The 576,716-nt window shown below is 40.8% G+C and overlaps 1 protein-coding gene, 2 long non-coding RNA genes and 1 other non-coding gene across 6 annotated transcripts; 3 read left to right on the forward strand and 1 right to left on the reverse strand.

The window, feature by feature from the left end:
- The first annotated feature begins 88,243 nt into the window (after window positions 1–88,243).
- On the forward strand, window positions 88,244–141,257 carry LOC116274679. Its single transcript, XR_004183459.1, has 2 exons — window positions 88,244–97,373; window positions 129,695–141,257. It is a non-coding gene; the product is annotated as an uncharacterized LOC116274679 (long non-coding RNA).
- A 22,755-nt stretch (window positions 141,258–164,012) lies between these two features.
- On the forward strand, window positions 164,013–407,843 carry BMPER (BMP binding endothelial regulator). 3 transcript variants are annotated; one of them, XM_009203122.2, is made up of 15 exons: window positions 164,013–164,279; window positions 165,345–165,430; window positions 196,549–196,648; window positions 225,857–225,939; window positions 229,394–229,484; window positions 233,757–233,839; window positions 300,945–301,044; window positions 306,782–306,891; window positions 310,082–310,222; window positions 312,960–313,064; window positions 316,949–316,994; window positions 333,844–334,173; window positions 340,808–341,144; window positions 396,543–396,673; window positions 406,434–407,843. In XM_009203122.2, the coding sequence occupies exons 1-15, from the start codon at window positions 164,147–164,149 to the stop codon at window positions 406,613–406,615; spliced, it is 2,058 nt and encodes a 685-aa protein (XP_009201386.1). In that variant the 5' UTR covers window positions 164,013–164,146; the 3' UTR covers window positions 406,616–407,843. The 3 variants fall into 3 exon arrangements, with proteins under 3 accessions (XP_009201386.1, XP_009201388.1, XP_009201387.1); XM_009203124.2 differs by lacking the exon at window positions 333,844–334,173; XM_009203123.3 differs by lacking the exons at window positions 396,543–396,673; window positions 406,434–407,843 and adding an exon at window positions 395,211–396,535.
- On the forward strand, window positions 262,409–277,288 carry LOC103882909. The gene is made up of 2 exons (XR_001900789.3): window positions 262,409–268,422; window positions 271,371–277,288. It is a non-coding gene; the product is annotated as an uncharacterized LOC103882909 (long non-coding RNA).
- A 130,965-nt stretch (window positions 407,844–538,808) lies between the features above and the next one.
- Window positions 538,809–538,911, reverse strand: LOC116274707. The gene has a single exon (XR_004183490.1). It is a non-coding gene; the product is annotated as a U6 spliceosomal RNA (small nuclear RNA).
- Between the last annotated feature and the right edge of the window lie 37,805 nt (window positions 538,912–576,716).

Below are 576,716 nucleotides of genomic sequence, written 5' to 3' on the forward strand. Positions count from 1 at the left end.
TAGCAAAGAAGCCCATTGCCTTTCATTCTGTATTTCCCAATATTATTAAGCCGTGGAACCTCCTTTTCTAAATTTTGCTGTGTACTCCTGGGGGAACTAGTGTTCCACAAAGTACCTTGTGGGAAACACTGTTCTAAGAATTTAATAATTCCAAAACCTCCCTTGTGCTTTTTTTTTTTTTTTTTAATAAAACCCTACATCTGGGATATACACCCTGGTGATTGGTAATCATATTCTTAAAATGAAAAAGTTAGAATGGCCTGCTTTTCCTTTCTTTAGAAACAGAAGAAAATTGAGTACATAACTAGCATATGCTAACTGCTATAACAGACAACTCCCTGAATTTTGATGATCTTAAACTACATAGATTTATCTCTCTACCATGTCACAGCTCAGGGCAGTTAGTGGGGAGCCCTCCCCTGTACAGTCATTCAGGGTTTCGTTCTTCTCCCATTGTGCGGCTTTGCCATGTCCAGAATGGGACTTCGAGGTCACCTTGCTGTGGTCTAGCTGGCAGATGGGGGAAGAGAGAGAGTAAAGAAGATACACACGCTGAACTCCCTGGGCCCAGCAGTGACATAGCCAGCCCTACCCACATGCTATGGTGAGACCCTCTGTGGTGCCCCACCTAGATGCAGGCATGCCAGGAAAGGCAGCTTAGCCTTGTGTCCAGAAAGCTGAAACATGCATGGCAGACATCTGAGTCCTCTCCGCCACCATGAGATAAGACATTGAGTTGAGGTGTCTGAATCCTAGTCTGGGCGGGAAAACAGAGGGAAGGGACCCGAGAGGTGGTGAAGACGGAGAGAAAGGCAGGACTGGGAACCTGGAGCAAAAGAAAAGGGACACCCAGGAGCCAGCCTAGGAGAGGCAGAGCCAAAGACTCCAGGGTATCCATGAATAGAAGGTGCCATCTTGAGGCTCTGAGAAGGGGTTGAATGCTTTTGAAGAAGTATGGGGTTGGGCGTGGTGGCTCACACCTGTAATCCCAGCACTTTGGGAGGCCGAAGCAGGCAGATCATGAGGTCAGGAGTTTGAGACCAGCTGACGAACATAGTGAAACCCTGTCTCTACCAAAAATACCGAAAAAAAATTAAAAATTAGCTGGGCGTGGTGGCGGTCTTCTGTAATCCCAGCTACTCAGGAGGCTAAGGCAGGAGAATTGCTTGAACCTGGGAGGTGGAGGTTGCAGTGAGCTGAGATCATGACACTGAGCTCCAGCCCGGGCGACAAAGCAAGACACTGTCTCAAAAAAAAAAAAAAAAAAGCATGGAAAAAAAGAAGGAAAAGGACATGGGTGAACACAAATTCCAGAAGCATGTGAGGGTAGCAGCTGTCTGTAGGTAACTTCCATACTAGGGAATCATTCTCGTTTTCTTTATAGTATATCAAAATAATATACATTTGCCTGAGGGGAAAAAAGCATTTGTTTTGAAGTAGTCATGAGTCAGGAAAGAATTTACTTTTATTAGCTTTACTTTAGTAAAGTATTTTTCTTCCACTGGTCCAGGGCTTCTCAACTTGTATGCCACCAATGGTCTTCCGACACCTTAGGGAATGGAATGGGGTGGGAATAGAACCTCTCAACCATCTCCTCTGGCTTTGGAATCGCCTCCATTTTCCTGAATGAGTCACACCAACGTGATCATTTTCTGTGTGTGCCATAATGCACAAAACTCCGGGAAGCTCCACATTAGCTCAGTATCAGTGTCTGCCAACGTGTGGGGTGGTACCCACCGTCATAATCTGCAATCAACCCATCAATTACCATAGTTTTTCTCTTTATACCCTGTGTTGCATAAATGCTCAAGAAGCAAGATGCAATCAAGTTAGAAATAGTTGCAGAAAATATGACAAAGGAAAAATAATGATTGGAAAGACCATCCGGTTGGTGCCCAAGAAGGCGTATGGAATAGACTTGAGTGAATTGCACATTCCACAGCATCAATGAGATAAAAATAAACTGGATATTCAGAAGCAGTCTATTCCTGTCACTAAAAGAGGTCCTAGAAAAAGACATCTTTCATGACGATCCAAACCCTCCTTATAGTGAATACAGACACACACTTTGTGGGACTCTTTTTCAGAGTGTTCTTCAGTGTACGCTCAGGGCAAAACTCCAAAGTTCAGGCTGGGAAAAGTAGTTTGGGAAGGGGTGAAGGTGGGGCCAGGAATGCATCTGTGTGAGATGATGTTCAACATCCCAGGGAATCCATAAAATGTAAATAAAAATGCAATGCTACTTTCCAGCTATCAGATTGGCAAAGATTACAGAGACTAATTCCAAAGAGGAGTAATGCCTCATACCTGTAAGGGTGTGTAGAAACTGGCACTTCTGATATTACTAAATTGATACAACCTTCTTGCATAGCAGTTTGGCTGTGTAAAAACACACCAAGACAAGTATGGCCTTGAGGAAGACTCTTTCTAGAAAATTCACTGAAGAAAATAATCATGGATATGTCCAAAGATGTACTAACAAAGATATTCATCATTGCATTGTTTCTAATGTCTAAAAATGAGAAAATAGGGGATTGAAGAAATTGTAGTTTACCTGTGAAGTAGGATAGACACTAAAAATCATGTTGAAGAAAACAATGTAAAAATAAACCATGTTGGATGAATTTTTACTGACATGGAAATGCATTTATAACTAAATAGATAAACAAGCATATTACTATGCAATATAATTTTATTTTTTAAAGAAAATGGACACAAGTGTACACACACACATCCTAGAATTATATACATTAAAATGTACATAGTGGTTTTCTTCATAAGGTGATATTTTGAGTAATATATGATACATAGTTTTTCATTTTCTCTGTTTCTTTTTCCTTGCGTTTATTTTCTAAATTTTTGGCACTAAGAAATTTTTTCTTTATTTTTTTCTTTATTATTATTTATCTTTAATTGACAAAAATTGTACACAGACAGTCCTCAGTTTACAATGGTTCAACTTAGAATTTTTGACTTTATGATGGTGGGAACACAAGGTGAGGTCAGTAAAAACAGTGTTTTGAGTACCGTTCTGTTTTTCACCTTCAGTACAGTATTTAATAAATTACTTGAGATGTTCAACACTTTCTTATAAAAAGGTCTTTGTGTGAGATGATTTTGCCCAACTGTAGGCTAATGTAAGTGCTCTGAGCATGTTTAAGGCAGGCTGGGCTAAGCTATAGTAAAACTCCATTTTTAAAGTGAGAGTTAGGGGCTAATCATTTTTATACCATTCAGAGTCTCTTCAAAATGATGACAGAGAGCAGAGGAGCAAATTCTCTATACTATGCCATCCTCCCTGGGTAAGGGACACGAACCACGCTCTCCCCAGAAACATGTCTCACATTGATGCAATGCCATTGCCTCTCTAATAGTTTGGGGTGGAATTTTCCATTTCGGTTATTATACCTAATAGAAATCACAATGGTAAGAAAATGATTCGCCTCCCATAGAAATCACTTTCAAGCAACTAACCCATCCACCATCCTTTCTGTTCTGGGACTGTGTCATCTTTTCCTCTTCCATCCAACTTTAGCAGCTTCCTCCCATGGTCACATCCTGATCCTTGTCAGTTCCAGGAACTTCTCCACAGAAAACAAACATCCCGCTCTTGAACCTGGCCTCTTGTCCTCTCCAGCCATGTATTCAACACCCTTTCCATCTTCAATTGCTCTGAAAATTAACTGGGACCTTTGACCACCTCCCCATATATACATTTTCTCATTATCCATCACCTGCTCCTGTCTTTATTTTCCTTATTGTTCAGTTCAGATTTCATAAAACTAATTTTTTACATATTCAATTCTTATGCATTTCTGTCTTTCCAAAATGGAATTAACAAGAGTCCAACCCTGGATCAATCCATCCTCTACCTTCTCCTGGCGTCTGAAAATCGCCAGAGGAAATCTACACAACTGTGTCAACTTTTAACATCATAAATTCTGGAATAACAATGCTAACTGGGATCCCGATGGAGTACAGCAAACTTATTTCATTTTTCCAGAGAGCTCACTCTTCCCTCCCTCACCAGGGTGCCTCCATTCCCCCTGTATTCTCTCTAAAAGTTGGTTCCACTGGAACCCTCCCTCAGTTTTAGCCTCATAGTGGAGCTGCCAGATGGAGCTTGCTGCCAAACCCAGGCTCCCACTTGCCCCTACACTCATCCTTCACTTCTTTTTCCTAATCACACTGGAGGAACTGTGCTCAGATCCCTCTCTGTTGCCTTTTTGGGACCTCCTTCAGGTTGGAAGGCCCTCTCCTTCTTCATCTTAGCTTCTCCCCTTTGTGACATCCTTTTCAGGATTCAAACACACCCTCAAGTCTTAAAAGATACAAGAACAACAGATCAGCAAACAAACCCAGCATCAAAGTCTATTCGAGAGCCCAGTGTCTCAGGTCCTTATTCTGGAACTGGCTGAGCTCCAAGACAGGAATCCAACTGATGAAAGCCTCACTCTGATCCAGAGCAGCTGAAGGAACGCGTCCCATGGCTTCACTGCACCAGGCAGCCACTGCAGCTGCGTTGCCTGGTGGAACAGCTCACCCCAGCTTTGACAAACTAGACTCATCCTACCAAAGGTGGAACAGGACTGTTCGCTTGCGAGGGTGGGGCTTATTCGTGAGTCGAGCACCTAAGGAACGTTTCCAGGATAATTCTGGAGAGGAGTATTGGAAATGGTGAGGGCAGTCTGAAGGTTTCTTAGAAAAGGACCAGAAGCATCTACCTGGGTAGGAGACACACTCGGGTTTTACAGTAGTGGGACAACAGCCATCTTTGGGAAGGGGACACCCCCTCAGCAGGATGCTGCAAAGGGAGAGTTCCGAAGGCAGAATCTATTAAAAGATTCTGCTCATATAAGCTTAGTGAGTGCTTCTCAAAGCGTAGCCCACAGGCCACCTACATCAGAATCTCCTGGGGACATTTGGCAAAAAAAATTTTTGGATTCCTGGACCTCATTCTATTGAATCACAATCTCCGGGGAGTGTCTGCAAAATCTGCATTAAAAATTCCAACTTTTGTTTTTGACTCCAGGGATGCATGTGCAGGTCTGTTACATGGGTAACAAACAAATTGCATGATGCTGAGGTTTGGGGTACGAATGATTCCATCGCTCAAGGAGTGAGTATTGTACCTAATAGAAAGTTTTCCAGCCCACGCTCCTCTTTCTCCCTCCCCCTTCTACTAGTCTCCACTTTCTATTGTTCCCATCTTTATGTTCATGTGTCCTCAATGCTTAGCTCCCACTTATAAATGAAAACATGCAATATTTGGTTTTCTGTTCCTATATTAATTTGCTTAGGATAATAACCTCCAGCTGCATTCACATTGCTGCAAAGGACATGATTTCATTCTTTTTTATGGCTGTGTAGTATTCCATGGTGTACATGTACTATATTTCCTTTATCTAATCCATCTTTGATGGGCACCTAGATGGATTCCATGACTTTGCTATTGTGAATAGTGCTATGATGAACATATGAGTGTGTGTGTCTTTTTGGTAGAAAAATTTATTTTCTTTTGGGTATACACCTAGTAATGGGATTGATGGGTCAAATGTTAGTTCTGTTTTAAACTCTTTGAGAAAACTACAAACTACTTTCCACAGTAGCTGGCCTAATTTACATTCCCGCCAGCAGTGTTTAAGTATTCCCTTTTCTTTGCAACCTCCCCAGCCTCTGTTATTTTTTGACTTTCTGATAATAGCCATGCTGACTGGGGTGAGACAGAATCTCATTGTGGTTTTGATTTGCATTTCTGTTGTGACTAGTGATGATGAATATTTTAAAAAATATATTAGTTGGCCACTTGTATGTCTTCTTTTGAGAAGTAACTGTTCATGTCCTTTGCCCATCTTTTTTTTTTTTCTTTTTTTTTTCTGAGATGGAGTCTTGCTCTGTAGCCCAGGCTGGAGTGCAGAGGGGTGATCTCAGCTCACTGCAACCTCTGCCTCCCGGGTTCAAGCGATTCTATTGCTCTGCCTCTCATGTAGCTGGGATTACAGCTGTGCACAACCATGCCTGGCTAATTTTTGTATTTTTAGTAGAGATGGTGTTTCACCACGTTGACCAGGCTGGTCTCGAACTCCTGACTTCAAGTGATCTGCCTGCCTTGGCCTCCCAAAATGCTGGGATTACAGGTATGAGCTACTGCGCCCAGCCTTGCCCATCTTTTAATGAGGTCATTTGTTTTTTGCTTGCTGATTGAAGTTCCTTACACATTCTGGATAGTAGTCCTTTATTGGATGCATAGTCTGCAAATATTTTCTCTCATTGTGCTGGTTGTCTGTTTACTTTGTTGCTCTTTTCTTTTGTTGTGCAGAGCTCGTTAGTATAACTATGTCCCACTGTTTTTTTTTTTTTTTTCTTACAATTGCTTTTGGGGACTTAGCCATAAGTTATTTGCCAAGGCTGATGTTGAGTAGGTGAAATCTGCATTATTAACAGTTCCCTAAATTACTCTTATGTGTACAAAGCAGCCTAGACCTTGAGAGATGATTAAATGATCTATGGAAATTCTATTCTCCTCAGAATAATATTGTATTCTCTTTTGGAAGACAATAAAAAAGTGAAGAAGCTCAGCCTTACCTACTTCTCTCCCTGAGAACTACTAGGGGAGACCTGGGCATGTATCCTGGAAATGCTCGGGCCTCCGTTGCTCTTTGATATCTGATGTTCTGGAAGAACACGTATAGGTTCTGACAATGTTTAAAACCTCCTAGTACGGGCACAACAGTCCCTGGTAACACACACACACACACACACACACACACACACACTTACACACACACATGGATTCTAAACATGCAAAAAATTCCTGTAAGGCCTGATAGATAAGATGTCAGAAAGAAAAGCCATTGCAATACCTTTTGTGTACTATGTCACAGAACTACAGCCGGGGAAGGGGTTAACATGTTATTATCTGCAGGTAAGTTTCCCCTCTCTGTCTCTCATTCTGTTCTTTAAAGGGCTGGGCAAGTCATTGGTGGAGCTGATAAGGGTAGGATAGCAGGCAGTGGGAGGGTGTTCAGGTTGCATTTTAGGGGAAGCTGCAAGGACAATCAGGGGCAGAGCCGGGCTGGGACAGGGAGTTCTGCAGAGTTACCCAAGGGGAAGAAGTCCTTTGATCCAGCTGCCTCTGCCTGTGGGGTAGCTTCTCACCATGTTCCCTTCTCTATCAGCATTTGTCTTCTCCGGACATTAAAAAAACAAGCCCAAATATGGTCAAATAGAAGAAAAGGAAGGCAAAGAAAAGGAAGAGGAGGAAAAGGAAAATGAAAGAGAAAAGAAAGAAGAAATTCTTTTAAAAGAAAAAGAAGCTAGGAAGTTACAAGGTGAATAAAATTAAAACACTGCCAGAAAGGCCAGAAAAAAAAATGTAAGAAAAACAAAGTATTCGTTGAAAATCAAATTTAAAATGTTTGTAAGTTAAGGTACATGAGATAAAATGAGTGATATTTAAAATAAAAGATAAGAGGCTTGAAGTTAATAAGATAAAAGGTTAAAAGCATAAGCATAGAGGAGGTAAAATATTAAGATAAAAGGCTCATAGATGAAAAGCTGAAAATGTAAAACTACAGCTACGCATCATGTAACGATGTTTCATTAAACCACAGGACCACATAGATGATGGTGGTCCCATAAGATTATAATACAGTATTTTTACTGTATCTTTTCTGTGTTTAGATATCTTATACACAAATACTTACTGTTGTATTACAGTTGCCTACAGTATTCAGTACAGGACCGTGCTGTGCAGGTCTGTAGTCTAGGAGCACTAGGCCATACCACATAGCCTCGGTGTATAGGAGACCCTACCATCTAGCTTTGTGGAATGCACTCTGTGATGGTCACAACAACGAAATCACCTAAGGACACATTTCTCCGAATATATCCCCATCATTAAGCGATGTGTGACTGTAGATGGGATTAGCAATTAAGTTCAGGAATTCAGAACTAAAAAGACTAGGATAAAGATATTAAAACTCTAAGATTTCAAGTGTCCTTTAGAGTTGGGTGCTTCAGGACAATAACAGGTTTCCTGGCGACTTCTGCAGATTTTCTAGTGGCTTCTGTGAAGGCTGAATCCTTCCTCCCTCCCTCTTCCCTTCCCCTTTCCCTTCCCCTTTCCCTTCCCCTTTCCCTTCCCCTTTCCCTTCCCTTTCCTTTCCTTTCTTGATAAAATCTTGCTCTGTTGCCCAGGCTAGAGTGTAGTGGCTCAACCTCGGCTCACTGCCACCTCCACCTCCCTGGTTCAAGCAATTCTCCCACCTCAGCCTCCCTAGTAGCTGGGATTACAGGCATGTGCCACCACTCTCGGCTAATTTTTTTTTTTTTTTTTTAGTAGGGATGGGGTTTCACCATGTTGGCCAGGCTGGTCTCGAACTCCTGACCTTAAGTGATCTGCCTGCCTTGGCCTTCCAAAGTGCTGGGATTACAGTGTGAGCCATGACGCCTGACCAAGTTTCGTTTTTACCTGTGCCTTCACCACTGGTGTTTGGTTTGGATTAAGAACGTAAGGTTGAGACCCAGGAAAATGGCTGAATACAGCCTGCCTCTTTAGCCTATTCTCTGCCCCTGTGTGCCTGGGAGTTGAGCCACAGCAAGCCGTCTGTCAGGACACAGACCTCCCTCCTGCCTCTGCCTCCTGGGTTCCAATCCCTTTCCTTGGAATGCCATTCCTCCCTTCTTTTGCCTGGTTGGGTTTTACCTACCTGATAAACCTTAACTCGAGAATTATTTCCCTGGGAAGCCTTTTCTGAGTCTCACCACCATGCTCTCCCACCCCTAGTTTAGTTTATTTTTCAGAGACATTGCAAAATAATTGTTGATTTGCTTGTCTGCCTTCTCCAGGACACCAAAGGTCGGGGGCCACTGAATACTAATGGAAAAACAGCAACAGCAATAAAGCACGATCTATCCATTTTCTCATCACATCTTCAACAACCCCATGAGGCAGGCTCTGAGAGCCACATTTTATAGATGAAGAAACAAAAACTTAGTCATTTATTTCCTTAACAAATCTCCACTGACTTTCCACTATGTGCCTGGCATACAGGGGTTAACTAATCTGCCCAAGGCTGCCCATTTAGAAAGTTGCAAAGCCATTCATTGAGCTCAGGCTTCTAAGCCTGTGCTCTTGCCAGGATGCTTTTTCTCCTCAGCACATAGTAGGCACTCAGTAAATATTTGTCAAAGAAGCAGATGGCTACATAGGAGAGTAAAGGCCATGGAAACCCAGCCTTCTTTTTCTGAGACCCTCCTCTAACAATGGCCTCTGATAGTGCTACTGGGAGGCACTGCAGTTGCGTCTTTTGATCTTCCATGCATCCTTCTAAAGGAGGTACTGTGTTTTAGGAAGATCCCAAAGGTAAACACACAGGTTGCAATAAAACTTTCCTGGGAATCTTCCCTTGAAAAAGCAAACAGGACACAGACTCCAGAGTTTTCAAATCATTGTGATTTCTAGGATTCGTTTTTATGGTTTGGGAGTGGAATGTATGGCTTAAACAAACACAATTAAATCCAAATTACCCGTGGCCACGCAGCCACTGGCTGTCTTTCTGTGTGGGAAAACGCAGGGCTTTGGAGGGCTAGAAAATGTCTGAAAAAAATATGAAGTGACTCTGTCTTTTTTTCTTTCCCTTTTTGTAAATGTTCTTTTAAAACACACCAAATTCCTGAGGAAGTTGCTGTTTTATCTGTTTATTTTTTTATTTGTTAGTGTCATAGAGCATGAAATCTTATTTAAAAGTCACTGTTCTTTCTTGAGATGGATGCCCGTGATTTTCATTCTTACTTTCTAAGTCCAAAAATGAAATGCAGTTCTGCCTTATTGGGAGCATTTCTGTATTCTTAAAATGTGCTGGTGTTTTTCCTGCTGCAGATGCTTCAGAAGCAGTGTGTTGGCAATTTGTTGTGATTCATAGTGAATTTATTTATATGGAGAATGTTGAAAACAACCTCCAAATTTTAAACACAGTGTACCCTTTGGTACTTCGTGTATGTGCCAAAGTGCCATCTCCATATGACTGGTGCAGGCCATTTGAATAAAGTTCCAGATGGAAATCATTGTTCAAATTATTCATTTCCCATCATCTAAATACAAATAGCAAAATGGAAAGCCATTTTCCATTGCTTCCCAAACAATAATAATAATAATGATAATGGTATGAAAAATCCTGACAGATACCTTCAGATAGTATGGTATTATAATGACCGTAACTGCTATAATGGGATTCTTTTACAGATGGCAGCCGAGCCTGATCAAACCCTTCATTAGTCCTTCTAAAAACTGTCATATACTTTCTCTTTTTTATGGTTCAAAACACAAAAGGCCCTTTGTGCCTTTAGAGACGTAGCTGCAATTTCAAATAAAAAGAGCAGCACATTAGCTGCCATTATGCATGAGCCATATCATCAGCATAAAAATGAATTTGTAATATTTTGCCACATGTGATGTATTATTGCCAGGCTATGTAAACAATACCGGGTCTGAAATTGAGCCTTGGGGACTCCCTTTACAACTGACAAATTGAGAAACAAGGCCATCAACTCTCACACATTGCATCCGGTGAGTTAAATAACTCAGCCAAGATCCATTTCCAGCCCAGTCTGAGATAATCTCTGTCCTGTAATAATAAATCATAGTCAAGGGCGTCGGATGCCCCAGGCAGATCTATAAACCCGTAAACAAGGCTATGCTCCGCAATTTTGATCACTCTTAAAAGCTCAAGCCAAATCATTCATGGGTTTAATCTCAGCATTGGTCACAATTACATTCACAGCTCCTGTCTGCCCATGAAAAACAGCAGGGTTGCTGTTTAGAAATAGATCAAGGTAGCAGCTTTCTCTCTTTGTTGATACTTTGGCTTTCCCCTCTGTACTCACAAATTCAGTGAACGCTGGCGTCTGCACTGGGGATCAGCCACAGAGAGCAGGGACAAGTTCTATTTATTCCAGAGGAAGGAAGCAGAGGAAGATTGCATGGTAAAGCCGGGTTACTGAGCAAATTATTCCATTTTCGTGGAACCTGGAACCAGAGTTTTGGGCAGAAATGTCCTGGGGAATGCTGAACTTGCTCAGTTGTGCCTCCTAACTGCATTTTTTTCACTTTGCGTTGGTGGCTTATGTTCATGGTTTCATAGGTTTGTCTGATTGGGGGCCACTTTGGGCACAATGGGATTGTTAACGCTTGTTGGTTGTATAGGGTCAAAGCTTATACACGGATGAGAATTGACTGCTCAGACCAAGTGTTTGGCAATTCTCAGTCTATAGTTTGTTCTTTAACTTGCTGTAAAATTCACAATAGAGTTAATCGATTCCTCTTTTCGAGCTTTACTTATTTTTGGAATTAATTATAGTTGACTCTCATTATCCACAGTTTAGCTTTCCCAAGTTTCTGTTACCTCAACTGTGGTCCAAAAATAGGTGAGTACAGTACATTAAGATATTTTGAGAAAGAGAGAGCGAGAGAGGCCATATTAATATGCATTTTATTACAGTATATTATTATAGTGTCCAATTTCATTATTGTTAGTTTTTTCCTGTGCCTAATTTACAAATTTATCATAGGCATATATGTATAGGCAAAAACAGTATCTACAGGGTTCAGTACTATCCAAGGTTTCAGGCATCTGCTGGGGGTCTTGGAATGTACTCTCCATGGATAAAGGGAGGCTGCTGTTCACACAAGAGCTGAACAGCCAAAACTGGGGAGATCGGTAGGGGGTACCAAAGAGAGAATTTGGAGTTCAAAGTAAGATGCATAGCTCCTTTTATGATTAATATTGGCAGGAGAGGGAATTAGCATTTGTTAAACACATACTCAGTTCAAGGCACTATGCTGCCTGACTTGGAAATGTTATCTCACTTAATCCTCACAATAATCCTGTTGGGTGATATAGTCATTATTTAAGAAAGAGGAGGCTGGGCATGGTGGCTCATGCCTGTAATTTGTTTTACACTTTGGGAGGCCAAGGTGGGCAGATCACAAGGTCAGGAGTTCGAGACCAGCCTGACCAATATGGTGAAGCCCTGTCTCTACTAAAAATATAAAAATTAGCCGAACATGGTGGCACGTGCCTGTAGTCCCAGCTACTTGGGAGGCTGAGGCAGAAGAATCACTTGAACCTGGGAGGCGGAGGTTGCTGTGAGCTGAGATCATGTCACTGCACTCCAGCCTGGGTGACAGAGTGAGACTCCATCTCAAAAAAAAAATTAAAGAAAAAAAGAAAGGAAAACCAAGACTCAGAGAGGCGAGGTAACTTGCTCAAGCACACATAGCTAGGTGAGTGGCAGAGCTGAGAGTTGAAACTAGGTTAGGGTGACTATCAACCTACAGTCTTTCTCCTGTGCCTCACTGCCTCCCAAGAGTGAGATCTCAAATTTATGTGACATTTCTGACTTAAGGCTGGGTAGGCAAATAGGATTTTATGTCAAATTTGCTGGATTAGTAGTATGCCTGGAATGCTATGTGGAGAAAGATTGTCGCTGGGCGAGATTCTCCAGTTGATGAATGGTGTTGGCCACGCGGGTGGCTGGGGAGGCCAGCAGGCAGGAGGCCGGCTGAGTGTATGCTGGCTTCGCCTCAGGTTACTAGGAGGTATAGTCCATCTTCAAGCAGAATTGTGCCTGTGTGTTGGGTAACAATGTATACCCACAATGGTTATGTGTTGGTAGCAATATGTTATTCATAACCTGTTAGGAAGAAAATGCTATTAAAAAAAGCCTCCTGATTGCCACTCTGGAAACTAATAAGCTGTGGTCCATCAGCATTTCAGGGGCTTATATTCTTGTAAGTAAAACACACTTGAAGGCACCCTGGCAATACTTAGGGTATCCTGCCCTTAAAGCATCCTATTTAGAGAGTAATTATTTTCTATCTTTGTTGCGGTAACAATAGGGGAATGAAACCTAAATGAATGAGCAAAACAAAAACTCCTCCAACCACGAGGTGGCGCTATAATCTATTACTCAATGTATAAATGCTTCGTGGATTGCTTGCTGACTACTCTATTTTCTTTTTGTTCCTGTTTTACTTGCTTACGTTTTAAAAATTTATTTTTTAATTGAAAAGTAAATATTTTATCTATTTATTGTGTACAACATGTTACTTTGAAATATGTATACGCTGTGGAATGCCTAAATTGAGCTAATTAACATATGCATTACCTCACACACTTTTTATCTTTTGTGTGGCGAGAACATTTAAAATCTACTCTCTAGGCAAATTTGCAAGAATACAATACAATACATTGTTATTAACTATAGTCATAATATTGTACAATGGATCTGTAGAACTAATTCCTCCCATCTAACTGAAATTTTGTACTCTATTTTTCTTTTCACGTTCATTTTAGTTCTTTCCTTCATTTCTCCAACCCTTCTCAAAACAAACTAACCAGCCAATGGTCCAACAAGCAGATATCTCCTCTAAGTACCTTTTTAAATTATTATTCTTTCCTCATAGACCCCATATTTTAAATGCCTTAATCTAGCAAACAAACTTCAATTAGTAATAAAAATTCATTTGGGGGTTTTCATTAATCAAAGATTATCAGAGCTTCTGCTCAGAATATGTGTTATCAGGTAAGTTATGTTTCTCCAGCTAAAAATTAAAGACATTTAGTATTTTAGATAGCATGCCTATGTAAACTTACCAAGGATACACCTATAGATCCTATTGGTTTTTTTCAAGTAATGGAAATTGTTCACCAATACGCATTACTGCCTTTAAAGACTTCTGGGAGGGGTGTCTTTAAACTCATTTTAAGAACCAAATCATTCATTCCTGGGTCCCTGGGTAGAAATTTTGTAAATATCAGGATGGTGAAGCTGCCTCTCCAAAAGCAATACCTACTAGTTCTCTTTCTTGGTGAAGTTTGCTCACAAATTCAAACTCCTTGCCCAGGATTTAATTCTTCCATTTCAGAGAATTTAATCCTGATTAACACTTACACCTGAATAACATCTTTAATTCTTGATTCTTATCATTCACCAAGAAAACTAGGCCATTTTGGTTTAAATTAAATCACCAAAGGTCTTGTGTGATTAGTTGGTAATAGTAAAAGGGACTAGAGTGATGACATTAGGGATCACTCACAGTTGTAACAATTAGACCACACTTCCTCCCAGACACAATTGTTAAGACCATCAATTAAATATAAACAGGTTTTCTGGCCGTAAGATTTTAGCTTTTGTTTCATTTCCAGTTAGCCTGGAACCCAGCAGTTCAGATGTGCCTGAGAGAGGAAGAGATGGTGAGACCAAATGTTGCTCAAAACCTTGGAGACAAGTGTGGTTCTAGCATGAGCTGAAGTTTTACTAGATCAGGAATTAATATAGGCTACGTCCTTCAATTTGTCTACATAATTTCCCACTGCCTAGTGAGCACTATAGCTCAAGGACCAATGGCACCCAACACCTTAGAAATAAAAACTCTTGAGTCCAAAGACAAAGCATGCTATTGTTCGGCTCCCTCTACTGCCACGGGGAGACTTTTGTTATTGGACTAAACTTAAAAGAAGTGAGAGTTTTATGATAAAAGCAATTCTAAGCCAGTCTTTGCATAATGAGCCAATCCCAACAGTGACCTAATAACATTTTCCTCCCTGAACTCTACCTTTGAATAAACATCTTCCTAATCATGTGCCCCAAACTGTTTCTAGAGAATTCAGGAAGAGAGCAAAGTGCAACTATATCTGATGTATCACCCAAGTGGTCCAGAGGTTGATGGCTTGATTGATACAAACCCAACATAAATGCACAGATTTCAAACGTGTCATATTTATGATCAACTGTGACCCACAAAGTGAAAGTGTGTGAATCAGTGAAGTTTGGTGTCTTCAAAAAGGAAGGGAGGCCCTCAGCTCCCCCAGAATGGTGCTGAATGTGGCTGGAATGTAGCTTGGTGTCTGCCAGCTGCCATCCAGGCATAAGGCAGGTGGGAGCCCCATCTTGGTACAGAACATAGGAACACATCTACAGTTCTGTGGCTTTCCTTCCCCAGAGCTGTGTCTGGTCTGAATGTAAAGATGTTTGGAGAAGATGACAAATCCAGCCCATGACACTGGCTTTAGTCCAGTTCCTCTGATCCCCCTAAATCAGGTCTCAAAGCAACTTGGAGCTTAATGCAGAGGAAGATAATTCTTCTGACTGTGGAAAATATTAGCTAAATAGATGACAAAGATCGGTTGTAAAATCTCTCTAAGAAATGAATTAGATCAGTTCTGTCTGCCTAAGGTGGTATGGATGGAATTAGCCCTACAAGCCTTTCTTTACATGTAAAATAGGGATCATAGTGGTACCTATATCATCTTCACAATGGTGGTTGTGCAGATGAGTGAGTAGTGCAGGTTATGCGCTGTGCTACTTTGTGCGTGGTCAGTAACCAATAATATGAAGGGGGACTCGCTTTCTATCCTAGAGGTGAGACATTCTTGCTGACTGTTATTGAGTTCAAGAAGAGTCTCTTTCTCTTGTTCTCTCTCTGTACACACACACACATACACACACACACACACACACCCTGGGGGGTACTAAACAAAGTGTTCCTTTAAAGCTGTGTTGTGGTTAATCTCTTAGGGCTTGGTGAAAGAGCCTCTCTGTTTGGACAAGCCCTCTAAGTTCATAATGGCCGTAAAGGACTGAAGGATGGAGAGTGAAATGTGGAACCCAGTTTCTCATTGTACCTAAATGTATCATTTTTGTGATTCTTGTTAAGAGACAATGTCTTCAGTTTCATCATGCACATTTGTTTTGAGCCCCAGCCAAATATGGACACATACAAAGACTGTAGTACAGCCAGGTGATAATTTTCTAGCTCTAGGCTAAGTGTTACACACATGTGATATCATGTAACTTTTCACTGAGACCCTAAGAAGTAGCTACTATTTGTCTACCCATCTTACCAATAAGAAAATTGAGACTCAGAAAGCTTAAATTATATGGCCAAGCTCACAAAAGCAACATGTGCAGAGCTAGGATCTGAACTCAGATCTGTGAGAAACCCAAGCTCTTACCACTCCTTTTTCTTCCCTGCCTCCCATCTGCCTTGCTCATGTGAATGGCATAAACATACTCCAATATTGACTTGGCTTTGAGCTTCAGAATGCGGGCCTGCGGAAATGTCTGGAGACATTTTTATTTGTCACAGGTTGAGAACCCTGCCCTGATGGTATACAGGGGAAGCTCTGTGATGTAGTGAACAACAGGCTTATAAATGTTAGATCATCAATAGAGTGTGTATCTCATCCCTCAACTCTGCAGGGGAAGTCTGATTACCGCCTTTAACACATAGGAAACTGAAGCTCAGAAAAGATAAGTCACTTCCTCAAGATCACATGGTTAGCAATCATTGGAACTGGAAATGATACTAAGGCCTCCTGATCCCAAACTAGAGATTTTCTCCTTTATCATAACGATCCCTGGATCCTTGTTTTTCTCATCAAATTCAGACTTTTAGTTTACCTAAACATTATTTAGCTTGCTCAGTGGTTCTCAAGTGATAACATGCATCAGATTTGCAGGAAGGGCTTGTGGAAGCAGATTGCTAGGCTTCACCATAAAATTTCTGATGGGGCCCTGGTGGGGCCCGTGAATTTGCTTTTCTGTCAAGCTGCTGGGGGATGCTGATGTTGCTGGACCAGGGCCACACTGAGAACCACTGAGTTGGGTCCCAAATGTGTTTTCTTTCTTCTTCCCTTCTGAGTCTTCTCCGGCCTCCTTTTTGCCTCTTTTCCCCCAACTGTCTGGGGACACGAATAGTGCTGAATTTGCAGCCTGGCTCCTATGGCCAGGCTAAGGCTGACAGGCTGGTGAAATATTAGTGCAACATGTGAAACCTACAGCCTTCCGAAGGCTCACTGCAGAGCGCAACCGATTACATGCGTCACTGGTCCAAGTGTTCCTTACAGTCTCCTGGGAGTGAATTAAAATCCTTTACTGGTGACATGGGGCGTGGACTGGTTCTGGGTCTGCTCTAATCTGGGTCAGAGAGCATGGGCTGATCTGTGATCTGAAACACTGAAACCTCTCCCAGGCGTCTCCTGGGGGACGATGGCTGCCCTCTGTGCTGGAGGCAAACGGGAGGAGGTACAGATGGAGGCCTGTCCCTTGTCCCTTTGTCTGGCAGCTGCTCTCCTCACAGGGTGGTTGCTGCAGGCAGCAGTAGGTGGTCTGCATAAGGCGCTGGGAAACCAGGCTTCCCACAGCCCGGGGGGTTCCCTCCAATTTATTACCTCTGAATGCTTGGAACATCTGATGTGCCAGAGGTCCAGGAATTTGTGATGAGTGTACAATGAAGACATATGCTGTGCTCAAACTAACAAAAGAGGCCAAGGAGGGGAATCTGGAAACTAGTATTTATCGAGACTGATCATGTGCCAGGCATTGGGTTCGATGCTTTACAAACATCTCATTTAATCCTCGTAACAGTCTTGCAAGTTAGATGTTCTTACTCACGTGAAGAAAATGGGGTTTCAAGAAGCTAAATAACTTTCCTAAGCCCATCAACCTTGAAAATGGAGAAGCCAGGATTTCAGCCCAAGGTAATCTGACCCTAGCAGCTGTTATCTTTCCATTTAATGAGAGAGAGAACGCGCAAGCGAGCGAGGAGTTGAAGGCTTGAGGTTCAGAAGAGGTGAGGATGCCTTATGACTTGTGATTTACTGGGCAGTTACTAGGCCAGTTTTGACTTTAGCCAACCTTCGTCAAGTAATTTTGAAAGAGCATGTCTTCCTTCTTTTGCCTGGTGCAGAGAAATGTAGAACAAGGGGAAACAATGCATTAGTACATGCTGTAAGAAGTTTGCTTCCATCGTTAGGCAAGTGGCTTGTGGAGTGAATATTCGCCTTAGAGCTGTAGGGGGCACAGTAAATCCCAAAACAATTGAAGGAATTTTGGAAGCAGGATAGTACAGGACATTAGGACGTCGAGGCCTGATCAGGGGAGCGAAGCAATTTGTTCTTCTCTCAACCAAAGTTTGCCATCTCTTCTTATCTTAGTAGATGAAAATGGAACGCCACTGCTTTTTTTCTTTTTGTGAGTAGGAAAAACAAATCAACATGCTCCCTCTAGTTTCCCTGACTTGGGAAAATAAAATCCGAACAGCTATTTGTGATTTCATCCAACCCAGAAGACCATGAAAGAAACATGAGCCCAAGGAATTTGTCAACCCACTCTCTCTGTGGTCTGCAATGCCTGGGTTTTAATTGCAAGTAGGAAGGATGCTTGGACTGGCAAAACTTTTTTAGTATTCATTCATCTTGAGCAAATTGTGACATCCATGGGGTGGAGAGAACCAAGTGTTTAAACTACTTTTGGGCATAATTGGCCTCGACCTTCATAATTTCATAACGTGCTTAGTGGTATATGCAGTAGGGCCTGACTTCCAGAGCTTGTCATTTGAAATCAGACCCAATCCACAGCATCAGTAATGATACCTTTCTTTGTGGCATTATCTCATAGAATCCTTAGAACACCTCTATGAAGGAGGTATTTTCATCTCCAATTTACAGACTAAGGACACCAAACCTTGAAAAGATCACACAGTTTGTCAGGAGCAAAGTCTCAACTCAGACCCAAGCTGCTAAGTCCTGTTTGAGTGCTTGTTTACTATGTTCTTATTTACCTTTTTGTTCTGTAAATTTGACTTTGGTCTTTCAACTCTGTGATTAGATTTTGTTTAAAATAGCTTTTCCCTGATGTAAAATGAACACGTATTCTTAATAAAAATACAGAACAATCAGTAAGAGAAATAGAAAGAACTCTGTACCTTTAAGGCAATCGCTGTCAGCATCGTGCTGCTCTTTTCCCTAAGCCTGTTGAATCAGCAACTTTTCATTTTGATCGAGTGTAAGTTGTGTGTGTATCTTTCAGTTTTGTTTCCCCAGGAGCACCCAGCACAGTATGTGGAGTCTTAAAGTTGCTCTGAAGAGGTCTGCAGAATGGATGGAGGGAGAGAAGGATGAACGCATGCGTCCATAGGCTTGTATGGGGGCACCAAAGAGTTAGAAGAAATTGTCCCTGCCCTTGAAATGCTTGCTATCTAAATGAGAAGACCAGGCACTTATTCCTGTGGCAAGTTTTTGGAATAACTAACAAAAACATAAGGAAATACTCACACCCGAAGTTAATAATGTGGTGTGTGTCGTATATCAGTGCTGGGATTGAGCAGCATGAATTAAGACTAGTCAGGGGAGAGCTCCTGGAAGATACAGTATTCAGTTAAATGTTGAGAGAAATGATGCTTGTGGTTGACAGACAAGTGTATGGCTGTCTCTGGTCTTTTCCAAAATGATAGACTACAGAAAAGTATCTGTGTCACTATTACTTGAAAACTGGAAATTACTTATATTCCAGCAATTTTCCTTTGGTGTTTGTGTTTCTGGAGTGAGAGCACAGTTCATCCAGTGGGTCAAGGAAATCTATTCTTTTAGTCAATTTATCGAAAATATAAAAGTGGGGCCAGGCACAGTGGCTCACGCCTGTAATCCCAGCACTTTTGGAGGCCGAGGCAGGCGGATCACCTGAGGTCAGGAGTTCGAGACCAGCCTTGCCAACATGGTGAAACCCCATCTCTACTAAAAATACAAAATTAGCTTGGCATGGTGGCAGGGGCCTGTAATCCCAACTACTCAGGAGGCTCAGGCAGGAGAATCACTTGAATCTGGGAGGAGGAGGTGGCAGTGAGCCGAGATTATGCCATTGCACTCCAGCCTCAGTGACAAGAGCAAGACTCCATCTAAAAATATATATATATATAAAAATATATAAATATATATATACACACATATATATATATATGTGGCTCATGTTTCTGAAGAGTGCTGCTTTCTCATCACTTGAAGAAATACAAGAGGAAATGAAAGTGGCTGCTTTACTATTGGCTATGGGAAAAAGAAATACTGCAAGCTAAATAATTTACAGATTAAATATCTGAGTGTTAAGGAAGAGGTCAGCTCTGTTGCTTTTAGAAGAATGATTTATGGTTCTACTTAGCTTTTAAAGTCCTGCTGTGACATTTGGGAACATGCTTTTCCATTGATAAGTAATATCATAGTGTGATAGATGAGGGAACAATAGCATGAATTTGGCCAAATCGCTATTCGTAATGTTTGTTTAACAGATAAAGAAGTCAGGTGACATTTTCCATCAGTGTGTTGTGCAATGCTGCAAAACTAACAGCTCCAAGATTTAGCATAGAAAATGAGAAATTCCCAGGGAAATTCTGGGTTGGCAGTTTGGAAAGACCATCCACCATCGGTTGGATTTCTTCAATTCTTCTTCCTCTGGTTTTCATGATTCAGTGGAGAGAGCATGGACTTTGAAGCCAGATCTGTGTTTAAATCTTAGCTCTGTCATTTTCTAGAAGTAGGGCTTTGGAGATGTTACTTAACCTCCACAAGCCTGTTTTCTTATCTTCTAAGTGAAGTTACTAATAGCCATGTCAGAGGATTATTGAGAGAATGAAAACAGTTACTTGTGTAGAGTGACTAACACAAAACTCGGTGCCTAGTAGTCACTAATATACCCATTCATTCAACAACCATTTGGCATTGTGCTAGAGACTGGAGAATACGAGAACGACTAAAGCAGTCTGTGTCCTTGTAGATTTAACAATTTAGTAAGGAAGGGAGATGAAAAGTAAAAGTAAACAAATATATATAATCATGATAAATGTAGCCAAATGTCATAAAGGGAGTAAAGGTTGAGATGGAGAATATTTGGGGTAAACGTGAAATGACTTCGCATAGGGTAGGACAGGGAATGTCTTTCTGGGCCGAGGACTTTAACTAGAGACCTAAAGCATGAGAAAGAGCCAGCTGTGAAAAAAGTTGGGGGTAAAGCATTCTAAGCAAAAGGGATTGCATGTGTAGCAGCCCTGAGGCAGGAAATGGCTTGGAGTGTTCCAGGAACTGAGCAGATGAATGGTTACAAAAGGTGAACCGCTGGGGATGAACCTGGAGAGCAAAGAGGCAAAGCTCTAGAGATGAGGTGGGAGAGATCAGCAGGCTGGATCTTGCGTGACCTTGGTAGAGAGTTTGAATTTCATTCTAAGTACCGTTTCATCATTGGTTTTCTTCCCTCTCCATCATAATTTCAACAAGTGTCTAGCACCAAGCACCTGCTGGCTGTCATCCAGTTTCGCAGAAATTCTAGGGAATACACTCCAAGGATTAGGAAATAAATACCAAGGTGGCAGAAAAGCACATCCCGCTGTGAGGGTAAGGCCCTGGAGCCTGCAGTGGGGGGCTACTGCTTCTGCATTTGTGGCACTAACTCATAACGGGTCAGAGCTGCAGAGGCCTGGAACTCCCCTAGCCTTACCCCCCGATTTGATAGACAGGGCAAGGGATCTGTATAAAGCATGGTCTTAAGGGAACTAGGAGAAAGATTTAAGTGCTTACTTATTGATAATCTTCTGTTTTCTAGAAAGGTTGCTGGATACTTTCCTGGTAAAATTCTTTGATCTTCATAACTATCTGTAAGTTAGTCATTGTAGCCAGGCTTTGTGTATGAGAAAACTGAATAAATTGGCTAAGAAAGTGACCAATTAGTGCAACTACTTTGAAAAATTATGGTTTTATTCTGTTACATTGAATTTTCACATGCCCTTACAACCCCAGATTTCCAATTCTTGGTATATTTCCAAAGGAAATTTTTATAAAGGAGTACTAGGAAATACACATATAAGGATGTTCAAGATAGTATTGTTCTTAATAAAGAACTGGAAATGGCTGGGCGCGGTGACTCACGCCTGTAATCCCTGCACTTTGGGAGGCCAAGGGGGGTGAATTACAAGGTCAGGAGATTGAGACCATCCTGGCTAACACGGTGAAACCCCGTCTCTACTAAAAATACAAAAAATTAGCCGGGCATGGTGGCGGGTGCCTATAGTCCCAGCTGCTTGGGAGGCTGAGGCAGGGGAATTGCATTAACCTGGGAGGCAGAGCTTACAGTAAGCTGAGATCGCACCACCACACTCCAGCCTGGGTGACAGAGAGAGACTCCGTCTCAAAAAAAAAAAAAAAAAAAAAAAAAAAAAAAAAAAAAAAAAAAAGAAAAAGAAAAAAAAAAAAGAAAAGAACTGGAAATCATCCAAATACCTATCCTCAGGAAAATAGATGGAGAGCTTACGGTAAAATCACATGATAGAATATTACACAGCTGTGAAGTGCAATGACCTACAGCTACCCACAACAATATGAATGTCATTCAATATGATATTAAGTGAAAACAAGTCCCACAAGACTTAGAACATTTCACTCTTGTTCTGCAGTTCACAAAACCCCCACAAAACTATGTAATTTAGGCATACACATACATGTAATCAAACTGTTTAAAGCAAAGGAGTGATAACCATAAACTTCTGGATACTGATTGCTGCTGTGTGGGGAGGCAGGAAGTAGGATAATAGAGGAACATATAGGTAAATACAGTTCAAGTTCCTGAGTAGAGCAGTGAGTGTATGCATTGATGGCGCTGTAACTGAATGAATAAATGAATGAGTAATGAATGGATGAAATAAAAATTCAACCTACCTGGACCAATGATGACAATGTATTATGAACTGGAAATAACGAATGATTCAACCCTGCAATTGAAGCCTATTAAAAGAAAAAAAGAAAAACATGACTTTTATAGTCTTTGCATTATGCTCTGATGCTTAAGCAGTAAAAATAACTATCTGATAATTTATTAGCACAGCTCTGAGCTGTTCACTTGGTAGCTTCATTATGTGACTATAGCCACCACTACTCATATACCCATAACCCTACCACAATATTTTGGATTTATATCGTCTATTGTATAAATTTGTGCTCTTCAAATTTTTTCTAATCATACACCTAATCAGAGAAAAAACTTAGGGCATCCACTCCTAGTATCTGTGAATTTGTGTACATCTACCCTTATCAATATGTCTATATATTTTTCTTTGTTTTAAGGTAAAATGAAATATAAATAGAAGTTTGAATAATTTCTTCTTATACTTCAGTGGATTATCTTGTGCATTCCACTTTGGGGATGTCTACAGATAACTAAATCATATTATGCAAATAACTTACTTTCCTATTTCAAAGTCTCTCCACCACCCCTTGCATTTATTTTCTGGAGTGAAGTGATGTGATCTTGGCTCACTGCAACCTCTGCCCCCATGGGGTTCAAGCAATTCTCCTGCCTCAGCCTCCCAAGTAGCTGGGATTACAGGTGTTTGCCACCACGCCCAGCTGATGTTTGTATTTTCAGTAGAGACAGGGATTTCACCATGTTGGCCAGGCCGGTCTCGAACTCCTGGATCTGCCCACCTCAGCCTCCCAAAGTGCTAGGATTACAGGCATGAGCCACCACGCCCGGCCTTTTTTCTTACTTGATGTTCATGATATTCCTGAGAGGCAAGAAGGCAGGCAGTGTTATTCTCATAACCAATGGGAAAAGAGAAGCCCAGATAATTCTTGGCTCTTCCACAACATTAGCAAGAGAGTGGCAAAGCTAGTAATAGGAACAGAACTCTCTGCCCCTCCCTAGGGCTCTTCCCACTGTATTTGGCAGCTTCTAGTCTAACATCATAACAGAGTTATGTGATTCTTAAGGTCAGACCAACCTGACTTCAAATTCCAGCTCTGTTATGTGCCTTCAGATGAGTTATTAAATCTCTCTGAATCTTCGTTTTCCCACCTGTAAAATGGATATAACAATATTGGCCTCACATGGTGGTTGTAAGAACTTAAAATAAGATCAAATAGATTACAATCTAATAGAGAGGACAAGATCGTCAATAAGTGTGTTTTCCTTTCCTTCTTATTTTTGCTTCCCTCTTCCATTATATTGGCATTACTGACTTAGCAACTTTTTAAAGGTAGAGAGAGGAAGTAGTCATTGTAAACAGCCATGAAATATATTTTGATTTAATTTTCAATGCAGAAAGTCCTAGTAACAGTATTAATCTTGTCTCTAAATCTCTCTCATATTTAGATGCTAAATTGGCTCTACATGGGCTGTTTTGCCAAGCAAAAGAGGTCAAGGATGCTTTAAAGCAGTGTGGCCCACACAGACCTTGTGTCTCTTTGGCTTTTTGATATTAAATATGATGCCACATTTCATGAGTGCATCCATTCTTCAACTAAGTTCTAACTCTTTACATTGTAATATGGTGTTTTCCCTCCTTATCTCTATCTGAAGGAGTGGAAAATAATTTTTGCATCTGAACAACTGTATGTACCAGGATCTGGGGGACCAGCTAACCTGGGCATCAGAGAATCATGAAATTCATATGTTGGCCTTGTCTGTGAATACAGTTCCTATACACAAGATATAATAACACATCTTTACAGAGCTGACCTACTGAATGCCTGCACGTGTTTCTAATTTACGTGGGATTGTTCTCTCAGTAGATTCCATTCTCCCTTAAAAAACACACACGTACAAACACAAAACTTGATTTAAATGAAACAGACACCTTAAGAATCTTAACAAGTAGAGTTGACCTTTGAACATAATTCTACAAAACTGCAATGTGCTCCCCAAGTGTTGCCAGGAGGCCTCGGACAGATCGATGGATGACAACCCCCCTTCCTACACTTCTGTAGAAACAGATATTAGATCCAGAGGGGAGCAAATTCCATGAGACCCAGGGCAAGGGTGATGTGGCCAAAATCAAGTGGCGCTGCCTTTCCCGCTGTGCCAGGCTGTCATCAAGAGCCCTTCTCTCTCCCTGGAAACTTGCACCATGCACTCCCTCTCATTTGACAGTAGCAAGGCTTTTCAGAGAAGAGACCATGGAGTGGGGCCTTTTTGTGAAAACAGAACATCTATGTACAGTAACATGTGCATACATACACAGGTGCATACTTAGCCACATGTAGCCATCCATGCATGCATGTTCTTATTGATTAAGAGTCCAGGTTTATTGCAATGCCACAGATAGATTTTAGAGAATAAGATAATAGAACAAAACAAAACACACTAACTCTACCGTGAGGGCAATTTAACATTTTGCTGAAGAGACATTGATACCTTAAAACAGCTTGGGTCATCTTTTGATCATCCTTCCTCATGGTATTGGCCAAGGGCAAAAGTACTCCTTAAGGGAAACCACTTGTCCAGGACTGGCAGATTCATAGACAGAAGTGGATTAGCGGCTTCTGGGACCTGGGGGCAGCAGAGAATGTGGAGGGACTATTTAATGGGTGTAAGATTGCTTTTTAGAGTGATGAAAATGTTCTGCAATTAGATTGTGGTGATGGTTGCACAACACTGTGAATGTACGAAAAGCCTCTGAATGGTACGCTTCAAAATGGTTAAAATGGCAAGTTTCATGTTTTGTAACTTTTACCTCAATCCAAGAAAAAAGAGGTAAGATGAACTGAGAGCATTGAACCATGGACAAATGTCAGCTCTCCCAAGTGCTAGGGAATGGTGGGGATGGGGTTGGGGGGCTGCCGACTGCATCTTGGAGATTGTTAAGAGGGGCTCCTGAGGCCTGGGGCCGGGGCAGGGCCAGAGAGGAGTATGGTTTGATTCCAGCATTGGAAGGAGGGAGGTGAATAATATCAGGGTCAGGTCTGGTGGGAATGCGCTCATGCAGTATACACACAGGTGTGTTCTGGAAAGCACCCATTTACCTTTCGTTGACCACTGCCTCCTGCTCAACTGCCCCAGTTTGGCTGGCTTTTCTGACTCTTAGTGAGGTTCTGGAGGCTAATAGGAGTGACTGCTCCCTCAAATGCTTAGGTCAGATGTCTCAAAGCACATCCTCTGTTTTTCTTTGTCTGGGATGAGAATACAGTGTAGAGGGGTCCTAGCTCTGACCCAAGTGATGTTGTTTATGTGTTTATGAAAAAAGCCATGGGATCAACCTGATAGCCTGTGCCTTGTGAAGCTCGAGGTAGCAACTTTCCCGATTTCTTGTGGCCAGAGCCTTACCCCACACAAGCTGATTCAGTATGCACTTCACCTTGACAAGTGAGCTCAATGTGACTTCTGAGTTCAGTTCAAGAGGAAACTGGTTTATTCTTAAAGTTAATCAAGTTGCTTTTTTTACTTGTGGAGCTAGAAAGTTGGGGATGATTAACTCACGTAGATTTTTAAAAATCAAGCTCTCTTACAAAACGTTAATGTTAGACCTGAATTCGGAAGTGCCATGTAAAAGGTTTTTTATTTTGCTCCTATAACGGGACTGAAATGGTCTCTTGTGGCATAAACTCTTTTGTCTTAGAAAACACTCAGTCATGAATGCTATGAATTTCTGTATCGGAAAATCTGAATCATCCTGAGACCCACACGAGTTCCTTGATGAAAATGTGAAATTAATTTTGTACTAAATAAAACTTGAAAATGGTTTCAATTACAAGAAGAAAAAAAAAACACGGTGAAACAAAGACAGTAATTCCACTGTATCAGATTCTTGTTTCATTAATTCTGAATTTTGAAAAATACATCACCATTTTCTAGATATTGCTTTAAAGATGTTGAGACTGTGAACATCAGGGGTCACGGTGATACTTAATACAAGCCTCCTGCCACCTTGTAAAGAGTCTGTGAATGCTTTGGACTTTGGACATCCATCGCATGTCATGATGTGGGCTAGGAAGTTTCACATCTGTTGTTCTCTCATTTAATTCTCATGACTGTCTGAGATAAGTATTGTTATCTCCTTTTGTTTTAAGTGCAAAATGGAGGCTCAAAGAGACCATAGAGGGTGTCAAAAGTGACACAATTTGTAAGTGGCAGAGTGGGGATCCAAGCCCAGGTCTTCAATGCTCTAAAGCCCATTTTTCTTTGAAACCATGCAACCAATCACTGAGGAAACTCAGGAGATGCACTCCCCACCCTGCAATGAAGGCCTTTCTCTGGAACCCCCCTCTCTTCTGCCTGGGATCACTCACCTTAAATTTGGCCTGAGTTTCTAATCTTATGTATCATAGTTGTGTCTATACTTAGCTGGACCTTCTGGAAAGAATCACCATGATGCGTGAGGAAGTGTGACCCTGGTACAAAAGTAAGCAAAACACAGTTCCACTTGCCAAGAGTTAAGCAAAAACTTTGCAATACTTGGCCTCATTGTCTTCACCTTAAAATGGCAATAATGATACTTGAGCTTAAGGGCTATTGCATGGGTTCAAGTTGGGTGAAGTGTCTAGCACTGAGCCTAGCTTAAACGAGAAAATAAAATATATTCATTCTCTCCCCACTGCTACCTCCAGTTTTTGGCAGGAGGCAGACGGCGAATCTTCCTAGAGACATTGAAAGGTGAGATGGAATTAGAGGACAGACAGCAATTGGAGTTTTCTTCTACCAGATGCTACCAAAATCTTCGTGTACTCACATAAGTGTGTGTGTGCATACATGCATACATTTGAATTTTAAAATCGAAAACGGAATGCATTATAGCTTCTAACTATTGGATTAATTTGAAAACAGCTTTGTGGTGGAATTTTACAGGGGGCAGCATGAGGCCTGAGTGGAAATGGCTTCTTTTGTCCCACATTAAATGTGATGCCACTTGAGGTCCTGGTCAAAAATGGATCCAAATCAGAGGAGGAAACGGGAAATATTGTCCTTGCTCTAACATTCAACTCCACTGTCAGTCAAAGGAAACCCTTTCTGAGGAGCCAGCTTTTCCAGAATAAAATGGAAGTCTGTATTGTTAGAGTCAGAACAAAGACACATCATTGCAGATGTGGAGGGTCCCTCACTCAGGACTGACAATTGAGAAAGAGCTAGTGAATGCTGGTGTGTGTGCAGACGAGGAGACACAAATAGGCTGAGCTCAGAGGGCTCCAGTGTAGAGCTTTACCCATGGTCTTGAACCTGAGAGTGCTAAGCACTTGTCTGCTTTTAGTTTTCTAAATCATTCAGAGCATTTTTACGCGTGGCCTCTGATATGATTTGGATCTGTGTCCTCACCCAAATCTCGTGTCAAATTGTAATCCCCAATGTTGGAGGTGGGGGCTGGTGGGAGGTGATTGGATCATGGGGGTATTTTCTCATGAATGATTTAGCACCATCCCCCTTGGTCAAGACAGTGAGTGAGTGAGTTATCATGAAATCTGTCTGTTTAAAACTGTGTAGTGCCTCCCTCCACCCTGTCTCCTGCTCTGGCCATGTAAGATGTGTTGGCTTCCCCTTCGTTTTCCACCATGACTGTAAGTTTCTTGAAGTCTCCCCAGAAGCTGAGCAGGTGCCAGTATCACGCTTCCTGTACAGCCTGCAGAACTGTGTGCCAATTAAACCTCTTTTCTTTATAAATTGCTCTGTCTCTGATATTTATTTATAGCAGTGCAAGAATGGACTCACACAGCCTCTCATGTTTCCCTGAAAGGCATGTGGAAGGACAGAGGAGAAAATAACATCTTAAATCGAAGTTGCAGGATGTACTGGGCACTATGCTTTCACTTGACCTTACTTCTCTTGATTCTTGGGACTACTCCAGAAAATACATTGTATTGTTCTTCCCATTTTGCTGGTAAGGAAACTGAGTTTCTGTTGGCTGTATGCTTTTTCTCTAATTAGGTGTGTCTGTTTGTGAATGAGTATGGTATGTTGAGGGCAGTTAGAATAAAAGAGATCTGAGAAAATGATTCATTTGGAGCCATACATAGATACAGGAGAAAAGCAAAACAAAACATTAAACACACAAAGGAAACATAATTTGTCACTGGGAGTGAGGGAGTATCTATTGTTTATGACTAAGCATGACACCACAGAGGTTGTGTCCCCTAATCCAGTCCCTAATTCTGAATCACTATGTGATTTGGTCATTTGCCTACATAGCAAGTTCATTATTTTGCAACTTAGAAAATGTTAGGGTGCCATGGTAATGATCCGAATCCATTAGGTCTGGCAAATCTGTAAACTTTCAAGCCCATTGAAAACAAACCCAAAAAACAAAAGATAACAAGTATTGACAAGGATATGGAGAAAAGGGAACCTTGTACACGGTTGGTAGGAATGTAAATTGATATAGCCATTATGGAATACAGTAGGTTCCCCAAAATATTAAAACTAGAACTACCATATGATCTGGAATATATATTTGGGTATATATTCAAATAAAATGAAATCAGTTTCTCAAAAAGATATCTGCATTCCTATGTTGATTGCAGCACTATTCACGATAGCCAAGATATGGAATCAACCTAAGTGTCCATCAACAGATGATTGGATAAAGAAAATGTGGTGTGTATATACAATGGAGTACTATTCAGCTTTTAAAAAGAAGGAAAAAAGAAGGAAATCCTGTCACGTGCAACAACACAGATGAATCTGGAGGACATTATGCTGAGTGAAATAAACCACACATGGTAAGACAAATATTACATGATCTCACTTCTCTGTGGCACCTAAAACAGTCAGAAGCAGACAGTAGAATAGTAGTTTCTGGGAAATGTTGATCAAAGAGCAGAAAGTTTCTGTGAAGGTCTGGAGAACTAACATACAGAATGGTGGCTATAGTAAATGGTATTGTATTATATACTTGAAATTTGCTAAGAGAGGAGATGTTCTCACTATACACATGCACACACAAAGCTAACTATATGAGGTGGTAGATATACTAATTAGCTTGATTGTGATACTCATTTCACAACATCTGCATATATCAAAGCATCATGTTGAACACTGTAAGTACAGAAAATTGTTTGTATACCTCCATACAGCCTGAGGGAATAAAGACAGAAAACAAAATGCAAGAGGCTTGAAAATGGTCAATCTAATTTGGAAATAAGGGAAGGTTTTGAAATAAACTCTTTTCATCAAGAGTCCCCAGTGTCCTAGTGATATGGTTTGGCTGTGTGACCATCTTGGACTCTAGTTCTCATAATCCCCACATGTCATGAGAGGGACCCAGTGGGAGGTAATTGAATCATGGGGATGGTTATCTCCATGCTGTTCTTGTCACAGTGAGTGAATTCTCACAAGATCAGATGGTTTATAAGGGGTTTTTCCCCTTTTGCTCAGCACTTCTTGCTCTTCTCTTTCTTGCCTCCACGTGAAGAAGGATGTGTTGCTTCCCCTTCCGCCATGATTGTAAGTTTCCTGAGGCCTACCCAGCCATGCGGAAGTTTGAGTCGATTAACCCCCTTTCCTTTATAAATTACTCAGTCTTGGGTATTTCTTCATAGCAGTGTGAGAATGGACTAATACACCTAGATTCAATGTGGTTTTAGCTTGCTTATCTTAAAGATGATGATGAAACATCTTCTTGCCACTCTAGGCCTACTGGCAAAGTGGTTTTCAGGCTGTATTCCCGGGAATCCTTTGGTTCCTTGGAGGATTCTCCATGGAGATCCTTTTGAAGGAAGGGTGTGGTTAACCTGGAGGGGTCTCAACGGTCTTTCTCTTATACTCTTCACCCTTGCAGGCCTCCACTTTAATCAGAACACCTCCACTTTTGTTGCTTTTATGTGTTGACTTTCCCTATTTGCTTTAGTTTGAAGCAGTTACATTGCAACTAACACCAATTTTTAAATCTAGGCTATGGGAATGGTAGCTCTCGGAATATAATACAAAAAGCCCTCCCACAACGAGAATTGCCTTAAGGTTAATGACTTGGAGAGTTTCACCTGAGGGGGTATGAGCAAAGATTTAGGGAAGCATGTTTCACTTTCCAAAATCATGTCAGCTTTCATGACTAAAAAAGAACAAAACCATTGTGAACACAGAGCACATTAGAAAAAGAACAAAGTGTGGCAACACCACCAGTGAGATCAGACTGCGTTTAGCCACAGACTCACTGATTGGAGTTTTCTGACGAGGCAGACAGAGTTGTGGAAGGCTGCCAGGAAATTCTGGACATCAAATTGCTTTTGCTAAGCCAGCCCAGCGGTGTAGTAAAGAGCTGAGGAGTCCCAGGAGAGGGTTGGGAAAGGATCGGTCTCTGTTTCTTTACCCCTGATGTGGGCCTTTTTCGATTAGGAAGTAGAGTGTAAAGGAAGTTATCGGGGGTGAAATCAACTCAGCAAGAAACCTTTATAGACCAAAGCCCAAGGAAAACTAATAAAACCAGTTGGGCTGCTTCATGCTTATCATACGTTGTGCATATATGTAGATCAACTGGCTTTACAGCGAACACAGACACCCCAAAACAAAATCTCAGTTGTGCAAAAGGATTTCTAAGTCCCCGAAGAATGATAACTGGGTTCTTTCAAGGAACAATGGCTACATGAAACTCTAGTACATCAAGTATCTGACACACTATTTCTAAATTAATGATTGAAATAAAAAGTTGCTTAAGATATGAATTGGGGATTATATTCGGCTGGGAGAAACCGAGGCCCCCAAAGCAGAGCCCCACACAAATGACTGGTTCTGTTTTTCTTAGGTAAGAAGCAGTCTGTAGCATGCAGCTGTGATCATGGAGTTGTCCTCGGGACACTGAGATCCAGGTTCTTGGAATTCTCTTGACTTTGTTTATCACTGATCAAGATTATTCCCATTTCTCCTCTGGCATCTTCCCCATGTTCTAGGCAGGCAAAGGGGGCAGATGAAGCATGAAACAGCTGGAGACAGCTGAGTCTGTGCTCCGCCTTCTTCTTCTACTCCTGTCCCCGCATATTAAGATTTTCTGAAAACTTCATCCAATGACTTCAGCTTATATAACTTCACTAGAACTATATCACACGCTATTCCATCTGCACAGGAGGCATGGAAGTATTGCCTTCTAGCTGGGCAAGGTGTTGTCCCCCAAAAAAGTGGGACTCATTTCTAAGGAAGAAGGGGAGAGAGCATAACAGTTTGACAACCAGCAGTGCCTGCCAGACCTATCAGAAGATTCCCTCCTTCTGGCTCCTGGGGATCCATTCATACTACCTCCTGGCCTGCTCTATTCCACTCTTTAAATTACTGTACTCAGCTCTTGCTGTGGTTTTCTTTTGCTTTTCTTGGTAACAGATTCTGCTCTTTTTTTTTTTTTTTTAATTGAGATGGAGTCTTGCTCTGTCACCTAGGCTGGAGTGCAGTGGCGTGATCTCAGCTCACTGCAACCTCCACCTCCTGGGTTCAAGCAATTCTCCTGCCTCAGCCTCCTGAGTAGCTGGCATTACAGGCACACGCCACCACGCTTGGCTGATTTTTTTGTAGATTTAGTAGAGACGGGGTTTCACCACGTTGGTCAGGCTGGTCTCGAGCTCCTGACTTCATGATCCGCCTGCCTCGGCCTCCCAAAGTGCTGGGATTACAGGTGTGAGCCAGTGTGCCCAGCCAACAGGTTCTGTTTTCTTTCATAACCTCAGGTTCCTCACTGGAATACCACCCCATGCAAGTTGAGGTAACAGGCGCATCTCTTCTCTGGCTAACAGTGCTTACAAGTGCAGCTCAGGGTGAGTCACATTGTTGAATTCAGGCCTTTGCAGATGAAGCAGATGGTGCCATGCTTGGGAGAACTGATTGGTGACTGCTGGGCTTCCTTGAAGGTTTTGCTGTCATAAGGTCAAAGGTGCACCAGTGCTGAGGTCACAGTTTGTTCATGGGTAGCCATTATTCTACTGACACAGCGAGGATGTGACGCAGTTCTCACCTTGGTTGTGCTAAAAACTGCTCTTATTAATTTCTTATGAGTTCTCTGGCTAAATCCCTACAGCAGATGTTTAAAACTTACTCTACCTTCCAGAACTCTGACTGTATTCTTGCCCATTCTCAGTCGTAGGTGACCTCAAATCCTACTTTACAAAAAAATTAAAAAAGATGAGGTCATTTGACTTGAGCTATGTCCTTTGTACCCCCAGAAATCACTGTATTTTCACCCTTTCTCTTGTTTCATTTTGATTTTGAGAAACCTAGTCCCTTCTTTGTTCCATTGCTGGACTTGTCACACAGCTCTTGACACCATCCCTGATGCCATCCCTCTTATTTCCTTAGTGCCTTGTGTCACCATCTAGCCCTTTCTTTCTTGCATTTTCAGTCCCTTCATTTCAATGGGCGCCTTCTTATTCGCCTACAGACCATGGCTACTCTGGTCTAGATGAAGCTTCTGTCTGTCCTGCTGTCCTGTAAGCTCCTGCTTATTCTCTGCCTCCCTCTTTTTTCCAGCAGGTGGCTGCATCCCTGCACTCAAGGGCCATCTCCTGATCTCCTGTTGGATGGCCCTCTCCATACAGCGTGCATGAGCGCTCTCTCTCTCTCTCTCTCTCTCCCTCTAGGTTCTAGTACCCACTTCCTCCCTCTCACACTTACGAGTGGTAAGTGCCCAGGAAACAAACAAACAAATGCACACACACACACACACACATACACACACACACACAAAGGAAATCTAAAAGTTAGCAGCTGCTTGCTCTGACTTTGGAAATTATGAATGATTTCTTGTATATACTTTTTAACTTTTGTACACCAACCATGGGTAGTTTTATAATCAGAAAAAGAATATAAACTTGGATAAATGTCCATCTACTTGGAAAAGCCAAAGAGAGAGAACAGAAGCCAGGAGAAGAGGGCTTGAACTTTAATCTTTTCTAACTCACTAAATAACATTAGACCGGGCTACTTCATTCATAAGATCTATAAAATGGGAAACAGACCACTTACTTTCCATACCTCCTAGGGCTTTTGTGAAGATTTAATAAATTAATCTATGTTAGAGCGATTCTTAAATTATCTGTGGGAAGGACTAGTTTGTTTCTTTTCTTTTTTAAAAAAATAAATTAAAGTCTGTAGTTATTTCTGTTTCCTTAGGTTTTTACCACATGTCCTTTGTGTGTTCCAGGACTCCTTCCAGGACACCACGTTGCATTTTCTCATCATGTATCTATAGCTCCTCTTGGCTGTGACTGTTTCTCAGACTTGCCTCTTTTTTGATGACCTTGACAGTTTTGGAGAGTACTGGTCAAGTATTTTGTAGAATGCTCTCTTGTTGGAGTTTGTGTGATTTTTTTTCATAAGAATGGAATTGGCTGGGTGCAGGCATAATGGCTCGCACCTGTAAATCCAGTGCTCTGGGAGGCTGAGATGGAAGGGTTGTTTGAGGCCAAGAGTTCAAGAAAAGCCTGGACAACATAGCAAGGGCCTGTCTCAACAAAAATAAATTTTAAAAATTAGCCAGGCTTGGTGGTGTGCACCTGTATTCCTAGCTACTTAGAAGACTGAGGCGGGAGGATTGCTCGAGCCCAGGAACTTGTGGTTGCAGTGAGCTATGTTGTGCCACTGTACTCCAGCGTGGGCAACAGAGCAAGACCCTGTCTCTAACATTTAAAAAAACTGGAATTAAGGGTTATCAGCAGGAACGCTACAGAGGTAAAGTGACATTTTTATTACATCATATTTAAGGGCACAAACTATCAGCATGACTGTTGATGTTGACCTTGATCACCTGGCTGGAGTATTTGTTTCTTTTTTATTTCCATTTTACATAAGGTCCAATTGTGTACAACATAGTTGATGCCACAAACAACTCACCATGCAAGCTCAGACAAACGAGGGCCCTAGTCACTTGCTTGGAGGTTTTGGCCATGTCAAATTGTCATAGAATTTATAAATGCTTACTTTCAACTTTCCTAGTTATCTTAACACAGACCGGGAAAAATGGGCAGACAAGCCTGGGGCTGTGGCCACACTCTCAGTGGCATTGCCCTAATGCACACATCACAGGAGGTTTCCGTAAATAATTTTAAATCAAATTGGAGATAATTCAGAAACAAAAGGTAAATTTGGTTGGAACCTTGAAATTATAGCAATCAGGGTGGGAAGAGATATTGGTGAGAATCCTTAGAATCGCTCGTCCTGCAGATGCGGAAGTTGAGCCTTGGGGCATGTGAGACTTTGGTGCCACATGGGAACTCAGCAGCGAGCTGACACTAAGCCCAGGTCTCCTGTCCCCACCAGGGGTCTTCCCACCATATGCTGCTAATCAGAATCATTTCAGGTCCCCCCACGAGGAAGAGCAGGGAAGAACTCGGCGTAGTGGGGAGGGAGAGGGGGCTTAGATCTACAGCAAAGCTCAGTTTCTCCCCGACTTTCTAACCTCTCACTATCCCATTAAAACTTAAATGAACAGCTGAGAAAACCAAAATGTTTGAGGAGAGGCAGAGGGGCTTACTTGGATATAACTGGGATTCTGATAATTGGGGGTAATTTACGCTTTCGGGATAAATAAGTTAGTCTCCCTTTGGCACAATTCCATCTGTTCTGTCCCACTCAGAGAGAATGAAATCCAGGGCTGAGGATGGAAAACGAATTAGTAAGTGACAGGATCCTCCTTTTCTCATCCCCATCCACTTCTACTTCCTCAGGAGAAAAAAAAAAAGAGAGAGAGAGAGAGACAGAACGGAGATGCGGGTGAAGGCCTAGAGAAACAAGAAATCAGGAATGTAGAAGAGGTTTACTCATTTGATTCCTTTTTCTATGGAAATGTATTTAGGATTAAATTAGACATGACATTTAGTAGACTCCCAGTGGAAAAATATGTTCTTATGATAGCTGAAGGGGCTCTGGGAAAATGGATGATGAGAGTCCTTGATGAAACAGCCTGGCAACAGGGCATGGCCTGGCCAGGCTATGGTGGGAAGATCACGTCACACAGAGCAGTGGCCAAGGGGATTCTGGGCTGCCTGCGTCTTGGCCACCCTGTGCTTACTTTTCTGTAATTGTGAAGGTTTCAGGTTGAGAAGGGAAAGATGGCATGAAAAGGTGATGTTATCTGATTGAGGATCACCCCTAGTTCACAACCCTGTGTGGTTGCTTGCTCACTGATCCTGGGGCACACAGGGTGCCCCCAACCTGGGCCCAGCTGCCCCAATACCTCACCACCCTGCCCTCGCCCCGCTTCACACCTCCTTCCACCTCCTCTCTTTTGCACATGCTCTTTCTCTATCCTGGAGAGCCTCCCTCATCATTGGCTGCTGAAATCCCATTCATTTTTTTTTTTTTAAGGCAGGTTCTTGCTCTGTCACCCAGGCTGGAGTGCAGTAGTGCCATCACAGCTCATTGAAGCCTCAACCTCTTGAGCTCAAGTGATCTTCCTGCCTTGGCCTCCCAAAGTGCTGGGATTATAGGCATGAGCCACTGTGCCCAGCCCCCATTCATTCTTGAAGTTCCAACTCAAACATTACTTCCTATGAGAAGCCTAAGCCAACTCCCCAGGCTAAATTAATAGCCCCATTCCACCCCTGGTGCCTACTGAACTAGTGTCTCTAGTCCAGCACTTCTAATATTGCTTTTAACATTCATTACATACATACAAGTATCTATGGAGCGCTACTGTGTGTGCAGGCACAGTGGTAAGGGCTTTACATAACTTTTTAGGATAATCCTCACCAGGATCTGTCAACAGCCGCCATCACCCCCCTTCTACAGGCAGGAAGTAGGGTCTCTGAGAGGCCCAGTAATTTGCTTAGAGTGATAGGATCTGTAGAGGAGGGATTTCAACCCAGGGTGTTTTAGTGTTGAGCCTTCTCCCTTCTCCTGGCTAAACTGCATTAACCACCTCCAGCTCTGTGGATTATCTGTCTGTCTAACTCCATCCGCAGCCCCCACCCCCAGCTGCAGCCTGTTGGGAGTAGAATCCCCCAAGATTGTTCTCTGGATCCCCCTTGGCCTCACCCCATAGAGGGAGCTGGTGATGATCTGTTAACTAACCTCAACTTGATGCTTGAGCTTTCTCATGAAATTGTATGGAGATAAAACCTTTGGCTCCAAAGACTGTAGCCAATACTACATGCATAAAAATAGCCTAGCAGTCAGGAAAATCCACAGTTGAGTGTTAGTGGCTAGCACATGATTTCCTTGACACTCAGGGCTTTTGTGGTTGAAAACAGGGGCTTTTGAATGCCAGAGGAGCGTTTTTCTTAAAGACTAAACCTAAATAACATCAGTGCTATTCATCTCAAGGCTTGAAACTTCTGACATCACTTGTTCATCCCTAGTCTGGGCCGCTCTGTGTTGGGTCAAAATCACAACCAAACAGCTGACACAGCTTCTGCACAACCAGGCGTGCATTTGGGAGCCACTGGTTGCCTCTTTGTGTTCCCTCTTGCCCAGGGACAAGCCACAACTCCCAGACTTCTGAAGTAGCTCAAAGAATGGAAAGGTGTGCCTAAAATAAGAAATTCAAACAAACGTTTAAAAAAAAAAAATTTTATTTGTGTGTGTGTGTGACTATGTGCTTATCTCATCAACTTTTATTGAGTCTCTTTATGCAGGCTTCCTTGGCAAAGAAGTGAAGGTCTTTGAGGCAAGGATTCATGGGGTCCTGGGGCCAGAAGGACCTTCGCCATCAGAAACAGATTTGAAGATTCAAAAGACCTTACCTCTGAAAGGTATTTCTTGGCTATTCTCACACATTTCACTTTCCTCATGATGTTACCAAGCTTTCTCCACCCCAAAATCCCACTGGGATTTTAAGTGGAGTTACGTTACATTCATAATTTAATTTTGGAGAACTGGCCTCTTGTCAACACTGTGTCTTCCCACATAAGAACATTGCGTGCCTTTCCATTTATTCATGTTCCTCAGTCAGATTTTATGTTTGTCTTCATGTGGGACTTTATTTCTTTAACTGTCTTTCTCAAGGTTTTGTATTATTGTGGCTGTAGTTGGGATTAATTTATGCGTGTACACCCCAACTGCTTTTAAAAAGTGGATTCCTGAAATTAGGAGGATAGACTAAATTCTTGCTTCAGAGTTTCAGTCTGCATCACTTCATGGCTATGTGCTTATGGGCTATAGGGGCCTGGTACCTTGCAGGTATTGGGGATCATGAGAGGGATCAGTGATTAGAGGGTCCTTAATCATCAAAGTCAAGGTAAGTCTGTATCAGGTACTTCCCAAAACTCTGTGCCTTCAACAACCATTTATTGTTGAGCATACATCTGCAGCTTGGCCCCAGTTCAGCTCATCTAGTCTGGGCTTGGCTGGTGTCTTCTGCTTTAAGCTGTGGCCACTGGGGTTGCAATGGGCTTGCTGTGCTTCTCACTTCAGTTCTATGCAAGATGGTACAAGTGGTCGGGTGGAACTTAAAGTCCCTTAAGTTCTGGACATAGATTTGGTACATGGTCACCTCTGTAAGTCACATGGCTGGACTCAAAGCCATGGGGAAGTGTGGTGGCTTTAGCTAAGCTGAAACTGTGCTTCCAAGAATGCCCCTCTCTTTATGGGTGTGAAGTAGGGTTGGCTGAAAGAGAAATTTGCAGAAGGTCTGGAAGGCGGAAGTGAAACCATGGTCATGTCTATGCAGTTGTGATCACCTGCGAGTACCTGCTGGCTTGCCTTGTTGGCGGGGAGGCAGTAGCCAGCTCACAACCTCCGTTAGCTCCCATCTGGTCTCCTTCAGCTTCCTCAAATCATGGATGGTGTTCAAGGGCTACTCCATGGAGAAATTCCCCAGCTTTTCTGTCGTTCTGTGTGAATGTTGGAGGCTTGGAGGCAGTGAGACAGCCATGTGGCATCTAGCTCATCCTGTGGCCTCTGGTTTACCGCTGCTCTTCCCTGCTTCACATCCAGCTTTCCTTCCCGTCTGCCAGTCCTCGGGTCTAGCACCAGACGCAAGGACAACATCCTGAAATGGGTGGCTTACCCCACTCCCAAGATTACATAATGTCTGATCTCTGTAAGAAATCCAGTATGCCCCTCACCACGATTCTGCTTCTCTGATTGAACCCTACCAATGCAGGTAGGGAGATGCACCCAGCCACAATGAGGCCGGAGCAAGGGAGCAGTGAAGGATGGGGACCAGTATTTCTCTCCACTGTGACTATGACATTGTCCTTACAATGACAGGCACGCACATACAAACCCTTGCTGAATATTTTTTGTAAGGTTTAAGGCAAATGGGTTTCCAATTCACTTTCAGAACACAGCAGGTCTGATAATCAATAACTCCCACATTGGTTAACTACAGATTTACCTCTGCTGCACTACCTATTTTAAGTGATCTGAGTGACCCCCCAAGAGAAGTTGCCAATACTGTATTTCATTATAAAGGGATTTTTAAAAAGTAGGCTCTCTTTTCCATCAAAGTATTCTAACAAATGCTCTTCCAACAAAATTATGTATAGTAATTAAATTTCTAAGGTCTAAATCCTGACCCAGTTACTTCAAGGAATATTTGATAGAGTAATAGGGTAGAATAATTAAACAACCCTGGTCTCTTTAGAGTTCTTTTTAACAGGATTTGATCTTTAGTATAAATAATTTCTTCTTTCATTTGCCTACCACCATTCTGGAATTCCCATTTCTGACAGGTCCAAGCTGTGAGCTTAAGTAACACTTTAAATTTGAATTTCCTAAGAAGCCTTTTGTGCCTTTATTTTTTCTTAAAACAATTTTGGCTTGCTTGGCCTGGGACCCTGGCTTTGGGGCTTTGGGGGAGATAAGACACTTCAGCGTTTTCCTGACAGCTGAACTAAAGAAAACCTCTTACACACACGTCATCTGATTTGCTTCATGTCATTTTGATCACCCCTTCTGACAGTTCCTATCTAATTTTTCTTTCAAAAAAGGGTATCAATTTCAAGGTTTCGAGTTCTTAGGATTTAGAATCGTGATTTAAAAAGTGAAATTTAATCTTGAATCAAGGGTAGGGAATATGAGCAAGGTTCGCAGGTTTCTTCTTGATAGAAGACTCTTGTGACCACTATTTATTATGGTAATGCTTTGTTATTATAAACCTCCCATGAATAATATTTTGGGGAACTACCACACAACAAGGCGCACATTATAACCCTGGGTTTGGGGGTCAGGTGATATCAACGAACTGAGAAGCACAATTATCTCATGGTTATGCATGTCTATGAAGTGTGTTAATACTTTTGTTTTTTACAACTTGTAGAATATTTTCATTGTAGGTGAAGCATCAGACACGTTTTTATTCAAAGGAAGAGAAATAAAATGAAAGTTGTGTCTGCTGTGTGTTCTGAATGATACCCTGGTGGCCCCAGTCCTCTACGCTGGGGGCTAATTTCCCACTGCGCGTCTCATGGGCGCCAGGACAGGATACTTTCACGTTTGTGTCATGGCACACGACATCCATGATATCCATGGCACAAAAGGAGTCCTTATTTGGAAATAGTGATCAGCCAGTTTGAAAAGGAGGGTTTGATGGTGTGCCTATAGTAGGTATTGTTTCAGGTCAATTTTAGTGAAACATTTCAGTAAAGTGTAATGCTTGTTTGGTGCCCTAGAAAGCGAGTTGTCGTGCCGCTGGCATTTGCTTCTTTGCCAGAGGTGTTAAGGCCATGTAGGCATGGCTCTAACATAGACATCTAGGGTGACACTGGGGAAAGCAAGCAAAACTGGCAATGATTAAGTACTTAATAAGTGCCACGTGGTTTACTTAAGGTATCTCTTTTAATTTTCATGATGACCTATCAGGCTGATATTACTGTCCATGTTTTGCAGAGGTGAGGGAACTTCAGTTCAGATAATTTAAATGAATTGTCTTCATTGTTAGAGATGGTGAAGCAGATACTCAAAGCAGGATCTGCTTGATTCTGTGGCTTACACACATTTCCATTAAACAGCATTTACCCACATGTGCTTAGAATCCTCTGAATGATGTGTAGAAAAGGAAAGGGGAAGGAGGGACTATGATCAAATGCATGTCAAAAATGTTAGATTAAAGATGTACTCAGGAGGTTGAGGTGGAAGGATCACTTGAGGACAGGAGTTCGAGACCAGCCTATCTGTAAAATATATACATATATACATTTAATTTACTGCAGGACCTCACAGAGCTTTCAGTATAACACTGTGCAGTATTTCCTAAATCTACTTGACCTGCAAATCCCTTTATTTCGAAAAGGAGATAATAAGAGTAGGCTCCTCACAAAGCCATTTGCCCCTCAAATGCCAGCCTGATGTTCTTCCACATCTGCCTGAAACATCCTCAGTAGATGTGTCTGAACTGAACCCGGAAGGAAGCTTTCTTTCTTTTTCTTTCTGCCACTTCGGTATGGTTGTGTGGCCATTTTGCTCTGGGAAGAGAGAGAGTGAGCAAACCTGAATCTGTATCCAAAGCAGGTGAGCATGCAAATCCACTGTTTGGCTTGTGTTTTCACTGTGAGTGTGAGTACTCGTCTGGCCATTTGTGCATGGACAGCATGACTACTCTCAGTCTTCTGTCCCAAGTTGGTGTGGAAGGCAGGTGCCCACATGGATAATAATGCTACAATATGATGTCAGTGGTGGCAGAGAGATGCATGCCAGGATGCAGTGGGACCAGAGAGGAATGAGCGACTGTATTGGAGAGGGGAAGGAGGAGCAGGAGGAGAGCGAAGGAGGGGGTGTCTGGGCCTTAGAAACGGGGTAGGATTAAGTCACATGCAGGAGAGAAAGCAGGCACTTTGTGTGAAGGGAATGGCATGAGACAAGGTCTGGAAAGTGAGGCAGCATGATCTATCTAAGGAAGCAGACGCGGTTCCAGCAGTGGCTGGAACATGAAGTAAGGGGCGGAGAGTGGTGAGAGCTCAGGCTGCTGAGATGGATGGAGGTCAGGCCAGCCTTGGAAAACCTTGTATGCTATTGAAGAAATGAGATTTATCCTATAGTATAATGGATGACATGGTGGGGTTGGAAAGAAACACATGTTGGGGCCAAATCTGGGTTTTGACGAGTTCGCTCTGATAAAGAAACAGCCCATCTCTAGGCACAACCCCAGACACAAGGAGGCCGGTTCTGAAGCAGACACGGTAAGAGAAGCTGTCACCTGCTCTAAGGCAGTGCCAATAGTGATGGAGGGAAGAAACAAATTTCCTTCATATCTCTAAAAACAAATCATGATGGGTGATTGAGTGGATTTGAGGAATGGAGAAGAGAGAGAACAATTCCTTCAGCTAGAACTAGACTGGAAATTAGGGGCATGCCTGTCCATGTTGATCTTTTGTATCAAAAAGGTCTGAGATAATTCCAAATATGAAGTGCTTTTGCTAATATTTTTAGAGTCTTGATCATTTGCTTCCTGCTGAGGCCTGGAGAAAATTGCTTGGGCAGCCTGGGAGGAGGTCTGAAGTTGGACCTGCATGCTAAATAGTCAACAACTCAACTTGGGATGCAGAAAAGCCACTGAGTATGATTTAAGACCTGGTCCCAATTTCCACTTGAACCATGTCCTGGCTTTGCTACCTTGAACTAGCTTTGCAAGTTTTAGTGTCCTCAGCTGCAGAATTGGAGCTAGCCTCTCCTCTGAGGCACACGTGTGAGGGTCATCTGCATTCAGAATTTCTCTCTCTGTGTTGACCAGGATTGATGCAACTGATCTGGCTCCCACCACGTGACTCTCCTCTGTGGACCAGAGCTCCCAGCTCCTGCTTGTCTGAGAGGGAGATGGGATAGGAGCCAAACTCAGGGCAGCACCCAGAAGAGTCACATTTGGGTTTCCTAAGCTTGGCAGACTATTGATTCACAATCAATCCAGACTTTCTTGAAAACAAAGGTCCCTTTGCCCCCAGCCAGAAGTAAATAAGGTTGTGGCAGAAATTCTCTCTCCTTGCCTGATGGTTCTATCATCCCAAATTTGTATCCATTATCTCCTAGGAGAGCTTGCTGGCTGAGCCATATTGGGGCCTATGATGTCCTCGGTAAGATTTCTAAATGAATCTTTAATGTCCGGAGAACCTGGAGTGACCTGTTGTTTTTACAACATGTAAGCAATCCTCTCTAATGAAGTTGAACATTTCCCTTTTGGGCTTGCTGAATTGTGGAAAATAAATACGAAAGAGCTTTTAAGATGCCTCCTAATCCTAGGGTGTGCACAACCACCCTTTTGTTTACCTTAATGTAATAGGATCATTATCTAGGTGCCCCATTTGGACCAAGCCTTGAAAACATATTAACCTGTTGACTTTGTTAATAGTAATTTAGGAAAACCTCTCAGGCTCCAAACCCAGCTTTTTAAAGCCAACTGTAAAGCGGTCTTTCCTTGTTTTCTGTGTTGACTTTCACTGCAGATTTGCGTAAACACAGCTGAATGGTGACTATGTTGCTTTCTGGGGCCAGCAGTGTTTGTTGGTGGAGGTTGTTTTTTATCTGCAGGGTCTGTAAAAGGTGGAGTTTTGGGTGTCTGTTGACCTTGATTTGCAAACGGGAAGGACTTACCTCTATATTTTATGGTCCAATAACAGACTGCAGTGCTCAGTTAAATGGGGGGATTAATAGCGAGTTAATTGATATCCCTCTCCAAGTGTGTGTTGCCGGTGAAATAGAATAATCAGTGGCTCTCCACCCCAACTCTGACAGTCTCATTCCCCAGAGCCCCCACAACTGCCAAAAGGGAGTTCTGTGCCTCTCTTCTCACTGACCCGCGGCCTGCCCATATCTGCCCAATTAGAGCCATGGAGGCTGTGACCCACCCACCACTTTCCTGGTTCCATTCGGCAGACCCACCCTCTTTGCCTTTGGAAGGCATGATGGATTGGTTTGAAACAAAACCATCTCGTTCCCAAACTGAAAGGTTCCTTTTTACATTTGGGAACAACTTGAAACCGCTGGAGAAAATCATGTGCCAATTATGTCTAAACTCCTTTACCACAAGGTATAAAGGAAGCCATAATTCGGGGGCTTATGTTTGATTGAATTCATCTGTTTCCATTTTGTAACTGGAGAGGAGGGAGAATCCACAGCGGTGGACAGTTGATAGAAGGCAGCTTCTATTCCCGGCAAAAGAAGGGGTGGCCCTGTCGCTTCACTCCCCCAGAGCAGGCTTCATGGGTGCAAAGAATCCCAAGAAACTCCTGGGCTGGGAGGGAGGTCAGCCTTGTGCACGGCAGTGCCAGACTCTTCCAGAACCATAGACGTAGAAGAGTAGGAACCATGTCAATGTTTCGTCAATTATTCAGCCAAGAACAACACCCTTCAACTGAGAAATACCCCACTCCCCCACACAGGAGGGGATTTACACTGATGGGTCTGTGTTCGCCAGCAGCTGACAAGTCAGACTTCACCCTTCACATCCCTAAGCGTGTTGGTGCTCATTAGGTGAAAAACGAGATGCATTGTTAACACTGGCTTTCCTTTCCTGCTTGGCAGTGTGACATTAGGGGACACTGAAACCTCAAATTGCCTCCAAGAAATGTGCTCGAGGATAACTGCGCATTATGTGGGAGGGAAGATTCAGTCAGGGAAAGAATAAAGGTCCCTTCACTGTCACTCCCATCTGTCATTAATGAAAGGCAGGCTTGTTGAGGAGCATAGTAGATTAACTGGTATTCCCCATCAAATGTGTGCTGCTGGTGACCACGGATGCTTTGGCTGGAAGTGAGAGAAACTTGGGTTGTAGTCTCAGCTTTTCCACTCAGCTGGTAGCACGACTTTTGGTGCCTCCTGGAAACTCGCTCTCCTCATCTGTAAAATGGTGAAGCCTATGTTGCTGGTCTGCTATAATATGAACGATATTTGAGTATCTTGCAGCATAGTAACATAATAAATGGGAATCACGGGCCATCCCTTTCTCTTCTGGGACTCTTGTTTCCTGAGAAGGCCTCCATGTATCCTCAATTTTAAACTCTCTATAATGGACCAAGAGGATTCCTTGGCATGTAGTAGGGAACAGCCACACTCAGAGGCTGCCGTCAAACCTTTTCTAGATCTTTATGTATTCTCCTGAGGCCACTTTGGGTCATGAGCTTCTATTTTGGCAACTGTGATAACTGGCCCTCTTCATCCCTCCCTCATTCATTATATTCTCTTAACTTTTAAAATACGAAAATATGTTTCCCCAGCAGAAAATGCTTTGCTTAAGTCCTCTCTCGATTACCCATGGACTAGGGTTAAAGGTTTATGTTTTATGTGTGACACAGACCCTTGTGCCTTCCTTGCCTTCTATTCATCTCTAGTCTGTTCATAATTCAATTCTGCAAATATTTAATGATAGCTAAGCAGTTTATATGGATGAGCTAATTTAATTTTCTTGACTACTTTATTGTTATTCCCTTGTTACTGAGAAGGAAAGAGGACACAGAGTTATTAAGGAACTTTTCTGAGCTAATCCAGCTCATAAATGGTGGAGGTAGGATTTGAACCCAAGCAGTTGGATTCCAGAGCATTAAGAACTGAGCCTTCATGTACCAGGTGTTCCTTCACCCTGTTAGGAGAGATTGCACAAATAAGGGCCAAAATCGTGAGGCCCACATCAGACAAACCACATGACTTAGTCATAAATGGTGAGAGCAGAACAGGAAATGCAACGTGCTGTTCAGACGCAACTGGGGGACTTGCTGCTGCGTTTAATCCAGGCCTGTTCCCTGCTTCGTTCTTATGGTCATTGAGACTGGAGTGCACTCTACTCTCAGAAGGAATCAACTCCCAATTTCTCCAATATAAATTTTACTTTATTTCAAATAAACAACAACAAAAAATTTAGACCCACCATAGCTCCTCAGGACAAGTCACTCTTGGCATTCTAAAATAAACTCGGTTACAAACGGCCTGCCTCTCTGTGATGAAAATTGTATTCAATAGTTATCAAGATTTGTACTCAAGCAATCGCTCCTCCTGCTTCTGTGGAGTCTTATAATTGTGTTTTTGTTCGTGATTTATGCCATGACCACACATCTGACATAGTTTTCCTGTTATTTGTTTCAGGCACCAGAATCTCTCAGGCTTTCCCTCAGCTTGAGACATAATGGCTCTATTTTGCTTTTAGGATTTTCACCTCTTGGGGCATTCAGACTTTCCTCGGCTTGCTTGATGATTTCAATGCCATTTTTCTCTTGAGGCAAACTCGGACTTTCCGCATAGCCCTTCACCTCCACCTGTGTTGTAAGCAGAAGTAGCCCTTACTCCATGGAGCAGATCGAGCCTCTTTAGAGGCTCACTCCTTGCAGCATTTCCAGGGTAATTTGTCTTTATGGGATGTGCAATGAAGGGGTCTTGGAGACTGAACAGCACAGTAATTTGGTCCTTTCCAGACAAGGATGATCTTATCAGGGGTTGACTATCCATGCTGCTGAGACTGAGACCGTGTGGCTCTGGCAATATTTGCTTTTGAAAGACTTGGAAGTCAGGGGACCCCAGCACTCTGGCTCCCTTCAATGCAACTGACCTAATCTTACCCTCATGTGAGCCATTTTAATTCATCGAGATTCTGCCTAATGATCCTGGTCATTTACATTGTTGTCATTCTTGAGCGTTATTATGCTTTCAGAGAAAGGGATCAGGCTTATGGAGACATTTTCCTCTAAATGCTTCCTTTAAGGACACTGCTCACCCTAGAAGGGAGAGAGATGAAACAAAAGAGGGTCCTCTGTAAGACAGCCAAGGTATCTCCTAGGAACTCCAGGAAGAATGGTGTCTATTGTACTCACGTGGCGTTTTGATATCTGTCTTTCCATGTCTCTGGTACTGAACCGTAAGAGCAATAACTGGGTCTGTGGGAATTTTTAGGTTACCCTCATGATCGAACTTGGCTTGAACTGGTATGATTGTCCAAAGCAGGATCCCCTTAATTGATTTCCAATCACCCCAGAGATGGGGCAGACACTCTGCAAAGCACTTAGATTCAGAGAGGGTACTATGAAGGGAAACTCGACAGGCCTGGTGGTTATTTGAAGACTCAGGGGAAAATGAGTACAAGAAATGGGAAGATAGAGATTCTGACAGCTGCCGAAGGAGGGAGAAGGTTTGCTCTGGCCAGGTGATTAAAAAATATCACGACTGGCTGGTATGATTTAACACTGATTGTACATCTGCTATATAGCAGGCTCTGCTAGGGGCTTGAATCAACAAGCCCCCATCAACTTTCACTTGAATTTTGCAATAATCCCCTAACTGGTCTCCTTGCTTCCATTCTCCCCCTCCCAATCCCAATCTGTCATCAACAGAACAGCTACTGTGATCCCATGAAAATGCACATTCGGATCATATCACACCATTGCCCCACACCCTCCAAGGGCTCTCCACATCTCTTGCAGTAAAAGTCTCTACACGTGGTCTGTAAGGCTGCACAAGATCGCTCCCCTGATACTCCTCATCCCAGCCCAACACTCCAAATTCTCATTTGCCTACTGAGACCCAGATTCTATACATCTTCCCATGGAAGAGGACTCTGGATCTCTGTGTACCCCTTAACTCTTTGTGTCTCAGTTTTAGCACTTAATATACTATAATTTGATTTTTGTCCTTCTGTGTACCCCACTGGTTATTGAATTTCTTGCTAAAGGAACCATGTTTTACTTAGCGCAAAATCATCCCTGAGACCAAGTGCTCAGTAAGTCACTGTTGAATGAATGAACAAATAAATAAGCATGTGAGTGACTGAGTGCCTCTTCTACATGGGCATGCCTGTGGCCTTGGTTGTGTTATGTAGAAACCAGCAGATAGAAGCCACTGTTAATGGTTCACGCTGCATTTGGCATGCCATGGATGCCCAATAGCTGCATCCAGTAGCTATTCATTTTCCTGCATCAAGAGTGACCTAGGTTCTGATGGTAGTTCCATTCCTGGCCCCTGGAGAAGTGACATGGGGCCAGATGATCCTTCCTGGCTTCCTCAGTCCCCAGGGCAGGCCCCAGAGAGGATAGGAGGGCCGAAGAAAGCACCTCTGGAGTCGGTGCTGGGCCCAGATCCTCCCTCCTGCTCTGGTGGAGCCCAGTTTCCGCTTTGTAGCCTGGTCCTCAGTCCTGCTGCAACATCGGTGTAAATATTGTTCTTTCAAGCACTCCACTGTGGTGGGACAGGGAAGGAAAAACCATCACCAGGGGATATGCATGTCTGCTTTGCCTTTTGCAGTAGGTAAAATTTAGTCTGGGCAGAGCCAGCTTTGTAGTCTGCTGTATCCTGCTCCAGGGCAGAGTGCTGTGCTGGAGGCTCTGGGGGTGGCCCCTACACCTCCTCACCCCTCTCCCCATATGCACTGGTGGCACCTATTGTGGGTCACGTCTTTCTTGGGGGCAGGTACACGGTGGGTTCCTGGCACTGAAGAGTTTCAAGAAATTATAGGGGGAAAAGCCATTTGCTCATGGCACACTGCCCGGGTGGGTTAATCCGATCCCTCAGAAAGCACTCTTCCTGTACAAGTTGTAATTAATACAGAGTGTTCACAGCCCCGGGAGGCTATGAGGCCAAACTACTCAGTAGGTTTCAAAAAGCAAGCTGTTGTCCATGTCTAAGAGTAGCATCTTTCTTTAGACAAGTTGGGAGTAAGGCTGCAGGGGCTGTCGGTCTATTTGGGGCAGTGAGGACATGCAAGGGCCTGGAGTAAAATAAAGGCAGTGACAATGCTAAGTGAGCCATTGTTATGTGCCTGGCCTCCCATGCAAAGCATTTTATTTGCATCTACTTGTACAGTTCTCATAAGCAGTAGATCCTGTTGTCATTCCCATTTAACAGAGGACTAGAAAGGAGCCCAGAGACATTAAATAACTTGCCCATGGTCACAGAGCTAGGATGTGCTGAGCTAAGGTCTACACCAAGGCACAGGGTCTCCAGATCAACTCTTAATCACGAGATCTCAGTTCTGGTGCTACCATGGGTTAAATAGTTTTGGCCAGTGGGCACGAAGCTTCTCCTTATGACTACACCATGTGTTAGAGAGTCCTGGGTTTGGAAACTACATTTAGTCATTAGCAGTATGACCTTATAGCAAGTCATTTACTCTTTGAGTTAGTGTCCTCATCTGATAATCTCTCTTGACGATTTTGGGTGGTTAAATTTAAGAGTGTATTAAAATGAACTATACACGTGAAAGTGGTCTTCAACTGACAGGCTTTGTTATGAAATCATAATCATCAATAAAATGAGAGCAGAAGAACTACACTGTTCAGCATGGCAGCCACTGGCCACATGTGGCTATTAAAGCCCTTGAAATACAATTAGTGAGGTTGAGGAACTATGTTCTTAATTTTATTTCATTAATTTAGATTTAAACAGCCATGTGTGGTTATTTGTTACAATAGTGGACAGTACAGGAGATGGTTTCAGCTGGTGGGGATCTTGGAGACCACTTAGTCCAGTGCTTTGATTTCACAGATAAGACTGAACTTGTCAGTGGGGCCGCAACTTGCCTAAAGTCATATGGTAAGTTAGCAGAGAGCAGGTTCAGAACTAGGTCTTCTAACACTCTGATAGTCTCCACTTCAAAAAAAATCTGAATATCCCTAATTTCACCCAGGAGATTAGGAAAGAAGATTGATCATCATCAACCTGCAGCTCACTGAAATAAACAGCGAGGATGGGTGCGGTGGCACAGGCCTGTAGTCCCAGCTACTTGGGAGCCCTGGGGCAGGATAATGGCTTGAGCCTAGGAATACGAGTCTAACCTGGACAACATAACAAATCCCTCTCTCTAAAATGTCAGAAAAAGAAAGAAGCAGCTAGTGAAATCCCAAGATGGCCCTGATTTTGAGAGCTTCCTGAAGGCTAGAGAAGGTGCTAAGATGATCAGGCCCACACCTATTCATGGGAAATGGTGTGTGACTGTCTCTACTGCAAGCCATGCTCAGTTCTTCCTTGATCAAGTCAGGGTCTTCTTAGGGTCAACATGAAGGACAACCTTTGTCCACTTGCAGCGCATCCTGACAGTGACAGAGACGTCTCTGGATAGGTCCCTGTCCCCGAGGAAGGCCTTGTGGGTGGTGGAGGGCTCAGGACTTCAGTGTGCTGTAACGGTATATCTGTGGAAAGAAAGAAAAGGCCTGTGGTGAGGCTGCAACCTCGGTGCCAAATCACAATGTATAATTGGCCCTGATTTTTTCCATATGTATCAACAAAAACAGCCTTGCTTTCATGGGAGATGAAAGCAACCCCTTTCTTTGGTCCTGTTTCCTTTTTAGGTGTAGTTCCCAGGTCTCCAGTGCGTTCATCATTCTCTCTTTAAAACACACCAAAAAAAAAAAAAAAAAATCATAAATTAGGGATACTGAAGGACTTACAGAGAAAATCTCTTTATGTTTTCCATGGCAAAGAGATATACTGTTTTGATGTTTTCTTCCTTTTCTTAACAAAAATTAAATTAAACTGATTTGTCAGAGTTTTCATAAAATCGTACTCCGGGGATAGTGAAAAATAAGTGCTTAATAGCAGCAGATTAACGTATATGCGTGAACTCTCTTTCTTAAAGGACTTTCATTCATTCAGCACTCTTGTTGGATTAGTCTGCCTGGATTGCCATGAAAAAATATTACAGACTGGGTGGCTCAAACAACAGGAATTTATTTTCTCACAGTTGTGGAAGCTGAAAGTTCAAGATCAAGGTGCCAGCAGATTGGGTTTCTTCTGAGGCCTCTCTCTTTGGCTTGAGGACAATCACCTTCTTGTCCTGTCCTCCCATGGACTCCCCTCTGTGTGCGCACATCCCTGGTGTCTCTTCTTCCTATAAGGACATCAGTCACATGGGATTAGGCCCCACTATTGTGACTTCATTTAACTTAATTACCTCTTTAAAGGCCCTGTCTCCAAATATGGTCACACTGAGGGTGAGGGCTTCCACACATGAATTTTGTGGTAGGGGACACATTCCTTCCTTAACACCTTTACTGAGTACTTTTCATGTGATGGTCACTGTAGATACAGAAGAAAATGACAGCAACCTGGGAAGTTGGGAGTCTTACAGACATGAAAAAAATGCCATACGATATGCAATTTAGACACGTGAGGGCATTGAGGGAGAGAATTGACTTGGTTTTGGGGAATGAGGGAGAATAATTAAAAGAAAGCTTCAAAGACACGGAGGTGGGTGAGCTAAGTTTTTGAAAGAAAGCCTGGCATAAGTGTGATAGCAGGAAAAAGAATAAAGGGGGCATTCTCATCATACAGATGAAATAAGCTGAGTCTCTTTCCTGAGTTTTGAAAGATTCTATCTAAAAATACTGACCCTAACTTCAAAAGCCTACAACTAGAGATAATGGTTTTTTTTTACAATTAGAGATGAGTTTTTACCATTAAGCTATTGGTTCCCTAAAAAATAATAAAGATTTAAAATATTGTATTAATTGAATTGGTCTTAGTTACAAACATCAGAAACCGTGACACAAGCTGGTTTGAACAATGGGAACTTGAGTTATTTTTGTCCGAAGAGATCGGGGTGGGGTGGGTTCCAGGCAGTTTCACTGCAACTGAGTGATGGCTCCAGGATTCAGGCTCTTTCTGTCTCTTCATTTGCCTTCCTTTCCGATGGCCTTAGCCAAAGGCAGGATCCTCTCCTGGTTATAACAGTTGCCAGTGGAAATCGGGCTTTATTCGCACCCTGCAGGAGAGAAAGAGAAAACTCTCTGTCTTAATCATTGGTGTACTAGAATTGGCTTGCACGGACTGATGAGATCTGACTGTTAAACTTTCAGGAGTTTTGCAAGCTGATTGTTAAACACAGCTGTTATTAAACATTAAATTATATATCTTAATGAAATGAGTTACATTAAATAAAGATAATAAATACTCAATATGCATCACTTGCTAATTATTTTCCTATTATTATGGCTTTAACGTGACATGAATATAAAGTCTATTATATTTTTAGGATAGTGACAGTATACAATGGTATGCTACTGTATGTCTCTCCCAACTCCACACTCAGTGATATCACATTGGTGACTTGAAATCAGCCATGACGGTAGTAGTGTTTCTAGCATGGAAATAGGCAACCGCTATAAATCAGATTTTGATTTTATTTTATCATCTGAACTTAAGAAAGTGATGGAGAAATGCAAATAATGCAGGTTAAACTTTCAAAAGTTTGGTTCTAAACTGTCACATTGTGAATGGCACAAAAATTAGAGGAAATATTCTCCTAGTATTATTTGATTCAGCAAAGTCACTCACATCATTGACAAATGAGTGGAGTTCTGACACATAAACAAAAGCAGCCCACATTTGTGTCAGTATTATACTCATTTGTCAGTTGCAGCAATAGGTTGGCTGTAGATGCATGAATGGCAAAAGTCAATGAAAGTATTCTGTGAAAAATCAATTGGCAGTGTGGTACAATAAAGGGCATTGTATGTTTTATTTTATTTGTATATTGGGTTCTACACATCCACTATGTCAGTGAAAATTTATAATAAATATCTGTATGTGTGTATGATATGGATATAATTTCTTCCTGGACAACTTTTTGTTAAACCTTTATTATCACCACTCCTTCAATCTTTTTGTTTCACTGGGCCAACCTAGTTTATATGTCTGGAATTTATTCCTTCTGGTGGGTTCTTGGTCTCACTGACTTTAAGAATGAAGCCACGGACCCTCATGGTGAGTGTTACAGCTCTTAAAGATCGTGTGTCCAGAGTTTGTTCCTTCAGATGTTCAGCTGTGTCCAGAGTTTATTCCTTCTGGTGGGTTCGTGGTGTTGCTGACTTCAGGAGTGAAGCCTCAGACCTCCGCAGTGAGTGATACAGCTCTTAAAGGGGGTGCATCTGGAGTTGTTTCTTTCTCCCGGTGGGTTCCTGGTCTCACTGACTTCAGGAATGAAGCTGCAGATCCTGGCAGTGAGTGTTACAGCTCTTAAAGGTAGTGTGGACTGAAAGAGTGAACAGTAGCAAGATTTATTGTGAAGAGTGAAAGAACAAAGCTTCCACAGTGTGGAAGCCCACCGGAGGGGATTGCCACGATGCTGCGGGTGGCCAGCTTTTATTCCCTTATTTGGCCCTGCTCACATCCTGCTGATTGGTCCATTTTACAGAGTGCCGATTGGTCCATTTTACAGAGTGCTGATTGGTCCAGTTTACAGAGTGCTGATTGGTGCATTTGCAATCCTTTAGAGAGACACAGAGTGCTGATTGGTGCATTTTTACAGAGTGCTGATTGGCACGTTTACAATGCTTTAGCTAGACACAGAGCACTGATTGGTGTGTTTTTATAGAGTGCTGATTGGTGAATTTACAATCCTTTAGCTAGAATGGTGAATTTACAATCCTTTAGCTAGACATGAAGCACTGATTGGTGAGTTTTTACAGACTGCTGATTGGTGCGTTTACAATCCTTTAGCTAGCCACAGAGTGCTGATTGGTGTGTTTATAATCCTCTAGCTAGACAGAAAAGTTCTCCATGTCCCCACCCAACCTTAGAAGCCCAGCTGGCTTCACCTCTCACCCCTAAACACATAGTGCCATTCACTAGTTACCCTTTGTGGCTGTCAATGGGTGATTTCCTGAACTGAAAAGAGGGTTTGTTAGGAAAGAGGAAATAAGAAATTCATTTCAGGTAGGAGAACAAAAGCGCCTGCAACTGTAAATATTACCCTCCCCCCACCCTGCAGCCCAAAAAACACATTTATACAATACCAATCTTCAATATTTTAGTGGAAATTAATGTATGACACCTTTTCCAATAGGATAGGTGGCTCAGAGCAGATTGGATGGAACTACTGACATTTTAGGCTGGATAATTCTTTGTTGTGGGATGGTTGTGCTGTGTATTGTAAGATGTTTCGTAGCACCTCTACACACATTTGTTGGCAACCAAAAATGTCTCCAGACAGTGCCAAATGTCCCCCGGAATCAAAATAGATCCCAACCATTGGTTTAAACCACTGGTTTACATCTAGGACTTGGCTCCAAACCTGAAAGTTTTAAATTTCTATTCCTCTGACTCTAAAGTAACGCCATCTGCAATTGAATGTTAAATTGAGGAGTCAAAAGCAGCACGGAGGAAGAAGCACATTCTTGAGGGTTGGAACCCTGGACACCAAAAAGTTGAGTCTGGAGGGAAACCTCCTGGGCGTAGGAGGAGGGGATTTGCTGCTTGGGGAGGCCACAGACTCCAGATACTAATCTCTCCTCTAACGCTCAGATTTTATCTGCACTTTTCCCACCTTTGGAATTCAAAGGATATGAAGCCCTTTTACAAACTTTTATCTTGAAAAGGAATTGGTCCCTTTTAGAAAACTTAAGAAGTTTTTTACACTGAGTTAGAAGGAGAATTTCAGTTGGTTTGTCCCTGGGCTCTGGAAGCATCAACCTTTCAGATGATCATGCTGATGTATGCGTTAAAAGAGCAAACAAAGTCATCTGAGCAATTTGTAAACCAGGCAAAGTCTGTGAAATGTCCTCATGCCAGAGTCCATTGACAGATGTGTGAAATCAGCTTCGGCAAAGCTCCCTTGTTTTCAAGAAAGCCCCCTTAGACCTGCTTCCCCTTCTAGCTCCCGGCTGGCCTTATCTTTCTTCGATAGCAAAAGACCTCAAAGGATTCATCTTTATTTGCTGTCACGACTTGCTCTCCTTCTGTTCATTCCTTGGATTCTGTCCCTACATGCCAGCAATGATGCTCTGATGTGTTGAGTCAACTCCTCTCAGTCTTCCTCATTCTTTTTTTTTCTTTTTCTTTTTTTTGAGATGGAGTCTCGCTCTGTTGCCCAGACTGGAGTGCAGTGGCACAATCTCGGTTCACTGCAAGCCCCGCCTCCCAGGTTCATGCCATTCTCCTGCCTCAGCCTCCCGAGTAGCTGAGACTACAGGTGCCTGCCACCACACCTGGTTTTTTTTTGTATTTTCAGTAGAGACGGGGTTTCCCCGTATTAGCCAGGAAGGTCTCGATCTCCTGACCTCGTGATCCGCCAGCCTCGGCCTCCCAAAGTGCTGGGATTACAGGCATGAGCCACTGCACCCGGCAGTCTTCCTCGTTCTTAGGACAGCTTTCCACGCTGGTGGCCATGCTCTGTCCCTTATGTTTGCTGCTTCCTCTTACTTCCATGATGCCATAGTCTTCCTCCTGCCTGTCTGTTGAATTCTTCACTGGTTTCCTTTTCTCTGTCAGCTGCTTATGGAGATGTTTCTTCCATGTTTCTGGCCTGTTCCTGTTTTCTCCTCTCCTCTCTTATCATCTCTCAACTCTAGGCATACAGCCATGAGCCTGCATCTTCAGTTGTGCCCTCTCTTGTTTGCTGTAGTGTTGGACACATTTATCTTCATGTTAGTGTACCACAGGGGCCTAACACAACATGTCTAACATGTAACCTTTTACCTGTTTTCCTAGCCTGTCTTCTCCTTGTCCCCATTTCGGTTAACGGAATTGTTTTCCAGGCTAGAGACCCTAGAGATATCTTGACATCAACCTTCCTTATAAAGCAATCCTATGATGTTATCTGCCTCTGAATCATGTGGCTTTCACTGCCACTGTTTCCCTGATATGTATTCCACCCTTTCTACTCCCATTGCTCCAGTTGAGACCAGAGGTCAGCAAACATTCTTTTTCTTTTTAAAAAATTTTAATTAAAAAAATTTATTTTTAGAGACAGGGTCTTGCTGTGTTGCCCAGTCTGATCTCAAACTCCTAGCCTCAAGCAATCCTCCTGCCTTGGGCTTCCAAAGAATTGGGACTACTGGTGTGAGCCCACTCTGCCCAGCCAACAAACTTTTTCTTGAAAGGGCTAGATAGTAAATATTTTAGGCTTTGTGAGTCACACTCCCTTTGTTGCATCTATTCAACTCCATCTGTATAGCATGAAAGCAGCCATAGGCAATAGTTAAGTGCATAGGCATGTCGGTGTTCCAATAAACCTTTATTTATAAAAACACTCTTCCAGTCTGATTCAGGGCCACAGTTTGCCACCTCCTCTTTTAGATCATTGTTATCTCTCAACTGGATTTTATCAATCCAGAAGCTGATCTCTCTGCTCTAAACTATTTTATTGATCTTACCATCCAAAGTAAATATTTGTTGAGGAATACATCTTCTTAAAATGCAGGTCCAATTAGACACAAGGGACATTGAGACCCTAGAAACTTAGCTTTATTTGAACATGCCACACATTCATGTTCTATAAATCTCCCTTAAGTATAGTTTCCAGCCTGTAATGCTCTTCCTAACCCTTAAATAATTATACGTGCTAATCTATAAGACCTAGCCTCTTCTACAAAGCCCTGTATACTCACATCATTCACAACTCAGAGCTCTTCTTCTCTGAAACTGTTTTGAATAAGAGTGTACCTCTCTGACAGTTTTATCTCATAGCGAGTCTGCCTCACAGTGAAGTTACTTCTACCTGAGTTTGTCTATCCCTGTCAATCTAAAGCTCTCTAGAGGGTGAAGGTATCTTTCTTAACAATTTTTCTTATTCCTCAACTTATTAATTCCTTAGCTTATTACTCTGTTCGAGTAGAGAAGTTCCTCTATTATATACTCTCTAATTTCAGATATAAAATATACACATTTCCAGTTTGTAAGATGCAAACAAGCTACAGTCCGGAGCTAAAGTTTTAATAAATCCACTTCACTCACCACCGACAAATGGCGTTTGGGATTGATTACTTCAGTCTCAACCATCTCTTTTTTACAAGTAGTCTATAGCATGCTTACTGAATCTGTGATTCATTTTTAGCCTTTTTTAAATTAAGAAAAAAGCATCAAATCATCAAAAAAAAAAGTGGACATTGAGAGGATATTGAAAGGCCTGGGAAGATGAAGTCATGATGAAAATAAAACAAAGAAAAACTCCTTTGAAAAATGAAAAGAGCAGGAAAATGGAGAGTGTTGTGTACATAGATTGAATCTTTGCTGCTAGACATGGTTTTAAAGGATGAACCACACCAAGTGTGAGGAGTGCCATGTCAATGTAATGCCAGTACAATTAATCACAAGTAATAAGAGGGGAGGTGTATACTGAGGAAAGGAGACAATATTTTAAGGATTTGTTTAGAAGCTCACTGTTCAATATAAGAACTACTAACAACATGTAGTTATTTAAGTTTAAGTAATGAAAATTAAATACAATTTAAAATTCACTTCCTTGGTCCCACTAGTCACATTTCAAGTGCTCATTAGCTACTTGTAATGTGGCTAGTGGCCACCATATTGGACAGTGTAGATATCAAACATTTCCATTATGAAAAATTATATTTATTGCAACACTATTCATAATAGCAAAGACATGGAATCAGCTTAAATGCCCTTCAATGGTAGAACGGATAAAGAAAATGTGGTACATATACACCATGGAATACTATGTAGCCATAAAGAAGAATGAGAGCATATCCTTTGCAGCAACATGAATGGAGTTGGAGGCCATTATCCTAAGTAAGCTAACATAGGAACAGAAAATCAAATACCACATGCTCTCATGTAAAAGCAGGAGCTAAACTTTGAGTACATATGGACACAAAGAAGGGAACAATAGATGTGAGGGTCTACTTGAGGTTGGAGGGAGGGAGAAGGGTGAGGATCGAAAAAGTATCAGGTATTATGCTTATTAAGAGTTCTATTATTGGCTGGGCACAGTGGCTCACGCCTGTAATCCCAGCACTTTGGGAGGCAGAGGTGGGTGGATCATGAGGTCAGGAGATTGAGACCATCCTGGCTAACATGGTGAAACCCCATCTCTACTAAAAATACAAAATATTAGCTCAGTGTGGTGGCATGTGCCTGTAATCCCAGCTACTCGGGAGACTGAAGCAAGAGAATTGCTTGAACCTGGGAGGCTGAGGTTTCAGTGAGCCAAAATCGCACCATTGCACTCCAACTTGGGCAACAGAGCAAGACTCTGTCTCCAAAAAAAAAAAAAAAAAAAAAAAAAATCTATTATTAAGAGTTCTATTGGATAGTGTGCTGGTCTAGAATTAGCAAAGCCAAATGCCTTGTAACCTCAAGTCACCAGAGGGGGTTTGTTAGAGAATGTAAAGGCCAAATATGGCAAACATGCTGGTGATAAAAGTTTGGTCAAAAGCAACAGATGGCTCCACGGAGTTGAGGCATATCGGAATCTACTCAACATCAGTGGGAGGGAGGAAACGATCAGTTCTGAACTAATGACCCAGAGTCAATAGTATAGAGCACATCAAGAGCATCAAGCATTACCACCGTTATTTGCTTTTTTCAAGGTAGGTTTTTTGTTTGTTTGTTTGTTTGTTTTGTTTGTTTGTTTGTTTGAGAGGGAGTCTTGCTCTGTAGCCCAGGCTGGACAGCAGTGGCACAATCTCAGTTCACTGCAATCTCCACCTTCCAGGTTCGAGTGGTCCTCCTGCCTCAGCCCACTAGTAGCTGGGATTACAGGCACGAGCCACCATGCCTGGCTAATTTTTGTATTTTTAATTGAGATGGGGTTTGGCCATGTTGGGCAGGCTGGTCTTGAACTCCCGACCTCAGGTGATCCACCCACCTTGGCATCCCAAAGTGCTGGGATTACTGGCATGAGCCACCACGCCTGGCCCAATCTAGGTTTAAATGTATGTTTTGGGAAGAGATATTAGATCACAGTATTTATCAAACTGTGGGGCAAAATCAATTAGGGAGTCATGAATCATTTATGACCCAGCAGACATTTTAAAATGAAATAGAACAGACTAGAACATATCAGGCCACGTTTCATGCTGCAAAATCAAATATTGTTGCAGAAACTTCTGCGTCAATGAAATATGTATGTATTTCTTAACGTGGGTCAGTTGCCAAAAGTTTGAAAGCCACTTCTTTTCAGAACATAGATTAACAAAGAAGAGAAAAATATGTCTAGTTTTTGAAATGCAAAAAGACAGACTCAACTTGCTTCTGGAGAATACAAGCTCGAACCCTTCTCAGTGCCTCAGGCTTAGGAAAAAAAAACCCATCAAACTTTGAAACAGCCTCTAGAATCTAACCTGTTTATTCTTTGCGCTATTACTTCCTAGAAAGGTTGGTGGATTATACCGATTCCTGGATTGTCTGCATCCCAGAAGAAATTGTTTTTTTGTTTTGTTTTGTTTTGTTTTGTTTTTCCTGCCTTGGGGGATATCTTGCAACCAGAAACTGTCTGTGTTTGCCTGGCAGAAGTGGACTGACCCGGGGAGTCAGGGTTAGCAACTTAGAAAGTGGGTGCATGTGAGAGGCAAGACCAGAAAGCCTGTGACGTATTCCCCAGCTGCACAGCCCAAGAGTCACCTTCCTACTTGGCAAAAACAAAAGCTCTATTAAATTTTGAGAGAGAGAATAATGCTTGTCTTATTCACATATTAATATGATTTATTTAAAAACCCTGATCCCATTGCTTCAGAACGACTTATAATGCTCTGTTTATCTCTTGGATCGCTGACAATGAGAGTTCAGATTTCTCCCTCCAGCCTTCTGAATGATCTTTTTTGGAGCTGGTGGGAGCCTCTTGTACTTGCTACCCTATACATTACATAGTAACATGGAAACCTTGATTGCTGACTTAGGCCAATTTAATTAAAAATTTAAAGAACAAACTCTAGCTTAATGAAAATTCCTATGGATGGCCACCCAAATTTGCTGAAATCCTGAAAACTTGATTAGTCCCTTAAAAACAGCATTGATTACTTATAATTGTCATTAGAAGTTCAGTTTCAAAATTCTTTCCTCAGGTTAAACAAGAAATCAGTTCTGACTGAAATTTATACATCTGCTTCTTCTAATTATCAACTTTCCCCAATGTTGCCTGTGGAAACGCTGATAATTTAGGAGAAGCAGATGTATAAATTTTTGCTCTGATGGGGGTAGATGTTAATGGAAATTTTAGAAGTTATTTTCTCTGGGCATTTGAACGGATGAGATAGTCCCAAATTATTTGCCCTGAGCTTCTTATATTTAGTTTTATAAAGGTGGTGACTAACCAAGTTACACTTCAGAATGTTTCTATGTGTTTTCATCTGTCCCTTCAGTTTTCTCCAAGAGGTACTGTCATTAGGACTAGGGCTCAACTGCCAACTATATACGTTAATCCCAAATTACATCAATCCCCGAATTATATTGCCTTAGGAACTTAGACTCCTGGGTCCTGCATTCCCAGGGACAGCTCCACCTGAATCTCCAGGGGCACCGCAAATTCAACCTGTACAAACCTAAGTTCATGATCCTCCTGCCTCAAACCTCTGCATCCTCCAGCGGAATCCTTGCCTGGGGGAATGGTGATGGTGTTCAGCATTTACCTCATTTCTAAAGCTAGCAGCCTTGCAGTGGTCTTGAAGGTTTCCCTTGTCACCAGATTCCACATTGGAGTTTTATCAGTTCTTCCTCAGATATGCCGCTCACATCTCAGATCCCCTGGCAGCATCTGGCTCTGGCCTCACTATCTTTACCTCCATGACAGCCATGGCTTCTTACTGGCCTTCCTCTCTCTTCTAGTTCCTCGTCCATGTGTCTTCTGTGTTATCTTCCTGAAAAACAAATAAACATATTCCTGGTGCCCCTCTGTGTGACTGTCCCCTGTAGGATAATTTATGTTATCTCTGTGTTGTCTATAGGATGAACTGGAACTCTTTGAGAAGACAAATGCCTTTCACAACGGGCCCCTCTTTTCTCTGCTCCTCTCACATTCGGTGCTTTGGCCACCCTGGGTTTCTTTCCACTGCCTTCAGATGAAAGGTGTTTTCATGTTCCCTGCCTTTGCAACACTCTTTCTCTTAGAATGCCCATATGCATTTTCAGAAAAACACCTTTTTGTCCACCAGGAGTAAACTCAATACCACCGCCTCTGGGTGCCTTTTGTAATACGTCCATGAGGTTTGTTAGTTTATTGCTCCCTCTTTTTCCCATCTTTCTATGACAGCACTTTTCACATTGTATCATGATTACCAACTAATGTGTGTGTGGTATTCACTAGGGCTGTTCTTCAAATGTCGATGCATCTTCCCGATCTAATTGTAAGGTAGAATTGCTCTTTCTGAGCTTCTTGCGGTTGGATGGGGCCAAAAACCAGTACTGGGCAACAAATTGAGAGCAAAAGAGATGAGTGTCATTTCCAGGATGGCACATTTAATTGCCTATACAAGACTCGTGAGAGATTTTTTTTCTTCTAGCATGGTGACTAGCAATGTTAAAGATGGCCCCTGCTCCATCAGCCTAGGCCCCTCCCAATCCACAGTGCATGGGTAGCATGAGCAAGAACCTTCGCTAATTTTTGCCAAGGAGATGGTGGTATTGTTTGTTACTGTAGCACACTCTAGCCAGTCTTTCCTGATACACTGTGTGTCACTCTCAGTGGACTCCTCAATGGGTTCAGTGTCCATATTGTCTTGCAAGTGCATGGTAAGGGTTCAATGATGTACTTATTGAATGAACGCATACAGAAATAAGGTATTTATTATTACAGAGATAAGGAGAAAGCCATTAACAAAAATGTTGTGTTTCTATGGGCTGTTAAAAATAACGGTCACTTGAGAAACATACTTAAATAATTCAAAACTGCTGTCTTCAATAACAGTTTTCATTCAGTTTTCCGTGCAGTTTTGTATTCTGGTTCTGGACCTTGCATTGCAAGGTGGAGAATATTTGCTAAAGAAATGCCATAAGATTAACATGTTTCATTGGCCAAATCTCGGTATGGTTGGCTGACTTTTCCTAATGGACCCTCAGTTCTTTTTAGGAAACAGCTGCGTGCATTGCCTTGATAGGGCAAGCTCCTGGATGGGCCAGAAGTCTGTGGAGATCCAGTAGACTGGCTTCAGATGTCTGCCCAGTTATCACCACAGAAGTTAAGGAACTGGCTGTTTTGAAGCAACTTTAACGGAGACTTTTTTTTTCCAGTGTGATGGAAAATGACATGGAACTGTCCTTGAGCCAATTGTGCGTAGCCTTTGTAAGTGACCAACACTTTGCCAAAGTCCCACACACAAACTAATCATTTGCGTTTGGAGCTGCCTCCTCTGTCTTCCTGGCAGAAGCTCAACATTAGGAAATTGTGACTAATGGCAAGGAGAGAGAACCCTTGAGGCTTATCTAGCGGGGAGAGCTTCAAGGAGCCAGGAAAAAGTAAAATCTGGCTCAATTAACCAAGATAAGATAGGAACAAGCAAACTGGACAATGCTTCCAAAAGGGACAAACACAGACACAGGGATTTCTGAAAGGAATCATGGTAATTATTAGTGTCTGGTTATTATTTTATTACATGGAAGCACATGCAAGTTGTGCTTCTCCAAATCTGTGATGCAGGCAAGAGATTCTAAAGCCTTTGCAAGCTGTAAATACGACATTTTTTTTTGGTAAGAAAAGGCAAGAGAAGGAGTGCACTTAACAGAAGAGGACCAGCCTGGTAGCATTTTCCCAGAGCTACTACCTGTCTGCTGTGTGACCTTAGGCAAAGCACCTCACCTCGCTGCATCTTGGCTTCCTCATCTGCAAATGCTGTGTTATTACAGCAGCGTGTTGTGAAGATTCAATGAGGTAATGCATGTGAAGCTCTTACTGTTCTTATTAAGCACACACTGAACTCTCCAGTAAGCATTAGCAGTTACCCAATTCTGAGATATGCATTAGGAAGTCCATTATGTAAAAACCCTGCTCTGCTCTTTAAAATGAACAAAAGTTTATGGTTTGGGGTGAAGGGCAGAGACGTGGGGCATAGGAGATGACTGACCATTTCTTGTGGCAACTTGTGCTTCTGGTTCCTTACAAGTAAGCTGTCTTATAAGATACACTTTTTGGTCCTGTCTTCTCTGCAGAAGGCAGCAGCAACTCAGAATTGCAAGCTTTCTGCTGATGGTAACAACCTGGTAATCGAATAAAGCACACAGTCTTTGCTTTGAAAAACCAGAGGCCCAGGAGTCGCTGTTTTCTTTCAAACCGCATTTGAGCTTTGTCAGCTGGCTGGGCTGAAGTTTATCTTGTGTCCACTTCCCTTATCAGCCACCCATGGCAGGCACACGCTTCTTTGCTCAGTGAATGGCAGGATTTCAGGACTCCCCATTGACAGAGCTAATCCATCTTTCTGCTCCTTCCATCTTGAAATAACTTTTGGAGCAGCTTGTCGGGAACATGGAAGCAACCATGACAGCTGGGAAGTTTCCTCAGCCAGGAAGCAGCCTTTTTCTGTATGGAAACTCCAATGAAGCTATGTCAAAGAGATGGCCCAAACATCTGGGCTCATTTATGGGGGGAATGGGAGGCATTCTCACAGGACAGCCCGATGTACTCCATTGATAAACCCTCTAACACATTATCAGGAAAGGAGGCTTCATGGATAGGAGAGCCCCTGACAAAGTCAAGATATCCCTCATCCTTCTCAGCCTGTTGGAGCCAGCTATTGTTCACATCACCCACTGTCACTAGAGCGGGGATGCAACTACTTCCTGTTCCTGGAATGGGCTTCTGGCACTGCCTACACTTCAGGGTCCCCATGGCTCCAACATCTGCAGATGCACTGGCATAGGGTCATCCCCATGTGATTGGTCTTAGGTTTTGGGGACCTGTTTGACAACAAAAAGCAAGAGGGTGGAGACCTGCTTCTCACCATTCGTTCTCCTCTCTCTGGAGCTGAATTTTCCTCCACATTAAAGATCCCAGGTTCATGAGAAACCAAGTCGTCTTAAAAGCTGATTATTGTAAAACCAACCTTCCTGCTTTTCTCTTCTTCCCTACGAAGTCAGAAGTCAGGTTAAAAATTCCCTTGCAGAAAAGAGTCCATGTAGTTTGACCAGATGGAATGCTGTGATATGGAAGCTTAGTCTGGTCAAAGCGGGTGTGTAGGAAGTTGTTAAGCTGGGCCTAAAGTCCAACTTGGATAAGACTACCTGAATACACAACTCTGGGGTGGGGGCTCCTGTCCCCCATCATAGGCTGTGTGAGTGGCGCCCTCTGGAGTCATGCGGTGCACAACCTGCCCGGCAGGAGGCGGCAGCCTGAACTTCAGGCTCAGTTCCCACAAGACCAGTGATTCTCAGCCTCCTGTGATGCTCCACACACTGGCGTGTCAAGACAATAGGAGGTGGTTGCAGGTCACTGGCTACTAGTAATACAGTACGAACATTTTCAAACACATTTCTTCTTTATTACAAATTAAGGGAAACTAAGATCATTGCTAGGTCACTCTTACTGTGAGTGAGATATGCTGGCTTTGTTTTTCGTATTTAAATATTAGACAAATGAGAAAGAAAGCAAGAAAACAAAGACAAGAGAGAGCTAGAGTCAGCGAGAGAGAAGGTGGTGGAGATACAGCTCCAGAATGCGAATTAGGTGTAACTGAGCACTTGATGCTACCGTGCCAGGGATATGAAAGTCATTAGTCAAGTGTGTTGCCATGGAAACAGAGTCAAAGATCACCAGACAAAACCACGAGCTCTTAGGCAAGAATTATATCTTAGCCATCCTCCTAAAGTTTTTCATGCTGCCTGGCACAGATAAAATGGTCGATCTACATTGAATTTCAGTTGTCATTATGAACACTCCTGGCACCACTCTGCCTATGGGGATCCAGTGAGACCTTAGCTTCCATACTTCAAAGGTGGGAAGTCACAGCTTGTGAGGCTGTGAGACATGGGGCTGCCCTTGAGCCGACAGTGTATGGCTTTTGGAGAACCCATTTCTCATCCCTTGACTCAGATGACATTTCTCTGCTTAGTACATAGGGACCAGCCTTTTAAAAATAATCCTTTAAAAGAAAAGTGAAACCCCAACTGGGCGCAGTGGCTCAAGCCAGTGGGTGGATCACCTGAGGTCAGGAGTTCATGACCAGCCTAGCCAACATGGTGAAACCCCATCTCTACCAAAGAGACAAAAATTTGCTGGGTGTGGTGGTGCACACCTGTAATCCCAGCTACTCAGGAGGCTGAGGGAGGAGGATTGCTTGAACCCAGGAGGCGGAGGTTGCAGTGAGCCAAGATTGTGCCATTGCACTCCAGCCTGGGAGACAAGAGTGAAACTCCATCTCAAGAAAAAAAAAAAAAAAAGTGAAACCCTTATTAAATTTGGCAACATTGTTTACCCCCTGCTTTTTCTCATGGCATTATTATTTATCTTTATTTTAAAATGTGTTATAAATATGTATCTGTCAGCAACATGATACGTATTTGGAGAGAAATAAGTGGTGTGCTTGGTTCAGATCCATTTTTTGAAATGGGAAAATCAAGGCAGTAAATTCAGTGTTATATGGAAGGAGGAGCTATAAAGGCAGGTTTCTCCTCCTATGCTGTGTTGTGAAACCGTCCCCATCTTGGCTTAAAAATCACAATAAGATTTGGCAGTGCTAGAGTTCACGGGGTCCTCAGAGATCACCTAAAGCAGCCTTCTCTTCACAGAGGAGGTCACTGGAGGGTAAGTGAACTTTATCCTTGAGGAAAAGCATAATCTGCCTTCTGCAGTGTGGGGCAGTAGAAACGTGGCTGGATGTGGGGGTTGAGCAGCTTGGCACTCATGCTCACATCTTGGCTCTTCTACTTGCTGTAAGATCTCTGGCAAGTTCCTTAACCTAGTCTCTTCATATCTAAAGTAAGGGTACAGTCTTACTCTGCCTGTGGGGTTGTAATGTGAATTAGCAGAGAGAGCATCTTTTACTGCACTGGCCATGTAGTAGAGTCACAATTATCATCATTAAAAAGTGCTTTCCACTAAGTATCTTCAAGGCTATTCCCTGTCCCTGATTAAATAAATAATCAAATTCTCTGTAAAGACCATCTTTTCTTTTCTTTTTTCTTTTCTTTTTGAGATGGAGTTTCGCTCTTGTTGCCCAGGCTGTATTGCAGTGGCACAATCTCGGCTCATCACAACCTCCTCCTCCCAGGTTCAAGCGATTCTACTGCCTCAGCCTCTCGAGTAGCTGGGATTACAGGCATGTGCCACTACACCCAGCTAATTTTGTATTTTTAATAGAGACTGGGTTTCTCCATATTGGTCAGGTTGGTCTCGAACTCTCGACCTCAGGTGATCCACTTGCCTCGGCCTCCCAAAGTGCTGGGATTGCAGAAGTGAGCCACTGCGTCCAGCCAAGACCATCTTTTCTATGCAGGCAGCCAATAATTGGCAAAGACTCTTTCCCTACCACTGCTACCTCTGTACTTGGAGACAACATTTCTGGGCTTAAGGACTGGGTGCATGGCCTTTGTCTAAGTGGTTCTTCAGAACATATCTTGGGGAGTTTTCAGGTCATTTGTAAATGAGGGCAAGGCTCTCTCTCAAATGGGACTTCAATTTTTGCATAACTCTCTACAGAGCTGTTTGAAGTTGTTAATGTTTTGCAAAATGGTGCAGTATATTCTTATTCTTTTTAATACACATGAACCAAGGCAGATAACTGTAGATTCACATTCTAGTGACGTTCCACTTCTTACCCTAGATCACTCACTGAGTTTGCTGCAAAGCCAGAAACCTATGATGCAAAACACAAGACCACATTCCCTCCCTTCCTACCACATAAACTAAGAAAAGCTCATGAGGCAGATGGCTAAAGACAAATAAATGATTCTCATGCAATTTGAGGCCATGCCAAGCAAACAAGATGCTCAAGTATGGAAGGCTGTCCTCTCTGGAGCTCTTACTGTATTCTCTCCTCTACAATATCTTAGGCCTGGACTCGAAGTCGAGATTTCAATTTTAAGGTTTATAGTGAAGCCTTGATTTGTGTGGTTGCTTAATTGGCCAATGAGTATACAGAAAACTAAGGATTTAGAACAGCCTTCAAGTTCTTCTCTCTAGCCACCTCTCTTGTTCTGCCTTGTATTATGGCTTATTAAGAGCATGACTGCTGCATTAAAGCTGACCAGGAATAATGCCTTATTCTTCTTTGCAAACTTTTCTCTCTGACTTAGTGCTGAAATCTGAGCATAAACAGTACTCTACTGTTAACTAATGGAATAGCTTTGGAACTCTGATTTTATCCCTCAAAGCACATCTCTTGCAGTCTTTCTTGTCTCAAGAAATGGCATCACTATCTACCCAGTTGCTAAAGCCAAAGCCTATGTTATACATTATTCCTCTCTTTTTTGCCCACCACCCCGCCACGTCTAATTCATCAGCAAATTGTGTCAGGGCCCCTCAGAGCTGGCATTGGCTGATGCGGTCACACAGATTGTCAACATGTAAAAATTCTCCCAGACTAGTTTATAAGTCATCTCTTCCATGGACCTCCTGAGGGTCTTCATCCCCCAATCTCAGCACCCCAGTCCCTTCCACCAAGCCCCCATGTTCTATCCTCCCTCATGGTCTAACAACCAAATGGTCAATTCCTAACCCAGGAAGAATCTAACCTTTCTGAGCTCCATCGTTCTCATTCATTTTAGATAGGGACAATAATGTCACAGTTAGCTTTACTACGAGGGTTAAATAAGAGAACGTATTCCAGGTTGTAAACTCACAAAGCCTGGCCTGCCCCACGTGGCCACTCATAAGTAAGCTCACTTCCCTTCTGCTTTGATTAATATGGTGGGAGAAGCATGGCCTTTGGAGAAAGATAGACCTGAGTACAAATCCGGGCCTCACCTCCTGACCTGTGGGACCTGGAAAATGAACCAACATATTTGAAGCTCTGTTTTCTTGTCTGTAAAATAGGAATAAGGAATATCTAGTGCTGTTCCTGGGCTTGGGGGTATCTATCTCATTAAATATCAACTTCCTTTGGCTAACTCAGTTTGCATTAGTGGATGGCTTTGTAATTAAGAAATGTAATGAATGCTTAAAAAGTCTCCAGACAACAATGAGATACCACTGTACACTTATAAGGATGGCAAAAATACCAAATGCTTGAAACACCAAATGCTGGCAAGGATGTGGAGCAACAGGAGGTCTCATTTATTGCTGGTGGGAATGCAAAATGGTACAGCCACTATGGTAAAAATTTGGCAGTTTCTTGCTAAACAGAACATGCTCTTACCATATGATCCTTGCTGTTAACCCAAATGAATTAAAAACTTACGTTGACACAATAACTTGCACATGGTTGTCTATAGCAGCTTTATTCATAATTGCTAAAACTTGGAAATAACAAAGATATCCTTTAGTAGGTGATATGGTTAGGCTTTCTGTCCCCACCCAAATCTCATGTTGAATTGTAGTCCCCATAATCCCCACATGTCTAGGGGGATACCTGGTGGGAGGTGATTGGATCATGGAGGTGGTTTCCCCCATGCTGTTCTCATGAGAGGGAGTTTTCACTAGATATGATGGTTTTATAAGGGGATTTTCCCCCTTCGCTACTCTTCTTTCTCCTGCTGCCATGTGAAGAAGGACGTGTTTGCTTCCCCTTCCGCCGTGATTGTAATTTCCTGAGGCCTCCCTAGCCATGTGGAACTGTGAGTCAATTAAACCTCTTTCCATTATAAATTACCCAGTCTTGGGTATTTCTTTACAGCAGTGTGAAAACGGACTAATACAGTAGATGAATGGATAACCAAACTGTGATACATCTAGACACTGGAATGTTATTCAGCTCTGAAATGAACTATCAAGCCAGGGAAATATATGGGGAAACTTAAATGCATATTACTAAGTGAGAGAAGCTATTCTGAAAAGGCCATATGGTTCCAACTATATGATATTTTGAAAAAGGCAAAACTGTGGAGATAATGAAAAGATCAATAGTTGCCAGGGGTCAGGGGAAGAAAGGAATGAATAGTCAGTGCACAGAAGATTTTTTAGAGCAGTGAAACTTTCTGTATGATACTACAATGATAGATATATGTCATTACACACTTGTCAAAACCCATAACACATACAGCACTAGGAGTAAACCATAATGTAAACTATGGACTTTGGGTGATGGTGTGTCAATGTAGGTTCATCATTTTGAACAGATGTACAATTTTGTGGCGGCTGTGCATCTGTAGGGGAAAGGGATATATAGAAACTTTCTCTACATTCTGCTCAATTTTGTTATAAATCTAAAACTGCTCTAAAAATAGCCTATTTTTAAAGAGTCTAAAATTCAGACTTTTTCTAAGAATTGCCCTGTATCCTAAGAATTATTTTAGGGACTTGTAGCTTTCTTGGTAGTAAATTGATAGACATTATATGTCCCTTGATAGTAATTCCCTCTTCCCATGCCCAGTGTACCATAGCTCATTTTCCTTTGGTGAAACTTGAATGTACTTGGCCTTGCAGATATTTTGCTCCCTGTGGTTAAGTCAGACATCACAGTGAATCAAAAGGAGCACTGGTCTGTGGTAGATACAGTTTGTTCTAGGACAGGAATACCAAAACAGAATACTTTTATTCCACCAGAGCATTTTCCATCCGGGGACCTGTAACTAGTGGAGCTTGTTGGCATGTTGGTGTTGATTGATTTCCTGATTTTGTCCTTTGTTTTTTGCAACCTCTACTTTGAGTCAAGATAATAACCCTCTGGAAGAGTTTCATTGAGCCTTTGAGATTGAGCAGTCGTTCCACCTCAGATCCTTTGTAGAATGAGGTGGACTATAAATATATCCTATGTGAACAAGTAGGTAAACAACACACATTTCTGTTGGTTTTCTTGTATCACTCATTTTATTACATGAATCTCATCACTAGATAGAAGAGTTGAGGTGCCATGAGTTTACTAAAGGCTGGAGTACCAGGAATTTTCGTGTGAACCTACAAGACTAACTCCTGTGTTCCTTACACCTGCCTCTTTCCTGAGCACCAGAAAAGTTGAGGAAAGGGAGGGCTAATTAGGAGAGAATGCGCCTCTGTCCCCTTCCATCCTGTATGTCCAGGCCACTCAGTTCCTGGGGTGTTCCTTATCAAGGGATGAAACCATGAGCAATTAGGAAGGAAAGACAGTGCCAATACCACCATGGGTTCCACTTAATTCTTATGGGTGCTCCCAGTGTTCTCATGGAGGATAGGTCACTGGCTCATTGAGTAAATCCAGGAAGAACATTCTTACATCTGTGTGATTAATCAGTTGGCATTATGTTCTCAGGGCCTACAGGCCAGGATTTGGGTTCTCAGTCAGAGAAGCATCAGTAAGTAAAGTGTAAGGATCCCTTTTTCTACTTTCTTTGCGTTCCCTGAGTACCCCAATAAATGTGGGAACATCAATCAAAACTTCCCTACACGGAGTTTTAGAAGGGTATCATACATATCCTGTCCCCCAAATACCCAAGGCCCAGTTCGCTCTGTGTCACTGGACTCTAAGGGAATGAGTTTTTCCAGAGAGATTTATTCAGGCTTCATTTTGAATGCACTAAGAAAATGAGACCTGTATGAAAGTGAAAGTAGCCTCGTTTTCCACAGGAAATCAGATCTAAAATGTGAGCGTTTTCGTTTGTGTTGGCTTTGAGTTTGGGGTGAAGGTTCGTTTAGGTTCTTGTTTTCCTTAAAATGTTCCTATCCATAGATATCCTGGCTAATGAGGCCGAGTCATGTGATCTAAATTGGCAGATGTTTCACTGAAGTCACTAAGAGTTTGGCATAAATAAGGATTAAACAAGAATTTAGGATTAATTTCCTTGGTCCCAAAAGGTGGACTAAGTTTTTGAGACCCTTGTTTAAAGGACTTGCATCCAAATTGCCATCCACCATCTGGGTATTTGACAAAAAGAATTTGGGTTTTTAAAAAAAAGCCTCCCCTTAGTCCACTTCTAAACCCACATAAAAGCAGTTTGGGACTGGTCAGAGCCCCACAGAAAGAAACAGGAGACTGAGATTTTTGGATAAAAGTTTTTCTTTCTTACGGAGATAATTGGCAATAATACTGACTTTCAGCCTAGGCTCCATATCCTTTATCTTGATCAGAAAACATTTTGGATAGAAAGGTGGGGTGGGGGTGAACTCATTGCCTGCAGTGACTCCCGCACAGGGACCCTGAATAAGACATTCATTGGCAGAAAAGCAGTGGTTACTGAAAATGGCTGGGGGAAGGGTGGAGAGGAGGGGGAGTGGAGTGGGGCTTGGGTTCCTTCCTCCTCAGGGGAGCTATTTTTTGCTTTACATGCAAAGAATTGCTTTGTACAGCCAAGTTGGTCTTGATCTTGTTTACATAAAAAAATCGAACATTTATTTTGCGCTGGGTTATTTTTTTCTTCCTTTGCCATTCAGAGGGTCCTAGGCAAATCAATAAACAAAGACCCTGCTCTGTTTTCACTTTGTGGTGGGGGATTGGACTGGATAACCCTTCAGTGACTGGATTAGCTTTTTCTGTGGGGACTGACATTTGCTGCTTTGCTCAGATGAGTTGTCAGTGACATGCTGGTCGTGCTGGAGACCTAGAGCCTCATGGGACAGTGGAAGGACATGCAGGACCTCCGTCCAGAAGGTTATGTGGCAGATGGTGAAAGCAGGAGAGAAAGAAAGCTCTCCTCTCTGGCCTCCGTGGAAGTTAGCTGAAGCCCTGAGGCATGGGATTTGGTTACTCTAATCTTAGCCCAGTCAACAGCTAGCATTATTGCTGATCATTAAATTAACCAAAATGCCTTTAAAAACTGCAGCCCTGATATTTGACTCTGCAGTGTTTTGTGATATGAAATTCTATAGTTGGGCTCCATGCTAGGGGCAAAACAATTTTCTTTTTTTTTCTTTTTCTAAATTTACCTGCCATGAACTTGGACTGACCCTTTGTTCTTTTGTTTTGGAACAACATGAAAAATAAGAGAAAAACATAATCATGGTAAAAGCCTTATCTTAACCAATGTTGAGCTAGTGACTCTCCACCTGTTAAAGTTCGCAACAGTGGCTTTCACAGTGGTTCATCATGTATACATCCAACCATTTTAATTCTTCTTTAATTCCCATTGACTTTGATTGGAGCCACACGGTTGAGATTAGGGAGAATAAGGGCTTTGGTATTAGGCAGACCTGGGTTTGGGTACTTATTCCATTCCTTAGACAAGTTATGTAACCTCTCTAAGCCCTGTTTGCTCATCTATATAATAGAAATGCTGAGATTTATTTTAGTGATAATATCTACAAAGATCTTATCATACTATAGCATACCACCCACAGGCTCCCAATACATGGACCTTGTTACTGATTTCATTTTTCAAACTCAGAAGTGTGTGGTGACAGGGTTCCTCAAAGCAAGAGGGCCTGTGTCACCACTAGTCTGGTTGCAGTGACTTTTCACTCTTTCAAAGGATTCTAGAACAATCGTTAGTGGTATGATCAATGGTATGTGTCATACATAATATATTTATTTGTGTGCATGTAAGTATATCAAACATGCTCTACCAAACACTCCCCAAAAATGAAAGTAAATTAATTTGAATTAAGCACTTTTTTTTTTGTCAAACTATATTGTTGCCCAAATTGGACATAGCTCATTACTTTGAGTATACACATGATTGAACAAGTATAAAGTAGTAGAAAAAATATTGAACTCATCAAGATATTTATGAGTCTAGGTTCAGCCACTTACTAGCTGTATATATTTGGATAAATTATTTAACTACTTTGTTAGCTGGAAAAGTATATCGATACTAATTAATATCGGTGGATACAAAAGTAATTGTAGTTTTTTTTTTGCCATTACTTTAAATGGCAAAACCTGCAACTATTTTTGCGCCAACCTAATAGCTAATATTTAATGAGAATTTACAAGTGACCAGGCACAGTTCTAAACTCTTCACATATATCAGACTCATTTAACAATTACTTGAGTACGATCCCATGGGATAGGAACTATGCTTAGCCCCATTTTGCAGATGGGACTGCTGAAGTTCATGAGATTAAGTATCTTGCCCAAGTCACACAGATGGAAGGTGGTAGAGATAAAATCTGAACACAGAGAGTTTGACTCGAGTCCATTCTTTTAGCCACTTTACTAGTCTCCGTTTAGTAGTCATACAAAGGACTGGGGGCCACAGATCTGAGTGTGAGCCCAGTAGCATCCTTTGTAGCTATGCCATCCATATGAGATTTCTACCTAGACATTTTCACCTAGATTTCTTCCTAGAGAATTTATTGGCTTTGGCTCAGATAAGGGGCTTGCAGCAATTTGAGTGTAATAACATGACATGATAAAAACCATGTGAAAAGACCAAGTTAGTGTGAAGTCATACCTCCTGAAAGGATTAGAGTCTAGAAGTCCCTGCTGGGGGGTGAAAATGATGTAGAACCAAAATTACCCTTGAAAATCCCTTAAATTGTTCACCACATTCTGCGTACCTAATTCCATGCACACAGCCTGTTACAACACTGATAAACCACAAGGCCATGGGCTCGCTACAAACTCGGGTGGGCACTCTACATGTTCCAATGACCAGCCTTTCCCTCCCTGTGACAACACTATTTAAATTCATGTTCTTTCTTGCCGACTGTATAAAAATTCAAGTCATGACTTTATTTTTTATTTGTTTCTTTCTCTGACTCTAGTTTTCTTTCTGTCCTGTAAATGTAGTATTCAACAAGGTTTAAAGCATACTTCTTGAGTCTTTGTTCTTCTGCAACATGGTTTTCAGCTCTGACACCCACTGAACCTACCACTTAGTCCAACGCCCCAGTTACTGAGGGTCCCCTGTGTGCCAAGTTCTGTGTTTGCTGTACTCCTGCCCCTCAGAAAGCCCCAAACCTACAACCTCCTTCTGAACATTTCCACTTAGAAGTCATGCCATGTCTTCATCTTAGCCTGTTTAAACCTGAGCTGGTTGTCTCTCTTGCCTTTTGGGAGTTACTTCCTGACTTCCTTCTCTCTGTTTCTGGCAGCAGCTTCTCCCTGTCTGTTGATCCTGACACCACAGTACCATCATAAGAATCTCCTCTCTCTTGTCCCCCATGCCTGAAAAGGCACCAGGTCCTGACTTCTGTAATATTTTATTTCTTTTGCCTCCAAACTATTCCAGGAGCCCCCATCAGTATCTGGCCTCCTGTACTTCTCCAGTTTCATTAGGACATGCGTGTTTGTGAGATTAATTTTCCTTAAAAATTCTTTGTACTGCTTCCAAGATAATCTAAATGCAATTTGACTACAACCTAGTGATCCAGGGTAATCTGTGTCTCTGCTTCTACAAATTCTACAGGAATATTTTTCTTTAGTCACATAGTTGTGTTTCTTACTGTTTCTCTGCCTGAATACCTTATACTTATTGTAAAGATAGCAATTCTCAAAATTAATCTACACATTTAATGGAGTTGCAAATTGAGGTGCAAATGGGTTTATTTTTGTAACTTGTAAAATTTATCTGTAGGAATAGATGCACATGAATAGCAAAAAATATTAAAAAGGAAGGAATTGAAGGGAAATGTACACTAACTAGATATTAAATTGTGAAGTTACATTCAAATAAATATGCAGAAATTTTATCAGAATAGATAGAACAATGAAATAAGACAACCCTAAATATGAGGATATATTTCTTTTTAGTAGTGAAAAAGGATTTTTTTAATGTGAAATGATTAGTTTCATTTATCCACTAAATGAAGCTAATGTAATTTTGATTTAAATAATCAAGTCAATCTTTTACCTCTCACCAATAAAACAAATCCTGAGAAGATAAAAAATTGAAAAGATAAAATATGCCACAAAAGCACTGGAAGAAATCTTAGTTAACTATTTATATAATCTGGATATGTGGGAGGTCTTTTTAGCCATAAACTGAAGGCAAAAACCATAAAAAACACATTTGGATATGTAACTACATAAATATGAAATTATACATCAAAGGTATCATAAACAGAATTGAAAAGCAAATGGCAAAACTGAGAAAAGTATTTGTAACATATGAAACAAACAAAAGATTAATATATTCAATATGTAAAGAATCACTATGAGCCTATAAGAAAAAAATTAACACTACAATTGAAACAAAGGGGCAAAGGCTAAAAACTGGCAATTCATAGAGAAGAAATATAAATGGTCAATAAAATATAAAAACGTGTTTAACCTTGCTTCTAATCAAATAAATGCAAATTTAAACAAATTACTGCTAAGTAAGACTTTCTTTTTATTTATTAACTTCTGTACTTCTTGACAACTTTTAAAAGGAACATGCAAATAAAATAAAAAGAATAAACTGTGCTACTGTGAAACTTGTGTAAACCTGTAAAGCACTCACTGTCTTCTAGATCTTAAGAATATTCTTATAGGAGTATGCTTATTAGAAAGCTATCTGTTAACAAATACATTGTTAAGAGAAAAAAGTAGCCTATAAATCAGAATGCATAATAAGATCCCACATTGGTGAAAATACATGTAGAAATATTAAAAGATGGAAGAAAATCTAGGTGCATATATAATAAAATGTTAATGGATTATTTCTGAATATTGCAAATATGGATAATTTTTTAATTTTCTTGTTGTTGTATATACATTTTCTAGTTTTTCAACCATAAGCTTTATTGCTTGAAGAAAACTTTTAAGTATAACACACATGTAGAAAATTATGTAACTTGTAAGTGCCAGCCTGATGTATAACCACAAAGTGAGCAAAACCAGTGTATTAGTTTCATAATTTTAGCATCTTTTGCAACCTGGATAGGCCAATAATTCTAAAATTATCAAGTGCTAGTTATTTGTTGATTAGCAGTTCTTTCCTCAGTTTATCTCTTTCCTCTAGTGTTGTACTACAAGCAGCAGCAAGGAAAAGCCAGGCCGCACCTTCCACACTTTACTTGGAAATCTCCTCAGGTAAATATTTAACTTCATGGCTTATACATTCTTCCTTACACTCAATGTTAGAACTAAATTCAGCCAAGGTTTTCTCACTTTATAACAGGCATAACTTTCCCCGTTTTCAAAAACATATTCCACATTTCCTTCTGAGACCTCACCAGAAGTGCCTTTACCACTTGTATTTCTTTTAAGATTCTATTTTTGATGATATATATGTTCTCTAAGATGGTAGAACTATTCTCTTGCCTGCCCTTCTCTTCTTTCTAACTCCTCAACAGAATGCCCTTTAAAGTCCATATCTCTGTCAACCATCTCTGCAGGTTAACCTATATCTTTTCTATCAGGTGCCTCAAAATTCTTCTAGCTTCTGCCTTTTAGCCAATTCCAAGGCCACTTCCACATTTTTTTAGGTTTTTGTTACATCAATACCCCATTTTCCAGGACCAAAACCTGTACTGGTTTCCTAGAGCTGTTGTAACAAATTACTTCAAACAAGGAATGACTTAAAACAACAGAAATTTATTATCTCACATTCTGGAGACCAAAAGTCCAAAGTCTCTAGATCTTGGCTGAGCTAGCCTACTTCTGAAGGCCTAAGAGAAAAATCCTTTCTTGCCTCTTCCAGCTTCTGGTGGCTCCTGGTGTTCCTTGGCTTGTGGAAGCACAACTTTAGTCTCTACTTCTGTTTTCACTTGAGTTTTCACATGAACTTCTCCTTTCTGTATCTCCCTGTATCTTTTTCTTTTCTGTCTCTTATTAGGACATTCATCATTGGATTTAGGGCTTGTCCTAATCCAGGATGACCTCATCTTGATTACATTTGCAAAGACTTTTTTCCAAATAAGCCCACATTCCAAGATTCTGGGTAGACACTATTCAGTGCACTATAGTTACACAGCTAACATCTAGGTCAAGAAATAGAATGTCCTTATGCCTTCTGACAGTCCCTATCCCTCTCTCATCTCCATAGGTTATTACTATCCCTCCTAACAAAAGAAATTGTCTTACCTGTTTTTAAGCTTTATATAAATAGAAACATATGCAATGCAGCCTTTTACATCTAATTTATTTGGCTCAATATTGTATTTTTGAAATTTCCCTTTGTTTTTGCATATAGCAGTGTTTTCTTAATTTTATTTCTACATAGTATAATACATGGTATATCACATACTTTACCATTCTACATTTGTTTTGTGTGTGTTTTTTGTTTGTTTTACTTTTTCAACTTTTACTTTAGATTCAGAGGGTACATGTGCAGGTTTGTTACCTGGGTATATCATATGATACTGTGATTGGGGTATGAATGATTCCCATCACCAGGTACTGAGCATAGTATCAACACTACTCTACTTTGATAGATATTTAGGCTTTTCCTAAATGGGAAAAAACTAAGTTTGGGGTTATTATGAATAATGCTCTTTTGAAAATTCTTGCACATGTTATTTGGTACACAGATGTAAGCGCTTTAGTGAGGTGTACACTTAAAAGTAGAATTGTTAAATTATAGGGTATTTGGATGTTCAGATTTAAGAGTTACTTTAAATAGTTTTCTAAAGTGGCTATGTAAATTTGCACCCCCACAGGGACGTGTTTGAAAATTCCAGTTGCTTCACATCCTCGTCTTTATTTGGTATTGTCAACCTTTTCTTATTTTAGCCAGTCTGGTGGGTGTGTAGCAGTATCTCATTGGGGTCTTAATTTACATTTTCTGGATAACTAATGACAGAGCGTACTTTTTCATATGTTTATGCATTGCTTTTTATATATAAATACAAGAGTGTAAGGTTGTGTTGAAAAAGTGCTCTCCTGTCACAAACATTTCTATGGAGCCATCCAGGAGAGCTTACATTAAGAGAATCCCTCAAAAATAAGCTGGTGAGAGAAAGCTCACTTTAGTCTAGAGATAAATCCCCTTTTCTTCCCTGCCTGTTTTCTAGTCTTCTCCTTTGTTCCAGTCGGTAAAAGATTATCTAGGTGATGTTTTGCGAGCTTTTTAAAAAAGATCTGTTAATGGCAAAATTCTCTTGAATTACTCTTCAACTTTCAAAAGTTCACTCCTTTCCCTATACACACATCTCACTCCTATAAGAAATGGTCTCCAATACCACGGAAGCCTAAGCGAGGCATAGTTACCTAATTTAGGCTTTGCCTGTTTGGTGTTATGTAGTTGTTTTTCATCACTCACCACTTGTTTCCCTAAACTCCTGGCAGAATTAGAGATCTAGCCCCTTTTCTGCATTAGGCTGTGATGAATCATGTCAATTGCAAATAATTTGTCTTGTTAAAGAGGACAGATATGGCTATGAATAACTCAAATATGTGAAAGATCAAGAGTATGTTGGATGACAGGTTTGGGACTAACAGTGGCAACTGCTGACATTTGCTGCATGGTTGCTTTGAGCCAGGCCCTGTGCTAAGCCCTTCGTTGACATGACTGAAGTATTCTTCACAATAGCCCCATGAAAGGCAGTGAAGGGAAATTAGAAAGCAATGAACTGTCAGCCGACTTTGCAGGAGCAGCTTATGTGAGTTCTGGGTATTTGACCTCGCTTCTTTCACTACTATGATCTCTATAAGAAGAGCAAGCCCCAGGTAGTTGTAGCCCTTTGCCCTTGGTATCAGCATGGATTTTCAGGTAGAGCAGACCTGAATGCACCTGGAAGCCTGAGTTCAGCCTAGAATACCAGAATCCCACCCCAATCTGCAGACCCATAGGTGTAAAATAAATATGTACCTTAAAGCTATATGCAACAATCCCTTGTGTTAGCTTTAAACTATTGAAATTTTGAGAGAAGTTTCGTTATTATTTGATAGGAACTGAATAATAGAGCAGTACTCTTTTTATATCACTTTCCTCAATGAGTAAATTTAGGCTTGGGGAAATTAAACAATATCCATAGATAACAACCTAATAAGAGAGGGAGCCAGGATTCAAGCCAGGACTGCCTTATTTCTGAAGAGTCCATGCTCTTAACCGCTACGCTGTATCTCCTTTCAAATTTGCAACAGGCTGGGGCGATGGGTCAAAAACAATAGGATGGAGTTTAATTGGAAGGAATGCATGGCTCAACGTGTCAGTTAAAACAACAGCAACAAAAATAATAGTAACTAGGATACAAGCAGAGCATGAGCAAAGTGCTCCCTGAGCACAGACCTAGTGGTGAGAATCAAAGACTCAAAGCTCAGCTGAGATGGAAAAGTGGCTTGGTACCAGGTCATGTTAGTGGAAGTGTACTGTCTGGAAAAAAGAAAATGGCAATTGTTTCTTCTCTAGCTGATCAAAGGACACCTGAAATATTACATTTCGTTCCAGGCAACACATTTTAAGAGGAATATTGACAAGCTAAACTACGTCCAGATGAGAGCAAACAAGATGCTGAGAAAACTCATAGCAGTTGTAAAGTAAAAGAGCGTAAGTATTTAACCCAAAGAAGAGAAGCCTCCAGAAGGAGTGATGGCTGTCTTAGGACACCTAACATGCTAAAAGGGGCAACAGGGAGGCCAAGTTGTAATCCCCTCTCTCCTGGACGACCACCACTGCCCACAGCAGCCATTGCATTCACCATGTGCACGGTGACCTTTACCAAACACAAATGTGACTTTATTATCATGGTTCCCCACACTTCTTCCCTTAGCAAACACTCTCAGTGCAAACACGTCCATATATACAGCCACAGATATACATACACACACACCCCCCCCTACATATATGGTCTTCTACGTACAGTTACACATACATACACACACCCTACATATATCGTCTTCTACGTATGGTTTATTCAGAACATAAGGGCAAAGCTCAAATGATAATGCTTTGTTAGAGGTCTGGGGACAAAGAGCCAGGTGGAAGAGAATTAAGTTATGGAACAGAGGGAAAAAATATGAAGTGATGGTGTGATTATGATGCCAGATACAGCTCCACAAAGAGACGCACACGGTTGGTGGCTTGGTCAATAGGATATTACCAGACAGGCCATAAGGAACCACTAAGCCTCTGATATTCCACTAAAGGGAGGAAGAACAGGGTGGAAAAACCTATTTGTTGAGTCTTTCCCATTTCCTATGGATGCATTCCCTATGGAAGTCAGATCCCAGTCCCTCCGACAGCTGATAGGATGAAACTCCAGTGGCAGGAAGAGGCACAGCCTCCATGGGATGGCAAGGTTGGGTCTGGGCACCCAGGGCCATGCTGGAGCCCACATTGGTGGCCTATCTGCATGCAGATGGGGCTAGTGTGAGGTGGCAGCTCCTGAGGCTGCATCATCCAGGGTGCTCCAGGAGTAGGCAGTCAAGGGTTTGGGAGAGGGTTGAGGAGAATAGAATCTGAAGGTACATATATAGGGTCCAAAACACACACACACACGCACAATTCTTCAGTTGTTCCCACTACTTTTAGAATAAGGATAAAATCCTTTGCATGGCTTTTGCCCATTCACCTTAGGTTGGAGTCACTGTGGGTTTCTTTTGGTTCCTTGCATGCATTGTGATCCCTCTTGCCTTGAGCTTGTTCTCTCTGGAACATCATTGGCCCCTAATGCCATCCAAGAGTTAATTCCTATTCATCCTTCAGCTCTCAGCTTGTTATGACTTCTTCAGAGGAGGATTTCCAACAAACCACTTCCCTGCCACTTACCCTGCAGCCTAGGTGACTAGGATAGTTCTACGTCAGAGAACTATCCTTTCTCTTTCCTTCACAGTACTTAGCCCATACCCATCAGTCATGTTTGATTAATGTCTGTCTCCCAAACTACACAATAAGCTCCATGAGTGCAAGAAATGTCTCTTGTTCCCCAGTTTTCCAATGCACCCCCAGTTTCTGCAATGCCTGACACCAGAGCAAGTGCTCATTAAACACATAAACAGCTTCAAAATAAGAGAGGAATTATATAGACATTGCATGACAAATGAAGACCAGTTTGTACATTATAGTTATCCCCAAAAGAGTATGGGCTGCCTCGGGTGGATTTCATTTCTCTGTCAGTGAATTCCAAATTGATTCATACACCAGATAAGGGTTGGCTGAGATAACTTGAGAAAGTTAGTTCTGAGAATTTGTGCTCTGAATGCTCCATGCATTCAAATCATGCCTTGGCATTAAATTATGCTCAGGCTCTCTTCATTCTTTCCACTGGCACTGTCCCTTTCCTTTTTGATTTCCCAGCCCATGGAGCATTTCGGAAGCATTTCGGAAGCATTTGACACTTCCAGCTTGAGACTTAGGAGTCTTGACCCTGTGGGTCATTCTTGTTGTCCTTTCTGCTTCTGGTGGTTTGAGTCTGTGATCCAAAGAATGGGGCTAAATTTGTTTATTCTGCCCATTCCAACACCCAAATTTGGAGAGGATGTGTTGGTGGGGAAGCTCACAGACTGTCGGATTCAGTCGGGGTAGGATGCTGAGTAGAGATCGGGAGGAGGTGAGCAGGAGCGGAGAGAGACAGCACAAGGCAGCCTGTCACTAGCTAACATGATCTGAGCACGTCTCAGCAACTTCTCAAAGGCTGGATCTTAGAGTATCCCAAGGATGAACACATAGTGTTGCTTAGCACACTTCTGCTATAACATGTTGTTGGCTCTGGACAGCTTAGCATGTGCAAAAAGCAAGGATCCCCAAAGGCCGGCCTGTGTAGCAGTTTATTTCTTTAAGAGTTTGTTTTTTTTTTTGCAACGTTCTAATGTTCATGGCCTATGGTTTGCCCTGGTGAATGCTTGTTAATGCAATTTCATTGTTGCCTAGGGAAAAAGAACCCCAGTGACCCACTATAATAACCACTTTAATGTGGGGCCTCTGCTTTGGGCCTGTGTAGGATCCTTTTAACAAATGAGCTAAAGTGGCCAAAGTTATATGAGGCAGCATTGCCAGAGGTTTGTGATAAAATCTCTAGTTACTGCCCGGGACAGTGTGAACCCTGTCAGTCTGAGGATTAACGTTTCTGTAGTAACAGCTAAGACTTTTTCTTTTTAAGGTTTCACTGCATGCCAGGCACTGTGCTGGGTGGTAGGGCTGAGGATAGGGAGATGCTTTTGTTTGCATGATTTCAATTAGTCATCATCATAACTCTCTAAGGTAGATGTTATTATTCCTGCTTTACCAGTGAGAAAATGAAGACTTAAATGGTTCGGGCAACACATCCAGGGCCACAAGGTCACACAGGAAACAAATATTGGGACTTGGATTCTGCTCCAGGCCCATTACCTGTCCCACACCAGGCTGCCTCGGAAATAACTTGAGCCATTTGGAGTAAGGCTGGGTATTTGGCCCCCATTAGTAACAGGAGTGAGGCTATTTCTCCACTTCACCTGAGACCTTTCAAAGAGTGAATTGGGGATTGCATCTATGAGCCTTTCAGCTGGGCATTCTCCATCTTTCCTAGGAAACATACAGAAGGTGTTGACAAATATCAGAATAAATCAGAAAACTTTTGACCAATCATTGCTGTTTGTTCAGCTACTCGTCTTAAATTTCCGTTCCAATGATGAACTAAACGTTTTCCTTTGTCTGTCAGATTTCAACAGGTACTTTAAATTCCCCAAATAACACCCACTTCACTGAGTTGTTGTAAGGAGAAATGGTAACTTATAATGAAATGCACATATGATCACATTCTCACTATCACCTCATTACATTACATAAATATTAAGATCTGTAACATGCAGAAAGTTGAAATATACATATACCGACAAAAGAATCTGACACAATGTTTAATACTGAGCAACAAATTTGGCTCTGAGCTTCCATCTGGTTTAAGTAAAAATGGAAACAAGATCGGGTATATAGAACCAATTTTCATACAGAAAAAAGCTATAGAAAATGTAGTTTCTCAAGGGACATGGAAATATCCCTGGCACTTAGATCTGAAATAAATTTCTTTAGAAGATTGAAAAGGACAATAAAGTATGTAGTGACTATTGTCCTCATCATCCCTCCTCCCCCATTTAATTCAATAGTACTCTTACGGTGTCTTCATATTATAAAAAGTCAAAATACCAAAATGCAGTCGTTTTAAAGGAATACTGAAAAAGGACTAAAAGATTACGGTTCACTCTGCAGATAACTGACTGGGTATATATAGGAATGAATCTGGCTCTAGTGTTAAATCATTTGAGGTCCTTTTACAGGCAGGCACTAGTAATTAAAACTGAAAACTAAGTAAGTTTATTTTTGAGAAATGTTGTTAAAAATGTCTTTAGGAAATCACTAAATAGTACTTAATTGGAAGAAAAAATCATGATGCTTATACAATAAATATAAATAAATGCTATATAAGGAAACTCACCTATTTGAAATTATGGCTATATTATTTTTATTTTCTAGATTCCAAAAATACAAACACTAGTTTTTCCAACATAGTACTTTGATAGTCTGTACATTGATGGGTATGGACTAAATCCAGGGTGAAATCAAGGTTACAAAATTTAAGGGTATGTTAACTAAAGGATAGCATTTCTAAGATATTTTGAATATTAGGTCATTTGGCATTTTTCAATAAGTAGAATACTTCTCATTTTTTGAAACTATATGAATATGGAAAAAAAAATGGCTTAATACCAGCGTCTGTGTGTGACATTGTATGGTTGACCCTCTGGGATAACTGTTTTCATCTAGAGAATTGAATTTTTGCTTTTACGAGGTCTTATAGTGGAACTAGGAATCACTGTTTTGAGAGAACCTGCATATATACCAGTCATTATCTGTTTGGTCCTTGTACAGTTTTAACTTAGATTTATTCTAGTTAAGCCATAAGTTCAACGTGTAAACTTGTTTTGATTAAAGAATTTTTCTATCAAAAAAAAAGACTATGGTTCATTGGCACATATTTCTGGAGCTTCAATGAATCCAGGATTAAAATCTAAAATCAAAAATAGATGAAATGCATATATTTGTATTTATCTTCTATAAATGACATTTTAATCAATAGAACTTGAAACGAGAGTTGAACAAAAGTGAGTTTGAGGTTGTATAAGGACAAATGTGGCCTCGGAATTTCTTCATGAGGGTGGGCTTAAGAGAGGAAGCTTTATGGCAAGTACAGGTACTGGGTGGGTGACCAATGTTTTCCAGTTCACCAGAACTTTCCCAGTTTTGAGGCTAAAAATTTTGCATCCTCACACCCTGCTACCCTGCCCGTCTTAGTCCCAGGGAAACTGGGACAGTTAGTGATATGATTTGGATTTATATTCCCACCCAAATGTCATGTCAAATTGTAATCCCCAATGTTGGAAGAGGGGCTTGGTGGGAGGTGATTGGATCATAGAGGGAAGACTTCCCCCTTGCTGTTCTTGTGATAGCGAGTGAGTTCTCACGAGATCTGGTTGTTTAAAAGTGTGTAGCACTTCTCCCTTCACTCTCTTCCTCCTTCTCCAGCTATGTAAGACATGCCTGCTTCCTCTTCACCTTCTTCCATGATTGTAAGTTTCCTGAGGCCTCTCCAGCCCTGCTTCCTGTACAGCCTGCAGAACCATCAGCCAATTAAACCTCTTTTCTTTATAAATTGCCCAGTCTCAGGTAATTCTTTATAGCAGTGCAAAAAAGGACTAACATAGTTGGTCACTCTAGTGCTAGGATAGATGTTTCAAAGCCACATTTGCATAGCAAGCACACTGTTTTGACTTGGATTGCATGTTTACCTAGGGGTGGCTTTGGGAGAAACTGATGGCTTTTCCCCTCAGACCCAATGCAGGTGCTCTGTTGTCAAATCTGAATGCTTTAGCAGTGTGATGAGTGGTGGAGTCCTATCTTAATGTAAACCTGAGGAACCTAAACAAGACACCCTGCTGACTATACATCCATCCCACCTCGCCCCTCAGTGGGTAGAAAAATCCTAGGTCAAAACAAGCATGGGGGAGTTTTCTTCACTGAATTTCTTTTGAAAATTAAAGAGAACAGCCTAATGTCATAAAAAAACCCTGAGCTTCAGAGTTGGCTTACCAAAGTGAGCCTTCTGGCTTTGCCACTGATTAGCTGTGGGATTTGGAGCCATTCACTTAACCCTATTGAGGCTTAGTTTTCTCATCTGTAAAGTGGCCACAGGGATGTTATGAAAATTAACTGAGATACTTGAAAGCCCTTGGCATAGTGCCCAGTTCAACAAATACCCGTTTCCTTCTCCTTTTCCCTTCTCCATCTAGGATGAGTGAGGTTCTGCCTGCAGGTGGGAGATTTGAACTAAAACAATAATTGTTCTTTAGATAAACCTCAGCAGTTGGAATATTCCCACTGCACCACAATGATGAATGGAGAACTGAACGTCTCAGGGCCGTTCCTAAGTTTGGTTTGTCTGCTTGCAAAAGATGCGATTTTGCAAAGTGCTTTATAGATACTAAATATTAGTTTGGCTGTATCTAAAACATGTTTGGACTATAGAATCTCTTCTTTAGCCAGTGAAAGTGTGTGTATTCTCTTTCTCTTTCCTTTTGTGGCTAGAATCATTTTTTCTCTACTGTTACCTTCTATGTTGTTAGATTTACTAGTTGTGGGCTCTTGGGCAAGTTATTTCCCTTTAGTAGACTTAATCTCCTTAAAACAAAAGGGTGAAACTAGACAGTTTATAAGGCCCCTTAAGCTCCAGCATAATGTTATATGGGGAATAATGTTACTTTATTAATTTAGCAGATATTTATTGAACACTACTTAGTCTTAATAGTACTTGGTACTACTTAGTACTTGGTACTACTTAGTCTTAGTAGTACTTGATACTACTTAAGTACCAAGCACAAATGCACTAACCGAGGATACAGCAGAAACAAAACAAGCAAAATTTCTGCTCTCATGGAACTTACATACTAGTGAAGGAGGCAGAAAACAAAGTATAAATGAGTATACACATTTCAGGGGTGGCAAGTGCTGCAAATGAGAGCGAAGCAGGGAGAAGGGAGAAGGAGTGATAGTAATGGTGAGGTGGGGAGGCTGAATCTGATGGTGCTTTTGAGATGTGGTGGGTAGGAAACTTCTCTCCAGTAGCTGCACAAATGTGCAGAGACCTTAATGAAGTGCAGAACAAGCCATGCAGATACAAGGGAAGGGGTGTTCTGAGCAGAGGATACAGTACGTGCAAAGGCCCTGAGGTTGGAGCATGTGTGCAGTTACAGGGGATATCAGGGAGGCCAGTGTGACTCTGAGTTGTGTGAGCCCGGGGAGAGTAGTTAGGGATGAAGCCAGGGAGGGGGGAGGGGGTTGGGTGTCTGATGACATAGGGTGACAAGAATAGCTCACCATCGGCTCAGAATCTATACCCAGCACATGTTCTCCTGCTGATCCTAGTGTAGGATCAAAGCCCATCTGCTTCTCCTCTCTAATTTCTAGGTGCTGGCTTCCCACCATCACACTTTCCATGACACTGTGTTTTTTAACCTCATCGGATGCATGAGGAAGCGTCTTCACAGATCATCAGTCCCACTAGGGCACTAGAGGGCTCAGAAGTCCAACTATCTGGCCTGCTATTCCCCATTTTTATAGGGATGAGGGCTGACCCAGGTGCCTTCTTTCCTCACCTCCCTACCTGGACTGGTCCTCAGAGGTGTGGAGGACATGCAGTGTGTTTAGTAAGAAAATTAACACGTGCTATTTCCCATCATGTTAAATATGGAACAGTGTGATGGAAAGCAAACTTTGGGGAAAGGTAAACCCCTGTTTCGTTAATGCGTCAGCAAGATTTCCCCCAATGGCTCTGTGCTTACTCTAAGCCGGATTTACACCAAGCTTACCCCTCTCAGCACCTGTTTTTCTCTTATGTAAGGGGAAAAATTGTCTTGAAAATCTGCACTGGGCATTTGCCATGCTAGACGGAGAAACACCAAAGTTTAACCTTTGTTTTTTCAATTATCTGGCTAGTCACTAAGTACTGACCTCCTACGTCCAGCTGAAGCTATGCTATGTCTTTAAGGGGGATGTGGAAAATCTCCCTCTTTATCAGAGTACTCAGTGAAGATATTGATAGAATATTTATTTCCATGGGATTGACTGCCTCCTTATACTCCAAGGAACTGGCAGAGTCCAGGACAAGCCACTCAAGACTTAATGCATTTGAAACCATCCCTAACCATTTCATGTTCTGGGAATTCTCTGTGTTCAATAAAGGGACGTTAATAACATATTTTTGAGTGGCTGCAAAGTTCTAGGAACAATGCCAGATCCTTTTTACATAAATCATCTCCTTTAGTCTTGGCACAAGACTGGGATGGTGGATTTGATGATCCCCACTTTTCAAGGGAGGCTCAGGTGAAGCACCTAAAGTCTCATCGCTGGGGGGTAGGAGAGCCAGGATTTTTTTTCTTTCTCTGCCTCCCTTTGAAGGGTCAATCTCCTGTTATTCTTTCTAGACATTATTCTCCTTCACACTAATGAAGACTGGCTACTTGACCCAATCCATTCTCTCTTCGAATGCCAGCTGGATTGGAATTGAGGTTTTCGGGAAGACGTGGCATAGCAGAACTTGTGTTTCAGACAATGGTCTTTAAATAAAGATGAGCTGGGCTTGGCGCCACACCTACGCCTGGCCTTCCCCAGCCAAAGCAGAAAGAGGGTTGCGCAACTCTTCAAGCAGTGCAGGGCTTCAGTACAGCTGGTTCTGCTTCCTCACCTTGCAAACAATCACCAAGAGTTACAGGACTCTCATCAGGGGCGTTCGCTTCTTTTGCCTCCTCAGCCTCACTACATCCCTGAGTAGTTGGTTGTGCTTCCAATTGCCCTTCTTCATGCAGAGCTGCGGGAAGCCTGGACAAGTGACGTGATTGTCGTGGCTCCAACAGTCCTGGAGGTGGTCTTTGAGTTTTGGTTTCCAAGCACCCAGGTGTTTTAACATCTGACGCTTTCTCCTGTGGGATTTCAGCCGGGTTGGATCTTCTCTGGCTAAGTATGAGTTAAGTGAACCCAGCTGTTTTGGAGATTGGGTCGCTGAATTGTTCTTTCTGGCCCCTTCTGCCTATTACTTTGCTTTGGAACAGAAATTCCACTGCATCTGCCTGCGGAGAACTCAGCTGCATCTTCTTGGATCCATCAGCACTCGCTGACAAACAAGGAAACTGGATCCATGTTGGACACACACTCTTCTCAGTTATGTACTTTGTCTCTCTGTAATCCCTCTGGTATTGACAAATAGAGCTCCGGGACACGGCGGCTGTGACAGCTCCCGCAGACAGCATGTATTAGCATTCGCATTATCGTCCTGGCCCTGAAGGCCTGGGCACTGGAGAGAGGATTAAGTGATTAGTAGTGTGTATGTTACAACCATCTTTTTATTCCTTGGGACTTTTCAGTTTTGCTCACTTCATAAAGACGTAAAAGAGGGCTCTGAGTAAAAACAGATGCATTTATATGTTTCTTTGGGTCTGATGGGCAGCATATGTCGCAGACATTTGGATGATGTTGAGACATTATCAAATTTCTTCATGAACACAGCAAATCATCTTGCCTTTGTGAAAACTATTGGTTTAAGGGCTGGCTTCAAGGTATACTAATTAAAAAAAAAGATCTGTTTGCATCTCCAATGTATTTTATTTGATGAACTGGCTGGCCTGTGAAGGTCTGTAGGTTGGATAATCATTTAGTAAACTTTGTTCCCTGGAAATTTACTAAACAGGAGATTGATGTCAGGGTGCTTTGACCCTGAGATGGGTTTAACGTGATTGTTAAATCTAATCATTTTAAATGGCATTTTTTTCCCTGATTTGATCAAATTCTCTAAAATATTCATCCACAAGAAGAGGTCCAAAGAAATGTTAGTCATCTCTCACACTGTCATTTTTATGAGTAATATTATCTTATACATTTCTAGGGTGGAAAAGTCTATCACAGTCATTACAAATTAGAACCTTTAGTCTTTATCATAGAGTTTGATTTTTACATTGTAAAATGTTGACCTCGTATTTTACATGTTAATATTCCTCTTCACTCATTCAACAAGCTTTTTTTTTTTTTTTTTTTTTTTTTTTTTTTTTTTTTTTTTTTTTTTTTTTTTTTTTTTTTTTTTTTTTTTTTTTGAGACGGAGTCTCTCTCTGTCACCCAGGCTGGAGTGCAGTCTCGGCGCCATCTCGGCTCACTGCAAGCTCCCCATCCCAGGTTCACGCCATTCTCCTGCCTCAGCCTCCTGAGTAGCTGGGACTACAGGCACCTGCCACCATGCCTGGCTAATTTTTTGTATTTTTAGTAGAGATGGGGTTTCAGCGTGTTAGCCAGGATGGTCTCCATCTCCTGACCTCATGATCCACCCACCTCGGCCTCCCAAAGTGCTGGGATTACAGGCATGAGCCACTGTGCCCAGCCTCAACAAGCTTTTTATTGAGCATCTACTATGTGGAAGTGGCAGAAATCCAGAAAAATTTTAAAAGTATTCTTTGCTCCCCAAAAGTCCACTTTCTAGTTGGGAGAAGATATTACTATTATATTGGTTGTAGAGATGTTACAAGAGAGTTCATAACTGAGTACCAAGTGGGATACAGCAACAGTCTGTCGAGTGGATTCAGTGCAGGGATGAACCTGTCATGGTGCAGAAGGTAGACAGGGCTTTATAGAAGAGGGGAGATTAAGATGGCCCTTGAAGGAGAGTCATGCTGGAGGGGTAGGGGAAGCAATTAGTAGTTCATATATGGAGTTCAACGTTACATTGGAAAGTGAGATCAGGGTGGGCAGACTTTGAATCATCCCATTTTGGGAGTTTTTACTCAGAGCCCTCTTTTATACCTTTATGAAGTGAGCAAAACTGAAAAGTTTCAAGGAATAAAAAGATGGTTGTAACATACGCACTACTAATCACTTAATTTTATCCTGTAGTAACAGGGAACCTCTAAAGCTTTTGGAGAAGAGATGTGAATGAGAGTGCCAGTTTAGAAAGGACGCTAGTTTGATCAGAGTTCACAGGATACACTGGTGGGTAGAATGAAGCAGGTGGCATGGAGACCAGGCAGGCGACCTCTGCAGTGATACAGGCGTAAGATTAGGAGGGCCTGAACTCCAGTTACCATGGGAGAGAAGAGTGAGGTTTTACAGAGGAGGAAGTTAACTAAGCTGAGTTGTTAAAAGTAGGAGTAACTGACATTTTTGGTCCCCTTCCTCTCTGCCTGAAAAACTGTTAAGCACTTTACATGTTTTTAACTTTTATAGAAACTCTGTGAATTGAGAGCTCTCATTAGTCCCATTTTCAGATGAGGAAACCGAGGCTTGCAGGAGTCAAGTAACTTGACCAATGTCACATTGTAGGAAGTGGGAGAGCTGGGATTTGAACTTATACTTCAAACTCTTAACCCCCAAGTGTGCCTTACTGTCTGATTACTGAGGGGATGGGGTGTTGGGGAGTGGCGAGGAGAAGTAACTTTTTAAAAATACTGGAAATGTAACTTTTCAAAATAAATTTTTTATTATTATTTTCTTGGACTGAGTTAAATAACTAGTTTGAAATAGAGATGAATAAATTATATTTTCAAAAAGAAAAAAGAATAACTCTGTGGGTTAAAAGTGAAGTTCATCCAAAATGTCCTATCTTAAAATAGATGCGAATTTCAGAAATGCAACACATGATGTTGACCTTAATCCTCTTATTTACATGTTCTCATACACAGAGTACTGTAGAACGTGAGTCTGCCTCTGTGTACCTGTGTGTAGCTGTCACCCAGGGACTCGAACAAACGTAACCTTGATTCAAACTTGAGGGAAAAAATGGCTGTCATTTTGACTTTTTAAAAATTATCTGTTTATTTCCCTTTCTCTGTCGATAACTCCTAGTTGTAATGCTGAAATCTTATAAATACGGCACAGTTAACTTGCAAAAGGAGCTTAGTGTTCTCGGGGCAGTCCAAGTTGAACAACACATAATTTGGCACAATTTGGCGGGTCTGAGTTTAAGACAAATACAAGACTGAGAAAGTATAGAGGCTTTATTATTTCTAAGTGAGTTCATGTAGTGTACACGGGTTGAGCTGATCAGAGCTCTCTCCCGACCCTCCCTCTGCCCCATCCAAGGCGTTTATTCCTTATGCTTTCATAAGTGTCACATTCACAGCACAACGTTTCTCCTTCCCAAATAGGCATGTTGTTGTTTCGAATTAACATCTGTGCTTACTGCAGAATAGTGAATGCCATCTTCTTTTGCCCCGCTGGCCCTGATGGTGTCACTGAGGCTTTCAAAGCAGAGTGACCAGGCACAGCTATAGTTTTCTGCAGTTTCAGGAAAGGGGTGGAGGAGGGGAGGGCTTCACTGTCTAGTCCTACTGCTCAAAATGACACGGACACACAGAAGAAAAGGATATAAATGTAGAATTGCTTGAATTCTGGAGAAAAAGACGAAAGAAAACTGAGATGTGTCAAGTATCTATGTACCAATCACTATATTGTATAACTTGGTGGCCCTATACTCATTTCCAGATTTTGCCTAGCATAATTATAATATAATTCCCTTTCATTTTCAGAAATATCCTGGTTTGGATAATAAATTATCTTGTCACCCTACGTACACTCTGAATGATGACTCTTTAGGCAAAATCTTATTATTTCCATTGTTCACCTCTGGAAGCTGGGTCTCTGAGAGGTTAACTACCTCAAAGCCACACAAGAATCTGGCAACATAGATTTTTCTTTTGCTTCATCATGGTACTTCCCAAAGACTATTTAATCTGTACCAAAAGAATAGTACTCATCTAATAGGACAAAGTAATTTATTTTCAAAGCTGTTTGCATGGAAAGCATGTTCCTTCAGTGTTTCCCAGTGGTGGGGAGCTGGATTTGTCCTGTGTTTCCAGACGTTGTCTCTCACTTTGTCCCCTTGTAAGACTAGGGGTGAAATATGGAGAAATAGATGAAGAACTGGTGATCACAATGGAGGTTGTGATATGAGCTCACGGATTTCAGGAAAGGTAACAGAGCTATAATAGAATCAGACATAGAACTGCTCCTGGATATTATAAAGTTGGTGACTATGCCAACCCACATGCCAGAGCCAAGGATGCTAGTATCATTTATAGTGTCATGCTTTTGCACTATGTTCTGTCAGAAAGTAATAAGGTGCTTCATCCAGTGTGTGTTTGATATTAGCCAATCACAGACGACTGAGGTTCTTTCAGGCATTTTGAGTAAACTTACACTACAAGAAATACGATGGATAATAAATAGCCTGATACAGCAGGTCTGAAAACCTTGATTCCACCTCTGCATCTCACATTTACTAGACAGGTAACGTTGCTCAAAGAATAGACCTTTCTCGGATTCTGTTTCCTCATCTTTAAAAGAGAAAAAAAATCTGACATTAGAGTATAAAGGGTCCCTACTAGTTTTTGTATACAGAGTTTTACTAGAACACAGCCATCCCATTTGTTTACATATTGTCTGTGTCAGTTTTTGAGCTACAACATGAGCTGAGTAGTTGGAACAGAGACTTTATAACCCACCAAGCGTGAAAAATTTACGTAAGGCCTTTTACAGAACAAGTCGGCTGACCACTGGATTAAGTGATCACTGAGGACACTGTCACACTTTGTATGTGTCTAACTCCAGGAAAGGAGAGTGAGAAAGGGAAGAAGGTGTCGTCAGAGTTACAAATCTAAGTAAAAGACCCAGAGCCCACCTTGCAAGCAATCCACAAGTCAATTGTCCTAACAGTGAAAGGTGCAGCACCCCCTACTGGCCAGGAGGACTTTTTGCATGTAATATGGGCAGGACGATACAGAGAAAGATAAAAGCTTTGTGCGGGTGTCATACCGTAAGACTCGTATTCAATATGATGGTCACTGCAAACCAGCAGGGAAGTTTCTGTTTGCCCCTGATGCCTTTGAATTCATAAAGCACATGCTTTAAGTAGAGAAACGTGGGGAACTTGGGTCCTCCAGCTAGAGTGTAAAACTTCTTGGGAGAGAAGTAAGACTGAGAGGACAGGGAAAGCATGCTGAAAAGAACTTAATCATGGCGAGCGAGCCAAAGCTAATAAACAGTGCTGGATGGGTTCTCATGGTCTCAGACAGTGGGTGAGGATGGTTATTGTTGCAATTGCAGTAAATCATACTAATCCCAATGCCAAAAGCCACTTTGAATGATGAAGTGAAGCAGCCTGCGATGGCGACCAGGAGGCTCTGAGTTGCTGCCCCAGCCGGGTGGGGCTGCTGTCAGCCCTCGCAGGCAAGCTCTGGATCCTGTCTTAGGGGCCCAACTCTGCCTTCAGAGGAGACTTGCGGAACTGGCAGATTTCAGTTTGGTTTGGAGTTTTGTTGTGTGTGTCTTGGCAGGAGGTGACCCTCCTCCATCCACGGAGCGCCCCGGATTAATGGCTAAAGTAACACCTACTGGCGGGACCGACCTAGGCTCAGAGCAGACTTTCTGCTGTTGATTCATGACTCCTCTTGACTCACAGCCTCATTCCGTTTTGTTGGCTGTTTGAGGCTCCTGCCCTAACGTCCAAACTTCGTGATATGAAAAACACCCTGAAGAGTAGGTGTGCTCTCCTTCCCAGCATGGAGCACGTGCTCTGTAGTGGGGAAACCTTGTGGGGAGACAAGAGGACAAGTTGTTTTGCACGGTAGTGAATCCCAGGGCAAAAAATAAAATTAGCTTTAACTCACAAAGTCTTGACCTGGGCGCTTTCTTTCTTAAGTTGCCTTGAACTTCTGCTCAGAATATTGGGGAATGGTTGAAATGAGGTCCTAGGAACCTAAACCCAAATGGAAACTTGGGTTTGTCCCTTTTAGCGTCGATGAATTGAAGTGAGAGTTGTCACAACCTCGATGTGTTTGCTTCTCCTCCATGATAAATATTTTTGGGAATAAGGTTGGATAAGGAAATATATGACTATATGTTTGTTTACTTATATATATTTTGCCCTTTCTCTGAACCCTAATTGTGCCAAAATGTTCTATATTCTTCTACTTGGTAGAAGGATAGAGATATTTATTTCACCCCAATCTCTCTTGGGAATCTAAAGAAAATAAAAATGTTTCCTGAACATTTTTAAAATGGGTTAATTTACCTTGGAACGTGGCAATTACACTCTGCTACATATAAAGCATTTATTTATACCACTGGTGGACACTGAGTACTGTGAATTTTCTTCATTTTTGAAGGCTATAATCCCCAAACCAAAGGAATGGTGTGCAGCATCTGTTGAATCTTAGTCCTTCCATTACAACGACGCTAAAAAACAGAAGAAATAGGAATGAAAAATGAACTGAATTTCAGGTAAAGTAAACAATAAGTTCCCACTATGCAAAAGGGCTTGCAAAATGGAACTGCCAGGCACATGACTCTGCCTGTGTGTGTTTGTGTGTGTATGTGTGTGGGGGGGTGAGAAGTATGGGGAACCTGAGTGAGGAACCAGGCCTGGAGTGTAGATGCAGGAGAGAGGGTTCTGGAGTTCACGACTTTTGGAATGGGAATGATTCCATGTCTGCTAGAGCTCTTTTGTGGCTTATGCTTGCTGGGCTGTGTAAGGGCAATAGCCATCACCTGTGAGTTTTTAGGCAGAAAATCTGACCTGGTCCTCCTTTGTCCCTGTTGCAGCTATAGAAAAAACTGAATGTTGGCACATATGAATGGGGAAAAAATGGACTTCTGTGCTGGGTCTCTGAGAAGACAAAGGCAATGAGATCCACTCAGGCCAACCCTTCCCCACCACCTCTTACCTGTCTTGGCCAAGGATACTAGGCACTGAAAGGTACTCCAGGTTCCCAAATGAATACTTGCCCAATAAGTTGCTTGATTATCCTGTAGTCTGGGCAACATTTCTTATTTCTGCAGCAACTTAATTCAACTGAAATTTCCCCTTCGTGGGTCACCTTAAAGCAAAGATCTCAAAGATGTTAAAATCACCCACTAAAGTTAATTATTTTCCATGTGACCTAGACCTCAAAGAAACAGACTTGTTTTCATCTCACCTTCTCACCCTCCATGAGTAGTAGCTGTATATGGACTATGGGAATTCCCATGGAATCACCGTTCTGAAAGGAGAATCTAGCTGGAGCTGTGACCTTGGCATTGGAATTCATTTCAAAATTGACACTCCAGGGGAACTTTCCATATGCCCCACCTCCAAGGCACAGTGCACACTTCTAAAAGTCTCAAAGACATTATTTATAACAGTGTCTGACAAATGGTGGCACTGCACCAAAACGTATAGTGTGGATTTTCCTCTTGTTGGCTATATTTGCAATTTTGAGCCTCCCAGGCACACAGCAAAGTCTTACTTTCTAAGTGAGCCAAGAAATTTCATCAAGCTGATACTGCCTGAAGGGATAGAGAATTGAGGACCTTGTTTGCAGGAGTAGGTGGTCGATACATATTTATTCAATAAAATATTTTTGCTTTTAAATAGAAGTTGAGTTTATAGGGAGGTGTTGTTTTAAGAGAAGCAAAGTGACTTGCAGAGAGGTCCACTGTCTTTAGTTAGCTCTTTAAACTTAAGCAGTACATTATCAAGTTGACATTTTTAAAAAAGATAGTACCTGATATTGGCGAGGGGTTGGGAATGGACATACTGCTTCTACTTTGCCAGTATGAGTGCAAATTGTTAAGGGCTTTTGAGTAAAAGTATTTGTGTACTATAATAAAGCAATACCTCTTTTAATAATTTATCCTAAGGATGTAATCAGTGATACAAGTAGAATTATATACACAAGGATTTTCATAACATCATTCTAAAAATGAAAAAATGGAAATAATAAAATGTCCAATAGAAGGGGGTAGTTAAGTAAATTATCATAGATATTCTACAAACATAAAAATAGTTTTTGACAACTACTTGATGTCAAAAACGATTGTTATCTGAATATAATGTTAAGTGAAATAAAAAGCAGGGAATGAAACTAGAACTAATGAAATAATTTTAGTAAATAATATCTGTAGGAAAAGGATTAAAAGAACATAATTACCAATATATGTTCGTTTATATCTGGCTAGTAAGATCATAGAAATTTTTCTTTACTTTTCTCTACTCATCATGTTTTCAACAACAAACAAAGCATTTTAAATTTACACTTATAATTAACTCATAATTTAAAAAATTCCTAAATGGAATTTTTGTTTGAAGAACTAAGAAATGTATTAAAGGATATAAACAAAAGTAACATTATTTATTTGACTAGGCCCTGTTTTATCCATGAAAGTTGAGGCCTCTTATAAGAAATACATATGATAAAATGACAAAACATAATTAAAAAATCAGGATTGAAGAAAAAATAAATTTGAATGCAATACCAAGACTAAAAGGTAAAAATAGAACCCAGACCTATAGGCCAAAAAGGCATACCTAATTGCATTAATTGATCCATAAATTGGATGATGTTTCCTAGTGGCTGAAGCAAAGAAGGAAAGCGCCTGAGCAGTGGGTATGATTTTTGCTGTGCCTTAGCAGTAAAAATTTCCTTAGGGGAAGCAAAGTTTATCAGCTCCCAGCTTGAGAGGCATTAATGTGGGACTTTGTCTGTGAGATGAGGTGAACAGATTTCTTGGCAATTTCCCTACTGCAGAAGTTCCAATAAGACTATATTTGTAGCACCCATCAATGAAAGTCAATGGTGGGTCTTAAAACAGGATTTAGTGAGTAATTGTATGGGGCCTGTCCTACTTTGGGTTCTTCCTAAAACAGAGCCCAAGACAAGGACTAGTGTAATCACTTCCCCTTGAGAGTAAGGTGGCTTAGTGACTTGCTTTTAACAAACAGAATATGGCACAGATTATGGGATAGCAATTCCATGATTATAGTCCAAGAAATTGTTAACTTTTGTCTTGTTGGCAAACTCTGTCCCTTGGTGGTTTTGATGAAGTAAGTTGCCATGTTGGGAATGCCCACATGGCAAGGAACTGAGGGCACACTCCAATCCAAAACCAGCTAGAAGCTGAGGCCCTTAGTCCAGCAGCTCAGAGGAACTGAATCTTGCTAACAACTGTGTAAGTAAGCTTGGAAGCAGATCCTTCCCCAGATGAGCACTCAGATAAGACCCAACCCTACGTAATAAGTTGAGTGTACCTGATAAGTTGATTGTAGCTTCACGAGAAACCATAAACCAGAGGACCTGGCTAAGCCAGGACTGAAATTCTGATCCACAGAAACTATGATATTATAAACATGTGTTGTTTTAAGTCACCAATTTTGTGGTAATTTGTTATGCAGAAATAGATAATTAAATACAGTCATATTCCTAAGATCCTGGGACTTGCTGACTAAATCTACAACCCACACTATCAGTCACTTCCCTGCTAGCTCTGAATTTACCTCCTTTAGGAAGTTTTTCTTAACTACCCTAGACATAACGAACTCAGTTTGTGACCTTTATCACTGTTAATGTTTTATTTAAGCACTTTCCATATTGAATTGTAATTTTCTGTTTACTTATCTATCTCCTATTAGACAGTGAACACTTCAGGGACAGGGACTGATTCATCTCTGTAACGCTGGCACCTAGCCCAGACCTGACACCCAGGTTCTTTGGAAATATTTATTGAGTTAATGAATAATCAATTGCTTTGTGAGACAATGTAAACATACCAACAATTCAATTCTAAAGATGTTTATTGATGTCTGCAGTGTGGCAGCTGTTGGGCCGGGGGCCAGGGACTCGAACTTAAGCAAATCACTGTTTCCTATCTTAAAGTTGCCAGAGCCTAGAAGAGGAGACAGGCAAGCAAAAAACTGTCAACACAGAACAGTAAGCAACATCAGAGAGGTGTGAAGTTGAACCATATAAAACAGCTATTCAGGTAGGTCAGAAACAATTGAATAAGGGCAATGTCTTATGATTCAACCTATTAAAGATTCTGCTGCCAGGACACAAGGTAGAATAATTAGTGAATCTGATACGGTCTTGATCTGTAAGGGTTTTAATTCTAAGGCTTGGAAAAATGACAAAGACATTGAAGTCCTCAGCAGACGGTAGAGGATACCTTGGACAGATAAGCCAGAGCAGATAATCCAGGCACAGATTGGCTGGGTCATTTCCCACAGGCTGCAAGCACAGTGCCAGCTGGGGCCGCAGTCCTCCTGAGGTAAGACTGGGGCAGGATGCACTTCCAAGCTCACTCACATGGCTGTTGGCAGGATTCAGTTTCTCACAGACTGTTGGACTTAGGGCCTTGGTTCCTTGATGGCTTTTGGATGAAGGCCACCCCTATCTTTGCCATGTGGGTCTCTCCATAGGGCAGCCTGCATCATGGCAGCTGAATTCCATCAGAGCAACACGTGAGAAAGCAGGAGGGAAGTCACAGCCCTTTATGACCTAATTTTGGCCATAACATCTTGTCACCTTTGCAATGTTCTATTTGTTAAGTTTTGAAGCCAATCAAGTCACATTGAATGTAGGTCCAGCCACAATCAAGGGGAGGGCATTACTGGAAGCCATCTCAGAAGTTCCCTGCCACAGCAAGCAATTTCCAGACTCTACTAGGGACTTTTGTCTTCATGGTGAGAATCTCCTGCTAGACCATAAGGAAATGTGCTGGTAAGCAGGGAAGGGGACAAAAGGATTACAGTCAGAAGAATAATCACTGATTAATACCCAGTCGTGTGCTCAGAGTTATATCATGCAGGAGGGAAATAACTCCAAGGAGCATGAAGTCAGTACCCCTTCTACCTTCCCAGCCCATTTACAGATGAGTGAAGGAAAAGCCCTGGCTGCTCTAATGAAGTCAGCACTTTCATAATCATAAGACAGCAGTGAATTAGGATGCAGTTCAGGTTGTGTAAACTGAGTCGTGGTGCCCACCATTGAGTTATACTACTCAAGGGGCTCAGGTCTGACTACTCCTGGGAGCACATGCTCAGCTCTGGGCCACGAGTTTTAAAAGGCAGTCTGGGGATTACATGAAGAGGACCAGCCAGGATTTAGAGAAGCCTGGACTCTACATGAGAAGAGGAGCAGTAGGAAGGATTGAGGCCTCTTGCATATGGAAGAGGAAACTATAAGGGAACATGAAAACCGTTTTAATCAGTCCAGACACAAGTGGACTTTCTCTGTCTAGCTTTGGGGGACAAGAACTAGAGAGAGAGAAGAAGCTGTCGGGGCAGTGAGGGCTGATTTCAAGGCCTCTCTCTCACTAGAGGTGTGTGAGCTGAGTGAGGCTGGGTTATGTGAAATGATGTTGGTGCTTTCTTGATTAAGTAAGAGAACCCTAACTCTAGCAAGCTTGAGCAGAAGTGGCTCCCACAACTGAACATGGGGAGAACAGAGACACTGGGAATGGCCTCAGTGTTCTCCACTCATCTGTCTTCTCTGACCCGGTATGCAAACCAACTTTGCCATGAGGTGGGATTCAGGAATGCCGACAAATACGGGCTCACATCTTAATAGCCTTATGGTCAGGTAGGAAGGCTGTTTCCAAGTTCCTGTCCAAAAATCCAAAAATTAACTAAATGTCTGCCATACACTGGACACAAGCCAAGACACTGAGGATGCATCAGTGAGCAAAACAAACTTCCATGTCCACGTGGAAGTGACATTCTTGAGGAATTGGCCTAGAGAGATTTAGATACCCATCCCACCTTCAAGTGCCTCTCCAGTCCATCCTTTGCACCCTGGGAACCTCTGACCACGTGCCTGCCTGTCCTCCCTCAAAAACTTGCATGGCTGTACTTTCTTAGAGCATCTCATTCAAAATCCCCAATATGGTAGTCAGGGCCCTCTACAATTGGGCTCCAATTTCTCTACTTTCTCCATCATGCACTCGACTAAAAATAGAAAGCAAAAGAGGCCTTTATGGTTCCCCAGGCATGTTCTGCTCTTTTGTACCTCTATCCTTTGTCAGATTGTTCTTTTAGCCTAGACTCTCCCACTACCATCTCTCCTGGAAAGTTTAACTTTCTCTTAATCTCTATCTCAAAACTTATCTCCTCTATGAAGCCTTTCCCAATTTCTCTGCATCTTCTGTCATCCATTTCCTCTCGTTCCCTGTCTGTACATAGTTTATTTCCCCTGCCAAGCTCTAACTCATTTTCTGTGCTCTGTAATACATAGTAGGGCTAGGCTCATCGTGACCCTACCATTGCTCATGCTGTTCCCTTAGAAGCATCAACCCTTCCCTTCCATTCCTACTTGCAGAAAGACAACTCCTCCTTCACCTTCCATTTACTCCCTGCTCCTCCTCACCATGCAGCATTCAATCCTCTACAGAGGGAATTATATATCTTAGTACATCTCCCTTTGTTGTTGAATGTTCTGAATACGACTAATCTTCCTATTTGATTATAAGCTATTTGAGGGCAGGAGCTTCCTCTTTTCACTAGGAAAAAAAAAAAAAAAAAAGTCTTCAAAGTGTGAAGCCCAGTCCTTTGTACATGGCACTCAGTTAACAAAATGCATGTTGGCTTGATTGCAATTAGGTTGAATGTAAAACCCTTGAGACCTGTGCTTTCTGTGGGTCATGGCTCCAATGTGAATACTTAGAAAATGTTGAATCTCACTAACATAATACAGATAATTTTGTTTGTTGTGAAAATGTATTTTCTTTCTTTCTTCTTTTTTTTTTCTTTCTTTTTTTTTTTTTGAGACAGAGTCTCACTCTGTTGACCAGGCTAGAGTGCATTGGCAAGATCTTGGCTCACTGCAACCTCCGCCTCCCAGGTTCAAGTGATTCTTGTGCCTCAGCCTCCCAAGTAGCTGGGACTACAGCTGTGTGTCATCAGGCCTGGATAAGTTTTGTATTTTTAGTAAAGACAAGGTTTTGCCGTGCTGGCCATGCTGGTCTCAAACTCCTGGCCTCAAGTGATCTGCCTGCCTCAGCTTCCCAAAGTGCTGGGATTACAGGTGTGAGCCACTGTGCCCAGCCTGGAAATGTATTTTCATGTGTAAAGAGTTCATATGCAACAAGGATCATTTGTCTTGTGCTGTCATTGCTGGAAGTCTAGCTTGCTCATGGAACAGGAAGGTGAGGGCATAGCACCAGTGTTGGCTCTTTGAGAGATAACTGAGGGGCTGAGGCAAGTATGAAACTGAGGCTATGCCGAGATGTCCTTGATCCTGTGATGGAGTTCTGTCCCTTTTCTCCAACTCTTTTGGTCAAGCAATATGGTCTATAAAAGGCTTTTAGATTGGTCAAGCTTTCTGGGTGGCCCTGAGCTAAAGCAGGGAGTGAGCCTCTCATTCATTCACCCCTCAAACAGTTATTGAACCTCTACTCAGCATCAACCAGTGTGTTAGATCCTGGAGGGATAGTGGTGTTACGGGTTGAATTGCATCTCCCTTAAAAATATATGTTGGAGTTTTAGGCCCCAGTCCCTCAGAATGTGACTGCATTTGGAGATGGGGGTCCCTACAGAGGTAATTTAAACAACCAAAAAAGTCTATTCCAGGGAGTCTGACACTGGCAGACAAATGTGTAGTAGATTTAATCTGGGTCTTTTTTATTTCTTTCTCTTACAGTTCCCTACCTAGTTCTTAAGTAATTACCTGACAAGCAAAGGGGCTGTTATGCTTCTTTTATGTAGGCCTGAACTTTCTTTAAAAAACTGATTATGGAAGGCTGATAAATTAAGATCTTTAACATAAAGTGAGGTGACATTTAAAGCAAAATAAAAGTTATTTAGGATTTTCACATTCGGAAGGAGGAATAATTGCATCAAGAAACTGAACCTGGAGGTGAATTCAGCAATTGGCAACCTGAGAGACTATTCTCTTCCCCCGTGACAGTACTTGGCAGCCCAAATGTTGCAGAGCAGAAGCCATTCTTTTAGAAGGTTTCAGAAGCCATCTTGGTTATCTAGTTGAAAAATCACAGTGTTGATAGTTGATTCAGATGGCATATGAGTCATCTTATATTAGGCCTTTTAAAACTCAACACCCGAAATCTTGGATGCTCAAATTTCGACTGGATTGACCTTCAAAATCTGGGAAATGTGTCAAATGGTGTTAGCAAGCCAAAAGGCTTGCTTTTGTTTTGGTTTCCTACATGCTCCTCTGAATGGACACAGCTTAGAGGCACAGAGGGCCTCTGCCGTGTGGGCCTGGGTCATTGAGATCTGATCTGTCAGTTACATTGGGTTGTCTAGACGTAGGTGTCGTTCTGGATTGCCTCCAAGGTCATGTAGAGCAAGGGCGGCCAAGTAGGAACAAACCAAACACGCCCTCATTCTGAAGCTGGGAGAGCTCAGCCTGACCTGTGAAGCAGGCAGGTCAGGAGCCCCAGCTCCAAGTCTGTTGTTTTTCTACACCTAGCACCTTCTGCTCTGCCAAATTTGTCTGAGTTTGGTGTCTTATTTCTGTCCACTGCAGTGGCAGCCATCTTTTCCCCTCATAACCTTCTGTTTGTGGGCTCTCTTCAACCGTGAAAGCCTGGAACCTTATTTATATTTGAACTCATTTTTACACATTCTCGTTCAGATTATCTGAGTGATTCCCTGATGACTGCTCCTGCAAAACTTTCATCTCATGCCCAGAAAAAAAGCATATCACATTGGGAAACATTTCTATTTTGAGGGGGCCAAATGAGGTACCTAGTCGTTGACTCTCGCCAACCCTGTCCGGTGTCCCCAGTGTCTGTGATCTCTGATGACTAAGGGTTGTAAAAGAGTCTCCAGTCTGGGAAGGGAAGCTCAGGTCCTCCCTGGTATCCAGGCAGCACAGGTTTGAGAATAGCTTGGTGGGTGGATGAAGGAAGGCCATGGACTCATACACTGTTGGTGTGCTTAAATATGATGGTGTCAGACTTCTGGTGTTTAAAATAAGGTCTTGAACCTTATAGACACGTCTTGAACAGCAACAAAGGACAGCATGAAACCTGAAGTTAAAAGTGTTGGCTAGGCTGAGTGCGGTGTCTCACACCTGTAATCCTAGCACTTTGGGAGGCTGAGGTGGGTGGATCATCTGAGGTCAGGAGTTTGAGACCAGCCTGGACAACATGGTGAAACCCTGTGTCTATCGAAAATCCAAAACTTAGCTGGGTATGGTGGTGCACACCTGTAATCCCAGCTACTCAGGAGGCTGAGGAAGGAGAATCACTTGAACCCGGGAGGTGGAAATTGAAGTGAGCTGAGATTGCAGCACTGCACTCCAGCCTGCACAAAGGGAGTGAGACTTCATCTTTAAAAAAAAAAAAATGTTGGTCATTCATGGTGGCTCACACCTGTATTCCCAGCACTTTGGGAGGCCGAGGCGGGTGGCTCACCTGAGGTCAGCCTGGCCAACATGGTGAAACCCTGTCTCTACTAAAAATACAAAAAGTTAACTGGGCATCGTGGTGGGCGCCTGTGATCCCAGCTCTTTGGGAGGCTGAGGCAGGAGAATAGCTTGAACCTGGGAGGTGGAGGTTGCAGTGAGCCGAGATCGTGCCATTGCACTTCAGCCTGGGCAAGAAGAGGGAAACTCCATCTCAAAAGAAAAAAAAGTATTGCTTGGCAAGGAATGATGTCACATGCTGAGGGTCTGTTTTGTAGTCTCTTTACTATAAAGCTCTACTTGAATTCTTGAATTGATGTACTTGTTCTCATCTTTCTGTCTTCCTGTCTTCTGTCTTACACACACACACTCACACTTAAACACACACACACACGGCCAGGATTAAGGTAAGTTGAGTAAAACACTTGCCCTGGGCACGAAACTTAAGGAGATGCCAAAAAAACCCCACAGTAATCAAGATAAATAATATTTTAATGCAATCTTTTTAAAAAATCAGAATTAATGTTAAAAACCCACGATGCACAGAATGTCAAAACTTTAAACAGAAGTAGGATCAGTATTATTGATTTTTCCTGTGCCTCAGGCTCCAATACAGTTTGTCATGGCATGGTACTGTAACTGATCCTGCCTTTATTTAAAATGTTGATGTTTTGTCTATTATGGATTTTCATGTTGATTATGATTTTGAAGATATCACATTAAAATGATGAAGACAAAAATGATTTTTCTTGATTACTGTGGTTTCTGGAGCGCCCTTCAATTCTGAGTGCTTCACTGGCCACCCCCAGTCCTGGCCCTGCAGACACAGGAGTCAGACAGACACATATAGACAGACAGGCATAGGTAGACACATACAAACGCCCTCTCTACAGTTCACAGGAATGTCGTTTTCTTAGTGTAAGCTATTATGCTGTCCATTATTTTATCTTTTTCTCATGCTTTGATGAGTGCAGCTTTATATAGTAGTTCCCTTATGAGAGTCACCTTGATGGGAATATACGTTATATTATTTTCTTTATCTTGATAATATTTTATCAGCTCATATATAAATTGTGCTTTGGCCCTCAGGAGGGATCTCTGTTGATGTAAACATTTTTCAAGCCTTTCAATACCGAACTCACCTTGTAGATGTTTCCACAGTAGAGGTCCCCTGGGGCCTCAGACCTCACAGGTCCCCAAACAAATTCAACATGCCCGCTGTCCCAAGCTTCCAGCATATTTCCATCTTTCACCATTCACACAGTTAACCAAATCAGAAACCTGGGACCCTGATCAGCCCTTCCTACTGCCCTTCTTTCATTAAGCCCTTTCCAATCTGCTTTTGCAGGAGCTTTTGATTTCTCCATCCACTGTCACTGCTAGTTCAGGCATTTTCTCTCTGCTCTCCTCCAAATGGACTAGAGCCTCTTTACCCCACCCCTCCAGACCTCCCATTGCATTGCAGCTGAGGGACATCTTGAAAAGTCAGGCTGGAAGTGCCTGCTGGTTGGGTTGACTTCCTTTGCATGGTTGTTGAAGGGGTGCTGGGGCGTGTGCTTGGATTGAATGTCTTCATGTATCTGGCACTGGTTTACAGCAGGGAACACACAGATGGCTCAGCTGACCTCATGCCCCACCGCCCTCCTCTATGCCACCTGCTGCAGCTGCATGACACTCACCAGACACAGCATCATCCTTTCTAGTCAGTGGTGGAGATGACAAATCACTCTGTGGTTCTCTTGGCTTTAGTTAGTCACTCTTCATGTGGTACTCCATGGTTGGAAGTGTATTTAGCTTCATTTTTTCTAAAACTGGTCCGTTTCCACCCGAACCTGTTTAGTTTGGTGCAATTACAGGTTAACTTATGTTTGGGGGAACAGGAAGAAGACCTAGTAGGAAGAGAGGAGAAAAGGAGGGTATTAGAAATGTTCCGTCCAGAGGAATTTATCAAGGCTAGGAGTAGATCTGGAGTCTTCTCAGAGGCCATAGGAGACACCCATTCCAGAAATCCCTAGAACTGAGAACAGAGTTGATATGGGTGGAAGTTGAAGTCTAAATCGTCACATCAGGAAGCTGGAGAGTTGCTAACCAAATGGGTAGGGATAAAAGCCAGAGTATGGGATCAGAAATCCAGAAACTAACGGATAAAAGCAACTAGTAGGAGACCAAGAGTGGCCTGAAAAGGGCATTGAGTGATTGCCCAGGTGGGATGTGGGGAGGTGGTGTCAGTCACTGGCTTGTTCCTGTCTGGGACAGGGTGCAGTTCAGCTGTGACCAAGGTCTGGGGATAGGATGTCTCAGATATGTTAGGTCTGACCCCAAAGTCATAAGAGTCCACGGGGTGAGGGCTGGAAGGAGAGATATTCAGTAGGGTGAGACTGTTAATCTACTACCTATATCCTTAGAACATCAGTTTTCTGAGACTCTTCCCTGAACCCTTCTTAAATCCACTATTAATAAAATATGATTGCCTGCTACAAGGGCTCAGTAGCTTCTCTTGGGAAAAAAGAGAGAATCTGAATGACTTTGATATTTAGCTCGTTGTGTAAATTCCCTAGAGTTGAATGAAAGAGAAACCTGGAACTGCAGTAATGCTGCTTTTCAGCACATTTTGTTATTCTATAGACCAAGAACTAGATCTTATCTCCCCAAACATAACCATCTATCATATGCATTTCTACATTTTGGATTAGCCATGATAGATGGAGAAGGAGGCAGTGTTGATTCTAAGCACCACGTTTAAACACCGGAGTTGTTTCCCTTCCTTCCATCATTTTCACAACTCTGCTAATTGCATGGTAAATGACTCACTGACATCAGTCAGAATGAGTAAGGGTTTCATAACTGGACAAGATAGACCAGGCACAGTGTGGCTGTGGACCTGAACTTCACCCCCCTTGGAGGTGGGGGATGGAGCCTGGGGAGCCCTCATCCCATTGCACTGAGAAGCCTTAACCATTCATATGGAGATGTCCAGTCATTTTGCCCCGGAGGAAATCAGGCCTCCATTTTTCTTGCATGTTGGGAAGCTTCCTCAGGGGCTTTCAGGGAGTTATTTGGCAGGGGATGGGGACCTAGTGAGCCATAAGGGAAATGGCATGACCTGCAGCCATACATTTATGCTCTGGAAGAGGAGAGACTGTCCGTCTGGCTCAAAGTTGCATCCTAGGGCCTAGCACAGCGCTTGGCACGTAGTAGGAACTCAGCAAATACTTGTTGAATAAATGAGCGGGAACGCTTTATCAGCTTTGTGAACCCAGGCATATTTAATCATGTAAGACTCAATCGGCCGGGCGCGGTGGCTCAAGCCTGTAATCCCAGCACTTTGGGAGGCTGAGACGGGCGGATCACAAGGTCAGGAGATCGAGACCATCCTGGCTAACCCGGTGAAACCCCGTCTCTACTAAAAAATACAAAAAATTAGCCGGGCGAGGTGGCGGGCGCCTATAGTCCCAGCTACTCGGGAGGCTGAGGCAGGAGAATGGCGTGAACCCGGGAGGCGGAGCTTGTAGTGAGCCGAGATGGTGCCACTGCACTCCAGTTTGGGCGACAGAGCGAGAGACAAAAAAAAAAAAAAAGACTCAATCTAATCACAAAGTAGGGACATGAACACCTGCCCTAACTTTATTACAGATTGTTGTCAGAAATTGCTCTTTAACCATGTACAAATGTAAGTCTTTATAATTAGACTTCCTCTGTAAAAGAAGCACACTGCTTTATGAATACCATAAAACTGCAGCAGATGTCAGAAGGGAAAAATTGTCCAACACAGGATGATAAATCCTTGATGAGCCAGAGTGCTCAGAGAACGAGGTGTTCTAGCTAACTGAATTTCTGTTTAAGTAGGAAGTAAACAGAAAGTCCTTTGTTTCAATCCACAGTGATACTCCAATTCCTCGTGCTAGGAAGAACAAACTGATCATAGTACCCCATTAACAGTGAAGGCTACTGCTGCATCTTTTGGCCATTGTTCTTAACACCATTTCTTCTATGCTATAAAAATCACTGACTGAGGACAAAGTGGAGACATGTTTCCGCCATCCTGTGGGCAGGCTTAGGTATGATGCTTTATGAGTATTAAAAACACAAAGTGTTGAGGAGGGTGGGACCAGGCAGGGCAGAATCATCTGATTGTGAAGTAGCTCTTATATGATATTAGGGCAGTCCGATACTCAAAGTCCAAAGAGGATCATTGCAGTTTTGTTTTGTTTTTCTGTCAGCAAACATTTATTATGTACCTACTATATGTGAGGCATTGGGCTAGGTTCTGGGTTTACAATTATGAAATTGGCCCGGGCACAGTGGCTCACACCTGTCATCCCAGCACTCTGGGAGGCCGAGGCAGGTGGATCAACTGAGGTCAGGAGTTCGAGACCAGCCTGGCCAAGATGATAAAACCCAGTCTCTACTAAAAATACAAAAATTAGCTGGGCGTCGTGGCAAGTGCCTGTAATTCCAGTGACTCGGGAGGCTGAGGGCAGAGAATTGCTTGAACCCAGGAGGCAAAGGTTGCAGTGAGCTGAGTTCATGCCACTGCACTCCAGCCTGGGTGACAGAGCAAGACTCCGTCTCAAAACAACAATAACAACAAAACAAAAAACGAACTATGAAAATGACATGGTCCCTGCACTCTACAAATCAAAACAATGCAAGGGAGATTTTTGTTGTCTTATTGCTCTAAGATCTAAGAGAGATTTTTTTGTCATCTTGTTGCACTGTGGTTAGTGAGATGGTGAGACTGATCACAGGATGCCAGATAAGCACGGAAGTATATTCAGCTGGCCTCCTGGCAGGGAAGAGGGGACACACCTGTCAGGTGTGGCCCACCTCTCAGGAAATGATGATACTTAGGTGGGCCAGGGTATGGGGCTGGGTGACTGGCTGGATTTAGAGCCAGTTGCTCTGGGTTTTGGAGAAGGACTCTAAGCCCAAGAGGTAGTAGAGTCACGGGCAGGGAAGACAAGGCACACACAGCAATCTCTAGATTAGGCTGGAGGCATGGAGATCAGATCTGACCAGACACATGATGCCTGGGCCATCAGATACCAGGACCCCTCAACTCCACTTAACATCATGTTTATTCATTCAAGCATTCCTTCAGTAACTTAAAGCTTTGAATGTCTGTTCCCTCATCTGTGATTTGGGGAAAATAATGTAATAAACATATACTGTCCCTGGCACACAGTTGGTACCCAATAAGTGGTAGCGGGATACCTAACCTTTTTTAATTTTAAACTGTTTTCCTTTTTCTCTTCTTGCAGCTTTCATTCTTCACCTTCTCATGCTCCAAGGGAGATGTTTTGTTGTCTTGTAGCCATGATCTTTTTCCTTTTGCAGCGTCACTATGTGGTACATTTTCTCTTTCTCATGTATAAGAAACCAGAGGGGAAGGAGGAGGCTGTGAGAGAACAATTGTGAGATTTGCCTGGTGACATGCTTTTGATAAGAATATGGAAGATTAACTTAATTTCCATCTTAGAAAGGATGTAAATGCCTGAATGTAATATATTCTTAATGAATTTCTTTCATTAGGAAAAGTATTTCAAAAGGGATTCCCCAAATTGAAAAGAAGAAAAGTTTAGAAATATATTTTCAAAAATTATATTGGTACCACGCCAGCTTCTGAGTGAAGAGGGACACTTCCATTCTCACGGAAGAGTCTAGTGGACATTTTTTGTCTCTTGGCTTTAATATCCAAACCCCCAACCTTCCTGCTGACACTCCAATCTTCCTTTGTGGAAATGCCCTTTTGTGTGTGGGTTGACATGAGAGCAATTCCCAGACTATGCCTCACATTGTGGGACCTGGGTGTCCAGATTCTTCCTCCCGACTGCTCGTTGTCATGTTCAATGGCCAAACGTGTGACCTAAAGGCCAAGCGTGTGATCTTAGAGCCAGGCTCATGACTAAGCCCCACCAATCAAAAACCATTTCTGGGACTTTAACTCTTCAACAAGTAAGATAATGGAGAGGAAGCATTTCAGAGCCGGGTTCATTGCTGGCTGCATGGAGTCCCAGGTCCATGGGGGTCCCAGCCACAGGACTATCACTTCTGGCCCTCAGTGCTCCTTTGGTCCCTGCCATTGCCCAAACATAGTCCTTCAGCATCACTTTGATCCTATGAGTTGACCTGATTTCTTTCTAATTTTTTTCTTTTCTGTTCAAGTTAGTAAGAATTGAACTACTGTAGCATCACTGTTTAAGTGCTACATTGGTGATAAGGAAAAATCAGGTGGAGAGATTAATCCTTTATTTTTCTTTCAAATATCTCTTAATACAACTGTTCTTAAGACCTCCTGGATTGCATCAATTCAGTGATTTGACTGGAGAAGGTGAGGAGGTTGATCCTGTTCTAGGGTGTTAGTCAGTGAGTGTTGGTTAGGGAGATCCCAGAGCCTTTTATATCTTATCTCGTTCCTGAAATTCTCCACTTCTAAAAAGATAAAGGTTTCAAGCCATTAGTGTGGATCTTCACATTGCCTTATTGACCTTTTAATTATTTATTCTATCTTTGGCTGAATAAGCTCTAAATAGAGCTTATTTAAGTAAATACTTTAAGTGTAAAGTGCCAAGACACTGAGGTTTACAAAATGACCATCACTCTTGTGATCCAAGCTGGTCTACAGATGGAGGTTATTATGAACATGCATTTGTGTTGAATGAATCAGCCCAGTGCAGAAGAGAGAGTAGGAGGAGGTCTCGGCAGAGGCGGAAATATTGGTCAGCATTTGCTCTTTTAATGGTACTTGGCTGCCTCCTACTCCAAACCTTGTCACCCTTGGATGATGTTTCTGAGAATAAAATATAGCAATGTGTAAGTGAGATGGTGATGGGTTGGGACTCAAATACAATTTTTCTGAGGTCTCTTTAGGTGAACTGAAGTTCAGGAATCAGAAGGAAAAATTAATAATCAAGGTAAAGGTCTTCAGCATAAATATATTCAACAGAAAATTATTGATGCCCTATTTTGGACTAGACACTCTGCCAAGCCCAGGGGATATGGAAATAAAGACTGACCAGTTATTGTCCTCAAGGAGCTTAGAATCTGCTGTAACTTACAAGTGTGGGTGAAGTTGATTTGTGCTACATAATCACTTCAGACCAGAGGAGATGCAGGGCTGGAGGTGACTCACACAGAAGTACTCATAGTTATGCTACCCCACACCTGGCATGCCTTCAATTCTGACCACAATTGATTGTCCACCACCCATGGATCCTGTAGGGTCAGTCAACAGATTTGTGAGTAAAAGAGACAAGAAGACAGGAAGAAGATAAAGTGAGAAAATAACTTCAGAGTAGAAAACAGCCAGCTCTGAAATGGGGAAGAAAGAAAAGCAGAATCAAAGGTCAAAGATTCCAAAATGTCTAATCTCTGGACTGGTGCCATCTTGGTGACTTTTAAAAAAATCATCTATCACAAAATGAGAAGAATAAAGACAGTGTAGTATTTTACATCATAAAACACCTTTGGTAACCTTAGACATGTATATAAGTCTAAGGTCACCAAAGGTCTCCTGTGGGAAAGACTGTCATTTAGTTTAAGAATATCTTCTTCCTAATTTGAAACACCTGCTATTTCAAGCTAGCAAGCCATGCAACTGCTGAAATTACAGAGTTGACAGCTCCCTGAGAATCCCCACAATGCATTATCCAAGTCTGCAACATCTACAAGTCAGGAACCACTGATTGAATGAGAAGCTAGGGCACAGTTCCTACTACCTGAGGTACTTCTGCTCTTCTGAAGACTGAGGCATTTCTCAGAGTGGAAGAAACAACCCTGGATTCTTCAAGTAGAAAATGAAGAGGAACTGGCAGATGAGATTCTGAAACCAACTTCCTTCACAGCCTGCAAGTGTGATATGTTCAGCCCATTAGAGATTCTAATTTCCGGGGAAGCCAGCCTGTGGTCAAAGGGTCAGACCAGTGTTTATGCCTCAGAGTGGAAGAGCGGAGGAAAGGAATGGGTGAGTCAAGATGCCTCATTCCCTCCCACTGGAGTTAGAAGGAATTCCTATCTTCCTCAGCAACCTCACCCACCAACCAGCTACAGGAAAGACTAGAAAACCACTCCAATAACTGGCGGGGAAAGTTGCCTTAACTTTCTAAGATGGAGTTAATGTTAATTCTTCATCTCAGGTAAGGAACTCTAAATCCCTGAGCTTTCACCTCAAGACTTCTTCCTGGAGGCTACAGAAGCGAACAGCGCTTTCCTTGGGTCATCGACAGGGGCCCTGAAGAAATGCTGTTGGCTTGAGGGAGCAGATTCATGAGGCTTCTCTCATGGCACTGGAGAAGACTCATGCTGCCCTCTTCTTTTTTCACGATACGTCCAACTCAACCATAGGTTAGAAGCATCATACTGCCTTTCTCTGCAGGAGAAGACTATTGTATTAGGGTTGCCTTATTAATATTAATCAGTGCTATGGACTGAATCATGTCTCTCTGCCTTCCTTTCCAATTCATACATTGAGGTCCTTACCTCTGGTGTGACTTTATTTGGAGATAGGGTCTTTAAGGAGGTAATTAAATGATGTCAAAAGGGTAGAGGCATAGATGGCCGTACTAATCCTATGGAAATCTCTGCTTCCCTGTCTCTGCCATGTGAGGATACTGTAAGAAGGCTGCCATCTACAAGCCAGGGAGAGAGCCCTCCCCAGAAATGGAATCAGCTGGCACCTTGATCTTGGTCTTCCCAGCCTCCAGATATGTGAGAAACCGATTTTTGTTGTTTCAGCCACCCAGACTGTGGTATTTTGTGATAGCAGCCCAAGCAGACCAATGCAATAGATAATTATCACACAAATTGACATTTATTCTTTGGGAATAAAAATTCACCCCGAGGAAGTAGTTGAAGTCTCTGTGGGCACCACATTTCCATTCAGAAGGAGAAGGGTACTAATACTACTCATATTTTTACCTATCTGCTAGGTATGATGCTAATCATTTTATATGCACTAGAGATAGGAAGCTGTGGGTCAGAGGGGTTGTGGAACTTGCCCAAGCTCACAGAGCCAATAAGTGGAAGGTTCTGACCTGCTAAGTTTGCTGGGCTCAGAAGCCAGGCTGTCCCTGTTTGCCTTGCCTCTCGTACCATCTGAGCCTGCATCCAACTGACCTCTTCTCACCTTCCTTGTCTAAGCTCCTGCTTTTACTGTAGCGACTAATATCACCTAATAAACTCGTGAAGGTTTTTTTGAAGGTTCACTAAGATCCATTGTTTATGTGATCCTGATTTTGCAAGAGTAAAGAAAAACCAAATGAAAATAGGTATTAAGTGAAGCTTATGTTGCATTAAAAAATATTGTCATCAAATGGTAATAGTGGTTGTTTCTGAACAGTAGGATAATAACTGATTTTACTTTTTTTTTAACCTTTTTTGACACTTTTATTTTACACTCTTAACTTTTGTAATTATAAAAAGATTCTTCATAATGAAAAGCAAGATGCACTGTCCACATCCCATGGCATTTGTGTGCCATGCCACAGCACAGGAAGGTTGATGGCTCCTCGTCTGAAAGCCTGAGCACCAAGGTCAGGGTGCCAGAGACCCACAGAAGAAAATGGCAGGAGCTGGCCCCAGAAAGTCCCATGATGGAGGAGTTGGGGCGGGGAGGAGATGATGACAGTTCCAAACCTGACTGAGAAAACAAGAAAATTATGACCATCTGGAGCCTCAGTGACTGGAGGTCAGGTGCGAGGTGATCTTTCTTTTTTTTTTTTTTTGAGACGGAGTCTCGCTGTGTGGCCCAGGCTGGAGTGCAGTAGCGCGATCTCGGCTCACTGCAAGCTCCACCTCCCGGGTTCACGCCATTCTCCCGCCTCAGCCTCCGAGTAGCTCGGACTACAGGTGCCCGCCACCACGTCCGGCTAGTTTTTTGTATTTTTAGTAGAGACGGGGTTTCACCATGTTAGCCAGGATGGTCTCTATCTCCTGACCTCGTGATCCACCCGCCTCAGCCTCCCAAAGTGCTGGGATTACAGGCTTGAGCCACCGTGCCCGGCCGCAAGGTGATCTTTGACCAGGGCCTCTATGGCTGTGACTCCAACTCAGACACCACCTCCTTGGGTGCCCCCGTCTTTTCTCTGTGCTGAGACATGGGAGAAAGAACCACACCTCCTTATGACCTTCAGATGACCCAGTGACTTAAGTGGAATGGCCACTGTCAAAGTGACAATTCCAAATAACAGTGTTCCATAGAAGCCAGCCCGTATCTGTGCATTTTCAAATGCACAGATCAAATTTATCTGTCTTTATCAAATAGTAAAGGCGTGAAAGGCAAATTCCCTGTTTGTGCTGCAGAGAGTGTGTGGCCAAGATGGGTGAAATTCTCCATGATTTTCTTGGCAACGATCAGCTGTTTTTCCCCTCTTAGATCTTCTGAAGTGCCATTTTTGGCAAAGGTGCATGAGAGAAATATTATATGTTGAGGAAAAGGAAACAGGAGGGTTCCTACTGCCCCCAGTTTCATAATGAAAAGCTGTGAACAGTCGGGGGCTAGGGTTTCTTTAGAGAAACCTTGGTGAATGAAAGCTTCTTTGAAGTGCTAGAATATTCTGGACAGGATCTTGCTAATTAGGAAGTAAAAGGCCTATTGTGTTTTTTCCAGGGAAATTTTGGAGGCAAGCTGTGACCTGAAAAGAGTAGTGCTTCTAGAAGTAGTCACAGCTTTACCAAGTTAAGGCGCTCTCCTGAGTTATTTGTTGATGCTGGAGGAGCATTGTGAGGGAATTACATATTTTGTGAATAGTAGTATATTCTCCACAAATTTATCTACTTTTTTTTTTTTTTTTTGAAATGGAGTTCTCACTTCGTCACCCAGGCTAAAGTGCAGTGGCACGATCTTGGCTCACTGTAACCTCCACCTCCCGGGTTCAAGCGATTCTCCTGCCTCAGCCTCCTGAGTAGTTGGGACTACAGGTGTGTGCCACCATGCACAGCTAATTTTGTATTTTTAGTAGAGATGGTGTTTCACCATGTTGGCCAGGCTGGTCTTAAACTCCTGGTCTTGTGATCTGCCCACCTCAGGCCTCTCAAAGTGCTGGGAATACCGGCGTGAGCCACTGTGCTCAGCTATATTTGTCTATTTTTGACATTAGTTTTTTGTGATTCTTAGAAGGCAGGGACCCTGTTCTGTCTATTTGTTCCTTCAAGAAATAATTACTGCACATTCATGATGTGAACCACTCTGTGCTACACACTGAGAATACACACACACATATGTGCACAAACACACTGCCTCAGATATATGTATGGCTATATTAAACATATATTCAGTATGTATATTATAGATATGTATATAGCAGTGAGCTGAGTGGTAGCCACCCAAAAGATATATCCATGTTCTAGTCCCCAGAACCTCTGAATGTGACCTTAATTGGAAAAAGATTCTTTGCTTCTGTAATTAAATTAGGGATCTTGAGGTGAAATCATCCTTGATTAAATTCAGTGCAATGGTCCTTATAGGAGGCACGCAGACAAAACAGACATAGAATAGAAGACAGTGTGACCACAGAGGCAGAGATTGGGGTGATGCAGCCACAAGGCAAGGGATACTTGACTTGTGAGCTACCAGAAGCTGGAAGGGCCAAGGAATGGGTTCTCCCCTAGAGCCTCCAGAGGGGATGTGGCCCTGCAAACACTGATTTTGGACTTCTAGTCTCCAGAAGAGTGAGGAAATAATTTTTTGTTGTTTTAAACCAGTCAGTTTGCAGGACACTAATTGGTTGCAGCAGCCACAGGAGACGAATGCACACAAATACACAGACACATACACTCATGCATACCTATGTTATATATATGAGGGCACAAAGCAGACAAAAAGGTGCCTGCTCTCATTGGACAATGAAACATCACAGTTCACAGGCATCAAACACGTAATTGAAATAAAGAGCAGTGAGGGTTATGACAGAGGAAGAACAGGGAACTTGTGGGAACATATGAGAGAGCCTTGCTCTTAGGTCAGGCAAGGTTTCCCCAAGGAGAGGTCATTTAAACTGAAACTAGAAGGTCAGTAAGAGAAGCTGCCACTTATTGAGCACGTGCTTCACACCACATGATGTGTTCAGTGCTTTGCATAAGTTATCTCATTTAAATCTTTTAAGGTAGACACAACTATTTTATCCATGTTACAGAGAGGGAAATGAAGACTTGGAGACTTGGAGAATGAATTATTCAAAATTGCACACCTAGCAAGGGTTAGGGCTGGGATCCAATCCCAGGTGCTCTGACTCTGGAGCCTTGACTTTTCATCATTTTTCCCCACTTCCCTTTAGTCTATGAGAAGATGAAGAATATGATTGAGCCTGGCTTTCTAAGCAAAAGTAGTGAGCAGGGGCCTTGGCACATGTGATATGTACAATAACTACTTTTTACATGAATGACTCCATCAAAGTTCACCTCTTATTTTGGAAAAGGAGAGCTTTTAGCAAAACAACTGATCTCTTTCACAAATGATGTCTTCATCTGTCCCTCCAGAAGCCAATACTAAGATAAGGACATTAATGGAGGTGATCCCAGGAAACACTGGTAGGAGAGTGGGAAAGTGAGGCAGGGAGGAAAGGCAGCCAAGATAAGGGTTCATCATCAAGCAAATTACTACTGGGAATCTAAAGCTTAGTCATGCTGTGGATCTCTGGGAGCCAGAGTAGAGCACACCTGGGGTAGAAAGTACCAATACCCATTCATTTTTTGTTGAGGGCTATTCATGGGGAGCATAATTCCCTTGTACTTTTGGCCTGTGAAGTAGCAGCAAAGACCTTCTGTCAGAGAAGCACAGGTGCACTCCTCTGGAAGGTTGTAATTTAGGTCAGGGACCCTGAGATAAGGAGGAAATGGGGCCATGGGAGAGTACTAAGAACATCAGCTAAGGTGGTTGGAAGGATTCACTCTCTAGCTTCCTGGTTCTAAGGTTGTACATGGAGAAAGAGGTTGGGGATTATTTCCCAGAGATGCCAAACATCTAACCTAGGCATATTGTCTCTGGGGAGCCTGAGTCTCCCAGATCAAACCCAAATTTAGTCAAAAGCCCTGCAACAATGAGCAGCTAGATCAATTCTATGTTTTCTTCTCTCCTATATTATTGAGTTACGTTTATTGTGGCTTGAACATTGCCTCCATTTTGGGTGAAATATTACAGAGAAATAGGCAACCATGTTAGGGGTTCATATGGTTTGGCTGTGTCCCCACCCAGATCTCATCTTGAATTCCCACGTGTTGTGGGAGGGACCCGGTAGGAGGTAACTGAATCATGGGGGCAGGTCTTTCCTGTGTTGTTCTAGTGATAGTGAATAAGTCTCATGAGATATGATGGTTATTATCAGGGGAAGTTTTCCTGTACAAGCTCTCTTTGCCTGCTGCCATCCATGTAAGATGTGACTTGTTCCTCCTTGCATTCCACCATGATTGTAAGGCTTCCCCACTCATGTGGAACTGTAAGTCCAATTAAACCTCTTTCTTTTCTAAATTGCCCAGTCTTGAGTATGCCTTTATCAGCAGCACAAAAACAAGGGTGGGGGTGGATGGGCCATAAGGTACAGAAACATAGATAAGGGGAGGAACCCTACACATGGAAGTCACCTTAGACTCCCAAATCGTGTGATACAAGTTTAGCATTGGAAAAAAAAACATCTTTCTTTGTTTCTTTTCTTTGGAGGGTGGGGGCTGAAGGGGAGCTGAAGCCAAGCATCTTCTTGCATATCTCAAGTTCAGTGACAAAAGAGCTTTTGGACCCTGCATGCCTTTTAAAAGCAGTTACCTTGGGCTTTATAAAATTGAATGTGAATGTGGGTCCTCTTTGTATAGAGAATTGTTACCAAATCATCCCAGAGGAGAACAAGCACATGATGAGATTTTAAATAGAGGAAAATGAATCTCTCCACTCTCTCACACTGGTGGCAGAGGTCTCTTTCTCAAAGGAAATAAGGCCCCAGAGAAATTAACTGTTTGGGGAAGGAAGGAGAGAAATATTTTCTTTACCAATCCAAGAACCCTCAATATCCATAGAATGGGGGTCATTTTCAGAGGCTTCTAAGGAATTTCCAGATAGGGAGGTATAACAACATCTCTGTAATCACCCCAAGGATAAAATGAAATAAACCCAAATCTTTGGCAGAAGTAATTGCAGTGAGCAGCTTCAGAGTTGGTTCTCAAACTGGGGACCAGGGATACCTGGGAGGTGTTGAGGTTGAAGCTGTCAGAATGTCAATGTATTGCCTAATGGGAGTAGCAGCTCTGACACAAACCATCCTGGCCAGGAGTGGGGGCATAGGGAAAAAAGGCTATGGGGAAACAGGATGACAGGTGCTCACTGGAAGAACTGGGGAATAAAAAAAACTAGAGATGTACTGCTCTCACCTGGTGAGCAAACAAGGTGTCTAGCACTATAAAGTCTATGCTTTATAACTATGTTTTAAAATAGTTATAAATTTCTATGACGTTAATAGAAAATTTGAGGTATGGTAACACCAGCACAACAGGAGATGACTACTATTAAAAAGAGAGTGTGTTACTCAGAGATCCCAAGAGAAGGGGTATGCCATGTCATGGGGGGTGCACAGGTCAGTGATGGGGTCAGTCAGGAGGCAGAGGTGGGAGAGCACTGGGGGCAGAGGCCTTCACTGTGTTTTTGTGAAAAGGAACAGGCAAGGCAGGGTAAACAGGCTGAGGACTGGCTGATTGAAACAATTTCAGCAGACTCTGGGGCATAGGGACTGTCCCTAGTTGTCTGGTACCTGGCCCTGGGGTGATTAGGGGAGGTGGATGATAGCCTGGACTACGAGATGCTTATAAAGAACATGGCTAGCCCTCTGGAGTGGTTGGTTTGTATTTAAAAGTGCTCTGTGCTGAGTCATTTACTATCTCTAGGAATTGGCTAACCCTGGGAGGGGTGGTCTCTTTAGGGTGAGCAAAGCCCCAGATGTCAAAGCATCAGAATGCAGAAAACAAAAGACATTGTTAATACAGCAAAACAGCTGAAAGTGGTCAGCACTATTTCTTTTTCCTTTTTCTTTTTGATCCTTTGGTAAAAGGTTAAAATACTTTCTATTTTCAGTCATGGCTTCTGTTGGCCACATAGACCAGCCCTAGTGTATCTGCTCATGATGGGAAGTGGTGATATTTGCCCCGAGCTTCACTGGGAACAGAATTTGAAACCTTTCTCAGCAGAAGGCCTCATATGCATAAGTACAAAATCTTATTCATCAGTAATAAGCTGCAATGGAGACTTTTAATCATGTTTGTAAGGGCTGCCATTTCAAAGCAACCCAGTAGAACCAAAGCCTTCATTATTTGAGAGATGTTTCTATGGGAAGTCTGTTGATATCACACTTTGAAAGTGAATTAATGATGAGCTTGAGTAAATTGAATATTCAAAAAGAAGTCAAGGAAGTCCCCCATTGGAAATATGGCATACAGTGTGGTATTAAATGGGGTTGCTGTCTCATCCCCACATGCTGCAGCTCTGAACTGTGGTTCCCCTCTCTCTCTCAAGTTGCTCTGCCAAGAAGAGAGCAGTTAAAGAATTACCCATAACACTGTATTTCACTATATGGCATTGTTATTTCTTCGATTTGCATATTAATGTTCTAGAATTAGATGGCAGTGCAACTCCATACATGACACCAGGGAGTATAGGAAGAAGGAGTGGGTGGTTTACTACAGGATACAGATTCCTGTGTTTGATCTAAAAAATAAAAATGCAGTAAATACAAAATGTTTTTAAACACGAGGAGCTTTAAACTTCAATGGGCTTTGGTTCTTGGGCTTGTTAGAACAGTTTGGTCTTTGAATCACTGAGTGAGCGCTCAGGGAGAGCTGAACGCTTGGAAGCAGAAGCACATGCATTTCAAAGCCAGTGCTGGCTCTGAGCACTGAGGGTATCCTGGTGCAGTGCAACCTCCAGAAAATGGAGCCAGCAGTTCACTTGCATCCAAAAGTCTGATGCTCACACTGGAAAAGTTCTCTCGGGCCGTCTCCTGCTAAGCAGCCCTCTTCAACTCTGGGTCCTTGGACTCTGCTAATCCTACCCATTTTAGCCTCTGTCTGAGGGCTGCTGATAGGGAGACTCTACCTTCTCCCTCTTAAACACTGCTGCCTGAGCAGATTTCATGGGGACAGCTGGAGCTGACTCCTTCCAGATGGCTTTTTGCCACCACTGCTACCCTTGTCATGGGCTCCCACTCCTTCTTGTCAACACTACTCCTCTAAGTGCAGAGTGAACCCTGGTGTGATATGGTAAGAGGGAGAACTTTCATAATTTGCAGGAGAAAACATTCTCATTCTTGTTCAAAAGCAGACATTGTGGGGTGAGGAGAGGGAGAACAGTAAGAAGGGCTGGTCCACTCTGCTCAGGAGTTTTCAGCAGCACAAAGCCACCCAACTACCCACGGCCCATCTACATAAACCCTCATCACTTGCAGGTCTTCACAGTGTCATTCTTTAACAACACAGAAAATGGGCAGAAGAGAACATGGAATTGCTAAAGTTTTCATTTTGTCATATGAAAATTAAAAAAAAATTGTCTACTCTTTGCATCATTTCACATAAAAATGGGCATTGTAATACCAAAAACATTAATTAATTGTCTTACATTTTCTCATTTACTCACTGTCTGGTGAAAATGTTGGCACAACAAATGTTGACAATGTTGCTAGGCTAGACAGAAATAACGATGACGTCTCTTTATTGAGTGCTTACTGGGTACTAGGCGCTGTCTAAGCACTTACACATGTTATCTCATTTTTCCCTTTTAAAGGTCTTTAATGGCTCCCTTTGGTCTCTTTCAGTGATGGCAAATTCTCATTTCCGTCAACTTGGATCCTTTGATAGTGCCCTGCCTGTGGCACTGTGTTAGTAAGGATCATGAGGATAAACAGAGGCTTGGCTGGAAAGAGCTGGAAAGATTGATTAACAATGCCTGACAGGAGGTTGGGGAGAGAGGGGACAAGGTGCAGGGAGGGAAGGGGACGCAGGGGAGAGTAGGAAGTGTGGATATTTGCCACCCCACAGTCCTCTAAAAAAAAGTTTAAGATTGCTGAGGCTTGGTGGCTCATGCCTGTAATTCCAGCACTTTGGGAAGCTGAGTCGGGCTGATCACGAGGTCAGGAGATCGAGACCATCCTGGCCAACATGGTGGAACTCCGTCTCTACTAAAAATACAAAAAATTAGCCGGGTGTGGTGGCACGTGCCTATAGTCCTAGCTACTCAGGAGGCTGAGGCAGGAGAATTGCTTGAATTCGGGAGGCGGAATTTGTGGTGAGTAGTGATTGTGCCACTGCACTCCAGCCTGGGCGACAGAGCGAGACTCCATCACAAAAAAAAAAAAAAAAAAGTGTTCAAGATCCTTAGTAGGTAAATCAGGCCCTTTATTATCTGGCTTTTCTTGCCCTTCCAGATTTGCCTCCAGCCCCTGTCTTTAAATATGGTGCCAGCACTTCTCTAACTGTAAGGTGCCTAGAAATCTTCAGGGGATCTTCTTAACATGCACATTCTTATTCATAGGTCTGAGATGGGGTCCGAGATTCTGTATTTCTATCAAGCTCCCAGATGCTGTTGGTCCAAGGACCACACTTTCAGTAGCCAGGCTCTATGCCACGTCAAAGCCCTTACCATTCATTCCCTGAACCTGCTGTGTGCTTTCACCCATCTGTTAACAAGGGTTAGTTACCATTGATAATTTACTAGGTGCCAGGTCCTGTGCTAAACGTTTTACATAACTCATCTTATTTGCTCCTGACAACACATCTCTTAGATAGGTAATTTTATTACCATTTCATTTCACAAATGAAAAAAAAAAAAAAACCAGATTCAGAGGTTAAGTAACTTTTTCAAGATTAGACAGCCAACAGGGGACTAGAACCCAGGCCTGCTGAACCACAAAGCACACACTCTAGCTTCTTGCTATTCAGCCTGTGGATTGGCAGCATTGATATCACCTGGGAAGTTGTTGGAAATGCCGAGTGTCAGGCCCTACCCAGACTCACTGAATGAGGATTTGCATTTTATCATGAGCCCACATTATTCATGTGCACATCAAAATCTAAGAAGTGCCATTGTAAACATCCATGACTCATGTTTTCTCATTCCATTCTTTCAAAATAAGAAGTCTAGAATCACAATTCACAAAATCAGACTATTTTGATAAGGATTTAAAAATATGTATACTCTGAAGTTTTGACACTGCATATTTAACCAAAGGGCTCTTTTACTGAGTAGTTTGAGAAAATTTTGGCTTTTCAGAAATTATCAACACAAAATAAAACTGACAATGGCCACAATCTACAAGTGGTAAAACTTGTTATAAACGAAAATCATCTAAAAGACCATATCAAGTTGGTCATATTGGATACTGCAAAAATTGGCTCAGGAAAAAAATAGACTTGAAATAACCAACATTAAATAAAACTGTCCACAACTAAAATTTTACATGGCAAGATACAGATGAATAAACAAAAAAACTGATAGAAGAATCAAGTCTTCTTAACCAAAACTAAATAAGTAAAATTGGAGCAAAAACATTGAACTTGTTAGAAATAGTGGCCTCAAGAGGAAAACTCACATAGGAAGAGATTATTATGCTAAAATTATTTCTAGACAATAACAAAGCCCTGATTCATGATTCAATATTAAATTCCATGAGTGCCGGAATCTGTATCTGTCTTATTTATTCCTATATCCCAGTATCTAGAACAGTGCCCAGCACAAAAAAGTAGCTCAGTTGAAAATGTATGGTTTGGCTCTGTGTCCCCACCCAAATCTCACCTTGAATTATAATCTCCATAATCCCTAAGTGTCCAAGGATGGGACGAGGTGGTGGTAATTGAGTCATGGGGGCGGTTTCCCTCATACTATTCTCATGATAATGAGTGAGTCTCATGAGATCTGATGGTTTTATAAGTATCTGGCATTTCCTCTGCTGGCTCTCATTCTCTCTCCTGATGCCCTGTGAAGAGGTGCCTTCCGCCATGATTGTAAGTTTCCTGAGGCCTCCCCAGTCATGCAGAACTGTGAGTCAATTAAACCCTTTTTCTTTAAAAATAATAAAAAAAGTGTTGCACAAAATCTTAAATCGTACAAGGAAAATAATCTGATAAAACTTCAGAACAAAAATGAAAATGGAAAAACTATTTTAAAAAGTTTAAATGTGTGGTATATGATTTCAAAAAAGTAAAATGATTTAATAGCATTTGATTCAGAAAATACATTTCATCCAAGAAAGATTTTATGAGAAAATGATTTGTCAGTGTTGGCAAAATTTGGATGAAAAATACATAAACATGAGTCAAAATGGGCTAGAAGGGTGGGATCAGACTACCACCTGGTCAAACGGTGGAGTCAAAGTTACGGAGCAAAGTAGCTGCATGAAAACCATCTGTATTCCTTCCTTCTGGCAGCAAATCTTAATTATTCTTCCATGCCTAACTGAAATTTAACATCTTGCATTGAGCCTTTTCTAATCCAAAGCAGAACATTTTGACCCCAATGTTTGCACTCGTTATATTTTTACCCAAGGATGTGTTGACTTTACCATAGCAACTTTCAGAATTCACAAAAGTCGAGAGAAGATTTTGAGGGTGATAGGGTACTTTCATAAAAGAACAACCTTCCAGGATCTGAGAGGAATCACGATTTTGTGATAGTTTAATAAAATAAAAACTGTTATTCAATTCATACTATATATTACTAAAGATTCAGTGTTGTATGATTAACTGCCTAAAAAGTCACTTCTTGTTTGTAAGATTAAAAACTACAAAAATTCACCAAAAATGAATAACTTAGGTAAGAAATACTCAAAATAAAATAAAATAGTTCATAGTTAAACTATACATGGTAACACTGGTTTTGACTAAAATTGATGGAAGAATAAAAACAAACATCTTTTAAAATGTAAATCTGAATAATTGACCTCAGGAAATTGAACTTGATGGAAATAAATAATCACAGAATAAAATCTGTAGTAGACAATGGCTTTAATTTGCAATGCTTAATACAGAGAAAAACATCTTTATTGATTAATCAAAAATTGATCATGCAATTTAAGCTCAAAGAATTGACTTTGATGAAGACAATATTGGTAACATAAATAATAAGAAAAAGTTTGGAATTTAAAAAATTGCCTTGTATAGAAATTGATCCGAAAACTCAATAAAAATTCATCAGTGTTGTTTCATTTATTCAACAAATAGCTATTGAGCATCAGTTATGCACAAGGCTGTAGCGATTAAACAGTGAATAAGATAAGGGCTTTATATTCTCAAAGGAGAATGTAAATTCCTACCTAAAATGTTGGTATTCTTTTACATGAAATTAAAATATCCGTTGCATGAAAATGATGTGTTGTCCTTCACTGTTAATTCTTTTAGGAAGAAATTTAGAACTATGTATTAAAAGACTGAAAAGGTCCATAAATTTTGATTCAGTACTTATGTTTTTAAATATGTTCCACAAATACATTAACTAAATGTAAAAGAGTTATATCCTAAAATGTTGATTGGGCATGGTGGCAGGTGCCTGTAATCCCAGCCACTTGGGAGGCTGAGGCAGGAGAATTACTTGAACCCAGGAAGCGGAGATTGCAGTGAGTCGATATCACGCCACTGCACTCGCCTGGGCGACACAGTGAGCCTCCATCAAAAAAAAAAAAAAAAAATAGTTGCTTATAAGAGAGAGAAATTAGCACATACCCTAAATATGGAGTATTTGGAGGAATATTAAGGAAACTATGCCACATTGCCTTGATGGTTGATGGTTATTTTCCAGAGCAGCAGCTCCACATTTATATCTGATCATTTATGTTTGTGTGGAAATGAAAATAATATCCTCAGGCTCCTTAACAATTTTGCAAGCTGGCCTGTTGTGGGTGACTGTGTGATGTCGCGGAGTGACAAAGCCTTGGAAACGCAAAGTCTGCTGCTGTTTCACCTCCAGGATACCAAACACCCAGGGCTTGAGAGGGCTGAAGTGGAGGCCGTGTCACAGGATCAGAATGTGATCTCCGTGACTGCTTAGCCCGCTGAGACCCAGAGGCTCAGAGGCTGGAGGATGGAGGGATGTGACAAAGAAATGTGGAACATGCTCCATAACCTCAATTAAAAACCCAGCATTCCTTCTTTCTTGTATTCATTTATTCATTCACTCAACAAAGATTTATGGAGTGGCTGATGTGCCCCAGACATTGCTTTCGATGCTGGAGATTCGGTTGTAAGCAAGAGAGATGAAAATTCCTGCCCTTGTGGAGCCTGCATTCTGGTAGAGGCAGACAGTAATGAAACTAAATAAATAACTAAATTATACAGAATGTTAGATGTTGAGAAGGAGGATGGAAAAAAAATGCAGCAGAGAGAGGGAGCACGGGGGAATGGGTCTGTAATTCTAGACTGGGCAGTCAGAGAAGGACCCGGTGAAGAGATGATGTTGATCCTTGAGGAGATGTGAGGGAGGAAAGAGAGCCAGCCATGCAGGCTCCTGGGAGAGGGTGCACCTGGCATGGGGAAGAACTCCCTCTGATGTTTTCTAGCCTTGGACTTCATCTCTGCCTTGGTCTGTCTATGGTGGTAATAACCTAACCTGAAAAGCTGACTCTAGGTTAATGGATTATTGGAAATTTGCAGAAGGGACCCCAAGGGAACAGAAGTATCTTAATACTTGTTAGAAATTATTTTTAAGTCTGTGGCTTTCCAACCTGTCCAGGAGCTTCTGAGGCCTCACAGACCCTCTCTCTGCCATTAGAGTTTATACTAATGTTTCCAAACTGTAGTCTTCAGGGGCTTATCCTGGGAGACAGTTGCTCAGCAAAAAAGGTCTTGTTCGTAAATAAACTGGGGAAATACAGTGTGCTGTCTTCCCAATGTGAAGATTACCTTTGAGAATCCCTGCAATAAAGAAGCCTGTTGAATTTTCTTTAACCCTGAGTGTCCCTAACTTATTCTCATGCCATGGCTATTACGATCCTATGTAACAGATGTTCATCAGGAGACACTGACTCATACAGTAGTGTTCCATGCTGGTTATAGACTGTCCGGTTCATTGTCTCTTCACTTGTCCTTGATGTCAGTTTTGTTGTATTGTCAGGCAGGGCTCGGGGATAAAATTCTCTGGTATAACCACTGGGTCCTGGACACAGAGGACAAATACACAAAATCTTTATGGACCAAATGTAGATGGTTGCAAATGTGGTCCTACAGAAAAGGTCACTCAGGGCTTCTTGAAAGTGAGTAGAAAAATATCTGCGTAAGAGAAGGCCTTCTCTCCAGTGTAGACAAATGCAGAGACACAATTTCATTGCACAAGTAAACATGAATTTGGGGCCAGGAGGTGGGGTGGGACTGTGAGGAATTTAGGGGGTAGACCAATTCTGCACGAAAAATATCTCAAAGTATTCTCTTTGCTGTCCATCTGCTGTGCTCACATCCACCTCTCCTTACTGTCTCTGCCCCTTTCTTATTCTGTCTGTGGCTGCCCAGTGAGGGCTGGGCTCTGGTTATTCTTTTCTTCCTCAACTTTTCTGCCATCCTTTAGTCTTGTTGCCTCCTGTTTTCTTCTTTCCTTCTGGCTGGACTTGTGCTTCCCATTCCTTATTTTCTGTTTCCTTTCAAACCTCCTTCTATTCCCTTCCCCCACAAATGGTTTCATGCCCCATGTATGACCCACCCACTCTGCTGCCCACTTCACAGGGTCTGTCTTTTGTTCCTCCTTCCATTTGGCCTTTTTATTCTGGGCCCTTGCCCCAGAGGCTGAGAGACCTTTATTTCTTTGGTGTGTGTTTTTGCATCACCCCTGTGACATCTATGTTTGTAAGGCAACTTCAGCTTGGCTTACATTTTCAATCATGCATAGGATTTACATGATAACAAAATCTCCTGTCTGGGAATGTGAGACAGATTCCTGTAGTCATTGCATTCATCACTCCCAGGGATTTATTCAATCATGCCCTCACTGAGTAATGTTTATGTGTGAGGTACTAAGGACAAGGAGATAGAAGACATAATTCTGCTTGGAAGGAGCTCATGGTCTAGTGAGAGACACAGTGACCAAAGTAGATAATCTCAATAGAATGTGGCAAGTGTTGCGCCAGAGGCCAGGAAGGGATGCTGTTCCAGGAGGGTCTCTGAGCCAGCCTGGGAGGGTCGGGGATGGCTTCTCAGTCTCAATGGTAATTAGGACAGTGCAAATTTGAGCTTTCAACTGAAAACTGAATTTGGAAAACTTTTACTTTTACTCTGAGCTTGAAAGTTTCTCAATACTTAAAGAGTTTTCTGATAGGATCAGTGGCATTATTTATAAATGGTATTTTAAAATACTGTAAATGAAAAGTGTTAACATTGGGAAGATTTGCATAACTCGGTGTAATATTTTCCAATGTATTATGTTATAAAATCATGCATGGATAAAATAATACACCCAAAATGCAAGATAGGCAACGGATTTAATGTAATGGAGTATAAAATGTTCAATTACCTGGTTTCAAATTCTATTCTGCAACTCACCTTTATGAAAACTAATGTGTAGAGTTTTGGAGTTACAGTGAAATACAAATATCCAAAATTATTTGAAAAACTTGGAACATATTCCTCCTTTTCCAACTATGTAACTATGTGAAGCTGGATTTTCTTTCCATACCTCAACCAAAACAACATATTGCAAAGGAAGGAATACAGAAGCAGACAGGAGAATCCTGCTGTCTTTATTGAGTCGGATATTAAAGAAATTTCAAAAAATAAAACAATGCCTCTATTTTCTCATTTTTTTCTGTTTTGGAAAATATAGCTATTTTTCATAAAATGTATTATTTACTTTAACATGTAATTATTACTTTACAGTTAAGTAATTAATATTGAAAATTTTTCTCAGTTTCAGTTTCTAATGTGGAAAATATTGATAGCTATACTCCATATAAACTAAGCTCTTTGGAGTCCTTAGTAAATTTTTGTTTGTTTGTTTTTGAGACAGAGTCTCACTCTCACCCAGGCTGGAGTGCAATGGCATGGTCTCGGCTCACTGCAACCTCTGCCTCCCGGGTTCAAGCGATTCTCCTGCCTCAGCCTCCTGAGTAACTGGGACTACAGAGGCCTGCCACCACACTCAGCTAATTTTTGTATTTTTAGTAGAGGTGGGGTTTCACTATGATGGCCAGGCTGGTCTCGAACTCCTGATTTCGTGATCTGCCCGCCTCGGCCTCCCAAAGTGCTGGGATTACAGGCGTGAGCCACTGCTCCCGGCCTAGTATTTTTTAATAATGTAAAGAGGCCCTGGAATCAAAAAATGTGAGAATGACTGGACTAGACAGTCCTCTCTTAGATTCTACGACTTGGTCAAACTGCTGCTCTGATCTTTGTGGGTGCAATGCATGAAGCCAGTGCAGAAGACTCTATTCTGGTTCCTTCTCTAAACTTGGAGAAAATAGATTTTGATTTTTGCAAATAAAAGTCTTTTTTAGTAAGTATCGATGATCACTTTCATGTACTTACCCTTCCCCACATGAGAACTCTGCTTCTGCCAATTGTCAAATACAGAATTTCTGAACTGCCTTGAGGTTACTCTCCCATCATAATTGACTTTACTTCTCTATCTTTGAGAAAGTCTCGTGTATCCCCATGTTGTTTTCTTACCAACCAAAAGCTGTTCAGGTATTTATTGAGTGCGTCCTCTGTATCTGGCATTTTTCTAGGGAGTGGGGATACAGTGATAATGAGGAAGATGCTCTCCTCACTCTTGTGGAGTTTGTAGTCTAGCAGGAGAATATCATGGATGATGTTTAATCGAACCCTTACTCTATGTCAGGTTCTGAGCATTTTACATGTGGCATCTCCATGTCATTATTACAGTTGTCCTAAGTTAATACAAATATTCCCATTTTCCTTTTTTTTTTTTTTTTTTTTTGAGATGGAGTCTAGCTCTGTCGCCCAGGCTGGATCGCAGTGGTGCGATCTCAGCTCACTGCAACCTCTGCCTCCTGGGTTCAAGCAATTCTGCCTCAGCCTCCTGAGTAGCTAGGATTACAGGCACGTGCCACCATGCCTGACTCTGGATAATTTTTGTATTTTTAGCAGAGATGGGGTTTCTCCAAGTTGGTCAGGCTGGTCTCGAACTCCTGACCTCAGGCAATCCACCCGCCTTGGCCTCCCAAAGTGCTGGGATTATAGGCGTGGGCCACCAGGCCCAACCCTATCCCCATTTTCTATAGAAGGAAACTGAGACCCAGAGAAATTAGGAAGTGTGTCCATACTCACTACAGTGAATACCCTTGGCACCCCTGTCAAGTGCCCATGTGGTCATGATCACCAGTGCTCTGCACCCATTCCCCAGTTCCACGTGCCTTGCTGCCAAGGGTTTATGGTTGGAAAATTCTTCAAAGGCTTGCCTGTGGGCTGCCATGGTCGCCTCACCTGTACCCAAGCATCCAGGAGTTGATTACTGAACTTCCATCCAGTAGCTGATGACCAAATGGTGAACAGAAGATCAGCTTCTTTGCCTCTGGATGAATTCTGGGGTGCAATTTACACTTCTGAGCTCCCTGAGAATCAGGTTGGGACTGGCCTTCAACCGAAATCACATGTCTTTACTTCTCCTTCTGTAGTGGGCTTCTTAAACATTTACCACTTTCCCTGGGGAGTTCTTTGTTGATGAATCACTTGAATCTTTGCCTTGGGGTCTGCTTCTTAGAGACTCTGAAGACTGTCATCCACCTAAGTGACAGAAGTCAGGATTTGAACCCAAGGTGGCCTGACTTGAGCACAGGTGCTTTTAGCTAGCACACTGGACTGTGTGCTCTCAGATTACTGTTAACAGGTTAGTCCATCCAGTTGCAGAGTCTACAAAACTATGCTTCTTATTTTACCACACATTAAAGCATCTCTTTCTACCATGTGTATGGCAGATGCACCTGACAACAACAACTTAAGCAAACCCAGAGAATGACCGTATGATCTAGGAAGATTTTTTTTTCAGTTTCAAGCTAAGGAATACGGGAGTGGCCAACCTGGAGATTCTCTCCTTCTTTATGAGGAATATCTGAAATCCTGGCCCATTCCTTGAAATACAGGTCATGTAGGGAGAGGAAGGCCCTTAGTTTTGGGTTAAATGGAGGTTGCTAGGTGGAGGTTGCTAAGCCAAAATGCTGTATACACTGCATACTTTTTACAAATGATAGTAGGTCTTCTTGCCTAGTCCGCTGTCCCTGGACCACCCGATAGGTAAGTCTTCAATAAAGCCTGTATTCTGTTCGTTGGCTCTAGGTCTTTTCTACAGAAGCCAATAGGGGTCCAGCAGACACCTTGAGAATGTATGTTCTTCACCCCTTTGGAAAAAATCCTTTGCAGAGGGGAAAGTAACACTCCGCTAGGTCTTTATGCTTATTTAAATCCTGTCAAATTAATATAACTGTGTGTTATAGGCACATGCCAGCTTCCCTCCACCTCTCACACCAAATAAAAACAAATGCAATATTGATTAACTTTTCTTTCCCATGGCCCATGGTGGGTATAGATGGAGAAATAGTAGGTTGACAATAACATTCCATGGATTCCTTCCGCTGATTCAGCAGTAGCGGCTAGAATTTCATAAGCTGTCACCACTTCAAGAGAGGAGAAGCAGTAGCCTGGTGTGCGTGTGTTCGTCACACCCACACTGTGCCGAGCTCTGACTTCTGGGCAGTGTTGAATGCATAGGCTGTTATTCCCCAAACCCCTCACCACTCCTGGATTTAACCTGAGTCAGGGTGAGTCTAACCACCCGTCAATTGCCTTTATAGAAAACACTTTGGGTCCTGACTATTGGTTGCCCCTTTGTTTTTTTGAGGTCCTTGAGTCTGTCTTGTGCTGAACTTCATGGAAGGCACAGGAAATGTATCCCTAAAGCAGCCAAGCATCAAAGACGTTTCTGTGAAAACGCCCCTCTCCACTACCACAGAACTGTTTATTTTTTCAATTAACAAAGGATAAGGTGGTCCACTGGGGAATGTTGGCTTGGAGCCCCAGAATTTAAATATGTATGCAAAGTAGGGGGTTAAAAAGACCTTAGATTAATCCAGTTTTTACAACACCTGAGGCTGTGGTGGGGATGGGGGCAGTTAATTTAAGCACTAACTTTTGAAGGAGCAATTCTCTCCCACTTTGGCTGCCTGGTCTCAGGCCACAGGGTCAGGCTTTAAGTATTTCACCTAACTACACTCAGGGGACAAGCACAGGACCCTCGTTGGCATGCCTTGGTATCTATTCACATTCTTCTGTTTTGCTTTGTCTCTCTCCCTGGACAAATGGCACCTTATTATCTAACTTGAGACTTCGCATTCAGCCTTCAAGACCCAGTCCATGTTTTGAATTAAGGAAGAATGAACCTCAGCATGAGCCCTGGGGAATCTGGGTTAGGTGATCCAAGCCCCTCTTGGGTTAGACGGAATGCAGCACTTTTCTTCTTTTCCCTGCTAGTGGGTCTATTGAGTTTCAAAAGAGATCAAGCACATATTTAGAAATTCTCTAAATTCTGTAGCTCTGCTATGCAAAATTTTCTGTGGAAGAAATTCTCAAAAAGAAAGGGAAGCGGGGGTCTCATCAGGATCTACTAAGGTTGCTCAAGAGGGTACAGTAAGAGGCCACACACTGAAAACATTGCTTTTTGTTTCCTTCCTTACCTTATTTCCTCCAGTCTGAAAGTACAGATGTTTGAAACTCTTCCAGGAGTGGAGATGACCAATGACCAGTCTGATCCTGGGAGAGGCTGGACTTCTACTACCTTTGGCAGAGAGCCCCAAAATGATTTTTAAAATTTACTCTCAAATCAATGGAACTGGGAAATATTTACAACACTTGGCCGTTTGTTGACTTGAATATGTGAAGTCTTGCAGAGGAGCTATTTCTTTTCATTGTGGCATCAATATAATTTATAGTGGATGGCATTCTGTCCCTGATTTTGTCTCCTTCTCTCCCTTCCTCCACCCCATTTACATTCACTTGAAAGAAAAGTCTTTTGAAAAGCAGGTGAGTCATGATCTGAGCATCTATGAACAAACAGTGACTCTTCTTAGGACACAGGACACCTCTTTCCTGGGCATTGTGCTTTCATATTTATGTAATAAAACTTAAAAATATGCAGGATGCAAAAGCCTTCTGGCTGAAAGTTGTTTAGAGTTTACACAACCCATATAATATCAACCACCTCTAGAAGAGGATTTCTATCTCAGCTCGTAGAATCCACTAACACGTGGGCCAACCTTGGGCAAAATTGAGAAGCTGGAAAACGGTTTGCTTCCCTCAGCCCCTCCACTTCTCAGCGAGTGTCTTGCTGTCTTCTCCTCTCCCTGCATCTCTTGCTGTGCCCTCAAACCTACCCATCCTGATGTTAGATAAGGCTGGGTTTAGTTTAACATGTTAACGCCCCTCTGCATTTAAATCCTATATTTAATTATAAAAGGAAAGGGTCTGTTCTTTTAAAGGCATTGTGGGGGACCTAAGCGGGGATGTAGGCCACAGAAAAGAAACTTCTCGAGGAACTTTGACCAAGAGAAACACCATCTGAAAGTGCCTAAGCTAACAAAACTGAGTTTAGGACATCTGCGTTTGGCCCATTCTCATTAACCACCACGTCCCTGGAGACTGGTTTTCCTCCTAATATGGTGAAATATGCCAAAAGCAAGTAAATTCTCCTGTGGGATTTAAAGGATTTAACTGAATCACATGGAAAGTTACCAGATTCTCTGAGTGATTTATGTGGTAGAAGCATGGTTCTATTTGGATGAACTTTTTGCTGTCTCACAGAAAAAAGAAAGTAAAATATTCAATATATACTCACCAAGTGGTTCCAAGAGCCTTGCCTTGAAAAAAAGAAAAAAGACATAGCCTTTTTCAAAAGTTAGTTTAGAAGTATTAAAAAATCATATTTTTATAGTAACAGTTATCACATTGCCAATATTTTTCCATCAGCACTGTAAATAAAGTAACATTTTTCTTGTGAGTACACCATTTAATTGCTCATAAGTAAGAAAAGGGTGTGTAAGTGTGGTCTTAATGTAAGTGTTAACACACTGGTTAGAAATGTGAAGTCCCTTAAAGTTATACAAAAAACCTTAAACACATGAGATAAATTTTAGAAGCTGTTAACCACATGGAGATGCTGGGTTCCAGACACATGCTCTCGCTCCCTCAAAAACCTATAGCATCTCTTCAAAGTTGAAGTTCAGTTCCACTTAGAAAGGCATTATTTCCATTCTCAGCCCTATTTTAAAAGGAAACAGCAGAAGTGTATATTCTAGCGGGTTCTGTTCACATCGCAGTGACCCTAAAAAAGTCCACAGAAAGTACACTTCTCAATCAAATGTTTAGTTACCATTGACTGCGAAGACCCCAGCGAGAGCATGACATTTTTCAATGATTGCAGCAAAATATATTGCTAGGGAATCCAGAAAAAATATACAACTAAAGTCTTGCTTTTCAAAAGCATCTTCAACCAGAGAGGCAAGAATTATTAAAGAATGTTTCATTATAATAAAGAAAAGAATGACCTGTTTTTAAAAAGAATGGAATTATGGGGATCCAAATGGAATTCAAGTAATCCTGGTTGCATCCTGCACTCCAGTATTTTGGATGCATTTGGGAATGCTGTGGGATCACTCTGAATTTGCCTTTTCTCTATATTCTACCCGACAAGTTTATATTCAGCAGTATCCCTCACTGTGAAAATTACCAGTGGTTCAAGGAGGAAATTTGGGGGTTTATATAAAGTAAGTGATGAATCTTCTTGGCTTAGAAATGTGGTTCTTAAAATATTAGGCTTATAGATCATTTTGAGAAACTTATTAAAGTCAAGTAAAAGAAAACATACATAGCACATACACATTGCATTTTGCATTCAGTTCCAGGTCTAGAATAATAATAAGCTTCAGGTCTAGAATGTCATTATAGGAAGATTTCCATTTAGGTCTGCTTTAAAAATATCCATAATAGGTCAGAGGAAAGAAATAGGATTCTGACCTTGGGCAACAATATAATTCCTTTTACTAGTGACCAATTAATCCAACTCTTCAGAGTAACATTTAATCTTTCTTTTAAGTGGTTTCTAAAAAGGAACAACAGAAATGGCACTACTAAGAACTTTACAGAACTGGAAGTAGTATCAAAGTGGCTCAAAACCAAATAAATATAATGTAATATACACCAAATTCAAGTTTTAAAGCTATTCAAGCCAGGGAAGCAAAGGAGGAAATGCTGATTATTTGGGGGAGAAACGGTAGAAGGGAGGGGGTAGAAAGGGAAGACCAGATGTTCAGTTTTCAACATCAATGTTTCTGAAGCCAAGAATATATTGCTGACCCAGGCATGATAAAATGTGCAGGGATTTCCAGCAATCCACAGTCAGCTGACCTGCTAAGGAGAAAAACAACAGTTTTAAAATAATAAAGTTAGGCTGTAAATATAATTTTCTTATCTGGGGTTCTGGTTATTTATACCTCAAAGTGAATAGCTGCATAAAGATCTTATTGTTTCTCACTGGAACAAGCTTGAAGCCCAGGGAATGCCTTGACTTCATGAGATTATGAAAAAAAAAATGTTGTATTTTTATGGGACAGGTTGACATGGATTTTATTCAATAGACAACCTGACATTTATCAAGATGCTTTCAATTACACCAAGAGAAATAGAAGTCTTCATCTTATTGCTGTTTATGTGGCAGCATTGTTCTTCTACATTGAGTTGATGGAAATGAATTGTTTTGCTTTTCATTTTAGCCATTTTACAAGTTTGCTATCGTTGTTGCTGTTTTTAGAATAAAATGATTTTGCCAGTAACATTGAGTGGCTATACCTCTTCTTAATAATGGGAAATTTTATAAATTTGGCTGCTTAATAACATGATTTAGAAGTTTGCACTCTGCTCACTTTTAATTTGACCTTACAATTACCAAGATGAATAAAAATGACTTTTATAAGGACATGAATCCAACTGAAACTTCACAAGATTGGAATCATTTAATTTTTGAAAGTTGTGTTCCATCCAAAAGCCTTCTGTGGTTTGTGTACCCCAAGAATAATTTTCTATCCAAGTCATATTTGAATAAAGTAAAGGATAACAATATGTCCTATGTTTCCAAGAAACCTAATCTTGTTCAGGGGTGAGAGTCCATCATTTTGTCTTCTGCCACCCTTTACACAATGCAGGCTCATAGGAGATTTGTTTGAGAGCTCATCTACACAAAGATGATTTTATTGCATTAGCCAAGTCACCCAGCAAAAATTGTCAATTTTATGTCAGGTTTTAAAGATTACATCCTGAATAAGTATATTTTCTTTCCTGTCAAAATATGCAGTTTATGGTTTCTAATATCAAAGAGAGAGTAGGTTATTTTCAGTATAAGTAATCCTGTTGTTCTTTTTTCCTTCTCTACTCAAGATAAACAAAAATTTGAGGGCTATTTTCTTAGAAAAAAATGACCTCAATGTCAACTGTCTTCTCCAGCTATAATTTTGGCAACCTCAGTAACTACCTGGTGACTTGGTGTTGTCCCTTATTGTGGATTTAAACATTTTGTAATCAAAAAATACTCAACTTTTCAAGTCTTGGGACTATATTTTTTTTTTTTTAGTTTAACCTGTTCTGCCTCTCTATAAGCCATACATGGAAATAAGACGTGTAAAACTGGTAAGATAAATGTAAAGATCAGGGATCATAGGAAACTCTACTGAGAAATAAAATTATTTTTAATAAAAATTTTTAAAAATATAGTTTGGTGTCTTGGGCAAATAGAGTAGCATTACTTGTTATTTTGTCTGTAATTTACTTTAAAATATTTCAACATAAACTTCAAGGTGATAAATACTTGCATTAATTTGCTTCTGTACCTAAAATAGAGGGTGGTTGGTTAACATTTGAAAGACTCTAATCAAGAGTCCATGGGAAGTTATTATAAGGTGTGGTAGGCAGTCTCCCAGTGTTTCCACCCTTGTGCAGTATTCCTCTCCCCTTGAGTATGGGCTGGACCAAGCAATTTGATTGAACAAATAGAATATAGCAAAAGTGTGGAGATGTTCTGAGAGATCAGGTTATAAAAGACTGTGACTTCCATCTTACTAGCACTCTCCCACCTTCCTTGGAAGCTGATCCTTCTGCGTTGAGCCGTGAGATGACTATGAACCCAGCTGACGCCTTGATTGCAGCTTGTGAAATACCCCAAAGCAGAGGACCCTGATAAATTGTGTTTGGATTTCTGGCCCACAGAAACTGAGATTACAAAAGTTGTTTTAAGCCATTAGGGTTAGGGGTAATTTTTTATGTGACAACAATAGATAACTAACACACAAGAGCTACAGGGATCATGTTTTCATCTATACTAGTTGATCTAACAGTAGGTGAATTATATGGTATGTGAATTATACCTCAATAAAACTGTTTAAAGATTTATATCAGGACATTTGTTAAATAGCATAAATAATATTAGAAATGCATACATTTGTGAAACGAGTGGTGTATAAAATATGTGAGTTAACTAGAAATAATGGACAGCAGAGTACCTCTGGTTTTGCATGAGAGGTATAAGAATGTGGAAAGCCCAGAGACTTGTACTCTCCCAAGTGGTACCCTAGGCCCAAGACTCTCATTCAGTCTTAGATTTGACCATAACATCGAGGGATTATGTGACTTGATTGGACTCAGGTTAGCTAAGATCTACTGTTAGAGCACAGTGGCCTTTGCCCCAATCTTGTATTCAAGAGCCTTTGGTTGGCCTTTGCCCCAACCAAAAAGAAGTGGACAATTGTGAATGACCAAGTTGACTCAAGTCATTCTGCAACAGAACTGATGAGACAAGAAGTCGACGCATAAGACAACTGACTGCATCCCTTGCAAGGTAAGTGTGCCCCTTAGCGTTTGTCTTTGTTGTGGCAAAATAATTAAACTGGCCCCTCAGCCCAGCCACCAGTTAATTTAAGCAATGTTAGAGGCACAACAATACCAGTCGTTCTCTCACTCAAAGACCTTTCATGGTATCTTATTTTCCAAGAACTAAGTCCAAGTCCTTTGCTTGAATACAAGGCTCTTACAACTTTTGTTTTCTACTCTCCATCATACACTAAATTGAACAACTTTGGGAAATTGAACAGTTGTTGTATTTTCTTGCTTCCTTATTTTTGCTCATTTAATTCCATCCATCTGAATGATCATCCCATCCATTAGCTTTGGACAAATAGTGTTTAATGTATTTCAGGCCCTTGAGTACAAAGATAAACAAGGCACAGTCTTGTCCCATAAGAATCTTATTTAGTGTGTGAGTGTGTGAGTTGGCCATATCAACAAGCAATTCCAATAAAATTTGGTGAGTGATTTGATAAATTTCTATGGGTAGATTAACTATGGTCACCAATTCTTTGTGGCTTCTCTTACATAAAAAAGGATTCTCTCTCACCTCCTTGGGCCTGGGCTTGTGTCTTGCTTTGACCTACAGAATTCAGTAGAAGTGACACTGTTGTCATTTCTGAGCCTTGGCCTCTAGAGGTCTTGCCAGCTTCTGCCCTCCCTCTTGGATCCCAGCTGCCGTATCAGGACACCCAGTGAAGTGGACTGGATAATGAGAGGCCACTCGGAAGAGAATGGAAGTGGCTCAGCTGATGACAGCACAGTATTAATCATGTTTTGTATTTTCTGTATTGTTATGATGTTTGGACATCTTGCAGGTCTTTCAGACCTGGGGAGACACTGCCCCTTGCAGAGCTAGCTAACTTCTGGGGGTGTTGGCCTTTCACACAGAGGCTGCTCGGCCCAGTGCTGTCCCCCAACACCCTTCACCTAACTCCCACACACCAAGCCAATATCTCCCCCATCCTAAATCAACCCAGGGCCAGGTATCAGACAAACAGGGACAGTCTTCATGTTTCAAAGCCCCCCAGAATTATTCAAATGAGATGATTCCAAGCTTTGACTCTGTCTTTCCTTGTCTTTTTGCAAAAATCTCAATAAAATCTCAGGTCTAGGCTTCCCCCTTACTCTTATTTCTGCCTCTAAATCAAAACCTAGTTCTTCGCCACGTGGCCCTGCGTGATTTGATGTGCCCCCTTCTCTGGGGAAATGTAAGTAACAAAAATCTTCTCTCAAGGTCCTTAACCTCTCCATGTTGTCACTCAGTCTCTTCTGTAAATTAAAACCCTGTGGGTACAAATTTTAGAACCAGCACCAATTGGTTGGGGGCGCTATCCAGCCTCAGTCAAACCTTCAGATAATCATAGCCACAGGAATGATCTCAGGTGAAACTAGCAGAACTTCCCAGCTGAATCCAGCCCAAATTGTAAAGTCATGAGAAAGTGAATGTTTGTGGTATAGGCAAGAAATTCAATGGAAAACTAAGCATTGTCTACAGCACACCCTTCCAAGTTACCAGATTCTAATTTTATAGGAGCTATTTCACAACTCTGTGAAATTGTAAACAACTGATCTCAATCGCAAATAATTCTTGTCTATACACATTTAAATGAATTCTGCCCAGTGGAGGAACAGCACTCTCTTTTCCTGCAAAAGTCAGTTTTGTCCCATTTTTGCTTTCATTTCAGCATTCCTTTGCTCCATATAAATGTATGCTTCTTTGACTTCTTTGAATTAGTTACACCATCTCTCTGCTTCCTTCATTTTATTTAACATGTGCTCATCCTATACCTACATGAGATTATGGTTTTGCCTTATTTTGAAAATTATCCTTTAACATAGCTATCTTAAACCATTAAGTTTTGTAGTGTAGCAACAGAAGCACGAAGGCAATAATGGAGAGCAGAATCAATTGCTTACCTCCCATTGGCTTATACCTCTTTGCTATTTATATTACTAATGGAAAAATGTCACTTCTTTGTGGCATAGACAATCAACATGTATAAAGAAAAATATTGGAAGCACAGCCTGGAACGCTGACTAAAAGGAAGCTGTGGAGTGATGAGGTTAAAGGTATGAGTTTTCCTCAATCAATATGCTTGGGTTCAAACCCAGACTCCACCATATACCAGCTGTGTAAACTTGGGCACATTTGTTGATATCTGTAAGTCTCAATTTCTTCATGAACCAAAATCATACACACTGCATAGTAAGCACTAAATAAGACCGTGTAGCAGACACCTTTGATTGCCCACCTGACATCCACTTCCTGATTTCTGAACAGAGCCCCAGGTTCATCTAGGTGTCCACATTGTCTCCAGCTCCACAGAGGTGTTCTGAGCAATGTAAACCAAGAAGCCTGTGGTCCTTCCCTGGCATCTGCAGTTGTTTAGGAGAGGGCACATGATTGAATTGACTCAACCATTCAAACAGGAATCGTTTGCATCCCATGTTGGGAGAAAGTGTTCTTTTCTTGTTTTTGTCCTGTTGGGTGGAATCAGGACACATATGAATGTTGATTGCTGCAGGCAGCCATCTTATAACCTAGAGGCAAAACAGCCTTGAGACAGAGGCTCTGTTGAGAGTCAGAAGAGCAGAAGGACCAAAGCTGTGAGCCCAGAGCCTGGCCTATGGTCAGTGTTCGGTCCACGTAATCTAAGCAGCAGCCTGGGTTCTGTTGATTTGGAGAGGAACCTTCCTTTGGATTTGTACCAAAAGGATTCTGGCATGTTGGCCAGTAAGAATTGGAAGGGCTACTCTATTTCCCGTAGATTGTGTAAGAAAAGAGGAGTTTTATCATGTGACCAGCCCTAAATGATTGTTCCCCTTAAAACCAAAACTCAAATACAATTGAGACATTGGCCTTTGTATTCAATGCCTGTAGCCATAATTCATTTTCTGTCAAAATACAGGGGTTTTTTTCCTGCCAAACCATTGAAATCATAATTTTCAAAAGTTTGGCAAGGAGCATTTTCCCATCAGAGATAGCATATTTTTATGGTGATTTTTGCACATTACATTATAAAACAATAATAGCCAAAGTCTTGCTTCTGGTAATTGAGTACTCTGAGTATCTGCTAGCACCACCACAAAGTGACACTTCTATTTCAAGCCCTCTTTTGAGGATGTGATAACAAAGTGGAAAAATTTTGCTACTGTCTGTAATTTGGCAGATTAGATTTGAGCTTCCAAGGATTCTTCTCAATACAGTTTTGCCAAAATTCAGACATACACACACACACAGCTTGTTTTTTTTTTTTTTTTAAGAAAATAAACAAAAAACTGCATGAAGAAGAAAGAAGCACACCCTTCTACAAAGTGCTGAAATCTCGCTTTCTTCTAGTCTCTCATAAGCAATAACCTGGTTTTAAGATATGAGACAACTCAGGGAGTTCATCCAAAGTGATGCCCTCCCCCCACCTTTTTTGATGGAGTTTTGAACTATGGAGACTAATTAGTAAATATTTAAAGTTGAGGAAAATGGCAAAATTTGTATGCTTTTGAAAGAGTCATAGAATTCATCATTGTGTGATCTTTATGATGATTTGTTTTATCTCCTAATGAGAAGAGAACCCATGCTTATTTGGCTTGCCCATTCAGGCAGGTCTTTGCATGTCCCAGTAGTATCCAGGTGAATCTCCATGGTCCAATGTCAGCTTGGCTTCTGCACTAGCATCTAGTCCCTCAATGATCATCAGTGTCTGAGAAGTCTGAGTCCCAGTTAAGGTTAACTGTAAAATCCTGTCTGTTGGTACAATTCATTAAAAGACAATTTACCTATAATAGCTACTTAATGTGTCTGTAGTATATTTTCACCATAGACAAAATCAATAGAGACGATCAATAAAAAGAATTATCACAAATTTCCTGACAACTCCATGGTGGCAGCAGCTGGGAAGCCACGGCAAAGGGGCGGGTCTGTTGGTCGGGCTGCACTGGGTGAGAGTTTGTCTCTCAGCCCTCGGAAGACAGTCTAGACTGGTTATCTCGTAGTGCCAGCCTTGTGGCTCCCCAAGAGAGCTGCCCACAGTTCCTTTTCTGGTTTATCCACAAGACCCATTACCTTGATCTCCTCCTACTTCCTCCCCTGGCTCTCAGCCCTTCCCTGAGTAGAGACGGGATGCGGTGAGGCTTTGAGTCTGGTCTGTTTTGATTTTCATTCTTGTTAACCCCAACCAGGAAACTCTCCACAACAAGGGCAGCCAGCTGCCCATTCACGCACAGTGAGGTTGCCCTGTGGAGTTATAGTAGAACAAACAGATGCTTTCATTCCTGAGTTCCCCATATTGTTTATTTACTTGTGTTTACCTACATTATCCATGCACAAAATATTTGAGCCATCTTCCTATAATGACAACACATACTACATAGTACAAATGGAATAAGAAGTCAAGGTCCTGGACCAGGACACACGGGACTGTTTAGTGGCTACAACAGAGTTGCACAAAAGGAGATAATGATTGCAGACACAGACTCCCGAAGCCTTTGCATGCTGAATCTACCTACCATGAGACTACTCTCTCAGGACTTATGGATATGTGAGTGAATGAATGCTTATATTATGTTTAAATATTGGAAATTATGTTTATTGCAGCCAACCATGTCTTACTGGTACAGATACTCCCACTGGTACAGATTATCTCTGTTGCATGGGTGAAGGCAATTGAGGTTTGACAAGTTGACTCAGCTAATGAGTGGCAGTATTTGGGCTTTTTCCTCCTGTCTGACCCAGAGTAATTTTTTAACTTTCCCTGGGGTCCTGATAAAAAATGCAGATTCCTATACTTTACTCCCAAAGATTCCATTTAGGAACTGAGGTGGAGTCCCAGGAATCTCCATTCTAAGGAAGCAACACAGATCGTTCTGATGCAAGGGCTTCTTGAACCCCATTTGAAGACTTACTGCTCCATGTCATCCACCCCCTCAATCAAGCTCATTTCTTTCCAAAGCCTATTCTTTCTCCCACCATTTTGGGCTGACATCGCCATAGCATCCACACATCCACTCCTATCCCTCATCCCAGTGCCGGAGTAAATGCAGACACAGGTCTGCCTCACTATAAAAACTGAAGGTCCTGGTTCTCTGGGATCTGAGGTTAAAAAATATGAACAATCCGGAAGGGTCGGAGGGTGGGGGCACTGTCTCCTCTTCCCTCCTCTTGGGAAGTATTTGTCAAAATGGACATCCTGGGTGGTCACAGATTGACCCAATCAGCTTTACTTATTCAACCAACCAGCCCGCTCATTACTTGGGTGTCAACTTCCTGGAAAACAGTGAAGTGAAATGTTCATGAATCTTTGTTTGTGGGAAGGAGGAGGGGAGGAATGGGGAAAATCGTGCACACATTCATTTTTATTTCAAAAGAAACCCACATGGTTTGTTGTCATTCAGCTCTTTGGCTTTGCCTGAGAGACACAGAATCCAAATGTAATATGGTAGGAAGCTGTGAAACCAAAGTTTTGAATTTTTCTCAAGAATTTTACTTTTAATAATAAAAAATCACCAAGCCCATGTGTCCCATAAAAATAAATGAACGTTTTCACTCATGAACCAATAAAGCAGATGAAAGTTGGAAGCCACATAATACTTTCTCTGCAGCTCATCCAGGCCATGCAAGGCCTTGGAGAAGAATTCATTTTATGTTTTGCAGATGGGGGAAACTGAGGAAGCACCAGGTCCATGTGCCTGGGAAAGTATCCTGCCAGCTGCTTTAATTTGGAAGAGCAGCTCTTTGGAGCGTTGGAGAAAAGCCCAGACCCTGTAGTATGGCATGCATCCAGCTGCATTTCCGGCTGGGACCTTCTTGCCCCTGAGAACCTGTGGTTCTTCAGAGGGTCATGTTGCTTCCAGCCTTGTCCCTGCTGCCCTTTCTTATGGAAATATTCTCCTGCTGTTTTCCAGATAGCACATATCCACTTGTCCCTCACTCATCACCAGAAGCTGTGGGTCCTCCCACGTGGCTGCATTCTCTGGCCCTGCCACAGCACTTTAACACCCACTGACATTTACGGCCACCCCGCCATCCCCCCACCAAACACACATGGAGTCTGTTGAAGGATCCTGCTTAATTTATCTTCAGGTTCCCAGGACCGGTCACATGGTCAGGCACATAATACATGCTCATTAAGTGCTTGTTGAAGGGATAGGTGAATAAACCCATGCAGGCATGGGGTAATGTGAGGAAAAAGATGACACCTTCAACCTCTTGTTCTCTAAAAGAAGTTGGAGGAAGAAACAGGAGGGAGGAAGCCCATTCAAGTTTCTGGCCAGCCTTTTCCCAGGGGCTGCGTCTCCTCACTTGGTTTCAGGAATGTAAACACTGGAAGTATAGTTCAGATTCCTTTCACTGGTAAATAACTTCTTCCACTAAAAAAAAAGGAAAATGGAAAACTGACAGTCATTGGAGGGGAGTGATTCTTGCTGTGCTGCCAGGGAACATGTTTGTGACTGTGATGAGTATTTGGGCAAAGACCCTACACAGCGGGCTGGGATCACTTAAGGCCTACCCTATTTAGGGGGAGAATTTTTGAAAGCTTTTTTTTTTTTCCTTGCGGGAAAGACTTACACCCCGGCAGCTGCTGTCATGCTACTGCCAGTTTAGTCCTGAATAAGAAACCCCCAGGCTCTGACACAATTAGCTCTCTTGCTCCTTCTCCACAAAGGCTGGAAATTGAGTCCCAGTCCCACAGTAAGGGGGATGTTCCTTCTAGCACGCAAGTGTCAGCTTCCCCACCAGGGGGCTGGAGCCAGCCCAGGGCTGACATATTTACCCAGGCCTTGAGGCAAGGCAGCCCACTGTGACAGGGAGCTGCCCCCTGCCTACCCTAAGCTGTCCTGCTGACTTTCTTCTCAAGGATCAGGTAAGCCACACTATCATCAAGCATCCTCCCCTCAAAAAAGACTGAGATAGTTGAATTTCCATTGTGGGAGACTGGAAAATTGGGGATGGTTATTGATGGGAGAGGTTTATGAGATGGAGCTGGGGAGAATGTTCTGAATCTTTAGTAGAATGAGCTTTGCTCATTTCAGGGAAGCCCATGATGTATGAAGGGGAAGGAGGGGGTGAAACAGAACAAGGAAGGGAATTAGCCTTCACAAGAGTCTGCTGTGGTAGTGCTGCTTTATATGTATAATCTCACTTAATCTACCCCAATTCCCAAAAGACTGGCATTACTATCTGCGGTACACATATGACAAAACTGAGGCTAAGAGGGGCCAAGAAACAGCTTCAGGCGCCACAGTTATTAGGTTGGTGCAAAAGTAATTGCTGTTTTTGCCCTTAAAAGTAATGACAAAATCGCAATTACTTTTGCATCAGCCTAGTAGGCGTGGGGGCCAGGGTGTCAATGTGATCTTGGTCAATGTGACCAAGACTGTGAACAAAGTATAAGGAGTAGGAAGATAGTTTAAAAATCAAATAAAATAGAATGGTGCTAGAATAGTTTCAAATCAGGTCAGCTTATGTTTCCTAAGTGGCTTTTCTCTGCCGGGCATCATCCCATTTAATCCTAATAACACTACCATAGGAAATTTTGATGGAAAACTGAGATTCAAAGAGGTCACTTTATGTGTCCACAGTCAGAGGGCTCAGCATTCGTGGAGTCAAGACTTCAACTTGGCGGCAGGAATTCTAACCACTGTAGTAAGGCAGGGAGGAACACATGTCTGCTGTGACATACAGGAACAAGAGAAAAGGAGACTGGGACTGCAGACTCTGATGAACCCCTAGGAAATTAATGCCCTCTTAAAGACGCCAAGTGAGGTGGGGCAGAATCCACAGGGTTTCAGAAAATAAGTGAGGGGAAGAAAGGAGGAGAGGAAAAGGAGCCTGGATGCCTGCCACAGTTCCTAACACCTTCCCACTCTCCTCCCAGATCCCAGGGTAAGTGCAAGCTTCCCAAATCCCAGGATATTTTAAGCTCTGCTGTGGCGGTTTTAAACATGAACATACATTATTTGACACTTGTCTCAGTGAGAGGGAATTTTATGTCCCTGCCCCTTGAGTCGAAGTAGGCTTGCGACTTGCTTATTTATAACTAAGAAAATGCAGCAGAAGTGACAGCAAGGTTCCTCAGGCTCGGTCAGAAAAGTCAATGCAGCTGCCACCTGCAGAGGCCTGAGCTTCTGTGTGAGAAATCTGACTACCACAGGGCTGCCATGCCTTGAGGAAGCCCAAGTCACATGGAGAGGTCATGCATTGGCTAACAGCCCCAAGTGAGTGTCAGGCCTCTGAGCCCAAGCCAAGCCATCGCATCCCCTGTGACTTGCACGTATAAGCCCAGATGGCCTAAAGTAACTGAAGAATCACAAAAGAAGAGAAAATGCCCTGCCCCTGCCTTAACTGATGACATTCCACCACAAAAGAAGTGAAAATGGCCAGTCCTTGCCTTAACTGATGACATTCCACCACAAAAGAAGTGAAAATGGCCGGTCCTTGCCTTAAGTGATGACATTACCTTGTGAAATTCCCTTTCCTGGCTCATCCTGGCTCAAAAAGCTCCCCCACTGAGCACCTTGTGACCCCCACTCCTGCCCACCAGAGAACAACCCCCCTTCGACTGTAATTTTCCTTTACCTACCCAAATCCTATAAAACGGCCCCACCCTTGTCTCCCTTCGCTGACTGTCTTTCGGACTCAGCCCGCCTGCACCCAGGTGATTAAAAAGCTTTATTGCTCACACAAAGCCTGTTTGGTGGTCTCTTCACACGGAGGCGCATGACAGTGAGGTCCCAACAAACAGCAACCATAAACCACTAGACATGAGTGAAGGATTTTCCAGATGATTCCAGTCCCCAGCTGTCAGGCCACATCACCACCCTCAGCCCTGTCTTTGTATCTTCTCAATCCAGGCCCCAGACATCATGGAGCAGAGACAAGCTATACTACTGTGTCCTATCAGGATTCCCAACATACAGAACCCACGAACATAACAAATTGGTAGCTCGAGGCCACTAAGTTTTGGGGTGGCAGCAATCGTCACCAGAACATCATCTCACTCCATTTATTTTTTGAGGGGAGCTATATTCCCTCCCTTGTCCCCCAAGGTGGGAAAGACAAGCTTTTATTTTTCAATAAACTGTGGTGGATACACATGGTGACACTCCTCCACAGTCTACGTGGGCTGATTGCAGTGGCATTCTTTCATGAGGACGCTTTCAGCCTGGCTAAAATGAGCCAGCTGCTTTACAACTGTCCCTCCTATCTGGGTTCCCAGGTCCCACTCTCAGCCCCCTGCCCATCCTTCACTTCCATCTGACAGCTCCTCACCCCTCCCCTGCCTTTCCCATTGGGATGGCAGATGCCTTTCTTAAGTATTCAGCCTCCAGGGCGAAAGCTTCCAGTCAACTCTAGAGCCATTTAAGTAGTTCATGGTAGTTCATGCCTCCATTCAACACAACCCCTGGAAGCAGCTACTGGCTCCTGCAGTCTGGCCTTTTGTGAAAGTGGCTGAGTATGAAACCACTGCAGTGAGTATCTATCTGGCTCAGGTTCTATCCTACTGGCGCAATTCCATGGTTGTTAAAATTCTTCAAAGAGCTAGGTGAGCTCATTTCTCCTAAATTAGTGCCTGGTAGGAAATCTTTCATTTTCCCAGCACAAAGTTCATTATGGTGCCCCAGTGCTCACTCATTATTAGCATCCCTTTTAGCCACTAAACAGAGAAGAAAGTTTAGAGTCCAAATCAGGCTTTTCTTGCTCTCTTTTATCTTCTTTTTTCTGAGTTGACCCTGAAACCTAGCATCTTCCCTGCATGATGTGCCAGTAAGATTCTGGATCTACACAGATTAACATCTCTTTACTAAGAGTGCCCTCACCACGTTACATAAACTGCCTGAGCCCCAGTTTCCTTATCTGAAATATGCAGATGATAATTCTTTTTTTTTTTTTTTTGAGACAGAGTCTCGCTCTGTTGGCCAGGCTGGAGTGCAGTGGCGCGATCTTGGCTCACTGCAACCTCCGCCTCCCAGGTTCAAGCGATTCTCCTGCCTCAGCCGCCTGAGTAGCTGGGATTACAAGCGTGTGCCACCATGCCCGGCTAATTTTTGTATTTTTAGTAGAGATGGGGTTTCACCATATTGGTCAGGTTGGTCTCGAACTCCTGACCTCAGGTAATCTGCCCACCTTGGCCCCCCAAAGTTCTGGGATTACAGGTGTGAGCCACAGCGCCCAGCTTGCAGATGATAAATCTTACCCAGGGTTACTGTGAAGATGGACTGAGATAACACTGATAGCCAAGCCTGCCAGAGGTTAGGCTAGTTGAAGGACATGGTCAAAGACCTTATTATTTTTGTTGTGGTTGCTATTGTTTGTGGTTATCTTTCAGCAAATTTGATTGCTTTACCTTCCAAATAAACCCCAAATCTAGCCATTTCTTACCACCTCCCCTGCCAATCACCTGCTACTCTCCTGTCTCGTCTCCTAATTTCATCCTAGCTGCCTTGTACCTTTGCACACAGGAGCCAGAATCATCTTGTTAAATCCTGCCATGTCATCAATCCCAGACTCCAAACCCTTCAATCACTTCCTTCTAACAGTTTTTATAAACTCTCGTTACAAAACTTGGCCTACAAGTTTTTAACTGTGGCCTACGAGTCTGTGCAAGATGGGACTCTTAGTACATTCACACCTTCATCTTTTTCTCCTCTTTCTTCTTCTCTCTCCCTTTTTGCTATTCCTCAAATAGCACACACCTGCCTCAGAACCTTTACACTTTCTATTTCTCAGCCAGAGAATGTACAACTTGTGCCTTTACTTCCCTCCGGGCTTGGCTCAAATGCCATCCCCTCACTGAGTTCTTCCCTGACTATCCTATTTAAAATAGTTTCCACTGCCTCTATTCTGCTTTATTTTTCTGCAGTTGGTCATTTTTTTAATTTATAAGGCTTAATTTATTGTGTATTTCTCCCAACTAGAATATAAGCCCCATTAGAGTGAGGATTGTTATCTCTTTTGTTCGTTGTTGTGTTTCCAGTACCTAAAACAGTACCTGGCACATGATAGAGCCTCAAGTACAAGGTGGAATTGACCACAGAACATAGAAATAACTCAGTTAGCTGTTTGCTAATATTTTATCTTTTTTTTTTCTTTCTCTTTTTCTCTTTTGGGATACAGTGTCTCACTTCTGTTGCCCAGACTGGAGTGCAGTGGCATGATCACAGCTCATTGCAACCTTGACTTCCCAGGCTAGGTGATTCTCCTGCCTCAGCCTCCTGAGTAGCTGGGACTACAGGTGTGTACAACTACACCTGGCTAATTTTTTGTATTTCTAATAGAGACAGGGTTTAGTCATGTAGCCCAGGCTGATCTCAAACTCCTAATCTCAAGCAATCTGCCCGCCTTGGCCTCCTGAAGTGCTGGGATTACAGGCATGAGCCAGGGCATCTGGCCCTGCTAATATTTTATCTTAATGCAAATAACTCCTGTACAATCACTGCATCAGCAACAGTTTTGTTTGATAACATTGCCACTGCGCTGCCCTTTTCTAGTTTGAGAACATGCTAGTAATAAATGCTGTGAGTAAAAATCCAGCTGAAGTCAAAGGATGCAGGAATAACAAGGCCTGGGTCTTCTACTTGTTGGTTTAGAAGGCCCCCAAGAACCAAGGAGAGACTCTCATTTTCAGGACTGGCTATATAATTTGCAGGGCATGGTGCAAAAATAAAACGTGGGAATGGCCCCTTGTTCAAAGTTATTAAGAATATCAACACAGCTGTGGCAAAGCAGTAGACCAAGATGAGGGCCCTGTGACTGCACAGATCACACCACCAAAACACTGGTCCTGCTCATTTTCTACAATTGTGTACGCGCACGCGCGCGCGCACACACACACACACACACACACACACTTGCATTCAATAAAAACAAATCTTAGCAGATTTGCTTATTTAATGAACTTTATCCACATTATCTCTTCAAATTGCCAGGAGGCTGGAAAAATTAAGGGTATTCACTGTGCCCAAAGTCCACGGGTATTCAGGCTTCAAAATTTTTTTTCTTTTTTTTTCATTTTTGTCTTTAACGGGATTGTGAGACAACTGCAGTTTTAGTGCAGGAAGATTAAAAGTTATCTGAATTATTGTCCCTACCCCTTGGGACAATACATTACAATCTTACTGTGCAGACAGTGCTAAGTGCTGAGGCCAGAAGTGTTCAAGGAGAGGAGCAGAGGGAAGCAGGAGTTCCTGCTTCATTTCTGGTCCACTGACTGTTAACCCGTGTCTCACCATCAGCATCAGTGGCAATCTTTGGCTTACTGGTTTGCAAATACAGAGGAGCCAAAGAGAGACAGCAGGAGCCTGAGGCATGGCCCAGGGTGGAGGCAGAGCCTGGGGACCAGAAGCCATCAGGTAATTTAGTTAATGATGGTGATACCTGCTAGACCACGCTAAGGAATTACTGGGGAAGTCAGCTCCCTTCCTTGGAATTTATTTTCTTCATTTTTCAAAGAAAGACCATACTGTTCAGAGGTTATTTTTGAATATTAACCAGACTTCAAACATTCTCTTGCATTTTGATTTTTTTGGAGTTAGGCATTATAAAAAACATAAGCCACTGGTCCCCTTTATTTACATTTTCCAGAAAAACAAAGAGAAGCCTTTTGCATATTTTCATAACAGGTCTGTCTCAACATCTTAAATTAAAAAATGACCTGTTCTTTGGCTCTGAATATGGTTTGGATGATTAAGTCTGCTTCTAGGCTCTCCCATGAATATTTTTAAAAATGTAATTGCAAAAATCACAGTTGAGTGTAAGAAATATGTAACAGAAACACGTTATTTAAACCCTAAGGTTTCCAGATTTTCAGAAAATTCCAAAGATGAGATGATTTGGCTACCAAGGTTTTAAAAGTATTAAACGAAAATGTTGAAACATTAGTTCAACACTTCAATGCCAATTTATCACGAAGTAAACGGATTTGAGCCTTTGGAGATCTTTCTTACAAGACTTCAAAGTCTTTTTGTAAAGATAACTAAAATAAATCTCATACACTATTTAAAAAATTCTATCTACACTTAAATCTTAAAGTGAGTTGCCTTTGTAGGTCATAAGTAACTTATTTGTATGAGAAGACATATGACCATTTATATTTACAAGAGTAAACTTCTCTTTGCTTTCATTTTTGTCTTTGATATGGGCTGTTAACAACATTTCAAGGCAGCTTGGCTTGTAGTGATTGCTTAAATGTGTTCATTAAACTGTGGGTGTCAGTTTAATAAGAAGAAAAATGTCACAGGGTACTAGAGCCTCGTATTGACATAAGAATTCTGCACTCAGCTAAACACGTTTGGTTTCTCTGGTTCTACACTGGATTCTCACAAAAGTAGAACCAACTTTCATTTTGATCATTCTGATTGTACCATTGACTGAGGAAGAAGAAAACTTGCTCCAGGAGTGGGAAACTGGGGCAGGAATTGCCTTGTTCTGTATAATCTTAACAAAATTGCTGCATTTTTTAGGGAAGGCTAGCTGAGCACAGGAATTCCGTTCCCTGAAGAAAAGTCCACAAGAGAAGCTGAGTTATCTGTGATTAAGGGATCAGGCTAAGTTGGGTTAGCTTAATGGCCCCCTAGCCTGGTTCATCTATCTCTGCCAGGCGAGCTCTCCCTGCAGCCCAGAGCACAGGACCAGCTTCTGTCCTGGCTCAGGCTGCGATTCTCCTTTTTTAAGATTCTAGGATCTATCAAGACCCTCTTCTTCTTCTGATCTTCATATTCTTTCTTTAAATGTGTTAACGTTCCCTCCTCACGTCTCTATCTCTCAGTCTCCTTGAGGGGATTTTATAACTCTGCCTAGATTTTGTATGGCTCCTGTAGAGTTGAAGGCTCAGAGGGTCACCTGGTCGCCCTGTTTCCAAGTTCAGATGAGGGTTGCAGGCAGAGGGTCCCACTTCTGTACCTGAGACATGCCTGACAGGGGTTTTAAAGACTTCATTCTTGAATTGTGTTAAATTCAGGTCTAGACCCCAAAATAATCATTGTTTTCATAATAAAACCTATTGGGGCAAATCATTGAAAACTGCCAATATTCAACTTTCTTTTCTTTCTTTTTTTTTTTTTTTTTTAACAAATATAGTAGATTCATATGGCTCTACCCAATATGGCAAAATGTTTAGAGACATCAATGTAGAAATGTTGAAAGACTTTTGTTTAATCTTTTTATTGCATGTCTCATGTCCCCTAACGCTTTTCCCTGTACCCCGCATACCTGTACTAAGACTTAGCATGCTCACACATAAACAGGCACACACATGACTTATTCTTCTGGGACCTTATAGAGGTGAGAAGTCAGATGATAAAGAGGTGACACATTTGCATGAATGAAAGGTTCAGGAAGTTCTACTTACAACACTCTTGTCCTTTGTTCAGGATATCCACCCCCGACTCAGCTCCACACCCCCACTTCCAAGCTCTGCCAGAAATCATGTTATTAGCTTCAAAGCAATGAAGACAACGTCATCCAACAGGCTTGGTGACAGGCTGCCTGCGTATGGAACAAGCCCCAACTTTGAGTCACAGAGATCTGGCTTCTGCATTTGATTTGATTATTTCTTGGTGGGTGATCTTGGGCAAGTTACTTTGCCGCAGTGTATTTCAGTTTTCTTATATGTGAGATAGGGATAATAACATCTACTTTATAGAGTTGAGGGGGCCAAATGAGATAATGTATGTAAAGTGCCTGAAATGTTGCCTTAGACGTACATAATAGGTGTTCCAAACTAATGTGAGAGCAAGAAAATGGAATTTCCTACTTTCTGGACGTTCTAGCCTCCATACCTACCCATATCACACGTGGCTCAGAAATCAAAGAGCTGCTTAACTTGGAGAGACACGTGGCCTAGGACAGTGGGTGCCTTAGTGGTAAGCAGTTAGGTGAGTGAGTCATGACTGGCAGCTGCTTTGGGAAAGGAAACTTGCAGCCTAAGAGGCACAGAAATAGTGTTGTGGCATTAGTGACATTTGGACTGTCCCTCAAGATAGTTAGGATTTAGACATCCCCTAGAGGCCAGCATAGTCCCACTAAATTTTCTGCCATGATGGAAATGTGCAAAAATCTGTACTATCCAAAACGTGGCTACTGAGCACTTAAAATGTGGCTAGTATGGTGGAGGAGAGAATTTAAAATTTAATTTTAATGCATACAGTCACGTGTGGCTGTTGATTACAGTACTGACCATCTCAAAACTAGGCAGAGGAAACTGCAAAAGTGAATCATAAGAGCAGAAAGTCCTGGGGCAGACATGGGGCAGCTGCAGGTGATATAGCTTGGCTGAAGCATAGGCTGTGGGAAGGCAATGGGAGAGAGATGTGAGGCCAATTCTATCACCTTAAAGAGTTTAAATGTTCTTTTCTAGGCAGTGGGAGCTACAGAGGGTTTGTGAGCAAGGGAGTTACACCATATGGCCCTACTTCAGTGTGGTTAATCTAACAGGAGGTAGGGGAGTGGAGTCTCTCTGATGAGACCAGATAGAGGCTGGAAAGGGAAACCCTTAAGAGTTTTACTACAAAAACCAAGGTGGAGCTCTCACAGCGTGCTGGGCATCCTACAAACAGCTCTAGCTGGTTTATTGTTGGTTAAGTTGCATGCCCTCAAGTAAGCATAAAATTAAAAATCGGAATCAAGATTTTTGTTTCTCAATGGGCAAAGCCCATTAAAAATGCATTTGCCTTCACTATACCACTGTTTTAGGTCTCCTGGGAGGAAGAAAGGAAAGCCGGCTTCCTCTGGCAGTGTAATGAGATAGATGACAGGGCTGACACCTAGATTAGGCCTTGATGTTAATCTGGCTGGATGTGGCTTTTCTCATGACTTGATAGGACTCTTTTTTCTTTCCATATGCATTTCTGAATGAGACCCCCTACTTTGTTTCCAGACCCAAAGCCTTCTACCTTCCTACTGCCTTGAGGAAAGGCCAAATGATGCCATTGCAGAGCCCAGTAACTTGATGATTTGTGGACCAGTAGAGTTATTGTCTGCATTTGAGGAACTCTCCAGAAAGGTAGAGATATATTTTCTCCTTGAGGTCTCTTCAGTTTGCAGGCAATTACATGATGGCTTCCTCCCCCCACCCCCTTTTATAATCTTCTCTTGAGGGGCACTTCAAGAATCAGGCTGCCTGGGTTGGAACCCTGGCTTACTGTTTGAGTTTGTGCAAGTTACTGACATTACTACCTGCCTCACGGTCTGGTTTTAAAGACAGTGAGTTAAGGTACCCAAAGTGGTTAGAACTGTGCAAGACATTTACTGCATACAGGTTTATAATTATTATTACTAGGCAGGAATTATTTGTATACATGCCCTGACCTACCAGTTTGCAGTGGGGTACAGGCAGGGGTAGTCTAAGAGGGGAAGAAGCAGCAACTATCAAAAGATCATTTACAATATTTGGATGTGAATCTAAAGGAATTGATAGCCCAGTACTACAGCTGAAGCCTGTAATGCCAGTGCTTTGGGAGGTCGAGGTGGGAGGATTACTTGAGCCCAGGAGTTCCAGGCTGCAGTGAGCTATGATTGTACCACTGCACTCCAGTTTGGGTGGCAGCTGGGAGAGAAGCCACAGAAATGCTAAAAAATGCAGAGGAATTAAGCTGGAAGGGAAGGGTAGAGGATATCTTTCCAGGAACTGGAAAGCACAGTTTTTATACGCGTGGGAGCAAAACTTGCATGTTCAGGCAGATGACCCCGGCTTAACCACCGTCAGGGCGCTTCTTGAGTTGCTGCAACCAGGGCTGTGCGTCTCCGGCGGTCCCAGTGCTGCCACCTACAGGGTCTGCGAGGCAGAGCGCGCCGCCCTAGTGTCTCCCGGGAGTCTGGGTGCTGGGCAGGAAGAGCAGGACCAATAGGCTCCTCACCAGCCATGCCTTTAGCTCCTTTCTCTCACAGGCTTTGAATGCATCTGCCCCTAGACACAACAGTTCTGGGACACATTTCTAAACATTATTTCTTTTTCTTTTTTGGGGGGGAGGTTTTTAATTATTATACTTTAACTTCTAGGGTACACTTGCACAACGTGCAGGTTACACATGTATACATGTGCCATGTTGGTGTGCTGCTTCCGTTAACTCGTCATTTACATTCAGTATATCTCCTAATGCTATCCCTCCCCCATCTCCCCACCCCATGACAGGCCCTGGTGTGTGACGTTCCCCTTCTTGTGTCCAAGTGTTCTCATTGTTCAGTTCCCACCTATGAGTGAGAACATGCGGTGTTTGGTTTTCTGTCCCTGCGATAGTTTGCTCACAATGATGGTTTCTAGCTTCATCCATGTCCCTACAAAGGACATGAACTCATCCTTTTGTATGGTTGCATAGTATTCCATGATGTATATGTGCCACATTTTCTTAATCCAGTCTATCATTGATGGACATTTGGGTTGGTTCCAAGTCTTTGCTATTGTGAATAGTGCTGCAATAAACATACGTGTGCATGTGTCCTTATAGCAGCAAGATTTATAATCCTTTGGATATATGCCCGGTAATGGGATGGCTGGGTCAAATGGTATTTCTAGTTCTAGATTCTTGAGGAATCGCCACACTGTCTTCCACAACGGTTGAACTAGTCTAAACTTTATTTCTAAAACCGGGGAATAAAGAAAGAAGACAAAGTTCTACACCCAGAAGAGAAAGTGCACATTGACATGTCACCACGTGCTGGGTGATGAGTTAGTGGTTTGGCATACACGTTATTGCATTTAGTCCACAAAATAGATATCATTGATATTGTCATCCACGCTACAAGGGAGGTTAAAGAATCCAATACACAATTGTTTAGGGCCTGGGTCACTCAAATTCTGAGGTCTGTATATGTCAGAACACACTACCTGACTTAAATTATTGTTCTATCCTTCTTAAGTATAAAAGCACACATAATTGAGTTGACCAAACACGATCTTTGCACATGGTAAATGCCTCTTACCTTGACCTCTTGCTTTAAAAGCTGAGATATTTCTGATGAAGATGTTTTAGCAGAAATAGTCACTTACATAAGTGAGTCAGCTTCTTCTATGCCAGGGCCTAAATCTTTGTCCATTAGCACATTATTTTTTATTTATTCAAGCCAACTTGAATGAATTAGTGTTGGAGATAAAAATACCAAACAAAGTGCCCTTTCTGGCCTTTACTAACTCAAACTGTCTATTAATTAATTGACATCTGGGCACACTTGTACTACAAATTGACCATCCTGTGGGAGTAGCAGTGCTTCTCAAGCTTTAAAGTACACACCAATAACCCAAGAATCTTGTTAAAATGCAGATTTGGATTCAACCAGTCTGGAATGGGGTCTGAGATTCTTTAATCTCCCCAGTGATGTAGACGTTCCTGGTTCAGGAAACATATTTTGAGTTTCAAGGAGCTAGAAGATCTTGAAGTTCTTTTGAATCATCAAAATAAATTTTAATTGATTTGCATGTTAATTATGAAAGCAATTACATTATAATTTATTATATTTTATTGTTTTCTAATGCTTTGAAAGTCAGTAAACTATATATTCCACCTGCATATGTTCATTGCAACACTATTCATGATAGCAAAGACATGGAATCAACCTAAATGCCCATTAATGATAGACTAGATGAAGAAAATGTAGTACATATACACCATGGAATACTATGCAGCCATAAACAAGAATGAGATCATGTCCTTTGCAGGGACCTGGATGGAGCTGGAGGCCATTATCCTTAGCAAAGTAACAGAGGAACAAAAAAGTAAATACCACATGTTCTCCCTTGTAAGTGGGAGCTAAATGATGAGAATACATGGACGCATAGATGGGAACAACACACAATGAGGCCTATTGGAGGTTGGAGGGTGGGAGGAGGGAGAGGAAAAGGAAAAATAACTAATGAGTAGTAGGCTTAATACCTGGGTGATGACATAATCTGTACAACAAACCCCCATGACATAAGTTTACCTATGTAACAAACTTGCACAGATACCCCTGAACTTAAAATAAAAGTTAAAATAAAACAACCTTTTTTTAACCCATTAGGACATTGAAGTTACCAGGACATTCTATTCTTTCACCTAGGCTGAATTACCAAGTGTTGTCTTTAAAAACTCTGTGGCCTGAAGGAATTTCGCCTTCAATCAAAGAGTAATCTAGGTACCATGAGAATTACTTTCCAAACTATAAGGGAAAGTAATGACTATACTAACAAGTTGTCAAAATTAAACTTCCAATTTTTCAGGTTTTTCAAGCCCATTCTTTTGCCCCTGAGGGAATTAACTGCACAGAAGAATAGAGGAGGAGACCCTGTGGCCCACTTTAAAACCAAGACGGCAATCCGATATCACCTAGATCTTGGGGGTTCATTAATGCTTACACGTATCAGTCTCCAGATGTTCACAGGCAAAAAGTAACATATTCACAAATGATACAGAGCAAACACTTATTATGATGCCCAAAGAACAAAAGCTATTGGTAGCAGTGAAGAATAAAGTGACCCACAAATAGGCTGCTATTTACTTGTTTGTTTTGTCTGCAGCGCATTTAATTGCATCTGTTCTCACTACAATAGCTAATGCCCAGCCATTATTTCCATCATAAACCTCACTGGGGATGAGAAATGCAATAGACTGAGATCCTTCTCATGAAATTGATTTTTTTTTCCTCCATCAGTTAAAATATTCAGCAAAGGTGTTGGGTTCTCCCCGACTGCTTTCCATTTACACAAATAAAAAAAATATATATACATTTAAATGGTTAAAGGCCATTTTATAAACATAAATGGCTGCCTTATATGTTTTAGAGAATATAATGTCTCAAATTAGAGAAGTGGAAGCTGTGGGACTTTAATGTGAACAAAATGAATGTATGGCAAATTTAATGGGAATAAAGTACCTGCATGCATGCAGTGGTTTTCAATAAATGTGTATGTATTGAATTGAATGGACTTAGGATTGATTGCTAGGTTTGCCTAGCAAAGACTGACATGGACTGTGAAGATAAGGGCAGGCTCCAGCATGGAGAAAGAGGTTGCTGACGTCCATGCCCTGTGATCTCAGGGATCTAGCAAGGCCAGCCTTTCCTGCTGTCTTTCTTCCTCTGCAGTTCTCGTTCTAGTGCCCATATGTCTACATATAGCTTTAGTCCTTTAGTGGAGGCATTGCTTGTAACAGGTGCTATAGTACCTAGATGTTGGCTGTATTGATTTTTGCAATATTATTATTGTCAATAATATTTATGCTGACCAACATTTACTCAGGGTCACCCATGTGGCAGACTTCAGGCAGGCAGGAAAAGGTACTTTCTCCTCAACTCAAGTTCTAAAAATCCAGGGGAAGAGCTGAGGTCACATTCCAAATCCTGGAACAATAAATGTGGTTAGAGAGATGAGAGGCTGGGATTGGCCCAGCATGAAACTTATGACTTCTGTGTTTGCTGGAAGTGGGGAGTATAATGGAGAGTACAATGATTTTGGGAATGGGGAGTATAATGATTGGCAGAGATCTCACTAAAACCACATATTTTGAGGAATATTTCCTAAAGAAGGTGTATGCTTTTCTGGAAAAAAATTCATATACACCACAGCTTTGGGCAAATTCTTAATTTATTTGAACTTCAGTAGGATCGTTTGTAAATGGAGAAGTTGGATTAGATGCTTTTTGAGGGTTCTTTAATATCTAAAAGTCTCTAGTTTTGTTACCTTCTAAAATATAACGTTATATAAAATAGTTTCATATTCATCCCTGACAAGCAAGCAGAGGTGATACTATTTCATCCTATTGAGTGGGAAAATTGAGGCTCATAAAGTTAATTAACTGGCCTCAAATCATTAGAATGCCAAGTGGCAAAATTAGGACTAGATATTAAGTCACCGGATTAGTTCCAAAGAATTATCTTTGAATGCTTCCCACATTAGTGAAATTAGTTTCATTCATTCCATAATGACCACTAACTAATCCAACTAGTGGTTAGCTGCTATAAAGTAAGCTAAGGTTGATGAGATAGTTTTGATAAATTAAATCTTGGGCATTTGAATGTATTATTTGGCTGCCTCCTGAGATATTCTGAAGTTGTTCATTAATGTGATGTCTTTCTAACGGGAGATAATATAAAGCATGGCTCAGGGAAGGAAAAGCTACTCAGAATTCAAGCTGAAGGCAACCGCTTTTAGGAAAACATTGAGGTAAAACATGGGAGGAACTGATTATGATCTTCCAGCTCCCAGACACTTGATATTATACCACAAAGCTGACAGCGGTCAAATAAGTCACTGTTGTTTGTTTTAGGATTTCTCTAAATAAATATTTAAAATACACAATCAATGAAATCTAGAAAGTCAATGGAACATGTTTTATTTTTAATAAGACCTACTTTAATTGTACATTCTCTCACCTACAAATATCTATTAAGGAAACTAAGAAATAGCTTAGAGGTCCTAATGGCTCTCTTTTTTATGCTACATTATGTAAGTTTAGCATCAAAAATATTAAGTCCAAAAGAGACAACAATCTGTAATTAAGAATTACAAAAATGTAATTCAAAAGTCTTAATACACGTGCCTTTGGTCTGCTAATTAGTGAATTTATTCTTAATGAAATAAATATGAGTCTTAGAAAGATGTTCACTGAAGCATCTTTCATAGTAGTAAAAAGTTGGAAATGACCTAGGTAGGAGATTACTTAAGACGATTATAGTACCTTCATCACATAGAATATGATACAGTTGTTAAAAATGATACTGTCAAAGACAAAAACATTCACAATAGCTTAACCAATAAAAGCAGGAGCTCAGGAATCCACCTGGATTCTGATTCCAGCTCAACCAATTCCCCATTGTGTGAACTTGGACAATTTCTTAAGTTTTGTGTTTAATTTTGCTTGTATGTTCAATGGGACTGACAATAGTACCTACCTCATAGAATTGCTGGGTGAGATGAGGTGATGTATGTTAACTGTTTAGCCAAAAGCCAGATAATAAGGTTATAAAACAGGAGAATGTTTTGTTTTTGCTAATCTGTATTTCCAACTTTTTGGCCAAATGATTGAATGTTAATTTGGTAGCAAATAAGAAAATATAAAAGTTTTTTATTTAAACACGTTTTAAAAAATTTAATTATGGTAAGATATATGTAACATAACATTTAGCATCTTAACTGTTTTTTGTTGTTGTTGTTGTTTTGTTTTGTTTTGTTTTTTGAGATGGAGTTTCGCTCTTGTTCCCAGGCTAGAGTGCAATGGCGTGATCTCAGCTCACTGCAACCTCCGCCTCCCGGGTTCAAGCGATTCTCCTGCCTCAGCCTCCTGAGTAGCTGGGATTACAGGCATGCGCCGCCATGCCCGGCTGATTTTTGTATTTTTTTAGTAGAGACGGGGTTTCTCCATGTTGGTCAGGCTGGTCTCGAACTCCTGACCTCAGGTGATCCGCCCACCTCAGCCTCCCAAAGTGCTGGGATTACAGGTGTGAGCCACTGCACCCGGCCCATCTTAACTGTTTTTAAGCGTGCAATTAGTACTGTTAAATACTTTCACACGATTGTGAAACCAATCTCCAGAACTCTTTTCATCTGGCAAAACGAAAACTCTGCCCATGAAACAACTCCCCATTCCTCCCTCCCTGCAGTTCCTGGCAACGACCTTTCTTCTTTTTGTCTCTGAATTTGCTACTGTAGGTGCCTCATATAAGTGGAATCACGCAGTATTTGTCTTTTTGTGATTGGCTTATTTCACTTAGCATAATGTCCTTAAGTTTCATCCATATTGTAGTATGTGTCGGGATTTCCTTCCTTTTTAAGGCTGAATAATATTTCATAGCATATCCTCACCACTTGTTGTTACTTATTCATCCCTTGAGGGGGACACTTGGGTTGCTGCCACATTTTGGCTACCACGAATAATGCTGCTGTGAACACGGTTGTACAGATATCTAAAAGTTGTTTTTTTAAAAAATAAAGAACATTGGAAGTTCCCTTAAATTTCATAAGATAGATGTAAATTACATAAAATACTTATATCTTGTAAGATCTTTTTCTTGACTCTGAAAGTGCCTGAAACATTAATAAATACAAAAATATATTAATTAATTAACACACATAGGTATTTACTGAGGACTTATTTCTTGTCTTTGGTATGTGCTAAATGCTTCAGATAATTTCAGGTTTAGCTGCCAAGTAAACCTGAACATACACACACACACACACACACACACACACCCACGCGCACACACACACACACACAAGCAAGCATTAAAATAATGTAGGTGTTACTTTTCCACTCGCATTCAGGAAAGCCAGATGTATCAGCCCAGGCTCCCATTGCACTCCATGGTTTCAGAGTCTGATCTCATTTCTTGCTTTGCCATTTCCCAGAGACATTTTCCCCAAGGTATACACAGGGGAAAGAGTTTGCTGGAGCCTTACTTACATTATCATGTCTGTATTCCAGCCATCAGATTAGAGGAAGAGAAGAAAGAGCATGTCCTTCCTTTAGTGACACTTCTCCATTTCTATCCTATTGGCCAGAAGTTAGTCATGGGATCACTACTACTTGTATGAAAGACTAAGAAAAATGATCTTTATTGCTGAGAGCCATATGCACTGCACAAACTGGGGGGCTCTATCTTGAGAAAAAAGGAAAGACTAGATGTTGGGAGACAGCCGGGAGTCTCTCTGCCAGAACGGCCATACATGTTAAATATCGACCTGGTAGTATATATCCCTACATAAGTAAAGTTGAACTGTTTCTGAGTCTATAGATAATCTTGAATAGTAATTCTGCAGTAACGTTGATTGTTCTCTCCTCTGTTGATGTTTACTCCAATGAGATCAACTTAAAGTCTTGAAGCAACAGAGCTTAAAGTAGAAGAGCTAGTGAAACCTAGAACAATAGGAGGGAGGCATTAGCTTAATATTCTGGTACCCTGGGTTGGTCTTGAGATCTCCTTCGCCATCCTTCACTTCGGATAGATGGGGCTGCCGCTTTGGTGCCAATGAAGCTGGTGATTAGGTAAGCTTGTTTTGGGGAGTGACTTCTGGATGGAATGTGGAGAAGAGAACTCTTTTTCAAAGATCATTATCTATGAATTGGCAACATTGCTGCCTCTCTGACCATGAAACCAAATTTGTATCTGATTTTTATAGCTTCCAGTATCAAAATGACTTATGTATTCAGCAAGCCCCTGAAGATGAATCAGTACATAGAAATATTTTGGATGTTTTGATGGAAATTGTTAAAATCTTTGTTTTAACTATGTAACTTCATTTTATTTTAGTTGTATAACTAAAGAATTTGTGACACTCCAAACCAGTTAGTTTGGCTCATGGACATTTAAACGAACGAGTACTGTGTGAAACAGCAAACATTACCCCATTACTCACTGCATACCATTGTCCTTGAGGCAGGGATTGGGATGGGGTCAGGGCCAGGGAAAGAGTGAAGGGGGCTTTTGAAGGGGACTTTATTTATTACAATACTAATTTTTAAAAAACATAGTAATTTTGTTATATCCATGCAACTGTGTTTAAAAATGTCAGTTTCCTATCATTCTCATCAAAATGCCCTGCTTTAGAAATAGATAAACTCTGTAATGAGTACAATTATATGAAAAGAATCTTAAGGCTACAAAGAATGAAGAAAAATGATTAAGAAAAGATCAGGCCAATGATTTAATAATTTAATTTTAATAATTATCATTTATATAAATTATACAATATCATGAGAATGATACTTTTATCATTGTCCCTACTCCCTCCTATCTCCTCCAAAAAATGTCATTTCTGAGACTCTTATTTTTTGGAATGGCATTAAAGCCCCAGGCAGAATCTAGAGGACTCACCAGCCTCAGTGGTGCCCACCCCTCTCTGAAACTAAGCGAACCTGTAGCAAAGCCTAGAAGAGAAATGCAGTTCTTCAACATTTTAGCCAAGTGACTTCAGAATAAACTCAGTTTAACCAGTGAGCTAAGTTGTGGTCAGCTTTTTATGGTGTTACGACTTGTATTCTTGGTACCAGTTTAGTTCAATAAATATTTGAGTACTTATTTCACCAACTCTGTAATTTTAATTTGCATCATATCTAAAATATTCAGTGGCCCTTTCCTATAATTCTTATGACTCATAATCCAAGAAGGCAAAACATTTATAATGGTAAACATCATGATCAAGGAGCCAGAGGAACCCTGTTTAAATGGATTATGCCATTAACTAGTTGTATGACCCTGGGCAAGTCATTTACCCCTTAGCTTTTAGATTTCTCACTTTTAAAGTGAAAGGGCAGGGAATTGGTTTATATGAGGTCTAAGATCTCCAGTGCTTTAAATAGTTAAAAGTGGCATTTCTACTTTCAACCCAAGAAGAATCATATAGCCATAGCTAAAGAGGTTGAGAAATAATGATTCATATGTAGAATCCACTCCATCACCTTCAAACACGCGAAGGTGGAAATGGTGCTCTCTAGTATTATGCTGACCACGTGTTCAGATTGCTGAATACACCTGCAGAAAAAAATTTCCATTCTAAAGAAACGCAGTCTGGTTGTTGCAAAGAAAAATTAGGTACTTACTGTATGGTAGATTTCCTGTTGGTCACCAGGGAGTGAATCCTTCAAGAATCACCTGTACATTTCTCCTTGTCTCCAAGCCTCCCAACAGCTCCAGCTCAGTGGGCAGATGGGGCCAACAGAATACCTGTTCCCTGTTCTCTTTGTAAACCCTGAGTCTCTCTGTTGTTACTCCTTGCTGTGCCCAGGCTACCCTTCCTTCACTAGAGCCTGCCCCTTCATTCAAAGCTCAGTTTCATATGCCACTTCCTCCAGGAAGCTTAAGGTCCTCTTTGAAATTTTCATGGCATATTATCTTCTCTTCTTACCTTCACTTCTACCTTTTACTGTATTCATTATAAACATAGTTTATCCCCTTACTAGCCTGTAAGATCCTTGGTAGCATAATCCTTTATCTTTATCAAGTCTAAATGCCTTTTTTAAGGTGTAACTTTCTCAACTTTATGAAATACCTTGCACCCTGCCCTAGTGGTAGGTATCACAATCTCTTTACCCTGTTTCCTTTTGGAAGGGTCTATTTGTTTCTATTTTTAGGAAGCTGGGTTGATACAATTTCTCTAGAAGCATCTTTCAGACTTGAATCCACGTGACTAAGTTGTATGTTCAGTTGAATTTTTCAGTGAGAATTTAGCATCATAGTTTTGAGAGGAGATGAAGACAGTTGCTCTTACCACAGGCCTGGCCCCTTTTAATCTGATTGGGTTTCACAGTTTATTTTCCAGACAAAGAGATAAGACAGAGTTTTGTCTAATTGAGACTGGGACAGGCCCAGAGTTAAATATTGGTCTTTGGGCCCCATCACTTCTTTCCCCTTGAAAGATGTCATAAGCAGACCCAAACACACATTTTTTTCCCCCTCATTTTGATTTCAGCCAAGGCCATTTTTGGGATTTGGATGGTACCGCATTTATTTAGTTAAACTGTGAAGGCAGATCTATGTGCTTTTCAGTGCAGGCGTTCTTTTTTCTTTTTGACCCTGGAATATCTCCGTTTTGTGTAGACAGAGACCAGTTGTCAGCTGATAGACTACCACTTGAAGGGGTGGTGGCAGCAATAGATGCACTGGAAAACATCTTGATAAGGCCTTGGAGAGAAGGCTGCTCTTTCGGAAACAGGGCCCATTTGCCAAGAAGGCAGCAAGGGAAATCGCTGGTGGCAGAGGCTTATAACAAACAGGAAGAAGAGACAGGTTTGCCAAAGGCTTCTGTGCATTTTTCCCCTTTGCAAACTTTCAGGCAGATGAAAATGTTTTTAAGGTGGTTTTTGGGTTTGCACCTACAGGGAGAGTTCCAGTGCATTCCAAAGCACCATGATGCACATTATGGAAATGCCACACACAGCTAGATTCTGTCATAAAGAAATTTGTCATGCAAATTCTGAGGATGTTTGGCTGGTACCAGGGAGGGAAGGCATATCAAAGTAACTCAGGCACACTCTTCAAATGTCTTGCAATTTCATAGCATGCATTTATCCAAATTTACGGCTAAGGCAACAATAGGTCTCCCAGCTTCCTTATTCTTCAGCTTTCCATAATTAAATTATGACAAACAACTTTATCTAAAAGCCTCATCCAGGGACAATCTTTTTAGATAGAGGAGATAGTGGTTTCAGCTGATTGTACTTATCTGCAGCAATAAAGGTTTTTATTTATTTGATTTTTAATTTTAATTTTATTTATTTTTTAATGAGTCCCTGGGAAGTAAGGCTGCATTTAGAGGTTTTTCTCTTTTTGCATATTATCTTTATGATTAGTAAATACATAAACACACTGGTTTCCGAGAAGCTGCCTGGCCATGGCTTTATTTGGGTGGGGGGAGGGAGGGAAGGAATCACACATCACCCTTCTTCTCTTTTAATTTAAATTTTACACTAAGAATCTATTTTGAGAGGGAAATGGAGCATGTTAAGCTAACGACAGCTTTCCCTTCTCTTATTTTTCCCACGTCAGAGCAACGTGCTCGGATCAGCTCCTCGGTGTGTCGCGATGTTGGCAATGCTGTACCAATTATGTCAAGTCTCCAAATCACTCGAAAAAACGAATAAAACAAACAGTCAACGAGGCAGGGAAGGGTTAAGGTGAAGCGAGATTAAACCTGTCAGCAAACAGACTCATTTATTTTCAAAGCTATAGTTTCCACAATGGAAACAATCCACTTTGCCTGGAGACCCTTAGGTCCGTTCCGCGGGGACCCGGTTTCAACTCTTGGACAGAGGAAGTAGGTGGTCCACCGTGAGCTCAAGGACAGCTAACTGATCGTCAGATCCCAACACTTGCCAAGCGTCCCTCACTCCCACCTCGCGCTTTCGTACTTTGGTTACAAAAATTATCTCTGCGATTGCATCCCTTTTGAGTAGAGGGTGCCACTGCGTGGGCAGGAGGCGGCGATTCAGCACGGGGATCACAGGAGCTGACTCCCCGGCACCCAGTGCTGCAGAGGCGAGAGGGCGCAGCCGGGCTGAGGGAGCGACCGAGCGCCGAACTGCAGGGGCCGCCGCGCGGAGGCCCCAGCCAGAGATTAGCGGCGGGGCGGGGGTCCCTCCCTCTTTTCGGGTGAATGAATGATTAGTCAAACACCACCTCCCCTCCCGGTCCGCCCGAGATTGGAAGGGAGGAGTCTCGGAGCGATTGCTCTTTTTTATAAGGACGAAAGGCGTTTGCCTCAGTACGTTTTTAAATCGACCTTGTGTGTCGTTTCAACTTCGGTCATCCTTAGTGTCAGGACGCGCAGACAGATAAGCACAGAACACAGATCTCTAAGGCCACTTGCCCCTCTGTCCGCTCAGCCCCCTGAGTTCGCTGTCGCGTCCCCGCCAGAAGGAAGCAAAGCAGGGCGTGAAAAGTTGCGGTGGCCCTATTGCCCCGGGTGTGTCGCTCCCATCCGGGAGCCAGCAGGGTGGTGGGGCGCTCCTGCGTCCCGTTTGCTGCTCCCTCTAAGGATTGGGGCACCCGGGCCTGAGCTCTAGTGTTGCGGCATCTCCCGGGTTCCCCCAGGAAAAGGAGGAGGCGCCGCGCTCGCCGTGCGGTGGAGACGCGCCTTCCCGGCTCTGGTCCGCGCCCCGCGGCCGTGGCTTCCCTGGAGGGGCTGGGGAACTGGACGCTGGGCCGAGAGGGTTCGCGCTGCCGCTATAGCGCAGTCCCTCCTGCGCCCGGGCGCCCCCAGCGGGTTCCAGGAGGCGCCCGGTGAGCCCCTGTCTCTCGCGGCGGAGCGAGCGCGCTCCGGGCGGGCCGAGAGCCGGCGGGGCTGGCAGGAGGTGGGGAGTGCGGGAGTGGAGGACGCTGCGGCAGCGACAGCGACAGCCCCCGGAGCAGTAGCTGCAGCCCGGGCGGCGGCTGAGCGGCAGTGCGCAGTCTGCAGCACCGCGGCTCCTCTCGGTCTATCTCCGGCTGCCGCAACACCCCCTCCTCCCAGCCCCCTCTCCGGCGCGGAGGGGCTGACTGCTAAGCCACTGCAAGCAACTCCCTCAAAAAAAAAAAAAAAAAAGAAAGAAAGAAAAAAAGAAAAAAGAAGAAGAAAAAAAAACCCGCATCGGAGGAGCCTGGCCGCAGGACCCCTCCTCCCCCGGCGCCCCCCACCCCTCGCCTCTACCCCCGCCCTCCCTCACACCCCCCCGCCCCCCAGCTCCCGGGCGCCCGCCTCCCTCCTTCGCGGACTGTCTCCCGACACGCCGGCTGAGAGTCCTTTTTGACTGCGAGCTGCGGCAGCTGAGCAGAGGCGGCGGCGCGGGACCTGCAGTCGCCCGGGATTCCCTCCAGGTGACGATGCTCTGGTTCTCCGGCGTCGGGGCTCTGGCTGAGCGTTACGGCCGGCGCTCGCCTGGGATTACCTGCTGCGTCTTGCTGCTGCTCAATTGCTCGGGGGTCCCCATGTCTCTGGCTTCCTCCTTCTTGACAGGTAGGGGAGGGGGCGGGAGGGACCGACCCTCCGGGACGCCGGTTTGGTACCTGGGAGAGGTGGCGCTGGCTTGCCCCGGGGATGGGAGGGTGGAGAGCGCGCACCTTGGCGCTTGCCCTGCGCTGGTCGATGGGGATGAAGCAAAACCCCGGGAGGGCTGGGAAGGCTGGGAGTAGGTGAAGAGGTTGCGGGCTGAGAGGCTGTTGCCTTCAATGTAGTAATAATAGACATTCTTCTATTTGAATTTGAGAAATTATTTTATTTTTAATATTTTCCTCAACTTTTATTTTAATCTTTATCTCTCTCTGTAGAACTCAGGAAAAAAATTTGTGCAGTTTTCTGCACATCTTCCTTTCTCATCTTTGGGGTTCCAATACATCCACTGTGCTAGGAGTGCTTTTTAAAGCACTGGCTCTCAAGACCTTGAATTTAAAGAAACTATCATTTAAAAAGGGCACTAATAGCCGGATATAATAATTATAAATGTTTTCAGGCAGGTGAAGACCTCAGCTGCTATTCTGAAGGACATACTTTACTGACACCTGGTGCAGAAAAGAAAATATCGAGTCAATTTCTAAGAGAAGGGAAAAGAGGATTGCGTTTCAAACAGTGATTTAAACCTAAGACAATGCGAGAAAGATCCATAGAAAGGCCTGTTCCTTGACACAGTTCTGAGTTTTGGTCAATTTAAAATCTGCCCCAATTTGAGTTTTTTTTTCTTTTTTTCTTTTTTTGCATATGGGGCTGTGTGCTTAGTTGAAATGTCTTCATAAAGGAGGAGTGTTATTAAAAATCCAGTGAAATACTTGGAATTGTGCTTAAACCATCTGGGAACAGATAATTTCTCTTTACATCATAGTCTTTTTAAAACCTGTTTAAATAAAATTATTGAAAATAGAGTTTGGGGGGAGGAGTTTTGCTTTGGTGAATTTAATAATTTTAACTACATTAGGAATTCTGAAGTTTGGGTAGAGGTTTCAAAAAAGATTGGTGTAAAAATTTTAAATGTTGAAATCATGCTACTAAGCTGACTTTAAATGAAACTTTTTTCCCCCTGAATTTCAGGTTCTGTTGCAAAATGTGAAAATGAAGGTGAAATCCTCCAGATTCCATTTATCACCGACAACCCTTGCATAATGTGTGTCTGCTTGGTAAGTGTGGAGATCAGGTAATATGAACTCAGTTGCTCTCTCTGATAAGGTGAATCCATTAAATGTGATAATATAACCAGATCTTACAAATTGTCTTTAGTCATTACAAAATTGCACATAACTGTACCTACTTTGTGAGTTGAATCCAGTTAATTTCTGAGTTTTATGGACTTTGGCAATTTCCATTTCATCTAGCTGGAAATTCTTATCTTTGACATTATCCTTATAGAAGTAAATTTCAGATAGGCTTTGTATGACGTCTCAGTGAAAATTGCAGTTTGTAATGTCTGTTTCCAGTAATGATTACTACAACCAAATCCTTGGTACAACAAAACTTTCTGCATTGGTTCTGTCATCTAAGCTCAGCGGGAAAATGATGAGATAAGATTTAAGTATGAAGGTCCGGAATAAGGTATGCAACAAAGGGAAAGAGAGGTGACAGTCACAAAAAATGAACATGAGGAAAAGATGTAATTCTGGATTTCTTTCTTGGGTTTCTTTGCCTGTTATACCCTAAACTCTCAAATACTGTCTTTATTTCTTATTTGGAAGGGTGAGTCAGAAAGGACAATTCTGTCCTTAATAGAGAATGACACTTGGCTGTCAGCTGCTTAGTTAACACTATCAGTGGTTAGTAGACTCAAAAAATAATTTGTTTCCATTTATTTTAGTTTAGTAGTCAATGATAAGTCTAATAAGTAACCACTTGGGGGAGATTAAGCAATGTGAATAAGAATTTCTGAGATGAAATACAGACCTACAACATAAACATTTTTGCTTAAGAGTGTTTTACATGCCAATCACTTTTGGCAAAATTTGGTTAGAAACTACACATTATAAAACCCTGTTGGAGATACATTAAGGCAATCAAATGCGAAGCCCAAAAATGATAGAGGACTACTTGTTACTAGATCAGCGTGCTGTGTGGAACTGGAGAAGGAATTCATTTTGGTTTAGGCAAAAGCCAAGCCATCTGAGTTTATACTACCTAAACTTTTTCATGACAAGGGTTGAGGTCAACGTTTTGAAATCATAAATGGGTGACAGTAAATGGCTGTATCAAATGATTATCAGGTTTGGAAGACTAAGGAAATCAGCAGAAACAAGTAAAAATGCACTGTGTTTGCTGACACAATAAATATTGCTGTCTAATAAAACAGAGCTGAGAGAGGGTGTATTATGATTGCGTATTTATGGGTTGCCGTGTTCATTGATGATCTTTTACTAAATAATTTGTTGAAAAGAAGCTTTGAGTTTAAATTTTGACTCAGTTGTAGATTTACAAATGCAGTGTGTATGTATGTGTGTTTAATCTTCCTTTTTTTATTTTTCTTATCTGTATAATGTGAGCGAATTATTTTATCTTAATCTATTAAGATTTCAGAGGAAATTACCCTGACCAAGTAATATTTAAATGTGCTGAGAGCTTCGCATATAAAATACTGTTTTTCTCTTCAGCGATATTACTACTTATAAAGTTTACGTATGTAGTTTGAGTTTTGTAAACTGTTCCCAAATAACATTTTGAGAAATTCTCACCACAGCATTCCCCCCTTTTCAGTACTCCTACCCCTGCTAAAAATAGTGCCTTTCTCTGAAAGTGGGGACTTAGTGATAAGAAGATAGATGTTAGAGTCCTGCAGTTTTGAAGGTAAAGAGTAAATCTGAAAAGATGCATCGGTTGGAATTCAAGTGGGAATGATATTTATTCTAGAAAAGTATCAATTAAATTCAGAAGGGCAGTAGCTTCATTTATGTCTTTAACGTTTAAGTAACAGTTGTAGGTATCTGCCTTGGGTGAGCGCTGTCAGAAATCCTTTCTAAATATGTAATATTAGGACTTTGGCTATCAGCTTCACCCGTTACAGAGCTCTTTCATTGGCTGAAAGGCTCAGTGATATGTTATCACGACCTTTGCAGGGGTTTAGAATTATGGGGTCCAAGTTGTCGTAGTCATTGCTGCATCCTAAACATTTGTAATGACTTGGTAAAATTGAGTAATAATAGATGGATGACCACTTCTCTCTTCGTATAACACTCTTGTACATTTCCACGAACCTACTGCAGTTCATGGATTTCAAAGCACTCCAGACAGCCAGGAAGCTACTTGGCATTTTTGTACCTAGGCAGGAAGGTAGACCTATTTAGCAAATTGATAATGTTAGCAATGGTAAACATTTATGTTTACTATTTTTATTTTATTTTATTTTTACTTGTAGGGCCTCATCTAAGCCTGCATTATTTCATTTTATCTTCACAAAAATCCACTGAGGGCTTTTACCTTTATTTTACAGATGAGAAAACTGAGGTGTAGCGGGCTAAGTAACTTGTGAAAGTTGCATTTGAGTAAATAGTGGAGCTGAAACTATCTCAGTTTTGTCTGCCTCTGGAGCACATGCCTATAACCATAAGAAACAGCCTATTTGTTGAGTTAAAGACGTGGGAAAGTAAGGAGAAAATAGAAAGAACATCCAAATTATTTTACCTTTTGGCGTTCCTTGGGTTATTTTGTTTTTTCTTTTGAGTCTTTCAAGAGTTCGGTTAGTTGACATTTGTTAATCGCATTATATGAAAGGAAAATCTCGTTATGATTTCAGTTGACCTGCAGGGAGCGTTAGTGGTGAGCTGGTTTTATGTATGTACATTAAGAGGGTATGTAATAGTCTCAACTGTACTTTGGATAAAGAAAATAGTCATATTTAGTTTGTGTTGGTCCAGCCTTTTGGCAGAAAGGTACCTAAGGCTGAGTGTAAGCTCATATCTTATTTCATAACATGTACTAAAAAAAAAAAAAAAGAAAGAAAGAAAGAAAAAGCTAACGTCAACGTATGCTTAAAAAAGATGTAAAATGTTACAGTTGGGAGGAAATAGGTGGCACAAAGTCCCGTATATAATTACAGAGTAAAAGCTTAAAAAACTCCACAAAAATCAACTTGGCCTGATTTAAACTTTTAAGCTGTGAAATGTTTCAGAGGTTGGAGTGAGCTCATTTCTGTGGAGTTTTTGAGGATGACAGTGGGCACAGTGGCCACCGTAAGCAGAGCTGAATAATTTTATTCTCATTTATCATCCTCTGCGTAGAGCCGAGCATCTTGCCAGAACCAGTCCCAGTCCAAGAATAACTGGTTTGTTAGCTGGTGATGGAATCTCGTTTTAAAGTGTGTGGCCCAAAAAGCTTCAGTTCATCTATTTAAGGGGGTAGGTGAGAAGTTGGATCATGGTCCTAAAATCTAGGGAACTGGGTAAGCAGTTTAGATTAAACTGCATGTGCTTTATTGTTTAGTCAGAAAGCAAAGCATAACTTTACAAAATGGTCTTTTATGGGGCCGAGGAAGGGAGGCCAACACTTATTACTGTTTTTGTGTGATATTTTCCCCGCTTTCTTGCTAGAATTATTTTTCCCATAATGTCTAGGAAAACACGTTGGTGCCTGCCCTGGAGTACAGCTGAGAGGGGAGCCAGCCACACCCAGATAAATGAAGCTGAAGCCATTCTCTGATCTTTGGGACGTCCCCAGGTCCACCAAGCACACATGAGAAGTGGTGCTTGATCTTCTCAGCCTTTTCCACCTAACTGTAGAATAGGAGGACATGGCGGGAGCCAGTGAGTTGGGCCCAGTACTAGAAACCTGAGAAAACTTTGGAGGCTGGGACTCAGAAAACCCGAAGTCAGAGCTTAGTTTGGCATACATTTTGTTCAGCAAAAAACATTATTCTGAGGTTGAAATTTCCTCTTTTAAATCCAGAGGTGCAATGTAGAAACGGACCCTTTGCTCATAAAAAGCAACGTGAAATTCAATGTTACAAGAATCAGGGCCCCACCTGTCTTGGAGCCAACCAAATAGTGAAGACAGAGAGACCTTGTCTGCTGTCTTCTACTTTTTTAATCACAAAAATCTAATATCGCTCAACAAGGAGCTCCCAGCATGTTAGATTCTCTCGGGTGCCTTATCTCCATAAAATCCTCATGTTCTTCATTGTTCAGATTAGCTGGCTGGAGAATAGATATCTATTATCTAAACAAGTGTTAAGCACATGTTTGAGGATGAGGGAGATAACATTGCATGAGAATTCAATTCATGTGTGTGTGCATGTATGAAACAGAGAGAGAGAAGCCATAAAGTAGACCAGATGTGTTCAGAGAGGTACCGCACTCAGTATATGCACAAATACATAGATTGCCATACTTTTTCCAAGTTGTTTCAGGTCATTTCAAGACTTTGGATGCTCAGTAAGGAAGCAATCAGATTTATTTATTTTTACTCTGTTTAGAAGGTGATGTGACCAATTACCTTTCAACAGAACAGTTTTGGGGAAAGGTAACAGTTAATGTATAGGATTGTGTTGGCAAATTCACAAAGACTAGTTCTGAGAGTCATTCTTGTTCATGCTTTATTCAGGCTCAAAGAAGTAGAGCAAATCTCGTGAGATCACACAGTTACTAAGAGACAGAACTGGGATGTGAAGTCAGTTTCTTACTTGCTAAACTAGAGTTTCCTTCTGCTGGAAAAGTTGACTACTTAAAAACTTCTACAGATACCTTCAAGAGCTTCAGAGAGTCTTTTCAACCAGCACAGAGCTAATGTAGGCTCTCTATGGAGGCAGTTATAGTGGTTTCGATCTTGCAACCCAAACCGTCTAGAATTTGGAGAGCCCTTCCAAGGAAGACATAGGTTTTGGCTGGCATCATAACATTTTGGCAAAGAACTTTGGCCCAGACATCAGAGAGTCTTGGGTTCAAATCAAACCGGTGGTGAAGTTGAGACAACTACCTCACCTTTCCAAACCTCAGTTTCTTCATCTGGAGAGTGGGATGGATGTCAACATCTAGTTCACAGAGTTGCTGTGTGAATTAAGTGAGATGTAGCACGTAAAGTTTGGCCTGGGGCTTGGCATTGAGTAAACCCTCTGGAATGATTTTTTATTGCTGTTATTGATGATGGCATTATTTTTAAAAATTCTTATTTCCTCACATGGAATAGGATGCAAAGTTTCAAAAGAAAATGATAGAAGGGACGACGGACGAGACATAGGGATAATGATGGCAAACCCACCCATTGTTGTGCATGAACAAGGTTTGTCAGAAATGTTTAGTGAGTTTTTCTGTCCCTCCAGGCTTGGACTGGGCTGATCTAGGCTGCTTCCTTATTGGTCCAGTGATCTTTGGCCCCTGGTGTAAGTTTTCCCCTCGCTTTCCATTAAACACACACACCCACACAAAAAAAAAGAAAAAAGAAAAAAAGAAAAGAAAAGCTTTCCGTGGAAGAGGGGCCTGCTTTCTTGCAGAGTATTTACATCTCTATGCCTGTGGGGTCACCTTCACTTGTACTTTTATTGGCAGAGGGATTGGGTTGGGACTCGGGAGCGCTGTAATTCTGGAAAAACTGCCTCGTGGCCTGGCATCATGGGGATTTTCCTGGCCCGCCTTGTGGAAGTCTCTCGACCCCTTTCCAGCCCTGAGTGTGTCTTTGTTGCCTACTTACTCACTGCTCCCCTTCCCCATCCCATTCCAAACACTGTTTATTTTGTTTTGAGGCACTGGACTTGACTGTGGGTATCAACAGTAAATTGTGTTTTAAGTGTAGGAAATAATGTTGAGGAAAGAGAGCCCTTCCCCAGACTAGAATGCAAATAGGGGGAGGGCAGTAGAATAGGAGATGATGGGAAAAGTCAGGCAAGGCAAAATGATGGAAAAATAAAACCAGTTAATACGAATTTGTTGAGTAAATAAAGGATATCAGTTTTTCACACCCTCTTCTATGGCCCTTCTGTATAAATGATGATATATTGAGTCCTTTGTGCTATAAAAGAATATGAGTAACAAACACCACCTTTCATGGCACTGGGAGGTCAAGTGTGCTTGTTGAACTTAGTTAAGATCAGCAAATGAGCTGGGTGTATATTTTAAGACCTGTTGATTCCCAGTTCTAATTTTATAAAACACCACTCAAGGCACTAGGGATCGCAGGTTATAAATTCAATAATATTATTCTTTCTTCCTTCTTTCCACACTTCATCCCCTCTTCCATTTTATTTTATTATTTTTAGTCCTTTCTGTGTTTGAAGCATTGTGCTGGCTGGGGACCTTTGAGGAGACAAAGACCAACAGGACAGATTCTTGCCCACAGTCTAATGGGGGAGATGAACACATGCATAAATAAGAAACTTTATAGGAGTGACAGAAAAGCCCTGTAATAGACTCAAACCCATGTACTAAGGAGGCTGCCAATGAATTCTGACTAGGATATCTGTGACCATGATGTGGGGGGAGAGATGATCCAGGCAAAGCCTTGTTGGAGGAAAGACACAAAGAGAGTGTGCTTGGGACTGTGGAAATGGCAGAGTCTACTGTGCCCAAAGCTGTGATGGAGCTGGAGTTAGAAAGCTCCATGAGAACCAGCATGGGGAGCACCTTGAATGTAATAATAAGGATATCAGTGTGAAGGGTCTGGAGTCTGAACAACAGACTGCAGGGATATTGTGTGGTCAGGTGAGCACAAGCAGCCTGGGCAGTGGGAATGGAAAGAAGGTGTTGGGATAAACCAGTGTTGCTTAGTCTTTTGAATCTTTGACTACATTCCAGTTCTAGAGTATTTACGTGAATACCAAAGGTATTGAAAAAAAAATATGTCGATAGAAAAACTCCAAACCATGCCCAGCAAGACACAGTTGGTAAAATTCAGCAGCAATTACAGTGGAGTGATTGGTAGCACAGCCACTTTGCTCGTCACTTGGTGCCTCTAGAGTAGTGTGCTGCTACTTGAATAGAGTAGTTCTCTTCCCAGAACTCACTCTCGAAATTCTACTTGGGGCACCAGCTCTCTCCTCTTACAGTGACACCCTGCCTTACACTGTTGCATGGTTCATTTGGTAAATTATTCAGTCTGGTAGGTGTGTTTATGATAGTATGTATGCTCACTTTTAGCACAATTTTTTGTTGTTATTCTTTTTCTGAGACAGAGTCTCGCTCAGTCGCCTAGGCTGGAGTGCAGTGGCGTGATCTCGGCTCACTGCAAGCTCCTCCTCCTGAGTTCACGCCATTCTCCTGCCTCAGCCTCCCAGTAGCTGGGACTACAGGCGCCCCCCCACCACCCGGCTAATTTTTTTGTATTTTTCGTAGAGACGGGATTTCACCGAGTTAGCCAGGATGGTCTCGATCTCCTGACCCTGTGATCCACCTGCCTCGATCTCCCAAAGTGCTGGGATTACAGGCGTGAGCCACCGCGCCCGGCCTTTAGCACAATTTTTATACATTAATCAGGATTGGGTGGCTCACCTTTAAAAAGTGCACCAACGTGCCATGACATTGAGAACCACTAGTCTTGCAGAGGTGTTTTGGAGCCCACATTTATAGTACTTGGCAAGAAAATAGATGGCAGAGGTGAAAGATGGGAAAAATTGAAGGGAATTTTGAGAAATCTAGCCAATGTCATAGACACTGTAGGAAGAGAAGGGGTCCTGTGGGTGGGTGAGTAGTAATCAGTTTAGATGTAATGTGTTGGGCTTGATAGACCTTCAAGGTAGAAAAGCCATGTAGGCTCTTAAAAGATCGTGAGTTCAGTATAGAGAAATCAGGACTAGAAGTTAACAATTTGTTACCTGTCTGCATAGAAATAAACTTCAAAACTTTGGGAATAAATTATTTGCCTTGAGGAGGGGTCTAAATTGAGATTTAAAAAAATGGGCCTACAATATTAACTATAAGAAGGGTTTTGTCTAACAGAAGGATAGAAAAGGAGAAAGCTATGAAAGAGATGGAAAACTTATAGTTATAGAGGCAAGAGGAGAACCAGGAAGGCACAGGCCAAGGCAGAAGACGTTTGAAGAAGACAAAGACTATTGGCATTAAACATTGCAAAGAACTGGAAGATTCTAGGAGAATATCAAAGAAGGAACATTCTCATCTTCTTGGACTCTTTGAAACAATGAACAATGGTCCCTTCCCCCCAGACCCTGCATATTTGCACATGGGATTGAATTGATCATAGATGAGATTCAGTGCAACCCCAGTTGGCAGGAATCCAAAACTAAGATTGCTGTAGGGGTTTTGAAAATTTAATGCAAAAATCACAAATTTGCCAAACTTTGACTTTAAAAGATCTTAACAAAAGTGAATAAATACCACATGAAATTTTAAAAGGTACCCAAACAAAACTAATTTCACGGATAACAGTAATACACTTTTTGCAAACGTCATTGGAATGTTTCTATAGTTAAATGTAAAATGGTCCAGGCCACATTGAGGGATTTTTTTATTAGGAATAAAAGCAACAATATAAAAGAGTCTGACTAATATAAAAACTTACTATTATAAACTTTTAAGTTTGCTCTATTAAACTGTTAATGATGCTTTAAAAATATTATGATATAATTTAATGTCTTAAATTCTAGGTCTTCAGGTAAGATATTTTCTTTTCTCATGAAATGTTTAAAGCCCATTTTGTCAGTGAAGTACAGCTGTGGTGTGGGGGCCGTTGTGTCTCAATGTATGGGTTTGAGTCTCACCTGGGTTGCCTGGCAGCTGTGCACCACTGAGCAGACACCTTACCTTCTCTGAGCCTTCATTGTGAAGTCCCAGTGGTATGTACCCTTCAGCAGACTTAAGTGGTTGGCTGTGGGCATTAACTGGGGTGACTGGAATGGGTTAAAGGCCAAGATGCGTGTGAAAGCTGTTTGTAAACAGTGTAAATGAAACTGTTATTAAGGGCCAGAACTTGAATAGAAGAAAGTGAAGTGTATACCATAAACCACTTTTCAGCACCTAATTCAGTGAATATACTCTTTGGGAATGATAGCTTAGTGGTTCTCATTTCTACCCTTTAATAGTTGTATGGCTTTATGTAAATTGCCTAACATTTCTATATCTCAACCTCTCTATCTTCATCATGAGGCTCTTGTCAGAATTGTAAGTTACAACACGAAAAATTCTTAAAACATGGTCTGGGCCGTGGTCATCACTTTAGAAATGATAGCTGCTTCCAGCATTGAAGTGTCATGGAATGACTGCCTTTGCCATACTTTAAATTAAATGGACTGTATTTATGGCAATTTATTGTCAACACTTATGAAATGTGTTTATTCTGAATTTTTCTCAGGGTACACAATGGAAGGTCAGAAGAGGCTACTGCTGCTTTTCTGTTAAAGATGGAAAACCCTGTTAGTGTTTGGGGCTTAGGAAGATGGGTCGCTTCTCTATTTTTTCTTTTCAAAGCTTCACCTGCTTAACTCGCGCCAATTTACAAACAACGAATCACAGTGTTGTTTTCTCAGTGAGGCCCAGTTGTCCTCTGCAGTCCTTGCCATTAAATCAGGAAGTGGCAGGTAGGAGGCAAAAATGTTAAAGTAGCGACCAGTGGGCCTGCTGAGCCTGAAGCTTCTCAGTCCTCTCCGTTTTAAAGAGTGTGATGTGGCCAGCTTCCTGCTTTCCAGCCAACCACAGGCACTAGTGCATACCTGTGGGATTGGGCCTCCTTCTAGAAAGGGCAAGCCCAGATGAACTGGTGTGACTGGATTTGGACATGTGGGCCCTGCACATTCATACAGCCTTCTGTGCTTGGGACTAGAAGTCCTGCCAACTCCTCTAAGAGCCTGCTGCTTCTTCTCGGTAATAGCATGTTCTGCCTTGTAGTGTAGTGAGTTGGGCGAATTCACTTCTTAAGGGATGGTGTCTTAAAGTGTAAGAACCTCGTCACGGTAGTCTCCGTCAGCTCCATAGCTTCAGCAAGAGGTCCACAACCTTGGGACTTGAGTGGGAGTTCGACTGGAGTTTCCTGTTTATAGTTGGGGTTGTTAACACTTGGGATAGCTGCCCCCAGAATGGAACTCCAAGTTCCAAAACATGATTCTCCTAGAAAGTTTATCACAGAAGGTCAACCTCCTCTATAAAAGACATCCTAAATAATCATTACATAAACACTGTCTTTTTTTTTTGAAGGGAATGTAATCGTATTTGAAAATATAAGATCATATTGATATTTACATCTGCTTTTATTTGTGATAAAAGGAACATTCCCTTTTATAGAAATAGATCGTTGTCAAAAGCAGAAATGTCCCTGACAAGGCAGGAGGTATAGACAAGGGAGGTTCTGGGACGATCTGGCTTCCACTTTCAAAAAGTCACAATGAAAAATGTCTCCCGATCCCTGGGGCTGGCGTTCTCCAGTCATTTCCAGCCCCTTTCAGTGAGGCTAACTCTGAAATCTTGACACAAGCCTTCATGTTTATATTAGGTTTTGGATGTTAGCTCCCTTGGCTTCTGGGAGCTGACTCTGTTGAAAATTATGTTTTTCTTTTAAGGACAAAGGCCTTATTGTATGTACATGTCGTGTAGTGTGTAATGAGCTTTCTTTCTTTCTTTTTTTTTTAATGTTAGGTAATGGGTGGTACTAACCTACGTCTGCCAAATGAGCAGTTCAAAGATCTGTAAACTGACGGGCAATTTTAAGGTTTCACGCAGGTAACTCAGCAAGAGAAAATGAGAGGGCGGGATGGGTGGCATCCTCACTGACCACAGCATGTCCCCCACATGCCCTGCTTCAAGGGAATAGACGTAACAGGACTCTGAGCGAGGATCTGCAGATAAGTGATGGTACCCAGAGTCACTTCAAAGAGAAGGATGGAATACAAATAATGAAGATAATGATCATCCTGTTTTAACTTACAAAAACACGCCTTTCCAAAACAACTCTTGTATTCTTAGTCACATATATAGTATTTGACCAGACAGTTTTTCATAGTTGCTAATGCTGTCGGCATAGGCCAAGCACTTTAGTTTTAGACGCTGTGTGATCAGCTGGCCACTCTGGTGGCACTGCTGGCCTCTTTGACTGTGGGTGACCTCAGGAAGGTTATTTCTAGTAGGGACAGCTTGTCCCATGGAAAGGAGGTATGAAAACTCGAAGCTGCTCTTCCATTTCTTTGGGCCTCTGTAAGAGACATTTTTAGCATCTTTTATTTTATTTATTTATTTATTTATTTTTGTAGAGACAGGGTCTCACTATCACCAGGGCTGGTCTCAAACTCCCAGCCTCAAGCGATCCTCCTGCCTTGGCCTCCCAAAGTGCTGGGATTACATGAGTGAGCCACCACACCTGGCCAGCATCTTGATCTTAATTGCTTCCCCCTTTCTCCTTTTAAAAACCTATTTTCTGAGGTTCCTCTTTGAGGCATGTCTATGGACTGCAGCAGTAACGTTAATGAATGACATTTTCATTCTTCGCCATGTTGATTGCTCCAGGTCTTATTAAAAGATGCTGGGGGATTCAGTTTCCATTATTTTCTAATTGAACAGAGCCATTTGTGCCAAGATACTAAAATTGCTCCCACTTTTCTCAGAGGGCAGAGGCTGCTCTGCATCAGTGGCCTGTGGGGTTTGCAGCTTCTGCCTCCAGTAAAGCCTGCCTCATTCTGTTCCTTTACCACCCAGAAATTCATGAATTCCAGAGACACCCGCAGCCTGCTGGGTCTCTCCAGCTTTGTGGATTTATGGTGTAAAAGCAGTAGCATCAAGACATTCACATAGCCGTGTTTTTTTTGGTCTCGGGAGAACACTATTTTCCTGAATGAGAGAACATGAAAGATGAAGCAGATATTCTCCCACTTGGGAGCCACTATGCCAAAACAGTTAAGGTCTTGCCATGGGCTTGTGTTTATGCCCCTTGAGGGGAATGGGGCCCATTAGGCTTGAGTTGTGGTAATTTCCTGTTTTCAAGCACATGTGAAACAATGATTCTGATGCCCAGTGGGACCTACCAGAGGTCAGCTAGCTGCAGCTCCATTAGCACATAGATGAGGACCAGGATGAAATTCCTTGTCTCTTAGAGGTGACTCAGATCAGAAGTTGTGGAAGAGCTGGCTGTCAGGGAAGGGGGCAGGAATCTACCCTTTTTGTGCATCTCATTAGTCTGGGGTGGTTTCTGTTGGAGGAACCAGCCCTTTTCTCTCCCTGCTGGGATGTGCTGGAAATGCATGTACCAGATGGCGTTGCTTCCTTTTCATCCATAGGTGCATGTGTGTGTAGGGGAATTGTTAAAAACTGTGAATTTTTTTCTGTTTCATGTAAACCATATACTGACCAAGGGCAAAAAAAAATTTTCTTAAATTACTTTGCATGCTAAAGGGTCATATTATAGAAATCTGGAGTCCCCAGATTTTGGAGTTACGAAATTTTTGGTAGTTGTCTGATGTTGACCTATAGGAGCAGCAGTTTTATGTGGTTCAACCTAATGTATGCTTTGAGGACGTTTAGACTTTTGCAAGAGAGATATTTATCCTCCACGTTATTGCAAGGGATACATTATCCTCCAGGTTATTGCAATGTACCTGAATGAGGGGATATTTAAATTCAGTGAATTTGCACTGGGTTCATAAACTAAAGCCAAAATGTGGCGGCATAGTAAAACGCCTCTCAATCTGTGAACCTCCAACTCTGAATTAATGGGCTCTTCTGTATATCCTCAAGACCCCTCTGAGGGTAGTGGGGCAGTGGGGGAGGGAGGGGAGAAGCAGCACCCAGCTTCGGTTGGGAGCACATGGTAGGGGCTCTGCAGGAAATGTGGGAATGGCATTGCAGGACTGGAGTAGGCAAATGATTGATTGATGGTCATTAAACTCAGCACACATTTATTGAGCATTTATGTTAATAATATCCTGAGGCACTGCAAGACAGGAGCAAGGCTTCTTACATGAACAGAAGGGAATTAAATTATGGTTGAGATAGTTTTGAAGTTAGATGTCTTTTATTGCTTTAAAGTTCTTTGAAAATTGATTAACTTATGCAAGCCAGAAATATTAACTCTTGTTTGAAATATTCGATTAGTCAGAGCAACCTGTTAGTCCTTGACTGTGCTAGATTTTATAGGGTTATGTATCTGTGTACACACACACACACACACATATATATACATATATACATATATATGTGTGTGTATACATATATATGTGTGTGTGTATACACATATACATATATATGTGTGTGTGTGTGTATTTATATAACATTTGGATAATGGTTTTAGTTTGGAAACTACCCTCTGTCGTTAGAATCTTAGATGAAAGTGTGAATTAATGTGTGATGAAACTGATACTTGCATATATGTGCTGGGAGCCCATAGAATGAAGCCTGAACACTAGTGACAAGGGGCATGCAATTCTGTTGCCTGATGTGTTCCCTTCCCTGGGCCTCTGCCCCTTCTTCCCTCACACACTTCAGTTTGGCTACTTGTCTTCTCTCACACAGTTGTAGGTCGTTAACAAGTCAGTGGTTAGAATTTTGCCTTCAGTTTCTTCTGTTCTCCTAACAGGGGCCCAGCAGTGGTGGCTCTCAGATTTTAATGTGTGTAAGAACCACCAGGGAATTTGCTAAAAAATGCAGATTTCCTGTGTCCTGGTCCAGAGATCCTGATGGAGTAGGTCTGGCTGGCTCCTGTGCAGACCAAGGAAGCTCCTTTTTTTTGTTTGAGATGGAGTCTTGCTCTATGACCCAGGCTGGAATGCAGTGGTGTGGTCTCAGCTCGCTGCAACCTCCACCTCCCGCGTTCAAGTGATACTCCCGCCTCAGCCTCCTGAGAAGCTGGGATTACAGATGCGTGCCACCATGCCCGGCTAATTTTTGTATTTTTAGTAGAGACGGGGTTTCACCATATTGGTCAGGCTGGTCTCGAACTCCAGACCTTGTGATCTGTCCGCCTCGGCCTCCCGAAGTGCTGGGATTACAGGCGTGAGCCACTGCGCCTGGCCAGAAAGCTCCATTTTTAATAAACCCTTCCCGTGACTTTTATGCAGGGGCCAATTTTTGAAGCACTCTTTCCACCTGACATGTAATGGAAAGAGAAGGGTATATGAATATAAACATAAACATATGTTTATATTTAAATCTTGGTTAGGTACAGTTGAAATTCTGTTATTGGTATAAAACTTGATAATAGATCCACTCTCGTTTACATAATGTTGCTTTCGTGGAACTTTTACACAATTTTCTTGCACATTAGCTATCTTTATTGAAGTGTTCTTTTCCTACTCATGTCATCTTTATCAAACCTCCTTTAGTCACCCAATCAGAATGAACTCACTTGTTCCTTGAAGACTTTATATTGGTCACTTTTTATTATAACCCTTACTCCTCTCGCCTCTAAATTTTTATTAACTAGTTACATGACTTTCTCTTCTACTGGACTTGAAGCTTCTTCAGGGTAGGAATAGCATCTAATTCTTCTCATGATCAAAACATCTAGAACAGCGCCTTGCAGACTTTAAGTCTTAATAGATATTTTGCGAACAAACACTATTCATAAGCTGGGGACAGTCCAAAGTTCATTTTCCTCAAAGACACCCTGTGAGGTAGGGCCGGCATTCTTAAGAAACCAGTTTCATAGTTGAGCTCATTAAGGCTCAGAAAAGGAAAAGCAAGGCGAAAGTCCCACCACAATCAGCGAGAGTTGGAACTGCAATTCAAGTACCAGATTCCTGTCCCATCCGGGGCAGACTCCACAGAGCTCTCTTTCAGAGAATGTCACCTAACCACAAGGGTTGAGAGAATACCCCCTGGGGTCAGTGAGAGAGACCCAGCAAATAGCCTCCCTGGGGATTATGTTTTAACAGTCCTTGCAGTCCAGTTAGGTAAGGTCCTGCCTGGCGCCTTTGGGTGGGAGAGGCTGACCCGCTGGGCTGCTGCCAGTCTCTTCATGGGATAGATTCCCACAGGGATACACTCTGTTTCCTGTGGTCTTTCTGGGATGGGTAGCAGCTGCAGGACGAAGCTGACATGACGTTATGTTTGTTGCTTCTTCAGCATGAGCCAACTAGATGGAGCAATCTGACACAAAACCCAGGGTTTTATGACTGACCTAGTGGGATCCAGCCGCATCTGGAGGAACCAGCCACAAACAAAGCAGAGTTGAGGGCCAGGTGAAGCGGGATCCAGCTCCCCACTTCACTCCAAAGTGACTCCTCAAAACCTCTGCAAGAAGCTGTTTCCTTCAGCTGGCAACTTAGAGCCAGCAGGTTTCTTCCTTGTGCAGAATAAAGCCATTCTGGGAAATCTTAGTTTTCTTCTCTCCCTTTTGCTGACCTGTTTGTGCCCACACCTTTCTTTCCCTGCTGAGGGAGAGTGTAAAGTCAAGTTGACCAGGCTCTGATTCCCATCACCTTCACGGAATTCTGGTCATGTTGCTGGACAATTTCCCATACTTTAAATGGGAATCCTTTAAACCTTTTTTTTTTTTTTTTTTTTTTTTTAATTAGCCTGGCATTCCATTGTTCCAGGGATTCATCTCCATCCTTATTATTTTTTACCATGTTATTTTCTTTCTTTGTCATTAGCGCAGAAATTCCATGATGTCACCATTCCCCAAGTTTCGTGTCTAGTTTTTCTCAGTCTCAGCTTTTAATTCTTGAGTTCAGCCTGATACTGAAATGTACAAAAGGCATTACAGTGGGCTGGCTGTTCCTCCTCCACGCAGCATGGCTCAGACATTTGTAGGGACGAGCTTGTCCAACTCACCTTATTTTGTTGTTGTTCTGTTTTGTTTTGTGTTAGGCTTTTAGAATCCCGAGGTCGTGGTTTTTAGTTTCGGTCTCTAGTGATAAGCAAAAAAGAGGGATGAGGAAGGGGCTTTACTGGCCCAACCAGAAACAGAAACTAAGAACCCACGACTGTATTCTCTCCCTTGGACACCTCTCAGTGTGCCACGTGGAACTGCTCTCTAGGCAAAACTGGATGATCTGGTGGACAGCTGGTGGAGACCCATCTGTGATCTTGATCAAAGGCTCAAGAGAAGGATTGCTGGGGTGAGCTAACGGGCCAGCTTGGAGCAGTGTCAAGTGTTCAGGTGGGGGTTAGTAAATATTTTTTTTTTACTAATGATGATGTGCTGATATAATTTAGCCTGGTGAAGATGATGCCCAGGGGAGACTTTAACAGCCTTCTAATATGTGGGAAGGAAATCTTATGTTGAAAGTACAGAGAGGAGTACTAATCCCAAAATTGCAACACATTGCTAGCTTGTTTCTCCACTGACCTCTGTCTCATACTCGCTTCCAGAGTGAGTCCCAGGATGGTTGTGGGGTCTTGGCTTCTCTACTTCTTGGCCAGTGCCTGCCTGTATGTGTAGACTCTTCCCTAGATCCTGGATCCTAGTTACCCTGCTGTAGATGAGTATCATGGTCCTAGCATTGAGCCATATTTTTTGGCATGAGGCATTAAAAGAGGCCTCTGACTGTGGACTCTGTTCACTTCCAGGCTATGGCTTCAGGACTCCGTATAACAGAGAAGAAAAACTTAAGTTGAGATATTTTCCCTCTCCCTTTCTTTCTGTTACTCCCAAGTGTTTAATGTCCCCACCCCCTCCCCCCACCTGCCACACACACCCAGCTGCAATACTCACCCAGCCTTTGGTCACTAAGCTCTAGTGGGTTTGTGCCCTCTTGGGTGGGAACATTGGTCCTAGACCTTTTCCCTGGAATTCTTAGCTCTTCTAGCCAACCAGAATTTTCCTAAACTTAAATCAAATCAGTTTTCCTCTGAGACGCAGGTTGGCAGGTGTGATAATTAGTAGTAGTGGGAGTAAGGAGTGGGCAGCAGTGGTCTAGGAAGCCTCTCTTGTGAGCCTCAAATAGTGGGTAGCAACCCTCCCATCCTGGGGTATCTTGGTTGCTAAAACACCTGGCAGAGTGGCAGGTGCTGATAGAAGGTGACCTCTGGTGGTCACTGAATTAATGTAATGATCACAGCCAGGGTAACTTACAGTTGTCTATGCACACATTTGTGTGTCTTTGTGGGTAAGGACTCATACATATGGCGCTCTCTCAGCGTTTGTGTGATGGACTTATAAGAATTCTGTTTTATTGGCTTATTTTTCTTTTTGGTGGATCTTCCTTATCTTTTCAAACTTTAAATATTGGAGGGTCCCAGGATTCAGCCAAGACGTTTTCTCTGTTTATATTCATACCCTAAGCAATTTTATACCGATCCATGGCCCAAAACCACCGGTATGCTGATAGTTTCCACATTTATGTTCCCACACCCCACCTCCAGTCCAGCTGCATCTGTCCACATGTCTACCTGGTGTCTCCACGTGGATGTTGAGTAGGCATCTCAAACTGAAAATGGCCTGAATGAGATCTCCTTTGTCACCACTCCTTAAACTTAGTCTGCTCCAGCCAGTGACATCAGCTGCATGGATCCATTTTTTAGGCCATCCATCAACCATGGGGTCCTGGATTCCTCTTTCTCTTGCATCCCAGGTTCCATTCATTAGCAGCTCTTGTCAGTATAGTCTTGAAAATATGTTGGATTATTTCTAACTACCTGTTACTGCTCTTGACTTCGGACAATATGTTATCAAGCAGTGACCATTTGAAAGTATACAGATTATTTGACTTACTTGAGCAAAATCTTCCCGTGGCTTCTCATCTCACCCGGAATCCAGTTTGAAGAATAACCACGGCCTACGCAGACCTGCACGGTGCGGCTCCAGACGCTATCTTGGCCTCAGCTCACAAAGCACCCTCCCCTCTCACTGTGCTCCAGCTGCGCACTGGGCTCCTCCTCACTCCTACAGGATACCCAACGCCCTCTCTACTGGGGTTTTGTTCTTTCCTGTGCCTGGAGCACACATATCCAATATATTTACGTATTCTCTACCGAGGTATAGGAGTAAATGTCTTCTTATTAGAGGGTCTTTTCCTTTTTTTTTTTTTTTTTGAGACGGAGTCTTGCTCTGTCACCCAGGCTGGAGTGCAATGGCACAATCTTGACTCACTGCAACCTCTGCCTCCCCGGCTCAAGTGATTCTCCTGCCTCAGCCTCCCGAGTAGCTGGGATTACAGACACGCACCACCAGCTAATTTTTGTATTTTCAGTAGAGATGGGGTTTCACCATGTTGCCCAGGCTGGTCTTGAACTTCTAACCACCTCTGATCCACCTGCCTCTGTCTCCCAAAGTGCTGGGATTACAGGGGTGAGCCACTGCACCCAGCCTAAAGGGTCTTTTTCTGATCACTGTCCCCAACAGCCTCACACCTTGTCATTCTGTTCCCTTGTCCCGCTTCATTTTCTCAGAGCCCTCCCCAGTGCCCATGAGATCCTGCTGCTGGAACGTCAGTTCTGTGAGGACACGGCCCTCCCATGTCCATTTGTACCCAACATACCTGGGACAATGCTGGGCTCATTCAGAGCGTATTTGTTGGGCGAATTCATCTGTGCCACTGAGTTTAGTTTTTTGATTTGGCAATTGGAAGATCTAACTATTTCTCTTCCCCAAAATAAATGATGAACTTTTCTTTCTACTCCAAACTTTGCTTCTTCTGTCATGATGACTTGCCCTTTTCGTAGCTTACATTATTGTGGGTATCATGTTTGATGGTGCGAAAACTAAACAAATCCACTGAAAGATGAAAAGTTGTCTCCAATGAGCACTAATGCTATCATAACAAACTGTGCAATGAGCAATATCATTCTAGAATAAAATTCTTTCCTATAGAAAACCGTTTTTGAAAAATAGATATTACCACTCATGGTGGACTTGGCAGCGTGGTAATTATTGGTTTTAGAATGTAAGTTAAATTCCAGTATGTTATGTTTTATATTTTACCTAAAACATAGATGAAAGACTAGCAAAGTGTGTTAAATATTACAGTTTCATAGAGCAAGAAAATCATGGCACAAGATAAGCACCCCTTATTTTCCTGTGATATATGTGAAACAAACTGTTCTACTCAAAAATACCAAGTAAGGTTGCTACACTTCACTTGGAGTGCACTGGAATGTCATCATAGAAGAAGATTCATTTGTGAATTGTCAGTTCCAAAATGCTGACAGATGTAGGTCAAATTCTGTCTCAGTGAGATAATTGTATAATATAACTTTGGTAAAGGCTCATTTCAGTGGGCCACGTAGTGTCTAAAGAACCAAGAGACTTTGGATGATTTTTAGGAGTTTGTGGCAGTGGAATTTGGTCAAAACTGACTGTTCCCGCCTCACTTCTGAGCTTCTCTGAGCTGGTAACCGGCACTACTTGCCCCTCATGTTGCAACATGGGAGGTGCCTGTGCTGTGTTTATGCTTTAGTCTCTCTCCCTCTTGGATTGTAAGCTCTTCTAGGGCAGAAGATGAGTCTGATTCATATTTTCTGTTCCCATCAAAACCTGGCATAGTGCCTGGCCTGCCGCAGGGGCTCAAAAATATTAGTTAAACAGATTTGTGGATTTTTGGTCAGATAGATCTGAAATCTGCAGTGATTAACCTGCAGAAAAATCCAAGTTTATAGCCCCAATGCCACATGTTTCTAATAGCCGTTTGTTTTTCTGCAGATACTTTTGCCTTATTTTAGATATGTGAAAGCTTCTGGAAGCTGTTTTGTGATGGAACGCTTGTTAAAATTAATGATTAAGGATTCTAATTATGGTTGATATTTTCCTTTTAAAAATGGGCACATGCTGTGAATCCCTTCAGCAACGTTTATGTTGATAACGTTTTGTGTGTAATTGACCACTCTCGTTTCTTTATAACACCTTAATCTCAGAAAGGGATTATTTGCAAATCTGGCTTTCTTTGATGGTTAATGAGTTTGCAAATGGACACTAGTGGATTAAAATTACATTCTAAACCAAGGAAATAAATCTGTGGCTTCTTCAGTTTTCTTCTGACATCTGCATGTGACCCTTGGGAAAGCTTTGGTGAAGAGAACACAGTGCTAATGGCCTTCGTGAATGAGTCAGACAAACCTTAGCTCACAGAATTGCCTTCATATGGGGGATGCTGTCCGAGGCTGACATATTCAGTTCTGTGAACTTCTAGCCAGCTAGAGAGCTCCTATTCTCTTGCTTCCCTACCTGACGTTACTTGGGCTAACTGGACAACCTCTGTAGTTGGCACCAATGTAAATACAACCTGGGAGCAGAGATCTTTCCAGCAACTGAGGTGTCACCCTGTTCTTACTGTTACCCGGAGGGAGGACTACAGGATCCAGCTCTAAAGCTGATTGGCTTTTCGTCCCTGGGGTACCTTTGAAAGGCTCTGTGATTGCCGGTGGTCGGGGTCAATTGTGCAGATGTCTTTAAGAGTGTCTCACTGGTGACCAGAAAGTTACTTTGTCAAAATGACAGATGGGCTGTGAGCGGCTCCTCCGCCCTGCCTATTCCCATGGATGTCAGCTCCATTTACTTGTCAACATCAGGTATTTTTGTAACTCCTAACAGCGCGCGGGCTTTCACGGGGCAATCCATGAAAAATCTGTTTCATTGGCTCTGTGGCTTGTTGTTGACCCACAGGAATGAGGGACACCTGAGGACCTGGTGGGTTCACTGTAGGTACGTGATCCAGGAAGGAGACGTGCTGACTTGTGACAAGAGTGACAACCTTCCAGGGCTGGCCTCACAAAGAAGTGGTTTTGCCACCACCAATTGCCAAGGGAATCTAAGACATTTGGTTTCTGTGTTTTGTACGTGCTCACTCTTCTACCCTTGACGGAGTCATTTCTGTGCACATTTAATTTTTTTTTGTTTGTTTTTTTGAGACAGAGTCTCACTCTGTCTTCCAGGCTGGAGTGTAGTAGCGCCATCTCGGCTCACTGCAAGCTCCGCCTCCCAGATTCACGCCATTCTCCTGCTTCAGCCTCCCGAGTAGCTGGGACTACAGGCACCCGCCACCACGCCCGGCTAATTTTTTGTACTTTTGGTAAAGACGGGGTTTCACCGTGTTAGCCAGGATGGTTTCGAACTCCTGACCTTGTGATCCGCCTTCCTCGGCCTCCCAAAGTGCTGGGATTACAGGCATGAGCTACCACGCCCGGCCTTCTGTGCATATTTAAAAGGCCCATTGAGTCATCTGTCTTTTGATACCAGACAGCCCAACTTCCTATATTGCAGTAAGTCAAGAAAGGGGCTGTCAAAATAATATCTCCAGCTATCACCTTCTTTAATGTCAGGTCTCACGCTTTCCTATGGAGTTACCTAATTTTATTACCACTTTTAAACTCTTCACTCCCACTCCCCACTCTCTCCAAAACCCCCACCAACCTGGCCAGAAGATTCTGCACTGTCCCTCTGGGACTGGAAAGCCCCATTAATGCCTTCTGAGCCCCGGATCCTACAGGTACTTGGAGTTGGACCCCGAAAATGTGGTTTGTCATCTTCTACCTACTTCAAAAGAACTCACCAGAAAGGTATAAAAGTATTCATAGAATTTCATCGCCCCAGCCGGGCGCAGTGGCTCACGCCTGTAATCCCAGCACTTTGGGAGGCTGAGGCGGGCGGATCACGAGGTCAGGAGATCGAGACAATCCTGGCTAACACGGTGGAACCCCGTCTCTACTAAAAATACAAAAAAAAATTAGCCGGGCGTGGTGGTGCGCGCCTGTAGTCCCAGCTACTCGGAGGCTGAGGCAGGAGAGTGGCGTGAACCCGGGAGGCGGAGCTTGCAGTGAGCCGAGATTGCGCCACTGCACTCCAGCCTGGGTGACAGAGCGAGACTCCGTCTCAAAAAAAAAAAAAAAAAGAATTTCATCGCCCCTTTCTTTTCTGTTTTCCTTTTGGGCAGAGGAAGAAGCAGATTTATTATTCGTCATGTGCTGAAGGGCGCCCAGCAGTGTAAAATAACCAGAGGTGTTGAAGAGGCAGCCGGGCCTCCTGCGTGTAAAGCCGCACTGCTTTGCAGGGCTTCCTTCTCCCTCACCCCTGGCCTGCAAATTCTTCCCAGGAGTCTTTTGGAAGTGTTCTCTGCAGCACCCACCCCATCCCACATCCCAGCTGTTGGAGTCCCTTCTATTAGGAAGAGAGAAGGGTTGACTGAAGCATTTGGGCCAAACAAAGGCAGGACGCCACCATGATCCCTCTCGGTTCACACACCTGGCAGAGTGAGATGCCACCTCCCTGTTGGTTTTTTGGTTTGCTCTTGGGAACTGAGCACGGTGGCAGAGCTGCATCTGTGGCAGGGCCCATGGGGCTCGATCCCTGGCTCTGTGTGTTCCCTCCATTCCTGTTACACGAATGTGCTGTTGCCAGCAGACCCTTTGCTTATAGGACGTGCAGTCTAATAAAAAGCAGGCAGTGCTACTCTCTTTTGGGCTACTATTTTTATTTGGTGGTTGTTTTTTTGTGTTCTGCCATCCCTAATGTTTTGGTTCTATTTCAAAATATGATTAAACAGAATGAGGAGCCGTTTGACACTGCCCTGTTTTAAATCAGACTTCTACTTGAGCAGCCGGGACACTCTAATGGACTGTGTTTCTTTGTTCTGTGAGTTTCTTGAAAAAGCCAAAAAAAAAAAAAAAAAAAAAAAAAAAAGAGACAGACCTAAACCCTTAAACAGAATAGGACCCAAAACAATCCCTCCAACAAACTAAAACCCATTAAAAAAATGGAAATGTTAGGTAACATAAATATCAAAAGGGCCTCCTTATTAATCCCCCATTGCCTCTGCTGGCACGTGTCATATTTTCAAGGTATGGGATCAGGAGAACACTGTCATTTAGTGATGTATTAGGGCCATATATCATCAGAACATCGTCTTTGTAGGGGACATGGGTACTAAAAGACACGATTCTGGCCAGACAGAACCGCAGGGGGTCTTACTTCTTTCCTCCACCCCCCTGCCTTTTTCTTTAATCTCCCTCTGTTTTGTGTTGCAGAGAAGTGAATTTCTTCATGGGATATGACTTGTTGCAAAATAATCGGGGGGCCCCAGTGGGCTTCATAAAGTCTTTTTAAATGGCCGGGCTTCAAGGGCAGCTTTGTTCGGGGTTTGCACTGTGAGTTGGGCTGGAGGAGGCGGTGTTTGCCAGGGCCTGGGTCTCTGGGGTAAAGACTCGTTGAGCCTAGACGGGAGGGAAAAAGAATAACACTCCCAGATGGAGCGCAATGAATTGCGTGATGTTCTTGCAAGACAGTTTAACATTAAGTCTCCAAAATTACGGCCGTGAGATGCTGCAAGTCTCACAGGAGAGTACACCCTTCTGCTCAAATCAAAGAAGAAATGAGAGGACTGGGCAGGTTCGGGTCCAGGTGGTGGTCAGCCTTGCAAAGGACCAGGCACTCAGAGACTGGGACTTGTTTTGAGTTTTTAAGTCAGAGACTTAATCTGTCTTTCCTAAAAGGCACTATTTTTACTTGTGTGTTCCAAATGCAACCATAAAGCACCAAGGTTTATAAAGGTCTGAGAATGGGGTGCTTAACAAAGGCAAACATTTAAATTCTTAGCTGCAAGGGGAAGGTGGCTCACTTAGCCTCTAAATGAAGCTGTATAGCATAGTGATGAAATCATAGGATTTGATATCGGAGTCCTGGGTTTGAATCTCTGCCCTGGCCAGCTATGTAAACCTGGGTGAGCCATTTAACCTCTCCGTGCCTCAGTTTACTTACCTGTAAGATGGGGTGGGAGGTAAATCAGTACCTTCTTCAGGCTTGTTTGCAAGGGTTAAATGACAAAATACACAAAACATATTCAGCATGGAGGGGCATATAATAGATTTTCTATAAATGTCAGGTGTTATTCTTCTTAATAGTTCAGCAGCCTGCCTGGAAAACAGTATGTTACTTCATTGTTTGGTTAGAGATGGATCAGCTTTGTTTGTGGCCCTGACTATGGAAGGGATTTGCAAAAGCAGTGGAGGTTGGGGTTGCAGAAAGGTCTGGAAATGCCGCTTTATGTTAAAGGCGTGAGGTATATTGTGCAAAGGCTACAGTTGACACCTCCCATCTCTTGGACTAAACTCAGTTGGGAAAGAAGTCTTGGGGGAAACCACTTATTTCATCTGGGGAGTTTGGGTCCTTTTCCCTTTCAGCTTCATGTTCTTCATCTTAGAAATGGATTTCTTCATGTTGTCTTTCTATTTTTTTCCCAAGTTCTGTTGAGTTGAGAGACATGACCCAGAGCCTTGGACTTGTACACTTACGGTTTGTGGCTGACCAAACTGCCTTTTATTTTTTTCTTCCAGATATTTCTATGTAAGAGTTATAAGAAAGTCAATTTTACTATAAATAATGAAGAATGAACAAGCAAAAGCTTAATTAAAGTAATAAATTATCAATCAATTTTAATACTGCCATTGGCAACCACTGGGCTATCTCAGGGCCCCCCTACCCATGCTCCATTATTATTTTCCGAGAGATTGAGAACAGATTTTGTCCAAAGGGGACAGGCTGGAGCAGGTACAAGCTTGCATTCTCTCCTCTGTGAGTTCATGCTCACTTGCTCAGGATTTCCCCTGACCGAATGTTCTAGAGAGGTCATCACTTCATTTGACTATTTCCAATGATCAGAACTGCTGATAAGCAGTGAAATCTCACTGGGTGCAGTGGCTCACAGCTATAATCCCAGCACTTTGGGAGGCTGAGGTAGAGGATTACTTGAACCCAGGAGTTTGAGACCGGACTGGGAAACATAGTGAGGCCTTGTCTCTACAAATAAATAAAAATAAAAATAAATTAACCAGGAGTGGTGTTGCATTCCTGTAGTCTCAGCTACTTCTGGAGGCTGAGATGGGAGATCGTTTGACTTTAGGAGGTTGAGGCTGCAGTGAGCCATGATTGTGCCACTGCATTCCAACCTGGGTGATGCAGCAAGACCCTGTCTCAAAGAAAAGCAATGAAATCTGGCCCCTTTGGGTCTTTGGTTGCTGCCAACGCACTTCTTTTTTCAGCTTTTGTTTCCATCTCTTCATTCTAGAACCTTGAAGGCTTTAAGTCTGGTCTGCTTGCCCAAGTCCTGGGTAATCCCTTCCTTCCATGGCACCTTTCATAGGTTACCTCGTACCAGGTGGCCTGTCCAGAAAATCTGCAGACTAGCTTAACTTACATACTAGTCTATTTCTAAAATCTCAACAGCTTATTGGAGCTAACCTAATTTGGATATGACACTCCTGTACATTTTAGTGCTGTGTGCCTTACAAACTAACCTTCCCAGCTGGTCCCATAAGCCAGGCTGGGAATTGGGTTCTGTTCCTGGGTTCAGTGCTAGCTGCCTCTTTGAGGGATCTGAGACAGCCTCATTGTGTGCCATTTCTCCATCTGCAAATCTTAATAAACCTGTGAGGATTAATGAAATAATGTCTACAGAGATCTTTAGAAGAAAGTGCTATGTAAACCTGAAGTATTATTCTTCTGTTTATGAGAAGTGGTATAATATTGCCTGGGAGAAATCGTGACCTGTGTTCAAAAGTGCTAAAAATTTTCCTTTGGCTCTTTGAGATCTGGAATTGGGTTACAATGGGGATACTTCAAGGGAAGTTGATCTCTTTGACTTCATACAGAGAGAGACTAGAAATTCCAATGAGAATATACACACTGATGTGGGATCAGCTTCCCCTGCTCCCTCCTCCTTGGGACACTTGAAACAAGACATCCATATTCCTAACAACAAATTCCTATTTGAGCCATCTTGAGACTCTCCACATGGAACACCATTGTGTAAGTTCTCTGATAATAAAAATTTGAGTAAGCATCAAAGTGTCCTATTTGTGCTCAGCAACGATGATGGCTTTTGAATCAAGGTGAAGTTCTCTTTCGTGCTTCTCACTGTGCCAGAAGTCACACCGTCGTGTTTGTGTGATCTGCTGATGTCTGTTGTCTTATTTTCCCCAAGAGCTTGTAGGTTTCTGGAGACTAGGAACCATGCTGCATGATTTCTGCCTCTCTCCCGCAGCACTGAGTATAGTGATACGTGTGCCAAGGCTTTGTTTTTCAGCTTTGGAGCCTCCACTGCTAAGCAACTTTTCCTCTCAGAGTCGCCAGGGTGGGGCATCTATCCCAAGAAATTGGCAATTTGGGATGAATGTGGGTCTATCCCCAGGGATATTTGTATTTTGGTGGAGAATTCTTGAAGGTAGCAAAATCTGTAAGCTCTTCCCCAAAAAAGACTACCGCGATGGAATAACGGGACTCTGCCACTTCCTGGCCCATGTGCTTCATTGACATATTGAGTATTGTTCACTCGGGCAGAAAAAAATACCACAACCTCACAGCCTTCTTGGTTTCCTGAAAAAGGATCTGTCACTTTGAATTTGCTAGTTTGCCAAATGACAGCTGTTTGCTTCCCAGGCAGGCTTTGCTGTCATCAGAGACAGGGATGGAGAGAAAATAATGCCATCATCTAGGGGAAGGGTCTTGTGTGGATCTGCCACCTTCACAGCATGGCTGACCAAATGGACCATCAGCAGACAGGCACGAGGTCTTTTCATTTTCACTCTTATTTCGAGAGATTTGTGATGGTGTTTCATAGTCTAAAAATAAAGGATCTGCCAGCAGACACGTCTCCCTCCACTACCCTTATCATACTAGCTGCTGTATTTTCCTCTTCAGATTTTGATTATTTTTTATTATAAATGAAAGGTCAAAGAATACTTTTCGTATTCCATAATAGTAGATTGGTTCTGGAAGAATCTTTGAAAAAAAAAAATATGTTCAAGACATTGGGGCTTGGAATAGAACAGAAGCATCTCAAAAGCGTGTTTTTCTGGTCGACGAAAGCACACAGGAAGGTTTCACGGCGGTGCTCTGCTATCTTCTCTCTACACCTCCGCCCTATGCTCATGGGAAAGTTCATGTCCCTCCCCACCAGACACTGGGAAATACTCCCAAGGCGGCGCTGGCGGTCTCAGGGCTGCAATTCCTGAGACCGGGCACTCTGTGCTGCCATCTCGTGGCAGATCTCAGACACAGCAAGCTGACTGCCGGAATCCTGTTTGAACTTGGCCTGCGGCAGGAGCTGTGGTTTGGCTCACATCCTTATAGAGCTTTGTTGCCAGTCATGTTGATTTTTAAAAAATGTTTTACTCCCTATGCCCCCCTTTTAGTTTTTCATGTTGGCACTTCATTTAATGTGCCTCCAGAGGCTACGTTTTGGGTTTTGATGTATTTGATCAATGTTAGAGAATCGGTTAACTATCTTCCTTAAAGGAGGCAGTAATGCAGACAGACGCTTTTGACAACAGGTAGACCACTGGCTGGCAACCTTAGAAAGAGGGACTCACGGGAGACTGAGAGTGAAAGATGCGGTGGGGTTTATTGCTCTTATTCATTGGTTAGGGTTTTTTTTTTTTTTTTTTTTAAGAGTATTCTGACCTTTTCCTTGAGTGTATTTTTGCCACCATTTCTCTTGTTTAGATTCGGAGAGACTCAAACCCAAGCTGGGATTTGGGGAAAAGTGTTTGAGGATGCCAGTCTGGCTTTCAGAGGCATGATAGTGTCATCCCTGTTGCTATCCAAATTGGAACAACTTTCTTTGTTACCAGCAAACAGCTGGTGTCTGCAAACCTTCCCGTGGTTGGCCATGACACAGGCCCCTGGAGTTGCTCTGCTCTAGTTAAGAGAGTTCCTGTCTGGAGCCACCAGGAAGGCACCAATCTCCCCTGCAGCCTGAGGGCAGGAACATTATTTTATTCTCTTCTGCATCCTGAATGCCTGGGAAGTAGCAAAGTGTGGCATTTAAATGACAGACCTCTATTTATATTCCAGATCTGTCTCTTGGGTGACCCTGGGCAAATTTCCTAACCTTGATCCCTCCTCTGTAAGATGGCCATCATGAGGAATTTTTGGTGAAAAAAATGCACGTAAGATTCTTAGCACAGAGCCTGAACACGCAGAGAACGAGTTCAGTAAGTGTGAGCCCGTATTAGAAAATGTTTCTTGAATGAAGATGTGAACGGAATGAGCCCTGACCTCGAGTCACAGTGGTGACACGTAGTGCATGTGGGGATGAGGCAGCCCAGGGGTGAGGCAGTCCTGAAGGCATGGCTTTGCGTGTGTCACTTCTCACCAGAGTTACTGGCTCGAGGACAAGTGTTTTTGTCTCTTGGCAAAATTGGGAAAGCAAACGGAGTGGTCTTAATTAACCTGTGTTTGAATTTACTCTGTAGCTGCTGGACTCAATTAAGGAAATGGAGGAATCAGGCTCTCACCAGCAATTCCCTGAGCTTTTAAATTTTCTTCTTGGAAGGCCTGGGATTCCAAAGACATACTCCACATTCACACCAATCAGACACCAGGGCAGTGATCAGATATGGCAGTTCCGTACCAATGTGACCGTTGATAGAATATTTAAAAACTCCCAGTGGAATAAGAGGGGGAAAATCCCACTAAATCTACAGCTAAGGTTTAGACTTGTTCTATGTGTGTGTACCAAAAAAAAAAAAAAAAAAGCCAGATGTGAATCTACAAACCATCTGGTTGGAATAACTGTTGTGCTGGACTATAATTACAAGCTATTTATTATGAATCTTGAGATCCTGTTATGGATTTTGACTGGCTCCCAGGTTTCTAAGTCAGTAAAGAGTTCCTATATTTAAGTGAGTGTGTGCCTTCCTATTTATCAGATCCCAGATTGTGTCTTCACTTTGACTGCCCTGAGAGCTTTGAACTGTCTGTATCTGAAGATTCTTCCCTTAAGAAAAGAGATGCACTTGGGAGTGGCCCTTGGCTAAGGCTGCAGCCAGGTTTGCTGAATGCATAAAGCCATAAAGTCCTGGTAGCAGAAGCTCTGTTAATGAAGTTTCTTTCACAATTTTCCTGGGGTAGGAGAGTCGGGATAAAATATAGCTTGCAAGAACTACGCTTTTCAAAACGAAGTCTCTGTCGACAACGCCAAGCAGCATACATACCTGGTGGTTATCCTTGATGACTTTGGTGGGAGTTGGGGGAGATTATTAATTTTTTTAAAAAATGTCTCTTTAATTTGAAGGGTGACCATTACATTGTATGACCTTTGTAGTTTAAGCAAAAATTATAAAAATCAATCTAAGGGCCGTGCCTTAGAGTTAGCCTTGATGCCACCATTGTCATGGAGAAGAGGGGGTGAGGGAAGGAGTTCTGGGGAGCGTGGGGCCAGCATGCTTGGCTTCAGATTATAGGTCTGCTGTTCACAAAGGGACTGTGGACAGCTCCTTATCCCGGCTCAGCCCCGGCAGCCACAGAAATACTCTCCCCTGACAGCAGTGGTTCTCAGCCCTAGCTGAACACTGGAATTACCTGGGAGCTTGAACAAATACCCATGCCTGGTCCTTAGATTAACCAGATCTGAGCTGCAGGGGGTGGGAAGCCACGGCAGTCTTTGTTAAGAATCCCACAGGGGGTTCTAATGTGCAGCTAAGGATGAGGGTCACTGTCTCACAGGATTTTAGGAGTAAATGAGGTCAGTCCCTTGAGAGCATGTACCATATAACAGATCCCAAAAAAGGAAAGAGAGAAAGAGAGAGAGAGAGACAGACTGGATGACTCAGGTCACCCTCCCGTCATAAAGACAACCAGTAAATGAGAAAACAAAGCAGCAGCAGCCCCTGCAGGTGTGGGGTGCAGGTGGCTGTGGATTGATGTCCTTTCTCTGGGTGTTGGACAAGTCCTGGGACAGTTTCGGGAACATTCACCGCATTCATCCCAGCGTTCCTTAGCTGAAATGAGCATCGTTTTCTATGTGTGCCATTCAGCGGACAAGTTTGAGCAACGCCGGTTGTGGCTCATTATTTCTATGCCTCAGTTGCCCTTGCAAAAGCCACGAGGGCAGGGAAATAACAGGACTGATGTGGAGACAGCTGCGGGCAAGGCAAGGCCCAACCCTCCCCCGTAGAACTCACTCTCAGGCAGTTGGGACTGTGAGTCGGAGGGAGTGGGGTTCTGGGACTCACAGACGTTCTCATCTTTGAAAGGAGAGGGGATGGCAACCTGGATTTATTTTAGAATTAGACCCTGGGAGCATCTTACGCTCTGGAACTCCCAGAAAATTTCAGGGCAGCATAGAAGGTGACACGTTTTATTTTGGAACTGCCTTGGGGTTGGACTATGGTGCATGAGCTTTGCTTGGGTTCCCAGACTCCAACACAGACACACACACACACACACACACACGCACGCAAACACACACGTACACACACACAAGCTCGCAGGCACTTATGCATATGCACATGCACACACACACTCCTGCAGGCTCGCATGTGTCTCCTTGGTTCTGAGCAAGAAATGGTGAGATCTTCTTAGTCTCGTGACGTGGAAGCGTACTGGGTACACTTGAGAATCTTCTCAAATTTGTTGTCAGGGCTGAGTTTGGATTTCTTCTTTATTAATACATATTCAAAGAGAGTTCTAGGTTCACTTCAAGGTGAGCAGAGCTGGCCAGTTGCTCCTCTCCAACCTGCCCCCAAATGAGGCACTGGTAGTGCTTGCTGTCATCCAGGGAAGGGCATAGGTGTGCACACATTTATGTCTTCATCTCGAGTTCCATCCCTCCCACTGGAATGCTGGGTAATCTTGGAAAAGTCAGCTGCCTTCTCTGAGCAGCAGTTTTCTTGTTTGCAATATGGGGATAATGATAGTGACCTCACAGAATTTTGGTGAGAATGAAAGCCACGGCACCTAGCATGTGGTCGCCACTTGGTAAATCTCACATTTTGTTGAATTTTTTGAGACAGTATTTTTGGTTCAGGTGCATACAATCCATATATAAACAGGCATATCCATCACGTTTGTATCTTCTTTAAGACATTTTAACAGCTAACCTTTCAGGAAGAAACCAAAGATGCAAATGTTCACCACACGTTCATTAGCATACGTGCTAATATAACGCAGCTGTCCCACAGCTATAAAGCACTGACGTCCGTGTCTCTGCTTGGCATGGAGAATATTATTTTTTCTTTTACCAAGCCGATCCAATACTCAACTTTGTCATTATTTGAGTTGGAACTTTAGATTGCTGCATTTTAATGCACTCTACTATTAAGGATTGTTGGACAGCCATGTGAAAATATTTTTGTTCTCACGATGCAGTCCTGGCCCAGGTAGCCCAACAGGCAAAATATGGTTTACACAAATATTATCGTTTCTGCAGCGTGTACTAAAAAGAAACCTTAGAATCTGAAGGAGCGGGAGAGAACTTCTCCCTTGGCAATCGGTTATCTAGGTGAAGCTGGCTTTTTAAAGAAGGAACTTTTCATCTCCTCTCATCTGACTCTGATCTCCAAAGTCCTGTGTTCCTGGATGGGCGTTTCTGTTTCAGAGACAGCAAAATCCTATTTGCTCTCACAGCGTTTTCTTGCCAAGTGAAGGCAAGATAAGAGGGGGGCTGGGAAAACCTCCGTGGTGTGTTAGGATTTGGGGAATTCTGTTTGATGTTTATTTCAAATGTCTCGTGTCTCTTTTTGCCTAGAACAAGGAAGTGACATGTAAGAGAGAGAAGTGCCCCGTGCTGTCCCGAGACTGTGCCCTGGCCGTCAAGCAGAGGGGAGCCTGTTGTGAACAGTGCAAAGGTGATTGATGTCTTGGCCGTCTTCTCTCCTGGCTGCTGCTTCAGGCATTTTTATTTCTCTTTCTCTCACCTTTCTTTTCACTCAGTTCTTGGCTGGGGTGCACATGGGTGGGGAGGAGAAGTAGGGTGTGTGTGCGTGTGTGTGTTTGTGTGTATGTGTGTGTCTGGGGCTGGGAGGAAGGGGACTGTCCTGGAGGAGGGATGAAAGTATGTGAGCATCTGCATATTTGGTTTATTTTCTAAGGCAGGTTGTTAAAATGTTGTAGCGAAGAGGCAACCACCATGCCCCTGCATATTTGTACACACGCACATGAGCATATTTTGTCAACAAGTTTCAACACTCAGTTTTTCCAGGCTCCACACTCACCCTTCCCACCTCTCCTGGAGAAGTCTTTATGCCTGTATTTTATCATTTTGGTCCTCATTAAAATTTTCCTTTCCTTCCAAATTAGATCTAAATCCTTAATCCAGCCTCATTTTCCATCGCCCTCCAGCCCCATGCTCCGTTAGGAATGTACTGTTCCTGCTCTCACCTCTCTCTTGGCCTTAGTGTGGGTCCTTTTTCCCAACCTGTCTGGGTGCTGCCTATGCTCAAGGTGCCCAGCCCTTATCTGCCACGATCCCCTTTAGATTTCCATGGCGTCCAGAAGCCCACATGGATACCGCAGTGGTGTGATTTTCCCTCTCTGCGGTTTCATGTAGATCGTCAGCTCCCTGGGGATTTCACACCGTCTATACGTCAACAGGGCTTCACAGTGTGGGGCCACGCAGGAGGCAGCATTAGCCCAGTGTTTGGGTGTGGGCTCTGGAGTCACCCTGCCGAGTCCCAATCCAAGTGTACTGGCTGGCAGAATGTTTCCCAAATTTCACGTCTACGTGGAAGCTCAGAATGTGGCCTTGTTTGGAACTAGGCCCTTTGCAGGTATAGTTAATTAAGATGAAGTCATACTGAATTTGGGTGGCCCCAAATCCAATGTGATGCACAAAGAGTGGCAGAAGCTGGCGTGATGCTGCCACCGGCCTAGGATCACCCAGGGCCGCCAGGGTCTAGCAACGGCAAGGAGTGATTCTTCCCAAGTGCCTTCGGAGGGAGCATGCCCTGCTGACACCTTGATCTTAGACTTATAGTCTCCAGAACTGTGAGACAATCAATGCCTATTGTCTTAAGCCTTGGGAAACTCATCCACCACATTTCCATGTGAGCAGGGGGAGACATGGATCCTCTCTTGATCTCATCACCTCATTTGTTAAGTGAGGACAGCAGGTTGGGCATGGTGACTCACACCTGTAATCCCAGCACTTTGGGAGGCTGAGGTGGGCAGATTACTTTAGGTCAGGAGTTCAAGACCAGCCTGGCCCACATGATGAAACCCCATCCCTACTAAAAATATAAAAGCCAGGGGTGGTGGTGGGTGCCTGTAATCCCAGCTACTGGGGAGGCTGAAGCAGGAGAATCACTTGAATGCAGGAGGCAGAGGTTCCAGTGTGCCAAGATTGCACTACTGCACTCCAGTCTGGGTGACAAAGCAAGACTCCATCTCAAAAAACAAAAACAAAAAAACAAAGAATGAGGACAATTGTGTTGGAGGGACTAACATGGAAAGATGCATTCACCGTACTGCATGTCAACATCTCTCAGGTAATGGAGGTATAACTGGTGCCCTTCGCATGCTTGACAGGCTTTCGGTTTGCTTCTCCACGATTGGTCGTGCAGAGGGGAGCTTTTTCATGCTGTAGTGTGTAGCCTTCTTTCCTTCTTGACCTGCTAGTTCCTTTATCACCACCCTTTCCTCGTCATATCTTAATATTTCAAAGGAAAGAGATACCCAAGACAAACACATTTCCTGAACATTCTTTTTGAGCTTAAGATGATAAGCCTCTTCTAACCAAACTGGACCCAAGGATAGGCCAGCGAGTACAGTGTCCTGAGTTCTCTTTCTGATGGAAATTCCAAGGCATTTGTGGGGGGGGGGGGGTGGTCAAGAATCCTGCCCTGCCCTAAGGTGGACCTTCATGAGAGGGACTTCTGAATGGGTGATAGGGTTTGGCTTTGTGTCCCCACCCAAATCTCTTCTTGAATTGTAATCCCCGTAATCCCCATATGTCAAGGGAGGAGACCAGGTGGAGGTAATTGAATCATGGGGGTGGTTTTCCCTTATGCTGTTCTCATGCTGTTCACAAGACCTGATGGTTTTATAAGGGGCTTTTCCCCCTTTGCTTGGCACTTCTCCTTCCTGCCACCTTGTGAAGAAGGTACCTTGCTTCCCCTTCACCTTTTGCCATGATTGTAAGTTTCCTGAGGCCTCTCCAGCCATGCTGAGCTATGAGTCAATTAAACCTCTTTCCTTTAAAAATTACCCAGTCTTGGGCAGTTCTATGTAGCAGTGTGAAAATGAACTAATACAGTGAGTCTGACTTTTCAGGGGCCTTAGGGTGGATGTTAATATGCACCCTTTGTTTTCTCTGTTTCTACCTCATAATACAGTGCTTGTCTCAAGGGTTTTAAGGGACACAGTCCTGTTCACTCTTAAATACTGGAGACTCCCAGTATTTTGGTGAGGTTTTTTTTTTTTTTTTTTTTGGAATTGCAACTTATGCTTATAGGAGAAGCCTCAAAAAATAGTCTAAACTGTGGAAAAGCAGGAAAAAAATATAATCTCACCATCCAGAAATAACAATTGTTATCATTTATTTATTTCCGTATTTTCCCATGTAAAAGTGTTTACAGGATTGATATTTTACTACTCATATTGGATTATTTATATTTTTTCCTACTTAAACATTAGGGCGTAACATCTCTGTTATTTGGACGTATTATCCTTAATAGATGCATAAGATTCTGTTGTAAGAGTGTACCAAAGTTCATTTGGTCATTTCTGACCATATCTTTGGGCAGTTAGGTTGTACCTTGGGTTTTAGCTTTGAATGTGAATAAAGGCAAGAAGCTAAAACCAAAGAGCCTTGTGTAGTAAAGGAATAAGGACTGGAGGGAGACCCTTGGGAGGACATTCCCAAGGCCCCTCAGATCTGAGTGTTAACCCAACCTGGGTTTGGCCTCCCAAGGAATCCCAGTAAACTTCTCCGTAACTCTTTTGCATTCTGCATTCATATAGGGGAAAACAACAACAAATCAGTGGGTAGCAGAAATTCTGAGACAGCAGTAGCAGCTGCATTTCTGATAAGTCCTCTAACAAGAGCCTGCATGCTCATGCTGAAGCTTTTGACTGTTCTTGCTCAATGAGAGTGGTTTAGCGAGGAATCATAGTAATGCAGAAGTTTGCTGATAATACTTTATAACTAAATCATGTCTAGGCATGATTGCCTCAGGGTCAATGAATTTATATATATTATATATTTATATATAATTTAATATACTCTATATAATATAATTTATATATAATATAATTTATATTATATATTTATAATATATTATATATAATATACTTTATATATAATATATATTTGTATATAATATAATTTATATATTACATATTTGAATATAATTTATATATTATATAATTTATATTATATATTTATATATAATATAATTTATGTATGTTAGAAATAAAAATATAATAATTTTAATATAAATAAATATATGTTTATGTTATATATATGTAACGTAATACGCAATGGAGTCTCCTTAGCAAAGAAATGGAGACTTGTTTATCAGATCATTTAATACAGTGGTTCCCAACCTTTTTGGCGCAGGCACCTGTTTCATGGAAGACCATTTTTCCATGGACCAGGGTTGGGGGATGGTTTGGGGATGATTCAAATGCATTACATTTATTTCACACTTTATTTCTATTATTATTATATTGTCATGTGTAATATAATTATCTAACTCGCCATAATGTGGAATCACTGAGAGCCCTGAGCTTGTTTTCTTGTAAGTAGATGGTCCTATCTAGGGGTGATGGGAGACAGTGACAGATCATCAGACTTTAGATTCTCATAGAGTGCACACTTAGATGACTCGCATGTGCAGTTCACAGTAGGGGTTGTACTTCATGAGAATCTAATGCTGCAGCTGATCTGACAGAAGGCAGAGCTCAGGCAGTAATGTGAGTGATGGGGAGCAGCTGTAAATACAGATGAAGCTTCGTTCATTTGCCCTCTTCTCACCTCCTGCTGTGTGGCTCAGTTCCTTACAAGCTACAGACCAGTAGGAGTTCGTGGCCCAGGGTTGGGCACCCTTGATTTAACACATTGTAACGGGAGTGCTGATAGACTGAATTCTCCGTATTTTGAATGGTATCTGCATTCAGAGGTACTACCTTTTGCAGTTTTTAAAGCTGCTCACCAGGCTGTGTGGTCAGGCCTCTTGAGGAGGTGCACACAGCTTGTACCTAACATAGTGCAGTGGGTGCCAGGCAGAACGGGTGCAGGGCGTGGCTCTATTGGCAAGCATATGGGAAGGTGAAATCTAGTATTGTTAGTGGATGACCAATAGTGAGAGCTTACTAGATGCTGCAAGTTACCCTTGAATGTTGTTTCCTGTTTGTTCTTCCTTTTACCTGAGGGAATGTGTATAAACAGTGTTTCTCAAAATGTAATGGATCACAGAAGCAGCAGTTAGAATGCAGATTCCTGGGGCTTGCCAGGTCAGCAAAATGATCATCCTCTTCATCAAAACAGCAGCAGGTAGTACTCCTGGTGGTACTTACTTAGAGGCAGGCACTGAATCCTCACAAGGTCAGCCCCATTTTATAGATGGAAAAATGGTGACACTGAGAGCCTTAGTGACTTTCCCAATGTCACAGAGCTAGTAAGTGACAGAGATGGGAGACAGACCCAGGTGGTCTCACCATTAGGCTTGCAGGCCTGCTGTATCAGCAGCACCCAGCCTGGGCCCCTGACTGTAGTATTTTTAAGTTTCCACTGAGACCCTTATGCAGACAGGCTTGAGGACCACAGCTACCGGACAAACAACGGAAAAAAAAAAGAGAGGATCGGCTTTCCTAATGGAGAAATGAGAACCACATCCCACAGCTTTTAGAGGCTGATAGTCATTACCTGTCCTGGTCAACATTCTTGAGAAAAATCAAGCTTAAGACCATGTAGGCATGAAAAATCTCTTTACCTTTTGTAGTGGGAGACCATGTTTTCTCTTTGACCCTTTGCTCTTTTCCCATTTTGAAAATCACTAGAATGATTAAAAAAGAAATAAAGGAAAACAGCAGATAATGACCAAGAAAACATCACTCTGATGTTGAAGTGCTGGGGAATGCTTATCGGAAGTCTTTCCCAGTTCTTTGATTGTGTAAGTAAATGGGAGTGGGGGGACTTGAACCCCAAGAACTGGCTCACGTCCTCCCACGATTTGTTGGAACTTTCTTTTCTTTTTCCCTTCTGACTTCTCTCTCATTCTCCTTTCCTTCCTCGGCACAATTATGTTTAGTTCTAAATTTAATTAAACACTACATTAATATATTATTGTACTAAAAAAGTTAAACAAGAAAGGAGAAAGAAGTTCTTCTTGAGCCTGTGAAACCCACTCTGCTCAGAAATAACAACTGTTATCAATTTATTGTGTGTTTTCCGGACCTTTTTCAGTTTATTACGTGTATATGTAATTTTGTCTGTGTACTCTTAGTTTTACATAACTGGAAAGAAATGGTCTTTTGCAGTTTGCTTTGGCCAGGAAAAAAAAAAAAACCCAAACAAAAGAACAAAAAACCCCAAAATCAACAGCAATGTGACTTAGGAACTTTCCCAGGCCAGTTCATGCTTTTTCAATTCTTGTATGGATTTCATAGTATAGATACAGAGTAATTCATCAACACCTCCCTATTGATAGCCATTTAGATTTTGAGTTTTTGCAAAGCTGCAGGGAACCAGCTTGTCATTCCTGTCAGGCCCATGTGTGTCTGTTCCTTAAGGACAGAGACCTAGAAATCGCAGGGTTGAGAGAAAAGGTGTGCATGTGTCAAACTATGATGGACATTTTTACTAAACGGCTCCAAAAAAGACAAGGCTATTCTCTTTCCCTCTTCCCTGAGAGTTTTTAAGCCCTTTCTCCATAAAAGATGATAGACTTTAGGAAGGAAAGCTGGCATCACACGTGGCAAAATTTAGACCTGTTTGGATATCCTTGCCTTCCCTGATTTCCATTCCGTCTAGCGAATTCCCCCACTTCAGACCGCACATTCACACTCCTGACCCAGTTCTCTCCTGCTCTGGATTTCCCCATATTACTGGGGATATGTTCCTCTCCCTTTTGGTGGTTTGGTGAGAAGTGGTATCAAGCTCTGTTTAAAGAGCCTAACTGAGTGCCATCAATTGCTGTTGTGTTTTCTACAATAAAGTGTAGAAAGCACTGACAGTTGTCAATAAGTTAACACTTAAATGGTAGTGTTATCGCAGAATTTGGTCCAGTATTGCAGAACTTCAGTGATAGAATGGACTAAATTTAGAATATAGGCCAGATGAAAAATGTGGGGAATGTTTTACTGGCCTCTTATTTTGAAGAATGATTTTTTTCTTCTATTTTTATTTATTTTTAAATTAATTAATTATTATTATTTTTGAGACAGGTCTCTCTCTGTCACCCAGGCTGGAGTGCAGTAGTGTGATCTCGGCTCCCTGCAACCTGTGTCTCCTGGGTCCAAGTGATTCTCATGCCTCAGTCTCCCAAGTAGCTGGGATTACAGGTGTGTGCCACAATGCCTGGCATTTTTTTTTTTTTTGTATTTTTAGTAGAGATGAGGTTTCACTGTGTTGGCCAGGCTCATTTCCAACTCCTGGCCTCAAGTGATCCTCCTGCATTGGCCTCCCAAAGTGCTGGGATTACAGGTATGAGCCACAGTGCCCAGCCTAAGAATGATTTTCTCAATGAGAAATATTATTGTTATCATTTTTGTCATCCTAATCATAAAACATATTCTGCATTAGAAACCTTTGAAATAGCTCAGAAATTATTATTATTTTTGTTAGTTTTGAAACTTCTAATACAGAGAAAGTATGAGAGAAGAAGGCATGTTATCATCTCATTTTTTTCTTGGTTAGTCTCTTAAGAAATTTGGTTTATTTAAAATTCCTCAAATTACTCTATAGTTAAGGTTCTATTTATAGTTTATTCTATGTGTACTTTATCTGTGTGAGCTACTTCTGTAATTAATGTGCATAGTTATTTATAATTATGTGGAATGCCATTTTATTCCTTTAAATAATTACAGAAGTTTATATGTATTGTAAGTTGGTCTTTACTACTATACCTATTCTTGATGGGTCTTCACGGGTAGTTCCTATTCTTTAAGGCCAGGATGCCGATCAGAATACAGCTCCTCGGCCGGGCGCGGTGGCTCACGCCTGTAATCCCAGCACTTTGGGAGGCCGAGGCGGGCGGATCACAAGGTCAGGAAATCGAGACCATCCTGGCTAAAACGGTGAAACCCCGTCTCTACTAAAAATACAAAAAAAAACTAGCCAGGCGTGGTGGCGGCGCCTATAGTCCCAGCTACTCGGGAGGCTGAGGCAGGAGAATGGTGGGGACCCGGGAGGCGGAGCTTGCAGTGAGCCGAGATCGCGCCACTGCACTCCAGCCTGGGCGACAGAGCCAGACTCCGTCTCAAAAAAAAAAAAAAAGAATACAGCTCCTCAGAGATGACATTGTTCCTGCAGGAAAACATAATTTTATATGTTGATCACCTTCTAGTGTGATGGAAAGTGTTACTGTTTTTATTCTTTTTTTTTTTTTTTTTGAGATGGAGTCTCGCTCTGTCGCCCAGGCTGGAGTGCAGCGGCGCGATCTCGGCTCACTGCAAGCTCCACCTCCTGGGTTCATGCCATTCTCCTGCCTCAGCCTCCCGAGTAGCTGGACTACAGGCGCCAGCCAACACGCCCCAGCTTATTTTTTGTATTTTTAGTAGAGACGGGGTTTCACCACATTAGCCAGGATGGTCCTGATCTCCTGACTGCCTGCCTCGGCCTCCCAAAGTGCTGGGATTACAGGCGTGAGCCACTGCACCCGGCGGTTTTTTTTTTTTTTTTTTTTTTTTTTTTGAGACAGAATCCCACTCTGTCACCTAGGTTGGAGTGCAGTGGTGCAATCTTGGCTCACTGCAACCTTCGACTCCTGGGTTCAAGTGATTCTCTTGCCTCAGCCTCCCAAACAGCTGGGATTATAGGTGCCCGCCACCAAGCAGGCTAATTTTTTTTGTATTTTTAGTAGAGACAGGGTTTCGCCATGTTGGCCAGGCTAGTCTTGAACTCCTGATCTTAGGTGATCCACCCACCTCGGCTTCCCAAAATGCTGGGAGCCACCGTGCCTGACCAGTGTTACTGCTTTTGTCTACCAAGAGCTCTCATCCTGAGGCTCATGAAAACTGTGGCAGCCATCTGCCTGTCCATGTAGTATTGTTGAAGTGCTGCAGATTGTGAGGTGTAATTATCTGGTTGATTTTAAGACCTTTACCTCCATCTGTTATCTTCATGGAAGTACCAGAAGGACTTATGTTCCCCATTGCTGGATACCAAGTTAGTTGGTTTATGCTTACCACTAAGTCATCACAACAGTGATATGATTTCTATCTTATTTTATAGGAAAATGAGGGCCTGGAGAAGTTCAGTCATTCATTTGCCAAGGCATTAGTTACCCAGGATCAAGCAGAGGGTGACCATATCCTCAAGGAGCTTGCTTCATTAAGGGGACACAGAGAAGTACCATCTGGTTGAAAAGTTCTCTAGGGAAAGCATGCCTGAGTGCAGAGGGAAGGCGTTTTAGTCCATTCCCACATTGCTATAAGGAAATAGCCAAGACTGGGTATCTTATAAGAAAAGAGGTTTAGTTGACAACATGGCTAGGGAGGCCTCAGGAAACTTACAATCATGGCAGAAAGCACCTCTTCACAGGGCAGTAGGAGAGAGAATGAGAGCCAGCAGGGGAAATGCCAGACACTTATAAAAACCATCAGGTCTTGTGAGAACTTACTATCATGAGAACAGCATGGGGGAAACCGCCCCCATGATTTAATTACGTCCCACTGGGTCCCTCCCATGACATATGAGGATTATGGGCATTACAATTCAAGATAAGATTTGGATAGGAACACAGCCAAACCATATCAGAAGGGAAGGAGGATAGCTAGCAGGCACGGAATCAGGGATGTGCCTGGGAAGGCTTTCCAGAAAAGCAATGTGTTTATATGAACAAGTGAAAGGTAATCACATTCAAAAAGGGCTGCTCTGCAGAAGGCTCCCAGGTGAAGGTTCTGGCACACACAAAGGCAAGACATAGGTCTTAGTCATTGCCTGCCACTCGAAATCACCTGGGGAACTTGTTAAGGTACCAGTTTCTAGGCTTCCTTGAATTAAACAAATCTGATTTAAAACAAATCTGTGATAAGTTTTTGTTTGTTTGTTGATTGTTTGAGGAGGAGTAGAGGGGTCACACAAAAATATATCAGAATCCTATCATGACTTTTACTTATTTTCCTCTGGAAAAAATGCTGATTTTAAAAAGGCAATGGTAGGAGAGAACATCTGCTTAAGGATAGAAATGTGAAAAGTCATAGTTCAAACGCACACTTAGAAAGGTTTTGTGTGTGCATGCATTTGTGTTCCTGTTTTCTTTAATTGCATTGCTCATATATTCCATTCATTCATTAATTAAACAATTATTTATGAATCCACGGGCCAGGTATTTATAGAATAGTGCTGCTTACCAAATTGTCCTTAGCTTTTATGAAGCCAGAATATTCTTTAAAACAAAAAAGTAAGTAAATTATAACTGATTTCTCTCAGGCAAGTATTTCAGTGTGCTTTTGAGATTATTTTTATGCTAATAATAGTTATGCATTTTTATCCAAATAGCCTAACAACTGGGCAGAAGATTAATCTAATTTGAAAAAACTCGATATTGTTTGATGAAAACAAATGAGATCATCGGGAGTCAAACAGATGGTTTTGGCAGCTTTTCTGTATTTACTTGGACTGAAAATCACCCTTTAATGTGGGGTTCTTTCATGAACAATAATGTGCTTGTTATCTGAATATATATTTGTTATTAGTAGATCATAAATGAATAAGGTGTGTTTCAGGCATTTATAGGTCAAATTCCATCTTCTTTCTTCGTATAGAGCTTGAAATATTAATTGTCCACAAGAGTTTGATGAAGGATTGAAAAAAAAGTCTTTCATTTGTCAAGGGGGGTTTATTTTCCATAACCTTTTCTTGTCTTTGATTTTTCTGTGTTTTGTCTTGTTTTTCTATGGGTTATGATCCCACAGGTTGCATTTTTTAATAGTTTAACTTTTATATTTGATTTTAAAAATCCTATGATGTCTCATGAAAAGAAAAAGGCAAAATATAAATATTTGCACATTGATTTCCAAAATGAGGTCAACTGCCCTAGGTTCTGATAAATAAGAATTAAAGAGCAAAACATGCATTGTGAAATTTAAGAGAATTGAGCTCATTTCTATAGACCAATACTGACCAATGTAAAGGGGGACTATGAATAATGGTAATAGATCAAGCATTATTAATTATAGATTGCCTTTTATATAGTACAAGGTCATGAATAAGGGACCTCTTCTCAGTGCTGCTTCAAGAATGACCTGGAAGATGATCATGCCTTTCAGAATATTGCTATGTGATTGTTTTGGAGGGAACCAGCTACTAACCATATATAGAAATAAACATTTAAAAAAACTCTTATATGAAAATAATCACACTTTCTGTGTTGACAGAGTGAGTTGTTTTATTGTTGAAATGTTTTAAGATGGAAACATTGAGTTAGCCATGTGCCAATCTGGTTGCTTACTTTTAACCAAACTTATTTTGGCAATCATAACCATGCATTGTCTGCTGCCCAAACAAAAGAGTAGTTCTTTCCTCAACCTCTGCTTTCCTTTCTTTTGGACATGGCCAAATTCTCTGGTAGTTATTATATCGAATCAACCTGGATACTCTTTGCCCCAGGTTTTGCCTCCCAAATAAGAAATGAGTTGCCTTTCCCTGAAAGGTCTGTCAATTATGTAAACTATACTGTGAAAGAGGTTTAGAGAATACTTTGGAAGAGAAGACAATGCTCCAATCTTAGGCTTTCATAGACAGAGGTGTATTCAGCCCTGAGGTGGTGGTGATTACTCTTCTGATTTAGCAGACGGGAAAACTTACATGATGACAGAGATTGTACAATTGCTCAGAGGCAGAGGGGGTCTTCTGACTCCCACTGTCCCATTCTTCTTGCTTGGCATATAATATGGTTTGGCTCTGTGTCCCCACCCAAATCTTATGTTGAATTATGATCTTCAGTGTTGGAGGAGGCACCTGGTGGGAGGTGACTGGATCATGAAGGTGGGTTTCCCGCTTATTGTTCTCATGATAGTGAGTGAGTTCTCACGAGATCTGGTTGTTTAAAAGTGTATGGCACTTCTTCCTTTGCTCTGTCTCCTATTGGCCATGTGAAGATGGTGCCTGCTTCCCCTTTGCCTTCCGCCATGATTGTAAGTTTCCTAAGACCTTCCCAGCCATGCCTTCTCTACAGCCAGAGGAACTGTAAGCGAATTAAAACTCTTTTCTTTATAAACTACCCAGTCTTAGGTGTTTCTTTATAATGATGTGGGAATGGACTAATAAAGTATCATACTGCCTGTGAGATAAGCAGGAAAGAGGAGAGATGAGTTGTGATGGCTCTAGAGATAAATATGAGAGAGAGAGAGAGAGAGAGAGGGAGACAGTGAGAGAGAGAGAGAAAGAAATGAACTCGGCAGTTCTTCACCCGGGCACAGCCCCTTTCTCCCTCCAGGACTGATTATAGTCTGGGTGGACCAACAATTTCAAAGAAAGTATGTGGGCAGAGAGGCTTTTGGAGGTGACTGACAACATGTAGCTTAGGAACCAGTGGCTTTTCTTACTAATTGTCCTTTATCTGGGAACCCTCAACTTAATTATTTTTTCCCTCACTAGTACTCATGACTGCTTATTACTGCAGCAGTGTTCCAGTGAGACAATTGAGATGAGCTTTGCTCTTGTGTGTGTATGTGTGTGCTTGGCTGCATACAATATCTTAAATAGGTCATGCAATTACACACTTAAAAACACCCAAAAATATCTATAGTAAAAGTAAGTTTCCCTCCCACTCTTGACCCCAGCGACTTTGTCCTGGAGACAGTCTTTGTACCAGGTGCTTGGGGATCCTTCCAGAGCCAGCCTCTGCATACTCTCTCTCTGCATGCATGTTTCATTTCTTTGTGTGTGTGTGTGCATGTGTGTGTGTGTTTCATTTCTAACAAAATAGAAGTCTCTAGCTTTACTCTTAGCTAATTTAATGCTGAGACTCTAAAATGTCACTTAAAACATCTTTGGAGATTGCATTCCCTCCCCACTATTGAGTTACTCACTTCCAGTGTCACATTTTTTCCATGATATTACACTTAAGAGAATTTCTTACGTGCTTCTTGATGAAAGTTGTTAGATTCTGGAATGCCTGCATAGATAAATTAACCTATGAAGTTTAAATAATTTTATCCACCTGGCCCCAGAAATTTGAGTGGAGGTTGTTAATATGTTTTTCAAGACAAGAAAGAAACAAGACAAAAAAACAAGAGGGATTTCTTTCCCCTGCTCTTTTTCTCTAACCAAAAAAAGATGTATAAAATGTTACAATTCATATATTGGTTACCCATAATATAAACCAGGTTATTCTGGCATTTCAATAAAAATGACCCTATTTGTTTAAAAGGACCTTGTTAACATTAAAATCATACTTCACAAAAAGCTGTTTTTGTTGTTAAAATTAGTAAGGAAACTTGAAACAGAAATCAGCTTTCCTTGTCAAATTTGTCTCAACCCTTTTATTCCTGGGCTTTGTCTTTTAGATTTTGTAGACTTTTGGAAGGCAGTTTGAGGGGCGAGTTTGTGGTTGCCTTTAAGTTAGAAGATTAGATTTCTAAGGCTTGCTGTGGACTTCTGGCGCATCCGTTTTCACTTTCTAAAGTGGGCCAAGTTGTGAATGTTCCTGGCCCTGGTGGAGTAGGGTGGTAGTTCTGGTCTCCCTGATGTCTCATATGCAAAGTGCCTGACAGCCATATCAGAATGGGGGTAGTCTCAGAGGCTCCCAGCCTCCTAGAGCTTCCTTCTGCTGCTGATGGCCGGCGTACTAATTTTCTATTGATGGACAACAAGCTATGACAAACTTAACGGCCTAAAGTAGCATCATTTATTAACCCACAGTTTCTGTGGGTTGGGGTTCTGGGCACAGCTTAGCTGGGTCTCAAAAGCCTGCAATTAAGATGTCATCCAGGGCTGGTCTCATCTGAGGCTCAGGGTCCTCTTTTAAGCTCATGTGGCTGTCGGCAGAATTAAGTTCCTTGCAGCTGCAGAGTGGCTTCCTTCTTCAAAGCCAGCAAGAGAGGACCTTTATGACTTGTAGGCCCTTTCTAAGGCTCACTTAGTAGGTTAGGCCCACTCGGGATAATAACTCAAGTTACACCGGCACAATTTCTGGTCACAATCTAATCATGGGAGTGACATCCATCACATTCACAGGTTTTTGCCCACACTCCAGGGAAGGATTGCACAAAGTAGATGTATCAGGGGTTGGATACATCTTAGAATTCTACCAACCATAGCCAGAGTGGCTTTGGGACACATGGTAAGTAGAAGCATCTATCAAGAATGATACAGCTAGAAGATAGCTTGCCCATCAGTGCACACAGTACAAGCTAGCAAACGCTTGCTTGCTTTTGGCCATTCCTTCTCCTCCTCTGGTTAGGTGGCCATCAAGCCTTGTAAGGTCTGGGTCTTGCTCTCCCCGTCTCCCCGTCTTCTTCGGCACTTCTCCTGGTAGGAATTTTTTTTTTTTTTTTTTGAGATGGATTCTCTCCCTGCTGCCCAGCCTGGAGTGCAATGGTAGGATCTCGGCTCACTGCAACCTCTGCCTTCCAGGTTCAGTGGATTTTCCTGCCTCAGCCTTCTGAGTAGCTGGGACTACAGGCATGCACCACCACGCCAAGCTAATTTTTGTGTTTTTAGTAGAGATGGGTTTTCACCATGTTGGCCAGGCTGGTCTTGAACTCCTGACCTCCAGTGATCCACCCGCCTTGGCCTCCTACAGTGCTGGGATAATAGGTGTGAGCCACTGCACCTGGCCAGAAGGTTTTCTTCTATTTCTTTCAATGTTTTGTACTTACTTCCTGCCGTGGAATTTTGAACATACTCTAACCTTTGCTTGGAGTGCTTTTCTGCCCTATGTTATAGAGTTGACTTTGATCCATTTTTTAGATTTCACTTTGGACATTCCTTCCCGGCATGCATGGGTGCTTGCTGTACAATTAAATATCTTTTCTTCTTAACACTAACCTCAATTGTGATTCAGCATTTTGATTTTCTGGAGCTCCTGCTAAACTGGAAGTTTTGGGAGGGTAGGGATGATAGTATTTTCAGCTCTGATCACTGTGCCTGGTACAGACTGGCTGCCCCCTGAATATATGTTGGATGAAAGGGAGTAAGAGAAAGATGGGAAAAATGGAACTAAGTTTCAAGCTTCCTAGTTCAGCGTGTGTCTCATGATGTCATGAGCATATTTCGCGTAGTACTGTTGACTCACATTAAATGGTTGCAACTGTTCCTGGCCATGGTGGAGGAGGGTGGTAGTTGAAGTTGAGTGAGAGTGATAGGGAGAGAATGAGAACGGATAAATAGGGATTTGAAAAATGACTGAATGTCTACCGACGAGTTCCAGGTCCTTGATATTTTATTGTTCCCTCTTTGAATTCCATAGAGGTTTAAAAAGATAATTAAAACCACCACAGTTTAAGTACATTTTCATATGGTAGTGGCTGTAGTATAGTATAGTACTAATAAACTTACTGATCACCTAAATGTAATTTTTAGTAGATCTTTGTTTTGTGCAAAGCCACCAGTAATATTATGCAATTTGGACTTCGAATTTCCAAGGTACCATAATTTTGATGTGATTATCTGCTTTCTTTTATAACATCATATAAAATGAACCTTTAATGTAGCTTTGGGTTTTCTGCAGCTGTTCTTAAAATGATTCTGCGACTGCTTATAGCGTACCTGCCATGAGGAGTAAATTGCTCAGCACTTTAAGATGGTTTTTTCCCTCCCCCTGTCTTATAGTATATTTCACTGTGAGAATAAAATCACAGTGATGCTTATCGTCTCAAAATGTTTTGGAACCAAAACATTCTTATCTCCTCTGAGGCTTCTAATGACATTGTTTCATGGAGGGCCATAAAGCTGAGAGAATAAAGTGAGGTGTTCTAGGTAGAAACTTGGGGTGCATCATCAGAAACCCCGGGAAAGGAATGATTTGACACTGAAGGCCCTGCAGTCTGTCTAGGTTCCCTTTTATTTGCTGCTTAAATTTGGCAACTCTGAAACTGAAAGTATGTCCGTATATGTGACATGCATCTATTGAGGAAGATGCATGAGTGTGCAGGCATCTGATTGTTATTTTAAAAGTGATCATGATGCTGAATGGTAAATGTTCCTACTGGACTTCAATCAGAGAATGCTCTTTAGTTTCTTCAGAAGTTGATTCCTTTTTTTTTTCTTTTTAGAATTAAATGTTTTAGATTTGTTTTGGAGAGGAACCTCATCTTAGAGCTAATGTGTATTGGCTTAGAAATCTGTCTGCTAGAGAGATTGATGTTTAACAAGACTAATATGATAATGAAGGTAAACAATGTGCATTGGTATGTTCATGAACTTGAGTGCCTCCTTCTCCCCATATGAGCTTATTTATGCCAGAGCCAGCTAATTATGTTTCTAGTAGGTTGGTGGTTGGAGGGCTGAAGATGTTTATCTGCAGACATGCTTGGGCATTGACTGGCTGATGCTGAACACATGAGCCAGTCCTCTGACAGTCCGAGAGTGTCCAGGCATCCTCCAAACCTGCACTGTGAGTTTTTAATATATCGGGTTCCGGGGGATGTGGCATGACCACCTTGATGAGACTGTGAATGCAGAAGCAAGGCAAACATCTTCAGACCTCGAGAGGCAAGGCCACACAGAGGAGCTGAGGGCAAAAGCCCAGCCCGGTTAATATTTTCAGACATCTAGACAGGGAACTTCTAAGCCTTACAGCCTGAGGATTGTATAATAGTCATGAAGACCCTCAGTTATTTGAAGAATGAAGTGAAAAGAAGACAGGACTTGGAATTAGATGGGGAATCAACTCTTGACTCTGCCACTTCTAGTTACTTGACCTTGGCCAAGACGTTTCTTCCAGAACCTTTGTTTTCCCCTCTGTATCATGCAGGGGCTGGACTAGATTAGTGGGTCCTGAACCTGCTTGTGTCTCGGAATTGCCAGGACTGCTTGTAAAATACTCAGAGCCTGAGCCCCACTCCAGACCAAATGAATCATAATCCCCAACGAGTGAGGCCCAGGCAACTGTGTTCTTTTTTGTGGCAAGACACACATAGCATAAAATTTACCATTTTGATCATTTTAAAATATACAATTTGATGGCATTAAGTACATTCACATTGTTGAGCAACCATTACCACTATCTATTTCTAGAACTTTGTCATCATCTCAAACTGAAACTCTGTACCCATTAAACAACATCTCCTCTTTCTCTCCTCCCCTCAGCCCTTGGTAGCCTGCATTTCACTTTCTGTCTTTATGAATTTGCCTATTTTAGGTACCGCATATAAGTGCAGTCAGACAATATTTGTCCTTTTGTGCCTGGCTTCTGTCACTTAGCGTAATGTCTTCAAGGTTTATCCATGTTGTAGCAGGTATTAGAATTTTATTCCTTAAAAGACTAGTAATAGCCCATTGTATGAATATACTGCATTTTGTTTATCCACTTATTTGTTGATAGACATTTATATAGATTCCACTGGGCATCTATATTCTGAATTAGCCCCCTAGGTGGTTCTGATGTTCAGCAGGCTTGGGAGCCCCTGGAATGAATGTTCTCCTGGTTAAACGATGTGTTGTATATACCAAGTTTAGGAGAAGGAGAGCCAGACATAATGCCATAAACTGAAAATATGTGACTGTCAGTATGCTTAAATATTTCTATGTAGGTATATGGAATTAACAGCATGACCTCTAATGCTAATAAAATACCCTAAACTCTACCCAAAAGTTCATGGTCTTCTGTTAGGAAGATAAAAGGTTTCACAGAGCCACTGGCACCTAATGTTAAAATATATAGTGCTATAAACCGTGATGTGCTGATGTGCTTGTCTTCCCCACACTGTTTTTCTTGATATCACCTTAGTTGCCAGGAATTGACCACGGTGGGAATATTCATACCTTGGAAATCAGAATGCGTTTCAAAGTCAGGGCTTTTTCCTCTTAGAGAGCTGGCTGTTAAATATGGGAAGCACACCACTGATTACAAGCCAGGTGTTTGATATTTCTCTTCTTTTTAACAAGAGTTTCTAATGAAAGAAATATAATTTAAAAGTATAAGCCTTTGTTGATAAACTAAAATTCAGAAATCAATGGTTGCTCTGAGATTCAGGGAGTGCGGAAGATTCCAGTACAGCTCCCATGAGTGCCTGCTTTAGCTCCAGCTTGGAGGAGGTGTGGGCTTATGGTGTGGAGCTTTCTCCTCATTCCTCTCCTGGTGTGATCACATGGGTCAGTAGCTGCTTTTCTTGACAGATATTTGGCAGTCTCTTCCACAGCTCCTGCCCATAGGTTAAGGCCTTTATCAATTTTTTTTTTTTTTTTTTGAGATGGAGTTTCACTCTTGTTGCCCAGGCTGGAGTACAATGGCGTGATCTTGGCTCTCCGCAACCTCTGCCTGCTGGGTTCAAGCGATTCTCCTGCCTCAGCCTCCCCCCAGTAACTGAGATTACAGGCGCCTGCTACCACACCAGGATAATTTTGTATTTTTAGTAGAGATGGGGTTTCTCCATGTTGGTCAGGCTGGTCTCGAACTCTCGACCTCAGGTGATTCGCCCGCCTCAGCCTCCCAAAGTGCTGGGATTACAGGCGTGAGCCACCGTGCCTGGCCAAGGCCTTTATCAGTTTTGTCCTGTTTTTAGAATGGGTGAATTTTTCTCTTTAATGCGCGTATCTACCCATGGTTCAAATGTAACAAAGAACCCCTCTGATGTCATGGCATGAAATCAGAGGCAGCCACACAGACTTCCAGAAGACTCTGTACAGTGTTGCACTGTTGAATCAGGTGTCTCTTCTGCTGGCTGCATGGTTCTAAAATCATCCCAAACAAATGAGTCTCAGCTCCGACTCTCCAGCAAACAGCCCAGGTGAAAGAGGTGGTAGATAAGAAGAAAAAGATGGGTACAGGAACGTGTGTTTTCACAGGCCCCCTAGGAATGCCCTTAGTCCTTGGACTACTCGTGGAAAAACGCTTCCCAAAAGTGTACTTGGCAAACATAAGCAGGCTTCATTCCACAGTTAACGAGGCTTCTCAATGAGGCATAGATCAAGCCTGATATTTCCATATAAGCAATTTTTAAAATGGTCTAAAAAGCACCTAGCAGGGGTATTTTGTAGACATAGACAAGCTTATTCTAAAATTTGCATGAAAAGGCAAAGGACCTAGAATAACTGAAACAACCTTGAAACACAAGAATACAGTGAGAGGAATCAGTCTACCCAATTTCAACGTGTGTAGTACAGCTACAGTAATAAAGACGACATGGAATGGACAGAGGGATGGACACACAGATCAGTGGAATCGAATGAAGAACCCGGACTGAGACAGAAATATATCCACCTGATTTTTAACAAAATGCCAAAGCGATCTGATGGAAGAAGGCTAGCTTTCTAAACCCATGGCGCTGGAGCAGTGAGCTGTTCATAAACAAACAAAACAAACAAAAAAACACACAAAAAACAAACACCTCACCTAAACTTTATACATCATATGACTAGATCAAAATTAATCACAAACTTAAATGTGAAATGGAAAACTGTAAAACTCGTAGAAAACATATGTAGGAGAATATTTGCGACTTAGAGCTAGGCGGAGTTTTCAGACTTGACACCAAAAGCACTGTTCATAAAAACGAAAAACTGATAGATTTATCTCATCAATATAGCAACCATTTGTTCTATGGAAGCTTTGTGAGGACAACAAAAAATCTAATTAGAAATGGGCAAAAGATATGAAGAGACATTTCATCAGAGTATATACAGGTGGCAATGAAGTGCATAAAAAGATGTTTAACATCATTAGCTATCAGGAAAATGCAGTTAAAGCTACATATAAAATATTAACTCACTTATCAATATTGCTAAAAATATAAACATCAAACCCTTGGACAACATGGGTTTGAACTCTGTGAGTCCACTCACACACAGATCTTTTTCAATAAAAGTTACACCCAAGTGTCCCTGCCTCTCCTGTCTCTCCTTCCACCTCCTCCACCTCCTCCACTTTTTCCACCTCTGCCAACCCTGAGACAGCAAGAACAACCCCTCGCCTTCCTCCACCTACGTTAATGTGATGAGGATGAAGACATGTATGATTATCCACTTGTACTTAATGAATAGTAAATATGTTTTCTCTTCCTTATGACTTTCTCAATAACATTTTCTTTTCTCTAGCTTACTTTATTGTAAGAATACAGTGTATAATACACATAACATACAAAATACATATTAATCAACTATGTTATTGGTAAGGCTTCTGGTCAGCAGTAGTCTCTTAGTAGTTACATTTTTGGGGAATCAAAAGTTATATTGAATTTTTGACTTCAAGAAGGTTGGTCAAGGGTCAGTTGTAGAGTGATAACACCAAATGCTAGTGAAGATGTGGAAAATCTCTCATACACTGCTGGTGAAAATGTCAAATGATTGTTCGGCCACCCTGGAAGTCAGTATGACAGTTTCTTAAAGAACTAGACATACGCTGACCACATGACCCAGTAATTGCACTCTTGAGTATTTATGCCAGTGAAACAACGAACAAATGTTCATCACAGCATTATTTGTAAGAGGTAAAAAACTGGAAACAACCCAGATGCCCTTCAATGGGTGAGTGGTTAAACTAGCTGTGGTATATCCATACCAAGGAATGGTATGGATACAAAGGAACAAACAATTGATACATGCAACAAGTTGGATGGAGCTCAGAAGAATTATTCGGAGAGAAAAGAGTCAACCTCAAAAGGCTACATACTAGATGATTCCTTTAATATTCTTGAATAACAAAATTATAGAAATGGAGAGCTAACTAGTGGTTGCCAGGGGTTAGAGACAGAGGCAAGAAGCAGACTGAGTGTTGTTATAAACGAATAGCTTGAGGGAGTCTTGTTGTGATAAAACAATTCTGTATGTACGTGGTTACAAGAATATACACGTAATAAAACTGCACAGAAACCCACACCCAGACAGACACAAATGAGTGCGTGTAAAACTGGGAAAAATCTGAATAAGCTTTGTGGATTGCACAATTGTCAATTTCCTTGTTTTGCTGCTGTCCTGTAGTTATACAAGATGTTAACACTGGAGGAGGTTGGGCAAAGGGTGCATAGAACCTCCCTGCATATTTGTTTGCACTTTTCTATGAATCTGTATTTCAGAATTAAAAATAAAAGATAAAGAGTGATGGTGGAGTATTTTTGACAACTTTTCCTGATGAACCCTGAACACCCTATTTAATCAGCCAGAGAGTTTACATTAAGTAATATGCTTTCCAAAGTATAAAAATCATGCAGGATAATGCATTAGTGACACAGATGGTGTTTCATATGTGTGTTGTAGATAACGCATTTATTCTTTACACTGTCACGGATGTCTTTGAAATTACTTTGAGGAAACTGAGGGTTCCATTCTTGACTTTTTGTCTATAGCCACTGTAATTTTTCTTATGAGGTTGTTGGCTGTTTGTTGTCTTTAAAGAAATCTTAGTTTCTTAGGCTGCTACTATGCACCCCAAACTAGAAACATGTTCCTATTATGAAATGCATTAAGGGAGAAAAGTCCTTGCTGCAACTTTTTTTTACATCACCCAACATTCTTGCATTTGCTGTCTTCTTAGCATAAACACTTCTAAATATGGGAGTGCCTGTTGCTCAGGGCTGAATCCCATTGCAAAACATGTTCCTATTATGAAAAATGTATGAATTCACCGTTAGATGTTTGAAGTTGATGCTTTGAGCCCTCATTATTTGTTGCTTTCTAATGTTGAAAGGCCCAAGGCTTAGCATAGTTGGTAGCCAAATGTAAATACATTTAGAACAGAGTTCAAACTAAGTCCTCAAAATCAGCTCTTACCACTCCAGCCGCAAAATCTGCATTTAACCTTCAATACTGGCTTTCTACCACCACTGGAACATCCTTTTAAAGTATCATTGATAGGAAGCATGCCATCTTCCCCAGGGACAACACTTTTACTACTGAAGCTACCACTTTCTGAACTCCTCCTTTGTGTCTAGCACAACCCAAATAGTGAATGGAACATGGCCTTTAGAGGAAGGCAGAAGAGTGGCCATTTGTTCCCAAAGTAATTGTGCTTTTCTGAAGCTTGGTTCCCTTATTTCCAAATATCGGGGGTAAAATGTTATCTGTTGTGGAGTTAGATGTGCTCCCTTTGCACTACGAGGTCCTTATTATCTGTTCTATAGTGCTAGTATGGTTTGTCTCTGTGTCCCCACCCAAATCTCACTTTGAAATGTGATAATCCCCATGTATCAAGGGTGGGGCCAGGTGGAGATAATTGAATCATGGGGGCAATTTCCCTCATACTGTTCTTCATGGTAGTGAATAAGTCTCACAAGATATGCTGGTTTTATAAAGGGGAGTTCCTCTGGACATGCTGTCTCTCCTGCCACCATGTGAGAAGTCCTTTTGCTCTTCCTTCATCTTCCACCCTAGTTGTGAGGCCTCCCCAGCCCTATGGAACTGTGAGTCCATTAAACTTCTTTTCTTTACACTTTACCCAGTCTCGTGTATGTCTTTATTAGCAGAGTGAGAACAGACTAATACAAGTGCTTTTATGAGAGTGAAATTAAGTCCTTTATGTGAAAACTCCAAGTTCAATGCCTCACCTATAATAATTATGCAATTATTTAAATTTTCTTTCTTTTTTTTTCCCCTTTTCCTGTTGGAAGATTATTTGTATAATATTTTTCAAATTGTTTTTGGTACCTCATCTTTGGAAGCGGCCTTCAGTGACGTTTTCCTGCCTTATAATCTCACAGGACTGTCTCTCCTGGTGTAATACTATTTTCCTTCTTTCTCCATTTTTGTTCAGCATGAGCTCAACTTAGTTCTTCCTTCTTTTCCTGTTGAGAGGCAATGAGGGCTGACTGCTTGACAGTGGGGTGCTGAGGGCGGGATGGTTTTTTCAATGGGATTCAGCCCTAAGCAATAGGCACTCCCATCTTTAGAAGTGTTTATGCTGAGAAGAGAGCAAACACAAGAATGGTGGGTGATGTATAAAAAGTTGCGGCAAGGATTTTTCTCCCTTAATGCATTGCATATTCCCTTTATTGTATTAATTACATTAAAAATTCAAAAGTATATTTTATTGACTAGAATCCCAATTTATTTGTGGTTCATAGAATGTATTGTATTACCTTACGGTCAATGGCAGATACTGTATCTATTATGATACTATAAAGTTATGTGACTGAGCCACAATTTCATCACTTTACAGTCTCCAGTAAACACAAATATTAGAAATCCAAGCAAGTCATGTGGAAGTTTTTTTTTCTTCCTTTATACTGGTGAAGTGAGTTGAATTTGCAAGTGATTCACTGTACTTATCTGAAATTTCTGCGTATTTGGGGTTTATTCATTAAATCATCAAAAATTAAGTGAAATAGCTTTCTATCTTTTTTTTCGATTGCCAATTATTTCATTTCAATCACATATTGAATTCCTAATTGGAAGCGAAACTAAAAAAGCAATGAAAAAAATGTTTGTGGTGAGGGAGCACACACTACTATTTAAGAACTCAGTTCATGGGCCTGATTCTTTCTCTTGAGACTGAGGAAATGGTTTGGCTATAAAATTCCCATTAGCCAAAAATAAGCTCAATTGCCTCCAGGATTCATGGTAGGTACAGCCTCGAAGAGTAATAAAAGCCTGTTTTAAATGAAGTCTTAAGGACACTGTTTAAGCCCCAGAATGGATAGTCAGATTTTATGTTTATCCCTTTTGATTATACTTCCATATGTTTCTGGAGAACAGTGTCTGAAAAGTGGTTCATTAAAAAAAATTGTATTGGGCTGGGGTAATTTGGGGCTTATTGACCAAGTCCAGGGGAGCAGGGGTGCCCTATCAGGTGGCCTGGAAGCAGCAAAGCATGGCAGACCTGTCTGCTCTGTTTCCTTGTGCCATGTGGCATGAAATGACTTCAAAGACTCCCAGTTTGGTTTAATTTAAATAAATATGACTGTTTGTGTGCTTATTAAGAAAAGAGTCAAGAATAAACCAGTAGTTGGGCAACCAAAGTAGGTTTTTGAAAGGAAAAGGCACTCTACTGAAAGTTAACTTATCTGAATAGCTCCAAGAAAGCTTTCCTGTTTCTGGAAGAGGAGTTGAATGGGCCCACATACCCAAGAGAAAACAGGAGGTCCAGTGAATGTCACCTTTTCCATGTTCTATTTCTGTGGTTTGTAGGAATAGCTGTATGTTGGTGCCTACTATTTATTACCAATGAAATTAAACATTTTTCAAGTCCTTCCCATAAACAAAGGGACTTGGAATTCACATTGTGCCTGGAGAAAGAACACAGGAGCATACCCTGAGTGGGGAAGTTTCATGGAAGGCTTCCCAGAGACTATGATCTTAAGCTGAGTCTTGAAAAAGGATGAATTAGGCAAGGAAGGAAAGCTTGGATGACCTAGGTTTCCTTGTGGGACAATGGAGGTGGAGAAAATGGATGAGATCCAGGCTTTTCAATAAGGGACCAGCATGTGCAAAATCTTAGGTTGAGATCTTCTGGCCATGTTTTGGAGAATTCTAAGTAGAGCTTCTCTGCAATGGAGGGGGTACAAGTTTGGGAGCAGCAGAAGAGAGGATGAAGAGGTGAGTTGAGGCCAGGCCTGGGATCTCTTTGATGTTTAGTAAAGGTCCATGGTTTTCAATCCTGGCTACATGTTAGATTCCTCTTCCACTTCCTACCTTTGGAAACATTGATCCAATTTGTCTAGAATAAAAGGGCTAGGGGTGGGTGTGCCTGGTTTATACCTCAGCCAAGCTGTGCACCATTGGTCATTGTGAATGATATGAGCAGGCCAGAAAGAGCACACAGTGACAGCTGTGTAGGAGAATGGCTTAAGAAAGGTCCCTACCACAAGCAGAAGAAACAGTCAGTGAGCCTGTTGCAATAGTCCAGGCAGGCGAGAAATAACCAGCAGCTAAGCTGAGGCTGGAGTAGAGAGGCTGGAGAAGTAACTGGGAGAGAGCATCTAGAAGGTGTGGGAGGGCATTGAAGAAGGAAAGCCCAGTCAGCCCTCCACAAAGAGGCTCCAGACAATAACGACTGAGTGTCTTTTTCTTGGGCCCTTAGAAGGCAGCTATAGCACAAAAGAGTAAAGTTTTAGCAGAGGGATGGTTGGGTCGGAAGCCAGATAGCCTTAGCTGAGGAACTTGAACGTGCATTATTCAGAAGCTTGCGAATTCACTGTGAAGGTAACCCCAGGCAATGACATGGAGTTCTAGGGATGAAGGGAAAGAACTGGAAAGGTAGGTTGGGGGCATGTTGTGAAGGCTTTGGGTAGCAGGGCGTAAGTTATTCATAATGGTAAGATCCAGTTCTTTGCCATTTGACTGATTTTAATGTGAAAAATGAGAGGATTAAGACTAAATGGGAGAAACTAGGCACAGCTAAGGCTCATTAGAAGGCCAATGCCATTTTTTTATGGTCCCGATGATTTTTAACAGCTATTTTAACAACAGAATGATGAAAATGTGTGGTATTCTTTCTCCCTGGGGATAATGTGGCCACTGAAAAAGGTCACAACTAATAGGAAAAATGAGTTTTATTGCTTAACTGTGGATTCAATTAATTTGTGCTCTTCCTGTTTTCGTTGCCCCGTTTTCTCAGTTGACTAGTTGACTACGCCAAGCTTCTCCACAAGAATAGGAATGTTAGGACAAATACTCTGGAGTTCTTTCCCACCCTGAAAAGAAAGCCAAAATATATACAAAAGAAAAGCGTAGCTGATTTAGGCTCATTGTTGTATTATTTTAGATGTAAGGAACAACCATTGAGCTTTGAGTGATGGTTTAAATCAGGGTTTTTCATCCTTGGCACAATCGAAATTTTGAGCTGGTTAATCCTTGGTGCGCATTGTCGGATGTTTAGCATCATCCCTGGCCTCTACCCATTAGATACCTATAGCACTCCATATCTTCCAGCTGTGATAACCCGAGATGTCTCCTACTGTTGCCCAAAGTCCCCTGGGTAGGGGTTAGGGTGAAAGGCAAAGTCGCTCTCACTTGAGAACTGCTGGTTTAAAGATATCGTAGTGATTTTATCAGAAAATTACCACACCTCCTGCTGCAGTACTGATGGTTTTATTGAAGCTTATAAAATCTCAGATGCTTTTTGTCACTAGAAGAAAACTCATGAATGTTTATAAATCCCTTGTAGGGAGTTTCTTTTAAATATTTAAAGAAAAAAAAAGCTACTTTACTGGTTGCTGCATATTTACCTGACCAGTCATCTAATTATTCCAGTCACTTACTCTTATATTTAATTACTAGATCTGCTATGATTTAATTTTATATGGACAAATGCTGGTTTTATTCCTGGGCCATGAAATCCTCAAAGCAAAGGTTATTATGCTGAATTGGAAAATGCTAAAATAATACTAGCAATTTAGACCTGGTTGTAAAAATGTAATTTTCACACGGCACCTGGATTCTAGTGTTAGTTTCAAATCTAATTTCTTCTAATTTGGAGTAAGCCCTTTAGCCTTTTTGTGCAAATTTTCTCATCTGTAAAAAGAAGGAGATAAACTATAATATCTGTAAGTTTGCTTCTATTCTAAACATCAACACTTGAATATATTTATATTATTTCATTGAGTTGTTCCTCCTGCTCCCATAATATACCTCTCAATGCAATTAAACCCAGAATGTGTCCCAGAATGTGGTCCATGGTGCTGGTCTACAATAAGATGAGTACAGAAATGGACAGTAAACAGGGATGTTTAATATAATTTGGTAGTGTATTCTGTACCTATTACATGTAATAATATGAGTTAGGCTTATATTTTGTCTCTTTGAAATTCAGTTTTTTTCTGGTAGATCACTTTTATTATATTTTATCAAAGTATCAGTCCACACTGGATTAAAAAACAAAAACAAAGGTAGGGTGCGGTGGCTCACTACCAGCACTTTGGGAAGCAGAGGCGGGTGGATCACTTGAGGTCAGGAGTTCGAGACCAGCCTGGCCAATATGGGGAAACCCCGTCTCTACTAAAAATACAAAAATTAGCCGGGCGTGGTGGCAGGCACCTGTAATCCCAGCTACTCAGGAGGCTGAGGCCGGAGAATCACTTGAACCTGAGAGGCGGAGGTTACAGTGAGCCGAGATCATGCCATTGCACTCTAGCCTGGGAGAGAAGAGCAAAACTCTGTCTCAAAACAAAAACCAAAAAGCAAACAAACAAAAACAAAAACAAATCTGGTCTCTCACTAGAGGGAGTTTGAGAAGCAATGCCTGGATGTATGATGGAAAATTTTGTCTGCATCTCTTTCTACCATGGCCAATAAGAGATAGTATATTCCATCTCTCTGTAATTTAAATAAAAATAGGGCAAGATACTGTCTGTTTACCCTATTAGTAGCATAAAGTTGGTGGCAAATAGAATTAATTGTAAAGAAATTTATCTAACAGAAAATAAGAAGTCATTTATTTTTGGAGTACATATAATGTTTTCTTTGATTGTATGTGTAACTGAGTCTTCATTTAGCTCAAGCTACTTTCATGAATTAAAATAACATGTTTATCTTAGAACATAAACCCAAAGAGCAATGAGAATGTCCTTTCTTTAATTATCTTTTTTTTCTGAGAGTCCTTACATATGAAATCTACTCTAATGCTTGATGTACTGAAGTCTCCATAAGTAGTTGATGGTAGTGAGGGTAGGTGAAGAAGGAAAAGGTGTGGATTACATTTACCAAAGAGATTTTCAGAGATGTTTTGGAGTCTATTCAGTCACTCAGATTCATCCATCATTTGAGAAGATCTGTTATATGGACTCAGATGTGATAGAATGACATGTAAACAAGGTTGGTTAAGCAATGGAGCACTTCACAAAGTGACCTTCGTCCGATTTTCCAGTATTATTGTCCAATATTTCTTTATGTGGTAAAATATGGTGGAGGAACAAGGCTTCCCACTGACAGTTATTTGAAGCAGAAAACACTGTTGGTTTCCTTGCACTGTGGACCATTTATTCCAATACCTTTTATCCCATAAAGAGTGGAATAATTCAGACGGCCTGGTGCTCCTCCTGGGAGCCCTTTGCACATGACCTGGCATTGTTTGGGAACAGTCTCTTAACCCTGGCCCACATGGATTTTATAGTACACTTCCTCCTCTAAAACAAAAAAGGCAAGATCTTTGCCTGCACTATTAGCAGCAAAAAGTTACCCTTTCTTTCAGTTTTTTAATTCAGATGATGAAAATATATAACATATTTGGAAACTCCACTGGCAGACTTGGCAGGCGTTTCATATTTACTTGGACTTAACATGAATTGGCTTTGGTTCTCTGATTTCCCCGCCTCCATCTCTCGGAGCAAGTTATTTATTATCTGAATGAGTCTGTGTTAGTGGATCAGACATGCACATGGCACGTCTCTTGTAAGTGCGTTTGTTCAGTAAGATTTATGCTAGACCAAATTGTTTTATATTGGTTTTCATTGTTGAAAATTTACTGTATTCATTCTCGGTTTGGCCTAAGTATTTGTAGTGTGCTAGGGGTTCCTGTGGTTGAACATTTTATCTCTGTAACACTTCATGCAAAGGAAATTAAAAAATATATAGTGAAAGCATTTCCCTAATGTGTTTCCAATCAGCTGTGTACTTTAGTAATTTGATTTGTAGGAACTAGAAGGCAGAGTATTAATGAGCCCTTTTCAATCATTCATAATTCTTTGGGAATTCAGATCATAGTTCCAAGTTTATGAAAACATCTATTGAGTTTTTTCTAAGTCCTTTGTTATTCTGCTTGAATGTATTAAGAGGCATTTTTTTTTTTAACCACAGCATTGTCTAAAAGTTCTCATGGAAGGAGTGAGTCTCTTCTCTGCGTCTTGGACAAGATAAACGTGATGTGAATTGAGGTTGATTAGCTTGCCAGAAATCAGTCATTGAAACAGAGAGCCAGGCCCTTTTATTTCTGCATTATCACATGTGTGTGTTCCTGCTTCTGTACTTTTTGTATTAAGCAATCCAGACTATGTATTAGTAAATCTCTTTGCCTAATGGGCTTCTAAGGATACAGTGACTATAGGCATTGCCAGGTGCATCTTCCTAGATTGTGTAACCCACAGTGTGGAGGGGTATTTGTACAAAATGATTCAAGACCTAGGCTGTGATTTCCACACTATTGTTTCTTTGGCCCTTTTCCATAGAGACTCAAGCTAACTGGCTTATTTGTTCTTTTGAGGATCTCTGGCCTTTGACTTCTCTTTTTGCCAATGAATAAACATGTGATAATCCATACTTGGGTAGTTTCAGATTTGCTTAATCTAATTTACTACCTAAAAGTAATATAAAAAATAAATATGAAATTATAGTTCTTAGAAATGGAGGTAAGAGTTGAACGTTTTATCTGGTGAAGACAGTAGCTCATCAACAATCTTGGATGGGTATAGAATTTTGCGTTCAATTCCTGTATTTTAATTTTCTGCTTTTATTTTCTATCATATTTTAAGCTTCACTCTTGATCTTGAGTTAAGTTAATCTCATGTAAGATCCCTTTTCATAGTGGTGTTTTTAGTTCTGTTACTCCTCATACATCATTAGGCATAAGTCAAGTCATAAGGTTATACATTTTGGCCATGAGAGTTCATCAATCTATGGCTTTGCACTTAATGATATAATCCAGGACGTTAATCTTTTCAGTAGTCAATGAATTAATGTAAGTGAATGTCAAGTGGATACTTAGAAGGCTTAGTTGTGTTTTGGGAAAAAGTAGCCAAAGAGCATGGTGGTTCCTGTGATCGCTAATTTGGGCTTAGAGAACACAACTTATTTTGCTCCAAACAGTAAAGGAAACCCATATCCATTCTTGGCCTTTCTTCCTGCTTCTGTGTCTCCTGTCTAGGTTGCACCTATGAAGGAAATACCTATAACAGCTCCTTCAAATGGCAGAACCCGGCTGAGCCTTGTGTTCTACGCCAGTGCCAGGTAAAGTTCAACTATTTCTCTCTTTAGTAAAAAGGAATCCATAGAGTCCTCTTTAGTCACCCCTTCACACAGCACAGAACAAAACCCTAAAAAGGCCAAACAAAAATGAAAAACCAATGAAAAAGCAACTTTATTCTTGTGTGTACTTACTGTGACATTCATCATAACGAGACAGGTGCAGCATAGATATTGTGTAGAACTTGCTTCCAGAAACACAGTGGAATTGTCCACCATTGTTCAATTGTGCCTGGAAAAACTCCAGGAAGATGCACATGTCCTTGGGGAAAATTCATGTCTTCCTGTGAAGTCATCTTTGAGCAAAACATGAATTCCTCTTAGCAGAAAGGGGGTTTTGTTAAAGGATGTATGTTTCCCTTCTTTGATTTAGAAAGATTTTGAACTGGATCCAATCTGTAAACTATTACATTGAAGCAATTAGTATACCGTAACTTGATGAGTTCAACCTGACAAATTAAAAAACCACCAATTCAGCAACTAGGGAGTCCACTGTGGCTGATCCTTATTGAACTCTGAAAAGAGCAGTGATTCCACATGGCTTTAAGCCCGTCAGGTGTTAAACACAGCAAGATAAACTAAAGCAGAAATGAAAAGCCTAAATTTTCAAACTCCTCCTTTAAAAAAAACAAGCACACAAAATCTCTTTGTACGTACTCTGTTAAAAATTATGCTCATCTAATTTTGACAAAACTAAAAAGTGCTTCTTTGTACAGAAGGTGCTGTTAAATCATTTTATCCCTAACCCCATTTCGTTGTCCAAGGATATGCTTTTGCATTTAAAGGAGATTGAAAGGTTAATATAATAATGGATGTTTCTCCTTGCTCTTATCTTAAGCATAGTGACATTTAGTTTACTGAAATCTAAATTTTATGTAGTTACACTCCTATTATATGCCACGATAGGTGTGTTCATTCATAAGAACTTCAGCTATTTATTTAGTTAAATATTCAGCTTATTTATGTAGGAAATCTGTTACTTGTTAAAATAAGCAGTAGGTAAACAAATATAAATAATAAGTTATTAAATCAACAAATATTTGCTGGATTTTTGCTCCAGATTACAGGTCCAATCAGTGTCATACTGCAAAGGGATGAGAGCAATAAGTTTCCATAACACCAAAATCCCACATATGTTCCAAAATTTATACCACTTTACCCATGCCCTGACTCTTGACCAGCAAAATTTCCACTCTTTGATAGAGCACTCAGAAAACCAAAGCCATGGTTACAATGCTAAACAAGACAAGCACATATCCTCTGGAGTCTAGCATAGTATTCATATGTGACAGTCAGAGGTTTTGAAGATCCTCAAGTTGCATGGACCAGCCATGGGTGAATTTTGCTGCCTTTGGGTGAAAACTTTGTTTAAATTAAGTGGAAGCTATTATATGGGAGGAACTATTTTGTTGACTGAATAACACATTAAGCCATTATCCATTGTTAACCCTGAAACTCCAATTGCCTAGCATCTCTGGTCAGTAGGGCCCAGAAAGAGTGATGCAGGAATCTCTAATTACTGTTGAAAGAGATCTTAAAGTCCAGCAGCCTTGGAAGTCAGGAGATGCTGACCTGTAAGATGGGGCACAAAAAGTGGATGTTACCTACCCAAGAGGAACTTTGCCTTTCATTTTTCCTCCTTTCTAAAACCTTGTTTGTGCCCTGCTAGCTAGGATAATATTTATTCAATATGCAGAAAAGCAAGCTGCGGTGAAGGGACCTACCAAAGGCTGCTCCTTTGCTCAGCTGGGACCTTCCCTCTACTGACTTGCTTCCTTCTTTAGGTATGAGACCTTATCTTGGAATGCAGGAAATTGCCATTTACTGGCACCTGTCAGGGAAGTCTTCTTGCTTCTCTGCAGAATGACACAATGGCAACCTCTCTTTGCATGCTCTTCTTTTCTCAGGGCACAAAATCAGCAACAGAGGATACAGTGTAGGGCAATAGGTGAAATATGGATTCTGACACTCACATAACTTGCTGCTTAACCTTGCTGTACCTCACTTTAACCACCTATAAAACAGAAATAGTACTCTCTTCAGGGGTAGTTGTAAGCAGAAAGCCAAACTGTTATTAAAAATGCTTCTGGTAGAGCGCCTGCATGGACTGGGTACAACAAGGTCTCAGACAGATGACAGGAAGTCTAACGATCTGGCCTAGATTCATTTGAATTGAATTCTACCTATTTCTTATATCTTCCTACCAAGGGAGCTCTGATGGTGAGAAATTTACCTTTATTTTCCTGCTTTTAATTTCTTATGGGAAGAGGAAAATTTGAAGATCATGGACAGGAAATTCATGCTGGGAACTAACCTAAATCCTCCATCTGGATTGCAGATACTGAAGGAAAATTGATTTGGGACCATGCATAGCTTTTTGCACTGCTTCAGTTACATAACTAAAGCATGGATCTTTTTGTGATGTTATATATTGCTGGTACCTTAGTTGTTTTTTTTCTTTCCCATGTGATTTAAGCCATAACAAATTCTCCAGTGAGTGGAAACCTCAGGCCTGACATGATGTGAAAACATTTAGGATGTAGCCCTTCTTGTTGGGTTGAGATGATGTGGTAGCAGACACAATGAAGAAAATGACCTAGTTGTCAGTTTGTTATGTTTATTTTCAGCCTGTGCCACCCCTCCCATCACAGACAACAACAAAAACCAAACCAAAAATAAAACACAAATCCATTTACAAAATAGGTAGAGAATCTGGAGAAAGCCCTTCGAAGGCCAACTCTGAAAATTAATTCTAAAAATGTTTCAATTGACATTAAGGTGATATTAGAGTCCCAATATCAATTTGAGACTCACTTGATTTATTACTAAGTCCTAAAGTCTCTATTTTGACATATATAATATGAACTTAAAAATAGTTTTGTCTAATCCCTTCCTTTGATGCTTGAGGAAAACTGAGACCCAGGCTCTGTGTGAGGCAGAGTGACATTTCTAAGATTGCAGAGCTGGTCTAGTTATTTCTAGAAGGTTGGTAAGGATTTAGGTTCTCCAGGTGCTAGTCTGGGTTAAGATGCTTATACTCTGTGCCTCACCATTAATGGCTTGACATGAATAACAATGACAGAAAGTATAGGAGTGTGGAAAACCTAAAACAACTGTGAATGAGCAGCTAGATTCTGTTGGGTACTTACTGACAGCAAGAAGGTCTTAAAAACTAGATTTAAAAAGAAGCAAGAAATTAGGGCCAAAGAGAAAGCAAAGACAGGGAAAATAAGAGGCGACAGATTTGCACTGAGTTCTAGAGCATTGATTGGGGTGAGCCTGGATCTCACCTCATTGGTGTCTCATACCTCTTGCCCTGACACCCACCAAGCTTTGCGGTTTTTGTGCTTGGACACTTCTTCTACTTAGGTCACTTTCCAAAAGTAGTAACTCCGTGGGAATTCCAGGCTGACTTTGCTTGTGGTGTTCTGTGTTTCAGGAGGGCGTTGTCACAGAGTCTGAGGTGCGCTGTGTTGTTCACTGTAAAAACCCTTTGGAGCATCTGGGAATGTGCTGCCCCACATGTCCAGGTAACGTTCTTAGGAAGGGGAGGCTGGAAATCTCTGTGTGTTCCCTCAGGAATGCATGAATCTCCCAACCCCTCTTGTTGGAAATTTTCTTCCCTTTACATCTGTGTACCTAATGGGTTTAGAGAGCGAGCTCCTTTGCATAGAAATATCCGCTTGGCCTCCTTGGTGTGCCCAGCATGAATGCAATGTGCTGGAGGTCCTGGCATGCGGGTTCTCCAGGCTCCGAGGTCTGCTTTCCACTCCACAGAGCCACAGGTAATGCTTATTTTGGAAGAAAAGGCTGTGGCTTTCTCTGGCTTCCAGAAATGTCTTTTTACTGCTTCATATTGCAAAATCCTGGCCAGAGCTCGCCGTGGTGATGAGGTGACCAGATGTTTTCTGAAAACTGAGAGCTGTGTCCCTAAGTGAATTTAGCTTAGGGTTTTGCTGGTCTCAGTTTTCTGTGTGGTTCAACAAGGTGAACCCTCTGTCTTTTTTAGAGGGACCTGCTTTCTAGCTGACAGCAAAAGGATCTTTCCTTTGCAGTGGCTGGAACGTTTCCTTTTACTTTTCTGAACAGGATTACAAAGGCCTCCTGCATCTTTTCCTGCGCTTACATACAAGCCTGGGGATTTTGAGGTGAGAGATTTTTCCTGATCTCTTAAGCCACTGGCCGAAAGTCTCCGACAGGTGTTCTGCATTTTGTTGTTGTTGTTGTTGTTGTTTTTTCTGAGTGCTTTTCCTCCAGAGTGGTAATACGACTACTGCTCTGCTTTTGAGGTTAATCTCCAAAGGGCCTTCTGTTCTTGGAAACTTCCTGTGAAGTGGCTAAGGCACCACTGGACACTCTGCAGAGATGAGCTCCTGCTCCATTCTCAGACACCTGTCGCTTTCCTCCATGCGGTCTGAAAGGCATGGTCCCTTTCAGAGTTCAACCTTTTCTCACCCTTGAATGACAAGAATAGCCAGCTTCCACTTATGTCTAACCCTCCTCAGCTCCCCTGGCTGTCTTTATTCAGCTCCTTTTTCACACTGGGATTTCTGTAAAGCTTGTATTGTTCATGAGCTTACATGAAAGCCAAAAACTGGTTGAAAGTAACATTATTTTTTCCATTATTCAGTTATTTTGTGTCTATCAAGCAGAGATTGCTTGAGTGCTTTTCCTTCAGAATGCGTTGAAAGGTTTGTATCGCCTAACTGTATCCTTAAATGCCCACAGGATCTTTATTCAATGAGATCAGTAGTTGTCCAGGCTGCATACTAGAGTCACCTGGAAATCCTTAAAAAAATCAATCTTGATGATCAAGCTGCATCCCAGACCAATTCCATCAGAATCTCTGAGGAACTCTGGGGTCTCAGATCTCCCAGATAATTTCTATACACAGCCAACCCTGACATTGATAACAGAGCATATTTTATATACCATACAGATTTAAAAATATCATAGCTCTTAAATATGAATTCAGTTGTGTTGAGTAGGCTGTTGCTTTATTTTTTATTTATTTTATTTTATTTTATTTTTTGAGGTGGAGTCTCGCTCTGCTGCCCAGGTGGGAGTACAGTGGCATGATCTCGGTTCACTGCAACCTCCACCTCCCAGGTTCACGCTATTCTTCTGCCTCAGCCTCCCAAGTAGCTGGGACTACAGACACCCGCCACCACGCCTGGCTAATTTTTTTGTATTTTTAGTAGAGATGGGGTTTCACCCTGTTAGGGTGGTCTCGATCTCCTAACCTCGTGACCCACCTGCCTTGGCCTCCCACAGTGCTGGGATTACAGGCGTGAGCCACTGTGCCCGGCCGACTGTTGCTTTATTGACACAGAATCAACTCAGAGCTGCCCCCTCCTCATAACCATGGGATCCGTCATGGACCAACAATAATGAAATGGAACACTTCAAGCCCAAGACATCTCACCCTGTAGAACATTCTCCTCACTTAGAAGATAGTCATATTTTCAGGCTGCCTTTGAAACTGTGGGTACACAAACAGCAGAGTGATCTATTTCAGCAATTGAAGTTATATTTGAGCCATTGCTTCTTCCACTCTCTTTTTGGTTGGGTTTCTAGGAAGGAAAGGGCTGAACTCCATGACTGCTCATATTACAGTGCTAAGTCCTCACAGCCATCCACTGTTTACACAAGAAGAAATTAGGCCCACCGAGAATAAGTGCCTGCCTGAGGTCTGTGAGTGAGTAAGGGCCAAAGATGGGGTTGGGATCCAGCCCCTCCTCTTTTCTGACCACCATAGGGCACTACCTCCCATGCCCGTACACACCGCAAGAATTGAGAAGCTTAGGTCCAGGTGCTCTGGGAGGCAAATCTTTAAGAATTGGTGTGCCAGTGTCACCCACCAGCCGTCTGACACCTGGGCAGGCTCTGTGTCCTCAGTTATGGGGTCATGAATCAATTTCATTCCCTCTCCTTAATTTCAAAGGCCAGCCTTTGGGATACAAATTGGAGGATCCAGAAGGAACTGTATCCACGAGGCATTATCTTTTGTCTTGTGAGGGAGTCTTCAGGCAAATCTAGAGAGGGAGAGTCAAGAGAAGCCTTGGATATCCTCCTTGGTCACTCGGAAGGACTGGCATAGATCAGGAAATGGCATTCTGTGTAATGACAAACACGTAATCCGTGGTCAGTTTCTTCCCGAAGCAGATTTTAGGGCATTCTTGGTCGACTGCTCCTTCCTTTTCGCTGGGCTCTTTGCTCAGGAATGGTGGGTTGTGATGGAAACAATTTGCATAGAATTTTCATTTAAAATTCCTTTAAGTGGTCAAGTGTAGATTGTTATAGTTAATCTGGCAATCTGTCTGACAAAATCAGTGGTGCAAACCTGTATGAAAGAACTGAAGCTGCCTTGTTGGAAGTGCACCTTAAAGAGAGACAACTGGGTATTTGCCATAGTAACAGTGCTGAGATACAGCCACTAGGAGGGTCCCACACTTACCAAGCCTTCTGGCATCACTGAGAATACCAAGGAGCTGCTTGATTGCTAACTCTGCATGCCAGTAGCATACAGATCTTATGCCTGGGGCATTTTTTTAAACCATAGTTTCACTTGGTAATGCAACTTCAGGCTCAGTAGCACTTGTCTGCATGTCTTCCATTTAACAAAGGGCTCTGTATCTAGCTTAAGATGAATAAGGTCAGTGGTCAGATCAGGTGGGGGTAATGCCCATTCTTCTTTGTCAGGAACCAGCAGCTCCAAGAGCTTGGTGGGTTCTGCAGATGGCTTTAGCTGGCAGGCCTTGAACACTCATTCTCAGGGGCATGGAGCAGTCTTCCACAAGACCCCGCTTTGGCTAAGTTTTGTCCACTGCTAGCTCTGCTCCCAGCACTGTCTTCCACGGAGAAAGTGACCTCAGCTGTCCTGGCCCAGCACCTTGTGAGGTCAGTCCTGAGAAAAGTGGCTTTGCTGTTAACTCATAGTTGTCCCATGGCCTGTGTGACATAGGGTTCCTGTCTCCTCTGTGCGTCCTGCCATTTATGACCTCTCTTTGGAATTTGGCAGTGTCCCGGACATCTTTCTGAATAGGGGACACCTCCTGGGTTTTGGTCCTATTATTAGCTCAAGCTTGGAGGGGGCCACAGCCCCTTTAACAGAGAGTGTGGGGCTGAAAACCCGTGTGATACCTCCTGTCCTGCCTCTGCCCCTTGTTGCCTTTGTACCTGGTCCTCTGAACAGTGCAGCAGATGGGTCAGAACTGATTTTTAATTCTAGCTCTGCCACCTGCCAGCTGGGGTGAGTTACTTTCCCCTCTGAGCCACATTTTCCTTATCTGTGAAAAGAGTGATGAACGTCCCTACTTTGTAGGATCATTGGGGATATGGAGTGAGGTAGGGGTACCTAGGATGTGGTAGAGGCTGTGCCATTCTTAGGTACTCATCGAGTGGAGCCCCTGGTGTCATCTGCTCTGAGTTCATGGTTGACTTCTCTCCCTTGGCCTTCCATCTGCCTCCTCTGGCCCCTCTGGGTTTGGTCCCTCTGGCAGTGGGCAGCGTGATCACCACACAGCTCCCTGCATGGCGCTCTATGGTGCACTGCTGCCCCTTGGGCTGTCCTGGGTTCCAATGTCTTATTTGTTTTCCAGGATCTTTGGGGTTTTGGGTCCCATGCCCATCTTTTGCCTCTGTTTTTTTCTTTTCACACTATGCAGCAATCTTGTCCACTGGTTGAAGAGGACACTCGGCTGGGTGGAGATAGGCAATGGATGAACTGTGGATAGAAGGATTGTGTCAGGTTGAATGACGGTGGCCGTTGCCCTAATTCTAAACTCTTCACTGCTTTCCAGGGTGTGTGTTTGAGGGTGTGCAGTATCAAGAAGGAGAGGAATTTCAGCCGGAAGGAAGCAAATGTACCAAGTGTTCCTGCACTGTAAGTCCTGCTGTGGATGTTCGCAGGGTGTCCTTCGGGCTAAGCGCTGCTTGCACTCACCAAGAGCACCCCCGGTCTCTACAGCCTCTCCCTCGACTCCTTTCTGGGGAAATGTCAGTCCCTCCTGATGTGGAGCCGAGGGAAAAGCTCATCCACCTGGCTCGGTGCTACTGACATTCTGGGCTGGGAAATTCTTCTTCATGGGCCTGTCCTGTGCATTGCAGGATGTTTAGCAGGGTCCCCTGGCTCCACCAACTGGGTGCCAGTAAACCCGTCCAGCTATACCACCACCAATGTCTGCAGACCACCCATTGGCCCATGGAGGGCAAACTTGCTCCCGATTGAGAAACAACTCCGCTCCGAAGCGTGAGGAAGAGAGGCTGCCTTTCCTCCATGTGCCTCCTTTTTTTGGGGAAAGCATGGATTTTCTGTTCCTCAGGGGTTGAGGAGCTTCTTACTGAGGCAGCTGCTTGTTTTTTTAGTGCAGCCAAATAAAAAGTGATGGGGACAAACACAGCTTGCTTCTGTGCATCCTGAGGGGTGAGAACCTGGTTTGAGGGCTGATCATTTACAGGTTGCAGAGTGGATAGGAGGAAATCCCCTGAAATGGTGGGTTCAGGGCAGAGGAGGAATCAGACGAAGTCATAGGCTTGTCTTTCCAAGCATTACTGAATTCTAAGCCATATACTAACGATCTCTCCAACAAGCTTAGATATAAAAAAGAACTTGACACATGCTATTATTTTAAAGGGATCTTTTTCATTAATATATGTTAAATTTAGGGTGAAGTCAGTGGTGGTGGTAGTGACAGAGAATCTAGTCTTAACCAGCTGCTCTAAGTTATTTACAGTAGGGAATTAGTACAAACTCTATTTTTTAAGCTTTTAATCTGTTATAATAAAGAGCATACATTTTCCAAGTCACTTGTGACTCAGTCTGCATCTCAGAATATTAAAAGGAAAATACATGGGTAACTCTAGCATCCTAATTTCACCAAAACAGAATCATATGTGGATCATCATAAATCATAGCATTTGTTGTTTCTCTACATGTCTTTTCGAAAATCTTTCCTCCTCCCTTCAGTACACATGCACCCAACCTAGAGAATACAGATTAGAGGAAATATGACCAAGGAAATATGACTTTTGTATGGGGTAGAAGGAGGTAAAAAGAAAGGGAGGGAGGAAGAGAGTATATATGTATGTGTCTATATATCTAGATATAAAACATATGCAATATACATAATATACATCACGTATATAATAATATATAAAAAACACAAAGTACTCATGAAAATAGCCATGAGCTTGCATATTCCAACTCAATTGCCATGTTGTTCCTCTCCTGCTAATTTTGATTTTTTATTTTTTGAGACAGAGTCTTGCTCTGTCTCCCAGGCTGGAGTGCAGTGGTGCTATGTCAGCTCACTGTAGCCTCTGACTCCAGATTCAAGTGATTCTCCTGCCTCAGCCTCCCGCATAGCTGGGATTACAGGTATGCGCCACCATGCCTGGCTAATTTTTGTATTTTTAGTAGAAATGGGGTTTCACTGTGTTGGCCAGGCTGGTCTGGAACTCCTGACCTCAAGTGATCTGCCCGCCTCAGCCTCCCAAAATGCTGGGATTACAGGTGTAAGCCAGTATGCCTGGCCTAAATAGCTTTATTTTTTATGTAAATGATTTCTATTTGCCATTAAATATTACCCATTTCTCAATTTTATTTCTTCCATACTGTAAACTACGAAGCTTTCTGATAATTTTTTAAAAATAATCTTATGCTTCTGGGAGTAGGCTGAGAAAAAACAAGGCATATTTCAATAGGAAATTGTAAATGTGCATCTGAATGAACTGCCTTTCCGGGTAAAGGTGTGCCAAGGTCAGGCAGCTGAGCCTCCTTGGAGAGGAAATTTAGAAGGTGGTAAAGAAAATGGAAAGTTCCTGCAGCTGTACCAATGACAGCCAGCCGAGTTCTCCAGTGCTGGAACTGGAAATGAGCTTAGAGATGATATGTACAGGGGTCACAAACCAAAATGTACTGCAGGCATTCTAATTTCATATGTTTCTAAACACAATGCATGATGAATGAAACACCAAGTTTTCCTGCCTAGTGAGTTCTTGGCAGACCTGGAGTCTATTCCTTTCTCATATCCTTGTATTTAATTTCATGTATTCCTGTATTCTTTCTAGTTTTCTGCAGTGCCACCCTCAGCACTCAAAGGGCGACTGATGACTTTGATTATGTTCCTGATATCAGTCTTTAGATTAACAGAATAAATGGGAGAGGCAATGGAGTTCTTGCTTGAGGATAGGACATTTGTGTACCAGGTTGGGTATGGGGAGTGTCATGAGAGCAGTTTTTCTTTTATGAACACACACATTTGAGGTGTAAGCTTGCTTTTTGGCAGCTTGTTAGTAAAATAATCTGGTTTTTAATATTCTTTCATTTTTGCTACCTTTTGATGGAGTACACTAAAATAAAAAGTAATGTCTTGGCAGCAAACGGCCCTCTCTTGAGGATGGTAACTGTGGAGATGTTCACTTTAGAATGGAATATTCCAAATGTATGGCCTGGAGGCATGGAGTTTAACTAGGAGGCGTGGAGTTTGCCAGTGTTGCCCTGGCAGCCAGCTTGGAAGCTTTGGCATGTGAGGTGCGTGCAGGTGTGGGGTGCCGTCTTGCTGCGTGAGGAGGCAAAGCTGAAGAAGGGTTTTAGACGGGACCTGTGCGAGGCCACATGCCGCACTGAGGAGGCTGCCAGAGGGGTGTTCATAATGTTAGGCTGCAGCTTCCCTTGTACAAATGAAGACTGCATGTAAAAACCTGTTTTGCTTTGGTAAAAATAGATGTATATATAGATAAATATAAACCTATTGTGCATTGGAGCATGTATATAGTATTTATGTGACTATATATTTGTTTGTATATCTCTATATCTATAATTGCATGTATCTACACACACACACATATATATGTAAGTATATAAAATATGCCTATAAATACAAATACAAACATATACATTTCTAAGATACTTCTCAACACATTTCTAACATACACATGTTTAAGATTGGATGCCCCAGAAACAGAGCCTGAGACAAGTATATATGTGTAAGTAGTTTATTTGGGAGATACAGAAGGCATGGGCAGAAGAGTGTGGAGGGGAGACAAGGATGAAGAAGCAGCCAGTTGAGGAAATGTCACTAAGTGCTATGGTCTGAATGTCCCCCAAAATTCAGTTGAAACTTAATCGCCATTGTGGTGGTATTAAGAGGTGGGACATTTAGGAGGTGATTAAGCCACGAAGTCTCTGCTGTCATGAATGGCCAAGTGTCCTTATACAAGGGCTTGAGGGAGGAAGTTCATCTCTCTTGCCCTTCTGTCGCTCCCGCGATGTAAGGACACAGTGTTCCTCACCTTCGGAGGTTGCAGCAACAAGGCGCCATCTTGGAAGCAGAGAGAGCAGCCCTCACCAGACACCAAACCTGTCAACACCTTGATCTTGGACTTCCCGGCATTCAGAACTGTGAGAAATAAATTCCTGTTCTTTCTAAGTTACCCACTCTCAGATATTTTGTTATAATAGTACAAATAGACTTTGACACCAAGTGAGCTACCATTGTGTGTGACCAGAGCTTAGTCTTGCTGGGGAAAGTCTGGAAGCCAGTGTAAAATTCATGCCTCAGAATGTTTTCACTGAAGGAGGGAGAGAACTGAAATGTCTACACACCAACTCCAACCAGGCTTTGGTTGAGGGCTGCTCCTGGGGGGTCTTGATTGGGTAGCATTTCCAGCCTACCCCTCAAGTGGCAGAGTGGTCTTTAGCAGCAAGAGGAAGAAACACAAAAACAGATATTTCTCAACTTACAGTGGAATTATGCTCCGATAAATGCATTGTAAGTTGAAGATATCTTAAGTTAAAAATGCATTTAACACACCTAACCTGCTGAACACTGTAGCTTAGCCTAGCCTGTCTTCAGCATGCTCAGAACATTTATATTAGCATATAGTTGGACAAAATCATCTAATACAAAGCCTATTTTATAATAAAGTATTGAATAGCTCATTAAGCTTCTTAAAAACTACTTAAAGTGAAAAGCAGAATAGTTGTATGGATACTCAAAAGTACATATTCTACTGAATCCATACCGCTTAAGTCAAAATATCATCAGGGACTAACTGGACTGGAAGTTAGAAGTGTGGGCATGTGCATGCACCAAGTGGTAAGGGTGAGAGGATGTGGGTACGGCAGCAACAGAGTCAGCTACAACATATATATGTGTGCATATGTGTCCATATATATGCACGTAAACATCTATACATTCATATATTTGTGAATATGTATGCGTATATGTGCAGATGCATATGCATACACACATATGCATAAACACGTTTGGAAGACTAAGCCATTAGCTTTTCCCCAAACCTATTACTCTCTTTTGCCTCCAGTCCTTTGCTCATGCTGCTACCCTGTCTGTAATTCCTTTCTTCTGCTTGCTCACCTGGTGAATCTTGACCTTTCCAAGTCTGTTATCACCACCCCACTGCAACTCCCTGAGAACATGATTCCCCCAAGGAGAAGCAAATGTTTTCTCTTTTGTATTCCTGAGGCTCCATGGCTCTCATTTGCTATAGCTTCCCTGCCATCTTTCTCTCCCTCTTCCTCCGTGCTTAGCACCACTGGCAGGTGCTCAACAATGTTGTCCCCGTTCTTCTTTCCTATTGCTGTCTTTTGATGTAGTACACTAAGAAAGAGTAATGTTTCCTCTTCCATCCTTGTAGCTTCTGCCCTTCCAAGCTGGCCAGCCTATTCTTGCCTGGGAGAGTAACTCTGGTCAGATATCCCCTTATCACTAGCTTACTGTTTGCCTTGGGGGCACACCTTAGGGAGTTGTGTGTGTGTGTGTGTGTGTGTGTGTGTGTGAAGCATCCCTCGGGGGTATTATCCAGCTCCAGTGGATGAACTGCAAACTCTTCATGGTGTCCCCACTGGCAAGTGGCTTGTATATGCCATGTGGCTTGTATTTGTGGTCCAACCCACTTAGTTACACTCTCTGAATTTGTGAAAATCTGTCTACTGATGTTTTTGTGATGTGGTGACAGAGAGGCAGACCACCAGGAAGACACTGACTTATTGAGATGGATTCCTGAGATCATGAAACAAATGCCTCACACATGATTGTACATCCTGGTTTCAGCTGGTCCATCTCAATTCCAGACAATTGAGAACATGATAATGTTTGCGGATTATCTGGAGGGGATTTCACAACCTTTTGCTCTTATCCATTCCAGAAGCAGACCTAACATTTTTAGGTGTGACTATCATCATGACTCACTCAGAAAACGTGGTGCTTTCTTATCACTTGTTAGACTGCATCATCCCTGTTTACCCATTATGGAAATAAAAGAGCCAAGAGAATCACTTCTTCAGAGTCCCGATATTCATCAGGAGAGTGACAGCTTGAGTCCCATTAGCTGTTCCATATAGCAGTCTGAGTCATACTAGAGTGCATTCTTTATGAGATGTGTTCAGTGCAGATAAGCACTGTATTCATTTTTAAATGGAAAGAGGATTCTTTCCTAACACTGAAGCAAACAGTAGTTTATAAAGTATACTGAGTGTTGGTTAAAGCACACCTTGGCTTCCTACCTGCTTAACTGTACAGCAAACAGCTTTGTGTGGCTTTGTTCAGTCAACTTTTCAGGAAACAGAATGGTAGCAGCTGGCACAGACATTTCTGTAAAACCTGTCTTCAATGTTGTGAGACTAAAGACCAAGGTGCCAATGAGAGATGTTTGTGTTCTTTTTACCAAACTATTTTAAGAACCCCAGGGGCTCAGTGTTCTTGGAAATTGCTTACAGGAGGGAGTATAGCCCACAGAGTGCTAGGACACTCTTAAAAGAGCAGCAAGTCCTCTGTCTGTAAAACCAGCCAAATTAACTGGCCAAGATCAATTACTTTTGCTGACAAAGGCGTATTAAGTTCAGAGGAGTTTTACCAATAAACATGGGTTGTTAATGGGCTGTCTGTGATGAAGGAGCTGTGCTTTATTGGCTCTTAGAAGCCCTGAAGTCCATAAACACCTTTGCTCTCACTTACACTTTAGATATTGCAAAGTGCTGTCTCCCAGGGAAAATGAAACTCCAGGGAAGGTTACTTGAAGAAAGCAAAGAAAATGGAGATCCTCATGGCTTCCCTGTCTCTTAGACTGGATTCTTGAAGATGTTCTGAGCAGCCAGGCAGGGTCCAGCCTCTGTCAACCTCTGTGACCTCATCACTGTCCCTCATCCTTGTCCTCTCTGCTCTGGCCACTCTGGCCTTCAGACAGAACCTCTCCATCCTTGCTACACAAAGGGAGGACTCCCACCAGCAACGTGGGTCTCACCTGTGAGCTCGTTAGAAATGCGGCATCTTGTCCCTCTTCCAGGCCCACTGAATTGAAATCTGCCATTCCACATGATCCCAGAGGTTCATTTGCCAAATAAAGTTTAAGAAGCACTGGCCTTATATCTCATGGCTTTTACTTAGGCTGCTTTTTCTTTTTCCTCCCATTTCTCCTTCCCATCGCCCTATACCTAGACAGTCTCCACCCACTCATGTGGCACTGCAAAGCCCAGACATTCCTTCTTTAGGGAAGCTTGTTCTGATTCCCAAGACCGGATCACTTCCTGTTGGGAGACTCTTTTATAGCACCCCATAGTTTACTCTCCAAACATCTAAAATGATTTGTAATTAGATATTTTTGTTTGTGATGGTTTTATTTAACTCCATCCATTAGGGAAAAATGGTGACTGTATCTTCCGTGCTTGGCACATAATGAGTATACATAATAATTTGCTGAATTCATGAACGAATGGATGCTGGTTTTTATTTTCCTTCTTTTCCCCCACTGCTTCTCTTCTGTATCTCCTACTTTCCCCACCCACCCCAAACATTTAGTCTTCACCAAGTCAGGAGAGAAGAGAGAGATGCATGTCATCATGGATGAGCTCAGAAAGGAAGAGGGATTCATGTCAGCTGCTGTAGAGCTTATGATAAATTGTTTGGTGTGGAATGTGTATGACTTCCCTGAGGATGTCTTGTTTGAAAAGTGTTCCTAGGTCTCAAAGATCCCTACAAGTTCTGGTGGCCGGAAGCTGTGGTGGCAGGAAGCAGTCATCAACGATCAGGGCCACTCACTGTGGCAGAGCTTTTGAAAGAGTAGAATCCACTATCCTCAGGTTGACCTTGCTCTGAAGTATATGGGGGACATGACTGACCTCCTCCTGCTCCAGTGTCTCCAGCTCAGATAGCGGTTCTCTGTAGTAGGAAGCAAAGAGATGCCTCATCATTTCTGTGGTCACGTGGTGCCCGACTGTGCTGTTTCTCCTTTGACTTGGGGACTTGGGACCTTCGATGCCTAAACCCTCTCTCATGGCCTCTGCCTTACTTGCAATAGTATGTGCAATTTGATGCATTTTAGTCATAAGCTGTCAATATATCTTCCCTGTCCACAGGGAGAAATTTGGCCACATCTGGGCAATAAATTGGAGAATTGAGCAATTATTGAGCAAATTAGATCAATGTGGGCAGTTTATCTAACTAGTGTGGGCCAAAAAGCCCCAGAGGAGTTTTCAAAACTAGTCTGAAATATTGGTGTAATTGCTGCAGTGTTCCATTTTGCGCTATGGATGTACCATCACCCTGAGGACAAAAAGGTCTTGAGTTTGAACAGTCAATTGAAAAAAAAAGTGTTTTCTTAAAGGTCTGGATAGCACTTGGCCACTAGGAGGGGCCTTCAACTTGCTGAGAAAAGTAGCTGGTGTTCTGCTTGTTTGTGACTGGACAATGAGCTTGTGAATCTTGGTGTTTTAATTAGAAAGAATCCGAATAGTTGTTGTTTACCTGTTGGCCAAGGCTTCTAGCGGAAGGTCTATTGTAATGCCATTGTCATTAGACTGAATCCGCAAATGCACAACTATTGTTATGGGATGTCAAATTCTGGTTTCTTGAAAATACCACCAAAATGACCTGTTTATAAGGCACAGCTGAATTAATTGCCTACCGTAGTCATTGATCATTACCTTGACAGAGCCTTAGTAGCTTTTTGGAAGAAAGAGGGCAAAGTTGGGATGAGGTTTTAGGGGATCTGGCTTAAGAGGGGTCATTCAGTGTGAGGGCTTGATTTGGACTGGGAAAATTTCATGGTATGTTAGTTTAGAATTACAGAAAACAGTAAGGCAAGAGCTTTAAATCACATCTTAAAACGTTCACGAGCATAGTTATCTGTGTTACTAGACTGTACTTTCAGCAAGTTGAGTACTTTTAGCAAGTTCCTGAAACCAGTAGGGGGCTCAATTTTTTTTTATATTAAAAATATTGGGAATAATTGTTATATATTTTAAATTCTACCTCATCCTGGACTTAAATGTTTTCAGGACAAATCCTAAATTTTAACACTCATGTATGTTTTTATTTTAATGGCTTGTAGTTCCTTATGATTATTTCTTTATATAATTTGTTTGTAGCTGAAATATTCTGTAAAGCTATTCTTCTACACCGGGAGACATCGACTTCATAATGAGCACAACAGGGAAAAAGTTGGAAAAGAAATGTTTCTTTGACATTTGAGCATTTATATGAAAATGCATGGTTTGAAAAGAAATCCATAAATGATTTATTTATCGAGGAATTATTGATAATAATAGTTATTATTACTGAATGTGTTCCCTGTGCCAGGTACATATAGTATATACTGTTAATTTTCACAATTGTTCTGCAGCCTAGAAGGTCTTAGCTTCTTTTTTTTAAAAAAAGCCAAACCCAAGCTTCTGAGAAGTTTAATAGCCTTCCTAAAGTCAAAAAGCTAGCAAGAACTGAAGCCCTAAACTGCCTGATTGTAATGCTCCATGTCATTTCTCTCGTCTATTCTCTCCCTGCACCAACCAATGTAATTTTGAGATATTATCTATAATTGTTGGTGGAGATTTGAAACTGGGAAATGGCATTTGAGTCTATGGAGTGAAGAACAACCAGCCATTTTGAGGGAGAAATAATGGTGATGCAAACATTGGGAAAAAACCCAAATCTGGTGCAAGAAATATTAACACAATAAAATAATAAATTACACTTCCTCTCTCCAAAGTTCACATGTCTAAGCAAGTTTAAACTCATACCAGATTTCAGCCTTGGGCATTGAGCCCAAGCCTTTGTCACCATAATGCCAGTGTGGGTGAAGAACACATATCTGTTACCCTCAGGTAAGTTGGAAAATTGAGACATAATCTATAATGCATCTCCTTACCAAGAAGTTATGCATACGTAAAGAAAATGTGATAGTTTCTGGGCAGAGCCACCCTCATTGCCTCTGTGTCCAAAGATAGATAAAAATAAGTGTTTATCCAGCTGGGTACAGTGGCTCATGCCTGCAATCCTAGCACTTTGGGAGGCTGAGGTGGGTGGATCATGAGGTCAGGAGTTCGAGACCAGCCTGACCAATATGGTGAAACCCCGTCTCTACTAAAAATGCAAAAATTAGCCAGGCATGGTGGGGTATGCCTGTAATCCCAGCTATTCAAGAGGCTGAGGCTGGAGAATTGCTTCACTCCAGGAGGTGGAGGTTGCAGTGAGCCGCGATCACGCCACTGCGCTCCAGCCTGGGCAACAGAGCAAGAGTCTATCTCAAAAAAAAAAAAAAAAAAAAAAATTGTTTATCCAGTGGGCTTATCTCTCCCTTGCAGTAGTCCACTGAAGTTTAAGCATTAATTTTGATAGCTCTCCTTGGAGATTTTATGGAGGAGTTGGGTTCACCTAGACATAGCTTTCAGTGGTTCTGAGAATGTAAATTTATCCTCCTGGTAGGTGGAAGGAGAAATTGTGTCACTGCTTTTGAAGTTACTTTCTCTTATCTGTCTAAGAAGTAGATGTGTTTATAGATGTGAGTGAAATTTGGAAAAGGGATTAGAGTTGGTAGAAGAATTAGCTCAACTGATTAAGTCTCACTTCATTGTATCCTTGAAAAGATCATTTCTTTAATTTTCTTCCTCATCCTTTTATTTTCTCTAAGGTCTGTCAAATTATGAGTTCCTTTTATCCCCTAAAAATCCTAGAAAAGATGTGAATTTTACTAAATGCTGAAGACTTTTTAAACTATCTGTCCATTCCTCTTTCCATCTTTGTATCTCTGTCTTGCCTCTACAGCCAGCCAGTCCTTTGTTAGCTTAACCATGTTTGAGGGTCTATTCTGTGTTACACACTATATTAGGCCCTGAGCATTCAAAAATGAAGAGGAATTCACTTTTCCTTTTCAGCCAAATACAATCTATTGACTTGTGAAAATAAAACCATAATGCAGCCTTTCTTGTGCCACATGTAAAGCATTGTGTGATAATTTTTAAAAGCCTAGATATATTGAGAAATGAAAATAATTGTACAACTCAGGGATAACTACTGTTAATGTGATTTAATATGTTTCCTTCTAACTTTTTTCCCTCCATAGGTACATATAATTCTGTAGGTAGTTTTATATCCTTGTTATTTTCATTTAACATTATATTGTGAATATGTCTCCATTTCATGAAAAAGTTGAGAATACTTTTAATGGCTACATAATATTCCCATAAAACCATAATTTCATAATTTTCTGTTATAAAATTAACATTTTCAGTTTTTACTCTTATAAATAATGTGACAGATATCTTTGAAAATTAATCTTTTTGTTTCTCTCATTATTTCCTTTGGCTAAGTTCTATAATTAGTGGGTCATGGAATCAAATATCTTAAGGTATGTGTATGTATGTTGCTAAAGTACTTCAAATCGATGACTTAATTCCCACTCCAGTAAGCAGTGTAAAGATGTATACTATATATTTTCTGTACCATAACTATTTTCCATTTGGGAATCTTGTTTTCATGGCATTTGGCTTCTGAAACTGAGCATTTTCCATATGTTTTTCAAATGTTCCATTTGTGTTTTTTTCTATAAATTGTGTTTTTATTTCTAATTTTTCTATTGGGTAGTTAAAGTTTTATTGAAGTTTATATGTGTATGAAGAACCTTAATCCTCTGCTTGATGTGTTAAGATGTGTTTAAAAACACTGAAACAGTGCTTTGTGTGCCATTTGACCTTAGCGTGCATATGGCATGGTGGATAACGGCATAGTTTGCTAAAATCCCATGTCTTCTTCCAATCTTTACTTCTCAAATCTTGATCCAAATATATTAAAAAACAGAAAAGTGAGTCAGCATTGTCAGTTCCCACATTTATTTGGTCCAAGACTTTTCTTTATTTAAACTCCTTCTTTTCCATCTCTAACTCCTTCATTTTGAGATTGCGACCCTCTGTACCTGCTCCCATACTGATGAGTCATTGTTTTGAGTTTCTATAGTGCTTCCTCTCGTACTCATGGCTCTGCAGCCTCCTAACCTCTCCAGTCTTCTCTCTTTCCTTCTTGGGTCAGAAAGAGAACTATCCAGTATACCCCTACTCTCCAAGCTTGGTTCTCATTTGGGCTCCTCTGCCCGTCTCTTTCTACTTTTCCCAGGATGTTGTTCTGGGTTTCAGATTTTAAGTTCCTAGTAGACAGGCATAATGTACCTCACACGTTGAGTACAGTGTCTTACACATAGGAAACAGTGAATATTTAGCTAAATAGTCTTATAGCTGTTGATTTGAGTATCCATGTTCTTGAAAATGAGTTCTACAGTCTAGAACTTTTCTACCTTCCTAGTTGGATCTTGATGTCCATCTTGAAGGCTGTAGGAAAATATTCATGGTTTAAATGAGCATGGTTACATCAAAGATTCATGATAAATCTGTAGAGGAAGAGGCTCCACACAAAACCGTTGCAAAAGGCTGGTAAGGAGACTTAAGAGTAGCTGTGCGAAGAGGATGGGACGGGGGTGAGCTCAGGGGACAGCATGTCTAAGAATGTATCATTCTGTGTTGTGAGAGGATGAGGATGGAAATATTCATTAATGAAAATAAAAGAAATCTTTTTTTGGTTAACAAAATAGGATAAAATATTAGTCTCAGAGTACTTTAGGGCATTTCCAGAACTTTCTGTTCTTTTTCTCCATTGTTACCCAGATAACTTCATTTAAAAAATCAGTTTGGTACCTCTGGGCCTGCTGCTTTCCCTGCTCCTTTGCTGATTTGTGCTTCATGGCTCCCCTCCCCTCCTGTGCCCTTCCGTTCCTTCTCCTTCCCCGCCTGCTTCCACTTCCTTGTCCCTGGTTCTACTTGAGCTTCCCCTCTTCCATTCCCATCAGGCACTCTGCACGATAGCCTGGTATTAGTAAAGTACCATGACTCATTTTCATCGCTGTCTTAGTCTCTCCTCAAGTAACTATCCCAGAATTTTGCACACACTAGATATTCAGGAAATATCTTTTGAATGAATTGATTACACATTTTGGCACCTTTTAAATGTCATTCAAATGTTCGATTTGGAGGGTGGCAGTGCTTTTGTGGGCCTGTGAATGGCTTCAATTACCACCATTCCCTCAGAGTGGAATTTTAAATGGTACCACTTGTTTGGTGTGTGAGCCTCGATGTGTTTGCATCTCAGGGAGCCACAATCCTCCCTAAAGATTGGAGGATGCTGAACCACAAACACACAAGGAGAAGAATACTTCCTCTGCACCATCCAACCTTCCCTTCTCAAGCCCATCTCTGAGCCTATACTGAGTCATACGCAGTGACTCATCCTTCTGAAATCCACCTAAGATCTCGAGCTGTGGTTTAGAAAAGCCAACTTGAAATACTGAGCAGACTTTGCCATTTGGAGAGGACACGGCCTCTGTGATCTGGGTACATCTTCCATATACAGGGCCCCATGTCAGGTAGAAGTGACCAGGAGTCAGCTCCAGTGTCAAACACATCTATCACAGAATACTACTACTTTTTTTTTTTTCCTCTTGTGCCTCTCTTCTGTTCTCTATGATACACAGAGTCAGACAATGTGATCATGATTAACCACATTATGCTCCAGATGTTAAATTACAAAACTATGTGAGGACTTTTTAAACCTCTGACTATTGCTAGAATTCAACAACAGAAAAAACTTGATATCCATAATGAATAAAAAGGAAAACTATAGTTTATCCACGCCATTCTCTATAGGCAAAAGGAGGGAGGTACCTGTTTCATTTTTGGCTTGATTAAATATAAATGTGTAATGTAGTCAAGCATTAACAAAAGCAGTTACTCATTATGAAGGAGTATCCTTTGGTCATATTTTAAGAGCTAACATTTAATAATAGAAAAGTTACTTTTTAATTTCAAAATGAATATGAAAAACTACTCTCATTACATTATTCATACTGCTACATATCTTAATTTTTGTCATGCTGTCATTTGATGAAACAAGCATTTAGTATCCTGTCACATATTGGATTATAGGGCTGGGTTGACTTTAGGGATCTTTTCCCCACCAGTTGGGGTGATGAATGTGATTGGCAAATGCTAGGAGTGACTCTTTTTTGACATTGATGGGAAATGCATTTCTTTTCAGTGTCAAGTTCAAGAACAGGAGAGGGAGGGGACTCTTGAGAATTTTGGGTTTTGTTATTAGGTTTTCAGCATCCATAATATTCATAAACAATAGACACAGCTGTCTCTAATAACTAAGCCCACTAACTGAACGGACAGAACATATGCCCAGAAAAACATGAGATTGTAAGAGAATTTTTTTTTTCCAACACAGAAATTTTCAGAGATTGAAGCAAGATTTCATTTATAACCAAACTGTGTGTGTATCTCAAACTTCTATCATTAGGTAAAATAATTTGACCAAGACTTAGGAAAAATGCAGTGAAGTGTTTGGGATTTTTAAAAGTTTTGCCTTTGCTGTTAGATTGTTCTGGGCTTTGGGCATGATGATGGATTCTATGTGCCGTGGGGGGATTGTGGTGAACACAAGGCCACTGTCCTGGGAGTGAGGAGACCTGTGGTCCTGTCCTACCTCTACCAATGGCTAGTTATGTGACCCGGAACCTTCCCACTCACCCCTTTGGGACTCAGTTTCCCCACCAGTAAAATAAGGACTTGTTAGAATCTTTTCAGTTCTACAATTCTATAATTTCCCAATTCAGAAAGGGCCTTCACTTTCCCAGGACGCGAATTATTTGACTGACTCTAAATACCAGTTAATGGAAAAATTTTTTCTTATAGGTCACTGATACATTTTAAAACGTACATCTTAAATTTTACTTCTGAATTTATATACTGTAAAATTTACTCTTTTTTTGGGACATGGGAGTTTTTACAAGTGCAGTCATATACATTTTTAAATAGTCAATATTATCATAAATTATATTAAAAGATGCAAAAAGTCTTTACTTATGATTGTGACCATGGTCCAGCTTATTGTATTAAAAAACTAAAAAGACTCTTACATAATAAAGTTTCTCTGAATTACTAAGACATGTGTGATACCACATGTATATCTAGGATAAAGAGCAAGAGGCTTTCATCCATTTTGGAGGACATGAAGTTCTTCACTCATGAAATGGATTTATGGGTTCTGTTTGCAGAAACGCAATTAGAGGTAGAGGAAGCTTTCCTTTTTCTCCTGAAGGCAAGGAGAAGACAATAAAATAGGACAATGTTGAGAGCCAGGATGAGACCTCCTGTTGCAGGACTGTATCGCTGATGCTGCTGAACGGGTGGACCTTATATTTCTATGCTTGTCATACAATCTTATGTTCCTAGCTCAGAAAGGAAAGGCATTCCAATAGCATGATATGCCTCCACATTAGTATAAAACCAGGCCGTGTAAGATTGATGATTTTTGGAAGAGCTTTGAGGTTCTCTAAGGAGACAGAGTCCCCTGCTGTTTTTGGCAGCGTTGGTTCCTTGAGACCTGTGCAGATGTTAAGGTGTTGCTTTCTTCTCTGTGTTAATCCTTGTTGCTTCCCCATTCTAGGTGTTGTCCAAATGTTGTACAAAAGAGACCTGAATTTTGTATGAGTTGGGGTCCCATGATCGGAGTCTTACAGTCAGGGGCCACCTCACAAGTTCCATATATTCTACCTGGGATCTGGCCCCGGTGAGGCCAGGGTGCCCTGGTGGGTGGAACATGGTTTCTGGAGTTGGTCAGACAGGGATTCCATTCAGCTCTGCTCCTTGAGCAAATAAGTGTACAGCTCCGAGCCTCACTTTCCTCATTTATAAAATGGGGTACTGCTTCTTGGCAAGCAATACCCAGGAACCTTCTGTTCTCTTCCTCCATCTCTAACATGGTTGCCGCAGCAGATAGGACCTATGAAGCCATTTCATGCATAAAAAGTTTGATGCAAAACAAAAAAGTTAAGATCCCTTGCTTCTCAACATAGAAATGAAAGAGTTACTTTCAGTAAAACTCTAGGGCTTTGGAATCTCAGAGAGTCCCACCCCCCTTTTTTTTTTTTTTTTTAAATAAAAGAAGACCCAGATGGTTGTGAGGATTTCATGGAATGATACATGTTGTGCCTACTAGCCAGCATCTAGTAGGTGACTCCTTTTCCTGCATAGCTGAGTGATTTTAGCTGTTGTATTTTTTATGGTCACTGCTTAAATTCACTCTTTAGGACACTCAGTTTTATATCAAACCCAAATATTTGAAGCCTAAGTTTTCTGGTTTGGTTTACTGAGGAGAAACCTACCAAATGCCTTCTTGCTGTCTACAATTATTGCCCTTCATACAGAAGGCTATGCATAGGGAGATAGTGGTTTGTAGTCTGAATCATTTCTTTTCTTCATGTAAGTATCGACTGCACTTTATTTAGTACCTGTTTATGATGGGAAGGTCTGCCACCATTCTAGTTATATTCTAATCTTGCACTGTCTGGTAGAAATATGATGTGAGCCATATATGCAATTTTTATTTTTCTGGTAGCTGAATTACTATAACTTTTTAAAAAGTTGAAATAATTTTGCATTAAAATAAGTTTAAAAAGGTGAATAATTTTCATAATACACCATACCTAACCCCATATATTAAAATATTATCATTTCAACATGTAATCATTATAAAAATATTAATGGAATATCTTACATTCTCTTTATTTTTGTACTAAGACTTTAAATTCCAGTATGTATTTCTCACTTACAGCACTTCTTATTTCAGGCTAAACACATTTCCAATGCTCAATCACACATGTGGCTGGTGGCTACCATATTGGACAGTGCAAGTGTAACCAATCTTGAGGGAGAAGGAAGGAGCAGGTCTTATGTTCATGCTCAACAGGACCCTTCCTCCTCCCTCCCACTTAATGCCATCACATCCCATGTTGATATTCTTTACCCAGTTGGTACTGATACTGTGGAGAGATCAGGATGAAAGTGAAAGCGAAAGTTAATTACCAGCCAGAACGATCTTTTCTAAGGGTCATGTCCCCCTCTGCTTTAGATTATCTAATGGCATCATCTATTATTTTTCCAAGTTAAAGCCAGAGCTCCCCTCTGCCCTCAACCTTATCTTCCAAGACTCTCCCTCTGATATCATTTAGCTCTGTGTCCCCACCAAAATCTCATCTTGAATTGTAATCCAAGTTGTAATCCCTGTGTGTTGAGGGAGGGATCTGGTGGGAGGTGATTGGATGTTGGATGCGATTTCCCCCATGATATCCTCGTGATAGTGAGCTCTTACAAGACCTGGTTGTTCGATAGTCTCTGGCGCTTCCCTCTTTGTGCTCTGTCTCTCCTGCTGCCTTGTGAGGAAGGTGCTTGCTTCTCCTTCATCTTCTGCCATGATTGTAGGTTTCCTGAGGCCTCCCCAGTCATGTAGAAGTGTAAGTCAATTAAACCTCTTTCCTCTATAAATTACCCAGTGTTGGATATTTCTTTATAGCAGTGTGAAAATGGATTAATATACTCTCATATACTTATTCCAGACCCTTTGGGCTCCCTGCTGTTCCTTGAATGTGCCAAGCACGTTCTCACCTTAGTTCTTTTGTATTTGAATGTTCTGTCTGGAAGACTCTTCCCCAGATGCCCACATATCTGACTTCTTCAGCTCCTTGAAGGAAATGAAGGAGCCAGATATGCTTGAAAGTCACCTGCATAGTGACGTCTTTCCTATTAAAATGGTAACCCTGCTTTGCTCCTAAATCCCCCTACTACCAGATACTCCCTACTGAACTGACTTTGTTTATTTTTTCCCCATTGCTTATTTATCACCCTCCGATGTGCTTTTTTCCTTTTGTCTTTCTCTTCTTTCCCTGCCCTGGTAGAATATAAGCTCCATTAGGACCAGGACATTCTTTTGTTCATTGCTGTATCTCCACGACCTAAAATGGAACTTAGCGCATTGTAGGTGCTCAACAAATATTTGCTTAGTGAATGAATGAACAAATACTAAGCATTTGATATTTTTAAAGGCACAAAATTCCAATCACAGTATTTATCAGCAGTTGATCAACATTTGGGAAAGTCCTGAATTCCATTCTACTGCCCAAGATAAATGGAGTTACCTTGCTCAGTCTGGAAAACACTATCAAATTATCTGTGCATTATCCTTGTTCTGATTTGGAAAACCCACTAATGGCCCCTTCTGTGGTGTCCAGGTCAGCTAGACTTCGGTGGGAGTCTGGTCATTGCCCTCAAACACCAGTACTGCTTGCTTTTAAATGGTGACTTGTTGGAATGTCAGAGCAGATTCAAATTGGTGAGTTCTTGAATGCTTTTCCTTCTTTGGAAGTGAATACTCAGGAATTCTCAAAACTTAGGCACTCTCAAGTTGAAGATTTACTGGGGGCAGATTGGATTACCTCCTCTAACTTTACAAATCCACAAACACTTCAAACAAACCTCTCCCGTTCAGTTTCAGCAGACTCCCTGAGAACGTTGTGAACAAGAACACAGGGTCAAGGCTGAACGGTGAGCAGGGTTGTTGTTGTTGGCTGGATCTGTGTGGGGAGCAGCCCTAACCATGGCTTTGTGCAGCCAAACAGTGTGATGTGATCCCCCGGCTGCTGAAGGCCTGGCAGACGACAGAGTCTGGCGCAGTGGCCGACCTGCTCATCAGAGGAGCAGCCAGTTTAATTTTTAGAAGCCAAACAACTTTCTTTTGTCTTACTTGTTTTTCTTCCAAGAAGGTGAAGTTTTGAAGGCCTCAGCAGGAGAGAAGCCTCTAGTGCTGGGAAGGCTGTCTCAGGATTTCATGACTTGCAGTATGAAGGTGAGCAAGGAGCTCTCAACATCTTTCTTTCCTGCCCACCCGCTCTGAGCCCCCGAACCTAAAGTTGGCAATGACTGTAAACAGATTTCATGCGAAGTCATTCTTTCTAACAGTGGAGTGCTTTGCACCATTCTCTTATATGTTCCCAGAGAGGAAATCAAACCTTTGTACACAGCTTTAGAGTCAAAATTTAAAATGGCAGTTTCTAGGCACTGGTTCCCTTTCAACTTCACTTTACCTGCCTGGGTACTGAGGACACCGTGAGCTTTGTCTGCAGAGGACATGCAACTTGGTGAATGAGAACTTAGAATTCTAAGTGAAGAAGATCTTGCAGCTAGTTTAAAAAAATGATAAGGTAGCTTTGAATTAAACCCAACAATTTCAAGTTTTGAAAAGATGTGTTCTCCCCATAAAAATAATCAAGTATAGGAAGACTTGTTTGTGAACTTGTTTGTATGTTCAAATTTTGATTAATGTGGAACAAGCTTTATATTATTTACTGGTTTGTACTGTTACAGCATTTATAGAAGATATAGTTTGACCACAACTTCTGAATTCATCCAGATGAAGTATATTTTGCCTGAAATCAGTTTCTCTTTTTTCTCAGAACCTTTCCTTCTGGGACCTTCAGTCCAGAACTGATAATCTAGATAAGAGGATATCCAGCCTGTTGGCTACTCAGTTTCTGACCTTCCCACAAGTCTAGTTGAATGAGTCCAAATGAGTTTGAAATGCTGGAGTTGAATTCTGCATATACCTGAGTCTTGGGAATGATGACGAGGCTTGAGGGAGGGCAAGGAGGCCATAGAGAGCACATCTTATCATCCAGGCTTTTCGTTCTTACCTTCCCTCAATTCCTTCTTCTAAATACCTCTTTGATTTCTCCCCCTCCTCAGAACTTACAAGGCCAACATAGTCAGAAATGAAGTGGAGACATCATGAAACCCTCTAGGGGAGAGTGCTGTAACCAGAGCCTAATGATCAAGATAGAGTTTTATATTTGTCTGTCACAAATTGGTTAACATCTGTGTTCATTTTTCTGATCTTCTAAATGGCCCATCTATAATTCTTTTCTCCAACAAACTCATGAATCACGTAATAATTACATGTTGAGTGCACAGGCTAGAGAAGAGAAGGTGAAAAGAAGGGTTAGGAACAATGTGATCAAATTATGTTCAAAAAGGAGCTATGTGGCTCAACCATCCCAAGTCTCTAGTGTCCTTGTGACTCTGGCATGTTTTAATGTGGGAGTACAACCATTCATTCATTCATTCATTCATTCATTCATTCATTCATTCAATGTTAAAAAAGAAAAAAAGAAATTTGGATTGTGGTTTTAGGTGAAGACAGATGAAAGGGACTGGATCCTGGATTGAAAAAAATACTATAAAATATATTATTAGGACATTTGGGGAAATTTGAAGGTTGACTATATATTAGACAATAGTACTACATTAATATTAAATTTCTGAGTGTGATATTATGTTGTGGTTATAAAACAAAAGGAAAATATTTTCAACCCTAAGAGATACAGTCTTAATTAGGGGTAAGGTATCTACAAAGGAATCTTAAATGGTTCAGGAAAAAGTCTCTCTTTCTCTCTTCCTCTCTTTCTGTCTCTCTCTCCCAGCGAGAGAGAGGGAAAAGTATTAAAAAAGTACTAAAAACTGCTGATTCTAGGTGAAGGACATTTGGGTGTGCATTGTACTATATTTTAAATTTCTGAAGGTTTGAAACTTTTCAAAATTAAATGTTAGTGAAAAAATAGAAAGTTGTTGCAAAGGTATTTCTTTTCATCTTATTGGCCAATGGGATATAGCCCATTTCACCATTAAGTATGATGTTAGTTGTGGATTTTTTTGTAGATGCCTTTATCATGTTGAGAAGTTCCTCCTATTTTTTGTTAGTTGAGTATTTTGAACATGAATAGGTGCTGGATTTTGTCAAATGCATTTTCTGCATCTATTGAGATGATCATGTGTGGTTTTTGTATTAACATGATGCTTTATATTAATTGATTTTCATGTTTTAAACTAACCTTACATTTCTGTGATAACTCTCACATGCTATATGTTTTTTATATATTGTTGTACTCAATTTGCTAGTATTTTGTTGAAGACTTTTGTATCTATATTCATAAGGTATTTGAACTGTAGGGTTTTTTTGTGGTATCTTTGTTTTGTTTCTATCAGGTTAATACTGGCTTCATAGAACAGATTGGAAAGTGTTCTCTACTCTTATTTTTTGGAAAACTTTGTGAAGGATTTGTGTTAATTGTTTTCTAAACATTTGATAGAATTCAACAGTAAAGCTACCTGGGCCTGGGCCTTTCTTCATGGGAAGTTTTTTGAATACTTATTAAATTTCTTCATATGGCTGCACTATGAGTCTATTCAGATATTTAAAATTTGTCTTCTTGAGTCAGATTCAGTAGTTTGTGTATGTGTTTCTAGGAATTTGTCTATTTCGTGTAGGTTTTCTGATTTGTTGGCATACAATTGTTCATAGTACTGCCTCATAATATTTAACTTTTCTACAGTCAGCAGCAGTGTTCTTGCTTCAATTCTGATTCTGGTAATTTGAAACCACTTTCTTTTTTTTCTGTTCAGTCTAGTTAATGGTTTGTCAATTTTGTTGAAATTTTAAAAGAACCTACTTTTGGTTTCATTGAATTCTATTTTTCTATTCTCGATTTCACGTATTTCCATTCTAGTCTTCATTATTTTCTTTCTTCTGATGACTTTACGGTTTAGTTATTATTCTTTTCCTAGTTTCTTAAGTGGAAGGTTAAGTTATTGATTTGAGATTGCCTTTTTAAAATATAAATGTTTACAGGTATGCATTTCTCTCTAAGTACTGTTTTGGTTATATCCCACACGTGTTTTTATTTTCATTCACCTAAAATAATTTTCTAATTTCTTTTGTTATTTCTTTTTTTACTTACTCGTTTTAGGAATGTGTTGTTTAATTTCTATGTATTTTTGAATTTCCCAAATTTCCTTCTTTTATTGACTTTGAATTTTATTCTATTGAAATTAGAGACATGTTTTTATTATTTAAATCTTTAAAAATTTATTGAGACTTGTTTTATGGCCAAATATATGGTGTATTGTGGAGAATGTTGTACGTGTATTTGAGAAGAGTGTGTATTTTGTTGTTTTAGAGTGGAGTGTTCTCTGTAGACAGATGGACTCTTAATGACTGTTCAACTTATGATTTTAAGACTTTATGATGGTGAGAAAACGATTCACATTTTGTAGAAACTATACTTCTAATACCCATGCAATCATTCTGTTTTTTACTTTCAGTACAGTATTCAATAAGTTACATGAGATATTTAATATTTTATTATAAAATAGGCTTTGGGTTATATGATTTCGCCCAACTGTAGGCTAATGTAAATGTTCTTAGTATGATTAAAGTAGGCTCAGGCTAAGCTGTGAAGCTTGGTAGGTTAGGGGTATTAAATACATTTTTAACGATTTTCAACTTATGATTGGTTTATCAGGATATAACCCCATCATAAGTTGAGAAGCATCTTTTTATCTGTTAAGTCTACTCAATTAATAGTGTTTTTCAAGTCTTGTATTTCCTTGTTAATATTCTACTTAGTTGTTCTATCCATTATTGAAAGTATTGAATTCTCAAATTATTTTTGTTGTTTCTTTCTTCAATTCTTTCAGTTTTTGCTTCATATATGTTAGGCCTCTTTTAAGTGCATATATATTTATAATCGTTATGTCTTCCTGATGGCCTCTTATTATTGTAAAATGTCCTTGTCTCTAGCAACAGTTTTTGTCTCAAAGACTTTTTTGTTTGATAATAGTATAGTCCCTATTGCTCTCTTTCAGTTACTTTCATAGTATGTGTTTCTTCTATCCTTTTACTTTCAACTTACTTGTTTCTTTGAATCTAAAGTGCATCTTTTATAGACAGTATATAGTTTTATCCTGCTTTAAAAAAATCAATTCTGCCAATCTCTGCTTTTTGATTGGAATATTTGGTCCATTTCCATTTAATGTAATATTTGATAAGATAGGATTTATATCTGATATTTTGCTGATTTTTGTATGTCTTATGTCTTTTTTGTTCCTCATTTCCTCTGTTACTATCATATTTTGTGTTAAGTAGAAATTTTCTAGTATAGTATTTTAATTCTAATATAAATTTCTAGTATAAATGTGTGTACACACATATATATACACACATACATATATGTAAACAAAAAGAGAATGTTATTGTTTAGTTGTTGACCTGGAAATTCTGGCTAACATCCTAATTTAAGATAATCCAGTTCAGATTTATACCAATTTAATTTTAACAATACAGAAAAACTTTGCTCCAGTGTATCTCTATTTCTCCCTTCCTTTCTACTATTACTGTTATACAAATCACATCTCTATGTATTATAAACCCATCAACACAGTTTTATAGTTTTGTATTATGCAGTTTCCTTTAAATCCTGTAGAAAGAAAAAAACTTAAATACTCTCTTTTATATTTACCTATGTAGTCACCTCTAATGGCATTCTTTATTTGATTAATGTCCACTTATTTCAGCCTAGAGGAGTCCCTTTAGTATTTTTTGTAGGGCATATCTGCTAGTAATGAATTCTTTTAATTTTTATTTACTTGGTAATGTCTTAATTTCTCTTTTGTTTTGCAACAACAGTTTTGTTGCATGTAGTTAACCTACAGGTTGATTTATAGTCTATTCTTTCACCACTTTGAATATGTTCTGTCCTTAGTGATTTTGATGATTAATCAGCTATTTTATTGATGCTCTCTTGTATATAATGGGTTATTTTTCTCTTGCTGCTTTCAAAATTTTTTGTCTTTCTACATTTCACTATGATGTGTCCACATACGAATTTCTTTCACTTTATCCTGCTTGAAGTTTGTTGAACTTCTTGAATGTGCAGATTCATGTTTTCATTAAATTTGGAAATGTTTTGGCTATTATTCTTCAAATATTCATTCAGCCCCTTTTTCCTGTTTCCTTCCAGGACTATAATCATTGGCATGTTAGTACACTTAGTGGTGTTCCACACGTCTCTGAGGCTCATTTTTCTCCACTCTTTTTCCTTTCTGCTCCTTGGACTAAATAATGTCAAATATTTTGTCCACAAGTTCATTTATTCTTTATTCTGCCAGTTCGATCTGCTGTTGAACTCCTACAGGAATTTTTCATTACAGTCACTGTATTTCTCAGTTCTAGTATTCTAGTTACTTCTTTTTTGTTTGTTTTGTTTTGTTTTGTTTTGTTTGAGACGGAGTCTCGCTCTGTCACCCAGGCTGGAGTGCAGTGGCCAGATCTCAGCTCACTGCAAGCTCCACCTCTTGGGTTTACGCCATTCTCTTGCCTCAGCCTCCCGAGTAGCTGGGACTACAGGCGCCCGCCACCTCGCCCGGCTAGTTTTTTGTATTTTTTTTTAGTAGAGATGGGGTTTCACCGTGTTAGCCAGGATGGTCTCGATCTCTTGACCTCATGATCCGCCCGTCTCAGCCTCCCAAAGTGCTGGGATTACAGGCTTGAGCCACCGTGCCCGGCTAGTTACTTCTTTTTGATAATTTTTATTGATATTCTTTAATTAGATGTGATTCTTATACTTTTATTTTTCTTTAGACTTTTTTCTTTTTTAGTTCTTTGAACATTTATGATAACTGGTTTAAAGTCTTTCTCTAATAAGTCCAGCCTCAGGGCTTTCACAAGGACAGTTTATATTGCTTCCTTTATGTGTAGTCAAATAAACTTCCCTGTTTTTTTGCATATGTCATTTTTTGTCATGCTGTTGTTTTTGTTGAAAACTGGATGCATTTATAATAATGTAACATAGCAAGTCTGAAAAATCATATTTTCTCCTTGCCACAGTTTGTTGTTGCTGTTTGTGTCTGTGGTTATCATTGTTGCTGTTTGTCAAGTGACTTTCTTAAATTTATTCTGTAAAGTCTGTATTCTCTGTCATGTGTGGCCAGTGACTCTGCTTGGTTAGTTCAATGGTCAGCTATTGATTGGATAGAGATTTCCGTAAATGTCTTGAACCAATATGACTCCCAACCTTTGCCAAAGGGCTCTGTATGAGGGGCATGCTTTCAACATTCCAGTGGGAAGTTTACAACCCTGCTTATCCTTCACTTTCTGATTGCACAGAGACTCAAGGTTAGCCAGCAATAAGAGATTTGAGCCTTCTTAGGTGTTTCCTGGGCATGCATGCTGCCTTGCACAGTTATGTGAGCTTCTGGATCCCAGGGTTATGTAGGAGCTTCTCAAAGCCCCCTATAGACATCCTTAAATATTTTAGTCAGTATCTTGTTAACTCCTGCTTTAATCCTGCTTCAGGTAGCTGCAATATTAAGCAATTACCACTGATAGTTTTTAACAAATGCGCTGGGGTTAGGACAGAGTGACTCGGAGTGAGAGATAAATAATGACAGGTTCTGAGAGTGAAGCTTTTCAGCAAGCTGACAGATAGGTAAAATAGTGACAGTATGCTGGGGATGGGACGTTTAGGGAGCTCTGAATCCATTCTTCTTTCTCTAGTGGCTTTTAGATTGGCGGATTTCAAAGCTACTATGGTTGTTAAGCTATTGTTATTTAAAACTGCTGTAACACTGGGTAGAGAGGGACAAGATTAATGTAAGTTAAAATATCTCAAAGCTTGCTATTCTCATTGAGATTCTCTTATTTTTTCTCAATACACACCTCAGATTTTTGCATTCTTTTAACTTTGAGAGCTCTTATGACGTTGACTTTTTAAAATTTTTTTATTTTTAGAGATGAGGTCTCACTCTGTCATGCAGGCTGGAGTGTAATGGTGGGATCATAGCTCAGTTCAGCCTTGAACTTCTGGGCTCAAGCAACCCTTCCGCCTCAGCCTCCTATTTTATTTTTTGCAGAGATGGAGGTCTCGCTTTTTTGCTCAGTCATGTCCAAACTTCTGGTTTCAAGTGATTCTCCCTCTTTGACCTCCCAAAGTGCTGGGATCACAGATGTGAGCCACTGCTCTTGGCCTGACAATGCTGGTTTTGATAATTTTTGACAGTGTTCTTATTGCTTTATGGAGGAATGGCTTTTCGGAAGTCCTTACTCTACTGTTTTAGAAATTGTAAGTCCTTCAAAATCACTTTATGTTATTTTTGCGTTTATTTTGTCAATTATTTAAGTGCTAGGAAAGCTCTTGAGGTTAAATCTTTTCTTGTGTTCTTAAATTTTTTTCTAAGATAATACATTTTAAAAATATACTTGCTGGGTCAATGGATATTAATATTCTTGAATTTTTTGTAATGCCTTGGCAATTTGCCTTCCACAAAGATTCTCTTCATTTACATTGTAGCCATTATTTGTAAAGGGGTATTCCCCTGTGTGCTCGACAACTCTAGATATTGTAATACGTATTATATTACTGTTATGGATTAGAAAATATTGAGTTCTAATTCTACCCTTTGTAAAAAAATTAAATAAACTGCTCTAACAACTAAGATAATGGTCAAAAATATGATCGAAATAGGAAGTTTTTTTCTAAAGTAATTTTTGTATCTTTCTTCGTTTAGAAATCCATACACAATGCTAATTTCACTTTAAAAGCCTTAGAATAATAAAGATAAACTATGAGGAGTTTTTAAATTCTGAGAGATATTTTGGTTTATGTCTTCTTAATTACTAGGTTTTACTGTGTATTAGTGAATCCCTAAAATTATCTTGTATTTTTGGCTAGGTTTTAGTGGAAAGGAAACACCTTACCAAACTCTATCATTTGCCAAGAAAAGAGGAAGAGTAATGATAAAAACAGAAAGCAGAGCCTATGCAAACAACTAGAGCAAAATTCGATGTGTACTCCAGACATCAAAATTGCTAATTTGTGATATTCTCTCTTGGGTGAGGCTACTGCTTCCAGGAGCAGGAGGCGCTTTTTAGAAAGCACATTGTGCTTAACTAGCAATAGCCCAGTGGTTTGACAGTTGAACTTTGCTTAGTCACCAGGAACCCTCAGGAGATAATGCGGCTATTTTACTTGCAAACAGAGATGTTTCAGTTATGGACGTCTGTGCATTGTAGTTTCTCTCTTTCTCTTTGGGATGCAATTTGGGAGAAGTTCATGAATTTGGTGGCCATAGTTTGATCTGTAGTGCAAATTAGCATAGCTATCAAAACAATCAATCTGTGTTTTGATGTGACTGTTTTTCTCTACCAGAAATGGAGAACAGGGCAGAATGAAGGAGATTTGAGGGGCACGTCATTCTAAATGTCTGTCATTCACCTATTTCAAAGTGGATCAGCCCCTCTCTGCCAATGCACCTTCCTAGTATAATTTTCTGAGAATCTTTTTCTGGGTTAGTTTAGAATTCAGAGAATGGCAGAATTCAGTGAGTGAATGAGGGCAATAAACCTTGCCTTCCCATAACTAATTCAATGAATTCCTTAACGTCAGTAAAATAAGATAAAATCATAGGACCTTAGCATTGAAAAGGACATTGAGATAATCTTAGTGATCTTGGGCAAGTTGCTTAATCGTAGATTAATTTTCTCATTTATGAAATGAGGGGATTGCGATAGTCAATGATTCTCAACTTTTCCTACACTTTGCTCTTAAGGGGCTTTGAATCTTTAGGCATATTGTATTAAAATCAAAATTTTAATTTTATTTTTAAGGGATTTCACATGCACATATACATTCCTAAGCTGCAAGATAATAAATGGTGAAAATACAGACTCCTACCCACCCGTATTGCTTAGTCTCTTAAATTTCTCTGGAGGTAACCACAATTGACAGATTTTTCTGTATTCTCCCACAGATGGTCTATGCATTTACAGCCATAAGCATGTTCATTCCTATTAACTATCCTTACAAATGGTAGTATTCTATATGTTCTGTTCTGCATCATTTTTTCACTTAATTATGCATCTTGGATGTTGTTTCAAATCAGTGTGTATAAGAGCTGCCTCATTTTTTTAAATCGCTGCATGTTATTCCATTGATAGATACAGGATAATTTACTCATAGGTATCGGGGTAATTTATTTATGCACGTAAATATACATTTTTCTAATATTTTTCTATTGTAAACAATGATATCATTAGTTTATATTTGAATCCGTTTCATTTCTGAATATATTTCTTTAGGACTAATGCTATAACTAGAGTTACTGGATCAAAGAGCACATGTATTTTAACTGTTTTAGGGTACTGTGGAACTGCTCTGTTTGAAGGCTGCAGTTATATTCACCTCCACTGAGAGTGTGTCAGGGTGCCCGATGGACTGTACCTTGTCAACAGAGTATTTTTATTGTTATTTTTTTTTTTTGGTCAGTTTTAATGGTGAAAAATATTAATTTATTGTAGTTTTAATTTAATTTGATTTTATCTTAATATGGAGTATAGTTTAATATCTTTTCATGTACTGATATTTATCAAATTTAAGGAGAAATTGATTGTAACTCTTATCTGGATTTTAAAATATTAAAATATAACAATCAAAATGAGAACTAATGAAATACGATACTTAAGTTATATGTATTTCCACTTTTGTGAAGAGTCTTTTGTTTCTTTCTGTACTGGGTTGTTGGTCTTGTTGATTTCCAAGGGCTTTTATAAGCAAAGGAAATTGGCCTTTTGTGACATGTGTGACATTTCTTGATTTGTCACTGTTGATTCTGTAGTAGTATTTTCTCGTGCAGATATTTTAATTTTAAGTTGTTAAACTCATCCACTTTTCTTTAAAACCTTCTGGATTTAGTGTCACTATTAGAAAGGCCTTTCCCACTTTGAGATTAAAAAAAAATTCCCAGGATTTTTTTCAATTATTTTGATGGTTTTACATTAATAATATGTTCCTCATCTTTTTATGATTTTCCAGAATTTTTCTGACATTTTTGAGGGAGGCCATGTTTGGACTTTCCATAGAAATCAACATATCACGTAACAATAATAGTAATTTTTACTTCCACTGATATACGTTTTAATTCTTATAAAACTGCTGACTAGCACCTCAAGAACGACATTAAATGTTACTGGTGTATTTGTCAAGTTATTCCTAACTTGAATGCCAATGTCCCAATGTTTCTCTATCATGCATGGGACTGGCTTGGAGTTGATATAGATAGCATCTTGTTAGGGAAGTATCCACTCAGCCCTACTTTCTTTTTTTATTTACTTTTTTTCTTTTTAATTATTATTTCTTTTGAGACAGGTCTCACTCTGTTGCTGAGGCTGCAGTGCAGTAGTGCAATCATAGCTCACTGTAACATTGAACTCCTGGGCACAGGAGGTCCTCCCACCTCAGCCTCCTGAGTAGCCATTGTGCCTGGCTAACTTTGTACATTTTTTGTAGAGATAGGGTCTCACTATGTTGCCCAGGCTAGTCTTAAATTCCTGGCCTCAAATGATCCTCCTGCCTTGACCTCTCAAAGTCCTGGGATTACAGGTGTGAGCTACTGCACCCAGTGTTTTTAAAAAATTTTTGGATGATCCTTCTACTTCAGCTCCCAAGTAACTGGGACTACATGTGCCACCAAGCCCAGCTTCGACCCTATTTTATTAAAGGTGAAATTAACATAGTAAGGCAGAATTTTTGAATATGTCTTTATTATTATACTTTTTCTTGATTGCCTATTAGAATGCTCTAAAATTAGACCTTATTCTTTCTGAACTATTAGGAGCCACAAGATTAAACCTACTGAGATTCGTAAACCTACTCAGATTATGTTTTAGGAGGGTGCTCTATTAGTGGAAGGGAGGACTTGCTTTTGGGGAAGGGTCTCCACTTGTTCTAGTAAGGACCACTTTGGTGGTTGCATGCAAGACAAGTGTATTGGCCTTATTGTCCACCTCAAAATGCAAGTAGCAGACTTAGCTGTTGGGGAATATCATTACTACACATATAAGAAAAACTAATGCTTAATATGAAAAATAAATATAATAATGGAAAAGAATGTCCTGTGGCTAGAGAAGGGTGCATCATCCTTACACAAAGTGTGTAAATGTGAGAGATAGGTGGCATTCTGCTGCTCTTTTGGAAGAGGGGAGGCATCCTTGGACAAAGGAAAGAGATATGATTTAAAAACAAAAAATCCATTGTCAACTAAGGCTAAGATTTCCAAGTCTTCTCTTTTGGCTTGTTCAGCAAGTTTCAGGCTTTATCTCTCTAGACTTCTCAAAACATTTTTCTTCAACAGCATCACTTTGCTTGTGTCTCTAGGTTTGTACTGTGATTCTGTGTTGACTAACTACTTACACGTAAGAGCAGGAAAGTGACCGTCTTCTATTTTTGTTGAAATAAGACAATGATAGAAGGAAGGTGACCTTCTAGGTAATTATGATGAGATACCAGGTTTTTCCCAGCTTCCTCCTTCCTTATGCCAGTGTCAGTGGGTTAAACAATTACTTCCAGCTCCAAATACTTTTATTTATCCACTATCCCTCATACATCTTTTAAACCACACTCTCCTTCAAGCCTGCCATGTCTTCTCACCTCCAGGATGCAGAACATAGGATGTCTTATGTTTCTAGTCATTTTCTAGTATTCCTTTTCTATTCATTTTTGAAATTTAGCTCAGATGTCATCTCCTCTGAAGTCTTTTCTGGTCACCCTAATGACTTACTCTTTCCTCTATATGTAGTTTGAGCATAGTTCATTGTTAACACCTATCACATGGTTGTGTAATTATGTTTTTAGGAGTGTAGATGAGATAGTCAAAACTAGACTTGTATGGTTTAACTTATTAATTTAGTTATACATATATATTTAAAATCACTTGTTGTATGAGATGATATTTAGGGAACATTGCCATTTTCCATTCTTACATTTTGTATAACAATTTCATTCAAACTAATCATATGCAACTTTATCATTAATCTTTGACATCACTTGTGCTACTCTGTGAATCATCAAATATGATTTTCCAGAGTAAACCATCTTCATTTCCATTTAGGTTGCTTGAGATCCAGTATTTTTAAAATCAATGCATGATTGCTATTGTCACAAGTATCCACTGATATAACATTAGGGAGACTGGTTTTTCCTTTCACCTCTAGGGTTATATTCATGAGTATAGCAACTACATGCTATACTACTTCCTAATATGATCTTTCAAAGGTTTGCATGGGATGATATTCTACATTTATGAAATCTGAACTTTTGTTGCAGGAATAATTGTCATGTCCTTGTTAAATTTCTTTTCTTTTTTAATGATTCCATTGGGTGACTGTATGTAGTGTTAATTGGCATATATTCAGCCTAACAGGTTTTTCTGAAATAGTAATTTGGTGTTCAGAATTAAATAATTTAGAAAATGCCTTTTTAATATGTGAGATTTGTGAATACTTGAATTTAAGAGGAATTTCCTTTTCTAAAGTTTAAGTTCTGGTTAAAAAACAAAAACCTCCTCAGTTTATTTTGGGCATATATGGTGTTTTCTCTGAGAGTGGAATTTGTCTTAAGTTTATTTTTGTACAGGTCCTGAGTCTAGGAAGGCTACCTGTTAGAAAATAAGGAGATTACTGTAAGCAGCAACCTGGGATCTAGTTGCAATATTTCTTAGACTATAATGTGCCTATTAATCATCTGAGGATATTGTGAACTTGCAGATTCTGACTCAGTAGGTTTGGGGTGAGGCCCGAGATTCTGTATTTCTACCAAGTTTCCAGGTGTTATCAATGTTGCTGTTTCATAAGCCATACTTTGACTAGCAAGGACAAGGAATAATGCTGTATCTTTAAGAATTTATTAGAAACTTGTTTGGCTTCCTCTGAAGGTATTATTGGAAGGAAATAAAAAGCATATTTTGCATATGCAAAGTTTCACAATACTCCACTGGGCTCACTCATCCTCATGCCACTCTCTATGGAAGATGAGTAAAAATTTCCATTAAAGGAAAACCTTTTAAACCAGAATATAAATAAGGCTTTGCTGCTTTCAGTTGGTCAGAGCAAAAAAAAAAAAAAAAGCAAATTTACACTGTACCTTGAAATTCTTTTGAATAAGAAGAACAAGCACATTCCAGAAACCTGGACCCATCTTAGAAAAGACCATTACTTTGCTAGGATTTTTACATTGTTGGAGATATGAAAAATGAAAGCCAAATTCAAACTGCAGCCCAGAACTCAGTGCTTGAGGTTTTTAAGCCAGTAATATTTTCCCTGTAAAATCTCCTTGGAAAGACTTTCGGATTTGAGTCAGCTAGGGTGAACCCATTTTCTGAAATTTTGTTTCTGGAAGTATTTAATTGAGAAGAAAAACCCCAAGAACTCATCCAGAGTTGAATGTCATGCAGCAATTGGGAGAGCCTCAAAATAGCAACAACGGGAATAAATGAAGCCAAATGAAATCTGCAAATTATTAAGATAAAATTGGTAAGGGGCATAGAAACTTAATAAGAAGGAAATAAGAGAAATCAGTTTTCCAATACAAACTCTATACTGAGAGATTGTACAAAGGAGAACAGGGAACAAGAAACTTCTGTGAGCTAAAAAGATAGCAGAGGCTAAAAGTTCACAGAGACTAGATGACTCTCATTTCAGTTTGATTTCCTGTGAGGGATTTCATGTTTAAAAATCTCATTTAAATTGTAGTCTTCAACGCAACCTCTTACAACTTCTCACAAAATAATCCCCGTAAACATCAAAGGATATATTCTCAAGAGTTCTAAAAACTGGGATAGGTAGAAACCAAATGTTGGTATCCAGAAGGAATTGGCATTGATCATAGGGCAAATAGGTCTTAGTTAAGGAGACTGATTCACTTTTCAGTTTATCACGTATTTAATTTTCCTTTGTTTAAACTGTCTGCCAAAAAGGAGCAGAAGATATTTAGTAATTCCTGTTCTTTTTCCTATTACCTGACACACATGTACACACAGAAAACCAGACACAGTTTTTTCCGTACTCTTTCTTAGAGTGCAGTTGCATGAGAGGGAGAGGTATACACCATCTCAAAACCTGGGAAAAATAAAATCAAAGAAAATATCAATAATACTAATAGAAGAAGTAAACCAGCATCAACCTATACCAACAAACTACTCATATAATAATAGTGCCAAAGCAAATGATTGAGGAAATATGAACAACAAGCTTAGAAAAGACTCATGAAGGAAAATCAAAGATTTCAATTATAACCATAAATCTAATTGGGTTAAATAATTAGTTGAACAGTTGTCTTCAAAGACAATGTCAAATGGAATCAGTGTGAAAACTCTAACCATCTGTCATTTCTATGTGATATTAAAAAATAAAAAAAACCCTACTGGCTCACATGTTTTTGAAAGGGCAGCATCTTTTGTGCCATTGTTTTGGTTGTCAGAATTCTGGAATCCCCAGATGTTTCAGCCCAGAAACCCTGGCTCAACAACAGGCAGACATTGCTGAAAAGACCCAAAGACCTAAAACGTGCACGCAGAACATTGTGCTCAATCCCTTCTGGGCTCCAGCAGCCCCAGCTCATCTCTGCTTGATGCTTCTCAGGTACCATAACTGAATCATGATCATATTCCTCTAGCCCTGCTTCTCTAAAGTTCCCTGTCTCAGCCAGTGGCACAACTCTCCATTCTCTTTAAAGCCAGAGGCTTGGGAATTACGTTTGGAACCTGCTTCTTCTGCCCCATCCACCACTCACTGAGTCCTGTAGTGTTTGTATCATCAGTATTTCTTGAATCTATGACTCCTCAACTCTACTGCTTCCACCCTAGATCAAGCTTCTGTTTTCTCTCAGTTGATCTCCAGTGAAGGCTTCCTAACCAATCTCCTTATCTGTACTATAATTTATATTATCTTTAAAATTTTCATAGTGAGAGCTCTTGTTTTACATTCTTTTTTAAAATAGTGCTCTTGAAATATAATTTACATATCATAAAATTCACTTGTTGTAAGTGTACAATTCCATGATTTTAAAAGTAAATTTAGCGTTGTGAAACCATTATCAAAATCCTGCATTCCTTGAGGGCTGATCAGACATAGGCTTGATTTTCTAGGAAGACTCCATCATAGTTGGTCTCATGAGCGTCCATCAAGAGGCACCTAATGCCTGGTTGTACCTATTTTTGTGAGGTTAAGTTTGATTTGTGGGTTCAGGCATTAGCATGATCCACCCATTTTAAGTTTCTCACCAACCTTCCCCCTGTGAGTTATAGCAGCCATCAATGGTTATTGTCTACAGCCAGACTGAAGCCTCTATGAACTGTTTTCCTCTTTTTACCCAAAGAGCTTTTAAAAATGAAAATCTACTCATGTCCTTCTTCTGCTTAAAACATGTAAAGTCTTGCCACAGCTCCATCTTCTTTCCCTCACCACTGAATAAATATAGTTTTGTAGGATGCTTTCATTGCCTGTTCTCTGATTATTTTGCCGATCAGGGTAAGGACCCTCTCTGTAACTGCTCATCACTGAAGATCTAAAACAGCGCTGTGAAATACTAGAGTTCATTTACTACTTGTTGAATAGATGAAATCAGTGGATAAGCCAATAATTAAATGAAAGGATGATCCCATAGCACCTATAAAGAAGGCACATTGTGGGTTGCTGTTTTCTTCCCTCTTTAATGTGGGGACATATGGGAAAGGCAAGTCGAGGAGATCAAGCTAAAAGGAGGTGGTTTTGTAAGACTCTGGGTGTGTTTGACAATGGGTCAGTGAAGTCAGAGATGTTGAGCAGCATAGAGAAGAGACAGCAGAGGAGAAACTTCCTTGAATGCGTACTGAGGCATTAATATTTGGAGAGCAAAGAGAGGAGAGATATCCTTCAAACAAGATGTCTGTGCCCTGTGAATGCATGCGAGGCCACCCTGTGTCCCATTTCAATGGCCTTGAAGGCATCATTGTGATGTGATAGATTCCAGCCTATCAAAGCAGCCCATTCATCCCTGTAGGTCTGTTGAGTCTCCTGGCCTTACTGTACGATACTGTGCCTGGCCAGAACCGTGGAGTGTGGAATTTCCTCCCCATCTGGGGAGATTCAGGTCCTGAAAACATCTATAGTATAAGAGTCCTTATTTGGGCAACTTAAGATTTTATAGGAAATTGGGGAATTGAGATTGTAAGTAAACCTCGAAAGCCTTCATAAATATTTTATATGTTCACTAAATAAAATAGTGAAGTCAGCACAATAGAGAGAATATCTGTATATTTTACACACCTTTCATTAGGAAGAATAGGCATCAAATGATCCATTTTCTTTTATCATTAATTTTAGCTTACTGGCATATTTTTAGTGTTTCCCTCTTTTTAAAAGGATGCTTACAAACTTGTTTTGTTTTCTTACCTGTAATGTGTGCACTCAGTCGGGTTTCTACCCTCTGTGATATCCCTTCTTCTAGGGGGTAGGCTGAATATTGAACACTCTTGTGATTTCATAATAGTCTCTCATTTCATGTTCTTATGTCATGACTGGATGTATTCTGAAGATTCATCTAAATGTGGATTGAAATTCTTCTAGATAAAAGAACAAATATACCAAAGTAAAGGTGAGTTGACTGTTACACAGAAGTTAAGAAAACTGGATTCTGGAGCCACACTACCTGGGTTTGAATTCAAATTCCATCCCTCTTTTCCTGTGTGACCTTGGACAAGTTACTTAACTGCTGTGTGCTTTTGCTTCCTCATCTGTAAAATAGAACAATCATAATAATACTTCACAGTGTTAAGTGAAGATCAAATGATTTGTTAAAAGCTATTAGAAGAGTACCTAATATGAGGTAAAATGTATAAAAGTGAAAACTTTTAAGATTGATGTTATCAGTGAAGTAAATCTGTGCCTATGAGAAATCTACCTATGGGAATTTGAGGTTAGGGAGGGATGACTACTGTTCATAATAGCTGGCATATGCACATGGACACAAGCAGCCCCAAGGTTGCTGCCTGTGACAGAGCTTCCAACTTACTATTGGTGAGATGAAAACAGCAGAAAGCAACAAAGCTTAGTTAGTTGTAAGAGGGAAAATGCACATTCCCTTTGCAGTTGAGCACCTGAAAAACTTGATCTGTCAGAGTAATCAGTTTTTCTTCATTGTCTACTAATTCTACCCAGAAAGGACATCTGTTGATGGTTCCTCAAAACTGGAACAATGTTATGGGACTGAAGAATGGGGAATATTTCCTGAATCTAGAGCTCCTGGACCTTGTTCTGAGCAATGTGGCTCATGCAGAGAGATCTGAGTGTGTGCCTCCACCTCAGCCACAATGATCCTGAAAAATAGCATACGTTTTAGGAGCCTGTAGAGTAGTATTTTTGGAATTGTGACTTTGGTGCTTAATTCAAATAGGACATTGGAAAGCTAGTGCAAAAGACAGGCAGAGAAAGAGAGAGAGAGAGGAAGAGAGAGAGAGCAAGAGAGAGAGACAGAGAGAGTGAGAGAGAGAGAGAGAGAGAGAGAGAGAGAGAAGCACTGTCAGGTTTTAAGGCTTTTACAGAAAATTCCATCAGGACCACAGTCTATCCCCAATCCTATATAGTGTGCTGATGAAAACTTTTGGGTGGCGTTTATCATTTATCCCACATGTATTTTATCCTCTCTCCAGGAAAATAATGCAATGTTTGCCAATTCCATTACTGAAATAAAGAGATAGCACAGCTGCACAGCTCAAAGATCCTTTGATCCCTAGTAACTAACTATGTGAAACAGTCTTGAGAGGCTTTGGGGCTGTGATTGGTTCTTGAATAATTCTTGCAAGTGCCCACAATCCCTTTACTTTCTTTTGCAAATGTTCAAATCTACCTGTGTAATGCAAGGCCTGAAAACTTTCTAAAGCAAATTGTTAAATGCAGTAGTCTGAAATTTCCAAACTTCACCTTTCCCTTCTCTATTAAAATTAGGATAGTATTGATCCTTGGCCTGTCTCTGGCACTTTTTCAACTCTTTATGATTTCTCAGATTCTCGACTGCATTTTAAGATCACACCTGCAATTTCTTTTTGTTCCTGGGGTGGAATTACTGAGTCTGAACCAATACTTGAATTTATTTTAAGTGATTGCATTGTCTTTTTATCACTTCACCTGTATTGGGTGTTAAATTGTTCATAATATATCAACCTCTACGGTTCCTAATTTTACAGTTTTATTTGAGTAACTCCCTCACACAAAACACTTCAGGTTGTTTTGTAACTGCCCTGACAAACCCATTTTTCCAACAGAAAAAAAAATTTTGGGGGGTGGAAGCAATGGGACCATTTATTGTTTAATTGTTTACACATTTATTGTAAACTTGGAATTCTCAGGTAAAATGTTGGTGTTAGTCAATGTTATTGTTGTTTTATTAGAAGGAACAGAAATCAACTTGGTTTTAAATCAGAAATCAACTTGATATTAAACCCAGAAGGAATTTGGGGGACATTACTGAGTTTGGGTGAAGCATAGCTTCTTTAGAAACTAGAACCAGGAAATGGAAAATTGTCAACATTTTCCTGGAAGGCCAGTCACTCCAGAGGGCATTTATTTTTGTTAACTATGCTGGTTCCGTAGAGTGAGTTAGGTAGTGATCTCTGATGAAGACTGATCATCTGAACTTGAGGAGAGTCTGGTTCGGTAGGTGTGTGGTGGCTCTCAGAATCCAGAAGTTTTAAAATACTGCCTTGTCATGCTAATGATGAGTGTATTGGTCTGTTATTAGTCACACTGCTTAATAAAGACATAGTCGAGCCTGGGCAATTTATAAAGGATAGAGGGTTAATTGACTCATGGTTCCTCACGGCTAAGGGGGCCTCACAATCATGGTGGAAGGTGAATGAGGACTCATGTCTTACATGGTGGCAGGCAAGAGAGAGCTTGTGCGGGGGAGCTCCCATTTATAAAACCATCAGATCTCATGAGCCTTATTCACTATCATGAGAACAGCTTGGAAACGACCCACCCTCATGATTCAATTACCTACCACTGGTCCCTCCCATGGCATGTGGGAATTATGGGAGCTACAGTTCGAGATGAGATTTGGATGGGGATACAACAAAACCATATCAATGAGCCAAATTTGAGAGCCATTGAATTAAACAGTGATTCTCAAACTTTAATCCCCTGAGTGCTTCTTAACACACACATTACTGAGCCTTCTCACTGAGTCTCTGATTCAGTAGTTGTAAGGCAGGGTGTGAGAATCTGCATTTCAAGGAGTTCCCAAGTGATACTGAGGCTGCTGGTCCATACTTTAGGAATCACTTATCTAAAGGGAGAGCCAGCTGTTGATTGGCATAGAAGCCTGAGTGTCTAACTTACTTATTATTTTCTAAATTTTAACCTTACCGCTGCCTGCGTTACTTTCTCCTTGGGAGACCCCAGGCTCCTCTGTGTGGTGCCTCCACCAAAAATACTTAAACTTGTCAAAAAAAAAAATAAAAGCCCATAGTTGAGTTATATGAATAAGTATTGGGCACGGGTGCATTACTTCAATGTGGCCTAAAAATATACTACTTATCCTCTCAGTGCTGCCATCCAAAACCACTGTCTGTGACCTGAGCTGCATTGACTGAGTTTGAAGTCGTCAGCCACCACATCCAGTTTTTACCCTTCAACTTTACTTGCTAGAAGAAAATAGAGGACATAATGGTTTGAAGGCTCTAATTATGTGCTGTGGAAAAGTAGGTGACTTCAAAGAGGAGATCTGGGAACATAAGGGAACATTTTCTTTCTTAGCAACCACATGGAAACCTGCTTCCTCTGTGCGTCTTCACCCCAACTGCCCTAAAATATAAAGAGAAATTGCCCCTTTAGCACATATTGAGAAGTTTTATATGGTTCTAGTCTTTCAAAGTAAAAATGGGCAAGCAGATATCTAGCACTGAAGGCGAACTTAGTTTTATAAGCTTCAGATCCTCATTTAGAAAAGCTGTACATGAATCTCATCATCACCTTCAAAAGGGCCTGGCAAAATTCTTCATGCCTCGCAAAAGTTGAGAGATGAAACTGGACACCAAGACAAGTCGTCTGTGTCCCATGTTTCATTTCCAATCCGAAACGTGGCTTGCACTTGGTGAATACTTCAAGTTTCTGATTCTTTCGACACAGGTTTGCCTTGACTTTTCTGCCTTGACTTTATCACAAATAATTCCTAAGATGCTTCATGCTGGAGAGGAACCATGTTACAGTGGAATTTTGCCTTGGAAGTTGTCTCACTTTTCCCCCGTAAATCTGGAAGATGAAAGACAAATTTCCGGGAGGTAAAATCACAAAACAAGATGGAAAAAAAGAAAGAAAAAATAAAAGAAAAAAATGTGGTTTATGTTGCATGTTTCTTGCCTCACCTTGGAATTGAAATGGGCTGCTTGCCTTGATTCAGAGTGGGATTTGCTGCAGCTGTGCAGCAGCAAATACCGTAGTACCTGATTTCCTTGTAGAGTCTTCATCAGTGCTCAGGATGGGAAAAGACAATGGCAAGTTTCCAAAGGACTGATGAGCAATAGCCCCACAGATGGATGACTTGCTTGACAACTTATTTAATTACTCCCTGGAAGATGATGATCTTTGGGGAATGAGCATCTTGCTTTGGAGATCCAATTGCCTGCAGGATTGCATCACTGTGTCTAAAATGTAGCTTTGGAGAAACTGAAAGAGAACATTCCTTTCTCCCTTCGGCTTCCAAACAGTTTGCATACAGTGGAGGCTTAGGTTCTAATTCTTTAATAAATCACACCATATGGACAGCTGCGATTCAGAGGAAACTGTACATGTTAGCAGGCTAGGAGCCATTCTCTCGTTAGAGGACCAAGATCAAGGGCTTCACTACCCAAGACTGACTCTTGTCTCAGCACCTCCAACTCAGATTTTACTTCTGGGAACCAAGACACATTAGAAACATTTTTTCCCTCCTCTGATCTGCATCATTTATATGCCCAACCTCAACACAGTCCTTGGAGAATGAGCTCATGCAGTCCTCATGGCAAGCTGCCTGATGTTGCTGAGTTTGGTCTCCTCCTTGAAGTGATGATGTCACAGGTACAAAAGCATCCCTCTCATATCTGAGGGAGTTTAGGCAGCAAGGACCATTCATCTGTTTACTTATTCATTTCGCAAATACATGTGGAGCTCTACCGTGGGGCACATCTTGAGCCACATGCTGGAGTACCATTGTGGATGGGACAGACATGGCTCCTGCTTCACGGAGCTGTAGTGAAGAATGGAAGTGAACACACTATCAGTTACAGAGTAGCATATAAACGACTGTAAAGAAGTGTGAAGTACTTCAGAAACTCTACACATGAGTAATTGGTGCTCCAGAGGCTAGGAGAATGTGTCACACACACTTCACAGGAGGGGATCTGGCTGTAGTTGGGGATGGAGGAAGCTGTTCTGTAAAGTTTTTTTAAGAAGGTTTTTTTTTTTCTAGGCTGAAATCTGGGAAATGCCAGAGGCATGTGGATGCATCAGAGGAAAGAAGGGTTTGAAAGGGAAGTGAGGGAACAGCATGTACAAAGGTTCAGGGCCCAGATGAAACATGAAACGTCCTAGAAAGTGATTTAGAATGAATAGAATGAACAGTGGAAGCAAGAGGTAGGGGAAGAAGGCAGAAGATTTCCTTACCGACTTGTTTTATCCTGAGGGCAGACAGGAGCCACTGCAAGATTTAATCCATGAAAAAAATCTGATCAGACTTCCCTGCAGTATAAACCATGGATATGGAAGTAAAGTAACAACAAATGTGTTCAGTGTTTCCTGCCTACTGGATATCTGGTATAGAAGTAAGTTGGCAGTTAGCTTTAAGGGATGGGGGCAGGGTCTTGCCTGGAGTTACAGATTTGGGAGATCTTCAACCTGTTTCACGTCCATGGGTGTAGATGACAATCACCTTTGGAAGTATGTGCAGGTCAGAAATGATTAAATTCTAGTGGTAAGAATTCCATGGGATGCTTGCTGAAATGAAGGTTCCTGAGCCCCACTCCAGAGATTTTGATCCTGAAGTTCTGGGTACATCATGGGAATCTGCATTTTATCCAAACTCCCAGTGTGCTTCTAATATACGTCGTTTGTGGATCAGATTTGGAGAAAATAAAATATAGGAGTAAAAGGCAAAGTCCTGGGAGAGAATTTGAAGAGCAGGATGACTGGACTGAATTATCCGGTATTATTTCCTTAGGGAAGTGTCTGCTGAGTCCCAGCAAATAAGAGCACCAGTTAGTAGTGGACAAAATAAGGACAGGGAAAGCAATTATCAGTGTGCTTTGCAGACAGCATGGTGTCTTTCAATGAGATTTAACAGGACAAATTTCTTACACACACACACACACACACATGCACACACATACGTATGTTATAGGGTGTGTGTGTATAAAGAGAGATTCTTAAAATAAATCAAAGGTTAGTTTAAATGGTCTTCTCCATTCCAGTTTGTTAACTGCTTTATAAATACTCACAATGGATGTAGAAGGAGATGCTTCACAAACCTTGATGCAATAGAAAATCACTGACTTATAGAAGAAGTGGCTTTTTATTTGGACAAAGTTAATGGAAATGTGAGAAGAGCATTTTTTGTAAGTTTTGAAACTTTTGGAAAAATATTTTACGATGCCTAGTTCTTTAACTGAGTTCTAACCACTGGTGTTTGTTATCCCTTGAATTCTTTGGCAACACTGAATGATCGACTGTAATGAAAGTTTCCTTTATCTAATTAAGTGAGACTGTCTTATGCCACTGTTGTAATAACATAGTTTTAAAAAATATTCTAAATATTTCCGCAATTAAAAGATTTTAATCTGACTTACTGAATTCAAATCTAGTCAAAATGAGTAATTTTTATACAGTCATGACCCGAAGAAGAAGTAGTATTTATTGGTCCTATATATGCCAGGGACTGTTTAGGAAGGTTTAAAGTGAGATACTTTGCTTAGTTTTCGTAGAAACCTTTGTATTACCACTGTCAGATGAGGCAATTGTACCTGTAGTCACACAACAATTAAATGACCCAGCTCGAACTGGAACCAAAGTCTGGCTCCAAAGTAAATTATCAAAGAATTTGTGAGAGAATTGTGACTCATATTCAGTTTCTAATGATTTACTGAAGGCATCAGATTACCATCTTTTCCCACTGGCTTATATTCATGGGATAGAAACATAAAAGATATCTAGCAGGTCCCTTCTTGATACCTCATTCCTTGGGAGATGATTATCCTAAGAAAATACCAAGTTGTCTAAGCTCTACTCATCACTTCAAACTTGGTGCTTTGATCCATCCCTCCATTCATTGAATATTTATTGAGTGCAACATGATGCAAAATCTTGAAATGTAGTGGGCAACAGAGATGAGTCCCTTCTCTCAGGGAACTTATTTTCTTATGGACTATACAGACTCCTGGACTGTGATGGCAGTGATGAGGTTCCAGTGACCAACAAGTAGTATAAGAATTTGTGGTGAAGACCTTTCTCAAAAAATTTAATAATTGTTCTGCTCCATGAAGCTTATCAATCATAGCTTCTGGAGGCATCTTGGCTTAATGAAAGGTGTCCCAGTTGGGTAGAAATTCCCAGAGCCCTTTCATCACATGACGAGCCTTTTAGGAATTCTTTCCAAACTACAGGGTTCTGGAAGCTGCTTTAGTTTGGAAAATATTAGACCTGAAACTAAAACAATTCCCACTTAGTAGGATTTGCTATCTTTGCCTCATTTTGCTGGTGGTGCTCTGCAGGGGCCTTCTTCTAGGGGTCATTTCCCATGTTTTGCCTTCCCTCGTCCTGTGCCAGCTTTGGGGGAATTCCCAGTGAGGAGTGCTGCTCAGGCAACCTCTTTCCCCATTTCCACAGCCTCTTAGGGCAGAAAAACTCTTGAATCCATGTGGAAATGGAGACTTTAAAATATTTGAGACTTCAAAACATTCAAGGAAGAATCTGAACTTGTTCATAAAAGTTTTCTCGATCAGGAAACTTCAACTCAGTATTTAATTCAAGTCTTTTTTTTGAGGCTCTACAGGACACACAATGAACGCTTGTTACAGGCAACTTTCTGAGTTCTACTGCTCAGCCTGGAATAAGAAAGAGCCTGTGAGGGTAATTTAGATTTGGCTTCACTTGACAAGATGATGACTTGCTGAACCAATTCCTTTAAGGTTTGCCAAAAAAAAAAAAAAAAAAAAAAAGCAAGAGGAGAAGAGGCAGAAAAGAATTTATCATGTTCTCAAAATGCTCAAGCAACGCCCTCCTTTTCCCTGCAGTGACCCGGAGTTTGTCTCAGATACAGTAGTTGCCTCATGCTCTCCAGGGTGATGCTGTGATGGATCATCCTTCTGGGCTTCCCATTGGAAGTAAAAAGCGGACAGTAACATATCTCCTGTCATGGTGGTTGATATGTGATCTGAGGGGGTTTAAGCCAATTGGGAATGCTCTTTGAAATGAGCAGTAAAATGAATTAAGACTATTTGAGAAGGCTGCAGGGAAGAGTAGAACCTGAAGAATCTTGGGCTCCATCGTACTTGAGAAACATCTTCTCATGAAAGTGGTATCCCTTTGCACATAGCCAAGTTAATCTCCTTCACGTCGTAGGCCTTCAAATTTTCCCAAGTGGCACAGAAGAAACAATGGCTTAGTGATAGATAACTTGTTGACCCTGCTCATAGCAGGATCCACTGCTGTCACAGTGTGTCCCCTAAGGCTAGTCTTCATACATCTTGGAGAACCCAGACTCTTCAGGTAAGAAATGTTCTTATTGTAACCCTGGACTGTAAAAGAAAGATGTCTGATGGCACTAGGGTGACAAAGATTTAGCTTACTCAGTGTGGGAAATAAATCTAGTGTCATAGGGCTGTGTGCCTTTGTATGTTTTCTTGCTGAAAGAGAAGCAGCACTGCCCCAGTGGCTGAGGGATGTTAGTCCTAGAATCAGCTCCTCTGAGCTATCTGTCCTTCCCCCGTGCTTGTCCTGTTCTCTGTCTCTCTCCATGTTTCTGTCTTTGCTGTCCTGAGTACATTCCTCCCAACTTCCAATATCCTTTGCCAAATGTTTAAATCATCTTCAAGTCTCCTGAGGAGGGCCTAAATGTATGAACTCCTACTCCCGTGATAGAAATTTGACATAAACATTGGATAAAGAGAAAGTACAGGGGTTTCCAGAGAATACTGGACTATGCCTTCTCCTGTAACACTTTCATAGGAATTGTGTGGCTATCACACACAACACTCGAGGTGTTCCAAGTTATGTTTAGAATGCATTTGTGATCACTTGGGTTTAGTGGGTGGTTTTGCCTATTTTATTAAGAGGAAAGTTTCTTTTGTATGTCTTTATTCACTTAATGAAGCGGACCACTGAGAGTTTAAGATGTAAAAGAATATGTTGGTAGACTTTGTCTTCTGTTAAAGTATGCCAAAGCTGGAAAAAAAAAAAAAAACCAGCCTCCCTTGATTCCAATGGTTGTTTTTCAAGAACAACCTTTTTCTTATTACCATAGCTTAATGGAAATTGGATGGAAATGCTAGTCTGAATAAGTTAAAAATCTGAAGAGTATTTCACTTTCTTTATTTTTAATGGTTTTTTTTCAAGTTAAATTAATATGTGTGGGTGGACCACTTGAGGTCAGGAATTCAATACCAGTCTGATCAATATGGTGAAACCCTGTATCTACTAAAAATACAAAAACTAGCTGGGTATGGTGGCGTGTGCCTGTAATCCCAGCTACTGGGGAGACTGACAAAGGAGAACTGCTTGAACCCAGGAGGCAGAGGTTGTAGTGAGCTGAGATCGCACCACTGCACTCCAGCCTAGGTGACAGGGTGAAACTCTGTCTCAAAAAAAAAAAAAAAAAAAACCATACATATGTGTGTGTATGTGTATATATATATGTATGTATGTGTATATAGACACACATATGTATATGTATGTGTAGGGGGGTTAAAAAAAGATCAAATAGTGCTAAAAGTTCTTGATGAAACCAGTAATGTCCCATTCCTCTAATCTCTGTTCCTCATATGTATCCTGTTCCTCATAGGTAACCAATTCCAATGCTTTTAGCTGTTTCTTCTGGTGTCTTTCTCCATATCACTCAATTCTATGCATGTACTGCTCTTTCTTGATGTATCAGTTTAGATATGACCTATAGACTTCCTGTAGTGGTAGAGATGGATTATTTTAGCTCTTTTGCATTTTAACTGACCTCATTATCTTGATATGTCACCTTCTGATATTAATGCTAATAATAATACAAATCCTGAATATGCAAATATGTATCAAAATCCCAGACTCTGCACTCAAATTCTGATACAGTAAGTACAAGGCGAATTCATTTTATGCAATAAACTTGTTTTTAGGGAATGACTTGGATAATTCTGATGCAAGTGCCCAAAGAAAGAAAGTTTCCCAAATAGGAGAAACTTGGGTTCCGAGTTTTGCTCTTGATTCTTTGCTAGGTATCAGGTAATACAGAATTTTCAGAATTGTCAAGGATATGAAGCTGTAGTAACTTGTAAGCAATGATTCAGGAGTTCTATCTTAATGAATAAATAAAAGGAATCTGTAGACTTCACGTAAATTGTTTGTATATAATCATGTAATTGCTGTTTACAAACAAGCTTGAAAGTGGTTTGTTCTTCCTTAAACACAGCAAATATGGTCCTTCCGAGACAGTTTGCCATAAACTTTAACTTGACCTTTTAATGAAATGATTTATAATATTTTAAATGATATCTGAATTGCTTCCTTTGATTTTTAAATATACATTCGCATTTGCCTGGGAGGCTGTGGGGAAGGAAGTAGAGGGTAGGTTCAGCAAGTTGAAGTTCAATCAAACACAGGGGCAGGCACACAGGGGAAAGACCTCCACAGCCCAGCTTCTGGCAAATGAGGGGTGTCTGGGGCCTGAGATGATATAGAGGATCCCAGGAACGCTGAGCCTTCTTTTAGGAGCTGAGAGTGCATGGTATTCACACATCCAGCAAGGCAAGTGTCAGATCCTCTTTAGGAAGTTCTAGCTGCAAGAAGGAGGATCTACCCTTTAGTCTGTGATCAGGGGCAGAGAGAGCGGTGGTTGTAGGTCTCGGATGCTAGGCAGATTAAATGTTCAATGACTAAAGCAGTGACTGAGGCGGAAATCCAGCCTGAAAGCCTGAACCAGTGTGAATGAGAACAGATCAGGAGACTCGATTAGCACTTAGTACTCATTGCACGTCTCAGGCGTGTTTGAATCATGAACCAGATTTGTGGAATAGCAGGGGAGCCTGGAGTGTGTCCCTGTGCTGCACTCCTAAAAGGACAAGCGCTGGGTATAGAGTCCCAGGATATTTTTAAACTGCCTGTTAGTTTTTTGCATTTATTCAGAAGCTGGAACAGGTCTATCAGTTGACTTGTCCAGCTCCAGCTCCAGGGAGTGTGGGAGGGCGGGGTCAGGGCAATGAGTTGGTCTGGAAGCCGATACCTGTGGTCAGGAGCTGTCAGGATGAAGGCTGAAGAACTCTTTTGGAGTTTCAGAAACAATTCTGGACTCCCTACTTTGGATTCAACATTAGAATAGTCCTTTGTGGCCTGGCATAGTAAAAAGGGTAATTCAGGATCCAGTCCCTCTGGTGAGCTGGGATGAGGGTAATGGGGTTGAGACTCGGTGATCCTCTTTCTTTAGCCCTGATTAGTCTGGAAACTAGGTTTAGGTTGTGGCTCTGGGGAGCTGGATTTGGATCAGTGGTGGGGACAGGATTAGGGACAGTCAGGGAGATGAGGCAAAAGGATGACTATTGGACAACACAGACATTCAACTATCATCATTGTCATGCATCACAGTTTTTCCATTGGATTGTTTCCTCTTCGTGGATCAACTTAATGCAAAAATTACATAGGTTTTGCAATGAGGGGAATATGGAAACTTCTCATGCAGTTTTCTTTGGATCAGACCTCTAAACAAGCAGCTGAAAAGCCATGTTGTTGACTTCAGCACAGCAGTTCTGATTCTTTTGGTTCCTGGGTTACTTAAGACAATGACCATCGTCTGAGGACACTCTGCTTAAAGCATACTGGGGAAGGAAGAGTGCACTTCTCAGGGCCATCAGATTGATTACAAGAATTCAGAGTTACTAAAATGAAAATGGCCACTGTGTTTATTTATAAAAGTGCTTTGTTGGTCTTCTAAGTTGAAGTTGATGACAGATGTGTTTTTAGAGAAAAAGTGCAAACTCCAGAGACATAAACATCTGTTCTTTCTCAGCCTTGCCTCTTAGGCTCATACTTCATTTTTTAACCACACAACAGGCTTTATTTCTTTCTACTGAATACCTGAAAATATGGGTGTAAATGACTAATATGGATTCTTGACAGTTTTACTGGAACAAAACTCCTGTTTTCTGGCTTTGATGGCCCATATTTGGCTGTCTCCATGGGTGGCTGTTGACTTCCTCTTCCTTGCCTTGTAGCCCATATGGCATCGCAGTCTGCTAAGTGAGCTTGCTGATGTGAGTGGTGATGTATGGTGTTTCCCTGGGACCGTAGAGTTCATTTGCATGACCCAAATGTGCTGCTAAACTTTGATTTGCTTATCATGGTGGTGAGAATTACGGCATGGAGGTAGACTTCAAGAATGTAAAAGTCAGAGCATTAATATAAGTCAACAGTTCTCAAAGTGTGGTCAGTGGACCTTTGGGAGTCCCCAAGACCGTTCCAGGGGGTCCACAAGGTAAAAACTATTTTTGTTATAACACAAAGACACTGTTTGCCTTTTTGCCTTTTTGGCTATGTTCACATTTGCTCCGATGGTGAGTAAAAGTGCTGGAGTTAGCGCAGAGCAAGACAGTGACATAAAGTATACTAGTTGTCATTTGTTATTCACCACTGTGTACTCTCAGTAACAAAGACAAAGAACAATGCCATTTTTCACTTAAAAATCTCCTAGATGAAACTAAAAATTATTAGTGTTTATTAAATCTTACTCTTGAATATACACCATTTAAACGAGAAGTATGCAAAAATAAAAATTGATTGCATATCGAAATTCAGTGAATGTCTAGAGGAAAAACACTTATGTGTTTATTTGAGTTGTGAACTGACCCAACTGCTATTTTCATGGAATTCCATTTCTACTTGAAAGCATGATTTGACAGACAAATTATGGTTATTAAGAATTGAGTATTTGGCAGACATTTTCTCAAAAAATTTTTAAAAATGAGCATGTCATTTCAAGGAAAACAAGTGGCAGTATTTGTTGCCAGTGATAAAATTTGAGCTTTCAAGTGAAAATTCAAATTTTGGAAAATTTTTATCTCTCATTGGGAGCTTGACAGTTCTATAATATTCATATAATTCTCTGAAGAGATGCCATTAAAAATGTGATTTATTTTTGATATTTTATAATGAAGTATACCAATATTTGGAAGATCTGCCCAAATCAATATATTCCACATGACTGATGCATAGTGTTACAAAAAATAATGCATGGGTAGAATAGAATATTCACTCAAAGTACAAGATAGAGCAATACATTTTATTATAACAGAAAATGGTTCATTGATATGGTTTTATATTGGTATAATATCAAAGAAGAGTACCCACAATTATATAAAATTGCTATTAAAACCCTCCTCTATTTTAAAACTACATTTCTGTGTTTAGGTTGGGTTTTCTTGATACTACACCCAAAACAACATGTTGCAATAAACTGAATGAAACAAATAGGAAAATCCAATGTCTTTTATTAAGTGAGACATTAAAGAAATTTGCAAAAAAATTAAAACTATTCCATATTTCTCACTAATTTTTTTGGTTTGGAAAATACAGTTATTTTTCATTAAATTGGTTATTTATGTTAGCATGAAGTGGATTTTTGTTGTTTAAAAGGAACACTTAAAAATTTATCAGTTTTATTTCTAATATAGTAAACATCAATCTGTAGATAAGATATCATTCAAGTCAACCAAAACTCTTTGGTAGGTTCAATAATTTTTTTTTTATTATTATACTTTAAGTTCTAGGGTACATGTGCACAATGTGCAGGTTTGTTACATATGTATACATGTGCCATGTTGGCATGCTGCACCCATTAACTCGTCATTTACATTAGGTGTATCTCCTAATGCTATCCTTCCCCCCTCCCCCCTCCCCACATTAGGACCCGGTGTGTGATGTTCCCCTTCCTGTGTCCAAGTGATCTCATTGTTCAATTCCCACCTATGAGTGAGAACATGCGGTATTTGGCTTTCTGTTCGTGTGATAGTTTGCTAAGAATGATGGTTTCCAGCTGCATCCATGTCCCTACAAAGGACACAAACTCATCCTTTTTTATGGCTGCATAGTATTCCATGATGTATATGTGCCACATTTTCTTAATCCAGTCTGTCACTGATGGACATTTGGGTTGATTCCAAGTCTTTGCTATTGTGAATAGTGCCACAATAAACATACGTGTGCATGTGTTTTTATAGCAGCATGACTTATAATCCTTTGGGTATATCCCCAGTAATGGGATGGCTGGGTCAAATGGTATTTCTAGTTCTAGATCCTTGACGAATGGCCACACATTTTCCACAATGGTTGAACTAGTTTACAGTCCCACCAACAGTGTAAAAGTGTTCCTATTTCTCCACATCCTCTCCAGCACCTGTTGTTTCCTGATTTTTTAATGATTGCCATTCTAACTGGTGTGAGATGGTATCTCATTGTGGTTTTGATTTGCATTTCTCTGATGGCGAGTGATGATGAGCATTTTTTCATGTGTCTGTTGGCTGTATGAATGTCTTCTTTTGAGAAGTGTCTGTTCATATCCTTTGCCCACTTTTTGATGGGGTTGTTTGTTTTTTTCTTGTAAATTTGATTGAGTTCTTTACAGGTTCTGGTTATTAGCCCTTTGCCAGATGAGTAGATTGCAAAAATTTTCTCCCATGAAAATTAATTCAAGATGGATTAGAGACTTAAATGTTAGACCTAAAACCATAAAAACCCTAGAAGAAAACCTAGGTAATACCATTCAGGACATAGGCATGGGCAAGGGCTTCATGTGTCTAAAACACCAAAAGCAATGGCAACAAAAGCCAAAATTGACAAATGAGATCTAATTAAACTAAAGAGCTTCTGCACAGCAAAAGAAACTACCATCAGAGTGAACAGGCAACATACAGAATGGGAGAAAATTTTTACAATCTACCCATCTGACAAAGGTTCAATAATTTTTAAGAGAGTAAAGGGATCCTGAGATTAAAAAGTTTGAAAACCACTAGTCTAAGCTATACTTTTCATATGTGATGACACCAGCTAAGAATTCATATCTAGTTTACATACAATCCAGATCATGTTTTCTTTTTTTTCTGTGTGTGTGTGTTTTTTTTTGTAGCATTACCATTGTCGTTTGGTTTCTTCGTATTTGTCCAGAAATGTCCATAAGACGTCTTTGCTGGTCCTCAATCTTGATGCTCCCAGATGTGCACATTGCGTACCTGGGAGGAGGCACTAACCATGGGTTCTACTCACCTGAAGCAGAATAGAGGAGCCTGTGTAGAGTAAAGACAAATTGCCATTGTCTTTTCTATCTGGCCAACTCCTTCATGTGGAGAGATGGACAGCTAAGCTGAAGACATGGCAGTTAGTATATTGCCATGAATGATTCAGGCTGAATGATTCTACATGAAGCCTTTCTTATCTAAAGACATAATTAGAATTTAGAAAAGTGATTATGAGTTTATGATGAAGAATATTGTCATCATGGAATATTAAATGGTCAATAAAATGTTAATTATGAAAAATGAAAAGTGCATGCTAAGATTTCAAGTAGGGAAGGTAGAATACTCAGTGGTATTGCAGTCTGTCAACAAAAACTTGTGACTATTTCTTAGAAAAAAAGATTGTGCTAGACACTGGGATATGGTGGTGAACAATTGACACAGTCTTTGACTATAGATATAAAATTGTTTGAGCATGTTGTGTCAAATTTGAAGGTCAAAAGTGAAAATGAAAATAGATGATTGGGAAAGCTGGTTCAAACCTCTCACATTTTTTCAAATTAGTGTGTTTTGTTGATAATATTTTAATTTCAGTGTTCGGGGACCAGGCTAGAGATGGGAGTGAAATTCATGCAATTCAGCAATCTGGACCCCTGCCTCATCAGAAGAGCATGGCCCACATGGAGGAGAAGCAAAAGGAAGGGAGCTGGTTCTTGCTGCTCCCAGCTTAGTGTCCTTGTCTAATCCCAAAGCTCCTGCTTTACTGTTTTCCTGGTTTACTCAGTTCCTTGACCCAAACCAACCCAGTCTCAGTCTCACTTGTGGCCCTATGAGGTCCCTCCTAAGGAGACCTACATGGGGTAAACAAGCTTTTTCTTTGGATCTTTATTTCTGCCATTGCCACCTACTGAGGATTCTATAAGGGATCTATTTGTTTCAAATGTGTCACTTTTTTAAGGCCTCCCAGAGACAGTACTAAGGGGCAAAGTTTGCTAGGCTGAAAAAGACAGGAGAAAGACCTGACTGAAATATTCCTCGGTATATCCTACAAATACCCCTTTTAAAGGCATGGAAACCACATATCCCACATAATACGCCTGGGGAATTTGTAGCCAGCTATGTTTTCAGAGGATGTGGGAGGTAGAGTTTTTATAATATGATTATTTATAAATATTCCAGAAATGCCAGACATTGGTAGGGTGACCTGGTTTATAGAATTGGAAAAGGGCCATGTTGAAACCTAGAATTCTTTTCTTTTTTCTACAGTTAAATGAATAAAAGTTCCAAAAATTCAATTCAATACTGAGCAGGAATTTTGATGTAGCTTGTATTGACAAGAGTGGTTTTTGGAATTCATAAAAATATAATCTTAAAATGGAATTTGATGGCCATATTATTTGATATCGTATATATATATAGATGGGAAGAAAAAGGTTTTGGGGCATACAATCAATTGCTCAATATACAGACTTGTTTAACTAATAATTGTCAGCAAGAAATTTACCTCAAGGAGGAAGAACCATACAGCTATAGATCCTTAGGAAAGGCCTATAGTAGTAAAATTGAAGTTGATCGGCATTTTCCAAATTGTGTTTCCCTTTATATCATATCAGAATATGTTCAAGTGCCATCGCAAAAGAGTTCTATGGTCAAATAAGTTTGAGAAACACCATATCCTATATTTCCCCAATGGAGTATCCATATTTGTTAAAAGATTTTTAAAAGCCCTCAATGAAGGAACCTATTTAACTTTGTTTAACCCAACTTTACTCATTTCTTGGTAGAAGTCTTGTGTCATGGAAACACTATTAACATCTTATACTATGTAGCTGTCATACTGCATATATCAATTGCATATATCAATGTAATTGATAGAAATTACATTGATTTTTTTTTTTTTTTTTGAGATGGGGTCTTCTCTGTTTCCCCAGCTATAGTGCAGTGGTGCAATCATAGCTCACTATAACCTGGACTCCTGAGCTCAAGTGATCCTCCCACCTCAGCTTCTCGATTAGCTGAGACTACAGGCACTACCACCATGCTTGTCTAATTTTTTATTTGTTGTAGAGACAGGGTCTCACTATGTTGCCCAGCTGGTATCAAACTCCTGGTCTCAAATGATCCTTCCACCTTGGCCTCCCAAAGTGCTGGGATTACAAGCCTGAGATGCTGTGCCTCGCCATACATTGATTTTTTTGATGGAGAGATTTGGCTAATCTGAGCTGCTTGTGTCTCTGAGGAAGACTGAGGTGAATGTTGGCATGTGTCAGTCAGGAATTCTCATTGTCTTTCACGTTAGGTCAAGTCCTTCATGTGGACAAAAGGACAGCCAGGCTGGGAATATGACTATTAGCTGGAGGAATTCTGTGTGCAAAAGTCACAGTTATCTATTTCATCCTTCCTTCTAGACCTCAGATGGATTGTGGTTACTGCATCCATCAATACTGTTTTTTTAGTTTTTAGTTTTTTTCAGAAAAGGCATTTAAAAATTGGTAATAGTGGCCTACTATATCTGCGGGGTTGCCTCACACGTTAACAGGGAACACCAGCCTATTTGTGGCATTGGTAAAGGAGGCATGTCAGCATGTGCTGTTTTTCACAGTGAGATGAAATGATTATCCCCCAAACCCCAAACAAACCCCTCCTTAGGAAAACAAACACTTGCAAGTTTATTTTATAAAATCTGTGTTGAACTTATATAAATATATTGTGACAGCAACTGTCATACTGCATATATCAAGAAAGTGCTTTGAAACTTTATGCAAATACATGGGTGATATATACACTACTGTACACCCCAAAGACTACCCATGTGTTCTTGGTGCCAAGGAAAACACAAATGTTCTCCTAACTTTTCAGAGGAAAAGTCACCACAGCTCTGTACCTTTCACAGCCCCGTTCTCTTGGCCAGTGAAATATACTTTGACTGGCTAAACCCAGACAGTGGGGTGGGGACGAAGGTGCCAGAGGTTCATTTTTAATTGATAACACTTACAGAGCAAGCACTGTGCTCGACACTTTAAGCACACTGTTGCATATAATTTTCACAACAGCTTTGTGAAGAAATAGCATTGTTTAGAGATAAAATAACCAAGACTCCAATTAAATAAACTGCCCAAGGTCACTCTTTTATTATTCTATGGAGCTGCCTGGCATTTAAAATTAATTTGACCATATATGTATATAATAGCTAACATTTATTGAGCATTTCTTATATGCCAGGCATTGAATTAAAAGCTTTACCTCCATTGTCCTATTCTTCGCATGAACTCTATGACACTAAATAATATTGTTTTTCCCAATTTACAAATGAAAAAAATTGAAGCTTAGGAGAAGTTAATTAACTTTGGTGCAAAGTAGCAAGGAATAGAACTGGGAATCTGAAGGAGCTCTTAACCCCGGGAGTTTGTTCCCTTAAGCATATGTGTTTCCAGCTTTCCTCCTTGATTTAGAATCTGGAACTATTTCCTGGTTTGTATTGAGTTTAAGGCATAGATCTTCTCGTGTCATCAAGAACTAGGTTTTCCATAACATTTTAAAGTCATTATTTTTCCTCAAAGTTTTGATTTATCACCCATTATCTGGAGTATGGTATAAGTTCTGCATGCATGGATATTGTTATTTCTACAAATTGAATGATAGAGAAGATTTGGAGTCTTCAAGAGTATTTTAATGCAGACACCTCATATCTAAGTATTGGACGAAAGAAATGTCCTCTTTACACAGATTTGTAGCTTTTTGCCCATACCATTGGGCTACATTGGTAGCTGTGTACCCTTTGGAGTTCGGAATGTTTGAGAAGAGAATCCTTTAATATTTTTACCATGAGCAATTTTGTTTCAAACACTGCTCCTTTCATTCCCAAGTTTTAAGAATGCTTCTGCTTTTTAAAGTAAAATTCATCAGACCCTCCAAGAAATAGTAATGTTGAACACTTTGCTCTAGTGGTTGCCCGTTTCCCTACCATGGCATGTTTTATTAGTGTTGGAGTGAGAACAACCGTTTTCCAGCAGGATTGATTCTAGAGAGTGGGCCACTTTTCATTTCACGGTTAGAGACTGGGAGGATTTGGGAAAGAGGGAACAAGAATTAATCCTCAAGGCTACCACAGGCCAAACCAGGTCAAAGGCTCAGTAGATCATACTCTTTGTCCTAGACCACTGGAAACACTTTCCTAAAACAAAAACACCAAATGGTCATTGTATATGGAAGTCCACACAATGCATTTTAGGCAAAGTAGCATATTTTCTACCTTACGAATTTTTGGAAGGGGGATGGAGACCTTTTGTTTTAGAGTTTCATTCACAGAGTCCATAAACACTTATCAGGTAGTCACTTATAACACATAAGCATTTAATACACTATCTAAATATTAAGAGAAATACTTCAACTGAAAGGGCAACATCCATAATCCAGGCTTGGGAATGTACAGGACATTCTTCACATCAGAAATATGTTCAACCACTCGGAGCTAGCAATGTTCTGATCATGAGTTGATTATGCACATTGAGTTACTTGTTTATATCAGTTCTCTGAACTTGGAAACCACATGTAGTATCAATGGATGAGGCTCTTTATAAATAATATAGACCAACTTAAGAAGTGATTTTCTGGATTTCCTGGTTAAAAAAAAAAAAAAAAAAAAAAGCTAAGCGTTCAGCCTTCAGTATGTAAGTTTTCACGTAATCTGCCTGTTTTTAAGACATTACCATCAACTTTAAGTTAGGCCGGTAGAATAAAATGATCTTTCTGAACTGCTATGTCCCTGAATTCTGGACATTTGCCCCAAGAATATTCCCCTTCAATACTGGTCTTTGAAGAGAGCCCTAGGCATGTTCCAAGGGACTTGCCCCCTGGCCATTGACCACAGAAGCCCTGACATCTCTTTTAAGTAGATTGAACATTCCTGGATTTATAATCAAAGATGGCATTCCACTTGTCTTCCATTAGATTCACAGGAACCACAGAGATTGTCTTTGGTTTTTAGTGCAACAGTTAGGGTGCTTCTGACAAGCCCTTAAACTTCTATCCTTCTAGTTACGGTCTTTTAAAAAAAAGTCCTGAACTGCTGTCCTTTTCTGTATCATTATCTGAAATAAGGTACTAACTAAGAATATTCAGGTAGAATTTTCTTCTATCTAACTGGTTTAGACTTGTGTTTCTCCATCCTTCTTGAGAAAGACCTTTGGGGTTAAGCATTTTGTCACCGTTGCGGAGCTGCTATCCACTCAGACCTTACCCATGATCATAACCCTTCCATCCAGCCATGGCCTCGCTGAGGTGCTGCTCTCTTCTGGCCTCTCAGCATGTTCTGGCCAAGATTACAAGATCATGCTTCTGAACCTGGCCTAATGTTATTCCAGAAGAACTTCAATTTAATATAACTTATTGGCCAAGCCCTTCTTCCCGTCTGGCCAATACATGAATCAATTTGTCAGAGAATATGCCTTGTGGATTTGTGCTATACTGCCAAATGCTGAGCATTGCTGACATTGATCATCTTTCGGTAGGAAGATGGAGAGTCTTCCTAGAAAGTCAGAGTATATGATAGAGGAAATACCACTTTCCTGAGCTGGAAAAGATTCTATCTTCTGCCATGTCTGTCTGCTGTTGTTCCCTCTATTTGGCATTGCTGCCATTTTTCCAAGCACTTTGGTTCTCAGCCTGTCACGGCTACTACTTCCACCAGCTTTGCACATTTCAACTAGTATCCTGGAGGCCTCAGATGACAAAGCAGTGTAGAAGTCTTCACTCAAGTGGCATGGGCCAACATCACTTTCCTTTTTATGTGCTTTACTCAATTATAGGACACCTAAATCAGTAGGGTCTATACTTGAATCTCACAAAGATTTTAGTTAAACAATTCTTTTGTGCTTTTACTTTCACTATTCTTTCTCCTCTAGGACAATACAGGCGTCTGTGGTACTGAACTTCGGAGGATGTGAGTGACAGATGCCAAGTTATATTGGTGATAGCATGTTCCTTCTGTCAGGCTCAGTCAGTAGGTGATTCTCTTGTTGTTCATTTCTTCCTCCCTTAGGGTGGATTTTCTCTCAGGAGAAGCCAACAGGTGAACCTCTTCCTTTCACTGGACCTGCCCAAACATGTCAGAACACTAGCTTTGGCTCATGCTAGGACCCCCCACCACAGCTGGTGCCAACAGACTATACACTTATTTTTCTTTGATCATATTTGGCCTGGATTAGGATCGTCCCAAGAGCTTGCCAAGATTGGGTTTCAGCCTGTCTCAAAACACAAACTTAAAATTGGTTGACAAGACCAATACCTGGGAGCATCATGAGTTTGAATGAAGAGTGCCGGAAACTTCTAGTCTCTCTGCACAGTGTTCCTTGATGGAGGCCACGGAGTGTTTATTATAGAACATCATGACATTGTACTTACAACATTTTGGATTTTGTTAAAATTTTAGGAAATTGCCACCTGATACAAATTAGAGAACTGCACATAGCAATGGATACCAAATAGATATTCTGGATTTTTTCATTTAAAGACCACAATGTCTGACATATAGAAACTCAAATATTTATTGAAAGGGTGAGCAAAAAGGATGCCGTGACTTCAATTGCTATTTAGAAATTAAAATGAAGTTTAAATGTAGTCTTATTTTTCCGTAGTGTGTTCAGGCATACTAAGAAAAACCTGGAAGACTTCTAAGTATAATTTTGTCAACACAGTGAGAGGGATTCAGGTATATCTTAATTAAGAGTCATTCATGTCAAGATAACAGATATTTTTTGTACCTCAAGAAACCTCAATGGAGCACAAACATTTCTGAGTTATTTTCAACTTTAACTGACAACCCAACAAGTAGGCGTTTCACTGAAAACCAAACACTTCTGATGTTACTCTGGCCTCACTGTGTGGCTAGGCACAGTGGAAGACAGAAGAAATATTAATGAACATGGCTTCTGCTCTCTGTGAACTTTCATCCTAGTTTGGGACAAATGATAAACCCATATGAAGCACTGTGGGAACAAAATGAAACCATATAAACTATTTTAGGTAGCCAGAACTTAAAGGCAAACAGAAAGGTTTAGGAAAACAGTTCATTGGTGATGTCTTGGGTTTCTGTCTCTGCAGTTCAGTATTTCTAGAAGTCTTGAGCAGTCAAAGGCCTCCCTTTGGTTTCCTCCTTAGTGCCTATCCAAAGTTGTTGTGATGTAGACAGCCTGGGGAACATGAAAAATGCCCTTTCTCCTGCATAATGGTGTTATTTCCTTCCTTTTAGGAATGGCTCATAACTCTTAGGAGGTGTGAGTTCTAAATGATTGTTCTTTTCATCTTCCTGGAAGCGGGCCAGGCTGTAGATAAAGCGTTTGATGTGTGAGCAGTAGGCTTGTAACAGCTTTGACTACTTCTATGATGATGAAAGGTTGAACTTTGATAAAAATGGCAAGAAAAGGAAAAGGGCTCATTTTCTTCCTTTCACTTTTTTTTGGTTTGTTTTGTTTCTGGTCAGCAGTTGAGAAACGTCCTACCAGGGTGGTCTGCGAGGTCTACAGGAATCTGAAATGTTAGGAGGTGTTTCCCTGTGGATTAACTTGTTTATTTATTGATCATTTCAGAGAGGGAACACCCAGGCTCAGAGGCATGGCAGGAGCTGGCTGTCAGAGCCCTTATCAGCAGGCCCCGCCTCTCCTCCAGTCTCAGCTCAGCCCTGGAAGGGGAAAGACCTTGCTGGGGGCAGTTTACTGGGTCCAGCTGTCATTCAGCACCTGCTTCCACACACCACACAATCCAGGGCTGCAAATCTACTCAGACTCCCAGAGCTTTGCCTCTCCTGTCGGTTCCCAGGGCATTTGTTCAGAGATCTGATCTGAGCTTGTAGGGTGGCCTTATCTTCCTGATTCTAAAATAGACAAAGAGGAAAGTAAAATATGTGTGGACACCCAGAACCAGTTGGAATTTGCCTCAAACAATATCGCAGTCTTTCATTAGTGATTTGTTGTGTCTGCCTGAGTGGAAAGCTTGAGTTGGCGGAAGGAGAAGAATTTCTAAATTTTCTTTTTCAAAGAAAAAATATAAAAGAAAACAAACACATGAACAAACAAACAAGGAAACCTGCCCTTCAGCTGAGTGACAGGAAGAGCTAAGATCAAGAACTCCAAAGTGAAGATGAGGCCAATTTTACCTTTAAAAATGAGACTTAAGCAAATACAATAACCAAATCCCCTTTTTAAATGGAATTTAGTGGCCGGACAGTGTGGCTCACACCTGTAATTGTTGTGCTTTAGGAGGCTGAGGCAGAAAGCTTGCTTGAGGCTGAGAGTTTGAGGTCACAGTGAACTATGATTGCGCCACAGCACTCCAGCCTGGGTGACAGAGAGATGTTGTCTCTTAAAAACAAACAAACAAAAAAGGGATTAGTGGAACTATGGTAAAGACATTTCCGTCATGTATTTATTTAATAATCTAATGTTTACTTTATGAAATTATGATCTTTGGCTCTGCCCCTATATGCAGTTGAAGTTTAATGCCGTCTGCATAGCCAGGCTGGACCTGCTCACTCGTGCAAATGTTGAAAGAAGGCATCTAGCTGTGCTATCCACAGGCTGAGGCCTCGCAGTGCCTGCTCTGTAACCCCTCCACTGAGACCAGTTGAGGCATTTTTTTCTATAAGAATCTTGAGATATAGCGAACATGTTTAAATTCTTTGGGAGTCATCTAGCTGACCGTGAGAGGACACTGATGTCCCTACAGGGCTCTATAGCATGGGCCAGAGGGTGCCTGGCCAAGTCCCACAGCTTAGTGGGACTTAAGAGCAGTGCCTGCTTGGTAACCCCTCCACTGAGACCAGTTGAAGCATTTTTCTATAAGAATCTTGAAAGACAGCGAACACGATTAAACTCTTTGGGAGTCATCTAGCTGACCATGAGAGGACATTGATGTCCCTACAGGGCTCTATAGCATGGGCTAGAGGGTGCCTGGCCAAGTCCCATGGCTTAGTGGGAACTTCATCTTAAAGGGTTGGTGCTGGCCAGCAAGACTGGCATAGCGTCCCTGAAAAGACCTGTTGGCAGCAAGGACAGTTTTCTTACTTCATTAACACCCAAAGTTGCTCCTGAAGCTGTCCATCAGCGCTTATAATTTGCCTATGCCAAAAGTAGAGGGCGAATAAGATGAAAACATTGGATTGTCTGGTTTGAATTTCATCTTCTAACTAGGCATGGGTGCAGGAAGAAGAACAAATACGTGGATGTGAACTTACTCAGATCGCAAGCCATATGACCAGGATTTAAATCCAGCTTCTTGGCTATCTTTTCCTTTTGGAAAATATTGGAAACACTAGCTGTTTTGGTGAGGTGTGTTGTAGTCACATTAGGCCTGAAATATGATATATGGGACTACACAGAGAAATTAAATGTCATTTATTTAATAATAATTAGGGTAGGCAGAATAATGCATGCCCTGGCCCCAAGATGTCCATGTCCTAATCTCCAAAACCTGTGAAGGTGACCTTACATGGCACAAAAGACTTTGCAGATGGGATTAAGTTAAGGACCTTGTGATGGAGAGGTGACCCTGGATTCTTTGGGTGGGTTGCCCACTTACAATAGTCCTTCTAAAAGGGAAGCAGGAGGGTCAGAGTCGGAGAAGATGTGATGACGAGCAGAGAGTGTAGTCAGAGGGAGGTCTGAAGGTGCTTCACTGATGGCTTTGAAGATGGAGGAGGGGGCCATCAGCTATGGAAGGCAGGCTGCCTCTGGAAGCTGGAGAAGGCAAGGAAACAGATTCTTCTCTAGAGCCTCCAGAAGGAATGCAACCTGCTGACACCTGGATTTTAGCCCCATGAAACTGATTCCAGACTTCTGACTGTAAGAAAATAAGTGTGTGTTGTTTTAAGGCCACTCCATTTGTAATTTGTTATAGCAGCAATAGAAAACTTAAGAAAATAATATAAACAATAATAACAGTGATGCAATTAGACTTAGAAACATTAATTGGTGTGCAAAATAAAAGGAATTTGTTTCAGGCTTGGTTCTCAAGACAGGGCATTAGTTCATAGTTCTCTTAACAGGTCGTGAAGTACAAAAGGGTTTTGTTTTTCTCAGCCCCGTGGACCCTTTCTCAGGGGTCTTTGTTTGCTATTTTTTATGGGACAAAATAAGTGTCTTCGTCGAGCTTTGCTGACATGTTCTTGAATATCTATGTGTAGAATCAGAGTTGAGTTTTATTTCATCACTTGGATACCAAAACTCATATGAAGTCATATGTCCAGGTTTTAGGGGTCAGAAAACTTCCAAGATCCTCACAGATTTTTATGATAAAACCTGCATTGGTTTCAGCACAGACTCCTTGGAGAAGCACAATTCTACCCTGTCAGCTCTGATCACAGCTCTGTCTCTACCCACACTGTTTCTCGGTGACCTCTTCCTTCACAAGCCTGAAGAAAAGTGGCTTCCAGCCACCAGAGAAGTGAATTGAGGCCTGTTCTTCTCTCACTGAGACTGCTCCACTTGAAAAATGGGCTTCATCCTTCAGAACACTTGTCTTGAGCACATGTTAGAAGCTATGATGTGTGCTAGCTGCTGGGGGAATGAATAAGATAAATAAGCTTTAAGTCTTACTTACTGGAAGTTCATGCCAGTGAAGCATTTGGCAAAGCACAGTGCCTTGGACAGAGGCATTGAATTCATCCAGGAAAGTTACTAAAAATGCACGTTCCTGGACTGTGGTTTGAGGAATCATTGGCCTAGTACTCTAGTTCTCAACTGGAGGTGGCTGTGTTTCCCAGGGGACATTTGACAATGTCTGGAGACATGTTTGGTTGTCACAATTAGAGGATGAAGGGTGTCACTGCCATCTAGCAGGCAGAGGCCAGGGATGCTGCTGTACATCCTACAATGCATAGAACAGCCTCTGAAGCAAAGAATCACCTGACCCTAAATGTTAGGAGTGTAAAGGTTGAGGAACTCTAATCTAGTGGGTAAGACACACACACACACACACACACACACAATTATACCACTGTGGTGTATACATACCCAGATGTATCCCACTATAGTGTGTGTATGTGTATGTATATGTATATGTATATGTATATGTATATGTATATGTGTGTGTATCTATATAAACACCTCTGTTAATGTATTTAAAGTATTATATGCTCTGGGGCAGTAAGTGCACTGCCTTCTAGCTTTGTCTGAGAAATCTAGGGTGGGCTGAAAGCTGAGTTCCCACACTTGGCAGCTCATCAGGGCCACATCTTGTATCAGTCAAGGTCCCATCAAGAGGCATAAACCGTACCAGTTATTTGAAAATAGAGGATTAAATATAAAGAACTATTAACTAGGTAACTGAATGACAAAAAGATAATTCTAAATTATCGTGGAGATACCACCTGCTAGATGAAACCACCACCTCTAGGGTTGGGGAGCAATGGAATGAGAGTAGAATTATTAAAACTTAGAGGAGGGGCTGTGTGGAGCTGAGATTCAGACTTCTGAGGAGGGGGTGCCAGCTGGCTGGAGTGGGATGTTGAGATGAAGCTGGTTTTACTTGCATGAAATGTTGGAAAATCTCTAAACTGGGATCAGTTGCTGATGTGGGAAGGAAGTGCTGCTGCCTGGTGAAGCAGCATTAATGGGACAAGAGGCCAAGGGAAACAAACAGAAGGAACCAGTCCCTTGTCTGGTGCCCCTGCAGGCAGAGCCTATCTTAGACTAAGCTAGCAGAGCAGAAATGTGGCATGCAGAGCCTCAGCTTCAGCACCAGAAGGCAGAGTGTGAATGAGGATGTGTGGGTTTGGAGTCCGAAGACAATAGCTTAGTGACTGAGACGTAGTTGCAGCTTTAATAGAATACAGGTGCCTGGGTTCTGCATCGGAATCTTGGACACAAAGACCTCAATATTTTTTTTTTTGCAAGATTTCTATGGGTGATTCCGACCCACTGCCTAGATTGAGCACCCTGAATAGAATGAGGAGCCTCTAAAAGTTTTAAAGCATGGAAATAGCCCATTATTATTTGTAGATTCAAAAGCAAATTCTTTCAACTGAGTGGAGGAGGTGAGTAAAGGGCCTGTGTTGGTGGATTATAAATTAGCTATGGGGATGGTGAACACTTTATCTTCTTCCCCAAGGAAGAAGATAAAGTCCCAGACTTACAGATTTCCATATTAGGGGCATCTTGTTTAAGATGTAAAAGAGAGAGAGAAGGAAAGAAGGGAGGTGGGGGGAGAAGACAACATGAAAGGAAAAAGCCCTGGAGGCAAAAGGCAGATACATAATGTGGATTTTATCTAAGTAAATAACAAAAACGTGGACAATATATTTTATCTAAGCCATTTTGATAAAAAGCAGACATAAAGCTACAACCAGGGAAGACATCTACCAGGGAAGACACAAGAGATGTCTAGAAGGAGAGAAAGTTCTGGCCATCACTTTGATTATACTTCACACTCCAGCTGAGAAATTGTGCTGTGGTCTTTGGAAGGAAAGGCTCTATTAGATGGAAATAAGTCAACTTGGATGTTAGAACAAAATTTACATTTCAACCCTGCCACTTACTTGTTGGGTGGCAGATTTTCTAAGCAATTTCCTTAAGGCTTACAGACTCATTCTCTACTCTAGGAGTGACAATAGCTTGCCCACAGGGTCTTCTGGAGACTTATGAAAAGTACCTAAGCACAGTATCTGGCACAACCCAGGCTTGTCACTCACTACCTATTGGAGGTGGCCTCTCTCCCCTTGTCTACTCTGCTACTGTCCCCTCAATCTGCCACCTCATCTGCTGTCCCTTTTCTGCTTTGATTTGTAGATTAGACTATTCTTTGTAGACCAAGAACAGGGAAAACCAAATCCAAAAATCTTTACTCCTGGAAGTTAAGTTAAGTTAAGTTAAGTTAAGTTAAGTCATGCTCTGGAAACTTAGCATGATATAGTTCTAGGCCAAAGTAAGGCATGGCTAAGGACATTCATGTTTTTTGGTGAAGTTTTTTGACCAAATATGTATTTCAGAGTGGTTGCTTTGCTCACATACCAGCTTTTCACCACTGACTGATATGATGTAAGATTATGGACCACACTTAAATCCTTTGCACTCAAGATATATTTCTCTCCTACACCGCCCCCTCCAGCTTTTCTCTCTTTTCTTCCCACTTCCATCTCAGAAGCAACTCTAGAGAAAAAACAGAGAACTCTATTTTTTTTTTCCCAAAGAATTGGGCATAGGAAAAATTGCTCTAGAATGTGGAAGAGTGTAGCTGATTCATTGTAATGGGTTAGCACTGCACTACTCTGCTCCCAGCCTCTGGTTACGGAGCCAGGCTCTGCTCCTGGTTGGGAGATGAGTGCCGCATCACATGCTACAAGATGGTTTTCAGCCCCCAAGTCTCACTGGGTACTCAGCTGTTGGAGAAGCATCCTGCATGCGCATTGCTGTTGTTTTATCGTCTTGAACTCATCACCATATTCAGGAAGATAGGTTTTTATTATGCAACAAAAATGCTGCTCTAGGGTAAACTTTTACACAAAGCAATTGTGTTCCTAATGGAACCATCTAAAACAAAAATAAAGGGGCAGAAAATAGGCTTGGCATAGGTTTCAGATCTTTCTTTTAAAAAAAATCGCTAATTTTTGAGAGAAGCACTTGGATATGCAATTTGAACAAATGACCATCTCTAAAGAACAAACTTACCTTTCTAAGAAGAGGCAGATGATGAAAATTATAACACACGAGTACAGTGAAAGTTCCTAGCATTTCTTTTGTTGCTGACCAGATAAGAATACAGTCATTTGTCCTTATGTATTTTAACCATTTAGGAATTTTCAAATATTTAACAAAATATGTGAGACATAGTTTTTAGTTATGCTTATAGGTATCCTACCAGCTTTACATGCTGAAGTTGAATGTTGCTTTTTGATGTATTAACACCAACAAACAGTTAGTATCTAAAATGTACAAAACACAAGGCTAGAATGTGTAAAACCCAATAAAACACAATGGTAAGTGGATGAGACAGCCCAGAACTATGCCTGGGCTTAGTTGTTATCAGCATCCTGTAATTAAAGTGGTCTGAAATATTCAGATTCTAGAGCTCATTCTATGTGGTAGCTCTGCCTTTCATTCACTAATTTTTTTATTGAGATTTTGTTTCCTTGAGCTCATTGCTCTTCTGAAGGATAGTAGGCACAGAGCACTGGCCCCTACCCTCAAGACAGTTTAGCTTGGAAGTAAAGTCAATGTCTCCTTGCAGGATGTGCCAAAAATATGTATGTGTGTGTCCCAAATACAGGGGTATAGATGAGAACAGAGGTATGGAGAGATGGAGGAGGTTACTAGGAACTGAAGGTTCTAGAAGGCTTCACCGGTGAGAAGAGGCTTGAAATTAACCTTGAATGAAGTAGGATTTTGATAGGGGTTAATGATGGTGGTGGGGTTGTGACAGAGGGAAAGAGGTATGTTTAACAAAGATGGAAACCATAATTTATGTTTGGGGGCCATAAAGAAACTCTCTCTTTATGCTGGAGTTGGGAGAAAAGAAGATTAGAGAAGAGATTATGGAATGTTTTGACAAAGTAGGCTAATGCGATAATAAAGAACTGATGCATCTGAATAATGTAACCAAATTTATTTCTTGCTTATTTCACAGTTCATTGCAGGGATCTGGCGGGCAGACTTCCATGTGATAACCCAGGGAACAAGACTCTTCCAATTTTTTGTAAAGTGCATGATGCCTTCTGCATTTAGCTGGCCATCTGTCTAGTAGAGAGAAAGAGTGAGAGCATGGAGGATTGATGTAGACCTATAAGTGTTTTATATTATTTCCATCCATCTCCCATTGGCTAGCATTCAGTCATATGGGCACACCTCACTGCAAGAGAGTCTGGGAAATGTAGTATAGCTATGGCAAGAGAAAAGGGTAACCAATTTTGGTGAACACATGGTCTCTATTATATTGGCTTTTAGCTCGAGTGGGTTGAACTTTATCCTGGACGAAGTGGTAGGTCATCTTTAACCTTAGCAGGGGTGGGGCATGCTCATGGGCCATATACACTCCTTAAAGGGGATGATTTTTGTGTTATATTCACTGCTGTATCCCCAGAGTATGATAGGCCTTAAACAAATGTTTGATAAAATAATGGAGTGATGGATAGATGCTGGAAAGAAGGTCTGGTCATGTTGAACCTTCCCAGATGGATTAGTGAAAGAGAGTTGAGGCAAGGAAGCCAATCAGAAAGCTACTGTGATCATCTGATAGTACATTTACAGTTGGAATTTGTTCAGTTTTAGAAACAGAAATGTTTACTTCTGCCATTTTACTCTCTTAGCCTACAGCATAGCCACAGATTATAGTTTAATCAGAGTCCCTGCTGAGTTGAAATCTTAGAAGCAGGTTGTGAGCTGCAACTGTGTTCCTAGGAAAGGCCTGGACTTTCTTTGGAGGCATTAACTGGAATGCAGCCTCTGGACTTGGGCTTTGTCACAATACTGCAACCCAAACAAAATAAAACTTGACTAAACCAGCAAACCCAGATTGGAGTTCAAGTTACTTTAACGGACTCTTGGGAAGCACAGACTGCAGTTGTATTATGTATGCAAAATTTGCTCTTTGACCTTATTGTAAGGAAAATTACTTCAGTACACATAATCTTTTGCCAGCTTTCCAAAGCATTGGATGAGTTACTCTTTTGCAATTGTGCAATATTTTTTAAATTTCAATTTTCAAATATGGTTGAAAAATAGATGCTGATCCAACAAGAACAGAGAATATGAATGAAAAGAATGTGTTCTCTGTGCACCTACAAGAAGTCAATACATAGGCAACCTTGTGTGGCCCGAGGCTTCAGGATTTTAGGAAGTTGCTTGCAGATGAATTTCTTTGAAATTAAAAGCTAAGGGCAGCATCTTGGGTGCTTCCTCTAGATTCAACTTTTGTGCTTCATGTCTAAGCTGGGGCTGACCCCAGGGCCTGGCCACGATTCAGGTTACACGCCCCTGAAGTCTGATGAAAGGCCTCTAACTTTAATATTATGCAGAGTTGAGTGAGGAATCTCAGAGCAGCCTGGGATTCTCGGGAGATTTTTAGTGATTCTTGTTGATTTGGAAATAATGTAAAAACAACAGAAGAGTTTTTTGTGGTATTTTTGCATGTTCTCTATTGGCTTGGGGGAAGAATCCAACATTAAAGAGGCGTAAAAAATAACAAATATTTTAAAAGACATATAACATGCCCTCCCCTTTTCAGCCATCCCCACCAAAAAAATAAACTGTTGTAATAAAAATGGCGAGAACAGGAAGGGAAAACAGAAACAACAGGCGGCCGCAGTGTGCTGGGATGGGAACAGACAGGCCCCTAGTGGCTGAGGCTGATTCTTCTATGGCCAGAAAGGAGTGGGGAAGGTGTGAGGAAATGCATCAAATGGAATCTTTCCCTTGCGGGGTCCATGGCTTTTTAAGCTGTGAGTTTCTCATTTCCTGAGGCCTCTTGAGATATAAATTATGTGCTTAAGACAAGGAACCTGCAGGTACTAGTTTGGTTTCTAGCTCAAATCGCAGAGAAGTCAATTCATTGAAATTCCACTTGCTGAGTGATCTGTTTAACAAATTCACTGATTTTCTTAAAAGAAAAGAAAAGAAAACCTCAATTATTTTAAATTTTCATAGCAATTTCTATTGCATAGGATAGTTTTCACATCAGCTTTGCCAGTTTGTTGGATGTAAATCAGCTGGAAAACCTTATTTCGGCCCCAGCTTTCTGAATATGAAGTTACAACTTAACTGGGCCTGGGGAAGCAGGCGCCTCTGGTGAGGGATAGGAGGGGGAAGTCAGCAGACTGTATCCTTAGGCAGGGAAGAGGGGATGCTGAGGTTAAACCAGGGGGGCAGTGGATGTTGGAGGTATGGAGTGGTGGAGAACAGAAAGGGTCAAGAATGAGAATGAGGGAGCAGGGAAAATATTCAGAGACTCCAAAACCTCTCCAAATAGGTTTCTGAGACTCTACCAGTTCTTCTCATATCAATCTTCATAATTTTAATTAGTGGAAACAGATTTGGATACCTTGGTGAATTCAGTGAAATAGTTCTTCTGAATATGGGCTTTTGGTATATCCATTTTCAGCAGGCTGGCCACTTCATGTACTTGGAACCTCCTTGAGCCATTTTAGCAGCACCTTCTAGCTGTGGCAGACACCGAAGCCTTCCTGGAGGAAGATGTCTGCAGAACTTATAGAAAGATGTGTGTCTGGAAGATAGGAGGAAAAGTCTCAAAATGCCAAAGGGTTCCTTTGCTTGCTTGGCAGAGTGGAACTAGAAGGCCGTGACCTATTAGGATGGTCCACTCATCCTGGTTTGCATGAAACTTTCCTGGTTTTAGTACTCAAAGTTTCCAATCCCAAGCAAACAGAGACAGTTTGGTCTCCTATACCTACTGTAAAGGTGGTTTTGAGATGGAAAAAGATAAAGAAAGTGGTGGTGGGTGAGAGGAGGTGATGCTGGAATCACCTCCTCAAAGGCGGTCTTTTTGCAGCTGCAGTTTGTATGGCCTACAGGGAAGATCAAAGGACACTTGGGGAAAATCACATGGGCCTGAGCAGTCGACCCAGGGACCTAATACTAGGGAAGAGCCTTAGGTTTGTTCTAGATATCTTGGTTGTACAATCTACATGCACTTACTTTTCTAAATATGCTTTTTTTTCTCTCTCTTTTCTTAGGGAGGCAGGACACAATGTGTGAGAGAAGTCTGTCCCATTCTCTCCTGTCCCCAGCACCTTAGTCACATACCCCCAGGACAGTGCTGCCCCAAATGTTTGGGTGAGTTACTATTTTCAGGTCAAAGAACAATGTAATTTCTTCTCAAAGTTTCTGCTGGGAGTGTTTATCCGTGTTATTTTGAGGTTCTCCAGTTGTCCTATTTCATGGCTTGTTAGAAACAACTACCTCTTCTAATTACAGAAGTGGAAAGTGTGTACAGGATTTGCTTCTTAACTGAGGCCTCCAGGGAGGCTTCTCTCCTGTCTTCACTTGTATCTGTAACTGGGTACACCAGATGACCTGGGATAATTCTCCCTTCTGGTGAGAAAGTATTGAAGAAACTATCTTTAATAGGGCATATGCCTATTAACAGAAGCATATTTTAAAGGTATTTGAAGTAAACCCATGGAGGAATATAGACTAGTGTTACTTTCAGAGTAAAAACCATGCAGGAAGAAACACATGCAAGAAAATGAGAGTTTTGGAAGGAAATAGTGAATAATAGCCAACAGAAAGAGAGTATGATCGCTTTCTTTTTGAGCATTTCATAGGTGCTAGGCACCATGCTAGGCACTTTATATATTGTTTTTTCTCATTTGATCTTCTCAAGAAGCTGTGAAATGTAGGTACTAAGTATATAATTCCTATGTGTAATGCAGGTGCTATTATTAGTTTTATTACACTGAAAAGGAATTAGATTCCTAGATGGCAGTCCAGCCAGTGGGTTGTGGATTTGATATCCGACCACAGGTATGTGTGATTCCTGAGCCCAGCTCTAACCTGCTGCAGCTCATCTTCCCTGGTGACACAGGAGGGCTGCATGCACATTGCCAGCTGAAAGGGGACAACTTATGATGGGTATTTTCTAGAGTATGAGGTTCTTTGGCTTTTGCTTGTATGCTACCTTCTTCTTCTTCTTTTTTTTTTTTGAGACAGATTCTTGCCCTGTTGCCAGGCTGGGTGCAGTGGTGTGATCTTGGCTCACTGCAACCTCTGTCTCCTGGGTTCAAGTGATTCTTGTGCTTCAGCCTCTCAAGTAGCTGGGTCTACAGACACATGCCACCACACCCAGCTAATTTTTGTATTTTTAGTAGAGACAGGGTTTCATCATGTTGGCCTGGATGGTCTCAATCTCCTGACCTTGTGATCCACCCGCCTCGGCCTCCTGCAGTGCTGGGATTACAGGCGTGAGCCACGGTGCCCAACCTATACTGCTTCTTAATGATTCCTGGGCCCTTAAGCTGGTTGAGGTCAGACTATCAAGTTTCAAATAAATATGGTGGCTTGAGCCACCATATAAATACAATAGAAGCTCCATCAACCTCCTTAGAATCTCCAGGGATCCTTGAGGGACTAATGTTTTCCCTAATTGCCTCTGGCTTGGTGTTTCTGCTCCTGCTATTTCTCTTGATTTTCCCTCTTTCCTTCCTTCCTTCCTTCCTTCTGATCTTTCTTTCTTTCTTTCTTTCTTTCTTTCTTTCTTTCTTTCTTTCTTTTTCTGTCTGTCTGTCTGTCTGTCTGTCATTTTGTCCTTTTAGAGGCTCCAGCAACTTCCCTAGAATCTCCAGGGATCCTTGAGAGGCTAATATTTTCCCTAATCGCCTCTGGCTTGGTGTTTCTACTCCTATTTCTCTTGTTTTTCTTTCTTTCCTTCCTTCCTTCCTTTCTCTCTCTCTCTTTCTTTCTTTCTTTCCCTCCCTCCCTCCCTCCCTCGCTTCCTTCCTTCCTTCCTTCCTTCCTTCTTTTTATTTCTCTTTCTATCATTTTGTCTTTTTAGATGCATCTCCCCTCAAATCTGTTTACATCCTGTGATGCCATTGAGTCAAGGCTTGGAGAGTAGATTTCACTGAGGGTTTGCAGGCAGTAAGCGTGATTATTTTACACAGAAGCATAGTGAACAACATAATATGGGATATTAAGCACTCTCGTTCTTAAAATGTCTTAATTGTTTTGCCTTCGGGACAATTTTACTGATGGTCTCTTCTATTTGAGCTCCTGTCACTTAAGGCCCATGCCTTTTCCTTGAATCCTCTCTCCTTCCTTTCAGAGTTTACTGTCTTCAACTCTGAAACAACCTGTTGATTTATTTTTCTCATTCCCAAGTTAGCACAGTCATACCATGAATTCTATTTTTTATGACCAAGTTGACAAATAAAGGTATTTTGTTAAACTAAGAGTTTTCACCTCTTTGATGGCTTCTCCCGCTAACTTCATCTAACAATGATTGCCTTCCTGCTACACACACACAAACACACATACACACATACACCTGCTACACACACGTACACACATACATACACACACATTTAAAGTAAATGTGAAACAGAAGAGCAAAGGAGAATTGCTTAGACGCTCCTGATTAAAGACATTTTCACTTCTATGTGTTCTGTTTGGGTTGCCAGTGTGTATTAGTGTCCCTGGAATAGGGTTAGCCAGTTTGGTGTGGCACAAATCATCATGCTGTGGGCCATGGTGGAAGCAGTGGCCACTTAAGTAGGAAAGCCATGACAAAGGGGATGGCATTTGGGTCTGGCTCCAAAGATAAGTAAGCTTGATTAATGCTTTGAAGCTGGTACTGTGGATATGCTGTGTCAGTTCAGAAGCTTCTCATATGAGCAACAGCTATTGTATTGAATGCAGGTTTTTCTGTTCATTTATGGTTATAAGGCATACTACAAAAGGAACAGTAAGTTTTGAGAAACTTGAAAATCATAACTCTTCCAAATGAGATCTTTTTTGGTTGGGCTAGACCCCAGTGGAATGACATGGAAATGTCTGAAGTCAGGCTGTACACAAAGTCTCTGAACCACTCCCTTGAATGTTTTATCTTATGTTGGACCATGATGACTTTGGGATTAAGGTAAGATTTTATGCTCTTTGAAGGTAAAAACCAACATCCCCACACAGCAAGATACAAAGACAAAAAAGCAAACACTAGGATGCTTTCTAGATGCTGAAATCTTAGTCTAATTAGACTTTAGATGATTGGGTGCTGTTTTGCTCTTAAATTTTCCCTTAGGCAGGGTTAACATGATATACCTCTGCCTTTGCAACATTCCTTTCCTTGTTTTCCTCATTCTCAATGGAGAGTCTCAGCACAGGAAAATATACACAGAGCAGCACCTAGTGCACTCTCACTGACACAACCCAGGTTCATATTTAAATTATATCACCTCTAATAATCATAATACATACCATCTGCCCATTTATTCAGGATGTGTAATGAACATCAGGCATTGCTTCAAGAGTTTTATATTTACAATTTTAGGTAAAATTTTCATTTTAGTGAGAAAGAATTGAAGTGATTGGTCACATTTGTTCAGGGGGATAAGCACATTGAAGAGTCTGTTTGTCAATCAATCAATAAATCAATTGATCAATAGACCCATCCAGCCATTCCTCCACCTGTGGAACAATATTGACTGCTATAGTGGTAGCATAGGCAACAGGCTATGGGAATGCAGAAAGGGATCATTAACTCTAAGAGGTAGAAGGGCCTCTGCAGAAACAATGTGGAGCTCAGCCATGATGAAGGTGCATTTTGATTGGTGAAGGATGAAGCTTCTACACAGAGCTCTGTATCTATCTATTTATTTATCTTCTGCCTTTTGCCAACAAGGATTTAAGACCACTTACAAAATACATGAAGCACATATAGATAAAGGATAGTAACAAGGCAAACCAGATTATCCCAATTAAAAAAATTACTCAACTGAAGCAGAGATATTTTAAATTATTAAAGGACAGAAATACATCTCTGATTGATTGATTGAAAGGATGATAATGTTTAAAGCAGTGAAAAATGACTTCACCATCATTTTTATAGTAAATATAAAAAATAACTGCTCAGTCATATTTCTTATTATAATGTCCTAAAACCAAGGTGCGATTAGACAGAAGTGATTATAATGGGATGGGCAATATCTATGTGATCCAGGCTGTGTGCAGCTTTCTGATTCTTCAGGGTAAACCTATTTGGGTTCCTTAGAGGAATATTTAGGGAAAGAATGAATTTTTTTTTATTTTGCAGATAATCCTTTAATTTACTATGTCAGTTCTTAGGAAGTTCAAGAGACTCAAGACCTGGGTGTGCACATAATACCTGTGTTAGTTGGGGAATTAACAATCATCATGCTAAATCATGCCTAGCCATGAAAGAGTTTTTGGTTGTATGCTTCAATATTAACACCATAGTTAGAGGTAGTGACATGGCAATGTGGTATTGATGATGCCATTTTATGAGTGAAGTCAGTGAGGCCTGGAGAAATCATACTCATTGGTCACGAGGGAGTCTATATGTAGGATCCAAATTATAACTCACTTCCACCTTTTGAGGGCCAACAAGTTTGCTCTTGGTGGTGAGAACCAAACTAATGATTTAGTTCTGCATCTATATTGTATCCTGGCCTTGAGGTTGGCTATGATAGGAAGAGAGCATGTTTTTCTTGACTCCCACTAACAGTTATTCTAACAATTCTAGTTCTGGGAACAGCATTTAGTATGTTTAGGTATTTTGAGCATTTCATTGGGCCTACTGATAAACAGAAATTGCTATTAATGTTTTTACAAGAAGAAAGAGTGGTATGAATAGAAATTTGATCAGTGAACATGAATTAACTTAGTCTTTAATTAAAGTAACATCGCAGAGATGTTTTGATGTGCTTCAAGGAGTAGAAACTCAAATACTAAAAGAAAGGAGGAAATTAGGTTGTACTCTTTATTTGGGATTGCTGTTTTGGTCCTTTCGTTCACCAATCCAGTCTTCACATCAGGGAAAACCAAGCAAGTTCTACAGAGATACTATGCCTATGAAAGGCTGGACACTTGACATGTGCCTCTGTGTGAGTTAGCTTCACCCTTTACTCCTTTATGTAATTTCATGACTAAGGTGCTATCTTAGTCTGTTTAGTCTAATAAAATACTATAAACTCTGTAGCTTGTAAACAACAGAAATTTATTTCTCACAGTCTTGGAGGCTGGGAAGTCCAAGAACAAGGTGCTAGCAGATTTACTCTTTGGCTCATAGATGGTGTCTTCTTACTTTGCTGTCACGTGGTGGTGAGGGTTCTCTCTGGAGCCTCTTTCATAAGGGCACTAATCTAATTCATGAGAGCTTTGCTCTCCTGACCTAATCACCTTTCAAAAACCCCACCTCCTAATACCATTACATTGGTGATTCGAATTTACCATATGAATTTTTTTGGAGACACAAATGTTCAAACCATAGCAAACATTATTTCATTAGTTCTTTTTGCTCATTCGAGATCTTCTTGAAATATCTTGATTCCTCCTACCTCCACCCATCTCCCCCACTGCCCATACCCAATTTTTAGATTATTTTACTCATTCTTTAAGAAGCTCCTCAGGCATTATATCTTCCAAGAATTCTTCTCTGACCTCCCAATTCCCACAGTTTCTAGATCGTCTTCTTTCCAGAACTTACTTTACTGTTGTTTTGAAACAGCTTTTGATGAGTGTGCCTTTTCACTAGACGGTGAGCTTCATGAGGGGAGCTCATGTCTTAGTGATTTTGGTTCACTGTGATGAACACATTATAGATTTGTTGAACTTACAAGCTTCATTGTGGAATCAAACTCTTTTTTAACAACCTTTGTCCAAACTAATGACTTCTGGCAATCCTTTAGGCATGTCTGACCCAAAGCTCTATTTTTGTGCTCCAGACTTACCTTACTTGGTCTTATGAGAATGTATAATGGACCTATGATGAAATCGCTGATGACAAAATGGGACATCCCTGATTCTGTCTTACTTACACTGTGCTTCTGTTTCTCTCTAGGTCAGAGGAAAGTGTTTGACCTCCCTTTTGGGAGCTGCCTCTTTCGAAGTGATGTTTATGACAATGGATCCTCATTTCTGTACGATAACTGCACAGCTTGCACCTGCAGGGTAAGGCAGCTCTGAGAGCCTGTGGTCCAGCAATGATAGGGTTTGGGTTTCAGTGTTAGCATCACAGCCACAACCAAAGCCAATGGTGTGTTATTTATTGGGAGGAAGCATTAACGATGCCATTTTACAAGGAAAATCATACTCAAGGTCACCAAGAATTTACACATAGCACTCAAACTGTAGCTCAATCATTTTCTAAGGACCAAGAAGTTAGCTCCTTGTAGTGAGAATCAGGCTCCGAGGGCCTGTTCTGAGGATTTTCTAAAATCAGACAAACACATATGGCAGTGCCCTCTGGCTTTAATTATCCAAGATGAATTCTCTAACACACCTAGCAATAAAAATTGCTTTTAATCACATTCAAGAGAAGAGGAAGGCATGGAATTACAGTTCATCACAAAGATAAACCTGGCAGTTTAGGAAGAGAGTATTTATGTGTTGTTTATTGTATCATGTCTTATTCGAAGCTTTGCTCATTTTTTCTCAAAAGGCAACCAGAAGTCTAATTACTGCTATATAAATAATTCCACAGCTTCAGAATTTTAAAGGGACACACATCACATATTCGTAGACTATACTTATGCTGTCATTTATTTTGGAAGCCAGGAAGAAATACATTTATCAGGGAGGACTTTAGGATTATTCATTAGTGAGTTAATGAATCACATCTGTCTGACAAGTTTAGAATACACTTTGGTAGTGATGGTTGTTGTTGTTTGTTTTTAATAGTTAAAGGTCTGGAGAGGGAAAGAGGGGAGCTCTACTCAATGTCAGTTATGAGTCAATAGCTGGGATTAGAGCTCAGTAGTTCTTGATTACATGCTTTGTTCAGTAGCATGCACCACTTCAGGGGGTGGTTGGGTAAGGGCTGAACTGTCCATTCCACTGAACACCAAACATGAGTAATTCCTGAGCCTGAGAATACCTTACTGAAGCTTCTTCCTCCTCCCATGGTTTGTGTTATCCTGTGCTAACCACATAGCACCCCCTTCTTGCCTTGGCCTTCATTCTCAGGACTTCTCCTCTCCACTAAGAATTTCGCAGGAGATAGCTTCCTCTTGGGATACTGAGCCTTTGATGAAACATATCACATTCTCAATTCTCTTGCTCACAGGAAAGCAAGGCATCCCATGAATGGGAGTTAGTTATACTTGCCGTGCTTCGGGTTCATGGGTTCCGTGAGAGATGATTAGGTAATACGTCTCAGTGCTTAGCAGGAAGTGTAATTAATACTCTTCCTCCAAAAGGGTGTTTCACTAGAGTATGAATTCACAGTCATCTTGGGGATATTAAATGCTTGAAAAATCAAGCTGCAATCATTTTGAGTAATCAGTATTATTTTCTGTCTGCTTTGAGCTTCCTTTTCTAGTATCCCTCCAGTGTTTCTTATGATTTCCATGGCAGGTGCAGGAACCTGTTGAATATGATTTAATACAGTTGGCTCTTTGACAATGTGGGGGTCGGGATATTGATTCCCTGTACTGTTGAAAATCCATGTCTAATTTTTGACTCCTTAAAGACTTAACTAATAGCCTACTGTTGACTAAAAGCCTTATCAATCATATAAACAGTCAATTAACACATATTTTGTATGTTCTATGTATTAAATACTGTATTCTTATAACGAAGTAAGCTAGAGAAAAGAAAATGTTATTTAGAAAATCACAAGGAAGATAAAATATATTTACTATTTAATAAGTGGAAGTTGATTATCATAAAGGTCTTCATCTTCTTTACATTGACTAAACCGAAGAGGAGGAGAGGTTAGTCTTGTCTCAGGGATAGAAGAGGCAGAGGAAGTGGAAGGAGAGGCAGGAAAGGCAGGCACACTTGATGTAACTTCTATTGAAAAACTTTCTGAGTGTAAGTGGACCCTTGCAGTTCAAATCCATGTTGCTCAAGTGTCAATTGTATTTTTCTGCATGCAGGATGGTTTCAGGTCTCTATGCCATCAAATTTGACAATTCCTCTACCAGCGATGTTATTACCATCTTTAAATGTGTTTAGCAGATGCTTCTTCATCCATAACAGCCTATCTCAGGTGTCATACAACCTGAGAGGCTTTCCTGACTTACCTGGATGGGTAACTTTCCCCTTGTCTTTGCTATCTTTACACCTTTGCTAGAGTTGTGTTTACCACATTATAATTGCAATTTGCTTGATTACACGGTTATCTCCCTTCTTACATTGTGGAGAACCCCTTGAGGACAGAAGTACATTTATGCATCTCTGTATTTGAATTCTCATTGTTTAACACAGTGCTAGGCACCACAGTCTAATGATATGTACATAAAGCGTGCTCTCTCTCTCCACACAGACACAAACATACACAATGAAAGCAGGGAGATCTACAGTGAAGTATGCATTGTTTGAGAGGTAGGGAGTGCCCTTGTTTTTAAACAAGAAATCAGGATATGCGGCTTGACAAAGGATTATTTATTTTCCAATTTAAGTTGGTTTATAATAGTTTCTATATGCCGGGTATTTTACATTTAAGAGGCACAGTAAACCTGAGAAACAATAGGCAGAAGAGCACTTCTTTTTGAAATCAAATCATACTTCTTTAACTTACAAATGATATCAACTCTTCACCTTCAGTGGATAAGTGGCCTGGTCAAAGTCACTCCACTCCAGTAGAGGTCTGGAACCCAGGTCCAGTTTTGAAACTGTTCGTTCAGTTCCTTGGTTAGCACAGAACACACTTGAGGAATCTTGTCCTGAGGTGGTGCATTTGCTCTTAACTTTTACTTTCTGACCAAAGATATTGTGCCTTTATGTTAAGCTCCAAAAGGTGGCATAAAGCCATGGAGGAGACCCAAGAGAGCACTATTAGTGCAGGTTGCGAAGAGGTAGAGGGCAGGAAGAAGGAAACTGGTGGTTCGTGGGGAGCTGGGCGGTCTTGCCACAGGCTGGTGGAGTGGGCTTATCAGTCTCTGGAACGTGAAATCATAAATCCTTGGGAGGGAGGGGTTGCGTGCCATAGTTTCCATAGTGCCCTCATATTCTGGTCTAGATACTTAATCAACAAATCACATTTTGAAGTGAATGAAATATTTATTGCAATACATTAAAATATGGTACCTTACAGACTTTGACACAGATAGTTATGGGTTATGAAAGGAAGGCCAGGTAGGATGTTTGGTAGAGGTGAGAATCATTTTTAATTTCTAGTTTGCCTTTGGGCCCCTAGGACTCTACTGTGGTTTGCAAGAAGAAGTGCTCCCACCCTGGTGGCTGCGACCAAGGCCAGAAGGGCTGCTGTGAAGAGTGCCTCCTACGAGTGCCCCCAGAAGACATCAAAGTGTGCAAATTTGGCAACAAGATTTTCCGGGTATGTCATGAGACAAGCACATGGGAACTCCTGTATTACTATGCTGACAATTAAAAAGCTCCAGACACGAGGCAAATTGGGTTATCCCATAATTTCTATATACATATACAAATGTATATGTGTGCATATATTAATAGAATGTATTTATATTACAGTATTATATATACATATATAGTTAGAATCAAGTGCAGAGAATCAACCGTCTGAAAGATGTTTTTCTTGACTATATTTTTGCTGAAATATGTTAAGCCTGTAAAACCTGCCTGAATACCTGGGAGTACCTCTTCTCATTGGAGATGCTTAATGACACTTGTCAAGGTGATGATCCCTGTCAAGATCCTGATGGATCTATACAGCTTGATGCTTTTAGAAGTTTTCCACAAAGCTACCTTTGCAAATAAAAATTTTCTCATTTGGAAGATATTCAGATAAGGATGTGAACAGCGTACGTAGTTGAGCCAGGTGAGAGAGCTCTGCCCAGCTGAATGGAAAAGGTTGTCTTTTGGCCATCTGTTACCAATCTCAGGTGCATTTTACATTATTTTCTGAGGACCCCAAGTGGGAAACAGTGCAATGGCCATTTAAACTTCAAAATGAAAGATGGTTGGCTTTGTCCAAAGTACCTCCTACCTAGTCCATTTTCCCTAGGGGTGGAAGGAGTCAAATCACTGTGTATCGAAGGTGTCACCTCATGATACCCATGAGAATCAAGACCCACATAAACAAGTCAGTTGTGGTAGCTCTGCAGGCATGCTGCACTGAGCCAGACTTCCTATCATGCTGAAGTAGTTGAAGGGAGAGGTCTTGGTTCTGATGGAACAGTAAGAACACATGAGGTGTCACATGGTCTCGCTTGTAAGTGGGAGCCGAACAATGGGATCACATGGACATGGGAGGGGAACAACACACATAGGGCCTGTTGGGGGGTAGGGTAGAGGGAAGGAGAGTATTAGAAAGGATGGCTAATGCATGCTGGGCTTAATACCTAGGTGATGGGTTGATAGGTGGAGCAAACCACTATGGCACACGTTTACCTATGTAACAAACCTTCACATCCTGCACATGTGCCCCAGAACTAAAAATAAAATAAAATAAATTAAAAAAGAGAAAACAATTGAGGACAAAAAAAGACATAAGGTATCATGCCCAGTGAAGAGGGAGGCATGTGTGTTGTATTTACACCAGGCTTTCAGAGATGCTCATATGTCCTCTTGATGTAAAGTCTCCTCCTCCTTTGTCTCCAGAACACCCAGATGAAACAGCCTCACTCTCACTATGGTGCTGTGTGCAATGCACTTTCTTTCTTTCTTTTTTTTAGATGGAGTCTCGCTCTGTCGCCCAGGCTGGAGTGCATTGCCATGATCTCGGATTACTGCAACCTCCACCTCCTGGGTTCAAGCGATTCTCCTGCCTCAGACTCCTGAGGAGCTGGGATTACAGGCGCACGCCACCATGCCTGGCTAATTTTTGTATTTTTAGTAGAGATGGGGTTTCGCCATGTTGGTCAGGCTGATCTTGAACTCCCGACCTTGTGATCCACCCTCCTTGGCCTCCCAAAGTGCTGGGATTACAGGCGTGAGCCACCACGCCCCACTGCAATACACTTGTAAGTCACCTTGTAAAAACGGTTCCTTTAAATGACTGAGGCTTAAAATTATTCACGGAGACACGGATTCCTAGAAATGTGTACTCAGAGAACTTGGAACAGTCTGGTGTCCTTTAAGGCAGATTCAGTCGGGTCTTTCTCTCTTGAAAGGCACTAGAGGGTAGACAGTCCTTAAAATAGCTTCAAAAAGTCAGGAAGGGAAAGAGGTAGGGGAATCATCCAATATCTCAGCTGTTTCTGTTTTTAACAAAAATCTGCTTCTTGGATCTGCAAGCTCAGGAAGGAATCCTTGTTTTGTTTTCACCCCAACTCTGTTGTCTGTGATCTTTTTTACCCACAAGCAAGGATGCACATCCCTGCCTATCCTCCAGAGGTACAAGGGCTTTTTGTGTATTTGGCATTCACAGATTATACATTTCATGAGTGAAAGAAATTCCTTAAATAGCTCTTTCTGTCTGAGCAAGGATCTAGTCCAGGAAATGAATCCCAAAGTGCTGCCCTGCTTTTTGAGAGGAGAGAACTAGATAGGCAGGGATGGGATATCTATGGCACTTGGAGTCTTCTCTCTGAGCTCTGCATTTTCAGTGACTTGCCCATCAAGTGTCTGTCTGAGCACTGGGAGTCATTTGAATTAGCCTCTCTTTTATGCATGTCCCATATGGGCCAGAACCATGGCACATCTGGTAATTAACCATCTCTGGACATCTCAATTAACTATTGGTGCTTGGGATGGCTTAAATATTTTAGTCTTATCAAACAGGGGAAAATTAGATTACTGTCATTGTATCATGTATGAAAATTCAGGCTTGGTTTTCCCCTAGGGTGCAGCTAAGTAAACAATGATTGACAACAAGATGTAAATATGCCTTGGTTAAACACACAATAATTATTTTTATATCCAGGAGGAGGAACACACACACACACACACACACGCTTGCACACAATCTGAAATCTTCACTAATCTTTATCTTAAATCAGTTGGGTACATACAAACACCTGAGTCATTTAGTCTAATGATGGCATCCCTCACTCAGGGCAAGAAATGCTTTCCTCCATGGAGAGATTACAGTCTGTTGCCTCAACTCCCGTCAGCCTCCAGCTGCTGACAGGATCCTGTGTCCTCTCTTGTAGGATGGAGAGATGTGGTCCTCTATCAATTGTACCATCTGTGCTTGTGTGAAAGGCAGGACGGAGTGTCGCAATAAGCAGTGCATTCCCATCAGTAGCTGCCCACAGGTACGTTTGGAATGCGGATCGACTTTACCTCAGTGTCCTGAGAAATGTCCTGTGTGTGGCACGGTCGCATGCCATCTTCCAAACACCGACTCCAGCTCCCCCAAAGCCTCCACGTTCCTGAGTAGCCAAATGCCCCTTGCAAAGTTTGCTCATTCTTTTTGCAGATTTTATCCTTGCATGAAAATAGCTTTTGCTTTGCTCTTGTCCGAATTCTGATTTCTTATTGACTTCTCCCATTCATTCTGTAAAACTTCTCCAACTCCTGCAAGATCCGTTTCTTTGCTTTCTTTTGCCAGGTTTTGTTTAGCATCGTAACTGTCTTTTGCCTTTTCCTCTTTTCTCTCCCTTCTCAAATCAGAGCTTTCCTGTTATAGATATTCAAAGTTACATGTGGTTGTTTATTAATATTTCCACAAGGGGTTTCTCCTGCCTCACAGCATCCCCAATTTCTTTGCTGAAGTTTTCTCTCTCTAATCCTGGCCTCCATTGTAGCCCCAAATGGAAATAGCATCCTTATGGAAATATCTCTTTTCAAAAACTCATAGCTCCAGCACACTGAATAAAACAACCATTATCTTCTAAAGCATGAGATTCATTGAATTCACCTCAGCAACTTGAAACCTTTTAAAGTTTTATACATTTTGGGAAAACGTCAACCCTATTCAATACCTTCCCGTGAATGAAAAAATATATCCATATATTCAGGACATGTTCTCCCTTCTCTGTTATAGACAGCTTTTAATTTTATTCACATCTGTTATTATTATAAACAAAAGTTGCTGTTTTTACTTGAGTGCCAAATGAGGCACAAAAAAACAACAGCTGTTGCTATTGCACAACTGAATAAAGAGGAGAGGAAAAGAAGAGAAAAAAAAAAACACCCTAATTAGTCTTGCTTTAAAAAGCCTCAGACATAAAACTGAAAGCCTCCCATAAAAGAAAAAAAAAAAAAAAAAAAAAAAAGAAGATACAATAAGTAGACTTGAACACGGTCTGCTTATAAATATTCATTGGGAAAAATGGGATCACATCATTTATGCCAGTCCTCTGGGAACCCTCGCTGCTAATGAACTCTTGCAGCACATGTTAGTAATAATGGGCTTCCTTATTCTACAAGACAAAAACAGGATGCTGTGCCAACCTGGTGGCTCAAGTAACTAGCCTCAGCAGGCCGCCGTGGAGTTTCCAGCTTCACTTGAATTCTGCCACTTGTAGCTGGATTGATAGTTTTCATTGTGCTCTTGCTGGGGGAGGGGAGGGCGGGGGGAGGTCAACGTTCTTTATGTCACTGGTGTCTCATTAGCCTTCCATCACTGTAGACCACATTTGGGCCAGGGGCATCCATCCCTCCAAGCAGAGGCCTTTCCCTGCCCCACCCACCCCCTCCACGCCTTGTCAAAGCTTGTTGGTGCCCCTGCCAAGGCCCCTGCCTGAGGGACCACCTTTTTATTTCTAGGCTTCCTTCCAACCACTCCTCCAGTTCACACTTTCCCTTCTCAGGGGCCCGCAGGAGATCTTTGGAAGATAACTCGGCTCTATCTACCATGGAAATCTTGTTAAAAACTTACTTCCCCTCCCCTACATTGCCTGGGGAAATTTTGGGGGAAAAAAAAAAAAAAACAGAGAGAGAGAGAGAGTAGCTTGTATTCCCTGCTCTGTCTTTCCTGGCTACTGCATATCTCTTTTTCCAGATGTAAATGTCTCTTGTGGAAGAAGGGTTTTATGATTGGATTCCCTGTCTATCCTGTCCTGCCCCCGCTCCCCACCCCGCCATCCTGCAACTCCCCTAGATGCAAAGGAGTGCCATTTGTGAGAAGGGCTATGAGGGCTGCAGTGGGGACTGGGTCATCAGGACACTGTCATCTCTCCATCTCTAATACGTACTGAGATTTTATAGTCACAACGCTAATCTCATTTAATGCTAACGTCACCCCTCTGAGGTGGGTGCTATTTCTAGACCCTGCTTATGGATGAGCCTGCAGCATGACCAGAGTCTTACAGCTAATTGCATATTACCCAGGTGCTCTGACTTTGCAGCTTGTACCTGATTTATTCCCCCATCTAATTTAGTGATATCATCACTGCCACTTTCATTTTCTGAAGACGAGAGATGGAAGTTTCCACTGAGATGTGGATGTAGGGAATTGTAGTCATGTTTGGTTGGGGCCTTGGCTTTAAGGCGGCTCTGCTGCATTGGGATAGAGCACCTTAATCCTCTTGGGGCTGTCATTCCCTCGGCCTGAGCTGACCTCATTTGGCTTCATCTGCAACTGCTTTCAGTCTTGAGAAACCAAAAGAGACCCCTGTGCCAAATTGCAATTGACAGCAGAGCTCTAGGCAATGAAAATATGTCGTGATGCTCCCGCACTATGGGATGGCTGGCTGGGACTGAGTTTTAAGTCTCACTCAAAGTTGTCAAAGCCTTTAATGTATCATTTTAGGCCTAGCTGATGCAAAAACAAATCAGACCTGATTAAAGATCTTCAATAATTTACCAGAATCCTTTAAGTCAATCTGATTTTTTTCTTTTTGAGTACTTAAGCCTACTCTTGATGGAACTGACCAGTAGTGAGTGAGTGAATGAGCAGTGTGTGAGCTGTGTGGCTTTGACATGAGCCTTGGCAACCTCTCCGTGGTCTGTTTCCTTAGTTCCCTGTAAACAGGGGATGAGGACAACCGCGTGTGGAGGGTTATTGTGAAATTTAAATGATAAAGTATGAGGAATGCATAGCACTCAGTCTAGCGTATAGCAGATGATAAATATTAAATTATCTTAAAGAGAAAGGACTCAAGAGGACAAAACTCTGCAGGGGGAAGAAAATGTCCTTTAGGGTCAGACAAAATTAGGTTTGATTTTTGGTTCTACTACCCTTGTGTTGCATGACATCAATTTCTTCACCTATAAAAAGGGAAATACTCAGCTCATAAGGTTCTTGTGCATCTTAATAACAGTGATTATGAAATCTCTAATGTTCATTAAATCTTAATAGGTCATAAGTATTAACTCATTAAATCCTTATCACTAACCCGACATTGGGTAACATAAGTAAAATATTGAATAAGATGTTTGTTATATAACAAGTGCTCTCTAAATGTTAAACTTCTTCTACATTTCTTTTTCTCTGTGATTAACCATTGAGTCGGAGATAAGACAACTAATTTTCTGATATGAGTCCTAAGAATACGTCACCTCCTTTAAATGTCATGCATTAAAAAGACTTAAAAGACGTGCAGTGTAGGAAATTGCAGTGTATTTCCAGAAAGGTAATGAAACATTACCCAGTGTTTCAAAATTCTCAGCTTCTTTGGCTTTGAGTACATAACAGTTATTCAACATGGACAACCTGCCACTTTCTGAAACAAGAAATCTGACTGAATCTGATCTGTAGCACAGATATTGCCCATATCCATAGGGCTGATGATTCCTGAGTTTGGATTACAGTTTACTGTTTAAGCTTCTCCAACAAGCAAAGACAGAAAGAAGATCTTCTAGGGATCTATAGGTTGACAGATAATTCTCATTTTTATGTGTGTGCCCTTGGTCTCTAAAGGGCTAGATTTGGATACCAATGAAAAGGTTGAGTCCAGACTGTCTTCATCTTCCTTCCATGTGAGAAAAATCACACTAGTGAGCCCTTTAGGTATTATATTTCTTGGAGGATAAAAACAGGAAAGTTTACTGAATGACTTTGCCTGGCCTTAGAAGCTGATACTTGAAACTTCATTTTCAACATCATCACCACCATCTGGGCATTGAGTTCAAGTACAGCTTGGACTGATTTCATTGGTTTATCTTGTAATAGATTTTAAAAAGATATTTGTCCTCAGCAGACCTTTTTTTTTTTTTTTAACATTAACTTTTTATTTGTTTTTCTTCTGATTAGGGCAAAATTCTCAACAGAAAAGGATGCTGTCCTATTTGCACCGAAAGTAAGTTTATTCCTTTGAAAATATGCTATTAGTATTTGTTTTGCATTTTATAGTGCGACAAGAAAAATAGGGGTGTATGTTTCCCCCACATTTTATTTTTGTAGGTATATATAGGATGGGATCATCTGACTTCCCTACAGACATTTTACGTCAATTGTAATTCTCCCACAGAAGTACAATTGAGACAAATATAGATACTTCCATCAGAATTTGTTGCTATGAGAAATTAAGAAGATAAATGGTTTGATTAGGTTTTAAAAAGGACCAGATAACTTAATGTGCATTTTAACTGCTAATAGCATTTGTAGTCATCGCGGTTAAGATAATGCTATCCGGTAAAACCAAACATTATACAAAGTCTAGGAGGGGCTTTCCTTCTCCCATTATAAAACCAAACGGCTGCACTTTCTGCTCCCTCACCCCACCCCCACCTCATCACCACGTCACCTGGGTGCATCCAGTCTTGTTGTTGGCAAAGAGAAAACAAGAAGTCATTGGGCTGATGGTTTTGCCATCTTATTATGTAGTCATGTGTCACTTAACAGGATGTGAAATGCCTTCTGAGAAATGCATCCTTAGGCGATTTTGTTGTTGTGTGAATATCATAGAGTACACTTACACAAACCTAGATGGTATAACTTACTATACACCTAGCCTATATGGTACAGCCTGTGGCTCCTAGGCTACAAAGTTGTATAGCATGTCACTGTACTGAATACTGTAGGCAATTGTAACACATGGTAAGTAGTTGTGTATCTAAATAGAAAAGGTGTAGTAAAAATACAGTATTATATTCCAATGGGACCACAGTCCTATATGTGGTCCATCATTGACCAAAATGTTGTGTGTGATTCATGACTGTTTTTAACTGTATTCTTGAAAGTTCCTTCTAAGCATGGCCTATTCTGAAAGCCGCCTGAGACTGTACTACTGATCATCCAGACAGAGCATAGCAATAGCTTCATATCAGTCCCACATGTAGACATACGCCTAGATCTATTAGCAAATTGCCGTTTTAGTCCTCCTGAAATTCATATGGTTTTGAGATAGCTTCCTGGAGTGTTTTACTGAAAGAGGCGTATTAGTAATGTCACTGTCAAGTTAGTTCCCATGTATGATAAGTAGGATTAACAAAGTCATAAAATCTATCAGCGTATTTTATGAGCCAGTTATGTTTAGAGAAGTGGACTGGAAGACAGTTGAAAGCGGCTTTCACATGGGCACAGGTTTGTTCTTTCCACTTCTCTAAAATAGAGTTTACATTACTAGAATACTAGACTCTGTTGTTTTTTTAATTGATTAGTACCTTTGGACAATAGATATGCAGGGTCATTATGTGTGTGTGTGTGTGTGTGTGTGTGTATTTATATAAAACTATTAAATATAATATTTATCTACTATACATGTTACTATTTTTAGAAGCAGAGAGCTATTAAATAGTTACATATTAGATAAAATGCTGGTTGAATTACTGAAAATTTAATTATAGATTTAATAAAAGGGGTTTACTTTAAAGATAATGAAGTAAATAAAATAACTCAAAGGAGGCCAATGAAATATGACTTAGTAGAGAATAATGCAGGAAGACAAATTAGCTATGATTAACACACCAGTTGATTTAAAAACACGTGTACAATCTAATACATTTAATCATCCTCCCAGAAACCCTGAGGAAAGGGTTTGTTTATGGATGGTTCAGAGGCTGCCTTCCAGTTAATTCCTTTCTGGATGAGCAGAATAGAGTCTACATTGATGAAGTTTTCCTCTGTGTCCATGTCAATGGAGATGTTTGCATTTCCCCATAAAGTGTCTCCTAGTCGAAGCAGAGACAGACCTCATAGGAATGACTCTTATTTTCCAGTTAACTCTTTCAATTTGCATGAGCACAGACTCATTACATCTGCCAATCACATTGTTGTCAGGCAGGATCACTGCTTAGCAGCTTCATAAAAACATATGACCAGCTGGGCGCAGTACCTCATGCCTGTAATCCCATGCCTGTAATCGGGAGGCTGAGGAGGGCAAATCACTTGAGGGCAGGAGTTTGAGACCAGCCTGACCAACAAGGGGAAACCAATCTCTACTAAAAATGCAAAAATTAGATGGGCGTGGTGGTGTGGGCCTGAAATCCCAGCTAGTCAGGAGGGTTGAGGCAGAATAGCTTGAACTTGGGAGGCAGAGGTTGCAGTGAGCCGAGATCATGCCACTGCACTCCAGCCTAGATGACAGAGCGAGACTCTGTCTCAAAAAAAAAAAAAAAAAAAAAAAAAAAAAAAAAAAAAGCCAATCTTGTAAGAAACAGTCTAAATCTTGAATTATTTGACTTTATTTTGCAAGGATCAAATAGGTGATTATTGAGATAGTTGAGAGAAAAGCTACATTATGTTATTAGTTTATTCATTATGAGCTGGACTTTCCATGTCTAGAAAACTGGTGACATCATAAAGAAAAAGAAAAGAATACAAATGGAAGGAAAGGTATTATAAAATAGGAGCAAGCTTTAAACTGGTAATATTAAGTACCATATTGTGTTAACCACGTGAATAAGCTCATGCCTTCTATCACTGAGAGAGGCAATTGGCAAGGGAGAAAACCGCCCAGCTGGAGGGGCACCGGGAGGACAGTGACTCTGCACCTGCATGGAGCAGGTCAGTCAGTGCTGGAAGAGCCCATGCATGTGGTTCTCTGTCCAAGTCTCAATTATATCATCAGATGGCTATTTCTCAATTTCCTTTGGTGTTTTTTTCCATCTGTTTACTCTCTCCTGCTCTCCAGCAGTTCTTCCATCATTGCTGTAAAACGCATTCTATTTGGCGAGGCTTATTTGTTCAGATTGAGTTAAGAGATGGGCTGACTTCCAATTTTTAAGCAATGCCCAGTTTTTCATAGCACATTCAGGTAAATTTATTCTGATGTCCTTTAGCTGTGGCTTCGAGACCTCCTACTTTGAAATTTCTTTGTCATTATATCCAGGATTCAAAACAAACCTTTGGGCACATTTTTTCCTCCTTTGTAAATTATGCAAGCTCTCTTGAAAAATGGATTTCTAGAGCAGAGAAAGCAAGGATGAAACTACAAAAAAGTCTAGTGTTTTCTAAAGCCAGAAAAACAACTAATTTATGTCTTATTAAAACACATACAGTCTCTCCCTCTTTCTCTTGGACACACACACACACACACACACACACACACACTCACTCTCCATGATGTTACTGCAGAGTTTTCAACCTCAGTCTTACTGAGAGTTTGGCCAGATCATTCTCTGTTGTGGGGCTGTCCTGTGCATTACAGGATCTTTAGCAGCATCCCTGGCCTCTAACCACTAAATGCCAGTAGCATCCCCTGCAAGGTTGTGACAACCAAAAATATCTCCAGACATTGCCAAATGTCCCCTGGGGAGCAAAATTACCCCTGTTGGGTGCCACAGGCATTCCAAATAGAGGAAACAGCATGGGTGAATGCAGACATGAGCACCTGTGGTACTAGTAGCACTAACTAACCCTCGACACCTGTGGATTAGATGCAGTAGGAGAGTAAAGTGAGCTTAGAAGCCTCTGGGTTTAATTGAGTATGTTTCCGTATTTTAATTCTCTAACCCTGCAACAAATTATGAAGGCAAAATTATATCTTGAATGATTTTAAAAAGTTACTATCTTTACTTTTGTTGCTAGGAAGCTAAAAATAAATTTGTACTCCACCTCTAAAAGCATGCAGGTTTTGAGTAATAGGCTTACTCCTGGCTTCATCATATATGTCCACTCTTACATGTTTTCAACTATTTACTTTGTATGTCTGTAAGCTGCTTCCAACCCTTTTCTGAAAGGAGGCAAGAATACATCCGTGCACAAATAAATGCATATGTAAATTAAATGAATTGATTACAGAGCTTCAAATACTCTCCAATTTATTTTGGTTACCTGTGGTAGTTAAATGAATGTTGCATTATTTCCAGCAGTAATGGCATTACATTATCTGTTCCTAAAATCCCACAGAATTTCTCACTTATTGCTTGGGTTAGTTTTAATCTTGGTAGTGTTTGGGGGCCGTCTCAGATCTTTGAAAGGAGTAACGAAGAGGAAACTTGAAGCACATGTGAGAACATTCTTACGGGTCTCTCCTTATAACAGTCAGCAGTAATGGTAATTTACAATTCTGTAGGTAAGAAATAATAGAGGAGGCACAAACTGTTGTCCTACCCACAGTAGGACAGTTTTTGTAGGGTTGGCCTGAAGGAGCAATGATGACTCTCTCAAAATAGGGGAACAAAAGTCCTCTGAAAATCAGACCTGAAGGAAGTATGAAAAAGCATTACTGTCTTTTTATAACATGGAACAGCCTCTCTTTCTCCCTTTTCAACTGAAAAGAATTAGATTTGATTTTGATGATTTATTTAAAATAAAATATTTGGAGTAGGCTACACAAACTTTATAAAGCTTTCTTGCAAATGCTGTTTCTTGCCAAAGTGTGAGGCTCTAGCCTTAAGTCAGTCTGGACTTGCCTCGGCTGGGCTCACATAAGCACGGAGTAGCTGACAGGGAGGCCACTCGCCTGTTTTGTGTGTAGCATTTTGTTTATGCAAGTTGTTGTTTTACTGCGTGTTGGCAAATAGTAGGTAGAATCTTGATCTAACCACCCAACAGAGACCTGAATCAGATAAATTCTTTGCTGGCAAGATATCTGTTTTCTGACATAAATAATACAGTGTGAAAGTTGTCACTAACAAGAACGGTGCGTGTGAGGTGTGTATAGAGAAAGAGAGGGAGAGAGGGATGGAGGGAGGGGCAGAGAGAGAGACTGAGATTGACAGATTGAGTATATGAGAAAATTTAATCTCTCAGCCATCTACAAAAGCAGAGACAAAGGCAGCCCAGATGTGCATGCCCAGTCCCTGCTGTCATAGGTTCATTAAGCTGTACCTGTAGCTACATCAGACCTAACCATCAGATTCCCAGCTTAAAACACAAGTTCATGATTACATAACACTGAGGCTGATTGAATATGCCGAGCACAGATGTGCATTTAATTGAAATAACCTCAACTACATGTCCCACAAGTAACAGGAAATATCAAATTTCAGCAGCTCAGGGTGGGAGGAGGCTCACAGTTGCCAGGTGACGTTTTAAACCCCCCAGGGTTAGTTTCCAGCTGTGTGCAGGCTGCTTTGGTGTGCCTGCTCTCCTAGGGGCCCTGCCTGCTGCCTGCACCCACCACAGCCACTCATTTTGGCACATCTGACGTAAGCCCTCTGGGATGCGTACAGGTAGCTCCAATTAAACAGAGTGGCTGTAGGAGGGGGAGAATATAACAACAATTTCATTTATTTCCCTAGAAAAAAAAATAATGAAATAGTAACGTAGGGGCCCATTTTATGAGAAATCTCCACTGACAGAGGTTCTGCAAATTAGTGATTTTGTGTTTGAGCAAGGTTTCTGGCCTCAGGGGCTGTAAGCAACTCCAGGTCCCTTAACACCAAGAGTCTGTCCTTAACTCAGGAAAGCAAGGAAATTCGAAACCAGAGCTCAAGATGCTTGTAGAATAAGAATTTGTGGTGTTGACTTTAGCCCTGCCAAGGAGGTGTTAAGCTAAGTGGCCACTGAAGTTTCTGCTCCAGCATCTGGAGTCAGACTCGACACTGCTCCTCAGGCCCAAACAGCAGACAGGGGTGGCAAATAAAACCCGCTGTACCACACATGGCGGCTGGGAGATCCCACACCGGTAGAAACCAGGCTGGAAGGAGCATGAGGAAATCAGTTTGTTTTCTGTTTTATATGCTGTTCTGCTCTAAGGAATATTGTTACTTTAATTTTTCTTGCTGTAAATTAGTACAGAGTTGAAGGAAACTGAAGTTATTAGGAATCACCTTTTCTCTACCACCTACTATCAGTTCCCACAGGGTGTTAGTACTCAGTAAGTCCTTGATAAGTGATTATTTGATGAATTGACAATCACCACTGTCATCATCCATAGATAACAATAATAGCAATAGTACAACGGTAGTACCATCAGCAACAGCAACAGCTAATAATTATTTGGCATCTGCCGTCTCTAAACACTATCTTGGGCAGTCTCATTTAGTTTCATTTGATTATCACAGCTGTCTTGTGGTCAAATAGTGCTGTTAGCTCCATTTTACAGTTGAAGGAACTGAGGCTTAGAGGTTAAGAAGGATGCTCAAGGTAGTTGTGGAGCTTGAATTCCAACCGGGTAGCTGGCCCGAAAGCTTGGTCTGGAATCACTTCCCTTAGCTTCCTTGTCATTTTGTACAGTTTGATAACCAGTCGAAGTTAAGAAGGGGAAGAGAAGGCCTGGAGGGCTTTACAACTTGTAAGAATTGTAGACTGGTGAAGGACTTTAAGAGGAATTTCCAATTAACAGTGTTGTCCCTCCAACCACACCATGGTGGAAATGGAGACTCAAGTCCCCAGGCTTTCTTCTACTGTGGCATCTCCGTCTTTCTGCTCAAATACAGAGAAGTGGTGGTTGGTATGCTCTGAGCTCACTGACAAATCAAACTGGCTTGGTTTTCCATTTTGTTTGTTTTCCATGTCTACTAGTTTTTCCAGTTTTTTTTTTCTCTTGGTAACTCAAGTTACTGGGGTCAAGTGAAGATTTCCCCAAATTTTCTTTTTAAGTACATATAGTTTTAAACTTGAAATAACTCTGTGTATAATCTCCACCAGGAATGGGTAAGAGCAGAGTTGCCCTGCCTCTGGAGCTCATCACCATTTAGCATCAGGAAATTTGTAAGTGAAGGGATCTTAATATGAGGTCAGACATCTCACTTTGCAGGTGAGGAAACTGAGACTCACAGCAGTACTAACTGAAAGAGCTGGGATGAGGACTTGCATCTTTTTAAAAATCTCCTAATCCAGTATTCATTCTATAGGCCTCTCTGGATTTTTGCTTGGGAAATCTATTTTTAATATAGATGTAGCATTATGACATAATTCAATTAAAAGCTAGTTTCTTGCTTAATTTCGAAAGAATGCATTTTATATAGAAAAAGATATGCGAATTCATTATTAGACATCTGGTACAATATAGCCAAGGCTGCCATGTTGAATCTCAGTAAAGTTGCAAGTGTCCAGTTTTGACTGAGGTTATGTGTGATGGAAACGCCTTGGTAATGACACACCTAAAATACAGCTAAATGACAAAACAAATGAACAATAGAAACCCCAAGCTGTGAAACTTAAAAAATACACTTGGTGGAAAGTACTGTATAATTAATTATACATTACTATATGCAGAGCTGAGGCAGATTTATTCCTCTTTGGAGGTCACATCTCCTATGAGCAAAATAAAAGCAACAAAAATTGCTACTTCTACTACCTCTGCAATTGCTCCTATAACTAACAGTGACTTATTGAACATTAGTCCATATCAGTCAGGTATTGTGATAAATGCTCTCCATTTTGCCATTTAATCCTTACCATGTTCCTATGAATTAGAAGCCATCATTAGCCTGAGGGTGAGAGAAATTAAATAGTTTGTGGTCAGCTAATACACTGGCCTACGAGACTCCAAAGCCCAAACTTTTATGCACTATTCTCTGTTCTCTATTGACTAAATTTTTATTCATTTTGGAAGTTCACTTCTAAATAGATATAAGGTTTGCCAGTTACTTTCTTTTATACATAACTAGCGGCTTCTACTTACAAGTGGTTGTATTTACTCACTTTTTAAAAAACTTACGTACGTTTATGAGGTCACTTTAACCTCTTCAGTCTCTTGGGTTACAATACTTCAGTTGTAACCTTTGCTGGGAGTATGGAGAGATGACTCATTAGCTGTGCTATGTATGGCCCTTTGGTGTGAAATTCATATTCATGAACGCTGTCATTCTTTCTCCTTATCTCTGTTCCCTTCTGCTCTCACTCATTGCTCCACCCCTCTTCTCTGACTTCCCGTATCCTTCTTTAGTGCAAGTATCTGTTGTTTTACTTTTTGCTTTTTCATCTCGTAAACCCACAGCTCTACTTTCATGGTGCCCTTTCTGTACTTTCTCACTCTGGTTTCAGATTTGTTTAAGCTTTGAGGTCCTTAACATATCACTTCTTAACAAGATGCTAATGTGGTAGATCTCAGCTTCTTGGAGAACACATTCTTCTTTCAGAGTATTGCATTTGAATTTTGTTAATAGTTTCTACCTTTGATTCCCCCAATTATTTGAGCTGGGAGTTGGATGGAGGGGCTAATGGCTGTTTCCAATCCCTATTTGTTGACTGAATTCTGGCGCCCCCATGTCCCAGCTGCACAAGATTTGAACCTTGATGTTATTTCTCATACTTTTGGCATTTCTCCCCCATGTTCCTAATCAATCATCAGGTTTGCTTGATTGTCTCTTTGTGATATTTTTTGAATAAATACTTTCCTTGCCATTCCCATGGCAGCTGGACACTCATCCTATTGCTTGCATGTAATCTCCATCTCTCTTCTCCTTCACCCGTTTTTGCACACCCCTGTCAGAACCCAAACTTGGCTTTCATGGAGACCTATGCCAACTTCCTTCACTGGTCTCTTGCAGTTTCCCAGAATTTGTTTTATAAAACACTAGTGCTGAGGGATAATAATGAGTAATATTTTCAAAACAAGGTTCTGTGATTAAATACACTCAGGAAATGCTGGGTCAAGTAAACTTAAATGTGTTTCCTTACTGCAGAATTCTCAGAGCCCTTAATATGCTGATGTGCATGGTGAAGGAGGCTGATGGAGTATAGAGCGCCTCCAAAACTAATTTGAGCGGCAGAGCTTTTTTTTTTTTTTTAATTTTAATTTCTACTTATTTTGGCAGGGAAACAGGCAGGATTGATGTTTCACAGGAAACATATCAAGAAATGCTGGTTCTTTGGAATACATTTAAACTTCTCAGGCTGGCAATGAATCACAGGCCAATTTATTTAGACAACTTGGGTGTCTTGTATTTCCCAAAGCAGCTCTGCACTCCGGTCTGATTGGCCTCCTGCTCTTCTTGTGCAAGCTGCCCTCTTATCTATGTCCATGACTTTATTTACATTCTTCTTTCGGACTAGAAGGCTTACTTCATTCTAGCCCTAAATCTGTATTTTATGTCTTTTATAGACTATCTCAATTTACATTGTCTTTTCAACAAATCTATACTTTCTAAGTTTGTTACAGTCTTTCTCAACCCCATTTTAGCCAGCGGTAGATAACTATTTGCTAGATTTGCGTACCATTTATAATAAGGAAACGAATAATGACTACTCTGAGTGTCTCTTACGATCGTGGCAGCTTTGCAGTGCTATCTTTATAATCACCCTGCAAGGTAATTGTTCTTAGAGTCATGTTATAGGCAAACAAATTGAGGTTATGTAGGTAGTTTGTGCATGATTTTCTAAGTCTTAAGTGACAAAATCAGGAGTCAAACACAAGACTCTTAAAAGCAATAATATGCTCAATGTCTGCCAACTCCAAGGAGGCTTTAAAGCTGGAAGCCGGGTTAACTTGGAGATGTGAAACCCATCTCTTTAGGTCAGATATACTGTTCTCTCAATTGACAAATAAAAACTTCTGGTTTAAATAGAGAAGAAGATGTTTTAAGGTCGGATCTTGGATAGTGAGAGTGGCAAAAATGCATCTTCTGTGTGAACTGTATATTAACATTCAGTGAGCTTTCGGCATTCCAGAAGGTGCTCTGGAGGACCTGAATAAAAAGTTGATACAGACCCTGAGCTCAGAAACATTTAATGTAGTTGTGGAGATGAAATAAAAACACATTATATAAGGGAATCATGTATTATCATTTATAATTGACTTATAGATAGGTGTTCTTAATCTAAACTTCCCAGACTCGTAGGACAGCATTGATCAGTCTTTTGACAGAGTCTTTATGAACCTCTACATTTGAGAGGATATGAGTATCTACACATTTCTTCAGATTCTCAAAGAGCTCTGTGACCCCAGCTAGTTAACAACTTTGCAGGATGCTGTGGGGAAATGAATGGCCTTGAAGCCACAGTGTCTTGGGTTGGATTCCATCTTTACAAGTATTGGCTGAGAAACCATGGGCAATAAGGCAACTTCTTCAAACTCATTGCTAAAAAATTAGGGTATTAGGGTATGAATATACAATGTGCACAGACATAGTGAGGATGAAAGGGGATAGTGAGGATGAAAGGGGATACTGAAAATATGGAAAGCATCTGACATGGCACTTGGCATATACTAGTTATTTTATACTAACCACATTTAATGTTGCTAAGTGTACTAGTTACCTATGGCTACAGATGCCAAATTACCGCTCACTGGCTTAACACAGCACGAATGTATTGTTTTACAATTCTGGAGGTCAGGAGTCTGAAAAGGGTCTCAGTGGGCTAAAATCAAGGTGTCAGCAGGGCTGTGTTTCTTCTGAATGCCCTAGGGTAGGGAATCCATTTTTTGGTTTGTTTGTTTGTTTTTCTCTTTTCCAGTTTCTGAAGGTTGCCCACATTCCTTCACTCCTGACCCCTTCCTCTAGCTTCAGACTTGCCAACAGGAGGTTGAGTCCCTTTCACACTATAAGGGCCATGCACCTGCCTTCCTCTTTCACTAAGGGCCCTTGTGAATACATTCACCCCTTTCAGAAGTGCCCATATTGAGGTCAGCCGATTAGTAACCTTGATTCCATTTGCAAACTTAATTCCCTCTTGCCATGTAAATGACATAGTCACAGGTTCTGGGCATTAGGAGGTGGACATGTTTGGGGGCCCATTATTCTGCCTACCTCTCTTGGTCATATTAGGCATTAGAGGTAAGTTCTTTTCCCATGTTGTTCTGATTCTGATGTAGCTTTGTGATTTTGACAATAATTTTTGGTAGGGTAGGTTATCTCTATTCAAATGGAGAAATTGGACTGCAATGAATTTGAATTTCTCAGCTAGCTTTCTTGGCACCAGACATAGTTTCCTCATAATGTTCCTGACTTTTCAGAATTTTTTTCCTAATAGTCTCTTTATTCTGAAAGCATTAATTAATTATTCAGTTAATCGATTAGGCACAGTTCTTTTGGTTACCTGCTGTATGTGTCATTACACTGAACTATTTTAGTAAGTTCAGTGTGGGCAATTTTTGTTTCACCAAAATATGTTCTCAAATTAATTAACTAACTCATTCATTCAACAGATATTTATTGATACATATGTGTTACAGCAGTAATATTTTTCAAGTAATGAAAAAATGAATCCATGCATTACATATATACCATTATATGTTGCTTAATGGTAGGAATATGTTCTGAGAAGTGCATCATTAGGCAATTTTGCCATTATTCGAACATCAGAGAGTGCACTTACACAAACCCTAGGCTAAATGGCACACCCTATTGCTACTAGGCTACAAACGTGTACAGTACAAATACTGTAGGCAATGATAACACAATGGCAAGTATTTTTGTATCTAAATACATCTAAACATAGAAAAGTTACAGTAAAATACAGTATTATAATCTTATGGGACCACTGTCACTCATGTGGTTTGTTGTTGATGGAAACGTCATTACGAGGCACGTGTCTACCTGTAGACCTTCTGTATACATGGCAGTGTGCCAGGCGCTGAGGGGTACACATAAAACTTACAGGGAGTTTAAGGTCTGGCTTAGAAGTTAAGAATATGCTAAAACTATAAGCTAAGGAAGAAAATGATTTATCATAAGCAGGCTATGACTTTGGTACACCCTAGTTTTGATCCCTAAAAGGAAAAACTTAGTGTGACTACAAGATAGAGTATTTGAAATTAAGACTGTCCCAGAACATCTGGGCTATATGGTCAGTTTTGCTTTTGGAATTTAGAGGAAACAGACGACTTTGGCTGAGGCACCAGGAGTGTTGCTTTGGGAAGCTGGCATCAGGCCGGGAGCTGAAGGATGCGTGTGCTGTGAACTGTGAGGGAGTGCTGGGCAGGCACAGGCCACTGCAGGGCCCAGGTGAAGGGGGCCAGCACTGGGCTCCATGACCGAGGCCTGGACTTTAGCCCTGGCTATGGGTTTGGATGTGTTTTAGATGAGATCTTGTAGTTAGGGACTGCTTCCTTTGTTTGCTCTTTTGTTTCGAGTTGATGAGCTCGTGGAATTATGGAAAATATGTGAAAGCAAATTCGTAACATTTAACAATGTACCTACACAATGTTTCTTGAAATCAATTTTTTGTGTACAGATCAGTTACAATTTCTGGTGGATTGTAGATCGGTGGAAAGTGACCTGCTTCTCTCTTTTCCACCCCCACACCTATACATGTTAGATTATTTCCCATTTAAGAGGTCAAGGAAGGCACCCAGGTGCCACGTGGTGGATCATGTGCTGACCCTTAGGTCCCTTTTGGGCCAACAGCCATCAATGACATTCTGTGCAAGGCGGGGGGGCTCCTGAATGGAGAAGTTCGGGTCCTTCTGGGTCGCACCACAGCCTCTTTCTATCAGAGGCCTCTGTCATTGTTCAGGCAGGGCCTAGACAAACAGCCTTTCCTGATTTTTCACCCAAGCTTGGCATCATCACGACGCTTACCTGTCTGAGATTCCTGGAGCCCCTGCATGACACAGTCACCTCGGAGTCCCATGGGGCCTGTTTCCCTGCAGTTTGGGCTGAAAAGGTTTAAAGCCATGTTTTTTTATTTGTTAGGTTTCCTCATGGTTAGAGCATTATTTTTGGAAATGCAGTGATCCATGTAGTAGCAAAGTATGATGAGCTGGAGAGACCTTCCTCTTTGCTGAAGTAATGGATTGAGGATAGAAGTATCCTGTGCTTTCAAAGTGAAAAAACATTTTAAAGACTGGAGAAATCTTATGACATGTTAAGTAAAAAATAGAAAATCAAATTTCATGTACAGACTTATCTTAACTATATTCAAATAAATACATGCCCAAAATTATAAACAGTGGCTCTTTCTTAGTGGCAGAAACATGAATGATACTTTTTTCCCCTTCCTTATGCTTTTATGTTTTTGTTTTGTTGTGTTTGGGGGGGAGTGGGGTTAGAGTTTACTCAGTTTCTCTCTCTTTTTTTTTTTTATAACGTGTGATTGTATAATTTTCCCTTAAGTTTCTTTGACAGATGTTTTGAAAATAATCACTGCTCTCAGAAGAAAGGCATTTCATTAGAATAAATATATCCATGACATAAATAAATGTACCTGATATGGTTAGGAGAAAAGTGTTGGCACTATCATTTCAGAGGCAGTGTGACTCTCTTATTTCTCATAGTGATCTTATTAAGGTATGGAACATCAAAGTGGTATGTCTTTAATCCAGCATTTTTAAAACTTTTAAAGCAAATATTCTTTTTCCAAAAGTATACATAGTCATTGCAAGCAATGAAATGTAAGTGTAAATAATAATGCAAATACACATAAACAAGAAAGAGGAAAAGAAATGTCACACATAATTCTATTACCTTAGAGAAAAACACACACTCTTATTATCCGATTTCGTACACTTCTGATCTTTTTTCCCCCGTTTACCTGTGCATTTGTATCCATATGTTGAAAACAACTCAAAACAAAAATGAGATCTAATGATTTGACCTACAGGACTATGAAAAAATGTGCCACCAGTGATAAACTGGCACCTTTCTCTCCATCCTCTGACTTACGCATATTCAAACAAGGTTAGTTTCAGGATGGTCTGTTTCTGTAGCCTCCCTCCCTCCCTCTGCCTATCACGCCAAGCTTTCCAAAAGAGTGTGACTGGACATCTGGATGTGTTGGACTGAAGCTAATTTCACTGGGTCCACTGGAAAAAAATTATATGAGGATGCTGTGTTTATTTCTGTCCCCTAAGTGTTCTCGAGCCTTTTCCTTTTGCAGCCAGGCAGATTCTTGTAACACTGAGAATTCTCACTTGCAGACACTCTCTAGTGCACGTGTTCACTGCGCCTGCGGGATCTGGCATAGGGGCCCGGAGGTGCCAGGAAAAAGGGCCAAGGTTTCAAAATTATTTTAGCTCATGATACAAATGTCCCCAAATGCAACACATAATTTTCAGGCATCTTCACAGTCATGATATTTTGTTGGCCTCTTCGATATTGCTGTCACACAGAAAAATCATCCCGATTTCCAAACCCTTCCCTTCCATAAGTTAGGGCCTCTTGAAAAATATCTTTCCTGACAGCCCTGTTCACGCATGATTTCCCTTGCCCAGAGTCTCCCTGGACATTCTTCATTGCTTCCCGCCCAGCTATGAGCAAGCTCAGGCTTCCCCAGGGTCACTTGAGGCAGTAGATCTTCTGTTGCTTCTATGAAGACTTGCTTTGTCATGTAATTGGCCTTATCTACAAGTACCCACAGTTTGACTCTTAAAAACAAAACAAAAAATAACAACAAATCAAAAACAGAAAAGCATAAGAAAGAAAATCGTGTCACTTATGGTTCTCCCACCAAGGAATAACCACTGTTTTCAATTTTGGGGTGTGTATGTTTTGGCGGGGGTTGTGCATATTTATTTTAACATAGCTAAGATTATCCAGTACATAGAATTTTATTTTTGATTTTTCACTTAACATGTCATAAGCATTTCCTCAGTCATGATGGTTATTCACAAACTTTTTCAGTGACTAGATCATAGCTCATTTTATGGATTGTACTGCAAAGTGCTTAGCTGTTTGTTTAATGTTGGGAGAAAATCTAAATACCAATTTTCTGATGATGCCTCCATGATCAGCAGACATGTAGAAGAGTTTTAGGGTCTGTGATGAGCTTTCTGCAACTGTTAGCTATTAGTGCTTTGATTAATGATAATTTTAATGTAATTGTTGTCCCTGGTACAAGGAGAAGATTGCCACAGGAGAGTGTGGGCAGCAGGTGTGGGCATTCCCTGTGCCTGCTCCCCACTGAGAGAGGACTTCCTCAGGAGTGTAATTTCAAAACCTTAGGAGGTACCTTGGCCTTTCCAAGCTGAGGTCCATCTGTAGCATGCTCAAAAGCTCAAAAACGTTGGTTTGTCTGGGCACTCGTGCTGAGAAGGTGGAGTTAAGGACCCGGAAAAGTCCTTCTCTTCGACTGGGTGCATCTGGGCATCAGGTTACTATATAGTCCTTTTGTGGCATATGTTGGTATTACTTCCGAACTGTCATTCTCCTGATGCCACTTAGGGTCCCAAAGAACTGCCTTGTTCTCCCTCAACCAAAAAGCGACATCTTCATGGCCAGGGAGACATTCCATTTCATGGGCAGGGAGAGAGAATGTCAGGGGGAAATGTGGGATAGGATGACTTTGGAAGTAATCACATGGAGAAAGGACTGATAAATGCGCTCTGAAGATGTTAAATAGCGGGAACTAGTTGAGAAGGTACAGAATTAGGAAGGTGGGGAGAGAGTAAAATGTGAAGCAACACACCATGTAAAATAGGAGTCAGAAGGAAAAGCGACCACGAAAGCAAATAAGAAAGGAGCAGAAAGGGAGGGTAAATTCTAGTATTACTGCTGAGCTTTCAAAATGTGTCTCTTCCACCTACTTTTTCCACCCTGCACCCCGAGGAGTGCCTTTTATATATTCTTTAAAATATTTGTTCATTGAAATTCTCATAAATGCCAAAACTTTTCCTTTTATAGTCTCTATTAAATATTGACAAGAAAAACCAATTTAAAACAAAAAATTAATTTATTAAGTTCCAAATGTATGTGCTTTGTATGGAGTCATATGAAATTGACATATAAAATGACATAATATATCATAACATAAAGCAACATTACTCTCCAAACACTTTAGAAATTAAAAGCAAATGTTTCCATTGGATCCCTTTGGTCCTATCAGATCAGCTGGCACATCCTTCCTCTGTCTTGACTCAATTCTTCCCTTAGATATTCTGAGAAATTACTTATATGACGTTCTCATATTCTTGACCTGGTATTTTTATTCTGGTTATTATTCTTGATCTGGCTATTATTCTAGTGTTGACTGGAAATTGTGCTTTTTATTATAGTTTTTTTTTAATTATTTGGGCTAATATCTCTAAATGGATTCCTCATTTCCTGGTTGCTTCATGCCTTTTTGAAAACAGATAAAATATATTTACATGCAGAACAAACCAACGCCAAGATTTGTTTTAAAAAAATATTTAATTTTCTATAAAAATCTTTGGACTGCCCCAAAGTGTAAAACTTCCCTTTGATCTCATAAGTATTTGAATTAATGATATTTCAGAATGATGACTCCATTGGGATTTCTTAAATGTACTAAATTATGTTTTGTAACTTATTTTTCATCCAGTTTTAGATCATGGTCCTTAGATCAAAACATAGGAATTTTTGGAAAACATATAAAGACTATCCGTAAATATTATTAGTAATTTGTTTCCTGACACTATTAAACTTGTATCTGGCAGTTCTGTTGATTTGTCCTACGGAAATACATGGGTGTTGAATATCAGTTTTCCTTAAGAGCATGAGAAACATTTAGCACATCGTGTTTCTAATTTTTTTGAATTAGTAATGGAAATCATGCTAATGTCTTGGTGTATTGTCACTGATGTTGTTGCTATTTGTTTATTTATATATTTACTTTGCTCTTGTATATGTGGGTTGTGAAGTAAGACCAGTTCTTAGTATCTTAGTTCAGTTTCTTCATTCCTAACGTTAAGACCATGGAAGCATATCTAGGCTACAAAATAGGCATGCTTCGAAAATTCAGAGGTTTTAAAATAGCTTTCAAGTATGAAAGAACCAGAAGTATTCTGAGTATTCTGTGAGGTTTGGCACAAACCTTTAAAAACGACGACTTTTTTTTTTTTTTTTAAATAAAAAAATTGATTTCCGTTAGTGTATCTCTGCTAAGTCTCCCTCTTACCCAGCAGGTGCCCCTGATTTCTCTGTAAATCCTTGGCTTGGTTTGTGACCCGGCTTTTGTCTCTCACTCCTCCGCAGAGCCCGGCGTTTGCACGGTGTTTGGAGATCCCCACTACAACACTTTTGACGGTCGGACATTTAACTTTCAGGGGACGTGTCAGTACGTTTTGACAAAAGACTGCTCCTCCCCTGCCTCGCCCTTCCAGGTGCTGGTGAAGAACGACGCCCGCCGGACGCGCTCCTTCTCGTGGACCAAGTCGGTGGAGCTGGTGCTGGGCGAGAGCAGGGTCAGCCTGCAGCAGCACCTTACCGTGCGCTGGAACGGCTCGCGCATCGCGCTCCCCTGCCGCGCGCCGCACTTCCACATCGACCTGGATGGCTACCTCTTGAAAGTGACCACCAAAGCAGGTGGGGCATCTGTGGCCTCCCTCTTGGTCTAGCCTCCGCCTCACTTACCCGTTCAGCAGCATTGCTCCATTAGAGTGCTCAGGAGATGTGGTTCCTCCTCCGAGGAAAAACCCAAGGCAGAGCCAGGTTCCAACTGCGGGACTTGCCTCATCCCCACTCACAGGGAAGGCACATCCTGAAGATGCTACAAACAGCTGGAGACATTTGCACCATATGGAGTCTTGCAATTGGATGCCAGTCCCACCAGTCTTGCAATCTTCCCACATCCAGAACCTTTCCATCCTCTGTCTAAAAATAGCAGTTGTACTCTCCACATAACCCCTCTCTCGAGTTTTGTTGCTCTTTTAGGCCATCGATGCCCAGCTTGGAATTGTCAGTGTCTCCCAGCTCAGCCAGCTATGTGCAGTTTCACATCTGGGAGAAATAGTGTTTCTGTGTTACCATCTGCCCAAGACTTTGCAGCGGAGTCCTCAAAAGTAAACAGCTTAATATCAGTGATGTTCAAAAGAAACATAATGTCCACAGCAGAAGGGCTTGTCCTTGGCAAACTCTGATATGCAGGAGTAGCCATAACCCACGTGGCTATTCTGTGCCACCGAGGCCCCTTCTTTCTCAGCAGCCCATGGTGCTGTAGGCTCACTGGTCTCTCCCTTTCCACTCCAAGAGCAGATATATTCCCCCTTGGGCCAAACTAATTTTGACTGCCAGTGGTCCACCAGGCTCAAACTCTTGTCTGTTATTTGCTACCTAAGAAAGGCATCTTAGAAGCAGAACTCAGTTCTTGAATATCAGCCCCAGAGCATAAATTCAGCTCATTTTCACATTTTGTATATCACGTATGGTTCCTTCCCTGGTACCTTTGGTTAATATGTATCTTTTGTCAGTTGGACATTGCACTGCCTTTCCTTTGGCATACTCTATTTTTTTAAAAAAGCATGATACTTTTAAGGAAATGAGTGTATTTCTTGCTGTTTGCATTGATAAGAATGTAACAAGTGTGAAAGTTATCAGTTGGGGTCCTGTTTCTTTAGATAATGAAACATTTGACAAAGCAGGCACTTTTCAGAGGCTATGGAGACTGTTTCTACCATACCTTCAGAACCCTGGTAATTACTTCAATTCAGGCCAAAATGTATTTTGATAAGTTGATTTGAGCTTATGGAATGCCAGCTTAGCTAGACAAAGGCAGGAAACCAAGAAGCAGCCCAGGGAGCTTTTAGTTCGAGTATAACATGTTTTCAGTGACAGAATGTTAAGTATTAATATACTGGAACATTTTATAAAGGAAGAAAAGATTCCTATTCTTTATTTCACAGTTGTGAGAGATCTACTTATTCAAGTTTAGAGGAATTAGTCCTGCTCAGAAAATTCACACACCTGCTCTTATATACAAAAGACATGGCACTCTGTAAATGTAGGCCCCAGGTCATTCCTTTCAAGGAGGCAAAGTTTTTTGGCTCTCTGTAAAGTGTACATAAGATGACCCGTTATTACACAGCACTAATTAAAAGCACCTTGACAATTTGCAAGCTAGCTGAACACAATAGATTCTACTGATATGGAAATTATTAGTCAACCACAGCCTAGTTCTCAAAGAAATCTTGAGTACTTGAAGATTACTAACAGCCTAAGAGGTTCGATAGTATTCCATTCGCAGCTGACAGAACCTTATGGAATAAATGTACTCTTTACAAAGATTCCATGTTATAAAAATGAGCAAAAGGATGAGGCTAAGAGAATAATAATAGATCATAAATGCCATAATTAGATTAGTGAATTTAACTGTTCTGTGCCTTGAACTCAGTTTTACAATTTCTTTTATTTTTTTCCATCTCTCTTTCCAAGATGCAAGTAATTTTCATGGCACTCAATACCCAGCTGAACAATTTCCTGTAGCACACGAATCACACAAGCCCTCTGCTTCCTAGAGAAGAATTCTATTCCTGTGGGCATTGAACTTGCTTTTCTCTTATTCTTTGAATGAAACAATTCTGTTTCCAGACAATAGTGTTTTCCACCCTGGTCTTTCCATCTCAGTTTGAACTACCCTTTAGGGATATTTTCTTTTTATCACCTATTGATTATCTATTTAAAATATCACAGATTTTGCTTTGAGTGTTCTTTCAGAGATTTAAAAAAAAAATGTATAAGCTCATGTGATCAAAGGGCACTTTCTTCAAAATAGCAAGTTTCTTCAAAAAATCAAGCCTGCACCTGGAAAATGGGAGATGGGAGGAATGACTCTTTGACCCTGCAGTTTATGTACTCTGTGCTTACCAGGGGATCATTTGGCAGGGTAGCACAGGTGGCTGTGCAGTTTGGGTGGAATTAGGCTGTAGTTGCTTAGCTAATATAAAAAGCGGGGTAGAACTAAGGCTTAGTAGCTTGAGAGAGCATTACCCACTTCCACCACACACTCCCACCTCGACTCTTGACACTTAGCAAATAATTTAAAAATATTTCTTTTCTACCATCTGTTCACTTCATCAACTTTACCTGAAAGAATTACATCACATCTACCTGAAAGCATTAACACATGGAGAACATGACTTTTTACTTTATTTTTGGTAGAGCTTTACACTTGGTGAACCCAGAGAATACATCCTACCTTCCCCTTTCTTTGGTGTAAAATTTGAATAGAAAAACTATCAATTTGTAAACCTCACTATGGTATAGCTACAAATTTTGTACCTCCTCTCTCCTCTTTGCACCTTCTCTCTCCTTTCAGTGGACAACAGCAAAAGCAACAATGACAACCAGAAAACAAACAACACAAAACGACGATATCCACAATATTAAACAAAAACTGCAAAAAACCCAACTAGTGGTCTGGAGCCAGGTCACACGTTTGAAGGGGAAAGAACAAGTTGGTAAAGCATTCACTGGTAAGAAGGGAAAACTGGAAGGCTCTTCCTGCAGTGGAAGGAATGTGGCTGCTGCTCGCATCCCCAGATGAGACATATGCTTCAGCTTTAGCCTTCTGACTCTGCCAGTTATTTCTACCCAATTTCCCATGCAGAGAATAGAGAAACTCATCCCAGCTGCAGGAAGGACTATCCCCAGCCTCTCAAACCCTTCCACGTTGTTTTCATCTCATAAGATGCCTATTTAAAATATTATTTGGAAGAGCAAGTCCCTCAATTACAACTTATTAGTTTTTTTTTTTTTTTTTTTGTCTTTCACTACTGTAATCTACTTTGTATGGATTTTGCTCACGTAGAGGGTAAAAATATCCATGCAAACACACATGTACATGATATAGCCAGACAAAGGCGTCTGTAGTAGAATAAGTCATCCCTTCACAATGAGAAGCCTAGCGTTGGTCTGTGAAAAATCTTCTTAACGTAACAATGACATGGAGAAAGAGGAAGACAGGAGAGTGAATTACAAATTATTCTCTTACTTTGGGGATTGTGTTTTATGAATGAGATGTCATGAGTTTTGAGAAGGGTTTACTGGAAACACGGCAGATCTGCATCTTTCAAAGTGTGTGGACCACCAGTCCACTGCAAAGAAAGAACACAGTCATTCACCGTGAGTTGAATTCCCATGAACTCAGTTGCCCAAAGTCTCAAACTTAGTATATCATTGTCAGTAGTAAAGACGTTGGAAATCCCTGGTGTGTACATTCTCGACGATTTGTGGTGCTTAGAAGAACAGTATTTGCCTGCTGTCTAGGAAAGAGATTTGTAGTTTGGAAAATTTTGCAACATGGAAAATCTTCAGAATTGTGCTGTGAAAGTTAGACTTTGTATGGAATTGATTTTCTCCTCTCATTTCTCTTGCTGGGCAGCTGCCTGGCTACAGGCTTGTGAGGTCAAGTTTCTTAATACCTGACAGAGTGTATTACAAATCATCTTATAGTTTGCTTGTCTTCTTTCAAAATGGTTATTTCAGTGTCTTGACAAGCACGAAACTCACAATCTCTTTGGCTTCACAGATTCAGTATATCTACGTTACCAGGGTAATTCCTTTCTTTACTGAGTACATACTATGTGCTATATAATGTGTTAGATGATAGGGTATGAAGAAATAGAATTCATTTTCTATGATAGTCGTGGTTGCCAGAGTTGACATGGTGTTCTTACAGAGATCCACATGGGAGGTCAGCCCAGCCTGTGGATTTCTAGCAGCATGTCCCTTCTCTCCTACCTGGTCCCATCACTGGCTTCTCCTTATCAAATTATTCCCCAAAGAGACTTTCCTGTGGCTCTCTTTCTTTTTTCTTTATCTAAGTCTATTTAATTTCTTTTCTGAACTCAGACTCTTCTTTCAACCAAGAAATCTCTAAAATTTTCTTTGGCCTAAGAATGTTTCTATTTCTTCCATTGACCATACAGGGATTTCCTCATGGGTCTTTCCATTTATTTCTTGAGAAACCCAGTTTTAGACTGAGGGTTATTCTACCAGTATCTCTCTTTGAAGTAACTCTTGTGGCAGTTGTGTAACCTAATCATAGGAATGCAATCTGTCAGCCTTCTCTCCTCTTGGACTATATCCAAACTTCGGGTGTATTGGCTTAAGAGTCTTACCTCTGGGTATTTCTTCCTGATCTTCCACATATTACTCTGATGTTGCTGCCTTATGCCAATTTCATAACTAGACCAGATCCTCTCTCTCTCTCTTCTTCCCTCCCACGCTCCCTCCCACTATTTCTCCTTTCCCATCACCACCTCATCTTCCAACTTCTGAACATTTGCTCATCAGCTTAATCTTGATCTTTCAGGAACAAAAGCAAAGCCTTTCAGGAGGAAAGTCGTTTTGCTCTTTCCAGCAGCTCAAAACAGACACAATGAAAAATGTTTTTGTTAGGATCACAAGAGGAAAGACATTTAAAAAAAAAAAAAAAAAAAAAAAAAGGCCACACACGGTGGCTCATACCTGTAATCCCAGCACTTTGGGAAGCCGAGGGGGTGGATTACCTGAGCTCAGGAGTTCAAGACCAGCCTGGGCAACATGGTGAAAACCCAACTCTAAAATACAAAAAATTAGCTGGGTGTGGCGGCGTGCACCTGTAGTCCCAGCTATTCAGGAGGCTGAGGCAGGAGAATTACTTGAATCCTGGAAGCGGAGGTTGCAGTTAGCTGAGATTGCACCACTGCACTCCAGCCTAGGCGACAGGGTGAGACTGTCCAGCCTAGGCGACAGGGCGAGACTGTCTAAAAAACAAACAAACAAACAAACAAACAAAACACGTGGACACATTGGGGTAAGTGGACAGAGACCATTCTGTTAAAAAGAGGTTTCCTCTGTGGGTGCCATTCTTTGGAGACAGAGAGTGAATAAGAGAAGTCCCAGGGCCGAAATACACCTTGATCCACTCTAGATGTTTCCTCGTGTCCATGCCACAGGTGGCCACTTGCATTCACTGGTACAGAGTTCACCCATTCACTGGGGAGACTCAGGCACTGCCAGGATGTTGCCAGAACAGTAAGAAAACACACATTTGAGACATAAAAACTCTGGCTAGAAAAGTTTGTCATTTGTTTTGGGTTGAGCCTCAGAAGACTCTTCATGAAAGCTTCTCCTTTCTCTTACGGGTGGTGTCTTCACACACAGTGTCAGAGTGGATATGACAACATTTCTTCTTGACCTTCTAGTCAGATGTATCTATGTTCTGTGACAGCATAACATGGCTGTTCTACCTGTGACATAAAAATTCCACCATTCAGAAGGGTCATTGGCCAGTGTGGCTCCTGGAAGTGTTGGGCCAGCATGTCTGGAGGTATATGCATACTTTCAGACAATTTCTTCAACATTTTAGATAGTCAGCTTAGCAGACCAAGAAGGGCCTAAGTTCTCTACATTCTGGAGTAAAGAGAGTTTCCTTGATGAACCTGCAGTGCTGGCCTGCTGATGTATGCACAAGAAGAACTCTTGCCCATGGCCTAATAGCCTCTACCACCACCTGAAACGTTGAAGCTTTTGAGCAAACCCAGAATGGAAGCCTGAGGGATAGCAGTTGGAAGGGTTTTACAACGACTCAACCCCAAACCCCAAGAAATGTTAATCAAACAGGGTCCATGCTTCAGGAATGGTTGTAAAATAATGAGGGAGCAAATGTTCTCATTATACCAGTGTTGCCTTTGAAGAGGATATATTCAGGAACTATATATTGATTGCTTTAATATTCTCATTATGGGAAGCGATTTGGAAATTTTCCTTTGGCATTGGGGGAATAATTACATGGTGGAATTTCTGGCTGCAAATAATTGCATTAAAAAAATCATCTTTTTTTTTTTTTTTTTCCATTTGCACATTGTAGTAGTCGTTAGATAAATGAAGGCATGATTTGGATCAACATGATTACTTTAGGTAAAGGGAAAAATATAAACCCTAGAGTAGGATGATCAAGGGATAGTCATCTATAGGTCAAACCAGGGGTACATAAGATGTTATCAGGACAAACTTTATACTGTTTAGAAATTCTAAGCTCCAACCAGCAAATGACTCCTATAATTTCACACATTACTCACTATAGTGAGATTAAGAGGTAACCAAGAATTTGGACCAACCCTTGGTGCTCCTTGTTGGAAGACAGTCAATCATATGTTCGGTGTAAGGGTGTATACATTTGGGAATTATTAGTGCCTTAATGAGAGGTTGATTTCCTTTTCCTCTCCTCCTCCTCTAGGTTTGGAAATATCTTGGGATGGAGACAGTTTTGTAGAAGTCATGGCTGCCCCGCATCTCAAGGGCAAGCTCTGTGGTCTTTGTGGCAACTACAATGGACATAAACGTGATGACTTAATTGGTGGAGATGGAAACTTCAAGTTTGATGTGGATGACTTTGCTGAGTCTTGGAGGGTGGAATCCAATGAGTTCTGCAACAGACCTCAGAGAAAGCCAGTGCCTGAACTTTGTCAAGGGACAGTCAAGGTAAAGCTCCGGGCCCATCGAGAATGCCAGAAGCTCAAATCCTGGGAGTTTCAGACCTGCCATTCGACTGTGGACTACGCCACTTTCTACCGGTAAGTACAGTGTTCTGGGGGATGGGTTTGGGTTGCAGACCAATAATAGTCTTGACCTTGGAACATGGTGTATGAAATCTCTTGTTGTGCAGGACAAAGCTCAAAACCCAGGGTAGACATCTTTTTGCTGTTCAGCAACTGATCTCGTCTTGAGTCAGCTCTATTCCATGTCCCAAATCGGGAAATTCCAAGAAGTATTTCAGAGCGATGTCCTCCAGGCAATTCCATGCTTTCATAGGTCTGCAGTTTACTGGAAAGCTGGCTACACTGCAGGGTTTTTCCAGGTGTTAGCTTAACTCTAAGATTGAGGAGGGCTTCCCAAATTCTGGCCTAAACCACAGTAGTACAGGACAGAGCTGGTTCCCCTAAATGGAATCTCAAGTCACTCGGCTGCCTTTGGGGGTTTGAATGAGTCTGGTTATTCTACCTGAGGAACAGTTTAGGTCTGCCTTATGGTCTAGCCCAAATCAAATGTGCATGTGGAAAATAAGGAAGCAAAATGAGAATTCTTTGGATCTTGGCCAACTGTGAGACTTCATGTCCAGAGTCAGATGACAATAGAAACAGGGCTTGAGGATGGAGGGAGAAAGGAGTCTTATTAAGAATCAGGACTCCATGATCTTTTCTAACTCTTTTTAACCCCCTACCACGCAAAGCAACTGGTTACAAAGGAGAGTTGGATTTGACTTCCGCACTGCAAGGTTGCGTTTTTGAGCTGATGAGTCTGGCCTGGGTGTACTTCCATTTACTACACAATTCCATGGGTTCAAGAGCTATGGCTGCCTATAACTTTAACCACTGTGGGTGCGGGAGGAAACACGAGATGAACACAGCCCAAAAGGCCTTGTTTAAGTGATTTGCCTGTGCCTCTTAAAATTAGAAAACTCCTGTGGTCTGAAGCCACAGAGAGGTTATTTTTGCTCTTTAATTGCCACCAGTTTATTTCCCCTAGTTCTCATTAAATATGATTTTTTTTATTTGATCTTTGGACATAAAAGATAAAGTTCTATAAAGGCGGCTCGAAGTGGGGTGGAAAAAAGACTGTCCCTGTCATCACAAATCCCCAAACATGGCTGCATGTGCCAAACCATTTGGCTCCAAGTCATGGGTTTAGCTCCTTCAAGCCATTTTCCCGTTATAATTTGAATTCTCTGGGTTCCCTTCTGTCTCCTCTCTGCACCACCCCTAGACTGACGTCTTGTCTAGTGAAACTGAGGGATCTTAACGTGAGACTTTGCAGTGAGTTAAGCAGCTAGATAGACAAATCTGGCTTTATTTGGAATCTAAAAACCTTCACTTGCAGGTCTGATGGAAAGCAGTAGAATATAGCAATTAAGAACTTTACGGTGCCCCAGGGCTCAAAATCCAGCCCAGCTATGCAACCTAAAACAATGACCTAAGCTGTCTAAACCTCAGCTTACTTATCTATGAAGTGGGGATAATAAAAGAACCTACCTTGAAGAGTCACCATCCAGATTCAGTAAGATTATGAACATGAATGTATGTGCTTAGCACAATGCCTGCACATAGTCAGTGCTCTGTAATTGTTGCCATCATTTCTTCCATGATTAATTAAGTAATAAAGAAGAGTAAGGTCTCTTTTGGAAGCTCCTCTATCCTGTTTGCAAATTTGGATTGGACCCTTCTCTGCTTAAAATAGAATGGAAAGGCTGTGCTTCTCCCAGGGCCCAGCAGCCTACACCTTTGATTTTTATCCCATTTCAAAGGAATGTATTGAAAACAAAAATTGGAGAGCAGGTCTGCAGAGATTAGTTCCTTTTTTGAATGTCTATATATTTTGTCTTTGGTGATTTATTTAGTGTTATGATTTCTGGACTGCAACAGAAATATCATGAGCGCTTCAACAGAAGTTACGAATGATGACTTGGATATTTACGAATAAAGAGCATTGGATTCCTTAGGTGGCCAGGCAAATGCTCCCCTTCTGCCCTTAATGATTCTACAGCAGCTACGATGGAGGATGCTTATCTATGAAAAGGGCTTGATGCCCTGAGTTGGGTAGCTCATAAGAATGTTCTTGGGATCCTTGTGCATGGAGATTTAGAGGCCAGGATGTGGTGGGAAGCGGGCTTGTGCTCTCCTGATCAGTGTCATGGTGTCATGGTAAAGTGCCCTTCCACAGTGGGCCGCTTCTTCCTGGAAAGGGCAGAGGACCTGCGGAAGGAGAGCTGGGCAATTCTGCCTGTGTCGCCCTCTGCTGGTGATCTCACAGTCCAACAGGAGGATGCACCTTCATGAATCTTAAAGGTAGAGTGGCCAGTGTTGGCCAGATCCTGTTTCTCCCCCTTATTTCCAAGTATATGTGTGGCAGGAGAAGAAAATAAACAAGGTGCAACATGGAAAGATATTCTCTTCTCAGGGGAGCTCCAGAAAGGACCTAACCTCAGGGTTTGTAGGAGACTTTATGGAGCAATGGACTGAGAATGAGCCGTGGGGAAGGGGACAGCAAGCTAGACTCCAGTCCAGCTCTGCCACTGTTAGCAGTGTGCCCTGGTGGCTAGCTGAGTTCAAGATCCTTTATCGAAAGAGCTGATACACAGTAACTACCTGGCAAGATTGCTCCTCTGAGGACTGAGGCCAGTGGGTGGTGCAGCACTGGCACACGGTAGTCCTGGCACAGAGCGTGCTGCTGTCCTGTGTCCCTTCCTTTCTGTGGAGAAACTCACCCCTGGATTGGCTGTTTACCTTTCTGATTGTCCACATCTTCTCCTGATGTCATCATGGAGGACTGATTCGATAAATTCCCACTGATGAATCTGTGGAACAATCTCAAAATGAACTGTTTCTCTTTTGTGACACCTCCTCCAGGTAGTGTAAGTGACAATTGCATTGCAATTGTTTAAAAACTATTGTTCTTTGTCTCATGAGAATGTCATGTGTTCATTGTACTTGTAAATAATGTTGAAAAAGTAAGGTAAAATCATCTATCATATGACATCCCACACATGTAAACTTTTGCCTATACATTTGATATCATTGGTGGAATTTCTAAAATGAACCCAAAAGTATAGTCAGATCTGTGGCTGTGACACATTTTTTGAGTCCTTACAGGACTGACAAGACTTGCCTTGATATCATGGATGGCCATATATATAAATTGCATTGGAATTTGATTTATTTTATTTTCCCCTCCATTCTCCCAAAAATACCTGTATTTTCCTTTAAGGACGAAGAATGAAGTAGCATAACACACCCAAATAACTTTCTGAGCACCACTGTCTTGTAACAGAGGGAAGAGAGAATGCAAATAGAGTATATTTTTCTGAGAAAATATTACCCATTTTGGGTTTCCTTAATCTTATAACAAATTCCACAGGGCAAATTCTATGATAATTATGAGATAGTGCTTCTTATAAGGTCAAAATAGTGCTTCTTATAAGGTCAAAATAATAATGACAGTTTCTCTGAATTAGGTTTTGCTTTTGAAATGTCTATGGTTAATTTTATTTTATTTATTTATTTTTTGAGACAGAGTCTCGCTCTGTCGCCCAAGCTGGAGTGCAGTGGTGCAATCTCGGCTCGCTGCAACCTCTGCCCCACAGATTCGAATGAGGCTCCTGCCTCAGCCTCCCAAGTAGCTGGGATTTATAGGTGCCTACCACCACGCCCGGCTAGTTTTTGTATTTTTAGTAGAGATGGGTTTTCGCCATGTTGGCCAGGCTGGTCTCGAATTCCTGACACCAGGTTATCTGCCTGCCTCAGCCTCCCAAAGTGCTGGGATTACAGGTGTGAGCCACCATGCCAGCCCTGCAATGTCTGTGGTTTATAACTCCTATTTTATTTTGGTCTTTTACTCAATTTAACATTTTTAATAGTAAACTGTCCATTGTATAAGTACTTGAAAAACTACCACTCTGTAAATGAATGAGAAATAACTGCATAGTAATCAATATTTCTTTATTTTTCCTGTTTTGGGTTTTTTTTTTATTTTAATTTCACAAATCAATTTGACCCATTTTGGCTAATTTGGCATAAAAATTCAATATATAATTAAGTTCTTTTCAATCAGCATAGCTTGCTTTAATTAACTAACTGAATATGTTTGGGTGCAAAATAATTTAGTTACAAACTGCAGAAAAGTTTTAACTAAATACATTGATAACACGTCTCAAGTCTTAGCTTTGCTAATTGACTTCTCAAATTAGATAACCTGTTTAATAATTTTTTGCATTTTCCTTTATTAGTGCATTGCAGAGAAATTTCCAGGAGCTAGAGAAGCAGTGTATTGTGTACCCACCTGGAAAACTTAACGTGAAGTTGTGTAGATTATATTTGGATTCAAATGTTGGCTACCTCAAAGAGAAAAAGTGTTGGGTGTGTTCTTGTCTTCCTTTCTCCTTTTTCATCTCATCTTCATCTCTCTCCTCCAACCTCATGTGCCTTCTCCCTTCATGACCCAGATGCCAACTGAGCAATCCAAGAGGGATAGGCAAGCTCCCACCACAAAGGCTCTCTGGAGATCCTTAGCAGTCACTATCAAACCTACCTTCCCGCTGTGGGCTTAGGCCACAGGATAGGACCAGCCTTGGGCAGCCTGGGGCACAAAGAGAGGCCAGGAGATGAGCTAGTGCTTCATGGGCCAAACTGGGGAAAGAAATGACCTTTTATTCCTTGTGCCTATGAAATACCAGCAACAGGCTTTTTCTCTAACTCAGACTCACATCTTGGAAGAAATTTTTGCAAGTAAGTATAACTTTCCCAGAAAGCAGAACTCTTAAGTCAGGGCAGGACTGCATTTCAGAGAAGTCAGAAAAATGAATGTGAAGTGCAGTGAAGCCCAGACATTTAGAGACCACAATCATCTCAGGAGTGTTTTCCTCTCTGCACTCTCCTTGATGGGGTATCATTCACCAGAGCGAAAGCCCTGTTCACTTGTTCAGTTTGGGAAAGTGTCTGGGGATTCCCAGTCTAGGAAATGTTCTTTTCCTTCCATGCAGTGGTTTTTACAGCTGTAAGGAATTGAAGTCATGCCAGAGGATTCACAGATGTGTCCTTTCCTGTTGAGGTACTGGGAGGTAGGAGGTGGGAGGTCGTGCAGGAGAGCACTGGAACTCGGACAGGACCTTGGTGTTGGATATACTGGGATCCTGGGACTGCCAGTGGCTTGCTTCCAGGGGGAGATCACAGACTTCCTGAATGACCGACTTTGTGTGTTCTTACAAAGGAAACTGATCACTTATTATAAAGCAATAGAAAATACAGGCAAAGGGTACAGACTTTATGTGTTTGTGTATGAGAAAAATCAAATAAAGCTAAATGCTATTCTATAAAATCAAGTCAATTTCCCCTACTTCAAAGAAAAACATGCTTGAAAACATTTTTGTTTACATCTTTTAATGACTTGTCAAGAACTGCCATTAGAACTAGGGTCCTAAATCGAATGAGATGTTTTATTTTAAAGAGTGACATTACTTTTATTTTTCCTTAGCGGACTCAACTGTTAGGGCACTCTGAATTCATAATTAAGGTATGCTGACACCAGGTGGCAGTAGACACCGCAGTTGCAGCACTTATACTTCAGCCCTTAAAAGTCTGTTTTTTCTTCACTGTATCTGAATACACAATGAACATCCCTGCTTCTGAATTCATGTCATTCTCCTGCCTCCCTAAGATGCCTTCACTTTCTACATTGACTTAACCCTATTATGCCTAGTGTTCCATTTTTGGAACGCTAAGCATGTTGGAATTATTTATATCCTACTGCTCAAGGTCATCACCAAGGTCTGACTGAAAAAATTTTTAAAAATGCAACCTCAGGCATGAATTAAGCTGAAGACACAGCTCCAGTTTCATCCTAGACTTTGGAAAATGCTCTTTAGTTTTTTTTTAGTTATTCCAATTGTGCTCATTATCATTTAACCCATGTTCTATGTTGCACTGCTTCTTATTTCTTCAGCATCAGATTGTAAGTTCTCTGGGGAATGGGAGCCTCTTCTTTTTTGACCCTTTTTGTATTTCACCCAGTACCACCCCTAGAAGGGCTGCTCCTCTTAGCCTGCCTCTCACTGGCATCCTCTCTGATCTCCTTGTGACTTTTGCTATTCCCAATTCTGAGTTCATCTTAGGTCTTTATCCCCATGCACAATTATACACTTACAGTCAAAGTGTGCACACTTCTGTCTTTTCATGTAATAAACTGGTCAGAGTGAGTAGAGTCTTTGGTCCACCTTTGATGCTCCAAATGCTGTGAGCACTTCTTATTGCACAAGTCTATTTGCGACTCCCACTGGCAGGCAAGATGACCCTTCTGAATCTCTCCATCCACCTCTGCCTATTTATAATTCACAAGTCTCTTGAACCCCCTGGTTCATCTTCTATCCCTCAGGTAGTGTTTGGGCTTGTCATCTTCTTATGAAATACTTGCATCCACAGATGTTTCTGCCCTGACCTCTCTGTTTGTCTGAGGACCTCAAACTAGCCTCTTGTATGGTGTTATAACAACTGGACCTCCAATGGGGTGATTAATCCTCTACCCTGGTGTCACTCAGCGATTTGCCTAGTAGTCACATCTCTTGTGCCTTGTCATTGGCTCTGAGCCTTCTGTCAGGCTAGACTCAAAGCTTTATGGTGATTTCCCTTCAATCTTTCATTTGTTCTTCTCCATCTCACCCACAAGTAGGCTTTTTCCTGTTTGATCCATCCAAGTCACCCAAAACAAGGATCTTAAATAGCTTTCTAGCTACCTGGATTTTAGCTTCAAAATCTAGTCAGTCCCGTTTTCTTGGAGCCAAAGTAAAAAGAAAGACACGAGTTCACTCAGAAAGGTATGAGAATGTATGGAACATCCTTTTATCCAAGTCTAAAATCCTCTTATGTTTAATTTTTCATCTTGAAGAAAGACAAATACTGTTTCTTTAAAAAGAGAAAACATAGAAAACTGTTCATATCTCAATAGATAGATTAACCTTTGTGTAGAGATTGGGTCAACTGTACAGTTAACCAACTTCAAAGTTAGAGCACAGTCCACACAGGACTACTCTCACTTCTGACACCACAAGTTTAGAGATGATCCCAGAGCACTCTCAGGTCAGGAATTTGCTAGAAGGAACTCAAGTGGTAATACTCATGGGTGTGATTTATATTTATATTATAGGAAAAGGATATAGATCAAAATCAAAAGAGATACATAAGGCAGAATCAAGAGATGTCTAAACATGGAGCTTCTGCTGTCCTCAGCTCATGGCATCATGGGCTGGCATTAACTCCTCTTGTCTGCAATATCCACTGGGTATTGCCAACCAGTAATGCTAAGCCTTTGGTGTTCAGAGTTTTTATTGGAACCCAATCACATGCCACCTGCATGGATGACCTTATCTTCTAGCCCCTCTTAGAGGTGTAATGTGCTAATGGTTGTGGTCTTCAATTTCTCTAGATGTTGGAAATGTTATTGCATAGCCCAAAGCCTCATACTCAGTCCTATTGTTAGACTTTCTAGTGACCAGATGCCTCAGGCAAAAAACACACTCCTGTCAGGCAGGACATTCCAGGGGCTTAAAGATTGTCTCTTTGAGGCCAAAGGCAGAGGGCAAGACCAGACTCTTTTTGAGCAAGGTTAATTCTTTATTGCATAACCTTCCTAGCTCAAGGTTAAATGCCATTTTAATTTGATTTTATATGTTTAGCTTTAAGTTTATTTTAAGCATAAACATCCTGGAATTTTTATAGTGTTTCTCCTCAGAAAATTACATCTGAGATGCAATTAGAGGACGCTTTTGAGCACAGATTTGAATGAGTGTCACTGTAGCAGGTAAAACACTAATTATTTTGTAGCATCTCTCTTGGCTGCTTAGGGAACTTCTTGATTACTTCTTAGTAAGCAGGAGGCAGAATGGTGTAACTTAATCATATTTTCATTACTTATGGGTATAAAGACCTTTGCATGCATGAGAATGAAACTGACATGAGTAGTGTTTGCCTCATTTTACCGTGGAGCTAATTGAGGCACTGAGAGGGGAAGGGACTCATTCCAGGCCACCCGTGCCGCGGAGCAGCTAGCCTGACAGGCACACCTGGTCTGGGGGCTCCATCAGATAACAGTCAGAGTGTGCACACTTCTATCGCTGTCCACTCAGGTTTCCAAATATCCTGCTCTGCCATGAGCTCTCAGAGGAGGAGTTTATCAGTTATTTTATTCACTCCTTTTTACAGCTTTCAGCTGAACACCTGCTACATGCTAGGTTCTGTTGTAGGCATGGCGATTTGGGACTTAACAAGAGAGACAAAGCTCTTCCTTCAGAAAATCATTACCTAGTGCGGGCAGCTATGCATGAGAAATAAGGCCATTCCTGACTGCAAGAAGCGTAATGGAGGGAATAGGGGAGTGTGACAGGGTAGGCCTGGGGGTGGCCGGTGAGGTAGGTGGACAAGAAAAGATTGTGTGAGGAGCTCTCCCTTGAGTGGAACATGCCCTCTGGGAAGAGCCAGTGAGGAGGCAGACAGGGGAGCAGCAGGTTCCACACTGGACAGGACAAGGCCTGTTTGAAGGCCACCGTGACTGCTGCTTTTAGAAAAGAATCAGTATAATGGTATGAATGAGTGTGGCACAGGTGTCTAGCAGGCTTTGCAACCAGACTGCCTCGGTCAACTTCTGAGCTCCTTAACTTGCAAGCCCTTGCTGTTGGGCAGGCGAGTTCACCCATTGAACCTCCTGATAATTCTGCCATGTGTAAAAGGGGGTGCTGAGAAGACCTACCCCATTGCTATGAGGGTTTGTGTGAGGATTGCATCAGTCGTTCCAGATGAGGCACTCATCCAGGCCTGGTACAGAGCAAATGCTCAGTCAAGGTCAATTTCATTACTAATATAATTTTGTTATGGAAGCCTGTTCTGTGTGGTGTTTACCTTCAGAACATCCTTTGTCATCTGGTGCCAGTATTTGAAGAGGTTTCCTTCTTTATTTTACATGGTCATTGCTAGACTCATTCGGAATAACTTCTTCCAGTTCTGTGCAGAAATTGATAGTTTCCTAAAATGAAACAAACAAACAAAAACAAACACTTTGGAATGAGTTAAAATTTCCATAATGTGCTTTTCATAAATTATTTCAATAGATAAGACTGAACTGAAGGGGAAGGTGCAGAAAGGATAATTAATTCCATAAGATGAATATACAACTCTGAAGTTGAGAAATAATCAACTCCTCCTCAGTGTGCTTTACAGGGTGGAGGCTGAGAAGGAGCTCAGGTGTCTTGTTTTGTTGTTTGTAGGGGTAGAATTCAGGCTGTAGGAAAAGAAGAAATACATGGCAAATTTTAACTTTTTTGATGTCCATCTTTCTTGCCTTTGTAAACAGTAATATGAGTATAATTTAATTTTATGTGATAATTCAAAGTTAATGTTGGGGTGTCAGTTGCAGTTAGGACCACCTTTCCTAGGAAACCCTTGAAAGGGAAGGGACTTCTGAGATCTCCTTGGTATTTCTATCTTTAAGCTTCTGTCTTTTTATTTTAGCTTCCCTTTGCCTTACTGCCTTCTCGTCATTGGGTGGAGAAAATAATGTTAGTTCATTTTGTATGCAAACGAAGTAGTGAAAGATTCTGAAAGAAGACTCAAAGTTCTCTCCTATGAGAAAAGTGAAAGACCTTGAGGACATGAGCTGTATTTTTTCGCTTTTCACAGGAGTTATCAGACAGCTCAGAGCCAAGTTTATGACCCATTTCTATCCAATATACAGAATTTCCAGGCATGATTTTTTAAAAAATCAACCTCAAGCCTGGTTTTATTTTTATCTTTCCTGTTTCTTTCCTCTCATTCACATTTCATCTTATTTTATTCTTCATGTAGTTTTGTAAGCTGACTTAAATCCTTTCTGGAACAAGTTGGAGAGTAAGTGACAGTGGTCATTGGCAAAGGATCTAACACTTCTGAATTTCCATTTTTTTTTCATTATGAAATAGAGATAATATCTTCACCCAACAGGTTCTCATGAGGCTGAATGAGGTTTCCCTTGTAAATCCCAGATGGAATGACTAAGGTGTTTCTTTCTCCTGGTCACATCACCAGCAAGGTCTCGTGGCTCTTGTGAGAACAGGACTGAGTGCTGTGGTTTCAGGTTGCCCTTTGAAAAATCAGGATATCCACCTGGGTGCCAGAACTCCTTGCAAGCAAGAGGACCTGGGGTGGGTGCCTCAGAGGCAGCCCTGTGTGGGCTGGTTTCCATCAGACCACATACAGATTGGTTGGAGCTTTGATGCGTTGTGAGGCCAGCATCATGACTCAGTGAAACAACATGGGCAGGCACAGCATCTTGTGAAATCAGCCGGTGTTCTGGCAGCAGCAGGGGCCTCTCAGAGAAGGCACACTGGCCTCTGTGCTATTTGGGGAGCAGTATCAGGGCTTTGGGCTCGGGCTCAGAGCTGTGCTGGGTTTGACGGCCGTCCAGGACTCTGTCCGTTTCCCAATCAAGTTGGCAAAAATTAAAATTGATGGGGGCATTTGCAAATATGAAATAGGACTGGAGGCTTTTGCATTCCTGGACACTCCAACACATTGTACTCTGTTTATGTGGAAATCTGAGACTCAGTCTCATTTTTCTTCTGACTTGGCAAGTAAAAGGAGCAGCAGTGCTGCTGCACTGTCCATGCCGCTTGCACACAGAGATAGAGCAGTTGTGTAGCTGACACCAAATATTCAGGAGGGTACACATTAAAAAAAAAAAAAAACTTGGGGGTTGGCAGTTTTATTAAGGAAGAAAGTGCTGAGAAAATTATATTCATGTATCCAAAGGCATCTTTTCTAGATTAATGGTCAATTATTCATGTCTGGGAGTCAATGAAATCAATCAATAATAAATTAAAATAGGCACATATTACCCATTACCAAAAAAGAGCGTAGATTCTTTTACAGTCGTGACTGATTGATTAAATAATGACACCAGGCACTGTTCAAGGTGCTGGAATTGGAAAGGAGTCCTCCAGGGAATGAGAAAGGAGTCCTCTAGCTCACAGAGCTTGCAGGGCAGGTTAATGAATGAGCAAAACGAGTTAACAGGGATGTGGAGAGAGAGGGTTGTGTTTTCGGATAGAGGATATGCTGGATGCTATGAGAAACGTACTCTGCCAGGGGGCTGGCTTCCTGGAGGAGGTGACTTCGAGGCTGAAACCAAAAGCATATGTAGGGGTGGACAAAAAGAGGAGTAGGAGGCTGGGGAAGAGAACAAAGGAAAAGATTCCAGCCACAGAAGACTTCATGTTCACAGCCATGGAGGCCAGGGAGAGCCTGGCACAGGCAGCTGAGAGACTATTCTGTGGGGTGGTGCCACAGACTTCAGGGTGTGTGGACAATGAATTAGAAAGCAAAGGCAGAGGCCAAATTACTACAGTTTCATGCACCAGCATTCACCAAACATGGAGGGGGCATGCTGCCGTGCTTTCCACCATTAACTATGGGCAGGTTATACTGAGCAGGGGTTCAATAAAGCTCATGACTCTTCATGTGCTCATCATTCATTTACTTCTGAAGTAGTTTATTATACCTATTACATAGTCTATGTGTTAGGTCCATAGTTCTCAAGCTTTAGCATGAAATGGAATCACCTACAGAGCTGATTCAGTGGGTCTAGGTGGGGCTTGAAAATTTGCATTTCTAACAAGTTCCCAGGTTGATGCTGGGGTTCAGGAACTACATCTTGAGAACCATTGTGCCAGGTGAGGAAATTATAAGAACCAGTCCAGGATCATGCGGGTCCCCAGATTCCTTTGGGTCATCAAGGGGACTTAATTTTCTGAGTCCCTGTTCACTCAAAGACTTTTTTTGAGTCTTTGAATGAACAGGGCTTAGGTTTCTTTTGTACAATCAATTCCTAAATATTAGAAACAAGAATCCAAAGTGGGTCCCTGGTTAAAAGGGCTAGGAGCTAATCTTATGCCCACCTAGATAGACCCAAGTGGTGATTTGAGCTCAGTGGCATTTTCTTGACCTGTAGTAGTTTAAAATATACTCCTGATTTTTTTTTTTTTTTTGGAAGAAAAAGGGCACTGGTTTTACTGCCTCCTCGTGCATGAAGTCATGCCCAGAGGAAGTGCTGGACTTGCTTGGCTGGGTCATATGAGAAGCCAGAATTAGAATCCAGAGTCAAAGTTCTCCTGGTCACTGAGATGCTTTCTGTAGAGAGGCCAGTGTGGGGAAGCACCCTGGTAACTTTTAGATGAATTTCCCAGGACCCAGTAAGGGAGGGAGGAGAAAACACTGGATACAATGAACTTTGTTGCTGGACAGAAATGAAGTCCAGTATTCCTGTGCAGAACTGCCCAAATCCTCTCCCACCATGCACAGGAGGGAGAGGCCCGCAGCCAAGAGTACAGGCCCATAAGCCGAGAACAGCCAACAGGATGTATCTGTAAAAATCTGCTTCCTTTTTACTGGCTTCAGGCTTTTAAAGAGTCTGGTCAATGGGCACAGAGAGTAGGGAAATATATGATTTGCAAGGAAATGGGGAAATCTGGTGACGATACTGGAATTAATAATTCTTTTAACATGAAAGAGTTGTTCTTTATGATCCTTACCATCTTACCTAGTGTTTGGAGTTTAAAGGAGAGAGAGAGAGAGAGAGAGAGAGAGAGAGGGTGAGCTGGTTTCTTCATTGTATCCCCAGCAAATGGCCCATCTGCGAGCGTGAAGGTAGATGCATTTGAACTGCTCAAAGAACTTGGGCCAGAAGACCTTTTAGAACCCCTGAAAGCTTTTCCATATGAAGAGGAAACCAGGAAATTGAAGTCTTCATTTTGTCTTTGTGATCAAAGCCAGGGAGGAAGGATATTAAGCAGATACTGACCCGTAGTTTTGTGGCCACTAGTAGGATTTATTGACATACGTAGCAACTAAGGACTGCAGGAAAGCTGAGGTTGGTATTTACTTCTAGAGAAAAAAAGATCAGATGTCTGAAAACAGAGGGCTATATTGCTATAATGAGCCCATTGCCTTTGATAACAGGAGGTAATGACAATCATGTTAGCTGGCATTGATTGTTCAATGTGCCTGGAAGTCTGGGAAGCCTGCTATGTATTCCAGTGCCAATAATAATGGACAGTACAATAATAAGGCCAGGAGTAAGAGCTTACACTTTTGAGTGCTCACTATGTGCCTGGCAGCAGCTAAGTGCTTTCCCTGCAGGTGTTGTTCCCCATGTGGATGAGGAAACTGAGCTACAGGAGTTACCAGCTTTGTCCAGGGTAACTAAGCAAGAAAGAGGCAGAGCCAGGATTTTGATCCGGGCAGAACTTGTGCTTTTGACCATTGACCATTACCACCATAATGTGGTAATAGTTCTTGCTGGCAAGCCATCCTCACCCCCAAATTTTCTGTGTTTTCTAAACTATGCTAAAACACTGGAAATTTGCAAATGTTTCTTGTGCTATAATGCATTTTTATTTTGAAGGATTTTTTTTCTTGTAAAAGATTTTTGTCTTTTCAGCAAAATTTTCTGTTTAGTTCTATTTTGACAAAATTGTCAAAATTATTTGGAAATAATATGCTGTGGTTTATGTTGATTGAATTTTAAATAAACCAATTTCATCCATCTTCTAAGGAGAAATTTATGGATTTCCAAATGGTGGCCATTCTCTACTCACATTGTCTTTTCTGGTCCACAGTATTAATTCTAAAGATAATACACATTCATGTCTGATCCTGCTATAGAAGACTGAATTCATCATGGAATTAGGATTTTTAATTCCAATGTCATGTACTTGTAAACTGTTTCTTCCCTTTTCATCTTTTGTTTTCAAGGACCGCTTAGCAACAATTTCTAAAGAAAGAAACTGATTTTTTTTTCACATCTTGCTTAAGATGTTCTCAATTGATGTGATATTAGCAACTCGGTGATTCTTAACTTTTGAGAAGCCACAGTTTTGTTTTTTTGTTATATCAGTATTTGGTTTTTTGAGATTCTGAGACAGCTGAGCCTCCTTTTCCCAGAAAAATGCACTCCTAACTTTGCATACAACAGGGGATTCTCTGCCTGGGGTGCAGGTCAGTGGACACCAGGTCAAGAAATTGTGTTTTCTTCCTCCTTCCCTCTCTCTCTTCAACTCTTATGTAAATATTTGTTGAGCCCTGTTAAATGCTAGGCACTGTGCTCTGTGTTAGTGTTACAGGGTGAGATAAACAGCATGGTTCCTGTCTTCATGGAGTTTATAGTCCAGTGAATGAGGAAGACATTCAACCAATATCCTCAGAAATAAACATGTATCTATGCTATGATATGTATGCTGAGAAGGAAAAAAAATTGTTGTGTAAGAAGATTGTATACAAGAGGGTCAGACCTACTATGTGTATGTGTGTGGGGAGGGGAAAAGCAGATGAATCAGGGAAAGCCCTCCATGAGAAAATGACATCTGGGCTGAGCTAAAAAGGATAGGTAGGAGGCAGTTGGCTCAGAGGCAAGAGGAAGGGGTCTGGCCAGGGAGTGTTGTACTGCATTCGTGCACCTCCTAAGTGCTGACGCAGCCAGCCCCTTCTGCCGCCTGTGCACGTGCCCCAAAGGCTCTGTATGCTTCCTGTGCTGTACTCTTCCAGCATATAAGGTTGATTTCACAGAATCTCACCTGTCAATGATTCATTCATGTGATGGGTCAAATCATTTTTCCCCTGAAGACAAATCCCTCTTGTGGAGTTTTAAAGTGGATTTTCTCTTTGCTCTCAAAGGGATTCCATATTACTGGAATCATTATATCTGGTGCAGTGGCCTCAGGTTCCAATAACTGTTCTAGTTTATTTGACTTGCTATGATAAGCTTAGAGTCAGGGCCATGTTCCTTTGCAGAATACATCTGGGGTGAGGAAGATACACTTGCTACCCGTGTACACACACAGAGACACACATGCTCAGACATATCCACACTCCCCAGCGCACATTCCGTAATGTCACCACACTGGCATGAGGTTTAGACCCTTATTATTCATATTACCACCCTTGGACCTGCAGCATCATTAGCTTGTTAGAAATACAGACTCCCAGGCCCCACCCCAGGCCCCCTGATCAGAATCTGCAAATTTGACAAGGTCTGGACATGATCTTTGTACACACTGAAGTTTGAGCAGTGCTGGGTTGGTCTTCTCCATTTCCAGTCTGGCCTAGTCTGTGTTGTCGAATAGTTTAGTCCAAATGCTTCCACTTAAGGCTTGGGATCACATTGACACTTTTAATTATCTATATTTTAATAGAAGCATCACGACATTTTTTCCCATGCAGGAGAAAGGAGTCCAGGTAACTGTTTTGTGGAATAGATGGAATGTGATTCTAATGTTCAACAGATGTGTGTTCCTGCAGGAAGCAAAGGCACACCAGTCTCAGGCCCACAGCACCCCTCATTTCTGCAAAAGGCATTTCACCTGTTCATGGACTGTCACCTGTGTGTCACTGACATCCTTCTTCATTAGTTATATCAGATGGAAAATATCTTAACAGAATTTTTAAATAATCAATGGATGATGAAGAAATAAGGCAAGAAAATTGTGCACTAATCAGTGAAATTGCTCATAGTTATGAGTTGTAAGGTCACTTGTGTCTGCTTTGTCCTTGGTCCTTCACAGACCTTGAGCTACAAGAGGCCAGTGAAGGGCAGCCCCGGCATTGGTGGCTCAAGAATTTGGCCTTTCGTTTCCCTCCTGGACCCTTTCATCCCTGTTCTCCGATTCATGGGCTCTGTCCTTCAGTTCTTGGGAATCGTGACCGACTTCCTGCCATGCTGGTCCATGTAGCCATCCATTTTCTTCCACAGGCTGTCTTCAGGATTGGGTAAGAGGCCCTTGCCATATCAGCCTCAGGCCCAGGACCCCCTCAGGTGGTGGAGAGTCACAGCTCAGGGCAGTGTACAACAGGCGCCTACGTATTAGTGTGGCAATGTCACTTTCCTTTGCACTTTGGTGGCATCCCTTGTGTCCTATTTGGCTGCAATATATACTTTTACCCACCTTGTATTAATTAGATCTTTTTCTAGTTGCCTATGAAGAAAACCCATTAAAGTGGTTAAAGTTGTAACACATTTCATTTATAAAAATGAAAATTAATTGACTTACGTAACTGAAACGCCAGGGCAAATTTCACTTCACACATGACTTGATTCGAGGTTTCCATGAGGTCCCCCAGGTTTGCCTTTTCTCCATTTTTTTTTTTTCTTTTTTTTGCTACAGCTTCCTCTGCATTGGCTCTAGTTTCAGGTGGGGTCATGATCCTCCTCCCAGTTCCTCGTGGTTATAGCTTTGGAGAAATCAGACAACTGAGCGAGTCTTTTCTCCCAGAAACCCCGGCAAACCTCCTGCTCCTGGTTGGTTCTGACTGGGGCTGTCACCATTTCTAAACCAATCACCCTAGTTGGGGAAATAAAATGAGTTGCTCCATTTAGACCTATGGTGGTCAAACTTCCGCCGGTATCACATTCATTAGGAGGGTCTGTGAAGACGCAAATCACTGGCCCCACCCCCAGAGTTTCTGATTTAGCAGGATGGAGGTGGGTGACGCTGCTGCTGGTCTGGGGAGCACACTTTGAGAACCACTGATTTAGACCAATCAAGGCCCCTCCTAACCACATACATAGAGTGGAAAAGAGGTGTTCTTCCCAAGGCCATTCTAGAGACTCTTACTTGAAGAGAGGAGAATGGATATTTCCCTTTCTCCTTATTCCAGAGTGTTTGTGACACTCTTATTTAACCACAACTCCTGCCAGTATGAGAGGAGTGACCTCTCTTAACCAGGCACTCTGCTAGGCTCAGGGCTGAGTTTGGACCCTCCTAACTTAGAGTGGGGGTGTGGATGAATAACAATAATGTAATATATGTAGGTGATTACACATATGTACATTACACATATGTAATATATGAGGTGATTGCCACAAAGAAACACAGCAGGGGAAGAGATGGAGAGCAAAGCTGGGTTCTGGAGGCTGTTTTGCACAGTACGATCAGGGAGGCCCTCTCGGATAAGGTGCGCTGTGAGCTGAGATCTGGAGGAAGTGAGGGAGTGTGCCATGCTCAAGTTTGGAAAAAGTGCTTTCTGAGCAGAGCACAAAGCACTTGGAGAGTTTGAAAAATACAAAGGGCCACTGTATCTGGCACTGAAGGATCTGTGGGGAGAGTGGAAGGGCAGATACAGGGCTTTACAGGCTGTGAGAAGGGCACTGGATTTTACCGTGAGGAAGAAGAGAAACTCCTAGGAGACATGAGCAGCACATCTGGGAACAGGGATTTGAAATATGATGGAACAAACATGGGTGTAGAGAGAATGAGCTGTGCTCTTATTTTCAGTTAATGTCCAACTATTGAAAAGCTAGTGCTAGGCTTTAAGTGGACCTGGCACTTCTGTTCCCAGGTCCGTTTAGACCTGTGGCTGTCAAACTTCAGTAGGCATCACATTTATCAGGAGGGTCTAGATGTTTCCTGTAACCATATGTTTTGAAACCTGGTATTCTACAGGGGGAGCGACACATTGACCCTCTGTTTTCCAGTTTCTGCCTCTTGATGCCCAGTCTGATTTCCTTTCTAGCTAAATCCGAGTGAAGATTGTTTTCCTCCTAATTTAAACTCCAGGTGACTCCCCTAGCATCATATACACTTGAAGCTCAGCCATTTCTCCCATTCCTCCTTGAGGCAGACGGGGAAGGGGATTGTTATTGAATTTTGCCTGGGAAAAGGTCTTGGAAGCACATAGATTTTTAAAATAGCTTCTCTTTAAAGAAGAGAAAGATGTGAACAAGTAAGTCTGATTAAAATACAAGGGTAGCATCAGGGGAGCATGTTTACAGGTTTGAAGGGCTGCTGGAAAGGGAGGCCTCTTGTGACCTTGGAGAGAATGAATCGGAAACGAAAACAGAGAACAAATCTTCCTCAGGGTCAATCTCACCCTGGAGGTGCAGCGGCCACCTGTGAAGCCCAGTGTATCCTCTCCATGTTCAGAAGCCCTTAGTGACTCTCTTTGTTAGATCAAGTTCACACTACTGAGCATGGCCTTCAACGCCCCATGGTATCTGGCAATAACTTGCGTTTTAAGATTTGCCCATTTTTACCCACATTGTACTCCATCCAGGCTAGCAATCCCCAAATGTACTTGGTGCTTTCCACTGGACATGCCTTTGTTTATGTCTTTTGTCATTTGCTTGGACTCCTGTTCCTTGCTTCTCCCTGTTCCAGCCCAGGCTAAGGACTATTTCTTTCTAGAAGCCTTTTCTCCAGCTAAAATTGATGAGTCGTCCCCCGTTTCTCTCTAATGCTTCGGTTATTCTGTTTTATGCACTAATTCCATTTGGCCTTAGATATACTACCATGATTCCCCTCTATGACAGCTTCCCTCAAGAGAGATAAGCTCTTGAGGAAAGAAGCCATTTGTCATTCATGTTTATGTTCCTCCCCCTCCCAACACACCCCAGCGTATGCTGGAGGAAGTCAGAGGAGATGCTCAACAAAGACACAGCGAGTTGTGTTGAAATGAATTCTAACTTTGGCTGCATGACAATGATTGCAGGGTGTTTAAACCTTGGGACTTGTCGAGCAATGTTCATGGTTTTTCTATTTTTTTGGCATTTTTGTACACCTCTCCTTTTAGGACACTTGGATTGCAGCTTTACTGAGCTCAGGGCCACTTTCTCATTTTTTTCTAGAAATTTCTAGAATCACCTCTGAAAAAGAAAAATGTGATTCAATCCAACCAAAAGGTCTGACTCTAGGGTTGAAACATGGGTGTGGCATGGTGGCTGGTAAAGCCCCCAAATGAGCTCAGACACATTCTGTTCTTAGACATGCTTAACTACCTGGCCTCTGGTAACAAACTGGCCTCCCCTCTGTCCATTGCTTGGGTGAGAGAAAGGACATGAGATGGCACCATCATGGATCTCCTAACCTGACAGATTGGTGTGAAATGTGTTCAGAAACACATTTCAGTTGAGGAAGGGGAATGTGAAGAAATGACTCTTGTCTGTTTTCAGAGCTAAAGGATTCCCAGAGATGTTCCTTACTCCATATATGTAGTTTTACTTGCTTATTTTCAATGATCTGTCTTCTGGATTTATTTTAAACAGAAATTGCCTTCAATATAGAAACAATTGACTAGGAATGTGTGGTGTATGTGAGGGTAGGGAGTACCTGGTCTCTGGGGAGGAGAAGGCAAGTGATGCTGTAAACCAGTATGTCTGCATGCTCTGGGCTATTTGTGAGTGCGTTAGGTAGAGTCATGTTGCTGCTAACTGCTTGTCCTTTGTATCTCATCTCACTGAAGAATCACAATTTGAAGCATGGCATGCACAATGGGAGCTGTCAGGGCCATCATGTTGCATGAATTCTAAACACATTCCTGTACATCAGCAGAGGCTGGCAACAGGTTGTGAACGTGCCAGTGGAATCATACATGCCTTCATGTTCTGCTCTGGACTTCCTTAAGAAAGGTCTAAGAAGACAGGTTCAATTTGGGTTTTGTTCTTCTTCCCCCTAGATGACGTTGGAAGAAAACTAAAAGCACCTGAGGGGCTGTCAAAGTCAATCATGGTGATTCTTGGAAACCAAGTTCACCATAGAGGGCCAATCAGGGATATCTGGACTCCACATTGATGAGAACAGTTGGATCTTTGACTCACAAGTCTTGTTATTTTTCCAATGGAGAATGGAATAATTTTTGATAGGTGGATTCCTTAGCGAGGATGAAGTTAGTCCCTTTTTGACTTTTTGACTATGAGACAATTTAATGTACAAGTGTATATTTACTTCACAGTTCCAATTAAGAAAGGTAGCTGTGTTCTTTCTAACATATCCATTTTGCCTTGAAGTAAGTTAACTATTTTCCATTTGCACTGGGGACACATCTTCATTCAAACTAACATGGCCCAAGAGTTGGAGGAGCATTGAAACAATGCTCATTGATGCCCTTTACTGGACCACTGGAATAAAACAATCAGATTTTCCCATTTTCCCAAGGTGGCCCAGTCTATTCTAGGTAAATAAGGATTGGATTAATACTCAGGCCTTAAATGTCTCAGCCTTCAAAGCCTGTCTTCCAGATGGTATTGTTGATCCTTAGCAAGACAACACTTGTGCCACACAAGACTAGATGTGCAAGCCTTATGCCAAGTTAGGAGCTTGACTCAGTCCTGAGTGGGAGTAAACAGAATGTGATCTGTGTAGCTCTACTAGGAGTACACTCCAGACACTTCCAGGGCAAACAGCTAGCCTAGAAAGGGGACTCTACATATCCAATGTGCTCTTGTTGGGTTCATATTTTTAATTAGGAAAGACCTTCAGTCTTTTACTGTTTGAAACCTTATAGGCATAATTAGGCATGATTGACTTCATCCTGCCTTTCATACCCTCTTCAACTAGTTACCAACTCCATTGATTTATCCGAAGTGCACATATCGCTTTTCTTCCATTTGCAGGTCATACATTTGAATAACTTCCCTGACTTTCCTTGTTTGTAAAATGAGATGAATAAGAGCTACACTCTGGGTGATTGTTCAACCCCAATGAGAAAATGAATGTGGAGCATGGAGGCATGGTGCCCTGCATGTAGACAGGGCTCAGCCAGCATTGCTCTCCTTCTCTCCTTGCCATTCTCACTTCTCAATAGTCTGAGGACCTTACTCCCCCAAGCCTGCTCTATAGCTATAGACTCCTAAGCTGTCCGGTTTGCCAGATTCTGTCTGCTCCCAACCTCTGCCTGGCGAGTGCCACACGCACGTGCTGCCTTAGGCTCTTTGGGCCTTCCGTCAGAAACCTTAAGTGGCCCACCTTACTTGCAAGGCAAAATTTCAAATTCTTTAGCTTGACATCTAAGGTTTGCTCTACTCTCTACCCTGCCTACCTGTTCAAATAAAGTCTTCCTTTCTCAAACCTCTGGTCCAGTCAGGCTGACAGGCTTTGAGTATAACGTCCTCTGTTGTGCCTCAGGCCATTTTTTCTAGAATATTCTTTTTTATCTTTCCAAATCCTACCCACCTTTCCATATCTAGCTCAATTTCATGATGTTTGTGCTGTCTTTCCTGTTCATCAATCACACATGCTTTTTCTTTTCTTCTGAGCTCCTACGTGAATTGTGAATAGACCACTCCACTGATTTGCTTGTTAACCAAACTGTCTAGCTTCTTGTGTGGTCTTTAATCAGAATTTTGGTCCTCTGTTGCTGTCCTTTCTTTGGCTTATTTCCCATCTCCTCAACCAGAGGGTGTAAATGCCACAAGGATGAGCACTAGATCACATTTGTATTTCACGTCTCCTAGTGTGAGTTCCTGGCATTGCCCACTTCCAGTAGTTGATTTAATGCAGGAGAAGTTAATCAGAATTAGAATAAATCTTTTCTTTATAGAATTGTTTTTAGCATACAGAAACTATGGGTGTGGCAACTCAGCACACAGCGTCTTAATCTCAATGGGGAGATGCCAATTTGGATGAGCTTATTAACTGAAGAGCATTTGCAAACTAATTTGTCACTGTATCCTCTGGACGTTAGAATGCTAATTCTCTCAGATTTTTTAATTTCTGCCAAACCTCAGAGAGTAGCTCTGGCTGACATCCTCCAGGGACCAAATTGGAACAAAGGCAACTGGCTAAGCGAGTCATTTGGAGCGTTATGTAATTTGGATTTCGATTTAGGTTTTTTTTCGGAAGTAAAATAGAAATCTGACACCAACTCAGGCCCAGGTGTTTTTCTCCTCTCTTCTGTGTTCTGGTCTTTAAAAAATAAATCTAGGGCAGCTGTCTATGTTTTAGGATTGTTTCTCTAATGAGACTGCTTTTTATTTCATGTCATGTCAGTTCCTTATCTGGTAGAGGCTGTGTGACATATGAGGTTTGGTGCTCTATGTATTGGGTTTTTTGGTGTGTTGAGGTCTGGTGTAATGGCTAGAATGAGGACTTATTGTCAAATCATTTGGGCTCAAATACTGGCTTCATCATTACTGTATGTACCTAAAAGTATGGTTTAAATGTTCTTGACGTCAATCTCCCTATCTATAAAATGCATATAACCTAATATCCACCTCATAATTGTAACCTTATGTGAGATATATATTTAAAGTACTTAGTACAATTTTTAAAAATGCTATGCATGTATACTCATTTGCCAGTGTTGAGTATAGGGAATAGCACAAAACAAAACAAATAAATACCTTTTCAGATTACCATGTGGATCTGCAAGACTTGGTACAGATTTGAAAATATTAATACCCAGTGAGACGCCTGCATTGATTCCAGAAGTCCAATTATTAACAGTGCTATTGACGGGTTAATGGAGATTGTTTGATCCCTTGCAGATTAGACCTACATGGGGGTTGTACACTTCTGTTTTTTTCAGTGTTGTGAAATGAACCTGGCTCAGTAGAAATAGACTTGCATCATAACCTTAGATAAGCTAAGGAGGCATGTGGAACCAGTCTCATGAATTGTTCCCTCATTGTGAAGTCAACTCATTCCTGGAGCCCACAGCCCACTGGCTGAGGTCACACAGTTTCCATGTTAATTTTATTTCACTGTCTTCTCTTGGTCACCAATCTTACTGGGCAGTGTTCTTCACAATGCTGGAAAGCATTATGACATACGGAGTGACATACAGAGCATGTGATTGCTGTTGGCTCTCTTACTTAAGGGTGGATGCTCCATGTTCCTACAAGTCCCTTTAGTGTATCCCTGTAAACTTTAGCATGGATTTTGATGATGAGAATGGAGAAAATGAGACTTTTTGGACTACATTTTTCTGTCTGTATGTTTTTCTTAAGTATTTACACAGGAAATAGAAAGCACATAGGTCTAATTTTCACCCTAACATAGGCTACCAGGTGCTTTATTCTTAGTCTAAGCCTACAATATTTCTTGCAAGAGAGTGGATGGTCATGGAAGTGGTTGGAGGATGATTTTGAGATGGAGGCTCCAGAGAAACGGGACCAATATGATATGTGTATATGTGTATAAAAGAGATTTATTGTAAGGAATTAGCTTATACAACCATGGAGTCTGACAAGTTCTGAGATCAGCAGGATGAGCTGGTGAGCTGGAGACCCAGGAGGACTGATGGTATAATTTCAGTCTGAGTCTGAAGGCTTGAGACCCAGGAGAGCTGATGTCATAGTCCCAGTCCAAAGACCACCAGGCTCACAAGACCCAGGCAGAGCTAGTGTTTCAGTTCAAGTTCAAAGGCAGCAAAAAGCCAGTGTCTCAGTTGGAAGATAGGCAGGCAGGAGGAATTCTCTCTTACTCAGGGAAAGGTCAACTTTTTTGTCTTTAATTGACTGTATGAGGCCCACAGCCATTAGGAAGAACAAACTGCTTTACTCAGTCTACCAATTTAAATGTTCATAATATCCAAACACAACCTCAGATAAATACCCAGAATAATATTTAACCAACTATCGGGCACCTATGACCCAGTCTAATTGACATGTAAAAATTAATCATCACAATTGAGATATGAACTTCTACCTTGTTTAATTCTCTGGGTCATCCAACAGCTCTCCTATTAATTTGTTGTACTTTCTCAGGTTTCTCGACTAGTATAATAAATAAGATAGTAAAAAGATGTTAGCTCAGTGAACAGTTACTGAGTTCTCACTGCCTGTGGGTACCAGTTAGGCTCCGAGGGAGAACAAAGATGAACTAGTTATGATTTCTGCCTCAAGATTAAAACTTCCTCCATACCAGATGCCTGCTGCGAACCTTGTTTGAGAAATTCATTTTCTTTACTCCAATTTATTCTAAGTATGTCAGCACTTGAAAAGTTTCTTTGAAAATTTGACTTTCTTGAGTTTAACCAGTACCAATGGGTTACTTCTCTTCCACTTGCTCTAGCTTCTTTTTGATCCTTGCAAAATCTCTTTCCCCTTGAGAATGGGCTGCTTTTTTTCTCCTGGTTTTTAGTATTATAGAGAATCTTGCTGACAGTCACTATACAGCAAGGGGGGAAATGCCATCCAAGGAAAACCCTCAGCTGTCCTAGAAAGTTTTCACATGAAGTCATGCTCCTGATGAGATTTTGCAACGGTGACCTGAATTTGAACTGTGTGTCAAGGTTTCCGCTGGCTCTTGAGTGCAGTGGACTTTGCTGGGCGTGTATCCATTGGCTCTGCACTGTAATTTGCATTTTTATCATCTTTGGTCTTCTCATGGGCAAAGGACACCTGGCTTTATAAGCACAAAGGACATATTACCTTAAATTGTGGATCCCAAACCACCATGTTCCAACAACTTCCCTGCAGTCTGCTACTTCCCCACTCTGCTTCTCCCACCTGCTCAGCGTCTGTATTTGTTGAAGGTGAGGGTACGGAACAGGAGGGAGAGTAGGAAAGTGGATGCACAGGTTAGCGTTTGCTTCCTGTTCTGTTTGATTAGTGTAGCACTGAGGGTGAGTGCCAGATTGCGAAGCCTCCAGAGGGTTCAGGAAAGGATGTAGTGATGAGAACAACAGCTGGCCTGCTGGTCTGGAATCACAGAAGTAGTGTGTTTGTCACTTCCCTCATCACTGTTGTATGTGCTTTCAGACTTTATATACTGTGTGTTCCTGTGATATTTGGAAGAATCTGTACAAATGGATTTAGGATGGAAAGGTTTAGTTGTGTCGTAGTGAGATCCGGGATGAGCTGCATCTGGGAAGGGTTTTCTGTGGAAGCCAAAGGTACAGGCCTCAAACTCCAAAACTATTTTTCCAATCTGGATCAGATTGTTTTTTAATTTGTAATTTATAATTGGAGTAATAAATGCATCCAAACTGAATAATCAGACAAAAGTGTGAAGAATTAGGTATGGAACAATTGATATTAATTTTAGGATTGAGAGATTATTGTAGGTCTCTGGGGTTAAAATCTCTCAGGAGAGATTTACATGAATTCAAGAACTTGCATGGAAAGATAGAGATTGCTTTTGCCCCTAAAATGATTCCAAGAGAAAAAGTCCTTCTGGTTCAGTAGTTTTCTTTTAAGTTCAATGACTGAACCTGCTTTGAAAGCAAAACAAGGAAAGTAAATGCTGGGATTTCCATAAGAAAGATTGATGCCTAAATTAGTTTTCAGTGACATGGTCCTGTTAACAACTCGTTGGAAAAATTATTGAGGAGAGACAGCTTTTTATTATTTTTTCATAAGCGTTTATGGAATCTCCTGCTGTTTCATAGAATTTCAAATGGGAAATGAGGGACTCAGTAGCATAATTTTTTGGTTCTAGATTATTAGTAGAGGCTTTGTCCTGGTGAGCTGTACCTAAGGTTTTGCCCATCAGTGGCCCTGCATCAACCATTTTTGTTCAGATTTAATTGGTTCGCCAGTTATCTTTTCATGAATATGGTTTGTCTGCACAATCAATCAGATGGACTTTGCTGTTGATCCAATTGGGTTGTCAAGACTGTTGATTGACCGAGGCTTGAATGTTACAGTCATTTGGAGGCAGTTGGGTGGTCTGTGGAAAATAAATCTGATTTGGGAATAATCAGGTAGAGTAAATCTGGATTCAAGGCTTTGGTTTGAACCTCAGCTGGCATTGGAATATGATAAATAATTCTTTGGTAATCTGTGTGACTCTCACAGGCTAAGATTCTTTTCAACCCTATAAAGAGAAAACAATTTAAGGCAAAATTATGGTCTGTGGGAATTGCTATCAATTCTGAAATGAATCTAAAAGAAAAAAATGTTGTTTTTTTTTTTCTTTGAGATGGGGTTTCACACTTATTGCCCAGGCTGGAGTGCAATGGTGTGATCTCGGCTCACTGCAACCTCTTCCCCTAGGTTCAAGTGATTCTCCTGCCTCAGCCTCCTGAGTAGCTGGGATTACGGGCATGCACCACCACGCCCGGCTAATTTTGTATTTTTAGTAAAGACGGGGTTTCTTCATGTTGGTCAGGCTGGTCTCGAACTCCCGACCTCAGGTGATCTGCCCGCCTTGGCCTCCCAAAGTGCTGGAAGAAAAAATCTTGTATTATCTAAATGGTTACAAAAGAATGTACATGTCTATTGTTTTCTAGCATTTATAGAAACTTTTGTATAAGTTTTGTTGAAAATTTTAGGAGAGTTTACAAAACTTATGAAATTCTTCCTTTTAGCAAGTTAAAATTCAAACTTACTGTGCTCAAAAATGTGTTACACATGTATTATAATTTGCTGCAGGAAATTAGAAAACATAGACAATGAAGAAAGTAAAAATCACTTCATCCAGAGAACTGTTTTTTTAATTTTGAGGTATACATATATATGTATACACATGTACACTTATTTTATAACAATCAGGTCATACTGTGTATACTGTTGTAGCATTTTTTTTTCAGTCTGAGAATAAATTATTGACATCCTTACTCATCAGTGAATATTCTTTTATAGGATCATTTTAAATGCCTGTATAATATTTTATTTTTTCTTTTTCTCTTTGTATATTAAATCCCCACTAGAACTTATTGTGCACCAAAGTTTTCATTGCTTTACAAATATTAACTCATTTAATATGAACATAGATGTGACGTCATTTATCTAATCATTTTGTTAATGTTGAGCATTTAAGGTGATTCCAAGTATCTTTACAATGAACATAATTTGCAGTTATAGTTGAGCTTAACCTCATTTCTTTAAGATAAAATTTTAGAAGTAGAGTTTCTAGGTCAAATGGCATGCACATTTTAAGGTGCTATATATATAAATATATATACACAAAATATAAATGTATGTATAAATATAGTATAAAATATGTGAACAAGCAGCTCATTGCATGCACCCTGCTAACACATTTTCATTAATATAAACAATAAAAAAACTCAAAAAGAAATGTTTTCAAAATGATAGGTAAAAATTGATTTCTCATTTTTAATGATATTCATCTTTTTCCTATTGATTTTTGAGAGTTCTTTTGGTATTAAAGATATTAGCCTTTTATAGTATGCTGCAATTTTTTCCCCTTTGCCATTTGCTTTGTTTCTCTGATTATAGTAATTATTATCATATGCAAGTGTTACCCTTTTTGGTAGTCAAAGATCTTTTTTTGTGGTTTATAGGTTTTCACTTTCCATTTATGCTTATATGGGGCTGACTTGCCCCTAGATTAAATAAAAATTACACATAAATGTTCTTCAAGTCACTTTTATAGTTTCATTTATTTTATTTTATTTTAAATCTTTACCAATCCGTTTGGAATTTATTTTGGTCAGCATATTTTTTTAAAACATCTAGAATGCTTTCAGTACATAGGAGTAAATGTTGTCCATGCAATTTTAGAACAAGTTTTATAATAAAATATAAAACTTTGGGCTTAATAATAATAAGTTTAAAACATTAACATAGATTGAGTTCTTCATCACGTGCCAGGTAGGGTGCCACAGGCTTTGTATACGTATTTCATGGGTTTCTAATAGTTAGTGTGATTTAAAGTGTCCCATAGTTATCAAAGTGGTGTCGTGGTGACCAGTTATCTTCCCAAAATGACCTGGGACATTGTTTGGTGAGGGGCGTAATTACTCAACCACAATACCGGTTTTACTTGTAAGTTCCTTCTTATCTACCGCCATGGTAGTCTGAGTGATGTTTCTGTCTTTTGTCTTTTTCCTGCTGGTTTCTTCTTCCAGTGGTTTTAAGTACAACTGTTCCTGTGATTGAGAGTATTGGTGCAATCTTCTCTCTTACTGACGGCATTTATTGACACAATTGGCGTTGTTATTGCCTTTCTGCTTTTAATCTAGAGGGAGGGAGACGATTCCTGCATAACAAGCTTCGGTTTCCATTTTTAGGCAGCTGTCTTCATGTGGCCATGTGTTTCACCCCCTTCCTCTTGAAATTTGCACCACAAGCATCAACATCTGCACATGTTTTTCCAGGATCTCTGGGAGTTCACCTCCATCCCTGTTGGGGTCAAGTCCCCAGGAATTTAACCCTCAGATTGTGCTGCTGCAAATTCAGCCAGCCAAGGACCTATGCTAGTCTACTTTTTGGCCCTGGCTGTGTTCAACAGTTGCTGTTTATAGATTCTCGTCATCCCTTTGTATGTCTGTTCTTCAAATCTGATTTGACACATGAATTGTTAATTTATGGAATCTTGCTCATGTTAGCACTGAGGTTCTTCTGCAGTTTGTTTTATTGAGTGACCATTAATAAAACCCAATTCATAAATTCATTCAAAAGTATTTACTGAATGCCTTCTAGTTCCCAGGATCTGTGCTGGGCATTGGAGATGCATATGCAAATAAAAGAGACAGCTCTCTGTTCTCACCATGATTACAATTTAGGGAGGAAAAAGATATCAATTAATCACACAAGTAAATGTCATTGCAAACTGTGGTAAGTGCAAAATGTCATAAGGGGAAGTGGGAATATTTGTGAGCTACTATTATGTAGACATGATGTGGTCCTTGGCCACAGAAAGGCATCCTGAGGAAGGGAAGCTGGAGCTGCCACCTGAAGAAGAGTGAATACAAATCAGGAGAGGGCAATGCAAAACTCCAGTGCGAAGGCCATGTGGTAGAAAGGGGCAACACATAGTTCTGAAACAAAGAAGACAAGGTGAGAACAGAGTACAGGTGGATGAGTTGAGGTTGGAGAGGTGGGTCCAGGCCAGATTTTGCAGGCCACCCAAAAAACAGTAAGAGAGAGTCAAGAAAGTGTGTTAAGTGGAAAGGCTGTCATTTACTATGTGTTTTTAAAAAGATTATTCAATTAGCAGTTACCAAGTAATAAAATAATTCTTAACTTTCACCAATGAATGGTTCAGTTACTCAAAAGTAAATTAAGTGCGCGCTATATAAAAATGGCTTTAAACTGCGTGCTTCAGGGGTTACAAAGATGAAGCAGATATCTTCCCTCCAGGTGCTGAAATTCCAGTAGAGGACATTAAATGTGTACACAAATGACTTTAATACAAGTAAGAACAGTACAGATAGACTAGTGCAAAACTATTTAGGAACACAATGATTGTTTTAGGAGAGAGGTAACTAATCTCTTGAGACAATAATCATGGCATTTGTTCTTTAAAAACTAAAAAACACTAGTGTTATTGAGATATAGTCCATATGCATTTATAATTCACCCACTGAAAATATATAATGTAATGGTTTTTATTATTTTCATAGCTATGTGCATATAAAATAGATTTTCAGTTCTAGAACATATTTACTACCTCTAAAAGTAACCCTATACACTTCAGCAATCCCTCTCCTTTTGTTCCACCTTATCCCTAGCCCTTGGAAATCACTAATCTACTTTCTGTCTCTATAGATTTTCCCATTCTGAACATTTCATATGAATGAAATTATATAATATGTGGTTGTGACTGGCTTCTTTTACTTAGCATGTGTTCAAGGTTCATCCATATTGTAGCATGTGTCAAGAACTCAGTCCTTTTCATGGTCAAATAATATTCCATTGTATGGATGTACCACATTTTTTTATCCATTCATTGTTTGATGGACATTTGAATTGTGTCTACTAATACCTTTAGACTATTGTGAACAGTAGTGCCGTGTGCACATATTTGAACATCTATTTTCAATTCTTTAGGGTCTATACCTAGAAGTGAAATTTCTGGGTTGTATGGTTATTCTATGTTTAATTACTTGAGGAACTGTCAGGCACTTTTTCAAAGTGGCTGCTGTTTTACATTCTGAAGGTTCTGATTTCTCCACATCCTTGCCAACACTCTGACTTTTTAATTAAAGCCATCCTAGTGGGTATGAAGTGGCATTTTATTATAGTTTTGGTTTGCATTTTCTTGATGACCAATGATGTCCAGCATCTTTTAATGTCATGGCATTGGTTCTCACATTTAAACATAATAAATAACTCATTCCCTTTTAAGTTGATAAAAGAATGAGATAAAAAAAAATGAGATTGAATGTAAACTACATGAGGGTAGGGACCTCCCTGTCTTATTTATGATGGTAATCCCGTCACCTAGTAATAGGCAATAGTAGTGTACAACAAAACAATGGCTGGCTGGCTAGTTGGCTGATTGACTACTGACCTCTTCCTTCTAGTAAATGTAGAAGAGAAAAGGTTTCTGAAATAAAATGAGTTTTTTTTTCCCACCTGCCTTTCCTCTGTCTTATTCAGTTAATTGACTCATTCCCATATTTACAAAGAAAGAAACTTGTAGGATATGAGATCTTTAAAGAAGCTGATGTTTCAGAGCTCAGGGACAGCTCATTTTCTCTGTCTCTCTGAATGACTCATTTTTTAGAATTACAGAATTGTGGAAGTTAATAAAGAATTTTGACACCCTTAGAGATTAGATTTTTAAATTAAATGTTTCATTCTTTTATCTTTCCAAACAACTATTGTCGTCTTCTTTGAATTGTTTATTTGTTTTCATGATTCTTAACAAAATCAAACAATAAACAGCCAAACAACAACAGCAATAATAGACTATCCTGGCTGGCCGCCGTGGCTCACACCTGTAATCCCAGCACTTTGGGAGGCTGAGGTGGGTGGATCACCTGAGGTCAGGAGTTTGAGACCAGCCTGGCCAACATGGCAAAATTCCATCTCTACTAGAAATACAAAAATTAGCCGGGTGTGGTGGTGTGCACCTGTAATCCCAGCTACTTCGGAGGCTGAGGCAGGAGAATTGCTTGAACCTGGGAGGCAGATGTGCAGTGAACTGAGATTGCACCACTGCAACTCCAGCCCGGGTGACAAAGGGAGACCTTGTCTCCAAAAAAAAAAAAAAAGGAAAAAGCAGATTGGGATACCTTAATGGGTATTATTAATTATTATTGATACATAGACAATAACAATTATTAAAGACTAGAGGGGCAGAATCTTAAGAAAAATCAGCGTAAATCCATATACCCCAATCAGAACCTCATCTACCCTTATGTTTTTGGAAATTATTTATAATATGGCAAAATGTTGGAGCATCAGTTATGCCAAAAGTCAAATTGCTTCATTCATCAATGGGAAGCTACCTCAGAAACTTAGTGTTTCCAAATATAAAGCTGTGTTATTTCCATTCATCACAGTCATTTTTATAAGACCACCAGGATGGAAAGTACTAGGCTTACGTTCCTATGAGGATGTCTTAAGGGTTCCGAGAGTCAGAAGCACCGAACTCAGCTGTCAGGAGGATATATCAGGAGGCCATATCTTGTCCCAGGCCCCTTCTAGGTAAAAAAGTAATAACTAATAGAAAACAGACAAGAAAGCTGTTATGTTGATAATCACTCTTGATATGCAGTCTGTCTAGGGAGAGACAATAAAACAATTATCCTCTCAACCCTGAAACCTTTATGATAACTCGAACAAAGGTACCTAAAGTGTTGTTATGATTGCCCTGTTTACTACTATAATTTTTTCATTCTTGTCAGCTGTTATTTAATACCTTGGACACTGTGGGTCTCTGAAAAGTTTTTGCATAGAGTAAGCCAACCCTGCTTCAAAAATCATTTTTCACCCAGAAACAGAAGGTTGGGATAGAAGAGGTTCTGCCAATTTGGCATCAGAAAGGTTGCTGTTAGGCCAGTTAAAAAGACACTCTGTTAATGTAATAAGCTCAGGCCATCCTAAGGGAATGGAAAAGCATTTTCCAGAACTTTTATTTCTTGTGTTAAAGATTTAAGCATACACCTCTGAAAATCCCTGAGAACTAAATTTCTACCTTGAACACATTTCTTTGTTATGGCTTTTTCTAATTTCCATTTACTTAACCAAGCTTTGAATTTATTTATTACATTTCATTAAAACAAAACCGGCCGGGCGCAGTGGCTCACACCTGTAATCCCAGTGCTCTGGGAGGCTGAGGCAGGTGGATCGTGAGGTCAGGAGTTCGAGACCAGCCTGGCCAACATGGTGAAACCCTGTCTCTACTAAAAATACAAAAATTAGTCAGGCATGGTGGTGCATGTCTGTATTCCCAGTTACTCAGGAGGCTGAGGCAGGAGAATCGTTTGAACCCGGGAGGTGGAGGTTGCAGTGAGCTGAGATCACACCGTTGCACTCCAGCCTGGGCAACAAGAGCAAAACTTTGTCTCAAAACAAAACAAAACAAAACAAAATAAAATCTAGGGTCACAAAAGATAATTTAAAAGAAAGTAGCTCACTATGCATGATACTGTTCATTTTTGCATCTTCTCGTTTTTAATTCAAGGCCTTCCATGCTCAAAGAGGGGGAGCGTTTCCAAAGCAGATTCCCTGTGGCTAGGAGGGTGGTCACTTGATCTGGGATTTATTGCCATGAGGGGGAAGCATTACCTTGGATGAGTGGAAAGACAACAGTGCCTGCCTGGCATGTATGTGGTATTCAATGAAAATTTTCTGGATAGATGGGTGGATGAATTAATAGCATGAACATGAAGAGTGTGATATTTAGCTTTGTGTGTCAATTTGGCTAAGCAATCATATACAAATAGTCAAATATTATTCTAGATTCCTCTGTGCAGGTATCACTTAGATGAAATTAATATTTAAATTAGTAGACTTTGAGTAAAGCAGATTCCTCTCTATAACATGGATGGGCCTCATCCAATTGGTTGAAGGCCTTCATAGAAAAAGGCTAACCTCTCTCAAACAAGAGGGAATTCTGCCAGCAGATTACCATCATGAAATGCAGCATCACCTCTTTCCTGGGTCTCTAGCCTGCCAGGCTACTCTACAGATTTTGGAATTACCAGCCCCCATAATCTTGTCAATGAATTCCTTAAAATCTGTCTCTCTCTCTCTCTCTCTCTCTCTCTCTCTTTATCTCTCTCTCTCTCTCTCTCTCTCTCTCACACACACACACACACTCAATACAGTGACACATATACATGCACACTATTGGTTCTGTTTCACTGGAGAACACTCTGAAGAACTGAATAATGCAGTAATTTCAGGAGAACTTTCTGGATGAATACATCCATCACTGGCTAGGACTACTGAGAGTGAAAAGCAACGAGGGATGTGTGATATAAGCTGAGTTAAATGTTAAGATTGCATGTGCCAGGGTACCCACGTAGTACCCACTGCAGAGGAGGGCAATGCTGCTCAAAGGAACCAGATGGGCTGAACATCTTTCAACCAAACACCAACATTTTTTTTACATAGTTGAAATCATGGTACACATGGTATACATGAAATTTTGTATTCTGCTTTTTCTCCCTGTAGCACATCATTAAACATTTTCTTATTATGCTACATAAGCTTCAAAAATACTTCTAGTGGTTGTAAAACATTTCATCATGTTCTCTACTGTTGGACCTATGTTTCCAATTTAACATTATAAGTAATGCTACATGGAACATCTTCATGCACATGTGCTTTCTGATCTCTTGGTTCTGAAGGATAAACAACCAGTAATGAGATTACTGGACCAGACAGTAACAACATTTTGTTTTTCTAAAGGAAATAGAAGGCAGGAAGTAGAAAAATCAAGAAGAACTATTATAAATAGAAAACTTCAAAAGATGAAAGACAAAAATTCAAATAGATCAGTGATCAGAAAAATTATAAATGAAGAAAGCTCCCTATTAAAAACTGGAGACCCTCAAATTGAGTATCTAGGAAAAGTAGTTATATATGGTTAAATGTGGTTTGCAAAGGGAATACCTAATAGAATGACACAGAAAATTGAAAGTAAAGGTGTGAAAAAATATAACCTAAAACTAACCAATGAAAGTTGTTATAGCAAGAATATCAGATGAAATAAAATTAAAGGTGAAAAAGTGAAAAAAGTGATATTACAAACAATACACTAGGAAAATATTATAATCATGGACATACCCATTCCCAATAACATTGACTTCACGTTTACATAAAAAATTGTCCACCTTACAAGGAGAATTTGACAACTCTTTAATTATACGGGCAGATTTTAACACACTACTCTCAGAAATGGATACCTCAAGCTGAGAAGATGTAAAAGTATAAAATATTTGAACAGTTGAAATTGTGGAACTTAAGAGACATATTTAAAACCCTGCATTCAAGAGAAGAATACACATTTATCAATGACTACATGGAAAATTGTAAAAACTTGGCCACTCAGACTCCAAAAGTCTCAGCATATTCCAAAGATTGATGTAACATACAATACAATTAAATTTCAACTAAAAAAAAGCACAAAAATACAATGATGATTATTTATAGTAGTGGGTTTTTTTTTTTGTTGTTGTTGTTTTTTGAATTTTGCTCTTGTTGCCCATCTGGAGTGCAATAGCACAATCTTGGCTCACCATAACCTCTGCCTCCTGGGTTTAAGCGATTCCTTTGTCTCAGCCTCCCGAGTAGCTGGAATTACAGGCATGTGACATCATGCCTGGTTAATTCTGTATTTTTAGTAATGACGAGGTTTCTCCATATTGGTCAGGCTGGTCTCGAACTCCTGACCTCAGGTGATCTGCCCACCTCAGCCTCCCAAAATGCTAGGATTACAGGTGTGAGCCACTGTGCCTGGCCATTTGGAGTAGTTTTAATAGTAGACCCCAGTTGGATATATCTTATTGTCTGTGATTAGGTAAAAGAGTTTTTAAAAAAGAATATTATACACTGATTAAAGTGAATGAACTAGTTATACTGATATGAATGTGCATAAATTTTGGAAACATAATAATGCATGAAAAAATCAAGTTCAAGAGCAATATATAGTGTAATACCATTTATGTAAAATTCAAAATATAAAGGAATACCACATATAATTCATGGATATAATTATATGTGGAAAAATTATGTTATTTAATGTTATATTGACAATTAGTTATTTGTAGGTAATATATAATTATTTAATATATTATTTAATTATATAAATTAAGGTAATATTTGCTTAATATATACTTATAGATTATTTAATATATTATATTAATAAAACAATAATTAAACAAAGAATAGTTATTTGACTTTGGGGAAGAAGGGAAAAGAATGGAATTAGGGATGGAAGAGGCCAAAGAGATTTCTACTATCCTCTTCAAAATCTAAAATAAATATAGCAAAATGTTAACATTTGTTAATTCTGAGTGCTGGCTACATAGGTATTTGTTGTATTACTGTCTGTTCTTTTCTGTTTGAAATACTTCATTATGAACAAAATCTTAAGTTACTTGCCAGGGATACATAGCTGGTAGTTGATATTTTAGTTTCAATATTTTGGTTTCCTTATTTTTTATTGTTTAAAAGTACTTAATGTTTATAATTTCAAAGTGAATTCCTTCCATTTTCCTGGGTTTATTTAATTTAAAAAGTGACTTGAGTTTTAGTCTTCTACTCTTGAAGTTTATTCTGTTTGCATTCTTACTCACTTTTCTCCTTGACCTCTTGGGAGTTTTGGTCATGATTATTAAACAAGAAAGGATTACAGAGACAGTTTTCATTGGGAGAAGCTTGCATATGAGTATGAAATGTAAATCTACTGTTATTATTGACTTGACTCTGAGTTACCATTAATTGCTAGCCTGTGGCATTATCCAGAACTTTACAAAGAAAAAGCCTTCTCCTCTTACTTTTCAATCACAGAACAATAATGTTTCTTTAGTATCTGTGATGTGCCCAGTATAGTGCCTCAAATCCAGTGCATTGTGAAGGACCAAAGAAACACAGAGCAAAGGCCAGGTGTAGTGGCTCATGCCTGTAATTCCAGCACTTTGGGAGGCCAAGGCAGGAGTATCGCTTGAACCAGGAGTTTAAGACCAGCCTGGGCAATGTATTGAGACCCTGTCTCTACAAGTTTTCTTTTTTCAATTAGCTGGGCATTGTGGTACACGCCTGTGGCCCCAGCTACTTGGGACGCTAAAGCAGGAGGATCGCTTCAGCCCAAGAGTTGTATGCTGCAGTGAGCCGTGATTATGCCACTGCTCTCCAGCTTTGGCAATGGTTGGGTGGGGTGGGCTGGGGAGAAACCTGTTCTAGACTACTGCCTCTCAAAGCTTGTACACAAGACTCTCCTGAACAGATTTGTAGACTGTAGATATCTGGGCTCCAGGACCTACCCCAACAGATTCCGCTCGAATAGGCCCGGAATGCAGCCCAACAATTTGCCTTTTCACCTAGCTCCTGGTGATGCTGATGCTGGCGTTCCGCAAACCACGCTTTTAGTAGCTCAGTTTTAGACCAGAGCTTCTCAAACTTCCAAGCACATTCAAATCATCTGAGATCTTGTTAAAACAGAATGCGACTCAATAGGTTTTACGTAGGGCTGAGGTTCTGCATTTCTCACAAGTCTCAGGTGAGGCCAAGTCATGGCTGGAGTTTGAATAGAGGGACCAGGGGTTATAGAGATCAGTTGTCACCTGGATCTAGAGTCCTTGGTGAATTTGCACGCAGACACCAGTCCTGCAGAGCAAAAGCCAGAAGAAATACAGACTGCTTTTGTTGGAGAGAAGTCATTGTTAACAGGGAACCTCTTACAGCCTTGTTATTTGCCCTTTGCTCCTTGAGAGTTTTAGTTTTACATTGATCTTTAGTTAAAGGACAATTGTGAGTCAAAGGCTTTTAGAGGGAATATTACAGTTCTTTTTTCTGCATGCTTTTAATAACAACCAAAGTTGTTCATTTTTCTCTGAGTTTATGACAGTTATGTACGGATGATTTTCATCCAAGGTCTGAAATAACATTTTTTTTTTTTTAACCAGTATTTACCTGATTCTTGTGCAAAGGTCAGTGGGAAGATATAATGCTCTTCTCAGACTCCACAGAAGCTCTTCAGATTAGTTCTTATTTCACATTCATTAATGTAATATTTCTTTGTAGAAAATGGCGTAAAGGGATACAATTTTAAGAGCTCTATATCAGCCAGCATTTCTAAAGTGAACTAAAATTATTTTATTGCAAATTTAGAGGGAGGAGGCTTATATGTTATCCCCACGGTTTTATTTCTGAAACAGAGGTGGAAGAAAATCATTTGACTGTAATGTGCCACAGTCTAATGTGTGTAATCACTAATGTGTAATGTGTACTTTTAAGGTTGGAAAAGCTATTTAGATTGTAGAAGAACTAAAATTATGTATCTTAGTTTTTTCTTACAAAAACAAGAGTTTACTGGCTATAATGGAGTTCCTGAAGAGAATTAGAGGCCAGTGCGATCTTTGAGCACTAAGATTAGGTCCTTGTTAGCCGTGTTCAGTTGGAGTAAATATCTAGATCATGAACCAAGGACTCCTAGAGATGAGGTCAACTCCTGGGGTATATGTATTTCTTGGGCAGAACTGCACGCTGGTGTCACCTGGGAGTTTTCTGATGCCCTGGCCACACGCAGGACAGTTAAATTAGAATCTTCTAAGCTGTGGCCTGGGCATCAGTGCTATTTAAATCTCCCTGATGATTCTAAAGTTCAATCAGGACTGAGAACCAGCAGTGGCGAGGCCTGGTCTTCTTTCACGTCTGAACTCCACTCTCATCTCCTGGTTTGTAGTTCTAACTTATGGTTTTGCTCAGTCTGAGCCAAATTCATGGATGATTTGGTGTCTTTCTTTCCCTTAACTTCTATATTATCCTTCTCTGTGAATCAAACACATTTAGATTCTCCTAAATATGTTTACATTCTAAGAATAGGGCTATTCTTTAATTTGAAAGCATCATTTTTTCATAATTTCCAGCTAATTAGGATCCACATTAGATTTTTGTTTTTACTTAAAGGAATGCATGTAGACTTCTTTTGGGTTGAGACTATATCTTTTAATCTATCTCCTTTCCCAGGAGGATGCTGAATTAATGTATCTTTTCATTTAATTATCCATGGTACACAGCTTATAACTTAATGCCTGGCACATAGAGAGTACTCAACAAATCTTTGTTGAATGTACATTTTCCCTTCTCCTTTAACTCTGGTGCTCAAATATTCAATTAGTTTCTGAATCTTGTTGACATAGGCTCTCAAACATATTTAAATCTATTTCCTGGGTTGCATTAGCAACCATCATTGTCTTGGTGTAGCTCATTGTTATCTTTTCTGTTTTCCAATTGCTCACTCTCTTCTTTCAGGTACATTTCTTCTGTGGTGAACTAATGTAGCCTCTACCTCCGCATCCCAGCTTCCTCTGTGCAGCCAAAGTGATTTTTAAAATTAATTTTCTTTCATATATTGTGTTGTATTTTATTATATTATTAATACATAATTTAGACTTTTTTAAAATATAAAAATAAAGTCTCTTATATTAGCCCAGAAAATATCTCTTCATTTACACAGTACATTTTATTATTTGCTTTTCATAGATTTTGCATTGTAAAGTCTATTTTTCTTTGTGACAGTAATGGATTAGCATTGTGAATTGGGTCTTTTTGTATAGTTTATGTCTTAAACAGTTATTATTGGTGTATAGGAAAACTGTTTTTATAGCTGAATTTTTTTAAGTTTCTCAATTATAGGCTATCATGTAATTTGCAAGCAAGTAAAATTTTGTCCTTTACTTTCTAAAACCTATGCATATTATTTGTTTTCTTATGTAATTTTAGAGACTATAACTTTAAGAATAATGTTAGTTAAGAGTGGTAATGAAAAGCATCCTTTGTTTTGAATTTATAGACATGCCTCTAATATTTCATGGTTAAGAACAATTTTGGCTCTTTAAATTGAGATAGACTCTTCACAGTGTTAAAGAAACATTCTTTTGCTTTAGTTTTACCATGTTTGTGAAATTTTAAAACCAGGATTAATGTTAAATTTATTGTATATTATGTTGCATCTGTAAGTATGAATGCATAGCAGTTCTTTCATCAATTAATGTGGAAAATTAGATCAGTAACTGTCTTGAGATCAAACCAAACTTGCATTCCTGAAAAAAAACCAGTAATTGGTTATGATATATTATTCTTCTAATATACTGTTGAATTCTGTTTAATTATGTTTTATATGGTATTTTTGCCCTTATATTTGTAAATAAGTAGTCTATAGTTCTCTTGTCTATGCTCTCCTTGTTACATTTTGGTAAGCCTGCGGTCTCTTTCCACACATGTTCAACTATTTATGCCATATAAAATTTATTATATTTCTCTAGTGGGTAATGTCATTTCAGGGCTTAATGGCTTTCTATGTGCTCTCCTCCCTGGTGTTTTGCTTTTCCTTTTTTGCCTTTCACACTCATGCAAAACTCTGGCCATTGTTGGTCACTGGTCCCCTACTCAATGATGTTTTCTCAAATATGCCCTCCCCATTTCCAACTCAGTTGATCATTCCCTTTCCTGCTGTCTCTCAGTATTGTTTTTATATCTCCATTGTAATATTGATCATATATAATAAGATTAATTTTCTATTTGTTTCTCTCATTCTATTTTAAGTCTTTGAAAGTGGAGATTTTGATGTTTTATCTTTATATCACTAGTTCTCAGCTTCATGCTTATGAAATGCTAGTTGAATGCATGAGTGACTAAAGGAAACTCATACATATCTTTACTTTACCTTACTGCAGGGCTTCCTAAGGATACTTTAAATTGCTCCCAGCATGACAGAGAGAAAGAAGCACATTCTTTCTTAGTCATGTTTCTTTCAAATGGCCTGACTATGCTCCTATGCAAGGCCCCAAGACTTGCATTGAATTATTCATTCAATATTCATTCCATATTGTTGTGTTGCTTAATGTGGCATTATGGAGGCAGAGCATTATATTTAGATACAATGATGGACAGGATTGTGAAGATATGGATCATTCTTCAATAAGGTTTTCTTTTCCTCAGAAATGTATCCAATTAATGGGAGTGGGAGCATTTACCATTCCGCAGATGAACACCTGCAATGTGCTAGTAACCGTGCTGGATGCTGGAGATTTGGCAGGAAATTAAACAAACACAGTCCTTCATGGCAGCACTCACATTCTAGCTGGGGAGTGCCACCAAAAATAATCAACTAAACAGAGTAATTTCTGACTTGAGAGAAGGTGATGAAATGGGAGAATGGGGTCATTTTAGATACTAGAGGTCAGGGAAGGAGTGTCTCAGCAGGCAATATTGACCTGAAATTTGGAAAGGAGAGAGCCACCCCTTCTGTAGTTAGCCTGGAAGATTGTTCTAGGTGATGAGCTCGGCATTTTTAAGGAAAAGCAGGAAGGCCAGCCTGGTTGAAGGTAGTGAGCTAGGGCTTCTAAATGGAGATGAAGGTGTAAAGCAGGAAGAGCTTAGCTCATTTAGGGGCTTGTGGACCATGACTAGGGCTTGGTTAGATTGTACTTTAAATGTGATGAGATATTTTTGGAAACTTTTGATTAAAAGAGTTTTATGATCTGTTTAATACATTTGAAAGAACATTTGGCTGCTATGTAGGGATGAAGAGTCTGTTCCCCTACACATTATTATAAGAAATGGTTAGACAAAAATATTTAACTGGCTGCTGTGTCCCCAAGAAGGCATATGATGATGTTTGTGCTGTGGTTGGAAACATATAGGTGAGAAATTACAACTTTTCCTATTGAGTCTTGGTAAAATCTTTTTCAACCATTCTGCTTTTTCTTCTTTCCTCCTACTTTCTTCCCCAGCGCATGGCTTTCAACCATTATCTTTATATGGGCAATTCACTTTACTCACCTTTTAAATTTCTTGTTCCACATAATACTCCTGACCAACCTCATAGCATCATTAACTGCCCCAGTATTATATAGACATAATGCTAGATTTTTATTCACCTGGAAAGAGATAAAAAGTAGTTTAGAGTTTCTCTCTCTCTCTCTCTCTCTTTTTTTAAAAGTCCAAATTTCATCCTATGAGTGACTAAGCAGCATTATTAAGAGCCGTTATAAAACAGCAGACAGCCCAGAGGTACTTACAGTGATAACAAGGAAACAAAGCAATCTTTAAATTGATTTAGCAAAACGCTTAGTTACTATTTCATGGTAAGCAAAACAATAGTAAATCTTAAAGGAGGAATCATCCTAAGACATTATGAAAAATAAAACCAGCGCGAACTCATTGGTTGCTATCAGCCCTTGTTTTTATGGCTTGTATATGAATGTTGGTAATAGAGAGTGAGAGAACCTGTTGGTGGGCTTTTGGCTGAAGTTGGATGCATGTCAGTAGGGGTGCCCAAGTCTGTCAGTAGTCATGGTCTCTCTTTTGCAAAGAATCACATTTTATTTACTGTACAATAGGAACACTGTGGTTCAACCCTGCCTCCCCTCTCCAATGTAGACACAGTGGTATGATGGAGCTGGCTTGTATTGTCCCCCTACCACCAATTGTTAGAATCTCTCCCCAGGTGTGTGTTTAGTGATCAGTGATGCCATGGTGGTACTGTAGCTTAGAAGCAGCCACACTGGGTATTTACACCACATAAGTCAGCATGCACTACCAATCAGGGGTCCCCTCTTCTCCTTGATCCCACCGAGAGCGAGTTGTTGAACATTTACCACCACAGCACTGCCTGGATGTTCCATCAGAAACGCAGTGTGTTTAAATACAAACTCATCATCTCTCCCCCACCCCACCCAGCTCCTTTCTACTACCAGCTTCTTCTGCATCCCTCTAATTTCTTGGCAGACTTTAAATCCAAGCTTCAATCTCCAGATGCATCCCTGACTCTTCTTTTTCCTTTTGCCCCAGTGTGAGACCCTTTTTCAGGCTCTATACATTCTCCTATCTCTGTGCTTTATGCCGCCTCTCAATTTCTACTGGTGGTCCTCCAGGTAAGTGGTGTCTTTCCCAGTGGTGTCTTTTCCTTCTTGTAAAACCTTAGTTGGATCTTCTGAAATAGCTGCTTAATCCCTACATAACTTCCTTTCTCCACCTCTTCCATTCCATCCAAAATATTCTTATTAGCTCACTTTTCTGATGCGTATTTTGAATTCTATCACTTTTCCTCTCCAACTCTCAATGACTCTTTCTGATTACTTAAATAGTGTTCATGCTTCATAGTTTGGCGTACAAGGAAGTCCATTAAATAAGCAATAATTACTTTTCCCATTGAATTCTCATGATGTCTGTTCCCCTTTTTGATGTCTATGGGTCCCCAAATGGAACGTATGCTGATTCAAACAAATGTATGTCTGAAGTATACATTTTTCTAAAAAGCCTTTTTTTCCTCTTTGCCTGGGTAAAACTCATTTTTTCCTTTTAGATGTAACTCGAATGATGCCACCTCTTCAAAATCTTTCCTAACTTCTCACTTCCTATCCTCCATGCCAGAGTAATCTATTTTCTTGAACTCCCTTGATAATGCTAAACTGTTTTTTTTGTAACACCCATTATTTCCCTCCTTTATTGCAACCTATTTTGGCACATTGTGTAGTTTGGAGTAAGTACCCCGCCTTACTCATCTTTGCCGCTTGCTCAAACAAATGGCACAATGGCTTGCTCAGTAGAGATTTATTATAAGAATTAAAAAAAGGAAAATAATGTTTACACTTAGGTAGAACACCCTTTAGCTGCTGGAAGTAAAATAAATAAAAGCAAAGGAAGTAAAAAAATGACATGATAGGAATACTTCTGGAAGCCCCCCAAAAGTTTAACTTTTAAGTGGAACATTTTTATGTTATGTAATGTGTTTGAAGAGGATGTCACATGGAAGCTGAAATAGAATAGAATAATTCTACAATGTAACAGAAGGCAGGATCTGAATAAAGGGCTGGAAGTTATAGAACACATTTTCGTTTAATACATAAGAAAACTTCCTGAGAGATAGAAGCTGTAATTGTCTATCACAGGAATGAGATTCCTAAAAAGCTACCGAGTTCCTATCACAGACATGATGCAGATGTACGGCCATCTGGCAGGAGTATTATAAAAGGAATTCCTGCAGGGGGTAGATATTCCCTAAGGTCTTTTAAGACTCTATGATTCTATAATTCTTTGACTTTTTGTGAGTCATCCGGCCTCTTGGGTTTTTGAGCCCTCACAGTCCTAAACCACAGTGGGTTGCCATGATTGTTGCTATTAAGACTTTTATTGTGTAGTGGGAACCTAAAAATATTTAGGAAGAAAACATCTATAAAGGTCACCACTTCCCCCACAAAAAAATGGCTTCTCAATTTCAGGTCCCCTGCTTTGGGGAAAAATGTTCTATCACTACTCTTAGATCACAAGTTTAAAATCTAGAAAACCTGCCATATTAGGGCCGGGTGTGGTGGCTCACGCCCGTAATCCCAACACTTTGGGAGGCTGTAGCAGGCGGATCATGAGGTCAGGAGTTCGAAACCAGCCTGGCCAATATGGTGAAATCCCGTCTCTACTAAAAATACAAAAAAATTAGCCGGGTGTGCTGGCACGCACCTGTAGTCCCACCTACTCTGGAGGCTGAGGCAGTAGAATCGCTTAGAACCCAGGAGGCAGAGGTTGCAGTGAGCCGAGATCGTGCCACTGATTCTGGAGGTTGCAGTGAGCTGAGATCATGCCACTGACTCCAGCTTAGGCGACAGAGCGAGACTCTGTCTCAAAAAAAAAAAAAAAAAAAAAAAAAAAAAAAAAAGAAGAAGAAGAAGAAAATCTGCCATATTACAATTTTTCTCCAGCACTAAATTTCTGCCTGATTAAAATGCTGGCTTAGTTTTATTTCAGTTCCTATGCCATGAGTCCCCAAGGGCATGGACTGAGCTGGGGAGTAAAACCTCATTCTCTAGTGGCTTTCATCTTGTCTCTTGTCTGGAGTCTTTCCTCACCTGGAAACAGTATTTACAAACTGCATTCAGTTCTGCCCGCTTCTTTGCTAGATACTTGGATTGGGACCCTGGTCTTCCTTCCTCTAACTGCTGATCTAGAGGTCACCTCTCCCTATGTTGTCGTCTATGAATATAAGGACTTCTACATTTTTCTTTTTCTTTTTTTTTTTTCAGGAATTTGACTGCTAGCAATGATAAGTGAATAGGAGGGTAATCTTTCCCCTGCGTTCTTGACCCCATCCTCTCCTGTTTTCTTCCTAATATTATGTCACCAGCTACCCAAACCTTCCATCTCTTTAGCTTCAGCATCTTATCTTGGACTTCCTTACCCCCTTTGATGCAAAATGTGTTCAAGTCTTCTCAATTCTGTCTCGCTGTCTCTCTCTGTCTTCTGCGTTCCCTTCAAATTATCTCCTAATTTCTCTCCTCTGCTCTGATAACCTACTGAAAGAATGGCCTTTCCTCATTGCCTCCTACATTTTCCACCTGAAATACACTTCAGGATGATTGCTGGTCCCACCACTCCCGTAAAAGTATTCCTGCTAAGACCACCACTGACCTCCTAGCTGTCTACTCCAGTTTTCAGAACTCACTTTCCTCGGTCTGTTAGTAGTAGTTAAATCCATGGAGTGCCTATTCCTCCTTCACTTTGAGACCATTTAACCCTCTAAATCTCATTGTCATCTTAGTAGTCACTTTATCTGTACTTGACTATATAAACATCTATAAGTAACGCATTCAGAAAACAGGTTTTGAGCATGTACTCCAGACCAGGCACCGCACTGGGGCTGGGGAGAATTGGTGAGCAATGCCTGCCAGCCCTGGGGCATGGTGGAGTAGATGGAGTGAGGGATCGCTCCCATGGGGATGCAGTTGCAGGGTGTGATAAGGGCCAAGCAAGAATGCCAGGAGAATGTTGAAGAGCAACCTTATCCAGTTTGGGGATCTCAGAAGCCTTCCCTGAGAAAGCTGCTCAGCTGCATATTGAAGGAGGAGTGGATTTTAACTAGGAGAAGGGGGAGGAAGAACGCCCCAGGTAGAAGGAACAGCATGTGCTTTAGAAAGCGACCTGTCATAGGGGAGAGGGCAAGGGCTCAGCTTTGGATGCTGTCTTTGCCACTTATTAATAGTGCGATGGTAAAAAGAGAAAATCATGCGATGCCTTTGGGCCAGTGTTCTGGGGCCTTTTAGACAATTATCTCTGCAGTTGCTTATAGAAAACAGGCCTCACATTCCAGCTTTTGGGGGCTCATCTGAGGGTGCTGTCATTCTAGCAGAGGGTGTGGGGAAGCTGGCATGGGGGGTCAGGCCTGTTGTGTTTATGATTTGGCTTTGGGGAATGTCTGGTCATGGAGTCCTTTTTCTGGGATTTGAGGATGGTGGCCTGCCAGCCCCACTGATGGGTGGGGGTGGGCCTCTCGGGACGAGTAGCACCCTGTTTAGATCCAGTGGACTGAGCTATCCCTGGGCAGCCAAGGCTGCAAAGGGCGTTGAGTGTGAAAAGACACTTTCTTGTGCAGTGATGGGATGTGAATGCTGGTTTATTGTGGAGCCAAAAGGCACGGCAGATGCTTGATACAAGGCCCCCGGCATCTGAAAAAGTTCACCACTGTACCGCATCCTCCGGGGGCAGCCGCCTCTGCTGCCCTTTGATTAATGCACGTAGTGGAGGATTTGTGCCTTCGCCTGTTTGTGGGACTTGGCAGCCATCCACTGCCTAATGCGAAAAAGGCTTATGGAAGGATCGGCCCCTTTGAAGCAGGGGGCTGGTGGTGGCTGCTGCGTGTGGCTGGGGTGTGGCCTCCAGATGCTAGATGCCTTCACTTTCATAAATTTTCCTCACTGCCACTTATGACTCCACACTCCCAATTACTGCCCTCTCAGGAGGTGGCCGTGGCCGACACAGGCAAACCCAGGCTGGTATTGTTCTGCTGCCGAGGGAAGACTAGAGACACTGCTAGGGCTGGCGTCCCGGGGGATGGCACCCTCGATCGATAGGAAAGAAAGAACAAAGTTCAATTCCTGCACATCCTTCAAACTCTGAACTTCAGTGGGGGCAAAGATGGGGGGCTGCAATTTCTGTTTTGCTTAGTCCTCTAACCATTTCCATTTCTGTGCATGGATGAATTTTGCTCTTCTCTTTAGGGATTCATTGGGGAAGGGGAGAATACAGATTTTCATTTACCTTCCATGAGAACCCTTCCCACACCCTCGCCCTGTGCCTCTCTTCCATCTGGCTGTGCATCCGTATCCTTGGTAACAGTCTTTATAATCCACTGGGTAACTCAAGTGTTTCCCTGAGTCCTGTGAGTCAGTCCGGCAAATTAACCAGATCCAAGAAGGGGTTTGTGGAAACTTTGATTTATAAACACGTTGGTCAGAAGCACAGGCCACAACCTGGGACCGCAATTGATATCTAAAGTAGGGAGCAGTGCTGTGGAACTGAGACCTTTGCCTGTGGGATCTGACGCTAACTCCAATAGGTAGTGTCAGAACTGAGTTAAATTTCAGGACACCCAGTTGGTGTCCCCTGGAGAGCTAGTGGTTAGTGGGGAAAAGTCCCTACACGTTTTGGTGACCAAAGCGTTTTGTGTTGAATGAGTGTGTGGAAGCAGGAAGAACAGTTTAGCTTTTCCTTCAGTGGTAAAGAATGTTTCTCTTCTGCTTAGGTGAAGGGTTCCAACTCTCTTGTACTTGAAGTTCTTTTTAGAGACAAAAAATATGTGAGGCTTGATGTACATAGGTAAAATGAGATTTCGCGAAAAAGATAAAAAAGGTGGATGGAGCAGAGACTTCTTCCTGGTGGTGTCCCACCTCGCCCTGCCCTCTCCAGGAACCTGCCTCAGACGCACTCACCCTTCTTGGCAGGCATCAGGGGTACGTGCTTAGGATTACACAGGGCTTTAGTTCACCAGCCTTACAATTGTTTTACAGTAAGCATGACAGTGATGAATTGAGCACAAGTTTAAGATAAAAGTGATTGATTTTCTGCCAAGCACCATTTTTATGTTCTTTTTTATCAGCCAGCCTCCAAAATGGTGAGTTGTTTGATTTAGAAGCAAATGCAGGAGTAAGAATTACGGTTACTTCATGCTCTAACTCTCGGCCACTAGAGGGGGGTCATGACCAAGCTTCCCTCTCCCTGTCCAGCTCCTGAGACCATCTTGCAAGATTTGCCGGGCTCTGCTAGAATGGGGCCCAAATTGAAATGAGGAGTTATTTCTAGAAGAGTGACAACTCAGCAAATGTCTGTTAATCATGGTCAGTTTTTCCCTCTGTGAAGCCAGTGTTTCCTACTTGAGCAAAGATAACTTAACTTCCCAATAGGAGTATTTCTAAAGTTACTGGTATATAGTCTCTGGCTTTGGGCTCCTTAAAAGCTATGGCCCCTGGGTATAGAGAAAATAGCAAAATGGTGCGCGTCCCTTCCCTGTTATTAGATGGGCGAGAATTTAACTGTGGATTATACTCTTCACATGTGGTCTGATATATGGCCTTATCAAGGGAGAAAATATTTTAGATTCCAGACATGTTTGGTCACTGCTAAAAGCGTACCTCTACTAAAAGCAAGTATGCGGAGCTTCTTCTAAAGCTGGGATCCATGGAAAATCCTAAGAATTGCTACTCTCTTAAAGGAGGTCTCTGTGTCCACAGATGCCTACATTATTTCACAAAAACAATCCATAGCTTCAGAAGAGGGTCAGAGGTGAAGGACCATTTCTGGAGCTCCTGTGTGCTGCTGTGTGTGTAATGCCATTCACCTCCTGGGGAAAGTTAGGAGGATTTAAAAATAAATATTTTTAGTAATTGGAGAGCATCTAAATTAGGTAAAAAGTGTTGGAATGTATAACTAGGCAATGTATATAGGGTAGGGACAGTGGGCAGGCAATCAAGTAAGAGATTCACTGTGAATCATGAACAAAAATGGTTTGGTAGGTTTTTCTCCTGTTAATTTGACTGTTGGATTTTTGTTCTTGACAAGCCAGGAAGCAAGCAGTTGACAGGGAGGGAGGGACACAGAAGGCAGGAAGAAGAAAATACAAGGCTGAGCAGGGGAGCGCAGGAAGGTAACTGAAGAGTCCTTATGAGCAGGGACACATTGACTGATTCTGTGTGGCTCTGGATGTCAAACCTGAGAGTTAACTGGAGATTATGAGAATTTGGATCCCTAGAAGAAAGAAATGTTATAACCAGCAGATCTGCCGAGCTACCCTGCAAGGAAACCAGCTCCCTGTCCTGCGAGGTCTCAGGAAGAGGCTGTGTGGTTCTCTGTCAGGGAAATTTTTTGCTTTGTATTGTTTTTGATATTGGGAGGTTGACCCCGTGACTGTCAAATCTAAGATCTGCTGATTTGGAAATTCTGTGCCTCTACTCAGGCACCTCCCTTAGCCTGGAATTTCCCTTTTCTCATTCATAATAGCTGTTATGTCATTTGGAGTTTGATTTTTAGTATCTGCACAATCCTGTTTTCTTGGAGGAGCCCATCTCTGTTAGCCTCTGTACCTTGTTTAGTGCCTGGAACAAACAGAGCTCCATGAATGCCTTCTTTTCACCGAGGAGTGGGCTAACAATTTAACTTGAGTGTAGGGGGATGAGGGGAGAATTTGGGAAAGCTGAATTTGGGAAAGCTGAAAGAGAATTTGGGATAACTTTTGTATCTACAACCAGAGAAACAGGCTGGACTCTCGTTCCAGGTATCCTCCTGCCCTGTCTCCCCAGATCAAGGTTACGAAATCCACAAGCTAATGAAAATGCCTGGACTTGCTGTTCTGTCCTGGCAACCCCAAGCAGCCATAGAACCTGGAATATCCTCAGCAATATTTAAGCCAGCGTGGACAGTCGCCACAGGGATGCCAAACTGGGGCTGGCCCAGGAATGCTGTGGACAGAGCAGCAGGAACTCCCTGCTGGCTGGCTCAGCAGGCTAGCCCTGCCCTTTCATTGACAGCTCAATAAAACAACCTCACAGTTCCCAGGATCGAACCTTCTGGCTGTGTTTTTTGTGTGACAGTGGTGTTTTTTGTACTCCTTCGATGGATGGATAGGAATGAGTGTGTGAACGTGCCTGTATAGGGCTGAGGAAAAGAGCATGATATTGGATGACATTGTTTTCATAGGCGTAATGTGACATGAATGTGCCTTCCTACCTTGGCTACTACCTTTAGTTATTTCCATGCAACTCAGATTAGAGAAATTAGGGCAGGATTTCAAGGATTAAAATGTGAGTTTTTTAATAGACTTGTGATAGCTAACTGCACTTCTGCTCACTCAGCTGCGACTCTGGCTTCCTTACCTTCTCCCTCCCCTGTTTTCCATTGATGCCCAGGCACCAATAAACCTAAGATGCCTTCACTCACTTCTATCGCCTTCCTAGATATGTGGAACGAGGAAAGCCATATGACAAAATGGTGGTTTTCTTGTTATCTTCCTTGCACTGTTGAGTTCTGCCTCGATCCTGCCGTTGCTCCCAGGAAAGCTGACCTTCAGATTGACAGACATAGTCCAGCTGAAGACCCTTTGGGGTGGCAGAGAAGACAGCCAGAATGCTGGATGTCTGGCCCCGAGATGGAGCTGGCCCCTGCCACTCCTGGCTTGCCCTTCTGTTCTCCAAGAACCAGTGTGGAGAGTTCCCAATGGGTAATACATCTGCCGTTCAAAACTGTGCCTGGGAAGCAGAGACACTTGCCTCTGTCTGACAGGCATGGCCCTTGTGCCAGAGAAAGCAGAGGGGAAACCATTCGGATATGCTGTTGCTAGGAAGCATAGATGTGTTTGATGTTTTGATTTTAGCAGTATTGGAGGTTTGCCTTTTTAATAACATGAAAAACTATAGGTTTTTCTTATATCAAATATGTGCTTTATTGAAAATGTGTGGTTAAAGCAGAATTCTCTCATCAAATCCTTTTTTCCACCAGTCATTAAATTAAAAAAAAAATTCCCCTGGAGACGGGAGAGGAGTGCAAGAAGTTCAAAATGAAAATGACAGCGGAAAGGTTCTTGCAGAAGCAACTGAGTTCAGAGGTTGTTATGGCCAACAGCCCCCGTGGCCTTGGCCGTATTAAGCAGTGGTCACAGAGTGGGAGTAAGGATGGAATTCATGCCTTTCAGATATCAGTGTCCAGCTGTTCAATCCTGCGGAAGCTGGGAAAAGGTCATGAGGTTACTCTCATTCACTCTTTGAACGATTCACTGAATATTTACTGAGCTATGTGTTCACGGCGCTGTGCTGGGAGGCTAGAAAAGCCAGACACAGTCCTTGTCCCCCAACAAGGAAAAAGGTGATATTTCAAAGGATCTGTGCAATAAGAAAGGTATGAAGGACATGCGATCCTATAGGGGGTGGCTAACTTTTTTGGGGCCACTTGGCAAGCACCACTGAGGAATTTGAATTAAGACTTAAAGGATAGACATTAGATTTTTCCGGTGGAAAAGACATGGAAGTACATTCAAGGCAGGAATAGCCAGGTGGATGGAAGGCCAAGGGTTGATGGGACATTCTATGACTTGGTAAAAGACGGAGTAGGGAAGAAAGAAATGGAGTTAGAAAAGTAGGCTAGGATGCTAGGAACCTTGAATTTGATGCCAAGAAGTTTGAAATTTTTTTGTAGGTGCCCAATGAGAGGTGAGCTTGATTCTAATCTCAGGACACCTATAAATCCCTCTAGGAGGACAGAAATGGATTCCCTGGTGCTAATGGAGCTGCACTCTTGGCAGCACCATCTAATAGCACTTGCTTCAGTGATGGAAGTGTTCTCAATCCACTCTGTCCAGTATGGGGGCCACCGGCACCTGCTGGCATTGAACATTTGAAATGTGGCTAATGGGAATGACAAACTGAACTTGTAATTTTATTTAATGGACATTAACTTAAATTCCAATTTAAATAGCCACATGTGTCTAATGGTTTCTGGTGTGGAGTGTCCAGGAGGCAGTAGCTGTAGTGTGATGCGGGAAAATAGTTCTGAAGGCTTCTCTGCAGATGAGTTGTGATTAATTGGATTTCAAGGAGGGAACTGACCATAGGTCAGTTCTGATCCCACTACCGTGCTGAGTGCTATGAGGAACAGGGTTACAACATGCCTTCAAGGAGTCATTGAAACACGACACACAAACATCAAACATTGAGAGAAGGGAGGTAGTGGATGTGTGACAAAGTGCTGCCCAGCCTGGTGCCAGCTCCTTGGGCCCCTGCATCAGCTCTGGGCCTCCTCTTGCCCTATTGTGGCACCGAGCAGCTGTGTTAACCACACAGAACAAGAGTCCTGCCTGCACCTCTTGGCTGCCAGGCAAGATGCCAGGAGTGGGGTAGATGAATCAGGAAACCATTTCTAGATACATGAACTTGAAGCGCCTGTGACAGACCGTATGCTTTAAGGGGATTGCATAGGCCCGATTCCTTTGTTATTTTGCCAATTCCGTTACAATAGAAACCTGGTCAGGCAGGCACTGTTCACCTGCAGAGCTTTTCTGGAAAAGCTCAGAGTAATGCAACCTGTGTTTTCCCACTGCAGCAGTGGGCGGCTGTGTTTCCTGACCAACTCACCATCAAACAGAACATAAATGGGACAGAACAATGTCATGAGAGCAGAGATACCAAAGCCATAAATCTCAGTCACTCCCAGAAGTGATAAAATTCTGCTATTTATTCTATAAAATGAATATAAATGTAGACCATGGGTACATACTGATTAAGGAAAGGACAGCAATCTTCCGTAAACACAGAAAACTCAACTTCACTGTGTCATAAATTAGATTTTCCTCACACTGAATTATGAAATACGATAAACATGAATTGAATAGTTGAATAACAATAGTTTCGTCCCTCCCTAAAATTTGAAGTGCGTTTGAAGATGCTTTTATTTTTTCCCTTAATAAATTCTTTTGTAACCAGCAGAAGCATGCAACATTATTCCATTATCTATTCCACCACAACATCAATAGACCAATGAAACGCAGGTGTGAAGACAACCCAAAGTGAATCCAGCCGAACGAAGTCTGCATCGAGAGGCTGCCAAAGCCCAGATTGGGAAGATTTTAGCTGGAGGAATGTTGAATAACTAAGACCTACAAATAGACACCCTCCTTTTCTCCCATTCTTTATTTTCTCACTATCATTCTGAAAATCTGATTTAAATACTAATATCTTTCATGATATTCTTTTGTGTAGTTTTAAAAGTAAATTGTGATGTTTACCTTTTTAGAAAAGTGATATGTATTCACAGCGCCTGCCTGACTCTTTGGGTTTCTATTGTAACGGACCTGGCAAAATAACAAAGGAATCAGGCCTAGGTAGAAAATACAGGTAAGAAAATTAAGGAGAACCACAATCCACCACCCTGAGCTGTCCTTTGGATTTAGTCATATCTGTTTTCAGTTATTCTTATTTTCATTGTGTGATTACACGATGTTGAAACACAGTTTTGTTATCCTTCTCTTTTTTTTTTTTTAGTTAATCCTTCCCAAACATTTCCTCATATTTAAAAAATATATTTCCAAAACATCATTGTAATGGCTGTAGGGTATTTCATCATAGAAGTCACCTGAATTTATTTAGCTGGGCCCTTATTATGGACAATTTAGGTTATTTCCCTTTTCTTTTTCAATTTAAATAGCATTGTGATGAAAATGCCTAGGTTTGAAGCCTATATTCACGGGCATTACTATTTCCTTAGGTGTAAAATTTTCATCAGAGAGTAAGAAACTTTGTCTGGGCTGTGTATAAATATTATTCAATTTCTCTCTAGAAAGACCTAATGTAGTTACTGTGAATATGGGTTCTGAGATCAGAAAAAAACAAGGTGTCATCCTAGGTTTGCAGCTCTGGATCTATGATCAACCCTGTGACATTGAGTAAGTTACTTAACTTCTTCAAGCTTCAGCTTCCCTATCTATTAAATGGAGCAGTGAAATCTTTGCCTCATATCCCGTTGCCAAGTGGAGTGGAGGAGACAGTCCCTGAAAAACACTCCGTGTAAGAGCTGGCAGTTTCACACCACTGCCAGTGGGGCAGGGGAATGGCTGCTTCTCCATTCTCTCACTGACTCTAGTCATTGTTTTATGTAAAAATCATCAACTTCGTAAGTGAAAAACAACATTTTTGAATTTTAGCTTCCGAGACAAAACACATATTTCAAGCCTTTAAAAATACATAAAACATTTTCAAGTAAAGGTCTGGCTTGGACAAACATTTTTGTCTCATATATTGTTCCCCATGAGTGGCTGATCATGTAAAAGCTCAGATCTTCCTTAGTTTTACAGTGAAGGCACATCATTGATTGTGTCTGTGGAGACAGAAGGGCGTGTCTGTGGGTGAGGTGGAGTATATGTACACAGTGGTTATTAAATGTGTGCTTAAAACATTTTCTCTCAATAGTCTCAATGAATTGGAAGCTATCGATAATTTATCTTCAATTGTGTAAATAGCTTCATAAGACAAGTAGAAATCAAGAAAAAAAAAAAAAGGAAAATATTCACTAACAATCCCCTTACCCAAACAAATTACATTTTATTGGTTTATTGTCCATGGAATTTTACAGAATTACAGTAGACATTCGTTCAAGTCCGAGGACACATTTCCTCACACTGAGACCAGCCTTTTCCCATGTATGTGCCATCATTTTACCAGGCCCATGAGATGCCGTTCCATCCAGGTCTTGGCAGTGGGAGCCGTGTATACAGAAAGAGACCTACCCCCATGGGCCAGGAGAGAGGGTGAGGAACAGATTCTTCTGGGAAAGTGAAGCAGGAATGGGATTAGAGGTTAGAACCTGGGGCAGCCAAAAATGTTGCTGTGAAGTCTGAGCATAAATATGATGGGTGTGGGTTATTCTGAAATGAAAATTGAAACAACAAAGGGAAACAGCATTGAGGGGAATTCATACGCCGACATTTAGACACCGTTTTAGGGACAAGCTTTACTTGGCTTCTCTTTGGAATTCCAGAGGCTCTCCCCAGTGTAGAGACAGTACTGTGTGTTTAATGCCTGAATGCATTTGCCCAAGATTTCTATAATAAAAGTGGGGAGAAGTATTAAGAAATTCAACCTTGAGCCAGGCGCAGTGGGTCATGCTTGTAATCCCAGCACTTTGGGAGGCCAAGGCGGGTGGATCATCTGAGGTCAGGAGTTCAAGACCAGCCTGGCCAACATGGTGAGACTCTGTCTATACTAAAAATACAAAAAATTAGCCGGGCATGGTGGTGGGCACCTGTAATCCCAGCTACTTGGGAGGCTGATGATTATTGCTTGAATCTAAGAGGTGGAGGTTGTAGTGAGCTGTAGTGAGCCGAGATTGCACCATTGCACTCCAGCCTGGGCAACAAGAGCGAAACTCTGTCTCAAAAAAAACAAAAAACAAAAAACAAAAAAAAAACAAAAAACAAAAAACAAAAAACAACCATGACTACTACAAAGAAAAAAGATCACTTTTTCTGTCCTGGTTATCGTGTCTTAGGTATCACTCATCAAATAATCTCTCAGTCCTTGACATGGAAGGAGGCTGTTTAGCTTTTACATCTGTCCCTCTTTTGTCCCTGTTTGTTCCTATTTCCCAAAACTATGCCCTTGAGTGTTGGGCTGCAATAACTTTGTGCGTTCACTGTGAGCCTGTTGCTCCTTGAATCTGTTTTTTGCTGTTTAATTCCTGTTTAGAGCAGATAGTGTGTCGACCTCCACCCAGAGCTGGCTGACTGCTCTCAACAATCGATTGTGCACAGGTCCCACAATATGGGAAAATGGCGTTATTAACATCCAGTGGCAGTGTCATGATCACTTTTCAAGATCATAAGTGCAGCTTGTCCTCTTGGATGTTATTTTTTCTGTGTTCAGCTTTGAACAGCTTCTGTGAGGAAGGGAGTTTGCTGAACAAGGTTATTAAAAATATAAGGATAGTTTAATTTTATTAATCTTGGAGGCCTCTTGCATAAATGTTAACTCGAAACTGTGAGGCAGTAAATTTGCTGAAAGAAGAAGATGACAGTTGTTGTGTGGTATAATAAAAAGGACACCACTTTCAAAGCTGGGAGATATAATTTAATTTGCTCTTTTCCACTTAAAAGTGCTGACTTTGGGCCCATGTATTTATTTGTAAAATGACCCCTTCATTTATGGAACAAGCAACTGTATTATGTCTTGTTTACCATCCAGTGACAGGCTGCGTGTGAAAGCATTTTGTAAACTGTAATATTATATACCAATGTAAGGCCATTATTATGTCTTTGTGGTCAAGATGTTTAAAAATTTGTTAGTTTGCATTTCCGCTCAATTTATGTCCTGGTCCATCATTTCCATATTTCAGCTATAGAGACATTGGTTTAATCCTGTTCATCTTACAGTCTAATTAGAGGCCTGAAATATTTGCTTTATTTAGAATTTGTCACTTTACATTCTAAAGACTGAAGATTCAGTGGTCCTTAAAAGACTAAGATTCTAAGATATTACAGAAATGAATTCTAATTGTCTGTCTTCAGAAAGCCATGGGATTTTGTGTTTTTATCAAGTTGGTTACCATTTTTGGAAACACTGCAGTAAAATTTATTAGTTTTATATCAGTGCTCGTCACAAGATGGTGATGGTATTCCAGTAGGGTAGCCGTTAGGCGCATGGGGCTATTTACATCTAAGTTAATTAAAATTAAAGCAAATTAGAAACTTGGTTCCTCCGTTGTGGCAGCCACATTCCAGATACTCAGTAGCCAAATACAGAGTGGTTTTGCACAGTGGTGATGATAGAATATGTCTATCCTTACAGCAAGTTCTTTTGGATAATCTTGCTCTCGAAGAAAGGAAATCTAATATCACATTGTTCAGAGGTATCCAGCACTTAAGTCCCATGCAGAATTTTGCCAATTTAGGTTTCCAATCTAAAATAGACATTTTAATGGGCCAATCAGGTTTCCCGATCTACGACCCTTTCTGAAGTTATATTTAGGGTGTTTATGTTTGATATTTTTAAATGTTTGTATCTCTCTATTGGGTCCTATAGGTCCTGTGTGACAGACATGTGTGAATGTCCAGTCCATAAAAACTGTTACTGTGAGTCATTTTTGGCATATACCCGGGCCTGCCAGAGAGAGGGCATCAAAGTCCACTGGGAGCCTCAGCAGAATTGTGCAGGTAAGAAAGTCCTGGTGGATCTACCCATCAGAAGTTTACTGCAATGCCCAAGATGGCAGTGGAGGTGACTTGTGGATGCTGATGTGAATGGCCACGTGTCCCTTTGTCAGAGGAAAATCCCTTCAGTAGGCCAACTGGATTGCTACTTGATAAAATACAGGGACTTCCCACTGGGCAAGGTAGACAGCACTTAAGATAAATGCTTTGTGACAAGCATATTTAAACAATTTAAAGATTTCCACTGTTGCAAAATCCTCTTGACCTCAAACTATCAGCTGGATAGACTTAGCTCATGGACGGTCATTGCTATGGCTTAGGTTATGTGTGAAGCAAAGGAGATTTGGGACAATTACAGTCATTTAAGGTCTTCAGGATAAATAAGATACTTTTTTTTTTAGAGATCGTTATACAAAGCCTAGTAGAATTTTTTTCCCCTCTGAGAGATTCCTATAATAGTTGTTGCCTCAGGCAAGTTAATTAGCTTATTTGATATCTGTAAAATGGACTTCTTTATTCATCCAAGAAATATTTGTTACAAAGTGGCAAGGTACTGGGCACCGTGCTGACACTGGGTACTTTCATGGGTGTAAGAGATGAAGCCCCAGCCATTGACGCACTGGCAGCCTAGTGGGAGAAACAAACAAAAACGTAACTCTACAATAAAAATAAAAACTTGCAAATTACAGTAAGTATGAGGAAGGAAACGAACAGGGCAGAGTGGTAGGAAACCATTGGAGAGGGCTGAGATGGGATGAAGAGGGAGGCTTCTCTACAGATGATATTTTAGCCTCGCCCTGAAGGAGTGAAGGGAGTGAGGGCAAGCATTCTATGCAGAGGAAACATGTTTGATGGCATAAGGTAGGAGAAAAATTATTAGCATGCTCTCAAAGTGGAGAGGAGCCAGTGGGGTTTGAGCCTGGGGTGGGCTAGGGGAAGAGGGGCATAAGAGGAAGGTGGAGTAGGAGCAGGAGCTGAATGACGCAGGACTTGGCAGGGCTTTGAAAGGAGTCTAGCTTTTATTCCAAGAGAAATGGAAGCCTCTGATAGCTTTTAAGCAAGCCTCTTTCTGCTTTCCAAAGATGACCCTGGATACTAGATAGAGAATAGATTGGAAGGGGACAAGATTGAAACCAGGATACTAGGCAGGAGGCTATTGTGATAGTCCTGGTGAAAAACTGATGGTGGCTTGGATTAAGATGGTGACAGTGCATGTGGAGAGGAAGGGAGAGAGTCTAGATTTTAGAAATTTGCAATTTTAGAATAATGCCTGCTATCTAGTTACAAACATTAGTGATATATGCATGAAGCATCTCAAACAGTGTCCAACTCATAGAAGATGCTCAGTCAAGGGTAGCTGCTGTTGTTACTTAGATTTGAAGGAGAAATGAACTGAATAGTTGTCACCTAGTTCAAGGATTGGCAAATTTTTGTCTTTGAAGGGCCAGATTTACCTGAAACAAAGAGACTGGGATTTTCAGCCTACTACCCTAGTCTTAATAGCCTTAGCTCACATCTCAGAAAAGAAGGCCACTCATGCCACTGCTGACTCCAGAATGTCTACATTGGTTGAAGATAAGAGTGGTCACCTGGTTAAAAGAAGCATCAAGAAGAATTGCCTTGAAACTGTGATTGCAGTGTGCAGACATTGCGTTCACTTAGACCCGTGCGTTATAACCTGTCTGGACATTGGAATCACCCTGGGAGCTTAAAAAATGAACCAGGAACCTAAGCCTGTGCCCTGTGCACTGATGCCTTTCTTCAACTGGCCTGGCGTACCTTTTAAAACTCCCCAGGTGATTCTGACCTGCAGCCTGTGTTGAAACCCCTGAGGTAACCCCTGTGTTTACTTGGGTGGCTGTGGGGAGGTAGGATGATGGATTTTTGGGAGTTGCTGAAGCTTCCTCAGCTGCCCCTTGGTGCAGTCACTGGTTTGTGTTTTTTGAAAAGCACCAGAGCCCTTTCACCTTCCTGTGACCTCCATTTTGGTTGTGCCCCCTCCTCTGCAAACCCAAGTCCAATCTTTATATCAGAGTTAACCTTCCACAACAAGTGTGCTGCTCTATCAATGCTGCCCTTCTCAGATAAGTATTGATTCGATAAAAATAATTCACTTAAGGTGTGACTGAGGCTGCTAAAAGGTGAGGCAAATGGCTGCCCTCTAATCTAATGCATCAGTGCTGGGTAGAATATGTGAGGGTGAGGTTTTTGAGGAACTGGGTCCTTCCAGCCATCTTGAATACTCCTAGCTCCCTTTATTTTGAATCCCCTTTCCCTTGAATCTACCAGAAAATGAATAAAATAAATGGAGTCAAGCTTGATCCATCCATCCATCCTGGTATAATGCAGGGCTCAGCAGAATTCTATTAATTTGATTAGCTGTGGTAGTGCTGTTGTTGGGATCGTATTAGATATAGGATATATGATCCTTCTCTCCCTGGCCCAGAGCTATACTTAGCACCATTTCAGTGCACACATTGCATTTGAGGACTACACATTTCACGTCAGCATCTTCATTTCAGGGACTGAGTCTCGGGAGCTAAAATTACTTTTCTAATGGAGAAGGAATATGGCTCCTGAAAGATTCCATTTACCTCTTCTTAGTGGCACCATCTGGGTGAAGTATAACTCCATCAAATGAAATTCAGTGGGAGGGGAACATTTTAGACATACACATTCTCTCTCTCACACATACACACACACACACATACGCACACACACACATTATGAACTTCCACAGACTGACAGCCGGTACATGAAGAAATAAATTTACACGGATCTGTAGCATCTCTCAGTAGATTCAGTTCAGATTCATGTAGAATATTGAAGACTATAAGAGCCTTCTTTAGTCGTTTTTAGCTCCCAGGTCCTTTGACTCATGACAGCACTTAAGACCACGTAAGACAAAAAAGAGAAATCTTCCAGAGTAAAAAGTTTGGAAGTTGAACATATAAGAAGTTAGCCAGGCGAGAAACTCTGAATGAACCAGTGACATTTTAAAGTCCAACCTGGATTTTAACACTGTCATGACTACAGACACAATATGTGCCCACTACCTGTGGCACGAGGGACTAATGGAACTCTAATTTAGCATAGGAATTGCTAAATGAAATCGAATATGTTAAGGGCTATAGTGAAAGTATATAAAAGTTTAATAATAATCATTTATATTGCTATTCACCCATTTTAAGCACGTCCTTTCCCCCAAGGACTATATTAGTATTTTATGTTATATTTTATCTTGATAAATACCCATAATACTTTATTTATATGGTAACTTTATATTACCCACATTTTACTCATAGGGTCGTTGAGACTTAAAATAGGTAATTAGCTGAAAGTCTCAGAGCTAGGAAGCGAGGAAGCTGGGAGTTGAACCCCGGTCAACTTGCATCGTTGCCCCGTTCTTAATCATTATGAGAACACAGAGACCCATAAGCATTGTGGGAAAAAAAAGAATGCATATTTATGTGCTTGTATTAGTGTCAAATAATTCATCCAAATATGTATCTAAATCTTAGTCACCTTAGTGACTTTCCAATTTCTATTTCTTTGTTCCCTATCACTGGTGTTTGTTACTTGGTACCCTCTGACTCTAAATTTGTTGTGATCTTGTCTGCTGTATGTTACATTGTCATCCTCAGCAGAATGTCTGCCACCTGCCTATAACTGATACTAATTGTCACCGCACACTCAGTAATACATTTTATACATGGAAAAGGTGCTGGAAATGTGGGGGTTTGTGTCTTTCTGTAGCATAATGGATGGTCTGCTGGGCTATGTGAACAGTTTTCTCCCTCCTTGTCTGGCTCTACAAACCCCAGATGGTTCTAGCTCCTTCTGTGCAGCAACTCTGCCCTAATTATATACACTGAGTTATTTCTTGACTGACTGGATGCCTCCTGTAAAAGTTCAAAAGATAAAGTCAGGTACTGTGACCTTCAGCACCCCGTAGGGGGATGTGGAGATGGTTGAGTTCTGGAAGGCACAGAGCCATGCTGATTGAATGTATTGATAAAGCCGGCACATAATGTTTTTATGTTTCACCTATAGCTGTTTGAATGCTGCTTTGAGAATAAATGCACTCTAACCCTAACCACTTTGGCAGATCCCCGTTTTTTTTTGTTGTTGTTGTTTGTTTGTTTTTGTTGTTGTTTTTTGTTTTGAGACGGAGTTTTACTCTTGTTGCCCAGGCTGGAGTGCAATGGCGTGATCTTGGCTCACCACAACCTCTGCTTCCCAGGTTAAAGCGATTCTCCTGCCTCAGCCTCCCTGGTAGCTGGGATTACAGGCATGTGCCACCATGCCTGACTAATTTTGTACTTTTAGTAGAGACGGGGTTTCTCCATGTTGGTCAGGCTGGTCTCGAACTCCAGACCTCAGGTGATCCGCCTGCCTCAGCCTCCCAAAGAGCTGGGATTACAGGCGTGAGCCACCATGCCCAGCCATGTTGTTTTTTAACTATTTAACAAAATAGATCCTTTTAAAATACATATGTGCCAATCAAATCACACCTATGTTTTAAGAAATGATCTTACGCCTTTTACAAGTTTGAAAAAACAACTGAATTTCCAGAGGATAAATTAGGGCTCAAGTCAGTGTTCGTGTTCTAGGATCATCTAAAAGCTGTGCTGAATTGAAGGCAAATCTGATGATGTCACTCCACAGCTTAAAACCCTTTCAAAGCTTCCGTTTGCCAAGGCTGATGGGGTCATTTGTGGTCTCTGACCCTGGCTTACTACTCTGCTGCTGTCTCCTACCACCTGCCCTCCTCAAGGTTCATGTCTCCAACTCACCAAACCAAGGATCCACCCTTCCCTGATTAAGCCACAGTACCTTGCTGTTGCCTGCACCCCTCCCTTTGTTCCTGATGTTCTATGTGTCTGGGAAGCTCTTCTTGTCATTGTCTGTCTGAGAAGTTTGCTCACTTGATACTTACACAGGATCCATTCTCTCAAGTCTTCCTTGATCTCTACCCAACTCTCAGTGCTGAGCTGATGTCTTTCTCTCTTACTCTTCCCCTGTACTTTGTTCTCATTGTCTGATATGATACATCTTATATTTTGCTAAGAATCTGTTTACACATCAGCTTTACCTATTTGTTTGTAAGCCCAACCTCCTATAACTGGAGGACAGAGATGATATCTGATCACATTTTATTCCCCGGGCTTAAGAGAATGCCTGACACATAGATACTCAGTGGATGTTTACTGATTTAATTTGAATTGAATGGGAGATGGTAGTTATAGGATGAAGGATAATACGAGAGAGAGAGAGAGAGATCTTTTTTTTTCTCTAGTAGTTTTCATTTCCTGCAGTCTACTTTTGACTTGTTGACTGAGGGACATACCAGTCCTTAATAGTAGAAAGGTAAGATGCCTCAGAAGAAGTTGAAAGGTAGAGCTAGAAGAGAGAATTGAGACGTCAGAGAGAGGAAATGACATGGGAGAGTTCATAGCTACAGGATAGTCAGGGAAACACAAAGAATGTGGTGGGAAAGAAGAAATGCTGCTGAGAAATTTTTATACTACAAGGAATATGCAAGACTTAAAGGGGAGCAAAGCCTCTAGAGGGCAAGGTGAGTTGAAAGAGGCATTCTGAAAGCAATGGAGTGGAAAATGAACTCAAAACTGGCCAGATAAAATCCACACTGGGAAAAAGAATGATGGATTGAATGTCATTAATATGAAATCCTCATCCAGGAGGCATGCATTGAGCTGCTCCCCCGTGCCTGTCCCTGTGCCAGAACCTTTGGTTACAGAAGATAAGAATCCTGCCCTCAGGAGCCCAGGCCTCAGCGATACACTCTCTTCAACTGCGAGTGCTTGTCACAGTGACCCCCAGAACCTTTAAAATCAATAGCTGCACATGCACCACTGCAGATTCAGAGCAAAAACCTTTAGGGATGGGCTGAGAAATAAATATTTTTTAAAAGCACCTCAGGGACTCATGAATCTCTGATTAAGAACTATAGCTGTACTGTAATTGGGAGATTAAAGCAAATAAGAAAATAACGATAATGTTAAAAGTACTGTGGGTTGCAGAGGAGAGAAAGCATCTTGGGGGGATATCCAGAAACCTATTTGAAGTGGGGGACATTTGAATTAAGATAAAACTGATTAGACTGGGAAAAGAATCAGAACTAATGGTAATAGATTTCAGAGGTCTCTAACTGGAAGTCAGAGATAAAACTGTAGTAATTGAGGAAGAGAGAGATAGAAGAGAAAACAATGTCAGGGGGAGATTCCAGGAGGTAATGTGAACATTTAATGCCAGGAAGTGGGAAAAGAAACCCAAGAGAGAGAGAGATGTTCTCCGGGAGTCAGCAGAAGAACGAGGAGAGTTCACTATCATAAGATAAAATGGACACAAAGACCAAATATTTTGCAGAGTGGTCTTGGGAAAATGGGAGTTGCCAAGATGTTAGTGGATATGGACATTAATGAAAACTTTGGAGAGAACTGCTTCGGTCAAGGGGTGGGTGAGGAGATGAGCTGTCAACATTACTGAATTGCAGAAGACTAGGCTAACATGACCGTAAATTCTTCCACAAAGTCTGGAGGTGAAAGGAAGGAGAAAACAAAGCTGATAGTTTAGGAAACATTTGTTGTTGTTGCTAAATACATAGGGAGAAGATTAATGTGCTACGACAAAGAGTAGGGTAAATTCTGAAAGCGATGGGGCAGAGAAGAAGAATGGCAAATCCAGGATGGGTGCAAATGAGAAGAGACAGTGAGGGGTAAATTAAGGGTGCTCCTGCAGATGACCTAAATCCAACACTGAAAGAGGATAAGTGCTTTGGGATGGGGAAGTGCTCCAGTAGGGCTTGAGGTAGAAGAGGATGGGAAATAGTAGGACCTAATTCGGCTTTGGAGATAGTTTTCTTCTCAGTTGCTAAAAAGGAATGAGTCTCTGAGTGACTGAAGCATGAATGTAGAGTTTGTTTGCAGGATCAAATCTCAATCTTGGCTGCTCATTAGCATCGCCAGTGTGGGGCAGGGTCGAAGGAAAGGATGAGTGTTTTGTTTTGTTTTCTTAAATTACTGATATCCTGATCCCACCTTGAGGGGTTCTAATGTAATTGATCTGGGCTGAAGTCTGGGCATCAGGAAGTTCCCCAGGTGATCCTAACTTCCAGTTGCGACCACCATTAGTCTACCGAAGCGTAACAACACATGAATACAATTACTGTGTGTAAATATGATATTCAGCTTGGATGTTTCCAAATCATTAAGCAAATGTAATGTATAGGGTATTCTGTTAGTCACTGAGAAGAGAAAAAAAGAGGACTTTGAAGGGATCAGTGAAAAGTCAAAAGATTATCAGAGAAGCCTAAATTGAGAGACTCAAAGGAAGGGTTATGTCAATCCACCCACTCACTCATCCATGTATCCATCCACTCAATTTCCCAATAGTCCTCTGAGTATCTACTAAATGTTAAACACCATACCCCTGCGGAAGGTAAAGAAACAGAACAGCGTTCCCCTCTAGTAGCCTATATTTGAGTTGGTGTGTGTATGTAGAGAGAGAGAGAGAAAGAGTATGAGTGGATGAAACTGATGACTACAATTTCATGTTGTAAATGCAGTGATGGGATAAGCAGCAGGTGCTCTTCTTGTCAGTCAAGGAACATCCATCCCATCCACACAGAAGAGGTAGGAATTCAGTTGAAAATGTTGGGAACTCAGTTCAGAAGAGTGGAAGATGAGGTGAATGGTGGTGACGTTCACCAAGCCAGATAATGGCACCAGATCAAGGCACTAGAGTCCACCATGCATGAGGGAGCCCATTGATGTCATCTGTAGAGACATCTGTGCAAGGGCACAGATCACAGAATAGTGTAAAGAGGGGGTAGAGTACAGATCCTTAGGCACAAATGGAAAATTCCAATCCCCTCTCTGTTGTGGTTATGTCTGTTTCATAACAGCTTTATTTAGTGAGTATTTATTGCTGACTTCCATATCTAATGCTCGCCAAGTGCCAGAAAATGTGTAAGCTAGAGATGTGAGGGACCAGACAAAAACTCCACCCTCAGGGAGCTTACATTGTAGTGTTGGAAGACAGAGTAAATATGAAATGATGTCAGGTAGTAGTATGTGTAAAGAAGAAATAAATGGGGAAAAGAGGTAGTGAATATGAAAATGTTATTTTGAATAGGAAGTTACCTTTGAGAAGGCACCTCAGAAAGCTGAGAGTAAGCTAGGTGTAGGAATCAATAAGGCATAGATTACATGGGATGTTTCAATATCAGTGACTAGTAATTAGCTGCTACTACTCATCCCTCTGCTGGTGTATCAGACAGCAGCCATGTCATTTACCTCTATCCCCAAAGTATCTCGTATAGGGACTTTGTTCAGAGCAGGTGTTTACTAAGAGTCAGTGGTTTAGTTAACAGTTGAAGTAGGGATAAATAAATAATACACCAGTGCTTAATATGTATCTATACAGAAAAATGTTCATTATCGAGCCACGTAGTTTAAAGTTGGTTTTATTTAGATGTGTTCTTTCATACAAAACTTGGTTTTTGAATAGTAAGAGCCGATGAGAAGTTGTTGATTACTCCCTGGAAAGAATGTGCTCTCTCATTTGTTTTTAACCAGTGCAATGGATATTTGAGAAGCCTTCATAGAATTTATTTTATGATGCTTATTAACTTTCTTTTACTTAAATATCATCAAAGATCAACATTTTGTGGCAACTCTAAATGCATAACTTGAGAGACTCAAAGTGAGACCCGTTTGCTGGCAAACCAGTTCTATCCTTAAATTTTACAATTACACGATTCCTCACCAGGTATTATTCTGCAGACAGCATAAACAATAGAGGCATTGAAGCTGAGCATGTCTTCCATTGTTTTCACTTTTGTTTAAAGCAACTTTAAATGAAGATTGAATTGTTATTGGTGCTCTTGGAGGGTCCCTGCTCTAAATTTCTACTTGTGTCAACATTCCTATTCTTGAGAAATGAGGAGTGGCCCCTTCGACTGCCACTGGATGTGACTCAGATGGAAAAGGCTGTGTGTCACAGAACTTCCAGAATGTTTGCATTATTTTTTTTTCTGACAAGTCTAGTCATGAATTTTCAGGATCTCTCAGAATTTTGTCAAAATCACTTTGCCTCTAAGTCAATAAAGATAGTAAATTGGCTGTGACATGGCAACGTTATCGTTTTTATATTGTCTGACCCAGCCAGCTGTTGTCCTCCCTGCAGTCACACATCTGACGTTTCTCTATTTGGCTTAACCCAATCTTGCTTCAGCACGCCTTAAATTTACTAATTTAACACACGATCACATTGATTAAAATACGTCACACATTCCCAATATCCTTGGTAGGTTTTTTCTCTGTGGGTAATTTCATATATTTGAATATTGATGTAGTTGCACAAAATATTCCTATTCATCACAGCTCAATAGCTGAAAGGACTATTTGCAGCAGATGTTTTATACTATTTAATTATTTGTACAATAACTAAATAACCTTAAGGATTTTCCTATAGCCTTATACGTTTATAGTTTATCTTATCTAAGAATAAGATAAATTCTTATTCAGATCTACCTGTGTTTGTTTTTATAGATGTAGCTGATTCCCAGAGTGTTTGAGGAATGTTGGGTGTTTATCATTCTCTTGTTAAAATGCAAATCTGAGACTGAGCTATGGAAAGGTCTATGCAGTGACAGGAGCCTGCAGAAATGGCATCTGGCTGAGGGTGAATTAATGGGGCCTTTCTCCATGTCATGGCTTTGTCTCCTTCTCTTTTTCAGCCACCCAGTGTAAGCATGGTGCTGTGTATGATACCTGTGGCCCAGGATGTATCAAGACCTGTGACAACTGGAATGAAATTGGTCCATGCAACAAGCCATGCATTGCCGGGTGCCACTGTCCAGCAAACTTGGTCCTTCATAAGGGAAGGTGCATCAAGCCAGTCCTTTGTCCCCAGCGGTGACCTTTGTTTCGATCCTTAAGACTTTGAAACCTGGTGACTTTGACACTGAAGCGGAAGAGCCAATGAAGGACTAAAATATTTGTGTGCCAGATTCTGTAAACACACACACATACAGAGTATATATGTGTATATATATAGATATATTCAAAAACATTTCATCATTTATATAAACTATAGGGGGATTATTATATGTATATTTTTTGCTATAAGACATGTATTGTTTCTAGGATCCTAACCTGTAAGCCATTGAACATGTTGTATAAATACACCTGGTGTTTTTAATTTAATAAGGTGGCATGCAGATACATTGGATAGTGTTAACATCCCATACATTTGTCATTTTTAAGGAAGTTTTCTAAGAACCCTCAATTGCCTGCCTGTATTAATTTTAGTTTTGAGTCAGGATTTGTAATTGAGTGGGAAATGTGTTTCTCTGGAGAAGGGCACATTTATCTAGGGGCATTTCAGGTTTCCAAAGAAAGGAATGTATGCCTGGGAAAGACGGCAGGAGATTGGTGACTGGCCCTAATGGTGCATGAAAAGTGAGGGATAGGCTGTTAGAATGTATTAGGTCGTGGGCTAATATTATTTCCAAAATTGATTGGCTGGTTGCCAAGAAATACATATATTTGTCACTAGGGCATAACCAAAGAATCAAGTGATTTCTTGCCATCCTTGCATAGTCCTCAAGTCGTCTAATCATCTATGTGTATATGATGGATGTGACCATTTATATGTCATGTGTTGAGATTAAAGAGTGTCTGGATGACATGTTAATTTTATTGAGCATGAGAAGGTATTTGAAGAAACTGTTGCACAACATATGATGAAATTTTGATTTCTCTGAATCTCAGAGTAATTTAAGATGGGCAAATCCAATGAGTTGATGTAACCCATCTACATTTTGTGGCTATTTCATGTATAAAATGAAAGGCTTTAGTTATTTCTAGAGGAGTCCCATCCAACGCTATTTGGCGACTGTTAATATGTTATAATTGTTAGGCAGTGGAAAAGCCTTTATTGACGAATTGATTTAACCTCAGTCCAAAGAACAGTCTCTATACTTGCTCTCATTTCCTGATAAGCTGCTACTAGTTACCATTTGATTGTCTTGACTTTCGTCTTCAGTTGAATTGGTGAAAACATCAACAAAACAAAACCCACTGTGTCTTAAAATAAAATGTTCTGCATTGTAGTCAATAAAGGGCTTAAGATGTAAAACAATGCATTTTCTCTCTCAAGATGTCCTGTGTTATACTTTATAAATTAGTTGCATCAACTTCAGATTTATCAAATTTTAACAGTTTTATTTAGTTATAATTTTTGTATCTTACAACAGTATATATAAAGACTATTATTAATAGACAAAAGCAAACCTATGTTTTTGACAAGCCAGCGTGTTGCCAATGCTTGTCAAATACATTTATGTTTCTTCTACATTCATGACAGCTAAAATATTGACTTGGATTTTTTTTTTTAATTTTGTCTGGAATATCCCTAGTTGTTTGAGTAAACTGAATAAAGTGCAGGGCATAATAGTGACTGGCTGGGGGCACTGGGTCTTTGGTTTTTTTCACTGCTGTATTTGGATGCTATCTGCAGCCCGAGTTAGTCAGGTCATTGTTTCAGTGCTGCCCTTGGAAAGAAGACTTTGACTTAGGTGCTTTGGGATCTAAGTGTGGTTTGTGACTTTGTCCACATTATTTAAGTATTTGGGGGGCCTCACTTTTGCTTATCTGTAACACAAAGAGGCCATGTAGTATGGTGAGCAGTGTTGAGAATCAGGAAAACTAGACCCCTGTCAGTAACAGGCTAGTAGACTTTGGGCAGTAATGGGAGGCACTAAAGGCTTGCAAACACTTTCCTACTTGTAATCTCATTGATTCCCTGCTCTGCCCTGACAGGAGGGGTAGGGAAAATCAGTTGATGTTGCCTGGTGGTTCCTACCTTCTGTAAAGCGAACAGATTCCTTAAGAATCTTTCAGTTCACTGTAGGTTCTCCTCTGTGAAAGAGGGCAGCATAAGGGAAATGATGCAGAAGGGAGAATTGTGGATAGTTATTTACAGTTCGTGATTCAGCCAAGGACCGAGTTACTCTCCCCATAAGGCTAAGCGGCCTCTTTCCCAACACTTAATCATGGCAGCCAGGGTGGGTGAATGATGAAAGCTCTTCTGCATGAGCCAGTTTCATCATTTTGGGTGGGCTGGTTACAAGTTTGTGTGGCATTCCTTTATCTAGGGATTAGCTTAATCTCTGTACATTTTTCTCATTTCTAATTGAAGAAGAAAGGGAGAGCAGAGAGGACAGAAAATTATTTGGGTCTACTAATACAACGAAGCATCTCTCTGATGGGAGAGGGTGAGGAAATCAGCTGAATGGTTGGCCTGTATATTCTTTTTTAGGCCACAGGCTACAGCTGAGCAGTGGCTTAGTCTAATGATGGAGCACAATGAGGATTTACCAAGTGCTTCAATGAGAGCAGTCCTGTTTTATTCACATGGGATGTTTTCAATGCGTTCTTAAACTAAGCTCTTGCAGAGTGAGATGACTTGAAATAAAAATGTTCTAGGAATATTGAATTTGATGAGAAACAAGTACCCTCGATGAAGAACAAGCATAATTATGATTCTAATTGCCCATAGTTGGTACTCAGTAAAAAAGTAAGTTCTTTCTTCTCTCCCTCTGTAAATAGGAATATTTGAGGGTCCTGACCTAGAAGTTTTTAGCTGGGAAGAAAAAATGTCTCTTTGGCATTGATAAGAGCAATTTTTGTTAAAACTGTGGTACACTAAGAATCACTAACTCTTCAGGTTAGAGGCCTTACTCATCTAACTCTTTGACTGCTTCCTGACCATCAAACCATCCTGTAAGAGGGCATCTTTCGATAAGAACGAGAAAGACCCAGGAGGTTGACTCTTCTCCCAGCTTTCACTGAAACACGGATAAACGATTTCGATTGGAAAACTCTTCCTTCTTGTGAAATAGTTCAGACATACAAAAAGGCATAGAGAAGAATGTTGCACACACTCATGAATCCATTACCCTAATTAAGAAACATAACCTGGTAAGTAGTCAATCAATTTTGCTTGAATCAATAAATAAAACCTGATAAATACTAAGTCTCATGGTTGCAACAGCTGTTTCTGGATTTGTTCAGTTTGAGCCTGATTGCATTTCTCTTCACTTTGCCACTCTTTTGTCATTCACATTCATTTGGATCTGACAAGTAACAAGGACATGAGCTGGAAAGCTCTTGGAGTGGGAGGAGGAGACTGCCTTCAGGGATAGGCGCCAAGATATTTTAATTAGCGATCTCCTCCAAACATAACTCTCAGGAGCAAGCAAAAATAATCTCTGATTCTACATCCTGGAGGACAAGCCTTTGCAAAACTTGAGATTTTAATTCTGAAAAATGACAAGTTTCAAGTGGGCCAGAAGGAAACTATAGGGAAAAGGAGCAAATGCTGATGATTATTCTGACGCTAAGTTAAGAACCTGGACATTCATCTCGTTAAGGGACCGTTTCTGACTTTAGAGTCATGTTGCTACACTGGGTTTATTTAAACCAGTTGAATGACACGAACATGCATCAGATCCATTTTTATTGTGGTTCTCTTTCAGATAATTTGAGCAAGCTAGCTTGGAAAAGGTCAGTGTGGTGGAAAAGGATGAGAAATTTATATTTAGAGAAACTTGAAAAGTAGGAGGTTGTTTCAGGTAGGGGAAGAGTAAATCCCCTGGTAACAAACAGCTGCATACCTGGGGCTGCACCATAAAAGGTACAGGCTGAAGGCAAAGGGTGAAGCTTGTGGGTGTGAGATGTGGCTGGGAGGTGGGAGTAGAGTCCTAGGGGTTGGGGTCTTAGCTCCTTGTCATGTCACCTGACTAGGTCGCATCTAGGTGCTAGGTGTCACATCTGGGGAAATCTTAGGTCCTGTCCAACTGCCTTGAGAGTGGAGGAGGTGCCAAAATCTCCATCACACGCTCTCCACATGGCTCCCTGGTGGGCTGAAGCACCAGATGGGTAGATCTGCTTGAGCTCTGGGTGGTGTTAAGCAATAGAGTGATGTGACCAGCCAGGCCTTTGTTTCAGTGAGATCAGTGACAGTGCAGTGAAGGTGGATTTCCAGTCAAAAGACCAGGTGGGAGTCCCCTGAGATAGTCCAGGTGAGAGATGATAAGCCCCAACACCACGGGGTAGGAAGTAAAAAGGGGAGAAGTTTGTAACAGATTGGATGGTGGATAGGCCAGTCTCTGGCTTGAGTAACTGGGTGGCGATGATGGTGCCAATTCCCCACAGAAGGAGCACTGACAAGGGAATATATCTACAAGAATTTCTACTGTCAATCAAAGTGTTTTCTGCTAAGCTATATCTGCTTTAATTCAACAGACATTCTGAACACTAGGTTTAAGACATGGTCCTTCCTCAGACAATCACGGTGCAGAATGAATGGCTTGTGGTGAACCAGAGGGCCATACCACTGGCCATGGGAGCCTCAGGAAGTCCCATTTGTGGTTTTCTGCTTGGGAGAGTGTCAAGGGTGCCAGAGAAAGTGACTACTGAGATGAGTCTTGGTGGAGGACTAAGTAGCCTTTACCTATCCAAAGATGTGTGTGTGTACGTGTGTGTGTGTGTGTGTGTGTGTGTGTGTGTGTTGTCAGGAGTAGAGTAGTCTGGACATTTAAAGAACAGGTAACTAAGCAGATAAGGAGAGAGACAAACAGGTAGTGTGGGTGTGCAGGGAACAACAGGCTTTGGGTTCTGCTGAGGTGTAAGATTCACAGAACTCTTTTGAGCTGTGACAATGCAACTCACACACCCTGGGAGGCTTTTGCAGGCTCCCCTTGATTTCTAGTGGGATCCGCACAAGTAGGGCTTGAGGCATTTTGTTATAAGACACCTTGCCTCCTGTACCAGGCTGTGTTTGTGTTTCCTTCATCTGTCTTTTGAGCATCTAGAGAGGGAAGGGAAGGAAGAGGCTTCTAACAAGAGTGTTCTTTCTGACCTTCAGTCTTCCACTGCATGGAGAGAGGCATTGGTTGTTTTAACAGAACTGGTCCAAGCTGAATACATTTCACCACTGCTTTTGTTGACTTGCTTGACTGTGGGCTAATGGATGGAGGAGGCTTAGAGTCTAAACAGCTGGTCCTGCTAGTGTCACCAGCTCCGGTCACACCTATGAGTAAAAGGCCAGGAAACACAGCTCACTCAGAGTTCCATTGGAACAATTCTGTCATGTTCTAGCCACTTTGTGTCATAACCTAGCTTAGGCCCTAAAAACTTACATAAGCTACTTCTCTGCTTCTTTCAACTGGAACTTGGCTAACTAAGTAATTCCCCTGAGAAGTTTCTTCAGCTGCGAAATTTGGGGCTTAAGGAAATGTTTGTGGTGATGAAAAAGATTCACTTTGGCTCCAAGAGCATAAATATCCTTTGTTTTATTGTGATTTTAACCACATTCCTATACGTAAGTTAAAGAATCAGATCCTGAACAGCTCCTTCTGGCTCTGGTGGTTAGGGGGACATTGGAATGAGAAGGAGGCAGGAGGCTAGCCAGGTTCCCTGCACACCAGCAGGCTGCCTTGTGACAACGTGAGCCTGTGATGTGTTCCAGTCTGACCTCTTGCAGGCACTTCTGCGAAGAAGGCAATTCAAAGGGTCCTCTCCTCTCGGTATGAATTCCCATTTTGCTCTTGAAGACAGTCAGGCCAGGGGGATTCTGTCTTTCTAACCTTATTTGCTCACTTCACTATTTCTGAGAACAAACGGGCAGTGAGAAGAAAATTAAAGCTGGAAGGAGAAGGGAAGATTAAAGTTCAGGTTTATCCACAGCATCTACCATTCCAGACACACCCCAGCAACCTCAGGGAAGACACAGGACAACTGGTTTGATCACACTGAAAAGCATTCTCCATTCTGTTTTAGGGGATGATGTTTGAGGGATATCTGCTTTCATAGAGCAGCGCAGCCTAAGCAATGTCATTTCCATGATGATCCACACACTGTCCTGATCCTGTGATTTTCTGAGATGTATTTGAAATAATTTTTCTGATGATCTGTGAACATGCAAAACCACCCCACTCTACCAGGTCCTGGCAGGAGAATTTAGACCCCAAACCAGGGTTGACTTGCCTGTTGAGAGCACAGTCACTCAGCGCAGGATTGCCTCACCCTTTCTTTGCTTTGTCATGGAGGCTCAGGACATAGAATGGTTGGGTTGCTTTGGTTAAAGAAAATAAAGATGGCAGCTAGAAAAGCCTCCCAGTGGAACCAGAACGTCCAGCCGAGCTGGGAGGTGTTTGCTGTGCCCGGAATGCTCCGGAGAGTCAGAGTGATTCATTAGTTTCTCCCTCTTCTTTGGGAATGGTCAGCAAAGAAGAGAAGGCATTTTCCATACAAATTAAATTATTTCCAAATCTGTTACTTATTTCCTTTGGTTTTAAGTTGGGGGAAAAGCTGTAAAAATGGCAAAGAACAAGATGGTGCACATTTTAATATCATAAAAATCTTGGGTAAAATAAAAATTGTTTTCAAAAATTTTGGAAATTTTGTTTTATTGGATTCAAGTTCTACCTAATTTCGCTTAATAATTGTAAATTATTTTTACAAGCTGCTTTTTTATAAGTAGGTTTCCAGTGCATATATTCTGAACGCAATTTTGCAAAGCAAAACTAGTTTTTATTGAAATCGGTTCCATGATTTATTGTTCATATCATTAGCCCAATTTGACTGTTTTGTGAGAGCAAGTGTATTGAAATGTTTGCCTAAATAATGTATATGAATATTACCAATCCCACATGACTTAACATGTATTATCTTTATAGCAGAAATGCTTGCAACTTCATTTGTTTCTGCTCCTTCGAGCCTAAGCACACGACTCTTTTACTGTGAAATGAGAGGCCCAGTGGGAGACAGGGAGAGACTGTGAGGCAAACAGCAAAGATGCATCAGATACAACCAGAGATATTTTTGCATCACAGTCTGAGAGGAGCTACTTCACGCAAGAGTCGTGCAGATGTGGCTTTATCTATGTCACCTCCGAACAACTGGAAGGAAATAAAATCCAGTTCCAAGACTCTCATCCTATGAACTGCGTGGTCTAATCCACATTGTTCTCAGGAATGTGCCTTTTGTGACACATGGCAATAGGGTGCCCTTGTTAAAAGCAGCCACTGAGCTTCATCAGATCTGTGATCTGTCATCCAAATGTCTAGCCTGTTGTGGTGGAGGCAGATTTCCAGATGGCCCAGCCTTCTAACTGCACGGGCTGGCTGGATGTTGGGGATGGTGAGGGCTGTACTCCGACTGATGCCTGAACATTGGGCAGTGAGCAGGTGCTCCAGGCAGGCCTCCACAGCCCCTGGGTGTGGGTGTGCACATGCCTGGGGAGGAGTCCCTGCTGAATGTCCAGTGATCCTGTAGGACTGGCCTCACTCTGCCTGCTCACGCTCCTTCTCTGGTAGATGGGGAAAAGGCTTCCCTCACAGACCATAGGGTCTTAGCATTTCCAGCCAGAGTCTGGCAGTTGGAATAGAGCATTCAGGGCCAAGGGCAATTCTCCCACTAGGAGAAACGGGGCCCAGTGTAGCTCCCTGAGCTTTCTCACCAGGAATAGGAAAAAATTGTCATGTCAGCTATCAGCTATTGATTGTGTCACCCTCCCCTCTGTAACTGCCCTCTTCCTCCAACCTTCAGCTTTGTCTCTTTTGCCTCTCTCTTCCTTGCCCCAAATGGAGTTGCACCTTGTGTCTCTCTGCCATCTCCCAAACCCCAGTTCCAAACTGGCCCATCCTCCTGGCAGCATTTTATGCTTTGGTTCTTTCCTGGCACTTAAAGAAATATAGCTAACCTAGTTCCTACTCCCTCAAGAGTCAATTTGCCAACAATATCAGTGAATATTTTCATATTTTTATCTTGGGTCTTCTGGCATTTAACCAATGGACTCATTTCAGTGTGGGCATTTTAGGCACCATATTAGATCAGAAGGGGTAATATTTAGAGAAAAGGTGGGCCTTTTGATGCCCCCAGCAATGTAGGCACAGTGTAGACACTACCTAGTAGACTGGCACCGAGGGCTGGCTCTGTTTGCCACAGGCCATTTGAAACCTTTCTGGAAACCTCGTTTCTTTTCTTTATTTTTAGACAGAATCCTGCTCTGTCATCTAGGCTGGAGTACAGTGGCACAATCGTAACCTCTGCCTCCCAGATTCAAGTGATTCTCCTGCCTCAGCCTCCTGAGTAGCTGGGATTACAGGCACCCACTACAGTGCCTGGCTAATTTTTGTATTTTTAGTAGAGACAATATTTCACCATGTTGGCCAGGCTGGTCTTGAACTCCTGACCTCAGGTGATCCACCCACCTCGGCCTCCCAAAGTGCTGGGATTGCAGACGTGAGCTGCCACACCTGGCATGGAAACCTCTTTAATTGTAGAATATTCTTTCCATTTTTAGGTAGAATGTCTAGAAGTTTTGATATAAAAAATTCATTGATGAAAGAGATATTGTTCAACTTACTTCCTCTTTTTTTCTGACTCATATCTCGCCCCCCTCCCCCCTCGAAGAGAAGCCTCAACTCTTTCCCTACAGCAAAATCAGTGAAGTTTGTAAAGCTTTTCCTTAGAATGGTCCTGGATGAAATTCCAGGGATACGGCCTCAAAGTACAACTCTGTGACATCAACTTTGTTGCATATCTTAAAGATACTATAGTTTAAGCAAATAGTTTTCCAGTCCAAGGATAATATAAAAAAAATTGTCATTCCTTGGCAAGATGGCTTATCTCTCATGCTGACTCCAGTGGATTTTCAGGTATTGTTTGTGTTCTGTGTCTGGGACTGTGAGGTCATCTCCAACTCTATAGAAAGAGGGCTGTGAGCTACTGGCAAGGCCTGCACAAGAGATGACCTGTTCTATGTGCCCTCCTACATGTTGTTGGATGCGCAGACAATCTAAGAGGATCTGACTTATTCTGCCCCCAAGATCACGCTGTTAGCATTCATAAAGACACTCTTAAAAAAAAAAAAACAAAAAAACAAAAAAACAAAAGACATACATACAAAAGCGAGCAGAAATTAACTATCCCTTTAGGAGTCTTTTGGATAAAATCTTATGTTCCATTTGACCTTTTGTTTGAGATACAGAAATTCCCGACTGTAAAAATGTAGTGAACCAGCTCAAGCTGCTTGTCAAATTGCAGACTGGAGACCTCAGCTTACAACAAATTGGTCTAATTAAGCCTTATTAAAATTGGTACCCCGGGGTGAATTTTTATCCCTTGCACAAAGGATGACATTGCAGATTTCCACATACAATGCAGGCGAGTCTGATGCTTTTATGGGCGAATTCTCCAAATGGGGATAGCAAATGTGCCAGGGACAGCATCCCTGAAGCACATGAGGATATATAACTGCTCAGTAATTGCAGTTTTCATTTGAGTAAATTAAATGGTGATGAAAACAAAAGCCACGTCCTATCTCTGCAGTGTCTCAGAAATCTAGGCTCAGGCTGGAGGCAGAGGTTGGAGGCTGTCAGAGAGCTAAGAGGTCTCCTGGGGACATGGCCTTGGCCTCCTTGCCTCCCCCAGTTGTCTCCCATTTCACTTTTCTTTTCTCCTCCTCTAGAAACTCAGGGGGGATCTTAACAAGGGGAAAAGACTCCCAACAGACAATGTCTCTCTGCAGGGGTGGCCATGCTGACTTTCAACAAGCCTTCATTCTAATGTGGCTGCTCATCTGCGGTGAGGACGTCACATCTACTGGAGCTAGAAACAAATGAGAATAGTGTGGAAAAGCTGTCATCACAAGATAGGATAGACTACTGTTTGCTCTTTCCACTGTTCATTAATTCCTCTTCAGCCCCTCTGCTACACAGTAGCAGATGGAGACGCATTGTATTGGTGGAGCTGTAGAGGTGGGGGTGCCTGCTACAGCCTGACACAGTGACCTTGGAAGACAAGTAGCCTAATCTCTTTTGCATATGGTGTTCTGCATTCCAGATTGAAATACTTCCAACTGCTTTCTTGTCATCTCCACTTGGCGATGGAATGAGCAATCCAAACTTTCATATACTCTAAGATAAACTCTTGATACTGTTTGAGTTTTAAGTTTATTTTTGAAAGGGGACCCAGGGAACAATAGTGAGGGACTAGGAAGAGTAAAATGGAAAGAGGAAAATCCAATCCAAGGAAGTATGGTAGAGCTGGTTCCTACTGTAGATGCCTGGGGGCTTAGTTCCAACAGGTGGTCTTTAAAAAGACATACAGGTTGAGCCTCAGAATTATCCACCTGCTCTAAACCCTCATTGGTCAAATATTGCCCCTGAGATGTTAACTGCCTTGGTCTTCCAGGCTTACACAGGGACCTGAATGACAGAGTGAGCTTCTGGGAGAGTCCCATGGAAAGGCTAAGAAACTCTGGGGCAAAAGGCAAGAAATGCAAGGTGCAGCTGAGGCCATGGTGCTGCCAGACTTCACCCACTGCAGATTGTTGCCACAGCAACTGCTGGAAAAAAAAAGGGTGGGTGGTGAGGATGTGAGAGGGTGCAATACCCAGGAGTCATCCTTGACTCTGCACTTTCTCTTTACCACTCAACAGTAACGTCTACTGACTCTGCTGATAGGTCTCCCACTCCCACTTCATACTTGTTTTCCTTTCCTTTCCCCTACTACACATCTATGCACATGCACGTGCAGCAGCTAGACTAAACCTTTAAAAACTCATGTGTTTTTCTCCTCTCAAACCCCAATGGCCACTCATCTCACTCAGAATAAAATCTAAAATCCTGTCTAGGATCTACAAAACTTGCATGTTTTAGACCTTTGCTCCCTTTTTGCTATAGTTTCAACATCTTTGCCCCCTCCAAGATTCATGTTGAAACTTAATCCCCAAGGCAACTAGTATTAAGTGGTGTGACCTTTAGGAGGTGATTCAGCCATAAGGACTCCAAGCTCGTGAATGTATTTGTGCCCCACGAAAGGGCACTGAGGGGGTGAGTTTGCCCCTTTTGTCTCTTCTCCCATGTGAGGACATAGCATTCATGCCTCCAGAGGATGCAGTGTTCAAGGTGCCATCCTGGAAGCAGAGACTGGATAGAAACAAATGAGAATAGTGTGGAAAAGCTGTCATCACAAGACAGGATAGACTGCTGTTTGCTCTTTCCACTGTTCATTGATTCCTCTTCAGCTTCTCTTCAGGGCCAAGAAGTCACCTGCCAAGGGAACATCTGGGAAAGTCCTCAGCAAACATAGAAGTGCTGATGCCTTGATCTTGGACTTACCAGCCTCCAGAGCTGTGAGAAGTAAATATTTGTTATTTATAAATTACTCAGACTCAGCTCTTTTGTTATAGTGAAAACACAAGCGGACTTTCTGACCTCATCTTATGCTTCTTTTCCTCTCTCTCTGTCTCTTCTCCAGGAACTCTGGCCTCTTTGCTGTCTTCAGATTGCGAGGCATATTGCAAGATCTTTGCATTTGCTGTTCCCTCTTCCCAGAATGTGATTCCTTCAGATAATCATATGGTTCAGCCCCTCACCTCATTCAAGTCTCTGCACAGATCTCACCTCACCAAGAAGTTCTTTTCTGATCATCTTATCTAAAATAGTACATTTTCATTCATCAATCCATTTCCTTTCCCTTATTTTTCTTCCTGTCTAAAATATTATAGATTTATCCATTTGCCTTTGTCCTCTTTTCTCTCATCTAAATGTTAGTTCACGACAGTGGGGATTTTGTTTACTGACATATCTCTTGTGCCTAGAATAGTGCTTGGCATACAGGGCAAAACTCTACTCAACAAGAATCTGCCAAAGGGCAGGGTCACACATCAATCTAATCAGATACTGCTTTGTGAATACACAGAGAAGATGTCAGTGGAAGAGCAGATGGTCCCAGAGCTTGGCGTGTATCCTGAAGGATGCTGTGCTCTTGATCTTGTCCTTCATTCTTCACATTTTGCAGTGCAGGGGCCAGAATGGCAGCATGGCCAAGAGGAATATGGCAGTCATGGCCACCTCAAGTCCAGGTATCCCCAGCTAAAGCCCCAACACCATGTAGGGGGACCTGAGAAGATGTGCCTCTTTCTCTTACTCCAAGACTCTGACTAATAGAGCCATGGTGTCTATGAAAGCATTTTGGAGAGCTCAAATGGCTAGGCTTCTCTTGGCACAAATAGCAATTTCTCCTGGGGAGACAGCACATGTGCTTTTCTGTAACTGGAGTACATTTCAATCTAATAGAGAACAGGAATATAATCTAGTACTAATTTTAGATGCCGGATTCTAGTACAGAGCCACACTTTCAGGAAGGGAAGGAGGAAAGGCAAGTAGGTGTATTGGCATTGGGCTGGGGAAGTAATTACAGAGGAATGTGAGGACCTGCCTAAGGACACTAACAGTTTCTGAACCAAGGTAGTGGTCTGCTCCAGGGATGGGAAAATATGGTCTATGCGCCAAATCTGGCTGACTGCCTTTTTTTTTTTTCCTAAAGAAAAAATAATAATATTTTATAGGAACACAGCCATGCTCATTTCTTACAAATTGTCTAGAGCTGCTTTGGTACTGCAAGGACAGAGTTAAGTAGTTGTTATGGACATAGTATGTCTGGACCTTTACAGAAAGAGAGTTTACTGACTGGATCTTTACAGAAAGAGAGTTTACTGACCCCTAGTCTAGTAGAAAAAGTCATGTACTGGGAAATTGATCTAGATTCTGGTTCTGCTATGTAATCTGGTACTTATATGAGCAACTGGTCTACCCTTAGTGAGCCTCAGCTTTTTAACCTTTAATATGGTGCATAATTTGGGTTAATTTACATAAATCCATGCTCATTTAAAAGTTTCTAGCCTAAAGAAAAGACTCAATACAAACTGGTTAAACAACAATAACAGACAAAATAAATGGACATGCCTTGGGAATTTACTGTGTACTCTGTCAATTGCACAGAGTTATTGTGACAATAAAATGAAATAACAACTGGGAAAATCCTGAAACCCTGAAATTCTCTCCCAGTGACCACTGAAGATAAAGCACAGACTAGACCTCTGCCATGTGCACACAGCTGTACTTGGGCATCAGGGGAGAGGCAATGGCTCCACAGGCGGCCCTTCCCTGACTTGGGAAATTCAAGTAGAGTCTAGAACAGTCCTTACCATACCTCCCATACTTAAAAGGAAAGCTAGGGAGATGTTTGTTAAAGAAAACAAAGTTACAGCTAGACAGAAGTTCTGGTGTTCCATACTACTGTAGGATGACTCTAGTTAATATTAACATATAATGTAGTTTCAAATGGCTAGAAGGAGGATATTGAATATTCCCAACACAAATAAATGACAAACGTTTGAGATGATAGCTAATTACCATAATATGATCACTATACATTATATGTATCAAAAACACCATTTTGCACCCCATGAATGTGTACAATCCTTATGTGGCAATTTTTAAAAAGCATAAAAAAGATAATAAAATCAGAAAAAAATAAAGTTAAAAAAAAGAGGGAGCTTTTAAATGATTCCAAATCATAGAGGTGACAGGGAGGAAAATAAAAATAAAAATAAGTGGTTAGGGGCTGCAGGGGGCATCTGAAGCCCATTTGTCTTCCTGTTGCGAGTGTCCTCAGGGACTGGTCTCTTAAGATGTGTTTGTTGTTATTGTTCGGCTACGCCCATCCTTTTTCTATATCTAAGACTTGAAGGATTCTTCATTTTATTTTATTTTTTTGTTCTGCTTTTCCTGCTCAAAGCATCCCTGCCTACTCTTGGTGGTATCAGTGAGGTTCCTGCAGCCAGGGCCAAGAACACGGGATTTACAGTCAGGGAAAGCTGCCTTTATACTCCAGGCTGTCTGTTAACATTGAGTGTGACCTTGAACAAGTTGCTTAATCTTTTTGAACCCCTGTTTCATTGACTGTAAAATGAAGACAATTCATCCTCATTAAATCGTTGTGAGAATTTTAATGAGATTGGATATTTTCCTCCACCACTCCTTTCTCTGCCCTTTATAAAAATAGATGGACCACTTACAAATTAGATGTTTTAAAGTCTGAGGCAGCCTCTCTTGTCATTTCCAAGAGATGAAACTTGGCAGGCTAAGTGCCTGATTTTTAAAAGTACTTTGCTAATATATATATATATATATATATATGCACGATGGGGGAGTTTGTCACTCACTTCTTTTAAAACAAGCTCCCACAGGTCTAAGAATGTTTAAAACAGAAATGTATTTAAATGCAGACACAGATCATAGAAGGACAAAATCCTCATGGACAGTCAGGTGAAAGACTATTTAATCAGAGCATATAGTCTGGAATTCCTATATGTCCTGGGTTTTTTCTCCCTTCCATTTTTGGACAAAGACCTGTGCCAGGAGAATCACAGGAAAGCCAAAAGTTCCTACGGGAGTAAATTTAAAATTCCACATATAGAAATGCATCATTTTTTGTTTGCCAAATATCATTTTTACCTCAAAGACTGTGGCCATAGGGCTGTGATCTGAAACCTCTGATAGGGCATGGCTGTTCTTTGGGTCATACTATGTACATCACCCATTTGGGGGTCCCTCACCCCTTACCAGCCAGCAAATTGAGGATTAGAGAGGTGGAGTGTACTGCTCAAATATATGCAGCTATAATAATCCCATAATCCCCATGTGTCATGGGAGGGACCCAGTGGGAGGTAATTGAATCATGGGGGTGGGTTTTTCCCATGCTGTTCTTGTGATAGTAAGTCTCAGCAGATCTGATGGTTTTATAAATGGGAGTTCCCCTGCACAGGCTCTTTTCCCTGCCACCATGTGAAACATGCCTTTTCTCCTCCTTTGCCTTCCACCGTGATTGTGAGGCCTCCCCAGCCATGTGGAACTGTGAGTCCATTACATCTTCTTTTTATTTATAAATTATCCAGTCTCGGGTATGTCCTTAGTAGCAGCATGAGAATGGCTAATACAAGAGTAAAACAACTTATTTAGAGTCACATCAACTTCCTTTCCCCTACATCCTTAACCCCTGGAAACCACTCATATATTTTCCATTTCTTTAATTTTGTCATTTAAGAATATTATATAAATGACACAGACTATTCATTTTAACAGATTAACATTTTAACTGTTCAAGTGAAGTATAGAAACCTGACTTTCATTTAAGTCCCTTTGCTTTCCCCCATTTATAATTGTCTAGAATATTTTCTCAGCACATTTGGAGAAACACGTTAGACAATATTATAATTTTCATTTCAGCTATCAAGCACAATTTCCTTCTCCAGGTGAAGGAAATTCTATGATATGTAGTTACATTTAGTCTTTCCATTGTTTTTTCTTCCTTCTGGATGTTCTAAGATTTCTTTTTTTCCTGCCATTCTAAGACAAAATTTCTTACTGTTTTAGTCATCTGAAAATGTCTTGATTTCTTCTTAATTCCTGAAGGATTTTTTCCACCTGGAAATAGAATTTGGGTTGATAGATTGTGTGTGTGTGTGTGTGTGTGTGTGTGTTTGCTTATTTGTTTGTTTTTTCATTTGAAAAATGTGCCACTCCCTCCAGGTCTCCGTGGTTTCTGATGTGAAATATGTTGTCATCCGAATTGTTTTCCCATGTAGGGATCATGTAACTTCCTACTTTCTGCTCTCTAGAATGTTCCTTGGTCTTTTATTTTCAGAAGCTTGGCTAGAATATGTCTTTGTGTAGATTTACTTGGACTATGCTGCTTGAGATTCACCCAGGTTCTTGAATCTGGGTTTATATAATTTGCCTTGGGAAATTTTAGTCATTGTTTTTCTACACCTTTTTTGGCCCCACTCTTTCTCTTCTCCTTCTGGGACAATGATGCTGTGAAAGTTAAATCTTTCGTTATAATTTCACAGGTCCCTAAAGCCATGTTCATGTTTTCCCCAGTCCATTTTTTCTGTTTTTCAGATTGAGTCATTTCCATTGTTCTGTCTTAAAGGTTATTGATTTTTTCTTACATTCTTTTCATCTGCTATTGATTCCATCTGTGAGTTTTTTAAAATTCTGTTATTGTATTTTACAGTTCTAAAATTTGCATTTAACTTTTCTTTATATCTTCTATTCCTTTGCTAAGATTTTGTAGTTTTTCTTTTGTTTCAAACATGTTCTTAATTGCTCATTGAAGCATTTTTATGATGCATGTTTAAAAATATTTGTCAAATAATTCCAACATCAGTGCCATCTCAGTTGGTATCTGCTGATTGTCTTTTCTCATTTACTCAAGATTTTCCTGGTTCTTGATATGATGAGTGACTGAGTAATTTTCAGCCATATCCTGGAAATTTTGGGCATTATTTTGTGAGACTCTTATTTAAACTTCCTGTTTTAGCCAGTCTATGAATTTGCTAGTGCTGCCATAACAAAACAACACAGCCTGGGTGGTATGGTATTTTACTTTATTTTCTCACAGTTCTGGAGGCTAGAAGTCCAAGATCATGGTGCTGGCAGGGGTGGTTTTCATTGAGGTCTCTCCTTGGCTTGCAGGTGACTGCTTTCTTGCTGCCTTTTCACATGGTAGTCCCTCTGTATATGTGCACACCTGGTGTCTATGTGTGTCCATAATCTGTTTTTCTTATGAGGACATGAGTCAGATTGGACAGAGGCACACCCAAACAGCCTCACTGTCACCTAATTACCTCTTAAAAAGCCCTATTGCCAAACATAATCACATTCTGAGTTTCTGGGAGTTAGGGCTTTAACATATTAATTAAGAGGGCCGCAATTCAGTTCATAAAGAACTGTCTTCTAACACTGCACTGGCAAAGGAAGTAGAAATGCCTCCTTGTTACTGGAGGTGGAGAAGTGCATGTTTCCCACCCAGCCTCCACTAACACCTTTATGGGGGCATCTTATTTCTAATGCTGGGCAGGAGTAGAAGTTAAGGCTCCCCTCTTGGCCTCTGCCAACACCACTCTGATGAGAGGGGACACATGGTTACTGTTTCTCCCATGGCCTCCACTGACTCTTATCAGAGAGGTGCTCCCTATTACCACTGATGGGGAGGAAAGTCCTAGTTCCCTACCCAACCTCTGATGCCACCCTAACAGGAGACTTGGGGCGTATGTTACAGCATATGGTGAGTGTAGAAGTCTAGGCTCCTGGTTGGTCTTTGCAGATGGGATGGAGGTGGGCCCCATCTTGTTTTCATGGTGTCTTTCTAGAATAGGGCAGTTATTGTCTAAACATTTTTTGTCTTGGTGTTCCTTTCTTGGTCTAGGTTACGGAAATAATGTATTTCTTGGGCCTTTTTTGTCTATACTCTGTGGTGTTTTTGTGATGTTAATTTCTCTAGTTTCTCCAGCTCCCAGCCTAGGAAAAAAAAAAAGCCAGGGAACTAACCATTGTGTCATTCCTTGGATCCCAAGGACCCTAGCCAGTCTGCCTTCTTATGGTCACATTTTAGAGTTTTTTGTTTGTTTGTTTTACATATGATACCCAGCCCTTCTAGTACTTTCACAGTTCTATTTTTTAATGTTTAATCCATTTGGAAGCTATTGTAGTTTATTGTGCTGCTGAACCACTATTTTGACAAATGTCAAATCAACTTATCAAGGACCATAAAAAACCCTTTTGCATGTTGATTCCAATTGAACCCTTTGGCATGTTGGTTTCAATTGCACATTATTTTGTAGATCTGTTTAAAGAGTAACCCTATTGTTATTTTAAAGAGTAACCCTATTTTTATACACGCGAATACTGAGTCTAAGCACTGAGTATCAGTGCTGTACATGCAGTATCTCATTTAGTCCTCTCAGTAACCCCTGCAAAAACACTTTCATTTTACTAACAAGAACATTTATAACCTTGCCTATGGACACATATTAATTAACAACTGAGTTGGGGTCATAATTTAAGTGTTCTGACTTCTACTCAATTTTTCTTTCCTTATGTGTATAGAAGCCAAAACACTTTTTCTCCTAGGATTAAAGATTGTTTAGAATCTGCTAAAATTAGATAAACAAAGCACTGTTATTGTATATCTATCACCAGAAACATGGCAATGCTTTAGAGAGATATATTTTCAACATCCTTCTTTGTAATATATTTGTTACAGTGAGATATTTTTAATAACTTGCCAGCTCCCATCCCATGGGAGGAAAAAAACAGCAAGCATGAACAACTCACATCATGGAAATAAAAACACAGAGGCATTTTAAATAATAACCTGGATATCATTAAAATGTTTTTCCTTTATTACACAGCATTATAATTGCCTTAAATGGTTATGGTTCAAAGGAGAAGAAAAATATGCCCCTTTCTTGCTATATGAAGTCCCCCACTCAACTTCCCTTCAAGAATCACCTTTCTAAAGTTTAGTGAATGGAACCTAAAGGAGAAATTAAATGAAGAAAAGAATCAAAGTACTTCTGAAATAGTGCAAACCATCATTTCCATGCACGCTGGAGCAGGAGCAATCTGGAAATGGGGGAAATGGGGCTGAATGTCCCACAACCCATGACAGTAGTTAAAATAATTTTCTAAGAAAATTTAACAATGACACAACAATGTAGATAGAGTTTGAAGAGAAAAGAAAGGCAGAAGAAGGGATCTTAAGAGCTGTAAGACGTGGCATTCTGTTTGAAGAGCAGGCAAAGACTCAGGCTCTTGGCCTGGAAATCACCCATGGCTAGACCGAAAAGCAATCTTCCATTTAGGTGGCTCTCACAGGTCTCAGAGCTACTCAGAAGGTGCTCAGCATCCTTGGAATCTCCCAGTGCAGCCTGACAGGAGTCTCAGGCCTAGGGCCTCCCATGTAGAGGCAACAATTATGTTCTGGGAGTGTATTAGTTATCCACTGCTGTGTAACAAACAATGTACTCCAAAATTTAATGGCTTAAAACAACAATTCTTATCATCTCAGAGAAACTGCAATCAAGGTATCATCCTGGGAGTGCAGCAGATTTCAAGCCTCAGTGGGGAGAGATCTGTCCCCTAGTACATTCACATGGTTTGGCTGCATTCAATTCCTCATGGACTGTTGCATCCTCAGTTACACAGTTGCTTTCTGTTCCTCACCATGTGAGTCTCTCCATAGGATAGCTCACAGCAGTGGCAGTTTGCTTCATCAGAGCCAGCAAGAGAAGGCAAAAGTAGGGAAGTCTTTTGTAACCTAATTTTGGCACTGGAATTCCATCACTTTTGCTGTATTTTGTATGGTAGAGGCAAGTCACTAAGGTCTAGTCCACACTCCAGGGGAAGCTTTTATGCAAGGGGCAGGGATCATTGGAAACTATGTCTGAAACTGCCTCCACAGGGAGTGAAATATTAGTTAACAGTGCTTGACTAAAATAATTAGACTCACTCAAGACAGTGCCTGTAAAGGACATAGGGATCTTCAGGTATGGGAAACATCTAAAATGGAATTGCTAAGCTGGCAGCAATTCCAGAGTGGAGGCTCTACTCTCTCTCATGGGCTGCATGATCTCTTAGGGCTGCATCTCTGGTCTCTTCTGCTATTCTTAGCCAATTGGCTATTTTTGCTTATGGATAGTCTTGTGCATGGCCCATCGAGGCCTCTGTGCTGGGCTGCCGCTTACTCTATTTGCCTACTAGATTCATTTCCATCATTCTCCATCCTAATCTTGCCCCAGAAGTTTGTACCACTGGGCTCCTTTTCCTTCTGGCTTTGGATTGGCTTTGTCTGTTCTGGCTAAAGATGGAGGAAATAAAAAGAGCAAGGTCTTATTTTTCATCTCCGTTTTTGTCCCTCACCTGCAGATCACAGCTCCTGCCACATGGCTCTCTCTTTGCTGCTCTACCTGCATTCTAGTGACTGTTTCTCTCTTGCTCTTTCCGGCCTTTTGGTGGTGAGAGTGTCTGCCATGACTAGACCTGGGGTATCACATGATTCCTTGTAGTTTTCCCACTCCCACTCGCACCTTTACAAATAGCCTATTTTTAAAACTGTCCTCTAATACATTTGAGCATGCCATCTGTTCTGCTGCAGAGATCCTGATTGAGGTAGCCTTCTTTGACCCCCAAGTCTACCTCTTGACATTAGGGGATCAGTTTCTTTCATTTATCTCTGTTGTTTGATTTCACTTTTAGGTTTCCAAGAGAGAAATCTAATTATTCAATAAAAAATTTTGATTGCTTATGCCACTTCTGGATCAAGGCACATTCCTATTCTAATTAACTGTGGTTATTGGCTGAGGATGAGATGGGAGTCACAGTTGTCTTGGGAAGGGTAGATTGCCTCAGAAATGCATATGTGCTAGAAAACACATTACTCTCATCTCTAAAATATGATGAGGGGGCTGCAAAATTCTCCTCTATATAAAACCTTGCTTTCGGCTAGGCATGGTGACTCATGGCCATAATCCCAGCACTTTGGGAGGCCAAGGCGGGAGGATCATGAGGTCAAGAGATGGAGACCATCCTGGCCAAAATGGTGAAACCCAGTCTCTACTAAAAATACAAAAATTAGCTGGGTGTGGAGGTGCATGTCTGCAGTCCCAGCTACCTGGGAGGCTGAGGCAGGAGAATTGCTCGAACCCGGGAGGCAGAGGTTGCAGTGAGCCAAGATCGTGTCACGGTACTAGCCTGGCGACAGAGTAAGACTCTGTCTTAAAAAAAAAAAAAAAAAGCAAAAAAAAAAAGCTTGCTTTCAGTGGCCTCCCTGATTTGAGCCCAGGAACCCAGTCTGTCCTTTCTGCCTGGAGATAAATGCACAGTGTAGTTCTTGTACAATCTCTGCTCCTCTGATCCTACTCAGGAATCAAGAACAGTAGCTGCGCAGGTGTGCTATCTTTGTCTACAGTGAGAAAAAGGAGAGTGTGACTGGGGATGCACCTTACCTGGAATTACGCAACTATCAAATGGAAGAATTAGGATTCAAGACCAGGTGAACCTGTTGTTAGTATTTAACTTATCAGAATATTTCTCATATTTTTTTACACTGATGGTCTACTTCTGGAAAAAAATTATCAATGCTTATTCCCTTCAGGGTGTTTTTAGGTTACCATGGAATAACACTTAATTGTGAATAGATGGTGCTGCACTGTTCTAAATTTAACAGAAAAGGTGGTTTCCTGGGGCTTTTGATATCTTACCAGGTGGCAAGTAGACTGCGTATTTTGGGGTTTGCTTTTGTCAGATAAGTGAAGAGAGGGCCATCTCTTTGCTAGGCTTTGAATATTTGTGGCCCTCCAAAATTCATGTGTTGAAACTTAACCACTACTGTGGTGGTATTATGAGATGACACTTTTGAGAGGTGATTAGGATGAGGGCTGAGCCCTCATGAATGGGATTAGTGCCCTTATAAATGAGGCCCCAGCGAGCTGTGTTATTTCTTCCACCGTGTGAGAATATGGTGAGAAGATGCCTTCTGTGAACCAGGAAGTGAGCTCTCACCAGACACAGAATGTGCTGCTGCCTCAATCTTGGAATTCCTAGCCTTCAAAACTGTGAGAAATAAATTTCCGTTATTTATAATATCTAGTTGATAGTATTTTGTTATAGCAGCCTGAACAGACTAAGACAATTGGTACCAAGAAGAGGAAGAAATACCACTTCTACAAAATACCTAAGTGGAAATTTTAGGTATTTGTTACAGTGCTGCTAAAATGTCGAAGCAGCTTGGAACTGATAATAGGCAGAGGGAGGAGGGTTTCTAAGTGAATACTAGACAAACCAACATTGGTGTGAAGAAACCTTAAAGGGTGATTACGTTGAGGACCCAGAAGAGTACTGTAGTGAGAGCCTAAATGTTCCTAGCAAATGCCTAAGTGGTTGTTAACTGAATGTTGGTAGAAATATGGACAGTAAAGGCCATTCTGCTGATGTCTCAGGTGGAACGGAGGAACATGTCATTGAAAACTTGAGGAAAGGGGATCCTTGTTATAAAGGGGCAACAGGTTTGGCTGAATAGAGTTTGTCCTAGAATTCTGTGTAAAGTAGAATGTGTGAGCAATTGGATATTTAGCTGAAACTATTTCTAGGCAGAGTGTTGAAGCTTAGTGTCTTTTGACTCCTTATAGTAAATGCAAGAAGAGAGAAATGATTCAATGATAGAATTATTAATCAAAAGGAAAGCAGAATATAAATATCTGGGAAATTCTTATTCATATTGAAAGGAATGAGAAAGCATGTCTGGGAGAGAAAACCGAGGGTGTGAAAAAGTGACCACTTGATAAGATTAGTATGGATGAGCCATCTGAGCGGAGCCAGGACTTATTGTACAAGACAATAAAAGAGTAACCTGGAAGGCATTTCGGACATCATGTTGCTGCTCCTCCCATCATAGGCCCAGAGTTCCAGGGCCTGGGAGATAAAACAATTTCAAAGGAGGAGGCATGGACACTTGTAGGATCTTAGTGCTTGCTACTAGGCACTGCCTCAAGGCTCTGTTCTCCACACTTCATTGCCAAGCTTCTTGGTTGCCCCCAGTGCAGCTCCAGCAGACCCTGGTATGGTGTGCATTGCACCCAGCAAAGATATGGAGTCATGGCTGCCTTCACCCAGATTTCAAAGGATGCCCTGCTGAGCTGTGGAGCCCAAGCAGAGATTTGCTGTGGGGGCGAGACCACTGTAGAGAGACCCCACCAGGGCAATTCCTAGTGCAGCCATAGGGGTAGAGCCATCCACTGTGACCTCAGACCCTTAGAGCCACTGGTGCATGATTCCCGCTGTGGGTGGGAGGGCCACAGGCACGTGTCTGAGGCACAGAGCCACCGAGGAGGTGGGGCTGCTGCAGAGAGCCACCATGGGGGTGGGGCCTCTCAAAGCCATGGGGCAGGACCGCTGCCACAGAGAATTGGAAGGTGGGACCTCCGTCGCAATGGACCTGGAGGGCAATGAAGCATCTAGTCAAAGAGGGCTATTCTTGAGCCCCAAGTTTTAGACTTGCTCAGAACCTGTTATTCCCTTTCTTTTCTGTGTATTTCTTTTGAAATGGGAATGTCTATCCTATGCTTAGAGCCTCACTATATTTTAGAAGCACACAACATTTGATTTCACAGGTTCACAGCTGGGGAGAGAAATTTGCCTCAGGACGAATCATACCTTGAGTCTCACCCATATCTAATATAGATGAAATTTAGCTAAGACCCTGGATTTTAGACTTTTGAGTTAATGCTGGAACAAGGTAAAACTTTAGTGACTAGGATAGAATGAATGTATTTCACATGTGAGAAGGACATGGATTTTGGGGACCAGGGACAAAATGCTATGGTCTGAGTGTTTGTGTCCCATACCCCTTCCCACCCCCCATCCTAATTTGTATCTTGAAATCTAAGCATCAATGTGATGATATTTAGCAAGTAGGGTTTTAGGGAGGTGATTAGTTCATGAGGGTGGAGCCCTCATGAATAGAATTAGTGCCCTTATAAAAGGAACTCCAAAGACAAAGCTGGCTTGTCCTTTTTACCATATGAGGACACATGGCAAGAAGTCGCCATTCTATGAACCAAGACTTGAATAGTTACCAGACACCAAATCTACCTATGCCTTAATCTCAGAATTCCAAACCTCTAGACTTGTGAGAAATACATTTCTGTTTCTCTCTGCCACCCAGTTTATGGCATTTTGCTATAGCAGCCCAAATGAACTGAGTCACTCTTTTACCTGTGAATTAGTGGAGAAGGTTTGGCACCAAGTATTCTGAGTCCTGAGGATGGGATGAAAAATAAACTTCAAGCATCTTTTATCTGGAAAGCCCTCCCTCATTCTCTGACTTGGATGCCAATCTCTTCCACTCCCCAACAGTATCAACTAATATCTCCAATATAGCATGTGTCATTCTCCAGTCTAATTAATAACCTTTGTATTGTATCAGAAGCTCCATGAGGCCAGGTATTATGCTTTGCTCATTTCTGTAACACCAGGACACCAGGTGGAGTCTAGCAGATATGTTTAATGAATGAGAGAGTTCATCTATTCAAGAATTGAGACCCCAGGGTCTCTCTATAATCTTATACATCAAGGCTGCTCAAATAGAGTGGTTTTGAACATCCCAGGCAAGAAAGCTTCCAATTGTGACATCACAGTGGTTAAGCCATTTCAAAATTTAACCAAATAAAATTAACTTTTCAAATTTTTTAATAAAAGAAGAAAGAATAAATGATTTTCCTAAGGCACTAAAGACAGAAGTTGTATAGGTTTCGTTAAGTAACATGGCAAACACTAAATAGTGCTTGGACAATTTCAAAGACAGGCAAGTTATATGGTTTGGCTCTGTGGCCCCATCCAAATCTCATCTCAAATTGTAATCTCCAGGTGTTGAGGGAAGGCCCTGATGGGAGGTGACTAAATCATGGGGGCGGTTTCCCCCATGCTGTTCTCATGAGAGTGAATGAGTTCTCATGAGAGCTGATGATTTCAAAGTATATGGCTGTTCCCATTTCTCTCGGTCTCTCTGGTCTGACACCATGTGAAGAAGGTCCTTGCTTTCCCTTTGCCTTCCACCATGATTGTCAGTTTCCTAAGGCCTCCCCAGTCATGCAGAACTGAGTCAATTAAACTTCTTTCCTTTATAAATTACCCAGTCTTAAGCAGTTCTTTATAGCAGTGTGAAAACAGACCAATACAGCAAGCCACATTTTGTAAGCCTCACCCTGTCATCATTACATAAAGAGAATTGTGAAAAGACTAAGTGGAAAGACAGAATGTAAGAATTTAAAAGAGCATGTAGTGTGGAGTTACAGACCTCAATTAGAGCTATGTGTGTTTGGGCAAGTAGCTTAACTTTGAGCCTGTTTTTCTCATATAATAGGAATAATGTTATCTAATCTCACTGGAATTATTGATTTAAATTGTATGTGAAACACTTAGCATAGTGGCCAGCACATGGTATTCCTCAACAATTGGTAAATATTAATGTTTTATAATTATAAACCATCAACCTTCTACTTAAGCCAGATAGTCTAAATATATCAATGTTAAAATGACAGCAAAAGATCCTGCCCAGTGTCCACCAATGACAAGTGAGTTTCCTCCTCCAAGGAAAGCTGCTGGAAACATCATAACCCTCCATCCCCTAGGCAAGAAGGTGATTGTTGGAGGTCTCTCCTATCAGAGACATTCCTCCTGCCACCACTAGGGCAGACTTCATCTTCCTTCTCTGGGTGTCTCATAGGAGTATCTCTCAGTTACTGCAGAGCTCGGTTATGCCACTTCACCAAAAGCCTTTCCCAATAAACATACATGTCTCTTTGATGTGACTCATGACTCCTCTGTACCTATAAGATGTTGCAGCATCAAAAGGCATCTCTGTGTCTGTTGCTTGAGTGTTCATTGTCTCAAGGGGCCCTCAGATGATTTATAAACTAGGTTATATTTAAGAGAAAAAAAGATAATTGTAAAATCCACATTTGGAATGCTACAGGACTTCTATAGGATATTTTAAGTTTTAGGAGAAATCAGAAACCAGATAACTCCAGTAAAGAACTGGATAAGCCTGTCAATCTCACCTGTCTCCTATAACATCACACTAAGAAACCAGTCCAGAGATAATTCTATAAGGTTGGTGCAAAAGTAACTGCAATTTTGGGCCAGAAACCTTAAATCATTATAATTAGGCTCAAACATATCCTTATTAACCAAAATAGGAATTATTACAGTCAACACTTTTTTGCCAACAAGAAATAAGTTTGTTTATTTCTGTTGCATAAAAATCCGTGCTTTGGGATTCGACAAACTCTTGCAAAGCATTTTCTACATCCTGCTGGTTGTGGAAGCGTTTTCCCTGCAAGAGCTGTCGAGATGCTGGAAGAAGTGATAGTCAGCTGGTGAGAGGTCAGGTGAATATGGTGGATGAGGCAAAACTTCATAGCCCAATTTGTTCCACTTTTGAAGCGTTGGTTGTGCCTTGTGTGGTCGGGTGTTGCGCAGAATTGGGCCCTTTCTGTTGATCAATGCCAGCTGCAGGCGTTGCAGTTTTTGGTGCATTTCATTGATTTGTTGAGCATACCTCTCAGATGGAATGGTTTCACTGGGATTCAGAAAACTGTAGTGGATCAGACCTGCAGCAGACGACCAAACAGTGACCACAACCATTTTTTGATGCAAGTTTGGCTTTGGGAAGTGCTTTGGAGCTTCTTCTCAGTCCAACCACTAAGCTAATCATTGCCGGTTGTCATATAAAATCCATTTTTCATTGCATGTCACAATCCAATCAAGAAATAGTTTCTTGTTGCATAGAATAAGACAAGATGACACTATAAAATGACCATTTTTTAAATTTTTGCTCAGCTCCTGAGGCACCGACCTATTGAGCTTTTTCACCTTTCCAATTTTCTTCAAAGGCTGAAAGACTGTAGCATGGTTGACGTTGAGTTCTTCTGCTAGTTCTCTTGTAGTTGTAAGAGGATCAACTTTGATGATTGCTCTCAATTGGTTGTTGTCAACTTCCAATGGCCGACCACTATGCTCCTCATCTTCTTCAAGACTCTTTTCTCCTTTGCAAAACTTCTTGAACCACTACTGCACTGTACATTCATTAGCAGTTTCTGGGCCAAATGTGTTGCTGATGTTGAGAGTTGTCTCCACTGTTTGTGACCCATTTTGAACTCAAATAAGAAAAATTGCCCAAATTTACTTTTTGTCTAACATCATTTCCATAGTCTAAAGTAAACATAAAATAAACAGTGAGTAATGTCATTAGCAAAAAAAAAAAAAAAAAAGGAATGTGAGAAATGCTCATTAAAATGATGTATAGAAGAACAATATGCTAACCACATTTATTTAAGAATGTATTCCAATATCAAACCACAAATTCTAACAATGCAAAAACTGTAATTACTTTTGCACTCAGTTAGTATGTCCATTTATCTGGATTTGCATGTATTTTCTGGGAAAAAGAATATATTAGACAGACTAGTATATTAGTGACACTATTTACTAGCTACATAATCTTGGACAAATTACTTGACCTCTCTGAATCTTACTTTTCTCATCTGTAAAATGGGTATATGGAAACATGCTATGATCTTTGAGGTTTTCTTCAGAAAGAGAAGATGCACTCTTCAAAGCCAATCCTCCTCTTTTCCTTTGCAGTGCTGGACTATTCTTGCACTTTATCAAATATTTCAACTTACGGAGATGGCTGGGGCTGGGCAGAGAGCTGTGGATGTGTAAGGAAGAGTAGGCTCTGCTACAGTGAGCCAGGTCATTGCCTACGACTTTGATGTTAACTTTTAAAAACTTTTAAGAAAAACTTTAATTTCAAAATTTTCTAAAGTTATTTAGGGAAAAAAAGTCTACAATCTTCAAAAACAAGCTTAGATTTCTTCAGGCATGTAGCCTGCATTCTGATATTATTTAGATAATAACTAGACAAACATCCCTGGTATGTTAAATAATTTGAAAAATCTCAGGTGACATGGATACATCAAAAAGAAAAATTAAGTGATATTAAAAAATAAATGACTGGAATTTTCCCCCATGAAGGATAGAATGTTGGGAACAGACCAGTGCTTCTTCTAAAACAAGTAATAAATCAAGATGAAATGTAAGAATAATTGGCTTAAAGGCAATGGAGATCTGCTGAAGCCATGAGGACCTGAAGGTCTGAGGCTTTGGAGAGGGCAGAACTGCAGGGAGGTGAGCTGAAAATACGCTGCTTTTTTCCTGTGGCCATTTGACCAATTATGGGCAAGAACAAGAGGCTGAGAATCCACCTGGCTCGAGTAAAGAGACATCTTTAGGTGACAGAAAAATGAACAGGGCTTTGTGTAGTCTTAAAGGTTTGGAATGAAAAATTGGAGACTTGGGAACCTCAAACGTCATCCAACTTCCCTCTCAAGAAGTTTGCTAAATTCTGAAGCTCAGTGAGGTAGCAGGCTAAAAATCTGAGAAGAAAACGTTTGAATATAATTTTCTGCAGTCTTGTACTGAGAAAACAAAGAGTAGAGTTTAAGGCCTACTAGTGGAACACACCAGGCCCTCAGTTAATAGCCTTAAAGAGCTGTATGGTAGAAACAATGGGGAATCGAAAGTAGACTGAGCTTTACAAAACTTGCAAAATAGCTGATATTCATCTCAGTGCCTTACAGGGATCAGCCTCTTCCTGTCTCTTCCTAGAAAAGGGAATAATAAACTTCTTTTGGAGCTCTATGTTTAAAAAATAGAAGAAAAGTTTTGATAATTTTAGCAAAGAACTGAAAATTATAAAAAATTTGAAAATTAAAAATTAAAATATTCTGGAACGTAAAGAATTCAATACTGAAATTACAAATAGACAGAAGCAGATAGGCATGATAGGAAACAAGATTAGTGAACTAGAGTAGGTCATTAGAAAATATTCAAATTAAAGCACCAAAAGAAAAGAACATACAGTCATGTGTCAATTAATGATGGGGAAATGTTGTAAGAATGTTCTAAGAACGATGGAGATCTGTTCTAAGAAATGCATCATTAGGTGATTTTGTCATTTCACGAACATCATAGAATGTACATACACAACCCTAGATTACAGAGCCTACTACATACTTAGACTATGCGGAATAGCCTGTTGCTCATAGTTACTGTACTGAATACTGTAGACAACTGTAGCACAATGATATTTGTATATCTTTACATACCTATGCATGGAAAAGTTCCAGTGAAAATGTAGTATAAAATATTTTTTCAAAGGGTACACCTGTGTAGGGCACTTGCCATGAATGGCGCTTAAAGGACTGGAAGTTGCTCTGGGTGAGTCAGTGAGTGGTGAGTGACTGTGAAGGCCTAGGACATTACTGTACGCTACTGCAGAGTATAAACACTGTACATTTAGGCTACATTAAGTTTATTTTGAAAATTTCTCTTTCTTCAATAATAAGTTAACTTTAGTTTACCATAATTTTTTTATTCCATAAACTTTTACATTTTTAAAAACTGTTTGACTTTTTTGTAATAATGCTTAGCTTAAAACACAAACACGTTGTATAGCTGTACAAAAATATTTTCTTTATTTCTATCATTATTCTATAAGCATTTTTCTACTTTCAAAATTACTTGTTTGTCATTTTTAACTTTTAGAAATTTTTTGTTAAAAATGAAGACAGAAACACACACATTGGCCTAGGCCTACACAAGGTGAGGACCCTCAATATCACTGTCTTCCACCTCCACATCTTGTCCCACTGGAAAACCTTAAGGGGCAATTACACACATGGAACTGTCATCTCCTGTGATAATGACACCTTTTTCTGGACACCTCCTGAAGGACCTTCCCAAGGCTCTTCTTGAGGAGGTGCCCATGGCGGTGTGCCTGGTTCTTTTTTCCATCATAGATTTCTGTGACTAACTGAGAGAGAGAGAGACAGGAGTTGAGACACTGACTAGGTGTGGGGGGGTTTGCTAGGGCTCTAATTCACTGCAAGCAGGCCTGAGTGAGCAAAAGGCCTCTGGGAAATTCTCTGAAATATTTATGGCTTGATTACGTATATATTATGGGATGGCATGGTTACTGAACTTCCCTTGGTGGTTGGGGTTTAAGCCTTTTTATTTGGAGATTAACACCCCTTGGAGAGCAGGGGAATTAGGAGGTCTGCTGGCTGTGCATATAATGTGCCCCTGCACATCTGCGCCCTCAGTAAGTTCTTGTATTGCCATTAGAGCATCCATGAAAATAATCCAGTGTTTGTGAGTCAATGCCGCTTCCATCCCTCCTCCAATCTGAGCAGATTGAATGATGTCAAGTTAGGAAGGGTTATCTGAGATCAAATGTGGAGGCTTAATTATCACAGACAAAAACCACTAATGAGGAAACAACATTATCTTTCACAGATGAAGCTGTTTTGATGGAAACTAATTTATGACAAGTGTTCTATCTCCAGGCTTCATCATGAAGAGGCTCTGTCCTCACTGCTTTCTCCTTCCCCCTCCCCTATCACTTCTGTGCTCTCATTAACTCAGTCTCACAGGAAATCAAAGAGAGAAGACAGTGCTTTCCACACCTTTTACAGGAAAGGAAATGGAAGCAATGAGGTTGCCAGAATTGCTTCCAGGCAAGATTGCCAAAAACAATGTCTTCTTTGGGAGCCCCTCACTTTTCTTTTTGGCTCCTGTTGTTCCCTCATACCTATATCTATCTCTCTCTTCCTCTGCATCTCCCCCACCCTTTCATTCTCTCTCTCTCTCTCTCAATCTCTCTCTTTCTCTCCCCTCATTGTTTTCTGCTACCTCTTCTGCCTTGAACTAATCCTCTTCCATGTTCTTTATTTATAAATAAGGGTCTTTGGGGAGGGTCTGACCTGGGCTGGGGTTCTGGCAATCTAGGTTCAGAGCAGAGGTTATCCTGCCCACAACTCGGGAAAGGATGAGTAGCCTTCAGAGGGTGGGCAGGGGGAGAGGTTATAAGGTTTAGTAATCAAAGCTACTTGTCAGCAAGACATCCAGGGGGTTTCCAGGTGCCACAGAAGGAGTTAGTAAACACCAGGAAGTCATCACAACAGCTGGAAATATCCCTCCCACCTCTGTTTTTATGTTGCTTCTTTCTCAGCTGTTTTCCTGCAGTGATTCACAGTAAACCTATCAAACCCTGCAGCACAGGTGGGACTGCCTGTTGCATGCATGTCCAGCTCTGGACAGAACCTTCAGGGATCAACTGACCGGTGGCCCCTGTGAGGCAGGAAGAAGGAGGCTGGGGATGTCCGGGGGTTTGGGAGTTGTGGCACAAAAGGAAGGAGAGAACTTAGTCAATCTAGGGCCAGGCATTGTGTCTGTTCTGCCTGACCGATGCCTACAGAACACAGGCCTGGTCTTTCCCTTTCTGTATCCTCATTGCCTTCACATATTTTGACCTACACAGCAGGGACTCAACACAGAGTCCAGTGAAAGAATAAAGAAATGAATGAAGGAAGGATGCATCTTTTCCTTAAAATGGTGTATGCCAATGTTTTACCTAATCCATGTCACTCTTTAGCAGTTTGGGCCCCAGGGTGTCTGCACGGGGGCTCCGTATCTCCACCCTTTATGCTCACCGTGTTGTGAACTGCCAGAACCAGGGCAACCACTGCTGTGTGTGTGTTCCCAGAAGCAGTAGGCCAGGCTGAGGCAGGAGTCCAGCAGGACCAGGAGCAGAAGCCAACAGTCTGAGCCATCTGAGCACAGAAAGTGGAGAGCATGCTGTCAAGGGCTGGTGTTCTCAGCTGAGATTAGCTTGGACTTGCCAAGTACCTGGGGCAATATCTCTGATTCTGACATTCTCAGGCTACCTGACCTTGGGCTGGTCACTCACTCCTTGCCAGATGAAGCCATCCAGTTGTAGCAGCAGTGACAATACAAAGCTCATGGAGGGGCCAAGGCTGGAAGGGCAGATATGTTTTACATCATGAACTAACACCTTTCGATTGATTGTGGCCAACTGGAAAGTTGGGTTGATTCTGTAGGTCAGTTCTTGACAGGAAAGAGACCGCTAATCCCCTAGTAGGGTCTGCTGTTAGAAATGAGAGGTGGGGTCCTATGACTGAAGCAAACGCTGACTGTGGATTCCAGCTGCCGGGTCCACCTATAGTGGCATCAGCAGATATTTCAAACATCACGTAATTCTGTCCTTGATGAAATGACACATTGTGAGTGGTGAATCCATCAATTCCACTTTCCCTTAGTGGTGGGTAGAGAGGCAAGGAGCTCTGATACTAATCAGCCTTCCACGTGGAGCAAAGATAATCTTCATCTGCAGAAAAAAGGCACCCTGGAGATGGATCCAAGAGGGGCAATGCTCAGAGTTCCACCAAACAGGCCCAGGCCAGCACGTCCCACAGCCCCAGGTAGGGCGTGCAGTTTGCATGGAGTCTGATTACTTATCCAGGCCACCAGGCTGGAGCCAGCTCTCCCTGCTGCGCCAGATCTGCTAACACTAGGTACTCCCAGGCCTTGTTGTCATTACTTGCAGATTGCTAAAGAGTGTCAGCTTTACCTTTCTTTTTTTTTTTTTTTCCCATAGCCCGAATGAATAGGCTTCCGGGGGAGAAGACCGAAGCGCAGCTCTGTTTTTCCAAGCCCATGGCATGGCTTGCCAAGAATGAATTAAATGTTTCCACAGAATCATTTGCTTTGTTTCTAATCGGCTCTGTGAAGTATTTTCCTTCTTCTCAATGGTTTAAGAGGGACGCATTGGCTCCCTTGGCCAGGCCCCTCAGGCTGGGGCTTTTGGGAAAGGAAGAAATGCAAAACCATGAGAGGCCCTTCAAGAAATCTAAGGGTTAGAGTGGAAAAGTCTGGGTTGAGGATGAGCGTGGCCTAGCACAAGTAGATCATCAGAAAACACAGGGAGCTGTTCTACCAGGGCTGTGGTGACAGAGATGACGGGGGTGCAAGGGTCTTGGGATCATCAGCCCTGGGGCGCAGCAAAATCAACAGTGGTGGTCCAGATGCTAATTCTGTGGCTTGCTCCTACTGGTAGGTTGTGGCCAATCATCTTCAAATCCATATCCGCAGCTCAGTGGAGAGACTTCCTAGGGTAACCCACGCACTGTGATCTTCCTCTGAGTGGCCTTCGGGCTAGCGGTTGCTGTGGTGACCATCTGCAAATGCCTTGGCAGGTCTGGATGCGGCACTGTTGCTGTAAATGCTTCTTTTCTTTCGGTTCTGGGAGACACCCTGCGTTCTCTTTTCCAATCTAATTGGCCTCATGCTGACAATGTAATAAAAGCCTCTTTTTCTTCAGGAGTCTAAGACTCTCTTTTGGAATGAAAGAGCACTGCTTTTCATGTTGAAATGCTTCTTTGGTTCATCTCTCCATTACAGCGCACTCTTCTGAGGACTTGTGCAGCCCAGTGAGAACCGGACTGGAGGCCAGCCTCAGTGTCCTGGCTTTGAGCCACAGCCCACTTGTCCTGGGGATCAGTCTCTCCCTGATATTTCACATGCTGTCTCCATGAGCTCAGGATTGTCCTCCCTTGGGACATTGCTTCAGCTGTTGTTGTCTTATGATGGCTGTTTTTTCTGTTTGTTTGGTTTTTTTGGAAGAAATTGACTGTTATTTTCAAAGCATCCAGGATCTGTCTTTCCTCCAAACTTCCTCCTTCTCTCCCATGAGCAGATCATCAATCATCACTGGACTTGTCCCACCACACTGCATACCAAACATCTACAGATAGCAGAGGGCCCAGGCATTGGTCAGAGCAGTGTCCTATGACACTTAAGCATGGCATCATTCCCACTTATGGCACTCATGGTGAACTTGACTAATGGAGCAACTCTTTCCTGGTAGCCTCAGAATCCTTCTCAACATCATGCATCACGCTACTGCTACCAGTCCTTTGGAGTTGGTTTTTAGGTTAAAATCTTTTTGCCTTTCCCAACTTAGGTTCCCCATTGCATCTCCCCCTCCTCTAACCAACATTCCTGTGAATGTTCGGAATTAATAGCTACTTAGTGCTATCCCACCCATGAAATTGACCCTGATAGGATGTAGGTTCTGCCAGGGACCTTGTAGTTTGTTGCAGCTACATCAACAAGATGTAAGCACGCTTGATTGAGGTTGAAGGGGGTGCTGAACATACCTCTATGAAAGAGAGAATTCATCCCTTTTCAGTTTATGAATGTGACTCTTCTTACTATTCATTTGTCTCTCACTGGCCTGCAAGGTGAAAGGCTTAGGAGCTGTATTCTGGAATTTATTGTTCAGGATAAGCTGCATCTGTCCTGGGAGATTCAGCAACTTCCAGACAATCTGAGACTTACCCAGTAACATCTCTCACACAGTAAACCTTGTCCTAACCAGGCCAATCCCTGGTCTTAAGAACAGCTATAATACCTATGGGTTCTGCTATGTGGACACTTTAACATGAAAGAGGAGGGAAGTGATGAATTGCAGCTCAATTACTGACATGGGATGGCCTGGATTTTGGATTCATTAATAAATATTAAAGGGGGAAAAGTCTAAGCAAAATGAAATAGGAATTTAATATGTGAAATAGCTAAAAGATAGGTTCTTCATTAGAGCATCAACGAATCACTACAAAAGCAAGCAAAAATCAATAAAATAAATACCTGAGTGCTATCCTTTCTTGAAATCCAGGAGGACTCAATTGTTTTGCTAATGGGTAGCTAGGAATCACTTCCTTCCGACCCTTCCCCTTGGCCCCATTGCTGCATAGATCCTCTGGCTTGAGGGTGTGCGTTTGAAACTTTAATATTTGTCTGCATTTCTGACATGCAGAAAATCCCTTTAGCCCTTCTGTTTCCAGTTTGCTGGCTTTGTTTGCACCAGCCCTTTGCTGCACTCACAGACTATACGAAACCCAGGCCTCAGGGCTGCCAGTCCTCCTCTGACAATGGGCCTCCGCAGACACTTGCCTGAGTCCTGGGATCCAGACCACAGCTTTGTCCTAGGCCTTGTAACAGAATTCACACCTTGCTTCTCTGCCCATCACTCCAGTTTCTCTAAGGAAGAGGGTTGGGGCCTTGCCCTGATTTTCTCCAGCTCTGCCAGGGTTCCTTCTGTGGCCCACGTTGGCTTCCCATGTTCTCCAGGCCTTAGTATGACTCCCTCTACTCCACATCAACTGCCCTCCTGCCCTGTTCCGTGGGGCCTTTCTCCCTCCAGTTGGGATGCAGTGAAAAGGTGCTTTTCCAGCTTTTCCTTTGCTTTCCGGTGCCTGAAAACACATGCACTTACCATTTTCATCTTACCTGGGTTGCTGGTATTTACTCTAGTCTTGGGCAAGGGAGGACACCTTAATATAACCATGGCCCTTGGACTGTAATTCCTAATGTTTTTCTCTGGAATGGTAGCTGCCCTCTCCCTGAGATTTTTGTCACCGACTTTTACTGCTGAGGGGTGGACCCATTCATTCAACCTGAGGGCTTCTAGTGATTTATTATTCCAAGTTAAGACAATTTTATGAATGAAAGGGGGTGTTATTGATAGTTATGACAGAATAACAGGAATACACCAGTACTACTCCAGGAGACAGTTGTATTCCTACCCTGACCTTGTCTTTAGCAGCCAACATAGAACCAAACTTCCCTTGTCCAGGGGCTGTATCTGGGGCCATTTCTCTTGGAATTGATAGATGGATGTGACGGCTGCCACACCCAGCATGTAAGCACATGGCTTTAAACTCTCATAATGGTGCAGCTCTTAGATTGACCCTTTTCTAAGTTCATGGACTTAGACAAGTAGTTCCTTTGGTGATTCTCAATTTCCCCATCTGTACAAGGAGTATAATAGTAACTGTCTTAAAGATGGCTTTCAAGATTAAGTAAGACAACATAGGTAAAGCATTTGACTTGAGATAGTTCAATGAATTCTAGTTTCCTTTTCTTCATCTTTTCCTAATGAAGCCCACAGAGCATGTCAACCCATTTCTAATTCCTCTCCTTTAATGGAAAGATGGTCTGTGATCTGCTATTCAATATTCCTTGTTAAAATGGATTCTCGGTTTTGCATTTCCAATGCCTTCTAATGTAAAATAAATTTCAGCCCAATAAAAGGGCTGAAATTCAATACATTAAGGGAAGTAACTTTAATGTATGAGATGGAAAGAGAGATTTAGCTTAGGATCCCAAATATGCAGGAGCATGAGATGCATTGAGAGCATGATTCTGCTAAATGATAAGGGATGGAAAAAGGAATCCTGTGCTGGGACATAATTAAATGACTGGAGAAGATGGCTAATGGTATTAAAATGAGAACTTTTAGCTCTAGACTACAAATTTTAACTCCACAGTGAAAGGTATCGTGCTGTTGCTGGCTGCTGAGAGAAGAGAGTGACCAGAGCCCACTGTAATACCATGGAAACAACGTTGTCTCAGACAGAAGGGCTGGCTTCAAATCTTTGCTCTGCCATTCATCAGCCATGCCCTTGAATCAGACCCTCACACTCTCTCAACTTTTGTTTTCCTACCTGTAAAATGGGTGCAATAATATGTGCTGAAGAGATCTGGTATGAGAATTATGTGAGAAACTTTATTTTGTTTATTTTTGCTTAAAGAGACCTAGCACACTTGGCAGCACGTGATCGTCAATTATACCGTGAAATGGGTGAATGAGTTAGTTTTTATTTCTTCTTCTTTAGGAATCTGAATTGAATCTGGAAATCCATATGCCCTTTCATCTCTTCTTTTCACTTCAACTCTATTTTTCTGCAGGGATTAATAAAATTTTCTTGTTTTTAGAACTTTGGTGCCTAGATCTGTAATAACAACTGAATATTACTAAGTGAGAAGCTTAAGGGGCATCTGATGAGAAATTCTCTAGACTCTTCTTAGGCTAGTCTGGACCCGCTGGTCCAGGAAACACTATTTTTGTGGGATGTTAATAGTTATTTCTCCAAAAATAGAATGCAAATTCAGATGTTTTTGAGAAACCCTGGGTAAATAAAATGAAATAGATTTCTTTATTGCACAGTTTTTCAGATAGTTAAATGAGCCAAGGTGCACTGTGAATCTCCAGCACAGGGCCATGTCACACGCACTGTCTCTCAAACATGTTTGACCATGGTGCCCCATAGTTTTTGTGGGATATTTTTAGAGACCAATGGTCCATGGCATGCTTTGACAAGTACTGTTCTGATACTTTTTATAAATTTGAAAAAAAAAGTTTACATTCTAATATTAAGTGCAAAAGCAAGCTACTAAATGTCATAAACTATAAAATCATGACTATGGTAACATATATTTAAGAGACTGGCAGGACATCTATTAAAATATTAACCTATCAACTAAAAGAGTAATCTTGGGGAGGGAGACTTATAGTTTTTATATTTATTTTGCTTCCTATATTTTCTAGTTTTTCTACAATGAACGTGTATTGCTTTTATAGTTCAGCAATTTTACTATTCTTTTTTCTTTTGGTTAAACAATCTCAAAAGGAATCATTTTCTTTCCACCTACAATGTTAGATCCACCTGAATGAAATATACCTTTCATTGCATCCTGAGAAGACGGAAGAATCATAAAAAGCCTTCAGAAGCCCTTGAGGAATTTTGAGGGCAGTTAAAGCAAAGACTGTAAACCAAAGAAAAATACGCAAAGATATAAGAGCAGTAAGAGCAAAGTGGGGACAAGGGATATTGAGTATCTGAAGGGAAAAATAAGAAGTATAGCCTATCCTGGAAAAGAAAAGAAATGTCATGGCAAAAAACAACTGCAGTTATTTACGTATTTATTTACTTATTTAATTTTGATTATACTTTAAATTCTAGTGTACATGTGCACAATGTGCAGGTTTGTTACATATGTATACATGTGCCATGTTAGTGTGCTGCACCCATTAACTCGTCATTTACGTTAGGTATATCTCCTAATACTATCCCTCCCCTCTCCTCCTCCCCACAATAGGACCTGGTGTGTGATGTTTCCCTTCCTGTGTCCAAGTGATCTCATTGTTCAATTCCTACCTATGAGTGAGAACATGCGGTATTTGGTTTTCTGTTCTTGCGATAGTTTGCTGAGAATGATGGTTTCCAGCTGCATCCATGTCCCTACAAAGGACACGAACTCATCCTTTTTTATGGCTGCATAGTATTCCATGGTGTATATGTGCCACATTTTCTTAATCCAGTCTATCACTGATGGACATTTGGGTTGATTCCAAGTCTTTGCTATTGTGAATAGTGTCGCAATAAACATATGTGTGCATGTGTCTTTATAGCAGCATGACTTATAATCCTTTGGGTATATCCCCAGTAATGGGATGGCTGGGTCAAATGGTATTTCTAGTTCTAGATCCTTGAGGAATCGCCACACTGTTTTCCACAATGGTTGAACTTGTTTACAGTTCCACCAACAGTGTAAAAGTGTTCCTATTTCTCCACATCCTCTCCAGCACCTGTTGTTTCCTGACTTTTTAATGATTGCCATTCTAACTGGTGTGAGATGGTATCTCATTGTGGTTTTGATTTGCATTTCTCTGATGGCGAGTGATGATGAGCATTTTTTCAAATGGGATCTAATTAAACTAAAGAGCTTCTGCACAGCAAAAGAAACTACCATCGGAGTGAACAGGCAACCTACAGAATGGGAGAAAATTTTTGCAAACTACTCATCTGACGAAAGGCTAATATCCAGAACTTATAAAGAACTCAATCAAGTTTACAAGAAAAAAACAAACAACCCCATCAAAAAGTGGGCAAAGAATATGAACAGACACCTCTCAAAAGAAGACATTCATACAGCCAACAGAAACAACCGCAGTTTTTGTGAACACCTACAATGGTAAGGAAGAGGCCAGCCATAGCCCACACCCAGGTGGCTGACAAGAGCTCGCCAGATCACAGGGCCACCTTCCTGCCTGAGAGCTGGATGCCCTCTGGGTCTTCCTGGGATTTACAGTACATGGGGGATCTGTTTGCATGTGGTCTCGGCAGACCCAGCAGACCCGTGTCAAGATCCTAAATCAGTGAATCCCGAGGGAAGCAAAAGGCAGGGACAGAAGCATGGTAATGAAGTATAAACACCCTTTTGTAAGCCCCATGGAGGGGTATAGGCTTCAACAGGGAGCAGTTTAATAGACTTTGGAGATTGATTGTTTGGGGTTAAGTGTTGGCTCTGCTACTTATACCTGTGTGGTTTTAGATGCTTTTCTTAATCTCTCTGTGCTCTGGTTTCTGTAAAATAGTAATAAGTATCCTATGTAGTTGTTTTGAGGATTAAATAGATAATTCCAGCCCTCCATATCCCTGGGTTTCTCATTTGTAAATTCAACCGACTGTGGGCTGAAAATATATGGGAAAAAACGGAACGTGTACCAAACACGTACAGACATTTTTCTTGTCATCATTCTCTAAGCAATATAGTATTCAGCCCTATTTACATAGCATTTGCAGTGTATTAGGTGTTATAAGTAGCCTAGAGATAATTCAAAGGATATGGGAAGATGTATGTAGGTTACAGGCAAATAGCACACCATTTTATATAAGGGACTTGAGAATTTTGGTAACTGAAGGGGCTCCTGGAACCAGTTTCCCATAGATACAGACAAATGACTGCATATGTAAAAGACTCAGCAGTGAGCCTTTTATAAATGGTTGCATTAGTTTTAATAAAGAAGTAAATAACACCCATAAATAGTTACCCAGGGTTTCCTGGATTACAGCTGCTATGGTCTGAATGTTTAAGTGCTCCCAGAATTTGTATGTTGAAACCTAGTCATCAATGCTATAATATTAAGAAATGGGGCTTTGGGAAGTCATTGGGAATGGCATTAATGCTCTTTATTATTATTTTTTTAAAGTCTTGAAAACTAGCACAGGAACAGAAAATCAAACATGTTCTGATTTGTAAGTGGGAGGTGAACAATGAGGACACATGGACACAGGGAGGGGAAGAATGCACACTGGAGCCTGTCATGGGGAAGGGAGGAGGGAGGAACAGCATTAGGAAAAATAGCTAACACATGCTGGGCTTAATATTTCGGTGATGGGTCTCTAGGTGTAGCAAATCACCATGGCACATTTTTACCTAGGTAACAAACCTGCACATTCTGAACATGGACCCCGGAACTTAAAAAAAGAAGAAAAAAGCCTTGAGTGAACCGTTTGCCCCTTCCACCATGTGAGGACACGTACAAGGCACCATCTGAGGAATGAACTCCCAACAGATGCTGATTCTGTTGGTGTCTTGATCTCGGACAACCTCCAGAATTGTGAGGGATAAATTTCTGTTGTTTATACGTTACTTAGTCTAAGGTATTTTGCCTTGAAAATCTGAAGGGACTAAGACAACAGCATATGAGAATGCTATCTTGATTTCTGGACTTCAAATTACTTATAAAATGTATGGCACTGTCAGCTGGATACAGGCCATATTGAGGCAACACTGAATGACGAAAGTTACTTACTTTCCCACTCCCTTCTGGAGAGTGGGACACAATTATCAATTGTGTTGAAATTCTCCTAGGTGTTATATGAGGTATCTTTAACTTGAAACTTGCATTAGTCAGGTTTTGATACGATTCTGTGTAACAAAGAATCCCCAAATAGCAACACATGCTTGTTTCCTATTCACAGGTCTATGAGTCAGCTATGACTCTGTGGTACTTTCCTGGGCTCAGCTGGACTTGGCTTCAGGCTGTAGGTTGGGTTGATATCTGATCCATGGGGCAATCATTCTGAGACTCAGGCTGAAGGCCACATGAATCCTACTCTTCTCACAGTGAATGAGAAGCTCATAAGAGTACATGAGGACAGTAGGAAACTCGCCATGTGTCTTAAAGCCTCACTTCAGAACATGCTGTCTCCTCCATCTACGTTCTATTGCCCAAAGCAAGTTATATGGCCAACTCCAATGCCAGTGGGATGGAAAGTACACTCTGTTCACAGGACAGTCACAGCAGCGGCAAAGCGGGAAGGAGGAATTATGGATAAATAATAAATACTATTTATGTACCACAGGATCTATAAAACTAACAAAAGAATGAGCTGAGAAGGACTGAACTCACGTTATGGAACAAACATAGAACAGTTTAGTAAACAATAAACTGCAATTGCATCGTGTTTGTGTATTCTGAACTCACGACCCAAACCCCTTCAAAATCTAGTCAGACAAAACCAACAAATTATCCATAAAGATGCATGTGCACATGTACCCAGAGGAGTTATGGTGCAAAGCACATCCCCAGCATTAACCATGGCACCCTTCTAGTCTTACTTACAAAACCCCTCTCACCAAGGCTCTGGAGAAACCCTAGCCAGAAAAGGCAAGAAGAAAACGCCTGGATCAGTTCCCGGCTCACTTACAAACCTTCCTGATCCAGACAGTGCTTGGGTCAGAGCTGATCTTCCCCTGATGAAGAATTTTTAGTCTCTCTCTGCTATTGTTTTCAGTTGAGCGCAATCATCAACTGAACACCTTTTATGCTGGTCCTTTCTGTCATTTTTCGCTACTGCACACATATATACATATTCAGGGATGTCAAGTGCAGAATTTCTCGTTCAAATGTTCAATACATAAATAATTACATAAAACAGTGAATGACTCCCTGCAAAACAACCTGCTGTGGAAGCCGAGGGACTGCAGGTGGCAGGCAAATGAATTCTGACCAGCACTTTCTAGATGATTTCCTCACACTCAGCGGTCCTTTATCTGTGATTACTTCCTGTGTCCTGCTATCACTTTCCTGCTTCTCCCCTACTTTGTCTGCCCCAAAGCTAGAGTTTGAAAATGTCTAATAATTTCATTCATGTATACTTACATTACTATTTACCATCTAAAGGAGTTAATTGGCTCCACTTGGAACACTGACATTCTCTTTCAGTTCCCTTGGGGAACGTTTATTTATTTATTTATTTTTTTCCAGGCAAAATCATTTGCTAGTTTTATCCTTATGGGCTGAAAAGGCACATACTCCACCCTGGGAGGAGGCCATTCCCTGTTCATGGAACCTGCCCGTCCTGAGTGTTCACTGGAGAGGCAGTGGACTCACCCACTTCTCAGTTCAGGGACATACTCTGGCTACTTCTTTTCCAGCCGTTAGATACAAAGGAAGATACTGCATCTCATGGACTAATGGATGTTCAAGTCAGCTTGTGGGGGTCACATCTGTTTTATGCAAGCAGACAAGGTGAATTATTGAAGTAACAGCTTTCTCAGGTACGGGCTCTGTGGTGTGATCAATTATGTATAATGTGCACTCAGGCAAAAAAGGAGGTGTTTCAAGGCCGCTGGAGCTATTCCACCTTCAAACAAGGGAGAGCAAGCTGGAGGCTTTTGTAGTGTCTTACAGTCACCCATGGTGGCTGAATTGATGAGGGACACATCAGACTTGCCAGGGAGAAACAATGGGGTCTCCTCTGTTTGAGAGCGGTGTTTGTCCTCTCCAGATCCCTTTGTAATTTTTGTCTGACTTTCTTTTCCCTGGCATATAGTGCGTGGCACAATACAATAACAAGGATAATAACAGCTACCATTGCATTGAGTGCATTAAGTATGTAACTCGGTGTGCTATTATGGTATGAAATCCTCCTAATGATTTCATACCATTAGGTCTTTGTGAGGTAGGTCTTTGATAAGCCTCATTTTACAGTGGAGAAAATGGGACCTTAAAGAGGTTGCATGGCTGGTGAGAGAAGTCCAGCCTGTTTGGCCCTGAAGCTTACGTATTATACACCACATTGTACTGCTCTTAGGCATTTAGTCTATTTTAATTATTGTTGGTTGAGTGAATAAATGAATGCATGAATATATGTCAGAATAAAGAGTTTCTCAGGGGGGATATGAGATAAAATGCCCTCTCTAAAAATACAAGGAGAGTTGATATCTCATTTGATTCCTAAAGAAGGAGAACAGCAGCTGCCCCTTGGCCCCTGACTGCTTTCAGAAGAGAAAGCAGAGACAACAGGAAGGTGCCCTGGTTTACACCCCAGCTCTCTGCTCACCACTGTGTCCCAGAACCCAGCACAGTGCCTGGGACAAATTATAGGCTAAAAATATTTGATAATTAAATGAATGAATAAATTTGATGATGAATATGATAGCAGCAGTTGGTTTCTGGCACCAATAAAGAGCTCAATAACGTATTTGTGCCAGGGTTGGAAAGAGAAAAAAAGCAGGAAGGGAGAGAAAAAAGAGAAAGTGACAGGAGTGCTCTTGACAGTGATGCTTGCATAGAGCTGAGGGAACAGAATTAGCCAGGCAAATGCTCGGGGTTCCAGCTCCTCCAGGTTATCTACCCTTGTCCAAGCCCTGGCCCAGGGAGGACAAATGCTACCGTGTGCTCCTTGGAGCTTTAGAAAGGCCCACAGTAAGACAAATAAGTGATGTTTGGCCCATTTATTCCTCCCTCCCTTCTTCTCTCACTAGCTGTCTTCCTTTCCTTCCATCTTCATTTTAGTTTAGGAAATGTTCCATTTCGCAGTCCCATTCAAAAACTGTATATATAATTTCCAAGCCCAGAGTCATATTTGAATATCTGAATGATGGCATGTGACAAATCTCATTTTCTGTCTTGAAGAAAGCTAACTTTAGAAAGGTTTCTTTCCTGTTTTATGTTGGGGGTGAGGATCATTGGGGAACCCTCAAAAGACTTCTTGCATGGCCAACAACTCTTGAAAAGATATATATTTTTGATTTTTATGTTAATGAGCAGGACATATATGGAGCCTATTTCCCATCCATTTCACATGTTTTTTCTAATGAACAAGTGTTTACACGCGTGGCAGAGTACCCTGGGCATTTGGTTGACCTCAAAATATTTGAAATACGATTTGAGTTGTTTGTCCAACCCTCCTTGTTCTAGTGAGTCATTGATAATTGATTTTTTTTTTTCAGGGGCTCTGGAGGGGAAGAGTAGGTGTCATAAGTAGCTTTGACCTTGAGAAGTCTGGAGACTTTGATTTTTATTATTGTTGTTAATTTTTATATGATGGCCCATTTGAAGTTGCATATGTATCATTTTACCAAGATTTGATACTTTATAGGTCTGTCACTGTAACTATCTGAGCCTCAGTTTCCATTTTTGTGAAATGAATACCAAATGCTTCTTCCACGGGGTTGTTTTATTGGATGGATATCCAGTGCTGAGCACCAAGCCGGATGTATAGGCTGTAGTCAGTGAATGTTTCCTTCTTCTCTCAGCTGTTCAAGACTGTTCAGGCCTGGGATCAAGTGCACACAGCGCTCTCCTAGACTGAGAATGACCAAGCCAGCTGAGGATTTAAGAAACAGAGGGAAGGTGGTGATGTACATGTGCTCTGTGTGCACTAGGCACTCATGAAATGCCTATCAAGCAATCAAATGACAGAATAATGAACTAGACTAATGAAAAGGCAATAAAAAGAAAGACGCAGCATTGTTCATACATCAAAATATCATTGTGTCTCTCAGTCCCACAACACAGAGTTGATATGAAAACCCTTGTCACGAGAATCTCTTGTAGTGAAAAGATCTGGGTTTGAATCCTGCCTCTACTACTTATAACTGTGAACTTCATTAAGTACTTAGCTTTCCAAGTCAGTTTGCTCACCTGTGGAATGTAGATAGCATGCCATGACATCGTGGGAGGAGTCAGTGTTATATTCTCTCAGTGGAGGGCCCATAGTAGGTGTTCAGTAAATGCTACTTACTCTTTTCTCTTCCTCCTCCTCCTTGTCCTCCTCCCCTACCTCTTTTTCCTTCTTCTCCTTTCTCTCTAATAAAATGCAAATAATTGTAGCATCCTTACCTGTAGAGTTATTGTCAGGATTAAATGTAAAACATTTAGACCAGTGCCTCATACACATTAAATGCTGCATTGGTTGATGTTAACTTATTTTCATATGGCACTTCTATGATGGAGACCAGGCAGGGCAAGTCTACATAAAAATCTTTTCTGATTTGTCTCTAGACAAGAAATCTAAATAAAAGGAAATAAATAGCTCATGTAACTTAGCTGCTTTTTTATTTTAGGGCATTTGATTTTTGGACTGTCTTTCTGGTGCATTTTAAAGTTGGTCAACTTAACTTGGAAATATTTAAATAAGCATTTAAATATTTTTATGGAAAACATTTTCCATACTGCCCTGGCCAGACTCCTCATTCTAAGACTGATCCCAGATGCCACTGATATTTTCAGCTCAGAGTAGTGGTTCCTTTATTTAAATGCGTTGACTAAAACTCAAACATGAGGAGACACAAATGAAGAAAAGATGCCTGATGTCCACAGGGCATGACCTAGATGACTTCCACCCACAATGAGGAAGACTGATCCCCATTGCTATGTGTGATTCCCTGTGTGTTTCATGGCGTGGCTTTGCACAGTTGGCTCCCGGCCACGGCCACACAGACTCATTGCTATTAGTGGGTGTGATGAGAAGGAGGGTTGATCTGGAGTCCCTGGTTCTATTTCTTCCAGGCTGTGTGAGATTGGACAAGTCAGTTGGGTTCAGTTTCCTCTCCTGAAATTTTCTCAAAAATTCCCACCTCAGGGTCCTTTCTGAATTACTTCAATGGAACAGATACAGGGAAGCACACAACAAGCTGTAAAACATCTTAGAAGCATAGGGCCTGTTTCCATGATGGTTAGTGTAGGAGTGGAGAAGCAGCTGGAAGCGCTGTTTGCTCTGTGGATTGCTTAGGTCTGTGCCTGGCCTCTGCTTTGGGTCCTCTTCTTGCTTCCACCCTGCTGGTATGCTTCCAGAACTGCCTGCAGTTCCTCCGAGCAGTCACTTTCTTCCTTCTGCCAGTGTGGCTCTTCTCCTTCTGGGGTTCCTTGGCTGAGATTGGGCCAGTAAGCAGCCGAGACTGGAGATGGGTGAGAGCTGGGACATCTGCTTCTTTTGGAAGGGGGTAAGGAAAAGGGTGAGAAATATTTGCAGTGACCCGGGCAAGGCTGAGGTGAGGCAGAGGAAGGTAGCAGGGAGAGCATCCTGAGAAACTGAGACTTCCTCTGTAGGCGCCAGGCAGGCATTGTGAAGGAAGGAAATGGGGAGGGAAATGTTTAGAGTAGTGGTAAAAAAGGCCACACTTTTGTCTCATTCCTGCTCCAGAATCGATATGAATCACTTGGTGCCCTTATTCTCTTCTTTCCTTCATTCTTGTTTGACCTGGTTCTGTGGACCTTTGTCAGCAAAGACTAGCAGTGTTCTCATGGTGTTACATGACATGGTTGAATGACAATCATTTTGGAGCTCTGTGTGGGTGTGACAGGGAGCATTCCTAGTACACACAGGCATTGACATTAAAACCAAAATCTGTAGGCCTTTACCCTGCATATCACACCAACTCAGACTCAACATCTCTAATCCACCCTCTCTAACTCCTTAGCCAACCCACCACTCCAATCAAGCCAATACCTTCCCTTGTCTGCCTTAGGCCAATCACTTTCCAATTGCTCCTCTCACTTTTCTCCTCCTAGAGTCCCCCTTTAAGTCCACAAAGAATGGTCTTTCAGAAATGTAAGTTAGAACATATCACTCGCCTGCTCAAACTCTCCAAGGACTTGGAGTGAAAATACAAGCTCTTACCCTACCACAAAAATGTCTAAATAAATGCTGCCTGATTTGGCAGCTCCTAGCGACCTTTGAAATGGGGCTGGTGCACATTGGGATGTGCTGTGAGTATGACACACTCACCAGATGTAGACGACTTTGCATGAATAAAAGAGTAAAAATTAGCTAATTAATAATTTTTATGATTGCATATTGAAATAATAATATTTTGAATTTGTTGGGTGAAGTAAAAGTCTTTTTTTTTTTTTTTTTTTTTTTTTTGAGACAGATTCCCCCTCTGTGAGCCGGGCTGGAGTGCAGTGGCACCATCTTGGCTTACTGCAAACTCCTCCTCTTGGATTTCAGTGATTCTTGTGCCTCAGCCTCCTAAGCAGCTGGGATTAGAGGCATGTGCCACCATGCCTAGCTAATTTTTGTAGTTTTAGTAGAGATGGGGTTTCACCATGTTGGCTAAGCTGGTCTCAAAATTCTGACCTCAAGTGATCCGCCCGCCTCAGCCTCCCAAAGTGCTAGGATTGCAAGCATGAGCCACCATGTTCAGCCACCAACAATCTACATTTTAAATTAGTTTTACTATTGTTATTCATGTCTATGTCTAGATAGACAGATAGACAGACAGATGGTAGGTAGGTAGATTAGATAGCTAGCTAACTAGATAAGATGATAGACAGACAGATAGATAGATAGATAGATAGATAGATAGATAGATAGATAGATAGAAAGATAGATAAATAGACTCTATATACACACACACTAGAGAATTTTAGGTTACACATGTGGCTCACATTATGTTTCCACTGGACAGTACCAGTCTAAGTGATCTAACGGCTGCCTGACTCAGACTTGCCTTCTGCCCTCCCCCTGCTCGCCCTCTGAGCTCAGTCACTCTGCCCTTCTTCCTTTTCCCAGGTCAGGCAATGTTCATCCCCACCCTGTGTCATTCCTTCTCATTGTTTACTCTGTCTGGAAGGCTTCCCTTCATCTCAGCCTGGATGGCTCCTTCTCTTCTTTCAGAGTTCAGCTCAATGTCACCTGCTCTGAGATGTCTATCCCATAAAAATGGCTATGCTATCATTTTTCTTTCCATAGCATTCTGTTTCTCGTCTGTGTAGCACTTATCATGAGATGATGGCTTCCTTCCTTCCTTTCCTTCCTCCCACCCTTTCTTCCTTCCTCATCTCCACAATATAACCTCTATAAAAGCAGGCACTTTGTCTTGTTCATTATTGTGTCTTGGTGACAAGAATAGATCCTGGCATGCGGAAAGCACTAAAGCAAAATTTGTTGAATGAATAAATATGATTTTGAGTCATGGATGCTGTCAAGACAAAATAGCCAGAGAGGTATTTATTGAGCACATCTTATGTGTCAGACATTGTAAGAAAAACTTTATATATCCTGTCTCACAGACATATACTAGCTATAGATCTCATAGATATATATTCTGTCTCATTTGGGGTCTGCAAACTGTTGCCCATGAATCAAATCTGGTCTGCTATGTAGTGTTGTAAATAAATATTTTTTGGAACATGGCCATGCTCAGTTGTTTAAATATTGTCCACGGCTGCTTTTGTACCACGACATGTAGCAGAGTAGTTGCTAGAGGGACCGTGAGGCCCGATGTCTACTTTCTGGTCATTGACATTAAAAGTTTGCTGATTTCTAAGGTAGATAAGAGGTGACCTGAAAGGGCTATAGTCTCCCCAATAAGTTCATGATTCTTCCAAATGAACATGAAATCAAAGTAAAATGCCTGTGGTTCAAATGCAGCTTCAGTGGAACTTTCTCAATCTCCCCTTGAGACTACATCGTGTCCCCAGGTACCTTTATGGAGACACGATAGACATGCGTTGGCAAAAGCAACCCAATACTGTGAGTGAGGTATTGTGATGCTCATTCGGCAGATGAGGTGACAGAGATTCAAAGTAGATAAAACGCAGAGCAGGGATTGAAGTCCTGACCTGCCTCATTCCATGGCTACAGCAGTTTGAGAACTCCAAACAGAACACCCTCCACACTTCCTCATGCACACTTTAAAGAATTACCCTGAATGCCCTGACTGTCTTAGTTTTGCTTCAGCATGGGTAATTAGTGTCAAGTCCTGGAAGGCTGACTATAGAGTATACCTGGCTCCTGTCCAAGCTATTAAAGAGTCTGAGGAGCCTATATCAAATCAGAAAATAGTAATGATCTCTGGCTTCGTTATAATAGAAAGCAAATGAAAATGATACTTAAAAATTGTTACTGAACTTCTGTGGCATGCACTTTTTTCTTTGCATATTGTTTTCTTTAAGTTACATACAAAAGTTTTCCATGGTTGACTAAGTTTGCCTTGATTTCAAGCCATTGTATTAATGTCTGGTTTTACTTTTTCTAGCCTCCATTTCCTCTCATTACCATTTTTTTTTTTTAATCTTGAATTGACAGACAGTCACTAAGATAAGCACAGTGCAGCTTAAAAAATTATTTGCAATAGAAAAAACAGATTTCTGTGATGAGTTTGTTCCCTGTAGACTCTGCCTCCTCCCCATGTGTGTGGCCCTCTTCATTGGCCCAAATCAGCTTCTGATGTGATATCCTAGTGACTTCTGGGTTGTCCACAGGCATCTCACCCAATTATCCAATCCTACTTTCTGATCCTGGCACTTATCTAAGAAATAGTTCTGAGAAACTGAGTCTGATTGAGCAGAGCCTGGTGCTCATCTCCCTGGCAATCTTGAAGTCACAAGTGACAACATGAACCTGAGTCCTTACATTGACCAAAATGAGGAAGAAGAGAGAACAGACACTGTAGACAGCAAATTCCCATCTATGTGACTCATCTTATCTGTTTCTGACAGATGAAAAGTGCATGCCAATACTTGTTTGGTAGGGTGGATGGGTTGGGGGATGACTGAAAGGATAGATGGATGGATGAGTGGAACAAAGTGAAGAGCAAGTTTGGTTTACTGGGACTTTGTTAGGTTTGGGGTGGGATGAGCAAGGGGGATATTTTAATAGTTGTTTTAGTGTGCTGTTTTATATCTTCTTCAGTCAATTCTAAAAAGCATAAAATATCATCTGCTTGGTCTTCCATGACAGAACACATTAGCCAGTGTTGTTTATTTTGTGACACTCAAGCAATGAGCTGTCAAAACCAATCTGCCCATTTAATCGATTCTGGCTTGTTTCCGAAAAGTGAAATTTAGCCTTTTACTGTTGTTAGCTATTATCCGTCTTCCAGTTAAATCTGAATTTTCACAGGTCATGCTAGATCACAAATAGTAATTCCACTTCACTAACATTTACAAGCTGTGAGTAACTGAGAGCTATGTCTATGGTAGCACTTGACTTGGGATGCTCTTTAACCTCGGGCTGCCGATATAAGACAAAATCAAGTTACAGTCGCCAGGGAGAGCAAGCAGGGTGGGAAAATGCCCAGAATAGCTCCACTTGTTTAAGATTTCCTTACTTGATAATTGCAGCATATACAATGTATATATAGAAACCGCTTGGGCTGCCTGCATTTACTTGTTTCAGTTAGCATACCCTTTTATTTAGGCCCCTGCTAGCTCCATGGCTATGCCTCAGTTTACAATAAGAGTAAACTGCACCATGAAAGAAAGCCAACCATACGCTGCCGCTGCAGTATGGGTGTGTGTGTGTGTGTGTGTGTGTGTTTGTGTGTGTTTGTGGACATTTGAGTCACAGAGTCAATTAGCGGTGCCTGGAAGCACTGGCACCCTGAGGATATTCCAGCCATCTCTGGTGCCACGCTTATTCTGCTGCTGTCCCTACTACAAAATTGGCTTTCAGTACCATACCTTGAACATCAGGAGAGGGTCTTTGTTTCTCCCGAAATCCTGGGGCCAAGATATTAAGAAAGTCCTTTATAGTTTCATGACTGCTTTTAAGAGGCAGGGTGGCTTTATTCCTTCTTTAATTGGGAAATGGTGGGGGTTGTACATAGGCTGGAACAGAGGAAACAACTTATCCCCCTGAGCCCTTTCAACCATATGAGCTAATGCACTGCCGTGACTGTGCCAAGACTATGATTCAAAGAAACTGCTAGAAGGCCGGGTGCAGTGGCTCATGCCTGTAATCCCAGCACTTTGGGAGGCTGAAGGGGGTGGATCACTTGAGGCCAGGTGTTCAAAGCCAGCCTGGCCAACATGGTGAAACCCTGTCTCTACTAAAAATACAAAAATTAGCCACGCATTGTGGCACACGCCTGTACTCCCAGCTACTCAGGAGGTTGAGGCAGGAGAATCGCTTGAACCTGGGAGGCGGAGGTTGCAGTGAGCTGAAATTATTCCACTGCACTCCAGCCTGGGTGACAGAGTGAGACCCCATCTCAAAAAAAGAAGAAAGAAGGAAAGAAAAAGAAAGAAAGAAAGAAAGAAAGAAAGAGAGAGAGAAAGAAAGAAAGGGAAAGAGAGAAAGAAAGAAAGAAAGAAAGAAAGAAAGAAAGAAAGAGAGAGAGAGAGAAAGAAAGAAAGAAAGAAAGAAAGAAAGAAAGAAAGAAAGAAAGAAAGAAAGAAAGAAAGGAAGGAAGGAAGGAAGGAAGGAAGGAAGGTTGGTTACTAAAGAAGGCAGTGTGGAAGCCAGACTGTGAGAATGTGAGGCAGGCAAAGAAGGTAGTCACATGATGGCACCATTTTTCTCCTCTGTTCTCTTCGAGGGCATAGGCCCTGCCTGCAGGCTGCAACCCATGTCCCACACTGGAACCTGATGATATCTGCATATCAGCTCTGACCTTCCATGCAACAGGCAGTATCAGGTGTATGCAGGGTGTAGCTAGTTTCCTTGCAGTGCCCTGTGTTGTGGTCCTATTTAAGACTCAGTTTCCTCAATCAGCAACTGATGGGCAGTGAATTGGCTGCAATAGTCTTGGCCCTAGAAGTGTCACAATGAAGTGTATTACCACTATTATGGTAAACCAGCTTTTGATTTGAGATCTTTTAGGGGGGCACTCTTTTTCAAGGGGAAACCATGCCCAGCATTACTGGAGGATGGATAATGCACCTGTCATGCTGTGGTCAGTCTGATCACACTTGAAGGGCTGGGCTCAGCTCTATGCACCAGTCAGAAAAAGAACTGCAGTGGGCAGATAAGAGGGGCCAAATGCTGGTGTGTGTGGCCTGGGAAACAGCTTTGGAGATGGTGTGTATTCTGTGTGGTCCAAGGAACAGAAATGTGACCTGTGATCCAGATAGCTTAGGGACACAGAGTCATCATTGGCATTTTTCGGTAAACAGGGTAAAAATGTTTCTAATTGGAGTGAACTACCTTGGAAGGTAGAAATCTCACTGTCACTCAATGTCTGAGCAGAGACCAGGGTGGGAATAGTCAGAGAGAGGATTCTTAACCAGTTAGGTGAGCTAAGTTCTTAGGGATGATCCAGGTTTTGTGGAGCCTGGAGTCTATACAATTGTGGGATGCTGCTGAAACTACAAGAATCCAGACACTCAATTAGATATACCAGTGAATATTTATTTATAATGAGAAAATAAGTCACAATACATTCCTAGGGCCTTAGAGATTTGTGATTCTTTCCTCTGAGCTCTTTTTAGGCAATTTACCAGGAGCACATTTACCACAAATGCTTTCTCCTAGTAATCCATCTTCCCATCTTCATATAGAACATTCTACAAGTCTCAGCAAAACCCTCAGCCCCCTAATGGGCCTGCAAGAAGGAGTCCTGAAACTTAAACCTCATAACTTCATGTTACATCTTCCTGAACTGAGCTCCCACCTGGGCTTAGAATTGTGGGCACGATCAGAAAGTAAAAGAGCCAGACCCTCCTTCAGGGAGTTCAATGGGCAAGTCACAGAGGGTGTAGGAGTCTGGGAAGAGAGCACTAACTCTGGTGACATCCCTTCCATGTGTTTGACACACTCTATGAATTTATCTCCTCTTCTTCAGAATATTAGTCAGAGGTCTCCAGAGAAGCAGAACCAATAGGATATTTATAAGAGGAGAACTAATTTTGGAATAGGCTCACATGATTACAGAGGACAAGAAGTCCCACGGTGTGCCACCTGCAAGCTGGAGAGCCAGGGCAGCTGATGATGTAACTCCCAATCTGAGGCTCAAGGCTGGAGGATGCAACTGGGGGAGCTGCTAGTGTATGCCCTTAGTCTGACACCCCTAGAACAAAGAGCTCCAATGGTCCAGGACAGGAGAAGATAATGTCCCAGCTCAGAAAAGACAGAAAATTTGCCCCTCCTCCACCTTTTTGTTTTATCTGGTCACTCAATGGATTGGACAATGCCTGTCCACATTGATTAAGTCGATCTTCTTTACTCAGTCTAGTGATTGAAATGCTAATTTCTGCCAGAAACACCTTCACAGACACACCCAGAAGTAATAATTAGCCCAATATCTGGGCATCCCATGGTTCAGTCAAGCTGACACATAAAATTAACATCATGATTGATTAGCTCCACTTCATCGTGGAGGAAGTAAGACTTGGAGATGTCAAGATTCATACCCGGACATGTCTGATTCTGTGTTCTTCTCACTTGGTGCTGCTAAACCCTTTCTACTGGGGAAGTTTTCATCCTGGGGGGAAGGACAATGACCTCTTCTTGAGGACAAACTGGGTTCAGAGGGCAACCCAGAATATCTATTGCATGTAGGAGTTAGATTGTGTTAGTCCATTTTCACACTGCTATAACGAAACACCTGAAACTGGGTAATTTAGGAACAAAAGATATTTAATTAACTCACAGTTCCACATAGCTGAGGAGGCCTCAGGAAACTTACAATCATGGTGGAAGGGGAAGCAGGCACGTTTCACATGGCGGTGGGTGAGAGAGAGAGAGAGGGAGAGAGACAGAGAGAGAGACCTAGTGAGGGAGGAGCTGTCAAACACTTGTAAAACCACCAAATCTCATGAGAATTCACTCACTGTCATGAGAGCAGCATGGGGGAAACCACTCCCATGATCCAATCACCTCCCACCAGATCCCTCCCTTGACACATGGGGATTATGAGGATTACAGTTCAACATGAGATTTGGGTGGAGACATAGAGCCAAACTGTATCAGAGACACAACACACACATCAGCATTAGTGCCATATAGATATATACACACTCTTGGCCCAAGGAAGAGACTTTCAAAATGAGAAGGAAATAATTCTTATTTTTACTCAAAGGAACGTGGTGCCGAGGCTGCACTAATAATAAAATTACTGATGAGATCTGTGGGGAGCTCAACTTTCATTCAAAACAACAGTCTGGGGTCTTGCAGTTTTTCCTTAGAGCTGCTTCTTATTTTTCTCTGAACTCAAGGGAGAATTTCCATGATTATCTATGCCTTATTCTCTCCATTTATAACATTAGTCCTCAGCTCTCCTTTAGGGTCATTATGAAGAAAAATGTGAAGGGATTTAGCATTTAATAGGCCCATTTGGATACAGATCACATGTGGCTATAAAAAGTCACTAGTATTAGTTTTGTTGTTATTAAGAAAATTGCAAATAATAAAAACACCAATTTAGCTACAAAAAGAATCTAAACTTCCTTTGATGGAAGTGAAAAAATATACTGTTTTTCTTTTTTATTATGAATATTCTAAAAGTAATTCATGTTTCTTATAGAGAACATTTACAGTACAGATAAATCATAACGGAAAAAAATCACCCACAAGCTCACCTCCCAGATACAATAAACCATTGACATTTTCATAAATTCTTTCCTTGTCTCCCTCTCCTACATGTATACAAATGTGCATGTGTGTGTCCATGTGTGTTTGTATGTGTAAAACTAGAAAAAAATACTATAATCTTTTGTAACTTGCTCATTGCTCATTGGCATAATGATATACGGTGACCATCTATTTGTTTCAGTAAAATCTATTTACTCTCATCTTTTTAAAGTGGCTGAATTAATATTCCATTATCAACAGACCACAATTTCAAATAATTTTTACTGTGGGAACTTAAAATATTAACCATTCTATACATTGATGCAATCAATATATTTCCTGGTTCATCTGGCTTTTTTCTTTAGAAGCATTTCTGGAAGTAGAATTATGAGGCCAAAGGGTATATGAATTTTATGGTTCTTGATACAGAGGTCAACCCTCCCTCCAGGAGGCTGTTCATTACTACTCATATCACAGTGCTTGAAAAATCCAGTTTCCCCATATCCCTGCCCGTAATAGGTATTTTCATTCTCTCAAAACTTTGCCAACTTGCGGTGTATAAATCAGCATTTTTGTACACATTTACATTTCTTGCTTAGTGGTGAGCCTAAATGTTGTTTTTCATGTGTTTCTTAGCCATTTGTATCTTGTCTATTATAACTTATCTACATCCTTTGTTCGTTTTTTTTCTAGAATATTTTTCCTTAATCTTTCCTGAGAAAGTATATTCAGCAATACTTTGTTTACCTTATTTTAGGATATATTTTCAGATTTCCTTAAAATACAATTTCCCCTATGTATTGTCTCCCTTCACTGAAGAAAGGCAAGCAATAACTTTTAGAAGCAAAAAGGGCTGACAATATAATTTCCACAAAGCATATTTGCATATTTAATATTTTTACTAGCATTCTATTCCTCAATTTTAAAACATGAACTAACTCTCTCTCTATCTCTTTGGATGACCTTGTGCTTTCAGTTTGGGTCCCTGAATAAATAGGCTACCTACCTGTTATGCTTTTGAAACCCAGGGTCTTCCATCATAATATGTCTATCTGTGTATGTGGGTGGGGGAGTCAGGACTAAGACACTGTGTCCAGCAGATGTCTTTTTATATCAACAGCTGGAGGGCTTCTGCAACCCAAGCATCTATGATAACAGCACAGGCAAATTGTTGAAAATGACAGAGCGTTTATTTTGGTATTGGAATAAGAACTATATACATTACTCACTATGAAGACATGTCAAGCAAAATTACACCACAAAGTATAAATGACACATGGTAGCTTCTGATATAAATTTCTCAGTCTCCACCAAGAATTGTAAAAATCTCTGCTCTGGTCTGGTCTGGTCTGCCTGTCTGGAATTCTCTGTCTCAGACTCTTCTCTTTCCCTTCTCCTGCTAGGATTTGTTCTCCTTCCTCCTTCCTTCTTCCTTCCTTCCTTCCTTCCTTCCTTCCTTCCTTCCTTCCTTCCTTCCTTCCTTCCTTCCTTCCTTCCTTCCTTCCTTCCTCTCTTTCTTTTCTTTCTTCATTTCAAAGTTTTCTTGTTCCTTCCATGTGTCTCCACCACTCCCCCCGTTCCATGATTCTCAGCCTCCATGCTTCAGTTACAGGCATCCCTACCATCTCTTCATTCTTTTAAGGCAGGTTTCATTTGGTCAGGCAGTCTGAACTCTGTTCTCAGGTAGTCAGTCCATATGCTTTCCACTGGGATTCAAACCTGTGCCCAACGTCTCTTTCTTCATCAGGGCCTTTTCTAGTCACATCTTTCATTTCCACAGTTGCCATATTTTCTCATTCATTCCACAATTCAGACAGTTAAGGACACTAGCTTCTTCTAATGCTCTTTGACGAATGATTGTCCTGGTTATTGGCAACATTACTTCATTGTCCTGACGCCCTCTGTCCCTGTGAGAACACCGCCGGCCACCCGGTGTTTCAACACTACTGCTTCACTTTCTGCTCATGCTATGGCAGCTTTATAAGCTTTAGCAGAAGTATTTCCAGACTGGGGCCTGGTTGAAAACTATTTCTGCCCTTGTCATTATTTAAAGGTATGAACACAATGTGTCACTTCATTGAAACAGCCTCCCTGGCTTCTTACCCATGGAACTCTTGAAACTGTAAAGGCTATTTACATGTCCTGGGGTCTGACCAATATTGTTTACATATTTATAACAATAACAACAAAACCTAAAAAGACCTTTTAAAGCCTCTAGTGAGCTATGTATAGCTAGTATATTGGAAATGTTTATCAAGGTCTCACCCCTTATCTGAGATTTTCTGTTCCCCTTGGTAATCTTTTAGCTCATACAATTTCAACTGGTGTCAGAGATATGCTGACTTCATTTAAATGTTATTCCCCCAAACCGTCATGAATATGAGGTCAGTTGTGTCTAATAGATGTCTACTGAAAGTATTTGAGGGATATCAGAGGATTTATAGGAACAAATTCTAGTTGCTAGTCAGGAGTTTCTATTCCCAATACTTTCTCCAACATCCTCTAAACCAGAGAAAACTTTTCCAGTATGTCCCTCCCTATGGGACCTGGCCTCCTAACATATTACCAACTCGCCTCTCTTTCCTCTCTTCTCTCCTCTCAATTTCTGGGCTCTCACTTTCCATTAAACATTCAAGACCTCTGTTTCAGTAGTAAGCAGAGCAATTTGTCTTTGCTTTGCCTTAACCTTCTTCTCCCAGACTAGGCAAAAGCCTTGTGTTGCATATTCAAAAGTGCCATTTATAAGAGAGTCATTTTGTGGAGATTAAGCTCTCTCAGTGCAGAATTGATGATAGCATGATAGTCACTAAATGTGTAAATTGCATCACTGCTCCCATCAAATATGGAGCAGTGCAGCCCTTGGAGTTCCCATCTCGCTATCAACATCCATCCGTGCTCCTTTCCCATCCTTTCCCTTCACCTTTCTCTCTCCTTTTGATCCACTGATAGAGCCAGTTTTGCAGCCTTTCCCACTTTGCTGAGAAATCAATAGACTCAGGAATCTGACCCCTTTCCTTACCCTTGAACAGCAGGTGCTGGGCCAAGATATTTAATGCCATTGTCCTCAACATGTGTTATCATGTATTATCAGTCAACATCCACTTCTTTCATTTCCCTTTCCTCTTGCTCGTGGGATTTCAAGAACTACTGGATGCAATCCAAATAGTTCAGTACTACCAGGCCTTCTGTAGGTTTGTTTTTCTCTTTCTTTGACCTGCACTGTTTAGTGATTGCTTTAGGACACTGCATGGTTTATGTAGTCTCACAGAAGTGCTTCACCTCATTTTTGAGAAAATCCAATTTGATGTTCAGGAGGAAGTCTTAGTCATTGCTACCAAGTACTCTTACTCTGTTCTCCTTCAGAAAACTCATCCATCATCTGGCCTGGCCCAGTGCTATTCACCCAATGCTGTAATTGCACTGTGATTACCTGCACTGGCCCTCCTGCCTACCTTAGGTGCGATCATTTCTCATGAGCATAATCCATTGCTGTCATTGAGGGCTTAGAGGAGATTCATTTCCACTGTCTCCTGTGGATTCTAAATAAAATCTTTTAAGCAAAGACTAGACAAAAAGGAAGGCTGAGGACAGTGATGAATTCCTGTTTGCCTCTTAGCTAACATGTTCCCTTCCCAGACTAGGACCCATGCATTAGGAGTAAGCAGATCACTCATCACAATATTTTGGTAATAAATTGCAATGTCCACTATAGTGTGATTGAAGCATTTATTAAGAATGATACTGCTAAATGAAAAAATTCTCTCTCAATTCATTTAAGATTATACTGACCTTTTTACAGAAAGTGACACTAATCAACCTGAAATCAAGCACACAGCCAGGAGGACACTGACTCGGTCTGAGATGCCTGGATCCTAGTCCCGTGTTAATGCATCTTGGTCTTTCTTACACCTCAACCTCAGCACTTACCCCAGAGTACTACTAAAAATGGATCTCAAGGCTGTTTAATGGAGGTTTATGCCATTGTTGGGTGTTTCTAGGTACACCAAAAAAGCCACTGTCTTTATTTTTTAGGAGAAGAAAATATACAAAGAGATTCTAGGCGTAGAGTTGGAGGTGGGAAGAGTACGTTCTGGAAAGGGAAATAAACATGATCAGGAAGAATAGAGTGTGAGGAGGCCTCCTGGGCTGGAATCATCAATGAGTGGCCTGTGGACCAGTAGCATCAGCATCACCTGGGAGCTTGTTAGGAATTCAGAATCCCAGGCCCCACCTCAGACTTCCTAAGCCAGAATCTGCATTGATGCAAGATCCCCAGGTGACTCCCATTAAAGCATGAAGAGAATAATGTTCTAGGCAACCAAAGCCCCATACATACATATATGAGGCTGCCTATAAGTCACCTATAGAAGTTAAACCATCAGCACCCTGCCTGGTAAATGTTGTGTGTTTACAGGGGAAGAAAGGACCAGGGGAGGAGCTAGGAAATGAGATATATATCTTGCTGTACACAGAGAGGAGCACCATGAACTCAGACTGACATATCCTGCTTAGCCCAGGTAATGTCAGTCACAGTGAACAAAAACTCACGTTGAGCGCCATGTGGACCCCTCACAGCCAGTGCAGAGGATGTGACAACTGACCCTTCACATCCTTGCTATTCCTTATCTGCTGTGTAGCAACACAGGCATTAAGGGAAGTAACTCCAGCTTCTGCGTTAAACCCTGATTGGGCAGATCCAGTGCTTCTCCAAGAGTAGTTCTCAGGCCAGAAGCATCAGCATTACTTGAAAAATGTTTAGAAATGCAAATTCTCTGTTCTCATCCTAGACCTACAGAATCAGAATTTTGGGAGTCAGTTTCTCCAGGAGATCCTAAGGCACACACTCCAATTTGATCATTGGAGAACCAATGGTCAAATACCACTGACCATTTGGTTCTGTTGTACTAATTGACCATTACCCTAGTGGGAATTAGTTAGGAAACCCAGACCTAAGCCAATGAATGACAATGGGATCGGTTCATGAATATGTATGGCATCCCAATACAGACCAAAGAGACTCAAGTGGAAGGTTATTTGGGTTTTCTGAGGAAAGCTTCATAACATTTAAACAGAACCTTAAGAATAGTTTCTCTCCCTCTAGATGATGCTGTGGACTCATATAGAGCAAATATTGCTGCAGCCATCTAGTTGCTAGCCTGAAGGGAGCTGGCACAGGATGAGGACAGAGGAAAGGGAATAACAGGCAAATGGCATGGAGCCTGCCCACCTCTAGATTACACTTAGGTAAGCCATTTAATATCTTTGCTTCAGCTAGCTCAAGGTGGCTATTATTTGCAGCTCCAAGCATTTAACTGACAGCTTCAGTGCAGTGAATAAGCTGCACTGGCCTAGTTTTGCTGATGGGTCTCAACCCTCTTCAAACACAGAGGTGATACACAAACTATTTCATCACTGGCACAGTCCAGGCACTGACCAACAGGAAGAAATGATAGCTGGGGCACTTTATTATTCATTAGAGGAACTCATCAAAAATCAAAATTCCTTCTGATTACTCCTGTAGCAATTATAGTACCTCTTCTACAATGTACCATCAGGGTAGAGCTTGTTTTTTTTTTTTTTTTTGGACTCCAATGGGCCATTTTTGCCCTTCTGAAATCCTATAGCTGGCTGACAATCAAAGAGATACTTCTCGCTGAGACTTTCCTTACACCCTAAGTTTACTACTCTCTTTTAACCTCCCACTTGTTCTAAACATGGAAAAGGAGTAGCTCGTATTTATACTTTTTAATAAATCATCAAATACATCCCTCAATTCTCTTCCTTTATTTCCTTCTTAAATATTCAAATTTAATAAAATCCTGATAAAAAGTTTAAAAATTGATAAAACAAAGATTGTGTTAAAAGATTTGTTAAAATGAAGTAAGTTAGGGTTTAAAAAGTTTATGCTAGAAAATGCGAGTATGAAGTATTGACTTTTTTCAGGATTATTTTAGTGTTAAATTGATCTTGTTCCAATTCTTTGGAAATTCTCTGAAAACCTAATTCTTTGAAATTGTTAATTCCTGCATAGTGTATTTATATGGTAATAGCCATTTATTAATTAGGAATATTTGACTCACCAGAAAAAAAAGGCCTATATCTTAAATCATATAGTATGGGATTTTAATGTACTCTATAAAAAGATAAAGAGTGGTTAGTTTATTTAAATCAGGATCAAGAGCCTTTAATATAATTATCATGGGTACTATTGTGTGTGAAATGAGACATACGTGTTTTAATATAACTTATGCATTAATAGCTACTGGTAATGGCTAAACCATGATAGTCTGAAACTGCAATCTGTTTCCTAACTCCTGTTTCTCCTATCCATCAGAGGCATGTATTTTCACTTGAGTTTTAGACATGAGCACTGAAGATACTAATGATTAACAACTAGATTTCTTCCTTCTGGAAAAAAAACCAATACTGAGTATATCATATCCTAATTGTCCTCAAAGAGAAATGTGATAGTAGAATTTCACTTTAATTCAGACCTTAAGGTAACCCTGAAGACATCAATAGCTATAGATGGGCTCTACATGTGGCTGGGCAGAGCTGAGTGAATTATGGCGGTGACATTCTCACTACCAAATACGGTGCCTTATCCCTAAGCAGCCAGTCATATATTCTAGTCTCATCAACAAAGTCTTATCAGAGGGTTTGTTAAGAAGACATCTTTTGAGATTCAATATTAAGTTTTGAAAAACACAGTAACCTCGTTTTTAAAAGAAATTATAAAATCACAACAATAAAATTCAGACTGACCTAGATTAATAACACATCAAATTATAAAATTACAACTATAAAATTCAAACTGACCTAGATTAATAACACATCAAATTGAGATCCTATGATTTATTGTGATCTGATAGCCTGTAACTGATGATCCTGCTATGTCACTTAATAGATGATTTCAGAGGTAGGTCTCCTAGCAACATTACAGCTGGTATTAAGTCTCTTAGAATGCCTGACCAGGAACCGTGAATTAGTCCAGCTCTTTGAGTTGTTTCTGCCCGTAAGCTAGCAGGGAGCATGATTGGAGTTCATGGTAGTCTTCCAGGACCACATCACTTTGGGAGCCCTCTGGCAATTGAAAACATGTCTTTTCATTCCTATTGTTTCTTGTGTTGCTAGAATCTTGAGCAGAAAAGCCACGTCTTTAATCTCAAGGAATCAGAAAAACTATCTTTTTGTATTTTTTCATGATTAATTCTCCCTTGCATCTTCTATCTTATTTCTCTTGAGTTTACTTATAATGCATGCATTGGCTCTCTCAAGTCTGATCTCTATGTCTTTTAACTCTATCCTTTTCCCCCAAATTCTGCAAGAACAAGGCAGCTTTTAGATTAACCGGACTGGTAGCTTCTATTGTCAGCATATCTCTCTGGAAAATTGGAAAATTTGGAAATGTTTAAGCAATTGTATATATCATCTGAATGTAATCATGCCTGGTCTTGGGTTAGTGCCTGTAAATTGATGCAGTTTCCTTTAAAACCTGATGCTTTTTCTAACATTTTTGTTTCATGAGTTTGTTAGTTCAGATCCTCTGCTCAGCATACTCCAAGCTAGGAATAGATGTGCACAAGGATTTTTAGGAAAATGCCTGTGAAGAGTAAAGAAGCTGGAATAGGAGAAGGTGGAAAGTGCCTTATCAACCACAAGATCTGATACCTATTCAGGAGAGAGAAGGAAGAAGTCAGTGGGAGAATCCCAGACTACAGCAGAGGTCTAAGAAGGTTTTGGTGAGGCTGCTAGTGAGGCTGTTAGCCAAAGTCACCTATTAAGAGTCCCTTGTCTTGCATGAATGGGGCTGCATTAGTGCATAGTCACCGGCTGGAATAGCCTGTGGGCAGCAGCTGGGACCATCACACAATAGGAGATCTGAGTGGTACATTTTCATGGCCACTACAGGGTGTCACTTAATCTTAACCTGTATGTTTCCTTTAATCTAGTAAGTCCGACCTTGCTGGAGGATTTCTCTTCATTTGCTCAACCTTACCAAGTGAAGTGCCATGTCACTTTGTTGTGGTCTGGAAAATGAAGTGGTTTCACGCAGAGATTGTAGTGATTTCATTATTGTCAAATAGTTCAGGTCCAGATGAAGGAAGAAGGGAAACTTTAGACAGACTGTAGACATTGTCTTTCTAGATAGCTTCATCTACTGGGGGTAGGAAGAGAGCTAGATTAAGAGGTACAGCACAGAGAGATTTTGCTATACTGAATTCATTTTTCAAACCAAAGTCAGCTGGGACAATGTTCCCTTTTTGACATGTCATGACTGCAGTAGACATTCCAGTGTTTTACTAAGTATGCCCTGTGCTCCAGGAGTAAACTGAGAGTAAATGCTGCAGTTAGCTGCTTCCTATGCTAGTCTTAGTACACATTTGCTTCTCAGCAACCATGCAATAAACTGCCTTCACCTCCAGCTCCTGCTCTCTGTGGCTGGGGGTTTTTGGGGAGTCCTGTGGAGTGTCCTAGATTTCTTGTCCACACATGCTTCCCTTTGTGAAAGGTGGATCCTGGGTTCTCCAATCCCTGCCACAAAGCAATCTTTTTTGCACTGTGTCTTATATTATATTTGTGGTATTTTGATGGCATCATTCTCAGTTTCAAATCGATACAGATTTTCTTTTCCTTTAATATAACAAAAATCTATATGGAGTGCAAATTGTTTGGATTTGACCATAGTTTGCTTTCTCGTATCCATGTGCACTGGTTATTAATTGGTTTGCACAGAAGGTCAAAGAGGAAAATGGTAAAAAATAGAACTTGAATTCTGTGCATACTTTGTGTCCCAGTAGATCTGTTGGGTCAGGGAAGATGTGGTGACAGAAGTCAGGTTGCAAGGAGTGATTGCTGCTTTTGAAAAAGAATTCGCCCTGCCTGAGTATAGGTGGCAAGTTGAACCAATCAGGAACAGGATGCTGGAGGCAGGTGGGAGCAGCAGGACAGGTACCATGTGGTCAGTGGTCCTACATCTGTTCCAACCCAGTCATTCCAGTAGGATATGTGCAACTCAGGGGAGGAAGTCATAGGTGTGAACTGGAAGCATTCTCTCTGCAAACTTAACACATCGTGGTGGGCACCAAGCAATGAAAGCATAGCAAAAGGAAAAACAGCATTCTCCTTGTTGAAAGGGAGAGGCTTAAGAGGTTGATGAACCTCCATGACTCTATGGAACTGATGTCAGCCATTCCACCATTCCTTTTGCCAAATCCCAAAAGTTATTGTCTACTCTCTGCTGAGAAGCTTTCCGTATATATTTTTTTCATATTCTATGTCCCCATCTTTCTTCTGAGCAGTCCATCTTTCTTAGGGAATCTGACTGATCAAGAAAAGTTCTTTCTGCTTTTACAATTGACCTAGGTCCTGGGGAGGAGAGGAGAAACCCTGATGACAGGGCAGCTAATATCTCAAAAAGGAAAAGTATCCATGCAAATTGGGTGCAGTGGAAACCATCACTCACCCCTCTTGCTATTTCTCTGCCCTACAGTGGGTGTTTCTCACTAGGCAGGGTGGGAATCAGGGGAATCAATGAGAATCACAGTTGATTTCCTGTTGAGTTGCTATTGCCACAGTGGGACTGTTTTCTTTGAGAAACACTACAGACTAGTTTCATAGAAACAGCGCATCTTCCTCCTACTAAAATGATTTCCCCCTACTCTGATTAAGAAAGTTTACCTCCTTCCTCAGGGTGCTTTTATTACACGGGCTCCCCACTTAACTGAGATGGGCCACTTGCTCCATCCCAGCTCAAATAGGTTCCTCTGGAAGCAAATCCCTCATCTTTCGTGAGCACCACAAGTTCATCTCCCCACAGGATGGGCTAAACCCATGGGATGGGGAAAGCTGTGAGTCCAGCCAAACTTAACTTCAACACCTCCCATTTCCCTTCCCATGCCCCTTTCTCCCTGGTCAAATCCTTTCTCCACGGGGCTCCACGCCACCCACCCTCCCCATTACATGTTCTTATGGCTTTTTTGATGAGAACAGCAGCTAAATAAAATTTAGCATAAAATCAGGTCACTGGAACTTTTACGTTTTTCAAAGAGAAGCATAAGAAGAGAAGTTCCAAGGAGCAGTTTCTAAATGGTAAAACAATTTCAGACTCTGCCTCCCTTGGGAAGCTTCTGGAGGCTCCTCTATGCCACTGCTTGGTTTGCTGCTCATCTGTCAACGCAGAAGGCCAGACCCCCTGAGAGGAAAGCAAGTTGCCAGAGTCTTGCTTTTGTTAGCAGCTGCAGGGAAACTCCTGTTTCCTGTCTCCTATCTCCACCCTTCTGAGGAACCTCAGATTCAATTTCAACTAATACATAGGGAGCACCTAGTACGTGCTGCATGCTTTCACCCATCTGTCCTCACATAGTCTTCCTAAGACAATTTTTAGGTTCTGGAGTGGTGGCTGAACATTTCAGAGGTTAGCTAACTTAGCCAAAGCCACACAGCTAGTGAGGACTTAAACCAAGAGCTCATTCTAAATCGACAACTGAAGTAGCCTCCTCCACTTTCTCCATATCTTAGAATTATTGAAATTTAAATTTATCCTTTAATGTTAATGAAGATCTTGCGAATAAACCATCTAGGTTCTGAGCTATGCTATCAGTTTCTCAAATGAAAAATTTATTAAATGTTCCCACTTCCAGCAGCTATGGAATCTCATGTCTAATCCTAACCTTCCAAGGAAAAGAGAAAGAGGGACTGCAGGGAAGACCCTAAAATATGCGTGCTGCCATTCCTGTCTTCAGAAGGGGTCCCAGTGTTCCAATCTCTTTACTTCTTCTCTTTCCAAATGACCCTTTGAGTAATAAGAAGCTCACGTCACACGGTCTAGTTGAGTGGTTCCCAAACATGGTTCCATAGATTGATTGCATAAGAATCACCTGCAGCATCGTTCTTAAAAATACAGATGACCAGGTCCCCTCCTGAAGATCTTGACTCAGTAGGTCTGGGGTGGGGCCCCCTCAAGTGTTGTGATGCACAACCACATCTGGGAGCTTCAGGGCTGGTTGAAAACATGAGGCACAGAGATGGAGACCAGAGGTTGGCCTTGGCATTACAACTGCTCTCTGACACTCGGTGCACTCACTTGTGAGCAGAGACTGAATCACACTTGCCTTTACATACCCTCTGAGGCCCCATATGAGAGCAGATTATGTCATGGGTATTAACATGCGTGGAGAACGTGCCACACAAATAAGAGCTGATTTATATTCCTCTACATTACAGGCACTGCCAATAAAGCATCTAAAGTTTACCAATTCAATATTTAATAACTTTCAAGTTTTTACTGATGTTGGTGACTCCTTCCTCATAATGAGTGGAGAACAATCTCATTCCTGACATCCCTTAGGTGATTTCTCCTGTCAGTACCTAATCTGTTGGATCCCTTCTGACTCTAAAACTTTATAACTGGCCCTTTCAGCTTTAATTCCATTTTTTTTTTCATGACCAAGTCTTCTAAATTATGTTTGACAGTTGATGCAAAAATTATAACACTGCCTGATATGGTTCTAAATATATGTAAAGGGAACAGTTGAGATAATTATAAACAGAAGAGGGTAAAGGGAAGTAAAGGGAGATAAGGTTTCTGTATTTTACTTGAACTGGTAAAAGGTTAACACCAGTAGACTGTGATAAATTCCGTATATTTAATGTAATACTTAAAGCAACCACTAAAATGGTATACAAAGAGATATACTAAAAATTATTAAGGATGAACTAGAATGCAATTCTAAAAAGTTTTCAAGTAACTCACTGAAAGCCAGAAAAAGGAAACAGAGAAACAAAAAGCAGAGGAAGCAAAACAAAAAATAAAATTCCAGACTCATGTTTTAACATATTAATAATTACAGTAAATGTAAACGTTCTAAGAACACCAATTAAAAGACAAAGGTTGTCAGAGTGAATTAAAACCATGACCCAACTATTTACCACCTACAACAAACTCACTTAAAATGCATTGATATAGGCAGAATTAAAAAAAAGAAAGGAAATATATATATTGTGCTAACGTTAATCCAAGGAAAGCAGGAGTATATATTTTATTATACTTTAAGTTCTGGGATACATGTGCAGAACGTGCAGGTTTGTTACATAGGTATACATGTGCCATGGTGGTTTGCTACACCCATCAACCTGTCATCTACATTAGGTATTCCTCCTGATGCTATCCCTCCCCTAGCCCCCCACCCCCTAACAGACCCTGGTGTGTGGTGTTCCCCTCCCTGTGTCCATGGATTCTCATTGTTCAACTCCCTCTTATGAGTGAGAACATGCAGTGTTTGGTTTTCTGTTCCTGTTTTAGTTTTCTGAGAATGACGATTTCCATCTTCATCCATGTCCCTGCAAAAGACATTAACTCATCGTTTTTTATGGCTGCATGGTATTCCATGGTATATATGTGCCACATTTTTTAATCCAGTCTATCATTGATGGGCATTTCGGTTGGTTCCAAGTCTTTGCTATTGTGAATAGTGCTACAATAAATATATGTGTACATGTGTCTTTATAGTAGAATAATTTATATTTTTTGAGTATATACCCAGTAATGGGATCACTGAGTCAAATGGTATTTCTGGTTCTAGATCCTTGCGGAATTGCCACGCTGTCTTCCATAATTGTTGAACTAATTTACATTGCCACCAACAGTGTAAAAGCTTTCCTATTTCTCCACATCCTCTCCAGCATCTGTTGTTTCCTGACTTTTTAATGACTGCCATTCTAACTGGCATGAGATGGTATCTCATTGTGGTTTTGATTTGCATTTCTCTAATGACCAGTGATAAGGAGCTTTTCTTCATATGTTTGTTGGCCACATAAATGCCTTCTTCTGAGAAGTGTCTGTTCATATCCTTTGCCTACTTTATGATGGGATTGTTTGTTTTTTTCTTGTAAATTTGTTTAAGTCCTTTGTAGATTCTGGATATTAACCTTTTGCCAGATGGATAGATTGCAAAATTTTTCTCCCGTTCTGTAGGTTGCCTGTTCAGTCCGATGATAGTTTATTTTGCTGTGCAGAAGCTCTTTAGTTTAGTTAGATTCCATTTGTCAATTTTGGCTTTTGTTGCCATTGCTTTTGGTGTTTCAGTCCTGAAGTCTTTGCCCATGCCTATGTACTGAATGGTGTTGCCCAGGTTTTCTTCTAGGGTATTTATTGTTTTATGTCTTACATTTAAGGCTTTAATTCATCTTGAGTTAATTTTTGTATAAGGTGTAAGGAAGGGGTCCAGTTTCAGTTTTCTGCATATGACTAGCCAGTTGTCCCAACATCATTTATTAAATAGGGAATCCTTTCCTTATTGCTTGTTTTTGTCAGGTTTGTCAAGGATCAGATGGTTTCAGATGTGTGGCATTATTTCTGAGGCCTCTGCTCTGTTCCATTGGTGTAGATATCTGTTTTGGTACCAGTACCATGCTCTTTTGGTTACTGTAGCCTTGTAGTATAGTTTGAAGTCAGGTAGCATAATACCTCCAGCTTTGCTCTTTTTGCTTAGGATTGTCTTGGCTATATGAGCTCTTTTTTGGTTCCATATGAAATTTAAAGTAGTTTTTTTTAGTTCTGTAAAGAAAGTCAATGGTAGCTTGATGGAGATAGCATTGAATCTATAAATTACTTTGGGCAGTATGGTCATTTTTACGATATCGATTCTTCCTATCCATGAGCATGGAATGTTTTTCCATTTGTTTGTGTCCTCTCTTATTTCCTTGAGCAGTGGTTTGTAGTTCTTCTTGAAGAGGTCTTTCACATCCCTCATAAGTTGTATTCCTAGGTATTTTATTCTCTTTGTGGCAATTGTGAATGAGAGTTCACTCATGATTTGGCTCTCCGTTTGTGTTTTATTGGTGTATAGGAATGCTTGTGATTTTTGCACGTTGATTTTGTATCCTAAGACTTTGCTGAAGTTGCTTATCAGCCGAAGGAGATTTTCAGCTGAGACGATGGGGTTTTCTAAATATACAATCATATCATCTTCAAGCAGAGACAATTTGACTTCCTCTCTTCTTATTTGAATATTCTTTATTTGTTTCTCTTGCCTGATTGCCTGGGCCAGAACTTCCAATACTATGTTGAATAGGATTGCTGAGAGAGGGCATCCTTTTCTTATGCCAGTTTTCAAAGGGAATGCTTCCAGTTTTTGCCATTAAGTATGATATTGGCTGTGGGTTTGTCATAAATAGCTCTTATTATTTTGAGATACATTCCATCAATACCTAGTTTATTGACAGTTTTTAGCATGAAGGGATGTTGAATTTTATCAAAGGCCTTTTCTGCATCTGGTTTTTGTCATTGGTTCTATTTATGTGATGAATTATGTTTATTGATTTGTGTATGTTGAACCAGCCTTGCATCCCAGGGATGAAGTCGACTTGATTGTGGTGGATAAGCTTTTTGATGTGCTGCTGGATTTGGTTTGCCAGTATTTTACTGAGGATTTTCACACTGATGTTCATTAGGAATATCGGCCTGAAATTTTCTTTTTTTGTCATATCTCTGCCAGGTTTTGGTATCAGGATGATGCTGGCTTCATAAAATGAGTTAGGGAGGAGTCCCTCTTTTTCTATTGTTTGGAAGAATTTCAGAGGGAATGCTACCAGCTCTTCTTTGTAGAATTCAACTGTGACTCAATCTGGTCCTGGACTTTTTTGGTTGGTAGGTCATTAATTAACTGCATCAATTTCAGAACTTGTTATTGGTCTCTTCAGGGATTCGACTTCTTCCTGGTTTAGTCTTGGGAGGGTGTATGTTCCAGGAATTTATCTATTTTTTTCTAGATTTTCTAGTTTATTTGTGTAGAGGTGTTTATCATATTCTCTGATGGTAGCTTGTGTTTCTGTGGGGTAAGTGGTGATATTGCCTTTATCATTTTTGTTGTGTCTATTTGATTCTTCTCTCTTTTTTTCTTTATTAGTCTGGCTAGTGGTCTATTTTATTAATCTTTTCAAAATCCAGTTCCTGGATTCATTGATTTTTTGAAGGGTTTTTCATGTCTCTATCTCCTTCAGCTCTGCTCTGATCTTAGTTATTTCTTGTCTTCTGCTAGCTTTTGAATTTGTTTGCTCTTGCTTCGCTAGTTCTTTTAATTCTGATGTTAGTGTGTTGATTTTAGATCTTTCCTACTTTCTCCTGTGGGCATTTAGTCTATACATTTCCCTGTAAACACTGCTTTAGCTGTGTCCAAGAGATTCTGGTACATTGTATCTTTGTTCTCATTGGTTTTAAAGAACTTATTTCTTTCTGCCTTAATTTTTTTTTTTTTTTTTTTTTTTTTTGAGACGGAGTCTCGCTCTGTTGCCCAGGCTGGAGTGCAGTGGCCGGATCTCAGCTCACTGCAAGCTCCGCCTCCTGGGTTCAGGCCATTCTCCTGCCTCAGCCTCCCGAGTAGCTGGGACTACAGGCGCCCGCTACCACGCCCGGCTAATTTTTTGTATTTTTAGTAGAGACAGGGTTTCACCGTGTTAGCCAGGATGGTCTCGATCTCCTAACCTCGTGATCCGCCCGCCTCGGCCTCCCAAAGTGCTGGGATTACAGGCGTGAGCCACCGCGCCCGGCCTCTGCCTTAATTTTGTTATTTACCTGGTAGTCATTCAGGAGCAGATTGTTAAGTTTCCATGTAGTTGTGCGATTTTGAGTGAGTTTCTTAATCTAGAGTTCTAATTTGATTGCACTGTGGTCTGAGAGAATGTTTGCTATGATTTCCATTCTTTTGCATTTGCTGAGGAGTGTTTTACTTCCAATTATGTGATCAGTTTTAGAATGAGTACGATGTGGTACTGAGAAGAATGTATATTCTGTTGATTTGGGGTGGAGAGTTCTGTAGATGTTTATTAGGTCTGCTTGGTCCAGAGCTGAGTTGAATCCTGAATAACCTTGTTAATTTTCTGTCTCATTGATCTGTGTAATATTGACAGTGGAAGTGTTAATGTCTCCTACTACTATTGTGTGGGAGTCTAAGTTTCTTTGTAGGTCTCTAGGAGTTTGCTTTATGAATCTGGGTGCTCCTGTATTGGGTGCATACATATTTAGGATAGTTATCTCTTCTTGTTGCGTTGATCCTTTTACCATTATGTAATGTCCTTCTTTGTCTTTTTTGATCCTTGTTGGTTAAAGTCTGTTTTATCAGAGACTAGGATTGCAACTCCTGCTTTTCTTTGGCATTCCATTTGCTTTGTAAATATTCCTCCATCCCTTTATTTTGAGCCTATGTGTGTCTTTGCACGTGAGATGGGTCTCCTGAATACAGCACATTGATGGGTCTTGGCTCTTTATCCAATTTTCCAGTCTGTGTCTTTTAACTGGGGCATTTAGCTTGTTTATATTTAAGGTTAATATTGTTACGTGTCAGTTTGATCCTGTCATTATGATGCTAGTCGGTTCTTTTGCCAGTTAGTTGATGCAGTTTTTTTCATAGTGTCAATGGTCTTTACAATTTGCTATATTTTTGCATTGGTTGGTACTGGTTTTTCCTTTCCATATTTAGTGATTTCTTCAAGAAGTCTTGCAAGGCAGGCCTGGTGGTGACAAAATGTCTCAGCATTTGTTTGTCTGCAAAGGATTTTATTTCTCCTTCACTTGTGAAGCTTAGTTTGGCTGGATATGAAATTCTGGGTTGAAAATTCTTTTGTTTAAGAATGTTGAATATGGGCCCCCACTGTCTTCTGACTTGTAAGGTTTCTTCAGAGAGATCTGCTGTTGGTTAATCTGACCTTTCTGTCTGGCTGCCCTTAACATTTTTTCCTTCATTTCAACTGTGGTTAATCTGACAATTATGTGTCTTGGGGTTGCTTTTCTTGAGGAGTATCTTTGTGGTGTTCTCGGTATTTCCCGAATTTGAATGTTGGCCTGTCTTGCTATACTGGGGAAGTTCTCCCGGATAATATCCTGAAGAGTGTTTTCCAACTTGGTTTCCATTCTCCCCGCCAATTTCAGGTACACAAATCAAACGTAGGTTAGGTCTTTTCACATAGTCCCGTATTTTTTGGAAGCTTTGTTCATTCCTTTTCATTTGTTTTCTCTAATCTTGTCTTCACACTTTATTTCATTAAGTTGATCTTCAATTTCTGATATCCTTCTTCTGCTTGATTGATTTGGCTATTTATACTTGTGTATGCCTCATGAAGTTCTCATGCTGTGTTTTTTCAACTCTGTCAGGTCATTTATGTTTTTCTCTAAACTAGTTATTCTAGTTAGCAATTCTGCTAACCTTTTTTCAAAGGAGCATGTTCTAACCCAATACAAGGAAGATAAGAACCTTGTATTGGGTTAGAACATGCTCCTTTAGCTTTGAGGAGTTTGTTATTATCCAACTTCTGAAGCCTACTTCTGTCAATTCATCAAACTCAGTTTCTGTCCAGTTTTGTTGCCTTGCTGAGAGGAGTTGTGATCCTTTGGAGGAGAAGAGGTATTCTGGTTTTTGGCATTTTCAGCCTTTTTGTGCCGGATTTTCTTCGTCTTTGTGGATTTATCTACCTTTGGTCTTTGATGTTGGTGACCTTCAGATGGAGTTTCTGTGTGGATGTGCTTTTTGTTGATGTTGATGCTATTCCTTTCTGTTTGTTAGTTTTTCTTCTAACAGTCAGGCCGCTCTGCTGTAGGTCTGCTGGAGTTTGCTGGAGGTCCACTCCAGACACTGTTTGCTTGGGTATCACCAGTGGAGGCTGCAGAACAGTAAAGATTGCTGCCTGTTCCTTCCTCTGGAAGCTTTGTCCCGGAGGGGCATGTGCCAGATGCCAACCAGAGCTCTCCTGTATGAGGCATCTGTCGATCCCTGCTGGGAGGCATCTCCCGGTCAGGAGGCATAGGAGTCAGGGACCCATTTGAGGAGGCAATCTGTCCCTTAGCAGAGCTCGAGTGCTGTACTGGGAGACCTGCTGCTCTTTTCAGAGCCAGCAGGCAGGAATGTTTAAGTCTCCTGAAGCTGTGCCCACAGCAGCCCCTTCCCCCAGGTGCTCTGCTTCAGGGAGATTGGAGTTTTATCTATCACATCCTTACTGGGACTGCTGCCTTTCTTTCAGAGATGTCCTGCCCAGAGAAGAGGAAGCTAGAGAGGCAGCCTGGCTACAGTAGCTTTGCCAAGCTGCAGTGCAGTCCATCCAGTTTGAACTTCCCAGCAGCTTTGCTGGGAATGGTGGATGCCCCTCCCTGCACCAAGCTTGAGCCTCCCAGGTTGATTTCAGACTACTGTGCTGGCAGCGAGGATTTCAAGCCAGTAGATCTTAGCTTGCTGGGCTCCATCGGGGGTAGGATGCACTGAGCTCGACCACTTGGCTCCCTAGCTTCATCCCCCTTTCTAGGGGAATAACGGTTCTGTCTCACTGGCATTCCAGGCACCAGTGGGGTATGAAAAACTTTCCTGTGGCTAGCTTGGTGTCTGCCCAAACAGTTGCCCAGTTTTGAAACCCAGGGTTCTGGTGGTTAGGTACCTGAGAGAATCTCCTGGTCTGTGGGTTGCAAAGACTGTGGGAAAAGTGTAGTATCTGGGCTAGAATGCACCATTCCTCCCAGCACAGTCCCTCATGGCTTCTCTTGGCTAGGGGAGGGAGTTCCTTTAATCCCACTTTTTACACTGCAGAGGAAAAAGCTTTCTTTTGCCTTCAGGGAGATGTTATTCTGGGTCCTCTGCCTGCAAGTCTTTCCCAAGGAGCTTCCATGATCATCATTATCCACCTGGTTCTAAGGTTACTCCAGTTGTTTTCAAACTTGAATGTGCATTAGAAGGGCCTGGGGAGCTCATCCTTCATCAGCTTCTCAAGTCCTGTCTCCCAGTAGTCTGGTCCAGTGGGGCTGGGCTGATGCTTGCACACAACAGGGGCTCAGGTAATGCTGTGCAAACGATCCAAGGAGCACACTTTGGGAAACACCATGCTGCACCTTCTGTCCTGATCAAGTCGATATGCATTCATATTTACTGTCCTGATCAAACTGATATGCATTCATATTTACTCACTGACATGGAATTCATCTAGAAGGGATAGCATCTAAAAGGGATTAGCCAAAGGATGACCTTTTCACTATCGGTGAAGAAATGCTTAGCTGAGTGCTACAGAGCCTCGCTACTCAAGGTGGGATCTATAGACCAACAGCCTTTTCTCATCTGGAAGTTCATCATGGATGCAGAAACTCAGGTTCCACCCCAGACCTTCTGAATCAGGATCTGCATCTTAACAAGACCCCCAGGTGGCACATGTGCTGATTAAGGTGTAAGAAGCACAACTGCAATGGCTGCAACATGGGTTTAATGTGAAGCTGGTTTGAGTTTTATTCTTTGTGTCATAACTTATTAGTTGTACAAGCTGGGTTCAGTGGTGTCACCTTTATGAGTATCTCTTTCTTCATTAGTGAAATGGAAATAATAGAAACTGCAAGCATTGATTTACTCTTTGCCACCTTCATGGATATATTGTCTAGGAGAATTCCTGACACAAAATAGTGTTTAATAAATGTCAACTTCTTAGCACTTTTTCTACTTAATTAAGTAACAGTGTCCAAAAATTTACATGGGGTATATGGATATTGCTTAGGAAACCAGATTATTATTTAAACACTGCAGGCAGACAAGTTAGATATAAAGAATTATGCAAGAAAGTACTTGAGGGAACCGAAGGACTGTCTGCAAAAAGCAAGCCAAGGACACTTCTTGTGTGACTAGAGGAAAATAAAGAGAGATATGCAAGGAAAGCCTTGAGAAGATGTATTACAAAAGGGTTGAGTGCATTTTTCCAGTGGATTCCACAAAAATTCAATGGTGTGAAACTGAAGGCTGAGAGAGGAGGTCAGTTAGGCAACAGTGATAGTTTGCCCATGACTCTCTGGAAGGTGACTGAGAGATGGCAGCTACACTGAGAAAGAATCAGAAAGAATCTTCTGTCTTTCACCAAGTCTCAGCACTGGCAGAGTCAGGGCAAAATCTGTGGGAGTGGTGAGCTTTGGAGAGAGTCTGCCAACGTGTTCAGAGCCATTTCAGGAGAGCAGGGAAAGTGGGAGGTTGCCAAGATGGTGTAGCTCACACTCACGGTGTCACTTTTGTGCCCAGAGAGGCACTAATCCTATGGTAATTGTGCAGTCTCTAAAATCAAGCCACTGAATTGGAATCCCCACCATACCACTCACCATCTGTGTACTTTGGGCAAGTTACCAAACCTCTCTGTGCCTCTTCTTATTTCCAATATGTAGCTAATGTAGAATATTTATCAAATAATCAGTATAAAGTTCAAATCAGATAATGCATATAAAAGGTCTGGCACTGAATAGTTTAGCAGCATTTTTACTGAGTTATGATTGTAATGACTCTATAACACCCACAGTTATAGGCAGTGAATGAGGACTCAGACATGGAGGTCAGGTAGGAAGTCCATGTCTCTAAATAACCTTGAGGCACTCAATGTTTGACATGTGTCAAAATGATTTCTGTTCAAACTTAATACAACTCTAGAATAATGGTGCTTTCCCTATCATTTAGGCATCCCCAGATAGTGCTCAGAAAGGGGAATATATACCCAATGATTGCCAAGAAAGCTAGTTACCTGATTCCTGAAAAATTGTATCTGTAAAGCTGCTCCAGGTCTGTTATCTCTGTGACTTATTAGCAAGGCATCATGGAGAGAGAGCTTCCATCTCTGTAACTCATGTTTCCTGCTGGATATTCTCATGGTGCCACTGCACTCTCAGAGGAGGGGACCTTCCTTGAGGTTCCAGGCCCTCCTCCGCCAACACCCCACCATGTGGCTTCGCCTGCCTGCAGCTTCTTCCCCCTACTTCTGTTCAGATCTAGGCCTGGTAGTCTGCATTCTCTGTTAAAAAAGGCCCCTTGTTCTTTTAATTAGATTCCTCTAGAAAACATCTAATGGCTGCTGTGGTGGCTCAAGCCTGTAATCCCAGCACTTTGGGAGGCCGAGGCGGGCAGATCACGAGGTTAGGAGATCAAGACTAGCCTGGCTAACATGGTGAAACTCCATCTCTACTAAAAATACAAAAAAATTAGCTGGGCGTGGTGGTCCCAGCTATTTGGGAGGCTGAGGCAGGAGAATGGTGTGAACCCGGGAGGCGGAGCTTGCAGTGAGCCGAGATCACGTCACTGCACTCTAGCCTGGGCGACAGAGCAAGACTCTGTCTCAAAAAAAAAAAAAAAAAAAAAAAGAAAGAAAGAAAAAAAGAAAACATCTAAGGAGCCACATACTCAGCTGCTGTCAAACACTGAATCCGAGTCTCTCTGATAGTGAAGAATAATTTGATAAGCCATCCAAAAATACATCCAACCAAACACTGTAGCCATTTCTGTTAGGTGGCTTTGGAACTTAAGCTAATGCTGTATCATGCAAAAGACACACATTCAGCTTTTTCAGATAGAGTTAATTGCTGCTTCATATATGCCTTTTAATTTTTCACTCTTTGGAGGGCAACACATGATACATCCAAAGGGCAATGACATCTCTGTCTTTGGCATCATTGCCAGCATCATCCTCATCCTTCTGATGGTGACCATTTATTGAGTATCAGGCACTCTGCCAGGAATTTTTGCATATAATATAGAAACGTTAATGTAAAGCAATCTACATCTTAATAAATTTTTCAGGGCAAATATTTGTAAAAAATGAGTATAACAATTTAACTTGTTGTTAGGAAAATAAATATAAATGTACTAAGTCTTGAGGGACAGCTGTCAAACCTAATGCTTTTGGCTTCAGGTTGTTATCACAGACATTCTTTTTGACAATAATGAGATAATAATGCAAATTATGTATTAGGGTCACTTGTATTTCATCGTGATAAACAAGCAAACAAACAGAAAATTATCTACATACACCTGTTCTAAATCACAACTGAAAAGTAGGATCCAGTCCCTAAGATAAAAGTTAGAAACAATCACGTTCAGAAGACAGCTCGGTTTCTCACTTCATGTTTATCAGTCACATAATGGTCTGCACCAACCCGACCATCATATTGTTGTTAAAGAACAAATTCAAGTTGGCCATAGTGGCTCATGCCTATAATCCCAATGCTTTGGGAGGCCAAGGTGAGAGGATCAATTGAGGCCATGAGTTTGAGACCACTCTGGGCAACATAGCAAATCCTGTCTCTACAAAAAGTTTAAAAAATAAAAGTAAATAAAGAACAAATTGAGTAAAGACATTGGTAACTCAGGTCAATGCATCTTCACTCATGTTTTACCAAATCAGAGGCTAGGGAAGGATCAGTATAGATGACAGTAGTGAGAACCTACATCATTTTCTGGACAGATATATTCTCAAGGTGATAAGAAAACTTAACAGTGGTCAAGGATATCAGAGTCATGGTTAGAGGCTTCCTGCTTCTTCGTCATGTGTTAGCTTGAGAACCTCTGGCCTACCCTTTGCTAATGAAACAAGTGGCATAAGTGGTCAGGGTGGGGGAACATTCAATAAACTGCTTGGTTTGTGGTTTTGAAGACATAGAAGTCTTCAGAGGAAGAATTATTCTAGGCCTACTGAGTTAGGGCTAACAAGTTAGTGAAGAGAAGGGCTCAGCAGGGTGTCAACATTTTGGTGTCAGAAAATCTTTACTGAACGTGTTAAAATTTGAACTTCTTAATCACGAGTGTTATCTACAGAAAAACAAGATAAGGAATTTGGGTCTATAAAGTTCCTAAGCTTTCCTTGAATTATAAAGTTGAGAAGAATGGGTCTTCTAGATTGTCAGAGGTGATCTGGGCTTCCATGATCTTATTTACCAGATTTATAGCTAGTTCCCCTAATCTGCCTTTATTCTCAGTGACCAATAAACCCAGGTCCTCCCATAAGTATTTATTGTAAGTGAGTGTTTAGAGAGGATAATAGTTTTACAGTAAAATTTAAATTTAATATAATTCTAGGTGGACTTTGCTGATTTCTAAATTGTTTCATATTTCACATCCTCAAGCTGGCTGGGGATTATTTGATTTACTGATGACACTTTTCAAGCAAATAACTGGAGTGATAGTAAAACACCACCAGTAAAATTGGAACATTTCTCATTCTGTTCCAATCTTTAGTCTCCAAAATAAACCCTGGTCCAATTATGAGTATAGATAAATTCCAGGACAGATATAGCCAAGATTACATTGAGGGGAAGATTCCCGCCTTCCACCAGTTCAGGATATCAATCCTCAGAATGACTAGTGCTGACATGTAGCCACATTTCACACATGTGCCAGAAGTGTTACCATTCAGCAGAGCTGATTTATGCATGGCAGTCATTCCATCCCTCAGGGACTCCACACAGAGGCCTGAGGAGCTGCTCACCAAGGACATTTTCAGCACCGTGAGATACGTGGAATACTTAGCTGACATCAAAGATTGCTTTTACTGATGACAAGGTTATATCACGATATTGAAACAAAGCACATTTAATTTCTCAAGGAACTGAAACAGCACCAGAAGGAAAATGCTCCTGTGGCATAAGCTGAGGGACTTGGCTTACATTTCCTTAATGCTTACGTTCCTTTAAACTTACATTGTCTTTAAGCTTTAATATGAGGGTTGGTTAGCCTATCCTAACTCCGAAAATATTTCCCATTATAGCCCAGGACAATAAAAGTTGTCTATGCCACAATATTTAAGAGAACAAGGAGGTTAGGTATCACAATAACATAATGTTAAAACCCATTTAGGAAGAGTTAGCACATTAGGACCTTTCTTTGGGATTCCAACCAGACAAATTTCAAAAGAGGCATTTTAATCACCGGGAAATCCATGCACTAGGGAATGAACTAAACATAGAAGCTTATCACTGTGTGTGTTGAGTCACTGAGGTTGAACTAAAATTATAGCAGTTTAATGAGTATTCTGACTTGCATCTCTTAAATCCAGGCTATTTGAAGGCAGATATTTTCTTTTTCCCAAAGCCCGTAGATCTCACCTATGATCATAGTTACAGGGTTTTTCTCGAGGTGTTCCTTCTGACTGTGCTTTTAGCCTCTGGGATCATCTTGTTTCTCTGACTTCCATCTTATTGGATTAAACCCAGATCCTTTCCTTTCCTGTGCTTTAAGTTTGCTATACCATGTTGATGGTGTGTGCTTGACCACTTCATTTTGCTTCAAGCTGAGATGCAGCCTCTCTCAGTTCTGTACACTACAGGTGCATGTAAACTCCGCAAGGATACTGCAGTCCAGCGAAGACCCAGTGCTCCCAAATTGGAGATCCAAGAATTGGCCAGGAAAAGCATCACTTGCAAGCCTCATTGTATGCGCAATATTGGGTTTGGTGCAGCAGAGGAGACAGTTCCACTTGGCTAAACTGTGCAAAGGGAACCTTGACAAGATCTATTGGAAGAAACCTGCTAGATGTAGGAGGATGGAACCCTGACTGTAGGATGGCGAGAGAACTGCATCTGAGAATACATCCATATGGGAAATAGTATTGCCTGATTAGGGAATTACAAACACATTCACAGCTGGTGTGGAGGGTTTATATGATGGGGCCAGGGAGGAACCAAAGAAGATAAGACTAGAAAAATAGTAGCAGATGGTGAGTGAGCTAAGCTGTTCGGGGGGTTTTGACTTGATTTTGCACATCAGAAAATACAATGTATAAGGGCAATGGGCCTGGTAAAATTTGTGTAATGTATAAGGAATTTTCCAGAGATTTTGGGGATAGATAAGACTTTACAGGACTATAAATGTCACAGATTCAAAGCAGCTATGAATATAGTACTCTCCCCTGTATCTCTCATCAACAACAGCAAAAATGTCCACGTTTACTTTTCACAATATGACTGCTCCACAAATAGCTGTGTTAATTCCACCAGTACCTGTTGTGATGGTCACACTAGACTCTCTTTGGAACAGTCGGCATCTCCTGCCCACTGGACTCCTTTTTCTATCCCTGCTCTCCTTTTTATGTTACTTTCAACTACAAGTTCTCTGAACAATATTTTGAAGCTGTGACCTTTTAAATAGAATAAGCATTCAAAAGTTTTGCCATGTTTTAAATTCTGAGCACGAGCCAGCTGTTTTTACCTAGACATGCTGTGGCGTATGAAAAATTGCTAGAACAATTTAGCTATCTCCAGTTGGTGTCAAATGACAATATGTGAATTACACTTTTTGTCTCTCAGTGTTTTTCCATCTTTTGCAATTCATACCGTGTCAGGAAAAAAAAAAAAATCAGAATTTGCCCCTGCTGTATTTCGATGCACTTCCTGAAAGATTATCAGCCAAATAAGTCATACTCTCAGGGAGGTGATGTGGTCCAACTTATTCTCATAACTTACCGTTTGGATTTATTCTCTGTTTGCTCTCTTCCAAGTTATTATTTTACTGGCAGTAAAAAAAAAAAAAAGGACCCATCTAGCTATCAGATAATATTTTGGAACCAGCATCATTTTCACTCTCATAAAGGGCAGCTTGAAGTGATCAGCAGGGCTATCAAAGTAGCAGTGTTTTGTCTTTTATAAATGACTGGAAACGATTGAAAGTACTGACCAAGGAATTTTTGGGCTCAAGTAGGGCAATAAATTATGATTTAATCTTTATTTTGAAACTGATTATCTTAAACTAATTTCCACTTCATATCAAGGATTTCAGAGAAAATAGGATATGTTTTACAGAAGATTAGGCAACTGGCTTCAGTCAAATAATCCCGTATAAAGCTGGTTACATTTCTTGAAACACATGTTCCTTGTTACTGAAAGGAAACATTTGTCTTTAGTAGTCTCTGATTGTTGTTAATCTTATTACTGTTATTGTCGTCAAGGCTATGGAGTGTGTGAATTTGTGTGTGTGAGTGCATGTGTGTGCCTAAGCTGAGTGTACTCCACAAAACTTTGGCATGACATACAGGTGAAGATGGTCTTCCTATGAGTTTATTCATACATAAAGTCCATGAGTCTTTAGGCAAAGAAAATGACTGCATGCATCCACGCTGACAGTAGGTCTTGCACATGAGAATTGTGACAGGAGACATATCCTTAACCTTGCAAGTAGTATGCCCTTGCTAAGCAATTAAATTGCCCTGAATTTGGAGAGAACCTAGTGCTAGAGCTCTGTGCAAGGACATAGGAGGAGAGAAAAGATCCTCAGTATGGCATGGAATGATACCACACTTCTTATTGTTTCACTCAATGAGATTTGGTCTCAGGTTCCTTGTAAGAATTTGAGAAGGTGACTCAAATAAAGGATTAGACACACAATACTACAGAGATGAGCTAAGGTAGCATGACCTGCACTTGGAAGTCTATGAAGAATTGCAACACTGCAACCTGGCAGGGTCTTCTTTGGTCTCAGCTAGAACAGTGTGGACAGAAATGGCAGAAAGGACTATGAAAAGTTGGAATTGACACCAGCAAGGCTTCAGACAGAGCAAGGGTTCCCCACAAAGTCAGCTCTCATTGCCTGGAGCAATGGCAGAGCTGGGTGATCCAAATGGTTGACAGGCAAGGAATAGCACAGACCAGGAAAGAACTGGAATGGCACCAGTACAGAAACCATCACAGGCATGTGCTTTGGGTTTGAAGAGACAGCATTACAATGAAGGAGATGGTATAAGGCAATGGCGTAGAGATATTCCTTCTCTGCTAGAAAAGAACCTCCATGGCAGCCATGCAGAAAGGGGCAGGTCACCCTAAAAGTCTGCCTGTAAGTGGAAGAGTGGGTGGGTGCAGGCAGTGGGGGAATGGATTGGAGTGTGGAACTCCAGGAATTCTGAAGGTGAGACTATTGTTGGTAACCTATGTGCTCCCCATCACAACTGCTTAGGTCTCAGACATGTAAGAACTGGGGAACATGGGTTACCTTATTAGAATTCATACCAGAAAGCCATAGAGTGAAGAGAGTGAATGCTCTCCTTCCCCAGTCTCAATCCCCAACACTTGGCCTCTCCTTGAGATGAACCTCTTACTCTCTTCTAAGGTCCAGTTCTCAGCTCAAACTCAGACCCTCTGTTTATGGGCAACTCATAAAACAACTCCTAGTCTGATTTTGAACAACCTGCAAAGACAAGGCACCTCGGAGACCCGTTGAGATGGTGGCCTCAATACAACCATATTCTAACTTCCTTATTGCACAGCCTAAGAAGAAAGTGTGTTTGGGAGGAGAGGAAGGTAGACTTGCTTGATATGAAAGCCACTGTCCTCATCCTGATCTTTAATTCAGGTTTCAGTTTCCTATTTTGAAATTCATTTATCATCTCCATCTGAAAGTCCATTATCTTTACACACTCAGTATGTCCTATTCTTAACACATTAACTTCTCACTTCCTTTCTTAGTTCTTATTTTTTCAGTGGAACATCCCTCCATTCTCCCAACCTCCAAACTTGGAAATATCTTTCATTCCTCCCCTAAAACTCTTCCATGAAACAATATGTATTTAAATTATTCTGACAATTATTCTTAAAATGGATGAATCTCTTGTTCTGTATTGCCATTGCACCACCATAATCAGAGCATCCATCAACTGGCTCCTGGACCAGAGTGATTCTTCCACTACTCCCATATGTCACTGACAGCTCTGCATGTCCCTCTGCTGTTCATAAATTTAGCCATTGCCTGGCTAGTCCAGTCTGGTCTCATCTCTTTAGTCAGGCTTGTCGGTCTTCACTCCCAAATAATGAAATTCCCACTTCTTAGTAAATAACCTCAGCTTTGCCCAAAGCCTACGCAGATCCAATGCATTTCCACATGCACAACCTGGCAGCCCCTCCTCCTCTTCTTCCTCCTATCAGCCTTGCTAATTTCTACCACTGAGACTTATAAAGTCCTATTTTAATTCTCCCCATGTTGATAAAGTGATCATTAGAAACTTTAGCTGCTACCAACCTTGAACAGCTCTGAGCTACACGTTTTTTGGCTGATAGTGGGCATGCAATAAATACTTGAAGTAAATTACATTCTATCATATTAATCTCAATCTCCTTCATGTGTGAAAGTATTGCCCTTTAAACTATAGTATAAGGTCTTTGAATTTAATAAATGCTTGCTGGATTGGATTTACTGACTCATGTTGGCAAAATAGACCAAAGAATTTTAATTTTTAAATCTATGCTTGACATGATGTATCAAAAGCATTATTTAGACACAAAGGAATTTTAAGCAAATATTTCTCTTCTATAGTATATACCAGAGGAGAAGAACTGATGCGATGACATTCTTTTTCCCTTTAGGGTACATGATACTCTTTTAGGAGTCAGGGCAAAATCTGTCATTTTTATCTGACACCACATGGAAGACAGTTAAAGGAATGGTTTCTACTTTCTGGATTTCTACATTCTAATTAAGAAAAGACTAATGTAACGATGAATGACTCTGGGCCAAAATAGATGCTATTGAATGTGTGCTAGAGGAATGCACAGAAAGGGTTATCAGTGGGTACCAAACAATCAAAGATGGTCTTGCAGGGAAGGGGCCATAGATAAGAACATTGAGTGAAGGGGCACACTTTCAACAGGGAGAGTTAACACTGGAAGGGCCACATTAACTCTATGAGGGCTAACACAAGTCCCTTCTTCTGTGTTTCAGTGTGTCTCCTAGAAAATGAGGAACAAAAGGCTGGGTGTGGTGGCTCACACCTGTAATTCCAGCACTTTGGGAGGCCAAGACAGGTGGATAACCTGAGGCCAGGAATTTGAGACCAGCCTGGCCAACATGGTGAAACCCCCTCTCTACTAAAACTACAAAAACTAGCCAGGTGTGGTGGCAGTTTCCTGTAATCTCAGCTATTCGGGAGGCTGAGGCAGGAGAATTGCTGGAACCTGGGTGGTGGAGGTTGCAGTGAGCTGAGATCACGCTATTGCACTCCAGCTCAAATGACAACAGTGAGACTCCGTCTCAAAAAAAAAAAAAAAAAAAAAAAGGAACATGGGTGATATTATTTTCAGGGCTACTTGCAGGGACCCAGGGTAGGAAAGGTGGGGACTGTGGATCCCAGAATAGAGGAGGGACAGTGATCACAGCACCATAAGGGCTGAGCGAGTCTGAGCAGTGTCACTGGCTATGGTCAGGGCAGCTCTTCGAATAACAGCTGGCCTTGAAGAGGGAGATAGCAGGCACCATGGGTTCAGTATATTCCTGTCAAACAGTTAATAGTAGGGGGGGGCTGTGCAGCTTCTCTTGTTCAGGTATAGCCCCTGACACTGAAATCCTGAGATTCTAGGCATTTATCTATAAAACTCAGCTACAATGGCCTGGAGTTGTAGACAAGTGTATGTGCTAAGAGGAAAGAAGAAATTTTGCCTGGCTGGATTATTAAAACTCATTTTGAAAAGAAGAGTAAGATAAGGTCACACTAACTACATGTCAAATGCTCAGTAGCCACATGTGGCCAGTGGCTGTTGTATTGAATTGTCCAAATATAGAACATTTTCTTCATCATAAAATTTATATTGGGCAGGCTGTGCTCTAGATTCCACAGTAAGTTCATTGTAAGTCTCAGAGTGAGATGAGAAAAGAGGAAACACTTGCCCTCCCCAAACTATTTTTGATATTATGACACTTCAAAAATTTCCAGAACCTCTCAAAGAATGTCACAAATTATTTTTAAATTAATACATTCCAATTCAGGCCAATTAAAACAAAAAAAGACATGTCACATTCTTTTTTTTTTTTTTTCTCCTGCGAAGAACAAAACTTTTATTGTTCACATCTTTTCTGAAGAGCTTTTTTGAGCATGTCTAAAAATAGAATGTGTTCCAGGAGTTCATGCACACCTCGGGGACAGCACTGTGCACTTAGTCCCTTAGTGTTGCTCACGTGCTGCTGCACCGTCCAGAGACCCTTTGGAATCCCTCCCTTTGGATCTTCTGCCTTTTCCCTTGTGACTTTCTGGTGCCTTCCAAGGAATGGGATCCACAGTTGGCTGGTGAGTAACAGCATTGCAGAACCCAGGAGACATGGGGGTATAAAGTTGGCATCTTGAGGAGAAGCTCCTCACCTGGCCTTGGTTCACCATCAAAGACAGAAATGTGTTTTCAGTCATCTGTCCGTTTTAGGACTAAACTCCCTTCTCTTATCATATAGCAATTTTGAGAAAGAAGATTTGGAACACAACTGAACCCACAATACCTCAAATTCAAAGGACCTAGAGAGAGCCTTGGAGAGTTGTGCTTTTTTTCGGGGACAAATCCCCATCCCGACTCCCCACACCCCAGGATGACTAACACAGAGCCAGGAGTGGAGATGCATCTGGAAGTAGGTGATGGCCTGAAGATATTCCTTAGGACTGGAGGAAAAAACCATGAAAGCAAAGTGTGGTTCCCAACCTCCCAGCCCCCTCAGTACCTGCTGCCTTCCTCTGCATTCTAAACCTCAGGCAGACCTGCCGCTATTTCACAATGCAGGGGCAAGAGAGTCACACATTGGTAAACATATCTTCAACCACAGCAAACATCACTTTCTTTGGTGTTCCATTTGGCTTATTACAGGACAGAGGAGGGAGTGAGTCACATGGCTGAGTTTTCTTCCATGTCACACATCAGCATAGACTCTTCAAGCTTTAAGCACTCTCCTCAACAACACATTTACACAACAATAATATTGTGTTCAATGTACAAAATGAGACCCCAAAGATGCTAAGATAAATAAGACATGGTCTCTGCCCTTGAAATGTTGAGAGATTATTAAAGAAGAGTAAAATATCTAACATGAATGTCACCTATTTTGCCTCCCTTAAGCAGACTTTATTAATCTATCATTCATTCATACAAATATTAATTGAATGTCTATTATATGCTCAGATTGAGCCAGACATTGAAGATACCATGGTGTAAAAGTCAGATAAGGTCCTCATCCTTATGAAGTCTGCATTTAACATTTTCCCATTGAGCTCAAATATGGCCTCAGAATCCTTCTCAACACAGAGCTCGGGGCAGTACCACTAATTCCTTAGCCTGGTAGAGAAGAAACCCAATATCTCTGATCTATGGACTGACAGGAGAGATAGATTCATATATTAAATGACGCAATTCCGAGTGGCAAACACTACACCATAGATACATCATAAGTTTTATGGGATCTTACAAAGGGGGTGACCTAGCTTTAGCCAGGAAAGTCAAAGAAACTGCTGAGAGGAAATATGATTTTCCAGGGACTTGCAGGATGTGTAGGAGTCCATAAAGCAGATTAGAAGGAGTGGGTGATGAGTGGGGGCAGGGTAGAGGGAGGCACAAGAGCAGAGTCCAAGCAAGAAAGGGCACCGGTGATGTTCAGGGAGCACACGATGAGAATCCCCATGCGGGCAGAGGATGAGGTGATTAGGCTCCACTGTGAAAGGTTATCTCTTGTATTTTGTGGACTTGAGACTTTATCCTGGTGGCAACCAGGGCCCCAGTGAAGAACTTTAAGTGAAGAGCTTTAAGTGAAATGAAGAACTTTAAGCATACAAGAGAACAGGCCCTGAGCCAAAGAGTCTATGTTTAAATCTCTTCTCTTCCCCTTACTAGCTGTGTGGCTATGGGCAGGCCAGCTCACCCTTCTGTGCCTCAGTTTCTTTATCTGTAGAAATGACAATAGCATTCACCTCATTGTGATAATTGAATGAGAGGATATATGTAAAATGCTTGGAACATTGGCATGTAGAAGTCATCTATGTGGATTATTTCTGTGCTGTTTTGGAATTTGGAAGCTGAGGCACAGAAAGCGAAAATAATTTACTCAGGACCACAATGCTGCTTAACAGCAGAGCCTAGATGCCTATCCATCATACCAAACTGCTTTTGAACATGAGTGTTACCAAATCCATCTCTCCCAATGGATCCCAAAAGATACATTTTCATTTGTTTGGATGATGAAGAGGAAATTCATTCTTTTAAAAATTCTTTGTCATTTCTATTTCCCCTTTTTATCTTAAGATGCTCCAGCTGCTTCCCATATTGTGTTCCACCACTATGTTTTCCTTTTATTTTAACATGCACCATTTCAATTTCCCAAAACACAGTGTAATTTATCAATCAATAAATAAATCTGGGCAGAAACACAAAGCACATTTTTCTCCAGGAGCATTCCCTATCCACAAGCACAGGGAGAGAGAACCCAGTGGCGTCTTGAGCAAACACATGCATCAACATACACATTAAGCAGATCCCTGTAAGAGACTGTACCAGCTCTGTTGGAATCCTTTGCTTATGATTGAAAAAGAAAGCACATCTTTGAATATTGGCCAGATCTGTCCAGCCACTGCACCCGTGCAAGGCACTTAAGGTTTGTAATCCTTGCTACATTTGTAGAATAAGTATTTGGGCTATTAATCTGTTCAAGGAGTCATTTCCTAGATTTCTACATATGATCACCCAACTCCTTTTCTTTCAGATGAATCAAATAATATCTGTGGCCAGAAGCAGAGACTTTTACCACCAAATTGAACCAAATTAGGCTGTGTCTTCCCATATACAAAGTGATCTGGGTGATTGGGAATGGAGTCTTTGATCAGGAACCACAAAAAGAGTGAAAGTGGACTGAAGAGAAGAAAGTAATATTTTTAATTGTAAATCTTTGGGCAAGATAAAGGTTGCTGAGGTTTAGTACATATAGGTCTTAGAACTCTAGGATTTTTCCTTTTGTGGGAGGAAACAGCTGAGACTTATTTAAGGGGAACTGATGTAATGGGAAATATATTTGGTATATTCTAGTATTTTCTAAAGGAAAAATTTTATGAGTGAGGTGGAAGCTATAAAACTTCATGGGTCCAAGAAGCAGTGGGATTCCAGACCTATATTTGGGTGAGGGGGCTCCATCAGTATTGCTATATGCAGTGCACTTGGAGTGCCGCAATGCCCTGAATTACCAAGGCGGCAGTTAGTCCAGTTGGGAAGTGGGGCCTCATGCCCAGTGCGTGGTCTCAGCAAACACAAACACCAGCAAACTGCCAGGTGTCACAGAGCTCTGCGGGTCTCAATGCTGGGACTCATTAGGATTTTTTGAGGACATTGTTTTCCTTTAGTTTTCTTTTTAAATTTTAAAAATAGAAACAGAATATATAACCAGTAAAGTACAGAAACCTTAAGTATGTATCTCCACGGATATTTAAAAAATGACTTCACCCATATATCACCTGCATCAAGATATGAAACTTTTTCATTGTGGCAAAATTCTACCAAAAGAAATATTAAAAGGAGCTTATGGGGAGGAAGAGAAATGATCTCAGATGGCAGTAAGCTAAAGCAGGATGGAATGAATGGCTTGAACACAAGGAGGAATGTGGGTAAATTGAATAAATATATTTTCAGTGACAATAATAATAATAATATCTTGTGAGAACTTAAATAAATGTCAAAATAAAGGACATGACAATAATAGCACAAAATGTTGGAAAGGGTCAAAGAGTTGTGAGGTCCCTGCATTATCTGGAAAACGGTAAAGGTGCTAATTTAAGGTAGATTCTCTTAAATCAATGATACATTCTAGGATAGTCACTAAGAGAAGAAGGAAAGAATATGTAACTAACAAGCTAATCAAAACAGAAATTGGAGTTTTTTAAATGTTTGATTGATCCAAAAGACAGCAAGAAGAAAAAAGGAACAAGCATAAGATGAGACAGATAGAAAACTATTAGTAAAATGGAATATTTAAATCCAAATGTTAGTAATTGTATTAGATTGAGACAAACTAAATAAGTTTTATGTATATATATATAATTTATTTTTATATAATTTCTTAATTTAATCTTTATATAGTTTATTCTTATGAAATTTTATATATATAATCTTGTGAGATTTTATATATATAATTAAATATATATAATATTCAATATAAAATCTCACAAGAATAAACTTTGAATATAAGAACATAGGCTGGGTGTGGTGGCTCATGCCTGTAATCCCAGCACTTTGGGAGGCCGAGACAGGTGGATCACTTGAGATCAGGATTTTGAGACCAGCCTAGCCAACATGGTGAAACCCCATCTCTACCAAAAATACAAAACTTCGCCAAGTGTCATGGCACATGCTTGTAATCTCAGCTACTTGGGACGCTGAGGTGGGAGGATTGCTTGAACCTGGGAGGCGGAGGTTGCCATGTGCCATGAGCTGAGATCACGCCATTGCACTCCAGCCTGGTGTATTTTGTGTACACACACACACACACACACACACACACACACACACACACAAATGTTAGGGAAAATGGGAAAACAGAAACATGTAAACTGTAACCAAAAGAAAGTTGACATCACTTAACTAACATCAGACAACATAAATTTTAAGGCGAATGATATTACTAGCAGTATAGAAGACATTTGTGATCATAAAAATTTCAATTTAACAAAAAGATAGAGACATAAATTTGTATGCACCTGTTAACATAGCCATATTATACATCTATGAAAAAGAGGAAACTGCTCTTATATATGTAACAACCTGAATCAATCTCATGCAAATAATGTTTACAAAATAATATATGCTGTATAATTTCACTTGAAGTTCAGAAACTGGTCAAACAGCCATATGGTGAGGCCAGTCTAATCGTGATTTCCTTTGTGGGCACAGTGGATAACAGCTGGGGAGAGGCTCAAGGGAGGCTCAGAGGTGTTGGAAGGCATCTATTTGTTTCACCTTATGCTTGTTCTTTTTTCTTCTTACCGTTTTTTGGATCCACCAAGCATTTTAAAAATTCCAATTTCTGTTTTGATAAGCTTGTTAGTTACATATTCTTGTCTTCTTCTCTTAGTGGCTCTCCTGGAATGTATCATTGACTTAAGAGAATCCACCTTAAATCAGCACCTTTACCATTTTCCAGGTAATCCAAGGAGCTCACAACTCTTTGATCCTTTCCGACATTTTGTGCTATTATTGTCATGTCTTTTAATTCTACATTTATTTAAGCCCTCACAGGTATTGTGATCACTGAAAATATATTTATTCAATCTACCCACATTCCTCCTGTGCTTGTGACACCCATTCCATCCTGCCTTACCTTGCTTGATAAGCTCCTTTTGATATTTCTTTTGGTAGACTTCTACTGCAATGAATGGCTTTAGTTTTTGTTGAACAACAACAAAAAAATATTTTATTTTTATTCTGTAAGCATATCATTATCTTGTCTGGTGGCTTCCATTGTTTCTATTAAAAATTCAGATGCTAATCTTATTGCTGCTCTCAGAAGTCATGCATCCTTCTTACCTGGCTGCTTTTACGATTTTTCTCTTTTTCTTTTGAATTTAGCAATGTTATTATGAGGTGCCTAGGTGTATTTATCCTGGTTGGGTTTAAAGAGATTCTGGAATCTGCAGCTTTATATTTTTCATTTATTTCAAACAACCCTTGGTCAGTTTTTTGTTTTGTTTTGTTTTCTTAATTATCTCTTCAATTCTTAGATTTCAATTATACATTTTAGACATTTTCACTATATTCCATTAGAATGTTCCTTTTTTTCATTTTTTCACTGTGTGTATGTGTGTTTGTATGTGTGTGTGGAGGAGATTTAATCGAGATATTTTCTACTGAGTACCTTTCAATTTTTAAATCTCTTCTGGTTTGTCTAACCTGCTCTTACATTCGTCTAGTGAATTCTTCATGTTAGCCTTGCATTATTTTTGGTTCTAGAATTGTCATTTGATTTTCTTCCATATATTTTAGTTCACAGGAACTAATCATGTTTTTCTTGAACATATTAAGCATAGTTATTTTAAAATCCATGTCCGATAACTCCAATATCACAATTACCTACGGTCTGCTTCTATTTTATTTATATCTTTTCCTCTTGCCATTTAGTCATCTTGTCTAGTTTCCCAGCATGCTATTAATTTGAATGCTAGATATTATCCATGAAAAATAGTATGGGGCTCTGGAACATTTTATCCCCCTCTAGAGTGGATTTAATATGTATCTGGTAGGCAGGTAGAATATAGGAGGATCACCTTAATCTAAGCATCCATTGCTAGGATTGAGGCTTTTCTTTTTGAGGGCTCATATATTTTCTGTTTGTCCTTACCCCTAGGGTATAGCTCCTTGGAGTGATGGCAATAAAAGCCTGGGACATTTACAGTGGCCAGACCTCCCTAGCAGGCTCAACTCATTTTCATCTCTCTGGTTCCATGAGGCTGCCTGAATTTCTGTTTAGCGTTTTAGCCTCTCAGATGATGCTTATTTCTTAGCACTGCCTGTAGCCGCTCCCCAACTCTTCCTGGTACATGCATCACTGAAGAACTGACAAATGCCGTAATAGGAAACAGCATGCATTTGGGGCTCAATTATGTATGGTTTTCATATCTACAGGATTGTGGCCCTTCAGGTCCCTGTCACATTTGTCCCCCTTCAGCATGGTCACAGGGTTTAGGAAACTGATTTCTGTTTGGCCTCTATGCCCCATGACATGAATTGGCAAATACCCCAAGGGGTAGTAAAATAAAACAAAAAATAAAGAGCACATACCAAAAACCAACCAACCAACCAACCAACTAACTAACTAACTAACAAAACAACAAGAGAAATACAGCTGCTTCCCATCTTTCTAGGATCTTTTTTTAAGTCTTAGTTGCTTGAACTGTTCATCAATGACTTCAAACACAAAGGATTATTTCTGTGTTTTATTCAATTTAAATAGTTGTTCTCAGTAAGAGGATTTGTCTGCAAAAACTACTCCTTCATAAATGGAAGAAAAAGATAGTCTGGGAGGTGGGGCTGGAAAGTATTAGTGTCCAGGCTTCACCCTACACTAATTAAATGAGAATTTATTGATACGGGAATTGATATTTTTTTAAAGCGCCTGCAAATGGTCCTCTTATGCAGTCAGATTAGAAAACTACTGATATAAACAAGGTGTATAAAATTGACTGAATATTTGAGATGGTTTTAATATGGAGTTGGATGATTTAATGTCATGTGCAATCCTTACTGCCTCCCTCATATTTTCGAATATACAATAATAACCCTCTGATCCAAAGATAATCCATCCCACCATGCCATTGCTATCCTCCCTTTCTACCAGCTCTGACAAGCAATTATTCATCTTCAAGCGTTCACCTTTTCTTCAGAAAATAGATACACTTTTATAATTTTGTCTTAATTATCTTGTACATTTCTAAATATGTATGCTTTACACATATATGGATATATTTATACACATTTATGTATACTTATACATATCACTGCTATTGCAAATAGAATTTTTCTTTATATTTTCTAATCTGTAATTACATGTATATATAACAACTATTCATCTGTGGATAGTGATCTGGTATTTGAGCCTCTTTGTTGTTATCTCATAAGTCTTAATAGATATTTTTTGACAAATTCCATTTCTATGTATCTTATCTTATTGCGGTAGAAACAATATTTTTTTTTTCCTTCACTACTAGTCACAGTTCTGATACATGCTTTCTGTTTTGACATACTGGCTGGAAATTCTAGGTCAGGTTGGCAGAAGATCTATTTTTTAGAGTGTTATCATATTATGAAATGTAAGTGTGATGGATGCCTAAAATCAGAAGGTAGTTTATTCATTTTTGATACAAAGCAGTGTAAATACGTCCTACAATAATAAGAAGAATGTTGTTCACCTTATGTTTGCATGTTCTCATTCCCAATTCTCAAAGTCCACTCTATTAGAACAGAGATGCCACAAATAAACTTTCAATTACAAGAGAAAAAAGCCCACTTTAAGTAGATTTTGGCACCACCATCTTCACTGAAATTACTTTTTAAAAGTCACCAATAACCTCCATCATGCAAAATCAATTTCTTAGTCCTTATGTTACTCAAATTGTTAGTTGCATTTGACAAAGTTGATCGCACTGTCTTACTGAAACACACATCTTCAGTTGTCTTCCAGGACATTGTACTGTTCAGGTTTTCCTCCTACCCCCTGTCAGAGCACCATCTTCTTCCCATCCTCTAAATACTGAAATGCCCAAGGACTCATTCCTATCCCTCGCTCTCTAGGTTACCCTCTGTTGTGAGTTGAATTTTTCTCCCTAAAAGATATGCTGAAGTCATAACTCTCAATACCTGTGAATACTTGTGCATAGCTGTGAGTGTGACCTTATTTGGAAATAGGGCCTTTGCAGATGTAATCAAGTTAATGACGTTATTAGGGTGGGCCCTAAAGTAACGTGACTGATGATATTATGAGAAGGATATTTAGGCAGAGCACACAAGTAGAATGCCATGTGATGAAGGAGGTGGAGACTGGAGGGATGCAGCCTCTGCCAGCCAAGGACTGCCAAGAAATCAATGGTTACCACAAGGGTCAAAGAAGAGGAAAGGAAGGATTCTACTCAGACTCTCAGAGGGAGCATGGCCCTTCTGACGCCTTCATTTTGGCCTTCCAACCTCCAGAACTGTGACCATAAGCTTCTGTTTTTCAAGTCACCAAATTTACAGTAATTCCTTAGGGCAGCCCTTGGAGACTAACATATCTTTACCCCCCTTAGCTTTAAAAACACTGCTAGGGAGAATTCTAAAATGCTCTTTAATACTCCCAGCCTTTAGTATACACATAGCTTCTTCAGATATTCAAACAGAACTTTGCTGATATAATTAACATCCCAAACCAGTTGACCTGTGGATAAAAATATTTTGCAGGTAGGCCTGACTCAATTACATGAGCTCCTTAAAAGCAGATCATTTTCTCCAGCTGGATTCAAAAAAGGAAGTATGAGAAATGAAGAATGAGAGGGATTTGATCTATAGTCACTAGCTTGAAGATTGAAGGGGCCGTATGGCAGGTCTGCAGTTGTCCTCCAGGAGTTGAGAGTATCCTCTGATAGTTGTATGGAAATAGTGACCTCAGTCTTACAACCATGAGGAACTGAATTTTGTCAACAACAAGAATGGGTTTATAAGCAGATTTTTCCCCAACCCCCTGAGAAAAGGACTAAGCTCAGGTGACAGCTTGATTTCAGTCTATGAAGTCCCAAGCAGAGAACTCAGCTACACTGTCATTCTGACCTAGAGGACTAAGAGCAAGTTCACAGTTCAATTGAAGTAATTTGTTACATGGCAAGAGCAGATCAACATGAATACCATCTATGTGCTGATGATTTAAACGTGTATATTTAGCTCAGCTTCACGCTTAACCTCCAGTCTTACGCATCTACATTAGTATGAATAAAACATAAATTTTGGCTCTCTCCACTCACCAATATCTATTTTTGCTGAATTATATATAATCAGCCAGACATCACCACCATCTCCTTGGAATATGTCCTCTGCATTGCCGAGGAGAAGATGGGAACTAAAGCTTTTGTAATCTCATTGCTTGAATGGTCCCAGTTAGAATTTTCTAATGAGAGAAAAACACAAGATTAAGAAGGTAAGAAAAAAGATGAAGCCATTATCCTCTGCAGACAGTTGCAGACTGACAGGGGGCAGATGGGAGATTCACAGCATTTTTTCTGGGGAGCATTTGAGAACCACCCACTTCACTCCTAGAGCCTCAGATAGTTGCTAGAAATTTCATAGAGATTTTGAGAATTGCAGCACATTGCAGTGAGTTTTTGGAACCCCCTGACTTCTTGGCATCAGGCTGAGCTCTTCAGTATCTGCTCTGCTGATCTGCAGCATAGACATCCTTGTTCCCTCTTCTCTGACTCTTCCAACAGTGGATTAAGGTCTTGGATTCCCACAAGATGCCACTTATACCTGGGGACATGGGGAAACTTGTGTTCTTATAACCAAACCTTCAGTGATATCTCAGTTCACCCCCAATGCCTGCCTTCCCTAACAATGAAAATGGCATTTTTACTTACAGAGGCACTCATGCCTCAAGGCAGAGTTCATCCCTGATTCCTCTTTTTCCTCTTGTCTTCCATGTGGTACATCCACATTCAGAAAGCAGCCAGATGGATTTTCTTTTAAATTAGCAGAGGGTTCCATTTTTCACTGTAAGTTCTTGAAGAACAGTAAAGCATTTCCCACACATAATCCCTAGAAGCTGTTCTCAATCTCCTGACTCTCTTTCCCCGGAAGCTGCTGCAGAGACCCTCTCATGACAATTCTTTAGGTTCCGTGGCTTTTGGAGTCCCACCCCCTGTGGCTTCTCTCTCCCCCTCTCCATGCCATCTCTGACTTCATTGATTGACTTCTCTCTTTTTCAGCTCAAAAGAATCTTTTTTCTTTAAAAAGAGGGCATCTACGTGTACAAATATAACATTCTCTTTAGCAGAGACAGATGAGCGCTCATCTGTTAATACATTTTTGTGCCCTTATGTAACGTTCTCAGGAATTTTGGTAGCTTATCTGACACAACCTGCCTTTAAAAGAAAAACACAACTATTTTAGTTATAAAAAGTTTTAGAAAACTTCAAACATATGCAAAACTAGAGAGAGTATAATGAACTTAAATGTGTCCATCAACCATCACCCATAGAGCTGTTTCCACAAGTAACAGCTCAAAAGCAAACTTATTCTTGTTTTATCTGTACCCTCACCCACTTTTCCTCCCACCTCCTGATCATGTTGAATCAAACCCTAAATGTAACATTAATTCACTTGTAAATATTTCAGCACGTTATTCTAAAATATAGGGATTTAAAAAGTATTATGATACCATTATCATATCAGAAATAATTATCAATAATTTTAATATAATCAAATATCAAAAGTTTATATTATCCAATTTTCATAGAAAATAATTTTGCTAATTATATATTTTTTCTTCTAATTAGAGTAAACAAACTAATTGTTGATTTTATTGGGTTCCAGATAAGGCCCATGCATTATAACTAGTCGAATGATTCTTAAATCACTTTTAAGCTGTGATTTATCTCTTCATCTCTTTAGTTTATACAATTTTTGTTGTCGAGGGGGAAACTACATTTTTCTCAGTATGGGTTTTTCTAATTGTATCCCTGTGGTGGCATTTGAAATACTTTTCTGTCTTCCATATTTTCTGTGTATTGACTGTAAAAGCTAGAAGTTTGTTCAAATTTATTTAAACTTTTTTGAACTTTTGGGTAACACCATTGATTAGATGGTGTTTTACATATATATATATATCTGTCAAAAGATACATAATGTCTAGCTGACTCTCTTTTTGAGATGATAGCAATGTTGATCATTTTCTTCATTTATTAATTTATTAGGAATTGAAATTGATGATATGCTAATTCTATCATTCCTTTTTTGTTTATTAGCTGAAATAACTTCTTACAAAAAGAAACTTCCCTGTTAACAATTTGATTTCACCAAGATACAGTTCATACAGAAAACAAGATAAACGGCTAATTCTTTCTCTTTTTTCTTTACCAGTTTTCAAAATAACGACTATTCTTTTGTCAGACTGGGCTTTATCAGGGACAATGAACTATTTCACTTACAACACTTTTGATACCAAATGTGTGAGTTGTATCCATACCAGCAACCAGTTCTCCAATTATCCATACACCAATTGGGTGTCCTCCAATTCAGTTAAATTCTGATACTAACTACCCACAATTAGCTCACATCCCACAGGTCAAAGGCTCAGTCACACAAGAATGCCCCCACTTCAGGTGCCAGTCACAAGGCCCAGGTTACCCCCTACACTTCTAACCAACTGTCTATAAATCAGGGCTTCCCGTGACTCCCTCTTATGTTTGATAATTTGGTAGAATGGCTCAAAAAATTCAGGAAAACATCTGACTTCCTAGTATCAGCTTATTATAAAGGATATCATACATGAATAGCCATTTGGAAGAGCTGCACAGGCCAAGGCATGGAGGTGGGGAATAGAGCCTCTGTGCCCTCTCAGTACGTGCCACTCATCCAGCACATCCATGTGTTTACCAACTTGGAAGCTTTCAAACCCCATTGTTTAAGGGTTTTTATGGAGGTTCCATTACATAGACACGCTTGATTACATCATTGGCCATTGGTGATTGAACTCAATCTCCAGCCTCTCCCGTCCCTGGAAGTCTCAAAGTGGGGCAGAAAATTTCAACCCTCTCAACATGTGGTTGTTTCCTCTGGCAACCACCCATCATTTGGAGGCTCTCTAGAGGCCATCCAGGGCCGCTTATTTAGCACAAATCAGGTATGGTTGAAAGGGACTTGTTATGAAAAACAAAGATGCTCCCACTATCTCCACCACTTAAGAATTCCAATGGTTTTAAAAGCTCTGTGTCAGGAACTAGGACAAAGACCAGATATATATTTCTTACTGTCATAAACAAACAGCTACTACCATATGTATTATGAGAATAGGGGCTTTAAAATAGGAATTGGGGTTTACATCTTTGTGAGCGGAGCTGGAGGGAGGACTGGAAGTCAGAAGGACTTCAGGCAGGAAATCAGAAAAAAATTCAAGAATGACTTGGGCCTGTACATTGGGTGGGTAGACAGGTGCTGACAGCAAAGTCCAAGAAGCCACTGAGCCTAGCCACGATGACTTTGAGTTACCTGGAATGACCACAAAGTGGAGGAGCATGGAGAAGTCTGGGAAGCCACTACTAGTGGATATTTTTACTTCCAATAATATGGTTGTGTTTCACATACTCCTTCCAAACCTCAGTTTCTTCCTTTGGCAAAGTTTAATCTAGAAAATAATAGGGATTGTATTGTGTCCCCTGAAATTCATATGTTGAAACTGTACCCACTGGTACTTCAGAATGTGAGTGTATTTGGAGATAAGGCCTTTAACGAGGCAACTAAGGTTAAGTGAGGACGTATGAGAGGGTCCTAATCCAATAGACTGGCATCCCTAAAGAAAAGAAAGAGACACCAAAAGTGTGAGAGCCTAGAGAAGAGACCATGAGGGATACAGTAGGAAGGTGGCCATCTACAAGCCAAGGAGAGGGGCCTTGGAGAAACCCAACCTGCTGGCATCTTAATTGTGGGCTTTCAGCCTCCGGAACTGTGAACAAATACATTTCTGCTGTTTAAACCACTGAGTTTGTGGTATTTTGTTATGTCAGCCCTAACAAATTAATACAGAATGGATGTTTGGAAATGTAGTTTCCAGCTTTAGGAGTGAGTGTAGTCATGGTGCTGAGGTGACAGCAATAATACAACAGATTTTTAGCATGCTCCAAAGCTGACAAATGAGGGAGTCTGTGTGTGTGTGTGTGTGTGTATATGGGGAAGTGTTTGTAATGATAAATTTATGAATTTAACAAAAATTTTGTATTTCAATATTAATGCTCGAGTTGTAATATTTATTTGGTGGGGGCCTCTTTAAATTGACTCTAGTTCTTTTGAGATGATCTAAGTGGTCTCTAAGAGCTTCCTTGCTTTTTAGAATAAGACATTCCAGGATTATGTTGTACATTTGCTATTCCAGAGCTGGAATCAATTATTTCTCAAAGGAGCCCTGATTTCCTTTAGTGTGAAATGGTGATGAGGAAACACAGGCTGGGTAATAGGGGTGCTCGTTACTATTCTGTTGTTAATTATTTCTATACCTTTTAGTGGACATAGAAAATAACAGATTATGAGTTCATGCCAATATTTTTGACTTACGTTTAGGACTACAGAGTCTTCATGTACTTTATTGACTTTGAATCTGTATCTCCTTTCTCCAACAATGAAAAATTACTAGTTCTTAATGCTGTAGATTCTGTTAAAGGTGTTGGTGTCCTGCCCAGACTCTACTTACTTGACTGGTGCACACATCCCTTGGAGTGGTAAGTATTAGCAACAAATAGCTCACGGATACAGCCTTCTCTGAGAAAGTATCTTGGATGTGAGTCATGCTCCTTGAGAGCCACTATATTCTTCTCCTAGAGTCAGCCTGAGTCAATGGCGGACTAATACCAACCCTCTTGACTCAGGGGTTAATGTGGTGTTTGTTATTGGGGGCAAAAATATTACATCTCCCAGATCTTCATAGTAAACTATAGCCTCTAATGCTAAAATTATCCTTGTCTTTCTTATTCCTCTTGCTATTTTTTCTGCATCTGTTTGCTTTGTCTTTTATAATTGCATTGGCTCATGTGTCCTTAAACATTTTTCTTTGGTTTGCTCATTTTCTCACTTAATTTAGTATTTGAGTTCACCTTCTCGGGGAAGCTTGACACTCTGGCAGCACCTCTGATCTTTTCTCCAGCTTTATCTTTCTTCATAGCACTTGCCGCTACCTGACTTTATACTATATATATGTGTGTGTGTGTGTGTGTGTGTGTATGTGTATATGTGTGTATATATATATTTTTTACTAGTTTGTTGTCTGTCTCTTTCTTAGAATGCAAACTTTGCGGAGAAAGGGATTATGTTTTCCTTCCGCCCTATCCCCAATCCTCTGGCAAGCTCTTGGCACAGAGTAGGTACTCATAAATATTTGTGGAATGAAGGAAAGGTACTTGTCTAAAGCATAAGATATGAGCGCCCTTTCATGAAAGGCCAGTAATATGAGAAAGCAGAGTAAAGTAAAGGGACTTAGAATCCAAGACAGAACTAATTATATAATGTGAATGTTTGACAAGCATCAGAGAAAGGAAGTCTGGGGCATCTAGTCGTGTGATGAGAGGATGCCTGCCTTTGAAACTGACCATGTCTGTGGGTCTTTGAATCCTTTTCTCTGAACAGATCATAGTTGGGCAGATGGCACTGCCAGCATGCCTCCATGACTTGCCAGCCACATTTCTCATGGACCCCTTTGTTGGACCTGAATGTGTTAAATATTCAGGGCTTCTGTAATCACCCTTTCATTTAATATCCAAATAAAAGAGCTTTAACCATCATAAGACAAAATGTGGTAACACTTTGGAGACATTCAAGTGTACTTTTGTGTTTAGATTGGTGGGGAACTTGTCCTGCCATATCTTGCTATGAAGTCTTGTGAACATTTGAATTCCGTGTCACTCCACGAATGATATTCCAGGATCTTATGGTCAGCCCTCTATCTCACGCTGCCTAAATGCAAATAAGAGATCTCTTTTTCTTCATCTTCTCAAAGAACCTCCAGAATATGATCTTTGTGTGATTTTTTACTGAAGATTTGAGGGTGATGGGAGTTCATATTTACAGGTATTATTACAACAAAGTTTAAGAAATGTCCTCGTATTAAGAATCCTCTATTGTTGTTCTAATTAGTTCATTGGTAATTTTTCAAAACAGGACATTTCTCATGCGCTACATCCCTACATAGGCCTTAACTACTGTCACATTGCAGGGATGTGTTCATTGTGGATCATTTTTCTTATACCTGTGTCCTTTATTCCAGACTCCTAAGTCTTATCTTGATACACCAGTGGACAGCTACAAAATGCCTATTATTCTTTTTTTGCAGAGCAATTTAATTCTCTTTGTTAACGCTTCTCCATTATTGCCTAGCTTGAGAAAAAGGAGGGTTTGCTCTTCTCTAAAAGATCAATCCAGCTATTTTCTTTCTTTCTTTCTTTTTTAAAAAAGGCAAATCTCTCCCTATGAAAAATCATTCTGAATTTCCTTGTCATCTGCTTAAGTCATAGTTTTCTTTTAAAATAATTATTTTTCGCCTGCCACATTATCATATTGTGTCAGATTCTAGCCAATTGTTGTAAACCTTAAAGACATTCAAGGAGAATTTGCATAAATGTCTGCTTTGATTTTAACCTGTAGGTTCTAAAAGCCATACTGCATTCCATTTTCCCAGGGGGTGTGATGAGACATCACTAATGTACTCAAAGTTCTTGATAGCATTAGTCAATGTGGTTTTACTACTTCTTGGGTTAATTATGGTTGCTAATAGGCTTCCAGAAAGTCACATATTTCATAGCGCTATTTTTGTGCATTGCCATAGTCTCACCATTTTTCAAATCTACTCCATATTACTGTGTCCCTTCTGTTGTGGGTTGAATTGTGTCCTGCAAAAAGATATGTTAAAGTCCTAAACCTAGATGATATGGTTTGGCTGTGTCCCCACCCAAATCTCATCTTGAATTGTAGTTCCCACAATCCCCACGTCTTGTGGGAGGGACCAGGTGGAGATAATTGAAATGTGGGTGCAGTTTCCCCCATCCTGTTCTCATGATAGTGAGTTCTCATGAGATCTAATGGTTTCATAAGCCACTTTTACCCCTTTTGTTTCACTTCTCCTTGCTGCTGCCATGTGAAGAAAGACATGTTTGCTTCCCCTTCTACCATGATTGTAAGTTTCCTGAGGGTTCCCCAGTGATGCAGAACTGTGAGTCAACTAAACCTCTTTCCTTTATAAATTACGCAGTCTTGGGTATTTCTTTCTAGCAGGATGAGAACGGGCTAATACACTAGGAGGTATCTGTGAACATGACCTTATATGGAAATAGAGTCTTGTAGGTGTAATTAATTAGGACTCTGAGAGAAGACATTCATGTTTTAAGCCACCCAGTTTGTGGTAATTTGTTATGGCAGCCCTAGGGAAACTAATGCTAACGTTGATTTATGTCTGACATCTATTCTTGATTAACTTTGCTTATTTGATTAAGGATTTAAAAGAAAAATGTTCATTTTCACTTCCTTTTAATACAGTGATTTATGCTTGTGTTTTGAATTATTTTCTTCTTATTATTCTAAGCACCTTTCTGACTGTATTCTCCTAACTTTTAAACAGTTGAATAAGTAATACTGCTATGACAAACACACACCAGTGACTGAACCTGACAAAGATTTATTTGCCACACATGAAAAGTCCACTGAGATTGACCAGCCTTCCTCCACATCAGATGAAATTGTGTCATCTGAAACACTGGCCATCATGGTTGTTGAAGTAAGAAGAGATGGAAGAGACACAGTCTCTTAACTGCCTCATTCCAGAATAGAAATTTTGTCTACTCACAGTTCATTGGCCAGAAGTAGTTTCAAGGCCTCAACATGACTATTAGGTAAGGTGCCAAATACGAGGGAGAACTCGGAAAATTCAATTAATATTGTCTCTTCTGCTATTATCTTCTTGGTTATTTTTTTTTCTTCAAATATAGTTAAACTCCATAAAGTGACAGATTTTTCTGTGAACATAGCTTAGGTATATCTCTTATATTTTAGAACATCTTCAGCCAGTATCCCTTCAAATATGTATTTTGTCTCCAGTTATATATGTGTTGTTATATACTACAGTCCCACGGGTCTCAGGTGCTCTGTTCTGTTTTTTTTTTTCTTTTTCCTTGGCATATAACTTTGAATAATCTGGCCCATCCTCAAGTTTACTGACCTTTCTGAATGTCAACTGAAATCCTAGGGTGTTGACCAGTGTCTTTCCCCTCTGGGCAATCAGAACTCTAGCATCTCCCAAGCCCTGTGCAACCTCAGAAATCCCTGTTAGCTTTTCTACCAGTAGCTGCTCTCTGCTAGGCCTCTAGAGTTTTGCTCAGTACCTGTGCTGTATAGGATTCTGCCTAGGATAGGGACCGCCTCCCTAAGCCTTTTAGGGATCCTTCTCAGAAGCTCCCTTCTCTCAGACACATGATCCACAGTCTCAGACACTTTAGCGGTCCAGTGTCTGTTTCCTTCCCCTAGCCATATTTGGCTGTACGTGGAGTCTCCACTTCCATTTGGAAAATGTCCCGGGAGAAACCCAGGATGAATGTGGCGCTAACCTCTCATACTTCTCTTCTAGCAGAAATCACAGTGTTGTGCGGGCTACTCCACAGCACCTGAAATTGTGACAACACACACTTTATCCAGCTTCATAGTTGTTTACCACAATACCAGCAAAAGTCTGTTATCACATACATTTGAAAGTATGGTATTCTCTTGGCCGGGCGCGGTGACTCACGCCTGTAATCCCAGCACTTCGAAAGGCTGAGGCAGGTGGATCAGAAGGTCAAGAGATGGAGACCATCCTGTCCAACATGGTAAAACCCCGTTTATACTAAAAATACAAATATTAGCTGGGTGTAATGTTATGCATCTGTAGTCCCAGCTACTGGGGTGGCTGAGGCAGGAGAATCGCTTGAACCCGTGAGGCAGAGGTTGCAGTGAGCCTAGATAGCACCACTGCACTCCAGCCTGGGGACAGAGCAAGATTCCGTCTCAAAAAACAAAACAAAACAAAACAAACAAACAAACAAAAATGTGGTGTTCTCTTTTTCATAATTTTCCAAAGAGTGTAATTCTACTTTTATGTATGTATGTATACATATATGTATGTATGTATATATTCTTTGTAGAGACAATCTTGCTTTGTTGCTCAGGCTGGAATGCAGTGGTGGTTCACGCCCTATGGTCTTAAACTCTTGGCCTCAAGTGATCCTCCCACCTCAGCCTTCCAAAGTGCTGAGATTACAGGCCTGAGCCACCATGCTCAGCCAATTCTACTTTTAATTGTTTATTTGATGAAATGATTTGTTAGGCTTATTTTTTTTACTTTTTTATTTTTTATGTTTTATAATTTTAGTATTTGCCATCAAATGATATGGCCTATACATTTACAACTTTTTGAAATGAACAGAGGCTCATTTTTGGCTTAATGGACAATCAGTTTTAAGATAATCACTTCATAGTTCCATGAAATGATTATATAATCCTTGTAAAATTTAATGTTAATTTATTTAACCATTTTAATTATATTACTCCAATTTTCTATGTCCTTGCTTGATTTTGGTTTAGTTGATTATTCAAACACACATAATATTGTGTAAAAGTTTCTCATCATCATTGTGATCTTATCAATTTATTTTCCTTTTTTGTTTTACAGTTTTTGCTGAATATATTTTGATGTTATGCTATTGACTGAATGAAGGTTTATGCCTTTCATTCTAACTTCATATTTTCTTCCTAAACTTTTTATTATTATGAAATTATCTTTGTTGTAACCATTTTTTTCTTTGACTTGTAGATTGGTTAAAGTTAGTTTTGCCATTTTTGTCCTTTTTATTGTTTATTTTGCTAGAGAAATTACTGTCGATCCTTTTCTAACTTTGTTATTTTGTTTTTGGACCTGTTAGTATAGACTGAGTATAGTTCAATTTTATTCTCTAAAACAGTCTGAGTGTCTTTGTCTTTTGATAGATGTATGCAGTCATTTAGGTTTCAGTTTTAACTGGTATGTTAAATCTGATATTACCTTGTGCTCTGAGATATATATATAGCACATTTTATAACATTATTAATGGCTACATGATGTTACATAGCCTATTTTTGTTGAAGTTTGCTATTTATTTTCAATAAATAATAATTTGTTTACTTTTAAACATTAATTTAGAAGATATACACCCATTTAAGAGTTCCATTTGTGGTTATCTTTAAGTCAGAAAAAACTTTTATAGTAGACACCAATAGAAGTAGGGGCTGGCTGGTTTATAAGGGTTTTTATTTTAAGTTTTAATATATTGTCCTCCTAAAGTCACCTAGTACAGAAGTTCTTAATCAGGGTAATTTGCCCCCCAGAGGGTGCTTGTCTATGTCTGGAAACATTTTTAGTTTTCAGAACCTGGGGAGAGAGGGTACCAATGACATCCAGTAGGTAGAGGCCAGGGACATTGCTAATCGTCCCGCAATGTGTAGGACAGTCCTCAACAACAAAGAATTATCCAGGCTCAAATGGCAATAATGTAGATGTTGAGAAACCCTGATCTAGTTAAACATTTTTATTTTACATGCAAAGAATTTGAGACTCACAGAGTGAGGTGTCCTGTCCAAATTCATTCCACCAGTTAGTGCCAGAATGAAGGCAATAAACCAAGGCTATAGCCTTTTCTACCACAGCACTCTACCTCCTGAACAGAGGTTCATTTAAAACAAGCCACTCCTGTGGCTGACATATGATAATATGTTAGATGCCCTTGCACAGGGCAACCTTTTTCACTGAAAGCTAGCAGCTGTAGTTTTTTTTCCCAGTAAACCTTATACCATTTCTGCTTATTCAGCTTCTCAGCTGTAAGACTTCAGTAAATGAGAATAGCCACATGAGCAGCAAGCACTTTTGGTTTTCTGTAAAATATTAAATATGTAATCTACAGAATTTGAGAGGAAGTAATCTACTAAGAGTTCATCCCATTCCACTGCACATCAGTCATGGCCATGCAGACCGACTCTGCCAGGACAATTCAAGGGAGGGAAAGCTTAGGATTCTCAGATGCAGGTTGTAATGCTGATTATTACAAATGCAAGGTAGAATAGAAATTGCAACTGCAATTATGGTGACCATAAGGTAACAATTGAATGTATGCTAATAAATCAATCAGGAAAGAGTTTGTCAAACAGAACAATATGGGTTTTGTTGAGAAAGTGATTTGGAAAGGGAGTGAGGAAGGTATGAGGTCAGGAAGTGCTTTAGCATGACAAGGGATACAATTAAATTTTCCAAGCCCTAAAACAAGCCCTGCCTCCAGGTCCTACAAAGGAGCCAACCCACTCTAAAGACCCGAAGTTCCTGAATCAGAATTATTATTCCTGCAGGGAAAACTGCAAGGAGAATTTTAAGAGTTAGTTAAGGTGGCTGACTCAACTCTATAGTTAGTCAATGTCTGCAAGCAGGAGAAGAAAAACCAAATGGTTTCTAGGAAAAATCAACTACGAAGAGGAGCTTTGAGGCATTGCCTATCACGCAAGGGAAGAGGAGAAGAAAATACTCTTTATTTAGATCGGTATTACAGATGTGGACAGAGATAAACAAATCATCAAAATTAAAATAAAAATGAATTATAGTTTTAAAAATTACATGGAAATTTCTAAAAGTGGACTTTTGTTCTATAACTAATTTTTTAATTAATCTCTTGCCCTTCGACCTGACTTACTCCCCATTTTTTTCTGTTTTTTTCAACTCAATTACTTGTACTACTATCTACCCAGTTGCTCAATGCACAGACTTGGAGGCGGTTGTTGGTTTTATACTCCTCCAGATCCTGTCACAAGCAATCTAATATCAAATTATATGGACTCTGTCTTCTGAATTGTGAACACTTGAGATGCCTTCACTGCTATGGCCCAGGTTAAGGCCACCATAATCGCTTATTTGGAAAACCATAGTCATTTTTCTGAATCCAACTCTTGACTTCTTCTAAGTTATTCTCTACACAGCAGCAAGAGTTTTTGTCTGTTTGTTTGTTTTAAACAGCAATCAAATTCTGTCACACCCCCCTTTCTGGATATGGCCAAATGCTCTCTGGATAATGGGCCTCTATAATGATAATAATAACTTGAATTTATGTACCATTATCAATTCATCCTCAAGCAACATTATAATGGTGGTTTCATTGATTCTCATTCTGTGAATGACGACATTGATTTTTCAGAAGGTTAAGTAACTTGCCCAAGGTCACAAAATTAGGAAGAATTATGATTCAGGTCTTTGATGTTTTAAAGAGTATACTGGCTGCTATTTCGCATTGTATTTGGGAAAAAGAAATTGCTTCTCTCCTCCTCCTTGCAAGAAAGCTTTTTATGTTTTCCATAACTGACTCTTCCCACAAGCATAAGGCAGCATTCTATTGCTTTTATTTTAACACTTTGAATGTAAACTGGTTGTTGTGGTTAAATTTTCCGCAGTTCTGCATTATTATTTTAAAAAATAACAGAAGGAACAAGAAAAATAATTATGTTATTTATAAGCCTAAGGTTCTCTAGTTCTTTTTGTACAATAAAACATAATTCTAATTTTTGTTAAGCAAATGAGGTTTAACAAAGAATATTAGCCTAATAATGAAAAAGTGTAATTTGAAATACTTTATCTTGTTTTTCACATAAATTTGGCACTTTATTATCAACAAAAATAGTTTTGAATGACATTTTGCATTTCACATTCAATTAAATTCAATGCAATGCATTTAATATGCAAATGGGCAGGGGAGGCAGTAAAGAAAGTTGGCATTCAATGATAGACCAGAATTGGAGCCCAAAGGCCTGTGTTTGTGTTTACCACCTACTACTAAGAGCTTATGAAATTGTATAAGACAACTGTTGTCTCTAAATTTAAGTTGCACTGATGTGAAGAATGGGGGCTAACTCCTACCCCAAAAGGTTATTGTGATGATAAACCGAGACAACACATGCTCAAGTGTCTGCCATTGTGCCCAGGATGTAGGAGGACTTTGAAAGAGTTTACCATATCTGAAGTTTAATAGATGTACTTACAGAGCCTGAAGGAGGCTTTAATAAGTGAGTTACGTGGGAAAGATTTCATGGAGTCTGTTACATTTAAGCTACCTGTTAAAGAATGAGTAGAATTGCAACACGTGGAGATGAGTGCTAACAAAATTCCAATAGAGTAAATGGAATGAACACAGGCAAAAACACACCTAGCTCTGATTAGGAGCTACTTGTGGTGAGGGTTGACTTGGCATAAAATGTTTACAGGAGAGATGAGGAATTAATTGGATGATTATATTAGGATATTTTATTTTAATCAATCTGAAAATATCATCCACCGTAAGATGCACCGTTATTTTACACAGCATTCAGAAAGAACACAGCCAACAAAACTGCGACTCTTAAAGTCTTTACTTCATCGAAGAATTATTTTAGAATTAGACAAAATGTATTATTCTCATGCACAAATAAGAAAAGAAAAGCAAAATAAATTGGTTCACGAATGCTTAAAATATCTTTCTATTCAGCATCCTGGATCATTGCAGTCCTGCATTTTCATACAGTATCTGTGTGTGCCACCAAAACAACAGTGATGTGGCATTTCTTAAAGGAACGCTTCACTGTTGTCGCTGGTGTTTTTTCCAAGTTGCTGAAGCCAGTCCTACGAATTCTGATGTGTGTCCCCAGGCAGTGGCAACCACATCATAACCACATCAAGATCGTCATATGGCCAGCGATTTTAAGACAAACAGATTTCAGAGATGTTAAATGCGAAAAAATAAAGTGTGGTTCTTAGAAAATCCTTGAAATTTGGTGGCTGCAAAAGGCCTTGCAAAAATATTATGCTTAGAGTCTGTACTTGAATTTGTAGCCAACTGAGAAGAAAAAAGGCTTTTGAATCAGATGGGTGTTTTAGGTAAATCATCCTGGCACCAAGATATGATGAGATGGGGAGGTAGGGGAGCCCCAAGATCTGTGGGCTGGTGAGAGATGAAGATGGTCCCAACCAGGGAATCAGCTGAAACAATGGAAAAAAGAGACGATGTTCATAATACTTCCCTTCATTTTTCATAGAGAAAATCTTATCTATGTTTAGGTTAAATTTTGTTTTTCAGCAATCAGATGCCTGGCTCCTGAAATAGGGATAAGAAGATTTACACAGTAAAAGAAATCTGGGAAGCTCCAGTTATCCAGGCTGATAGTCTAATTTCAGAGATCGCACTCCACCAATCAGTAGGCTTGACATGACTCAGTAATTTCTTTTATTTTATCAGCAGAGTAGCAGGAGCAGCTTTTGTTAATTAAAAAAAAAATTTTTTTTTAAATTAAAAATGGTAGACTGTAAATTTCAGCTTTTAGATGGGGCACACATTCTCCTATTCACCAGAGGTCCTAACACTAATATACCTGGCCTCACCACTCCATATATTTATGTTTGCTGCTCAATATCTGAATTAATTTACATTCCTGACCCCTGGCACATGAATTGATAGCACTTGACATTTCCTTTATTCACAGGAAGATATTTCAAATCTTGCTCTATTCAAAACACAAAAGTAGAATCACTTATGATTACCATCACCATCCTGAATGACTGATTAGTCCAAGCCAGGATGGAGTATCAGAAACAATTGGCCTCTTTATGGTAGACTTCCATCGTCATGCTGCTTAATTTCTCTGGGGATATTTGATGCTATTTCTTTCTCAAAATGTTTTTTCTCTTTCCTTCTTATGTTAATTAAATTAATATTAATGACCAAATTTGACCAAATTAATATTAATGACCTAATTTACCAATTAATTTTTTTTTTAATCCTATGGGCTGAACTTATTATACACAAGGATTTTCCGGGATAAAATCTTGGAGGCCCAAACCCGAGCAGAAGGAGGTTTACAGAAGGTCCAGGGATGGCTCCGACGGACGCAAGGACCTCACTTTCTTATGATGGCATATGATCAGTCACTATTGTCTTGTCCCAACTGTCTCCTTACTTCCATTAGAAGGAAGTTCACTCATTTATTCACAGTCCTTTGGCTTCCTGGTTGCCACTATTGGTTTCTTAACCTGACAGTTGTGCCCGACTACATGTTTGGGAGCAAACAGTTCTACCTGCTATTTTTATTATCTCCACACTTCAGACATACTGATGTTTGAGCCATAAAATATGCAAGCAGAGAAAAAGACAGGAACACTTTAAGCATAAAGATGGGATCCAACTTGAAGAAGTCAGTCATGACATTAGCAAGATTTGAGACTCGTACCTTTTTCTGTTCCTACCACACATCAAGAGAGGTACCAGATGACCTGAGAAAACAGAACCCTGATAAGGGAAACAAAGAGCTTCAAGGCTTGAGGAGAAGAGGAGGAGGAAAGAGAGGCAAGGTCTTAAGGCAAGAGATTTGTGTCACTGACTACGAGTAAGCTGGCCACATGGAGCCATGGAACAGCCACGTAACTCAAGATCAAAGAACCTGTCCCCGTTAAAACAGTGACAAAATAAGCAGAAGAGAGGAGATGATTCCACTCCCCAAAACTCAGTTCTCTGTGAATTCTACATGGATCATTGACTATGACATGAACATGAGGCAAACGGCTATTTCATACACTCTGTTGTTGTTTTGATTTTTGTTTGTGTGTTGTTATTTTGAGACAAGAAGTTGATCTGTTACCCAGGCTGAAGTGAAGTGGCACCATTATGGCTCATTGCAACTTCAACCTCCCAGGCTCAATTGATCCTCAATCCTCCTGCCTCAGCCTCCCAAATAGCTGGAACCACAGGTGCCTGCTACGAAGTCCAGCTAATTTTTGCTTTTTTTTTTTTTTTTTTTTGGTAGAGATGGAGTTTCTCCATGTTGTCCAGACTGGTCTCAAACTCCTGGACTCAAAAGAATCCACCTGCCTTGGTCTCCCAAAGTGCCAGAATTACATGCATAAGCCACCACACCCTGTTCTCTGTGTGTGCTTGAGCAACTACTTCACTGTGCACTTTAGAGTGCTGTGATTCCATGTATTTCTCTCTATAGAGCATCATTAACTATAACTAAGTCCCATCCACAAGGCCAGAAGCCCATCTCCTACGTGGGCAGTAAACAGAAAGGGGGTTAATACCAGGGACTTAAGGTAAGTATATGCAAGTAAGCTAATATGTCTCTGCCTACTTGTTCTGTGGAATCTTTAGAGTCTTTTCTGATACTCACTAAAAGATGACTGGGGTGTAGGTCTGGGTTTCTTCCTAAGTTGAGAGCTCAACTGACCTCAAAACATCCACTGCAGATCTTAAAGGGAGACCATATTGGAGGAATGTAACTGTCAAGGACTTGATAAGCCATTCGTCTAAGTATTTGACTTTTAAAGAAGGATGACTAACAGGCATTCAGGACCTTCCCAAGGTTATTCTTTTCAGAGTGGATAGAATTCACTTTGTGCAAACTTCAGCCATATCCTGCCTTGTCAGTCTTCTCTGCCCATTTTAGGACAATTTTGTGGAGATTTGGCACTGCCCTTTTCTGAGGTGCTGACCCATTGGTAGAGCGTTTTGTGTGTGTGTGACCTTCAATCACAATCTGTATAGATCTTCTAACTGCAAAACCTTAGAACAGTGAACCAGTCTCAGCCTTCATGCACCCATGGTCACAACATCCCTCTAAGCAGCTTTTGAGATGATGTAAATTTCTGCTGCTTCTTCCCGATTCTTATGACCGCTTCTAAATTTCCTTGTTTGGACCTTTTTCCTTATGCTACTGCCAAATGAATATGAAATAAATTTAAGTCAACCAGTCAGTTCAGAGCTTAAGGGGAAATGCAAGATGCTTCAGGTACAAACTTTATCTAGCTCTGAGTCTGTGACTCTCATGAACATATTTACCACCCATATGGAAACATTTGATGTGATAAATCATGCATTTACTCCTTCACTATATATTTTTTCTGAGTGCATAATGATTAATTATTTCCAACTTTTAAATTATTTAACTCAAGCAGGCATTGATATTTCCAACTTTTGAGTCTTTAATGCATGCTAGGCACTGAGTTAGGTACCAAACATACAAAGATAGATATAGCTTTGTCCCTGCTCCTGAGGAACCTGCAGTCTTATACGGAATACAGAGAAAATAAGAGTTAGAACTCTGTGTGATGCATTCTGCCAGAGTGATGCAGGGGAGGAAGTGTGAAGACAGGGGACAGGGCGCCTAATGTCGCAAGAGCCTGCACTGACAAAAAGGAAGCATCAGGACTGCTTGTGATCATGATCACATAAAGGCAGAAGGAGGACAGAATTGGGTTGTGGTGTTTTTTAGTTCTGGATTTAAATCTCTTTCAGTGGATAGTTTTACTTCTGGATTCCTGCAGCACAGGTTATGCATATTGGCTTCTAGGTCAAGCAGTTTCCAGAAGACAAGCAAGACCTTGTGTATCTTGTGTCTTTATAAGGTCCCAGGAAGCATCAGAAACACAATATGACTTTGGAAAGTGGTTCTGTTCCACTCCTAAGTATAAACCTAAATAAGGACAGAGCACTTCCCTTGACCAGATCATCTACTGTTCTGGGAATCTGCATTCCTTATGAAGGCAGAGCATCTAGGCTACTCTTTACCCACACTGATGTGTCTTTGCTTTGTAAAAAAAAAAAAAAAAAAAAAAAAAATTGCCTCTTTTGATCTTTACTCTTAGAGAGGAAGTAGATCGGATTTTTTGCTAGATCAACATGTGTGACCTGCACTCAGAAACATTTCCCAGGAGGGAATATGGCAACGAATGTCGACTTCACTGTCTTGAGTCATTATGTCAGTGATTGGTGTGATTCTCTGCAGAGTTTGTCTCCCTGAAGGAAAACCCAGAATGGACATAAGGATGCCACTTGAGACAAATGTCCTGTCAATTACTGAGACTATTCCTGCAAATATATACATATGTATATATACGTATATACACACACATATATAAGTATATGTGTATATATTATATACGTATATATACACATACATATATTATATATAAGTATATATAGTATATACATATATAGTATATACAGTATGTACAAGTATATATAGTATGTACTTGTATATATACACACATACATATACACACATATATAATATATATGTGTGTGTGTACATATATGTATGTGTGTGTGTGTATATATACCCAAATAGAAGAAAACTGAGAATAAAACCTACCTAAATGTAGCACCCTGCTTACACCCAGATATTGATGAAAGAAATAATTCTCTTTGGTGGATTTATTATCCCTATGTTTATGATGTTTTAGATTTAATCTTCTATATTTAATTCTGAAGAGTTTTTTTAGCCAGAGTAAGTCCCAATAAACAATTGGAAAAATGCAAAATGATAAGAGAAGTTTATTTCGTGTTCACACAGAATTTAAGATGAGTGTTTGTAATTGGCAAGCAGCATTCGGCAAACTACGTTCACTCTTGCTGCTTAGAAATTCACAATGTAACCTACAAGAACCACACAAACAGGGAAGGGCATAGAGGATGATGCATGGGTGGTTTCTTGGGCATAGGGTAGAAGGTAGCCCATATTACTTCTGCTTACATGTCATAGGCTGGAATTTGGTTATGTGTGTACATGACTGTAAGAAAGACTGCTAATAAAAGACAAATAATCTAATACCAAAAATACATAGTAAGTATGAATAAACACTCTTTGGAAAATATATTAAGCAAATAAATATATGAAAATTCATAAATTCTTTCATAATTAAGTAAATGTACATCAAAATAACAATTCAATTTCTTATCTCTTTGACTTAGAAATTTGTTGTGGGCAGTTACGAGGCATTCCTCCCCTTAGGTGAAGTAGAAGATTTAATATCCTGCCTCTTTACATATTTCCACCCTTTAGGGATAAAAACCTGTGAGAATATTGTAGTTTCATTGTTTAATAATTCTTTTGAATGAAATGTATTAGATACATTTCTTCCTGAGTCATGGCTTTTGGCTTTAAACAATGGACACTGATGCTGGGATAACTTAAGAAAATGAGTTTATTGTAATTATATCAGACAGCTTAGAATCTCGTGGGAAGTCATATAGAATAATCCTTAGAGGCTAGATAGCAATTAAGGGAAGTTAGGCTGTAGGAAATATGGCCAAGTTTACACCACAAGAAGAGTCTCAAAATGCTGTCATTTGTGCTGTCACTCCTGGACAGGTGAAACTACTAAATGGCTGAACTCTCAACATCACCAACTGCTGTGAATAACTCTCACTGTTTCAGTGTCTTTCCATTGGGAGCATCAGTCGGGTTAAGCTTCTCTGTAGCTTCCAGGGGTATGGAGAGGGAGTGACTGGTCTCATTGGCTTCCTGTGTAATGAGAAGTGAACCTCCACCACTTTGTCTCTTTATCAGCCCCAAAACCACATGCAACATTTCCCTTTCCAAAGACAATGCTGTCATCTTACTCACAGCTTCCTGGAAAGAAAACATCTAAAGTTTCATCAAGTGTTGCATTTTACTCCAAGTCTAGGGTCTTGGTGGTGCTCACTTCTCTTCTATTTTTTTTTCATAGTCATTCTTGACACTCCACAAGTATAAACTATATTGTGACGTTCAACATTCAGAACCCTGGCTAGGGGAAATAAATGGAATTTAGGGGAAATAAACCCTAGCGAGGGGAAATAAACCCTGGCTAGGGGAAATAAATGGAATGGAAATAAATGGAAAATATATATACTTGAGACATAAGGATTCAGGCAGACCACTCTTTTAGGCAGGTGATCATGAGGCTGTGGCTCCCTGGTGTTTGTATGTTCTTGCTACTCTACCCAGTTTAGTTTCTCTTTCAATTCTTCTTTACTTTCTATACATCAGCTGGCTGGTGCTGTTTAGCCAATGGGATGACCTAAACCTTCATTTCTGAGCAATCTGAGGCCCTAGTAGTCCTTTCTGTATAGCACTTTAGTGGTTTTCTATTAACTTTTACTATTATGTTTAGTAACATGAGGGCATCAACTGAATTTCATCCATATTTCTCCCTAGCCATAGTATGCAAAAGCATCTCTATATTTTCTAGTTATGGATCAATAATTGCAAGTAATACTGTAAGCTTTTTTTATGTCCATTTACTTAATGGCATGAAGTATACCAAATTCAATGGGATCACTGAATCTTCCAAGTCAATGAATCATTACTGAGTCTTTTGATAGAAGCATTACTGACTGGGTGTGGTGGCTCATGCCTGTGATCCTGGCACTTTGGGAGGCTGAGGTGGGTGGATCACTTGAGGCCAGGAATTCGAGACCAGACTGGCCAACATGGTGAATCCTGTCTCTACAAAAAATACAAAAATTAGCTGGGCATAGTGTTAGGCACCTGTAATCCCGGCTACTTGGGAACCTGAGAAAGAATTGCTTGAACCCAGGATGCAGAGGTTGCAGTGAGTTGAGATTGTACCACTGTACTCCAACCTGAGTGACTGAGCGAGACTCCATCTTAAAAAAAAAAAACAAAAAACTACATAGAAGCATTACTGTTTTAATGATTTTATCGATGTAACAGACCAGAGTAATCATTGCCTTAGAACAGGGAAGTTTCTCTTAAATAAATTGTGATACATATCTGCAGATGAGATGAAATCCTGGTGTGAAATGCAGTGCTGTCCCTGTCAGATAAAAGTATAATGCTTCTGGTTATTCATCTTTTGTGGGAAGCAGTAAAACAAACATTTGTCACTTTAATAATTGCCTACCATGTATCAAGACTATATCCTTTGTTACAGTTCCTAGCTATAATTAAAATCATTCCACATGATCAACCTCATAATACAACTTTTACACATTTGACTTTAGATAATTGGGATATGGGGAGAATTGCCAGGCCTTCAGGTTTCGAGACTAAAAGTGACACTAAACCCTAATTCACACAGTGATTCAGTATTGTTTTTATATTATTTGACCTGAAAGGAAGAGGGAGCTTCAGGGCTCCTACTTCACCCTTCTACTATAATATCTTCATTCATGGATTTGGGACTTGGTATAGGAATTTTGCTTGTTGATTTTCTTTCCACCTCTGCACTGAAGAACAGTTGATATACCTACAGAGTGAGATTTGGATCTCAAAGGGTCTACTAGGCTGTGGTCTAGAGTCAAAACTATTTATTACTTGATCCCAACAAGCTCCCCAAAATCTCTTGAGAAAGAATAGAAGGTAGGTAGATACCTTGTATGTTTTATGATTATGATTGTAGTATCCTCTCTCAAATTTAAACATTCTGTTCTATTTAAGGAGTTCCAGGTCTGGGAATGGATGAGTGGCCATTATTTTTAGTTGTGTAGAGTAAAATCAGCTTTAATCTAATTTTTAAAATTGATTTCCTTCCTCTTTAAATGAGCAACCCCCCAAAAAATTTCTATAAGTAGTTCTTATTTTGTCTATAAAATTAGTAGTTATTAGTTTTTTTGTCATTTATTATGGGAAATTTTAAATATAAAGAAACAAAAAAGTTTTCCAGTGAACACATATATACCAACTACCTAGATTTTACTGTTAACACTTATCATGTGTTTTACCACATCTCTATTTCTCTGTTCTATCTTTCTTTAATCTGCTTTTCTTTTATGCATTTCAAAGTAAGTTGTAGACTTAGTATACATGCCCCTAAAAGTTCAGCATGCATATTAGTCAGTAGCATGAAATATTAGTTTAGAGATTTTTTAAGTTAAAATTTACATATAATAAAATGCACAAAATTTGAGTGTATAATTGGTGGGTTTTGACAATTACACGCACTTGTGTAACTGCAGTGAACATTCAGATATAGAATCCAAGTCCTCCATATGTAAGATTTCCCTTCTTTAATTCTGTAATGACCTCTGGGGCAGGTTAAGCTACAACTTTAAGTATGGTCTGGAGATGGTGAGAGGTGGGTACGGGTTGCGGTATGAGGAGATTTGACTTTCTCTCATTTGGTAACAACTCAGGCAAGTAAAGCCACATCAGTCAAGCAGAGGGGTTGCTTCAGCCAACAAAGGTTTCAGAATTGTAAGTTAGAGTTCTCCAGTTTCCCCAAGTTCTCCATTAAGTTCAATTCTTTCACAGAGAGATTTTGAGATGCTGCTGACGTTATAATTCAGCAATATATGAGATCTAACTCGAATAGTATTCAGCCATCTGAGCCCTATAGCTGCAACCATTGAAACGATTTTAGCAAGACTAAGGTACTTTTGGATTACAGTCCATGCCTTGAACTCAGAATTTAAGAGTGTGAACTTCAAGCTGTTCAGAACTATTAGATACAGACATCAAACTTACTGAGCTTGAATTCTTTATTCTTTTTATGAGATTATATGATAGCACCATTTAACATTTTTAAATTTTGCTAAAATAACTTTTAAAATAATGTGGTTCATCTCACATATTCTAATTTGACATCCTACATTTTTCAACAAAAATTTAAGTAATTGCATAATAACTTTAATTATTTCCAACATAGTTAAAATATTGACATTTTATAGTAAAATTATGTTACTCTTTTAATATAGCAGTGGAATCAAAATATCATAACAACTTGATACCCTCCATCATCCATATCAAAAAATAAACAAAATGATATCAATAATCAGAAATTTCATGTAGTTGTTTCTCCTCAAACTCATATATCTATTATACTTGCCCTCATAATTTTATTATAATGTAATTGCATCATAATATTTTTACATGTGATAAAATTATATTACATTATTACTATCAATAAAAATTACATTAACACTATATTATATAAATATTTATTGTTATCTACACAATAAATGCTATTTTAATTATAATATACATATGATAATTAATATCAACTATATTAATAGTAACATCAATGTAAGGTAATTTTATCATAATGTTATCAATTAAAATTTTAACATTGATTATTCTATTATATTTCTCTTAAATAGCAACAAAAATCCAATTTAAACTATATTTTAAGCTTTTCTGTGAAGAGCCGGTAAGCATTAAAAATATTCTTCTACATTTTATTATCATTATGGTATTTTTAATAAACTATTAATAAAGGCAACACACATAAATTGTGATCTTAATAAATAAATATTTATTTTTGGGCTTCAAGACTGTGGGTAAATTTTTGTTTGTTTTTCTGTATTCTTTTTCCTGTATTCTTAAGTTTCCTTAGTGAACATATTTTACCTTCACAAGCAGGAGAAATATTTAAACTAACATCAAATCATGTAGATAACATATATATCAAGAGTTATAGGAAAAATGTACTAATTTGCAAACATGTAAGATGAGTTGGATTTAGGGCTAAGAATTTAAAACACTTCTCATGTGTTTTTAAAACTGTAAATTCAGAGATAATTATGACAATCAAAACTATTTCTCAATTAACAGTCTTTTTTTCTTCGAGTAAAGATATTGTGTTAAGCTTTTGTTTAATTCACTTTTTTTAACAAAATAAAGGAAAAATCTCCACTTCCCTAAAGGTTAATGATAAAGTCCATTCCTCTCTTAAGAGACACATCTCAGTAAACAATAACAAAACAGCCTCCATTTAATAAATTATAGTAAATGATTACTTCACATAATGCTTAATAATTGTTGTTGAAACCAACTGGTGATTGGTTGATGGGAAACTAGAATTCAAATAGTGTTACACTATCACAAGAACAGCATGGGGGAACTGCCCCGATGATAATCCAATAATCTCTCCCCAGGTGTCTCCCTTGACATGTGAGGATTACAATTCAAGATGAGATTTGTGTGGGGACACGGAACCAAACCATATCGTTCCACCACTTGCCCCTCCCAAATCTCATCCTTTTTACATTTTGAAACCAATCATGCCTTCCCAAGAGTCCCTCAAACTCTTAACTCATTTCAGCATTAACTCAAAAGTCAAAGTCCAAAGTCTCATCCAATACAAGACAAGTCCCTTCTGCTTATGAGCCTGTAAATCAAAAGCAGATTAGTTACTTCCAAGATACAATGGGAGTACAGGCATTTGGTAAATGTTCCCATTCCAAAAGGAAGAAATTGGTGAATACAAAGGGGCTATAGGCCCATGCAAGTCCAAAATTCAGTGGGCAGTCATTACATCTTAAAACTCCAAGATAATATCCTTTGAGTCCATGTCTCACATCCAGGGCATGCTGATGCAAAGGGTGGGTTCCCACAGCCTTGGGCAGCTCCTCCTTCATGGGTTGACATTGAATGCCTATGGCTCTTCCAGACACAAGGTGCAAGCTGTTGTGGATCTACCATTTTGGGGTCTGGTGGACAGTAGCCCTTTTCTCACAGTTCCACTAGGCAGTACCCCAGTGGGGACTCTGTGTGGGGGATCTAACACCACATTTTCCTTCTGCAGTGCCCTAGCAGAGGGTCTCCTTGAGGGCTCTGACTCTGCAGTGGACTTCTGCCTGGACATCCAAGCATGTCCATACATCCTCTGAAATATAGGTGGAGGTTTCCAAACCTCAATTCTTGACTTCTGTGCACCTGCAGGGCCAATAACACATGTAAGCCACCAAGGCTTGGGGCTTGCACCCTCTGAAGCAACTCTTTAGGAAGCCTAAGCTGTACTGTGGCCTCTTTTAGCTGCAGCTGGAGCTGGAGTGGCTGGGATGGAGGGCACCAAGTTCAGAGGCTGCATACAGCAGTTGGGCCCTGGACCAAGCCCACAAAACCATTTTTCTTCCTAGGCCTCTCTCTGGGCCTGTGATGGGAGGAGCTGTTGCCAAGATCTCTGACATGCCTGGAGACATTTTTCCATTGTTATGGTGATTAACATTCAACTCATTGTTACTTAGGCACATTAATGTAGCTGGCTTAGATTTCTCCCCAGAAAATTGGTTTTTCTTTTCTGCAGCATCAGCAGGGTGCAAATTTTCCAAGCTTTCATCCTCTGCTTTTCTTTTAAACATAAGTTCTAATTTCAGATCATCTCTCTCAAATTCAAAGTTCCACAGATCTCTAGGGCAGGGGCAAAATGCTGCCAGTCTCTTTGCTAAAGCATAGCAAGAATGACCTTTGCTCCAGTTCCCAAGAAGTTCCTCATCTTCCTCTGAGACCACCTCAGCCTGAACTTTATTGTCCACATCACTATCAGCCTTTTGGTCAAAACCATTTGACAAGTCTCTAGGAAGTTATAAACTTTCCCACATCGTCCTGTCTTCCAAACCCTCCAAAGTGTTCCAGCCTCTTCCCATTAGCCAGTTCCAAAGTTGCTTCCACATTTTTAGGTTATCTTTACAGGAGAACCCTCACTCTACTGGTATCAATTTTCTGTATTAGTCTGTTTTTACACTTCTATAAAGAACTTCCCTGAGATTGGGTAATTTAATTGACTCATAGTTCCACATAGCTGAGGAGGCTTCAGGAAACTTAAAATCATGACAAAAGGCAACGGAGAAGCAAGCACCTTCTTCACAACACAGCAAGAGAGAGGAGAGCTGAGAAGGGGGAACTTCCAAATACTTTTAAAAACCATCAGCTCTTGTAAGAATTCCCTCACTATCACAAGAACATCATGGAGGAAATTGCCCCCATAATCCAATCACCTCCCATCAGATCCCTCCCAAGACATATGGGAATTACAATTTTAGATGAGATTTGAGTGGGGACACAGAGCCAAACCATATCAATTTTAAACATATTTAATAACTGGCACAGTACTGGTACTGATGATATGGGAGTTAAGAAGAAATTACTTAGGTGAATAGTGAGGGTATGGGGTTCCTTGGTAAGGTTTTCCTTTTAATGAAAAACAGCCCCAAAATCATTTTCTTTTCTAACAAAGAGAAGCCTGTAAAATCGAGCTGCAGACATAGACAAGCAATCTAGATGTGTTCACGGGTAAATGCCAGCAGCTATGCCAATAGGAAAAGGCTACCTGGGACTATGCATGTTCAAAATGGCAGATCCATCTTCCCTTCTCTTTGCCAGCCATGTGTACAGTAAGGAGCAGACAAGATGGTGCTGGCCAAGTGGAAAGCCCATTTGTATAATAAGATTAAGGTGGGATGGCCAGCCTTCCTTGTGCACTATGTAAATGTCACATCTAGTGGAACCAATCTGTGGGCCCTACATAAACCAGACATTGCCTCCTCAAGCCTACCTATAAAATCCAGAGCACCCTGCCACTGGTCGAATTTTCCTTTTAGAAGTCTCTGTCTCTTATAAAGGAGAGAGCTGTTCTTTCTCTTTCTTTCGCCTATTAAACCTCTGCTCCTAAACCCACTCCTCGTGTGTGTCCATGTTCTAAGTCTTCTTGGCATGAGACAAAAAACCCAGGGTATTCACCCCACACAACAACACCACTTCACTGACTAGATATAACTCTGAATCAACCTGGAAGAGAGGCAACAGCACCTAGGCAGCAAGGCATTGATTATTAAGTAACCAGCATGGAAATCATTTAATCATCAGTTTGGCTCTAATGTTGTATATTGACTAGGATCAGCTTGACTGCTGCCAGAATGGTATAGCATTTATATCAAGTTTTTTAGTTTATTATTGCTGTGGTTGTAGTTGTGTGTGTGTGTGTATGTATGTGTAAACACACACAGTTATTTGAACATTTTCCAAGTTATATGTCATATACACTTATTGAATTGTTATACAAATTATTTTAATGATCTCAGTTGACAACTTGATTAGATGTCTTTCAATTTTTTACAGTCAAAATATTTGACTGTAACAAAAGAATTTGTTATCCAATCATTGAAGTCATTTACTTTCTCAAGATTTTATGCAGGCTTAAAAATGACTGTTGAATATTCCTATCACTTTCTCATCCTGAGGCACTTAACCCAAAGGAATTTGGAAAGTTCGGAAAATAAAAAGAAATCCTTTTAGTGCTGTTGACAATGCAATATTTTATCTTATCACAAACCTTTTAAACATGTTTTAAAACTAAACTTTAGAATAACGTATGCAGCTCACTCACTTAATGGGATGTTCCTGTCATATAACCACTCTGGTAAAGTCAGCCCTTGTTGTGAACTACTCAGCCAAATTAGAATTATTTTGTGTCAGAAAGGAAATATAATTTAATTTTTCAATTCAAGTTAGTGTGTTAATGTATGACCTTATGAAAAAACATTTCTACCTCTGAGTTTACTTGAAAATAGAGGAATTAGGCAGACAAGCTTGCCAAAATTTGTCACCTGGCTAAAGTATTTCTTTCTCATGCACTTTTTGCCTTTTAGTCACAAATCTTTCCACAGGGCAAAGAATTCTTCACTTTCATTACAGAATCGAAGAAGCAGGTCAATTAACATTCAAATATGAGCCAAAGTATCCAGTTTCTAACACCACACTTTGATCTATGAGGTAGGAAAATACTATTCAAATAGGCTTTCTGCAGGTTTATGGTGCCTTGATTAAAGGCAGATTAGAGTCTAAAAATTACTCTATTTGTCCCTTTATTTTATAAAAGTATGATTGCAATTATTATTACTATTACAATTATCTGTTACAATGTACCATAGTAAGAAGTTTGGGGATGGGATGTGAGAGGTCAGCCTTTATTTTGTGAGGTGAAGGAAAGATCATTAAAAAAGAGAATATAAGAAGTAATGCCTTCACCACGAGTTCCATTTCAGGCAAATCATTTTAGGAAAAAGTACTTATAAAAGCCAGGGACTATAGGTGACTGAACTCATTGGGCAGTCTTAGTGGACTCCCCCACTGTGAGTTCATGTATGCCCCATGCTCGAGTTCACTTTCTATGGCAGGAGCAGTGATGTCACACAATGCATTGTCTTTAACAACTGCATTTTTTAATTTTTAAAATTCAACGCATAGCTTACTACAGAATGCCCTCAATTGCAAGATTAGAATGTGTGAATACTAAGAGTTTACTTTAGATATAGTATTAATTAATTCACTTAATCAACAGCAGGTTCTTCCTTTCACCTGAAAGTGTTTTGTTTGGATTCCACTGCCAGTATCTTTCTTTTTTTCTGTAAGGATCCTTGGTTGTAAACAATAGAAACTCATTTAGACTAGCAAGTATAAAAATGAATGTTTTGGATGAATATTTGGAAATTTAAAGAACCAAGAAAAAAGACTGGAGAATAAGTCTTATAAAGCATGCAAGGTTCAAGTGGTTATAACTATATAGCAAATAAAGAAAAAGAAAAAAGAAAGACAGACAGAAAGAACCTAAAACATAGTCAAGGCCATTACACAAGAATGGAATTTTAGCACTTATTACCACAAGACTTTCAGATTGCTGCTGCTCCTGCTGCAACACTGAAGATTCTTTGACTATTATGAAAAAGTTTTTGATTATTTCTCTACCTTTATGCCGCTCCTCAGGGAGTCAAATTCCCAGGCAGACACATCTGATTGTAGATCCTAAGTCATGGGTCCACAAATCCTTGCTAAGGAGTCAGAGGCAGAGTTCTGCCTCTTCATAAGACTTGTACAATGGGGTGACACTCCAAAGCAGTAATGGTGGGTGTCCCAAACAACAAATGTTCACTATAGTTAACATCAGCTATAAGGCATGAACTAAAATGTAGATATTTTCATTTATTGCTCCAATATTTACTGAGCAATTCTTGAATATGAAGCTGTGTTATGGAATGGGGATAAAATGAGCAAAACTGGGGATGGTTTCTGTACTCACAGAAGTGCTAGTGCTTAATAAATTATAGGTAAAAAGCAATATTAATTTAAGTATACATTTTTATATATTGTAGAATTAAACAAATGATCAACAATCAAACAGCCAGATAGGATGATGGTAACTTGTGATGCAAAAATTAACAGAAATTGAAACTTGACAATTCAAGACAATACTAATCATATGGTGAAAATAAATCACTATATCTAGGTATTAATGGAATTCCAATTTTCTGTGTTTGTATAAATTGTGATTTTTCTGAATATCTTATCAAAAGTCAAATAGTTCTCAGTTATGTCTTTTTAATTTTAGTAACCTGTACTATCTCACTTAACATATAACATGTAAGGCATGCTTTTCTTCCTGTTAAAGTGAAAATTGGTGAAATTGTGAATCTCTTATCCTAAATATACCCAGCCACATCTTGGGAATTATTAATCTATCCGATTGTACTAAGTTGTGCTGATTCTGTACAGGTATTTGTGTAGCGTTCATGTGATTCAGACAACCAAGACAGCCGCCAGTGCTCACACAAAGGTGAGAAAAAAGAATGAGTGAGGTGAAAGAGGGAGTAAAAGGGCTAAAGGCTGGGAGTTGTCACAGGTGATTAGAGGCAGTAATGGGCACCCTTCCACCTCAGAGGGACAGGGAGGAAAAGGCGCTTTGTGGAAGCAGGGTCGATTGAGGCAGCAATCTATCCTAGAGCATAATACAGATGTGCTAGCTTACCTGCCCCAAACATAGGGTTAATATCATTAATATCCACTGATATTATAATCTTTAGAAGATATATTTAAAATGTCAATTCAAATATGTAAAGTATATCAATTTATACTGTATAAAGTATTAATACATAATTAACAGAAGTAATACACATAGGCAATAAGGAATTAAAATTATTCTATTCATTAAAAACAAAATAATTGTTCATCGAAATAAAGAGATAATCTCGCTTTCAAATTGGAAGATACATTTAGAAATTATAATAAACAGCCATATGTATGATGAATTCAGACAGTAACTCTTCTTCACTGTGGGATGACATGAGATGATACACTCTTCCTGGAAGGCAAATATATGACATATATCATTAGCTATCCGTCTATCATATTTTAAAATGCTATTGTTACCTAAGTACTTTAGTTCTAGAAATTTACCAAAGGGAAACAATGAAAGATGTAAACAAAAATTTTAAACAAAATGTTCTTTGTAGATTTATATATTTTAGCAAAAAAATTGCAAATAACTAAATGCCAAAATTAGGGAGTGGATAAATGAATTATGTTGTGGTCAAACAGGACTTTATGTAGCTGTTAAAAGTCATACTATTGAAAGTCATTTAATGACATGAATAGTGTTTATTGTATACGTTTAAGAAGATAGCATATCTACACTAACAGTGAAAAATCTGAAAATAAAATCAAGAAAACAATGTTATTTCCAACAGAATAACGAAGAGTAAAATACTTGGTAATAAACTTAACAAGAAGGAAAAACTACAAAGCATTGCTGAAAGAAATTAAGGAAGACATGAGTAAATGAAAAGATACTCTGTGTATGAACTGGAAGTCAACATTTATAAGTTGACAGTAATACCCAAAGTGATCTATTCGTTCAATGAGATCCTTATTAAAATCCCAATGAAATTTTTTCCAGAAATAGGAAAATCTATCTTAAAATGTATATGGAATCTAAAAGAACCCTGAAAAGCCTAATAATTTGAAAAAGAAGAAAGATATTGGAGGATTCACACTTTCTGATTTTAAAATGCATTACAAATCTACAGTAGTCAAGAATGTGGTATCAGTATAAGGACAGACATATAGACCAATGGAATAGAACAGAGAGCCTAGAAATGAACCCTCACAAATATATATAGTCAAACGATATAAAAAACAGTGCTGTGTCCATTCAGTGGGGAAAAGACAATCTCAATCTTTTCAATAAATATTGCTGGGGATGCTGGTTATCCACATGCGTAAGAATGAAGCTAGATGCTTACTTTACACCATATACAAAAGTTAACTAAAAGTAGGTCGACCTACATATAGGAGCTACTATTGTAAAACTTATTTTTTTATTTTTTTATTTTTTTGAGAAGGAGTCTCGACCTGTCGCCCGGGCTGGAGTGCAGTGGCCGGATCTCCGCTCACTGCAAGCTCCGCCTCCCGGGTTTACGCCATTCTCCTGCCTCAGCCTCCCGAGTAGCTGGGACTACAGGCGCCCGCCACCTCGCCTGGCTAGTTTTTTGTATTTTTTAGTAGAGACGGGGTTTCACTGTGTTAACCAGGATGGTCTCGATCTCCTGACCTCGTGATCTGCCCATCTCAGCCTCCCAAAGTGCTGGGATTACAGGCTTGAGCCACTGCGCCCAGACCTAAAATTGTAAAACTTATAACACAAAACAGGGGAGTAAATCTTCATGAAATTGAATTTGGTAATAATTTCTTCAATATGACACCAAAAACACAGGCAACAAAAGAAAACATATCTGAATTAGACTTCATTAAGATTTAAAAAGCTTTTATGCTTCAAAAAACACTATTCAGAGAGTAAAATGGCAACTCATAGAACGGAAGAAAGTATTTGCTAATTGTACATCTGATAAGGGATTAATACTGAGAACATATAAAGAACTCTTACAACTGACAAACATAAAACCACCCAATTAAAAAAACGGGCAAAGGAGTTGAATACACATTTCTCCAAAGAAGATATGCAAATTGCCAATAAGAACATGTTCAACATCACTAATAAATTAGGGAAATACAAATCGAAATCACAGTGAGTTACAACTTCACACTCTTTAAGATGGTTACTGTTTATTTCAAGAAAGGAAAATAAGTGTTGGCAAGGTTATGAAAAAATTTGAATATATGTGCACTGCTGGTGGCAGTATCAAATAGTGCAGCCGCTTTGGAAACCACTAGTGTAGTTCTTCAAAAAATTAAACAGGATTACCCTATGACTCGATAATTTCATTTTCAAGTATATACACAAAAGAATTAAAGTCAGGGACCTGAACAGAGATTTTTTTCAACAATGTCTACAGTAGCATTATTTTTGTTTTTCTAAATTTTTGTAGGTACATAAGTTTAAATATTTATAGGTTACATGAGATATTTTGATACCGGTATGCAATGCGTAATAATCACTTTAGGGTAAATGGAGTATCCATCACCTTAAGCATTTATCCTTTGTGTTACAACAATCCAATAACACTCTTTTCATTATTTTAAAATGTACAATTAAATGATGTTTGACTGCAGTCATGTTGTTGTGCTACCAAGTACTAGGTCTTATTCATTCTTTCTAACTATTTTTTGTGCCCATTAACCATTCCCATTTCTCTCCTACTTCCTCACTACCCTTACCAGCCTCTGGTAACCATCCTTCTACACTCTATCTCTGTATTAGTCTGTTCTCATGCTGCTAATAAAGACATTCCTGAGACTGGGTAATTTAAAAAGAAAAAGAGGTCCATTAGACTCACTGTTCCACATGGCTGGGTAGGCCTCACGATCATGGTGCAAGGTGAAGGAGGAGCAGAGACACATCTTCATGGAGGCAGGCAAGAGAGCTTGTGCAGGGGAACCCCCATTTATAAAACCATTAGATCTCATAAGACTTATTCACTGTCATGAGAACAGCACAGGAAAGATCCACCCCCATGATTCAATTACCTCCCACTGGATCCATCTCATGACATGTGAGAATTATGAGAGCTACAATTCAAGATGAAACTTGGGTGGGGACACGGCCAAACCATATCAATCTCCATTAGTTCAATTGCTTTAATGTTTAGCTTCCGCAAATAAGTGAGAACATGCAGTTTGTCTTTCTGTACCTGGTTTATTTTACTTAACATAATAACCTCTAGTTCCACCCATGTTGTTGCAAATGACAGGATCCTATTCTTTTTTATGGGTGAATAGTATTCCATTGTGTATATATACTACATTTTCTTTATTCACTCATCCGTTGATGGACACTTAGGTTGCTTCCAAATCTAAGTGGTGCAATAAACTTGGGAGTGCAGATATTTCTTTGATATTCTGATTTCCTTTCATTGGGGTATATACCTAGCAGTGGGATTACTAGACTGTATGGTAGCTCTATTTTTAGTTTTCTGAGGAATCTCCATACTGTTCTCCATAGTGGTTGTATAATTTACATTACCACCAACAGTGTATGAGTGTTCCCTTTCTCCACATTCTCACTAGCATTTGTTATTGCCTGTCTTTTGGATATAAGCCATTTTAACTGGGGTGAGATGTTATCTCATTATAGTTTTGATTTCCATTTATCGGATGATCAATGATTTTGAGCATCTTTTCATATGTCTGTTTGCCATTTGTATGTCTTCTTTTGATAAATGTCTATTCAAATCTTTTGCACATTTTAAAATCAGATTTATGAGATTTTTTTCCTGTTTAGTGATCTGAGCTTCTGCCAGTTGTCTCTTGACTTTGTTGATTGTTTCCTTTGCTATGCAGGAGTTTTTAAAACATAGTAGCATTATTCTCAATAGTCAAAAGGTAGAAACATCCCAAATACCCATCAACAGATAAATGAATACATAAAATGTGGCATATTCATATAATAGAATATTAGTATTAAAAACATTGAAATTCTAAATTAAGCTGCAACATATATCAACCTTGAAAACATTACTCTAAATGAAATAAGCCAGACATAAAAGGAAAATATTGTATGAGTAAACTTATACATGTAGAGTAGACAAATTATTTACAGAGACAGCATAATACAAGTTAACAGGGCCTGGGTGAAAGGGATAGAAAAGAGATATGATTTAATCTGCACAGTGTTTCTGATTATGCTGATAAAAAATTCTAGAAATGGATAGTGGTGATGGTTGGACAACATTGTGAATGGACTTAATGCCACTGAATTGTAGACTTTGGATGCTTAAAATGATAAATTTAGTATCGTGTATTTCCCACAATAAAAAATTCAAAGGAAGATAACAAATAAAAATATACATAAACTATGATAATTTGTTTTTATTTAACTTTTTGGTTTTAAGGAATTATAAATTCATAAGAAGTTTCAAAAATAGTACAGGGAAGCATCTTGTACCCTTATTCATTTTTTTCTATGATTATTTGTACATAACTATGGTACAACATCAAAGCTTGGAAATTAGTATTGTTACCATGTTTCTTTACAGTTCTATACCATCTTATCACATACACAAATTTACATAACCACAAAGAAAACAAAATACAGAATTTTCCATTACCATGAAGAGCTCTCTTTTGCTACCTTCCTACAGTCACACTCACTAATTCTCTCAATCCTCATTCTGAGCTATTGGCAAACACTAATTGGCTTTTCATCCTATAATCTTTTTAATTTTGAGAATATCATGTTAATAGAATCATACAGTATGTGTCCTTTGGAATTGACTTTTTCTCACTCAGCATAATATCCTTGAGATCTATCCAAGTTGTTGTATGTATTGATAGTTTTCTCCTTTTTCTGAGTAGTCCATGGTGTGGACACACCACAGTTTGGTTAACCATTCATCTTTTGAGGGACATTTAACCATTCACCTTTTTGTTGTTTTCAGTTTGGGGCTATTACAGAAAATGTTGTCTTTTACTTTCAATCTACTTATACTGCTGTATTTAAAATAAAGTTCTTATAAGCCGCTTATAATTTGATCTGCCATTTTATGTTTTTTCTTTTTTCTGTCTTCCTATGGATTGAATAAGTTTTTAACTTATTAATAGTGTATTTTAGCACATCTCTTTATATAAAAATTTAAAGTAATTTCTCTAGGTGTTATGTTATACATACATAACTTATCAGAGTCTATTGATACTGACATTTTGCTAGTTCTTGGAAACTGTAGAAACCTTACTTCACTTTAAATTCCTTTACCCTTTCTTGCTCATAATATAATTGCCTTAACTATTTCCTCTAAATATCTTGATAACCTTATAAAATAATGTTATAGTTTTTGCATCAAACATCACACAATTTAAAAAACCCAAGAAAAGAAAAGTCTATGGTACTTACTCATATTGACACTTGCCTTTTTTTTTGAGACAGTGTCTCACTCTTGTTACCCAGGCTGGAGTGCAATGGCGTGATCTCTGCTTACTGCAACATCTGACACCTGGGTTCAGTGATCCTCCTGCCTCAGCCTTCCAAGTAGCTGGAATTACAGGCACCCGCCACCACATTTGGCTAATTTTTTGTATTTCTAGTAGAAACGGGGTTTCACCATGTTGGGCAGGCTGGTCTCTAACTCCTGACCTCAGGTGATCCATCCGCCTCAGCCTCCCAAAGTGCTGGGATTATAGGAGTGAGCCACTGTGCCCGGTCCTGCCATTGTATTTTTATTCTTACATGATGTTCCTAGATTACTTCTTTTACCCTTTCCTTTCTGTTTCAAGAATTTCCTGGTACCATTTTTTTCCCCAGTAGGTCTGTAGTGACTAATTCTCTTAGTTTTCCTTCATTTGAGAATTTCTTTATTTCTCCTTCATCTCTGAAGAATATTTTTGCGGGATATGGAATTTTGCATTGATAGCTCTTTTCTTTAAATACCTGCAAATTATTGTGTCACTTTCTCTTATTCACATCTGATGACAAATCTGCTGTCATTTGAGTTGATTTTCTCCTGTAGTCTAGTTTTCAGAAACTAACTATAGTGTATCTTGGTGTGTATTTCTTTGGGTTTATCCTAACTGAGATGACTCTGCTTTTTATATCTACATTTATGTCATTATGAAACACTATAGTCTGAATGTGTCCCCCAGAATTCATGTGTTGGAAACTTAATTTCCAGTGCAATAGCGTTGGAAAGTGGGACCTTCTGAACAGTGTTTAGGTAATGAGGGCTCTACCCTCATGGATGGATCAATGCCACTACAAAAGGGCTTATGGGAATACATTTGTTCTCTTGTGCCTTTTGCTAGGTGAGGACACAGTAGGAAGGCCATCACCAGATCCTAGACTTGATCTTGGACTTCTCAGCCTCTGGAACTATAAGAAATACAATTCTGTTCTTTGTAAATTACCCAGTATCAAGTTTGCATTTCTGTTATAGCAACACAAAACAGAGTAAGACACCAAATTGGAGATATATTTGGTCGTTTCTTTGAATATTGTTTTCATCCCCTTCTGTTTTCTATTTTTTCTGGAACTCTAATGACAAAATATTAGATCCTTTTTATATCCTACAGATTTCTGAGTCTTTGTTAATTTTATTCCAGCTATTTTCTCTTTGTTATTTAGATTAGGTAATTTCTATTGTTCTATTTTCCAGTTTACTGATTCTGTCCTCTGCCCTCTTTATTCTGCTGTTGAATCTACCCATTGAGGTTTTGTAATTTGGTTGCTGTATTATTTAATTCTAAATTGTTCGTTTGATTCTTTTTTATATCTTCCCTTTATTTGCTGAGATCTTATTCTTTTGCATTTGTTTCAAGTGTTTGTAATTACTCATTAAGCATTTTTTACGATGGCTGTTTTAAAATCCTTGTGAGATAATGTTAACTTCTGTATAATCTTGGTGTTGTCACCTGTTAATTGTCTTTTGTCATTCAAGTTGGGATTTTTCTTGTTCTTAGTGTGAGAAGTGATTTCCTATTGTATTCTGGACATCCTGGCTATTATGTTACAAGATCATTGATCTTATTTAAACATTCTGTTTTAGAAGTCTTCCTCTGACACTAGACAGGTGGAGAAAGAGGTCTGCCTCCCTTTGTTCCTGCCAGGTGTGGTGAAAGTTCAGGTTCTCCTTTGGGCCTCCATTACTACTCCAGGAGTGAGGGAAGTTCCTGGTTACTCTCCATTGGTGATGGGATACCTGGTGCCGTGTATTTCCTCAGCTGTCAAGGTCTCCATGTGTTCTGCCATTTTCTCTCTACTTATCAGTTTTCTTATGTTTGCTTTACATATAATGTCCAGGGATTTTTACTCTAATTAGTGGGAAGAATAGGTTGAACTGCATCTGCTCTGTATTGTATCTGAACTAGAAATGCTCTTCTATTTTTACAAAACATTTTTGTGTGTCTATCTATCCACCTATACACAAGTATATGCACATATTGCATATATAAAATACATGTTTAGTGCCTTGTTTGTGTGTATGTATATACACACACTATATATATGATATTTTGGCATATTATATATTATAGGCTTGAACTAGTATTTTAAACCTATGTCCATTTTTCCCCCTACTGCCTAACACTATGTAAGGATTTAATCTGTTTCTAAATTAGATATCATTTTATGGTACAGGAATTTTTGCACATGCAGTGACCCTAGACTTTTCAAATTATGAATGACTTATAAAATTAATTTCATATTAACTTTCCATATTCCTCACACTCCATCAAATTAAAAAAAAAGTCAAAGTACTATTACCTAAATTGCAGAAAGATACTAGCTTATGACTGATGTTCCAAATGAATCCATTAACCTGCTATTAACAAGAGCGAAGAGAGAGAGAGAGTAAGAAGCAAGCATCTTTCCACTGTGTGATCCAAGTAGACAGTCAGCTTTACATGATTTCAGAACAAATCCATGATGGCTCACAATACTAGGATTTTTTCCTGTTATGGGATTATTTCCTTAGCATTCCATTTTAACTAATTACTCATTATCCATATATTCTTTAGCAAAGACTTATTATCTACTATATGTTGGACATTGAGCTAGCCGGGTGCTGGTGATACAGGAAGAAAACAAACCTTTTTGGAGGTCATTATGGTCTAGAGCAGTTGTTCTCATACTTTAGCCTATCAGAATCACCTGGAAGCTTGGTAAAACACAGAATGCTGGACCCTATCCCTTGAGTTACTGATTCAGTAGTTCTGGCTGGGACTGAAGAGTTTGCATTTCTAGCAAGTTTCCAGGTGATGCTCTTGCTGCTGGTTTGTGGACCACATTTCAGAAACAATTGTCTAAAGCAGTAATAATCAGAGTTTTAGTGTGCCTAAGAATCACCTATGGCATTGTTTAAATAATAATTTCCTGAACTCAGTTCCTGAGGATTCTGAATCAGTAAGTCTATACTGGGACCCAAAGATTGGCATTTTAAAGAGCACCCAGATGAGTTTTTTGTACCTAGCTTGAGGATCAGACTTTGACCAGTATTGGGAACTGTTGGTCTAATGTAGAAGCAGGCATAAAATAAATATCCATATAAAAGTTATTTAATTTGAAATTTAATAAGAGCTGAAGAAGTATAGATGCTTTGAGAGTTGAGAGGTGACCTCAGAGGAAAGATTCAATTATGTTTGAGAAAGCAGCAGACCCAAGCATGATGGATAATCCCCTTTTCTTCAAACTGGCCAAAAAAAGAAGTATGAAGGGAAATTAATCCTCCCATTTTTAAAAGCTTTACACTGATATTATGGCAGCTTGTTACATGGCTATAAGTATGGACTCTACAGTAGGATATCACTTCTACTTCTACCAACTTACTTGCTATATGAACTTGGGCAAGCTGCTTATCATTTCTGTGCCTCATTTAAAAAAATCTGTGAAGTGGGATAATAATAGTTCATAACATAGACAGTTCTATGAATATTAAATAGGTTTAAAAATGTAAAACACTTAGAAGGATGCCTGGTGGATAGAAAAAGCTCAGCTCAGTAAAAGTGAGCTATTATCACCATGGGCAGCAGATTGGAATCCATTTGTTAAAGCAGCATTGTGTTACATACTCATGCAAAAGCTGTTCAAGGGAGCTCTCTGGCAGTCATTTAAAGCTCTACTTTTATACACCTTTCATATTGAAAAGGAAGATATCTGATAGCATCTTCCTTCATGAACAATAGTTCAGAGTACTAGTCCAGAGGGCTTCCCAATAGTCAGCTTCAATGTTAAGAGCTATGGACCAGGATCAAGCCTCTAGACACTTTTAAGGCTCCCAGAGCTTTGTCTGCATATGGCTGCTTCTGTGATCTCTTCTGTGACTTTTAGTGATTAGTAGAGATCCTCTAAAATAGAAAGGCCTTATCATATCATCATTGATGTATATAAGGAAGGAAGACCTAAACAGACAGACAGTTATATCTACTCTACAGGTATAACTGGCTAAGAAGAGCCCCTGAGGGATGGGGATAACAGAAGCAATTATGAGTGAGAGAAAGGAATTCTTCATCATGGAATGTAGGGAGAGAGTAGAGGTCTGAACCTCAGGAGTAAACAGAGCCAAGGCCCATCTCATTGTGCTATAGGAGGAGAGGAGACCCCATGTATGCTTTTTGATATTCATGTCCCCACTACATTCTGGCCTCTTTTGCTATTGTCTGGCCAATGGAATCTGAGCTGAAGGAATGTATGTTCCTTTAAAGTGGATGCAGGTAAGTGTCTGCTGTGCCTCCTGCATCCTGTCTCCAACTGTACGCTGACTCTTTGAATCCAAGGTGGTGAAATGATGTAGTGGAAGAAATCTGAATCTCTAAGCCAGCACTTGGGGAACAGTCATTTGACCAGCATCAGTCCATGACATGAGTGAGGAAGAAAATGATTAAGTAACTGAGATTTGGGGAGTGTCTGATATGGCTATTTGCCTTCTCTACTCTAACGAAGGTAGAAATTGATGTGTTGAAGTGGAATGCTGCCATAAAAATCCCCAAAATAGGAGACATCAGCTGAATAGTTAAATGGCCACCAGCAAGAAAACCAAACCAGAAGCCAGAAAGACCATGATTCTTGCCACACAGAGAGGCAAAACATTTAAGAAAATTGTTGTCTGTGATAACTGAGGGGATGAGTCACATATCTTCTGACTCTAGACATGGTTGGAAAGTATTTTAGCTATTCATAGTGATAATCTACATTGTCTATTATGGGCTGCAGTTAACAAGGTAAGGTTCTAAAAAGATGAGCTCCAAGAAGAATTGGCAGATTAACAAGCAGAAATGAAAAAGAATAGTAATAGAGAAGGTTTAGAAATTTGTCAGGGTTAGAAAAACCAAATAACAAGAGTTAAAGTTTAGAAATGCTTGAGTGATGTTATTTCTCAAACTATTAATAAATAGTAACTAGTTTAATAATAATAGTAAACCTATTAATATTTTGCAAGGTGTGTTCTTCCCACAGATTGCTCCAGATAGCCTCAAGGTAGCAGCCATGAGATTGAGAGAGGGAGAAGTATGGGACGAAGGAAAATAGAAATATGTGGACATGAAAAACTAGGCTGACCAATAAATCGAAAGCCCAGGTTCCAGGGAACCCCTCATCTCTGGTTAAATCAGGAAGCGTGTTCACCTGTAAAAAGCCCATGTCTAGGAAAGCATTTTAGGTCTGGCTACTGACACAGGGCACAGTAATGAAGTGGGAGGGGAATCACTGGAAGCAAATCAATTATAAGTCTACTAAGCTTTTTTTTTATTATAAAAAGTATAAAATATTTCATGAATTTGCATGTCATCCTTGCTCAAGAGCCATGTTAATCTTCTCTGGTTCCAATTTTAGCTTATATGCTGACAAAGCAAGCACTGTCTACTAAGTTTTTGAGGAAACCATATTGCTAGAGAAACTGCAAGCCTGAGCAGCCTCCAGTTGTTGAAGACTTACATCCATCTTGGACCTCCAAACATCCATATGCAGGAAGCAGGCTTCAAAAGTTGTATGGCCTCCAAATGAGGACTTGCCTCCCAACCCCCACTTTAGACATGGAGAAGAAGAATGATGGACAAGGAGGCTCCTCCCAGGAGGAGCCAATGACCCCTGAGGTTGGTGGACAGTGGACTTCTGGCACAGAATAGAATCAGAACATAGTCAAGGACACTCTCTCTCCTCAATAGAAACTCTTCCCATGTCTGCCCAGAGTAATTCCTTAACTGTGATGGGTCAAGAGCAGTGGCATCATTGCCTTCCATTTTTTGAATGAAAGTTATGATGCAGTTATGCTTTCCCTGCTCCAGCAGTGTACACTGTGGGGGCAGAGAGGGATCAATAATTTGTCATTTTTGTTCATAGGTTTCCAGACCAAGAGGAGCTACATCTGGGCTTGCAAAAAAGAACCAGACATTGCCACAAAACTGGGCTTGAGCTGCATGCAGGGACTGGTGGGATTCCATATTGTGTCCCTTGGAGAGGGAATGAAGACTTTTTATGCAGTGCCTCTCAACACATTCCACCTTTTTGGCAGCTAGACTTGCCATGTGATGAGTTCCATGCAGTGAAATGTAAGCAAAGTGACTTTTTCACTGCTGGGCTAAGGTAGTTACATACCGGTGTGTCTTCCCCATAATGAACCTTCCATCTTCCTTCCACAAAACCCAAAGGATAAAGTTCAGGGCAAATTAGAATCCAAAAGAAGGAGCCGCAAAGTGGAAGAAACCTGGATGCCTGAGTCACCATGTGAAGAAAACACCAACTAAAAAGCTTTATCTGATCCACATTTGATATGAGTGAGAAATAAATTTTGATTGTGTTAGGCCATTGATATTTTGAGATTGCAACAGCAGCTAGTACAAGTTAGCCCAATGCATTAGGAAAACATCTATTTGTTTATCTAATCTATGAAGATCACTGACTCATTACTGTTTTGTTTTCTTAATGAGCACCATATACCATGTGGGTAAGAGATGAGGGGAAGGAATGAGGGAGGATTTGGAGCTAGAAGACAAGAAGTTCTCTCTTTACCTATTCATGAATATTTGGTAAATTAACATTTCCATGCTGGGTCATAAAACTCAACATGATTATTTTCCCTGACCCTGCCCAGAAGAAAGCAATCTCCAACTGTATGCTCACTGGCGTTTTGCTTTCAGGGATACTGTTTTGTAATTGGGCTTGGTTCAGTCCTCATGGTCTGAAGAGAAAATGATACAGCCTTCTTTCATAAGAGATGTTCTCTCTTTACCTCAAGACCCAGCCCGCTGTTTGTAATAAACTCTGAAATCTGTGATTGACAGGTACTGCTTACATAGAAAGCATGTCATGAAGTATAACAGAGAAGAAGAAGCCTGTTAAAATGACAGTTTGCTTCTTTCTTCCACAAAGGAAACTCAGATTCTGGTTTCAGAAAGAATTGGCACCTTCTCCTTTCCCAGCCAAATTTTCCTTTTACCAAGACTGGGGTCCAGCTGTGAACCCTGTGCTTCAGATCAAGATAAATTCGGTATGTGAAAGCATTTTGCAACCTGTAAAGTTTAAATATGCATACATGTTGTGAGGCAATATGGTATAAAGGAAAGCAGAGGTTTAGAAGTTAGTCCCACTCATTTTAAATTCTGGCTCCACTGCCCTCTAGCTAGGTAATGCTGGGAATGTTTCTCAACTTCTCTGATCTTCATTTCCCTCCACTATAAAATGGAACCTATAAGATCCACTGCTTAGGGCAGGAATAAAATCAATAGCATGTGAAATGCCTAGTTCAGTGTCTGGTACATGTTGGTGCTCAATAAACATGCAATTCCTTCCTTTCCCTTTCCTACCCACATGCTATCCTCAGGGTGGAACACACGCATGATTTTTTCTCGTGCCCTGCCTGCCTCAGTACATTTCTGGATGTATGGATCGAGATTTCCTGACTTACGATTACATGAACTCCATAGCAAGCATCTTTGACTGGGTTAGTGCAAACCCCTTGAATAATGCCCCAGTTCTCTTCCACCGCAGACTCCATTGGATTAAGAAAGAAGGCAACAGAATGGAAAGAGCATTCAACTTGGTGTCAAGTCCTGGGTACAGATCTCTTTTCCAGCTTGTGCACTGTTGGTTAAGTTAGAAATCTCTCTAAACCTCAGTTTACTCATATGGAAAATGTCAGTTATAGCTTCCACAAAAGAACTTTGTGACATAAAAAAACCTAGCACAAATATAAGGTATTTCAGCATGCTTCCAGGATATCTTTGCTTATTCTTATTGTTCTATGTGTTAGTCCTGCCAAAAAGCCTTGTGCCCCATGTGTCTTCTCCCAGACCTACCGAGTTTGTAAGGCAAGGTAGGTGCTTTGGGCAGGCATCCATCCATGGCGTCCCTTCATCTATCTTTGCTCATGTTCAAGAATGTTTTGGTTTCAATGCACGCTGCTTTAAAACAGCCTCATCCGAGCAGAGCACAGGGAGAAAGTTCTATTTTCCTGTAAGATTCTTTTTGAACATTTGTTTCAATTCATCCACCAATTCCAATGTGCTTCATATATTTCAGTTAAGGTTTAGTGAAGTCTTATCCCAATTCTATGCTGGCCATTTTACAAATAGAAAATCCTAAAAGTTAATATAGCAGATATGAAATACAATGCATGGATAAGGTATCTGAGATATTGTTACCAGGGGAGTCATCTGTTTGAGTTTTCTGACTTGACTTAAAAAACCTAACCACCTTGATGTTTGTTTAAACTTGAATTTGATTCCATTAGAGCGTAACGTTACCATTGTCTCACTTACATGTTAACAGAGTTTTGTACATTCGAGAATATATTTTCTTATAGTTGGCGGCTTTCGGACCTCTGCTTTATTTCTCAGCTGTCTACACTTGAGGCCACATTTTTGGACATCTACTTTTAATTTTCATGCCTTCTGCTTCTTTGGAACCAATTCATGTTTCTCCCGTGAAGCTATATGGAAGCTCACTTAGGGGGCATGGTACAAATTTCCAAGGAAGAATACTGAATTTTGAAAAGAGAGTAAAATAACATTATGGGAATCTTATGTTCCAACTCTGCTCTGACTCATTAATTCTCTCTGTGTGTTGCCTCGATGATCCACATCCTCTATATGCCTTCAAACAGGCTCCGCTCTCCTGCATTGGGTTTGGTTCCTGGGCACTTTTCCTCTGCTGCCCAGGGAGTTTTCCCCAGTCCTTGGATTTTAACACAGTATAAGCTCATGTTCACCTCCTTCTGCTGCTTCTTTTTTTCCTCTTGGGTCTCCTGAGCTAAATGGATCTTGCACAATTTATCTCATGCCTTATTGCAGCTGTTACCACTTTGCTCCAAAAATATTTTCCTGCAATTCAACTACTTTGTCACTCAGGCTTATTGTTATGTTGATACATAGTGCACTCCCGTGTCTCCTTAACATTCTCATGTGCTGTACACAACAGTAAATGCATTTGATGTTGTGAAGCTGCAGTCCTGTGTGGGGGGGGGAAAAAAAAGTTAATTTCTAAATTTGTCACTCTAAGTGAGTGCTTTGCAAGTCTATTCTACCATTATTTCATTTCTTTTCCTTCTGTTTAAGAAGCAAAGAATTGTATATTTCTGGGGACTCATGAAATTCTTTTATACAATAATATTCCAGAAGAAAAATGTTCATTTATCTGTTTCCTTCCTTTACTTTCTCACGTGTTTTCAAAAGCTTTGTTGAAGTGCTGAGAATATATGCCATGAAACTTAGCAGGATTTATTTTAACTATCTTGAACCAGGGAAGCTTTAAACTCACCACTTTGAGAACAATGCCATAATCCACTAAGCTTTTACTGAGGGGAATTATATCAAGTACCCTCAGTTTTAACTTTTCTAATTTCATTCTGTTATTTCTGGCTAGAAATTGGAGGAATTTTACCTTGCTGCTTGTTCATAAAATTTTAGAACCGGAAGGAAACTTAGAGAAGGTCTTCTCCATCATCCTGACTTTTCAGACACCAGCTACTCAGAGTAGCAGAGTGGATTGTCATTGTCACAAAACAAGCTGTAGCAGAACTGAAGCCAAAGCTCAGGTCTTCAGATTCCTGGCGCAGATCTGTGTCCTCTCTGATACCCAGCGATACACTGAGCATTTTCATGTGTTTTTTTTTTTGGTCTAAGTTCTGTGAATTTTTTATCTTAGAATGTGTCATTTGGATGTGCCTCAGACTCACAAGGCCTTAATTGGTTTAATTCTGCTTTTCAGGGATAGGACATTTGAATAGACAGAGCTGAAGAGTATAGTTATTCATTTGTCTGAGCCACAAATGGCTCATTTTGGTGACCTGACCCAAGCACCATTCCTCATATACAGAAAGTTCTTTATAAATATTATTGAAGAAGTGAATTAATGAAAAGAATCCCTGTTTTACTCTTATGTTGTGAACTGCAAGGCAGGAAAAAGAAGAGAAAAAGATTTACTGCTGTCAGTGAAAATATAATCTTGAAGCTGAAAGCACAGGTGGAAATAACAGTGGAAATAACAGAAACCATATTTAATTGCCAGAATGAGAGTGCTGTAAAAGTTCAGAAATGCAAAACTAGTAGAACCAGGGCCTATAAAAATATAAGGAGTGTGGATAGAGTAAACACCAGAATATGTTGTGTAAAATAGGGAATATATCTGGAGTTTGGAAAGCATGTCTTCTTGACAGATAAAATAATGAGAAATAAAGAGAAACACCACTTTCAACAGAGAAAATCGAGAGAAAACATTAGAGAGAGAAAGAAAACATAAATTAATTTAAATACACTAATAAATAATCAATTCACAGTATTTAATGGTTCTTAAAAATGTAAATCACTTTATTGTGTGGGTTTTAAGAGCATGTCACGAATGTGAGGCCTTTGTCTCACTGCTTAAATCTGCTAGGTAGGGAGAATAACTTACAGCTTTCCCAATGAACTCTTTTAATAAAATCTAGAGCCTCATTAATTCTTCTAAGTGAATTGGTAAAGGGAGTAAATGCATTTCTTTACTATTGATTCAAAACATAAGGTGACTACTTAACTCAATAAATAGTTTAGATTTTTTCATTAATTAGGCATCTCCTGAGATAAGACTGAATATTAAAAAGCCTCAGTACTGGCTAGGCGCGGTGACTCATGCCTGTAATCCCAGCACTTTGGGAAGCCGAGGTGGGTGGATCATGAGGTTAGGAGATTGAGACCATCCTGGCTAACACGGTGAAACCCGGTCTCTACTAAACAAAACAAAACAAAACAAAACAAAACAAAACAAAACAAAAAATTAGCCGGGCATGGCAAGTGCCTGTAGTTCCAACTACCTGGGAGGCTGAGGCAGGAGAATGGCGTGAACCCTGGAGGCGGAGATTGTAGTGAGCCGAGATCGCGCCACTGCTCTCCAGCCTGGGTGTCAGAGCTAGACTCTTGTCTCAAAAAAACAAAAACAAAAACAAAAACAAAATTTAAAAAAGCACCAGCACTGAGGTTTGCACTTGCACTCCTTTAGAACTGGGCTTTGGGTTATACCTGAAGACATTACAAACCCCGCCTGTGGTGTTTACCTCGTTATTCCCATATGAAAAATGAAAAATTTTATCCCAATACCTGCTTCTGTTTGGGAGTAGAGAAAAGACCTTGGTGAAACTCAGAATGCCTGGGCTTTGATTCTGGCTATATATCTTAAACAATTAAATTAAACTTCTTAAGGCCACCCTCATGTGCTAAATTAGAACTATATTACAAGGCTACTTTCTGTCAAGATATATGTATTAGGTACGGTTCTTAGATTTCAATCAGCAAAGGAATTTATTGAAAGATAGTATTGGAATCTAAAAATAAGTCACATGAGCAGGCTTCAGAAGAGACGACCCCGGAAGGTCTGAGGTTTAGAGGAGCAGGGGGCAACAGCTGCTTTTTTCACGATGCTTTCATTGGGATGCATGTAGCTCCTTTGTCACACAACTTCAGGTGCAACTTTCTGAAATCGAGTGTCTGATTGGAGGACACTCAATCCCTGGATAAGGGATGAGCCTCTAACCCAGGCTAGGCCTATCCAGTGCTCTGTCCCTAGAAGCTGAGTTTCAGGAAAAGGGGCTGGGAGAATTGGAAGGTAGTGATACATATTCCCAGGAAAGTCAAGTCTGTAGAGCTTAAGCACCAAGCACCAAGTCCAAGGTCTTATCTCCCAGTGATTCTAACTTTTTTTTTCTCCCCCAGGATACATACACTTTCCCTAGAAACTGTAATCAGATTTTGCTTTAGGGAATTCTTCTTTCATCAGGTAAAGGCTTTGGAGATGCTTTAGTTATTTATTACTATAAAAAAGCAATCCCAAACTTGGTGAGAGTTCCCTGATCCCCATTTCAGGATGTGCACGGGGTGGGAGTGGCTCACCTATTTGATCACCCCGCTGCTCAAGCCCCTTGCCGGAGGGGGAGCATGCAGACGGACAGGTGAAGGAGCCCAAGTGGGCATGTGTTACAGTGTGCCCTTTTAGCTTTGTCCTTTGCAGACTGCTTGAGTGTTGACTAGCTCAATGGACCCTTTGCCTTTCTGTAAGGCAGAGGGCCAATGTGACAGCTTTCTGTGTCCTGAGCTCTTGTCCAGCGTCCCAGAAAAATTGGGTCATACACGGACTGGAAGGATGAATGCAGGAGGGTATTTTTTTTTTTTTTTTTTAATGGAATCTCACTCTGCTGCCCAGGCTGAAATGCAGAGGCGCCATCTGGGCTCACTACACCCTCCACCTCCCGGGTTCAAACGATTCTTCTGCCTCAGCCTCCCAAATAGCTAGGATTACAGGCACGTGGCACCAAGCCCAGTTAATTTTTGTATTTTTAGTAGAGATGGGGTTTCACCATGCTGGTCTGGATCTCTTGACCTCGTGATCCGCCCACTTCGACCTCCCAAAGTGCTGGGATTACAGGTGTGAGTCACTGCGCCCGGCCAAATGTGGGAGTTTTACTGAGTGGAGAAGGTGGCTCTCAGCAGGATGGATGGGGAGCCGGAAGTGGGGGATGGAGTGGGAAGATGATCGTGCCCTGGAACCATTCCCCATTGCCCTCCAGCGGAACTCCTCTCTGCGTTCAGATTTCCTCCTCTTCTCTCCTTCTCTGCAGCAGACTTCTGCCCATCTTCCTGCTTGTATCCTCCTCCCTCACCTGCTGGTCTGCTCTGGGGTCTGGGGTTTGGGGTTTATATGGGCACAGGATAGGGGGTGTGGCAGGCCAAAAGGCAACTTTTTGGGCGCAAAGACAGGAATACCTGCTCTCATTGAGGCCCATAGGTATCTAGACTTGAGGGTGGGGCCTTTGCCAGGGAACTACCCTCTTCTACCCACTATTTCCCTATCTCCTATTTATATCATTAGTGGTTGGAGACAAAAACCATGTCATTATTTATGGTTATTTAAGTGAGGAATACAGGCAGGGCTCAGTGGGGACAGTTCATCTCTGCTTTTCATGGTGTCAACTGAGGAGGCTCAACTGGGGCTGGAGCATCCAAAACGGTCTCACTCACATTTTGGGGAGCTATAGATGAGCAAGGGAGTCCCAAACCACATGTATGGTTCGGTTCTCCTGTTCTATCCTGTTTCCTCATCCCTTTAAACTAACCCCCATCTGAGGCTCTTCCTCTAGGGAACTCAGTCTAAGTTCCTGGGCCTCTATATTGTCAACTGTACATGAGAGAAGTTAGGCTAAATAGCCTGTTGAACTCCTTCCAAGTTTGAGGTATAAGGCTTGGGATGTCATGAATTACTCTTTCCTGCCCCCTCTCTCTTCCTCCCTGAGTAAAGGGGGAGTATTTCCCCAGATCCTGCAATCCACAATGTTGGTGGGCAGTAGAAAGTTCACAGGCTTTCAAGTCACACAGATATAAATTTACTTTTAACCCTGGGGCCTTGCACCTGCTATTTAATTTCTCTGGGCCCCAATATTTTTGTCAGGAAAAATGGAGATATCTGTATCTATCTCAGAAAATTGTTATGAAAATTAACTGCAATAAAACATTTGCAGCACAAATAGAGGATTTGTTACATAGAAGCTGCTTAATGAATATTATTCCTTTTCTCTCCTTTGGGCAAAAGGGGTCATCCTTCTGGGCTTTATTACATTCCCCTTGGGACAGAATAGATCAAAATTTTAGTACAATGCATTTTCCCATGATGTGGCTTGATATGTAATAGTGTTTAAATGATGTCCTTGGGGAGTACAGTGATTTGGTGTAAAGTGTCAACAGCTGAGATCTGACCTCACCTCTTAGGCCAGGGCTAAAGTAGGAACCCAAAACCCAAGATTCGCTAGTGTTCAAAGAAATAAAAGTTATGAAATGTCAGTGTTCAGTTTCCAACAAAGTCACAGAATTCAGTAAGAAAAATATATGAGAGAATGGATTTTCACCTTTTTCATATTCATTAAAAGAAACACATAGACCATACCAATACCACCCTTACCTCAATTTAAGCTGTGCTTATTGGTATGGCTTGGCTGTGTTCCCACCCAAACCTCATCTTGAACTGTAGTTCCCTTAATCCCCATGTGTCATAGGAGGGACCAGGTGGAGATAATTGAACCATGGGGGTGGTTCCCCCTCCTGTTCTTGTGATAGTGAGTGAGTTCTCACAGGATCTGTTGGTTTTATAAGGGGCTTCCCACTTTGGTGAGCACTCATTCTTCTCCTTCCTGCCACCATGTGAAGAAAAGAGTGTTTGCTTCCCCTTCTGCCATGACTGTAAGTTTCCTAAGGCCTCCCCAGCCCTGTGGAACTGTGAGTCAATTAAACCTCTTTCCTTGATAAATTACCCATTCTTGGCTATGTCCTTATAGCAGTGGGAGAACAAACTAATATACTAGTTTAAAGTAAAAAACTATTCAGACTCCAAGTTGGAACTTCATTGCATGGCTTATTTTCTCCTGAGTCAATAAAACTTCAAGACTGAACTTTCGAAATGAAAACCACAAATTCGTTCTCTTATCTTAATTTCAGCCTCTCAGCTTTCACATTCACCAACTGATAAGCCCCTTAAAATTCTTAGGTTTTAAATTTCTGCCAATAAAAAGTGAGCATGACACCTTTCTCTCTACAGGTAGCAAGCCACCACTATATTTCCATGAGGATTCACACTGCATGACTCCATGGCTGAATTCATCCAATTCTTGGTACCAAGGTGAAGGATGGGCTTTCAGAGCTCTTTTCTATAATAAGTCTCTTGGAGACACTACTTTCTTACTCACATGGTTTGCCTGCCAATCTGGGGCTCCTTCCTTCATTAGAGGACCACAAACCCTGATTGTTCAATTAATTTTACTTAAGACCAGCATGGGATTCTCAAGAGTGTTCCAGAATCATTTGTTAAGCACCATGCTTCACATACCAATAGCAACTTGAACCCACTTCCAGAGCATGTTCTTTTATTGATACTCCTTGAAGAGCTGCTCAATGTGTTTATTAGATAGCATGCACCAAGTGAGATTGCACGCTGATCTAAGAAATAATTGCAATAACAGAGAATGTACTGACTGGGGAAAGTTTTTCTGTATAGTATACATTCCTAAATTCATAATTTAAGGAACCCTTATGATTCTTAACTCTGCTTTACATTAAAGACAATACACAGAGAAATAAACTAAAAGGACACTATATCTAATTTAGCCTCACTAATAATCAAAGAATTACTAACTAAAATAACTACAATATTTGTGTCTATCAACTTGGCAAATGTAAATTATAAGAGGAGAATATGTAAAAAGTTGGTACACTCATTCACTTCTGATATGGGTGTAAATTCAGACAAACACTGTGGAGGGCAGTTTGGCAATCTGTGTCACAACTCAAAAAAGATGTGCACCCTGTATCTAGTTCCATGTCTAATAGAAACCCTAAGGAAATCATCAGAGACATGATCAACAATGTTTTGACAATGATGTTTTTGAAATTATTATCCTTAACAATAAAAGCAAAGAAGGAAATGGCCAAGAAAAAGAAATCGGTTTAGTAAACTATGGCATGTCTATCCAGTGAAATACTATATACCTGTCAAAAATGATTTTCAGAAAATAGATGAGAAAAATAATTGTTACAAGAAAAAATTGCATAAGGGCAAAATGTAGTGGCCATTCATTTAAAGTAAACAGAAGCACATTTATGTGTAGCTATTAGGTTGGTGCAAAAGTAATTGCGGCTTTTGCCATTACTTTCAAAGGCAAAAAACACAATTACTATTGCACCAACTTACTATTTCTGTATGTGTATGTAAATAGGTATCTATATGTATATATATTTATTTATACATAGTATGTGTGTGACAGTGTGTGTGTAACACATTCTCTCTTTCCCAGACCAATGTCACTAAACTGGTGTTTGTGCTTCCAGTCTGTGTCACTTCAGTTAATTCTCCACAAACAGCAACAGCGACATTTTTGACCAGATCATGTCACTGCCTTGCTGAGGATCTCCAGTGGCTTCTTCTAGTGGCTCCATTTAGAATAACACAAAACTCTTTACCAAGACATTCAAGGCCATGTATGGTGAATGCTTTCTATCTTTCTGGCTTCATCTCTTTAACTCACTGATTCTCTGTTTCAACATGTGCAATGAACAATATTCTGTGCAAAACTGTTCTGATAATGGGAGTGAAGTTATCGATCTCCAATTGCAGCATTCTTCAGGTGTGTTGAGTCAGAAATAGTTAAGAATGTTAGGCAACTGGGGTGAAAACTCATTCAGTTCATCTCCTCTTTTATCCAGGAGTCAGAGATGATCTGAAGTGGAGAAGGAATGGGGCTGAAGCGAGAAGAGTAGCCACAAAGCTTACCATCTTTAGTCTCAATTTGCTCCTTTGGCTCAGGGGGATAGTTAAAATCAGGTTTTAAAGATCTCAGAGGTCTGTTCTGAAAATGCAACCTGGAGCAATTTCCTTAATTAAATCTTTCTGCTGTGGGTAGAATATTATTTAGCTAATGTTATTTCTATTTCCACAAGTTCCCTGACATTGCCAAATGAAGCATTAAAATAATAAAATGTCATTTTGTTTTTGTTTTATAATGCTCCATTTATTCTATTATTGGGCTTCTTGTTCACACAAGACCACCTCATTGAATATTTGCAAAACAAAGAAAGTTGAGAAAGAAGAAAGTTAGCAGTCATTTTTCCTATTATAAAAATAATACATTTGGTGCAGAAGTCTTAAAGAAAAAGTTAAAATTTCCCATAATCTCACCAACTAGAGAGAAACACATAGGCATATATATAATTCAGTTACATATTTGTGTCTGTGTCTACATGTCTATATACACATATATATCTATTCTAATATGATACCTTAAATGCCTAGATATGTGTTTGTATGTTTATGTGTATGTAAGGTATATATGGAAAGTATGCATGTTTGAATATATATATGCATATGTATGTGTATATATATGGCATGTGTGTTTGAATAGATACACACACATACACATATATGTATAATCATACACACACATATATATATAGACTCGTGTGTAAGTGTATATGCATGTCAAAACAGCATTATGTGGACACATTATAGTAACTTCTCATTTACCAGGATATAACACTCTCCATGGAGCAAATCCAGCCAGTTTCCATGATCCTACGTCACCAGTCTGATTTTTCAGCCTCTTCTCAACTTTCCTATATTTTCTTAGGAGGGTCTTCTAGCTTCCAATTGTAGTGAATAAGACACATAAAGAAAAAAGGCTTGGCCAGATACTAATATCTGAGGCTTATCTTTAATTCCATAACCCAGAAATTTAACCTTTGATTCAGCCAAACTAGATATGCTCCACAATTCCCAGCCTCTGGCATTTTGCTGTCGATTCACTTTCTCCCTAGATGGCCTTCTCCATCCAGTTTTTGTGTGTTTAAATACGACTTGAGTGTTTAAATCCTTCTCAAGTGATACTTTTATATGGCTGTCTTTTCTGACCTTAGTTCCATGCCTTTTATTTGTACATTTTATGGGACTTATTGTATCTGCCAGGTGCCAGTGGCTTCTCTACTTGCCTTACCTACTCCTCCACAACCATGGTAAGAGCCCTCTGCCACCAACAACATAACCAGCCTAAGTGATGGGGAAACCAAGTCTCCATATTCCAGGGTTCTTTTTTTTTATGTTTAAACATAACAAGCAGTGTTGAAAAGGAACAGGAAAAGGAATTTCCAAGGAGATGGATAGAAGGTGTTTCGGAATCCACCCAGCTGGGGAGAGATGAGAACCTGAGAGACAGGACCAGAGAGCCAGACACTATTTTTGTTTGTTGTTGTTGTTGTTGTTTACTTTTATCCTGGCAGATAAAATAGGGGAAACACAGCAGAGAGGCCACTAGCTGGAAATACATGAAGAAAGAACTTTGCTGAATTCCTAGCCTCTGAGTAACAGGAAAAGGAAGAAATCCATCATTGGAAGCACCAATTTACTCAACACTTACGACCTGTCAGCCTTGGTACTAAGTATTTAACATATATGACTTCACTCAACCTTTAAAAAGCATGGATCATCTTTAATCCCATTTTAAAGATGAAGTAACTGAGGTTCAGAAAAGTTAAGTAACTGTCAGTCTCTTAGCTTAAAAAAAGCAGCAAGTTGGGACGTAAATGTAATTTTATGAGCTTCTAAGCCCATAGTCTTAGCCATTTTCTTACACTGACTCCCAGTGGAGATGGTACGGGCAGAGGTTAGGCAATGTTTCCTGGAAACAGTAGGGAAGGGAGGTGACCCAATCCAGTGACCAGTCTGAAGCGGGACACCCCACTTTGCTGCAACATTAGAGAGTGTGTGTGTGTGTGTGTATGTTTTAGATGAGGACAAGTGAAAGAGAGAGTCCCTGTTGCAGTTCTGGCCTGATACCTTATCAAAGAAAACAACTACTTCTTGAGGACATGGCCCAGGACACACTGACTGTGGCCAGTGAGAAGAAGGAAGTTCGGGACTCAGGTGGACCCACTGACAATGGCTGTCAGGTAATTGCCCACTTCAACAGGGAGAGGAACTCTGGCCATGAAGACAGGAGAAATTGGAGTGTCACCAATATAGGGAAGGTGCCAGCCCATACCTGAGCCGGGAGCCATTGACATGTGAAAAATTGAGGTGGGGCAAGAGCTACAGGCCCCAGAAAGCTGCTGGAGAGAAGAGACTTGGGGGGAAATTCTGGTTTCCGACACAAAGTCGGTAAGAGGGACAGCTCCAATCACTGGTTTTGTCTTGTTATTATCATTTAAACTGTGCTTCTCCATCCTTGATCTTTGAGCTTCTTTTGCTGACAGGATCTATATAAATATCTCTATTAAAAGAAGAGGAAAACCCCTATCCTCCCGGGGGCTTACTTTGTAATAGAAGAGAATAAAGATTCCAGTGTGGCCCCTGCCTGTCTTCATTGCCTTAGGCCTATAGCCTACAGTCATGGTTGGGAGGAGGGAAGCCCATCTACTTTGAACTGATCTCATCCTAAACATTTGATCAGAGATTTAAGAAGTTTCTAAAGGAAAGCTAAAGCGAAGAGCCAGGAGACTATTCATGTGATTCAGGAAAACATAGCAGTAATTCTTTCACTATGAAACAGAAGAGACGGGAGAAGATGAAACGCAGGAGGATAAGTTATCATCCCTAATAAATTAATAAGAACTTTGGACTTTTCTTTTGGTCAGCTGACATGACAGGGATTTGTGACCCTAGGACGTGGAGGAAACAGAAGACAGGAGAAATATCTTAGCAGAGAGAGTAAAGGTGGGACCCCAAACAGTAAAGACTGGGATCTCAGGAAGAAGATGCTGCCAGTGAGAGTCTGTTTCAAATTGTGAAAGCTGATGAACTTAAACAGTATCACTGTGTGGTATTGCATGTAAGTTGTGTTTTTGTAGCATGTATGAATTTCAGAAGCTATAAAGTCAAATGTGCAAAAAATATTTCATTTTTTTTCTAAAATGAAAATTAACTTTTCTCTTGAATTCCTGTCACCTGGGGCTAGAAACTTAGTCTTATTCAATTTCATAATCAAGAGAGGAAAACCATAGTTTTACTATATTTCATCTCTCCCTAGATGTGCATCTATGTTTCAAGAGGCTTATGGAGCCCCAAAGCATCAGGCGAATAAGGACATTTACATCCATTGTGATTGCATTGGGCTGCAAGTAAGAGGAACTCTAATTAATCAGTGACTAAAGGGATATAATTTTTCTTATATAATAAAAAGACTAGAGTCAGAGGGTCCTCGTCTGATATGATGGCTCCCTGATGCTATTAAGGACCCAAGCACTTTCTATGTTTCTGTCCAGCCATCACCGGCATCTTAATTTTGTTCCCACACATGTCTCATGTCACTAGGTGACTGCTCCACCTTTGGCATCTTGTTTCCATTCCAGGAAGAAAGAAGAGGAAGTACAAAGGTCCCCAAAGGCACATGGTAGCTGAGTCAGCACCCTGTAGGAAAATTTTTCCAACTTATGCTTACATCTCAGTGGCCTGAATGGTATCACATGATCATTCCTAGTTGGAGAAGAGCTGGAAATGTAATTTTAAAAAACTATTTCAAAACAAAATGGTTGTCTGATTGCAAAGAAGGGATAGTGGATAACAGGCAGGCAACCAGCAGTGTCTTCCACAGGTGTTACACTCAGTCTGCAACAGCATCTTTTGAGATACAGTTTCTCAATTCCCCCGTCTCCATTTTCACTGACATTTACTTTTCTTCTCCATTGAAATGCAATGGTCCAAGAAGATAATGGATTTTGTGCAGAAGACTGGGTGGATGGAAAGAAGATATAGTATAGCTGATTTGGGCATTTAACACAAGAGAAGACAAAAATGCCCATGTTTCAAATACTCTTATTTGAGTAAGTAAAGCCTCTCTAACATTTAGGCCATACTCTACTATTGTTACTGTTGGGCCCCGGGGTACTCCAGCAACATCTGCAATTTACTATAGGCTAGAGTAGAGCTAAATTCCATGGAAAATCAATTGCTTGCTACTCTTGAAAAACTTTTAGTGTTTAATTAACCCCATAACCTCTAACAACACTCTGTAAATTCTCTGTCTTTGAAAACAGAATCTTGACGCTATTCTTTTCTTCTGGGATGTGAGTTCCTTTGGTCAAAGGGACAAACTCGTCACTCATTTTCTCCAGCTATGCAAAAGCAGGTTTCCAGATAATTTACAGATAAATTAAGGCAAGTTTTTTTCTGCCCTCTGTCAAGATAAAGACCTGATTGAAAAAGACACAAATTACTATTTTTTTTTTTTTTTTTTTTGAGACGGAGTCTCACTCTGTCGCCCAGGCTGGAGTGCAGTGGCGCAGTCTCCACTCACTGCAAGCTCCACCTCCCGGGTTCACGCCATTCTCCTGCCTCAGCCTCCCCTGTAGCTGGGACTACAGGCACCCGCCACCGCACCTGGCTAATTTTTGTATTTTTAGTAGAGACGAGGTTTCACCGTGTTAGCCAGGATGGTTTCGATCTCCTGACCTCGTGATCCGCCCGTCTCGGCCTCCCAAAGACTATTCTTTTTAAATGATTATCAGTCAGCATATTACCCTATACTTTCCTTAAGCTACTGTGTCTGTTATGTCAAAGGAACACTCTGGGGTCAATAAGTTTGCTGTGTGCTTCAGGAGTTTCTCTTGAGTTAGTGAATTATTTAGGTGCCTTTAGGATCTCAGGCAATCTGTTTCTCCAGACATCCTCCATTGTCTGCCAGTAGCTTAGAATTTTCAGTAACTTCAGAGAATCCTCCCTAACACACTGGTGTCTAGAGTCCCTGGTCTATGACGTAAGGGAAGTCTCCTTTGTGCACACCCCTGTAAGCCAGGGAATAGATTCAAAAGAATAATCCTTCTGAGAGAAAACTCTAAAAGAAATAGAATTTCTCTGGGAGAGTTTGGGGAGCTGTGAAGATTTGAGAGACCCTAAAGCAGCCATCGTTCAATTCATTTGGGTCACAGACCTCTTAGAGAATCCTATGAAATTTATAAATCCTCCACCCAGACAAATATGCAAACATTCTTGGGGCTCACTTTTTGTGTGTATTCTTCCAGGGGAAATCAAATAACTATTTAAGCTCAGGCTAAGAACTCTTGCTTCATCTAGACAATTCTTGCATTAGCAGAAAGTGTGGCCATCTCTTTTCTATCATGACCCAATTTGAGGTGCAGGAAGGAAGCAAGGGATATGGGAATAGAAGCCAAGACTGGGGAGGCTAGAAAGAGAAGACCCTGTAATGTCCAACCTGACCTCTGCCTTCAAGGCCTCTAACCTTCAGAGCTAGGGATTTCACCCCCTCCTTTAGTTCCTGTCCAATCTCTGATGTGTAACAAAGCCAGGCACCTGGTCTTGCTCTTTCATGTGGGATCCAGGTCCAGGAAACAGGCCTAGAAACAACGCTTTTGTCGTACTCCTACGAACAAACTCCTGCCATATATATCCTATTTGCAGGCATGAATCATTCGTCTTTTGCCCCACTGAAATTTTGGAGTCCTGGCCCCAAGATACAAAGGAGTCTTATTTTTTCTTTCTTTCTTTTTTTCTAGCCTTAGTTATGCTGTTGGCTCTGCTCACAGTCTGTCCAGTTCATATTGTTTCCAGGAGAGGAGAAGTCAGCAATGGGAAATGGACTTTTCTTAGGCCCCCTGGAGTTTTTCAGGCTCAAGCTCATCAATGAGATAAATGGCTTTCTAATCCCTTTGTAGTATGCCTTCTATCTTTTCCTTTGTGAAATATTTTGTCAGATTCTATTAGATATGAGGTCATGTTTCCTGTCTTCAAGATGTTTGAAATCTAAGGGAACAAAGAGAAAAATGGAATATGATGTGCATCTTAAGACTGAGATAAATGGTAATAAGATGGTGATATGCAGAGTTCTCAGAGAAAGAAAACTCGCTTTGAGCCAAAGGGAACAGGAAGCCAGAGATTTGAGCAGAGACCTGAATGATGATCTATTTCCCACAGGACAACCATTTCCAATTTTTTTCTTTAATGGACCTTTGAGAATCTCGTGAAGATAGGGGAAGGCCTCTGAGAGCTGTGGTAAAGCCAGCTCATAATTAAAAATCAAGGTCCTGAATTGTAGTCATAATATCAGGATAGCCTGAGCAGGTCATTTTCATGATGCATCTGGATTACTTCACCTATAAGGCAGAATTGAAGGCGATATCACTACTAAGAACTCAGATCTCTACTTGCTTTAAAATTCTATAATTCTATCATCTAGTTTAAAACCCTGTATAGAGTCATACTTATTGTTCCCAAGAGATTGAATATGTTTTTATCAAAAGAAAAATAATTCTTGTATCTCATCAAAAAATCACAAAATTATTGAAAAATGTATGCTACCCACACTGGAATTTTAAAGATCCTAACATTTCTCAGCTTCTAATTTAAGGCGTTCATTATAAATAATGAAGGCCAAACTTTACCGAGCAATGAATATGTGTCAAGTAAATTGCTAAGTGCATTGCATGCATTCTATCAATTAATCCTTGCATTAATTCAATAGATAAAGTGCTCTTGGTTATTATTACATACTATATTATTATTCTTATTTTACAGATTAGGGAAATAAGGGTTGCAGATATTAGGTTACTTTCTTAAGGAATCTCAGTCTGATTTGAATTTGGGCACTCGAATTCCACAGCCCAGGTACTTCAATCACTGCTGTGGCTTGTTTTACTAGTGGGGTGAGATTTTTCATCAGTAACTTATAATGTTTCCTGGGTCACAGATACTTTGAAAGTTGAATGAATTCACAGTCTGCAAGCTTGCATATAGAAAGTTTGCACAAATGCACACGTGCACACACACTTATATATACACTTAAACCTGTGCACATACATATATATCTTCCATCCATTTTAGGATCCTAGAAACTCTTTTGAGGTCTATTCTATGGAGTTCAGTCTAAGCTTCCCTACTGAAGGCCAGAAATAGCTGGAGAAGACTGTGGAAAGACTGGTCAGGATTAGTATGGACAGAGACAGCTCGTCCAGTCTATCTTTGCAAAGGACAGAGAGCATGACTGTTGGTTGCCACGTGGGTGGGGTCGGCCGGAGGACTCTGATGCAAGAACAACCTACCCCAGGGATCCTGCCAGCCTGGTGATGTCGCTGACGTGTCACTGCTCATAGGGCAAGGACATTGGAACTGATTTTGCCCATGGAAACAGGATCGTCTTTCTCCAGTCACTCTTTCTTTGCCACAGTCCTTCTCAGCTTGTCCCCTAATGTACTGCCCCCTCAAATGTGACCTAGGTCTTTAAAAACCAGTCTAGAGAAGATGGCCGAATAGGAGCGGCTCCAGTCTTCAACTCCCAGCGCCAGCGACACAGAAGACCGGTGATTTCGGCATTTTCAACTGAGGTACTGGGTTCATCTCACTGGGGAGTGCCGGAAGATCGGTACTGGTCAGCTGCTGCAGCCCGACCAGCGAGAGCTGAAGCAGGGCGAGGCATTGCCTCACCTGGGAAGCGCAAGGGGGGAGGGAATCCCTTTTCCTAGCCAGGGGAACTGAGACACACAACACCTGGAGAATCGGGTAACTCCCACCCCAATACTGCGCTTTGAGCAAACAGGCACACCAGGAGATCATATCCCACACCTGGCTGGGAGGGTCCCACACCCACGGAGCCTCCCTCATTGCTATCACAGCAGTCTGTGATCTACTGGCAAGGCAGCAGCGAGGCTGGGGGAGGGGCGCCCGCCATTGCTCAGGCTTAAGTAGGTAAACAAAGCTGCTGGGAAGCTCGAACTGGGTGGAGCTCACAGCAGCTCAAGGAAACCTGCCTGTCTCTGTAGACTCCACCTCTGGGGGCAGGGCACAGTAAACAATAACAAAGCAGCAGATACCTCTGCAGACCCAAACGACTCTGTCTGACAGCTTTGAAGAGAGCAGTGGATCTCCCAACACGGAGGTTGAGATCTGAGAAGGGACAGACTCCCTGCTCAAGCGGGTCCCTGACCCCTGAGTAGCCTAACTGGGAGACATCCCCCACTAGGGGCAGTCTGACACCCCACACCTCACAGGGTGGAGTACACCCCTGAGAGGAAGCTTCCAAAGCAAGAATCAGACAGGTACACTTGCTGTTCAGAAATATTCTATCTTCTGCAGTCTCTGCTGCTGATACCCAGGCAAACAGGGTCTGGAGTGGACCTCAAGCAATCTCCAACAGACCTACAGCTGAGGGTCCTGACTGTTAGAAGGAAAACTATCAAACAGGAAGGACACCTACACCAAAACCTCATCAGTACATCACCATCATCAAAGACCAGAGGCAGATAAAACCACAAAGATGGGGAAAAAGCAGGGCAGAAAAGCTGGAAATTCAAAAAACAAGAGCGCATCTCCCCCGGCAAAGGAGCGCAGCTCATCGCCAGCAACGGATCAAAGCTGGACGGAGAATGACTTTGACGAGATGAGAGAAGAAGGCTTCAGTCCATCAAATTTCTCAGAGCTAAAGGAGGAATTACGTACCCAGCGCAAAGAAACTAAAAATCTTGAAAAAAAAGTGGAAGAATTGACGGCTAGACTAATTAATGCAGAGAAGGTCATAAACGAAATGAAAGAGATGAAAAGCATGACACGAGAAATACGTGACAAATGCACAAGCTTCAGTAACCGACTCGATCAACTGGAAGAAAGAGTATCAGCGATTGAGGATCAAATGAATGAAATGAAGCGAGAAGAGAAACCAAAAGAAAAAAGAAGAAAAAGAAATGAACAAAGCCTGCAAGAAGTATGGGATTATGTAAAAAGACCAAATCTACGTCTGATTGGGGTGCCTGAAAGTGAGGGGGAAAATGGAACCAAGTTGGAAAACACTCTTCAGGATATCATCCAGGAGAACTTCCCCAACCTAGTAGGGCAGGCCAACATTCAAATCCAGGAAATACAGAGAACGCCACAAAGATACTCCTCGAGAAGAGCAACTCCAAGACACATAATTGCCAGATTCACCAAAGTTGAAATGAAGGAAAAAATCTTAAGGGCAGCCAGAGAGAAAGGTCGGGTTACCCACAAAGGGAAGCCCATCAGACTCACAGCAGATCTCTCGGCAGAAACTCTCCAAGCCAGAAGAGAGTGGGGGCCAATATTCAACATTCTTAAAGAAAAGAATTTTAAACCCAGAATTTCATATCCAGCCAAACTAAGTTTCATAAGTGAAGGAGAAATAAAATCCTTTACAGATAAGCAAATGCTTAGAGATTTTGTCACCACTAGGCCTGCCTTACAAGAGACCCTGAAGGAAGTACTAAACATGGAAAGGAACAACCGGTACCAGCCATCTCAAAAACATGCCAAAATGTAAAGACCATCGAGGCTAGGAATAAACTATATCAACTAATGAGCAAAATAACCAGTTAATATCATAATGGCAGTATCAAGTTCACACATAACAATCTTAACCTTAAATGTAAATGGACTAAATGCTCCAATTAAGAGACACAGACTGGCAAACTGGATAAAGAGTCAAGACCCATCAGTCTGCTGTATTCAGGAGACCCATCTCACACGCAGAGACATACATAGGCTCAAAATAAAGGGATGGAGGAAGATTTACCAAGCAAATGGAAAACAAAAAAAAGCGGGGGTTGCAATACTAGTCTCTGATAAAACAGACTTTAAACCATCAAAAATCAAAAGAGACAAAGAAGGCCATTACATAATGGTAAAGGGATCAATTCAACAGGAAGAGCTAACTATCCTAAATATATATGCACCCAATACAGGAGCACCCAGATTCATAAAGCAAGTCCTTAGAGACTTACAAAGAGACTTAGACTCCCATACAATAATAATGGGAGACTTCAACACTCCACTGTCAACATTAGACAGATCAACGAGACAGAAAGTTAACAAGGATATCCAGGAATTGAACTCATCTCTGCAGCAAGCAGACCTAATAGACATCTATAGAACTCTCCACCCCAAATCAACAGAATATACATTCTTCTCAGCACCACATCGTACTTATTCCAAAATTGACCACGTAATTGGAAGTAAAGCACTCCTCAGCAAATGTACAAGAACAGAAATTATTACAAACTGTCTCTCAGACCACAGTGCAATCAAACTAGAACTCAGGACTAAGAAACTCAATCAAAACCGCTCAACTACATGGAAACTGAACAACCTGCTCCTGAATGACTACTGGGTACATAACGAAATGAAGGCAGAAATAAAGATGTTCTTTGAAACCAATGAGAACAAAGATACAACATACCAGAATCTCTGGGACACATTTAAAGCAGTGTGTAGAGGGAAATTTATAGCACTAAATGCCCACAAGAGAAAGCAGGAAAGATCTAAAATTGACACTCTAACATCACAATTAAAAGAATTAGAGAAGCAAGAGCAAACACATTCGAAAGCTAGCAGAAGGCTAGAAATAACTAAGATCAGAGCAGAACTGAAGGAGATAGAGACACAAAAAACCCTCCAAAAAATCAATGAATCCAGGAGTTGGTTTTTTGAAAAGATCAACAAAATTGACAGACCACTAGCAAGACTAATAAAGAAGAAAAGAGAGAAGAATCAAATCGACGCAATTAAAAATGATAAAGGGGATATCACCACCAACCCCACAGAAATACAAACTACCATCAGAGAATACTATAAACACCTCTACGCAAATAAACTGGAAAATCTAGAAGAAATGGATAATTTCCTGTACACTTACACTCTTCCAAGACTAAACCAGGAAGAAGTTGAATCCCTGAATAGACCAATAGCAGGCTCTGAAATTGAGGCAACAATTAATAGCCTACCAACCAAAAAAAGTCCAGGACCAGATGGATTCACAGCTGAATTCTACCAGAGGTACAAGGAGGAGTTGGTACCATTCCTTCTGAAACTATTCCAATCAATAGAAAAAGAGGGAATCCTCCCTAACTCATTTTATGAGGCCAACATCATCCTGATACCAAAGCCTGGCAGAGATACAACAAAAAAAGAGAATTTTAGACCAATATCCCTGATGAACATCGATGCAAAAATCCTCAATAAAATACTGGCAAACCGGATTCAGCAACACATCAAAAAGCTTATCCACCATGATCAAGTGGGCTTCATCCCTGGGATGCAAGGCTGGTTCAACATTCGCAAATCAATAAACATAATCCAGCATATAAACAGAACCAAAGACAAGAACCACATGGTTATCTCAATAGATGCAGAAAAGGCTTTTGACAAAATTCAACAGCCCTTCATGCTAAAAACGCTCAATAAATTCGGTATTGATGGAACGTACCTCAAAATAATAAGAGCAATTTATGACAAACCCACAGCCAATATCATACTGAATGGGCAAAAACTGGAAAAATTCCCTTTGAAAACTGGCACAAGACAGGGATGCCCTCTCTCACCACTCCTATTCAACATAGTGTTGGAAGTTCTGGCTAGGGCAATTAGGCAAGAGAAAGAAATCAGGGGTATTCAGTTAGGAAAAGAAGAAGTCAAATTGTCCCTGTTTGCAGATGACATGATTGTATATTTAGAAAACCCCATTGTCTCAGCCCAAAATCTCCTTAAGCTGATAAGCAACTTCAGCAAAGTCTCAGGATACAAAATTAATGTGCAAAAATCACAAGCATTCTTATACACCAGTAACAGACAAACAGAGAGCCAAATCATGAATGAACTTCCATTCACAATTGCTTCAAAGAGAATCAAATACCTAGGAATCCAACTTACAAGGGATGTAAAGGACCTCTTCAAGGAGAACTACAAACCACTGCTCACTGAAATAAAAGAGGACACAAACAAATGGAAGAACATACCATGCTCATGGATAGGAAGAATCAATATCGTGAAAATGGCCATACTGCCCAAGGTAATTTATAGATTCAATGCCATCCCCATCAAGCTACCAATGAGTTTCTTCACAGAATTGGAAAAAACTGCTTTAAAGTTCATATGGAACCAAAAAAGAGCCCGCATCTCCAAGACAATCCTAAGTCAAAAGAACAAAGCTGGAGGCATCACGCTACCTGACTTCAAACTATACTACAAGGCTACAGTAACCAAAACAGCATGGTACTGGTACCAAAACAGAGATATAGACCAATGGAACAGAACAGAGTCCTCAGAAATAATACCACACATCTACAGCCATCTGATCTTTGACAAACTTGAGAGAAACAAGAAATGGGGAAAGGATTCCCTATTTAATAAATGGTGCTGGGAAAATTGGCTAGCCATAAGTAGAAAGCTGAAACTGGATCCTTTCCTTACTCCTTATACGAAAATTAATTCAAGATGGATTAGAGACTTAAATGTTAGACCTAATACCATAAAAATCCTAGAGGAAAACCTAGGTAGTACCATTCAGGACATAGGCATGGGCAAAGACTTCATGTCTAAAACACCAAAAGCAACGGCAGCAAAAGCCAAAATTGACAAATGGGATCTCATTAAACTAAAGAGCTTCTGCACAGCAAAAGAAACTACCATCAGAGTGAACAGGCAACCTACAGAATGGGAGAAAATTTTTGCAATCTACTCATCTGACAAAGGGCTAATATCCAGAACCTACAAAGAACTCAAACAAATTTACAAGAAAAAAACAAACAACCCCATCAAAAAGTGGGCAAAGGATATGAATAGACATTTCTCAAAAGAAGACATTCATACAGCCAACAAACACATGAAAAAATGCTCATCATCACTGGCCATCAGAGAAATGCAAATCAAAACCACAATGAGATACCATCTCACACCAGTTAGAATGGCGATCATTAAAAAGTCAGGAAACAACAGGTGCTGGAGAGGATGTGGAGAAATAGGAACACTTTTACACTGTTGGTGGGATTGTAAACTAGTTCAACCATTATGGAAAACAGTATGGCGATTCCTCAAGGATCTAGAACTAGATGTACCATATGACCCAGCCATCCCATTACTGGGTATATACCCAAAGGATTATAAATTATGCTGCTATAAAGACACATGCACACGTATGTTTATTGCAGCACTATTCACAATAGCAAAGACTTGGAATCAACCCAAATGTCCATCAGTGACAGATTGGATTAAGAAAATGTGGCACATATACACCATGGAATACTATGCAGCCATAAAAAAGGATGAGTTTGTGTCCTTTGTAGGGACATGGATGCAGCTGGAATCCATCATTCTTAGCAAACTATCACAAGAACAGAAAACCAAACACCGCATGTTCTCACTCATAGGTGGGAACTGAACAATGAGATCACTTGGACTCGGGAAGGGGAACATCACACACCGGGGCCTATCATGGGGAGGGGGGAGGGGGGAGGGATTGCATTGGGAGTTATACCTGATGTAAATGACGAGTTGATGGGTGCAGCACACCAACAAGGCACAAGTATACATATGTAACAAACCTGCACGTTATGCACATGTACCCTACAACTTACAGTATAATAATAATAAATAAATTAAAAAAAAAAAAAAAAAAAAACCAGTCTAGAAAATGACATTAGATCTGCTACCCTCCATCATAGTGAGACATAGAGTCATATTCAATGAATTAAGAACAAACATTTTAAGAGTAAGCATTCTCAAATGATGTGTAAAAACTTCAATGCAGTTTGCTTTTCCACTGAAAAGAAAATCTAAGAAGGCAAGGCGGGACTGTGGGTCCCAATGACAAGGGTACCTCCTCTCCTCCCAGCTCACCTTCTCACCTGGCTCTGCCTGAATTTCTGCCTGACCCAGATGTGGACGTGTTTGCGAGTGAAAGGTGACGCGGTCTGTCCACCAGAGGGAGACTTGCTCACGTTTATCCCCTGGCTCTAGCTAAGAATTGGAACTTGATTGCAGCGGCAGCTCCTTGACCCTGTTTCCTTTGCTATGCAAAGGATTTGAGTTGGATGAAAGAAATCCTCTTCTTAAATTTTCAACTCTCTTTCCAAGAGGTGATGAGGATGCAGTAATGACTAGTGTGCAAATAAGGTAGTGACTTTCTCCAGTGCCTTCTGAGGTGCGTGGCTTGAACCCGCCTGGGAGGCGCCCGCAGCCCCAGCTCCTGGGAAAGCGCGGCTGCAGCGTCGCAGGCTCCACATGGGCCACGGTGGACCCAAGTAGGCACCGCACCCTGCAGCCCGCCTGGCCTGCACCGTTTTTAGATTGTTCGGCCAGGCTGACTCACACAGCTAAGGCAGGAAAATGTGCCCGAGGCGATTGCTGGTGGTATTCAAACAATCCTGTTTTCTATTTTTCTCTCCTCTGCTCGCCTTCCATCCCTGTCCCGTTCCCTCTGAGTGGCGCTTGGCAGTGGCCAGCCCAGCAATTGGTTCTCAGAGATAAAGGCATTTCTGTCTCCGACCTTGTCTGAAGGTTGCTCCCCAAGTCTGAATTTCCTGAGGGACGTGCATTCAAATGATGTTTGGAATTGTGTCTTTCCATTAAGATGTGTAATATACATACATGCACAGGCACTTCTTCAAGTTTTATTTTTTTGACTTTAGAAATAATTTGAATTGAGTTTTCTTCGTGAAAGCAGAAGATGGAAGGAGTGAGTGTCACCGACAGGTCCCCCACTGCTGTTCTTCCTTTAATTTAACTTTGTAATGGGCCTATGCATTTAGAGAAGAGCTAGGAAGCTGAGCTACATATTTCTATTTTCTTGTATTTCCCTTAAAATGTATTATTTGATACAAAGAGGTAAGATTGTCCTTACATGTCACTATCCTCCGGATGTGAGGACACATTTCTAATTTAGTATCTACTTAAAAGCAACAAACTTGTAATATAAAAAAGTAATTTTAAACCAAAACAAATGGGTGGTATTTTGTCTTTTAAGAGAAGCAGCATATTTCATATCAGTGAGAGAATTGAACCCTCTGCTGCTAACTTTCCATTGCAGAGGTGGGACATCCAGAGGAGACAGTCTGTGTAGGGGACACTGATGAGTGTTTGGAGTTACAGTGGTAAGCCCTGAGCTGTTTGGGAGTCAGGGCTGGAGAAAAGGGAACTGTTCTTCCACGGGATGAATTTGGATAGATATTCCTCGACGGAGTGGACGGCATCAGAAGACCAGAGAATGGAGGATGAAGAGTGGTGTGATTGAGAGATTTAAAGTAAAAACTGACCCCAAGATGTAAACTTCCTCTATTTCCTGTGAAGTCTGTACAGCCCAAAGGAATTCTGCTGATCCTTCTTATTTTTGATGGAAATCAAGACAAATGTCTAAGGCTCCTTTCATGGGTGTGCATTCTTTCAACAAATATTTATTAAAATCTGCTGTGAAGCAACTTTTATTCGAGGTACTAGTGATACAGAGGTGAAGAAGAAAATAAGATTCCTACTCTCTTAATCCTTATTCTTGAGTGGGGGAAAACAGATGGCAAATAAACAAAAGTAAACAAGATTTCAGAGAGCACCAAGTTCCATGAAGACTGACAAAATGGTAGGTGTTGCAGAGTAACTGGGCTGGGAGTGCGAGGGTATGTCAATATCCAGCCAAGACATAAAAACCATCCCAGGAATTTTTTTTTCCATTTTTAAGATTGTAGTAAAATACATATAACGTAAATTTTAGCACATTCACCATTTTAAACTGTTAAATGGTATTAAATATACTCATAAGGTTGTACAGTCATCACCACCATCCATCTGCATAATCCTTTTCATCTTATAAAACTGAAACTTTATACTCATTACATGACAACTCCTTATTTCCCCCACTCCTCATCACCTGGCAAGCACCATTTCTACTTTCTTTCTCAAAGATTTTGTCTATTCTAAGTACCTCACATAAGTGGAATCATACAACATTTGTCTTTCATCTTTTTGTGATTGACTTATTTCAGTTAGCATAATATCCTCGAGGTTAATCCATGTTGGAGAATGTGTCAGAATGTCTTTTCTTTTGAAGGCTGAAGAGTATTCCACGATATGTGCATGCCATATTTTGCATATCCAGTCATCCTTCAGTGGACACTGGAGTTGATTTCACATTTTAGCTATGAACATGGGTGTGCAAATATCTCTTCCAGGCACTGCTTTTATTTTATTTTTTATTTTTATTTTTTGAGACGGAGTCTTGCTCTGTTGCCCAGGCTGGAGTGCAGTGGCCCAATCTTAGCTCACTGCAAGCTCCGCGTCCTGGGTTTACGCCATTCTCCTGCCTCAGCCTCCCGAGTAGCTGGGACTACAGATGCCCGCCTCCTCGCCTGGCTAGTTTTTTTTTTTTTTTTTTAGTAGAGACGGGGTTTCACCAGGCACTGCTTTTAATTCTTTTGGACAAATACACAGAATCACTTCGAGATTTTTTTTTTAAAGACCTTTAATTCAGGGCATTTATTACAAAATTAGTGGAATATTGGAGGAGCAAACGGGGAGATTTTGCCAGTGGGAGGCAACTGGGAGATTAAAAGGAAGTGGGGAGGGAGAGGCAGGGCGCCATGGCGCATGCCTGTAATCCCAGCACTTTGGGAGGTCGAGGCGGGCAGATCACGAGGTCAGGAGTTTCAGACCAGCCTGGCCAACATGGTGAAATCCCTACTAAAAAACAAAAATTAGCTGGGCGTGGTAGTGCGAGCCTGTAGTCCCAGCTAGTTGGGAGGCTGAGGCAGGAGAATGGCTTGAACCCGGGAGGCGGAGGTTGCAGTGAGCTGAGATAGTACCACTGCACTCCAGCCTGGGCGACAGAGTGAGACTCCGTCTCAAAGGAAAAAAAAAAGAAGAAGGAAGTGGGGAGGGAGAAGCCACATTTTCTCCTGTATTTGGTGGTGCCTTCGCCAGCAGCAACTTCCACAGACAACAGCCCTGGGTTCCTGCTCACAGTTGCAAACGGCAGCAGGCGTCTTTCACCTCTGCTTTTCCATCCCTGTAAGTGATAGCAGCTTCTTGTTTTCATTCTCCAGATTCCTCCACCCAGAGATATGAGGCTTGTTTGCAGTTCTGTACACAACACAGCTGAACCTTTTCACTCAGGTTCCTTTCATCTTTCCACACAGCCAGATGACAACTCTAGCCTCCTCAAGCACGATCCCTGGTAGAAGGAGAGATCCAGAGAGATGCTAAAATAAGGCACACTAGGCAAAGTAGAGGGTTTGGTGCCAGTCTACACACGGCACAAGATCCTCAGTCTGCCTTCCTTAGGCTGTTTCCAGATCACTGGCTGGCAGACGAGCCTGATCCCACTGCCCTGCCTCTGACCTAGAGTTACCATCATCTTCCCTCCAAGTCTGAGCAGCCACACTAACCCCAGATACTTACATCTGGGAGTGCCCCAGTGAAAAAAACAGTGATTTAATGTATTTAATCTATATATATATCTGTTATTTTGATAAATATGTAAACATATAATTATTTTTAAATTGCAAGAATGAGATGGGAGGAAGTGGAGACACTAAGAACAGACAGTTTTAAAATGTTTTTCCATAAATGGTAGCAAAGAATTCAGGCAATATTGGGAGCAGGGCATAAGGTTAAGGGTTTTTAAGTTTGGAGATACCATGGTATTGTTGGAATAATACAGAAGGGCAGGAGAAGTTGATGATGCAAGAATGAATGGAAAATGGCAGGAGCCTAGTTCCTGAGATAAGAAGGGATGGCTGGAGAGGTGTGGAAGACACACAAAGCAATAGCTGCAGGGCACAATGTGAAAACAAGAATTCAAGGGCAGTAGACAATCCAAGCCAGAAGTAACAAGACTACCTACCCCAAAAATTCACAAACCTCTTGGGGAGGACATTGGACATTTAACAAGGAGTGGAATGATGGCTTGAGCAAATCTTACCAGATCTTATGGCGGAGGGTGACCCATTTTACATCTGGGTTCATTCATTCCCTAAGTGGAAACAGAACATTTTAAAGCTGTTTCTAATTTAAAATCTGTCTGTTTCACCTTAGCCTTCCCTTTCTTAGTCTTATCTTTCACTTTTTAACATATATTAATACTTTATGTTCTAGTCAAACTGGCACATTGGAAGTCCTGAACAAATGCTTGTTGAATTGAATAAATAAATTGGACTTAGTTATAAGAGACTTGAGTACCCTCCGGCCTTGCTGGAGCTCTCAGTTCCTGCAGCCCGTGCTTTCCTGGATCTGCACTTTTTTTCTTTTACTTTTTAAAGTATTTTTCTTTCCTCCTGAAATAGTCTCTGCCCCACCTATTTTTCTGCTTCTCAAAATCTTACTCCTCCTTCATGTCCAGCTTAAATACAACTTGGTTTGCGAAGGCTTTTTGACCTTTCCATCTAAATGTGATATCCTGTCTTCTGCATTCCATGGAATTTTATTTATCTGGATGATGTTTCTTATGCTGTGTCAAGAATTATGATTATTTGTGGAGTTGTTAAAATGTTCTGTACTAGACTATGAGAACATTGAGAGCAGTAACCACATTTTATTCACCTTCATTTACTTTGAACCACTTGGCACAGCATCTTGTGTGCAGGAAGTTTTCAACAAATAATAGATTAATTCGAATTTAATTTTCCTATCCCAGTGCACTCATTAGTACACTGACAAAAACCAACTGAGGTCCTGTTGCATGGAGGCCTCCTCCTTTAGCTGTGGAACAACCTGTTAATCAGCTCAGACTGCAAACAGATACCTTGTTTTTATCACTCCACTTTCAGGATTAAAGAATTTTTTTTTTTAACTCAAACACCTTTCTCATATCCCCTGCAGAAATACTAATACTTACAAAGGCACACACTGCATATATTCACATGTATACTGTCTCAAACACATGTTCCTTTGCATACTCATGCATAAACACACATGCACTCTTTCTGTTTACATCCCCAAACAGAATCCTGATTAGTTTTTTCTTAAATCAAGTTGATTGTGGTATAATTTACATATAGGAAAATGTGCCATTTTAGAAGGTATATTTCTATGAATTTTAATGAGCACATTATGTTTGCTAGGGTTCCCCAGATAAATTGAACCAGCAGAGTGTGTGTGTGTGTGTGCGCGCGCATGTATATATATATTATATATGTGTGTGTATATATATGTGTGTGTGTGTGTATATATATGTGTGTGTGTGTGTATGTTATATGTGTGTGTATATATGTGTGTGTATATTATATGTGTGTGTATATATGTGTGTGTGTGTGTGCACACTTATATATGTATTCCGTGGAATTGGCTTATGTGATCATGAGGACTGGCAAGTCCAAACTTCATAGAGCAGGTTGGAATCTTTCAGGCAGCAGCTGATGCTGTGGTGCTGTGATCTGGAGCAGAATTTCTTCTTCCTGTAGGAAATCTCAATTTTGCTCTAAGTCCTTTCAACTGATTGGATGAGGTCCACCCATATTAATGAAGGATAATCTAATTAAAGTCAACAGATCGTGCTTAACCACATCCACAAAACACCACCCCAACAATGCTTAGATTAGTGTTTGATAGCGTAACTGGAGATTATAGCCTAGTCAAGTTGACACATAAAACTAATAATAACAGGCATACAGTTGTGTCACCAATACCATGGTCCCCTCTTATTCTCCAGGGATATGTTCCAAGATCCCCAGTGAATGCCCAAAAACATGGATAGGACCAAACCCTGTATATATACTATGCTTCTTCCTATACATACATACCTATGATGAAGTTTGATTTGTAAATTAGGCACAGTAAGAGATTAACACAAGCATTACTAAAAAATGGAACAACTGTAACAATATGCCAGCATCACTGCTCTTGGGCTTTGGGACCATTATCAAGTAAAATAAGGGTAATTTGAACATAAGCCCTGCAATACCCTAACAGTTGATTTAATAACCAAGATGTCTATTAAGTGACCCAACAGGTGGGTGTTGTGCGCAGCCTGGATATGCTGGACAAAGGGATGATTCACATCTTGGGTGGGACAAAGTGAGGATGGTGTGGGACTGGAAGAGCTTTTATCATGCGATCAAAAGGGCACAATTTAAAACTTATGAATTGTTTATTTCTGGAATTTTCCATTCAATGTTGACCTCAATGTGGAACTAAAACTTTGCAAACAAAACCTCAAATACATGAGGACTACTGAACCATAATCAAAGTAGTAGTTCATCCTTGTTGAGCTCCAGAAATTGATACTGCGCTGGTGTTGTCCATGTAATAAAATGTCAAAACACTTCTTCACATTGTTCAAGCCAGAAATCCAAAAGTTATTCTTCCCTCTCCTTTTCTTTCAACACACAAACCATTACTGGGGAGATTTTCTACCTCAGATTTCATGGAACATTACAGTTCCATCATCTCAAAGAATTTCCTCATACCTCTTTGTGGTGAATTATCTCCACCCTCACCCCACCCTACCCCTGTTAGTCACTCATCTGTTTTCTGTTCCTACAGTTTTGTCTTTTCCAGAACACCATATGAATGAATTATACAGTATAGAACCTTTTGAATCTGATCCCTTTGGCTTAGTATGATGCATTCAAGACTCACCCATGTTGTTGCATGTATCAGTAGTTTGTTTCTTTTTATTGCTGAGTAATATTCCTTTGTATGGAAGTACCATACTTGTCAATCCATTTTGTTATTAGGAGAGGCATTTCTCCTATATTTCTCTAAATCAGGCATACTTCAGAAATTTTGAAATTTATAGGTATATATTTTGAAATACAAAAGTCTATAGGTATATATTTTGAAATACAAAAGTCTAGAACATTTTTCTAGATGTAACTAATCAGAAATAAATTATAAAACACACTCTGCCCCATGCTGAAATAGGTATTTGGTCCTGGAATGAATGATTTATTGGCCACATACAGCCAAGGCCAAGGTGGATTCTAAGGGCATCAGTCATTATAATTTTATTGGCACCATAACATAGCCAAATATTTCAGGACTGATTCAGTTGACACTAATTGTCATAATGGCTTAAGGATAAGCCATGAAATCAGGGATCAAGGAAGGGCTGCATTCTGACCTTGTCATGAAGATGCTAAAAGTCTTAACACTGTTAGTTAGACACGACAGATGGTCACCCATGACAGACCTATAGATTACAGCATAGGTGTCAGTCAGTCTGCTAACAGGGAAGAGTGAGTTTCATGCACATGATCTGACATAATGGAACTCCCTGGGATCTGTACTCAAGAAGTCAAGGGAAGTCCACTGTTTAGTCTAGTCCAGCTGGACCAGTGTCTCTGTACTTAACAGACCCTTGGGCTGCTATGATGAAGCTCTTCCCTGTCTATGACATAGGAGGAGGCCATATTTGTAGACAGATGATGGAATTTGAAGAAAGATCTGATTGTCCTATAAGTTCAATGCCAAAAGTTGACTTCGTGGTTTCCACTGTTTGTCTGCTGAGTGTTTGCCTGATGCAGTTGGCACATATTCATCTATAAGTTTCTATGTATCCCTCACAGTGCTCGGAGATTCAAGAACAAACAAAGTTGCCAACGTCTCTGTGTTGATTGAGCATAAATTCTGTGGTGGAAACAGGCAACATCAAGTCATTGAACAAAGAACCAAAACAATTACAAACTTTGATAAGTTAAAAGAATGAAGGAGATAAGGTGATGTTTAGAAGAGTTTTGATGGCTGGCAAGGAAGTCATCTCTGAGATTTTTGAGAAATGAGAGCCAGGAGATGAGTTTGGAGGGAGAAAGTTACCAGAAGAAAGAACAGTACCTGCAGAGGCTCTGATGGGAAAACACATCATGTTTAAGAATCTCAAAGTTCCATGGAACTGGAGCAAGCTGAGAAAATGTAAGAGGGGCATGGGACAGAGTCAGAAAGCATGTCAGATCAGCAGTAGCGTGTGGCAGTAGCGAGTTTGGATTTCCTTTAGTGAAAGGGCAAGCCCTGGGAGGGTTCAGAACACAAGAGTTAGATGCTCTGATTTCTATTTTAAGAGGATTATTTTTGACATTATGGGATAATTCATTCTAGTGTAACAGGACTGGGAAGGTGAGGGCAGTTAGGATGCAGTTACAAAAGGCCAGGTGAGAGATGACAGTGATAAGAGAGGTTAGAGGAGAGACAAAGATAAGAAGATGGTGGAGAGATTTTGGAGGTGGGAAACCTCGCTACTAATGGATTTTGTGTCAAAAGGAAAGGAGAGGGAAGAAACAGAATAATTTTCAGATCTGTGGCTTGAACCACCTGAAGAAGCGTTTTGACATTTAGTGACATGGGAACGATTGGTGCCGTATAAATGTCTGAAGCCCAGCAAGGATGAACTACTACTTTGGAATTGGAACATATGATTTATTATAGGCAAAGTTTTGGGAATTGATGAAACGAACTCAGAAGAAAGTGTCAGAGAAGATAAAAGAGTCCCAGAGAGAACCTTGAGGAAATGCCATACTTTATTCAGGAAAAGAAAAGGAGAAGACCAAGAATACTGAGGCCAGTGAGATATTAATAGGAACACCAGGAGAATGTGTTGAAAAGGAAGTCAAGAGAGCAGTGCTTCGGGAGTGGGACAGTCATCTGTGGGGCTGAAACTGCGGAAAGAGTGAAGAAAAGCAACTGCTTCCTGATTTTGGCAACGTGACAGTTATTGTTGACCTTGACAAGATTTGCTGGAAGGGCAGTGGGTAGCATTTCAGAGACAATGGAAGGTAGGAAGGGGAGGTATGATGTACATGAACAACTCCTTTGGAGGCTTTGCTGTGGTGCTGAGAGGAGAAATGGAGAGTTCTTTGGGATCAGAAAGAGTTGGGAGGTTCAATTATAATTATTAAATTATAATTTAATAGTAATTATATGTGAAAAGAGAGATTCCTAATAGAGAGAAATGATGGCCCAGGAGAACAAAATGGTGATGGCCTGGAGGAGGCAGAGAAAATGCAGATGGAGCATGGGTCTTGGGTAGGAAGAGGGATGGAGGAAAGAAAGAGAAGGTGGATGTAGGTGCTTTGGGTGTGAAATTGGGAAAGTGAGGTAAGAGGCATTGCCATTATCTGAGAGAGGAAGGAGCCTGAAAGGCTGAAGGAGAGAGAAGAAGGTACAATGTCTTTTTTTTTTTTTTTTTTTTGGGAATTGGAAGACTGGATAAATGTAACAGGATTGATTGGTACTAATGAGGGCTCATGTAAAATATGAATTTTCAGTGAAACCATCATATGGGTTGCGAGATTTTGTGCAGCTATGTTCAACTGCTCTGGTGTAGGCAAAAGAAAGGAGGATAGCAGGGCTCATGCAGGGCTAGTGTTCTGTAAGAAGAAAGGAGAGTGGAGGAAGGGGATAAGAACGCTAAAATGATGTGCCATGGATTCTAGGTTGAACAGTGTGGGAAGTAAATCCAAGGGGAGCATAGATGAACAGTGAGAAAGTGATGACACTTAATAGTCTACCTTGATAATATCTTCACCCTGGGAAGCAAAATTAAAGCTGAAGGTTTCCAGCTAACAGGACACATTGCCATGCGAAGACAGCAAGGATCACTGCTGTAAGAACTTTATAACTTTATAATAATTTCCTGTTGTATGCTGTCATGAGCACACTATTTCCTTGTAGATTACTCAAATGCTTAGAGAAGAATCAAAGCCCTTTGTTTGTATTTGGGGCAGCAGGGAAGGGAAAACCTGGGGAGACTGCCCCACTGCAGAGCAGTGGTGCAACCCTAATGGATAGAACAGAAGGAGGCAGCTTATGTGAAGAGGAGAGGAATGCTCAGGGCCTGAAAAGGAGCTTGGGTCTGAGAGCAGCTGGGTAGAAACACTTGAGTAAGCTGATTCCACAGGGACCCTGAGAACCTGTGATTGAGGTCTCATTTTGTTGTTGCTAATTATGGCTTAAAATAGCAATTTAGTTATATTTAAGTAACTCCAGCCATCTCCTCAATAGTACTTAACAAATGGAACCAGTTTCCCTGTTAGAAAGGCAACATGCCATATTGAAAAGAATGTGGACTTGAGGGGCACATGGATCTGACCTTGAGTTCTGACTCTGTCACCACTTGGCTCTGTATTCTTAGGCAAGTTGTTCAGCTTCTGTGAATTGTAATTCCCCGATCTATAAAGCAAAGCTGATAATAATATGTACTCATATATTTATTCTAAGGCATAAATTAACTAAAGTAAGAACATAATTATGAAAATTGCAAAGCCATAGGCAATGTTAATGCAGTAGAAATGAATCCTAGTCCACAAACATAGATGTGTAAGAAATACTGTTTTATAATTTTTTAAACATCGTTTTAATCCTGAATATGAGTACCCATCCACCTTTGAAAGGTTTGCAAATTCAACCTCAGATATTATTCAATGCCATCTCCTCCCTCTCCAATAGTTAGTTAAGAGGCCTGGGGTTTTCCATAATACCACAGCATTGCTTTGGCACCTCAGGCCCCACTGGTTACTATGGAGACACCATTTGACTTTTTCAGGCCCAGCGTTCTCTATGGTAGGCTTGAGCAAGGTTCTACCTCCTCAGATGAACTCTCTAGCCATCCATGCAGAGGAGACTCTGCAAGGGGGAGGGAACAGGCCTAGCTGAGGACTAAGGGACCTCTTCTCCTCTCCAGCCTTGGACAATGCTCCCTCTCTTTTCTTGCTCTTGAAAAACTTACATCACTGTGATCACGTTCTGGGACACTTAACGTTATCTTCTCAAAAAATTTTGGCTTTTATAAATTCAGAAAAAAAAAAGAAAGCCATTACTCATGGGTCTTTTTGCTTTCATCTCTACCCAAATTCCTAATGTAAGGAAGCCCTAAAGGACCTAGATTCCCTGCGGAAAAAAATTAGGAGCAGGGCAGATAAAGATGGGACCACTAAAACTATTTTAATACATCATATCCCATGATTACTTTTGTTCATTTGCATGGGATCCTTGGTGGTCTTGTTGGATTGATTAACTGATAAAGGGACTGACTAATTCAAGAACTTGGAAAACATCAGCTCTGAGAATAAATGAGGTATATATGAAAATTTCAACTCTTTAAAGAAGATACAGTTTAAATACCAAACACTGAATAGGAGACATAAGGATAGACCCACTTGCTAATGCAGGCACTACTTTCTCTCTCTTTGGGGAAAGCACTGAGTATGTAGGCATTACTTAGTGGATCATGAGTATGTAGGCATTACTTAGTGGATCAATACCTATTAATGGAACACAAAAGTGGATACTTAGATGCTAACATTTTTTAAGAATAGCTGCGGAGCAATGAAAAAAAAATGTTTTGTTGAGTGCCTGGTGGCTGCATTCAGCAGACCAAGGAAATGAACGTTGCTGGGACTGATTGTTGGAGTCAGTCCTACTTGACTAGATTGTGGCTCGTTTAGCTGAACACACAGCTCCACACCCCTCCCCCACTTTCCTGCACCTGCAACTTCAGCAGTAAAGTCCTCAATTCAAACATCAAACACCCTCTTGTGAATTCAGAGCAATGGCAAGTGGAGTGTCGTTGTGGCATGTGAACAACTGATCAACACAAAGGCTCTAAGGAGATGCCAAATACCATTAGAAAAGGCATCTTCCAGCATTAATGTGTAATAATGAAAATTCTTGCTCATTATCCAAAGTTCAAAAAAGAACCATTAAATATTCTCTAGTTTTATTCCCTGGCTCTATGTAGCTTGAATATTCCACAGCTTTACCAATGATTACCCAAATATTCAGACAAAGAAGTCTATTGAGGCACAAAAACCATCCTTTTGCCTCCTGAGCCATCTCTTTCTACTCCTACAGCCTGTTTGAATCTAGGCTGAAAGAGCCCAAAATTTACCAGTGTAGGAGATAACATCAAATGGCTAATGAGATAACGTTCTAACAAGCCAGCGTTTAGATTTGGGGAGTTTATTTCTATTTTGCAGTGAGATTACTCAACCTGCAAAGAAAGAAAGTATACATCATTTATCCTTCAAAACAATTTAACACTCTTCTTTTTCTACCTACTTTTTAAAGTACGGGGTTGTATATAACTAAACCATTAAATATATGGCCAATAGTGCATTATTTCATGAACCCATATGACAAAATGTTATTGAGGTAAGTGTTAAAAGAAAACTGAAGTCCAGAGTGTTAAAGAAAATGGCCCAAGGTCACACAGTCAAGCAGAGGAAAACCTGATTTAAACCAAGTTGTGACTGAATGCTTTATGATTACTGGGCATTTTACAAGCTTTGGAATGCTTTTTAAAATCCCCTGTCCCTTCTACCTTGTTCTTAGTTTTGATCCATCAGATTTGGAATGTTACAAACATATTCCATAATATTTGCTGAAATAGAGTCAATCTTTTGGTTTCCTTATTGCTTCTGAACTGGTAGCTGGAGTCCTCACGGCTGAATTAACTGTGGGACATGAAGGCCGACCAAGTTTACAACTTTAGTCTTCACTTGACAACTTTGTTGTCTAATTTCTCCAGCTTAATTATTTAAAGCTCAAAACACTTCAGTGAGATCTGTATGTTAACCCCAACTCTGAGAATACATTCTTAAAAGAAATGGATGCTAAAGAAATGATTGTCACATGTGCTAAGTCAGCCCAAACTGACTTTAAGTCATCCTCTACCCCTTACCTTGCTGAAATGTGGTGTTTGGGTGGGAGAAAGGACAGCATAACTGGATCCTGCTTTCTAGAAAGAGTAGAGACTCAGGTTTATCTGTGACTCCTCAGCCCTGTATGACCACCATTTTGCTTGGTCCATCAGCACTTCTTTCTGTAGCTGAAGCCCAGTCTGGTCTAGACCCCATAAGCATTCTCATCATCATTGTCTTAACTACCATCCTAAAATCCCTTGTCCTCCAGTCTCCAGACACCTGCATGCTAGTCACATATATACCCTTCAAAAGACATCTTTC

The sequence above is a fragment of the Papio anubis genome, chromosome 4, assembly GCF_008728515.1.
Source record: "Papio anubis isolate 15944 chromosome 4, Panubis1.0, whole genome shotgun sequence".
NCBI classification, from domain to species: Eukaryota; Metazoa; Chordata; class Mammalia; order Primates; family Cercopithecidae; genus Papio; species Papio anubis.

Bases quoted from the DNA above. Each gene is read 5' to 3' on its own strand.
- BMPER (XM_009203122.2), top strand. From the start codon at position 164,147: ATGCTCTGGTTCTCCGGCGTCGGGGCTCTGGCTGAGCGTTACGGCCGG. The intron at 225,940-229,393 runs GTAAAGTTCAAC...TCTGTGTTTCAG, and splicing joins GTGTTCTACGCCAGTGCCAG to GAGGGCGTTGTCACAGAGTC. The intron at 310,223-312,959 runs GTATGTCATGAG...CCTCTCTTGTAG, and splicing joins TTGGCAACAAGATTTTCCGG to GATGGAGAGATGTGGTCCTC.